The sequence below is a fragment of the Bos grunniens genome, chromosome 2 (assembly GCF_055505025.1).
Source record: "Bos grunniens cultivar Pamir isolate PY7600 chromosome 2, Bosgru_T2T1.0, whole genome shotgun sequence".
In the NCBI taxonomy this organism is placed as follows: Eukaryota; Metazoa; Chordata; class Mammalia; order Artiodactyla; family Bovidae; genus Bos; species Bos grunniens.
Window position 1 is genome coordinate 5,161,240 of NC_141166.1, and position 576,716 is coordinate 5,737,955.

Consider the following 576,716-nt stretch of genomic DNA (forward strand, 5'->3'; position numbering starts at 1 on the left):
GGACTTGAAGTTTTTATTGGACACGTATATTGCTTGAGGCATTTTACCTCTGCTAAATGTAACATCTGGTCGGTTTTGATTTTTATGCTTAGCCGCATCTGAGTTAAGATTCCATGGGGGTATGGTTTTATAGTTTATCTCATTTGGTTTTCTTTAAGCTATACTAGTAAAAACATCATTCATTTTTTTTTGTTGAGAACAGAGTTACATGATGATTTTTGTACCCTTTACTTAAGCTGTTAGGCTGTCTGACATTCTGCACTGGAGGGAACATAAACTTTGGCAAGTTGAAGAGCAGCTCTGTTCTCATGGAGTGAGTGTGTGGAGGTTATGATCAGAGCATCAGTTAGACCCTCTTGCAAGAAGAGACCTCTCACACTGAAATCAAAATCCCTGAAGTTAGCACCATTCATTCCTTTTAAGCTTCACTCTCTTCTAAAATATTTAAAATGTTAATATCAAGGAGAACTAACATATAGGCCTCAAACTGATAATTGAGAATTCATTGTTTTAACCTCTGAACTTGAAATATAAAGCTTTCCATTGCATAGTCAGGGCTCAGAAGTGTAAGAACTCTGCGTAGAAGAGGAGCTCCTAGGAGAAAGAAAAGGAGTAATTGTGCTGTTTTCTGTGATGACTTCACACTTCCCAGGGCCATCAAGGTTAGAGGAATGACTCAGGAGTCCCAGAATCATGAGGAAATGTAGGATTTTGTGAACTAGAAAAGCCCCAAAATGCAATTGCAGCATCTCTGCTGCTGCTAAGTCGCTTCAGTCGTGTCCGACTCTGTGCGACTCCATAGATGGCAGCCAACCAGGCTCCTGCGTCCCTGGGATTCTCCAGGCAAGAACACTGGAGTGGGTTGCCATTTCCTGCTCCAATGCGTGAAAGTGAAAAGTGAAAGTCAAGTTGGTCGTGTCTGACTCTTCGCGACTCCATGGACTGCAGCCCACCAGGCTCCTCCGCCCATGGGATTCTCCAGGCGAGAGTACTGGAGTGGGGTGCCATTGCCTTCTCCGGCAGCATCTCTAGTTTTCGACAAAAACATCCATTTTTTCAGATGCCAAGTCCCTGTTGAAACTTTAGCAAGTTTTGCAGACTTCATGGCCTGTTGTCAACGCAATAGATTTTTTTTTTTTTTTTTGCTATTCTTCACTAAGTGATACTTAAGTCTGTTAGGCTAAAAGGTTGTGTTTTGTATAGAAAAACAAAATAATGTGACTTTGGAGATTTAGGCATAAGGATAGAAGTTGAAGCAATTTCAGGTTCCAGGAATATTCCAGACCAGAGCTATGACACTGCCTCATGAGGTTGAGCATGAAGGATACATCCACCTATTTTACTCACATTCTACTGTGTGTTAAAACAGACGTTTGAAGAATAATTCTTGATTGTCTGGTGGGAAGAGATGTTTCTGTTCCTAGCAAGTCTGTCTTTATTTTCCCCACAAATCAAGGCCAATTCTGTAATTTCACACAGAAGTAACCAAAAGCCTGGCTGGAGATTGGTTCCTTAAGAAGGTACGGTTCTAGTAGGACTTGGGGTCACTAGACTTTTCTGGTTTCCAGCCAGGAAGACTGGAAATGACTCTCAAATTTGGTTGCAGCTTGAAAAGGGATGGAAAAAGAACAATTTATACTATTAGGCCAAAAAAAACACACAAAAAACCATGGAGGCTGATGAAACATTTAATATCACTTCACCACTGCTACGCCTTTAATGGTTTTTCTCTTTTATTATTTATTTCCTGAGGCCAAGTTTAGAGAGTTTAGGCCAAGTTTACTTATCCCTGGTTTAGAGATAAGTAACAACCCTGGATGTGAGTCTGAATGAACTCCAGGAGCTGGTGATGGACAGGGAGGGCTGGTGTGCTGCGATTCATGGGGTCACAAAGAGTTGGACACGACTGAGCGACTGAACTGAACAACCCTGGATCCTCCTCTGCCAGTGCTGCACTTTATTCTACTCACTGGTGACAATAATTTTAACTGTATTCATCCTAGTAGTCATCAAAATGAAACACTTCTTTCTAAACTTTGAAAAATTCTGAGTCTAAAATATGTCTGATCCCAATTGTTTTGGATAAAGGATCATATATCAGAATATACAAACCAAATAAAACTTTACAAAATAACATTTACCCTCATAAGTTCTCCCCCCATATATATGTGTGTGTGTGTATAATATATATATTTACAATGCTGGATGAAATCCATTAATTTTGCCATTCACAGTTTGAGAGCCTCTGTCCCAGATGTCATTAGCCCTCTGGTGTTAAATTGGAGTCAATGTTTCTAGCTCCTTGAAGAGATCTGAAAAGTGTTAATGCCAAGAGTTTACTATCATTTTGAGGAGGGTAAGTTTTAAAAGCTGTCCTTTAAAGTTTGAAGTGGCTGATATATTGGCTAAAGTTACAATTCAGTCTTCAAAGTAACAAAAACTCTTGGGAATGTCATTACAGGTGGCTAATCAAGGTCCTTAAGGCACTTGGTCCTGCATCTCTTAGGGAAAGAAACAGGATTTGCTTTCAAGTCCGGCTCATGTCAGTTTTTGGGAACTGTATGTGTTGAACCATCCTTCCCCCTCTTTTAAACACCAGAAGCAAGAAAACCACATTTTAGACATTATAAGGACAGTCTTGATTTGCCAAACTTAACTAAAAATCAAAATATATCCAGTGTTGACAGTTAATATGAAGCAAATTTGCCAACAGTACTGTTTTCTCCCTCTACAACTACTTTGTGACTCTTAAGGGCAAATCTTACTTGCAGGAAGATGAGGGGAACCAGGCCTGTGATGGTGGCAGGAGATTAAGTGACAGATCAGCGACAACCAGGGTTGTGGACTTTCGTGGTTTACCGGCCGCGAGGAGGTTGAGTTAGTGTGAGGCAGGACCTTCAGTGTTTAAACCAGGCTAGTCCCATCCAGCAAAATGAGTTCGTCACCATAACACATCTTTCCTTCATGGTTATGGGGAAGTTTGAGCGAGTTTCTTTAAAGAGAAAGATTTCCCCTCCAATAAAAACCCAGTAATTTAAAGGAAGACACGAATAAAAATTTGTGATTGGAGACAAAAGATATTTTTAAAAGAATCATTAAATTGGACCTGTTAAAAAACAAAATAAAACTGGAGTCCCAAAAAAATGGTGACAGAAAGGATCTTTCCCTGTTATAAAACAAAGTGAAACTGCCAGTGGTGAGAAAATGAAGTTTTTTCAAAAAGGGAAAATACCGTAAAACACTGGCTTTGAATATTCCAGAAATACTTGCAGCAAGGTTGTCAAAGTTTCAGCCCGAAGTTTGGAAAGAGCAGCATGTCAAGATTGAGACTCAGATTGTTAGTTCAACTTTTAAAATTTAAATTTTGATTTATCAGTGATGTCTTTGTTCTTCCCAACAGAAAAAACATTTTGACCAAAAAGGCATAAATTTCAAATGTTCAAATTTGACATTTTTGTGTCTCTGCTTTACACTCTACTTGAATGAGTCTATGACAATTTTTAAAATCCTGAGATTTAGTCTAACCAGCTAGCATAGCTGTCTCTTTATCCAAAGTAGTTAGCATCTCCAACATTAGGAACAAGGGCAGAGCTGTATATGACATCATACGCATTTTTTCCAGAATGTATTTTTAAGTACTTGGTATTTTTAGTAGTTTGTTATGGTTTTATAGCAAAAACTAGTTATTTTTTCTTCCTGTCATAGGTAGGGCAATGTGTAACTTGCAAAGGATACCATTAATTTATGGCCCCAAAAGATGTTTTACCTTTTTTTCAATGCCTTTCTTATTGAATCCTCAGAAAAGTGGAAAGTAAAAGCTGCTAAATCTCCTATTTGTTATCTGTCAGAAGAGAAGCCTGAGACTTCAGGGCATCCTAGGGAAAACACAACAATTAAAAAAAAAATTTGAACTACACAACAGTAGAGAAACACAGATGGGCAAATCATGATCTACAATTAAGGACTGTAGTGCAATTTTGTATGTGGCTATGACTAGGGTTCGCTTCTGTCGTGTCCGACTCTGTGCGACCCCATGGACTGCAGCCTACCAGGCTCCTCCGTCCATGGGACTTTCCAGGCAAGAGTACTGGAGTGGGTTGCCATTGCCTTCTCCTTATGACTAGGGTTGTAGAATGTGATAGAAAGAGAACTTTGGACACAGGGAGGACAGGCCCCAGATGATCCAGGAAGAATGCTGGGGGCTTTATCTTTCCTTTAATTAATCCTCAAAACAACCTTACTGAGGTGGATGGTGTTTACAGATGAGGAAACAACCCAGGCAGGGTTGCATTAAAGACTATATTTTTCCAATTCCAATACTCCAATGAATATCCACTATACCATTTTCCCAAGTGTAGAATAAAGACTTCTGGTGGTGATAGAGAATATATTTGGGAAATCACTGCCTTCCAAAAAAACCCGGTTTGTGAGTCTCAGCGCTGACGCTTGCTAGGTACAAAACTTCTGTGGCATTTAGATCCCTACTGTTGAAAGCAAGCAGTACCAACTTACATATGTACCAGAGGGCTAGTGCAAAGACTGAATTAGATGACACCAAGTCATGCAGATGTAGAAAGGGCTTAGTATTTTTGTATTACAGACGAGAAAGCAAAGCCTAAATGTTTTCATGACATTGTACAGGAGACAGTGATCAAGACCATCCCCAAGAAAAAGAAATGCAAAAGGGCAAAATGCTTGTCTGAGGAGGTCTTAAAATAGCTGAGAAAAGAAGAGAAGATAAAAGCAAGGGAGAAAAGGAAAGATACACCCATTTGAATGCAGAGTTCCAAATAATAGCAGGGAGAGATAAGAAAGCCTTCCTCAGTGATCAAGGCAAAGAAATAGAGGAGAACAATAGAATGGGAAAGACTAGAGATCTCTTCAAGAAAATTAGAGATACCAAGGGAACATTTCATGCAAAGATGGGCTCTATTTCTAGGACAGAATTGGTATGGACTTAACAGAAGAAAAAGATATTAAGAATAGGTGGCAAGAACACATAGAACTGTACAAAAAAGATCTTCACGACCCAGATAATCACAATGGTGTGATCACTCACCTAGAGCCAGACAGCCTGGAATGGGAAGTCAAGTGGGCCTTAAGAAGCATCATTATCAGTCTTATGGACTCTGTGGGAGAGGGAGAGGGTGGGAAGATTTGGGAGAATAGCAGTGAAACATGTATAATATCATGTATGAAATGAGTCGCCAGTCCAGGTTCGATGCACGGTACTGGATGCTTGGGGCTGGTGCACTGGGACGACCCAGAGAGAGGGTATGGGGAGGGAGGAGGGAGGAGGGTTCAGGATAGGGAACACAGGTATACCTGTGGCAGATTCATTTCGATATTTGGCAAAACTAATACAATATTGTAAAGTTTAAAAATAAAATAAAATTAAAAAAAAATAAATTAAAAAAAAAAAAGCATCACTATGAACAAAGCTAGTGTAGGTGATGGAATTCCAGTTGAACTATTTCAAATCCTGAAAGATAATGCTGTGAAAGTGCTGCACTCGATGCCAGCAAATTTGGAAAACTCAGCAGTGGCCCCAGGACTGGAAAAGGTCAGTTTTCATTCCAATCCCAAAGAATGTTCAAACTACCACACAATTGCACTCATCTCACATGCCAGCAAAGTAATGCTCAAAATTCTCCAAGCCAGGCTTCAACAGTACATGAACCGTGAACTTCCAGATGTTCAAGCTGGATGTATAAAAGGCAGAGGAACCAGAGATCAAATTGCCAACATCCGTTGGATCATCCAAAAAGCTAAAGAGTTCCAGAAAAACATCTGGTTTATTGACTACACCAAAGCCTTTGACTGTGTGGATCACAACTAACTGTGGAAAACTAGACCACCTTATCTACCTCCTGAGAAATCTGAATGCAGGTTAAGAAGCAACAGTTAGAACTGGACATGGAACAACAGACTGGTTCCAAATTGGGAAAGGAGTACGTCAAGGCTGTATATTGTCACCCTGCTTATTTAACTTATATGCAGAGTACATCATGAGAAATGCTGGGCTGGAAGAAGCAGAAGCCGGAATCAAGATTGCTGGGAGAAATATCAATAACCTCAGATATGCAGATGACACCACCCTTATGGCAGAAAGCGAAGAAGAACTAAAGAGCCTCTTGATGAAAGTGAAAGAGGAGAGTGAAAAAGCTCGCTTAAAGCTCAACATTCAGAAAACTTAAGATCATGGCATGTGGTCCCATCACTTCATGGCAAATAGATGGGGAAACAATGGAAACAGTGACAGACTTTATTTCTGAGGGGCTCCAAAATCACTGCAGATGGTGATTTCAGCCATGAAATTAAAAGACGCTTACTCCTTGGAAGGAAAGTTATGATCAACCTAGACACCATATTAAAAAGCAGAGACATTACTTTGCCAACAAAGGTCCGTCTAGTCAAAGGTATGGTTTTTCCAGTAGTCATGTATGGATGTGAGGGTTGGACTGTGAAGAAAGCTGAGTGCCGAAGAATTGACGCTTTTGAACTGTGGTGTTGGAGAAGATTCTTGAGAGTCCCTTGGACTGCAAGGAGATCCAACCAGTCCATCCTAAAGGATTCAGTCCTGAATATTCATTGGAAGGACTGATGCTGAAGTTGAAACGCCAATAATTTGGCCACCTGATGCGAAGAACTGACTCACTGGAAAAGACCCTGATGCTTGGCAATTTGAGGGCAGGAGAAGGGGATGACAGAGGATGAGATGGTTGGATGGTATCACTGACTCGATGGACATGAGTTTGAGCAAGCTCCAGGAGTTGGTGATGGACAGGGAAGCCTGGTGTGCTGCAGTCCCTGGGGTTGCAAAGAGTCAGACACGACTAAGCGAATGAACTGAACTGAAATGTTTTACAAATAGCAGTTATTTTTAATTAGCTTTTGGTGAAGAGCTTTGTAAACTGGCAGGGATACAAAGTGTTCCTTAGGCGGTAGTTCTCAAACTTCAGTGTGCCTGAGAGCTTGTTAAACGTTTCTTGGGCTCCTTCCATTCCTTCAGATTCTGATTTAGTAGGTTAGGGTCTGTGTATGGGCATTTCTGACGTGCTCACAGTTGATACTGATTCTGCCAGTCTAAGGTCCATACTTTCAATGACCTTAATCTTAGATATGGGCTTCCCTGGTGGCTCAGCAGTAAAGAATGTGCCTGCAATGCAGGAGACTTGGGTTTGATCCCTGGGTCAGGAAGATCCTTTGGAGGGGGGCCCAGTCTAAGTACTCCTGCCTGTAAAATCTAATGGACAGAGGAGCCTGGTGGGCTACAGTCCATAGAGTCACACAGAGTCAGACACGACTGAAGTGCCTGAACAATGGCAGCAGCAGCAACCTTAAACTGCTTTCCAAAGAGCCAGAAGCTAGTCCAGTCTGCCGTGTTGCTAAATTTTGGGGCTGTGGATCATTAAATGATGAAAAACTACTGCCATTCTTAAGTGAGAACTTATTTTTAAAAAAAGAAAGCAAGCACACGCACAAACCAGTGATGGTAGGTCTCCAGCAAATGCTACTGAATTGATAGTATAAGGCAATTTTCAAAAAGTACTTTTCATCCTTTAGTCCAGAAAGTGTTTGTCTGGATTAATTTGTCATAGGTCATGTTCAAATTCTACTTTTGCGTGTGAGAATGAACTCTCACCATCCCTGGCACTCTTGCTTCATTTTTCAAATATACCCTGCATCTCCTTTGCACTCATGATTTTGTCTACTTGAACCCATCCCATAACGGTTTAATTCTTTAGACTTCTCAGTTTAAAATTCTCTTCCTAAAGGAAGCATACCCCAAGCCCCTGGTTTATACAGGGCGCCCATTACCTGCTTCCATAGCTCTGTATTTTCAAAACATGTGCCATTTGTGATGCCACACTTGTATGTCCAACCAACACCTTGCAGTTGAAAAATATGTTTTAAAAACTTGAAAATATAAGTTGTTCTCTAAACTATTTGGCAGATCAGGTTATTTTCACTATTCCACAGTGATCTCATATTAGAGTCACCTAGGTAACTTAAAAACAAAACGATGCCAAGGTTTCATCTCCAGAAATTCAGAAACAACTGCCCTGAGGTTGAGTCCCAAGATTTGTACTTTTGAAAACTCCCAGGTGAATCTACCATGCAGCAGTGCTGAGCCACAGCACTCGACATTCTAGGAAGCAGTTAGATAGGAGTGCTGGTGGAGGTTTGCCAAAGATGGTTTCCTAGGACCTGGTCAGAAGACATATTATCAGTAAGAGGTAAATGTAACAGAAGAGTCAGAAAGGAAACCACTGCTAGAACAAGTTCAAGTGTTGGATAGTCATTTGTTTAGAAAATTTCAGAAAATCTTGATAGTCTTATTGTTGTTCAGTCATGTCCAACCCCATGGACCACAGCCCGCTAGGCTTCCCTGTTCTTCACCATCTCCTGGAGCTTGCTCAAACTCATGTCCATTGAGTCGGTGATGCCATCCAACCATCTCGTCTTCTGTCGTTCCCTTCTCCCTTGCCCTCAATCTTTCCCCGCATCAGGGTCTTTTCCAGTGAGCTGGCTCTTCACATCAGGTGGCCAAAGTACTGGAGCTTCAGTGTGAGCATCAGTCCTTGCAGTGAATATTCAGGGTTGATCTCCTGGTTTGATCTTGCAGTCCAAGGGATTCAAGAGTCTTCTCTGGCATCACAGTTTGAAAGCATCAATTCTTTGGTGCTCAGCCTTCTTTATGGTCCAACTCTCACATCCATACATGACTCTTACTTCTTCAAAAAGTTTAGTAATATCGTATTTCACCAAGACTTAATGCATTGTTAAGCTTGGGAAACAGTATTGAAAGTGATTCTGGATGTGCTCAGATGGTTGGCATGAGTAAACACTTTTTTTTTGGTTGTGCTGGGTCTTCGCTGCTGCTCAGAGGCTCTTTGGCGAGAGGGGCTACCCTTCGTCGCAGTGCACGGGCTTCTCACTGCAGTGGCTCCTCTTGTTGCAGAGCACAGGCTCCAGGCAGAGGGCTCCAGTAACCGTGGCGCATGGGCTTTAGTTGCTCCATGGCATACGGAGTCTTCCCAGACCAGGGATCGAACCCATGTCCCCTGCATCAGCAGGCGGGCTCTTATCCTCCGTACCACACCAGGGAAGTCCGAGAGTAAACTCTTTTTAGTGAGGACAGTGGGGGCCCATACAAGTGAGACTGGACAAATTGCCAGTGAACAGCAGTGTTAGCATTAGAACACAAATATCCCAACGCCAGTCAACATCTCTTGTCTACTATGGCTTTCAACTTCTTTCTGTACAACCTCTTGCTACCCACCCAGCTAACATTTCCTTTTTTTTTTTTTTTTCCCAGTTGACTCCTCTGATAGCCTAATTTGTTTAACCCTTTCATGTTTACTGGATAAATCTAAGACTTTACATTTACCTCAAAGTACTGCTTTGGCTGCATCTCATCAAGTTTCAGTATGCAGTACTTTCACTGTCAGTTAACTTCTGGTTACTTAGTTCCCATTATTATTATTTAACTGAGTTAGTCATCTAGGCAACATTTTAACACTGTTCTGTATGGTACACTTCAATAGACTTTCTGAATATTGCTAGCTAAGGGAAAGTTAAATCATCATCACAGGGAGAGAGGGAATATTTTCAGTCCTTTCTTCCTGCTATGTACAATGAGCAAAAACATAATTATAGTATCTATAGGATGGAGTCTTCTGAGTACCAGAAAAAATGAGGCAGTATTTTAAAAAAGCCATAGGGTTCCTGTGAAACTAGAAAGATCTCACCTTCAGTAAAAAGAGTTTAAAGTGCCAGCAAAACAAGAAGCAGAGACACACCAGTAGTAATGAGCTCACCCAACGCCCAGATCTTGGTTTCTAAATACCATTCCCTTAAAAGAAACCAAGGCTCCTAGAAGGAATGGCTGATTCTATAGGTAGCGGTTTCTTGAACTGTCACAAAGTGCTCTAAAATGCACTTACTGCAGATGAAGAAACGTCAAAGAAACATGAATCAACCTAAAAGTGCTCCCAAGGCCAAAGCTGGAACAACCTATGTGACCAAATAATGTGGTTTTGGATTATAACTCAAAATATAAAATAAATATACATGAATCTGAATTGATAGATAGTGACTAGCTTCCAAACAGACCAGAGTAAGAAAAGGGGAAAAGAAACCTAACTTTGGAGTGGAGACCTGGCAAACACCACCATAACCACGTAGTTAGGGTGAAACATCACCAGTGATGTCATGGGAGCATCACATACCCCCTGTTACGATATGAGAAGGGCACTTCACTTACAAAGTCTTTTTATCCCAAACTCATTACCTTAGTCTAATCATGTGGTGCTGGAGAAGACTCTTGAGAGTCCCTTGGACTGCAAGGAGATCCAACCAGACCATCCTAAAGGAAATCAACCCTGAATATTCATTGGAAGGACTGATGCTGAAACTGAAACTCCAATACTTTGGCCACCTGATGAGAAGAGCTGACTCACTGGAAAAGACCCTGATGCTGGGAAAGATTGAGGGCAGGAGGAGAAGGGGGCGACAGAGGATGAGATGGTTGGATGGCATCACCGACTCAACAGACATGAGTGTGAGGAAACTCAGGGAGATAGTGATGGACAGGAAAGCCTGGCGTGCTACAATTCTTGGGGTTGCAAAGAGTTGGATACAACTTATTGACTGAACAACAATCAGGAGAAAAACACCAGACAAACCCAACTGAGGAACATTCTACAAAATACCTGAGCAGTGACGTCAAGGTCATGACATACAAGGAAAGATTAAAAAACTATCAGAGGTCAGAGGACACCAAGAATACGTGATGACTAAACACAATGTGGTATCCTGGATTGCATCCAGGAGAAAAAGGACAAAAAGGGCCATTTCGTTCAGTCGCTCAGTCGTGTCCAACTCTTCCCGACCCCATGAATCGCAGCACGCCAGGCCTCCCTGTCCATCACCAACTCCCGGAGTTCACTCAAACTCACATCTATCAAGTCAGTGATGCCATCCAGCCATCTCATCCTCTGTCGTCCCCTTCTCCTCCTGCCCCCAATCCCTCCCAGCATCAGAGTCTTTTCAATGAGTCAACTCTTCACGAGGTGGCCAAAGTACTCGAGTTTCAGCTTTAGTATCATTCCTTCCAAAGAAATCCCAGGGCTGATCTCCTTCAGAATGGCCTGGTTGGATCTCCTTGCAGTCCAAGGGACTCTCAAGAGTCTTCTCCAACACCACAGTTCAAAAGCATCAGTTCTTCGGTGCTCAGCTTTCTTCACAGTCCAACTCTCACATCCATACATGACCACTGGAAAAACCAGAGCCTTGACTAGATGAACCTTTGTTGGCAAAGTGATGTCTCTGCTTTTGAATATGCTATCTAGGTTGGTCATAACTTTCCTTCCAAGGAGTAAGCGTCTTTTAATTTCACTGCAATCACCATCTGCAGTGATTTTGGCAGTAGTGAAACCCAAGGTCTAGAGTTTAGTTCACAGCAAAGTACCAATGCTGGCTTCTTAGTTCTGATAAAGGTCCACTGGTAATGTAAGTGAAAGTCATTCAGTCGTGTCCAACTCTTTGTGAGCAAGTGGATTGTACAGTTCATGGAATTCTCCAGGCCAGAGAATACTGGAGTGGGTAGCTGTTCCCTTCTCTAGATCTTCCCAAACCAGGGATCGAACCCAGGTCTTAAGCATTGCAGGTGGATTCTTTACCCGCTGAGCCACAAGGGAAGCGCCTGCTAATGGAAGTCATTAATGATAACAGGGAATTAGATGAAAGGTACATGGGAATCTACTAGATTTGAAACTCTTCTATAAGCCTAATTTATTTCAAATAATATATTCATTTTTTAAAAAAAACTTGGCACGTGGTTTCTTTGACATAGGACTTCAGGATTTGGTAACACACAATGATGTCTTTTTGGGCATGGGGTGGGTGGTAATCCTAACACTAACAGGTAATCACTTTCCCTCTGAGGGATACCTGTGGCATCTGCAGCTAGTGAGCACATACTGGATCTCTCCCTAAACTGCTAGAGGATGTTGAGACTTATGGAGCTCAAGTGTATTGAATAGGAAAGGTAATCATCTACAAGACTAATAAATTGGGACTAGTGAGTAGAAAAGTTAAAGTGAAGTCATTCAGTCATGTCCGACTCTTTGCAACCCCATGGACTGTCTCCTACCAGGCTCCTCCATCCACAGGATTTTCCAGGCCAAGAGTACTGGAGTGGGTTGCATTTCCTTCTCCAGGGGATCTTCCCAACCCAGGGATCAAACCCAGGTCTCCCGCATTGCAGACACTTAACCGTCTGAGGCACCAGGCAAGTTCTAGTGAGTAGGAGGGGCTCCATTTCAAGGCGTTTTTTACTCCTTAATGAGTAATTTTACTCTCATGACAAGTAAGTAGCCTCAAGCTGTTCAGGAAATCCATGTCCAAATGTGCCTCATTGGAGAGGACAAATAAAACCTGAAATGTCAGGGTATGCTGTAGTAGCCTCTAATTCATGCGGGAATTCCAACCCTAGGGACAAATGACTCAGGTAGCACTGAATGAGAGATCTAAAGGACCAGAGCCCAGTTGCCCATGCTAGGATGCCTGGTAGGCGCAGTCTATGGGGTCGCTAAGAGTCAGGCACGACTAAGCGACTTCACTTTCACTTTTCACTTTCATGCATTGGAGAAGGAAATGGCAACCCACTCCAGTGTTCTTGTCTGCAGAATCCCAGGGAAAGAGGGGCCTAGAGGGCTGCCGTTTATGGGGTCGCACAGAGTTGGACACGACTGAAGCGACTTAGCAGCACATCAAACTGTCAGGTTCCTGATGTTGCAAACACTTGTGAGGTTTGATCATCTGCTAAAATGCTGGATTGAAGGTCAAAACACACAGCAATACGATGTATGATTTCATCCATGTGAATCCACAGAAAGAGTAAGTGGCTCCCAGGGGCTGAGGAGAGTAGAGAATGAGGAGAGACGACTCAAGGATTACAGGTTCCTTTTTGGCTTGAGGAAAATATTCTGAAATCAGAGTGGTGATGGCTGCACAGTGGTGAACACAGTGAATTTCGGGTGGCTTTAGAAAGTCATTCACTTTCGGCTACACTGGGTCTTTGTCCCCGATTGGGGTTCTAGTTAGGTTGAGCGGTGGCCCTCTTTCACTGTGGGGCACGGGCTTCTCATTGCAGTGGCTTCTCTTGCTGCAGAGCGCGGGCTCTAGGCTGCGCGGGCTTCAGGACTTGTGGCTCCCAAGCCCTAGAGCACAGGTTCAGGGGTTGTGGCCCACCGGCCGAGCTGCCCTGTGGCACGCGGAACCTTCCCGGACCAGGGTCTGAACCCATTTCCCCTGCACTGGCAGGCGGATTCTTTGTCACTGGACCAACAGGGGAGTCCTGGGTGTGTTTTATAGTATGTGAAGTATATCTCAATTAGAAAAAAAAGGAACGCAAAAATGCTCCTCATGAAGGAGTGCATAAAGGCCAATAGCATGGTGAAAATTGAAAAACTGGATCCCTTTTTCTTTTTAAAGAATAAAACTTAGGGAGTTCTCTGGCAGTCTAATGGTTAGGATTCTGCACGCTCACTCTATGCCAGGGTTCAGTCCCTGGTCGGGGGACTGAGCGCTGCAAACTGCATGGCACAGCCAAAAAGAAAATTAAAAAAAAAAAAAGAACAAAACGTAAGTAATGAAACCACAGAATTACATCCACTAACCTAAGACTATTTTTTCTAGCTTAGAATCCTTTTGACTGGAATGGAGCCACTTGAAAGAAAAAATGTCAAAAAACCCATGATGATAATTTGTTTGAAGAGCATTTCTAGAACAGATACAACTATCTTTGGGCTAATAATTGTAAATAACCTACAGTGTATTTTGAAATGTTAAGAAAAGACAAAAACCAAATCAAAGATCTGCCAGCATAACAAAGGCAGACACTTCTTAGTGGGTCAGTATGCTGATGTAACATGTAAAATTCTAGCTTTCATTTTCCATAAAAAATGTGAGTTTCCATGAGAGTAAAGACTGTCTTATTCAGTTATACTTCTTGCACTTAGAACAGAGTAGATGCTCAGTAAATATTTACTGAATGAAACAAGTTCATGATGCAGCTATGAACTGGCTTGTTGGTTTTCGCAAGAACTAAAATGAGTTTATTTTGAAAACTGGCATCATGTTCTTTTGCTAGAAAGGGAAAAAAACTCATTTAAACTTAATGAAACACTGTAAGTTAGCTGGTTTGAATACAGGCATAGCGCACCTTCAGTGAGCTTAATGGACCTCGTCCCAAAGTGAAGGAGCTTTAAAGCGGAAGCTGCAGGCGACTCAGCGCTGCCATGTCATCTATCACGTTAAACCAAACACCGCCAAACCTCCCTTTCAAGTAAGAAAACTGCAGAGAGAGGAAGAGTCATGACGGTGTTTCTGCACTTCAGCTGGTTCAACTGTGGATCAGTTATCCCACTCTGCTCATATTTTGCCATTAGTAACCTTGCTAACCCATCTAACATTCTGTATATAAAGCAACAAGTTACCCAGAAGTTACTTTGGAGTCTTCTCATCACAGTTCATGTTACAGATGAGACTGCAGACACTTATTTCTGTTATTGTACTACAGATGTTTATATAGCTGAAGCTTTTTTCAACCCTTGAATTATTTTCTCCCTGATATTCTTCTCTTTCCTCCAATCCTTACACTTGTCCACATCTGAAGTACTGATGAACAGGTTATCACTGCTACCCGAAGTTCCTTCCTGGCTAGACCCCTGCAAACAACAGCCACTGATTTCCAGAAGGCAGTCCCCACCTTGCTTCCCCAGCCCCACCCCCACGCCCTGTGAGTGCTGCCAACACCTAGAACTACATCACAGTCAGGAGATTTCTGGCTCAGAATCCTCTGCACTTTGGTTCTGGCAGCTGTTAAAACTCAAAATAACATAGAATCGAGTTGCTTCTTCCAATGGAGGGCTCCCAGGCAGAGCCTGCGGTCAGACCCTGAACGAGCTTTTCAGGCTCCGTCTCTTATGACAGCGGCTGTCACCTGCCTGTCACAGGACTTTTCAGGACTTGGTTCTTGGAGAACAGCCTTCGGCCACTTCACAGGGGGCTCTGGGGGCTCACGGAGGGGGATCCTGTGTTGTGTTCAACTACATCCTGAGAGAGAGAGCTTTTTACTGCTATGGAACATGTTGTTCTTGTGCATTACATGTCTCGCCAAGTCTCTTAACGTGAGCATTTCTTCAGAGATGGAAGCCAGAAGAACTCTGGTTATTCAGACACAAAATACAAGGCTGCGTATTTGGGAGCAGCTGGCTTTCTTCATAAATACATTTGTAGGGTGATGGCCTACAAACAATTGAAATGGAAAGCCACTTGTAGAGACAACAACTTCATCAAAGGGGAAAAAAAAACGACACACACACACAAAACAAAGCACAGCACAGCACTCCAATACCTGTCAGAGAAACAAAGGCCCAAACCACAGTCCACTTTATACTCACCAGAATGGCTTGCATGAATCTGAAGTTGGGGTAAATGTGATTTTCACACGTGGTATTGGTTTGGTTTTAAACCACATGCTCACTTATTTTAAGAAGCGTAATGTAACTTTGGTTTCTTTAAAGGACATCTTTGGGTTTCTTAAGCACTGGAGGCAGTGATGATTTTAAAAGTCACTGGTATTGGTGGTTTCAAACGGAAGTGCTGTCCCTAACCCAAATGCATGCAGTGGGACACTCGGGGACTTAAAGTAGTGCTGCTGGGTCTGTTTCTACCAAGGATGTATTTTTGGTTGGTGTTGGAAAGAAGCATCCCTTGGGCTTCAGAGAAGCTCCCCTACCCAAGCATGAGTGCCCCCCTTTGCCCACAAAGTAGCTTGCCTTTTCCAAATGCAGACACATAGACACACACACTCTCCCCCGCCAAGCCCTCAGAAGCGATCCGGATTAGACAACACTTAGCCAGACGGCACCTCCCAGAGATGGGCGCACACGCAGCAGCTGTCAAAAGGAGAAGTCACTTTACTTTCTTTTAAACTTGCAATGTTTGCCTTTATTTTGTTCTTTATATTTTGAAAGTGAAAAGAAATAGTACTGAGTCAATTTCTTTTTGTTGTTTTTTTTTAAATATTTGTTCTATGTATTTACAAGCCTTAAAGTTGCTCTAAAGATTTCAAAAGTATTAAGAGTACTTTTCCCAGGGTAGCACTTTTTTTTTTGAACAATTCTTGGAGTTCTCTGGTCCACAGCATTTCTTTCTGTTCCAAGGTTATGTATGTTTTGATTACTATTGTGATTTTTTTATTTTCTGAAGCAAGCTGAGAGGCAGGCAGAAAGATCTGATGCCAAAAAAAAAAAAATCTTTCTTACCTTGTTCACCCCAAACCTTCTCAAATCTGGACTAAATACTATGCTTTAAAACAAACGTGAGGTGCATCTGAAGGGGAGGGAAATTTATTTCTCTGCTTTTCTATTATACAAGTTGTTTACAGAAACTGCAAATTAAAAAATTACACTGGCATTTGCAGTCCTTAAAATAAATTAAAAGTTCTCAACTTTTTTTTTTGTTTTTTTTTTTTGCTAAACAGATGTGTTTTTTTTTAAAGTATGAGTCCTCATTTAAAAAGAAAAGATTAAAACAGAAAATATTTTCTATAAATAATACATGTATTTTGGTTTTAGTGCTCCCGCCCTCAGGTTTGAAGTTTACTTTTTTTCCAGTACCTTTTTCCTCCATGATCACCTTTTTTTTTCTCTTTCCCCTTTCCCACTCGTGCACACGTGGGGGTTTCTGCGAGAATTGGCCTTGCTGCACTGTGATTGGCGAAGACGTGAAACTTTTTAAAAAAATACTTAAATTGTTTCTTTTCTTTCGTTTTGTGTATTTGAAGTTTTAGTTATCCTCAGACTCCTCTTCTGCTTCCCGCAGCCATGTGAAGAACGCCGTGACAGACTTCAGGGCCACACCCTTCCCATTCTGCTCTGCCGGGTCCTTGCTGCTCTCCCACTTGTAGAAGGCATCCTCAGAGATCACCTCCTCGTCATACAGGCAATCAAAAAACATCCGTAGCAAATCTGCAAGGAGGCGAAAGGAAACCATTGGTTTGGGGGCACTGTGGCTGTGAGGAGGCCACATTCCCATCCAGTGCAGGGAAGGAATTCCTGTGCAGGACGCCCCGTCAGGGCCAGGGCACCCGTGAGACTTCATCACACCCCCTCCTGACAGCCTAAGAGAAAAGCCACTTGTCTAAAGAATGCGAAAGGAGTCAGGCAGTCGGAACTAGTTCTTATTCCTATTATTTTATTCAACTTGAACTGTTTTCTGATATTACTGAGCTGTTTGATGTTACACAGTTTTCAACCTAAACACTTAAAAGTATAAGAATAATTCTTTAAACTTTCCTTTTGATACATTTTCTTTGAGATTTTACAATAAAACCGTCTAATTTTTACAAATTTTGGGAGGAAAAGGCAGAATGGACTTTCTCCCCTCTAATGTCGCTGTCAAAACGAAGAGAGTAATAATTCATATGAAAAACATGAGTAGAAACTATCTTGTCTGGATTTTATCCAGTGAAATGACAGCCGTTATTTTCAGTGCCCAGATGATCTGGGCAATTTTAGTCCTCTGTTTTACAGTCATCATGGAAACTTAGCTTATATTATTGTTTTAAAAAGGACAGATTTATAGACAAAATATCTCTTCAGTTACACTCCAAGGACTGTTCCAATCCCTCCCTTTATATCCCAAAGGGACTTAACAACACTAGCCAAGAAGAAAAACTTTGCAGAAGTCACAACCTAAGGAAATGCCAAAGAATTACTTCAGTGCTATCTTTGAAATAGCCATATACTTACTGTCCACTTTCAGAAGTTTCTACTGAATTTTCAAGATTTAATATGATTCAATTAATTTACCAGATCACTAACACTTGGGTGTTCGGGTTACCTTATTTGTCTGGTTAGCCAGAATTAACTATAACTCTTAACCGAAAATTAGTCTAAAATGCCTTCATGTCTTTGCTGGCTATCTGAGGACTCTGACAAGGATCACCCTCTTTCATTATTAAGGCCTGGGTCCAAGAAGGTGAAAAGCTGTACCACACGGACGCTAAGGCTGCCTGCCCTGGACCCGCACTGCGCAACAGGGCAGCCGCTGACCATAGGGGTTGCTGACACTTAACATTCTAGGCTCAGTTCCTTAGTCACAGTAGCCACACTTAGGTGCTTGACTGACACGAGTGGTTCATGGCTGTCATGCGCTGCCTGACAGATACATTTCCATCCTGGCAGAGATTCTTATAAGACAGACGTGCCGGAGAATGAGGATTCAATCTCCTCAGATAATATGAATAATATAAACTAGTCTTCTTGTCATTTTCTCATCAAAGTCAACCACTTAAAAACATTCATGTTTATCAAAGTTACAGGCTGAGTTTTGTCACTCAGGATGCTGCTATTGCCCACTGTTTAAAGTCCATCAAACCGTCTCTCGAGTGTTGCCCTGGATAAGCCTCACCCTTCAGCTGGGTTAACTGTAGCAAGAGGGAGACTTACTGGCAGGTTGATCAAGTTTTACTATTGATGCTTGTAGTGCATAAAGTGCTTGCAGTTCCTTCTCTGTATCTGAGTCTAGGTACTTGAGTAAGATCGGCACTCTCTGCTTGATAACAGCAGTGTCCACTCGGAAGGTCGAACAGTCGGCTGGAAGAGACAGAAGAACTGAGCATTAACACACACAGCTGTTTTCAGTTTTCTGAATCAGTAAGACATACATGACCCTGCAAGGAATTTTGAAACGCCAAATTTTCTAAAATTTCAATTAAAAACAAAACAGCTCTGCTGGATCTGTTGTAACACTGCTGCTGTTTTATGTTTTGGTTGTCTGGTTGTGAGGCATGTGGGATCCTAGCTCCCCAGTCAGGCGTCGAATCCACACCCCCTGCACTGGAGGGCGAAGTCCCGACCACTGGACCACCAGGAGAATCCATGAAATTCTTCCCGAAACAAACAAACAAACAAAAGTATGGAGGGGGATGGATTTAGAGTGCTGGGCTCCCTCAAGACTAGTGCACTCGGTTCTTTATCTTTAATCATAATTAAACAGGGACAGCAGTCTCATGACATTCCAAACCATAAAAACATTAAAAAGGAAACTGAAGAGAAATTAAACAGAGAGTTCATTTAAATCTCTCAAGAAGGGTAAAAGAAGGGTAAAAGAATTAGAACCGTTGTATCATTACTAGCAGTTGTTGCTACTGTTCAGTCATTCAGTCCTGTCTGACTCCCTTTCGACCCCATGGACTGTAGCCTGCCAGGCTCCTCTGTCCATGGAATCCTCCAGGAAAGAATACTGGAATAGGTTGCTACTCCTTCTCCAGGGGATCTTCCCAACCCAGGGATCGAGCCCACGTCTCCTGCACGGGTAGGCAGGAGGCCTGAGCCACCAGGGAAGCGCCATCATCAGCAGGATGAGGACCAGCTGTGACAGCGGCAACCACCATCGGGTGTTTGATGGAAAATCTTGAATTATGAAGCTATCTCTATAATGATTCTGAACAACTTTTCAGCTGATACATTTTTTTTTTCTATTTCAGTGACAAAAATGTGGACTTTAATCCAAGACCAAGTGGATGATCTCATGAAGTATTAGTAAAAACTACGTGCAGCTTGGACCATTTAGAGTCTCCACTAATCTGACTCCTGTCTATGTAATTCATAAACATTCAATAATATTGTCTTATCGGGTCAACATAAAACAGGAGAAATAATTGGTATTTTCTTTCCCCACACATGAATTTACATAAAGTGGCTTTTCTTTTGAGATTAGTGACACTGGACAAGAATATTCAAATTGTTCATTTTAACTCGTGAATGGAAGGCAGGGGAGCCTTTGAATGTGGGAGGTGAGAAGTAAAGGAAAAGTCCACACAGCAAACAGCCTCAGGAGCAGGCGCCAGCTTCCCGCTGAACTGCGGAACAGAAGGCCCCCAGCAGCTCTCACATCTGGGCTCGCTGCAGGCAGAGCAGCTATCTGCGCCCGAGGCCCAAGAAGCCAGGCCTGGCAGACAGAAATGGCATTCACTTGGCACAGGAACTGAGCCTTACAGTGCAACTGTTAAAGGCAATATAAACTCTGACCCACGTCGTCAGCAGCTGACATACGGGGGATTTTCAGATGTTGCTTCAGGAATACTACTTACCTATAATAGCTGCTTTACAGACGGCTGTCATTAAAGCTCTAAGGAATGCAGGTGCGCTCATCTGGCTTTCATCTAGATTAGCCTGCAATGCAAAGTAAACAGAATAGTTAAAGGCACCCTTGGCACACCAGAGGTGTTATTTTCCCCTAAACCAGGCTTCGTCTTGCACTAAGGGCACATGAGATCCCGTTCAACTTTTTAGTAGAAATTAGTCTTCTGATTCACCAGGAAATACTGGGACCATCGCCAGTTCTCGCTGAAAGTGCGCCATGTAGCAGTGCTCTGCTTCGGGGAGCTGACCACTCCGTATCCTTTATTTATTCAGTTAAACAGTGCTGCGAACGACACACATCCGAAGCGCAACTGTTTAAAAGCATCTTCCCTTTTCAATAAATAAGCCATCTTACGATGGTCTATCCAAATCTACAAAGCTGAAAGAGCAACTACTCCTCAACTACAGAGATTTTCGGGCCGACTTTGCTCAGGAGTATGCAACTACGTTTAGCTGTGCTAACACTGCTTTTTCATCTTAATTTTATTGTGAATTAGAGGCTAATGTCCAGAATTACGTCAAATAAACACCTCAGGTACTGCTGAGATAACTGTTCCTCTTTTCTGAGGATGGCAAAAACACATATTCAGAGGTAAGTTAAATAGAGTAAATGAACCTCCACCTTATTTTTTTAGTTTACTTCTCTTAAGATCTTATCTTTTTGCTATAAAATACTACACTAAACCAGATAAGCAAAAGAAGAAAACACACAAACGCAGCCATTTTCTAGGCATTTCAAATATTTTCCAGAGTTTATGTTCCTTATGCCTGTGAACAGAATTAATGCTTATCTCAGCTTCTTTTAATAGCTTAGAAAACCATAGCACAGCACAGTATTTTCTACTGAGTCATTTTTAAAATAACTGGCTAGGAAAAATTAAAAATGCCATTTAAAAAGGTATGTGTTAGAAAGCTAAGAATTTCAAAGATATTTAGAGATCAGTTTAATGTTTATGAATTTTAGAACTGATGTAGATTAATGAGTATCTCTCTCTTTGCTGAATACCTAACCTCACATATATCACTTGGGAGGAACTGGTGGTTTCTTGAAAGCAGAGTTAAGAGGGGTTAACAAGTCAGATGGCTAGCTCTACAGGATACTGGCAGAGCTGAACACAGAGGGCCAGGCCACCTTTTGCTACTGATCTCGTCCCACAGGACGAGAAACATGTGGTGATATTGCTAATAGCTAAGGCTGAGAATAACGTGGGGTAAGAGCTACGTAGAAAAGATTTCATAATGGTTTATGTTTTATACGGTTTATGCTCGTGTACCTCTTTAAATAACATACAGGCTGAAGCCAAGGCTGGCCTAGCCCTGGAAATTACTTCTGCAAAGTCTGAACAATTATTTTTGAATAAATGAGAGAATAAAAACACACCATTACTCTTTGGCTCAACAATACTTTATAAACAGGTTTTAGAGCTATTTCAGCTGAGTATAAAATCCCCAAAGGATCAGATTTCAAGCAGAGTCGGAGAAAAACAAATTCAGTTCAGTTCAGTTGCTCAGTCATGTTCAACTCCGCGACCCCAGGAATCACAGCCTGCCAGGCCTCCCTGTCCATCACCAACAGCTAGATGTAATTACTGATAGATGATAACACTTCGAAACCATGTGACTGTCTCTTCCATTTCAAAGAAACGAACTGTGTATCTTTTCTACCAAATAAAGCCAGACACTGTAATTCTAGTATTCAAGAACAGAAAAGACATGAAGAAAAGTATCAAGAACACTAAAGATGAAGCAAAGATATTAACAAAAATGTGCAAGAACCGTAAGGAAAATGGGTCTGCTAACTGGAAACGATAAGCCAAGTGAGATTACTGTGTGGTAGGATCAGACCCACAGCAACAAGCACCTTCGATGCACTATGCGCTCGGTGACCACGATGACGTTTTTGTTTCCTTGATCCTTTTTCAAAATTCACCTTTATTAGGTATCATTTACATTCATTAAAATTTACCCTTTGTCTTATTTTTAAGGAGAATAACTGTTGGTCTGGGATAAGCTAAATAAATACTACTATTTAAAAAAGTAGGCCCCAACGTGGATGAAGAGGTGAAATCAGCATCATTTGGCAATATATGAGAAATAAAAGACCAAACTGCTGAAATGAAAGAGAATGATGTTCAGTATGCAAATATTGACCTGACTTCTAAAACATAAAAGAAGGTATCTGAGGTCAATAATATACCAGAAAGCCTGATACTAATTCTATCCTAAAATCTACAACAAACTATCATATGAATGGTTTTAAAGTCTTACAGAGGAAAGAGATGGTTATGCTAAGAATAAATAAGGACAAAGAAAACCAACTCGTGCTAAACTACCCTCCTCTCCTTTTCTGATATGATCACCATATGGCAGGCCCGATGGATAGAGCTTTAACTTTTCCAGAGTTTAGCAAGACATCTGACAAATTATAATAGGTATTCCCTTGTAATAATAAACAAGTTAACAGCTGAAATGTCCACCGGGATGGCAATGAGATCTGGTCCTAAAAAGTATGCTGCTTTGTCCTTGGTCCTACTCTCCTCACACACTTTGCCCATAACTTGAGTGAGTGCAAAGTTGACATAGTAATCAAATGCAAAGTGAAAAAGATACAGAGTGAAAAAGATGGCAAGCAAAATGGATGACCAAATTAGAATCCAAAATGTACTGACAAAACTTCTAAAAAAGTGTCTAATTTAAGAAGGTAAATCTAAATAGAACTAAATGTTTAAAACACTATTTTGGCTCAAAAATCAAATGTATAAGTTTGGCATGGAAGAAATGACTGACCTGTAGAATATAAATGAGTGAACACTACAAGACTGAATGGACTGGTCTGGGTTCACTGTGGTGAGTCTGCCAGAAGCACAGGTTAAAGAAGAAAACAAAGAACGCCGAAGCACCACCGAACTCTGTGCTGCTGCGCCACTGCAGACGAGCATGCTCAGTGCACACGTGCCACTCTGAGAGGCGTGTTCCAAATGCAGGTTATGTTTGTATGAGGATAACCAGACAAGGGCCTGGATACCAAGTTTTTAAGAAGGAATGAAAGAACCTGGAGGAGGAGTCAGGAATATATCCTATTGGCTATTATAAATTACTTAAAAAATATTCCCAATTAGGTGAGGTGATAGACTGTCCCAAAGACAGGAGGGAAAACAGGTTAAAAAAATTATAAGAAGCTTCATTATTTCTCAACGCCTGGAAATGGTTAAAGAAACAACAACCCATTAGAAGAACTACAAAACAAGAGTTATACAAGATGGAGAGAACTAGATTAGCCCCCTATGGCTTTCTTTCAACTGGGATTAGTATATGATTCCATGAAAATGTGCACAAAAAAAACACATCTACATAAACAAAAGTTAATATTTAAAGGAATACAATAACAAGTTAAATACAGACATGATCAATGGACTCTACAACACAAGATTTTAAGGTATGTTATGAAAAGGTAAGCCAGCACATTTCATAATAATTACGTATTGCTTATTAATTTTATCCAAGATAGTATCTAAAATGTGAGAACATGAGAAAGAAATGCATATTTTTGATGGTAAAATGTCGTGTATGGACTAAACTAATGAGAGACCCAGAAAAATGGCTTATGTTGTGAATATTTTTACTTGACTTTATAAAAGACTAAGAATCTTTAGTCTTTATACCTCTACCCAGTCAAAGATCTGTTCATCATTTGCCTTGTCCTCAATAATGAGTTTCTCGAGTCGCTTATACAGCTCTTCGGCAGAGAGTTCTTTCTTCAAAAGTGCTTCGGAGGAACAGGAACTGTCAGACTCTAAAAAGTCCAACTTCTGAAACATACAAAGTTAAACATATGAAAATAATTCAATATTATCACCCTGTGAAGAAAACAAAGTCATGGGCCATCTCTTCTATTTCACGTGGAAGCACAATGATTAGCAGAAGCCGTTCTGTACTTATGGTTCTGGAAGATTCTAAACGCATTATTCTTCTGAATATACCATTTGTTTTATACTGAGTATCTCTGATTCTTCTTAAAAACACGCTTACTTTTCTTCCAAAACATTCTGAGCTTCAGTCTTCATTTTCAATATGTTTGATCCACAATATTAGACTCAAGTGTACAGTACAGTGATCTGACTTCTGTATGTACTGTGAAATGACCACCACGGTAAGCCCAGTCATTCTCTGTCACCTTACAAAGTCAGTACAATGCTACTGACTGTACTCTCCAAGCTGCACATTACACACTCCCATAACCTGCTTATTTTGTAACTGGAAGTTTGCACCTCTTGACCCCCCCTTCACCTATTTCACCTCTGCCAAGCCTCTGCTCTGGCAACCACCTACCCCTTCGCTCTGTCTATGGGTTTTTATTTGTTCTGTGGCTCCCATGTGCAAGTGAAACCAGGCGGTGTTTGTCTTTCTCTTTGCTTATTTCATTTAACCTCATACCTGTGGGTGCTTCGGTCTTGCTCTCACCTGTGACACAGCTCTAAGGCAGGGCAGGTGCACCAGCAAGGCAGCCTATGATTAACATCACTATCGCCACAGAGCAGCTGTCCAAAACTCTGTACCTTTAGTTTTGGCAAGTCCTTCAAACACCTCCTGACCATGCTGAACCCAAGTGTGAAAAATGATGCCATGACTGTTTAACTCTTTGGTGAGTATTAAAAAAAATCAATAATCAAAGTGATATTTCATTTTCTAGGGTATAAGACCATGAGGTATGTAAGTATGCTTTGCTTTATACAGCTTCTCCATGCAAAACCCATAAAGATTAAAATACTAAACATTATTTACAAATTTTTCTCTAATATCATAGAAGACTCATATATATTCCGGTATCCTCCTTGGATCCACAAATCAAAAATTACCTGGAATTCTGTGAAAAAAATTCATTGTTTTAATTATCTTTTGTACCACCTTTAAATAACATATTCCTATAAAGCTTCAGAAACATTATTCAGTATCACAATTTTTCTGATTCAACATTGATAAATGCGTTAACTATCACATTTCAATATACATACAAAATCACAAGATGATGGCCATAAGTTCTTTTAAGAACAGGCAACTGATTTTTCATAACCTGAAACACTCTCCAAATTTGTTTCAACATTACTTTAGATGTTAGGATACCTATACAGAATACCTCTTTAACCTACCCTACACCTACACAGACAATTGGAGGTCTGAGAGCAACTAACATTAATAGCAAACTTAAACATTAATTACACTGCTCCTAAATAAAATGATCTAAAAATGTGAAAGTGAGTCTTTACCATGGCTTAACGAAGTCAGAAATATCAATAACCTCAGATATGCAGATGACACCACCCTTATGGCAGAAAGTGAAGAGGAACTAAAAAGCCTCTTGATGAAAGTGAAAGTGGAGAGTGAAAAAGTTGGCTTTAAGCTCAACATTCAGAAAACAAAGATCATGGCATCTGGTCCCATTACTTCATGGTTAATAGATGGGGAAACGGTGGAAACAGTGTCAGACTTTATTTTTTTGGGCTCCAAAATCACTGCAGATGGTGACTGCAGCCATGAAATTAAAAGACGCTTACTCCTTGGAAGGAAAGTTATGACCAACCTAGATAGCATATTCAAAAGCAGAGACAAAAAGGTTCGTCTAGTCAAGGCTATGGTTTTTCCTGTGGTCATGTATGGATGTGAGAGTTGGACTGTGAAGAAGCCTGAGCGCCGAAGAATTGATGCTTTTGAACTGTGGTACTGGAGAAGACTCTTGAGAGTCCCTTGGACTGCAAGGAGATCCAACCAGTCCATTCTGAAGGAGATCAGCCCTGGGATTTCTTTGGAAGGAATGATGCTAAAGCTGAAACTCCAGTACTTTGGCCACCTCATGCGAAGAGTTGATTCACTGGAAAAGACTCTGATGCTGGGAGGGATTGGGGGCAGGAGGAGAAGGGGACGACAGAGGATGAGATGGCTGGATGGCATCACTGACTCGATGGACGTTAAGTCTCAGTGAACTCCGGGAGTTGGTGATGGACAGGGAGGCCTGGCGTGCTGCAGTTTATGGGGTCACAAAGAGTCGGACACGACTGAGCGACTGAACTGAACTGAACTGAATGAAGTCAGTGGTGAGCTGTGAAGTTTAGCTTGTTCATTGGAGAGAAACATTTATCCCTCAGAATCCCTGTGTTTCTGTGCAAGCCATCTAATCTTCCTAGAACCTAGGAAGGCTGGGCTTCAAATTTATGGATCAGCTCATCACTATCTCTTATAGAATGTACTAGGGTTCCCAGAAAAAGGGCATTACATCAGCCATTTTAGAAGAAAGCTAAAAGTCAAGGTAAGGATGGCCAAGTTTTCTGAGGCCTCATTTTTCTGTTTTCTAAACATTTTTATAAATAACAACATTATGCATAGTTGACTGAGTTCCTCTCTATGCTCAGTGCTTCTTAAACATTCTTTTTTAATCCTCATATAAGTTCTGTAAGACAGATATTATAATAAGCATTTCATAGGTAAGGAATCTGAAGCTTAGAGAAATCAAGTAATTTTAAAGTCTTAAGTGGGAGAAAACTGGAATCTGAACCCAGGTTTATCTGACTTCAAATAAGGGGGCCACACGTTTTCCTTTCTCTTGTACACACTCCTAGAAGCACAAACGCTGGGCCTCACGGGAATTCCATGAGAAATCATCCTTATGCAGCTGCTTTCGTAAGTTATATCTTTATTCAATGTATGCCCATTAACACGTATTTATTATTTTATGGATTTGCCTTTTAAATCATCATCATTCAGTAAACAGAAAGGAGTTATAAATGGAAAACAAAGCACTGCTGATCTGTATTTATCTGTGGGTCCCCTTTGCCAGTTACCTCCATTTCTTCGCATGGCTGCGGGTTATCTCCTAGTGTCCCTTTGCTTCAACCTGAAAGGCTCAGTTTAGGACGGCAGGTCTAACTAACTTAGTCTTTATCTGGGAATGTCTTCATATCTTCCTCACTTTTGTAGGAAACATTGCAGATATATTAACAGTCTTTAAATTCTAGAACTTTAAGTATATCATTCCAATGTCTCCCACTATCATAGTTTCTGATGAGAAACTGGCTGTTAATTTTATTGAGGCTTCTTTGTATGCGATGAGTCACTTTTCTTCTTGATGCTTTTGATATTTCTTCTTTGTTTTTGTCTTTGAAAAGTTTCACTGTATCTTGTGAAACCAAGTTTATCCTGCTTGGAGTTTGCTGAAATTCATTTGGGAAATTTTCAACCATTATTTCTTTAAATATTTTCTTCTGTCCCTTTCTCTCTTCTCTGGGGCTCTGTTATGATATACCGACATGCTTGATGCTGTCCCCTAAGTCCTTAGACTCTTCATTTTTCTTGATTCTTTTTTCTTTCTGCTCCTCAAACTGAGTAATTTCTTCTTTTAAAGCCTTTTATATATTAAATGGATTAATTTTTCAATATGTATTATAATTAAAAGCTTTTTAAAAAATAAACTATAGGGACACTTTTAAAAACTCAATGATATTCAGTTTCATGTAACAATGCCAGAAATTTCATTGGGAAAACAATTAATAAAAGGTGTATCTGCAAATATTAAAGATGGATTTTCATCATAGTAAATCAGTGTTGAATCAGTGATTCCTGACTGAGCAATTTCAACTGTGCTGCTTTATCTAAATCAATCACTGATTGATTCGTCTGTTCAAACCTGCTACTGAAACATTCTAGTTAATTTTTCATTTCGGCTGTTGTCACTTTTCAGTTTCTATTTGGTTCCTTTTTATAATTTCTACCTCTTTACTGGTATTCCCAGCTTGTTCAGTTCATCATTTTGATTTCCTTTATCTCTTCCTCCATGGTTTTCTTTAGTAACTGGAGCACAGGTAAAGCCCTTGTCTAGTAAGCCCAGTGTCTGGGCTTCCCCAGGGATGCTTTCTGCCAGTTTCTTTTTTCCCTTTGAAAGAGCTGTATTTTCCTGTTTCTTTGCATACTTTACAATTTTTTGTTGAAAACCAGACCTTGCAATGTACTAAGTCTTGACATCAGATTCTCTCTTTTACCTAGGAACTGCTGATGTTGTAGTTATGTGTTAATTTAGTGACTTTCTGACCAGGACCATATTCCTTCTTTTGTGTGGTTACTGAAATCTCTGATCCACTATCTCCGCTGTCAGCCAGTGACTTTTCAGAAATCTCAGTGACCATCTGGATCCGAGGAGAAAGAGAGAGGTATGGCGGAGACTCAGATGTGTTCAGTTTAAGCTTCTGTAACAGACCCCGTCTGAGAAGCCGCTTCAGAATGAGGGGTGGAAACAACATCCAGGTCCTGAGATGGGTCCCTGGTGAAGTGGTAGGCAGATTAACAGACACAGCACCAGTCTTTGCAGGACAAGGTCGTTATTGCTCAATCTGGCACCAGAAAGACAGAACGACTGTCCTTTCAGCTATCTACCACAGAGCTGGAGGCTGCTAGGTCTCTAGGCAAAATTCCAAAATCCCTGAAATTTACCACACTCTTTTTCCATCAAGCATTGTCCTGGTTCTGGTAGTGCATTTGTTCCACTCGACTCCATAATTTCAAAATAGCTGTTACTAACTGTCCCAGCTCAACAGCTGTTTCAGCAGAGGGGCTAACTCTGGATCTTCTCATTTCTTCATCTTTTCTACATCCATACATTGGTTTTATAATTTTAAATTAACCTTATATTCCTGTGACAAACCTACCTGGTTATGATGTATCATGTTTTTTGTTGTTGTTAGATGTGACTTGTGCAAATTTTGTTGACAACAAATTTAGTCAACAAAATTTTCTCTATGTTAATTAGGAATTAGTCTATAGTTCTCTTTTCTTGAAATGCCTTTGTTTAGTCTTGTTATCAATGTAATGCTGGCCTCATAGAATGAGTTGGAAAACGGTCTCTCCTGTTCAAGCTTTGGAAGAATTAGTATGAAAGTTTTGCAAAACCGGCATTACTTTTTCCTTTAACGTCTGGTAGAACTCATCAGTGAACTCATCCGAGCCTGGAGTGTTTTTTGTGGGGACATTTTTAACTACTAAAATTTCTTTCATACTCATGTTATCTGTTTTTCTTCTTGCTCTATTAGCTTTTTCTTGCTCAAGAAATTTACTCATTTCAACTAAGTTGATGTGTTTATGTTATTACGTGTAGAATATGTACAATGTCGCCTCTCTCATTCTTTTTATTAGAAATTTGTGCCTTATCTTTTATTTTTCCTGATTAGTGTAGCTAGGGGTTTATCAACTTTATCTTCTCAAAGAACCAGCTTTTGACTTCAGTGACTCTTCTTTATTGTTCTTCTCTTTCACTGATTTCTGCTCTGATTTTTGTTATTTCCTTTTGAGTTTTATTTGCTCTTCCTTTTTCTAATTTTGTAAGGTTAAAGCTGAAGTTAATGATTTGTGACCTTACTTCTTTTCTACATCAGGTGTTCAGTGCTAAAAACTTCACTCTAATACTGCTTCAGTTGTATCCCACAGATTTTTATGGGCTGTGTTTTCACTTTCATCCAGTATAAAATATTTTTAAAATATCTTTTATGATTTATTTGACTCATGGGTTATTTAGAAGTGTATTACTAAGTTTCTAAATATATGTTGCCCTTCTTCTTCTTAAAGGTTAGCTTATTTGGAAGTCAACTCTAGAACAACTCATTTTCTCAGTACTTTAAAATTATTCCACCATCTTTTATTGTCATTTTTGTAACACTTTGATTGACAGTATACAATTGGGTTTTCATTGTTGTTATTACAAAATTTGTTTTTCCTTTGGAGATAATATGCTTCTTCTTTCTAGCTACTTTAAAATCTTTTCTTTTTTTCTTTCTTGATATTATGCAGTTTCACTAAAATGTAACTATTCTATGTGGTATACATATGCTTTCTACAGATTCATGTATTTTTCAGTTCTGGAAAAGTCTTAGCCACAATCTCTTTAAATAATGACTCTTCTCCATTCTATTTTCCCTTTTAGGATTCCAATTAGACACATTACAGACTTTCTCTTTCTAGCCCCTAAATTTTATTAACATCTATCAGAATTCTCCCTAGTTTCTTCTCTTTTTATATCTGCCCAATCATCTTTGCTCCTTTTTGTGACTCTTCTTTATAAAATAGTGTTATTTTATGAGTTGCTGCTAAGTCGCTCAGTCATGTCCAACTCTGTGTGACCCCATAGACGGCAGCCCACCAGGCTCCCCGGTCCCTGGGATTCTCCAGGCAAGAACACTGGAGTGGGTTGCCATTTCCTTCTCCAATGCATGAAAGTGAAGTCACTCTGTCATGTATGACTCTCAGTGACTCCATGGACTACAGCCTACCAGGCTTCTCCATCCATGGGATTTTCCAGGCAAGAGTACTGGAGTGGGGTGCCATTGCCTTCTCCGATATTATGAATTATCATTCTATTATTTCAAGTCTCCACAGTCTAAATCCTGCATTTATGGCCTGTTTACTCTCATTCTTGGTTACTTATTTCATTATATGTTACATGAACTCTAAGTGTTAACTCATACATTTGGATACTGTTAATTTGTAGAAAATAAGAGGTAAGTTGAGTGTGTTTTCTCCAAAGAGCATTTTGGTTCGGTGCTTCGTGGAGCTGGGTTACTACTGAACTAGGGCCATGTCAGCTTCTTCTGGACCTTTGGGAGCACTCCAGGTGGGATTAGGCAACGTGCCCTTCACATGTGCTTGTGAAGAGAAGCCCACCAGGCTTCTCTGTCCATGGGGATTCTCACATGTGCTTACTGCTCAGAATTCAGATTTCATCTTTGGCTTTTCCCCCTGTTATTCTTCTTGTTACTTGGAAGTTTTTTCCATGTTCTATGATCCCAGCAATGAAAGACAAATTATGCCTCATGTAGGCTTTTATTATCATGGCAGGAGTGCTCCTTAGTATATCTAGTTTAAAACCAAAAGAAAGCTAAAATCCACTGTGAATCTAATGTCTTTATCCAACTTAAAATATACATGCTTTAAAATCATTTTCAGATTGCTTTATTATTTTCTTTTAACCTAAGAGTGACTTTTTTCTCCTTATTGCTGAATTTGTAGGCTATCTTAGCAGTTATTTCCCTCAGATGTTTTAGGATTTTGATTTGCAGGATAATTTTGAGAAGAATTTTTTTTTGTTTTAGGACCAGATTGTATCGATTGTGGAGCCTTCTGCCTTATTGTGGATTTCTGGATCCAGTTACTAACTCAGTAGGCAGCTTAGCTAAGGTTCTGTCTATAAGACTGTACCTACCTTCCTAACACTTATTTATCGATTTTCCACTTAGTGACATGCAGTAAGCCTGTCTCCAATCTTGTACCTTGTAAGGGGCTATTACCCTACAGAAATACCTTCTGACTTGTCTCTGCTTTCAGACCCAGAGCTCAGAAGACCTGCAGCTTTAGCCCTATCACTCCTGCTTTATTTATCGATTTCATTCCTGGTTCATGGACACATGTAACTTGTTTTCAAAATGTGTCTAATTTCTTAAATCTTTACTTTTTATCTATCATCTAATGAATGCATAGACAAAAAGCCATGAGGTTGTTAAAAGTTCCCAGATGAGAACTGTGATTGGTTCCGTCCGACAAGAGATCAGAAAATATTTCTCCTTAGGAAACACGAGTCTTTTTGAGGGTAAAGTGGCCTTAAAGTATAGACTTAAAATGACATCTTGACCATGATTCCTATTTTGGTCTAATTTTAAAAACTGGGGGCTTCCCTAGTGACTTAGACAGTAAAGAATCCGCCTGCTATGTAGGAGACCTGGGTTCAATCCCTGGGTTGGGAAGACTCCCTGGAGAAGTGAATGGCTACCCATTCTAGTATTCTTGCCTGGAGAATTCCATGGACAGAGAAGCCTGGCAGATTACAGTCCATGGGGTCACAAAGAGTCGGACACAACTGAGCAATTTTAACTTTCACTTAATAACTGGAATATTGATGTAATTACTTTTATCTCCTCTAAGAAACAGACCAACTACTATCAAACAGGAGGTATAAACCTTGCTCCTACTCACCTGCTCCAAGAGAAAATTATGTACATCTTCCCCTTCTGGTAAAAAGTCCTTCCAGCTGAGGTCAGCCTCCCTCCATAGGGCTCCCACTTTCTTATGGCTCTAAAACAGAGATTAAGTTCAGTTCATTTACTTCTACATTGAAAGGAGGAAAAACAAGTCAAGAGTGCAAAACTGTGAAGGCTAAAAAAACTGAAACTTTTCCTTGTGTTGACATGAAGTTAATTTCTTAGGATTCTCAGCTTTTAAGCTGAGATGTCTAAATGTACATAAATGTAGTGGAAAGTGAAGTACAGTTGATTAAGGTTCGATAATTTCTTTTACCAGATGACTAATCTGGGGATCGGCAAGCTTGGTGTTTGGTGTTTTTTTGAATATAATCATCTAAAAAGAGTTTAATTTATACAACTTATATATTCAAAACTGCCTCTTTTCCTGGACAGTGCTCTATGCATTGGTGATTAAAGCTACTCAATACGCCTTGCTGGAAGTCCTCTTCATAGTAGGTTACCATTATGCTACTTAACATGAGAAGGATTAAGGAAGTCATTGCTCCTGAACAAGGAATGAGAATTATTTCAAGGGCAAGAAGTGCAAGGTTGAGCCCAACAAACAGCAGAGAAGAGCTGCTGTCAGTTGGAAAACTGATGAGGAGGTTAAGTCCACTCCCTGAACCAAGTCACAGTGATAAAGGAAAGCGTCAGGCTTTGAGGCTGCAACTGTCATCTAAGGAACACGTACTAGTTACTTCACAGGCTAATTTGCCCAGGGCATAGCTGATAACCTGGCAGAGCTAGGATTTTAACTCTAGGTTAATTTCAGAGTTTATGTTCTATGAGAATTTTGTTTTAGTTAGGAAAAGTGAGAACCTGCTTTCTGTTTCTACAAATAAATCTTAACAAGAATTTGAATTTTAAGGGATGAAGTCAAATAGGTAGAAGAGGAGGAGAAAATTCTCAATCTAGAAATTAGGGTTCAATAAAAACTTCAGTGCCATCAAGCAAGGGGTATTAATAATATATATAGATAATCAGCTAGAACTAGAGACTCTTCAGTATACCTATCTACGAGTAATTATCACACAAATTAGATACAGGGGAACTTCTGCAGATTTAGACAGAGAAATGATAAGCTGTTTTGTTTTGGTTTTTATCAGTGCCTACAAAACAGTAAATTCTATCATCCTAGTATCTCTTGCTCTGGTATGAATAAGTCAGGAAACACTTTAGAACTTTTCAAGGGAGTTGTTTTGTTTTGATGCTTCTCACCCCAGGAGTTACATCACCTCCCTCTTTGGGAAGCTATACCACTTTTCCAAACCTCTTAACCTCTAATATAGCATGGACACAATGTTTTGGTTAAGATTTGTCTGTCTCCCCTTCCAGTCTATAAATTCTTTGAAGGTTTAGTCATCTTTGTAGACTAAAATCCTGGCAAAGGGCTTTGCAGAGAATTATGCAGTAATTCTAAATAAATTCTAAAATAAATGTAATTTTAAGATAGAAATTCACAATCCTGCGGAATCATTTTCACCGCCTATTTCTTTTTTCCATTAAAAAATCATTTTATTGAAGTACAGTTAATTTACCATGTTGCGTGAATTTCTGCTATACAGCAAAGTGATTCAGTTACATGTATATATACACACGGTCTTCTTCATACTCTTTTCCATTATAGTTTATCACAGGATATTGATACTTCCCTGAGCTATACAGGAGGTCCTCACTGTTTATCCATTATGTGCACAGCAGTTTGCATCTGCCAACCCAGACTCCTGACCCATCTCCCCCTCCCTTTGGCAACCACAAGCCCCTTCTCTATTCTGAAAGTCTGTTTCTATCGCAGAGATAAGTTCATTTGTGTTTTAGATTCCATGTATAAGTGATATCAATGTGAATTTTTACCACCTATTTCTAATCAGTTACTTAGCTTTAATCCAAAAATAATAAAATTAATCATTTCATGAATCTCATCTTTCTCTGAAAGTGGAGGAGTTTTAATCAAAATCTATTATAATAAAGTATAAATAATATAGCCATTTTGCTTCAAGAGAAAATAAATTAAAACACATCTTGAGATTTTTTAAATTTTACCAAATCTAGCTGAGATTAGATAATTTCTTCCCAAATTACTAGAGAACAGAAAGGCAAATATACCTTTGGAAGAAACTAGACTGAACCAGAGACCTCACTTTTTCCCCCTCCCCAAATAATAGAAGTTAACAGAATTACTTACACAGCGATACCCAAGTTATTCACAGATAAACCAAGATCAAAATCATGACACTTCCTAATACACTGCTAAGTCCAACACTAAGTTTAACGCTCACCATTTGTTTGCATAGAAGGTGCAATATTTCAGAAATCAAGATTCCAGCTCTTCCAACAGGAAGTAAAGGTTTGCAAAATTCTCTGTAAAAGATACAAGTAGTGCTTAAGTACCTCTGAACAAATTCTGTTTTAAAAAACAGGCAAACAAAGTGTCCCGAAAGAACAGATACTCTGCAACCTAAACAATACTGGGAAAGTCCAAGCTCCAGAACATGCTCAAAGTAATAATTTTCAGCAGAAGTAGTTCAGAGACCTCGGGTTTTTATGCCTCACTGAGAAGCTGGAAAGAGGCTTTACAATTCCTGGGTTTTGCCTTTTTCTCTGTTTCAGTGATAAAAGCAATGCAGAGATCAGTCTCACTTACTCTGTTTATGTAAGTTCCACTTTAAGCTGAAAGGAGAGAAGCACCTTAGGTAACAGGAAGGTGTGAAGCTTGCTTATGAAATACGTTTAAGAAAGGAAGCTTTTCCTTAGAATATGGATGAAACAGAAAGGAACCAATTTTCCCATAGTCTAAATCAGTATTTCCAAACTATGTTCCACAGTACATTAACAATTATTCCTCAAAAAAAGGATTCAACAGTCAATTAAACGAAGTGATGCTGACTGAAACAAAGCGAAGTTATTTTTATTTGTTGCTTTGTTTACAGGACTGTCATAACCTTTAATGTGCTATAATACACTTTGTGAATCTCACAGGGACACACTAGTATGCAGAGTCTGACGATGTGAACAGTTTTGGGAGAAATACCAGCCCACACAATGTAGCAACAATTGCCCATTCCTGTCCAAATCTAGGAATGCCTAACAGCTCAGTTTCTTTCAAAACAGCCTGAGCAGGTACCATGCAGGTGCCACAATCTGACAGGTTATCACGTGGAACTAGAAATTCTTACAGCACTGGAGCAATGAGAGACACAAAAGCCAGATTAACAGTAAGCTTCCAGGAGCAATCACTTTCCAATCACATGATTCTGAAGCCATGTCTAACATTAATGAACCACAGGGCTGTTATACCCCCATCACTTCTCTAATTTAGAAAAATGTAACATTTTTATACAGAAATTAGAAGCCTTAAAGAGCCACAGGCTGAGTGTGAAAGTCTCCAAAAGCACTGAAGAAATAGCACTAAGCTAAAAGCCAGCTGGTGAGTTCTGCCAGGTTAACTAGAAATACATCCAAAGAAACAAGCACAACTTACGTGATGAGTTCTCTCATGGAGATTCCGCCTTCTTTTAACATGGGAGTCACCAGTTCAGCAAGGTACAACCAAATATGGGGAATATCAATGGCCATGTCATCTGCCAATTCCAATGTTTCTGAAAAACTGGAAAAGAACAAGAAAAAATCCACATGCAAATGTAACTGAAAAGTTAAGATCAAATACATCGATCAAAACCCAGTCAGTCAACAAATATCCACTAGACAACTGCTATGTCTGGTACTGCTCTGGGCGTCAAGTACACAAGCTTTTAATCTCAAAGAGTCTGTATCAGTGTGGGGAGGAGAACAACACAGACAAAAGCGTGTTTGCAGACAGGGTTAATTCTCTGAAGAACAGGACCTCAGGTACCAGGATACGCTAGAGGGTGACCAGAAAACACCCCTGTATGGATGTGCCATCTGAAAGACTTAATGAAAACGAGGCAGTCTCATGATGTTCTAGGGTAACAAGCTATTAATTTAATCCCAACTATAAAGAGTTCCCCATAGCTAAGTATCATATCCTCTGAGTCGGTCAGAAGCACTGACGGAAAACTTCGTGTAATACAGACCAGACACAAAGAGAAGAAAAGACACAAATTCTTCCTCTGAGGAGCTTACAATGGGGAAGAAAGCTGGGTGAATACAAAAGAGCCTGACAACGTTACTACATAACATCATCATTATACACGTTACAAACTGCACAACCTCTAAAGAAAAGCTGGTGGTTTTAGGCTTTCATGCTATGGAATATTTCTCAACGTGAAGTAACATAAATCAAATTTTTAAATATAAAATTTAGAAACATCAAATACAAAACACCAGCACAGTCTTATTTAGGCTGGAAATCATAGCTATTCATTTTAAGTATAAAAACCCAGTTCAAGACTGTGTTAATCATTCCAACATAGAATATATTAAAAGGTACAAAAACAAAAGTGAATTTAACTATAGGAGACATATAAATAATTACAAGGAAATACACATAATCAGAAGGGTGCATGAATCGAGGGGTCAGGGCAGGTGGCACCTTTCAGATCTCCACATACATGAAAAGTGTGTGCTTGCTCACTGCAATTCCAGTTTCTAGCCACCTACCTCAGAGAGCTACACACCACTAAAATTTTTCACTTAAAAAGAGCTACCACTGTAAGGCAGGGTCACTTTTCTGAAGGTGTCATTTCAAAACAGTTGGCCGCTCAGCCACATTCTCTAACTCTGGGCTTCATAAATCCTTAATGGCAATTTTGTGACCTCACAGCTTGCAATTATTTGACACCAATTTGCTATAAACACTCTTGACTGTTCGCTCATTATGAATGCTTCCAGCTTGGTTAATGTGCCAACGATGGGACATAATCTGGCCGGGCTCCAGGATTTCTAGATTAATTACGTGTAATGCCTCTTCATGTTTCATGGTTTAGTGGTATAAACTTTTCTAATGAGCTCATGAGACAATCGCAGCAGTCTTGGTCTTGAAGCAGTGTGTCTAAACTGTTCTTTTCAACTCACATTACAACTAAAGGGTACTCCTTCTTCCCCAGTTTTCTCCTTGTCGATTGGTCAGTTTACCATGGTACCATCTGCAGAACTCCATCATCGACCAAATCCACACTGATGATAAGAAACACAGCTGGCTGAACACACGATATCTGAAGCAAAAGCTGGTAAGCAACTTACTTCTCTTCAAGTTTACTATTCCTAAATTCTTTTGTACGATTTTAGAAGAAAAATCCTACAGCCCCGTGTGCAGAAGCTGCTTGACAATTATCTCTGTGTCTTTGGACTACTACTTAGCCTTTAACAATGCCTTGCCTAACATGTATTTTCTGCTGGCTGAATAAATGAAATAAAGCTATAGCACAGCCTTGCTTCGTGGTATATAGTGACTACCACACCCACTAAATTGCACTTCTGGGAGGTCCACCAATGGGACTTCAAACATCCCTCACCCCATTTCAACTAGAGAAACTCTATTTTTACTTATTTTATATATTGCGATCCTAAAATTTAGTTGAAGAAAGCAATACATTATGAAAAGTTAGAAATATATTTTTTAATTTTAATTTTTTAATGCAGTAAAGTTCTGATTAGACATCTGCTAAAAGGCAAAATAATCTACCATTGCTGGAAATGATCTTGTCAGGCAGCATCTTCCATAATTTTGCATTATGATAACTTTAATAAAAATACAAATCTCGTTGTAAATAACCAAAGAAGAAATAGTGAAGACATCTCAAAATTAAGCTGGCCTGGTATTATTGTGCTGATCATTAGAGAATCTAACTAGATGTAAAACAAAGAAATAAATAAAAAGATAAAGACCCTTCTTATATTCCAGTACCATTTTCAAAGGAATACCACAGAAAAAGACTATTACCTCACCTATGAGAGCGAATGGAGCCTTCACTTGTTAAGAAGCACCTCTACAATTTTGCATATGGAACTTAGTCTGCTTGTCCACTTAAGCTCCAGTGTCTTTTACCAAAGTAGAATTGCCTTAAGTGGCAAGAAAAGTTCCATGAGTAGTCAAGGAGGAGATAAGAATTTCCTTCCCAATAAGTATCTCCGAAAGTAAAATATTAATATATCGAAATTGCTTGAAAGGCAAATATTTTGGGTCTCTAGTCAGCTCCAACTTTTGTCCTGCTTTTCACTTGTTTATTACATTTTCACTTGTTCAAAACACTTTCAAAGAGATTCCAATTCCATGGTGAACAGTGAGCTACATTCAACTACCTTTACCAGACAGTTTTTAGAAGTTTCCTGAGGCCATGATATTAAATGACTATACCACATTATCTGAAATGAATCTACCTACACAATAATGTGCTTACCTACACACGTATCTGATTTGCATCATAGAGTATTTAGATCCAAGTCCTGAAAATTCCAAGGGGATGGTTTGATCTTGTGTAAATGTTTTATATATACCAACTACTATGCTCAGAGTTGATAAAACATCTTTTAAGGAAAACTGCAAAGGATCTAAGCTTTGTTTATAAACCACTTGACACAGAGAGGCTATCTGAAACATCTGTCTAGTCTATCTTACTCTTCAAGTAGCAATGTATGCTTTGGGCAGCCGTAGGAGAAACCACATACAGGGGACTGGAATGCAAAATAGGAAGTCAAAAAAACCTGGGGTAACAGGCAAATTTGGCCTTGGAATACGGAATGAAGCAGGGCAAAGACTAATAGAGTTTTGCCAAGAGAACGCACTGGTCATAGCAAACACCCTTTTCCAACAACACAAGAGAAGACTCTGCACATGGACATCACCAGATGGTCAACACTGAAATCAGACTGATTATATTCTTTGCAGCCAAAGATGGAGAAGTTCTATACAGTCAGCAAAAACAAGACTGGGATCATGAACTCCTTATTGCCAAATTCAGACTTAAATTGAAGAAAGTAGGGAAAACCACTAAACCATTCAGGTATGACCTAAATCAAATCCCTTATGATTATACAGTGGAAGTGAGAAATAGATTTAAGGAATTAGATCTGATAGATAAGAGTGTCTGATGAACTATGGAAGGAGGTTCATGACACTGTACAGGAGACAAGGATCAAGACCATCTCCATGGAAAAGAAATGCAAAAAAAGCAAAACAGCTGCTGAGGAGGCCTTACAAACAGCTGTGAAAAGAAGAGAAGCGAAAAGCAAAGGAGAAAAGGAAAGATATAAGCATCTGAATGCAGAGTTCCAAAGAATAGCAAGGAGAGATAAGAAAGCCTTCCTCAGTGATCAATGCAAAGAAAGAGGGAAACAATAGAATGGGAAAAACTAGGGATCTCTTCAAGAAAATCAGAGATACCAAGGGAACATTTCATGCAAAGATGGGCTCGATAAAGGACAGAAATGGTAGGGACCTAACAGAAGCAGAAGATATCAAGAAGAGGTGGCAAGAATACACAGAAGAACTGTACAAAAAAGATCTTCATGACCCAGATAATCACGATGGTGTGATCACTCACCTAGAGCCAGACATCCTGGAATGTGAAGTCAAGTGGGCCTTAGGAAGCATCACTACGAACAAAGCTAGTGGAGGTGATGGAATTCCAGTGGAGCTATTTCAAATCCTGAAAGATGATGCCGTGAAAGTGCTGCACTCAATATGCCAGCAAATTTGGAAAACTCAGCAGTGGCCACAGGACTGGAAAAGGTCAGTTTTCATTCAAATCCCAAAGAAAGGCAATGCCAAAGAATGCTCAAACTACCACACAATTGCACTCATCTCACACACTAGTAAAGTAATACTCAAAATTCTCCAAGCCAGGCTTCAGCAATACGTGAACCGTGAACTTCCAGATGTTTAAGCTGGTTTTAGAAAAGGCAGAGGAACACGAGATCAAATTGCCACCATCTGCTGGATCATCGAAAAAGCAAGAGAGTTCCAGAAAAACATCTATTTCTGCTTTATTGACTATGCCAAAGCCTTTGACTGTGTGGATCACAATAAACTATGAAAAATTCTTCAAGAGATGGGAATACCAGACCACCTGACCTGCCTCTTGAGAAACCTGTATGCAGGTCAGGAAGCAACAGTTAGAACTGGACATGGAATAACAGACTAGTTCCAAATAGGAAAAGGAGTACGTCAAGGCTGTATATTGTCACCCTGCTTATTTAACTTATATGCAGAGGACATCATGAGAAACGCTGGACTGGAAGAAGCATAAGCTGGAATCAAGATTGCCGGGAGAAATATCAATAACCTTAGATACCCAGATGACACCACCCTTATGGCAGAAAGTGAAGAGGAGCTAAAGAGCCTCTTGATGAAAGTGAAAGAGGAGAGTGAAAAGGTTGGCTTAAAGCTCAACATTCAGAAAACGAAGATCATGGCATCTGGTCCTGTCACTTCATGGGAAGTAGGTGGGGAAACAGTGGAAGCAGTGTCAGACTTTATTTTTCTGGGCTCCAAAATCACTGCAGATGGTGACTGCAGCCATGAAATTAAAAGACGCTTAGTCCTTGGAAGGAAAGTTTTGACCAACCTAGATAGCATATTGAAAAGAAGAGACATTACTTGGCCAACAAAGGTCTGTCTAGTCAAGGCTATGGTTTTTCCAGTGGTCATGTATGGATGTGAGAGTTGGACTGTGAAGAAAGCTGAGTGCTGAAGAATTGATGCTTTTGAACTGTGGTGTTGGAGAAGACTCTTGAGAGTCCCCTGGATTGCAAGGAGATCCAACAAGTCCATTCTAAAGGGGATCAGTCCTGGGTGTTCATTGGAAGGACTGATGCTAAAGCTGAAACTCCAATACTTTGGCCACCTCATGCGAAGAGCTGACTCACTGGAAAAGACTCTGATGCTGGGAGGAATTGGGGGCAGGAGGAGAAGGGGATGGCAGAGGATGAGATGGCTGGATGGCATCATCAACTCGACAGACATCAGTTTGAGTGAACTCTGGGAGTTGGTGATAGACAGGGAGGCCTGGCGTATTGTGATTCATGGGGTCGCAAAGAGTCGGACACGACTGAGCGACTGAATTGAACTGAGGAGAAACCACAGATTAACCATTGGCTGATCAGGGCCCAGTAAACTTGGAGGTCTTCTTTTTTGTTTTCCAGAATCATCACTGGCTTGGGCAACTAGGCAGAAACGGCTTTAATTGTTCAGAAAGCATTGTGCCAGTCACTCAGTTGTGTCCGACTATTTGCAACCTCCATGGACCATCAGGCTCCTCTGTTCAAAGGATTTTACAGGCAAGAATACTGAAGTGGGTTGCCATTTCCTTCTGTAGAGGATCTTCCAAACCCAGGGATCGAACCCAGGGCTCCCGCATTGCAGACAGACGCTCTACTGTCTGAGCCACCAGGGAAGCCACAGTTGCTCAGAAGTTGGCATTTAACAGAATCAGCATCCAGAAAGCTGACACTGACGCTCCCCTCACAGTGCTGAGTAAGGACAGAGATCTTTGGACACTGGGACTAAAAGAGATAGAAGACAGGGCATTTCGGTGGCTCCAATGAAATGGCTTCTCTGGACAATATGATCTATTTATAACTTAAGTTTCAGAAGTAACTGGGAAACTATGGTTCAATGTGCAAGAAGGTTCTTTGTGGATACTAACATGGGGCTATCTCTTAGTTTCCACCTTAGAAAAAATTGCCAGAGCTTTCTATTTAGGAAGGAATAGGGATCTTCCTAGGGGTCTTGTCTAAGGATAATCTGGTTAGGTCTAACTAAGTATCAAAAGCTAGGTCAGAAGCTGCTGTGTTATCACGAGCTGCAGAGGAAGCAGGGACAGGGAAAGCGGAAGCAGCTATTGAGACACAGGTGTGCCCCTTTCGGTCTATGTGAAACGTGGTTGTGGCAGTGTTGCCAACAGCCACAACAGCACCACTCCCAAAGCAAGTGTGGACACCGTGTCTGGATGTGGTAATTTTTCCTCAGGGAAATGAAAATGTTCGAGATAGCCTGGAAACCAAGCTAGCACCTCTCAACTTCAATCAAGGCCAATGAAGCTAGAACACACTCTGTGAGGGCTTTTCAGGGATGAATCAACTTCTGACTATAGTTTGAAGAAAGAGAGAAAATGGTAACTGGTAATGTAGCATTCTCATTTTCAAAATTTTCTGGTGAATGTATCATAATATCTGGGCAAAAAGCAAATATTTATAAATTAACATAATAGTTATTATTAAAACTATAGTTCCAAGTTGGCTAGGGGCAGATCTCAATTTGTGAGGCTATAAATAACCTCATTTGCTCTTATTATTTATACGGGTTGGCTACTGGAGTGAGAGGGCCAAAGTTTCTTACTAAGTTAACTGAGTCAGATAGCCTTAATCTAGTCAAGTCAAGTCACTGAAATCTAACTTATTGATGCAGTATAACTTTTTAATGATTCTAGGAACAAATATACATCTTCTGGGACCCTGAGGACAGTGCCATTATTCCTCAGAAAAATCAAATGAATAGTTATTCCTAGGTATATTCAACCCTGGCATTTAATAATTACACCTTTCTAAGAGGCTGGCCATATCTGAGAGATATATGGTAGTATTTCATCATGTGCATTTAATTTATAAGACCACAAAAAAGATTTTTATTTTAAAACATAAGCCTGGGTAAGATTCTGTGATTGTGCCACAAAGAACCTGATCCATGCATGCATCTGCGGATGATCACAAAGAGAACCAGATTCTGAGCACACAGGATTTAACACAAGTGACAGCCAAACTTCATCAACTCAGCCATCAAGAGAAATTATAATGAAACCAACCTGGAATAAACCTAATCATTAACAACTGTGGAGTTACATATGCTTCTATTGGGGTAGAGTAGACAGACGAGCATTTCTTGGCCAAAATGAACCATGGTTTAAAGGATGAAGCTTTTTTGGTTTAATTTTCCAGAATTTTTATCACAAAGGAAAGCTTTTTTCTCAGGGTTTACATGTAGGCTGATGAGGAGCTCTGAGTTTCTTGGTAGTTAAGAGGGTCTGTTATCTGACTTGCATCATAATATGAGTCTATCTACAATTAGATACAGAAAATCAGAAAATAACCACTAGCACAATCTATCAAAAGCCATCATATGAACCAACATACATACTGTCAATATAATATACACCAACATACTATGGCAGATACAATTTTAACCTATGGAAACTGCTAAATACTTAAAAAGATATGTACTCTTAAAATTAACTACTATGAAAGAGCCTAGTAACTGACTACTACTGTTGAGTAGGATACTGACCCTCTGAAAAAGTCCTGTTTGCTGAGCTTTTCTGACTGCACCAGCTGATACAGTAACTGGCCCATGTGATCCCGGGTGATCTGGCTCCTTTCCAGGGTGGACTCCACTCCCGTCCTCACGAACACATGTTGCAGGCCCTGGGCGTTCAGCTCTTCCACACACTGCATGGCTTCCTGTTCAAACAGCAAATAAAAGCTTACTCCAAAATAAATAAGCTTACTCGAATTGCCAGAGTGTGTTAAAATAAGTTTAAAAACATTTACTTATGACAAAATTGGTAGAAAAGAGCAAGATAGTTTCATATATATAAATAGCTAAAAATTAATATAGCTCAGTAAAATGCAGGATAATATGGGCAATACTATTCGGCATATTTAAAAATAAAAGTGCATCTTTGTAAGGCTAATGTGTTTAGGTTAACATCTTCTTAAAGATCACTCAAAAGACCAGAGCCAAAAATGTCCTTTATTACACAACATGGATCTATATTATGATCACTCAGAAACTTGAAATGGTATATTATCAAATAATATTTAAACAGAAATTCGTGTCATGATTCAAAGGCCTTAATTCTGAGATAACTGAGGTAATTCTGTCTCAGTATGAAAATCTTCAAAGAAAAATGTCTTCCTTTTATAGTAAGGTTGACATGGTTAGCTGAAGTACTAAAAATCTTTTAGGAAGATCTTGGGATATGGGGCTTGTAGACTGGTTCTTACCACGGGATGATCTGGCTAGGTCAGTATCTCTGTTCTGGACAATAAAAGCCTGGCAGCAGGGTCACTCAATCACCAATCACCTCCCTGCCCTCAGCTACCTCAACGTGTGTGAGTTCAAAATCCTGTGATTCAACATCTGATGAGAGCAGTTCTTGTGAGGGGGAAGATGCATGTGAGAAGGGCAGTCTCCTGACAGAAGCCGCGAGTAAGGCAGGTCTAGGCATTTTCACCACTGTTTATCTCCCCTCTGTTAAGTTATTTAATACCTCCTCCCGTGTCAACTTTTTATCTAAAATATTTTCAAAATATAGAGAAATTAAAGAGTAATAAAAGGTACACCGACATACCTTTACTGCAATTTAATCAATTGCTGGTTTTCTTATATATGTATCTAAGAAATTCAACATTCACACAGTAACATCAACTAAGTATCTGATATATAGTACATACTGGAATTTCCACAACTGTCCCCAAATGTCCAATATAGCTTTTTCATTGTTCTAGGATCCAACTGAAAACCCAACGTCACACGTCATGATGTCTCTCTACCTTTGTTTTTGGCCATGTTGCCCATCCTCCAGGATCTTAGTTCTCCAGCTAGGGATCAAACCCAGGGTCCTAGCAGTGAAAGCACCAAGTTCCAAACACTGAACCGTCACAGAATTCTCTCTTTAGATTCTTCTCTCCTTTGTGTTTTCATGACACTGGCACTTTTTTTTTTTATACATATGATTATTGATGGCATTTATTTATTTATTTTTATTATTTTTTTAATTTTATTTTTAAACTGTACATAATTGTATTAGTTTTGCCAACTATCAAAATGAATCCACCACAGGTATACATGTGTTCCCCATCCTGAACCCTCCTCCCTCCCCATACCATCCCTCTGGGTCGTCCCAGTGCACTAGTCCCAAGCATCCAGTATCGTGCATAGAACATGGACTGGCAACTCGTTTCATACATGATATTTTACATGTTTCAATGCCATTCTCCCAAATCTTCCCACCCTCTCCCTTTCCCACAGAGTCCATAAGACTGTTCTATACATCAGTGTCTCTTTTGCTGTCTCGTACACAGGGTTATTGTTACCATCTTTCTAAATTCCATATATATGCGTTAGTATACACTGTATTGGTGTTTTTCTTTCTGGCTTACTTTTAAGACAACTGTCACATAAGACTGTTTCTTACATACACTTTACCCAATCAGTCTGTCTGTTTCCAGCCCCATCTGTATCTCATGCACATTCATCGAATGCTAAGTTACCACCCCTCCTTCTAGCTTCCAGAATGGTGCTGCTTTCTACAGCTTATGTTTTTTATCCTTGTGGGGTTTTACCTCATTTTAAGCCTATCATCATCATTATAAAGCCTTTTCAGGAGAGAGTAAAAATGAAAGCAAATACTCAATGCTCAATATTATACCTGAAGTGATTGTCTCCCAATGAGAATTTAGTCATTGCATCTGCATACTGGGCCAACTAACTATATCATGGAACTACTAATGCGAAGTTTCTAAGTTCACAGCAGTTCATAATCTTACCCTTCTCCCTAGTTTCTAATGTTTTGTTTCTTGTTTTTGACCTCTAACCTGAAATGATACCTCCTAGAATCCCTGTGACTGGTTATCATACCATCTAATCTTACTTCTTTGCACTGAAACACTTTCTTTTTGTAGAAGCTGCTTATTTAGTTATTACCTATTTTTAGGACAGCTTTGTCTGTATCACCCACTAGAACATAAGCTTGGTAAAAGACCCATAAAAACAGATTATGCTATTCAGTACATATACTACAATATTTACAGGAAGTATTCCTTAAAATGGGCTTCCCTGGTAGCTCAGCTGATAAAGAACTCGTCTGCAATGCAGGAAACTCCTGTTTGATCCCTGGTTTGGGAAGATCCCCTGGAGAAGGGATATGCTACCCACTCCAGTATTCTTCGGCTTCCCTGGTGGCTCAGACAGTAAAGAATCTGCCTGCAACGTGGGAGACCTGGGTTCAATCCCTGGGTTGGGAAGATCCTCTGGAGGAGGGCACAGCAACTCACTCCAGTATTCTTGCCTGGAGAATCCCCATGGACAAAGGAGCCTGGTGGGCTAGAGTCCATGGCGCAACAAGTTGGACACAACTGAGCAAATAACACACACGCATGCATTCCTTAATGTGGGTGACACACTTCAGGTGCTCAACATATACATCTCACAGAGGCTAAAAACACAAGGTGTGGAGTCAGACAAATATGTTTGAACCCTGGTTCTGCTACTTACTTGCTATTGTGTGAGTTCAGGAATGTTACTTAATCTCTCAGCTTTGACTTCCTATCACAAGGTTACTGTGAGGACTGCATATAATATATATAAGTACTTGGCATATTGCTAAACACAAAACAAGGGCTCAATAAATACTCATTTGTATTATTGTTAACTATAGCACCTATTAAAATGTTTGGGAAAAATCTTCCTTAGAATGAGCTCTGCAATAAGCCTTTAGCATGACACACCAATACCCAAAAGGTAGGAAGAAAAAGTATAGCTTCTGTTCTGAAGCTGGAAGCTTGGATTTGAATCCTGAGTCTGCCATTTATCTGACAGTGGAAACAGTGTCAGACTTTATTTTTTGGGGCTCCAAAATCACTGCAGATGGTGACTGCAGCCATGAAATTAAAAGACGCTTACTCCTTGGAAGGAAAGTTATGACCAACCTAGATAGCATATTGAAAAGCAGAGACATTACTTTGCCAACAAAGGTCCGTCTAGTCAGGGCTATCGTTTTCCCAGTGGTTATGTATGGATGTGAGAGTTGGATTGTGAAGAAAGCTGAGCGCCGAAGAATTGATGCTTTTGAACTGTGGTGCTGGAGAAGACTCTTGAAAGTCCCTTGGACTGCAAAGAGATCCAACCAGTCCATTCTAAAGGAGATCAGCCCTGGGTGTTCTTTGGAAGGACTGATGCTAAAGCTGAAACTCCAGTACTTTGGCCACTTCATGCGAAGAGTTGACTCACTGGAAAAGACTCTGATTCTGGGAGGGATTGGGGGCAGGAGGAAAAGGGGACGATAGAGGATGAGATGGCTGGATGGCATCACCGACTCGATGCACATGAGTTTGAGTGAACTCTGGGAGTTGGTGATGGATACGGAGGCCTGGCGTGCTGTGATTCATGGGGTCACAAAGAGTCGGACACGACTGAGCGACTGAACTGAACTGAACTGAACTGAGAGCAAGTTACGTTACACCTTTGCACCTCAGCTTTCTTTTCTATTTTTCAATTTTATTTTACTTTTATTTTAATTAGAAGATAATTACTTTACAAAATTGTGATGGCTTCTGCCATACATCAATATGAATCAACAATAGGTATACATATGCCCCCTTCCTCTTGCACCTCTAGCTGTGCTAGGGGCTTCCCTGGTGGCTCAGACAGTTAAAAAAACAAAAAACAAAAAACTGTGCTGCCAATTTATAAGAATACTATTTATTTTCCAGGATTCTAACAAATCACAATATATGAAGTCTGTTCTTTGGATTATTCCAGTTAGTGTTCTTATTTTTGCTGCATTTTCAAGAGTACTTTCTGAAAAGTACTCTAACTTGCTCATGAGTAAAACCTTCCTATTTCTAAATTTTGGACAATTTCGGTAAGCTTTTAGCAAAGCAAAAGTAGTTAATGTATCTGACAAATAATTTTAACAGATAAGCCTTTGATGACCCCAGATCCCTAAACCAGGTCCCATTATATGATCTCTCCTAAGATCCTACAGGTCTCCTAGCATTTATTTTAACCACAATTGAACACTTTGTGGACTTTATCTGTTCATGATCTGTCTCTAACTTAAGACTACAAGGCTCATGAAGTCAGGCAGTGTGTGTATCTTACTCACTGCTACCTTAAAATGAAGATCAGGAGAAGATTAAGGTTAAAGAAGGGCAAACTGAAAGCTACATCTTGAAATGTTTCACTTAGGCTGTCTGACCCCAACACATTACGCTCTTGTGCCTCAGTTTTACTTATGAAGTAAAGAAAAAGTAATGTCAGCTGTACTTTAAAGTTCCTATGAGAATGTTGATGAAAAGACAGGTAATATAAGGAGCCAGGAATTCCTCATGATACTGTGTTGTTTTTGTTCATTAATGTCAAAGTAAATTTGGTTATCCTGCAGTGGGGAGGGACTGATACCGGCTCTCCCTCCCTGCCAGTTGATCCTGTGAACCACAGTATCCATATAAAAGAGCGCACTGGGCAGAAGCGTATCAGTTGTGCAAACTGAACCGAGCAGGGCTGGGATCACTCGCTCGAGGTCTCATCAGTTCACAATAACTGATCTAGACCAAAACCAAGTCACACTGTCTCCAGTGAAGTTCCGCTGTCTCCTATCACAGGCCTTTCTGTGCTGTTGCTTCCTTTTTAAAAATTGTTGTTTACCTTAAAATCATTAATGTGTAGAAACTCATCAATGATAGATTTGGACTTCCTCTCCATCTCTTCCTCTGACAACGCAGGCTTGTCAGAGGCTGATGTTACTGGAATTTCCGGTTTTGTCACTAGTGAGGATAAAATAGTGAGAAAGGAAAAATGACAAAAATTATCATTAAAATGGTAGAATTATGGTTGATAATATACATGTTCTGTTACTTTTTTTTTTAAGTAAAGGCATTAAAACAGATACAAATGTGACAAAGCAAGCCACCTAAAAGTAGAATACAGAAACACGATTTTAGAATACACACATACTAAATAACTTCATAGTCCACAACAGCTACAAGGGATTGAGATGTTGATAAATTTTTATAATTAGCATTTTTTGTTCCTTTTTTAAAAAAATCAAGGTATAGTTGATTTACAGAATTATCTACAGTATTATATCAGCTTCAAGTACACAACACGGTGAAGGAATGTTTCCCTAGAGTATGCTGCATTTCCTTCCTGTATTTTGATTGCTCTCCACTGCTTCGATGACGGAGGGCACGCGAGGCCCGCTAAGTCGCACAGGCATGCACAGAGCTACAGCCACGCTGGCTTCTGCAGTTGCTTGAGTACGCCATGGCTCCACCGACGAATACTCTGTTCACGGTGCTCCTCCTACATGGAATGCTGTCTCTCTCTGCCCCTCGCCTGTCCCTCCCTGCAAACCTGTTTTAACTCCTCTTTCCTTCAGACCCGAGGAAAGCCTTCTCTAACATTCCCCTGTGTCTGGTAAGTAAGTACTCTCTTATAACTAGGTTTCTTTCATAGCGTTTTTCTCATTTTGTACTTCTATACTGTCATGGTCCGTGTGAGGGTTGGAAAAGAATTTCCAGACATGAGGCAGGAGAGGAGCATAAAGTTCATTACAGCGGGAGACGCTCTAGAACAGCAGGCCAGCTCAAGGAAGACCTGACCTTGAACAGTGGTCCTTAGTCCACTTTCATACCCAGGGAACAAGGAGTGGGCTAGGGGTCTTGTGGGTCATTTGCTGATTGGATGCGGCACGTATCCTGGGTGGGGGAAGAGTAAGGCAGGTAACTTCTCCCTACGGGGCAGGAGGGGAGACAGGCGACACTGCTCAGGAGGACCTGAAATCCGTTAGGAGCCACACCACGGGGGAGGGAAGGACACCAGGGTCTGGTTTTGCCGTTCCTGCATTCCGAGACCGTCCTCGGTTTCATCTCTCTTTCAATCCTTGGGTTACCACGTGTATCATCTTTCATGGGGTTATTTGATAAACTTCTCTTTGACCCAGGAGACAGAAGACCAAGAGCAGGGACTGGTGCCCAGGTGCACGTGGCAAATGAACAAATGACCCAGACAGTTAAGCGTGCGGAGGGCAGCTGTGCCACAGCGTCCACTACACACCAGACGCTTCTCATACCCTATCTTGTTAGGCTCCCAAACCACCCAGCATGCAGAAGAAAGCCACACGTCCTTAAAACTGAAAGATCTGAAGTCCTCATCAGTCGGGAAAAGACATTTCAATTTTCCTGTGAAATCCATTTAGAAACTACAGTTAAGAGACATAATTTAAATAGTGAAACAAAATTGAAAGCTAGGAAAATGTTATAAAACAACCATATTACTTCAGGATTAAGATTTAAAAACTTTTTCATCACTGTCATTATCATCATTAAGACATCTAATACCTTTTTGCAAGCTTTGTGTTTACCAGGTAATGTTCAAAGTATTTACATGTATTATCACTTTTAACCTTCACAATAACTACAGAATTAGTACACTTGTTATCCCCATGTAAGAGATGAGGAAACTGAAAATCAGATCGGTTAAACACGAGGCAGTTTTTAGAGCACTACCTGAGTTGGTCGTCTAAGCACATACATGCTCAACATGTACAAAACCCACAGAGGTTCCAAGATGAAGGTAATAAAAGACCATCTGATACTTTCTCTCTGGTTTGCCCTGTGGTGGCCCAACAGTTTCAGGATTTTCATACATGTGAGGGGCTGTACACAGGATACCTTGGAGAAGGGAGGCTACCCACTCCAGTATTCTGGCCTAGAGAATTCCATGGACTGTACACGGGGCTGCAAACGGTCAGACAGGACTGAGTAGCTTTCACTTTTACCATTCACAAAGGACACACACTCTAATGCACACGGGGGTGCAACTGAGGGACGTTGGAGGAAGTTCGTATCGCTCAAGATACAGCAAAAGGCCCTTATCTGCATCGCTTTTAATAGTGAAGGGGAAAATTTACACACTGCTGAACAATGGATACCTGGGGAACGAGAACCGTGAGATTAGGAAGATATCCTCTAACTTTTAGAGCACTGGCTTGTGTGCTGTTAACATGTATTGATTCTGAAAATCTACTCAGGCACAAAGTCTCCTTGTCTTTTTCTCCTCCCAAATTGAAGGCCCCAGTCTTCACCTGTGTCTGTTCATACAGAACCCCTCACCTGGCTCCCTGGTCCTGCTTCGCTCCGCCTCAGCGCTGCTCCTCTCCACGTCCATGCCTCCTGTGAGCTGCTTCACGGTCTCCAGCATCTCCCTCCGCTGCTCCTCCTGAGACTGATTGTCTAACAGGTCTTTACTGCTGCCACCCCTCATGAAAGTGTTTGGCCGAGCTGCTGCAGGCTGGAGGGGCTTGTCATTCTTCTCCCTGCCCGTGCTTCCTCGACTTCAAAGACAAAACAACACTTCTCAAAATAAAGACCACCTCCATTCCCTCTGTATTCAAATTATAAAACAACACCAAGACTTTCTAAGTATGCAGGAGAACTTTTCACAGACAACTTTAGATGTATGAGGCACCAATTACACGCCAAAGTATAATTATTTACATAAACAAGTAAAATCAGTGCTTTAACGAGATTAAGATGTGTTTTAGCTTTTCCTTAAATGTAAAAGGGATACCACTTGAAAATTTTAAATGCCAATGGCAATTCCTTGTCTAAATTTTAAAATATCTTTTAAGAAGAAAGACTGATGAGTGTATGAGCTAAGTGAATGAAAGGGAAACAGAGTACCAAAATAATATGGTTTTACTGTCTTACAAACTTTACAATGATATTTATTCAGAAATTTCAAATACATGGAAAATATCTGAGGACCAAGTCGTGGAAAGTTTTTGAATAGCCCAAATCACACACTACTTTCATTTTAGGAGAGAATCTTCCTGTCTTCCTACTCCTCTCTCAGACAATTCTAACCAGTGCGGCAAACAGGTCCTCAGCCCAAGAGAGATCAGCAACGGTGAATTTAAAATGAGAAAAGGAAGACCTACAGGAAAGACAACGGGTCTAATCACTATGCAGGAACAGGCACAGTCCTCAAAAAGCACAGCCATCAGGGGACATTTATAGCAGGGAAAAGAGAGTACACCATGAGAAATGCTGGGCTGGAAAAAGCACAAGCTGGACTCAAGATTGCCAGGAGAAATATCAATAACTTCAGATATGCAGATGACACCACCCTTATGGCAGAAAGTGAAGAAAAACTAAAGAGCCTCTTGATGAAAGTGAAAGAGGAGAGTGAAAAAGTTGGCTTAAAGCTCAACATTCAGAAAACGAAGATCATGGCATCCTGTCCCATCACTTCATGGGAAATAGATGGGGAAACAGTGGAAACAGTCAGACTTTATTTTTTTGGGCTCCAAAATCACTGCAGATGGTGACTGCAGCCATGAAATTAAAAGACGCTTACTCCTTGGAAGGAAAGTTATGACCAACCTAGATAGCATATTGAAAAGCAGAGACATTACTTTGCCAACAAAGGTCTGTCTAGTCAAGGCTATCATTTTCCCAGTGGTCATGTATGGATGTGAGAGTTGGACTGTGAAGAAGGCTGAGCGCCGAAGAATTGATGCTTTTGAACTGTGGTGTCGGAGAAGACTCTTGAGAGTCCCCTGGACTGCAAGGAGATCCAACCAGTCCATTCTGAAGGAGATCAGCCCTGGGATTTCTTTGGAAGGAATGATGCTAAAGCTGAAACTCCAGTACTTTGGCCACCTGGTACGAAGAGCTGACTCATTGGAAAAGACTCTGATGCTGGGAGGGATTGGGGGCAGGAGGAAAAGGGGACGACAGAGGATGTGATGGCTGGATGGCATCGCTGACTCGATGGACGTGAGTCTGAGTGAACTCTGGGAGCTGGTGATGGACAGGGAGGCCTGGTGTGCTGCGGTTCATGGAGTCGCAGAGTCGGACACGACTGAGCAACTGCACTGAACTGAACTGAAAGAGTCACAAACACCTCAGGAGCACAACTGATGCTCAATGACAATCTAGGTTACTGTTTAAAAGTTCACCTGTGCTATATTTTGTTTCAGAAGCCAAAGGAATAGTAATATAGCTTAGGAAACCCACCTAGTCACATTAATTTATAATAATAAAAAGCAAAAGTTTGCGAGGTTAAAGAAACTCAGTTCCAAAAGCACCTACATCAAAACATTTTATTCTGTCACTATACTACAGGTTCTCACCCACTCTGTGTAAACTAGCCAACGAACACCTGACTGTACGAATCCTACAAAAATCAAAGTAGAAAGATAGCAGAATACAGAGTAGTGAAAAATAAAAGGCAACCTCAAATATAACTGCAAGAACAGTGTGACAGAGGAATCCACAGGTGGGCGGTCAGGCCCTTTCACTCAGCTTGAGGGTTGCAGCCTGAGGGTGCTAGTTTCTCTGGAGCGCCTGCAGCCTCGCCTTGCGGAGCCCTGACACAAGCTCCCGGGGCTCGTTGGCTGGGCCTGGCTTTCTGAGTGGAGCAAGCTATTGGATATCCCTTCCACCTTATCTGAACTCCATAACTTCCTTATCTTGGAGGAAATCAACTTTAGTGATGAAATGAATCTACCCATAGGGATTATCATCACAGAGAGAGCGAGAGAGCGTGTGTTGTGTTGGACAGCCAGCCAGCCTGACAAGCAGGTCAATCTTTATTAATGTGCAGACTGCTTACCTAGTTAAGGTCCGCCGGGAATCAAACTCTAGAGGTGTGGATGACGCAGACCCTGAAGGTGCTGGAGGTTGCAAAGCAGAGAATCTGTTTAAACTGGAAGCACTTGATCTTAAGGCATCTATAGATATTAAGGAGTGAGAAAGAAATATAAATCACATGACTAAAATGCAGCTTCTAACTGATCTGCCTTCGTGGGGAAGGGCCCGTGGCCAGGCATTTCTAACGAGCCTAACCAGCTGACGCCAATCTCCTGGTCCATAGACCATACTCTTAGAAGCACTGTGTTAGAAAGACTTTGTATGTAAAAAAGAATTTATAAATATTTATTCATTACAACTATCTGCTCCTTTAAAAATATAACTAAATTATCCTAAGTAGGGCCTAGGAATGGTAAATAGGGGAAGAAAGAAGGCAAGCGAAACCAAAAGAAAATATTTAACTTAAAAAATGCTGTGATGTCATTTATGTAAAAGTATGGATGTGAGTTTAAGTGAACAATTTAATTTAAAAGAAAAAAGGTCAAAATTATGTAATAGAAGGGAAATATGGGAAGGTTGTTAACAATGAAGTTTAATTGTTATGATCCAAGTATGTGAGTCCTAAAGTCAAGTCTCTCAAAATCTACTTCTGACATAGATTTTGAAAACTATTTTAATCGAATTGTTTTTTCTTTCGCAACACCCTAAAGTTAAATGCTTCTGGGTAATAATATTACTTTACTCAGTAATATGAGTTTCCATTTTAATTTGGAGTCCCAGTAACTTTTCTAATTATATTGAATTTGTAAAAAGCAACAAAACAACAAAGGAATCAAACAGATTAAAGTTTTAAATAGTTTTTGAATTAAAAAAAAAAAAACTTGTTTTAAATATTCAAAATACCTAAGGATCCACACTGAGGAGGAAACCCTCAATTATGTTAAGAGCGGGACACCAATAAATCTGGGCGTGATTAGTTTATAGATCTTGCACTAAAACGTACGCTTGTGAAACGACTGCAGCACGCCAGCTTCCGGAGGAAGGACACTCCTCACTTACCGGCCTCGCTCGCCTTCGCTCCACCACTGCTGCCCTTTCCCCAGCTGCCCAGCTGCGCTTTAGGTACCAGCTGAATTTTCTCATCAATTGTGGGCTGCAACGTAAGGGATCACAAGTCAACAGTAGGAACGATTCTAGAAGAATAGTTTATCTTCTCTTTTTTCTCCCCAGTGCAATAAAATCAATTTCAGCAACAAAATTTTGCTTGGAATGCCCATATACAAAACATAAGTTGGAGCTGTTCCCATTAAACTGGGATTCCTCTGGCCCTGGAAGAACTCTTTGGAATCCAGTGTCCACAAAATACAACTACTGGCCTGGAGAATACATTCAGATCCTTGAAGATGGTATGCTAATCTGCTAAGCAGTTTCTAATGATTTCCCTTTTACAATGCCAAGGGATTTTAAAATGGAAAAAAAAAAGAAAGAGGAATATACAAATATTACAAAATTAACTCATTAATCTTTTCAAGTGACTGTTAGGAAACAGGTCAAAAGACCCAAAGATTTCACATTTTAGCAAAGCCTAAAATAGGTTGGGGCAGGGAAGGAGAGGTGAGACAGGCGCATGGTTCAGTAAAGGGGAACAAGAGAAAAGAAAAGAACATGTTAGACGGGGAGTTAGGGTGCCTGATACCTCTCAGATTTAACTCTCCCAGCACAACTTCAGTACAAATGCATGGAGTACCTCATAGAATGCATACCACAACACAAACACTGTGAGGCAGATCCTAGCAAAGGCACTGCTATGCTCTGACACTGCAGCTTGCTATATGTAGTTAATAGTTAATAGTGAATCTCCTTAATGGTTTTGAGCTTTTAATATTTATATAGAGTACCAACAGTATAACTGTCTGAATACACACATTTCTTTTAATTTATATATTTTTTAAAATATTAAGGAAATAATGTTGTAGAATGTTCCTTTTTACAGTGCCCATGCACAGAAACGATATTTAAAACACAAATGATTTTAGTTAAAACTGTCTCTTGCTGGAAATGGAAGTGGATGGGAATCAAGTTGTATTCAGCGATGGAATTCCTTCTTTGGGACATAAACAACTGAAAGAATGTACCAAGTCTTAGAAAACAGGATCCTGGCTGATACATCAAGAGAAATCCAGAGAGGGAATGCTCCATCCTGAAGCAATGCTTTGACAAAACTGTAAGGATGCAAACGACACAGCTCATCTTCTTCTATTTGATATCTTCATTGTGAGCTTTAGACTGTCTTTAGTATCCTCCTGGCAGGCTGCCAATTTCAGATCTATGGAAAGCGTATTACAAGTAAGGATCAAACCACACTTGCAAGTGGTTTGCAAAACCCAGTGGGCTTGGAAGTTTCCACTTTTACAAAATGTAATTCCACTTTCTCTATGTTCTCCAAGGTTCTCTTCACTCTACATATAGTGATCAACTTCTACTGCTGAAAACATCTGCCAGGAGAAAATTCTTTCCTCTTACCGCCCATAGACTCTCAAGAGAAGGAAGTAGGGTCCAGTAAATCTTTATCACAGAATAATTTCTGGTAGGTCTTCTGTGATTTCTTTTGTGCCTTAGATATAGCAAACCATTCATTCCTTTAATGGTCAAACTTAAAAAGGCACTTTCTCTCCTTCCTTAGAGCTAAGGATCAGAACAGATCAGATTAGTTGCTCAGTCGTGTCTGACTCTTTGCAACCCCATGAATCGCAGCACTCCAGGCCTCCCTGTCCATCACCAACTCCCGGAGTTCACTGACACTCACGTCCATCGAGTCAGTGATGCCATCCAGCCATCTCATCCTCTGTTGTCCCCTTCTCCTCTTGCCCCCAATCCCTCCCAGCATCAGAGTCTTTTCCAATGAGTCAACTCTTCGTACCAGGTGGCCAAAGTACTGGAGTTTCAGCTTCAACATCAGTCCTTCCAAAGAAATCCCAGGGCTGATCTCCTTCAGAATGGACTGGTTGGATCTCCTTGCAGTCCAAGGGACTCTCAAGAGTCTTCTCCAACACCACAGTTCAAAAAGCATCAATTCTTTGGCGCTCAGCCTTCTTCACAGTCCAACTCTCACATCCATACATGACCACAGGAAAAACCATAGCCTTGACTAGACGAACCTTTGTTGGCAAAGTAATGTCTCTGCTTTTCAATATGCTATTTAGGTTGGTCATAACTTTCCTTCCAAGGAGTAAGCGTCTTTTAACTTCATGGCTGCAGTCACCATCTGCAGTGATTTTGGAGCCCAGAAAAATAAAGTCTGACACTGTTTCCACTGGTTCCCCATCTATTTCCCATGAAGTGATGGGACTGGATGCCATGATCTTCGTTTTCTGAATGTTGAGCTTTAAGCCAACTTTTTCACTCTCCACTTTCACTTCATCAAGAGGCTTTTTAGTTCCTCTTCACTTTATGCCATAAGGGTGGTGTCATCTGCATATCTGCGGTGATGGATATTTCTCCCGGCAATCTTGATTCCCGCTTGTGTTTCTTCCAGTCCAGCGTTTCTCATGATGTACTGTGCATAGAAGTTAAATAAACAGGGTGACAATATACAGCCTTGACATACTCCTTTTCCTATTTGGAACCAGTCTGTTGTTCTATGTCCAGTTCTAACTGTTGCTTCTTGACCTGCATACAAATTTCTCAAGAGGCAGATCAGGTGGTCTGGTATTCCCATCTCTTTCAGAATTTTCCACAGTTTATTGTGATCCACACAGTCAAAGGCTTTGGCATAGTCAATAAAGCAGAAACGGATGTTTTTCTGGAACTCTCTTGCTTTTTCCATGATCCAGCGGATGTTGGCAATTTGATCTCTGGTTCCTCTGCCTTTTCTAAAACCAGCTTGAACATCAGGAAGTTCATGATTCACATATTGCTGAAGCCTGGCTTGGAGAATTTTGAGCATTACTTTACTAGGGTGTGAGATGAGTGCAAGAGCTAAGGATACAATGTACAAAAGCTTGCAATTTACTATGGCTTCTCAAGAACTTTTGTTACCATCTCTCCTATACTAAGTATCTCATACCTTTAAGAATTAACCTAGTCAATTTAATAAGCCTTAGTAAACCTAACTAATCTAGTCCTTCTTAGTTAACACTCATACAAATAAAAAGGACTAATTCCAGGACAACTAGGAAAGAATACACTTACTAAGGTTGCCCTGCAGAAATGCATCTGCAATAAAAAACAACTACCCGGTAAAATGTGTAATACGGCTGTTTCATGTAGGAAGTAATTTTGAGAGTCATGTTTTTGAGACTATTTGAAGTTGTTCTTAAATGTCACACTCACCTTAGTGATTTTCAGAAATTTTGAGGGGTCCAATACTCGACTATTCTTGGCCCCTTGAACAGTGTTCCACCCACCTTCATCCACTCTCTGGACACCTGCAGGAAAAACGGAGTGAGCCAGACTCTCCTCTGTCTCAAATCAGTTTGACAATGAAATGGTGAGCAATCTTTTCAACTCAGCAGCTCCAATCAAAACCCAGGAAAAAGACAAAAGAAACTGTGAAAGCACTGCTGACGGTCTCCTTACCACCCACAACATGAAAATTTCAAGTAGAAGCACTCTACTGGTATCCATCTCTCATAAAACATTACTGACCTGGAAGGAACCAACTCATAGAAATGAACAAGTATTTAGTGCTAGACTAATCCTCCCTAAGGGAGGGCCAAATCTAATGTGTATAGAGTTAATGATGAGAATACTTTGGGAGAAATAAGATGGAAATAATTTATTCCAAAGTTTATTTCACTTAATGATGTTATAAGACACTATGGTTTGATCATTCCCTTAAAACCTGCTTCTCTAAACTTTCAGGGACTGAGAGGCAGAAAACCTTGACTCCTCTCTCTCACACATTGCACTTAATTTGTCAGCAAATCTTGTCAGTTCAACCTTTTCAATATATTCAGCATCTAGCCCCCCTTCTAACCACTACTAACACTACAAATTTGGTTAAGCTAGCAATAAGCCTCAACTGGTATAAAAACATCATCACTGGCTTCCTGCTTCATCCTCACCATTCTCATCATGGCAGCCAGTGTGGCCCGAGTAAGTTATGAGTCAGGTCTTGTCACTTCTTTGCTCAAAACACTTCTGTTATCTATTTCATTGTGAGAATAAGACAGACTCCTTATAAATGGTTTATCTCCTCTAAGTAATCTGGCCCCTGCCTCTCAGACCCCATCTCCTACCACTCCCCCCCCATAACCTTTGCTCTAGCCACACTGACCTTTTTGCTGATGCTTGAAAAGGCTGCTTCAGGGCATTTGTACTTACTATCCCCTTTTCCTAACACCCACTTCCCCAGATATCCACATGAATTAACTCCTTCCTTACTTCATTCAGTCTTTGCTCAAACAACACCAACTTAAATAGGCTTCCCAATCTTCCTAATATAAAACTGCAACCTCTCTACTCATCAAACCTTGCATTCCTACTCCTTCTCTGTTTTAGTTTTTCTATAGAACATATCTGACAAACATATATTTAAGTATTTGTTCCCCTCTGTTCCTCCTAAGATGTGAGCTGTAGGAAGCAATGGACTTTGTCTCTCTTGTTAAGTGACAAGCACTCAATAAATATTTACTGAATGAAAGACCACCAAACTGTCTGAAAGCTTTTTCAATCCTCACATGCTTCTTGATTTTCTCTTTGCTAAGTGATACTAATGGTCATGAACACGCTTGATTATTCCTTGCTCCTGTAGAATGGAAAAGCACACTCTCTTCCCTGGTGGAGTCATCTCTCAGAACTTCACTATGAGTATACAGTGTCTCTGATAAATAACAGGTCACAGCTATCGAATATTTAGTAGGTGTCAGTTGCTATGCTAAACACTTTACCCATCTCATTTCAGCCTCACAAATCCTAGGTACTATTATTCGATCAATTTTATAGATTAAGTGACTTGTGCAAGGTCACGCAGTTAGGATGCAGGAGAGCTGAAACTCACACCAAGACGGTTTGGCTCCAGAGTCTATGCCCTCAACCTCTATGCTAATATGACCCGGTCACCATCTGAGCACTTCATAGCACAGTGGATGAGCGTTCCCATTTGGATGTCATCTCAGAAGAAACAAGCTTATAAGAAAAATGATCATTTCCTTTCTGAAAAAAGTTTCTTCTTTCAATGTTCCTAAACTGAGTCTACAGAATTTTCTATTTTCTCAGGTGTAAAATGCTTACTACTTCACCTTATTTTTTTCTGTTTCTTCCTTTTTGTTTTTATCACTACCAAGTTTTAACCTCCTTCCACATAGGAGTTCAGCTGACAACAGCATTTCTGAGCCTGGTACACCCTTCACCACGTGATGAGCAATGCTGTCAGTGCTGTTCAGCTGCTAAGCTGTGTCTGACTCAGTGTGAACCCATGGACTTACACTGCGCTAGGCCTCCCTGTCCTTCACTATCCCCCAGAGCTTGCTCAAACCCATGCCCATTGAGTCCGTGATGCCGTCCGGCCATCCCATCCTCTGTCGCCCCCTTCCCCTCCTGCCCGCAATCTCTCCCAGCATCGGCGTCTTCTCCAGTGAGCAGCAGACCCATTTTATTGAAGTGCACCCAGCCTGTCATCACGCCTTTGCTCAAAAGCAAGCGGCAGCTCCTCAGTGTCAGCTCAAGCCCGAGTTCCTGATTTGGGTCCACTCTTCTCAGCATTTTTTCAATCCTTCTGAACACTGAAATTTTACTCTAATCAGGCTTATTTATTCCTCTTTACAGTATATATTTACTTTAGTTTCATGACTATAATTTTTCCATCCCTTCCAAATATTGGCCATCTACCAACACCCAGTTCAAGTGCCCCTTTCCTCCAAGTTGCTATCCCACCTGTTCTGAGTTTTAACAGCCTGAGTGGAGAGTACATTTCATAATTGATAGTAACTTCTGTTTGCTTGAAAACATTCCCTTTATTAGTTCTGGCTTCCAGAGGGAAGGAGATGTATCTTCTACTTCTTTTTATATCCCTCACCTATACTGAGTATACAGAAGATGCTCAATGAAGTCTTGCTGATTGCTGACTTTGGAGTAGTCAAAGAAATAAAATGTACTTCCCACACTCTCTGTTTTTACACAACAACCAGTCTCCAGGTGATGCCGTTTCTCTTACCAATCACCGTTCTCTTCTTTGGGTCAGTCTTTCTGCTCTCATTTCACATCTAAATATAAAATTCTTAACATATTCATCCCTCAAACTCCCAAGTTCCCTAGCACCCGGTAGACTCCACCCCTCACCTGGTCTTCTCTTCTCTTTGGTCATGAGTTGTTGGACCTTCCTCTGCTCTTCCTGTTCTTCTATTTTAGCTTCTTTGTGAATCTGTTCAATAGTTTTAGGCCCCTGATCTGCTCGTCGTGATACCCAATTACACTATAAAAGGAGAAAATCAGGATGTCAGCCAGATAACTAAAAATAGAAAGGAAACTTTAGAAAAATCTATTTTATACTTTCACTGCTAGAAAAGCATAGCATACACATGAACCTGGCGCTATGGCAGGTTCAACCACCTACAGATGGCTCTACGTGCAGCTCAGATGTTAGCGCTAAATACTGAAACCTGTCTCAATCCACTGAGTTACTCTATACAAAAGCAGTGGGTAGAAACACAGAGTGAAAGAATGGCCCAACTATCTGTCTACCCATCCACCTACCTACCCATCCATCTGTACATTTTATCATATTGTACTTTTGAAAGGAAAAACAAGAGGAATCAAGAAAGGTCAGGACTTTTGGCCTTGACCCAGTCGGATATATTGCTACTCAGTTCACACCACACTCCACTGGGGTTCTACATCGAGGATGACTAGCGTTTTCCTTCCTCACATATCAAGGTTATGGTATCTACACAAAACGCCACAATCACTCTAAGCTCCAGTTATCCTCTCTGCTAAGGGTAAGACAAGCTGTCTCCTTCAAGAGACACTTCTCCCAGTCCTTCCCTTCTGAGCTACAGTCTCAATATCTGATACAAATATGAGTGACTGAAGGAAGAGGCAGAGCAGTTTTTAACATTTACTTATATTAGTTTGAGGCAAGAATGGAAAATAGATTTAAATCAGCATTCAAAATTCTGATCAAGTGGTAGTGGCTTTGTTAACAAGAAGGATCCTGAGGTCACATCTCAGCTGAGTAAGCTACCTGGTCTGGGTGCAGGGCGGGGTAGAGAGGGGGACCTGCGTTCACTTCCTCTATCTTAGGCTCAGTGGCAGTGTGTTTCCTCTAGCAGTTGACAAAGGTGGTAGTGGTGAGAACTATACTTAGTATGACAAAGGAGGGAAAAAAGCAGCAGAACAAGAGAGTATACAGGAAAAACAACAGAGAGGAAAACATCTACATCTCCTGTGAGCTGGCCACACACATAACCACTGAATCTTTATAACACACCTGCAAGGGAGACAACGTCACCACTTCAGAGACTACAATGTAAGGCTCGGGGAAGAGAAATACATTGATTTTGAAGATGAGAATTCTTGATTATTTAGCATGCTAAGATTAAATTTAAATGACCACAGTTTGAAATCAGAATGGCTGATTTCAAAATTGCAAAGTGGTCTGATCACCAGAATAGAGAGAAGAAATAAGCTGCAGACAGGCAGGTGTACATGCTCTTTGTCCTTTCACATAGCTCTCTTGTCACAGTTTGTTGATCCATGTTCTGAGTCATGAGGCAAAAGCATTAAGCCATTATACATATAAATCCTAGGACATCCTCCCCAAGCCAAACCCTGAAGAGACTGGAAAGGTAGGTTGATTTTTCTACTTACCAGCCTTAGATCTATTACATCCTGAAGCATGAATCGAATCCTAGATGAGGTTTTTCTTTCTTTCACAATTTTCTCCATCTGATTAAAATACTGGTCCATACGTGGCTGCAAGATACAAAATCATTAGTATTCCTGGCTGAGGAATTCAAATGTAGTTTTACCACATAGAATTTTAAGACGGCATAGGAATACAACTTTTGGCCAAAAGGCATTGTGGTAGAATTTTTAATTGAACATGACACCCAAAATAAAGGCTACATATTCCAGGAGGCAGGCCATGGTCATATGACTAATTATAGGCCAACAGAATATAAATGGAAACGTCATACTGCATCTCCTTGGAACCTTAAGAGAGAGGTGGCTGTGTCCTTTGCCCTTTGCTAACCTTCTCAGCTATGATGTCAAGAACTACTCCAGGGCTACACCTTAGGGATGACAAAATGTTACACTGGAGGAACTGAAATTTTTTGTCATCTCTTAGCCAGCCACCAGGCCAGCCTTAGAATTTTTACTCCTGAACTTCATTTACATGAGTGAGAAATAAACCTCAGTCTTATATACACACTGATATTCCAGGTTTTCTATCACAGCCAAACATAACCCTACCTGATTCCTATGTTATAAAACATTTCTGACACTATTTCTTTGATGCTTTTCTAATTTCCCTACCCCTTATTTGGACAGTACCATGTTATGTTTGAATTATAATATTTTTAATGGTTTCTTATATTATGGTTAGATAGCCCTGTCATCAACTAGAGCATAAACGAGAAAGCTACTAGGTCTTCATTCTTGTCTTCCGTCAGTCCTGGCTGTTGGTAGCTCCCCCCTCACCCCCAAATTTCTGTCCACAGAAATGTACTGCTATTCATATACACATGAAGGGCCTGTAAAATAAAGGACACGGGAGAAATAATCTCAATTCATGACCTGGCTTTTAAATACTTTTGGATCCTCTTCACTTCTGACTTTAATGAAAACGTGGTAACGAGCACCATGGCCCAACCCTGACAGTGAGAAGGACAAAAGAAAAGCACCCTTGGCTGCTGGGAAAAGATGGAGACCTGTGTTGACGGTCAACTTCCGCAGCTGACAAAGAGTCCCTGCAGGAGGTTTCTGAGATTCGGGGGTCTTACCTTTGCTTTCTCAAAGTCCAGGTCTTTGCCAATTGTGGTGAGCAGGCGACACAGACACTCGAGGGATTCTTCATCGTGGTTCTTCAGCAGCTTCACCACACAGTCATGCATGATGGCTTCAGTCAGCATTTTGAGTTTAAAGAGTTCTCCAATGAACTTGATGTTGCCAATGGATCTCCGCCGGGCTTTATCTTTAGCTTCTTCCAGTTCATCATGAAGCCTTGTCCTCTCCTCTGGCTATTGCATAAGGAAGAATAACAGAATCTTGATGATGAAGATTGTACTACTCAAAAGATGCTAAAAACATACTTGTGGCTGGTGTTGCCGGTATGCTCGTTCAGTGCAGACCTGGCAAGCCTCCTACGAAGCGGCAGCTAGGGAGACTGTGGAGCTCGGCACTGCTGACGAAAAGCTCAAGGAAGGAGTCAAAACTGAGAAAAACGATCATTCTAATTTGAAGGTGGAGGGGCAGGATGGTTCAGAGGTGCCGTTAAACATTAAGAGGCATGTACCACTTAGTACCCTGATAAAAGCCCATTGTGAACGACAGGGTTTGTCAGTAAGGCAGATCAATTCCCATCTGACGGGCAGACAATCAATGTAAAAGACACACCTGAACATTTCGAAGTGGAGGATGAAGATACAACTGTTGTGTTCCAACAGGAGATAGTAGGTGTCTGCTAAATAGGGAATCCCTAGAATTCTGTTCCTCCAGACCAAAAAGACACTCTCCGTTAGAAAATCACAATTTGGTTCCACCACATCCTGACTGCTAGAGTGTAGTTTCTCTACTTTCTCGTTTTCTCCTTTCTCATTCCTTTACTGTACATAAAGTAACTGGTGTATATGCACAAGCATAGTGCACTTTAAAAAAAACTACAGGGGCGATGGTATGTTTCGACTGACATCAAATGAAGATGGGATGGGGAAACATACTGGTCTGGGGAAAACATCCCCTTTATCTCCATTAGGGGCATACTCATCAACTCTTATCTTTATACTCCAGTATATTATTTTGCTTTCATTGTCTAACAAAAGCATAAAAGTTCTTGCACTCCTTGATTGGAGGATTTTAATGTTTTCCATTTACCATTGTAAAACCAGTCACAATTTTATAACTTTTTTGTATGCAGCTGTTACACGTAGGAAAATCTCTATTTAAGTAAGGATAAATTACTCTAAAAGAAGAAATGATCCTATATAATTTTCCCTTCAAGTGTCTTGTTGTTTAAATAAACTTGTTTGAACTACGGGTCAGGGAGAGGCTTTGAGGTTTTGACAGTTAACCACAGACCTATTCAGAAAATAAAACTATCCCCACAAGTTCGCATCCATTTCAGGAGATTTCTGGAATTCAGCAACCTCTCTGAAGTCTAGGTTCTGAATCCCTATCTTAGAAGGTTGAGTTGTTTTAACATGTGGCACTAAAAGGAATAAAGCTCTCCTCTAAACATCAATACGGTATATCTCCACCTGAAGAAAAGGCCGCAGGCACCTACTGAAGTAGCAGGGCGATGAGGCAGCCGGCTTCATGAAAATTCTGATAACACTCAAAGTGCACACGCACGGTTTTTCTGTGAAAATACTTACAGCACTGGCAGCCTCGAGTTCTTTCTGCTTCTTCTCAAAGACATCATCATCGGCTTTATCTTTTTCAAATTCCTTCTGGCAACGGTTCAGTAGTAGCTTCCGGAAGTTCACTGTGTTACCAGGCTTGTCTGCCATGGGTACTTTCAGCTGCATCCAGATGGGAAAATGCAAAAGGGGCAAGATTACTTAAAGAAATCCAGTGATTTTCTCAAAATATCTATTTTCTTTATTGTGCAAAATAATGCTGACCGAACCACAGGTAAGCATTCTACAAAAGATACATGATTTAGCTTTAGGCATTTCATGTTTTCAATGGTTAAGGAGCTTTAAATTTTATATAGAAAAGACACACATTCCTCTCATATAAATGTACCGCATCCTCTATGGCTGGTTGTGCCTCTAGCTGACTTTGAAATCCTTGTAATACTATTACAACTATGACTCTGCACTCCTCTAGACCTTTTTAACTGTCAAAGGTTATTATTTTTGTTTTTCAAACTACTACAGTAGGTACTTTGGTTTCAAGAAACAAATAAAAATGAAACGAAGCAGGGGAGAATTTCATGGCCGTAGGAAAATTGTTGGAGGTGAGATCCTTATTCTAGAAAGATGCAGAAGTGTGTGTGAGTGAGGGCCACGTTTCAGAATACTGGAGACATCTTTTCCTAAGGGGGACGTCACAACACTGTAACGCTAGTATCTGACTTGTCTATCGATACACTATGTTTATTGATTATTTCTTATGTGACAAAAGAACATACTAGTTCTCTACGAGTTGTCTAATAAATGTCCAACGTAGGCACATTCTTTTGATGCACAGACTCAGGGCAGGGAAGGGGCCGGTTAGAGGCAAGACGCTTACAAGATGTCCATACAAACCCATTGTTTTCTAGTAACTGCAACAGCTTCACCTTTAACTAAATGCAGAGACGTTCTTATTCAGAAAATAAAGAAAGTGAACCAGCACAGTGATTGACTAAAAGATTCTGTTTTACAGAGAAAATCACGAGTACCATTTTGAACAGCTATGACAATATGGCAAAATGATTTTCCTAGAATCACAAAGTGGCTCCCAAAGTTCTGAAATACGTGGTCTTTGTCCTAGATTTAGTGGGAGAAGTTAATAAAAAATGGGATACCTTGTATTTATATTCACAGAAGAGTTAGCAACCAGAATGGACTTTGGAGAGCTGCTGATCAAGGCTGAATGGCTAGCAACTTGAGGACTACAATACCACGGCATATTTGTGCTAGAACTGACGGCACATTCTCCAACATATTCCCAGTGAGACACGAAAGACCCTTCAACAAGGCCAGCTCTTACCAACCAGAGCTGAATGTTTCATTTCACTTTTTTTTAACTTAGAGGAGAAGAACATCAAATACGGATTCTTTTCAGACAATCACAGGAAAGCTAACACGTCCTTATGTCCAAATTTAGGCCATACAAATACAAGTGACAACAGGTTATGTCAAAGTCAGGCCTATTCTATGATCACACAAGAGGGTAGGCTTTTAATTTATTTGTACTTATTTGGCTGTGCAGAATCTTAAGTGTGGTATGCAAGACATTTAGTGTGGCATGTGAGATCTAGTTTCCTGAGCCGGGATCAATCCCAGGTTTCCTGCATTGGGAGCACAGCGGACTGGGCCACCAGGGAAGTTCTGAGAGCAGGTACTTAATTAGCCTTAAAGAAATGAAACATGAGAGCAAAGGGTTTTCAAAGCAGAAGCCAAAAGTAGACTCAATCTTTTACTATCTACAACCCAGAATATAAAGAAGCACCATATGTGAGAGGTTCTGTATAATAGAGCATTCAGCATGACGTTAGGTTCCAGAACAAAGCAAAGGTTCTAAAATTCAGCAGTTACATTAAATTTGCTACTGTACAGGAACTCAAATAAACACATCAAGAGGCTTTTGCCAACTTCTTAGCATATTCACCACTGTCTATATTAACACTAAGGACATTATAGACTGATAGGATAAAAATCATCTGGGCACAATTTATCGGCCTTAAAAAGATTTTCCCTGAATTATGGGTTTACTATGTAGAAGATGGGAAAAATGTGGATAATATGAAAATTCAAGCCACTGTCTTAGTGACAGGGACCAGAACTAAAATGAGTCAGGAAGGTCAAATAACTAAAACTCGTGTGTTTTATTTACTGGAAGGAACAAGTAGAAATGATGTAAGGCAAGGAAGAATTTCCCTACACAAAATGTATTAAAGGATTTGCTTTTTATACCTTTTATGTAGAGAAGACTATATTGAAAAGATTCGCTTACATGATTTTCTTTTTTTTGCTTGATTTTAAATGAAGGCAATTCTTTTAACCCAAACTCGTTCATCATCCAAACAAGGGAGGCACAATCCCTGTGTCGAGCCCAAGTGCAGCTTTAAGCACCCAATGCAATAGGTTTGTTGGAAGTGCTTTAAGTCACAGAGAATAACGTGACTTAAACGTGGCTTATTTGGAACACTCAAAGAGAAAGAGCACTGGAATCCTGAGTTATAAAATCAGGGTTTGAATCCCAGCTCTACACCTCATCAGTATGTAAATGTGAGCAAGCTACCTCATTAAGCCTTAATCCCTTCATCAGCAAAAGGATGCATCCTAGTGATTACAGACTAAGGGACACCATGAAGCAGCTGGTGCAACAGGAGCAGTGGAGACAGTCATAATGCCAGCTCTGCCACGTGACCTTGGCCAAATCACTTGGCTTCCCTGAACTTCTCTTTCTTTCTAAAACGGGGATAACATCTATCTCGCAGGACTGTTTGAAGGATTAAATGAGACAGTCTAAGTAAAACAAGTAACAGTGCCCAGACCACAGCTAAGAATTCTATAAACTGATAGACCTATATTTAAGTTTGGAGCTGCACTGACATGTTTATTAGTAAAATTTAAGAGAAACCTATATTGTAATAGCATAAACATCAAAGAAAGTGTTTAAGTTAGTTCACAAAGCAATTAAGGAGAGAGCCACAAAAGGCAAGAGAACTGAATATCTGTTATCCCAAAGTGGTGGTCACCAACAGTTCACATGTACGGGACATAAAGAACCTGTGACTGTTGCATATGCTTGTTAGACACGTTCACGGGAAGCATTAAAACAGAACGCTCAGCAGAACGACCACAGACCTGCAAGCACGGCTGTCTCTAATGAATGAAGGTCTGGCTGCACCACACCCTAAAGGCTTGTTCTGGTGAACAGGGGCTGTGGAAATACGGAAACAGGCCAGGGAGGATATGGCCCGAGAACGGTGATGCACGGTAATCGTCTTCTTCTTAAGAGATGTTCAATTCAACACAATTATGAAACGATGATGGTATTAAGTCAGCTTGTGTTGTCAGGGGACACTTAACTGGTCAGGAGACTCAGTAAAATTGGTTAGTGAGAACATGAAGAGTGAATGTCTTAGTCTGGTAGGGCTGCTATAATGAAATACCACAGACTGGGTGGCATAAACAACGGATGTTTATTTCTCACAGTTCTGGAGGTCGGGAAGTCCAAGATCAAGGTGCAGGCAGATCTGGTCCCTGGTGAAGGAGGACCCTCTTCTTTGGATGTCTGCTGTGTAGACATCTGCCTTCTCCTCTATCCTCATGTGGTGGAAAAGAAATTCTAGTACCTCTTCCTGTTTATTAAAGGCACTAATTTCCATCATGGGAGATCCACCCTTATGACCTCATCTAAAGCTAATCACCTCTCAAAGGCCCCACCTCCTAACACCATCACATGGAGAGTTGGGCTTCAACCTACGAACTGGGGGAGAGATGAATATTCAGTTCCTAACAGTAGAAGAGGTAGATGCTTGAAGATGTTACCATGGATAATACCAAAAATGAAAGGTGACATGCCACAACGAGAAGAAGCTCTCTCTCAGACAACCATAATTCATTAAACAGTAGTCTGGAATTAAAACTAAGATACTAAGTGCTTCAGATGGGTTGCTGGGAGACGATTCCTTAGAAAGTGAGGGAGTCACTGGGGAATATTTTATACCAAGACTGCTTGGTGAGCTAGATTTGCTGGAGGGCACCTACCTTTTAATTTTTACACAACAGTAAACTACCCACGTGCCACTGCGCTACACTGTGAACTGACAGTGTCCGTCTCCTACTGCAGTGAGAGCTGGCCACGTTCCGGGCAGCCAGCAGTCCTGGACGTGAACACTGTCAGCAGCAGGCAGTCATTTTCTTCAAGCAACAGGATTTGTACTGCTAATATATTTGTTAGTATGGATGGTAAATACTTCTTCTCCTTAAAAGGATCAAACTCCCTGAAAATCACCAAGGGCTGTCAGTTGTGTATTAATTAAGTCCAACAGGAGACAAGTCCTGGCCTGGCTTATTAGCACGCTCAGGATTTTCAGGGCTGTCCTAGAAGATAAAGATGCCAGTGGTAATCCATGGCCCAGTAGCTGTTTTGCTTAAAGCATGTTCTGGTCCGCGGTAAAGTGTCTGGAATGACTAGTATAATATAAACAAGTGGTATGCCCAAACTAACTCTAAAATGTGAAGTGAACAGCAATGAATCAGTTGTTCAACAGTAACTCCTGGGTCTACAGTGACATACTATCGTTTATCAGTGGTGATGTCCTGACCTCAGTAAATTCCCAACTAAAAATGAACTTAACATGACCTGTATGTACGATAAACACATCTACCGAAACGTGTTCTATTAGATACATTCGAAGAGGCATACAGCACTGAGGGATGTCCACAAGACTGAAAAGGGAGTGGTCAAGTTATGAAAGGGTAAGTCATTTCTCATCAATCTTTCCTTCAGTGGCACATTAAACCGGCAACATTCAAAGTCTCGGATCTGGTGTAACAGGACACAGAATGCAGAAATTTACCCACAGTGCCATTCTTTACAGCTGAGGTCTGCATGCCTGCCACAGCAGAGATTAAAAGTAACAAAAGCACGGTCTTAAGGTGCAAAATAAACTCAAGTTATACTTTCATTCATGCATTTATCCATTCACTCAAAACATATGTCTGAGGGTCTATTATGCACCAGAAACCATTTCAGGCGCTAGGAATTTAGCAGTGCCCCGCTCTTAGGAACTTAGGCTCAAAAAGAGTTCCAAGGTGGGGATTTTCTTTAAATTTTGATTAAAATGAAACAGTGCAATAAACAGGACTAATAATCCAATTTAAAATTTTATTTAAGCATAGATTTAGATACAGGATAGCAATTTCCAGTGTCTGCCCTTCTTTATTTGCCACTCAACTCAGATGTCCTTGGGGCTTCTCTGGTAGCTGAGGGTAAAACATCTGCCTGCAATGCGGGAGACCGGGGTTCGATCCCTGGGTCAGGAAGATCCCCTGGAATGAAATGGCAACCCACTCCAGCACTCTTGCCTGGAAAATCCCATGGACAGAGATGCCTGGTAGGCTACAGTCTATGGAGTTGCAAAGAGTCAGACACGACTGACCGACTTCACTTTCATTTTCACTTTCAGATGTTCTCCTCTGCCTAAGAGAAGTACTGAGTTCTAGTTAAATGCCCTGCAGTCTGTGAAGGGGGCTTCCCTGGTGGCTAAGATGGTAAAGAACCTGACTGCAGTGCAGGAGACCAGGGTTCCATCCCTGAAATGGAAATATCCCCTGAAGAAGAAATGGCAACTCATACCAGTATTCTTGCCTGGAAAATTCCAAGGACAGAGAAGCCTGGCAGGCTACAGTTTGGGAAGGAGGCCTTGCAGATCTCTGCAGTCGTTTCTACTTGAACCAGAAGCAGCAGCAGCATACTCCAGAGGCCCAGGTTACTACCTCTTATGATGTCTTTAAGTCTTATGTGCCAGAGGTTTCACTTAGCAGAGCTTGGCAAAGGCAGGCAGCTGCACAGAAATCTAAACAAGTGTGTCTGTGCACACAATAAATACGGTGTGAAGTGAAAGTTGCTCGGTGTGTCCGACTCTTTGAGACCCCATGGACTACACAGTCCATGGAATCCTCCAGGCCAGAAAACTGGAGTGGGCAGCCTTTCCCTTCTCCATGGGATCTTCCCAATGCAGGGATTGAACCCAGGTCTCCCACATTGCAGGCGGATTCTTTACCAGCTGATATGCAGAGCCAACTGGTAAAGCCAAAACTACTATATCAATTTCCTCTGTAAATCTAAAGAATTCCTTTTTAGAAAGCCTACCTACCACCCCTTAGAACATCAAGGAAAATTGACACACAACTGTATTCTCAAGCCCTCCCCTAGGTAAGAACTGCAAAGTGACTCATGGAGGTGTGTGATTGAAGTGAATGACAAAGAGGCAGAAAAAAGGTTTAAAAACTGCTCTGGGGGAATTCCCTCCCAGTCCAGTGGTTAGGACTCCACACTTTCACTGCTGAGGGTGGGGTTCAATCCCTAGTCAGGGAACTGAGACCTCAACAAGCTGTGCAGATGGTCAACAAAACAAAAACAAAACAACCCTGTTCTGAACGACAATAAGTATTCTCTTAAATCTTAAAATCTCAACAATCTAGACCAAGTTTCTCATCCTTGACACTAAGGATGTTTTGGGTTGGACAACCCTTTGTTGTAGGTGGCTGTCTTGTGTACTGTAGGATGTTCAGGAGCATTCTGGGCCTTTAGGCACTAACATGCTAGTAGTCATAACCAAAAATGTCTCCATTTATTGCCCGAGGTCAAAAAAACCCAACCGTCAGACTTTAAAATCAGAGATCTAAGTCTCTGTTTGAGCTTGTTGTTCAGTAGCTAAGTTGTGTCTAACTCTTTGTGATCCCATGGACTGCAGCACACCAGGCCTCCCTGTCCTTCACCATCTGCCAGAGTTTGCTCAAACTCATGTCCATTGAGTCATGGATGCCATCCAACCATCTCATCCTCTGTCACTGCCTTCAATCTTTCCCAGCATCAGGGCCTTTTCTAATGATTTGGCTCTTCACATCAGGTGATCAAAATATTGGAGCTTCAGCATCAGTCCTTCCAATATTCAGGCTTGATTTCCTTTAGGATTGACTGGTTTGATCTCCTTGTTCTTCAAGGGACTCTCAAGAGTCTTCTCCAGCACCACACTTCGAAAGCATCAATTCTTTGGCACTCAGTCCAATTCTTCCCTGGTAGCTCAGATGGTAAAGAATCCGCCTGCAATGCAGGCAAGCTGGTTTTGATCCCTGGGTGGGGAAGATTCTCTGGAGGAGGAAATGGCAACCCACTTCAGTATTCCTTCTTGGGAAACTCCATGGACAGAGAAGCGTGGCGGACTACCATCCATGGGGTTTCAAAGAGTCAAGACACGACTGAGTGACTAACACTTTCACCGGCTCTTGTTCGAACTAAGGTTCTATCATTTAACATTGGAAACCTCCATATGTATAAAATCCCTATTTAGGCAATTTTCCAACTTCCACAAAATGTTTTAAAATAGGAATAATAAAATGGTTGTGAGGATTAAATGAGTTAGATGTAACACATCCTCCCAAAATACTGCTATGATTCCCACTACTCTTTATTACTACTATTTAGAAACATGACTGTGTAGACAATTATAACTAGATTCCAATACTTCAAATTCATGATAATCCATGAAAATGGCATGGGTCTATACATCCTTAGGACTATGAACCAGGCCAAAGATCTTACAATTTGACCTGCAGATGTGTCTCAGTAAAACATACAGATACTGAAAGTGAAACTACTGAAATAAATTAATGAATATAATGGATAGAAAAAGAATACCTGCCGTGGGTAATATCTTATTTTTAATTCACTCTTCATTTTCTCTCATTCTAACAATTATGTTAAAAAAAAAAAAAAAACACACAAAACAAGCAGCACTTGTGGTCAAGGACTGGAAAACGCTGCACAGAGCAGATCCTTCTTGTCTGATTTCACAAGAAGCATTAAAATAGGAAACCAAAACTTAGAGCAAAAAAAATCTGCTTAAGCTGGACTTAGTGAAACATATACTGTCATTTCAATTTTGGATAACACTGCTCATGGACATGCCATCTGAAAACAATCAGCTTAACTCCACTTCTTCCTTTATAAAGTATAAAATAAAAGAGCACACATTCAAGTATTCATCACTCAAGTTTGCTAAAACTTAGTATCTTGCCATATGTACCTTCATCTTTCATTTTTAAGAAACTAAATATTCAAGTTAAGGGCCCTGAGCATTTAAAAAATTTTTTCACTCTATTGCTTGTTGTTCTTCTTTTCAAAGTTTAGCTTTAAGAACACTGAATCCTCCCAGAGCTTCACATAAATGCTTTCAAAGCACGACCACTTTCCAGCCTTCACAGTTAATCCCAGTATCCTGTATTTTTATAATAACCACTTTCTTGCTTTTGTTTCACCATCCATATATGCATTCCCACATCCATATTTGTTTTTGAACTTTAAATAAACAGACAATATGGCATATATTCTTTCGGGTCTGGCTTCTTCTCCTAGAGCTTTTTCCTGTTACAGCCACAGGCACTCGGCTATGGTTCAGTTTGACTGTCCTAGTGTGAGCGTGCAACAATTCTTCCATTTTACGGCTTATGGGCAGTTTCAAGTTTTTATTCATTATGAATACTGACAAACATTTTCATACGCTTCCTGGCCCATCAGAAATGTATGTTTATCTGTTGCATATATTCTTAAGAATGGAAATGCTGGTTATAGCGGGAAAAAAAAAAAAAAAAAAACCTCCAAATTTTGTAGATGATGCTAAACTCTTTTCTAAAGTGACTGTTACAATTTATATTCCTACTGGCCCTGTTTGACAGTTCTGGTTGCTTCACCTATTTGCAAACATCTGGTAAATTTAGCAATCTGGTATTATTGCATGGTTTTATCTAATTGAATAATTTTTTTCATATTTATTGGTCATTTGGATAACCTCTTTGGTGAAATATTTAAGTCTGTTGTCTATTTAAAATTTAAGCTATTTTCTTATTAATGTTAGTTTTTTCAATACTTTTTTAATTGGAGGAAAACTGTTGTATGACCTTGAGTTGGTTTCTGCGTAGAACACAAATCAGTCATAATTGTATGTGTATATATACCCTCCTTCATGCGCCTCCCTCTACCCACCCGCCTCCTCACCCCCCGGGTCATCAGGCTGTGCTCCCTGTGTCAGCTGTTTTACACATGGTGTATACGTGTCAGTGCTACTTTCTCAATTGGGATGTCCTTTACTGGATTTTTATGCTGCAATTATCTTCTCCTAACACGTGGCTTGCATTTTTACTTAATGGTGGCTGTCTGGGGAGGCCTTACAAATAGCTGTGAAAAGAAGAGAACCGAAAAGCAAAGGAGAAAAGGAAAGACATAAACATCTGAATGCAGAGTTCCAAAGAATAGCAAGAAGAGATAAGAAAGCCTTCTTCAGCGATCAATGCAAAGAAATAGAGGAAAACAACAGAATGGGAAAGACTAGGGATCTCTTCAAGAAAATCAGATACCAAAGGAACATTTCATGCAAAGATGGGCTCGATAAAGGACAGAAATGGTATGGACCTAACAGAAGCAGAAGATATTAAGAAGACGTGGCAAGAATACACAGAAGAACTGTACAAAAAAGATCTTCACGACCCAGATAATCATGATGGTGTGATCACTGACTTAGAGCCAGACATCCTGGAATGTGAAGCCAAGTGGGCCTTAGAAAGCATCACTACGAACAAAGCTAGTGGAGGTGACAGAATTCCAGTTGAGCTATTTCAAATACTGAAAGACGATGCTATGAAGGTGCTGCACTCAATATGCCAGCAAATTTGGAAAACTCAGCAGTGGCCACAGGACTGGAAAATGTCAGTTTTCATTCCAATCCCAAAGAAAGGCAATGCCAAAGAATGCTCAAACTACCACACAATTGCACTTATCTCACACGCTAGTAAAGTAATGCTCAAAATTCTCCAAGCCAGGCTTCAGCAATATGTGAACCGTGAACTTCCTGAGGTTCAAGCTGGTTTTAGAAAAGGCAGAGGAACCAGAGATCAAATTGCCAACAACCGCTGGATCATGGAAAAAGCAAGAGAGTTCCAGAAAAACATCTATTTCTGCTTTATTGACTATGCCAAAGCCTTTGACTGTGTGGATCACAATCAACTGTGGAAAATTCTGAAAGAGATGGGAATACCAGACCACCTGATCTGCCTCTTGAGAAATTTGTATGCAGGTCAGGAAGCAACAGTTAGAACTGGACATGGAACAACAGACTGGTTCCAAATAGGAAAAGGAGTACGTCAAGGCTGTATATTGTCACCCTGCTTATTTAACTTATATGCAGAGTACATCATGAGAAACGCTGGACTGGAAGAAACACAAGCTGGAATCAAGATTGCTTGGAGAAATATCAATAACCTGAGATATGCAGACACTGGACTGGAAGAAACACAAGCTGGAATCAAGATTGCTTGGAGAAATATCAATAACCTGAGATATGCAGATGACACCACCCTTATGGCAGAAAGTGAAGAGAAACTAAAAAGCCTCTTGAAGAAAGTGAAAGAGGAGAGTGAAAAAGTTGGCTTAAAGCTCAACATTCAGAAAACGAAGATCATGGCATCCGGTCCCATCACTTCATGGAAAATAGATGGGGAAACAGTGGAAACAGTGTCAGACTTTATTTTTCTGGGCTCCAAAATCACTGCAGATGGTGATTGCAGCCATGAAATTAAAAGACGCTTACTCCTTGGAAGGAAAGTTATGACCAACCTAGATAGCATATTCAAAAGCAGAGACATTACTTTGCCAACAAAGGTCCGTCTAGTCAAGGCTATGGTTTTTCCTGTGGTCGTGTATGGATGTGAGAGTTGGACTGTGAAGAAGGCTGAGCGCCGAAGAATTGATGCTTTTGAACTGTGGTGTTGGAGAAGACTCTTGAGAGTCCCTTGGACTGCAAGGAGATCCAACCAGTCCATTCTGAAGGAGATCAGCCCTGGGATTTCTTTGGAAGGAATGATGCTAAAGCTGAAACTCCAGTACTTTGGCCACCTCATGCAAAGAGTTGACTCATTGGAAAAGATGCTGATGCTGGGAGGGATTGGGGGCAGAGGAGAAGGGGATGACAGAGGATGAGATGGCTGGATGGCATCACTGACTCGATGGACGTGAGTCTGAGTGAACTCCGGGAGTTGGTGATGGATAGGGAGGCCTGGCGTGCTGCGATTCATGGGGTCGCAAAGAGTCGGACACGACTGAGCGACTGATCTGATCTGACACCTTTTCATGAAAAATGCTAATTTTAATGTAGTTTGATTTGCCAACATTTTCTTTTGTATATGGTGACTTTTGCTCCTAAGAAACTTGCAGACAAATTATTGTTTCTTTTTAATATCATTTTCTTCCTGTAATTAGCTTTACTAGCTTTCTTTCAGCCTTTTTTAAAAAAATCATGCTTGGGGTTTGTAGGAAATCTTTTGATTTTTATCATCTTTTAACCTCTCGTTAATTTTCTTTTTGGGGGTCTCTGCTTCAATCTGGATTCTATACACTTCTAGTTCATAATTCTTTTCTTCAGCTGTGTCTCATCTGCCCTTAAACCCTTTTATTGTCTTCTTAATTTTAATATTCAGTTTTGGAAATTCTGTTCAGTCCTTTTTATACTTTCTCTACTGAAATTGTCGAATCTATCACCTTGAATGCATGCATGTTCGTTTAGCACCTGTGCCTGATAAACCGGAACCTGGAGCCCAACGCAGGGCGTTTGCTTGCTGTTGGTTCTCATTCGTGCCATCTTGTTTCCTTGTGTGCCTAATTATTTTTCAAAATACATTGTGGTATATTCTTCTGTCTTCTTTAGGCTTATTATGGTTGCTTCCTGTTGTTCACTATTAAAATCAATACATAGATAAACATTCTAATATATGATTCCTTTTGCACAAATGGGAATTTCTCTGGGATATACTCCGAGAAGTGAAATTATTGGGTAATAGCATATGAACATCTTCACCACTGTTGTCTAATTACTCTCCAAAGTGATTATGCTCATCTTTGCTTTTTGCCCTCAATCTCATGGATGTGACTTGCACAGAACTGTGTCTTGTCATTTCTTGTCACTAATAATGAATAACACTGAGTATCTTTTAAGTTTATGAGCCAATGGATTTCATTTCTATGAATTGTCCATTTTTTATATTAGGCTTTTTTTTTTTTCCTTACTGATTTGCTTTTTTCCCCTTCAACTCTGGATTCTAACATTTTGGCAGCTATATGCATTTCAGATATATTCTCCCAGGCTGTGGCTTTACCTTTTTCTTTTATTTATAGCACCATTTGCTGCACCAAGGGTTATACATTTTAACAGTCATACTTGGTATTTTCCTCCTTTATATTTATTTTGCATCTTGCTGAAGAAATTTTCCCCCAAAGTTCATGAAGATAGCCTTATTTTTCTACTAAGAGATTAGGTTTTCATATTTAGGTTTTCATTATTTTTATGGCTGTTTGATTTTTGTATTTGGTTTGTATTAGAAATTTATGAAGTCACACTGCCAACTTTAAGTAAAACAAATCACTGTTAAATAAAACAAACCTCAGAAGTAGGTTAGCTATGATGTCAGAAGTTGGGACAGTGGTCATCTTTAAGGAAGAAAGGTACAATTACATTTATTGACCAGAGAGTTAGGTATGTTCACTTTGCTGATATACAATGAACTATACACTAATGCGGTAGCTTAAAATTAAACATTATGAGAGTATTTAAATCATTAATTTATATTTAACTTATATGCAGAGTACATTATGAGAAATGCTGGGCTGGATGAAGCACAAGCTGGAATCAAGATTTCCAGGAGAAATATCAATAATCTCAGATATGCAGATGACACCACACTTATGGCAGAAAGTGAAGAACTAAAGAGCATCCTGATAAAAGTGAAAGAGGAGAGTGAAAAAGTTGGCTTAAAGCTCAACACTCAGAAAACTAAGATCATGGCATCTGGTCCCATCACTGCATGGCAAAGAGATGGGGAAACAGTGGCTGACTTTATTTTGGGGGGCTCCAAAATCACTGCAGATGGTGACTGAAGCCATGAAATTAAAACACGCTTACTCCTGGGAAGGAAAGTTATGACCAACCTAGACAACATATTAAAAAGCAGAGACATTACTTTGTCAACAAAGGTCCGTCTAGTCAAGGCTATGGTTTTTCCAGTAGTCATGTATGGATGTGAGAGTTGGACTATAAAGAAAGCTGAGCACTGAAGAATTGGTGCTTTTGAACCGTGGTGTTGGAGAAGACTCTTGAAAGTCCCTTGGACTGCAAGGAGATCCAACCAGTCCATCCTAAAGGAGATCAGCTTTAGGATGATGAATATTCAGGACTGAATATTCATTGGAAGGACTGATGTTGAAGCTGAAACTCCAATATTTTGGCCACCTGATGCGAAGAGCTGACTCACTTGAAAAGACCCTAATGCCGGGAAAGATTGAGGGCAGGAGGAGAAGGGGACGAGGGAGGATGAGATGGATGGCATCACCGACTCGATGGACATGGGTTTGGGTAGGCTCCAGGAGTTGGTGATGGACAGGCGTGCTGCAGTCCATGGGGTTGCAAAGAGTCAGACATGCCTGAGTGACTGAACTGAACTGAACTGAATTTAACAAAAACTATAAACGAGCAATTTTCCTTTTCCAAACTATTTGTATTTATGTTATACTTCAATAAAAAAGTTTAAAAATAAATATCCTTTGGTATATAACTTTGGGGGAAACCTATGCTAAAGAAGTAAAAGCTCCAGTGTGTAAGAATAAATGTACTTCGTTGTTTATTGCAGCACTGCTTCTGGTTGCAAAAAACCCTCCAAAACGAAAAACCAGAAACAACATGGGGTGGGGAGGGGCAGAAGAGAATGAAAAAAAGTTGTATGTGTATGTGTAATGGGATATGTGAAGCTATTAAAAGGTGTGAGTAAAATCTATCTGCAATGACCTATGGGGATGCCTAAAACACACTAAGTGGAGATAGAAAGCAAAATGCAAAATGATGACATCATTCAACTGAACAAAAAAATTAAAACATCTTCTTTACACATATGTGTATATTTTGATACGATTTTATAAATATAAAGAAAATTATGGAACAATGCAACCGTATCACTTGCAATTGGAAGTGATTGGCTTGGAAGGAAAGGAAACTTAACTGACTGGGGCTTCAGAGGGAAGAATACTAACCTTTTCTGTGTATTTCCCTATTCTGTTTGAATTATTCCAATAGATTGTTATTTTATAATTTAAAAAAATCCAATAAAGTTTAAAAACTCTTGTTATAAAAGGGTATGTCACACCAAAAGACCCATAAGTAGCTGGCTTATCTGTGAATTCTTCCTATTCCAAGCTAACCTGTGTTATGGCCAGGCCTTTAAGGGTCATTTTCATCTAAAGGATTCTTCTATTAAAATAATTGTGTGGCTGAGTCCCGTCACGGTTCACCTGAAACTATCACAACATTGTTAATCAGCTATACACCAATACAAAATGTTTTTTGGTGTTAAAGACACAAAATAGCAACAACAAAAATTCACAACCCTTCACTGATTCAATAAAAAACTGGTAAAAAGTATAAAGTTATGAGCCAGAAGATTTGGGATCTAGTCCTAGTTCTAATTTCTGACTGCAGGGTTTCATGGATGTCACAATGGAACAGAACACATGAGCTGAGGATCAGTTCACTTTCAGGTGAATATGGCGCGTTAGAAGGCAATATTGCAAGTCACTGAGTTAAGTAATCCTAGATTTGAGTTCCAGCACTGCCACTTACTAGTTATGTGACTATGAGCAAGTTATTAATCCTTTTTTAAGCCTCAACTTCTTATTTAATAAAGTGGGGCTAATAATACTGATCTTTAAGGCTTATAGTAAGTGTTAAAATGACATACGTAAATCATCTACCCATACTACAACCTGTTGTTGTTCAGTCACTAAGTCGCATCCGACTCTTTGTGACCCCATGGACTGCAGACAAGCCAGGCTCCTGTGTCCTCCACTGTCTCCCAGAGTTTGCTCAAATCCACGTCCACCGAGCTGGTGATGCTATCTAACCACCTCAGTCTCGGTCGCCCTCTTATCCTTTTGCCTTCAATCTTTCCCAGCATCACTAGTAGTGCTAAATATTACAATCATCCTCATTCTATACCTAATATTTTAAGATCTCCACAATCTTCACCACCACCAATTTAGTTCTGAATCACTTAGAGCTGTGACAGGCTAAAACTGAGCTAGACTTTACAAACACAATCTCACTCCAATTAACTTTATCAATATAATAACCTTAAATTATATAAACTAATCTGATTTTATGGATTAAAAAAAAAAAGACGCTTAAAGAAGTTATGTACTATTCTGAGGTTACAAAGTCAGCAAATGGCAGAGTTGGAATTTAAAGTTAAAACTGTCATAGTCTCATAGCACTATGAGACTCCAAAGTCAGTGGTTGGAGCCTTTATGCCATGCTTGTTGCCTGAGGCCTGAGCCTGCGGAGTACATTCCTCCTTCCCTGAATTTGTACTCGCCACCCCTCTCCTCAGGCTGAACTAATTCTACCCGCTTCATAAAAGTTTGTCATTTCCCAGGAATATGGTGATTTCCTTTTCTTTCAACTTGAAATTTCAGGCTCCATCAGACACCAAGACACTACAACATCACAAAATACCTTATGAGTGTTTTTTTTTCTTGCTAATGCTATTTTTCTCCAATATGGATTTTTAGTCCCTTGAAGACAGAAGATGAGCTTTTTCCTAAGTCCCAACAGACTTACCTACTTTTAACACAGGTACTCAAAAACACTGGTATAAAATGATAGAATTTTGCATTTTCATAGGCACAATGACAATAAGGTGTGATAATTAAGAAAAGACCCAAATGTTAAAGGACACACATTTCTGATACAGGTACCTTGGTAACAGGCAGAGAAAACACAGATGATACATGGCAGTTTTATGACTGCAGAATAGAGGATAATGAACACTAACCAGAAGCTCTTTGGTCTCCCATTCTTTCTCGCCCTAGATTTGACAGGCTGTGGACAATGTAAAGAGAAAGAAATCTAATAGTATCTAAGAGAGTATCATCAGTTTTGAAACCTTTATGACCACAACTATGCTAGCACTTTTACAAAGGCTAGACTTAGAATCAGCATGCCTTCCAATTCTGAACCTAAATGTAAATGTAAGCATTTGCTTTATTTCTATAAGATGATACACCAGGAAAAACTGGTGGCCCATGACAAAAATTTCACATTACAAATTTTAATCTTCTTTAATCTTCCCCACACTGCATGGGACCACAACATGCCTATTTCAGTCTTACCTCCATATCCCCTTCAGAGGTTAAAATACATTATAAAAAAGCAAGGCTATTTTTATACAATGAGAATATTATATGTACTAAAAATATATTCTCCCCTTTACTCTGCCCCATTAACACTTCTGGGAAGAATATGTAGTGAGGGGAGAATATACCTCTTGGAGATTTCTGGTTTTACTCCTTCCTCTCTTCTTACCGTTACTAGACATCGACACATGTTTGCGTAAGCCACAGAGAAACTGGGTTCGTCAATAGCCTTCTCAAAGACCAGGTCAATGACTCCTTTCAGCCGCTCCTCTGTGTCAACAGTAAGTCCTGACACTTGCTTCATCAGTTGGTTGAACATCTGTGGTGTCAATTTATTTAAGATACTTCGAACTTTTCTAAAAAGTTCCTAGAAGGACCACAAAAAAGAAACCATTATATTATCTGTGACAATATGATGCTTTCTATAAGGACTAATATTTTATTTGTAATTTATAAGTGCAATTTCCTAAATTATTAACAAAGATTGTGAATGAGTCACAGAAATAATTAAATCTATTTTATCATATATTAAAAATTTATACCGCCTATTTTTTTTCCACTACTGATGAGAATTCAAGGAACTAGGTATATTCACACTCCACTGGTGGGACTCTAATTTGGCACATTTCCAAGGGCAATTTGACAATGTGTACTCAAAGTCTTAAACCAGCAATTTTACTTTCATAAATTTATTTATATTTAAGGATAGGTTAAAAGGGATTTTAGCCATCATAACTTCAATCAGTAACCTTTTAGAGCAAATAACTTAAATGTCCTAAAATAGAAGTTCATCTACAAATGGTATAATATAAATTATCAAATAAAACACTAGGCAGAAGTTACTGTAATAATGTTATAGAAAGCTTCATCAAGTTAGAAATAGAAAACTTCCTCAACGAGAAAAAGGCCATTGATAACCCTACTCAGTGGTGAAAGAATAAGTGTTTCCCCCTAACAGTGAGAACAAGACAAGAACATGTGTGCTCACCATTCCTATTCAAAACCTTACTGGAGGTCCTATTCAGTGGAATAATGCAAAGGAAAAGAGCTACAACCCATACAGATCTAAAGGAAGAGATAAAATTCCCTTTTCACAAATGACTGTCTTCGCAGAAAAATCATAAGAAACCTATAAACGTAGACACTAAGTGGGTCTAGCAGGTTTGCAGAACACAAGTCAATATACAAAAATCAATTTTATTTTTATGTATTAGCAATAAACAACTAAAAATTACATTTTTAAAAAGCACAATCTATAACAGTACCAAAACCATGAAGTACTTAGATAAGAATCTATCAAAATGTCCATAGGAGTTGTGTGATGAAATGTTTAAGTGACTGATCAAAGAAATCGAGAAACACCAAAATAGAGATCTATATCACGTTCTTGTATTATAAAACTCATTATTGTTAAGTTGCCAGTTTTACCCAAAGAGATCTACAGATTTAACACAAACAAAATAAAATACCTAATAAGGTGTTTTTTGGAGGGGGAAGAGTAGAAATCAAGAAGCTGATTCTTCAGTTGAAATGGAAAAACAAAAACTAGAACAGCTTAACAATTTCAAAAAATAACAAAAATTGGAAGACATATAACCTAATTTCAACACTTACCATATGAAGCTACTATGCACAGATAGTGGTACTGGCCAGAGAACAGACACATAATTCACGAGAACAGAATGAGAAGTGTAGAAAATATATTCACACATATATGAAGAACTGATTTTCAACAAAGGTGCAACGAAAATTCAGTGGACAAAGGGTAAGTCTTTTCAACAAATGATGCTGGAACAACTGGATATCCATAAGCAAAAAAAAAAAAGAAATCTTGATTCATGCCTTACACATAACACAAAAATTAACTAAAACAGGATCACAAACCAAAATGTAAAATCCAAAATTAGAAACTTCTAGAACAGAGCAGGACAAAAATTTTGTATTCTTATATGTACAGATATTTTAAGTGAGACAGCAAAAGCACAATGTGGGAATGAAAAAAATCAATAAATTGAGCATCATCAAAGTTAAAAACTTATGCTTGGCAAAAGATACTATTAAGAAAATGAAAAAAACCACAGATTGGGGGAAAACCTTTTATAAAAATATACATTTGACAAAGGATTTATATACAGAATAATAATTTAAAAAAAACGCTCTCAAAATTCAGTAAGACAGCATACCAACCAACGAAACAGGCCAAAAGATATAAAGAAAACTGTACTAAAGAAGACACACAAATGGCAAATAAACGCATGAAAAAATGTCCTTATTCAACACACTGGTCTTTTGGGAAATGCAAACTGAAACTGCACTGAGATGTTACCACACATCCATTAGGATGGTTAAAATTTACAGAACAGAAAATTATATGTGCTGGTGAAGACTGAAGTATTGAAACTCTCATGCCTTGCCAGTAACCATCCTGGAAAACAGTTTGGTATACTCTAATAAAGTTAAACCTATGTTGATCCAAAAGCTAGGAATTTACCCCAAAGAAACAAAAACGTATTTGCTCATACAAGTCCTCTATGTGAATGTTCACAGTAATTTTATTCATAATTACTAAAACCTGGAAAGTGTTTATCTTGTGAATGGATCCAGGAATGAAAGTTCAGTTCAGTCGCTCAGTCGTGTCCGACTCTTTGCGACCCCATGAATCGCAGCATGCCAGGCCTCCCTGTCCATCACCAACTCCCGGAGTTCACTCAGACTCATGTCCATCGAGTCAGTGATGCCATCCAGCCATCTCATACATGCAATATGATGGATGAGTATCAAATATATTCACTGAGTAAAAGAAGCTTTACTCAGAATGACTCCATATTTATATGAGACTCTGGAAAAGGCAACACTACAGGGAGTTTCCAGGTGGCACACAGGCGAAGAATCCGCCTGCCAGTGCAGGAGGTGCAAGAGATGCAGGTTTTACCCCTTGGAGTAGGAAAGAGCAACCTACTCCAGTATGGTTGCCTGGAAAATTCCATGGATAAAGGAGCCTGGCGGACTACAGTTCATGGGGTCGCAGAGTCAGATATGCCTGAGTGCACAAACATGTGTGTACACACACAGAGGGACAAACACACGACTGACTGCCACAAGTGAGCATGGGCAGCAGAGGATGACTATAAAGCAGAACAAGAACACTTCAGGGGGCTGATGGCAATGCTCTACATCTTGACTGTGGTGGCAGTAACACAACCATGTGTTTGGCAAGAATTATAGAACTATAAACAAAGAAGGAAACCTAACTAAATGTAAATGATGCCTCAGTAAAAATATGAAGTTGTAAAAATCCATGAAACCATGATATAATAACTGAAAAACCTATAAAATGTTTTGTTTGATCCCTATATAATTTAATCTGAATACAAGGATTTTTAGAAAGTGTACCAGTTTATCAACAGTTTTCTCTAAGACGGTAAATAAATCTATTTAAATTTTTAAAAATCATATTGTCAACTTTTAAAGCAATACGTCAGCTTCACTTTTATAGAGAACAAAAAATTTTAAGTTTATTAGGGATGAGGGAGTCATTGCACTTCTCCAAATTGCCTGTATCAACCGAGACAGTACCATTTAGGTTTAAAACTTTAATTTGTGCTTTCCACAAAAACAAAATAAAAACAAAAATAAAACCCAGCCTTCAGATCTTCAAATAGATCAGAAAATACTAAGCTTAGAAAAACAGGAAAATAAAAAGGTCATTTATTGAAGTAATGCACAGTAAGTAACTATAGTTAATAAGGCTGCAAATATCATATGATATTCCTTATATGTGGAATCCAAAAAAAAAAAAAGGTCCAAATGAACTTATTTAGAAAACAGAAACAAAGTCATAGATGTAGAAAACAAACATATGGTTACCAGAGGGAAAAGGGGGATAGGAATAAATTGAGAGATTGGAATTAACATATACACACTGTCATATATGTTTTTCCAGAGTCTTGTATGCATGTGAGAGTTGGACGATAAAGAAGGCTGAACACCAAATTGATGCTTTTGAACTGTGGTGTTGGAGAAGACTCTTGAGAGTCCCCTGGACAGCAAAGAGATCAAACCAGTCAATCCTAAAGGAAATCAATCCTGAATATTCACCGGAAGAACTGATGCTAAAGCTGAAGCTCTAATACTTTGGCCACCTGATGTGAAGAGCTGACTCACTGGAAAAGACCCTGATGCTGGGAAAGACTGAAGGCAGGAGAAGCAGGGGATGACAGAGGACGAGGTGTCAGCTGGCATCACTGACTCAATGGCTGTGAGTTTGATCAAGCTATGGGAGATGGCGAAGGACAGGGAAGGAAGCCTGGCGTGCTGCAGTCCATGGGGTCACAAAGAGCTGAGTGACTGAACAACGACGACAAACAGGGGCCACTGCACAGCACAGGGAGCTCTACTCACTGCTCTGTAATGACCGATATGGAGAAAGGATCTAAAAAAGGGTGAACGCATGTGGGTGTGGAAACTCATTCACTTCTGCTATACACCTGCAACTAACAGAAAGTAAATCACCAATACGCCAATAAAAATTAAAATACAAGGGAAAGAATGCTGCTTTGCATGTTTGAAAAGCTTTTACCACAAGAATAAAATCCTACATGATGATGGACATTAAGCAGGCTAACTGTGGTGATGATTTTGCAATATACATACAAATACTGAGTGATTATGTTGTATACCTAAAAAGTAATATGTCAATTTATACCTGAATTGAAAAAGGAAATCTCCAGTATCAAAAAACAAAACACTGACCAAAAGGCATTTATTCATTATGACTGAATATCTACTTGATGTTTTGTAATTTCATTTAGGTACAAATAAAGCATAAGGCACAGTCATCAAAACCATCAAATCCAGCTTCAAAGACAGGAAAGTTACAAGAGAAAGGACAGAGCAAAGCACGAGGTTGATTAGAAGCCAGAGAGGTGAGGACTGTAACGGGTTAGTGAGGAAAGACCTTTAGAAGGAAATGAGAGTGGGGCCAGATTATAAAGGGCAAAAAAAAAAAAAAAGCTGGCCACATGAGAAAAGGCTGGCAGGGGGACAGAAAGTATTTTAGGAAGGGAAATATTTTAGAAAGGATTGCTAATGAGGCTCTCCCACTGCAGGACTGGAAAACAGTAAGGAAAGATCAGAGGACTAGTGCACGCTAGTGGGAAAGAAAGTGATGGTAAGTTAGAAGCTAGAGCGAGGAGGTAAAAATCAGCCCATCAGAGAGATGAGCTGGGCAGCAGCAGTGGGATTACTGTATCAAGAGGCGAAGAGAGATGAAATAGCAGCCTGAGCAGCAGAATCGCAACTGTAGTGCATGTATGTGGAAGGAGTCTAGATACGTCACTAATAATGATTTCCTAGAAATGTTTCAAGGAGATTAATTCTTACGGTATCCACTGGTGATCATTCATAATGTTGCTATAAATACAGAGGGTAAGAACAAATGTCAGAGTGAAGGAGTTTTCCGGAAGTGGTGGCAACAATACAACTATTGTGTTGACAAAAGGATAGAAAAAGAGTAACAGGAGGAACAACATGGGATGTGCCTGTGCAGAGAGTGAAAACACAGAACGGAGAGGGAATGAGCAAAGACGCTCTGTATCAAGAGCAAAGCATGTCGAGAAAAGGAGGCTGTGCTGGCCCTGCATAAGAAGTCTATCCATCCCGCACTGGGTTTGCTTTATCTATTCATTAAAGAAAACAACTAATTAATGATACCTCAAAGTCAATATAATTATTGTTTCTGAATAACAATTAATAATGGGGAGAACTTAGCCAGAATAGCCATCATTAAAAAGTCTCCAAAAAACAAGTGCTGGAAAGGGTGTGGAGAAAAGGGAGCCGTCCTATATTTTGGTGGGAATGTAAACCGGTGCAGCTACCATGGAAGACAGTATAGAGGTTCCTTAAAAACTGACAACAGAGTTGGCATATGATACAGCAATTCCTCTCCTGGGCATATATCCAGACAAAACTGTAATCTGAAAAGATACATGCATTCCAATGTTCACAGCAGCATTATTTACAAATGCCAAGACATGAGACAACCTACAAGGTCACAGACAGATGACTGGATAAAGGTGTGATACATACATATATCACATAAATATACATGTGCACACACACACGCAAATAAAATGCAATACTACTCAGTCATAAAAAGGATGAAACAGCGCCATTTGCAGCAGTATAGACGGACCTAGAAATTACTGTACTAAGTAACACAGAAAAACACAAATGCCTACGGTATCACTTACATACGGAACGTAAAACATGATATGAACGGGCTTATTCACAAAACAGAAAACAGACTCACAGATGTAGATACAAAAGGGGAGAGGGGGTGGGGAAGGGATAAATTAGAGTTTTGGAATAGCAAATACACAATACTATATATAAAACAGACAACAAGGTTCTGCTGCATGGCACAGGGAACTACAGTCAATATCCTGTAATAAAACATGATGGAAAACAATATGAAAATAAATATATATATCTATATATACACATATACACACATATATATCTCTGAATCACTTTGCTGTATACTAGAAACCAACTCAACTTTAGTTGATTTAGAACTAGAAATTAGATTTAGTTTCTAAATCAACTATACTTCAATAAAATTTTTTTTAAAAATGGGGAGAACTCTGCTACAGAATAGAGAGGTACAAGTTCACAACAAATGGACTACTCAGTAACCACAACGGCTGTGAGTACCTCTCAAAGCTTCCGTTTCTTCATATGAAAAAAAGAGCAAACATGTATTCCTGCCTTGACAGGTGTTGTAAGAATCTAATGCAATAAGGCACTAATACAACTGCCTTAAACACCAAAAGAAGACATCTTCATAGTCAATGATAAACATCTAGCAGGAAATTTAAAACTTTTAAGTCCCTCTTCATTAAGCACTTCTCAGAGGGAATGGAAGCACGAATGTAGATTTTTTTTTGAAGGTTGAGAAATCTTCAGGGAAGATTAGCTACTTGATTTTAGTGAATCTGGAGCAGGATGTTCTTGGGACAAATGACTGGGGCAAGTGCGAGAAAGATGAACAAAGGCAGGCAGCCGATTTGGGTCTGACAAACAGCTTGTGATGCATCAGTTCGTCTTGGTCCTGACAGCATGAACAGCTTTGCTGCTAAGTTTATTGTTTAACAAGTATTTATTGAGTATCTACTATGTATGAGATTCTGTGCTGGTGCTCAATCAACATCAGGATTTGTAAGGCACATCTCTTTCCCAGGGACATTCTCATACTAAGTACATAACTGGGCTCCTGGAACCACGTCATGAGCAAGTGCTTTATATCGCTTCATTTGAACTTCACAGTGTTCCATAAGGCACATACTATTAGTATCTTAATTAGTGTCAAATGAGTTATCTTAATTAGAATCAAAAACAGCTAAAGGACATAGTAGAGCTAACACAGGGATAGGAACTGGCATTGTGCGTACAGCAAAAGATGAACAGAGGCTTTATATAAATTGGCACACAAAAACAAATTTGGGTGGATTAAAGGAATTCATTCAATTTACCCTAAGGAGTTCTGAGGGAGGATATGCTCAAAAAGATGCAAAGAATTCAATTTTATTACCAAGGACCATAAGTAAGATGTATTTCTAAATTCTAACTTATTAGAAGTGAAACAAAAAGCAAGATACTAACTAGACTACCACAGGACAATGAATAAGAATCTAAAAACACATTTTTAAGAAAAGCAAATATTGATCTAAGCGTGAGTGACAGAATTCTATGACATGTGAACCCTCGAAATATAGTTTGTGTTTTGAAAAGCACACAGAATGCAACTTAAAGAGAAAGTAGATTGTTGGCATTTATGATAGCTTTTAGAATGATGCCTGTAGTAAGGAAAAAATCACAAAAAACCTTATATTACCAGGGCAAAGAGACAGAAGAGTACCCTTACGACTCCAAAGCCACGTGAGCACGCCCCAGCCCCCACCTGGGTCTTGATGTTCTCGGGGTCCTCGGCTGGGCTATCCCGCCTCTGGCTGGGCTTCCAGGCGTTCTCTGCCTTCTTCAGGTGCACGTCTTCTTTCACGGAGACCGTGATGATCTTCCTGGGCTCTCTCCTCTGGCCAGGCTGAGATCTCCGTGCTCCAACATTCAACAGCTAGGACAAGAGCATTCTTTATTACATCCACACAGAGCACTTACAGTCTACCGTCTCTGCTGTGCTGCTCAAGTAAGGATTGCCGCCCACAGGAAACACTTCTAGATGCAAAGATGGGTATCAGGCATCAAGTGAGATGTGATCTTTTTTTTGGTGGGGGTGTGGGTGTGTTAGAATGTCATCACTGTAGCGTATACCACGACTACGATTTTTGACCCTGACGTCCTAAATTAGGTATGTCTGATAAAGCTACTGAACCTAACAAAAAAGACTACCCTAAGTGAAATTACTGCTTCTTTTTTTCTTAACTCGTTATGTGACTTTGGACTAGTCACTTGAACAACTACAGAAATTCAGAGGCAGAGATCACCACAGTTACAAATCTGCTTCAAAAACTGTCTCTACACTTTCGGTGTGCAATGCAAATACACCCTTACCATGAAAATTATTTACAGCATAGACACCCAGACTGACTGCAGACCTTAATGCTGCTAAGTTGCTTCAGTCGTGTCCGACTTTGTGCGACCCCATGGATGGAAGCCCACCAGGCTCCCCCGGCCTTGGGATTCTCCAGGCAAGAACACTGGAGTGGGTTGCCATTTCCTTCTCCAACGCATGAAAGTGAAAAGTGAAAGGGAAGTTGCTCAGTCGTGTCTGACTCTTAGCGACCCCATGGACTGCGGCCTACCAGGCTCCTCCATCCACGGGATTTTCCAGGCAAGAGTACTGGAGTGGGGTGCCATTGCCTTCTCTGAGACCTTAATAGATCCCTCTAAGTTTGCTGTGCCAGAAATACTAAAATAAGTCTTCCTTATGTCATTAATGAAATCCAACTAAATCACTCCCTGAAAAAAGGCCTTTGTCAGCTCTTTGTTCCTCCCAGAGCCCCACTATGCTCATTCTGTTAAAAGCAATGTATGTTAGCATGTCACACTGGTCAGCAAATCAGAAATGTTACTGTAACAGTAATGGGTAACTTAAAAGTTATATTCTATGTATTAAAATGTTCCTAATAAATGCTACTCTAAATGCCTGGAAATACTTTTTCAAGATTAAATAACTGGAGTGATAGAGAGTTCTGCTTATGACCAATCCAAGATCTGGGATACTGACTGCCCTTACTTTTTCTGACAGGTCCTTCTCTGAATGATGAAGAAATATTACAATTAGGTTTCAAGAGGAAAAAAGGAGGAGAAAAAAAAAAAATGCTTCACACAAGACAGACAGACCAGAATCCTATCTCACTTAATGCTCCAATACTTCCCTTTAAGTAGAAACTAAAGCAATTATCCTCCAATAAAGAGAGTAAATAAAAGGTCATACTTCATACAGAAAGACACATTCGAGAGAGACATGGTCTGAGGACTCTGATAAGCTTCAAAGCCTTTACACATCACCCATCTCAGAATTAATTATCCTCTTACCCTTCCTTGACCATGTGCCCTAATTAGAAACAGCACTATTAAGGATGTTTCAGGATCAAAATTTAGAATTTCTGGGCAATACACACTAAATATGTCTAGCTAAGGACTCAGTACTAATGATATAATGTTAGATTATTTTGTAATCTAACAAATGAAAAAAAAAAAACAAAAAACTGAAGTCAAATAAATCCCGAGGTACCACACATGGTATAACTAAGACAGAACTAAAAAAGATCATCAGACTGGGGAAGTATCGACTGGAAAGAGCCGCTAAATCAGACAGCACGACTGTAAGATTTATTTCTCACTGAAACCTTGCTCGTTCAGGCAGAAGAACTGTTAAGAAAAGGCAGCAAACCATGTGTTGTTTGGTTTTTATAATTCAAAATATATTCTACTGTTAATTAATGTCAGTTACTATCTTTTTTAAAGTTTGGATAAAATTCAAATAAACAGATCACAGATATTCAATTTAATCCATGCATCTGCACATAGAAACTTGTTAAAAACAACGATTGGTGGGTATTAGAAAAGGTATTATGCCAAAATCATGTAAGAGCCATAGTATAATTTGTGGATATAATTTTAACTATGTTTGCATTAAGTTAGAAAATGTTCATTTCCAAAAAAGAAATTGCAAATACCAATGAACGTTTGAGATTTCTAAAAAGTAAATATGATTTACGAAACAACTCTATCTGTCCCAAGACAAATATAAGTGAATTTCAGACAAGCAGGAAAGAGATGTGAGAGATATTAAATAAGTAGATAACAAGTGTTTCAAAGTAAAAAAAAACTGTTAAAAAAAACAAACTTTTTAAAGTCCTGGATTAAAAAATTGAAATTGTAACCCATGTGCAACCTCCCAAGACAAATTTAAATATCTCTGGACAAAACTAAGATACTGCTCACAAATATTTACCCAAGTATACTGAGTCCTCAACAGATTATTCTTCTTATAAATGCTTAATATGTTTGATTATAATTTATAGCTAACATTCTTCTGTTTATACTCAGAATGATTCACTGGAATATCAATGCCTGGAATGGCTATGGTAAAGTGGAGAAGAGAGGCAGATTAGAAGACAAAAGAACTGTGGTCTCTTGAATACAATTCTGCCACTTATGAGCAAAGTTACTATGAACAAGTCTGCTGAACTTAAACCATCTCATATATTAAATGCTTATCATACCTACATGAGTTATTAACTAGGATCACGGGATATATAATAGTAAGGCATGCCAAAGGACCTTAACAACTAAGTACAATATCAGGTAGTACAATATTATCATGAATATCAAAGAAAAAAAAGAAATTTTTAAAGAAGTGATATACAGGTTGGTATAAAAACCTTTAAACACCCTGTATCCTTTTTGTGTGTGGAAAAACTTAATATAAATTGTCAGATTTTCAGTATCATTCAAAAGCTGTACCATAGGTAATGAATGACTTTAGTTACTAAATACAGATAAAATTCTAGGATCCTGTGCTAAGAGTTATGGAACATATAAAAAGAAATAAAGCCTGGTTTCTTTGCTTGAAAGACAAACAATTCTGACTGATGGTGAGAAGATGAACTTCAAGGTATAATGTGTGCAGGGTCCACATTTCTTAAACGTGTTACATAAGAAACTACAGATCTCTGTTGTAGAATTGAATATATATTGCTCCTATCTCACTCAGAGACTAAAACCTCAAACTTTTCTGCTTACTTGGATAACCAAAGAAAACAGGACCAATATGCACTGTAGCATTTTTTCTTTCCCTTTAAGAGAAAAGGATGCTACCTGCTCAGGAAACCTCTCTGTATGAAGGATTTTCATCACAGTTCAGTGAATCTCAAATTAGTTACAATGAACACGAATGGCAAGTTACTAGTCTAGGTCTACAGCCCCCTTCTCGATACATTTCTTTTGAGGCACATTCTGCGATATCTGCAAACAGATTACTATTAAAATTAACACCACAATAGCCAAGTAACTTGACTTTTAAAAAACTACAGAGATGATACTGCCTGGGTGCTTTCATCAAAAGATGAACTTTTATGGTTAAAAATTATATATAACTGTGTATGGCACTAGTATAATTGCTACACATTAAAAATATGTTGTAACAAGTCTGTTGCAGCAAAGTTTATATCAGGAGTCACAGCAACTAAAGCTAGACTAAGAAGCATACCCAGTATGTCTTAACTGTTTTCGATGTAATTATTTATAAGCCAATTTGGAAGCTGTATGGAGCCAAAAACTATGAAGAGTAGGGCTGCTTTTTTTTCCCCAAGCAGCATTATTGATTGTTCCTTTATATGTTATGTATATTCTTTAAAATTCCCATCTTTACCTTCACCAATATACCAAGTAAGCTGGACAAATTAAATGGAGAATATGTTAGCTATGGGAACTGTTGGAAGAATAATTACTTATATTAAGACAATGTTATCAATGTTACTCTGATCACAATTCCACTTAAAAAACAGAATGTGGAACATTGACAGAGCTATGAAAAGAAAGTGAGTTAAACAATTAAAGTGAATATTTTTGGAGACTCTACAAGTTATTGATCATGGTTCATCTCCTGTCACATTACTTTGCACTAAATAATCATGTACCTGATATATGTAGGCAAATAAATTACCGGGCAAATATACACTGGGACAGTTACTTTTAAAAACTCATTCTCTAGTTTCAGTATTTTGAGTAAGATATAGCTATGCTTAATTCATAATACCTCCTTTAAGCTATACCTGATTATCAGACAAAAGCAAGCTGATAATGAAAACTGACCGTATACACTGGAAGAGGAGATGCAAAAATTCCTATCTTCTGTGAGTGACATATGAACAAAACCGAGCAACATGATAACTACAGATATTAACCAGAGAATAATAAAGATGGCATCAACATTATTTCAAATGTTTGGCTAAACAAAGATATAAACTGAAACCAAAACAAAAACAAAGATTAACAAACTCACCAACGAAGGGAAATAATACTGAAAAACTGGTATAAAATAGTTTCTAGAAAGCTGCTTTCTAAGACTTTCTGGTGAGGAAATTCCAACTTTAGAAAAAAATTTTAATTTGGTATTTAGAGAAATTAGATAAATTTAAATTTCAAACCCAAGTAAGAATAGAATATTATACACACAGGGGTCTTTAAGAAGGTGATGCTCAATAAAAAGTATGCTTCAAATTAAAATTTTCTCTAGGTTTTATAAAGCCTTTGACATGGTGCAGACATTCCAGTGTTTGCAATCAGTGTTTGGTTAAACAAATAATTCAAGTATCTACAAAGTGTGATTTGTTGTCAGAAGGTGTAGTCTTATTTCAGAGCAAGTTTCAGAAGCTGCCATTCCCGAAATAAAAAGGTGATGGGGAAATAAAAAGTGCCACCTTCTATAAATATATTTTTACAAACATACAGTAGTATAAACAGGGTGATCCACAAATGTACATCAAACCCTGAGCTCCTTTAGAACTTTAAATTAAGTTCTCTCTATATCACTCCAAGTTGGGGAAAAAGAGGTATTCACATCACTGGCAACTTCACCCCAATGCTTTCTACAAGTCTCCAAAGCATGGAGTAGGCAGAGCCTGCCAAATTCTGCCCAGTGCAGTGCCCAGTGTAACTCCATAGGCGATGCCACTCCCACCGCTGAAGAGCCTGCCGCTGGGAGTGTAAAGGCCATCTGCAGCTTACCAACACCGCACTCTTTTGGGTATATCACGTTTTCATATTTTGGCTTCACGACTTACAGTAAGTGAGAAGAGTAAAACAGGAAATGTAACACCAGAAACTACTGTTTTGTTTTGTTTTTTAAAAAAAGGATTCAGCGCACCCCTAGAGGCAGGCTCTTCAGGGGTGGGTGCGACATTGCCAGTGGAGTGGAAGCTGGGGCTTTGCTCTGTTCCAGAATTGGCAATCCATGCCTGCTCTGCACTTTGCAAACCTGTAGAAACAAAGACAAAGAGATGACCATTAGCTGTATGTCATCAGACGTCTCTAGTGTATCGGGACACCTCACGACAAAACAGGGATCCTATATAAGGCTGGTTCTATTTTTAACCCACGTGCAGGTCTTTTCAACTGAAAAAATGTGGGGAAAAAAAAATTCAAGACCAAATTAATGCAGACCAGCTTCTTTCAAGTAAAAACTTGAAACTCAAGTGTAGTCTTTATTTGTTTGAATATTAGTATGGAAAGGATAGTCTTCGCCTCTTCTACTTCCTCTTCTTGGTTAGAAGAATCAAAGAATAAAAAATCGCTCTCCTGCCATTAGACAAGATGTCATGAAGTCTATGACAGTTTCTAACTAATTAGGTTGTAGGGAACTTGCACTTACAGGTACACCTCTTCCACCAGGGGCTTGCCTTCCAAAATCTGCAAAGGCTGGAGTAAAGTCTGGTCCTCGAGGCAAAATCCGAGGATCCAGAGTTCGCATTGGCAATTTTGGTTGATTGATCTGCACAAAGAAGCAAAGAAAAGCTTAATACAAGTTTCAGAGCATTCAGTGCCACAAAGACAAAAACTCAGACTAAAAGTTATGTCAGCTGACAAGATAGAGCTGGCTTTCTGAGCCAGTGGGAGTCCAATCTGAATCATGATAGAGTCTCCTGGGTTAGCCATAGACCCCTTAGGTCAACAGTGGTTTTCTGGTTGCCTTGGAATGATCAGGTCTAAAATTCCCAGCTCACTTGACACTGTAGGGCCAAGAGAATGGCACAAGACAAGCTATTTTGAGAACTTACGAACTACAGCCAAATTCTGGAATCATTTTCCAGGATCATTAAAACACCTGCCTATAATAAATCTGATATAGCTTGTTATGGTTTTGATGCTACTAACTTACGGTTAGTAAAGAATGTATTTTGAATGGACAACAAATCTCAAAAGGAGACAAGTTTCATGTAGGATGACTTTATTTTTCGGTTGTGCCACAGGGCTTGTGGGATCTTAGTTCCCCAACCAGGGATTGAACCTGGATCCCCAAAATTAAAGTGCCAAGTCCTAACCACTGGACTGCCAGTGAATTCTCTATGATGATCCACGTAAAAACCTCATCTTGTCCGCTTTGTTAATCGGAGACATCTGGATTTGTATAAGCATGTAACGTGACTATAGACTCAACAAAGCTAAGTACCTTAGTGAGAAATCAACTTATCATCAGCCAAAGTCAAACTGATAAGCAGGCAGACAGGAAAAAACATTTTCTAAGAGGACAGTCTCATTCAGTGGGCATAACAAAGCTTGTCCTCTGAATACTGAAGTAGTCTTAAATTAGTACCACCAGTCATTCAACTGTCTTCCCATAAGCACCTAAGAAAGAAGACCTAGTAAGAGAAGGAAGAAGATCTGTTGCTCTAAGAGAATAAATGCTACAAATAAGGTCTGGATAAGTAGCTACAGGGATTATCAATAAGAACTGGATCTCACTCTTCAAGAAAGTTACCAACTACACTTTACTTAGGGATTAACAGTTCCTCTATAAAACGAGAGCTTAGTCACCAGAACTGGTTCATCATTGATGTATGTAAAATTATTCTGGCAAATATACACCTGACTTTACATCTTTAAATTGATGAACAGATGAAATAAACACTGATTGTACTAATTTTCTGTATGTAGTTAAGATCAGATGTAAAGAAAAAGGGTACCTATCTATTTGCAAAGGATTAAAGACTGATCCTCCTATAAGTATCTACTGGAGAAATTCTGAGTTATACACTATTTGAATTACGTTTCCTCTCACTTAAGTTTGATCTGCCAAATACTTGCCTAGGTTTCTGACCTATCCTCAATGCTACTCTAATTCCCTATTGAGATTTTAGCACAGTGCATAAACAGGTCTACATCTCCTTAAGCTTATTAGCCCAAAAGACACACAATTTCTACCTTATCACTAGGAAACAGCTGTAATAAGCCAACAATAAATTTTAAAACTTTACCACTCAAATATGAGCCAAACTCCATAATTACTATGAGCTACAGTAAACCTAAGACCCAATAATGCTTAATGAAACATTTAATTCAAATGTTACTTTAACAATTTCTAAAAAGTGCTCATACTTCATATATTATGGGGGCTTCCCCGGAAGCTCAGCTGGTAAAGAATCCACCTGCAATGCAGGAGATCCCTGTTCGATTGCTGGGTTGGGAAGATCTGCTGGAGAAGGGACAGGCTACCCACTACAGTATTCTGGCCTGGAGAATTCCATGGATAGAGGAGTCTGACACGCTACAGTCCATGGGGTCACAAAGAGTTGGACACGACTGAGCGACTTTCACCTTCTTTTCACATATTTGCCCTGAGAGTTAAAAACCAGTTCCCACCAAAAAGACATAGCTTTCACTGAGTGCTCAGCTTACCTTGTCAAGAACCACATCACTGATGGGAGGCAGGCCCTCTGGTTTCTGAATACACGCTGGCATGAATTGGAAATCCAGCAAAAACTCCCTGTCATACTGCTTCTTGCCTTCCGAATCAGGAGGCTTCCAGGATTCTAAAAAGAGGAGAGCAGGCAGACCACAGTCTATAAGGTCACTCTATGTATATCTAGCAAGAACATAAGCTGACTCCAATATCTCATCTCATCGTATGCAAACAAAACCACAAAGAAAACAATGAGCTACAGTCAGAAAACGTCATGGGAAGATTTAAACTGTTATTTGTTCTTTATCCCTTCTGGATACCTCTGGAGAGTAATCTGAAGTAAGATGCTACAGGAACCATTTCATTTACACATAAGCAGACTTTGGTAAGGGTCACGAATAATCTTCATTAAATAAATCACCAAGTCTTTTTTAAAAATAGTTTTTAAAAGTTGTACTCCATTTACAGCTATTACAAAATACTGGCTGTATTTACCATGTTGTACAATACATCCTTGCAGACTATCTTATGCTCCATAGTTTATATATAATACTTTTGGTTTCCTGCAAAAGGAGGATACTTTGGAATGTTACTATGGAGAGGGAAAAAAGGTAAAAGGACATAAATAAAACTAAATAACTTATTAAAGATTCTGAAAAGTCTAAGCAGACTATAGATTCCCCCCTCCCCTAATTACAGTTTAATCTGAAGAAAATAAAATAATGGATCTGCTTGCTGAGCCAACTAAACTGGGAAAGGACATATACCTTTGTCCAAGAATCCTGTCACTAAACATATTCTTAGCTGATATTTTTCATATGAATATTAACAACAGTTTTTACCACAGTACTTTTTTGCTACTATCACTATTATTTCAGCTATCATTAACAATCCTATCGTAATATAAAGCTGGAAAATTTCTTGAAATTTTTACTGTTACTAAAATCAAGTCACAGTTTTTTCTTTTAATTAACAACACACTCATCAAAACCAGGCCCCAGATCACTTCCTGACAGCACACTCTGTCCTGCTTTATTGTAGTGGTTCTTAATACACAAGCCATAGACTGGCGCTATGTGAGAATTCTGCAGATATTTTACTACATTATATTTATTAAAATATACACAGTTTATTAGGATCTGAATTTTGAACTGCCTTTACCCCCAATGACTGATGGTGCATATTACAGAGGCAAAAAGCTGTCAGTCAGTCAGTACAGTCAGGGCCGCTGGTTGTGCACTGTATCCTTGCCAAACTGAAGGCTAAAAATATAATTTACACAGTCCTAAAAATGACAACAGCGATTCAATCCCTGAAGAAGGATTGATGGTAGTCCAAGTGATTGGTGATACAAGCCTAAATCTTTAGGAGAAATTTCAGTATTTTGAGCCCTAAGGTTAAAAACAAAATTTACAATGGAATCTTACAATTTCACAAGGCCCATTCCAAGTATTTCACTGCTAGTGTTTTCATTAAGTATTAATGATCAGTATATGAAGATGGGATCAATCAAAGGCTTTCAAAAATTTCTGACTACAACTCACAGTAAGAAATATAGTGATTTCATGACCCTGAACACACACACACATATATAAAGTTAAAAAAAAACCTACATTCCTTACTGCATGTAATGCACTGACAATTTTGATTCTATTCTTTAACAATGTTGGTTATAACTCACTAAAATAGTTTCACAACCTATAAATGGGTTAAAATCGAAAGTTTGAAGAATACTGGTCAAAATTATTTTTGAGGCCCGGTATTTTACATTCAAACCCTACCTCACGCAGAAGTCTCTTTAGATTTGGCGGACTAAGAAAACCATTTCGCCTAACCCCACCTTTCTCCACATGTCCACGGAAAAACTATCCATAAATCTGAAAGTCAACCATGGTTTACACAGCATAGGGACAGAGGTTTAGTGCGTTTGATGGTTTCTAAAGGTGAAAGATCCTCTAGAGGTTACCATATATCTTATAGGGCACTTCCACATTGCTGGTGCTTAATAACTTAGTATACTGATTCTGACTTCCTACTGGAGTTCAGCTCTACAGAGTGATTTCCATCAACAAAGTTAGTTCCAGCTTCCTGAAACAAGAAGTAATACTATCTCAAGAAACATGGTCACCATATCTGAAACATCTCTTTCAATTAAAATGAATAAATTAAATTCCTCTTGTTCAATTTTACCAGCCTAGCACCGACTGATTTCCTCTGCCAGCAGCTCTTCCAATGCCAGTGAAACCAGAGTACCAGCCAGCATCAGGTATCACTTCCGCCAACAAAGGACTCTCTGGATTTGCCAGTCAGTCAAGTATGCCTGCTGATTTATTCTGTAAATATTACACTGTGATGAGCCTCTTCCTTCCATCCAATATTTTTTTAGAAGGAGGCAACATTTCTCTAAGTTGCAGTAGAGTGAAGAGGAGAACAAAAAACAGACACAGGAAGACAGGGATAAACTTACCTGACTTAAATGGGAATGTGACCCCTTCACCAGAACTATCAGTGGAGCCTGAATTAGCATCTATTCCTTCACCCTCAGAAATACTCTCAGCACCATTACGTACAGGCTCAGCTTCTTCTCCATTTTCTTCCACAGTTTTCACGTTTTTTAGGTCAGAGGGGTCTCTTTCAGGATGAAACCCTTGGCTCATTTTATCCTGTTCAGATTCAAGTATTTTGTCACCTGAAAGCTCCTCTTCAGCTTTAGGCTAAAGCATAAGTGAACACAGAGGTTATATTCTTTTCACTGAGTGTAAATACACATGAAGACCCATACTTATCCCCTCAAAAAAGCATAAGAAAACATATCACTCAAGATAAGGATGTCTGTGTTCAGCTTATGGTACTAGAATGGTAAGTTTATTTAAAACACTCTTCTCATTTCATCTCCTGGGATAAATCAGACAATACCAACGGTGATTGAAATGCTTTAACATGACTAATGAAATCTAAATATACTAAAGTTTAAAAAGGAAAGAACTGTTAATCCCTGGAACTTGACGGACATGAAACAGTCAGAATCTAAATCAAGCACTCCTACCCTCGCCACTAACGCTCAGCAAATATAAAAAGAAACACTAGAGGGTATGTTTTGCGTTGTCCTCTGGCTGTGGAAAAAGGGTTCAATGAACAGTTTAAAGGGTCTAACTCCAACAAAGCTGACCATCGCTCCTTTAACAAGGAGATCACTTGTTGGTTAAAATCTATTTTGTGTATTGGTTCTTAGAATTCTCTGAGATTGTGACCTTATTCAAATCATACTGGCACATATTCTCCCAGGGAGAAATCTGGGTTCCAGTGCATCCTATTTTTAAAAGGAAAAATAGAATTAAACTTATTCACCAGATTATTTCTGACCATCTCAGTTTCAGATACAGCAACAACAAAGTATTTCTTGAGGGCACTGCTGCTGCTAAGTCACTTCAGTCGTGTCTGACTGTGTGTGACCCCAGAGACGGCAGCCCACCAGGCTCCCCTGTCCCTGGGATTCTCCGGGCAAGAACACAGGAGTGGGTTCCCATTTCCTTCTCCAATGCATGAAAGTGAAAAGTGAAAAGGAACTCACTCAGTCGTGTCTGACTCTTGGTGAACCCATGGACTGCAGCCTACCAGGCTCCTCCATCCATGGGATTTTCCAGGCAAGAGTACTGGAGTGGGGTGCCATTGCCTGCTCTGGCACATCAACCATCAAAACTCGTGGAGGAAAAGTTCGCAATGAACTTTAAAGTCTTTCTTTTTCATTAAAAGAAACACTCTGGAAACAATCTTTTGAAAGAAGCACTCAGAGGAAATAGGAACTTACCACAAATTCCAGTTGATAAATTCGCATTAGGAGAGCCAAATTAGAGGCTCTATTGAATTGGCTGAACAGAGGATGGTATTAAAAAATGTCATATACACCAGGAAGTAGTTACCCCAACTGATTTATGAAAAAATTTTTTAAATAGTTGCAAACCCTACGTTGTTATTAAGTGAAATAGTATAAAAGATGTAATACTAATAAATTTTCTTCTACTAACATCAGATTGAGGACAAGAGGAGAAGGGAGTGACAGAGAATGAGATGGTGGGATGGCATCACTGACTCAACGGACATGAGTTTGAGCAAACTCCTGGGAGATAGTGAAGGACAGGGAAGCCGGGAGTGCTGCAGTCCATGGGGTTGCAAAGAGTTGGACACCACCCAGTAACTGAACAACAAAACAATCAGATCATGAGGAAAAGACGCTAGATTTTAAAATGTTATCAACAGAAACAGATGGTTTTAAGGCCGTGTTTTCTAAAACGGAAATAAAACGTTCATGCAAACACACCCACACATACTTCCTCGTTCCTCCAACAAGACGAGCATGGAAATCATCAGAAGACAAACAAAAAATCCAACAAAAATAATTGTTGAAAATGATTTTTCAATATTTTTATAAAACATGGCAGAAATTGAGGCGTCTTTTATGGTTTAAGAAAAAACTGATCTACCAAGTTTGAATCATACATTAGCCGCCTCATTTTTTCTTATTCTATATTCAACTATAATCTAAATTCAAAACTTCCCTGTAATACCACTGTATGATTAAGTATAGGTCATCAAGATCTTGGGCTTCCCTGATAGCTCAGTTGGTAAAGAATCTGCCTGCAATGCAGGAGACCCTGGCTCGATTCCTGGAGAAGGGACAGGCTACCCACTACAGTATTCTTGGGATACCCTTGTGGCTCAGCTGGTAAATAATCTACCTGCAATGCAGGAGACCTGGGTTCGATCCCTGGGTTGGGAAGAGCCCCTGAAGAAGGGAAAGGCTACCCACTCCAGTATTCTGGCCTGGAGAATTCCATGGACTGTATAGTCTATGGGTTTGCAAAGAGTCGGACATGACTGAGCAACTTGCACTTTCACTTTCTTTCATCAAGATCTTTAATAAATTGGCATGTGAGCCTGCAAATAGTTCTTAAACTTATTACAGAGTAGTATAACCACGTTATACATCATACAGAAATCTTATTTCAGGTCGTGGAAAGGTGAAACAATGCTATTTTAGAGAGCAAAGTTTATTGAGTCATCTTCTCTGTATCTAAAATCAACAACAGATAATCTGTTGGATACAAACAAAGGATGTACTATTGAGAAAGTCCATTTCTAACTGGAAAAAAAAAGTATAAAGAAACTTGGCCCATGAATGACAAACCGTATTTTAGAACACAAAGAATCAGTGAGGTGTCTGAGGCACACTGTTAGATGGGATATTTCTCAAGGGAATCCATAAAAAAAATAGGTCCATTAAATATTTGATGATTACTTTTCTTTAGCAGGATGGACTTCTATTCAACTAGTTTGTAATTATCTAACCATTCTTGAATTGTTTATCCTGAAAACCAGATTGAAAAAAGAAAGCACTTTATTGGCTAGACTGTCAAAGCAAACATTTTTACAGGAACTTACTAAATAAGAATTTAGTTAACAAAACTGTCTGCTTACTGCAAGAGTTTTTTTATGTGCCAGAAAATCAGACTGACAATTACATATGTAATGATGGATGAAATATCCAAAAAGTTTTAAATATATTTTTAGTTGCCTTGAATAACAATTTTATGATGAATCATCCTTCATGCTATCTCTTTAGGTTGTAATTTAAAGACTTTGGTTAAATACTTGCAATGATGTAACAACTCAATATACAACCTAAAATATACTGATCCCTGAAAAACATTCTTTTAAAGGCTGAGAAAAACCTGAGAAAAAGATAGCATGATGATCAATGAAAAATGAAGACAATGACAACCAATATTTATTAAACTACTCTAGTAAATACTTAATTTTAGAAAGATAAGGGACTAGGATTTCTGGAAAAATTATGTGTGCAAATGACCAAATATCTTAGGTTAAGAAAACAGTGACTGGTTCAAAATGAGCCTCAACAATTCTCGTGCATGAAGAGTAATAATCTAAAGCAGGTTCAGCAAATTATGGACCGCGTGCCAGTAGCGGGCCCTCACCCACTTTTGTACTGTGCCAAGGGAAGGATGTGTTTGTGTACACTTGTAATGTTGGAAAAATATTTCAAAGAAGAATATTTTATGAAATGTGAGTATTACATAAAATTCAAATTTCAATGTTCACCAACAAACTTTCACTGAAATATCGCCACTCATTCATTTACACCCTGTCCATGGTTGCCCTGGGGCTACAGCGGTAGAGCTGAGAAACTGCCATAGGGACCCTAGGTCTGCAAAGCCTGAACTAGTTACTATCTGGACTGTTACACAGGAAAAGTTTGTCAACCCCTGACCTAAAGACGAGGATGAAAATCTGGAAGCAGAGGAATGGTGACTTACCCATTTAATATTCAATAATGCTTTTAAAAATGCCACAGGGCAAAGGAACATAAAGTATAATAAAAGAAAGTGAATAAATTACAGCTGACTCTAAAGATAAACCCATTTGTGAGCTCTTACAGCCGTACCAGGAATGTATGCGATCCCCCTGCCTCTGGAAGGTATTTTATTCTTTGTAGGAGCAACATTTTCTTGTTCAGCTGCAAAAGGAGTGTAGTAACTATTTGCACCTCTATAACTTATTGCCAAATCTTACCCCCTGATAACCACAATGAAATCACACCCGTGAGACATTTTAGAGGTTGCTAGGGGACAACTGTGACATCAACTCAGCATCAGTAAGAGCAGTGACCGGACGGGGAGAAGCAACAAAGGGGCGCTGTGAGCAGCCTCAAGAGGGTAAGAATTACAACCAGAAGACAAGTTTATAAAACAAACGCATTTAAAGTTATTTAAAAATGATTTCTACATTTTAATGTTATCATCTTAAACATTCAGTGAAAATTGTTTTAATAAAGTAGACATAAGAACTCAAAAAGAAACAAAAAAAGAAATGTGGAAATTGTTTATATTACTCCTCTTTAAAAGCTCCAGTAGATAACAATAGGCATACTGAGATCAGAGACTATGAAACTGGGAGAGCATGGCTTGGGACAGAACCTGCCCTTGACTCTTCCTCACAGCTTGTCCGGGACCTGGTGTGCAGTATCCTAAAGCAAAATCCATGCCTTAGTTCAAGCCATATGTGAAAAGTCATGTTACTGGGATGCAGGTAAAGGACAACAGATTCAAACTCTGTTTCCTTAAAATACACTTGATGATTTCCACCAGGACAGCTAATAGGCATTTGAAAAAACAAAACAAAACCACTTTAAAAAAAAAAAAACGAGATTAGTCTTTACATGTGGAAATATAAGGGAAAAATTAACAATACTTATTTTTGCTATTTGAGAAGAGGTATTTTAAAAAAGAAACAAGAATTCAGTGAAATTGAATAAGCTACCTATAAAAAATTCAACATCAACCTATAAAAAACAATCTATAAAAAATTCTTTAAATGGATTAAAAAAAAAATCAGACTCTGAGCTTGATATATTTGCTTGGAAAACAGTATCTCAAGAAAAAGTTATAAACACACAGTGTTCTGAGAAAACAGCACCACTGTTCCGGAGATGAGCTGGAGATATTTACAGCTGTCCCTTACCTCTGATTCTGCCTCTAATGACTCTTCAGTGGCTCGGGTCCGGTCTTTTGGTTTCTTCCACATCTTTGGTGCAGGTATAGCTGTCTGAGCTGAAATAGAAGAGCAGGCTGCCATTACTTCCCACTGCAAAAATTGAAAATATTAGGTCTAAATGATACCTCTATTCAAATTCAGCAAAAAGAGAGCTTCCTGCACAGTCAGGAGACAGATGGATAAGTGAAGAACGGTGTAATTGAGGCCCAAAGACTGCAATGGCAAATGTCTTAGGCACAAAGTGTTCACATCAGCTCATATAGCCTTCAAACAGTGGCCTAAGTTCCTCCTGTTTCATGGTTAGGACATACCAAGCCACATAATTCAGTATGAGGTGAGTATCTATATAACAAACTGGGCTACCAGCCAATTCTAGACTTGGGCCTGTTTCTACCGTTAATCGACTATGTGATCTTAAGCAAGTAACACTTTTCAGGTACTAGCATATTCAACTATAAAGTGTAAGACCAAGATAGATGATATCTAAGGTGCCTTTAAGCCATAAAAAATACTAAATTCCAGATTTTGCTTTAAAAAAGACAGCAAAAGTATACTTTGATAAAGATTTAATTAGCTAGACAGCACTTGCACAGCACCGAGTTCTCACTTCACATCAATACTGTGGGCCTATCCTTTCATATGGCTGGGGTGAAAATTAAGGAAGAAATAGGTAATGTGTTTTTTCTGGCTGTGCTGCACGCCTTACAGGATCTTAGTTCCCTGACCAGGGATCGAACCAAAGCATGAGTCCTAACCATTGAACCACCAGGAATTCCCAGGAACATAATTTTTATTGAATTATTCTACCGTATCAGAAGTTCCACATGGAAACCTAAGCTTACGAAGAATTTTTAAAACTTTACTTGGCTTACAAAGTCCACAAAATCAACATTTGGACATACAATTTAAAGATACCGGAACATCAGAAAGCAAATAAAACATATTTTATAGGATCCCACAGAAGGCAGTCAGTGGTGCAGAATGGTAAAGAATCTGCCTGCAATGCAAGAGACCTGGGTTTGATCCCTGAGTTGGGAAGATCCCCTGGAGAAGGGAATGGCATCCATTCCAGTATTCTTGCCTGGAGAATCCCATGGACAGAGGAGCCTACAGTCCACGGGGTCACAGAATTGGATGTGACTGACTTCAGACGAGACCAGAAGGCGGCAGGAGTCAAAAGCAAGCAGTGAGGTTCTAAGGCAGATGGGAAGGGAGGGGAGAGTCAAAGAAAGGCCACTTTATAAATACACAGACTTGACTGAAAGTGAGTGAACACAAAGCCAAAGGAACTATCTAATCTAATTCCTGACAGAAATAAAAGGTCTTACTGAGACGAAACCAACCAATCTCTCTGGGTGATTCAAATCTTTTTTGGAAGAATGGTACAATATAAACACTCACACTGGTCTTGGGAACAAGGAAAAAGAGACATTTAATAATGTTCTCAAAACTATTGCACCATCATAAAAATACTCTGTAAATCTCTTTTATTACCCACTCCTCAAACCAACTTGTCTTTATCCTTCCCTTTACAGACCATATGAATGAGAAAACATTATTAGACCAACGGCTACTCTTCCTTCGCAGCCTACCAAAGGTAAACCATTTTCTCAAAGTATGGAACTCAGATTATGGTAACTACAGGTGGATTTAAATTCGCTTTTGCCTCAGCCTTATCATGAATATGTACGTTCAAGTATTAATATCTGTACGTGTGATATGTGGTGGTCTCTCTTCATTTTTATGGATCTTCTGATTTTACATAACCAGTCTGTTTTACGTGCATCCCTCCAAAATGTCTGTGATTAATTCTGCTTTCATAGAATTCCTTTTAAGAATTACAGAGTTTGAGGAACCTGTACATTAAAATTAAAATTTTATTTCATACATACATGAATTCAGCTTTAATTTTCATTCATGGAAAAGGGAAGATCACTTTCTGAAGGATTTGTTAGGATTAAATATAAACTTGGGTATCATTTCCTCTAAACCAAAAAAACCAAAGATGTAGACAAACTTTTCCTTCTAAACTATATCAAACGAACCCAAAACGTTAAAACATTTCTTCCATGGGTAACATTAACACATTTAATATGCTTTCTTAAAAAATCAGCTACTTGCACAGCAGGAATTGTTACTCTGTTCAAGCGGCTGAAGTTTTGATTTAAAGTAATAATTCACAAAAAGAGGTGAGAGAAAGCACACACCTCCTTAGGAGATACTCAGTCCTTTAAAAAAGTGGACACAGACACACACCGTGTGTCTAATGACTGTGATATACACCTCTTCTTCCTACCTTTATTGTTGGAGGGGTGCAGTAACCTTTGGGTGTGCTAGAGTGGGGAGAAGTAGGGGACCAGGGAGGAAGTAAGGGAGGGAGAGAGACAGACAGAAACATCAGCTGCCAGATTTAAAGGACAATTAATACCAAATTAGAAGAAGGGAAGTAAATTTAGGATACTGTCTCAGATTTGTTCTTTCTAGTCCATTTCTGCAAAGGCAGCAATGGCACCCCACTCCAGTACTCTTGCCTGGAAAATCCCATGGGCGGAGAAGCCTGGTAGGCTGCAGTCCATGGGGTCGCTACGAGTCGGACACAACTGAGTGACTTCACTTTCACTTTTCACTTTCATGCATTGGAGAAGGAAATGGCAACCCACTCCAGTGTTCTTGCCTGGAGAATCCCAGGGACGCAGGAGCCTGGTGGGCTGCCGTCTACGGGGTTGCACAGAGTTGGACACGACTGAAGCGACTTAGCAGCAGCAGCAGCAGTCCATTTCTGATGCCTATGTCTTAATTAGGCCCTTACTGCTGCACTGATTTAACTATGACAGAGGCTCAACTCATTGCCTCCAATTCGTATTAAATACAATGATGCCTGAATGATGGCCTCTCTAAATAATTGATTTGATTGGTTGTTCTTTTACTTAAAATATTCCTTAAGGCATCTTCTATAGTGCCAAGCAAAGTTCCTTACACAAGGCGGTGGTTGTTCAGTCACCAAGTCGTGTCCAACTCTCTGTAACCCCATGAACTGCAGCACGCCAGGCTTCCATGTCCTTCACTACCTCCGGGAGTTTGCTCAAATTTATGTCCATTGAGTCAGTGATGCCACCCAATCATCTTATCCTCTGTCACTCCCATCTCCTCTTGCCCTCAATCTTTCCCAGCATCAGGGTCTTTTCGAATGAATTGGCTCTTTGCATCAGGTGGCCAAAGTATTTACAATTCAGCTTCAACATCAGCCCTTCTAATGAACACCCAGGACTGATCTCCTTCAGGATGGACTGGTTGGATCTCCTTGCAGTCCAAGGGACTCTCAAGAGTCTTCTCCAACACCACAGCTCAAAAGCATCAATTCTTTGGCACTGGGTTTTCTTTATAGTCCAACTCTCACATCCACATATGACCAGTGGAAAAACCATAGCTTTGACTAGATGGACCTTTGTTGGTAAAGTGATGCCTCTGCTTTTTAATACGCTGTCTAGGTTTGTCGTAGCTTTTCTTGCAAGGAGCAAGCCTCTTTTAATTTCATGGATGCAGGCACCATCTGCAGTGATTTGGAGCCCAAGAAAATAAAGTCTCTTGCTGTGTCCACTTTTCCCTCATCTATTTGTCATGAAGTGATGGGACCAGATGCCATGACCTTAGTTTTTTGAATGCTGAGTTTTGAGCCAACTTTTTAACTCTCCTCTTTCACCTTTATCAAGAGGCTCTTTAGTTCTTCGCTTTCTGCTGTTAAAGTGGTACCATCTGCATATCTGAGGTTGTTGATATTTCTCCCACAATTCTGATTCCACCTTATGATTCATCCAGTCCGGCATTTCACATGATGTACACTGAACAGAAGTTAACTTTCTCATTGCTTCTTGTCCTGCATACAGGTTTCCCAGGAGGCAGGTAAGGTGGTCAGGTAGGAATTCAAATTTGTCGACTGAATAAATAATAGCTCTCTGTTAAGGAGGTATTATTGACATTCCCAAGACATATTCTTTTCCCCTGCCTTGCATTAAAGCACCACAGGGCAAGAGACAATCTTGCATGAGATTCATAATTACCTGAATTTAGAGATGTCTAATAGAGCCTCCCCAACTTTCCATAAGAATTCAACTCTCAGAGGAACACTGATTTTCTACTTCTTTAAAACAGAGAATGTTGTTGCTGTTTACTATCTTAATTCTTTCATGACCCCATGGACTGTAGCCTGCTAGACTTCTCTGTCCATGGGATTTTCCAGGCAAGAATACTGCAGTGGGTCACTCTTTCCTTTTCCAGGGGATCTTCCCAACCCAGGGAATCAAACTTGTGTTTCCTGCATTGGCAGGCAGATTCTTTACCACTGAGCCAGCCAGGAAGCCCCCAAAACAGAGAATAAGAAAATTCAAAGAAAGAAAAGCTATGATTTCAAGATTTTTGCTAATTTTGATATTATTGGATGGAAAATGTTTTCCTTCAGAGCTCTTTTTATGAAATGACTAATATAAAGTCTGAAAAATATTGGGGATATAGACAAGTTTAATCACTAGGTTTTAATAAATAAATGGAACTACATCAACTAAAAAGTTTCTGCACAGCAAAGGAAACCATCATCAAAGTGAAAAGGCAACTGATTAAACCGGAGAAGATATCTGCAAATCATGTATCTAATAAGGGGCTAATACTCAAAATATATAAAGAACTCATACACATCAACAACAAAATGCCAACCAAATTGATTTTAAAAAATGGGCAGAGGATCTGAACACGCATTTTCCCAAAGACAATATACGGATGGCCCACAGGCACATGAAATATGTTCTGTATCACTTATTATCAGGAAAAGGCAAATCCAAATCACAAGGAGCTAGCAACCGTAGCTGTCAGAATGGCTACTATTGAAAAGATGAGAAATAACAAACTTTGGGAGAGGATGTGGAGAAAAGGGAACCTTTGTACATTGTTGTTGGGAGTGTAAATTCTTGCAGCCACTACAGGAAATAGAACAGAGATGCCCCCCAAATTTAAAAACTGAACTACCACACAGCCAAGGTATTCCATTTCTGGGTATTTATCTGAAGAATATGGAAACACTAATTAAAAAAAATATATGCACCCCTGTATTTAATGCACCATATGCAACAGCTTAGATATGGGAACGACCTAAGTGCCCACTGATGGCTAAATGCAGAAAGAAGACTCAGGGTGTGCACGCACGCACACACCCACACAGACACACACACACACACACAAATGGAGCACTACACAGCCATAGAAACAATGGAGGCCCCGGTGTCAGTGATACAGAACCCGCCTGACCATGCAGAAGACACGGGGGTCAATGCCTGGGTTGGGAAGAGCCCCTGGAGGAGAAGATGGCAGTCCACCCTACTATTCTTGCTTGGGAAGTTTTATGGACAGGGGAACACTGTGGGCGGTAGTCCACGGGGTCGCAGAAGAGTTGGTCACGACTCAGCAACTAAAGAACATCCATTCGTGACAACAGGGATGGACCCTGCAGGTACTGTGCTAAGTGAAGTAGGTCAGATGCAAAAGACAGATACTGTATGATTTCACTCACGCGGAACACAGAACAAACGAAACAAAAACAAACTCACAGACACAGAGCACAGGTCAGTTGTTACCAAAGCGGAGAGGAGGAGGGAAAATGGGTGAAGGGAGTCAACCCTATTGTGGTGGAGCGTTACACAGACTTGGGTGCTGACTACTCGGTAGTGGATGCAGATGCAGAACTATAAATTTGTATGCCCAAAACTTCTACAAGTAAAAAGAAAAAAAAGGGGGGACACTTTACTACTGGTAAGGGAAGGTCCCAAGTACATTGTCACAGGGCTGTATGTACACAGTAGAATGTCACAATAATGGAATTTGCAGTGAGAGGCCCCACTCTACATACCCACTTCTTTTTTTTTTTAATATTTTTAATTACTTGGCCGCACCAGGTGTTAGCTGCAGCACACAGGATCTTTAGTTGTGGCATGCAGTTTCTTAGCTGTCACATGTGAGATCCAGGTCCCTGACCAGGAATTGAACCAGGGTCCCCTGCACTGGGGGAGCAGAGTCTTAGCCACTGGACCACCAAGGAAATCCCCAACACCCACTTCTAATCCCTTCTCATTACTGTCTCCATCCCCTTCCAATATTTTTCCTTTTTCCCCCCACAACAGCTTTGAAATGCTAAAAGTCACAATAAATTATTCTGATTATATCATATTCAAGAATTCTGTTTAGAGTTGTTGAGGATGGGGATCTTACCCTCTCCTTTTTTTCTGCCATTGATCCTTGTGAGAACCAAAGTAATTTTGATGATTTATTTAAGGAACAGGGGCAGAACACAGAAAAAAAAACCCAAGTGAGAGAAAGATTAGGTTTTTACAAAGGAGACATAAATAACTGGAAAAGAATTAAAGTGATAAATATGCAAGAATGATAGGCTCACTGAGAGATGTCTGTCAAACAAAAGAAACACTAGAATGTAAGTCAGTCAGGGTTTCTTCAGTCTTCTGAGGTGCTGCTATTTGATACGGATAGATGGATTGATATTTATTCTCCCCAGCATCTGTTAATTCATGGGGTCACAAAGAGTCAGACATGACTGAGTGACTGAACTGAACTGAGCATCTGTTAAAATAAGGCTCTCTGCTCTAGGACTGCTTCACAGAAGCTGAAATAGTATAAGCAAGACTCCACAGGACCTAGCACTGAAACCAAGAAGTAAGTATAATAAAAAGATGAGTCTAGACTTAAATTCCACCAAAATATACATCTACAATACAATTAAAAAATTTTTACTTCCAGTTTTAACATTAAATACCATCACAGTAAGAATCAAATCATAGGTGTATTGATTTTATTGATGTTAATCAATAACTACTTTTCGGTTTTATGATTCTTTTTTTCCCTGTTATTCCCTGTTTTCTATTTTTTATTCTCCCTATTATCTTTATTATTTCCTTTGGGTTTACTTTTGCTTTCCTTATTTTTTTAATGTAAAATTTCAGCTTTACTGATGTATAAATGACATATAAAATTGTAAGATATTTAAAGTGTGCACTGTGGTGATTTAATATATGCACACACATACACTGGAAAGGATTCCTCCATCTAGTTAACACATCCATCATCTTATATATTTATCTTTTTTTTCTTGGTAAGAACACTGAAGTTCTATTCTCTTGGCAAAGTTCAGGTATACAATAGTTATTAACTACAATCACCAAGTTTTACATTAGATCTCACACATTATTCATCTTATAAAATTTACTCATTTAATAGTTTCGTCAGATGGAGATTGACTCAATAATTTGAGACCATTTTCACTTTTAAAATGGTCATTTAGTGGTGTCAACTGCAGCCTGAGTACTATCCTGGTAGTGTGGTAGGGAGAATAACACACTGCCGCAGATATCCACATCCCAGTCCCTGCCTTGTGAGTATGTTACCTGACGTGACCAAAGTACTTTTGCAGATGTGAATAAGTTTAAGGGATCTTGATAGTTCAGTTCAGTTCAGTTGCTCAGTTGTGTCCGACTCTTTGGGACCTCAGGGACTGCAGCATGCCAGGCCTCCCTGTCCATCACCAACTCCTGGAGTTTACTCAAACTCACGTCCATTGAGTCGGTGATGCCATCCAACCATCTCATTCTCTTTTGCCCCTTCTCCTCTTGCCCTCAATCTTTCCCAACATCAGGGTCTTTTCAAATGAGTCAGTTCTTCGCATCAGGTGGACAAAGTATTGGAGTTTCACCCTCAACATCAGTCCTTCCAATGAACACCCAGGACTGGTCTCCTTTAGGATGGACTGGTTGGATCTTCTTGCAGTCCAAGGGACTCTCAAGAGTCTTCTCCAATACCATAGTTCAAAAGCATCAATTCTTTAGCACTCAGCTTTCTTCATAGTCCAATGCTCACATCCACACATGACTAATGGAAAAACCATAGCCCCGACTAGATGGATCTTTGATGGCAAAGTAATGTCTCTGCTTTAATATGCTGTCTAGGTTGGTCATAAGTTTTCTTCCAAGGAGCAAGCGTCTTTTTATTTCATGGCGGCAGTCCCCATCTGCAGTGATTTTGGAGCCCTCCAAAATAAAGTCTGCTGCTGTTTCCACTGTTTCCCCATCTATTTGCCATGAAGTGATGGGACTGGATGCCATGATCTTAGTTTTCTAAATGTTAAGCTTTAAGCTTTTAACGTTTTCACTCTCCTCTTTCACCAAGAGGCTCTTTAGTTCTTCTCCAAGGAATCTTGACAGGGAGATTATTATCCTGGAGTAACCCAATGGATCCAATGTAATCAAAAGGATTCTTTCACGGGGCGAGGGGAAGGAGGGGAGGCAGGAGAACTGAACAGGTAAGAATATGCTATGTTGCTGGCTTTCAAGATAGAGGAAGGGGCCCCAACGCAAGGAATATATGTATGTCTGAAAGATGGAAAAAGCAAGAGAACAGATTCTCTCACAGAGCTTCCAGAAGAAACACAGACCTGCTGATATCTTGACTTTCAGTGCAACCAAGTTTGGACTCCTGATCTCTCAAATTGTGGCGGTATGTCATAGCATCAACAGGAAAAGGATACAACCATGAATTCTGACTTGCATTGTGGTTAGGTCAGATAATATACCTGCTTTGACTTGAATCCTTTTAAATTTATTAAGTCTTGTTTTATGAGCCACAATATGGTCTGTCTGGGCAAATGGGACATTGGCACTTCTGCATCTGCTGGTCAAGCTGGTTGCATTGTTCAGGCCTTCTCCAGCCTCACTAGATTTCTGTCTACTGGTTCCATCAATTATGTTTTCTAATTAAGTCAATTCAATGTCACTACTTTTTAATTATGTGAAATGCAGTTAAATATATTAAATAATTAATGGTTTTGTATGCTAATTTTAAGTCAGTCATAAATCAGTTTTGATTATTTTTCTCCTCAGTACAGTCATATATATTCTCATGGTTTCAGTGGTTAATTCTTACAAACATGTGAGGAAGAAACAATATCAATTCCATGAAACTTTCACAATAGTGAAGAAGAGGGACTACTTATTCATTCATTCTCTGATGTCAGCACCACCATTTACCCAAATATAAAAATACCAGAAAACGATATGCCAGTACCATTTAAGAACTTGATGCAAAAATACTACATAAGTTTTTAGTAAGTCAAATTCAACAATACATGAAAAGAGAAACACCTCAAGACCAAGTTTTACGTTAGGAAAGCAAAGTTGGTTTAACATTCAAATGGAAAGTAATTAATAAAGAAAAAAGAAGACTATAACTGTCTCAAGAAATGGAGGAAAAGAACTGACAAAGTCCACCATGTATTTCTGATAGAAATAACAAATTTCTCAGCTAATCAGCAAGAACTTCTTTCATCAGACAATTCAAAACCCTACAGCTAACATCATAATGGTGAAAGACTTCTAGAAAGCTTCCTGAGATGAAGAAAAGGCAAACACATCCACTCTCACCACTCAACACTGTGCTGCAGGCACTAGCTAGTGTAAGTCGAGAAAAAGAAATAAATCGTGTATGCAGTTAGACATGGAGTAAAACTGTCTTTCTTCACACGTGACATATTTATGTAGAAAATCCAAAGACGCTAATAATTTGTGAATTTTAGCAAGCCTGCAGAATATGAGTAAAAAAGTCTCCTGTATTCTCATATTTAGTTGTGAAAAATAAAACCTGAAATAAAAATACCATTTACAGTAGCTATCAAAAGACATGAATCTGACAAAATTATAAAACCTCCGTATATTAAAAATTTCAAAACATTCCTGACTGAATTAAAGAAGACAGACTTAAATGTCAAAACATATCATGTTACTGTGTCAGAAGACTCAATATTGTAAGATATCAATTTTATCTATAGATTCAACACAAACCAAATCAAATACCAATAGGTTTTACAGAGAAAAAATTGTAGGAAAAATCTGACTCTAAAATTAACACAGAAAAGCAAAGGACCTAGAATGGCCAAAAAAAAATTGAAAATAAAGACTAAAGTTGAAGGACTTAATGCTAACTGATTTCAAGAGTTATTACAAGCCTCAGTAATGATGAAAATTTGGTACTGGTTATCAACAAAGCCAACTAGATCAACAGAAAAAAAAAAGGGGGGGGAATTCAGAAACAGACCCATACATAACATGTACAACATATTTTTGTAAGTTGTAAAGGAAATAAACCAGAAAAAGAATAGCCTGAAAGTCTTTTACATTACTGGTGGGGATATAAAATGGCATAAATACTTGGAAAGTATTTTGCAATTTCTTAAAAAAAAAAAAAACTAACTCCAGGAGTTGGTGAAGGACAGGGAAGCCTGGCATGCTGCAGTCCACAGGGCTGCAAAGAGTCAGATACAACTGTGCAACCGAACAACAACAAAAATCAAACATACGCTACATACGATTCAGTCATTCCAGTCTAGTTATTTACTCAAGAGAAATGACAGCATATGTCCATGCAAAGTTTTAAACATGATGCTCACAGCAATTTTATTTGTAATAGCCCCAAACTGGAAACCACCCAAATGTCCACTAATAGGTGAACAAATTGTGGTACATCCATAATGTGTCAACAGGTTTTAAAAAATGAGTTGCTATCATGTGCTACAATATGGACATACTTGATGTGAACAGTTTATGAGTTCTGATTTCATTTACGTAAAATTCTAAAAAATGCAAACTGATTTATAGTGATAGAAAGCAGATCAGTGCTTGCCTGGGGACTGAGGTGAGGGTAGTGCAACACAGAAGGATTTACAAATAGGAGGAAACTTTCTGAAGCAATAAATATGTTCATTATCTTGATGGTTATAATGGCTTCATGAGTATATACAAATGTCAAAAGTAATCAAATATACTTTAAATATGTATACATTAATTTTATATCAAATATCTTTCAATAAAGGTGTTAGAGTAGTCTTGGTTTCTAAAGTAAATAAAACAAAGCATATCTATGAATGTTACAAATCTAAAAAATGACAGTGTTTTTAAAGACTTAAAAAACAGCATAGATAGTATTCTTCCATTTACGGAAAGAAACAGAAATCTATAGACCCAAGTAATTGGATTTCAAGGGTCTTTTTTCTTCATCCTAACTTTTGCTGCTTTCTACATTTTAATTTTCTTCTTTTCAAAAATGCCAAAAATACCTTTTGAAATAAATATAAAGTAATATCCCTTTCTAGCAACTAGTGAGTTCCAGTTGCCTCAGCTGAACAGAGTGAACAAACTCTGGTATACGGTCTGCCATATGTTGTGGCTCACACAAATAATCATGATAAAATACATAGGGTTATTTCAAATTTTTTAAAATGGGGTCAAACTATACAAGTTACTTTGAAAAATGCTTTTTCTCTTAACTTATTACGAAAACCTCTCCAGGTTATGACACAGCCCTGTCTCATTCATTTATCAGTGACATGATACCCCACAGCATATATATACCATTGCTCTTGAGAAGACTCACATTTTTTGCTCTTTTTCTTGCTACAAAACCCACTTCTAAACTTCTAAAAGTACCTATTGGTACTTTTACTTCCTCCTTGCTCACCTCCCCAAAGCACAAACACATAAGCATGTATTTTAATAGATACTGCCACATTTCATTTCAAAGGTAAAAGTAATTCACATTCCTACCACACATACATGAGTGCTAGATTTCTTCCATTCTCATAGGTATTGATATTATATCTGCCAAACTAACAGCTAAAAATGGTATCTCAACAATCACTAGTAAGGGTGAGCATTTCTCCTATTTTAATTGACTATTTCATCCTTTACTCAAAATATTCCATTAGATTGTTGGTTTGTTTTAACCTGCATATACTCCGTAAACAGATTAACCTTTAACACACTGTTGCCTTGTAATTTTATTTTGCCCCAAAATTCAAAATGTTATTGCAATTTTATAATGAATTTTACGTAATGAATATGTATTATGTTTATAAACAATATCAACAAAAATGCCATGAAAAAAACACATCTATTTTAATAAATTCAAAACAAAGGACAGAAAAAGTCTTCTTTTTTGATAATGTCTCAAATATTTATCAATGGGCCACTTTATAACCCAAAGGCTTTGAAATGGATTCATTTGACTTTTAAATAGCCTCATAATCTTTATGACCATATCCTTTTCTAGTTGAATACGTTTCTGAGAATATTAAAGCTAGAAATTTAGCTTTTACCTTATAGTCAAAAGCAATCTCACCAGTGGTAAGAATTTTACTAGTAACCCACTTAACACACCTTTGCTATTCTATACAATCAAAGACTTGGAACAAATTGAGAATGCATTATTCAGGATCTGAGCTCTTTAAAGATAAGAACTGCATGTTACTGGTCTCCTTTATACATCCAGCATCTAATACAGTACGGTGGTGGTGGTTTAGTCACTAAGTTGTGTCTGACTCTTACGACTCCATGGACTGTAACCTGCCAGGCTCCCCTGTCCATGAGAATTCTCCAGGCAAAAATACTGGAGTGGGTTGCTATTTCTTTCTCCAGGGCTAATACAGTATATGCCCACCTAAAATCTATTAATCAACAAATCCCCTGCAATCAAAATTGAATTGAAAGTTAATGACTCTCTACAACAATAAACACTGTTTCGGTCTTTTTGTATGTTCAAGCTGGTTTTAGAAAAGGCAGAGGAACCAGAGATCAAATTGCCAACATCCACTGGATCATGGAAAAAGCAAAGAGAGTTCCAGAAAAACATCTATGTCGGCTTTACTGACTATGCCAAAGCCTTTGACTGTGTGGATCACAATAAACTGTGGAAAATTCTGAAAGAGATGGGAATACCAGACCACATGACGTGCCTCATGAGAAACCTATATGCAGGTCAGGAAGCAACAGTTAGAACTGGACATGGAACAACAGACTGGTTCCAAATAGGAAAAGGAGTATGTCAAGGCTGTATATTGTCACCTTGCTTATTTATGTGCAGAGTACATCATGAGAAACGCTGGGCTGAAGAAGCACAAGCTGGAATCAAGATTGCTGGGAGAAATATCAATAACCTAAGATATGCAGATGATACCACCCTTACGGCAGAAAGTGAAGAGAAACTCAAAAGCCTCTTGATGAAAGTGAAAGAGGAGAGTGAAAAAGTTGGCTTAAAGCTCAACATTCAGAAAACGAAGATCATGGCATCTGGTCCCATCACTTGATGGGAAATAGATGGGGAAACAGTGGAAACAGTGTCAGACTTTATTCTTTTGGGCTCCAAAATCACTGCAGATGGTGATTGCAGCCATGAAATTAAATGATGCTTACTCCTTGGAAGGAAAGTTATGACGAACCTAGACAGCATATTAAAAAGCAGAGACATTACTTTGCCAACAAAGGTCCGTCTAGTCAGATCAGATCAGATCAGTCGCTCAGTCGTGTCCGACTCTTTGCGACCCCATGAATCGCAGCAACACCAGGCCTCCCTGTCCATCACCAACTCCCGGAGTTCACTCAGACTCATGTCCATGGAGTCAGTGATGCCATCCAGCCATCTCATCCTCTGTTGTTCCCTTCTCCTCTTGCCCCCAATCCCTCCCAGCATCAGTCTTTTCCAATGAGTCAACTCTTCGCATGAGGTGGCCAAAGTCTAATCAAGGCTATGATTTTTCCAGTGGTCATGTATAGATGTGAGAGTTGGACTGTGAAGAAAGCTGAGCGCCAAAGAATTGATGCTTTTCAACTGCGGTGCTGGAGAAGACTCTGCAAGTCCCTTGCATTGCAAGGAGATCCAACCAGTCCATCCTAAAGGAGACCAGTCTTGGGTGTTCATTGGAAGGACTGATGCTGAGGCTGAAACTCCAACACTTTGGCCACCTCATGCGAAGAGTTGACTCATTACAAAAGACTCTGATGCTGGAAGGTATTGGGGGCAGGAGGAGAAGGGGACGACAGAGGATGAGATGGCTGGATGGCATCACCGACTTGATGCACATGAGTTTGGGTGAACTCTAGGAGTTGGTGATGGACAGGGAGGCCTGACATGCTGCAATTCATGGGGTTGCAAAGAGTTGGACATGACTGAGCGACTGAACTGAACTGTAATACTTCCATTTCAGAGATCAGGCAACTGAAATAGGAGAAAGTTAACTAAATGGACCCATCCTGGAGAGAATAAAGGCTGGAGCTACAATTTATTTTCTTGGGCTCCAAACTCACTGCAGATGGTGCCTTGCAACCATGAAATTAAAAGATGCTTCCTTCTTGGAAGAAAAGCTATGACAAACCTAGATAGGATATTAAAAAGCAGAGATATCACTTTGCCTACAAAGGTTTGTATAGTCAAGAAAATGGTTTTTCCAGTAGTCATGTACAGATGTGAGAGCTGGACAATAACAAAGGCTAAGCACTGAAGAACTGATGCTTTCGAACTGTGCTGGAGAAGACTCTTTTGAGTGCCTTGGACAGAAAGGATATCATCAAGCCAGTCAATCCTAAAGGAAGTCAATCCTGAATATTCACTGGAAGGACTGATGCTAAAGCTTGAAGCTTCAACACTTTGACCACCTGATGCAATGAACTGACTCACCGGCTGGGAAAGACTGAAGGCAGGAGGAGAAGGGGACGACAGAGCACGAGATGGTTGGACGGTATCACCAACTCGACAGGCGTGAGTTTGAGCAAGCTCCAGGAGTTGGTGATGGACAGGGAAGCCTGGCGTGCTGCAGTCCATGGGGTCGCAGAGTCGGACACGACTGAGCAACTGAACAGCAGCAGCAACTAAGACATAGATACAACTTCAAAGCCTTTGTCCTCCCAATACAATACTCTGCCTCTCAACTCTACTTTGTTCCTATATTTTCTCATAAATTCAACTTCATTTTCGTTTTGGCTGTCTTTTGTTTTTGCAACAGGAGGGGATATGGAGATAAACAAGGGAGGGTATACTGAAGAATGCTGTTTGCCTGTTAGCCCTAAGCGTCGTATGTCATCAGGAAAATAAAATAATAAAGTGTCTCGAAGATTTGTCCCTTGGACTGCAAGGAGATCCAACCAGTCCATTCTAAAGATCAGTCCTGGGTGTTCTTTGGAAGGAATGATGCTGAAGCTGAAACTCCAGTACTTTGGCGACCTCATGCGAAGGGCTGACTCATTGGAAAAGACTCTGATGCTGGGAGGATTGGGGGCAAGAGGAGAAGGGGGCGACAGAGGATGAGATGGCTGGATGGCATCACTGACTTGATGGATGTGAGTTTGCGTGAACTCCGGGAGTTGGTGATGGACAGGGAGGCCTGACGTGCTGGGATTCATGGGGTCGAAAAGAGTTGGACATGACTGAGTGACTGAACTGAACCGAAATGAACTGAAGGTTTGTCCTGAGCTCAGCACAGGACAGGACATTACACAGTTCTGCTAGCAATGAGAAAAAAAGATGATTCGAATGAGACCATTACTCCATTTTCTAGGTCTCCGAATTCCATTGTAATGCGCATCCTACAATGTCTTGGGCATTTTTTTTTACACTTTAAAAAATGCATCTGTGCCACTTCTACCATGATCAAAACAGACTGCAATTAAATTTGAGGCAAATCTAGTGATGATAAAAAAGTGTCAGTCACTACAACATAGATACATAATTTGAAAATAGACTATAAAATAAGTAGTAATCTTTCCATCTACTAAATACTTTTCAATTCTAAATACCTTGAATACATAAACCCAGATTTAAAAAGCCTTCCATCAGTGAGTCCACATGGCCAGTGCTCTGTTAAGTGCAGAGAAGCCTACTGAAACCTTATTCTGGGAGAAAAGCAAGAAAGTGAAGTCACTCAGTCGTGTACAATTCTTTGCGACCCCATGGACTGTAGCCTACCAGGCTCCTCCATACATGGGATTTTCCAGGCAAGAGTTCTGAGTGGGTTGCCATTTCCTCCTCCAATGAATGAAAGTGAAAAGTGAAGTCGCTCAGTCGCTCAGTCGTGTCCGACTCTAGGCGACCCCACAGACAGCAGCCCACCAGGCTTCCCCATCCCTGGGATTGTCCAGGCAAGAACACTGGAGTGGGTTGCCATTGCCTTCTCTGAATTCCGGGAGAGGCCACTACAAAAAATAAAACACACCTTCACAGATGTGATCACTTATCCCTCATCGTCACCTTACCCAACCCTGTATTAACACATCTGTCTCTCTTTAAGATCATCACGTTCCCAGGAGAAAGTCGTCTCTGAGCCCCAGAGGTCGGCAGAGGGCCTGTCAGATAGTAAGCACAAACTGACACTGCCTGAACAAATGGAATGAAGCTGTTAGCCAATCCAATCCTGCGCTTCCACCACACACACTCAGGTATGAGTATATCAGAGTCTCTTGACACATTATCTTTATGTCACACGTCTGTTATTTCTTGCCTTTCTATGACAGTTCTTTCCTGTGTTCCAAAATATGGATCAGGATACACTGTCAGAAAGTATTTTAAGTTACAACGCATCTAAATATAAATTCAAACTTTAGAGACACTCTAGAGTCTATTACGGGAATTTATTATTTTTTTTTTCTATTACGGGAATTTAAAATGTCAGCATCAATTTCTTCAAAGTAGGTTGCTCAAAATTTGTTGAGTTGAATCATGTGTGTGTGTGCTCAGTCGCTCAGTCACTGTCTGATTCTTTGTGACCCCATGGACCACAGCCTGCCAGGTTCCTACGTCCATGGAATTTTCCAGGCAAGAATACTGGAGTGGGTTGCCACTTCCTTCTCCAGGGAATCTTTCTGAGCCAGGGATTGAACCCATGTCCCCTGTATTGACAGGCGGTTTCTTTATCACTGCGCCACCTAGGAAATCCCTGAGTTGAATAATTGCTACTGCTAAGTCATTTCAGCCGTGTCCGACTCTGTGTGACCCCATAGACAGCAGCCCACCAGGCTCCCCCGTCCCTGGGATTCTCCAGGCAAGAACACTGGAGTGGGTTGCCATTTCCTTCTCCAATGCATGAAAGTGAAAAGTGAAAGTGAAGTCGCTCAGTCGTGTCCGACTCTTAGCGACCCCATGGACTGCAGCCTTCCAGGCTCCTCCATCCATGGGATTTTCCAGGCAAGAGTACTGGAGTGGGGTGCCAAGTCTTAAATGTAAATAAGTGGAATTTTTAAATACTCTCCCTTCTGAAAAACTGACCTGATACAAATGGTATAAGGAACATATACAAAAAAATAAATTCTTGAGGGTTATTTCCATTCTTCTGATACAATTATTATTTCGATTACTGTAGACTTCATTTATAACATGTGTAAGAAAGCTATGCATTTAGAGGGTCATACCATGATTTAGTAATGCGATTGTACAACTTATGAAATATCCTTGTAAAGTGCAGTATCACATTTCAAAGGAAACATCTCCCTAAATGATCAAAATATAGAATTAAGTGTTTCAAATATCACTCAATTCTTGTTTGGATTCTGTGTTTAAAAATAGTAACTAGCAGTAGCTAATGTGTGACAGCTCTGGGGCTCCTAGGTAATTGGTGAATGAAAACTACTAATGGGGTGCTAGGTTCTAAAAATTGTAACAGTTTTTGATGGTATCAAGTATTTCATTGACTACTGAAAGCTGCCATGTAAATAATGACCTATTTTTCATCTTTTAAATGCTGTTCTTGGTACTAAGTTACAGCCTAGCATGGATTTTGGAATCAGTAGAGACTTGCAGAAAGAGTTATTAACTACCGGGCGGGGGTGACATCTTCTATGCTTTTGTGGTCCCTCACTAGCTATTTAAGGTGAGTGCATTTAACTCTAACCCCTGCCATCATTTGCCTCTTTTGTCGACTGTTCATTTATATGAGTATTATATTCATGCCCAATATAAACTGAGTATCCACATTACTAGAATTTACACGACTTTAAATTATGAGAGGAAACACAGCACGGAGAATGCACTGGTGGCCACCTGTGCGGAGCAGGAAGGCAGCAGGGCAGATAGTGGCCAAGAGCTTAAGAAGCACAAACCACTATGTACAGAATAAATAAGCTACAAGGATATATTACAAAGCACAACCCTAACCCTAATGAGGTGGATGAAACTGGAGCCTATTATACAGAGTGAAGTAAGCCAGAAGGAAAAACACCAATACAGTATACTAACGCATATATATGGAATTTAGAAAGATGATAACAATAACCCTGTGTATGAGACAGCAAAAGAGACACCGATGTATAGAACAGTCTTATGGACTCTGTGGGAGAGGGAGAGGGTGGGAAGATTTGGGAGAATGGCATTGAAACATGTAAAATATCATGTATGAAACGAGATGCCAGTCCAGGTTCAATGCACGATACTGGATGCTTGGGGCTAGTGCACTGGGACGACCCAGAGGGATGGTATGCGGAGGGAGGAGGGTTCAGGATGGGGGACACATGTATACCTGTGATGGATTCATTTTGATATTTGGCAAAACTAATACAATTATATAAAGTTTAAAAATAAAGTAAAATTAAAAAAAACAAAACAAAACAAAACAAAAAAACAAAGCACAGAAAATATAGCCAACAATTTATAATAACTTTAAATGGAGTATATTCTGTAAAAACTCTGGTTTACTATGTTGCACACCTGAAACTAATACTGTAAATCAACTCTACTTCAATGAAAAGTAAAAAGAAGTAAATTTTTAAAATGAGAGACAATATAGGTAAGTGGTTATGAGCTCTAGAAATCGAGCTACGGCTGAATGTTGGCTCTACCATTTGTTTACTAACTATATAACCGTGAGCAATATTATTTCATCTGTGTCTTGGTCTCCTCTTCCATAAAACAAGATACTACGTCAGTGTCTCTTTTGCTGTCTCGTATACAGGGTTATTGTTACCATCTTTCTAAATTCCATATATATGCATTAGTATATTATATTGGTGTTTTTCTTTCTGGCTTACTTCACTCTGTATAGAACAGTCTTTTGGACTCTGTGGGAGAGGGAGAGGGTGGGATGATTTGGGAGAATGGCATTGAAACATGTATAATATCGTATATGAAATGAGTCGCCAGTCCAGGTTCGATGCACGATACTGGATGCTTGGGGCTGGTGCACTGCGACAACCCAGAGGGATGGTACAGGGAGGGAGGAGGGAGGAGGGTTCAGGATGGGGAACACGTGTATACCTGTGGCGGATTCATGTTGATATATGGCAAACCAATACAATACTGTAAAGTTAAAAAAAAAAAAAAAACAAGATACTACAGTTGCGAGCATTAAAGAAGTGAAGTAAAACAGTGACTGGCATATAGTAAGCAATTAACCAATGATAGCTATTATTAAAAACAACAAATTTTTCCAACTAGGACAGTATGGCTTACATGTTGTTGATATGTCTTTTATAAATTGAAGTATAACTGATTTATAATGTGTTAATGTCTCCTATATAGCACAGTGATTCACTTATATATATATTCTATTTCTGTATTCTTTGCCTTTATGGTTTGTCATAGGATACTGAATACAGTTCTCTGTGCCAGACAGTAGGACCTGTTGCTTATATATTCACATGGAATAATCTACATCTGCTAACCCCAAACTCCAGTGAAAAAGTTGGCTTAAAGCTTAACATTCAGAAAACTAAGATCATGGCATCCAGTTCCATCACTTCATAGCAAATAGACGGGGAAACAATGGTGGACTTTATTTTTCTGGGCTCCAGAATCACCGAAGATGGTGACTGTAGCCATGAAATTAAAAGATACTTACTTGGAAGGAAAGTTATGACCAACCTAGACAGCATATTGAAAAGCAGAGACATCACTTTGCCAACAAAGGTCCGTCTAGTCAAGGCTATAGTTTTTCCAGTGGTCATGTATGGATGTGAGAGTTGGACTGTGAAGAAGGCTGAGCGCCGAAGAATTAATGCTTTTGAACTGTGGTGCTGGAAAAGACTCTGCAAGTCCCTTGGACTGCAAGGAGATCCAACCAGTCCGTCCTAAAGGAGACCAGTCCTGAGTGTTCATTGGAAGGACTGATGCTGAAGCTGAAACTCCAATACTTTGGCCACCTCATGTGAAGAGCTGACTCAATGGAAAAGACCCTGCTGCTGGGGAAGATTGAGGGCAGGAGGAGAAGGAGACGACAGAGGATAATATTGTTGGATGGCATCACCAACTCAACGGACATGGGTTTGGGTGCACTCCGGGAGTTGGTGATGGACAGGGAGGCCTGGTGTGCTGTGGTTCATGGGGTTGCAAAGTCAGACACGACTGAGCGCCTGAACTGAGCCCCCAACCTCCACTCCCCACTTAACCTCTCCCCCCGGCAGCCACCAGTCTATGCTCTACGCCCACCCAGCCTGCTTCTGTTTCACAGACAGGTTCATTTGTGTCGTACTTTAGAATCCACACATAAGTGATATCATGCGACGTTCGTCTTTCTCCTCTGACTCAGTTAGTATGATAATCTCAAGTTGCATCCGTGCTCCTGCAAATGGCATTATTTCATTCTTTTCTGTGTGGCTGAGTAGGATTCCATTGCATACATTTATATAACACATCTTCTTTATCCATTCATCTGTTGACAGACATTTGCTTTGTTACCATGTCTTGGTTACTGTCAATATGCTGCTATGAACACAGGGGCGCATGCATCTTTTTAGAGTTCTGTCTGGATGTATGTCTGGGAGAGGGATTGCTGGATCATATGGTTCTATTTTTAGCTTTCTGAGGAACCTCCATACTGTTTTCCACAGTGGCTGTATTTACTTTAAATACACTTGATTTGTTAGTCAGATACTGTGAAACACACACACACACAAACCAAGAATAAACTAACACCAACAAAAACATTCATTTGCTTAGATGAGTTAATAAAACATTTAATAGAAGTTCTGTGAGGGTAATAAATTAGAGCTCTACTACTCTAGAAGAATGTGTAAGACAGCTAGAGAGATAAAATGCATACGTATTAATATTCATAAAGTCCTACAACTATTCCAAACTGATATAAATATACCTGTGTCTTAAGAGTTAAGAAATAATCAGAATTTAAAATTTTGTGGAGAGTCATATTGAAACAAATTTTGAGCAGGTTTTTTACTATGGTCTAGGTTGAGAAGACAGCATCAAGGCAACAATGTGGAGATTAGCACCTAGCAAATAGGTGTGGAGGACTGGTGACAAAAATAAAGTACAGCTAAGAAGAGATAATGACCAACAGAGGGCCCTAATGGCTAACCCCTGAAACAACTACTAAGTCTCTGTAGCTGTACAGATATCTCCAGAAACAATACTTTCCCTGGAAGACTTTTCTGGGGAATGTCTGCTGAATGTACTTTTACAGAGAAGTCTCAAAGTAGAGAGAATGACAGAAGCTGAAGTACTAATAAAAGAGTCTATGAAATGGACCAGAAAGGGAAGGGGGTTGAAGACATGGATGGATATTAATAAATGGATGGAAAGCTTGAAGGATAAGAAAGGCCTGGAAGCGTGCAGGGTAGCAGTTGTAGGAGGCCTTGGAGAGCCCTCACAACTGAGGCGAAAACATTCAGAATTTCTGCCAAACATCAAATTCTGTAAATTAAAAAGATGCATTAAAGAATATATATACAGGAACTAAGTTACATACAAAGGAAATTCAGAATCATTAATTTACAAAACACAGATCCCTTAGGTTTCAAGCACAAACAATGATCCTGCGCTCCCAGCCCAGTTGGGTGTTCGTATCTATGCCATCAAACAATGCACCTAGAGTGGTTACTACAGCGGTACATTCACTACCTAGCTGAGAACACCCTCTCAAACTCAGGTAAGATGTAACTCAAGTAAGTTATAAGGCTGATGCCTCTGACAGATCCTTACACAGATGTGGAAGCACAACCATTTACAGTCCTATTCATTTTAAAAAAGCTTTACTGAGATATAATTCACATACTATAAACTTCCCTCTTTTAAAAGCACACAACACAGTGCTCATGGCTGTGAAGGGAGAAAGCCCATTCTTCCTACCATGGACTTCCTTCTCCACTCATCCAAAACACTTCGCTTCTGATGTTTCTGGTCACCAAGTATGCGGGGATTTTCCCCCACAGCAAGCAATTCTCCATGACACCAGCTGTGTTTCCAGAGTTTAACTCAATCTCAAACTATCTACCTAGAGATAAGTGTCAGATATTACAAGTGAGGGCTGAGACTCAAGACTGTCCTCCACTTCAAATCCAACTATAAATTGGAAATTCCAACAATTCCCTCCCCCTCAGGTTTGCAAGAACAGCTCACAGAACTCAGGGAAATGTTTAATTATGTTTATCTGTTTATTAAAGGGTATGATAAAGAACACAGATGAACTGCAGGTTAAGAGACACACAGCGGGGAGGGGTGTGGAAGAGCCCCACGTACAGAAGCTCCTTGCTGTCGAGGAGCTGGGTGCACCACCCTCCTGGTGCAGACTGTCACCAGTCTAGTGGCTCTCTGAACGCCCTCCTATGGAGGCTTCATCGAGCAGACATGATCCACGGTAATCATATTTGCAGCCTCTCTTCTCCCTCTGGAAGACTGAAGAAGGGGCTGAAAATTCCAAGATTCTAATCATGACTGATTAGTCCTGGTTACCAGCCCCACCCAGGAGTCAACCAAGAAGCCACCTAGAGTCACGTCAATAGACCAAAAGATGCCTGTAGTGTTTACATCACTTAGAAGTTTACGAGGCTTTTAAGAGCCCAATGCCAGGGACAGAAGTCAAAAACCAGTATGAGAACCAGAGATGCTTTTAATGTTATCATAAATTACAAGGATGTTAGGAACTATGTGCCAGCAATCAGAGGCAGAGACAAACATATATTTTATACCACAGACATACCTCAGAGATATTGCAGGTCCAGTTCTAGACCTCTGCAATAAAGTGAATGCAGCAATGAAGAAAGTCACACACATTTTCTGGTTTCCCGGTACATGTAAAAGTTATGTACATACTGTACTGTAGTTGTACAGGTGTGCAACAGCATTATGTCTAAAAAAATTATATACTTTTAATATAAAAATATTTCATTGCTAAAAAATGCAAACCATCATCTGAGCCTTCAGCAAATCATAATCCTTTTGCTGATGGAGGATCGTCCCTCGATGTTGATGGCTGCTGACTGATCAAGGTGGTGGTTGGTGAAGGTCGACTGCTGCAGCAATTTCTTAAAACGAGACAACAATGAAGTTTGCAGCATCAACTGACTCTTCTTCACGAACAGCTTCTCTGTAGCATGCCAGGCTTTTTGACAGCATTTTACCCACAGTAGAATACCGTTCAAAATCGGATGCAATCCTCTCAAAACCTACTGCTGCTTTATGTGCTAAAATTAAGTAATAATTTAAATCATTTGATGTCATTCCAACAATCTTCCCAGATTTTCACCGGGGCTAGAATCCATCTCAAGAAACCTTTCTGTGCTCATCCGTAAGAAGCAACTCCTCATCTGTGAGAGTTTTATCATGAGATTGTAGCAACTGAGTCACATCTTCAGGCTTCACTTCTAGTTCTCTTACAGCTTCTACCACACCTGTAGTGACTCCTTTACTGAAGTCTTGAACACCGCGAAGTTATCCATGAGGGTTGAAATCAATTTCTTCCAAACTCTTGTTTGGAAGGAACTCTTCTGGAAAGGATTCACCATTCTGGGTACCCCAAGGAACATTTGTGGTTCACTGATATTTTGACCTTTCCCCACAATCCACAAATGTCCTTTGGGGCACCCAGAGTGGAGAATCCTTTCAAGAAGGTTTTCAATTTACTTTGTCCAGATCCAGCAGAGGAATCACCATGTATGGCAGCAAGTATATTTATTAAATAATAAGACTTAAAAGTCAAAATTACTCCTTTTTCACGGGCTACAGAATGGATGTTATGTTCAGTTTAGTTAAGTGGCTCAGTCGTGTCCGACTCCTTGCAACCCTGTAAATCGCAGCACGCCAGGCCTCCCTGTCCATCACCAACTCCCAGAGTCCATCCAGACTCACGTCCATCGAGTCAGTGATGCCATCCAGCCATCTCATCCTCTGTCATCCCCTTCTCCTCCTGCCCTCAATCCCTCCCAGCATCAGAGTCTTTTCCAATGAGTCAACTCTTCGCATGAGGTGGCCAAAGGACTGGAGTTTCAGCTTTAGCATCATTCCTTCCAAAGAAATCCCAGGGCTGATCTCCTTCAGAATGGACTGGTTGGATCTCCTTGCAGTCCAAGGGACTCTCAAGAGTCTTCTCCAACACCACAGTTCAAAAGCATCAATTCTTCGGCACTCAGCCTTCTTCACAGTCCAACACTCACATCCATACATGATCACAGGAAAAACCATAGCCTTGACTAGATGAACCTTTGTTGGCAAAGTAATGTCTCTGCTTTTGAATATGCTATCTAGGTTGGTCATAACTTTCCTTCCAAGGACTAAGCGTCTTTTAATTTCATGGCTGCAGTCACCATCTGCAGTGATTTTGGAGCCCAGAAAAATAAAGTCTGACACTGTTTCCACTGGTTCCCCATCTATTTCCCATGAAGTGATGGGACCGGATGCCATGATCTTCGTTTTCTGAATGTTGAGCTTTAAGTCAACTTTTTCACTCTCCACTTTCACCTTCATCGAGAGGCTTTTGAGTTCCTCTTCACTTTCTGCCATAAGGGTGGTATCATCTGCATATCTGAGGTTATGGATATTTCTCCCAGCAATCTTCATTCCAGCTTGTGTTTCTTCCAGTCCAGCATTTCTCATGATGTACTCTGCATATAAGTTAAATAAACAGGGTGACAATATACAGCCTTGATGTACTCCTTTTCCTATTTGGAACCAGTCTGTTGTTCCATGTCCAGTTCTAACTGTTGCTTCCTGACCTGCATACAAATTTCTCAAGAGGCAGATTAGGTGGTCTGGTATTCCCATCTCTTTCAGAATTTTCCATAGTTTATTGTGATCCACACAGTCAAAGGCTTTGGCATATTCAATAAAGCAGAAATAGATGTTCTTCTGGAACTCTTTTGCTTTTTCCATGATCCAGCAGATCATGGAAATTTGATGTTGGCAATTTGATGTTTGCAATTTGATCTCTGGTTCCTCTGCCTTTTCTAAAACCAGCTTGAACATCAGCAAGTTCATGGTTCACATATTGCTAAAGCCTGGCTTGGAGAATTTTGAGCATTACTTTACTAGCATGTGAGATGAGTGCAATTGTGCAGTAGTTTGAACATTCTTTGGCACTGCCTTTTTTGGGATTGGAATGAAAACTGACCTTTTCCAGTGCCAGCAAATTTGGATGTTATGTTAGTAAGCATGAAAACATCACGAATCTTGTATATCTCCAACAGAGCTCTTGGGTAACCAGGTGCATTGTCAATAAGCAGTCATATTTTGAAAGGCATCTTTTTTTCTGAGTAGTATGTCTCAAGAGTGGGATCAGAATATTCAGTAAACCATGTTGTCAACAGACGTGTTGTCATCCAGGCTTTGTTGTTCCATGTAGAGAGCACAGGCAGAGTAGATTTAGCAGAATTCTTTAGGACCCTAGGATTTCCAGAATGGCAAACAAGCAGGGACTGCAACTCAGAGGCATCAGATGCCATCAGCTCCTGACAAGAGAGTCTGTTCTTTGGAACCAGGCATTCACTTCTCCTCTCTAGCTATGAACATCTTAGATGGCATCTTCTTCCAACGGAAGGCTGTTTCATCTACATTGAAAATCTGTAGCTTAGTGTAGCCACCTTCATTTCTTACACTGCTGCAGCTTCCCACATCAGCACATGCGGCTTCACCTTGTATGATATGGAGACAGTTTCTTTTCTAAAACTTCATAAACCAACCACCTCTGCTAGCTTCAAACTTTTCTCCTGCACAGTCTTCACCTCTCTCAGTCTTCACAGATCTGTAAAGAGTTAGGACCTTGCTCTGGGTTAGGACAGAAAGATCTCTGTTCGTTACCAGGGCAAACCATTCAATATCACAGTAATCCAAGTCTATGCCCCAACCAGTAATGCTGAAGAAGCTGAAGTTGAATGGTTCTATGAAGACCTACAAGACCTTTTAGAACTAACACCCAAAAGAGATGTCCTTTTCATTATAGGGGACTGGAATGCAAAAGTAGGAAGTCAAGGAACACCTGAAGTAACAAGAAAATTTGGCCTTGGAATACAGAATGAAGCAGGGCAAAGACTAATAGGAGTTTTGCCAAGAAAATGCACTGGTCATAACAAACACCTCTTCCAACAACACAAGAGAAGACTCTATACATGGACATCACCAGATGGTCAACACCAAAATCAGATTGATTATATTCTTTGCAGCCAAAGATGGAGAAGCTCTATACAGTCAGCAAAAACAAGACCAGGAGCTGACTGTGGCTCAGATCATGAACCCCTTATTGCCAAATTCAGACTTAAATTGAAGAAAGTAGGGAAAACCACTAGACCATTCAGGTATGACCTAAATCAAATCCCTTATGATTATACAGTAGAAGTGAGAAATAGATTTAAGGGCCTAGATCTGATAGATAGAGTGCCTGATGAGCTACAGAATAAGGTTCATGACATTGTACAGGAGACAGGGATCAATACCATCCCCATGGAAAAGAAATGCAAAAAAGCAAAATGGCTGTCTGGGGAGGGCTTACAAATAGCTGTGAAAAGAAGAGAAGAGAAAAGCAAAGGAAAAAAGGAAAGATATAAACATCTGAATGCAGAGTTCCAAAGAATAGCAAGAAGAGATAAGAAAGCCTTCTTCAGCGATCAATGCAAAGAAATAGAGGAAAACAACAGAATGGGAAAGACTAGAGATCTCTTAAAGAAAATCAGAGATAGCAAAGGAACATTTCATGCAAAGATGGGCTCGATAAAGGACAGAAATGGTATGGACCTAACAGAAGCAGAAGATATCAAGAAGAGATGGCAGGAATACACAGAAGAACAGTACAAAAAAGATATTCACGAGCCAGATAATCACGATGGTGTGATCACTGACCTAGAGCCAGACATCCTGGAATGTGAAGTCAAGCGGGCCTTAGAAAGCATCACTATGAACAAAGCTAGTGGAGGTGATAGAATTCCAGTGGAGCTATTCCAAATCCTGAAAGATGATGCTGGGAAAGTGCCGCACTCAATATGCCAGCAAATTTGGAAAACTCAGCAGTGGCCACAGGACTAGAAAAGGTCAGTTTTCACTTCAATCCCAAAGAAAGGTAATGCCAAAGAATGCTCAAACTACCGCACAATTGCACTCATCTCACATGCTAGTAAAGTAATGCTTAGAATTCTCCAAGCCAGGCTTCAGCAATATGTGAACTGTGAACTTCCTGAGGTTCAAGCTGGTTTTAGAAAAGGCAGAGGAACCAGAGATCAAATTGCCAACATCCGCTGGATCATGGAAAAAGCAAGAGAGTTCCAGAAAAACATCTATTTCTGCTTTATTGACTATGCCAAAGCCTTTGACTGTGTGGATCACAATAAACTGTGGGAAATTCTGAAAGAGATGGGAATACCAGACCACCTAATCTGCCTCTTGAGAAATTTGTATGCAGGTCAGGAAGCAACAGTTAGAACTGGACATGGAACAACAGACTGGTTCCAAATAGGAAAAGGAGTACATCAAGGCTGTATATTGTCACCCTGTTTATTTAACTTATATGCAGAGTACATCATGAGAAATGCTGGACTGGAAGAAACACAAGCTGGAATGAAGATTGCTGGGAGAAATATCCATAACCTCAGATATGCAGATGACACCACCCTTATGGCAGAAAGTGAAGAGGAACTCAAAAGCCTCTCGATGAAGGTGAAAGTGGAGAGTGAAAAAGTTGACTTAAAGCTCAACATTCAGAAAATGAAGATCATGGCATCTGGTCCCATCACTTCATGGGAAATAGATGGGGAACCAGTGGAAACAGTGTCAGACTTTATTTTTCTGGGCTCCAAAATCACTGCAGATGGTGATTGCAGCCATGAAATTAAAAGACGCTTAGTCCTTGGAAGGAAAGTTATGACCAACCTAGATAGCATATTCAAAAGCAGAGACATTACTTTGCCAACAAAGGTTCGTCTAGTCAAGGCTATGGTTTTTCCAGTGGTCATGTATGGATGTGAGAGTTGGACTGTGAAGAAGGCTGAGTGCCGAAGAATTGATGCTTTTGAACTGTGGTGTTGGAGAAGACTCTTGAGAGTCCCTTGGACTGCAAAGACATCCAACCAGTCCATTCTAAAGGAGATCAGCCCTGGGATTTCTTTGGAAGGAATGATGCTAAAGCTGAAACTCCAGTCCTTTGGCCACCTCATGCGAAGAGTTGACTCATTGGAAAAGACTCTAATGCTGGGAGGGATTGGGGGCAGGAGGAGAAGGGGACGACAGAGGATGAGATGGCTGGATGGCATCCCTGACTCGATGGACGTGAGTCTGAGTGAACTCCGCGAGTTGGTGATGGACAGGGAGGCCTGGAGTGCTGGGATTCATGGGGTCACAAAGAGTCGGACACGACTGAGCAACTGAACTGAACTGAATAGTACAAATCCTTTAATCAAAGTTATATGTGTGCATACAGGAACTATTCTAAGGATTTTCTACCATCTCAAGCCCAGAATTTAATTAAGAACTTTTCAGATGCCATCCTATTCAAGAGCTTCTCTCCTCTGGAACATAAATTCCTAAGGGAATCATGACACTCATTTGCTGAAAGAGAACCTTTGGGCCTGTCATGCTAGTTGAAAATACTAATATTAATAATATTTAACATTATTATAGAATCCTTAATATGTGCTAGACACTATGCTAAGTGCTTTATATATATAGCATATTTCACTGTCACTACACATTTATGAAGTAAATACTATTATTATCTTCATTTTCCAGAGAAAATCAATTCAGAGTTAAGAAACTCAAGGTCACAGAGATAGACAAGGGAAAAGGACAAGATTCAGGAGATCTGACTCTGTTGCTTTGATCTTCACCACTACACTTTACAGCTGGTGTCTGGACTAATCAAATACATGAAAAGTCACTTTCAGATCTTATGGATATATACTGAGAGAACTGGTGCTACAACAAAATATAACAAGAAGACATTACAGTCAAAAGTGAGCAGCTTAGTGTTTATCGTGAGGGTGAACATTCCCCAGGGCCTCTGAAGGGTTTAAGCAGAAATGCAAGACCACATCTCTACTTTAAAGACAGAACTACTTGGTGGAGAATGAACTTGAAGGGGCCAAAGCTGGAGCCACAGAAATGAGAGGTATTCATGCAGAAGTGCAGGTCTAAGGCAGGAGAAAATGGAGTGGAGGGGACAAATTCAACACCCATATCAGGTAAAATGAGAGACTCTTGTTAAATGACCATACATGATAAAAGAATGACTCAAGGAGGAAATCTGTCAAAAGGGAATTTACATTAAGGATTTTAGCTTAATTAAAGCCAGTGCCACTGACATAAAATAAAGAGACTGGGTGTGATTAACTGATGATTACTTTGGTACTGAATATGACGACTATGGGATTTCCAAGTGGAGATATTTGGCAGGCAATTGGAATGTAAGACGGAAACTAAGAAGAGAGGTTGGAATGGAGATAAAAAAAATTCAATAACACATACCACTGGAGCCATCTACCATTAGATGAAATTACCCATGAAGAATGTGTTGAATCATATCGGCAGAATATAACTGAAATATGAGGGAACTTTTGGGGGTGGTGAAACTTGTGTATTTTAACTGGTGGTGATTACATGACTTTACATGTCTGTCTAAATTTACAGAAATTAATGTTAAAAAGTGAATTTTATTGCATATAAATTACAATAAATAAATTAAAAAAGAAGAGAATGCAATAGTATTAAAAGTGGTAAAAAGACCAATATTATAGCATATTGGGAGCATAAATCAGACTACATTAGTAATAGTGAACAGAGTAAAATCAGAAATGGTAGACTATTCTTGAGAAGACTGGGTAAGATGAAACATGATTTTAAGTCATAACGAAATGGACGTGTCAGAGAAGGCGATGGCACCCCACTCCAGTACTCTTGCCTGGAAGATCCCACGGACAGAGGAGCCTGGTAGGCTGCAGTCCATGGGGTCGCTAAGAGTTGGACATGACTGCGCGACTTCACTTTCACTTTTCACTTTCATGCATTGGAGAAGGAAATGGCAACCCACTCCAGTGTTCTTGCCTGGAAAATCCCTGGGATGGGGAGAGCCTGGTGGGTTGCCGTCTATGGGGTCGCACAGAATCGGACACGACTGAAGTGACTTAGCAGCAGCAAATGGATGTATAGGAGTGAGGGTGTGTTTATGGTCTGAGAGAGAATTCAGCATATTTACAATAAGAAAGAAATCTGGAGACTGAAAAGGGAAGGTAGTAAATTTGTATGAAAGTGTGGATAGAGACAGGTTGCAGCTCCAACAGAAGGCACAAAAAGGTATACACCGGGCACTCAGTTTTCTAAACAGAAGACAGAAACAAAGTCATCTGCTGAGTGTGCGGAAGGCTGGGTTGATTACAGGGTTTACAACAGGGGGATTGTAAGAGGAGTGGCTGGTGGTGGGCAGCATGTGCTTCCACAGGCGCTTACATTCACAGCAGGTAATCCTGCCCACAGTGCTCTGCCTACCGAAATTTAAGAAAGAAGACAAAGTAAAATACTGTTCTCTAAAGGAAAAGTGGACACGAAAAATCACAGAATTTGGTTAAGAGTATAGATTATTCTTCCTCTTCCATCTTTGCTCAAATTCCATTTTCTATAGAGGAATGAAACTTTAATCATATTAGTTAAATGTTATCATTATTAGGGCTTCCCTGATGGCTCAGACAGTAAAGAAACTGCCTGCAGTGCAGGAGACCCGGGTTCAATCCCTGGGTTGGGGAGATCCCCTGGAGAAGGCAATGGCTACCTACTCCAGCATTCCTGCCTGGAGAATTCCATGGACAGAGGAGCCCGGTGGGCTATAGTCCACGGGATCACTAAGAGTCAGACACGACTGAGTGACTAACACTTTCACTTTAACTGTTATTACCTGATGGCCTTCCAGCATTTCTTTTTCCAGCAGGGAAAAGAATTCATATTCACATAGCATATGAATATAGACAGAATACAGACTACTTAAAACTTTCTAATATATTACAAGTAGGGCAGGGATCACTGAATTCTTCAGTGATGAATCTCAAGCGCCCAGAACAATGTATAAATTAGTAGACTCTCATTAACTATTTGTGGCTGACACAAGTGGGCTTTCGCAACTCCTTTTAAACATGCATAAATGTAACTCCCTAAATCCTGAAAAGGTTAAAAAAACCTTATAACAACGCAAACAGCATGTTAGAAAAACAAGAGACATGTGACATGAAAGAAGGCTTGGGTTGTAACTCTTCTTGTGACCCTGCAAAACCCAATTTACTTCCATGGCTTATTTTTGTTAATAACCAAGTGAGAATAATTATATCTCATAAAGAACTTTAAATCATAAGATTAATGTTTGCGATACCTAAGAAAAGGTCTTATAAACATGAAAAGATGACTTCATTATGACTGCAACAAAATTACCAAGTACTAATAATACAGCAATAGAAAAGTGGAGAAAAAACACGTATTTAAGGAAATGCATTTTGCACATTTTTTCTGTTAGTAGTGAAAATTTCCTTGTCAAGACTACTATGTGCAAGGTGAAGATGCATACTGCAGAAAGAGAAAGCTTTCAGCACAACCAGGCTTGCTGAAAGAGAACAACAGTCCTCTAAACTGTCTGGACTACCCTGTCTAAAAGCCAGTTGAGAACAATGGTTTCTTTTCGAAGTAGATTAATTTCTAAGTCTGGGGGAAAGTGGGCTGAATTTAGAACAAAGAATCTATGTCTATTCACGGAGATACATATGAGAAGTTAATTAATAACCAAAGAATGAAACTTCAAGGCTCATGTTGCAAAGAAATAAACTTTTGTAAATAGTGGGGAATGGTATACCATTTGAAGAGGCAAAGAGGACCTGTGCACAACGCTTGCCAGAAAGACTTGGCACATGAGTCTGTGGATAAGCTCTACCATCAGGTAGGTGTCTGGGCTCATTCCATAGCATATGAATATAGACAGAATTTAACCCAGTGCCAGCGGTCTCCAGAGAGTGCTTAAATTTCACTGTGGAAGGCAACAGGAACACAGGAACGACAGGAGAAATGTACTTTTCAGGCAGCTTTGTTGAAAATATTTTGATGAACAACGTGGCGAAATCCAGTCATTTCCATTTACTTAAGCCTAAGGATCACTCAGACTCAAGCCTCTAGAAAAGGGAGCAAACAGTCCTTACTTTCACAATTGCTCTACTGGAGTTGATAAACGACAATGAAGTAGGGAACGTGTGTAAGAAGGTCTGTTCACAAGGTTCAGAAGGTATTTCTCTAGAGGAGAGTGAGAAGTTAGGTTAGATGGGTACACATTATACGAAGGACTGCGCTTGTGGGACTCTCAAACCACTGGGGATCTATTTTCAGCCCCAGTAACTAAATATTCCAGGAATAATTTCAAATACTTCTTAGAAAGTTTAAGTCAAACAAAGGCAAGAATAAATTTCAAATTTCTTATTACTGATGCAGACCTTCAGGCTATGGTTTTTAAAATAAGTCTTTTTCAGATTAGTTTACACAAACTGAAAGACTTTCTTTTATTATCTGCTTACTAAAGTGAGAAGAGCAAAGTGATTGGCTCTGTGAATCAGAATTTTATTAACATCTCTTAAAACATACAATCATATTTCCATTTGAGAAATAAATCTCTCATCTTCAACCTACAGAAACTGGAAACCATCGTTCAACCTTAGCTGAGCCTAAATGAATGTAAGGCCAACTCTTGGAAGCCACATAAACAAGGTCAGTTGCTGCTACCTCTGCAACTGCTACAATACTGGGTATATGGGATGCTGTGTTGTTGTTCAGTCACTAAATCATGTCCAACTCTTTGCGACCCCATGGACTGTAGCACGCTAGGCTTCCATGTCCATCCCCAACTCCCAGAGTTTGCTCAAACTCATGTCTATCGAGTCAATGATATCATCCAACCACCTTATCTTCTGTCGCCCCCTTCTCCTCCTGTCCTCAATCTTTCCCAGCATCAGGGTCTTTTCCAATGAGTCAGCTCTTCTCATCAGGTGGCCAAAGTACTGGAACTTCAGCTTCAGCATCAGTCCTTCCAATGAATATTCAGGAATGATTTCGTTTAGGATTGACTGATTTGATCAATCAATCAACCAACCAGATCTCCTTGCTGTCCAAGGAACTCCTGAGAGTCTTCTCCAGCACCACAGTGCAGCCTTCTTCACGGTTCAGCTCTTACATGCATACACGACTACTGGAAAAACCACAGCTTTGACTATACAGACCTTTGTCAGCAAGGTAATGTGTCTGCTTTTCAACATGATGTCTAGGTTAGCCATAACTTTTCTTCCAAGGAGCAAGCGTCTGCAGTCATCATCTGCAGTGATTTTGGAGCCCAAGAAAATAAAGTCTGTCACTGTTTCCATTGTTAACCCATCTATTTGCCAGGAAGTGATGGGACCGGATGCCATGATCTTCATTTTTTGAACGTTGAGTTTTAAGCCAGCCTTTTCACTCTTCTCTTTCACTTTCATAAAGAGGCTCTTTAGTTCCTCTTTGCTTTCTGACATAAGTGTGGTGTCATCTGCGTATCTGAGGTTATTGGTATCTCTCCTGGCAATGTTGATTCCAGCTTGTGCTTCATCCAGCCCAGCATTTCACATGATATACTCATCATATAAGTTAAATAAGGAGGGTGACAATATACAGCCGTGATGTACTCAATTCTAACATAGAACCGGTCCTTTGTTTTATGTCCGGCTCTAACTGTTGCTTCTTGACCTGCTAACAGGTTTCTTAGGAGGCAGGTGAGATGATTTGATATTCCTATCTCTTTAAATTTTTTCTACAGTTTGTTGTGATCCACAGAGTCAAAGGCTTCAGTGCATTCAATGAAGCAGAAGTAGATGTTTTTCTGGAACTCTCTTGCTTTTTCTATGATCCAACAGATGTTGGCAATCTGACCTCTGGTTCCTCTGCCTTTTCTAAATCCATCTTGAATATCTGCAAGTTCTTGGTTCACATACTGTTGGGAGTTTAGCTTGGAGAATTTTGAGCATTGCTTTGCTAGCATGTGAGATGAGTGCAACTGTGCAGTAGTTTGCACATTCTTTGGCACTTTCTTTCTTTGGGGCTGGAATGAAAACTGACCTTTTCCAGTTCTGTGGCCACTGCTGAGTTTTCCACGTTTGCTGGCATACTGAGTGCAGCACTTTCACAGCATCAACTTTGAAGGTCTGATATGGCTCAGCTGTAATTCCATCAAATTCTCTAGCTTTGTTCGCAGTGATAAGGCCCACTTGACTTCGCACTCCAGGATGTCTGGCTCTAGGTGAGTATTCACACCATCATGGTTATCTGGGTCATTAAGATCTTTTTTGTATAGTTCTTCTGTGTATTCTTGCCACCTCTTCTTAATATCTTCTGCTTCTGTTGGGTCCATACCGTTTTTGTCCTTTATTGTGCCCATTTTTGCAAGAAATGCTCCCTTGGTATTTCTCATTTTCTTGAAGAGATCTCTAGTCTTTCCCATTCTATTGTTTTCCTCTATTTCTTTGCACTGATCACTTAGGAAGGCTGTCATCTCTCCTTGATATTCTTTGGAACTCTGCATTCAATTGGGTATATCTTTCCTTTTCTCCTTTGCCTTTTGCTTCTCTTCTTTTCTCACCTATTTGTAAGGCTTCCTTAGACAACCATTTTGCCTTTTTGCATTTCTTTTCTTGGGGGTAATTTTCATCACTGCCTCCTGTACAATGTTAGAAACCTCTGTCCATAGTTCTTCAGGCACTGTCTATCAGATCTAACCCCTTGAATCTGTTTGTCACTTCCACTGTATAATCATAAGGGATTTGATTTACGTCATACCTGAATGGTCTAGTGTGGTTTTCCCTACTTTCGTCAATTTAAGTCAGAATTTTGCAATAAGCAGTTCATGATATAAGCCACAGTCAGCTCCGGGTCTTATTCTTGCTGACTGTATAGAGCTTCTCCACCTCTGGCTGCAAATAATATAATCAATCTCTTTTGGTGTTGACCATCTGGTGATGTCCATGTATAGAGTTGTTGGAAGATGGTGTTTTCTATGACCAGTGTGTTCTCTTGGCAAGTTCTGTTATCCTTCGTCCTGCTTCATTTTGTACTTGAAGGGCAAACATGCCTGTTACTCCAGGTATCTCTTGACTTCCTATTTTGCCATGTATGTGTCTATAAAAAAGTTTATATCTAAACACCCACATGAGAGAAACAAGAGCTTGGATCTCTACAAAGCAGGGACTTGGAACTGGAATTCTCATAAAAAGCCCTGATACTTCTCTAACAGAGTGAAAAGAATGCTAGAACAGAGACCAAAATAAACCAGTGAACCAACCCAGAGTGATGACAAAGAAAGAAGTTTTGTTTCAACTAGGTGGCAGAGATTCCATTATCCTAAACATTAGTATACACAGGGAATGCATTTACATTGTGGTATGAAGGTTGTTTTAGGACAAAACTCAGATTACATACCAGTTAATGCTCTCCCCAAGACATGCAGTAATAAACAAACAAAAATCTGCTTTGGGAGGACCTGCCTTCAATATACACAAACCAGCAAAGTTTAGCTGAAGATAAATTCATAAAACAAATTTATAAAATATGCCAAGAAGTAACACAGCATGAACAAAGCCAGAAGACAGATCAGACACCACCTTCTGCCAAAAGAATTTCAAATAATAGTTTTATATCAAGTAGAAACAAGAAAAGTAGAAGAAAAAAATCACTATTGTTTTTAAGAGTGAAAAAACTCATGTTATACAGCATGCATGTTGTACAGTACAACACTCCTGAAACTGCACAAAATGAATTCCTGAATGGGTAAGTGGGGAACGTTTTTGCACAAATTCTGAAATTCTCTCTTCTTCTCTCACCAAGTATAATAAAACCCATAATAAAAATTCCTAAGACTTAAATCAGTTAAATACGTATTTTTTTCACGTTTAACTGTTGAAGTGATAGTACAGATCAGGTAATCAAATGTCTCCCCCATCTCTGAGGCTTCTCAGCATACCCTGAAGGTACAAACAACTCTCATTTTATAGGGCTTTCTCTGCAACCCCAAGTATCCAGAATTGCTGCAATTTGTGCCAGTCAACCTAAATAGTTGCAAAAAATGCTTCCCTTCAGAAGTAATGGGCCACACCCCTTATGTCTGACTTTACTGCTTTAAAACAAGTACCTCTATACCAACTACTATATACTTTGATGCATCACACCTGTCAAAAGCAACTGGTTTCTGAATCTGCTTTAAAGTGCTCATCCTCAGGCAGAGATAAGAGCTATTTTCAAAAGTCAACAACAAAAGGCTGATACTGAGCCAAAGTATTATGGTTTTAATAACCTCTCAAAATAAATGAAGTAAACTAAATGAATAAGTGCAAAAAAGACTGTAGTCATTAAGCATATGACAATTTGAGGTGGATAAAAAGAATGATGAGTTAATTTTCACTGTTAACTTTCGTAGCAATAACATTAACAAATATTAATACTGAAATGAGAGACTCAGGAATGTTTTTGGTAAGCACTACAATTTAAAAAAAATGCTAGAGGTACATGGTTTCTTAAGGTTCATTTACTTTGGATTTTGAAGAGTATAAGATATAAAATGGAAACTTTGAACTTCTAGTTCCTCCAAAATACATTTATAGGTTAAGAAATATCATGAAACTAGAAAAATGCCAAGACACTTTACTTCCTGACATCACCAACATCTACCTTGTCCCTAATCATACAAAAGATGGTTTTTCTCTTTTTGTTATCTTCTGCTTTACAGCTGAGCAAAGGTGCTCGTGACTAATATTACTAATTCCAAAAGCAATCTGCATTTTGGAAAAAAATTATACCATGGTATAAAGATTACTTAGCCCTAAATTCTGTTTGTCCATTTATCCAGGGGAGCTGTCTTGTAATACCAGGCCACTTAAGTGACGAATTGCTTAAAAGAATGAATGATTATCAGGGATGAGTGTTAAGTAGGACATCAATGTAGAATTCTGCTTTACACTTAATTTCAGTTCTGAGATATAGTTTGTATCTTTGACTTGCATTCTCTATGCCCGCTTTTCCTTTCTATTGTTTGTTTGGATGTTTTAAAGCATTTGTCTTCAATAGCCTCTCCTATTTTTGGAACTACCATATCACTAGTTGTTGAAAAACAACTCACAGGTTGGTAAACGAAGGGGAAAAAAATCAAGGGTCAAACAAATTACTATTCTCGAACAAACAAATGTTCTTTGGAGGGGCACTCACCTGCAGCCACACCAAAAATAAGACTGTTTTTTTCAAAGAGTAATGAAAAAGCCCTGCCTACATCATTGCCCTACCAAGGAAGAAGGTTCCTACAACAGTGACGGCACTCTGAGTACTGATGGTTACAGAGGCCAGTCTACTGAGGAAACAGGTGATTTATAAACATTTATGATAAATTTCTCCCAGTCCCAGCTGCCTGGCACTGTTTGTTTTCGTGTTCCGGTTCACCGTGGAACTAGATGTTCTGCAATTTCAAGGAACCAGACCCCTCTCACAGACTTTCATGAGGGAATCACCTTGAGAACTGAGTTGGGTGGGAGAGCCACATCTTAAACTTGACTTGCCAAATTTCCTACTAGACAGGTCAGAATAGGTAATAAACAACAGGGATGTAGGTGACTAAAACATCCCCAGTACATATCTAGATCGCAGGCAGAGCACTCATTTGTCAAACTGAGCAACTTGACAGGTACACAAAGAGCAAATTATACAACACAGAGGAATGTCTAGAAGACAGGCTATGCTGACTCGTTAAAAGCCATGTTCTTATCGGCTACTGAATCAAGAATAGTTGATAAACCTCAGATAACTTTTGATCAATATTATAAAAACCTAATGGTTAGATCCACAATTCTAGGTGATGCTACATTAAAAAGAAATAATTCTGAATTCAGAAGTATGTAATACTTTGGTCATACTAATGATATTAAGTAATAATAAATCAATATTACAGGAAATGAAACTTTAAAAAGAGAAAATGGAAGAGCATTATACTTATCTGTGAGACAGAAAGGGTACACTTACGTTCCAGAACTAGTAATAAACCTTTGACATTCTGATTGCTCTTTTCCTTAAGCAAGATTAAAGAAGAGATATTGTACAGAGAACTTCTTTTAAGTTAAGGATTGACTAGGTTTTCAAATTCTGAGAAGACAAGATTTGGGACTACAGACCACGCTGGGTTTGACTGGTTTCCATCCCCAAAGCAACAAAATTAACCCCAGAGGAAATGATTGTTATGAACGAGGCAAAAACAAAAAACACATGTACAGTGACATATACCTTGGAGGCATTTTGTATATTTGATATTTCATTTGCATTTTTAGACAATGGAGTAACTCTTTGCTGGATGCACTAAAACATAAACACACCACGGAAGAAATCAGACTAGGAATTTCAGCATTCATTTGGTGTTTCTGGAAGTCAAGGAAAGTAGCCAATTAAAAAATAACTCAAATACTGCTGCGTTTTCATGTTCACCAAGCATAATACAATTAATAACAGAATGACTTACCTGGGACTGGGCTCTTTCTTAAACTTAAGTTCTGAGAATCCACAATCTCTTCTGTTTGCCCATCTGCTTCTACCTCTACTTTGTTCTGAATCTCTTTTGCATCTTCACTAAGGCAAGTTCTTATGTTCTCGCCCTCTTCGAAGGCTCTCTGGACTCCGGTGGAACCACGACCAGTATTAATACTGGTGGCAGCAGCAGGAACGATAACTGGTGTGGGAGGAGGAGAAGCTGGAGGAGCTGGAGGAGACGGAGAAGAGGAGGGAACTATCGAAGGGGTGATGGGAGTTGGGACACACTCCACTTTGATTTCTTCAGGGGGATTTTCCAAAATCTCCAATTCAAGAGTCAGCGGTAACACCTCCTGTTTTACTATTTCCACAATGCTTTCCGTGGCTGGTAATTTTTCATTAACTCCATTCATTTCATTAATTAGGTTAGTACTAGAAATCAGTGGAATATCATTTGGTGCTACACTACAAGATTTCTTGCATATATCATCATCAATTTCATCTGTTGGTAAAGGATCTGATGCTTCTGTGCAAGATGTGGGGCTGGGAATAGGAATTGTGTCTTCTTTTGAGGAAGAGAGTTCACATCTGTCATCAATTGCAGTGGTGAATATTGGTTGGCTACTAAGAGCAACAGAGGTGGGAGAAGTAATTGTACTTCGAGCAAGTGGAGAAATAGCAGTAGGGGATGGAGGCAGAGGAAGCTCTGGTATGGACTCTACTGCAGTAATCTCAGACGTCGGGCCTGCTTGTTCTTTCTTCTCTCCACTGAGGGCTAGCCTAAGGACTGGGGAAGGAGTCTTTAACACTGGATCTGGTTTTGGCTTCTCTTCTGGGGAGCAAAAAAAGAAAGAGATTTAAGAATAATTTTTGGATCAAAGATTATATTGTATTATTTGGGGATAATTCTTTTAATCTCTTATTCTAAAACATGAGCAACAGAAGACAGATCAAAATATTATTTTGCCACTCCAAAAACACTGCATATTTCTATTCTATTTTCTGTTACTACTTAACCTCCAACACATATAAAGTTTATTTCAAAGTAAGAGGAGTTAATTCACCAAATGATTATGTCAAGAATACAATGGAAAAATCTCATCAAAACTAAAAGGAAACAATTCTTGGGATGAGAATAGGGCTTTTCTTTAAGGTGGAGAGATGTTCTGTGTAAAATTTTTCTACCAAGGATACACTATAGTGGTGTTACAGGACAGTTTAAGGGTAAATAATTGGAGATTTAATTAGACACAGATATTATTTTTTATTCTACATATTTCTGCATGTGGTGAGATTTTTATAACTTGTATTGCTTGCATAAAAAATCATTTCAAGAAAAATTATCATGGTGTCATTTATTATCAATGAAATCAATTATCAGGGAAATCAAGTTCCTGAACATAAAAATTCACTGAGATGTTAATTTCACTTATATTTCTGAAAAGAAGCATATAACTAGAAATAGTGTTAAGGAATAAAACCAGAGATTTATCTTATATCTTCAATAGTAAAAAAATATATATATATTCTTTAAAGAGAAACCAAAATTAACATTCAGACTATTAAGTCCAATTTAAAACAACACTTTATATGAGAATAATATATAAAACGTGCGTCTACACACAGAGAAACAATGAGAATAAGAGTGACAAATCGATAATCATAATAAAGGTACCAGAAAAATGAAAGAAATGCTAACTCATGACAATTTCCATATTTTAAAATTCCAGGTAAACAAACATGTGATTCATGCCTAGGAAGATAAAGTCAGAGGAGACTTAGATGGTTCTGTTTAGGAAGTACGAGACTGGAAACCAAACAGGCTCCAGTGATAAAAACAGATACTCATGAGTATGCTCGGCAAATGCAAACAAAAATTTTAAGCGCTGCTAAAAGACAAACTAAACTGAAAGGGACTTAACTTTCTCTGCCAAAAATCTTTATGCATCAGTGAAACTGAGTGTTTACAATAAATTTCAAGTAAGCCTGTCAAAGAAAATATGCTCATTAATCAGATAAACAGATGGCAAAATTAAACTGTTAAAGGCTAATTCATTCACTGCAACTACTTTTATTGGCTTTAAAATTCACTTTAATTGATGGGCTTAGCGTCCAGTGTTTCTAAAACTCTGCCTATTTACTATAATGGAGAAATAAGGTCCATCGGTTCTCAAAGCCAAATACCTCAGACTAAGTTGCCTGGGCAAGAGACAAAAACATTTCAAAGAAATACATCTATTATATTTCATGAGAAACGCTGGGCTGGAAGAAGCACAAGCTGGAATCAAGATTGCCGGGAGAAATATCCATAACCTCAGATATGCAGATGACACCACCCTTATGGCAGAAAGTGAAGAGGAACTAAAAACCCTCTCGATGAAGGTGAAAGTGGAGAGTGAAAAAGTTGGCTTAAAGCTCAACATTCAGAAAACGAAGATCATGGCATCCGGTCTCATCACTTCATGGGAAATAGATGGGGAACCAGTGGAAACAGTGTCAGACTTTATTTTTCTGGGCTCCAAAATCACTGCAGATGGTGACTGCAGCCATGAAATTAAAAGACGCTTAGTCCTTGGAAGGAAAGTTATGACCAACCTAGATAGCATATTCAAAAGCAGAGACATTACTTTGCCAACAAAGGTTCGTCTAGTCAAGGCTATGGTTTTTCCTCTGGTCATGTATGGATGTGAGAGTTGGACTGTGAAGAAGGCTGAGCGCCGAAGAATTGATGCTTTTGAACTGTGGTGTTGGAGAAGACTCTTGAGAGTCCCTTGGACTGCAAAGAGATCCAACCAGTCCATTCTGAAGGAGATCAGTCCTGGGATTTCTTTGGAAGGAATGATGCTAAAGCTGAAACTCCAGTCCTTTGGCCACCTCATGCAGAGTTGACTCATTGGAAAAGACTCTGATGCTGCGAAGGATTGGGGGCAGGAGGAAAAGGGGTCGACAGAGGATGAGATGGCTGGATGGCAACTTGATGGACGTGGGTTTGAGTGAACTGCAGGAGTTGGTGATGGACAGGGAGGCCTGGTGTGCTGCAATTCATAGGGTCGCAAAGAGTCAGACGCGACTGAGCGACTGAATTGAACTGAATATGTATTTATTAAAATATCCCAAATGAATTTCCAATTCACTGGAATAACTGCTACAAGGGTCACTCACATTAGAAGATACCACTTTTAAAGCATATCAGAATATTAACCACCCTTTATGACCACCGAATGAAACCTAGATGAATCAAACATTAGAAAACAGCAAATCTCACATTAACAAGAGTATATCAATTCAATTATTAATTTGGGTAAAAAAATCAAACAAAAGCAGATTTGTGAAACTTCCATATACTCTTTCGCAATATCTAACATTAATAAAGAAAACAAGAAACAAAATTTAAAATTGTTTTTGTGAGCTCCTTATTCTGAAATAAGTCCTTTAATGAATTCATTAAGGTTTTAATACAGAAAGCTGAAAGAAATAATAGGTCACAAAGAACACGAATTTTATTTCTCTAAGAACTTTTAGTATTAAGAGTATGCTTTGCAAAGCCATGATAGTTTGAAATCTAATATACTGCATTCAAAATGTTTATACTAATTGGCCATTTTTAGGGATCTGTGGGAATTTCATCTTGAAGAACTTTTTAAAGAAAATAATCATTGAAGAGTGAGCAAAGACAGAGGTGTGTAATATTTAAAGCAACAATATTTATAAGAGCAAAAATAGGAAAATAAATTAAATGTCTATCAATAAGGGATTTGTTAAAGAAATAATGGCGTGGGAATATAATGGCATAGTATTGCAATCATTTAAAATAAGCTTTTAAAAGAGCATTTAATGATACAGAAAGGTGTTTATAATAAAAGACACTTTTTTAAAAGACAGGGCACAACTGCATGTAGAGAATAAACTACTGGTAAAAACAGCAACAAAAAATATAATATTAACATATATCCATATGAGAAAGCCTAGAATTACATACACGTTATAATATAGATAATGAGACAGATAATTTTTCTTTCTGCTTAACCAGTTTCTATAATGAATGTCAAATTTATAAAAAGGAAAAACTGCTCCTTTTATTCTCACAGGGTAGTACAACCAGCGTCCTAGACGGGCACCCTTTGGTTGTCAGGAGCTACAAATGACAGTGTTACTATCACTTAGTCGGGGAGAGACCAGGAATGCTAAGTATTCTGCTATTTGAGGGACAGTCTCATTTGACAGAGAACAGTCTCATCCTAAATTTCCAAAGTGCTCTTATTGAGCTACACTGGTATAACAACTGGTTGAATTTACAACAGAATACCATTCACTGCATACCTACTCTGTATCAAGTGCTTCTAAAACATACTAAGGCAGGGTAATTTTTATTTGTATTTAATTATACATACCATATCCTCAATACACTGGACTGAATGCACTTTTCCAAACATTGTTCAATCATTTAAGCTGTGTGTCTACACTATCAACACGGACTCAAAGTTTTAATTCACTCAACAGTCTTTCTATTGATACAAATCGAGATCTTCCCTGTCTTTTTTATCAAGTACCAAAACAAATGGGAAATGACATATTTGTCTGAAAACCTGGTCTGCATGTAACTAGTCCAGCTGTGAACATTAGAAACAGAAAGCCAGACCATTATGGCAGCTAGTATTTATTAAGCACTTAACATGAGCCAGGAAACAGGTAAAACACCATATATACTTAATGTCCACTAAGTCTTATAATCACCAGTGGGATAAAAACTATTATGTTCCTAATTTACAGATAGGATTTTAAAAATTAAAGGTGTAAGAAAATGAAAATGATTTCAAATTCTAAATTCTTTCAATTAAGAGGGGGAAAGGCAAGTTTATGGAAAAACAAGTATTAAAGTGAATCAAACTAGTGGGGGACTTTGGGGATAAAATGGGATCCCAGTACAAAACATCAGTAATATTTCCATCAAGAGAGAAAAATCAATCTGAATGTAGAATACAGAATCTATTGTTTCTGAGGATAATGTAACAACTTTTGAAACAGTGCAGTTTTGTATCGTACTTTAATTTCAAAATGAATCTACAGTTAAGAAACTTTTTTAAAAACTTTAACTGTAAAAAAATTATTTGAAAAATGATGAACCCTTTCTAATATTATTTGAATTATATATATTTAGTTTAAAAAAGAAAACTATTCTGAAAACTATTATATATATTGACAAGTTATGGACAGAATTAAAAACAGAAAGTCAGTATTACTGAGTTTTCTGGAGAATAGTTAGTACTAGAGGAAGACAGCAGTAGTCCCAAAAAGTTACTGTAAACACTATGAAATATATTTAAAATGGAAGTTACTCTTTCATCAAGGTGAAGTGAAGTGAAGTCGCTAGGTCACGTCCAACTCTTTGCAACCCCATGGACTGTAGCCTACTAGGCTCCTCTGTCCATGCGATTTTCCAGGCAAGAGTACTGGAGTGGGTTGCCATTTCCTTCTCCAGAGGATCTTCCTCACCCTAGGATTGAACCCAGGTCTCCCGCACTGTAGGCAGACGCTTTACCGTCTGAGCCACCAGGGAAGTCCAAGGTAATGTCAAACATTTTTTAATTCATCCAAGTCCACATCAAATATCAATTTGAAATGCTGATTTTATTATTCAAATTTCCACTAGGCATCAAAGAAAAAAATGAGAGGAAACAAAGAATTTTGCATTTCTCCTCCCATAAATCAATGCCTAAATGTGACAAGATACACAGGTATCTCCTAATCCAAAAATCTTAGGTCAGAGCTACCACCATCAAAATATTATGAATTCTTAGTACCATACATCAATCTACAGAGAAAGCCAGCATAAAGAAAGTATTTTAAGGCCTCTCTGCTTGGTAATTCTTAAGTATGCTTAGCATAATTATAACTAGCAAAAAAGATTCAGTTCAGTTCAGTTCAGTTGCTCAGTCATGTCCGACTCTTTGCGACCCCATGAATCACAGCATGCCAGGCCTCCCTGTCCATCACCAATTCCCGGAGTCTACCCAAACACATGTCCATGGAGTCGCTGATGCCATCCAGCCATCTCATCCTCTGTCATCCCCTTCTCCTCCTGCCCCCAATCCCTCCCAGCATCAGAGTCTTTTCCAATGAGACAACTCTTCGCATGAGGTGGCCAAAGGACTGGAGTTTCAGCTTTAGCACCAGTCCTTACAAAGAACACCCAGGACTGATCTCCTTCAGAATGGACTGGTTGGATCTCCTTGCAGTCCAAGGGACTCTCAAGAGTCTTCTCCAACACCACAGTTCAAAAGCATCAATTCTTTGGCACTCAGCTTTCTTCACAGTCCAACTCTCACATGCATACATGACCATTGGAAAAACCATAGCCTTGACTAGACGGACCTTTGTTGGCAAAGTAATGTCTCTGCTTCTGAATATGCTATCTAGGTTGGTCATAACTTTCCTTCCAAGGACTAAGCGTCTTTTAATTTCATGGCTGCAGTCACCATCTGCAGTGATTTTTGGAGCCCAGAAAAATAAAGTCTGACACTGTTTCCACTGGTTCCCCATTTATTTCTCAAGAAGTGATGGGACCAGGTGCCATGATCTTCATTTTCTGAATGTTGAGCTTTAAGCCAACCTTTTCACTCTCCACTTTCACCTTCATCAAGAGGCTTTTGAGTTCCTCTTCACTTTCTGCCATAAGGGTGGTGTCATCTGCGTATCTGAGGTTATTGATATTTCTCCCGGCAATCTTGATTCCAGCTTGTGCTTCTTCCAGCCCAGAGTTTCTCATGGTGTACTCTGCATATAAGTTAAATAAGCAGGGTGACAATATACAGCCTTGACGTACTCCTTTTCCTATTTGGAACCAGTCTGTTGTTCCATGTCCAGTTCTAACTGTTGCTTCCTGACCTGCATATAGGTTTCTTAAAGAGGCAGGTCAGGTGGTCTGGTATTCCCATCTCTTTCAGAATTTTCCACGGTTTATTGTGATCCACACAGTCAAAGGCTTTGGCATAGTCAATAAAGCAGAAATAGATGTTTTTCTGGAACTCTCTTGCTTTTTCGATGACCACGCAAAAGAAATGACATCTTGAACCCTGGAAATTCTTAACTCAGACTGAAAGCAATCTGAATGCTGACTCAAGACTGCTTGATCAATAGGAAGTAGCCTTCCAGAATACCTACGAACTGCCCTCCTGCAAGGTGAATGGTTTTAATGCAAAAAAATTTAACTTTAAACATGTTATGAGTCTCCAACTCTGAACACTGCTGAAAGGAGTATTTGACAGTGCAACTTGTAGAATTATTCCAAACGTTTAGGATACGTTACTTATGTTGTGGCTTAGAACTATTTCATAAAACAAAATTTAGGCTTGTCTCTGTTCAAGAATACTAGGCTACTGAATACTAAAGGGAAAAAACACCACACTACTTTTGCATACTGTGAAATAACATCAAAACCGTGCACTACAAGTGTGTGAGCGTGATTAACTTGTAGTCCAGTGAAAAAACAATAATACTAAATACCTCCATTTTCATTATTTGCCAAACCCAAGGCTTTTTAAAGAATAAAAGTACAGAAACTACACATCAGCTACAGAATAATAAGGTGTTTGGAAGAATAAATCATTCAAGAAAATAGAAAACACATATGATTTTAATCATTCTTAGAATAAAGTCAGAAACATTATAAAAGCATGAACATAGTAACCTGCTTCCCCTTGTACCTAATGAATTCTCCCAATTTTAGCTGAAAGGTCAACCTAAATCCAACTAGGCAGGAAAGAAGGGGAGGCTATGATATCGCACTTCTGGCATGAGATTTTCCTTCAAGTTTCCTATTTTTAATCCAAGAGGTAATATGTGTACTTATTTCACCAAACATTTGATCCCTTATGTCCAAGGTTAAGAGGGGAGACTAGTGTGATTCTGGATAATAATAACAGCTGTAATTTTGTTGTTGTTGTTCAGTCACTCAGTCATGTCCAACTCTTTGCGACCCCATGGACTGCAGCACAGCAGGCTTCTCTGTCCTTTACCATCTCCCAGAGTTTGCTCAAACTCATCCATTGAGTCAGTGATGTCATCCAACCATCTCATCCTCTGTTGTTCTCTTTTCTTCCTGCCTTCAATCCTTCCCAGAATCAGGGTCTTTTCCAACGAGTCAGCTCTTCACATCAGGTGGCCAAAGTATTGCAGCTTTACCTTCAGCATCAGTCCCTCCAATGAATATTCAGAGTTGATTTCCTTGAGAACTGACTAGTTTGATCTCCATGCAGTCCAAGGGATTCTCAAGAGTCTTCTCCAATACCACAGTTTGAAAATTTACTAGGTTGTAATTTACTAAATGTTTTTCCAATGCTTGGCATGTCCCCATAACAACTCTATAAGGAAGCTATTCCTCATTCCATTTAGTAAATGAAGAAATTAAGATATTCAGCATAATAACTCACCAAGACCAAATACTGCCGGATACAGTCAGGATCTGAACTCAGTACTATCTTCAACTGAGGCTACAGAAGCTAAGCTTGTAAGAAGGAACATTTTATGTTTTTGAAAATAGTAAGAAACGCATGAACATGCTAAACTTACGAACAGAAACTGCTGTTCTGATAAAGCAATATACACATCAATTTATCTTCCTCAACCTTGTTCCAAAAGAAACCATTTAAGGCAGCTAAGCTTATACCTATAAATACACATTTGACAATGAGGCTTTACCAAAATGTAGGAAAAACTTTTACTCATCGTACCATACCTACTTTAATTTCTTAGAGGTAGAACACTTTGATTTTCTATCTCAAAACTTCGTTATAAAAGTGGGGATTCTAGATAATCCTCACATGTTTTATTCTTACTCTTAAATGATCAGGCAACATAATTAAGTTTTTTAGAAAAAGAGACTAAAGGTAAGAAGGAGGAAAAGAGTCATGCACAAACCTTGCTTCTGGTCGCTCGTTGCAGTGACAGGGGTGCTGACAGCAAGATGAGCGCTCTCCACAGTCCCATAGACCACAGGGCTGTGCTCGGGGACCTGGCTGGGCAGCTGCTGGGATTTGAAGTACAAAAAAGGGTGATAATGAGCGTGCGAACATAAAAACTAGCAACATGGAACCCAAGCAAGTGGGGAAGACAAAGTAAGGCAGGAGGTCACAAAATTAAACAAACAAACAAACAAACAAAGCAAGGAAAAAATATATAGGCCAGTTTAATAAATTCAAAAAGTATATGGGAAGACAAGGAAGAAAAGGAAAAGAGGCAGCAAGAAAGGGGGGGGAAAGAGATGATTAATATTAACCACAGCAAGAGAAGACCGCGCAACAATTATTAGTACAATGCACTCTCCAGTGTTCCTTCTAAGGACAGACTTTCAACCTAACAACAGATGTCACTTCTGAGAAGGAATTCAGCATCTTCTCAGTCAAGACCAATGGGACTTGGCCAACTTCATTTATAAATTACCTAGCAAAGTATGATAGTTCACCAGTCAAAACCAGGACAAACAAGACATGATGGGTTTTAAAATCAGTTACTGATTCAAGAAAACAATACAGAATGGTGATTCTGATCATTTGTCCATATAATCACAGAGGAGAAATGCAACTTGGAAAGCCTTTAAAGGAACTTTCACCTTAAAATGTCTTTAGATTCTGGGTCAAGGATGATATATTCTCAGAGGCAGAAAGCTGAGTAAAATATCTGGCTTTTCACAGGTAAGAGAAAACTCTTCTTTGCACTCAGCCAGTATATGGAATATAAATGTCCATCAAAATCCTAGCAGAGTAGGTTGAAAAACACTGCAGCCATTTTTCAACTTAGAGGGAACAAGAATTACACAAGAAAGAACAAGAACATTCAATCTACATCACATTCTAGTTAGGTATTTGTTCTGGACTTGAGGGTTACACAACAGCCACGCAAGAAAACAGTGTCTCTCCTAGGAGATCTAAGGTCAATTTTTCATAGCTATAATCGTCTACATCAAATTCTACCAGTGCTATAGAGCAGAGCTCCCTGCACAATCTGACTTTTATTTTTTTGGAAGGTAGGGGGAAATTCAGGGTAGATAGGGCCACTTAAAAGTAGGAGTTTATGAAAAATATATTTGAATCAGTATGTCTCACAGAGAGTAGGAACATAAAATGAAATATGAGTTCAAACATCTATTATTTATAATGTCATTTAACTAACTGCTTTTCATGATGTACAACGTGCATAATTTATGTAAGACTATATATGATGTAAAAAATAACATATAAAAACACAGACAATAGTATTATTTCACCTATGCATTATAAACCATGAAACTACTCACATTCCACAATTTCTTCTAAATGAAGACCACTAAAATTATATTTCCATATGTAAAAAATGAAGAGAGTTTCTATTTTCAACTTTGAATCACTGACAAATGGATAGTAATACTGTGATTACTGTACTCGGAATTCTTAGTTCCAGTGGGAAAAATTTTTTATTATTAAAAGTTAGGAAGGAATCACAGCTGTAAGGGAAAATAAGGTCACTCTTCCGTACCCACAGAGTGTGGCCCACATATATGCAGGCTTGACTGTACTGCTCATTTTACTTTCTAGACTTTTAGAGACTTAAACATTTGCAGATTTTGCTATCTGCGGGGGTTCTGGAGTCAATCCCCTGTGGATACCGAGGGACGACTGCAAGGACTCAGTTGGATTCTATGGCTGAAAACAGCTCTAGAACAACGGAAAGAGTCTATGTTATTTAACATTTATTAAATAGTCATCTACATAACTCGGGAAAGAAAGATCTGTATACTGTGTCACATTTACCAGAAAGAAATAAAATATTAACTATTTCAATAGTCTGGGAAATGAATAACCGATTGAAAACAGGGTATCTGCTGAAAGAAGGTCACCAAAATCAATAATACACATGGTGAAGGTGAGATTCTTAAGACAGTAAAAGACTGATGGTATCTGTAAGTATCTATAAATCTGTATAGATCAGAGAGTTTTTTCATCTAAGATTAAAATATCTTCAATCATATTAAATAGACAACTGCACAGACATTTTTCCATCAACTAAGCGCTAGGAAGACTTTATGTATAAAGATTTCTAAGAAAGGAGTGACTCATAGTTGGCTGGTTAACTCATAGTTCCAAATCCAGGTATCTAATACATAGACTCAGAATGCTAGGAAAGTACTCAGTTTTCATAGCTACGAACTTCCCTGGTAAAAACTTCAAGCTTTCAGTGCAGGGGCACAGGTTAGATTCCTGGTCAAGGAACTAAGATCTCACCTGCTGCTCACTGCAGCCAAAAAAAAAAAAAAAAAAAAGCAATGCTCAGTTGTAAAATGAAAAGGAATCAAAGATCTTACAGTGTCAATCCAACTTCAGCATTCTCTAAAGCCTCTGACAGGACCAAGAAAATAACAAGGTAATATACATCAATACTTTAATCTGGAAGATCAATTGGTGTCAAAATGTAAAATAACTCAATAAAGATGATCAGAGCTAAAAGATTAGGGTTTATTGGCAACATCACATTGCTGCAATAGTTCATGATTTATTTCATAGCTGAATTCCCTCCCCACACCAAATTTTTCAAAATCAAAGTTCAAGCAGAAGAAAAAAAAAATCTCATTTTTCAAACAGAGTGGTAAGGAAGCTTATTTAAAGTAAGTATGGCAAGATATCACATACTTGATAGTATCCAAAAAGTGAATTCCCTTTATAAAGATTACTTGAGAATCTATTTTGTTAAAAATATATACATTAAAGTTGAAGTACTAGCCTGAAGGGAGAATAGTAGATGCGGGCTCACTGGAAGAACTCATTTAAAAAAAAACAAAAAATAGAGTACAACACATAAAAGAGGTAACAGTATCTGGGACTGTCTTAATACTTCTTTGTACAGTTTAAAATTCATTTCTTAAGAGCAGATAAGATGGTAGGGCAAAAAAGAGTGAGCTTATCTCCTCTTACAAGCACATCAAAATCTCAACTGTCTATAAAAAAACCACTGATGAAAAAGACTGGAACCAGAAAAGATCTTCTACAATTAAAGACGTAAAGAAGGAACTACAAGATGGGTAGTGGGGCAGACTCATGATATAACCAAATCCCATACCCTTGGGTGGGCAACGCACAAATGAGAGTGTTATATTGCAGAGGATTTCCAACAGGAGTACGAGTGAGACTCCCCAGTCCAGGGGTCCTGCACCAAGGTGAGACCCCAGAGCATGCAGCTTTGAAGGCCATTCTGGCTTAATTTTGGAAGTCCCATAGGACTGGGGGGCAATAGAAACGCCACTCTTAAAGGGTGTACACAAAATCTTATATGCACTGGGACTCAAGTCAAAAGCAGTACTATGGCAGGAGCCTGGGCCTACTTGCTGGTCTTGGGCAGTCTTCTGGAGAGGTGGGGAGGATGGGTGGTGACTGTGGCTCACCCTGAGGACACAGATAATAACAGTAGCAGCCATAACTGGGGACATTCTACTGCGTCAACACTGCTCTTGGCTCACTAGCTCCAAGTTCTAATCCTAATCCCACACAACAGCTTTAGGCATGAGCGCAGGGATGCCTCAGGTCAACCAACTGGGGAGGAACAGAGCCCTACCCATAAACAAATTGCCAAAAGACTTCCTGAGCCCACAGTCATCTCCAGACATGCCTGAAGACATGTCCCTTCCCACTTGAGGGCCACGAGCTCCCTTCCGACCATCAACAGACAACCACTGTCCCTTCCCTCAAGGAAGCCTGCTTGAGACACTAGACCAGCCTCATGCAACATGGGGCAGGCATCAGATGCAAGAAAACCACGATCCTTCAGCCTGCAGACCCAGCCCACTCACACCAGTCCAGACCTTACCCTGGGATCAGCTGGGCCGAGGTTCAGTTCACTAGCCGGCCGACATAAGTTTCAGGATGCCCTGGATGTGACACCGAACTGTGTTAAGGACCTGGCTCCCCCACCAACAATCTGAAACAAGTTCTACGATCCCTGAGGCCTGCAGCCAGACTTCAGGAACTAGTTCTGCATGACATTACTAACCCCAGGACCTGGTGTAACCTGCCACTGGGCAGCAAAACAGCCTCAGAGTCTTTGGGACTGTGACTCCACCCACCAATGAGTCAGCACTAGGCCAAAGGCCCCCGAGGAATCTACCACAAGCTATCTCCTGATCAGGCCCACTAAAGAGCACCGAGCAGCATCCACACAAGGCAGGGCCTGGCAGTCAGATACACTAAGGGCCAGAAGAGCCTACCAGATGAGCCACGCAGTCAGCCTGTTACACAAGAAGGACCAGCTTAGCCCTCTGAGCAGGAACCCCTAATGGCATGCAGCTTGAGTGACAAGAGGGAACTGCACCTCTGGGGTAAACAGGGGGTCTCCTACAGAAGAACACGTTCCCAAGGCTGAGAAATGTGACCGACCTACCTCATATATAAAAACAGAAAAAAGCAACTCAGTCAAAATGAGGGGGCAGAGGAACATATTCCAGGTGAAGGAACAAGACAAAAGGGCAGGGAAAAACTAAGTGAAGTGGAGACAGGCAATCTACCAAAAAAAGACTTCAGAGTCATGATCACAAAAATGATAAAGAAGTCAGGAGAAAAATGGATACAGAATGAGAACTTAGAAGCTTTTAACAAAGAGTTAGACAAATATGAAGAACCAACCAACCAGAGATGAAGAATACAACACGTGAAATGAAAAATACACTAGAGGGAATCAGTAGTAGACAGACACAGAGGCATGGATCAGTAAGCTGGAAGACAGAATCATGGGATTCACTGCCACTGAACAGAAAAAAGAAAATAGGGCTGTTTAAGAGACCTCTGGGACAACATCAAGCACACTAAATATTCACATTATAGGGGTCCAAGAAGGAGAAGAGAGAGAGAAAGGTCCGGAGAAAATGAAAGACTCTATCCAGCAAAGTCCTTGATTAGATTTGATGGATAAATCAAAAGCTTTAGAGACAACTGAAAGCTACAAGAGTTCAGCACCACCAAACAAGCTTTACAACAAATATTACAGGAACTTCTCTACACAAAAAACTAGAAACAATAAAAATGTAAAATGAAAAAACACACCGGTAAAGGCAACATGCCAAAGCCTTTGACTACGTGGATCACCACAAACTGGAAAATGCTGAAAGAGATGGAATACCAGACCACCTGACCTGCCTCTTGAGAAACCTGTATGCCGGTCAGGAAGCAACAGTTAGACAACGAACTGTTTTTCAAATAGAGAAAGAAGTACGTCAAGGCTGTATATTGTCACCCTGCTTATTTAACTTATATGCAGAGTACATCATGAGAAACGCTGGGCTGGAAGAAGCACAAGCTGGAATCAAGACTCCTGGGAGAAATATCAATAACCTCAGATATGCAGATGACACCACCCTTATCACAGAAAGCAAAGAAGAACTAAAGAGCCTCTTGATGAAAGTCAAACAGGAGAATGAAACAGTTGGCCTAAAGCCCAACATTCAGAAAACTAAGATCATGGTATCCGGTCCCATCACTTCATAGCAAATAGATGGGGAAACAGTGGAAACAGTGGCTGACTATTTTTGGGGGCTCCAAAATCATTGCAGATGGTGACTGCAGCCGTGAAATTAAAAGACTCTTGCTCCTTGGAAGAAAAGTTATGACCAACCTAGACAGTATACTAAAAATCAGAGAGATTACTTTGCCAACAAGAGTCCATCTAATCAAGGTTATGGTTTTTCCAGTAGTCATGTATGGATGTGAGAGTTGGACTATAAAGAAAGCTGAGCACCGAAGAAGTGATGCTTTTGAACTGTGGTGTTGGGAAAACTCTTGAGAGTCCCTTGAACTGCAAGGAGATCCAACCAGTCCATCCTAAAGGAGATCAGTCCTGAATATTCATTGGAAGGTCTGATGTTGAAGCTGAAAGTCCAATACTTTGGCCACCTGATGCGAAGAGCTGACTCATTAGAAACGACGCTGATGCTGGGAAAGACTGATGGCAGGAGAAGGGGATAAGAGAGGATGAGATGGTTGGATGGCATCACCAACTCAATGGACATGAGTTTGAGTAAACTCCGGGAGTTGGTGACCGACAGGGAGGCCTGGTGTGCTGCAGTCCATGGGCTGCAAAGAGTCAGACACAGCTGAGCGACTGAACTGAACTGAACATACACTGTTAGTGGGAATGTAAACTGGTGCAGCTCTTGTGGAAAACAGGATGGCGGTTTCTCAAAGACTAAAAATAGAACTACTATAAGACCTAGTAATTCCATTTCTGGGTATATGTTTAAAAAAAAAAAAAAAAAAGACCCAAAACATTAATTTGAGAAGCTACATGGGTCCCTGATGTTCACAGCAGCATTATTTATAATTGCCAATATATGGAAGCAACCTAAGTGTCCATCAACAGACCAGTGAATAAAAATAAGAGGTGGAATACATACACAATGGTATATTACTGAGTCATTAAAAAAAAAAAAATCTGCCATCTGCAGCAACACGGATGGACGTGGAGAGCCTTTTGCTAAGGGAGAGAAGTCAGACACCGAAAGACAAATACTGTGTGATACCACTTACTGGTGGGATCTGAAAACCACAACAAACTAGTGAGTATAACAAAAAAGAAGCAGACTCACAGATATAAAGAGCAAACTAATGGTTATCAGTTGTGGGGGGGGCAATATAGGGGTGGAGAAGTGGGAGGCACAGATTACTGGGCCTCAAGGGTGCGTTGTACAACACAGGAAAGCAGTGAAGGTTTTATAATAACTGTAAATGGAAAAGTAGCCTTTATGAGTTTCATAGAAATTTTAAGATCAGATTTGACAGATTTAAAAAATAAATTAAATTCCTTTGTCTTAACATAACCTACATGGTTTCTACCACAAAAGATGTCACCTTTATTTGCTATCTATTTTAAACTTATATATGACAAGATGCTTAAGTACAGAAGGAATTGGAGACAGGAGACCAGCAGCTATGGCCCAGGGTTCACATGCTTATTTTCATATTTCTGATGAGATAAGAACTTTTTACATTTTAAACAGGGAAATTTTAAAAGAACAATATTTCATAACACATGAAAATTATAGGAAACTTACAAAATTTTATTGGAACAGCCATTCATTTACATATTCTCTACGGTTGCTTTCATGCTACAACGGCTCAAAATTCTCCAAGCCAGGCTTCAGCAATATGTGAACCATGAACTTCCTGATGTTCAAGCTGGTTTTAGAAAAGGCAGAGGAACCAGAGATCAAATTGCCAACATCCGCTGGATCATGGAAAAAACAAGAGAGTTCCAGAAAAACATCTATTTTTGCTTTATTGACTATGCCAAAGCCTTTGACTGTGTGGATCACAATAAACTGTGGAAAATTCTGAAAGAGATGGGAATATCAGACCATCTGACCTGCCTCTTGAGAAATCTGTATGCAGGTCAGGAAGCAACAGTTAGAACTGGACATGGAACAACAGACTGGTTCCAAATAGGAAAAGGAGTATGTCAAGGCTGTATATTGTCACCCTGTTTATTTACTTATATGCAGAGTACATCATGAGAAACTCTGGACTGGAAGAAACACAAGCTGGAATCAAGATTGCCGGGAGAAATATCAATAACCTCAGATATGCAGATGACACCACCCTTATGGCAGAAAGTGAAGAGGAACTAAAAAGCCTCTTGATGAAAGTGAAAGTGGAGAGTGAAAAAGTTGGCTTAAAGCTCAACATTCAGAAAACGAAGATCATGGCATCCAGTCCCATCACTTCATGGGAAATAGATGGGGAACCAGTGGAAACAGTGTCAGACTTTATTTTTCTGGGCTCCAAAATCACTGCAGATGGTGACTGTAGCCATGAAATTAAAAGATGCTTAGTCCTTGGAAGGAAAGTTATGACCAACCTAGATAGCATATTCAAAAGCAGAGACATTACTTTGCCAACAAAGGTTCGTCTAGTCAAGGCTATGGTTTTTCCAGTGGTCATGTATGGATGTGAGAGTTGGACTGTGAAGAAGGCTGAGTGCCGAAGAATTGATGCTTTTGAACTGTGGTGTTGGAGAAGACTCTTGAGAGTCCCTTGGACTGCAAGGAGACCCAACCAGTCCATTCTGAAGGAGATCAGTCCTGGATGTTCATTGGAAGGACTGGTGCTAAAGCTGAAACTCCAGTCCTTTGGCCACCTCATGCGAAGAGTTGACTCATTGGAAAAGACTCTGATGCTGGGAGGGATTGGGGGCAAGAGGAGAAGGGGACGACAGAGGATGAGATGGCTGGATGGCATCACTGACTTGATGGACGTGAGTCTGGGTGAACTCCAGGAGTTGGTGATGGACAGGGGGGCCTGGCGTGCTGTGATTCATGGGGTCGCAAAGAGTCAGACACGACTGAGCGACTGAACTGAACTGAATTGAAAGACAGTCGGCTGCAAAACCAAAAAATATGTACTAACTGGCCCTTAACAGAAAAAGGTTGCTGACTCCTATTGTAATTCAGAGAGAAAGAGACTCCAAATAGTTATAGAAATATAACCAAGATGCTGATGTAATTTATTATCATAAGAGGTTATTTGAATGCTTCACATTTCATCATTTATGTGTAACTGATTCTTCAAAGTCCCATTCAATGACTTTAAAGTTAGCATTGTAATAAATATCTAATGTGTTAAACATATACAAAGGCTTCCCTGGTGGCTCAGATGGTAAAATATCTGCCTCCAATGTGGGAGACCAGGTTCCATCCCTGGGTTGGGAAGATTCCCCTGGAGACGGGAATGGCTACCCACTCCAGTAATCTTGCCTGGAGAATTCCATGAACAGAGGAGCCTGGTGGGCTATGGGGTCGAAAAGTGTCGGACACGACTGAGCTACTAACACTTTCTCTTTAGAACAGCTAATAAAAAGGTATTAAGGAGTTACAGACATATACAAATCCTGGGGATAAACAACTATTGCCCATAACTGAGAAACATTATGAAGATTAGAATGGAAAAAAATAAATGGCACCGGAAAAAAGCACCAAAACACGCTTCTTTTCTAAGTGAGAGAGAGAATTCTCTAACAAAGAATTCCCTTCCTAAGAATTCACTCTTAGAAAGCTGTGTGTATCTGTGTGTGGGAACTCAACATGTTGTTTGAGTTTTTCCCCTGGCATCTATCACATACAAAACATTGAGAACTCATGGAGAATAAAACGGAAAAATCCTTAGCTTCTACAGCTTATGATTCTTTCAAGGGAAGTACATTAAAGAATAAAACCTGTACACACACACACATACACACACACACAGACAAATAATATTCAACCATAAAAAAGAAATCTGCCCTTTGCAATAGCATGAATGGACCTTAAGGTCCATACTAAGTGAAATAAGTAAGACAGCGAAAAAAACACAGTACGATCTACCTTGAATGCAAAATTAAATAATAAAACAAAAGTCACAGAAAAAGAATAGATTGGTGGGGGATAGGGTGGGGAAATGTACAAACTCCCAGTCGTGTTTTATAATTCATGGAATGTAATGAACAGCGTGGCAACTACACGTAATGGTACCGTATTACATATCTGAAAGTTGCAAAGTGAGTAGACCTTACAAGGTCTCAGGGATAAAACCTGTTCTGTTACCTATGTGTGGTGGTGACAGGTGTTAAGTAGACTTATAGTGATCATTTTACAATACATACAAATATCATCACACTGTATATCTAAAACTAATGTAATGTGATGTGCCAATTATACCTCAATTAAAAAGTAAAATGAACAAGTAGACAAGATGAGGCAAGGAAATGAGTAAAAAAGTTACTGTTCTTTATAGAAATTGAAGTGGTTTAGAGAATAACAGTAGCAGTGGAGATGGTGAAAATGAGCCAGATAGGGCTTGCTGATAAAATGGTTGTGGAATATGAAACCAAAATTGAAAGATGACTCCTAGGCTCACTGTCTGAGCAACTGGCACAGACTCTAGTATAATTTATATACAAAAAAATCCAAGGGAGCACACCAAACACCTCAGGAAAGAGTAACACAGGACTCACAAACTCAAATGCTTTTGTAAACAAATAGGTGACCTAAATATGTGACTCAAGAGTATAAAATAAAACAGAACAATGAAACAAACTAAAGAATGTATGTCTAGATTAAAGGCATTCAGACTGATGAAAACCTTTTTTAAACACTAACCTGAAAAACACCACACATCTGCAATACAGAGAATCGCTTCCTTAAAGGTGTCAGGAATGCTGAAGGAAACTCAGACACTCAACGTAAAAGCTGTCAGGCTTAACAAGAGGGCATGCATGCTAAGTCACTTCAGTCGTGTCCTACTCTTTGCGACCCTATAGACTGTGGCCCACCAGGCTCCTCTGTTCATGAGACTCTCCAGGTAGGAATACTACAGTGGTTTGCCATGCCCCGCCCCCCGCACCCAGGGGATGTTCCCAACCTAGGGACCGAACCTGCATGCCTTATGTCTCCTGCATTGGCAGGCGGGTTCTTTACCATTAGCCCACCTAGGAAGCCCTAACAAGAGAGTTAAGGGGGCTAAATGACAACAACAAAAACTTTAAAAACCAAGAATAATGTGGATAAAATTCACTGTAAAATAGTAAAATATATTAACAGCTACAGTATGTAAGATAGTACAGTAATTGTATTAAGCAGCTCAATGGAAGGAATTCTTCTGGCAGTCCAGAGGAGGATGCAACAGCAGCAACGCCCAGGGCAGGTTCAGTCCTTCCATTGGAGAACTATGATCCCCCAAGTCAAGGTCACAGCCAAAAACAAGAACAGATCAGAGGAACAGAAAGGGCTGAAGAAGACCCAGGAATATTTGATAATTCAGTAAACAATTAAAACATCTAAAAACAAAGGGTCAGTGAAGACCTATTCAATAAATAAAGAAACAAAGAGACAAACTGCTTGATTAAAAAAAGGAGAATGAGAAAAAAAAAAAAGGAGAATGAGGAGAAGAAGAAAAAAGTAGGCCCCAAATCTCATTGTATGCATCAAAATAAATTCCACGTCAATCAAAGATAAAGGTCAAATAACCAAACTTAAATACTGCTCATTTTATTATCTTTGATGGCAAAATCTTTCAAAGTTTGGGCCTCAAATCATCAGTTACTTAATAAAAATCAGAAACCTGTGAACAGATGGGGGAGGGAAGGAAGGCTCAAGAGGGAGGAGATACATTTGTGATTATGGCTGATTTGCACTGTTGTTCAGAAAAAAGCAACAGAACACTGTAAAGCAACTTTCCTCCAATTAAAAAACAAATTAAAAACTTACGAAGAGAGGAAAAAAGATTTTTAACTTCTATATAACAGAAGGCATCATTAAAGTTAAAATACAATCATCAAACTAGAAAAAAAATTACATATGGCAAAGGGATTTCTTTAACATTTAAAGAATGCTTATATATGAGAAAATCATCACTCCAAAAGAAATGTGTACAAAAGACATGAACATAAAATTCATACACACACAAATAACCAATGAACATCAAAAATTTTAACTCCACAAATCAATCAATAAAAATTAAATGAGGTATTATTTTGAAATCTATCAATAAGGCAACAATGTAAGGAAATGGGTATTCTCTTACATTGCTATTAGGAGATTACCTGGTACATTTCTGGAGGCTATAATCCCAATGTAAAGTTGTTCATCATAGCATAATTATTATTAGTCATAAACAAGGAAAGAATAAGAATACATATCAATTAAATAAACTAGGGCACATCCCAACAAGGAAATACCACGTAGCCATTAAGAATTACAGTACCTATAATCAAACAAGAATATTCTGCATGATCGCTGAAAACACAGTACTTATACAATGTCACAGGGACCTCCCTGGCAGCCAGTGTTTAAGATGGGACACTTTCACTGCCATGAGCTTGGGTCTGACCCCTGGCCAGGTAACTAATATCCCACAAGCCAAGTATCTGACCAGTCAGAAAAAAAAAGTCATGAATAAACCCAAATATATTCAACTATACGTGGGAAGGTAGAGATACACACACACACACACACACACTCTCTCACACTGAAAGATGTCTGAAAGGATATTCAACAAAAGTTAACAGTTAACTCTCTGGTAATAAAATTAATGGTCACAATGTCTTCCTTTACTACTCCTTTCCAAAGAAGATTTTTAATTTTTATACATACAAAACGAGATCACTGTAATTTTGAAAATACATTATTAGTAGTAGACAAAAGATTAAACTTGATCGTTTTTTGAGATCTCTTACAATACTTCTTGTGATCCCCTACTAAACATCATGGTTACTGCATGACTATGAGATGCAATGCAACTGTTCAATATCTGGTAATAAGTGGAAAACACAGGAATTTTCCTATACATATAAAAATTCAAGGTACACTTTCTTTATAACCAAGATTCAGATTTAGTATATCTGGTGTAAAGTCATACCACTCTTAATAACAAAGGCTTTCACAAAATTTGGTGAAGCCCTATGAAGAAACACAGTTCATGAAAAACTAAAGAATCATGTAAAATAAAATTTGGGCCTCACTGGTGGCTCAGATAATAAAGAATCTGCCTGCAAGGCAGTAGGCTGGGGTTTGGTCTCTCAGTTGCTAAGATTCCCTGGAAAGCAAATGGCAACCCACTACAGTATACTTGTCAGGAGGATTTCATGGACAGAGGAGCCTGGTGGGCTGCAGTCCATGGAGTCGCAAAGAGGTGTACATGACTGAGGAACTAAGCACACAGTTTTCATATAATTGAAAAATACTATTTTTAAGCCAAAGGAGGGTACTAATGAGAAATTATTAAAGATGAAGAAGGATGTGATTTAATTCAATAACCAGGATCTTTACTGCACTCATCAGTAAAGTATTCTTGCCTGAAAAATCCTATGGACAGAGGAGTTTGGCGGGCTCAAGTCCAAATGGGCTGCAGAGAGTCAGACACAACTGAGCACCTTTACCGCACTGCACCATACCACACCATACCATACCATACCATACCATACCATACCATACCTGAGATGACAAAACGACATTTTAAAACTTAAGAGTGGATCTGTTTACATTATATAGGTATTTTCAAATTCTTTATGCAAGAACTTAACTAATTAGTGTACTTACAAAATGAATATTATCTAAACATTAGAAACTAACTTTGGTTAACTGTTATTGCTAAGACTATAAAAATGAACTAATTAACAAATGGCCAGATGATTTCCAGGTATCAAATTTATAAGAAGCTCTTCAAAAGACTGAATAACCTGCTGACTTTGGTAATTTTCCCAAAAGACAGGAGAGGCTAATATGTGCCAGCAATAAATAATCTTTCATCAACCCCTACACTCTATGACACAGGACTCTCCCCCAAGTAATATCTGTGCTTCATTTTAAGAGTACTTCTTATTAATAAAACAACAAAAAAAGAAAAGAACAAAAGGGAGTAGGGAGAGGAAACAAAGTATATAGTTCATTTTAAAATTTTAAGAGATTTTAATCCACCACCCCTTTGGAAGGAGACAATTCTGGAACACTTGCCTATTCAATCAGCCCTCAGTATCCATGGGAGACTGGTTCTCGGACAGCCTGTGATAACAAAATCCTCAGACGCCCAAGTCCCTTACATCAAAGTGTGTAGTATTTGCATTTAACCTCCCATATATTGGGTTGGCCAAAAAGTTTGTTTGGATTTTTCTGCTTGGAAAAACTCAAAACAATTTTTTTGGCCAACTCAATACTTTAAATCATCTCTGTATTACTTATAACACCTAATACAATGTAAATACTATGTAAATACTTAACAGTGCATGCCAATTTCACCTTCTGCTTTTTGGAACTTTCTGCAATTTTTTTCTGAATATTTTTGATCCCTGGTTATTTGAATCTGCAGGTGAAGAACCTGTGGATAGGGAGGGCTGACTGTGCAACACTATGAATTTATTTCTACCCTCCAGGGTCCAAAGCAACTTTCAGGAAGCAGCACATTGCTTAATGCGAAAATGTTCCTTGTGCCTCACTGCTACCAACAAGGGATACAGCTGGGAGGCTCTGAATGACTGATTACTCAGTACACTCCCCTCATCTTACAGATAAAAAAAGAGGCGGTTAAAGGACTTAATATTCTGACCCAAGGTCATAAATCTCGATGACAGAGTGGAGACCAGCATCAGGTACTCTATTACTCTGTGACGTCCATCTAGGTACCTGTCTGTGCACTACGATCGTCTGAATGGGCACATGGATACAAACCTGTACACACTTTTAATACATCTGAGACATCAAATCTGAAGGAGTTATTCCACAGATCATTTTAAAATTTAGGAAGCAGGAATATTTAAATTCAATCTACTCTTCAAGACAAAAACAGAAGCAACTAAAACCTGTTTCTCCTTTCCACTCTCCTTCTCCAACACAGTTTCTCTCAATTAACTCCTCTTAGCTTGCCTGTTTGCCAAAATCAAACTCATTATCCCCCTATTCAAAACCCATGTCTATTTCATGTCATATTTTACTATAAATCCCAGAATCTAAGCTTCAAGAATCACCCCTGATTCTTCCCTCTTTCTAACGCCCAGGGGAACCATGCAATGTGTTTACCTGGACCGTACTGGTTTCTGCCTGGTGTCCCAGCAAAATGATTCACAGCATCCCCATTCATTTCTAAAAAACTGCCCAAATTTAGATGATAATTTATACAGTCACCATTTTTATAATCCTTACTTTCTTAGTAACCAGTTGCAGAATATTTCTCTGACTTTCTAATTTATTAACGGAAGTGTTAATAGTCTCCCTTCACTCAATTTCCCATCATCATGTGCCTTTTTGTATATAGAGCCACTCTGCTAATATACCCTTCTCTCTCTTTCCATTTGTGAATACCAATCTGGGAACTCAGACCAAGTGGCATTTCTGCTGTGAAGCCTTCAAGACACCTCCAGTCATCCTCTGTGCCTCCTGAAATAACAGTAATTGCAATGCTAGTAACGCAGACAGACAGAACAGACTTGTGGACACATGGGGCAAAGGGGAGGGCAGGATGGATGGAGAGAGTAGCGTGGAAACACACACCACCATATGTGGAAGAGAAAGCCAGGGGGAATTAGCTGTATGAACCAGGGGACTCACACCGGGACTCTGTGACAGCCTAGAGGGGTGGGATGGGGTGGGAGGTAGATTCAAGAGGGAAGGGACATATGCGTACCTATCATTGATTCATGTTGACGTGCATTTAAATGCACACTAATAAAGTAATGCTTCATGATGATATTACACCTCAGAAAGAACTACGAACATTAGAATAACTGACTGATGATCTTTATCAACTAAAAGTGTACATTCAGTGGGCTCTATGATTATCCACACACATACATTTATATTCAGGCCTGGGATCCCTGGAGAACGATGACGAGCAAAAGGATGCCCGTGACTAAGGTCAGAGAGAGAACCAGCAGAGGGCAGGATCAAGCTCCACAAGACTAAAGAAAAACCAACCAACCTCACAGGGAATTAAAATGTAGAAATACATGCTCTAGTTGAGAATTTACACTAAATAGTTTGACAACAACAACATTTTAATTAAGGTTGGAAAATACAGACCAAAACTGAATTGCCCCTAGAATGAATCCTAAATTTTTTCGATACGATGCTCCTAACAGAACACATAAAGCAGATCAATTTAAATGTGCAAATGTTGCTTGCTCCACATTCATATCCAGGGACAAGACTGAGTATAAAGCCCTATTCAGTCACTCCAGATTTGGAATATCCCTGGGGAAGTAACAGAGCATGGTAAAAGGTTCCATTAGCAATCATCAATATAATCTCACAATTCCTATACCTAGGTGGTTACACATTTTACTTTGCTAGATGATGGAAGATAAAAGTCAGCCAGACAGTATCATCATGTCCAAGTAAAACACATCATCACACAAAGTCTCAGGTTTGAGGCTTATTCAAAGTTCACGTATTTTCAAGGGGCTCTAAGTTTAAACATGTATTTGTGGGCTCAATTTTAAAGAACTTTTTTTTAACCTGTACAGTACTACTAAAATCAAGTCAACAGTCTGTCATTGTGAAGTGCCTTCTATTTGATCATCCCTATCACTTGTTTGTAAACTGGGCTCTCAGGAGTCCCTCACCATTCAGCCATAAGAGGGAGAAGCAAGCAGATCCCTAGACCTTAAGACCATTGGTTAGGTCTGTTCTCTATGCTGAGTATTCACATTTTAGATATTGTGAAAATTTGAAATCACTCTTCTCCTCGGAATGGTTTAGCCTAGTTTAAAATAACCTAATGATGAAATCAAAATTCTGTCAAACTTGGGGGAGGGGGGATCCATTCTCTATTATAGTCTACTAAACCCCAGCTCCTCCTGGAATGCCTTGATGTCTAAAAGCAGGGAAGTGAGCTCTTAGAAGATCACTGATAACCACATTCTGCAACAGGAACAAACAAGTGTTTGACAGAACTTACTAAAAACCTTTGTAAATAATTAAAGAAGACACCCTCCACTCAAGCTCATTTATGCAGGACTTAAAAGAGGTAAACCTGTAAGACATTTAAATATGCTCTGAAAAAACACAGGCAATCATCTCAAACAAAACTGTTTGGTGAAGAAGTTTAAATTCTCTAATTTAATGTTTGTATTATCATAGTGTGTAGCATTTAATTCCTAGGACTCCATATTGAAAATATAAATGCTCATTTAGCGATGAGGTTTCCATGGGAACACAGCTCCTTTTGGTGCCCAGCAATACTTAGGAAGAGGGGCCACAGCTATGCTCTGAGTGTGAAGACAATACAAAGAAACGTTACCAATAAAAATTTGGAAGTAATAACAGTTTACAAAGAGAAACAAACATGTCTGTTTAAAAATCATTTAGATATTCAAGGCTATGAGACAACTGATGGAAAGCAAAAAAGTACAGTCAAGTGGCTACAGAAGAAAAGAGTTCAGTAGAGGTTAGTGACAGATATACACCACCATCCATCACGGCATGCTCTGCCTTACCTGAGGAGGAGTAGGTGTGGAAGTGGGTCTCCCTATGGGTGGAGTAGGATTTCGGCTGCCACCTCCAGACATAATCTCCTCTGTTATGTCTTTACCTCCCTGGTTTGGATCCCGAATTCTTATCTATAAGGTTATAAATTAAGACAGCATATTTACAGATGGGTGTCTACATAGTAGATTTATAGGAATATGATGTATAAAGGTGCAAACTGGGAAACCTGTCAAACATCAAAGCTGATAATCACCACATCTGACTTGATTTCAATCAGAGAACCACAGGGTGTCATTCAAAGGAATTTAGGCCGTTTGTGGTGGTTGAACTAAAGTAGCACAACACGCTAGCATGAAACCTAGCTGGACGAATTTCCAGGTCAAAAAGGCAAACTATTAACATTTATCTTTTAAGCAATGCCAAACTGATTTTATTTGTAATGCTTACATAAGACAAAGTTCATAAAATAGTTGTAAAATATGGAAGTTACTCTCTAAAGTTTTAAAGGCCGAAATGGTTCTCTAGCGAAGTGAAAAATATTCATATCCTAAGGCAAAGAAATCGAGGTTTATGTTGCAGATAACCTTATATACGTATGTAAAGATGCTCAATGCAATGCTTTTTTCAGCAAAGACACAAAAAGATCTTAAAGGCTGATCAAAAACATAGTAGTTAAAACTTTATATTACATCCTTACACTTAAACAACAAACCGCAGTAGAAAGAATGAGACTGCTCTACACATACTAATATACAGTGACTGTCAAGATGTATTGGTAAATGAAAAGATACAAGATACGGAACAATGTGGATGGTATTCCTGTCATCTGGTTAGGGCCTGTGTTTACAGACAACAGTGGAGAAGTACTGCATGAAGATGGAACGCCTGGGTCTAGGCCTTTCGTCCTGGGACAATGCTGAGACATAGAACCCGCCTTGCTCATCATTAAACCCAGAGCTTACCAAGCCATCTGTGGCTTCTTCAAAATTTCAAAGCACTCACTAATAAAACCGCCTGAACCTGGAAGTGTTCTAGGGAAGAGGCTTAAGATTTCTACTATCAGTTATAGAATCTTGTTTCTACTATAGTTTTACGTATTATTTTTCAATCTATTTGTTCTCCCTTCTTCTTCAGTCACATATATTAATACTGTCTTCTGTTTTTACTGCTTTTTTTTAAAATTAACTTTTCTGCATTCTAAGAATGTTCAAGTCCTACATCTACCATGCTGTTTCAACATTTCCAAAGCACAGGTTTTCACCTGTAGTGTCAAGACACACGAGCATGTCTTGTTTATTATGACATGTGCACAAACAATTTACGTCTGATTAGAAAAACAAAACTAATTCTGAACCTAATTAATTTTTATTAAATGAGAGTAATTTTAAGATGTCACTCACATCTATTTCGGAGAAGGCAATGGCAACCCACTGGAGTACTCTTGCCTGGAAAATCCCATGGACGGAGGAGCCTGGTAGGCTGCAGACCATGGGGTCGCGAAGAGTCGGGGATGACTGAGCGACTTCACTTTCACTTTTCACTTTCATGCATTGGAGAAGGAACTGGCAACCCACTCCAGTGTTCTTGCCGGGAGAATCCCGGGGACAGAGGAGCCTAATGGGCTGCCGTCTATGGGGTTGCACAGAGTCGGACACGACTGAAGTGACTTAGCAGCAGCAATCTATTTTATCTGTGTGAATCTGAGACACTCTTATAAGTACCACTCATTTGTGTTCTGATGTTTTAAAAGACTGCAAGCCACTCTTCTATAAAATATTCTACAGTGCATAGTTCATACTACTTTGCCCTAATTCCCTTAGGCCTGACTGAATGGACAGCGGCAAAGCTTCTGTTAAATTTATTAAAAACAATTACAACACATTTTCTAAATTCTGCTTTCTGTTTCTTAAATCTGCTCCATCAGAAAGATTTTCCTCGTTGTGCTCAGTACTCTATTTTTTCTTGTGCTACTTTCCCCGTCAATTCATATTTGAATATATAGCTGATTACGTCTAAGGTTAAAAGACAACATGGATGTGAAAACTCAGCTCAAATTCCTCTCACTTAGTAAGACCTCAGAAGACTAAACCTTCCCAGTTCTAGAGCTGCATGGCAGTTAGCATAGCTAGCTTAGCGCATGTTGAAAACTGACATTAAGCAAAGGGTACTTGCACCATCTCATTACAGGCTCAAACAAATCCTCCAGGTGTAGTGGACAGGATATAAGGGAGGAACAAAAATTAGCCCTCATTTGTGAACTGAGGTGAGTAATTAGTACAGGTGTAGGTAAACTTACTTGATAGAAAATGGACATTCAATTTTAAAATGAGAAAAACTAATAAACATCTCTTACTGTTTTTTTCTCTCTCTTGGCTGGAGGGGGCTGCTGCTGCGTAGGCACTATGATAGGTGCTGACTGGTACACTGGCTGACTTGGGTAAAAAGGCGTTCCTAAGGAATTAGAAAACAGTGAAAAAAAGCATTCAGTTACTTTGTCAACAACTATAAGACTGGTAATGACACTGTGAATCTAGACAATTAGTTTTAAAAATGTAAAAAAACAAGCATCCTTCTCACTTATCTCTTTCCACTAGCTCACCCCTTTCAGCTACTAAGTGGTTAAAGAATGATTCCCAGTCATATTTTCTTTTTCAGCATCCACTAGAAAAAAGCAGTTAAATAACCAACTCCTACAAACTGACACCAGAGTTATTGCTTTAAAAAAAAAATCTACTCTGGGTGCTCACTGCCTCCAAACGTGATTTTCAAACTAAGGTTTGTGTGAATATGTTCTGCATGTGGGTTTGGTCAGGGGCTGGATAATACAGCTCATCATCTTGTGGGCTGCTGCTCCTAAGTCGCTTCAGTTGTGTCCAACTCTGTGCGACCCCATAGACGGCAGCCCGCTAGGCTCCCCCATCCCTGGGATTCTCCAGGCAAGAACACTGGAGTGGGTGACCATTTCCTTCTCCAATATCATGTGGGCTGGGGTGGTCTAATTCTTCTCTCTACTTGCAGAGAACCACTGCCACAGGGAGCCATCATAAAGGCTTGAATAATGCTATTGTTGGGACTGTAAAAAGGCTGGTAAAAAGCAGCCTAAAGATAAAGTCCAAATACTTAAGGATCCAGGGCTTCCCTTATAGCTCAGCTGGTAAAGAATCTACCCACAATGTGGGAGACCTGGGTTTAATCCCTGGGTTGGGAAGATCCCTGGAGAAGGGAAAGGCTACCCACTCCAGTATTGTGACCTGGAGAATTCCATGGACTCTACAGTCTATGGGGTCACAAACAGTCGGACACAACTGAGCAACTTTCACTTTCACTAAGTATCCAGGTTCCACCTTTCTAACTACATTTTCTACCATTCTCAAACTCCACACCTTTGCTCCAGGGACAACCTATTCCTATCCCTTGTGTACATCAATCTCAACATTGTTCATGCCTTTGACTACACTGGCCTTCTGCCTGAATGAATCCTTTTTAGCTTTCAAAACTTTGACTATTATTACAATTAGTATTAAACCAGAGTACTTATAGTAGAGGTGGTAAGAAGGGGTCAGATACTGGATATTTTTGAAGACAGAGCCTACAGACTTGCTAATGGATGGGATGTGAGTATGAGAGAAAGAACTGTCAAGGAAAATTCTTAAGGTCTTTTGTTTGAGCAAATGGAAGAATGAGGTTCTATTTATTGTGTTATTTATTTATTTATTTATTTACTGGGATGAGGAAAAGTAAGACATTAGGGCAGAAAAATCAAGAGTTCAATTTTGGACATGAAAAGTTTTGAGCTTCTTATCAGACTTTCAAACCAAGATATCAAATATACAAAAAGAGGCTCAAGTCTGGAGCCAGAGAATAGGTATTCGTTTTGGAATTAGACTATACGGACAATATTTAAACCATGACACTGGGTAACCCAGGAAATGAGTACAAACAGAAAAGAAGCCCAAGGACTAATCTTTGAAGCACTCTATATTATTTATTTTTTAAAGTAGTACCTTTTTTTTCTTTTGGCTGTGTTACATGCCTTGTGGGATCTTAGCTCCCTGATCAGGGATTGAATCTGGGCCCAGAGCAGTCAAAGTACAGAGTCCTCACCACTGGACCACCACAGAATTACCAAGGCACTTTATGTTGATTAGAGGCCACAGATATGAAGAAAACGCAGCAAAGGAAATGAAGCAGAAAACCAAGGCAGCGGCTGAAGTGAAGAAAACGGTCTAAGAATGGGCAGAGCGCTGAACTATGTCAGATGGTACTGGGACGTCAGGTAAGGTTTAGCATAATGAAATTCACTGGTGACCTTGACAAAAGTTGCTTAGACTGGGGTGGAGTGTGCACCCTCATTAGGGCGGGTTCAGTAATGAATGAGATGAAAGAAAATGAAGACACTATAGATAGCTCTTTTTCTTAAAAGCTTTAAAAGGAAGTAGAAAAATGGGCTATGGGTGGACAAAAATATGAAGTAAAACAAACCTTTTTTAAGAAAAGATGGGAATGAAATAGTATACCTGTATGCTGATGGAACTAATCCAGCAGAGGGAGAAGAAAATGATATTAACAGGAAAGACAGATGAGAACTGCAGAGTAAACAGCCTTAAATGGGTATATACATACATGACGGGTACATAAGGCATGGCTGGCCTTTAGCAGCCAAAGTAACAAGAAGGACAAATGTGTACTAAGGTAGTTAATACTGGTAAAAATCCTTGGTACTTTAGTAAAAAGTCAAATAATGTAGCTCTATTATCACTGTCATTATCGACATCAACATCCCACCATTATCATAATAATCTTCAAGTGGAAAATTCTTAGAAGCACTATGATTTTCAGTATCAGAACTCTGCAGGTATCAATCCGGTTTTGAGAATCAGATTTGGAAAATAACTAAACAGGGCTGATCTAACAGCACGACTAGGACTTGAGTAGGTTGTGTGTATGTGTGTGTTAGTGGTTCAGTCGTGCCCAACTCTTTGCGACCCCGTGGGTTGCAACCCATCAGGCTCCTCTGTCCATGGAATTCTCAAGGCAAGAAGACTGGAGTGGCTTGCCATTCCCTTCTCCAGGAGATCTTCCCAACCCAGGGACTGAACCTGGGTCTCCTGTATTGTGGGCAGATTCTTGACAGTCTTGAGCTACCAGGGAAGCCCTCTGAATAGGTTAAAAGACAAAAAACACTTTAGCCATCCTCTAGTACTGAGCAAAGAACTAACAAAGTAGAACTCAAATAAACAATTCTATGCTACCACATTACGTCAGTAGCTCCCAAACTCAGAAAACAACACCCTAAAATTGGTGTCAAATGCTGCTACCCAAGCAATACAATTTGCTCACCCTGCCATATTTTTTAAGCTAAGTGAAATAAGATTCAAAAGGTAAAAGGTGAAACATCCCTTAAAAAAATCAGATTCTTCTAATGAAATATTTTCGAGTCACCATGACTGGGGCAGAAGCTGATGTACAATATATGCACAATAAATACCAGCTGAATAAACCTGAGAGAATAGGAATAGTCTTAGTATGCTGCTGCTGCTGCTAAGTCACTTCAGTTGTGTCCGACTGTGTGTGACCCCATAGACGGCAGCCCACCAGGCTCTCCGGTCCCTGGGATTCTCCAGGCAAGAACACTGGAGTGGGTTGCCAGTTCCTTCTCCAATGCATGAAAGTGAAACGTGAAAGTGAAGTCGCTCAGTCATGCCTGACTCTTAGCGACCCCATGGACTGCAGCCTACCAGGCTCCTCCGTCCACGGGATTTTCCAGGCAAGAGTACTGGAGTGGGGTGCCATTGCCTTCTCCAAGTCTCAATATGGTGGTGATTAAACACTGAATTAGTAAAACAGTTAATCAACTGTAGATCCCAGCAGAGCAGGCCTTCTGCCCTACCAGACAATAGTTTTACTTTATAACCTAATCCAACCTCTTACATACGCAAAGACATTTAAAAAACATTTATCTATTCTATTAAAAATGTAAATCACCTCATTTGCATATACATATGCATGCACATATTAGGCAAATTACTTATGTTTCTGGACCTCCTATTCATGGAAGGAGGTAGATCTGTGTACATCAGCAGGTCCAAATTCAGCTTAATACCATTTGTTTTGTAAATAAAGTATTATGGGAAGATATCTACAGACAACACTACTCTCTCTGACTGGTTTCCCACTACTATGGAAGAGTTGAACAGCTGCAGCAGATCTGCAAAGCGTAACCTATTTACTATACACAGCCCATCAGAGAAAACGCTTGCTGACTCTTATTCTATCAGTGGTTCTCCGAACCCGGGTCTATACAAAAGTTGTCAATAATACATGGCAATATTTATAAAATAATAGCCACAAAATATACACACATATAATTATAAGCTTGCCAACCTGGACACTATTGGAAAGGACTGTTCCTGCCTTAAAATTATTTCAGTCCTATTCCTTTGTTATTAAAGTGGGCTTCCTATATGAAACAATACAATAAATAGCAGTTTTATTTAAAAGCCTTATTGGCAAAATTTTAAATGTAACAGTTACGTATGTTTCCTCCTTTATTTTACTTTCTATTTATTTTACTTGCCCAGGATATTGAAAGGGCTGGGGGAAAAAATCAGACTACTTCTCATTGGCAAAACCCCAAGCATAAACACCACACAAATTAATTCTGAAAGGCAGGGCGAATAATACCTCAACATCTACATTCCAGAAAATACCTAGCCCAAATGTCTTATATATTGCAGGTCTTCCAAAACCTTTCAAAAATCTTCAATTTTCCATAGAAACAAAGAAAATATAGTGGTTAAGTATGAAGGTTGGCACATAAAATCAATGTATCCTGTATTATACCCATCATAATAATAATGTGGTACATAACCTCATCACTGAACACAGTATTGCTGCTTTGCAAAAACACAATCAAACTAAATTTGATGCCAAAAGTTACCCACCTACACAAACCATGCGGGACGATGACTCCCTCAGCTCTTAAGAACTCAACCAGGTGCCCAAGCCCCCACAGAGACTCAGGAAAAGAGTAGAAAGAAGATGACAGAAGGAAAAGGAAATGACATGACAGAGTGAGAAAGAAGGAGAGTACACCAGTTTGAAGAGAAAATGGGGCCATCTACCACTGCAAATTCTCAACCCTTTTTTTCTTTCCCAACATCACTCCCACCATTAACCACATCGTTTTGCTCCCCAAAAGTGTATTTTTCACTTTGGGCAATCACCAACTAGGGTTGGCCTGGAAATAATTTATCTCCATGAGGTATTTTTCTGACATAACACATATCAGAGTATTTAGAAAACACTGACGAGAAAAATTGAAAAGTGACACTGAGCAAATACTACTCATTAGTTATTTTTCCCTCAACACTGTAGAAACACTGCAAATATTATACAAAACTCTATGATCTTAGTTACTGAAATTCAATGTAGCTAATATTTTTGAGAATCACTATTCAAGGTTTAAACCAAGCAGGGGGTAAACTGTTAGTATGATGGAGTGAACTCCAACGTTACAGATGAAGAACTAAGAACTCTGGGGTGCGGGGAGAGGGCACAGTCCACTCAACTCACAAACTCCAGCAGAAGGGCAAGAGTGAACAAGTCTTGGATTCATTCCTAGCCAGTTCAGAGAAAAGAAGGTCCTCTGCACTAGAAGAGAGGACTCTTGGCTTTGGAACACAGAACTAGGATCCTGTCCCTACACCCACATTTACCCAATGAAAAAGGGAGGCACCAGAATCAGAGAAGAATTAAGAAACAGGAGTGGAAAGGTAAGAGAAAGGGAGTTTCTAAAAAGAGGAGATAGAAGGGAATGTTTATGGCTTCAAGACCATAAGACCATGCCAGCTGACATAAAGCAGTACAGCAGAAGGACCAATAATTGATGGGAACCATTAGATTACAACTTTTGATTCTGATAAAAGCATATTAACTAGTGACATGTTTTAAAATGAAAACGTCTGCCCAAAGGACAAAAGAAGAACCTAAAGTTCTATCAGAGAAAAGATTAATTATGATTTATTCTTAGAATAAATGTAGCTTGAAATTCTAAATGTGATGAAATGAAGAGATGTCCATGAATACACTGTGAGATGGTGGGAAAAATTGGAAAGTTTCAGAACATTAAAAACAGTCTAAGTTCATTTGCTCTAAAATTATTTAAAACAAATGAAAAATATATATCAATCTGTTAAATCATTATTTCTTTAGGGAGTAAGGAAGAAGAGAAACTGACTACTTCAACCTTTTATGTCCTATCTATATTATTTGTACTTTCCATCATTGGTTACTTTCAAAATGGAAAACTTTTAAATTGTCTTTCTAATCTTAAGGAAACTAGGGAAATAGTGTTTTAATCTAGGTGATAAACTACCTACTCAGTGTCTTATTAGATCTAAGTAAGAATTTCCTGGGGAAAAAGATTATCTATCAAAAAGAACAGACATTAACAATATCTGAGATATAATTACACCTCAATAAATAAAACCAAAATGTTGTAATACTGTATATACACATCATCAAAATATTTCCCTATTGTTAAACTCATCTATATTGTTTCCATATATACTACAGCAGTAGTACTAAGAGCAAGAAAGAGGCCTGGCACAGACTTATAATAATGATGATATTTTGTGAGTCAGAAAGTCATTTATGTGATCTGTAAATAAATAGTAGACTCCGCCCGTGGCAAAGGTCATGAGGAAGGAGGCTCAGCATACACAAAGGCGGGATGGAGCCTCAGGAGTCCTCTTGGAAATTCTCGAGCATCTACCCCCAAAACCAGAGTCTGCCTACTTTCTGCTTTGTGCTCTCACCTACACCTCTGACTTTACGGGGGGCTGTCCACCACCACCTCTCTCTGAAAAAGAGTTAACTTACAGCTCCAGTTAATAAAGTTCCTGGGCGTGACAAGAGTGTTTAAACTGTCTAAATACAGATTCCTTTGAGCAATTAAAAGATTGATTAGAAATTGTACTGATGAAGGGTTTTTCACTTGTTGGGCCAATGTTTGCTGCTAAGTTTCCTTATCCTTTACCTACTGTGTCCCTGGCAGTGTATTGATTAATATAATTGGTGTATAGGAATGTAAGTAGTACCTTTAATGTTTGTAACATTGGACCCTTGAGTTAATTCTTTTCTTGTTATAGCCCATCACACCTTTGCCCTATAGGAATGCAACTTTATCTAATGCTTTTGGAGGGTGGCGCCTGACTTTAGAATAATCACCTTTAGAGAAAAATAAGTTTTCTAAAGAAAGGATCTTAAAATGTTAACAGGCTTCTTGGCCAGAAGATGATGTAATTCACCTAAACTTTTGCATATGATAAGTTAGCAGGAAGAAAGCCTGGCTTATTGCTGACTCTACCCCTTCCCCCATTATACTCTATGCACAACTTAAGGTATAAAAACTACTTTGGAAAATAAAGTGCGGGCCTTATTCACCGAAACTTGGTCTCCCTATGTTGTTCTTTCTCTCACCTTCTGGCTGAATTTCCATCTGGGGTGTGGAGGCTCGTCAAGCCTACTAATTTTGCCTGGGCTTCTAAGATCTGACCGTGGAGGCCTTAGTATCTCCTCTCCTTCGGGAGAACGGGAGGACGCCTGCGGCCTACGTAGGTGACGCAAATTCCTTATTTTGGAATTTTATTAGCTTTCCACGTAAACCAAGTTATTCAGCCTCTTTTCTCCACTGAATTTTCTCACTGAGCTATCCTTATTTAACCACTCTTGATATCTTTAATTCTATCGTATCCTGATCGCCGAAGCTGTCTCCCCTTCGAAACCCAACTCCACCAGGGCTGGACCCCGGTAGGTGAGATACTTTTCAAAATGATTCTATAAATTCAAAGATATACCTGCATTCCTTTTGCAACATGAGGTTAAAGAAGAAATACTATTAATTTTAGCATGTTTACTGTGAGAGATAATCTCATCTTGAAGTTTTTCTCTTCAATTAATTCAAGATAACAACAGCCAAATTTACACTTCAAAATAATTTTCAGAGCAAGTACAAAGTGTACAAGTATAAAGACACTAGACTTGTGTGAAACTGTGTCTTAAAAGTTAAGTTCAAGGTGTACAAGTACCTCAACAGTGCTAGCAATATTCTATGTCAAAGCTGAGTAATGTGCACATACAACTTTCCTTTAAAATATATGTGTGAGTATGTTCATTATCCCGAAAATATCAAGTATTTCTTAGTGAAAATATCACTTAATAAAGCCATGTTAAATAAACATATATATATCTGAGACATATAATGAAGTTATAAAGAATACCATTTTGAAACAGCAGTTTCAAAGTAATAGGAAGGTTTTCCTTTTCTAAAAGAAGTAAAGCTAGGCAAACACTTGGCTGCTTTGCCTATTTCACCTGAAAACCTAAGGGAAATCTCCTTGGCGTATTCTAATACCCATAGATTATTCTAAAAGGTTTTTAACTGAGGAACTAATCCCAGTGTTAGGAAAATAGTTAGTGGATACATGTTTTTCTATGGCAGATAACCATCTTAAAAGAACAAGTTAAAATTTTAATATTTCCTTGCTGTAACAGAGAAGATTGATGTTTACTGATTCTTAAAGTTTAATTTTTCTAGTATTCACTGATTTTATAACTTAAAATTGGCTTTCTATGGAATAAAACAAGTGTGGGATGTCACAGATGCTTACTGAATAAGATAAGTAATTTTTATTACTCCTGGTTTAGCACTGGTTCACACACCAAGTATAAACATGGTGCTTGCTTTTGTACACTCAAAGCACTTGTAGTTTCTCAAGGCATTTTCACTTAACTAATTCTCAAAACCTCCCCATGACACAGATATCACCACAATTCTGCAGAAAAGGAATCACAGGTACTCTGAGTTAAATCCAGGCATCCCATGTATATTCTCTAAGTGCCTGCCAGTCACTGTCCTCGAGGTACTAGGGATAGAGCGGTAAACAAAACAAACAAAATTCCCTGCCTTCATGAATATCACATTCCAGTGGGAAAACATCAGCTAATGTTTTGGTAAATGCTTAGGAAAAAAGAAATCATGAAAGGGAGATAAGGTGTATTTATGCCATTAGCAAAAATCCAGTAAAAATCTAGGTAATGATGAGCTGGTAGGAGACATCAGACTGAGACATGGGCTCTTTCAGGACAGAATTACTAGCTCCTTCAGAAGGTGTCATTAACTAAATACATTTCTATAATACTCTTTCCTTATATGCCACTCTCTTAAAACAAAGCTTTCAGGTCAGAACTGTTTGCAACATTTTGTTTAAAAATCCTTCCCTGTGGTACAGATGGTAAAGAATCTGTCTGCAATGCAGGAGACCTGGGTTTGATCCCTGGGTTGGGAAGATCCCCTGGAGAAGGGAATGGCAACCCACTCCAGTGTTCTGGCCTTGAGAATGCCGTGGGCAGGGAGTCTGGCGGGCTGCAGTCCATGGGGTCGCAGAGAGCTGGACACGACTGTGCGCTAACACTTTTCACGTTCACACCACCAAATCTCACTATCTAAACCGCCCTGCTACACAACAAAATGGAATGAGCACAACACACTAGCAGAAATTGCTCAAATTTTCACACTTACCGTAAGCACTGGGAAAGTCCCCAGGTCCTGGCCCAGGATAAAAAGGACCTGGTCCTGGTGGTTGAACCGGGTACTGTTGTGGTGGCCCAACATACGGAGGGCCACTGTGACGGTACTAGAAGAGAGGAGTTACAGACACTGATAAATACCATGAAAGCAGCTTACTATGGAAAAACAAAGGGGTGGGTATGTGTGTGTGAGAGAGAGAGAATCATTTAAAGGAGGTGAAGTCACTTTGTTAAACACATTCAAAATGCTTGCTGTCCATTAAGATGCAATGAGTAGACAAAAACAAGGATTTACTGTATAGTACAGGGAACTAAATTTGGTATCTTGTAATAACCTATAATGGAAAGGAACTAAAAAACTGAATATACATAGGTATAACTGAACCACTTGCCATACATCTGAAACTAACACAGTACTGTAAATCAACTATACTTCAATTTTAAAAAAGATGCAATGAGGATGAAGAAAAAGGTGTGCCTTACGAACGGTCATATAGCAAATGAGAGCACAGGCAGATGTCAGCTCACTGAAAAATTATTTCAGGCTGACAGCTTTCAATGACATTGAACAACATCCCTGGAACAGCTAGTTACTGAGTCTACTTTAGAGCAACTGACTGTGGGTAAGGGACTGGGGGAAAGATAGGATATAAAAACAATTTCTCTATCATCTTAGAAAATTTCAAGAGATGAAAAAAAAACCTCCTTAACAATATTATGAAAAACGACAAAATGGCTTAGATTTACATCCAACAAAAAAGTTCACACATCACTAAAAATCGATGCCATAAGCCATCCTCCCTGCTCCCCCTGGTGAGAATCTGAGTTAATCCCCACACTGCTACTGACAGACCACGTGGATCTGAGAGATACTTTACCTGTGGTATACAGTACTGAGGACCCTGGGGCACTGGGTACGGCATGGGCAGATGGTTAACCATCATGATGTGCTGATTGGCCTGATACACTGCAGTGGGTGTCTGTGCACCGGGTCGAATGGAAGGGCTGCTGTTCGGGATGGTGGCTCTGGGAGGCTGTATTTGAGGCCTCTGGAAAAACTGAGGAGGGGAGAAAAAAAGATTTATTTATTTATTTTTACAAAAGGCAGTATATAGATTTTACTATCATGAGCTTTCTCCTTTTTTTCCACTAACAAAAATCTTAATAACTTGAATTAGAAATACAATATAACATTTCACACACAAAAAAATTCTACATGAGGCCCAGCCACACTAATTCAAGTTTTGATCAACATTGTCACTCATTTGAAAACAGTAGGGCAGTTTCACTTTTAAAATGAAGTCTCAACTAATTGAAACTAAAAGTTCTATACCACAAACGATTAATGTTAAAACGTGTGGTAAAATATAACAAAAGGGGCAGTTGGTATCTCTCTAAAAGTTGTTCTGCTGTATTATATAAAAGCATTCCTGCTTTCATGAAGAGTTGATGGCTCATTATCAACTTATTAAAAGCTAAAGTAGTCCCCTAAAAAAATACCAGTCAAGTCATTTATAAAACATTTACAATAACAACAACAACAAAAATCTGTCTGGACATTAAAACTTTCAACTCAGTTTATCGAGGTCAAATTAAATTAAACTTAACTGTGAGGGTGTCACATGCTAATTGACATATAATGGGAAAAGCCTTCATTTTGAAAACAGTGGCAATCTCATACGGAACTGAACCCAGTTTTGCTTTCTCAAACAGTTTGCGATAAAAGTAGAAAATCTACACAGGCCTTTGAATGGTCTGGAAGGAACTTTCAAATGGCAACCAGTACTTGTGGTTGTTTATGGTTCTCACTTCGGGCTTAAAAGCCTTGAAACAATATACCAATAGGAAATTCCCACTGTGAGCGCACGTATGCGTCAGCACACAGTCACTCTCGCTCTTAGGACAATAATAAGGGAATGGAGAAATAAGGACGCCATGCAGAACCGGTAGTTTGTTACCTGGATGGGTCTGAATCCTCCCTTCAATTATGAAGCAAGAAAGCAGCAGGAAACAGAAAGAAAGCCAATGGAAAAGCTTACAGATCAGTAGGAAGGGGCAGGACATAGCATGCAGCTCAGCAAAAACATCTTTCTATTCAGTAATAATAGGAGAAGAAGAAAGATCAGAAAGTCAGAATGACAGTTCTCCACTTGAGAATTCAAGGGCACGTGGAACTCAAGAATCGAACGACATTTAATCAAAGTAAATAAATCCAGAGGCAAAAATATTCTAATAGTACAGCCACAAGTCTTAACAGCTTGGAAGGAAATGTCTGCTTACTGGACAAGCACAGCTGGAGCTACAGAGGCCTATTCCTGGCTCTCATGGACCCCCATGATATGATTCAGCATTAGTTATTCAGCTAAGACCTACTTTTCATCTTGAGTGGAGACGAGCATTAACAGGAGTGCCATTTGGTTACTTTCAAGTTTGTGAAAGTGCTAAGAAACACCTAAACTTGTCAACTTTTACCAGACTCCTTATGACAGAAACTTGCTCTTTTCAACTAACTAGGTATGTAAGAGGCCACCTACAGGTTTAAAATGGGAAATACAGTAGTAGTCTAAAAATGTTCAGCTCCAAAACCTCCCGAGTTGTCTTATGATTCCAGATGTGAGTGTTGCTATTGGTCCTAATAAAGGCAAGTCTGACCTTTGGGCCTGCTCAGGTTTTATCATGTCCTACTCTTGAGTATCAAGCTACCCACAGGTGGTAGGAAGTAACTTTTCATCTTGTGTTGAATTGGAAGACCTGGAATCCAGTGCCCAAGGCTCATCCCCATTCAGCCCTCATACCCCAGGGCAAAGAAAACCCTAAAGAGAATAAGGGACAGAGAAGGAACAGACAGGAAGGTATAGCAGGAGAATGAAGTGAATGGGGAAAACCAGAGAGTAGTTGGTGAAGATGAAAAGAAAATTCGAGAGGCAGGAGGAGCCTGGGCTGGATTACAGAGACAATAGTCTTCAAATTATCTCTAATGACACAGTTTTGGTGACAGACACAAGAATTTCTGTCAGTTAAAACCAAGAACATTGGACTAGTAAACTTCCCATGCTAGACTTCACTTCTCTTAAGTACACAGTAGACAGAATCTATTTTTCATCAACATATGTGAGCTGTAACCACACTTCAGGAATGAACCGAGGCGTTTTTTTGTAACGCAGTATATGTATCAGGAGCCACAAAGCTGTTACAAGACTCAAGGAGAGCAGGGTCATTCATCTGGCTCAATATATGGAGCACTCCTAGATGTCAGGCACAATGGATACGATTAATTCTGTAAGATTCCCTTCCATGAACTCTAGAGGGCAGCCAAGGAGAGGATCAAACGCACACACGTGATGATCCACTGTGGTTATTATCAACTACTTTTGTCAAAGTACTTATTGCCTTTGAAGACACATGGTGTTACAGGGACGTGATGGGGCTAGAGGGAGAAAGGAAACTATTCCATTAACTTATTCCATTCACAAGAAAAATAGGGGTTCAGTTTTCCCATAACCACTTTTCTTACCACTGTCTTCTAACTGTTCTGCTCTAATTTTTAACCAGCTTGTCTAGAATAACTGAGATTACATTTTACTCAAGGAGATTTCTGAACAGGATAAGACTGTTTGCTTTAGCTGTTTTGAAAGAGAAACAAACAAATATTTCTAATGATACTCATAACAACATATACCTGAGCCAGTAAAACACTAAACTTGTGTTTATGTGGACATACAATATATTTTTTTTTAAATAAACTAAGACTTCAGCTTTGAAACTAAAAAATGTATTAAACATGCACACTAAATAACATCAATAAAGATTCATATAGCACTTTCAGTTACCAGGTACCACTCTCAGCACTTTACATATACATATTAAGTTAATCCTCATTACAAATCTCTAAGGCAGATACTATTATTAACACCACTATTAGATAGATATATGAGGAAATTGAGAGGGATGGCGAGATTAGTAACATCCTAAAGGTCTCCCATGTATAATTTAAACATATTCAGGTTCTGAGCCTGTACTTGTAACTGTGACACACTCTACCTCTCATGAAACAGAATACCCTTTGTAATTTCAAACATGTGATATGTCAGTCAGAAGAATTCTTTTCAAAAGCTGAAGGCATGTGCCAGGACATTTATCAAACTACGCTAACGGGTAGCACATCAATCATAATTGATTATTGGTAACAAAAACACCCCATCAATCACCTCATGAAAACTCATGTATTATCAGTTAGGAAAACAAATTTCTTCTTCCTACAAGACTCTTAATTCTCTGTTTCCTTCAGAGTTACTGAAACTTGTTCATACATTTTTTTTATCCCTGGTACATTTAACAGGCTTACATTTACTCAGCTTTACTGCACTAAGATTTTTACAGTGACAGGCTATTTGGAACTTGTTTCTTCTTTTTAAAAAAACCACATCTCTCTGTCTGTCTGTCTGTCTCTCTCTCTCTCACACACACACACACACAGAGGAAAAGGTATAATGGCTGGACATGCAAAGGAATAAAAAGATATGGATTCTCTTCCCTCTTAACCATTCAACTGTAAATACAGCATTAGATTTAACAGTGGGCAGGCATGGCAGCAAACCACAGGTTAGTGAAAAGTGTGGATATGAACAGGCTTTCCCAAACTGCTTCCAGTGCTTCTGAATACTTTTTCCTCTCCACTGAGTGCTGAAGAATCATTAAAAGAAGCAACACGTCCTGCTTCTGGAAGCACAGTACAGGCCATTTAGTCTAACCATATACCTAAAGTTTGAATCTCTTAAATAACATGCCTTTGGTGTTATCAGACTTTAGCAACTCAACACAGTTCTACTGTGTTGTTAAATGGGAGTTCTGACACCACAAAAGTTCTTCCTTCTACTGGCTCCAACGTTTCTGAACCACCAATCCTCTGGTCTGACATCTACCCTCCCAAAACTCACATCGAAGTCAAATCCTTCCTCTCTGTAAGTGACAACCTGCCATTGCTGGCAACTTATCACTGTTTTTTGTTCCAGGTCAATCACCACTCTAAACCCCTTGTCATTCCAACTAAGATTTTTAAATTCCCTAAACAGCTTACTCTTTTCTCCTCAATTTTCTCCCACTGCTCAAAGTTCTCAAAGTAGAGAGCCGAATATAAATTTCCAGGTCTGCCCAGAATGTGCCAGGCCCTCACTCAATAAATATCTGCTGCAGAATAAAGGAACAATATCTCTCTTTTATTCTGGCCAATTATGCTTCCATTAATGAACAAGGATCACAGGAGCTCCTTTGTCAAAACATTTTACTACCAATTAGTACTGAGTTACAATCATCTTAAACTCTTTAATCTTCTTTATACATAACCTGGCAATAAGTCATGCTCTTTACTTTTCTGTGTACTCTTACAGTTGTGATTTGAATCTCATATAGGAATCAAGTGTTTTATTCCTTTGAAAATTTATCTGGCTAATTTCAACCCATCATTTCAGATTGTATAGAATCTTCTGTATTCAAAATATGTCATGCAATGTCAAAACTACATCACCATCAGCCAATTTGCCAGGCAAGGCATTAATCCAAGTCACTGATAAAAACGCTGAAATGAGACAGGCAAGGAGAGAAGAACCTTGTACAACATAAGTATCATCTCCAAGCTTGATTTCAATCTGTTCAGTCTTCTGTCTTTCACTAGTATGGCCCATTAGTATGCCAGGAAAATGGCAGAGGAAGAGGACAGCCCCATTTGAGGGGGTACTTTGGGTAGCTCCAAAGGGCTAGGATACATTTAAAACAGAGGCTGAATTTATAGGGGACTCAAGATTGCTGACCTTCACAGAAACACTACAGAAGCAAAAAGGAAAATGTTACCTCTTGGAAAATCCTTCTAAAGACACAGTATTTATACCTTTACCATACTTTCCTGGCCAACAACATCTGTCATATCGCTTTTTGAAGATGATGTCCATTTCTCTTTTTTTGGTGGGGGGGGTTGGTGGGGGGGGTGTGGTGTGTGTGCTGTGCAACTTGCAGGAGTTCAGTTCCTTGACCAAGGACTGAATCCGGGCCCCTGCAATGAAGCCAACCACTGGACCTCCAGGGAATTCCCAAGATGCTGTCAATTAGAATATAACATTTCTTATGAATTTGTTCTCTTAACATCATCAAAAGACAAAGACATCTCTAAAAAAAAAATCTATATAATAATCAGAAATTCTTTGAAAAACACCTATTCATTTTCAGCAACTATAAAAAACTTATTCAGTCACATTAGTTCTTCCTACGTCTAAAACCACTGAGTACTTATTAATTTGCAAAGCAATAAAAACATATCAAAACTATGCTTCTGAAATCCCTAGTTTTTTGCATATGTATTGATAAATTCAACCTACTGGAGGGATAAACAGATTCTCAATTAAGAATTTTTAGGTTAATGCTGCTGCTGCTGCTAGGTCACTTCAGTCGTGTCTGACTCTGTGCGACCCCATGGACTGCAGCCTACCAGGCTTCTCCGTCCCTGGGATTCTCCAGGCAAGAACACTGGAGTGGGCTGCCATTTTCTTCTCCAATGCATGAAAGTGGAAAGTGAAAGTGAAGTCGCTCAGTCGTGTCCGACTCTTAGCGACCCCACAGACTGCAGCCTACCAGGCTCCTCCATCCATGGGATTTTCCAGGCAACAGTACTGGAGTGGGGTGCCATCGCCTCCTCCGATATCTTTTTTAAAAAAAAATAAGCGTGCAAGGAAAAATAATAATGTTATGATTTTCTGATGAGCTAGAAAAAGACAAGTGGTAAAGAGTCCACATAATGGCATATCACTCAAATACGAATCAGATGTTCTGCTGACTTACAACAATTTATAATGAAGGTTATTCATTTAAAATTCTTTGTGTTTTCCTGCACATAGCCTATATTATCAGATAATTTAGATTTCACTAAGAATTAGGAGATTAGACCTAAGGAATTAAGCCCTATAGCTGAGCTGTTCAATAGGCAGCCACTAATCATATGTGGTTACTTAAATTAAAATTTAATTAAAAATTCAGTTCTTGGGTCACAACGCATAATTCAAGCACTCAACAGCTACACGTGACTACTGGCTTCCGTAGTGAACAGCACAGATACAGAAGATGTGCTTCTATTAGACAGTGCTCCCTCAGAGGATTGTGTCAGATGGAGGAAAGAAGTCCCTAAGGATTCTGTCAGGAACAAGCTAGTGTTCTGTCAGATCACAGCGCAGAGTCTAGGAAACAGAAGCATCCTTGTAGAACACTTCATTCACAGGTAAAAATAGCTCGGTGAAAGGGAAAGGCATCTCAGTGCTAAAGGAAACTGACGCTTATCAGGGGCCTAGGATGTGTCAGGCACTGTGACAGGCAGGTACTTTTAATTATCACAATGCCCTCAGGAAATACATGCTCTTATTATAATACTTCAGTATTACTTCACGTGTGAGCATATTTTACCCATTTCACAGATCAAGCTGAGGTCAAAGGTCAGTTTACAGTAAAGGTTAGATTGAATTCCAGTTATGACAACTCCCAACCTATATTTTCGTCGCTGTCTCTGCTGCCACCCTGTAACTCCTTGTGAGTTAGGTACCAGATAAAACTGCCCATCACTGGCCTACATTAAGCTCTGAAAAATACAAGAGTTCTGGTAATAAGACTGCACAGATGCTTAATCAGATTTCCTATCCATTAAACTCTGATATGCCAGGTCTGGCCCTAGAGGCAAATTCAAAACCTTCATTTATTTTATTTTCCAAATCTAAGAAACTGCCTAGAGCAATACAAATATTTCTCTACCAGGGACCAGGACATCAATTTTAACAGCACAACTTTGAGTACAGAAACCTTTAGAGGTCATAATGGAGAGGATGGAATGCAAGGCAACTGTTTCTTCCTTTTTAAAAAATCTTTTTGCAAAAAGAACCAAATTGCAGTAGGAAAACTTGCATAGTTTCAACGCCTGCCACCAGGTAACAATTCTTTGATGCCAAACACTGTTAAGTTTTGTGAAGCTTATCATTTATTAATGCTAAATCCAATTCCTTTGAACACTGTGTGAACTAAAATCATATATCAACATACTACAAAATGTTTTTGTTCCATGAACAATTTAAATTACCTCAAAATGCAAAGACTATTCAGCCATGGTATAAAACCAACACTTGATATTTCTTGTGAAATTCAAAAGTAAAATAAGGACAGGAACATCAGTAACTTTAAACCACAGCTACACAGTCTTCAAAGACCAGATCTACATAATACCAAGCCACTTGTTTCACTTCTGGGTGTACGTTCTGTTCTTTCAGTTTCTAGGTACCTCGGGATTTTCAAACATTGCAAGAAAAATAGTTGACATATTTCTAAAGCCAAGATTGTTCTGCATATAAAATAAGTTAGGACTACTTCTTTTACTGTTATTTTAAGCTAAAGCTCTCTTCAGGTTATAAAGTGCAAAAAGAGTAAGAACATCATTACTAAACCAAAGACTCCCTGCAAAAGCCAAAAATTAACTGTACCAGGAAGATGATGTGGCTGGCACAACCTTACTCAGAACACGGGATCCCTCTGACTTGAGGGACTCAAACAGAGCCCTAGCTGGGCTCTTAAGAAGATTATGGAAAGATCTGTTCAATGAAAGCAGTTCCAAGAAACACTTCCTGTACCAGTATACCAGTTTCTTGGTTCTCTTAAACTAAAAATGTTAACTACCCAAAATCCTGTTGTTCCACTTCAATTCTGATAACTTCATCTCACAAAGAAGAAAGAAAATACATAAGTTCCAGATTACTAAACTGGATGACGGTGTTTTCATAAGGAATCAAATAGCTTATCTAAATAACTATTCTTTTTTTCTTTGCAACGTTTTGCCAACTAAAAATTGGCACTTGCCATCTACCTCCATAAGGATTAAATCACAGACTGCTGCAGCCACTGACCTTCAACACACCCTGAAAGGAGTTCAGGGTGGAGATCAAGAATGAGGCCCTCTGTGCTCTGGGAAAAACTGGCAGAACAGGCCTTAGGAAGATAGTTTCAGAAGAAGCAACTCTTACATCTCCTCACAACCAGAAAAGCACTAAAATTACTTGTGGTGACGTCTGCTCCTCGTGACCAGCAGTAACCTTCATGAGACTAGTGACAGAGATTAGCAACAACCTTCTCCAAAAATCTGTGTGCTTGATTGAATGTACTTCCCTTTCACCAAAAATCACTATACACTGATCCTCCCCGCTGCCTCTCTGCAGCAGTTTCTCAGAGCTATCTAAGATGCTGTCTCCAGGGCTGTCATCCTCATTTGGCCACAAGTAAAACTTAACCCACAACTCTCACCTTGTGCATCTTTCTTAGTCAACAGTTTATGGAAACAATTGTTACTAAACATCTATAAAAAGTTATATATGTACTACAGGACTTTAGAAACATCAAAACATCATCCAGCACCAAATTATTTCATAAAAAGAAAAAAAAAATGAGATCAAAGCACTGAAAGGATATATGATTGGAAAGGTAGCCGCTGATGAATAATGCAATAAAGGAGAACTGAGAAATCCATTCACTAATTCTAACTAGTCAAAACTGACTCTAACCCTTGATTTGACTCTTTCTGGCCAAAGCAAACAGCCATAGATGGGGGAAAAAAAAAATGGGGGGCCTTCATTCAACTTTGAGTCCTAATCACAAGAAACCAAAAATATCCCAGGACATAAATATTTTCCCTAAAGAAGTGTCTTTTCTCTATGCCTTCAACACTTGTTTTCAACAGTACTGGCATTTTGGATAGAATAACCAGTTACGAAAAACTGCTCTCTATATTGCAGTTCCTTTAGCAACCTTTGGGCTAATACATGCCAGTGGAGTTCCTACAGTGACAGTTTAAGAAACAAAATGAAAAAAAAACACCTCCGTACATTTCCAGATACCCTGTATGGAAGTGGTACTGTTTCTCATTTAAGAATGACTGGCTGAAGGCTGTAATTAAGACATCTCCTCAGACCTAAACCCTGAGAGTTTCATGGAGAAGGAGATGCTCATGATATGAAACAAGACATAGAGAAGCTTGCATAATGAAAGCAGTACTGTTGAAAACAAGTGTTGAAGGCATAGAGAAAAGACACTTTGTTAAAATTTTTTAAAAAGATAAAATGTATCACAAGCCTTTAGACTCAGAAGAAAGTTTTTAAAAACTAGATTTTCCAAAAGCTGACAATATATAAAGGCTTAAACATCCCAATTTGAGGACCACTGCAACTGAACTCAAGTAATAGAAACACTTAGCCTTGTACCAAGGAGCACAGAAACTTTTTTGCTGAGGCCGTAGTTTTTTTACTCTGCGTCTTCAACAGAGATCTTTTAGCTTTCTCTCTTGTCAGGAATTTCTGGCTTTATCCCTGATTAAAATGTAAACCTTGACTCTATGGCTCTTGAGTAGATTTGCTGTTTTTTAAAAAATGTATAATCAATCTTTTTTAACCTAAGAGGTTATCTTTTCTCATAATTAGTAATCTTATCCACCAGATTCATACTATATGCCAAACACTCCACTAATCGTATTATTTGTATTATTTCACATATCTTCACATTAGTCCAAAGAGAGTACTGATACTATTCCTTATTTTGCAGATGAGAAAACCGAGCCTGAGAGCAGTAAGCAGTTTACCCAAGACCACCAAGCTATAAACCAAGGTCCAGCTGACATCAAATTCCAAGCTCTTAAAGCACTTCAACAACGCTATCTCTATCAAGTAAAAACTACCCTAAGTTTTATTTCTCTATCAAATCCAAAGAACTGCCATCCATTTCATACAACCACCTCTGAGTTCTCCTGCAAAATATCTTTTTTAACACCTCAGAATTTATCTGGTTTTTACATCATCTAGATTGGAAAATCGTATTTTGAGAAGCAGAGCCTTTTATTAAATCACTGCTAGACAATTAAAGGTTTCAATTAAGTAACATCCAATATGATACCATAGGTAAACACTGCTAATATTTCTTTCATTTTATCAAACCATACTAAGTTGCATGACAATATTAAAAATAGCTAACACTTACTGGCTGCTTATTTTATGTCAGATGACTTACATATATTATCTCTAATGTAAAGGGTATTTATCACCACTTTACATACAGGGAAACCGAGGCTAAGAAAAAAAAACTGCTTAACTCAGCTGGTTACACAGCAGATCTATCAGATTTAGAATTTAGATTAGCCTAGGCTCTTTCTACCACAGAATGAGAAAATGTTTCAGAATACTTGGGAGAAAAACCCTGCAACTCTTTTTTTTTCTTTCTCTCAAACCATTTCCCTCTAGTATATTCCTGCTAAATAAACTAGTGTCTGCATACACATTTTTGAAATTTTAATTTACATAATAACTTCATTTAAAAAGAATAGGCTAAAAATATTAAAGTTAAATAAGGTATCAATTTTCTATATATGCTAAAAATAAAGATAACTATGCAGCAAATGAATGTATATTATTGTTAATCAATTTATTAGGTCTACGTTAGTAACTGAGATTAAGTGGTTTTAGAAATACTAGTACTATTATATACACATCAATACAAGTTACATCAGAAAGTTAGTTAACAGAAAACTCTTAGAATGTTGCCTATTCCATTCAGTTAAATTTAAACTTACTGCAGATATCCACAAAATCCGTAAGGGCTTAATATATCTAAATACTTTCAAAGTTGGCTATCAATTCAGGGCAATTTTTTTTGCAAAGTAAAGAAACTCTTTATTTTTAAACTGTGTTGTAAAAAGAAGAAAACTGGTTTGCTAATAACAAAATGCTATGAAATCAGTGAAGAATAAAGAGAACTGTATTAAATCACAGCAAACCTACTCTTTTTTTGGGGTTGGGGCCAAGCCACAAGGTATGTAGGATCTTAGTCCTCCAATCAGGGATGGAACCTGCACCCTCTGCACGGCAAGTGCAGAGTCGTAACCACTGGACAGCCAGGGAAGTCCTGAAGCTACTCCTGAAGAGCAGCTTGAGTGGGTCCATGGAATGGCAGCATTCTAAGAGTCAGAAACTACTAAAGCCCCCACCTATTAGTTCAGGGTAATAGTGAAGGGGCAAGGGTACAGTACCTGATGATGGGCAGGTCGAGGCCCCGCTGCAAACTGAGAAAAGGAGGGAAAACAAACACAAAAGGAAAGGCACAAAGAGTCAGAAACACCACAACAAAAACCGAAACTTCACACAATATGCTGAAAGAAATAAAACCCACAGGAAGAAAAAAAACACAAACAGTCAAAGCTTTGCTGCAGGACAGTGACAGACAGGTACTGAGAAGATTCAACAGGCTGACACCTCTATCAGAAACAGTTTGCCATTTATCAGCTGGGAGAGAAACAGCTAAGCTGCTATGCACATAAGAGTGCCTCTCTGATAGGAATTTTTTTTAAACCCTAAAATAAAACAAAAGAAAGTTTGAAACACTAAGTGGTTATATTAAGACAAACATATGAAAAGTCAACTATGCTTATGCAACTGATAAAACTGCAGGGAATGAGAAATGCTTTCCCATTACAAGAAACAGCCAGGAGGTAATTATAATGTCCAGCAGAAAATAAAGAATGTAATAGTACAGATTTCAAATTTTCTTAAATTAAACAGGGTATCTCACATATGAAATGGAAATTTCACTATCTTCATTTCTTGGAGTTAAAGATTAAAATTTATCATATATATTATAAATATATAAACATATAAATAAATATATTTATAATATATAAGTGTAAATATATAAATAATTATATATATTTAAATTTGATGAACTAGTAAAGTTTAATACCAGGCATATCAAAGCAGAGGTAAAGAACACCATCCTTTAACATGATTAGTCAAAGTGGTACTCTTATAAGCTCAAGAAGAAAAAAAAAGAGTCAAAGAAGTCAAATATCTCAATTACTATGTAGACACAACAGCACAAGACTGCATACTTGTACCTGCTGCTATCTGATATTGAGAACAAAAACAAAAGAAAACGTCACTTTTTAGGTAAACCACAGAGCATTTGAAAGAGGATAATACATATTCCAACTCTTACTTTCCCTAACTTAGAATGGAAGAAAAAGCTTTTTCACCCATAAAATTTTAAATACAAAATCTCTAGGATCAAATAACTCATCAGAGCAAAATCAGACTTTCAATGGGATTTTACTAAAAAGAAAGAGAAATTATTCAGGCACGTAGAGTCACCTACTGGCCACCTACACGTTAACTACTGAGATGTTAACCACTCTCTTTAACAGTTAAAATATTTAGTAAGCCATTTTGAATGCAAACCACACAGGGTCTTATTTAAAATATTTAAGGAGCTAAAATATGTATCTTCTTTGAATTGTTTAATTTCCTATGGAGCCTTCCTTCTGTTACTTTGGGTGAACAAGACTGAAGATGAACTAAGAAACAATTCTCTGTACTCAGAATTTAAGTTACCAGAATTATTTCCTCAACTGTCACTACTGAATATAAAAATTTTTCAAGAAATTGCAGTAGGTCACATGCCACAATGTAGGAGATGACTGAAGACAGCTCTAATCAAGAATTTACCTTAGAAGCTAAATGCTACCTACTGCTCAGGTAATGAACACTGTTCTAACACATTTTGAAATTATTCCGTATAACTTAACGAGCTCTCCATGACTTATAGGATCAGGGCATGTTAGCCAGCCATTATACTTGCTAAAAACCAATGTAAAGTAGTTTTTCAGAATGATGATAATGGCAGCTAGCTTTCTTGCAAAACATTTTCTCTTCAAAGAAACTGAAGTTTTATATTTTCAGTTTTCCAACTATGAAAAGAAAACAGATCATACCTCTAACTATGGCCATCAAGTTTCAAGAATAGGTAATATTACCCATGTGGTATTCACATAGAGGGTGGGAGTGTGATGTTTCTTCATGACACTTTTGAAGGAAATGGGAGAGAAGGGCCATGTTAAAAAAATTAACCTTAGTACAGTAGTACCTGTCTTATCACTGTTCCACAGAAAGGCCCCATTTTTAAGGCTCTACAATAAAATTGAAACTTTATATATTTGGAATATTCCGGTCAAAAAGGAACTTCCTATGAGCAAGAGGAGTACCTTATAAAATTACACGAATATTAAAAAAATAAAAGTTAGTGGGAAAGTACCCTAGTCTATTTTGCACTAGTCACCATTGGCTATTGAGTTTTTCATTTGTAATGACAAGTCTTAATCCTACAGGTAACTGTAAGCAACAGAACAAACTGTAATTGCTGCTGGCTTATATTAAAAATAAAAACTTTTCTTTTTTCTAGGAAGGATTTTTAAGATGGTAAGGACTGAAGATACTAAGGAAAGCAGCCTTCTGTGAACTCAGAGCCAGTGTTTACGCCACCCACGCTCCCTCACACCCACTCACCCTTCTGTGCACAGCTGGTAACTGGGCATGACCAATAGTTATTCATGTACCTTTGGCACTTAGCACCACAGAATATAAAAATAACCAATGGTTACAGGTTATTGCAAAAGCCAAACTGTCCCCCACCCCCATTAAGCATTTGATGATTTCACTATTTTGGAGGCTATTAAGCAATAAATTATAGTTTACATAGTTCCAATACAACCAGAAAATGGAACAGGTAGGTAGTTCTTCAATTTTTTTTCTTTTTTTTTACTTTTAAACAAAACTGTCAACAATATACAAGTATCAAGCAGAAATACAGGCACAAAGATCTTCTCAAGGAGGGAGGGGGGCCACTTGAAGCCAGTTGGATTGCAAAGGCAGCTGTCCAGGGAAGAACAGAAAAGCCTAAACTGTGCAATTGCCAATGGCCCATTAATGCAGAAATAGAATGGAGTAAGCTTTAGCTGCTCTACAAAGCCATGGGAAGAGGCCCTTCCTGAGTGCAATAGCTTACCTCTCCTCACCAGTTGGGGTAGCTGTGGGATGGATGAGACTGGACTATGGCAACTTGGGATGTGAGAAGAAAATGCAATCCTGCCAAATTCCAAACCCAACTTCACCCTCCCAGCACCAACACAAACGAAATAAAGAAAACTGGACCCAAAACAACAAGCAAGAGTAGTGCAGGGTCTGCTAGTCTTGCACGTGTTTTGGGGTATGTAATGGAATGTTATGTGTGTGGCTTTTAGTAATGGGGGTGGTAATGGTCACTAGCAGAGCAGATGGCAAAAATTGCATAGAGGATAGTATCTGAAGATAGTTTATGACCACAGAAAAATGGCTGACAACTATAGACAGTTTTCCCTTTGATAACCAATTATAAAATGAAAGAGGGAAAAAGAAGCCTTTTAAAAAGAAATTTATCTCTTAAAATCAAATTCATCTCAAAGGGATATCCCTCTAAACCCCAAATTACTCCTGTCTAATTCCCAATAGAGAAGACCCACCCAATTTGTTATTCTTTTCCCCATAATGCCCGGCAAAAACTGCCATGCCAGGTTAGACTTTCAGAGAGGATGCAATCAATGCATTTGTGTTCATCAGCCAATAAACGGATGTGGTCAAAAATAATGCGTGCCGGGGGCACCACTGCCTGCAAGAAGTACAGCTTGTTACATTGCTTACAATGCAGTATTTTATCCAGCCTCTTCCAGCCAAGGACCTGTAAACGGGAGTCTGTTCCAAAACCTTCCTCCTCTTCCAGTTGTCTGTGCAATGTATTGGCACTGTTCTGCTGGGCTGTCAAAAAAACTGGTTTAGAGATGCAGCTCTTCAGTCAGGTTTTGCGCCAGTTCTAACCATGTAAATTCTTTTCTTTCCCAATAATTATACAAGGCGTAGAGGGGTTAAAAGGGCCATAGAATTCTTTGCAATAACAGCTTACCATAATGTTCCATGTTTAGTGATTAGAACTGGGGCCTATCTAAAGTAATCTGGCGAGATCTCAAGGCCCACTCTAAGTGGTCAAGTGTCCACATTCCCAAACCACTCTCAGAACAAAACTTGCATCAGACATCTTGTTGACCATTGCAGCAAAAAAGTAAACAAACAAAAAAAAACCAGACAAGCAAACGAGCAACTAGGACCACAGTCCCACCTCTTTAGAAGGGCTCCTCCACCCCCGGGGAACCAGGGCCTAAGAAAAGGGCCTGAAGAAGAGGGCCACAGGGAAAGGAAGGCAGGAAGAGGACCAGAGAGAGAGCACATCTGAGAGAAGTCTGCGACCTTACAGCTCTTTGAGGAATTCTGTCATTTACCTCAAAATTCCTAAATTCATGCATAAAATCAAATGAACAGAAGCTAATGCAATGAAATATTCCTGTACTACAGGCAAAAAAGCAGAGGTGGAGAACCAAAAGAAGATCCCTGTACTCTGAGAAAAACACAGAGCGGAGATCCAAGTAGGGGCGTGAGAGACAATGAGATGTGACAGAAGCACCTGCTAGCAAACACTAATCATGCAGGGCAGGCAACACCATCCTAAGGAAAGGACTGCTGAAGCCACTGCACACTTGTGTGAAACAGAAGGATGAACCTTGAGTAAATTCTCTGTCTTTGCCATACTTATTGCAATCCATGTAAAAGATGAGCAAAGAGGATGACAGCATTTATACTTCTATGACAATTTATTTACCATCTGAAGAAATAAATACACCATTGGTGTAAGTCATGCATATGTCCACACAGTCAAATAGTTAGAACTGATCTAATAATACTGATTCAAAAGTTGTACTTCCCTAGGCACTAGAATGTCAGAGTCCAATTAATGAAATGTAATTTATTTTCAAAATCATGCTTTACACGTCTCCTGAATTTTGAACAGTACAAACAAAAACTTAAGAGCTGAAATGAAGTGAACTTGAATGTAACTAGAACTTGAATGACACAGAAAAGTAAAGGAAAAAAAAAGAAAAAGGGAAAAGGCTCCACTTGTTCTTTTCTTAATAAATTTAAATAATTCCCATAGAAAAGGTCTGAAAATGCAATGCTATCCAATAGTAACAGTAATAATAATTTTAACAATTGTCTTTGTAATACATTTCTAAAATCAAATAAAAATATGAACCAAAAGAACCTAAGCTACAACAAACACAAACTTAGGTGGAGAACATTTTCTAGAACAACCTTCTGCTTACTTACCGGAGAACGGGTTTGAGGTTGTGAATTCATTGTCTGAGGAGCTTGAGGATAGACCAACGTGGTTGGACCTGCATTCTGTCCAGAGGGATAAGGGGTCTGTCAAAGAATGACAAGAACAGTATCACCCTGTGAGTAAATATGGCACGGGTAACTCAATTCCAAAGAGTTTAAGAGTTTAGAAAAGTGTTCATTAATGTGGTTTACAGCTCTGTTTGAAAAGACCTAATTTTATCACAATATCCAGCAATTCAGAATCAGTGCAATCTTTTTAGAATTTATCTTAAATCTCTGATGAGAAGCAACTTCATCACACAACTCAGAATGGTGAGCAATTTAAAACTGATGAATAATTTATTTCAGACTGGTTGACTACAGTTAACTGATGCCTCAGAAAGTGAACTGCAGATAAGGTGGGGAACACTACTTTAATTTCAATATACAGTTAGTGGTATATTGCACCCATGAAATTAAAAGACGCTTACTCCTTGGAAGGAAGGTTATGACCAACCTAGACAGCATATTCAAAAGCAGAGACAATACTTTGCCAACAAAGGTCTGTCTAGTCAAGGCTATGGTTTTTCCTGTGGTCATGTATGGATGTGAGAGTTGGACTGTGAAGAAGGCTGAGCGCCGAAGAATTGATGCTTTTGAACTGTAGTGTTAGAGAAGACTCTTGAGAGTCCCTTGGACTGCAAGGAGATCCAACCAGTCCATCCTAAAGGAGATCAGTCCTGGGATTTCTTTGGAAGGAATGATGCTAAAGCTGAAACTCCAGTACTTTAGCCACCTGATGCGAAGAGCTGACTCACTGGAAAAGATCCTGATGCTGGGAGGGATTGGGGGCAGAAGGAGAAGGGGACAACAGAGGATGAGATGGCTGGATGGCATCACCGACTAGATGGATGTGAGTTTGGGTGAACTTCGGCAGTAGGTGATGGACAGGGAGGCCTGGCATGCTGCAGTTCATGGGGTCACAAGGAGTCAGACATGACTGAGCGACTGAACTGAACTGAACTGAACAGTGGTATACTGAAGTGTAAACTTCTGGCTGTTGAGGTAATAAATACAGTTGTTGAGATGTACCACTTATGAAAACACGAGAAATGTTATCTCCTTCTACTCAAAAAGTTAGGTGAGGACTCTCCCCTCTCATAGCTAGTATGCTGCTAAGTCACTTCAGTCGTGTCCGACTCAGTGTGACCCCACAGACGAAAGCCCACCAGGCTCTGCCATCCCCGGGATTCTCCAGGCAAGAACACTGGAGTGGGTTGCCATTTCCTTCTCCAATGCATGAAAGGGAAAAGTGAAAGTGAAGTTGCTCAGTCGTGTCCGACTCTTCGCGACCCCACGGACCGCAGCCTTCCAGGCTCCTCCATCCATGGGATTTTCCAGGCAAGAGTACTGGAGTGGGGTGCCATTGCCCTCTCCGAAACACAGTATACTACAGGAAAAAAAGAACAACCAAGATTTTTTCACTGAAGATGCTGAAAATGTGCATGCTGGACATATTTCATCTTATTCAAACTTCTGACTAATATTTTCCACACTAGAGCCAGTTGTCAACACTGCAAAACAAGTACGTGAATTAACATTCAGGCTCGAGTTCTTTCATTCTGTAATACTCCCTTACTGTCCACACAAAGCTGGTGTTCTATACATACTGAGACTCTACCATTCCTCTCAAAATGGGTATTAATAAAACAAAGAATTTATTTTCCTTTACCTTGGAATTACTCTTTGAAACAGACAAAAAATAATCAAGTACTTCCCATATCTAAATAATATGTATGCCAAGAGCTGATGCATACTCTGTACACAAGCAGCTCTACCTGAATGCAAAGCAGAACACGGGACGACTGCCACACATGGATATATGCTGCTGTGCCATTCAGTTCAGTTCAGTCGCTCAGTCGTGTCCGACTCTGCGACCCCATGAATCGCAGCACGCCAGGCCTCCCTGTCCATCACCAACTCCCAGAGTTCACTCAGACTCACGTCCATTGTGTCAGTGATACCATCCGGCCATCTCATCCTCTGTCGTCCCCTTCTCCTCCTGCCCCCAATCCCTCCCAGCATCAGAGTCTTTTCAATGAGTCAACTCTTCACATGAGGTGGCCAAAGGACTGGAGTTTCAGCTTTAGCATCATTCCTTCCAAAGAAATCCCAGGGCTGATCTCCTTCAGAATGGACTGGTTGGATCTCCTTGCAGTCCAAGGGACTCTCAAGAGTCTTCTCCAACACCACAGTTCAAAAGCATCAACTCTTCGGCGCTCAGCCTTCTTCACAGTCCAACTCTCACATCCATACATGACCACTGGAAAAACCACAGCCTTGACTAGACGGACATTTGTTGGCAAAGTGATGTCTCTGCTTTTGAATATGCTATCTAGGTTGGTCATAACCTTCCTTCCAAGGAGTAAGCGTCTTTTAATTTCATGGCTGCAGTCATCATCTGCAGTGACTTTGGAGCCCAGAAAAATAAAGCCTGACACTGTTTCTACTGTTTCCCCATCTATTTCCCATGAAATGATGGGACCGGATGCCATGATCTTCATTTTCTGAATGTTGAGCTTTAAGCCAACTTTTTCACTCTCCACTTTCACTTTCATCAAGAGGCTTTTTAGTTCCTCTTCACTTTCTGCCATAAGGGTGGTGTCTTCTGCATATCTGAGGTTATTGATATTTCTCCCGGCAATCTTGATTCCAGCTTGTGTTTCTTCCAGTCCAGCGTTTCTCATAATGTACTCTGCATATACGTTAAATAAGCACGGTGACAATATACAGCCTTGACGTACTCCTTTTCCTATTTGGAACCAGTCTGTTGTTACATGTCCAGTTCTAACTGTTGCTTCCTGACCTGCATACAGATTTCTCAAGAGGCAGGTCAGGTGGTCTGGTATTCCCATCTCTTTCAGAATTTCCCACAGTTTATTGTGATCCACACAGTCAAAGGCTTTGGCACAGTCAATAAAGCAGAAACGGATGTTTTTCTGGAACTCTCTTTCTTTTTCCATGATCCAGCGGATGTTGGCAATTTGATCTCTGGTTCCTCTGCCTTTTCTAAAACCAGCTTGAACATCTGGAACTTCACGGTTCACGTACTGCTGAAGCCTGGCTTGGAGAATTTTGAGCATTACTTTACTAGCAAGTGAGATGAGTGCAATTGTGCGGTAGTTTGAGCATTCTTTGGCATTGCCTTCCTTTGGGATTGGAATGAAAACTGAGCTTTTCCAGTCCTGTGGCCACTGCTGAGTTTTCCAAATTTGCTGGCATATTGAGTGCAGCACTTTCACAGCATCATCTTTCAGGATTTGAAACAGCTCCACTGGAGTTCCATCACCTCCACTAGCTTTGTTCGTAGTGATGCTTTCTAAGGCCCACTTGACTTCACATTCCAGGATGTCTGGCTCTAGGTCAGTGATCACACCATCGTGATTATCTGGGTCGTGAAGATCTTTTTTGTACACGTCTTCTGTGTATTCTTGCCACCTCTTCTTGATATCTTCTGCTTCTGTTAGTCCCTACCATTTCTGTCCTTTATCGAGCCCATCTTTGCATGAAATGTTCCCTTGGTATCTCTAATTTTCTTGAAGAGATCTCTAGTCTTTCCCATTCTGTTGTTTTCCTCTATTTCTTTGCACTGATCGCTGAAGAAGGCTTTCTTATCTCTTCTTGCTATTCTTTGGAACTCTGCATTCAGATGTTTATATCTTTCCTTTTCTCCTTTGTTTTTCCGCTTCTCTTCTTTTCACAGCCATTTGTAAGGCCTCCCCAGACAGCTGTTTTGCTTTTACTTTAATAGGTGCATTGATGAAGAAATTCTGCCAACAGATTACTCAGCTTTCTCACAGAAAATCTTTCCATTCTTTGTGACTGATTTTAGAAATTTCATAGGAATGATGTGACTTGTACCTGTTGCTGAGGCAGGGGGGATAACTATGAGAGATGCCTCTATGCTTTTCTTCTGCATTTCATGACATAACTAACCAAGTTCACTGATTAAATTATTCTGGAGGAACTTGTTTAACATACTATTAACATACTATTTAACATACTATTTCATACTTTGTTGAAAAATATTGCTAAAGCTTGAATGGGAACAGTCTTTGCCCATGATTTATAGCATCAAATGCATAGGAGACAAGGGACAGTCACCACAGATTTTACTTACACTTTTCCGTTTCAAATAGCTTCAAAGTTATTACAAAGATTTACTTCTCCAAGGATGCGTACATGAACACTTTATATTTAAACGGCAATCCAGTTCATTGTAGTTTACAAGAGGTACAGACATAGTCTCATTTTCATTACTCTTTTCAAGTTTCAATGAAAGCTCCTAAGTTAATCATTTTTATTAACTGGACGTACTAACAAAAAACAGGAAAAAGTGGTAACTGACAATCTGTTAAGGAAATGCCAGTGAAGGAAGATAAGCCAATCAAAACACACTTTGTACTGCACATATAACCTTTAAGAATAATAACTATTTAAAAAACAGTGACTGGGACAATTAAAGATAGAGATTTGAGAATGAATTCCATGTAACACAGAACACACTAACAGCATCTTAGGTCCAGATGCTGGCAGTTTTCAAAATAAGGGTATGTGAAAAAAATTCGGAAGAAGTTTCAATTTTCAAAATATGAAAGAAGGAAATTAAGCAAACAATTACAGAATTTAGAGAGCTGTTAATATGCTTCACACACAATTCGAAGCACTTCGCATACTACATGGAGACGAAAGGTTAGCATTCCTGCTTTAAAACGCTCACTTCCCCTTACATAAATAATAACATAAACACGAAATTCACACTGCATGTGTGCAGACGCACACAAATCTAGTTTAAGAATTAAGCAGCCGTAGCCTTTCAAACGTCTATCAGATGATACTCACCCCATTTAAAATAAGCTTGCACATTTATTCCACAATTCCATCTCAAAAAATTTACCCTAAGGATAAATTCATGATGGGAAAGAATAAAGAAGAACTGCATATTCCATTTACAAAAGAGAGGTTAAAGTACACTATATTCAATCAAAGAGAGAATGTAGTGTAATTTTTGAGGTAAGAAAAAAATGAGGAAAATCTATATAAACTATCATGGAAAGACATCTATAATATTAGTGACATAAGCAAATCACAGAATTAGTCAGAATAAAAACCCTATCTGTATAGTATTTTTTGATATATACAAACAGGATACTTAAAAAGATGTCTTGGGAAGATATATAGCACACTTAAAATTGCAATTTCACAGAAATGTAACTGAAAGGGGGATACAGGATACAAATTGTAGGTTTTATTTTATATACTATGTATTAAAAGCACAGCTGATTTTATTGTGCTTCACATTATTTCACTTCACAGATATTGTGATTTTTACAAATTAAAGGTTTGCAGGAACCCAACATTAAGCTTGTCAATCTTTTTTTTTATTTCAAGCTGACTTACAACGTTGTATTAGTTTTCAGGTGATTCAGTTATATATATCTACACGTAATTATTTTTCTGATTTCGTTTTATTACAGGTTATTACAAGATACTGAATATGGCTCCCTGCACCACACACACATGATTATCAACTCTATTTTCCCAGTATCACTTGCTCATTTCATGAGTGTGTGTCACATTTCGGTAATTAGTTCTCAGGGTATTTTAAACTTTTTCATTACTATTATTGTGTTTGCTACGGTGCCTTGTGATCAGTGATCTTTGATGTCGCTACTGCAACTGTTGTGGGGCAGCATGGACTGTGCCCACGTAAGTCACCAAACTTAATCCCCATGTGCTGAGTGTATTCCGACAGCTCCACCGACAAGCTGCTCCCCTTTTCTCTTCCTCTCCTTGGGCCTCCCTATCGAGACACAACAGTACTGAAATCAGGCTAATGAGTAACCCTGCAATGGCCTCCAAGTAAGTCAATTGAAAGGAAGAGTCCCATTTTCTCATTTTAAGTCAAAAACTAGAAATGATGAAGCTTAATGAGGAAAGCATGTCAAAAGCCAAGATTAAGATGAAAGCCTGGACTCTTGCACCAGTCAGGCTGTAAATGCAAAAGAAAAGTTGGTTCTTGAATGAAATTAAATCTACTATTTCATTAGATACACGAATGTAATCTAATACACGAATGTAAGAAAACAAAACAGCGTTCTTGCTGATGTCGAGAAAATTTTAGTGGTCTGGAAATAAGACTGGTCACAACATTCCTTTAAGCCAAAACCTAACCCAGAGCAAGGTCCAAAGTTTCTTAGGTTCTGTGAAGACTGAGAGAGGTGAAGAATTTGGAGGAGGAAGGTATGAAGCTAGCAGAGGGGGCTGGTTCATGAGGTTTTAGAAAAGAAGCTGTCTCCATAACATACAAATACAAGGGGAAGCCACACGTGCTGAAGAGGAAGCTATAGCAACTTACCTATAATATCTAGCTAAGGTCAGGAATGAAGGTGGATACAATAAATGTAGATTTTCAGTGTCGATGAAAATAGTCTCCAGTGGAAGAAGGTGCCATCTAGGAGGTACACAACTAGAGAGGAGGACATTCAATACCTGGCTCCAAAGGACGGCCTGACTCTCTTGTCAGGGGTTAGTGTGTCTGAAGTCCCTGCTTGTTTCACCACTCCGAAAATTCCAGGGCCTTAAGAATTCTGCTACATATACTCCACTTGTGCTCCATACATGCAACAACAAAGCCTGGATAGCACATCTCTGTACAATATCGTTTACTGAATATTCTAAGCCACTCTTGAGATCTAATGCTCAGAAAAAAGATGCCTTTCAAAATATTATGGCATGTTGACAATGCACCTGGTTATCCAAGAGCTCTGATGGAGATAAACAAGATTTATGATGTTTTCATGCTTACTAACGTAACATCCATTCTGCAGCCCATGACTCACAGGGTAATTTTGACTTTCAAGTCTTATTACTTAACAAATACATTTCTTAAGAATCTTTAGCTGCCACAGACAGTGATTCCTCTGCTGGATCTGGGCAAAGTAAACTGAAAACCTTCTGGAAAGGACTCTTTATCCTGGGTGCCATGAAGAATCTTCATGAATGATGGGAAGAGGTCAACATATTAACAACAGTAACAATAACAGGAGTTTGGAAGAAGTTGATTCCAACCTTCATGGATGATCTTGAGGGGTTCTAGAGTTCAACAGAGGAGTCACTGCCGATGTGAAAGAAAACTGTAAGAGAATTGGAATTAAAGTGGAGCCTGGAGATCTGATGGAATTGCTGTAATCTTGTGATGAAACTCTGACAGATGAGGAACTGCTTCCTATGGCTGAGCAAAGAAAGGGTTTCTTGAGATAGACTCTAGTCCTGGTAAAGATCAGGGAAGATTGCTGAAATGACAATTAAAGGATTTAGAATACTGCAAAAAGTTAGATGATGAATTGGGAGCACAGTTTGAAAGGAAAATGCTCTACTGTGGGTAAAATGCTATCCAACAGCATGGCATGCTACAGAGAAGCTCTTCATGAAAAGGAGTTGACTGAGCGGCAAACATCAATGTTGTCTTATTTTGAAAAACTGCCATAGCCACCTCTACTTTCAGCAACCACCACTGTGATCAGTCAGCAGCCATCACCCTTGAGGCAAGATCCTCCATCAACAAACAGATTATGACTTTGTGATGGCTCAGATAAAGCTTTCAATAAAGTACAGCTGACTGTTGAAAAAACGGTCTGTGTGGGTCCAATTACACGTGTGTATTTTTCATTAAATACTACAGTGCCTCACGTATAGTCAAATCATTATGCTGTACACAGTAGTGATACAATGCTGTCTGTCAATCTTAATAAAACTGGGGCAAGTAAGTAAATACCACAGGACTACACAATCGGGTTGGCTGAATCCGAAGAGGCCGAACAAAGGATACAAGTGCCCGTTATGGGACTTGAGCATCTGTGGATTTCAGAATCTGCAGTGGGTCCTGATCTCCAAAGCTGTTTTGGGGTCAACTATATTTTTAAATTAAAGTATGTACATTGATTTTTTTTTTTTTAGACATAATGTTATTATTACACACTATGGACTAGTCATGTATGGATGTAAGAGCTGGACTATGAAGAAAGCTGAGCACTGAAGAATTGATGCTTTTGAACTGTGGTGTTGGAGGAGACTCTTTGAGAGTCCCTTGGACTGTAGGGAGATCCAACCAGTCAATCCTAAAGGAGATCAGTCCTGAATATTCATTGGAAGGACTGATGCTGAAGCTGAAACTCCAATACTTTGGCCACCCGATGCAAAGAACTGACTCATTTGAAAAGACCCCGATGCTGGGAAAGACTGAAGGCAGGAGGCATCACCGACTCAATGGACAAGGGTTTGGGTAAACTCCAGGAGTTGGTGATGGACAGGCCGCTGGCGTGCTGTGGTCCATGGGGTCACAAAGAGTTGGACATGACTGAGTGACTGAACTGAACGGAATGGACTACAATACAGAGTTAGCATACCTTTTATATGGACTGGGAAGCCAAAAAATGTGTGTGGCCTGCATCACTGCAATATTTGCTTTATTGTAGCATTCTGGAATCAAATTCACAAAATTTCTATGGCATGCCTGTATGTACTTTTCTTTTTCATGAATCAAAAGAATTGGCTACTTTTATAATAAAATCCCACTGAAGGTAACCTCTGTTTTTCAGTTTCCCTTTGTGTGATGGGAACAGTATAAGCCAACTTGAAAATTCAATACAATGTCTATATTTTGTGCACTTCTTCAAATATTTTTGGAAAACAACTGAAATATCTTCTCAGAAATCATAAGGAAAACTAAATCAAAAAGATTTATGGAAATTTAATACAAAGAAAAGACTATGCTATGCCTAAATGTGGCCAATAATATGGCTTCTAGTTTTATAAGCTTCAAGAAATCCACATTTAATCGACAGAGAGATATGCTCTACAAAGTATTTTATTTACTCAGTCATAGAGTATATTCCTTTGTAGTCATTAAAAATGATACAGAGGGGCATTTGATGATATGGAAAGAATGATATTTACAGAGAATGTTCAAATATGCACACACATAGACAGAATGTCCTGGTGGTATTTCAATGCACTAGAAAAATATCAAAATTACTTTATACATTGTGTTGGGATAACTGGATAATCATCTGAGGGAAAGGTAGATATATACCCTCAACTCATGATACTAAAAAAATTTCAGACTGATTAAAAATGTTAGAATGTATACTACGACACTCTAATGGTACTAGAGGCAAATCTGTTTCCATCATCTTAGGGATACTACTCTTAAAGTCTGAAAAAAAGACTACCTGCTGCTGCTGCTGCTAAGTCACTTCAGTCATTGTTATAAAAAGTTCTCAATTTTGTTTTAACAAATTGATTTAACTATGTGTACACATATATACACATACATACATTAATTGGCTTTCCTGGTGGCTCAGACAGTCAAGAATATGCCAGCAATGCAAGAGACCTGGTTTAGATCCCTGGGTGAGGAAGTTCCCCTGGAGAAGGGGATGGCTACCCACTCCACTATTCTTGCCTAGAGAATTCCATGGACAGAGGAACCTGGCAGTTTATAGACCACTGGGTCGCAAAGAGTTAGACATGGCTGAGTGAATAAAACTATATGCATAAATATATGCAATAGATGTGTTTCTTCATTTTTATTAATTTGCTTTTATAGGATATAAATAGTGAGAAACTCTTCTATCAAATAAACGTGACATCTAAATCTGGCCAGAGAAGTAAAGATAATACCTTAAGGACTAGACCAGCACTTTGACCATGTTGGTACCCACAATGCTTCCAAGCACCTTCAACATCCAATGAATTGTCTTCCTGAGAGCTACACAACCAGTGCAAACAGAAATTTCTGTGATGAACTGAAACTCTATAACCACTGGTTTACTTAAATTTTATTTATACACATTTTAATCACTTAGAATTTCACCAGTTTTACATGCACCCAGTTTTTGTGTATATTTAGTTCTCAGCAATTTTATCACATTTATAGTTTCTGTAATCCCTGCTATAGTTACCATACAGAAAAGATTCTTCACAAAGATCCTCTGCATTACCCTATAGTAGCCACAGGAACCTTCTTTCTTTCCCTCCTTCAACTCTCATGCACATAACCCTTAGCAACCACTAACCTATTCTCTATGTCTATAACTTGGTCATATGGAGATGTCATAAAAATGTAAGGAATTTTAGAACATGTCTTTTTAATATACTGTGTGACCAATGAGAGAAAACAAAACACTTTCACAGTATATTGGGGTTAGATGGTTGTATCAAGAAAAAGCATTTATAAGACTGTTTAAGTTACAAGTTGAATTAGGTGCTTTTTCAAAGTAGTGCCATTTTTCACTTGAAAGAATAAATAACAGACGAACTACGCTTGCCTAGACTTTGATACATGACAGACATTTTATTGAAAAAGAACAAAGTGAGCTTGTCACAAAGAAAATTCAAAGTACTTGTTACCAATGATAAAATTCAACCTTTCAAATGAAAATTCAAATTTTAGAAAATGTGTAATTGTCAGCACATTCCCAACATGTAGGCTTTCCAGATGAGAATGTGTTTTTTTTTTTAATACTGTATAATAAACAGTATGTGAAATATCTACATAACTCAGTCAAGCAATATTTTTCAAATGACCCATACACGATCATATACAAAACACACAAACTAATCAATTCAAGTGCAAGATGGACTAACAGATTTTAACGTAACAGAGCACTAGAAGCTCACTAATATAATTCAGATTCCGTACCGCAACTGACATTCAGGAAACTGCCACTTCCAGTTTCTGAGAAAGCTGTATAACGTGCGCCTGCCTCCCTTTCCCAATCACAAGTCCATGAAGACCCTTTTCCTCACAGACTCAACTGCAATAACACGGTGGGTAACGGACTGAGGGCAGACGCAGACACGATTCCAGTAACTTCTACTAAGCCAGACACTTAAAAATCTGCAAAGCTTTGAATAACACAATTCTGCTCAGCAAGTCTTTTGTTTTGGAAAACGTTTTTTCATAAAAATACAGTATTCATGTTCACAAACTAGGTTTGTTTATTTGAAAATTCCTCACTTTCAATTTTTAATATAATATTAACAACTATAAGCCAAAAATACTGAGAAACCCCAAACTTTTATGTAAGCGTATACAGAAGTCTCGCACCAGCAAGTCTGAGAACACTGACTCAGACAAATGCTAGAACAGAAAGGGGTCTTCCTTTACTTCTTGCAAATAAAATGTTAAACATGCACACCGCTTGCCTATCCTGAAGTTTCTTCCTCAGAGCTAAACTTTTCCACATTAATGTGGTTTACTGTGAACCTAAAATAATTTCCATCCATACTGCTTCCAGGAACGTTCAAAAACTGTCTTCCTGAGCTCCACATAACCACATTCAAAAGAACATGAAATATAGTGGTGTTTTTCTCTGTTTCTCCCTGCCTCAACCCTTACCTGGTCTGGTACAATCTGGAGGAAGACATCCAATTCCCAGCCCTTCCTTTAAGACAGAAAGAAAAGGGCTTAACTGGCTTGCACCATTCTGGCTTGCCTGGAGTCGGCCTGAGTGGGCTGGCTTCTGTCTCCTGACTCAGAGCCCTGACAGGGACAGTGGCATAGCATGGGTCTAAGTCTGGGCTGCTGAAAGGATTGGCACCTGCTGACATGCATGACGGGTGAAGGACACTCAGACCTGCAGGCACCTGGGCAAGAGGTGATAGGCAGAAGGACACAACAGAAACGGAACACGTACGGCCCTCAGAAGAAGGCAGGGTCAGACTGGCCAACCACAACATCAGAAGGAGCTATGTATCCTGTAGGACTGGGGGGAGCCAAACACACAAGCCCAGGGAAGACGTGTGCACAGAAAATGCTGAGGAGACCTTAAGCCTTTACCGGGCTGACAGCTGATGGTCTTCCCCCGCAAGAAGCCAGTTTTCAAATTTACTGGAAGCTATGGCTGTTTTTTCAAATGCTCAGTTATCAACAGAAGATTACAAGGCATATAAATAAATAGGGAAACATGGCACATTCAAAGGAACACAAGAAATCTCTAGAAACTGACCTTAAAGAGAGACAGACTTTGGAATTACTTGACAAAGACGTTAAAACAACTGTCTTGAATATGCTCAGTTAACTACACGAAAACACAGAAACCTAAAGGAAATTAGGAAAACAATATACAAACAGAATGAGAATATTAACAAAGAAATAAAAACTGTAAAAATAAGTTTACAATCTCTGGAATAGAAAAATACAACTGGCTTTTTAAAATTCACTTGAAAAGTTCAATAGCAGATTTAAAGAGGCAGAAGAAAGAATTGGTGACCTTGAAGAGAAAAGCTTTGAAATTATATCAAGACTGAGAAGAAAAATTTTAAATATAATGAAAAAAAGTAAATAGACTCTAAGGAACTTATAATAAGAGACCCAATCAAAAAACTAATAAATGCATTACAGGAGAAGGCAGTAGGGGTAGAGGGTTTACCTGAAAAACTCACGGCTGAAAATGTCCCAAATCTGAGGAAAGACAAGGACATACAAATAAAAGAGACTCAATGAACTCTAAGTGAAATATATTATAATCAAACTCTTAGGGGGAAAGAATGAGAATTCTATATTGCACAAAACTGTCCTCCAAACATGAGGGAGAAATTTCGAGATAAAACCTGAGGGCGTTCGCTCTCACAAGACTTGCCCTACAAGAAATGTTAAAGAGAGTCTTTATACTGGAAACAAAGGTACACAAAAAAATAATCAGAAGCCATATAAAACTAAGAAATTCTCCAGTAAAGGGAAATACATGGGCATATTAAAAAAACCCTTTATTATTTTCATTTTGACTCATAACTCCACTTATTATTACTTTATAGGACTTAAAAACATAAAAGCAATTATAAAGATATGCTAATGGATACATAACATATAATGATGCAATCTGTGACACCAATATTATAAAGTGGGAGGAGGCATAGGTGTATAGAACTATTTGCAAGTAATTGAAGTTAAGTTGTTACTAGCTTAAAATAGAATGTTACAACTGTAGGATGATACACGTACTCCCCATGGTAGCCAAAAAGAAAATATTTGTAGAATACATACGAAAGGAAATGAGAAGGGAATTAAAACATATCACTACATAAATGCAACTAAATGAAAAGCAAGGTAATAAAGGAATAAATTACTTACCACCACCACCAACAAAAAAGAGCTCTAAGTCATGTGGGAAAAAAACAAAATGGCACCGTGAGTCCTTCTCCATCAGTAATTAAACACAAGTAGATTAAACGCCTGGGTTTGATCCCTGGGTTGGGAAGATCCCCTGGAGGAGGGCATGGCAACCGACTCCAGTACTCTCACCTCAAGAATCCCCATGGACAGAGGGCTACACTCCACGGGGTCACAAAGAGTAGGACATGACTGAGCGACTAAGCACAGCACAGATTAAATTCATGTAACTGAAAGAAAGGTTGGCAGAATGGATTTCTAAAAAACAAGATTCAATGACATACTGTCTACAAAAGATTCACTTTAGACCTTAAAACCCACAGATTGAAAATGAAAGAAGGAAAAAGATATTCCATGCAGTAACCAAAAGGGGGCAGGGATAGCCATACTAATATCAGCCAAAACACACATTAAGTAAAACACTGTCACAAGAGACAAAGGCCATTATATAAAGAGAAAATGTCAATTAACCAAGATATAACACCTATAAACATATACTCATCAAGTATCAGAAATTCTAAATTTACGAAGCACCTCCTGACAGAATTAAAGGGAAAAAATAGTTCTACAATAAAAATAGAAGACTTCAAAGCCTCCTTTTCAATAATGGATAAAAGAACCGGGGCGGGGGGGGGGGGATCAATAAATAGAACCAACCTGGGACTTGCTTGGTGGTCCAATGGTTCCAAGTCTACCTGCAATTGCAGGGACCTGGGTTCGACCCCTAGTCCAAGAATATCCCGGACGTCACGAAGCACCCGAGCCCGCGTGCGGCAACTACTGAAGCCGGTGAGCCGAAGCCAGGCTCCTCAACGAGAGAAGCCACTGCAGTGAGGAAGCTTTACGCCAGGACGAAGAACAGCCGCCACTCACCGCGGCGGGAGAAGACCTGGCACACAACAGCAAAGACCAAGCACACACAAACACACCTAAATTAACTAAGAAAAACAGAGGACTTAACAATAAAATAGACCAACTGAATCCAAAAGACATGAAAACACTGCTGTGATACAACACAGCAGAAGACAGATTTTTCGTAAGTGCACATGGAATATTCTCCATAACACAACGTACATTTGATCACAAGATAATTTTCAATGGATGTTTTAATCTACATTTTCTCACCACAATGTAATGAAAGTAGAAATCAACAGCAGATAGAAAATAACAAAGATATGAAAATTAAACAGTGCAATCTTCAATAACCAGTGAGTCAAAGAAGAACTCACAAAGGAAATTAGAAAATATCTTGAGACAAAAGAAAATGAAAAGACAACAAACCTAAATTTATGGGGTGCACCAAAACTGGACTAAAAGGGAAATTTAATGGCTTCTGGTTCAAGATGGTGGAATAGAAGAAAACATGCTCTTCTCCTCCTGCGAGAACACCAAAATTGCAACGAGCTGTTGAATAACCATCAATAAGAAGGTGCTGGAACCTAACAAAAAGGATACCCCACGTCCAAGACAAGAAGCTGCAGTGAGATGGCCAGGAAGGGTGTAATCACAATAAAACCAAATTCCATACCACTTGGGGAGCGACCCACAAACTGGAGAACAACAATACCAAAGAAGTTCTCCACTGTTATGAAGGTTCTGAGCCCCATGTGAGGCTTCCTAGCCTGGGGATCTGACAAAGGGTCTGGGAATTCCCAGGGAATCTGACCTTGAAGACCAGTGGGATTTGATTACAGGACTTCCAGAGGACTGGGGAAAACAGAGACTCCAGTCTTGGAGGGCACAAACGCAAGATTCTAGGCACCAAGACCAGGAGAAGGGAACAGTAACACCACTGAGACTGAACCACATCTACCTGCTAGTCCTTGAGGGTCTCCTGTGGAGCCACGGGTCAGCAGGGCTCACCACAGGGATGGGGGCGCTGGCAGCAGCAGTCCTGAAGATGGCCCTTGGCATGAGTCCTCTTGGAGATCACCATTATCTCTACCGTGGAGCCCACAGACCCAAGGGCTGGTTTCCACAGGCCAAAAAAATACCAGGGAGGGAGCACAACTCCACCCATCAGAAGATAACTGGGTTAAAGCTCTACCCAGCAAGGACCTGCCGGCCAGAGCAAGACCCAGTTTTTCCCACTGCCAGTCCCTCCCATCAGGAAGCTTACACAAGCCTCTCAGCCTCCTTCATCAGAAGGCAGAAAGAAGAATCACAATCCCAAAGTGACTGAAACAAAACCATATTACAGAAAGTTAACCTGAATGAAAAAGCAGAAAGTTATGTCCCAGATGAAGGGACAAGATAAAACCCGAGGAGCTGACTGTGGCTCAGATCATGAACTCCTTATTAGCAATTCAGACTTAAATTGAAGAAAGTGGGGAAAACCACTAGACCATTCAGGTATGACCTAAATAAAATCGCTTATGATTATACTGTGGAAGTGAGAAATAGATTTAAGGGACTAGATGTGATAGATAGAGTGCCTGATTAACTATGGACGGAGGTTAGTGACAATGTACAGGAGACAGGGATCAGGACCATCCCCATGGAAAAGAAATGCAAAAAACCAAAATGGCTGTCTGGTGAGGCCTTACAAATAGCTGTGAAAAGAAGAGAAGCGGAAAAACAAAGGAGAAAAGGAAAGATATAAGCATCTGAATGCAGACTTCCAAAGAATAGCAAGAAGAGATAAGAAAGCCTTCCTAGGTGATCAATGCAAAGAAACAGAGGAAAACAACAGAATGGGAAAGACTAGAGATCTCTTCAAGAAAATTAGAGATACCAAGGGAACATTTCATGCAAAGATGGGCTCGATAAAGGACAGAAATGGTAGGGACCTAACAGAAGCAGAAGATATTAAGAAGAGGTGGCAAGAATACACAGAAGAACTATACAAAAAAGATCTTCACGAGCCAGATAATCACGATGGTGTGATCACTGACCTAGAGCCAGACATCCTGGAATGTGAAGTCCAGTGGGCCTTAGAAAGTATCACTAGAAACAAAGCTAGTGGAGGTGATGGAATATCAGCTGAGCTATTTCAAACCCTGAAAGATGATGCTGTGAAAGTGTTGCACTCAATATGCCAGCAAATTTGGAAAACTCAGCAGTGGCCATAGGACTGGAAAAGGTCAGTTTTCATTCCAATCCCAAAGAATGCTCAAACTACCGCACAACTGCACTCATCTCACATGCTAGTAAAGTAATGCTCAAAATTCTCCAAGCCAGGCTTCAGCAATACATGAACCGTGAAGTTCCAGATGTTCAAGCTGGTTTTAGAAAAGGCAGAGGAACCAGACATCAAATTGCCAACATCCAATGGATCATCAAAAAAGCAAGAGAGTTCCAGAAAAACATCTATTTCTGCTTTACTGACGATGCCAAAACCTTTGACTGTGTGGATCATAATAAACTGGAAAATTCTGAAAGAGATGGGAATACCAGACCACTTGACATGCCTCTTGAGAAACCTGTATGCAGGTCAGGAAGCATCAGTTAGAACTGGACATGAAACAACAGACTGATTCCAAACAGGAAAAGGAGTACGTCAAGGCTGTACACTGTCACCCTGCTTATTTAACTTATATGCAGGGTGAAAGTGAAATCGCTCAGTCGAGTCCGACTCTGCCACCCTGTGGACTGTAGCCTACCAAGTTCCTCCGTCCATGGGATTCTCCAGGCAAGAATACTGGAGTGGGTTGCCATTTCCTTCTCCAAGGGAATCTTCCGAACCCAGGGACAGAACCCAGGTCTCCTGCAATAGCAGGCGGATGCTTTAACCTCTGAGCCACCAGGGAAGCATACAGGGTACATCATGAGAAACGCTGGGCTGGAAGAAGCACAAGCTGGAATCAAGATTGCCAGGAGAAATATCAATAACTTCAGATATGCAGATGACACCACTCTTATGGCAGAAATGTGAAGAACTAAAAAGCCTCTTGATGAAAGTGAAAGTGGAGAGTGAAAAAGTTGGCTTAAAGCTCAACATTCAGAAAACGAAGATCATGGCACTGGTCCCATCACTTCATGGGAAATAGATGGGGAAACCGTGGAAACTGTCAGACTTTATTTTTCTGGGCTCCAAAATCACTGCAGATGGTGACTGCAGCCATGAAATTAAAAGACGCTTACTCCTTGGAAGGAAAGTTATGACCAACCTAGATAGTATACTGAAAAGCAGAGACATTACTTTGCAAACAAAGGTCCATCTAGTCAAGGCTATGGTTTTTCCAGTGGTCATGTATGTATGTGAGAGTTGGACTGTGAAGAAAGCTGAGCACCGAAGAACTGATGCTTTTGAACTGTGGTGCTGGAGACTCTTGAGAGTCCCTTGGACTGCAAAGAGATCCAACCAGTCCATCCTAAAGGAGACCAGTTCTGGGTGTTCATTGGAAGGACTGATGCTGAGGCCAAAACTCCTATACTTTGGCCACCTCATGCGAAGGGTTAACTCTTTGGAAAAGACCCTGATGCTGGGAGGGATTGGGGGCAGGAGGAGAAGGGGATGACAGAGGATGAGATGGCTGGATGGCATCACTGACTTGATGGACTTGAGTCTGAGTGAACTCCGGGAGTTGGTGATGGACAGGGAGGCCTGGCGTGCTGCGATTCATGGGGTTGCAAAGAGTCGGACACAACTGAGTCACTGAACTGAACTGAACTGAGAGATAGGCAATCTTCCAGAAAAAGGATTCAGAATAGTGATAGTGAAGATGATTCAGGATCTCAGAAAAAGAATGGAGACAAAGATGGAGAAGATGCAAGAAATGTTTACCAAAGACCTAGAAGAAGTAAAGAACAAACAGAGATGAACAATATACCAGAAGGAAGCCATAGCAGAATAACTGAGGCAGAAGAACAGATAAATGACCTGGAAGACAGAATGGTGGAAATCACTGCCATAGAACAGAATATAGAAAAAACAATGAAAAGAAACAAAGACAGTCTAAGAGATCTCTGGGACAACATTAAACACACCAACAATTACATTATAGGGGTTCCAGAAGGAGAAGAGAGAGAAAGGACCTGAGGAAATATTTGAAGAGATAATAGCTGAGAACTTCCCTGACATGGGAAAGGAAACAATCAACCAAGTCCAGAAGCACAAACAGTTCCAAGCAGTATAAACCCAAAGAGAAACACACTGAGACACACAGTAATCAAAATGACAAAAACTAAAGAAAGATAAAATACTAAAAGCAACAAGGGAAAAATGACATGTAACATACAAGGGAACTTGCATCAGGCTATCAGCTGATTTCTCAACAGAAACTCTACAAGCCAGGAGGGAATGTCATGATGTATTTGAAGTGATGAACGGGAAGAATCTACAACCAAGAATACTCTACCTGGCAAGACTCTCCCTCAGATATGGTGAAGCAATCAAAAACTTTTCAGACAAGCAAAAGAATTCAGCACCATCAAACCAGCATTCGGAGAAGGCAATGGCACCCCACTCCAGTACTCTTGCCTGGAAAATCCCGTGGATGGAGGAGCCTGGTGGGCTGAAGTCCATGGGGTCCCTAAGAGTCGGACACGACTAAGCGACTTCCCTTTCACTTTTCACTTTCATGCATTGGAGAAGGAAATGGCAACCCACTCCAGTACTCTTGCCTGGAAAATCCCGTGGATGGAGGAGCCTGGTGGGCTGAAGTCCATGGGGTCGCTAAGAGTCGGACACGACTAAGCGACTTCCCTTTCACTTTTCACTTTCATGCATTGGAGAAGGAAATGGCAACCCACTCCAGTGTTCTTGCCTGGAGAGTCCCAGGGACGGGGGAGCCTGGTGGGCTGCCGTCTATAGGGTCGCACAGGGTCAGACACAACTGAAGTGACGTAGGAGCAGCAGCAGCAAACCAGCATTACAAAACATGTTAAACCAACATGGCAGGAAACACAGGGGAAGGAAAGGACCTACCTACAGAAAATAAACCCAAGACAATTAAGAAAATGGTAATAGGACCATACATATAAATAATTACCTTAAATGAAAATGGATTAAATGCATGAAGTAAAAGACAGAGACTGGCCAAGCAGATGAAAACGTGCACACTGTACTTCCACTTTACCAGATGACTCAGCTTGACCCACGCCCAAATTGTATGTAATTATTTTATACTGTTAGGTAAATCATGTTCCCATTATGCTTGCAATTGTAATCATCTCTTTTTTGGGGGGGTCTGGTTATTGATTTTGAAAACTGATAAACATCTTTTACTATTATGATTGCAATTATATAACTATTACTTACTTAATACCACTGTTTCATGATTTTGGGTAACAGAAACCTAATAGAATTCTCTATCATCAAGTCTAGCATTTAATAGAAAAACCCGTACTCACTTTTCAAAATCCAGATGTGTATCAGAATTATCTAGGAAGTTTTTGAAAAATACAAATGTCCAAGTATTTTCTTTTTTTTTTTTTGCCAGAGCTCCAGATATGTTTCTAATGAGCAGCCCTGTTTAAAAACAACTGGACTATATGAGGATCTCTGTCACGTTTTCCATTTCATACCCAGTGCTCCCATTTCATCTAGTCTATGTTTTCCCATTTCTCCATCTGTCCTTTTTCCTTTTTGATGTTCTTTCTCAAGCTTCTATCAAGCACACTAGAAAAGCTTTTGCATACATATATATAAGTAAAATGTATAATATATGTATTTTAGAAAACTAAAATGAATTTTTGCCTAACAAAAAACATATGACATTTTAATTCCAATTGACTTAGTATGAATAGAATGCTAGATTTCTAATAAAAAAAAAAAGATATTCAACAAGCAACAAAGGTTTCCTGTATACGACAGAAAACTGTACTCAATGTTTTATATTAACTTATAATGGAAAATAATTTCAAAAATAATGTATGTATAACTGAATCACACACACACAAAAGAATGCTATTTTTCTAAATTCAGTAATGTTTATCTATTTGCCAGCTTTTCTAAATGTCCTATGGACATCTAATAACAACATATGAGATACAATTTGTAAATATATTTGTGTACATATGAGATTAATAAATTAAATATAAGCAAAGGGGAAAAAGAAAGATACAAACATCTGAATGCAGAGTTCCAAAGAATAGCAAGAAGAGATTCGAAAACCTTCTTCAGCGATCAATGCAAAGAAATAGAGGAAAACAACAGAATGGCAAAGACTAGAAATCTCTTCAAGAAAATCAGATACCAAAGGAACATTTCATGCAAAGATGGGCTCGATGAAGGACAGAAATGGTATGGACGTAACAGAAGCAGAAGATATTAAGAAGAGATGGCAAGAATACACAGAAGAACTGTACAAAAAAAATCTTCATGACCCAGATTATCATGATGGTGTGGTCACTGATCTAGAACCAGACATGCTGGAATGTGAAGTCAAGTGGGCCTTAGAAAGCATCACTATGAACCAAGCTAGTGGAGATGACAGAATTCCAGTTGAGCTATTCCAAATCCTGAAAGATGATGCTGTGAAAGTGCTGCACTCAATATACCAGCAAATTTGGAAAACTCAGCAGTGGCCACAGGACTGGAAAAGGTCAGTTTTCATTTCGATCCCAAAGAAAGGCAATGCCAAAGAATGCTCAAACTATCGCACAATTGCACTCATCTCACACGCTAGTAAAGTAATGCTCAAAATTCTCCAAGGTAGGCTTCAGCAATATGTGAACCGTGAACTTCCTGATGTTCAAGCTGGTTTTAGAAAAGGCAAAGGAACCAGAGATCAAATTGCCAACATCCGCTGGATCATGGAAAAAGCAAGAGAGTTCCAGAAAAACATCTATTTCTGCTTTACTGACTATGCCAAAGCCTTTGACTGTGTGGATCACAATAAACTGTGGAAAATTCTTCAAGAGATGGGAATACCAGACCACCTGATCTGCCTCTTGAGAAATTTGTATGCAGGTCAGGAAGCAACAGTTAGAACTGGACATGGAACAACAGACTGGTTCCAAATAGGAAAAGGAGTACGTCAAGGCTGTATACTATTACCCTGTTTATTTAACTTTATGTAGAGTACATCATAAGAAACGCTGGACTGGAAAAAACACAAGCTGGAATCAAGATTGCCGGGAGAAATATCAATAACCTCAGATATGCAGATGACACCACCCTTATGGCAGAAAGTGAAGAGGAACTAAAAAGCCTCTTGATGAAAGTGAAAGAGGAGAGTGAAAAAGTTGGCTTAAAGCTCAACATTCAGAAAACGAAGATCATGGCATCCGGTCCCATCACTTCATGGGAAATAGATGGGGAAACAGTGGAAACATTGTCAGACTTTATTTTTCTGGGCTCCAAAATCACTGCAAATGGTGATTTCAGCCATGAAATTAAAAGATGCTTACTCCTTGGAAGGAAAGTTATGACCAACCTAGATAGCATATTCAAAAGCAGACACATCACTTTGCCAACAAAGGTTCATCTAGTCAAGGCTATGGTTTTTCCTGTGGTCATGTATGGATGTGAGAGTTGGACTGTGAAGAAGCCTGAGCACCAAAGAATTGATGCTTTTGAACTGTGGTGTTGGAGAAGGCTCTTGACAGTCCCTTGGACTGCAAGGAGATCCAACCAGTCCATTCTAAAGGAGATCAGCCCTGGGATTTCTTTGGAAGGAATGATGCTAAAGCTGAAACTCCAGTACTTTGGCCACCTCATGAGAAGAGTTGACTCACTGGAAAAGACTCTGATGCTGGGAGGGATTGGGGGCAGGAGGAGAAGGGGACGACAGAGGATGAGATGGCTGGATGGTATCACTGACTCGATGGACGTGAGTCTGGGTGAACTCCGGGAGTTGGTGATGGACAGGGAGGCCTGGCGTTCTGCGATTCACAGGGTCGCAAACAGTTGGACACGACTGAGCGAATGATCTGATCTGATCTGATTATATTTAAATTACTAATGACATCATTCAAGATGCTCCTATTCTTATTTTTCTGTTCTTGATAAAATATTCTCAGAGAAATGTTAGTATGTCTCACTATGATTACATATTTTTTCTTTTCCCTCATATTTCTTCTGGGTTTAGCTTTATGTTTCTTTGTTATTAGGTATCTAATGGTTTATGATGTCTATCTTATGAATAGTAACTTTTATCATAAAATATTCATCTTTGTTCCAGTTAAAATAAAGAAATTAATTTTTAAAAAGCAGAAATCTCGTATCAACAACCTAACTTTACACCTTGTGCGTGCTAAGCCACTTCAGTCATGTCCGACTCTTTGTGACCCTATGGACTATAGCCCACCAGGCTACTTTATCCTTGGGATTTCCCAGGCAAGAACGCTGGATTGGGTTGCCATTCCCTTCTCCAAGAACTTTATGCTTTAAGGAACTAGAAACAGAAGAACAAACCAAACCAAAAGCTATTAGAAAAATGTAAATAAAGACTAAAGCAGATTTTTTAAAAATATGGTATATTAAGAAAAATATGGTATATGTATAACTGAATTACCCTCTTGTACACCTGAAACTAACACAACACTGTTAATCAGCTATATAGCAATGGAAAATAAAAATTAAGTAAATAAAAATAAAAAAATACAGTGTAGAACAATACAAAAAATAGTAATAAAACCAAGATTAACAAAACTGAAAAAACTATCTAGACTGAGGAAGAAAAATAAGGGAGATAAATAAATCAACAAGGAGACATTTTAACTGATTACACAGAAATATAAGGGCTTCCTGGATACCTCAGGTGATAAGAATCCCCTGCCTGCAATGCAGGAGACACAGGAGACTCGGGTTCGATCCCCAGATGGGGAAGATCCCCTGGAGGAGGAAATGGTAACCCACTCCAGGTATTCTTGCCTGGAAAATCCCAAGGACAGAGGAGCCTGGCAGGCTACAGCCCACGGGGTTGCAAAGAGTTGGACATGATTAAGCATGTATGTTCATAAAGAGAATGCCATAACAATTATACACCAAAATCTAGTTAATCTATATGAAACACACAAACTCGTAGAAGCATATAACCTACAATGACTGAATACTGAAAAATAGAAAAACTGAAGAGACCTATAACTGGAAAGGAGATTGAACTAGCCATCAAAAACCTTGCAACAAAGACCAGCCCAGGAACACACGGTTTCACTGGTGACTTTTAGCAAACATTTAAAGACTTCCAGACTCATACTATGAAGCTAACATTAACCAGATACTAAGTCCAGACAAAAATAATACAAGAAAGGTACAGACTAATATTCCTGATTCAAAAATCCTCAACAAAATACTAGAAAACAGAATTCAATAACACAGTAAACAGATTATATATCATGACCAAGTAAGATTTATTCCTGAAATACAAGGTTGCTTCAACCAACAAAAATCATTCAATACCCCAACACTAACAAAATAGAAAAAACACAAGATCATTTGAACTGATACAGAAAAAACATGTGATAAACTTCAATACTCTTTCAGGATAAAAACACTCAATAAACTAGGAACAAAAAGAAACTACTGGGATTTCCCTGGTGGTCCAATGGCTAAGAATCCACCTTCCAATGCAGGGGACGCAGGCTCAGTCTCTGGTGGGAAAAGATCAAGATCCCATATGCCCACTACTGAGCCCACGCACCACAACTAAGACTCAAGGAAGCCACAAATAAATGAATTGGAAAAAAAAAAAAAAGGAAACTACTTCAATACAAAAAAGGCCGCATGTGAGAAATTCACATCTAACGTCATCAGTTCAGTTCAGTCGCTCAGTCGTGTCCGACTCTTTGCGACCCCATGAATGGCAGCACGCCAGGCCTCCCTGCCCATCTCTAACATCACTTGTTGGTAAAAAACGGAAAGTTTTTACTTTAAGATCAAGGATAAGACAAAGATGCCTGCTTACACGACAAGTACTCAACCTAGTACTGGAAATTCTATCCAGAGCAATAAAAGGAGAAAAAGAATAAAAGCAATCCAAACTAGGGGGAAAAAAAAGGAAAATTATCTGTTTACGGGCAGCATAATCTATGCAAACAGCCCTAAAGATTTTATAAAAGTCGGTTAGAAGTCACAAATGAATTCTCCAAAGTTACAAGATAAATAATACAGACATAAAAACTAGTTGTTTCTATACACTAAACCTGAAAAGGAAATTAAGAAAATGATTCTATTTGCACTGAGCATTTGGAATCAGCAGATGCCAACTATTATACACAGACTGAATAAACACCAAGGCCCTACTGTATAACATAGGGATCTACAGTCAGTGTCCTGTGATAAACCATCACAGAACATATGTGTGTGCGCACGCAAAGAATCACTTTGCTGTACAGCAGAAACACAATATTGTAAATCAACTATATTTCAATGATTTTTTAAAAATTCAATTTATAAGGGCATTAAAAAGAATAAAATACTTAGAAATAAAATTAACCAAAGAAGTGACAGACTCATCACTAAAAACTACAAAATGCTGCTGAATGAAATTAAAGAAGACACAAATAAATGGAAAGAGATTCCATGTTTATGAACTGGAAGATCTAATACTGTTAAGATGTCAACAGTTCCCAAAGTAATTTATAGATTTAATGAAATCCCTATGGAAAGTCTAATGACACATTTTGCACCTACAGAAAAATCCACTCTAAAGCTCACATAGAATCTCCAGGGACTGTGAAAAGCAAAAATAATTTTGGAGAAGAAGAACAAAGTTGGAGATCTCACACATTCTGATTTCAAATTACAAGTCCTCAGAAATCACAACCAAGTGATGCTGGCACAAAGACACACACAGACAAATGGAAGAGAAAGAAAGGCTTCAGAAGTAGCCTTCGTATGTGCTGTTTACAAGGGTTTTTGACAAAAATTCCAAAACTACTCAGTGGGCAAAGGACTGTTTGTCTTTAAAACAAATGGTGCTGGAAAAACTTGATATCCACATGAAAAAGAAGGAAGCTGGGTCCTAATCTTACACCACATACAAAAATTAACTCAAAATGTATAAAATACCAATCCTAAGAGTACAAAAATCTTAGGAGAACATATTGGGAGAAAGTTTTATGATACTGGATTTAGCAATATTTTGGGGTATGACATCAAGAACACAAGAAACAAAAGAACACATAACCTGGACTGTATCAAAGCTAGCGACAACTACGCGTCAAAGGACATAATCAACAGTGAAAAAGAAACTCACAAAAAATGGAGAAAATATCTATAAATCATGGATCTGAAAAGAAGTTAATACACAGAAATTCAACAATTCAACAACAATGAAAACCCTAATTTAAGAAGGGGTAACTTTGTTCTTGTTCTCCAAAATTTGAAGTTCCAGAAAAACATCTATTTCTGCTTTATTGACTATGCCAAAGCCATTGACTGTGTGGCTCACAATAAACTATGGAAAATTCTGAAAGAGATGGGAATACCAGACCACCTGATCTGCCTCTTGAGAGACCTATATGCAGGTCAGGAAGCAACCGTTAGAACTGGACATGGGACAATAGACTGGTTCCAAATAGGAAAAGGAGTACGTCAAGGCTGTATACCATCACCCCGCTTATTTAACTTACATGCAGAGTACATCATGAGAAACTCTGGGCTGGAAGAAGCACAAGCTGGAATCAAGACTGCCGGGAGAAATATAAATAACCTCAGATATGCAGATGACACCACCCTTATGGCAGAAAGTAAAGAGGAAAGTGAAAGAGGAGAGTGAAAAAGTTGGCTTAAAGCTCAACATTCAGAAAATGAAGATCATGGCATCTGGTCCCATCACTTCATAGGAAATAGATGGGGAACCAGTGGAAACAGTGTCAGACTTTATTTTTGGGGGCTCCAAAATCACTGCAGATGGTGACTGCAGCCATGAAATTAAAAGACGCTTACTCCTTGGAAGGAAAGTTATGACCAACCTAGATAGCATATTCAAAAGCAGAGACATTACTTTGCCAACAAAGGTCTGTCTAGTCAAAGCTATGGTTTTTCCAGTGGTCATGTATGGATGTGAGAGTTGGACTGTGAAGAAGGCTGAGCGCCGAAGAATTGATGCTTTTGAACTGTGGTGTTGGAGAAGACTCTTGAGAGTCCCTTGGACTGCAAGGAGATCCAACCAGTCCATTCTAAAGGAGATCGGTCTTGGGTGTTCTTTGGAAGGACTGATGTTGAAGCTGAAACTCCAGTCCTTTGGCCACCTCATGTGAAGAGTTGACTCACTGGAAAAGACTCTGATGCTGGGAGGGACTAGGGACAGGAGGAGAAGGGGACGACAGAGGATGAGATGGCTGGATGGCATCACTGACCCAATGGACGTGAGTTTGAGGGAACTCCGGGAGTTGGTGATGGACAGGGAGGCCTGGCGTGCTGGGATTCATGGGGTCGCAAAGAGTCAGACACGACTGAGCGACTGAACTGAACTGAACTGAAAAAAATTTGAATAACCATTTCTCCAAAGAAGGTACAGAAATAGCCAATAACCACATGAAAAGATATTCCCCAATCCCTGGAGAGAAATTCAAATCAAAACCACAATGACATACTAACTCACGCCCAGTAGGATGGCTACTAAAGAAAATAACAACTGTTTGGTAAAGATATGGAGAAACTGAAATATTTGCACATTGCTGGTAAGCATGTTAAACAGTGCAGCTACTACGGAAAAAAGAATGACAGCTCTCAAAAAAAAGGAAAATACAATAGTCATGCAAGCATGAATGTTAAGTCGCTTCAGTTGTGTCTGAGTCTTTGCAACCCTATGGACCATAGCCTGCCAGGCTCCTCTATCTATGGGATTCTCCAGGCAAGAATACTGGAGTGGGTTGCCATTTTCTCCTCCAGGGGATCTTCCCGACCCAGGAATCGAATGCGGGTCTCCTGCATCGCAGGCAGATGATTTACTGACTGAGCTATGAGGGAACTGTCATATACTTGAGAAATTCTATTTCTGGGTATATACACAAAAGATTGAAAAGTGCAGCTGTGAAGAGATGATTATACATCTATGTTCACATAAGTATTCACAATATCCAAAAGCTGGAAGCAACGCAAGTGTCCACTGATAAGTGAATGGATAAATAAAATGTATACACATATAATAGAGTATTCTTCACTCATTAAAAGAAAGGAAATTCTGACATACGTGACAGTATGAATGGACCTTGAAGACATGATGCTAAGAGAAGTAACCCAGTCACAAAATGACAGTGCATGATTTCATTCTGAGGTACTTAAACTAGTCAGATTTAAAGACAGAAAATGGAATGGCTGCTGCCCAGTGGTAGGCGAAGGAGGGGTTGGTGGCTATAATTTAATCGGTACAGAGTTCCAGCTGTACGAGATAAAAGCGTTCTAGAGATAGATATTGCACAAATATGTGGATGTAATTAATACCTTGAACTGTACACTTTTAAATAGTTGAGATAGCAAATGTTCTATGTATTTAACATTAACACAATTTTTTTTAAAATATAAGTATCAAAAAACATCACGAAGTCTAATCACAAACAACTTTGTTTCAACAGCATATATTCAACGTCATCAATTAGTTGTCTAATACGTATCTCTCCACATATACTTAAATACAATTGCTTATTTGTATCTTGTTGAATTCTAAGCAATACTTGATCAAGGAGACCCCTCTGAACATTGATAACTTGATATGGCACTGTTATCCAGCCACAACTCATAAACGGTAGCTAGTTATAAAAAAAAATCACCTTATTCAGATTTAAAATCATCATTCAACAGTCTGCACAACACACAATGACTTTTATATATTTCAGTGATGGGAAAGCCCGAGGTCTTATCATTTATTTCCAAGAAAGGAGAGTAACACAGAGACTGAGACCCAGGCAGAGTATATATGTAACCATGTCATAGAGAGGTATTAACTGAAAATAAAACAAAATTCCCCCTACTCCACTGGACATCATCAAAAAACACTACAAACAGTACTACAGGAAACAGAAATGATTCCTCAATTACAAAACAGAAAACACTGTTTATCCATGTCATTTAGGGTTCAGTAAGGGTTCACTGGCCTGTTACCACCGCCAATCTTACAAGGACTGGAGAACCACTTTCCCTTTTCCCAAATCTCAATTGATTTCCTGTGGAATAATATGTGAGTTGACTTGAAATCATTTTTTATTTGTTCTTCGGAACATGCATAAACACCATGGCTGAACCTTAGGTTTTCAGGCCCAGATAACATTAATACTGAGAAACAAGGAATTTTTCACTTATATGGAATAAAAAATAGCCAATGCAATTGCTGGAATTATTTTGAAATGGTGTTCAAGTCAGGCTCCATTCATACGGACTTAATTAGAAGGTATGTATATTAATATACCATTTTAGGTATATTACATTCCTAACAACTACACCAACTAAAAGGACGCTAAAAAAGAAATCCCAGTAAATATTCAAAATAAAAGCAAATCCTCTCATGCTTGTTTAATATCTTCTGAAACACAGAATTAAATATTAAAACACTGCAATAATTGTTTAATTCACAATTTACTTTATTCATCCACCATAAAAGCTATGTATTTCCCAGTTCATATGTAGTATGAAGCACTGTGTAAGCAGTATAATCCTATGGATTACGAGATCTAATCAAATATTCGTACACAGGTAAACATTATTGTAAACAGAATGCTGGCACTTATTTCTTCTTAATGAATCCATTTTCCATTTTCCTTTTGAAATAATCTGACTCAAGTTCACATGCTGCACTTCGAAGACAAACACTCCAAATGTCAAAAAGGATAAATCACAGTGACTCACGCTTCCCAGACAAAGGAGCAGATCATGATTACTAGACATGTTCAGGCTTCCAAGGGCTTTCTCTTTCAGAGCCATGCATATAAATAGGTACACAGGGTAATAATAATCACATTTCACACACCGCAAGACTCAATTACAGTAACCGGTGGTGTAAATCCTGAGTACAAGGTAAGCAACTCCAGAAAATCAGAGTAAAACTACTAATATCATAATTTAATATTAAAGAAATCCAGCAAATACACATCATTACTGTTCCTATGTCAGAAAGGCATTTGCTCTTTAACTTCAGAAAAAGGAACAGTTCCTATATAAGAAATTAGAACACGAACACCTCAATGATGGCCCTGAAGCGCCCAAAATGAGTATATACCCAGACATCAAGCTAAAATGTAATTGTGCAGAATCATTTTGTGGACAATTAGAAGTTTACTTCTTTCCCTAACCTTTTATTTAAATATCAAACTTTTCATCTTTAGAATTAAAGAAGTGAAATAGTACTGACCAACGATGATATTCAAAGTTATCTATAATGGAAAACACTCATCGGTGTGACTCCATTATGATTTTTCTAAGGATACTACATGAAAATCCCTACAAGTTATTTTTAGACCATCACTGGGCTGGTTAAATAAACACTGCCCCTGCCATGTAATGTGACTTCCCTGGCACTGATTCTGCTGATAATAAACAGATATCACGCACACACTCACATGAGACAGGTTCAGGAAAGAGCTGAGTCACCTACCGACGGGCTTCCTGCTGCCAGGGCCTCAGGGGGAATTTCTGTCTCACCACAACACTGGCTGCTTCCCCCACCTGCACTAGTAAATACCAATCCCCTTATACTTCAGTAATATTAAGCAGTTAATGTCAAAACTCATTTTAGGAATCACATAGCTCTAGCCCCACCCCAATGAACACACCAAGCACTTCTGACAACAGTGACAGAAAAACAAAGAAAAGCAAAAATAGGAAGCTAATTAGGTTGGCAAACTTCATCTCAATTAGGCCAGTTTACTCTGGAGAAAAACATAGCCCTCCAGTTAACAGGGAGAACCTAACCACTGCACTACTCACAGGGCTGCTTTTCTGTGACACTATCAACACAATCAAAAGAAGAGAGGCCACAGGCAAAGGAGAAAAGGAAAGACGCACCATGTGAACGCTGAGCTCCAAAGTACCCAGGAGAGGGAAAAAGGCCTTTCTCCGTGACCAGGGCAAAGAGAGAGAGGAAAACAGTCGAATGAGAAACACTAGAGACGTCTTCAAGAAAATCAGAGACACCAAGGGAACACTTCATGCAAAGATGGGCACAATAAAGGACAGAAACAGTACGGACCTAACATAAGCAGAAGATACTAAGAAGAGGTGGCAAGAATACACAGAAGAACTATACAAAAAAGATCTTTATGACCCAGATAACCACGATGGCTGTGATCATTCACCTAGAGCCAGACATCCTAGAATGCAAAGTCAAGAGGGCCTTAGGAACCATCACTACAAACAAAGCTAGTGGAGGTGATGGAATTCCAGTTGAGCTATTTCAAATCCTGAAAGATGATGCTGTGAAAGTGCTGCACTCAGTATGCCAGCAAATTTGGAAAACTCAGCAATGGCCACAGGACTGGGAAAGGTCAGTTTTCATTCCAATCCCAAATAAACGCAATGCCAAAAAATGCTCAAACTACCGCACAATTGCACTCATCTCACACACTAGCAAAATAATGCTGAAAATTCTCCAAGCCAGGCTTCAACAGTACATGAATCCTGAACTTGCAGATGTTCAAGCTGGATTGAGAAAAGGCAGAGGAACCAGAGATCAAATTGCCAACATCCGCTGGATCATGGAAAAAGCAAGAGAGTTCCAGAAAAACATCTGTTTCTGCTCTACTGATTATGCCAAAGCCTTTGACTATGTGGATCACAACAAACTGGAAAATTCTGAAAGAGATGGGAATACCAGACCACCTGGCCTGCCTCTTGAGAAACCTGTATGCAGGTGAAGAAGCAACAGTTAGAACTGGACATGGAACAACAGACTGGTTCCAAATTGGGAAAGGAGTACATCAAGGCTGTATACTGTCACCCTGCTTATTTAACTTGTATGCAGTGTACATCATGAGAAACGCTGGGCTGGAAGAAGCACAAGCTGGAATCAAGATTGCCGGCAGAAATTTCAATAACCTCAGATATATAGGTGACACCACCCTTATGGCAGAAAGTGAAGAGGAACTAAAAAGCCTCTTGATGAAAGTGAAAGAGAGTGAAAAAGTTGGCTTAAAGCTCCACGTTCAGAAAACGAAGATCATGGTGTTTGGTCCCATAACTTCATGGCAAATAAATGGGGAAACAGTGGAAACATTGTCAGACTTTATTTTGGGGGGCTCCAAAATCACTGCAGATGGTGACTGCAGCCATGAAATTAAAAGACGCTTACTCCTTGGAAGAAAAGTTATGACCAACCTAGACAGCATATTAAAAAGCCGAGATATTACTTTGCCAACAAAGATCTGTCTAGCCAAAGCTATGGTTTTTCCAGTAGTCATGTATGGATGTGAGAGTTGGACTGTGAAGAAAGCTGAGCACTGAAGAATTAATGCTTTTGAACTGTGGTGCCGGAGAAGACTCTTAAGAGTCCCTTGGGCTGCAAGGAGATCCAACCAGTCCATCCTAAAGGAAATTAGTCCTGAATATTCATTGGAAGGACTGGTGCTGAAGATGAAACTCCAATCCTTTGGTCACCTGATGCGAAGAACCGACTCAATGGAAAAGACCCCAATGCTGGGAAAGATTGAAGGCAGGAGGAGAAGGGGACGACACAGGATGAGATGGTTGGATGGCATCACTGATGCGATGGACATGAGACTCCGGGAATTGGTGATGGACAAGGAAGACTGGCGTGCTGCAGTCCATGAGGTACCAAAGAGTCAGACATGATGACTGAGGGACTGAATTGAACTTGATCAATACAATCCCCCTGGGTTTTCTTCCAAAAGTGAAAATGAAAGTTGCTTAGTCGTGTCTGACTCCTTGAGACCCCCCGGACTATACAGTCCATGGAATTCTCCAGGCCAGAATACTGCAGTGGCTAGCCTTTCCCTTCTCCAGGGGAATCTTTCAACCCAGAGACCCAACCCAGGTCTCCCGCATTGCGGGTGCATTCTTTACCAGATGAGCCACAAGGGAAGCCCAAGAAAACCTGAGTGGGTAGCCTATCCCTGCTCCAGCAGATCTTCCCATCCCAGGAATTGGACCAGGGTCTCATGCACTGCAGGTGGATTCTCTACCAACTGAGCTATCAGGGAAGCCCCAAGGGAAGCCCTTTCTTCCCAAAATATCCCTGAATGACACAGTCTATGTTCTTGACTTCAAACAACAAGGCCTCCAATCAAAACTGCTTTAGATTTTCTTTTTTTGATGATGTTAGTTAACTAGCAGTATCATCAATGAAAGACATTAATCAGCTTAAAAACTTTTTTTAGAATGAAAAAACCTCTCACACCATATATTTTAAAATGCAGCAGCTCAACAATGTTTTTCCCCCAGCATCGACAGACGTCCTAATGACAAAGCTCAAAAAGACATGGTTCCTGTGTTTAAGGAACTGATAACTTACCTAACAGCTGTAACAGAATACAGCAAGTGCTTTAAAGAGTATGAACAACATGGCAAGAAGCAAAGCAAAAACTGATTAAGTCTTCCTGGGAGAAGATTTCTAGAGAACCTCCACAGGTCAGAGTTCAACCAGGGATGGGGAAGCAGGAAGGGAAGTTGGCCACATGAGGAGAGAAGCACCACGTGCGAGCAAAACAAAGAACACAACAGAAGCACGGAAACCTGGAAAATGGAAAAGCCGGAAAAAGTCTGCTGAAGCCTGAAAAGGTCAGTGATGCCAACACCTAGGAGTGGGTGAGCCAGTGGGGCCACAGAATTAGATTAGGGCTGAACCGCTGAGCTAAAAGGGTATGTCAGGATAAGAAAGGACTTTAATTTAAAAGGAATCCAGGATACGCTGAACATGGAAGCAGTATCATTAGATTTGTTTAGTGAAAATAACTGCCATGATAATAGGGAGTACTAGAGAAAAGGACCTGTGTCAGGGTTACTAGTCAGGGAACACTCTAATAGTCCAGGTACACGCTGATAAGGAACTAGTCTACCACGATGAATCTAGACAAAGGAGGCCTATTTTAAAATAACTGGTATACTGATGGTCTTCCCTGGTGGCAAGACTTTCTAATTAACTAGACATAAGTGGTAAGGAAGCACCAAAGAGCCAAAAATGAGGTGGCCCAGGCCACCTCTCAGACCTCAACTCATCTCCCACTGCTCTCTTGCCACGTTAGCCTTACTTATTTCACTCAAACGTATCAAGTTTTTTCTTTTAATGTCTTTGCATTAGCTGTTTTCTCTGCTTTGGATGAAAATATGATCGATTCAATTATATCATACTGAGTTTTAATTATCAAAGAAAACCCCAAGTATAAAAGCATACAGAGTAATCAGACATGTATTGAACATACTTGTGATTAGCAACATAAAACTCCTTGCAATGGGAATAGATGAGGTCACCAAGGGTACAGGACTAAATAACAAAAAATCATTTGAAACAAATATGTTTGAGACAGGCAAAACGAAAATAAATCTTCAAAGCAGGAAGATAAGTTTCCAAAGAATGAAACGCAAACTCTCTTTATTTGGAGTCTGTTTACTAAAAAGCACAGATTTACTTGAATTACACAAAACCTCTATGAAGTAAATCATTTTAAAAATGGGAAAACATGCTCTGAGGAAATAAAGTAACTTGCCATGAGTCACATACAGAAGGGCTAATGCAGAATATGAACCTAAATCTCAATGAAATAGAAGGAAACCAATACAAGAGGTAAAACAAAATATCATTTAATGTAATAATCAGGATAAAGACCAAAGTTGCTGTTGTTCAGTTGCTCAGTAGTGTCCGACTCTGCGATCCCACGGACTGCAACATGCCAGGCTTCCCTATCCTTCACTACCTCCCAAAGTTTGCACAAACTGATGTCCGTTGATTTGGTGATGCTACCCAACCATCTCATCCTCAACTAAAAACAGAGTTGCCATATCATCCAGTAGGGTTGCCTTCGACCTGAATGAGAGCCCAGAACTTTTATAAAGTGGAAAAGAGGGGAAGAGATGGCAGGCCTGGAACACAGTCCCAGAAAGGCGTCCACCACGCTTGCAAACAAAGATGTGAATTTCCAGACAAGAAACTACGGTAAATTCTTAAAGAGATGGGAATACCAGAGTACTTTACCTGCCTCCTGAGAAACCTATATGCAGGTCAAGAAGCAACATTTAGAAACAGACATGGAACAATGGACTCGTTCAAAATTGTGAAAGGAGTACGTCAAGCCTGTGTATCATAACCCTGCTTATTTAACTTTTATGCAGAGTACATCATTCAAAATGCCGGACTGGATGAAGCACAAGCTGGAATCAAAATTGCCGGAAGAAATATCAGTAACCTCAAATATGCAGATGACACCATCCTTATGGCTGAAAGTGAAGAGAAATTAAAGAGCCTCTTGATGAAAGTGAAAAAGGAGAGTGAAAAAGTTGGCTTAAAACTCAACATTCAAAAAGTGAAGATCATGGCATCTAGTCCCATCACTTCACTTCAGGGCAAATAGAAGGGGCAACAATGGAAACAGTGACAGACTTTATTTTCTCGCACTCCAAAAATCACTGTGGATGGTGACTGCAGCCATGAAATTAAGATGCATACTCCCTGCAAAAAAAGTTATGACAAACCTAGACAGCACATTAAAAAGCAGAGACATTACTTTGCCTACAAAGGTCCAAACAGTCAAAGCTATGGTTTTTCAAATAACCATGTACACATATGAGAGTTGGATCATAAAGAAGGCTGAGCACCGAAGAACTGATGCTTTGAACTATGGAGTTGGGGAAGACTCTTGAGAGTCTCTTGGACTGCAAGGAAATCCAACCAGTTCATCCTAAAGGAGATCAGTCCTGAGTGTTCACTGGAAGGACTGATGTTGAAGCTGAAACTCCAATACGTTGGCCACCTGATGTGAAGAACTGACTCATTGGAAAAGACCCTGATGCTGGGAAAGACTGAAGGCAGGAGGAGAAGGGGACAACAGAGGATGAGATGGATGGATGGCATCACCGACTCAATGGACATTTGAGCAAGTTCCAGGAGATGGTGATGGACAGGAAGGCCTGGTAGGCTGCAGTTCACATGGTTAAAAAGGGTTGGACATGACAGAGCAACTGAACTGAACTGATGATCTAGTAATCCCCTTCCTGGGTACATATCTGGAGAAAATTTTAATTTGAAAAGATACATGGCACCTCAATATTCACTCACTGCAGCACTATTGAAAATAGCCAAGACATGAAAGCAACTCTAGGGCCTATCAACAGATGACTGATTAAGAGGCTGTGAGATACATATAGATATAGATATCTCACTCAGACATAAGAGAAATAAAATCATGCCATTTGCAGCAATATGGATGGACCTATAGATTACAATACTAAGTGAGCTAAGTCAGAAAGAGAAAGACAAGTGTCATGATACCACTCACGTGTGGAATCTAAAATACTACACAAATGGACTTAAGTACAACACAGAAACACTCACAGACACAGAAAACAAATTCATGCTTATCAAAGGGGAAAGGGAGTGGACGATGGCTAAATTAACAGTTTGGGATTAGCAGATACAGACTACTGTATATAAAGCAGATAGACAACAAGGATCTACTATATAGTTCAGGGAACTATATTCAGTATCCTAGAATAAAACCATAATAGAAAAGAATATACATACATATATATATATATATATATTATATATATATACACACACACACACACACATACATACATACATACTGGCTTCCGTGGTGGCTCAGCAGTAAAGAATCTGCCTGCCAATCCAAGAGCCACAGGAGACACAGGTTTGATTCCTGGGTCGGGAAGATCCCCTGGAGAAGGGCATGGCAACCCACTCCAGTATTCTTGCCTGGAAAATCCCAGGGACAGAGGAGTCTGGCGGGCTACTGTCCATGGGCTCACAGTGAGACACGACTGAGCAACAGCATGCAGCACACACACATACATACATAATTATATATACACACACAGATATAGATAACTGAATCATTTTGATGCACAGCAGGAACTAATAAAATAAACTATAAATCAACTATACTTCCATAAAAATTTTAAAAATTTAAAAAGATATTTGGGTCTATTGTTAAACATGCCACACTGGAAAATTAACTATGAGGAACATATGTCTTTAGGAATTATGGAATGTATTCATAAATTTTCCAGTAACAGACGATTGATACTTATTTAATGCTACAAGAAATAAGGGAATACAACTCTAAATGCATGGCAAGATGGATGTGTATTTTTGGTTTAAAAAGTTATGAGGAATACATTTTGCTGAGAAAAAGAAAGCAATTTTGTTGTAAAGAGGGGCTGATTGTTTCAGAATTGGAAAGAGTAAATATAGGACAAGAATACAGGACAAAAGAATTCTTTGAAAAAAAAGGAGCTTTATGTGTGGTCAAGCTGGCTGAATATTACAAGGCCTTTAAGAATAAGCTTTAAAATCAGTGGTATACTTTTATAAAACTAAAACCTAATTTACTTTCATTTTCATTTCCTAAAAGATCAGTCTTTTTGGAATTATTGGTTTGCTCCTGAAAAAAAGATTGTGAAAGTCTTTTAACTTATCTTTAACTTCCTTAGAAACAAAAATTTGTAGTTTACGAAAATTATTTTGTTTTATGCTCACCAAGTCTTTGCTTATTCAAGAAAATCAAATCTTCTCAATATTAAAAGAGCTAAGTTTCCTTTACAACTATGCAACCTTTTGTATTTGCCTTTGAAATCTTTTATTATTAGTCAAATAGATAATTAAGTATCATTTCATCGTGATCTGTGGTCCTGCTTGATCTAATGTCTAAAATCTTCGGCATGCCACAGCTAAGACCTGGCACAGTCAAGTGAATTAACAAATAAAAATGTTTTTTAAACCTATCGATATTTTTAAAGCACTTCTCAAAAATCAGAAAGGTCTTCATTTAGAAATGAAGTCTTTCATTGTGTATCTGTTTACTTGAACCAACTTTAGGTTCTCCCAGAGGACACTGGAGAATCTAAAAGCATTTGTCTCTCAGCTGGTATTCTGTTGAATGAATCGGTCTTATCTGATATGTTAAGTAAGCTGATCATATAAACTGAATTGACAAATTATATAGGAGGCTTGTCATATAAGAAGGACTACTGAATCTTTTTACCTTATTTGTAAAGGTGTATATTAATTTAAGTATTCAAAACTGGATCAAATTCCTGAATTCTACGATGAACTGATACAATGTTATCAATTTTTAAATGTACATCACAGAAATAAGCAATTTCATTCTTAATCTCATTATAATGAACTCTCATCAGACCTTTAATATGGTTTTTTCAAGTCTTTGCAATTTCTAGGCAGTTACTGGTTTATTCTAATACTTTTGGAAACGTTTCATCTTTAAAGAGGGAAAGGACTCTGACAGGTACTCAGGAATACAGTTTTTTGGTAACTCTATCGTAAGGTTGAGCAAGGTAAGGATTTCTAAAACTCTAATTTAAAGCTGACCGCTTTCATGTTTTGTTTTCCCCATGTAAAGGGTCTTTATTTTCACTCTTCTCCTTTAAGCGATCTATAATTTATTTACAGCAATTTGATCAAGTGTATCCTCACAACAAAGGTTGAAGAATTTATTTTTTTCTCCCTATTTGGTTTCCCGCTAAAGTCTGAAACTCTTATTAAATATTCCTGTTTTTCATTACAACATATATATTTTCAGAGATTTTAAGGGAGTCTATTCGCCTTGTAACAGGATGCCTGAAGCACCTAAGTCCTGTTTCTTTTGATCCACAACGGATAAAGGGAGACACAGTTCCAGGTTGTAAAGGTCTAATTACTTTCATTAAAAATAACTATTCTGTGGTAGAGAACTCATTTCACAGTGCAATTACGGGAGGAAAAAAATGTATCACATTTTACAAGCTGGAGATCATGATAATGGAAAAGACACCTCCAAAAGGACTCTCCAGCCTCACAAGAAGGACTGCTATCAGATACTGTGGCCTAATCTTCATGCTGCCACACTGCAGGGAACAGAATCCATGTATAGCACCAGAGGAAGGCACCAAACCCCAAATGGACCTGCACACCGTCTGACAACTTGATCATAAAGCTCACTAGGGCTTCAAGCAGACGACATCTGAAGGCGACAGCTTTCCCAAGAAGGCCAAACTAGGCCTATATACCTTTCTTTCCATGCTACCTCTTAACCTGTTTTTCTCCCCCCGCCTCTGCTATTTCATGGAATGACAATGCCCAATCCCCTGCAAATGGCAGAACCTCTTTGATTGCTGGATTTGCCACCAGAAACCTGAGTCCCTCCAAGACAGCAATGGCTCTTTGGTTTACCCTCTAAGTGATTTCACTGGGGTTCCCAAATTATTCCACAGTACCATTTCATACAGTCTTGGTGCTAAACTCTCCTAAACTTATTCGCTGCTTCAATTTGATCCAGTCCTGGGATAAGGGGAAAGAAAACTCTTTTCACTATGTATGTGAGAAGTTGTATGGAGGTAACCTGTCAGGGCATAACAACGTAATAGTTAACTGAGCCTTGGTAAGCAATGCTAGGCCTCTATACCAATGAATGAATCCACAGATTCTATCGCTTACGTGGGCGGCTTGTGTACTCCCTCTGGTTACACGTTCATATTTGGAAGTTTTGGGAATGGCTTTTATGCTTGGGCAACTCATTGCCGTGATAGCTGGAGAATACAAGGACAGCGTGCCCATGCTGTATTCACTGTCCCATTCTTCCTACGTACTGAAGAAGCCTCTCAATGGTCCATCCAATTAATTGTCTATGACTGCCCACTTGTTTAGACGTAACGCTTTGCACATTTAATAAGACTACTGTATAGTGTACACGTAACTTTTATGTGCACTGAGAAATCAAAAATGTGTACAATTCACTTTACTGTGATATTCATCTATTGTGGTGATCTGGAGCTGAACCTGCAGTATCTCCAAAGCATGCCTGTACACGTGAAGATGTGCATAGAGTACATGCAAATACTACACCATTTTATATAAGAGAATCAAGCAGCAGAGATTTTGGTTTCTGAAGAGAGTGGACCAGTGAACAAATCCCTGCAGATACCAGAAGACCACTGTGTTTTACTTTTTATAACACATCTCAATCTGTACTAGCTGATTCAAGCGCTCAAAAGCCACAGGTGACTCTAGTGGCTATTATACTGAAGAGTGCAGTCTAGACTGGGTCCATATGGGTTGCGGAGTATGTATATGGCTGTTCTGGGAGAGTGAAAAGGGGGAGAAACAGTGAATCCAAGAGCCCACAGCAACAGTTTAATGACACAACCAATGAATGCTAGATATCCTCATGGTAAATGGCAGAAAATAAAACGGAAATGGAAACTGTGTGTCAAATGCTAAAATCCTTAAACAATGTGGAAATCTGCTCTGGAAAATTGCCAATGATAGCAATGAGGAAACCAGTATACTCGTAGGGTACATATGGGTCAAAGGCCAAGGACCTAGCCAGAGTAATGAAGGGCCAGAGCAATGCTGAGCCTGCTTCCCAAGATAAAAAGAAAACTGAAAAACTAGTAACATCTACTTGAAAGGATTTCTCAGGAAGTAATCTTACTTACTTTTTCAGAGAGTAAGGAGACAGAGGGAGGGTGGGCAAGCTCACAGATAGGGTGCTCAGGAAGAGACCTGATAACTAGAATGTTCCAGAAGGTCCAGTAATAGGACAGCAGCAGAGATTCTACAAGCACTTTAACTACTATGGAATAGAAACATATGCAGATAAGCAAATAAATAGCAGGAGGCAAGTTTCCTGAGTCTAGGACTAATTAGCTTCTTCTGGAGCTTGGTATGTGCTGTGCTGTGCTGTGCTTAGTCGCTCAGTCGTGATCGGCTCTTTGCGACCCCATGGACTGTAACCTACCAGGCTCCTCTGTCCATGAAATTCTCCAGACAAGAACACTGGAGTGGGTAGAGCTTAGCGAACTTAGTCACATAAACTGTGGAATATTTAAGCTTCTCAGAGAAATAAATGGCTTAAATACAGAGCTGGGATTTTATAAAGAAACAACCTTGCTTAAACTCTGTGAAATGGCCCTTACCAAATAAACCCATTTGTGCCTGGCACACAAAGATTTAAGAATGCTCTTTCTAAGAAAACCAAGTTATTAATTCAAACACATCACATCGTAACAGTAAAGCTGATAATCTGGGGAAAGGATATTCAGTAAAACTGCTTTAAAAACAGGTCTGAGCAGGGGACTTCCCTGGCGGCCCAGTGGTTAAGATTTCCCCTTCCAAAGCAGGGGAGTGAGTTCAGTTCCTGGTTGGGGAGCTAAGATCCCAGGTGTCTCACAGTCAAAAAACGAGAACATAAAATATAAGCAATATTGCAGCAAATTCAATGAAGACATTTTTAAAAATGGTCCAATCTAATTTTTTTTAAGTTATCAAAAAAATACGTTTGAAAAGAAATCAAACGACATAAAATAAATCCTATTTACCACAACCAATCTATATGGACTCTGAGATCTTAATTACAATATTAGTTCTAAATTTTTCTGTCAGCCATAACACTAGGAATATAGCACAGGCATTTTTCTACAGATCATTCAATTCCCTATAATTTTTCATTTTCATAAAATTCTAGCAAGATGATACATATGAAAGATGAAAAACAGTAATGCCTCCGCAGACAGATTCTCATTAGGTTTATCTTCTTACTAATCTTCTGCAAAACTGTTCATTCCTAACATCATGGCTCATTTGATAAATGTCAAAAATGTACATTATAAGTCTAATCCAAAGCATAGCTCTAATACATGACTTGGGAGAAATGTGAATCAAGCTTTGGCTGAAACAACACACAATCCATGCACTAAAATGCACCTTCCACCTCCTTCTCCCATTCCTGTCTTGAAGCACAACAATTTTTGTTTTTATTCAATTTAGTTACAAAGTATTTCAGCTGTTGAAATAAATCTTTTATGATACTACAGTAAGACAGGACAAAAATAATAACATCTGAAGAAATCCCAAGTCATCATTTTAAGGTATGATTTTCAAACATTCTCATCTTGAATTCTATTAAAAGACTTACCAACAAAAAGTAACAACCATGGATCAGGTGTCACATTTATTTTCTTTTGCCGAATATTCTAAAAAGCAGTGAATAAGTGATCAAAAGAAGAGTTAGAAGGTGGGAGAGAAGATGTAGTAAGAGGCAAAATAAAAGGTGGTATATATAAACCAAAAAGTAATCATCTGTTCTAGCACTTGGACTTCTTCCCAAATACATTATAACACAACGAGGACTGCTTCTCTAAGAAGCAAATAACAGATGGGCTTACTAGATACAATTTTTCCTTTCTGTGTAATGTTTGCTTGACAGTTGACACTGCTGAATGATTTTGGGAAAATTCAGATGAACCTCAGTTTCTAGACAGCATCGAGGTCATACCACAGCTTTCTGAGTGACTACGCTGGGATTTCTAAACAACTCTACCTACCAGCTTGCTCAGATATGCAGATGACATCACCCTTATGGCAGAAAGTGAGGAAGAACTAAAGAGCCTCTTGATGAAAGTGAAAGAGGAGAGTGAAAAAGTTGGCTTAAAGCTCAACATTCAGAAAACGAAGACCATGGCATCTGGTCCCATCACTTCATGGGAAATAGATGGGGAAACCGTGGCTGACTTTATTTTTTTGGGCTCCAAAATCACTGCAGGTGGTGACTGTAGCAATGAAATTAAAAGACGCTTACTTCTTGGAAGGAAAGTTATGACCAACTTAGCATATTAAAAAGCAGAGACATTACTTTGCCAATAAAGGTCTGTCTAGTCAAGGCTATGGTTTTTCCAGTGGTCATGTATGGATGTGAGAGTTGGACAGCTGAGTGCCGAAGAATTGATACTTTTGAACTGTGGTGTTGGAGAAGACTCTTCAGAGTCCCTTGAACTGCAAGGAGATCTAACCAGTCCATCCTAAAGGAGATCAATCCTGGGTGTTCACTGGAGGGACTGATGTTGAAGCTGAAACTCCAATACTTTGGCCATCTGATGCAAAGAGCTGACTCATTTGAAAAGATCCTGATGCTGGGAAAGACTGAGGGCAGGAGGAGAAGGGGACGATAGAGGATGAGATGGTTGGATGGTATCATCGACTTGATGGACATGGGTTTGGGTGGACTCTGGGAGTTGGTGATGGACAGGGAGGCCTGGCATGCTGTGGTTCATGGAGTTGCAGAGAGTCGGATACAACTGAGCAACTGGACTGAACTGAACTGAGGTGTGAGGTGTTTTTGTTTTCTGTTTGAACAATTTTCCTGAGGGTAATAAATACAGTGAAAGTCAAACTAATCAAAATTTAACAATATTAAGCAATAATATTAAAATACCTATGTAACAAGGCCTGGTTTTCAGTAATGATGACAGTTATAAATTGGTATTAAAGATTTTAGGGACGTCCCTGGTGGCGCAGCAGGTAAGACTCTGCCTGCCAATGCAGGAGACACAGGTTCGAAACCTGTCGTGTGATGGCAGGTTTCACACGCTGTGGAGCCACTAAGCCCGTGTACCACGACTACTGCGTGCACGGTCTCGAGGCCCAGCACAGCCAGACGCAAAAGCAAATCAATGCCACCAGGACTAGAAGGCGTTCTCTAAAATTAATTCCCAACTTTTTTCTTTATATTTATTTGACTAGGCTGGATCTTGGTTGTGGTATGTGCGATCTAGTTCCCTGACCAGGGATTGAACCCAGGCCCCCTGCATTGGGAGCATGGAGTCTTAGCCGCTGGACCACCAGGGAAGGCCCTAATTCCCAGCTTTCAAAAAATGTTAAATATTCCAAAGCTATTATAATACAGAAAACGGACATGTATTAAGCATCCAGCATTTATTTGCCAGGGCCTTTGAATCTGTTATTTGACTTAATCCTCACACCATTCTGTGAGATAGGTATTGTTATATATCCACACAACAGATGCCAAAATCCCACTTGGAGGGAGCTTTAACATATCCAAGATCACATGATTAATATCTGGTAGAACTGGGATTCACAGTCAGGTCTCAGTCAGGTCTCTCTTTAAAAAAAAAAAAAAAAAAAACTTCACTCTCTAAAAGGCAATCTTTACACTGAGGCAAAACCCACTTCAGTGTTCTTGCCTGGGGGACAGAGGAGCCTGACGGGCTACAGTCCATGGGGTCACAAATAGTCAGACACGACTGAAGAGACTTAGCATGCCTATGTAGCAAACTAATAATTCTTTTTCAAAGTTTATATTTTCGATGTGGGAGAGAAATTCTTTACCTCAAAAAAAAAAAAAAAAAAAGGGAACACTATGTGATCAATCTCTGTTTTAAGTCAGATCCCTAGGAAATCTTTTCGGTGCTTTATCACAGTTCAATTGTTGGGCTGTGCTCAAGGCCTCTTCAACACATACTCCAAGAGATAGATTATTCATTTCTGAATGGAAGCTCTTTTCAGCAACAGAAATGTGGCTGCTAGAAAATTAAAAAGCCTGTATTTTAAATGTTATCTAACAAAAATACTGCTTTTACTTAATTGTGGCTTTTGGACTTTTTTAAATGAATGTTTTAGGCAACTCAACCATTCATTAAGTCATAATATGTGTTTTATTCTGCATTAGGACCATCCAATTACTCTTATTCTTTGTTACCTCAAAAATAGATATTTAATGAGTGTTACGCCACACACTCTGGGGTGCACTTTAATGTCACTCATCACCCATTTCAATGCAGCTGTATTTGTCAGGCCACTCTTTCTTCAGTCCAACTCTAGAAATATTTACAATAAACATAATTTTAAAATGAAACAATTTTGACAAGTAAACTGATTTAAAATACTGTAAAATGAAACATTTAATACAAAAATGAACCTTAACATCTCATATTACATTACTTTAAATACCAGAGATACAGTATTTCTTTGTACCTAACCACCACGACTCTATATAAAAGCTTATTTGTGGATTATATTCTAATAATATACAGACCAGAAAATGAGATTGCCTGCTCAGAAAAGGTAATAAATCCTGTATCAATATGGTACTGAACTGGTTTTTTAAAAATCTAAATCCCTGCCACAATATCTATAAAAGACTTTCTGGCTTCAGAATTCAATCTTAACTCATGGTAACAGTACTACTGAGAAAAGACTCACAGACCCTTCCTCAATATAAGCCTTCCTCAGAACAAGCTCTCAAAGCATGTTACTTGGTTCTTTTATAGTTAAGCTTGTACCTGTAAAATAAACCTCTACTGAATTACACGAAACAGTCAACAGTACTAGTGAGAAAAAGGCTCCTCTGTTTATCCAAATAAAGCACCGCAAACAGCCACTAAGTTACACTTTTAGAAAATTTCGTTTAGAGCCATTTCCATCCCCAAAGAGGCATTCCATTCCTTACATTCAGCCATTGTATATGGGGAAATAAAAGTCTTACTGTTTTAAAAAATTTGAAAAACACTGTACTGCAGCTTTAAATCCACAAATATTTGATATGTTGAAGCCAAAACAACCTGCTCTTCCTCTGCTTGTATCAGAAGGGTCAATTATTCCAGGGGCCCCCAACCTCCAAGATCTATAATGTCAGATAATCTGAGCTGCAGCTGATGTAATATTAATAGAAACACAGGGTGCAATATGCACGGTAAGTGTGACTTGCTTGAAGCACTGAGAAGACTTCCCCCACCCCAACACTAGTTCGTGAAAACACTGTCTTCCATGAGACTGGTCCATGGTACCAAAAAGGTCGGGGACTACTGAATTATACCTCTCAGACAGAATTTGATTTTATCATCAAAATTAAATGGTATATATTATCAATGTGGTAAAAACTATTTCAGTACAGACTGTAATGCAGAATATACTATCTATAAAAAGTTAACAGTCCCCTGTAGATACTAGATAGAAATAACTTCTCCATCACCAAAGCCACTGTCCTTAAGTTGAGAAATTCATTATGTTTGTATGTCGTCTAAAATATGAGGATGCTTTCTGCTACTTTCACTGAAAAGCACTTCCAGCAAAGAAGACCTACAAGTCTCATTTAGGCTCCGGGTAGTCCCTGTTCCACAACTCTGTTCTCAACATTAGAATCACTTGGGCCTCATCCCAAGCAATTAAGAGAATCTCTGGGGAATGGGTCCCAGGAATGAGAAGATTCTAGAGGCAGCAAGGATTGAGAACCACTATCTCTTTTTTATTTCTAAGCAGTGACATATGCAGCAGAAAAGTACTAAGTTCACCACCACTTCTATATTCTTTACACTTACTTCAACATTTAAATTCTATGATTTTTTGCATCTCATAAAACAATGACGGACTCATATAACAGGATGGCTTTCACAATACACCTTGATCTCACACACTGTGTTCCCACAACAACAGCTATACTATTCAAACCTTAGCTCTTCCCTACATGGCATAATAAAAACCAGTTCTCTGCCCAATCCCAGTCCCAGTTTCCCCAAGGCTATTGGGTTAATGTACTGATCTGCCTATGGAGAATTCAACACCTGGTTCACTGAATTCCTAGATACTAAAAGTACTTCATAACTTGTGCACTGATGGTTCTCTGCTTCCAAAGTTAACAACAACAACAAAAGTTGTTTCATGTTGATTTTTTAAAATCATATCATACTGTATCATAAAAACAATGTTATAAGTGGTGGTTGTAGTCTCAAAATTATTCATGAAAGCCTCAGTTCAGATCAGTTCAGTCGCTCAGTCATGTCCAACTCTTTGCGACCAAAGCCTAGTACGCATAAAACGAACCTGAATACTATGATGAATTATGAGAAAGTTAGGAATAATGGATGTGAGAGTTGGACTATAAGCAAAGCTGAGCACCAAAGAATTGATGCTTTTGAACTGTGGAGCTGGAGAAGAGTCTTGAGAGTCCCTTGGACTGCAAAGAGATCCAACCAGTCCAGCCTAAAGGAAATCAGCCCTGAATATTCATTGGAAGGACTGATGCTGAAGCTCAAACTCCAACTTTGGCCACCTGATGCGAAGAGCTGACTCATTTGAAAAGACCCTGATGCCGGGGAAGATTGAAGGCAGGAGGAGAAGGGGACGACAGAGGATGAGATGGTTGGATGGCATCACCAACTCAATGGACATGAGTTTGAGTAAACTCCAGGAGTTGGTGATGGCAGGGAGGCCTGGCGAGCTGCAGTCCATGGGGTCACAGAATCGGACACAACTGAGCGAATGAACTGAACTAGGAATAATGTCAAGAGATGTGGGCTCAATTCTTTACAAACAGAGCTGTTAGGGAACTGTTGCACAGAAACCACCCCTTGGCCAGGCCCACTTGCCTGAGCTGTCTTACAACAGGCGGTCCTGACAAGGAATATGGTGCTGCCTCTGAAAATTCACTGGGAGAATTCACAAAAGGTTTAAAAGAGGGAGGAGATGGCCAACTTTCCAGAGTCCTTCTCACTGTAATCCATCTTGGGTGGGAGATACACACATCACCAGGAAGGACCCTAATTCAGACTATGGGCCAATCAAGATGATTGGCCAGAGACAACCCAGAAACTAACCCCATTACCATAAATGGGGTGAGCCACATGGCAGAGCAGCTCTCCAGGGCTCCCTTACCCTGCTGCTTTCTGCGCTGGTGCCCTTTTCCAATAAAGCCTTTTGCTTTCGGCACGTGTGTCTCCTCAGACAATTCGTTTCCGAGCGCTAAACAAGAGCCCACTTTTGGACCCTGGAAGAGGTCCCTCTTCCTGCACAATGCTAGGAGGCAAATCATTTCACTTTTCACAGTCAACATCCCCAATCTACAAAATGGAGATAATCGTATCTAACCATAGGCTTACTGAAATGGTAAAATAAACATAGTGGAGTAACTGAGAAATGCTCTAACCTGTAAGGTAATCTATCATTAAGACATTAATGACATTAAGACAATCTATCATTAATCTATCCTTAAATACATAATCTGATAAGAGGAATACACAACAAATACTAGTTTACACAGTTATAATTCAAGTTACATGAGGAAGGAACAGCTTTTAGTTAAAATTATTTCTAAATCTTTCCAGCAGTCAAGGTCCTCCTACACTCACTGTCCCTTATCTACAAGAGTTGCTATTTTTTAGGAGAATCTGTCCATCTGATTCCCACCGCATTACATCTACTTTTAGAATGTGTTACAGGAATAGCTTCTAGTACGAGATTGTCTCTTTTCAAAGACCCTCTCAGGATGGCCATTTTTCAAGAAACCTATATTCTTTAAGGTCTTTTGGAGCAATTCAAACTAAGCCAAACACAAAGGTTTGACGAAGGATGCCTTTTGTATGCATCCAGCTTTTTGATAACTTTCATCTTTATAAGCTGTACAAAGTTTTGTAATACCCTTTTCTAATATACACTTGAACAGTGTTTTTCCTCCTTTGGTTTCATACTTTTTAATTTCATTGCTGCTGAATTGAAGAAGCAATCGCTCAAAATCAAAGAGGAGATGGTAGAATAATGTCTTCTAGGTCCTTGATACTTATTTTCTTTGCCTGTTGGCCAGCCTCCAGTCCCTTTGCTACTTCCCTCCCTTCTTAAATGTTGCCAAATGGTTATGTAAATAAGCCAGCTGGCTTCTGAGTCATCACTTCTGTATTCAACTTCTCTAACTCCTAAAGTGAACCCTGATACACTCTTTGAACCCTTAACAGTCCTTGGAATTTTTCAGCGTCTTTTTTAACAGGGCAGCTGGACTTTCAGTGATTTTTCTCACTCCTACAGGGTTTTTATTGGCAGCTGTTGGTCACATACTAATAACCATTTCCATCGTTCTTTCCAATATGCCTGTCCTTGTGATAACTCAATACATTTTTCTCTAGACTTGCTACTGTTTTCTAAAAGGAGAAAACCTCCATATGTGTAAAATTTTTAAAGTTAAAAAGAAAAGCAATAGTTAGCCTACACTGCATTTAGTGTAAAGAAGTAACTGCTGACTTGGTGATGGTTTTTTGGATACGTCATCAAAGACACAGACAACAAGAGAAATAAACAAGTAAATCAGATTTCCTCAAATTTAGAAACTTTTGTGCAAAGGACACTAACAACAGAGTGAAAAGGCAACTGATGAGAGAAAATAGTGCAAATCACATATCTGATAAGGAACTGAGATCCAGCGTGACTTCCCTACACAAAAATCCAACTAAAAAATGGGCAAAGGATTCGGACGTTTTCTCCAGAGAATATAAACCAATGGTAAGTAAATGAAAAGGTGCTCAGCATCACTAATCACTAACAGCATGTAAATGTTTTACACACACATACTCATGAATTTTCTTTCTGACACAATAATCAAGTTTGCTATCATCAAAAAGAGCGTATTCTGAATGACAGCAGACATGAGTTGGCCATTTAAAGGACAGTCAACTACTACATACAAAACTCTTGACTCCTGGTATGAAGACAAAGCAGTGTGGCAATGTATAGCTACTGCTCACAATCAACAATAGAAGACGTAAGCTACGTATGAAAATAGAACCTACAATCCTTAAATTACAGCATAACAGCTGTGAAATAAACTCATTTTTTTTAATGGCAAGATAGGAGAAACTTAAACAAAAATATCTTCTCTGCCCTATGGCCTCCTCTCCCCCTCTCTGTGCATTGTATACCTGCATTATACATCACCAAACCTCCCCCATCAGCAGGAATACCAGCTCAGCCATAAACAGCAACATTCTCTTAACATCAACAAGACAACTCCTTAAGAGACAGCGTTCCCTGATGATTTTGTAAGGGGTCAATGATGATATGAATTATTTAAACTGTCAGTGAAAGGTCATTTGATGTACAGCCCTGTCTCAGAAAACATATATAACTGTGCCTTGACTTCCTGGTGGCCTGGTGGTTCAGTTGGTAAAGAGTCTGCCTGCAATGTGGGAGACCCAGGTTCGCTCCCTGGGTGGGGAAGATCCCCTGGAGAAGGAAATGGCAACCTACTCCAGTATTCTTCCATGGACAGAGGAACCTGGTAGGCTATAGTCCACGGGGTCACAAAGAGTCGGACACGATTGAGTGACTAACACTTCCACTTTCAATTTGACTTTCACTTGACTCCATGGGTGGAACCATTCTCAGAGCCTTCTCGGATGCTATTCCTGGGTTATAGTCCTGAAATTTAGCGCAAATAAATTTTTTTATATCTTTCTTAGACTGACTAATTTTTCATCAATATACTTTTCCATTCAAATCACTGAACTTATCAACTTTTCTTATCTTCTAATATATGCCCTTAAGGCTACACGTTTAAGTAACACTTTACGTACATCACACAAATTCTAACACAAAGTGCTATTTTTCATTCATTTCTAAAGATAATGTTTATATTTTGATTTTATCAAGTCAAAAGTTTTTTAAATTTCCAAATAACTAAATTTTATTTTTTTCTCCTACATTATGCTTAAGATTATGAAAGATACAAAATTGTTTTAAATAAATAATTCTAGCCAACCCCTCGTCTAATTGAATTATATTCTAACTAAAATAAGTTATAATTCTGATAAGGTTTTTTAAAAACAGCAATTATGCTCTGTAAAGTTTCAAATTAAACATAATTTACATTTTGTTTTTCTTTTGTTATTAAGCTCTAAATTCTACAGAAGTATATTTAGAAAATAATATAAATATGATTGGAATTTAACATTTCTCTCTGTAACCTAGCATATCATTAGATTTTATAAATTCTCCTTAAGATGCAGAAAAATGGCAGTCTTAATAGAATGAGAAAAAATGTAAATTAAATATTTATAAATTTATTACTTCAATCAAATTATCCATAGCCTTTTTAATAGTTTAGCTAACTTGAATCGGTAAAACATCCTCTCTATATTTTTAAGGCTTGATAATTATGATACTGAAACCACTGATATCCTCAATTATTTTTACCCTGGTTTTTTGTATACAAAATTTATTTTTCACACATATAATCAAAATATATATTTATATACACACACATTCTTGAGCTAATAGACATTTATATAAAAACAAGTTTACTATCTGTGTCATATATCTGTATCAGGGATTGGCAAAAAATGACCCTTAGCATTTGTTTTTGTAGGGCCACCTATGAAAAGGTTTTTTCACCTATTTAAAGGACCGAAAAAGAAGAAAAACCAGCAGCAGCAGCAAAACATAATCTGACTCCAAAATATTTATTATCTGGTCTTTCCAGTTCGCTAATCTATCATGGGCTGGCAAATTTATCCCTGTTGAGGTCCGGATAGAAAAGGCATACAATCTCTGGCAACTATTCAACTCTGCAACTGCAGCACAAAAGCAGAATTCACAAATAAAATTAGTATGGATGTATTTTTGTAAAACTTTACTTACCAAAACCATGACAGATTTGGCCCTTGGGTCATAGTCTGCCAACCCTTAACCTATACGATTACTAACTAACCTGTCCATTTCTCTGAGATTTCAATCTCCCACACTGCCGAATTTGACCACTTCCATTTTTTAAAATTTGTTTTATATATATTCTAAACCAATTAATTATCTAAGAGTTTATAATATTACATCCTCTAGAAACTACTTATTGTTGGAATTATTTCTCACCCATACAGCTTTTCGCTTTAAACTGTATGTTGATTTCTAAAGGTTGCTTATACCTACCAGCATTTTCCTTTAAATGCTTTCCTGCTTTTGTTTTTAATCTTTTTGTGTCATGTTCAAATGCATATTCCTAGATTCCAGTTTTTGACAAATTGAGTGAATATTTAATAAAGGAATTTAATGTCATTATTATTAGTCAAAGATGATATTTTATAACATTTACTTTGTTTCTTTTTATTCTTTTATTTATTTTTTGGCTGGACTGGATTTTGGGGGCTGCACAGGCTTCTCTCCAGCTATGGTGAATGGGGGCTACTCCAGTTGTATGTAGTCAGCGGGCTTCTCACTGCAGTGGCTTCTCTCGTTGCAAACACAGGCTCTAGGGCGCCCAGGTTTCAGCAGTTGTGGCTCCTGGGCTCTAGAGCACAGGCTAAGGAATTGTGGTGTAAGGGCTTAGCTGCTCCGCAGCATGTGGGATCTTCCCAGATCAGGGATCGAACCCATGTTTCTTGCATCAGCAGGCGGATTCTTTACAACCGAGTGACCAGGGAAGCCCCGTACTTCCTTTGTAATATCTCCTTTCCTCCTTTTTGTTAAATTTGTGGATTTACGGCCCCATGTTATTCGTTATTACTAAGGTAACTAGACGTCCTTTTGGGCTCTCCAGGTGGCACAGTGGTGAAGAATCCACCTGCCAATTGAGACACAGGAGATGAGAGTTCAATCCCTGGGTTGGGAAGACTTTCCCCGCAGGAGGAAATGGCAAACCACTCCAGTATTCTTGCCTAGGAAATCCCATGGGCAGGGGAGGCCCAGTGGACTGTAGCCCATCGGGTAACAAAGAGTCAGATACAACTGAGCACACACACATATATCCTTTTACCATTTATTTGTAAATACCTTTACTTACCTGCTGTCTTTCAGCTCTAATCTAGGCTGTAAGTAGGAGGGTGCTTTGACCTCCTGTCAGGACGGCTCCAGACAGCAGCTCCATTCAGATCTCGAGTCTCTGAAAGCCACTTAGAGATCCAGCAGCAACCATGCACGCATACCTCACCATCACAGCACTGGCCTCACCTCTCACCAATCGAACTGCTACTGACCAACGTGCAGTGAAACGTCCTTCTCACAAGTCTGAGCAACAGTTTCCTAAAGAACTTCTCCTCTAAGCTCCTAGGTTCTCACACCACCACTATCTCTCCTCTTTCATTCCCTCGGCTCTTAAGAATGTTAGGTGCTTCTTACAGTTACTAATCTCTGGACTACTTCAGTGTCCCTCTGAGAATCAATCAGCTAGTTTAACAAATTCATGTATTAAGTCCCCCTGTATTTGAACTGGATAGAATGATTTCTTTTTTTCTGACAATACTTTAACTGCTGCTAACTGCTTTAACTGCTAAGCTAACTAGACAATCGTGTTCTCAACCATACTAAATAGGCAGGTCAAAATTCTGGAACTGAACTGTGAAAGATGAGCAATTTTAATGGTGATGAAGACTAACAAAATCTAAAGTAGTAAACAGAGGCTTGAATAATACAATGCAGTACCTGAAAATGAAGTTATCACTGACAGGGAACTGAAAAACAGATTTATTTTGCAATGAAATACAACAAAATACTGGCAACATAACTTTTTCTACATATCACCTACTTAAGTATCTATGGAACGAAGTATTTGGCAGACAGTAAAAAGACCATACAAGAGCAGAAGAATGCAGATGGCTTGAGAGTTTATCATTCCTTAGAGAGGAAAAAAATGAGAATTCATTAACCAATGAAAAATGTAAAATCAGATCTAGCTCTTCCTGTTAATTATAAGCATCACTGGAAATTTGGGGGAAAACAGAACAGTAAATAAATATATGCATTAAGGAAAAAAGGTTGCTGGTTTGGTATTATAAATTACAACATTTTATCCTAGTAACAATTAATGTATAATCTGCATTGTTTATAGTTAACTGACACTACTTGTTTTAAATATACCTTAAACTCTCCTTAACTCTTCTTTGAAAAATTGATAATTACCATGAAGTCACATGATATGTGTGCTGCTTGCTTTTCACTGAGTCACTGATATCCAGTGACTGATATCCAGTGACTCACTGATTGAGTCACTGATATCCAAGATTCTCAGTTCTATAAAGATTCTAGCTTTTTTCTTTTGGTCATGCTGTGAGGTTTGCTGGACTCTCAGGTCCCTGACCGGAGAAGGCAATGGCACCCCACTCCAGTACTCTTGCCTGGAAAATCCCATGGATGGGGGAGCCTGGTGGGCTGCAGTCCATGGGGTCGCTAGGAGTCAGACATGACTTCACTTTCACTTTTCACTTTCATGGTTTGGAGAAGGAAATGGCAACCCACTCCAGCGTTCTTGCCTGGAGAATCCCAGGGACGGGGGAGCCTGGCGGGCTGCCGTCTATGGGGTTGCACAGAGTTGGACACGACTGAAGCGACTTAGCAGCAGCAGCAGCAGGTCCCTGACCGGGGACTGAACCTGAGCCCTACGCAGTGAAAGTGAAACTGCTGGACCAGCAGGGGACTGCCAAGAGCCTACCTTTCTTATATTTCAAGTAAACGTTCTCATCTGATTGCAGAGTAATCATGAGAAACACTGCGCTGGAGGAAGCACAACCTGGAATCAAGATTGCTGGGAGAAATATCAATAACCTCAGATATGCAGATGACCCCACCCTTACGGCAGAAAGCGAAGAGGAAATAAAAAGCCTCTTGATGAAAGTGAAAGAGGAGAGTGAAAAAGTTGGCTTAAAGCTCAACATTCAGAAAACTAAGATCATGGTATCCAGTCCCATCACTTCATGGCAAATAGATGGGGAAACAGTGGAAACATTGTCAGACTTTATTTTTCTGGGCTCCAAAATCACTGCAGGTGGTGATTACAGCCATGAAATTAAAAGACACTTACTCCTTGGAAGGAAAGTTATGACCAACCTAGATAGCATATTAAAAAGCGGAGACATTACTTTGCCAACAAACGTCCATCTAGAAAAGGCTATAGTTTCTCCAGTGGTCATGTATGGATGTGAAAGTTGGACTATAAAGAAAGCTGAGCGCCAAAGAATTGATGCTTTTGAACTGTGGTGTTGGACAAGACTCTTGAGAGTCCCTTGGACTGCAAGGAGATCCAACCAGTCTATTCTAAAGCAGACCAGTCGTGGGTGTTCACTGGAAGGACTGATGTTGAAGCTGAAACTCCAATACTTTCCGCCACCTGATGCAAATAGCTGACTCACTGGAAAAGACCCTGATGCTGGGAAAGATTGAGGGCAGGAGGAGAAGGGGACCACAGAGGATGAGATGGTTGGATGGCATCACCGACTCGACGGACGTGGGTTTGGGTGGACTCCAGGAGTTAGTGATGGACAGGGAGGCCTAGCGTGCTGCGGTTCATGGGGTCGCAAAGAGTTGGACACAACTGAGCAACTGAACTGAACTGAACTGAAAAATAAATAAAGTCTGTTATAGTTGTTCAGGCACGTCTGACTCTCTGCGATCACATGGACTGTACCCTGTCAAGCTCCTCTGGCCACTGGATTTTCCAGGCAAGAATACTGACGTGGGTTGCCATTCCTTATTCCAGGGGATCTTCCCAACCTAGGGATCAAACCTGTATCTCCTGCTTGGCAGGCGGATTCTTTACCTGAGAAATCTTCTCCCACTTTCATGCAAATTAACCCTCCCCAATTAATCTGGTTAAGAACATATGCTTACGTGACAGATTAAACTTGGAACAATATTCTACATGTCTATGGTAACTACCCCTCTGCTGACCTTTCTCCCAATAGTCCTATCAGCCTGCTTCTCCCACAGCTCTCTCAATTACATAAATGGTGCTATGAGTGAAGGTGCCTCCCTCCCTTACCTGCAAAAAAATTCATACACTGAAGCCCTAATCCCCTAGGAGTGTGATGGTATTTGGAGAAGTGGCCTGCAGGAGACAATCAGATTTAGATGAAGTCATGGGGCCCCTCATGATGGGAGCAGTGTCTTTGTAAGAGATACCAGAGAGCTTGCTCTTCTCCTCTCGCCGCCATGTGAGGAGGCAAGGTGGCCTTCTGCAATCCAAGTAGGAGGTTCCCATCAGGACCCAAAAGTCAGCCAGTACCTTGACCTTGGACTTCCTAGCATCCAAAAACGTGAGAAATGTCTGTTGTTCAAGCCACCAAGTCGATGGTATTTTGTTTCAAGAGCATGAGCTAATTAACCAAGACAAATGGAAAATAAATTTTTGCAGGAAAAATCACAAGCACTCTGAACTGAATAGTCAGAATACTCCATTTCCTGATTCTCTTTAAAACTATTCTATTTGCTATCCCCCGATTTACTGGCACATGCTAATTTCTATAGGTGAACTGAAGTTGCAATTTTCAAAACCATAAAAAACTTTAAAATGTCACAGCTATGTAAAAAATCAGATCGGTGGCACACAAGTGAGTTTCTCTTCTTAAACTAAGGGAAGTAAGTGAAGTAACAAGGTAAATCTACAAAGAAAACTCCTGAATTAGTTTAGTGGCAGCGAGAGAAATCAAGAAGTGCCTCCCAGAATGTGTCCAGAGAAAGTGACTCCTTAAACGTGAAAGAGATAAAATCCTAAACCTTTTTCCCTTCACAAAATTGAGATGAAAATAAACATCATCAACAAAAAACTGAGCCTACAACAAAGACGATGAAAGGAATGCTTGTAAAATCACTCAGTTCATCCTCATTGGTTCTTACAAAATTCATCAATTTTCTAAAGCAGTGCTGAATTAATGTAGAACTCACTTTTAAAACTTTTACTCTTTATACTTAGATATTTCAAAATACAGATTTTAGTCTTTTCTCTAGTTACATGGAACATAAAGAAAAGCATAATCAAACAAACCCATAGGCATGGGAAGCTATTAAGATTGCATAAAGGATGAAATTTAGAAAACAGCTGGTAAAGTCCTACTTTATAAATATGGTTCCAACTGCTTTTATTAATGAAGAAAAAAGACAAAAGAGTTAAAATTTTTTATCAAATATGACCACATTAAGATAAATCTCAACAATTAGAGGAAAGAGCTTACCACAATTATGTAGCGTATTTGAGATGAAACCACATGTATAAATGATTAGATATTTTATAAGACTTTATAACTTACTTTTATACTAATGACACTTATATAGGCATATTAATTTTAAACTATTTAATGACAGTATGTGCTGGTGAATTTTCAGTAAAGTATAAATTTTTAAGTAAGTACATACATTATCAACTAAAAAACAAACAAAAGAAACAGAGGATTTTGGCAACAGAGTCAACTAAATGCAGTCTACACTGCAGTTTCTAGAGCCTGTGCCACAAATGCAGCTTCCAAACGCCACTGATGTCAAAGGCTGCTTTAGATAGCTGTAGTATGCTCCATGGGGGAGAAGGCAAGTATAAAAAACAAGAAATTTTGTTTCACTTTTTTTTTTTTTTTAAAGAAAGTCAACATTCATCTATTTCAACAATGAAATGTGAAAAAGATTTTCAAGGCTTCCTCTACTTATCCTTACTTTAAGCAAGGCTGATTGTCAGAGTCATCAAACTCAGAATTTGTCATATTCATGAAAGACATTTTTTTAAAAAATCCGAAAAAACATAAAAACTTGTTTGCAGTAAATAAAATTACTGTTTAGCTTAAAAAGAAAGAAAAAGCAATTTGCCAAGTCTGATACAACTCGTCAGTAAACAACTATGAGGTAATGCTGAGTATTTTTCCTTAGATTCCTGAAAGAAAAAGGAAGTCTAGAAGTTGGATAAAGGAAAATGATTATAGTAACCATAAGTCATTTAATTACATTGTTCTGTTACAATAAAAATAGTATGAATAAAAATAGTAAAGTTAAATTAAGTATCATGATCAATCACTACTCCTCAGTGAAGAAGTCCTTTCTTTGCTCAGTATTTCCAGAGACAATAAAGAATCTAATCAGTGGATCACATACCATCACCATCTCAGTCCACCATATAGCATGATCAAGTTGGTCTCTCAAAAAAGAGAGGAACCAAATGAAATTTCTAGGAACAAGAGGTGGGAAACATGTACCACTCCACTTCTCTTCATTATTCTGAGCATGTCTTCTCAGTGATTACTGTGAGCATAGCTTAAGAACTTAGTGACACCAAGAAAAGGACTATTCATTGAACCTGATAATCAGTGCCAGTTTGGGCTCCTGACTTTGTAATTTAGCTCCATTATGTGAAAATTAACCAAGTCAAAACAAATGTATACCAACAATCAATCAACAAGTATGAAACATTTTTGTTTTGCTGAACTAATTTTAAGATATTCAACTATCAAACTTCTGATCTTTTTTAAAAGACACAAAGTGAAACAGAACGCAAATCTGCCTAATTTTAATTCTAAAATATAGAACTCAAATTTTTTCACATTAACAACTGGGTACTCTGAAGCAGTTTCCCGAAAGCATGGAGACTGTAAAGGGAATTCAGATCTCATTTAATATAAGCCTCCTATTTACAAAGAGGAAAACTAAGCATTAACAGGAACTTCCAATAGTTGAACTCTGAAATAGTACTGTCAAGGCTGGGACAACCGTCTAACACAGGGCTCCTGACTCCCAGGAGAATGCATTTCTTTACTAACTCTGAAATCTGCCTCAGAAGATACTGTTAAATCCCAACATTATTCCCACAGTAAGGACATTCTCAGTTTAGAGACTGTTCAAGTACTGCAATTTCAAGGTGACGGAAAAGAATCCACACCTAAAAAGACTGTGTCTGATAATTTTCCACAGTTGGACAATTTCTTTTGAACTATAATAGTTCTCTAATAGTCAATAATTATATATATAATAATTATATAATAATCTCTAATATATTATTATAGATATATTAGATAGAATATCTAATCAGATATATATTACAGTCCCTATAGATATCTATCTATATATGGATATATCGATAGATACATAGATATCTCTATATATCTATGTATCTATATATGTATCTAATTAGATATATTATCTAATATATATTCTATATTATTACATAATAATCTCTAATAGTCAAAAGTTTCTGATTTTCATTAAACGAAATCTGAGGGAACAGGACGAGAAAGATTTAGAAGTCACATAACAAAGGAAAGTGCACATAAAGTTTTAAAACTAGGTAAATGCACAAGTGTATGTACTTGCACACACACATATACAATGCTATCCTGAAAAAAAGAAGCAGGTTAAATATGCCGTCACTAACAATGGAAGGAAGAGACTGGGAGCAATTTTCTACCATGTCCCTCCTTTTATGTTTCAAAGGTATGAAATTCCCTTTTCTTCAGCTTAGCTGCTTTCACTCAAAGCATGATCAACTGATTCAGACCAAACATTGAGTCACAGACAGAGGCTGCTACTTGGGACAAAAAGACCCGACTCACAGAAGAACAGGAGACTGTCACTTCTGACAGGGCATGTGGTTAAAGAAGCTTCTTTAATCTTTTCTGCAGTTGATTTGAGATCGAACATTAATAGTTTTGTGTATAAGAATAAACCACACTATTTCCAACAGAAAATGACCAAGCCTGGCCTGTACTCTTACCCTGGAAGGGATAAGCAAAGACCTAGAAAGACATCTCAAACTCCTAGAGAGAGCTTCTAAATTTCACACTAATACCAGAAGGGTAGCCAAATTAGGTGAGTTAAGACACACGTGCATGCACACATGCACGCGCGCGCGCACACACACACACACACATCCTTTAAAGAATCAAGTTGGAAATGCACAAAAATACCAAGTGTCACTTATTGAAAGCAGACATGTGTACTCTTCTGACGCAAGATTTTATATAATCTTGGTAAAAACCCTCTTGAAGAGCAGCAGAATTCTAATTCTCCCCTATATAGCAATGAAGAAACCAAGTTCTAGAGATACTGAACAATTTACCCAACATCATATAACCAGAAACTGACAGATCAACTCCCAGAACCTAGAGTCTATTTGACTCTAAGCCTGTAAAAATTTTCCCACTATTTTGAAGGTTTTACTTTCCATCATGATCCACAAACATGTTAACTATTAAAACCTAAGGAGACTGAGTTTCCCACAAAACACCCCAATTTTCCAGGTATGTCAATTTAGAAAGATTTCCTCAACTCTATAAGCAGACATTAAGACATTGTTAGGAGACAAATAAATCCATTATAAGGCTGCCTGCCCTGTCTGAAAGGTGCGTATAAAAGCGGGTAGTGAATGAGATGCGATGTACTGGGTTCATCCATCAAATCAGGAAGAATGATGATAACAAAACAGACCACAAAGGAAAAGCAAGGTAACATCTGGTGACCCTTCTTCTTGGGATTTACGAACTCTGACTTCTAAAAGCAACTAATAAAATGGCATATAGAAACGCACTGGTAGGCTCGACAACTGAGACCACTGCTAGATCATCCTTCCTTAAATGCAAACTATGCATCTGCAAGCCACCCTCTTTCAGAACACTTAAGCACTTTGGGCAAACTGCTGAGGTCAAGTCACAACTGGGAACAGTAAGAATTTGAAATGGAAAACTAAGCTATTCTGCTTACATGCCAGTTACTGACTGCTTGCCTTTCAGCTCAAAATTCAACTTGTTTGCCAGGACAGTGAAAATGGATCTGGCACAATATAAACGTTTCTCAGTAAAGGACACGGTAAAGACACTGCAAGAGGGAAGGGTTTTGCTTCCCACTCCTCCCAGGATGCAGCAGCCAGCAGTGCCCAGTGGCTGACAGCTACCCTGGGTACCCGCTCAGGCTGCTTTGCAGCAGAGTGCCTCCACTAAGAAACTGCCCTGTGCAGAGTTTCCCCTCAGTGCCTTAGAAGGCAGAATTCTGGCACATTCCAGAGAGCAGATTTCTAGTAAGTTCCACTGATGCAGTACCACAACTTCTCTACCATTCAGAGAACCACATCATGTGGATCTCAGTCCAAGGTGGGGGGGAGGGGAGGTGGAGAGCAGTCTCCTACCTAGCACTAGCATGAAAAAAGAGAGGCGCATGGTTACAAAGGCCTTTTTTTTCAGATTTTGGAGAGAACATAAATTACATTTGAGTGTGAGACACCTCAACGGACCTTCAAAGTGATCTGGGAGGTTTCCAACTTTGATTGAGGAAAAGAAACAAAGGAGCCTCTGCAGTAAGTTCAGGCTGCAACGTAAACTCCTCTACCACATCTGAAGTGTCTGTGGCAAGCAGAGTTTCTTACGGAGCCTCGATTCATCGAGCTCCACAGCAGCTCTTGGCTAAAGGAACTGGTGCTAGAGACGTAGGCTTTCCTCAACATTCCGTAGACAGCTTTCCAGCACGTTCCACTTGTATGACATTACTGACACCATGTATTCTCTACTATTAGGTATACCATAGCCATGCACTCTCTGGCAACAGGGTGAAGAAGAATTTTCAAGGGAACTCTAACCTAGCCCCAGGAAAAGCAGCTACTCTATACACTTGTTATTTTTGCATCCTTTAAGGTTCTCTCTCATTACTCCAATCCCCTATTACACTTAATCATCCTTTATATGAAACTTTCCCTACTCAAACTACTACACAGTGTTTCTTTCCTCCTGAGACACATACCAACACACGTATTAATAGCTTGGGTGGCTCTCTTCCATACCATGAAAGCCAACATTGGAAACATCTTGAACGATTTAGAATTCACTTTGACATGCTTTACTTTTAAAGCTCAAAATTAAACAGGAATGATTTAGACTGAGTTTAAGTATAGCAGTAGTGGTAGCAGTTGTGTTAGTCGCTCTGTCATGCCTCTCTGGGACCCCATGGACTACGGCCCACCAGGTTCCTCTCTCCATGGAATTCTTCAGGCAAGAATACTGGAGGAGACAGCCATTGCCTTTCTCCAAGGGATCCTCCCAACCCAGGGATTGAACCCAGGTCTCCTGCATTGCAGGCAGATTCTTTACCATCTGAGCATGAATGGTGCTATTTCAATTATGGTTTGGCATGCTGTACATTCTTTCTCCAAACATTCTATAGTTTAAACTATCGTTCATCAACCCTTAGCTTATAATTGCCAGCCTTTAGCACTATTATTAGTAATTCTCCCTCTTATTATTCAAGCTCTTCAAAGGCATAAAAGATAAAGGCCCAAATTGAAACAAGTTACAAAATTAATTTTCATTATTAAAAGGAATGGTTATAAGCTATAAATATTAATAATCTCAAATAGCATGATTCAAAGTTACTGGCTTGACTATGTCTAAATTCCAATAAGAGATATCTTAATTCTATACCACTGTTAACCACAAGGAAGATCAAATAAACATGTAATGCTGAGTGGATACAAGCTGAAAGAACTCTTGGGAAAGGGCTTAATATGCAGGGAATCCACAGGGACACATTAAAACAGTGTATCAGTGTCTCCTGTGCCTGGTAACTGGAAATAAACTAAGGAGTTCACTACTCTTTAACAGTTCAACAAAATTTTAAGCCTAGCAATTTTAATAATCTATTTACAAAATCACACCAACAAAAATTACTAAGAGGAAAAGGCATCATATCTTTTACAAAAGTAGAAAATAACCACCAACAATCCACCAAAAAGTGAGAAGAAGCAAGACGATCAGATTACACACTGAAATGCAAACAAATGCTTTATGGGATTTTTAAAGAACTTTAGAATTATATTCTAATTTCCAAAACAAACAAACAAACAAAAAAAACCTAATTATCACTGACAGTTTATTCTGAATGACTCCAGAAATGAAATGTGTAAAACCTACTAGCCACCATTATGGGAGGTGTGTCTAAAAAATGTAGTAAGACAACACAGAAATAAGATAAAACTGAAATTTCTCTTCAACTAATGCTGTATGTTTGTTTAAAAGTTTGCTTGAGAAAAATTCGGCTTTTACATGGAAATTTTTTTTAGGAAATTTAGATTTCTCTTACTTGAGAGAGTCCAGGGGACGAGGCATGTCCCGGGGGCGTTGCCGCAAGATTTGGATGCCCCTTGTTTATCTCATGTGCTGAGTAAGGGGAAGGGGTCGGGGGTCCCGGCTGTCTTGCTACTTGTGTTACCTGTGAAGAAATCAGTATTTAGTGAGAGTATTAGTAACTCAGTATTAATAAATATTGCAAAAGTAGCTATTTTTTAAAAATGAAATTCTCTCACAAATTATATTAAAATAAAAATAAGACTAAAGGCTTAAAATTTCAATATTGAAAAAATGAAATTAATATAAAAAAGAGAAATTAATATTTTTATCCACTTGATAAAAGATTCTCAAAGCATACTTAAAACTGAAAATTTTAAAGGAAAAAAATAAACCAAAAAAGCCAGACTAGAAACAACATCCTATAGGATGCCACTTGATATTTTGTAAAAGGAACAAAAAGGAAATATCAATAAATGACTACAAGAGCAAATAATAACTACAAAAAGGGCACAAGGAGATTCTAGGGAGTGACATAACTTGTTTCAGATCATGACTGTATGCAGATTACATATCTCTTCGTACCTGTCAAAACCAATGGAAGTATACATAGAACTGAAATAAGGTGAATTTTACCTTAAATAAATGATACCTCAATAAATCTGACCAAAAAAAGTTACTTATACAGCATAATCGCATTTTTGTTTCTAAAAAAGCACATCTAAATATACATACACATATTTCTATACGTGTATTTATGTGTAAATACATGTGCATATATATATATATATATATATATATCAGTTCAGTTCAGTCGCTCAGTCATGTCCGACTCAGCTTTCTGAGTGACTACTCTGGGATTTCTAAACAACTCTACCTACCAGCTTGCTCAGATATGCAGATGACACCACCCTTATGGCAGAAAGTGAAGAAAAACTAAAGAGCCTCTTGATGAAAGTGAAAGAGGAGAGTGAAAAAGTTGGCTTAAAGCTCAACATTCAGAAAACGAAGATTATGGCATCTGGTCCCATCACTTCATGGGAAATAGATGGGGAAACAGTGGAAACAGTGTCAGACTTTATTTTTCTGGGCTCCAAAATCACTGCAGATGGTGACTGCAGCCATGAAATTAAAAAACGCTTACTCCTTGGAAGGAAAGTTATGACCAACCTAGACAGTATATTGAAAAGCAGAGATATTACTTTGCCAACAAAGGTCAGTCTAGTCCAGGCTATGGTTTTTCCAGTGGTCATGCATGGATGTGAGAGTTGGACTGTGAAGAAAGCTGAGCACCGAAGAATTGATGCTTTTGAACTGTGGTGTTGGAGAAGACTCTTGAGAGTCCCTTGGACTGCAAGGAGATTCAACCAGTCCATTCTGAAGGAGATCAGTCCTGGGTGTTCTTTGGAAGGAATGATGTTGAAGCTGAAACTCCAATACTTTGGCCACCTCATGTGAAGAGTTGACTCACTGGAAAAGACCCTGATGTTGGGAGGGATTGGGGGCAGGAGGAGAAGGGGACAACAGAGGATGAGACGGCTGGATGGCATCACTGACTTGACGGACGTGAGTTTGTGTGAACTCCGGGAGCTGGTGATGGACAGGGAGGCCTGGCATGCTGCAATTCATGGGGTCGCAAAGAGTCGGACACAACTGAGCGACTGAACTGAAATGAATCAACCATTTCTTGGTATGCAGAGAGGAACAGTGTGTTTGTGTGCGCATGCACACTGTATTTAAAAGATTATATGCCGAGAAACATTCATTTTTTATGGATATTATAGTTTTGCATTGGCAATAATATGGAAGATCCAGAATTCTCATTCATATGCTCGTGGAAATATAGATTGGTAGAAGTTCTCTGGGAAAGAACTTGGCACTAGCTAATACCTTTGAGAATAGGTATACCCTATAGGTTACGTCTTATTTTGCTTTTTTCTTGGAGGATAATGGCTTTATAGCACTGTTTGTACAGCACCTCTGCCACATAGCCTAGCTCTTTGTAGGTATACATTTGTGAGAAAACAGGAAAACGTGCACCAAGATACATGTAAAAAATATTCATAGTTGCACTGTTCTTATTACCCAAAACTGGATAACACGAACATTCATTAGCAGGAGAATGAATCAGTAATGAAATATTTTCTCGTATGGAAATCAAACTAAAAACTAGAGCAACATTTCACAATTTGAATGACTCTTATAAATGTTAATGAGTGAAAAAGAACACAGAATACAGAGTATTATTCCAAAAACGTTCCAAAATAAACAAAATTTGACTATATTAATTTAGAAATACATTAATGAATGGCAACACCATAAACAAAAGCAGGAAATTTCTTTTAAGGCATCTATATCAGGAAGAGAAGGAGTAGAGATCAGAAAAGGCCATATCATGTTTTGCTCTTTTAAACCTGGGAGGTGAGACAGTTTTTGCTTTAAAATTATTTGTTAAACTCTACGTTTATGTTTTATGCACTTTCATGCATGCATCATTCTCTTCAATTCCCTAAAAAAGATTAGAAACAAAAACAAGCAAATTACTTAGGACCTAGGTTAAAGTATTAGTTACAGTGGTATTAATTATATTGCTGTTCTACAAGAGTAGAAAGAATATAAAAAGAAAACACAGTAAAACAATATCTCAGGACTTCCCTGGCAGTCCAGTGGTTAAGATCCCTGGAGGGGGAACAGGATCCCACATGCTGCAGGGTGTGGTCTAAACAAAAAATAAATGAAGGGAAAAAAGAAAGAAAACCTCTAAAATTTTGACTGAGTAAAAATTTCAACTAGCTAGTCAATTTCATTCAAAAGTTTTACCTAAAACCATTTCCTATAAAATCAATGATATTTGTTGTTTACCGAGCAATGTAACTTGAAGAATCTTTTGAAAATGTAAAGCTAAACCATAAAGACCATGGAAACTAAGATTGGTCAGTAAGTATAAAGTTGATAAAATAGAAAGTTGATTTGTTCGGCACTGAATTACCTGATTGGATAAAATATTCCAGCCAATTAAAAGATGTAACACATAAACTACAATTTCAAATCATAGCTATTTAAAAAGTGAAGTTTCCTGAATATAATCATTCTCTGGACCCAAGAGGAATGGAAATACTGTGCAGGAAACGTATGTGGGGAAAAAACCAGCCAGGTGTAGACAACAGGGAATGAGGTCTACAGAGAGCCGGAGTGAACGCCCGTCCCCCACACGGAAGGACACATTCAGCAGGAGCCAAGCGACACCATTCAGAATTTCCAACAAGTCATGCAGTGTCTTCCAAGTTTTCAAGAAAAACTAAAATTAAATATTTTTAATAAAATGTTCCTGACTTCCAAAACACTGTACTAGTCACATAAAGCACATCGATACATGAGGAGGACAGGCAGCCAGAGCGTGAGCCTGGCCCCAGGCGTCCCTCATGATCATCACTGAAACATAAACTTTGTAGGCCTTTCTTTTTTTTCCTTTGGACAAAACGAGGAACTATTTATTACTTTCAACAACAGCAGTAGAGTATCTGTGTACCACACTTTGAACCTAAGGTTCAGGATAACACAAACAAGGCCACATACTATGTGGTGACTTGCATTACCTGAGAGGAACCCTGAACTCAGAGAACTTGAATCTTTTATAATGGACAGTAAGCATGCTGCCTTTTGCTCCAGAAAGAGAAATTATCTCTTTTATACAGTAAGCATGTGTGCCCATTTGCTCTGAATGTCTTATACACAGCTATGGTATTCTTCCATCTCTGTCACTTTATGTACTAACACAAAGAACAAGGTAATAAAAGAAAAATGAAAATAGTAACGCTGTGATGAGTTTATTCAGAATTTTCTAATAAGCAAAACTACAAAGAATAAACTTTCTATTTTAAGGAAGTACTCACATATAGACTTATGACTGAATTCTAGACAGGTATGAATGAATATAGATATATTGTTAAACATTATATACACACATATAAAACATATTTTTACTCACTGCATCTACATATGCATATGTTGCCCAATATATGCAATAAAAATACAGCACTTAAAAACATAATTGAATCTTTATCAAAAGAATTGCAAAAAATTCCTATCAAGAAATAATGTTTTCAGCAAAAAAAAAAAAAAAAAAAATCATTCCTATAAAGGTAAACATGATACATAGTTTGTCTGAGAAGTCATCCCTTAATTTTTTTATCCCAAGATGAAGTTTACTTAGTGAAATCATCTAAAAGCATTTCAACAGCTGCAACTCCCACATGGAAATGACCAAGTTCAATTTGGGGTAGACTGGAAGGATTCCAAAGCTTTTCTTCAGCTCAGTTCAGTCGCTCAGTAGTGTCCGACTCTTTGCGACCCCATGGACTGCAGCACGCCAGGCCTCCCTGTCCATCACCAACTCCAGGAGTTTACTCAAACTCACATCCATCGAGTCCGTGATGCCATCCAGCCATCTCATCCTCTGTTGTCCCCTTCTCCTCCCGCCTTCAATCTTTCCCAGCATCAGGGTCTTTTCCAATGAGTCAGTTCTTTGCATCAGGTGGCCAAACTAGTGGAGCTTCAGCTTCAACATCAGTCCTTCCAATGAATATTCAAGACTGATTTCCTTTAGGATGGACTGGTTGGACTGCCTTCTTACTTGGCTAATTTCAATACTCTATGAGAATCTCAAGCAGCTTCTCCACCCCTCCTGGTGAGTTTTTCATATTATCCTACTTCTTCCTTCAGATTATTTATTTCCCAATATTTAGAGATATTTTTAATTACAAATATTGGGAAATAAAAGCTGATTTAGTCAATTAAAAAGGAACACTACAGTGAATACTAGAAAAATTTACTAAGTATCATGACATTTTTTCAAAGCCAGACATTATTACTGCCAAACTCCTCCCAAAAACCAAGAAAAAGATAAAGAAAGTACATTACTTTCCTCTTTGCTCTACTCTTAGCTACACTTAATAGGTTGAACCATGTGGAATTTCTAAAATTCAAGGTTTTTATCACATGTTTTAAAAAGGCAATTTCATATAATTCAAGTAATACTTAAATACTCAAGCAAATAGATGCTACCATGGACACTTCTATCATGGACTCTAAGTACTGGGTTCAATTCTGAGGATTGTTTCTTTTCATATTTATTAATAACTGGCAATGGAAACAAGTGAAAAGAAAAACAGATCAGCTACTTTCTCAGTGTTGACTACCTACCACAAATCAGTAACAATGAAATAAAAATAAGAAAAAAACACCTGACCTCAGAAACATGTCTAGGAATCAAAGGTAACAAAGAGAGGATACCATGGGCGAATCCTTCCCAGCCAGAGGGCAAAGGGTGGTAGGCAGAATTCTAAAACGGCTCTCAATATTCCTGTCTCTGGTGCACATACCCTGTATAAGTCTTTCCCCTTAATATACCAGAGAACATGATGGAGTATCACTCCTGTGATAGGTAACTAAAGAGTTGACTTCAAGTTAATCAACAGAGATTCCGCTGGCTGGGTCTGAACTTTTTAGCTGAGCTCGTTAAAACACAGTGAATCAGAGAGATATTCTCTTGCTGTTCTTAAAGACTAAGCCTTCCAGATAATGACAGGACCATACAGCAAGGACCTGAAGGTAACCTGAGAGGACCTGAGAGCAATTCCTAGCCAGCAGCCAGTAAGAAAACAAGGACCCAAGTCAACAACCACAAGGAAATAAAGTCTTCCAATAATCCAAATGAGTATGGAAGTGAATCCCAAGCCTTACATGAGATGATGCCCTGGTAGATGAAATGAAAAAATGAAGGAGAGAAGGAAAGGGAGAGAGAGAGGGGAAAAGAGAAAGAAAGAGACGGGAGGAAGAGACAAAGAGAAATCCAAGAAAGAGAGTGTGTGTGTGTGTCTTTGTGTGTGTGGGTGTGTGTGGGTGTGTGGGGGAATGGTGAGACAAAGAGACAGAGAGAGAGAAAGAGAGGAGGACGGAATGAGGAGGGAAGGAAGGTGCAGCTTGGGTGGAAAGAACCCGCCTGCAAGGCAGCAGACTCCGGTTCAATTCCTGGATGGGGAAGATCCCCTGGAGAAGGGAAAGGCCACCCACTCCAGTATTCTGGCCTGGAGAATTTCATGGACTGTGTAGTCCATGGGGTAGCAAAGAGTCGGACACGACTGAGCGACTTTCACTTTCACTTTTCACATGAGATTCCAGTCTGTGTTTACACTTTAATTTCAGCATGGTCCTAAGCAGAGCACCCTAACAGCCCAGACCCACCTAATCTGTGAGATAATGAATGGGTGCTATTTTAAGCTGTTAATTCTGGGGTGACTTGTTACATAGTAATAACAAAAACTAGGGAAAGAACTCACATGGCAGAAAAATGACAGGTATAAGACCCTGAAAGTTTGACAAGGTCATACAATGGGAATGACTCAACTGTTCCAAGTGGGGTTGGGAGTAATCCCCCCATCCCGAAGCTAAAAAGATATGGCAGCAGAGGCAATATTGCTTAAGGGCTTACTAAGCATGGTAAGGACTTTGATAAGTGGAATAACCTATAGGAAATTTTAATCAGGACCATGAGCAGATCTAATGTTTTCAAAGATCATTTTGGCTGCTTTGTGAAAAGAACAGAAGAACGTAAGAATGGAAACAATTAGTTTAAAAGCTATCACAATAAACTAGGCCAAAAGTGATGGTAGCTTAAAACATCTTTAAAAATAAAGATGAAAAGAAGTTGGAATAATTTGGGTTGTATATCAAAGGCAGAGCAAACAAAATTCCTGTTGATTTGACTGAAAAGAATGGACAGAAAGGAATGAAGATTGACTGATTCACTTATTTAATATGTATTTACTGAGAACAAATTTTATGTCACACACTGGTGCATGGGATACAAAATTAGGTGAATAAGATTCTAAAATTTCTGTCTTCATGGCTGAAGAAAACAAAATAATAATAAAAGATATAATAATTTTTAAAATATATATTTAAAAGGGATAACTACACGAAAACAGATGATGGCTTTTAAGTTTATGGCTTGAAATATTAAGTGGGTGCAGTCCTATGAGATAGGGAGAACAGACTTAGGGGAAACAGCAATCAAAGGCAACATATGCCTAACAGACATCCAAATGGCTAAGTAGCCATTTCAGTATTTGAATCCAAGCTGAGAAGAGGAGTCAGGGCTGGGGAGGATAAATTTAGAAGTAGGTTCATAGTGAACTTTCAGGTGGTCTCTAAGCTAACTATGAAAACTAGCAAATAAAAACTATGAAAAACCTTGTAATTTATAAACCAAAGGGATCTATTTAGTCAGTGTTAATTGTTGCATACTCTAGTATTCTTGCCTCGAGAATTCCATGGACAGAGGAGCCTGGCAAGGGTGTCACAAGAGTCAGACTTAGCGACTAAACCAGCAGCACCACCACCAAGACAGTGCTCACCCTCTCAATGGAATCAATGTGGCTTATTTCTCTACTCAGAATCCCTGAAGAATAAACAAAGTTATCACAGGACAAATCAGTAATGTCTCAGACTAAAACTAAACCAAAGTCAGAATCTCAGAATTTTAAAGACAAAAGGTAATTGAAAGATAATCTAATTTCAGCAGTCCTAGGATCAATATAGACTTAGTACCACAGAGAATGAGGCACACAACAAGTATTTTTTTCTAGATTGGTTAATTTTTTTTAATTGACATGTAACAGAAGTTCCTTTGTCTTTTTTTAATGGGTGCGCTGATGTCAGAACAGAATATAAAGGACAGGGCAGATAGCCATAATACAAACCAATTTAATATGACTGCTAATTTTAACTCCTCTGACACATACTCAACACTGATTGAGTATCAAGGCTCTGTCAGGCACTGTATTAAGCTATAAAAATGAAACAGCCCTTGTCCTTAAGGAGTTCCAATAAAAAGGATATCACAGTAAATAAAGAAACAAGACGTGATAAATCCTGTTTTTTAACGTATTTTCAATTTACTGTATTTAAAACTGATTAACCACCAGACATAACTGGGTCTGAAACTGTGGTCGGGTCTAGTGAAATCAGAGTTGCACACAGAGAAGTAAAACACTTTGGTTCAGACGAAGAATTAGAGATATTATTTTGAAAAGAAATTTTCAAAGTACAGAGGTAAGAAAGTAAAGTATGTTCCACATAGGTAAGGGGTTCTCTTTAGAAAGGGTTGGGAGAAAGAGAGTTTAGTGGACTGATGCTGGTGCAACTGCAGTCTAATTATAGCCAGACTGTAGGAAAACTGCATATTCTTTGCTAAGATATGTTAATCTTCTGTTCTCAGCAAAAAGGAGCCACTGATTTTTAAAATGATGATGTAATAATCTTATTTATATTGTAAGGGTAAGAGAGAGGGTAGAATGTCCACCAAAAAAATTTACACACTCACGTTCCTTATTCATAATAGCCAATAAATCAAGTATCTACAACCAATATCCATTGGATCATAGAAAAAGCAAGAGAATTCCAGAAAAACACCTACTTCTGCTGCACTGAATATGTTAAAGCCTTTGACTGTGTGGCTCACAACAAACTGGAAAATTCTCAAAGAGACAGGAATATCAGACCACCTTACCTGCCTCCTGAGAAACCTGTTAAGAGGTCAAGAAGCAACAGTTAGAATTAGACATGGAACAGCAGACCGATTCAAAACTGGGAAAGGAGCGTACGTCAAGGCTGTGCTTATTTAACTTATATACAAAGAATATCATGTGAAGTGCCAGGATTAGATGAAGCACAAGCTGGAGTCACGATTGCAGGGACAAATATCAACAACCCCACATATGCAGATGATACCACTCAAACGGCAGAAAGTAAAGAGGAAGTAAAGAGCTTCTTGATGAAGGTGAAAAAGGAGAGTGAAAAAGCTGGCTTAAAACTCAAAATTCAAAAAACTAAGATCATGATATTCAGTCCCATGATTTCATGACAAACAGAAGGGCAGAAGGTGGAAGCAGTGACAGATTTCCTCTTCCTGGGCTCTAAAATCACTGTGGACGGTGACTGCAGTCATGAAGTCAGAAGATGACTGCTTACTGGCAGCAAAGCCATGACAGACCTAGACAGCGTGTTAAAAAAGCAAAGACATCACTTTGCTGACAGAGGTCTGTATAGTCAAAGATAAGGTATTTCCAGTAGTCATGTATGGATGTGAGAGTTGGACCATAAAGAAGGCTGAGCACCAAAGAACTGATGCTTTCAAATCGTGGTGCTGGAGAAGACTCTTCAGAGTCACTTGGACCTCAAGGAGATCCAACCAGCCAATCCTAAAGGAAATCAAACCTCAATATTCATTGGAAGGACTGATACTGAAGTTGAAACTCCAATTCTCTGGCCACCTGACGCAAAAAGAGAACTCACTGGAAGGGACCCTGATGCAGGGAAAGATTGATGGCAGGAAAAGAAGGGGGCAACATGAGATGGTTGGATGGCATCACCGACTAAATGGATATGAGTCTGAGCAAATTCAGGGAGACAGTAAAGGACAGGGAAGCCTGGTGTGCTGCAGTCCATGGGGTCGCAAAGAGTCAGACATAACTGAGCGACTGAACTGATGAACTGATGAAAAGATAATTATACGTATATCCATACAATAGATACTATTAAGCAACAAAAACATTATGCTAAGAGAAGTAAGTCTTATATGAAATCCTCAGAATGGGCAAATCTATCAGAGACAGAAAGTAGATCAGTAGTTGTCGAGGCCTGGGATGGGGCTTCCCAGGTGGCTCAGACAATAAAGAATCTGCCTGCAATGCAGGAGAAGTAAGAGACAGGGGTTTGAGCCCTGGATCAGGAAGAACCCCTAGAGAAAGGAATGGCAACCAACACCAGTATTCTTGCCTGGAGAATCCCATGGACAGAGGAGCCTGGCGGGCTACAGTCCACAGGGTTGCCAAGAGTCGGACACAACTGAGGCAACTGAGCACACACACGCACACAAGAGCTGGGGTGCTGGGGAGTAATAGGCGAATACAGGACACAGGGTTTCTTGTGGGGGGTGATGAAAACGTCCCCAAATTGCTTTTGGAGAAGACTGTACAACTCTGAATATGCCAAGATCCAACAACTGTACATTTTAAATGGGTGAATTACACGGTATTCAAATGTCTCAACAAAAATGAGAGACAGACACAGAATCTAGAGCTGAGGAGGCAAACTGGGCAGTAATGGGAAAGATGATTTTCACATGGGAACCAATGTAAAAGGACCAATTTGAGAAGTAACAACTTTAATCAAGAGCTGCAGAGATAAGTTATGGTTTCTCCATGCAATACATCACAGTATCCAAAGGAATCAACAGGAAACTTAAAAAGATTCAGGTCTAAGTGCAGGAAAAGACAAGGCAGATCTAGACACACTTTATCCTATTCACCTAATACAAACTTCAGATCACTGGCCTTGGTGACACCAATAACAAACTCTTTGTTCAAAATTTCTATCTTAGTTACTATTCATTTTGTTTTTATCTATTCTTCTTCCATTGACTTCCCTGGTGGCTCAGTGGTGAAGAATCCACCTGCCAAGCAGGAGACGCAGGTTTTATCCCTGGGTTGGGAAAATTCCCTGGAGAAGGAAATGACAATCCACTCCAGTATTCTTGCCTGGAGAATCCCATGGTCAGAGGAGCATGGCGGGCTACAGTCCATGGGGTCACAAGTGACTCAGACATTATTTAGTGACTGAGCATCCTTCTTCCATGTTAGAAACTGAGGTACTGAAAATAAAATGGGAGAACACATGACCATACCTAGCTTCAGCTCTATCATTTAATAGATGTGTTACTATGGGCAAATAACTCAAGAGTCCCACTTTCTTACCTTGTAAAATAGAAATCGTAAGAGGGATGAATGCAACTTTATAGACACATTTTGGAGAGTACCTAACAGAGTGCTTGATACACAAAACCTGGAAGCTACTTATATTTATACCCACAAATTAAACATGAGGTTTATGAAGACCTTTATAGAAACAAACAAATTATTTTCAAAATATACAGTTTAACTCAGTATCTGCTGCTGCTGCTGGGTTATCTTAATGATGGGTATCATGAGTTTGCATTGATACATATGAATAAGATCAATAACTATTCTTGGAATACAAAAGCATTAAATTAAGATGAAATAAACGAGTTTTAGGTCATTTTAGTTATAACATTGGCAATTTTATCAGTTGAGGCATATTCATGAGGTAACAAAGCTCTTAATTCACTTAAATCTGACTTTGTTGATACCGCCCACAAAAACAAATTAGCAAAAAGTACAGAAGAACAAACAACAGATCATGAAACCTCCATCAAAAACAAAACAAAATTAAAATGCAATACTGAATCACTGACTAAAAGAATGACTAATACATTGACTGCCTAATAAAGTAAATTCCTATATCTTGTGATATATTCCTTAAGGAAAGATTACTGGCTCTAAAAGGGATTCCCATCCTCCTTATAATCAAATTTTTATTATTCTTAATATAATTCAGGTTTGGACAATGCAATGAATAAAATCTTGAGACAAGACTTGACAACATACCTAAAACTCTATATGTGGATTCAATACAGAAAGAGTTTCCCTAAGGTTTCATCTGTTTTATTTACAGGCCACATGGGAACTCCTGAGAATCTCACAAGAAAAATTCATGGGGATTATCATTCTCCTTTAAAACAAAAACTGCTCTTCCTGATCTTTAGAGTACGACTTGTTCATCAAGTACCCAAACCACATGTTCTAAAAATGTGTTTAGTTGTAACAGGACCAAGGACCTAACTATACAGAGAGGCAATGGAAAAAGAAAGACTGTAAAAGAAACTGAAACACCACTTACTGAAGCAGAGTCAATGGATAATGATAAATCAAACACGGTAAAAAAACTGTATTATAGATAACAGAGGTAAGGCCAGAGGAATTAAAAGCAGCTGCCTCTGACGGATAAGAACAGAGGTGAAGAATAGGTTCTTTCTTTTCATAAACCCTTCTATATTATTAGCTTTGTAAAAATCATATGTACTCCACTGCTCTGTTTTCATTAAACAGATGGATAAATGTTAATCAGCTATTTTACACTCATGAAGAAATTAGCAAGATAAAGATCAAAAGGGCAAGGGTGCTAATCACAGTATTATTTATATTATTCATGAAAGCAAGAATACAGAAATAACACAAATGTCCATGAACAAATGACTAGTTATATAAATCATAGTACAAAAGTAATATTCTTATTTTAAACATCTCCATTCCTAAAAGTGCCTTCTTCCCAACACAGCCAAAAGATTAGTTCTGGTATTTAAACACAAATCACAGCCCAATAAATGATGTGTAATTCCATCTTGACATGAAATGATATACATGGTATGCTAGGATAAAAATTTAACTTACAAGCAAGCATGAACAAAAATCTTTAAGTTACATATGTACAACTTAGTTTATTTGTGTATATTTTATATGTGTCTATAAAGGTAAAAAGCATATGAAGAATTCTCTCCGCATGTAAAGGTTTCTCTGGGAAATAATGGCTGATTTTCATTCTCTTTATTTTATTTTCTGACTTTTTTCTTAATTGGTATTATTTAGCCAGCAAAAAAGTAAAGCAATGAGTCACTTGTTTAAACATATTTATAACAGTAAAAAAAAAAAAAATACATAATTCCTTGGGGAATGGGTATCTGCATCCCTAAAATACATATTTAGAAAGACTTTTTAATGAGAAGTTGCCAATAATTTTAAGAGGGATATTAAATTGTGGTACACTGATTTCAGAAGTATTTTTTTCTTAAGTATGCAGGAAAACAACTGGAAGAAAATATTAAAGTGAGTGGAATGGCCCTTTAGGTAGCCAGATACGGGTCTTCTTTTCCTGTTATACTTCTGAGTTTCTTTTTGTTTTCTAGCAGGCACACATAAATTTTATAGTGAGCAAATCTGCTTTTGGAACTCAGCAGATAGGTTTCCAGATTGGCCTATAAAATCCTACTTAAGCCAGTGATGTAGCAGAGGAAGCTTCATGCGGTCCTCTCTCGCCCTGCAGCCACCAAGACTAACCACCACAGTGACTCTCATTACCTCATTATTTGGACAGGGACAGGACTTACGGAGTACTTATGAGAGAACTTGCACATAAGTGGCCATTTACACATTTACGTATAAATATTACACCATATTATTAATTCTACCAAATCTCATTATTTGCAATATGGCTATTTAGCAGTGAAACTGATTTAGAATATGACTCAGGTGGCCAGTGCTGCCTTACAGTAGTATAAAGGGAGCAGGCCAAGATAGTAAGTAGATTTTTATTTCGTTCATTGCTAATAGTAGCCCAGAGAATGGTCTTAAGCTTCCAAGGTCCTTTCCTGACTTAATATTAAAATGCTAGGCAGTTAGGGATGATCGCCTTGGGGAAAGGAACAGAGTGATGGGAAGTTCTCTGTGAGTCCAATCATTTATTAAACTACCTTTCCTATAATAAATAACACTCTACATAAGCGTGAAATTAACTCCTTAATTTTCCAAGAAATACATACTTTGTAGGCCATTTGCTATCCTTTTTCTCAGAAGAGGAACCACTGAAAACTGACATGAGAAGTGACGGCTTTTATTTGTTCAAGAGTCCCACTATTATCAAAGCCCTTAACTTCCTACCACAGCCATGGCTGTGTGAGTTGGGAGATGACCAGTACAGATTTAACAACTGTAATGAGCAGTCATTTCCCACTGTACTACTTATGGGCTGTCTGTCTTTCTCCTGATCTTCATTTACTGATAATGAACCATTCGTCTAACTGAACAAGGTAACTGAATTCTGCTTTTAAATCCAAGATGAGAACTAGGAACAAACATAAATACAATCTCATTATCAAAGTCACAATATTAAGCTGCTCTGTACACCAAGTAACATGAAACACGTGCTTACGCTTCTATTCTGAGGATGCACCAAAGACCATCACTTTCTAGACAAAAAGTCTGAAACAAGTAACATAAGCAGAGGTAAACTGATTAAAGTTATCTTACAAGTAGGCCTGACAGCATTACTAAAATATCACGGGTTGCAAGGACCAACTGTATAGCCTAGGGAACCCTGCTCAGTGGCAGCGATGGAGGGGAATTTGAGGAAGAATGGATATATGTATATTTATGGTTGAGTCCCTTTGCTGCTCACCGGAAACTATCACAAAATTGTTAGTTGGCTATACCCCAATGCAAAAATAAAAAGTTTTGAAAAAAAAAACATGGGTTTTTCAGACTGAGATCTGGGTTTAAATTCTGGCTCCACCACACAGAAATTATACAATCAAATCACCTAAATTCAGTTTTTTTCTCTGTAAAAGGAAAAATAAGGAATATCTTGAAGATTCAGTGAAAATTCTCTGAACACACTAAATGAGATAAAATGCATCACAATGCCTGTTATATAAAAAGTATTCCCAAAATGGCAGCTACTGTAATATTTCACTGTTTAAAAATATTTAAACTGTTATTTAAAATCCTAGTATCAGGCATGTAAGTGTAAATCAAACAGTTTTGGGTTCAAAGGATTCCTATTTTGATTTCCATCCTACAAACAGGAAAGGGGAACACTCGGGACTTGCACTGACCCTAATGCAGTGGTTCTCACAGTGCTGTCCCTGCGCCAGTGGCATCAGCGTGTGGCCATCTGTTGAAAATTCATATTTTAAGCAAACAAAAAAAAAAGAAAAGAAAATTCATATTTGTAGGCCTCACCCATATTTACTGATTTGGAAACTCCAGGCTGGGCCCCACCAGGTGATGCTGATTCAACTGAGGTTTTAAGAAGCAGTGACCTAAATACAACACTGACAAGTTTTCACCAATATTCACAGCACCTGGCATGTTACACCTGCTTAGTGTGTTTAGTCCACCAAGTTACAAGATAAATTAGAAGGCAGACTATATATATAGGAGATATATATACATCTATGCTACATTATTGCTGAGTATGATAGTACAAAGAAAACACTATTATTTATAAACATCATTAACCCTAAAATGTGCTTTTTTCTCCAATACAAGTAAAAAATTCACATTCTTGACTTAACCAACTCAGTCTCTTCTTTCCTTTATCCTGCATTCCCATCACATTTAAGGAACAGTTTATATTAGATTATGATATAACCTCACTTTCTTGGAATCCCTGGAAAAGTCAGTCATTCCTTCTACTGTACAATTTCAGATTTTGCAGATAGCTAGGAATGAATCTCTTTAAATAAGCAAAATTTATTTTTCTCTTATTCTGGATGGAAATCTTCAGCACATTAAATACAATCTGAATTTTTTCCTTGATCATACAAATTCATCATTATGAACATCAAGTTTTATGCAAAAACATACTTTAAAATAATGGAATGTCACTAAGCCCAAAGTGCAGACCTCTCTGCATCTACAATTGCTGCCATGTAGTTAGTTGGCTATGACTCTTAACTAGCCTTCCTTCCTATCTTGTAATTGAGCGAGTGAAGTCGCTCAGTCATGTCTGACTCTTTGCGACCCCATGGGATTCCTACCAGGTTCCTCCCTCCATGGGATTCTCCAGGCAAGAGTAGGAGAATCCAGTTAAGTACTTGTAATTAACGCTGTCTAATAATCTTAGATGGGCTCCAAAGCTCAAGAGCCAACATTCTGATGCTTTTTTTCTTTGTAGTTTTCCAAATACACAAACATACCTTTTTTCACTTGTATACCTTCTCCTTATCTTTAAAAACTCAATCCAAATCTCACCTCTCCTGAGATAAACTTCTCATTGCCCTGTGTCCCTGGCTGAGTTTCAAGCTGCAGCTCCATGCTTGCAAGAATAGCAAGACATTCTCTGCCTACCTCTAATTCAGCATTAATCATACTTGCACTTAAACGATCGATCAGTTCAACTTTCCCACTAGGCTGCAGGCATCTTCAAAGCAGAGAGCACTGTATCCCTTGTGCTCTGCACAATGCCACACAAGCAGATGCTCAAAAACAAAAACAAAGTCTGATGAATGAACAGGTTAGGGTTTGAAAGAAATCCCTTAAGAGAAAAGCACAAAGACCTTGGTGCACAGTCAAAGAATGAGGAGTTTGCTCTTGTTTAGTGTTGTTTTTTGGTTTTGGCTTTCTTCTCTTCCACTGAAACGGTAAACAATTCCTTTCTTATAGTTCTTTTAACGGTTCAACTCCTGTGAGCACATTCTGTCTTTCCAGCCACAGTGTAAGTGAACGCTCTCTACTACATTTTCTCCCACAGAACTTAGCCCAACACATAAAATACATGAAGAAAGAAATCCACCCCAAACTTGGTTTCTGGGTCAAACTTTTTTGTGTTATATAATTTATCAGCTTCCTCTGAAAAACAATTAGCACTCACCAATGCCTGACCAATATTTGGAAAGATTTTAATGAGATGAAGACCTTCCAGAAAGCTGAAATATTCTCACCCAGCCCAGCTCACTATCTGAGTCTAATGATCTTTAATCATACACTTCAGTATTACACCTCTTTCCTTTTCTATGCATGTTTTCACTAATACCAAACTCTCTTAATTGATCTATAGAACTTTTTAAATAAATATTTGAAACATGCTCCTAATTAATTTTTCTGATTTTTTTTTTTAAGACAGGTTAAGTAGGTACTTCCCCTGACAATCCAGTGGTTAAGACACCACACTTCCAATGCAGGGAACACAGGTTCGATCCCTGGTAGAGGAATCACGATCCCTCATGCTGCACTGTGTGACCAAAGGAAGGACAGAAAGGTCACTGAACAGATGCTCACTAGGGGACCACTAAGCAAAGCTGCCTGCTCCAACCAGACCCCACGGTGACGATCTGCATGAGTTCTCTTACAACAGGAGGTCCTAGTAAAGAAGGTGAAACTAACAAGCTACCACCAACTGGAAGAATTCAGGAAAGGTCAGAAGGAGAAAGGAGATGGCAGTCCATATGTCCTACCAACCTCCCAGAATCCTTCTTGCTGAAATCTATCTTGGCTGAGTGATACGTGGATCACCAGGAAGGACTCTGAGTCAGAATGACTGGCCAGATCTCCTGGGTTCCGTCACCCTGATGGTCTCCACCCAGGTGCCCATTCACAATCAAGTGTGTATCTCCTCACCCAATTCATTTCCAAGTGTTAGACAACAGCCCACCCTTTGGCCAGGGAAGGGGTCCCCTCTTCCTGCAACATACTGAACAAAGAAAGAAAAAAAAGCCACTTTTGGCTGATTTAACAATGCTAAGAATGAACAATGTATCCAAGGGTTCCTTGGGACTTGTAAGAGCTAAAGAAACTAAACATCCTTCTCTTGAACATTCTGTACTCTATACGGCAATTAAGGAAGCAAAGAATGACACAACAGACAAAGACGCTAATCCTTCACAATCTCTTGCCTGTAAGATTACCCTAACAGCAGAGTGCTTTTAAAAGATTGAAAAAGGAATGATGTAAGTTAAATGTTTCTACGTCTATCAAAACATATGGTAAAAAATGACCTCTCTATTCATGCCACCAACTTCACAGCAATAATAATTGCGTATCTTGAAATAATAATGTTCCTTCTTTCTTTTTCCTTAAAATAATTACAACTTTATTTACTACACAATTACTTAAAAACAGTCCAATTTCCTATGACTCATTTTATTTTAAATTGGCCCCATCAGTTGTTTTTTTTTAAGTAATAGGGCATAAAATACTTTATCAAATGGCCCTACAGAGACTATCTCAGAGTTCAAAGAAACACATTTTCAAAATTCTCTAACATTAAAGAACTTGATTACTATATCCACAATTTTCTTATTTTAGAAATTCAAAAGCCATTTCTAGCTGACATTTAACAACAGAACATGCTTTGTATTTTTAAAGTTAATCCTTCTGAAGGAGAAAAATCAGTGAATATATATTAAATATTATTTTAATTAGGTATGTGGTTTAACATTTAATGAGTAAATCCACATTAAATATTAATGACAAGGAATCTTAACTTTCATAAATGTCATTACTCAGCAGATACCAAGATAGGCAGCAAAATGGATCCAGAATTTTTAACAACAAGGATATAAATGAGCTAAACATATACCAATGCTTTAAAAAAAGGTTACCTCAAGATGGAAAAGTGGGTAAAATCTTAATAAAGTCTCTGTCAGTTTAACACACAATGTACAAAGTAATAAATGAGCTATTTCCCTATATTGAGAATCATGAAAAGAGTACAACATGGCACCCTTGCAAGGGGAAAGTTGGTCTAGACGAGAGCAAGGAATCTTATAAAAGTAAAGGCTCTTTAGCCAGGGTCAAAGGATACTTGAACTCTCCTAAAACTGCAGTAAAAACTATTTTCGTATGCTCACTGTTCTGCAAAGTAGATCCATAGCTTTCATAGATGACCAAGAGTCCTGACTCCCCCAAAATTGAGTATTGCTATTTATACCTCATGTGAGAGTTCAACAAGAAGCAGCTTCCCACCCAGTGAAACACAGTCCTTCACGTGAGCTAGAGAGTCAGACAGATGTGTACTCAGATTACGCAACTTCAGAGAGTTCCATTTCCTTATTTGTAAATGAAGGTTGCCATAATGATTAAGCAATCCACTGTATGTACAGCACTTTGCACACTGCCAGGGGCACAGTAACTACTAATAAATGCCCAACTACAACAGGAGATATACTTACCTCATACCTCTGTAATGTGGATTAAATGAATTAATACAAGCGAAGTGCTAGAAGAGAGCCTGGTCCACAGTTAGTACTGACCAAGTGTTAGTGATGATAATGAAGAAAATGTTCTATATTCTGTCAGTTTCCTCAGGAAGAACTGCTCTGACCAGATTTGCTCAATTTTTATATACCCAGGTATATATACACCTGTGCATTTTCAACTGCGTGGAGAGTGGGTGCCCCTAAACCCCATTTGTTAATGAGTTAACTGTACATTTCACGACTCATTGCACTACAGAGTAGAATTCTCATCCATCTCAAAAGATTTAACTGGAATATGTTCACCTTTCTTCACCTTCTCCTAGTAGACAGTCCAAACTTTCTCCCCATCTGCACTTCGTAACTTCTAGAGCTTCAAATAATGTATTACCCATCTCATGTGATAAAATGAAAACTCTTATTAAAGATAAGGATCATATTATCTACCACTGTTAACCTAGATTATCTGACACAAAAACTTGCACACAATTATTATTCAATAAATATTTACTGAACTGTCTCAATATCCTTAATAACTCTACCACATCTATGTGTTTATGCCCAGAAAGCAAGCTCCAAGAAGTCAGAGCCTTTTCAGCTGTATTTTTAATGCTGCAGAAAAGTAACTTCAAAAATGTCTTAAATTATTACAATAGTTAACAATTCTACATTTAGAAAGAAAGGCGATACAGCAAATAGACTGGGTCTAATTAACATACCTATTTTTAACAAAGACAAAAAATACAGATTTAGTGGCATCTAGATTTCATAAATATTTAATGATGCTGATTCTGAGATTTATCTAAAGAAAGGAGGCTAATACTAGTGATGGGTAAGAAACAGTTTTTTATGAAAGTAAAACTTGAAGGTATTAGTAAAATATGAGTCCAGGAAGAGCAAGGAAATGATGAAACATACTCAATCTAGACTATCTTAAAATTTTTTGTAAAATTGAAGATGATCTTTCAAAGTAATACAAGCCTTAGAATGTGCTAATCATATGATCTAGCAATCCTACTTCTGGGTATATATCCAAAGGAAATAAACAAGATATCAAAAAGATATCTGCATTCCTGTATTAACTGCAGCATTATTCACAATGGCAAAGATATGGAAACAACCTAAAAGCCTATCACAAGCTGTGCAGAGAAAGAAGATACTGTTCATATATGTATACACACACACAGCTCAGTGCAGTTCAGGCGCTCAGTCATGGCCGACTCTTTGCGACCCCATGAACTGCAGCACGCCAGGCCTCCCTGTCCATCACCAACTCCCGGAGTTTACTCAAACTCATGTTCATTAAGTCGGTGATGCAATCCAACTATCTTATCTTCTGTCATCCCTTTCTCCTCCCACCTTCAATCTTTCCCAACATCAGGGTCTTTTCAAATGAGTCAGTTCTTCCATCAGGTAGTGAAAGTACTGGAGTTTCAGCTTCAGTCCCTCCAGTGAACACTCAGGACTGATCTCCTTTAGGATGGACTGGTTGGATCTCCTTGCAGTCCCAGGGACTCTCAAGAGTCTTCTCCAACACCACAATTCAAAAGCATCAATTCTTCATGGGGTCGCAAAGAGTCAGGCACGACTGAGCGACTGTAACTGAACTGAATTGAATTGAACTAGGTATCATAGAGAGATTGGTTCCTTGACCACCCTTCCACAGGTAGTGAAATTCGGGAAGCTCAAGTTTCTTACATCAAATGGCTTCGTATTTGCATACACATCCTCTCCTATCCTTTAAATCATCTCTAGATTACACTAATACCTAAAACAATGCAAATGCTATGTAGATAAGCTGCCAGCAAATGGATATTCAAGATTTGCCTTTTGGAACTTTCTGAAATCTTTTTTTTTCCCCCCAAATATTTTTGATCCATGGTTGGCTGAATCCAAGTATGATGAACCCTTGGATATGCTGGTCTGACTATATAAGCCGAAAATATACAATATGCTAAAACTTCACAATTTGTTCTTAAGAAGCATGCCAATAAGACAGTTATTAATGAATATATTTCAAACTAGCTCATGCCTCTTTAGTTTTATCATTTCCTCTCCACCATAGTACATACTGTTCTTACTAGCATTTAAAAATACTGGCTTTTTTGTTCTTTTGTTCATATGATCAATCACCCTAATGTAATTTTGGCTAATGAGGAATAATGACATAAGCATCCCTCTCATCCCTGATAAATGTTCCAAGGAGAAACTCAGAAAAACCAGATGATAATAAAATAGTACACAGGCCAAAATGTAAAACTGAAGGCATTATAGGAGTCTTACTTTTGATACCCCTCTGAATATCAGCAGAAAACTTAACCTAAAATGGCTGACATAATGCCATACAGCCTCCCCATCAGACATAAAAGAGTGAAATCTTTGACTGTATCATTTTTAAAGGCTGTCAAGGTATCTTTTACCTTTCAAGGAATTTAACCAACTCAATTAAAGTGACATACGGGCACCATATGCTGAGCCAGGAGGAGGTGAATTGAAGGTTAGCTTTATTTTATGACACAGAAATGATCCTAATGGACCAAGACAATAGAGGACTAAAGACCAATACATAATCTTGGGGTGGAGAAAAGCGGAGACTACGCAGCTGGTCAACTACCCGCCCACTCACTGTTAATGTGCACAGCACTGTAAGAGTGAGGAAGCGATCTGAATTACTAAAAATGGAAAAACTGATCAAAAAGCAGACATCATATTTCAAGGTAGCTTTGTACTCCCTAAAACCCTTTGTCCTTTGAGAATATGCATTTCATATAACTGACATACCAACTTTTTTAATTAACTGAAGGACCACATATATGACAGTAGCTTTTAATACCAGATGTCAAATCTGATCTAACTCAAAAATAAATTCAAAAACTTTAATGCAAAGCAATTCATGTCAACTGTGTAACAGTGTGACTGTGTCACAGGATTTTGATTATCTCCTCTCTAAAGGCTAAGTTTACAAAGTCACGTGTCCTCATTTACGTACCATGTCTACACTTTAACGCAGTAACTGCATTTCTAGAAAGTTATTCTGTAACAGTAATCCCAAATCCAGAAAAGGGTTAAAATTCAATAAATTACTCACGATAGGAAAAAATGGAAACAACCTAGTGCTTATTAACTCCTCACATAAATAATGTTCACACGTATTCATTTTCTCAACAAAGACCCTATTTCTCACCCAACGTTCATTTCTGTAACTAGTATCATGCTCATCTACTCAGCTGCTCAAGTGCTGATTTCTGACATCCTCCTTTACTCTTCTTTCTCTCACGTCCCACATCCAAGCTCTCATCACATCCTGACTCTACTTTCAAAATATATAGCCAGCTCCACTACTCATCTCTTTCACTGCCACTGACTTACAGCAAGCCACCATTATTTGCCTGTATTACAATTAACCTCTTAAGTGATCTTCATGCTTCCCCCTCACAGCCACAGCCACCTAGCCTCATCAGTCTACGCTCTATATAGAAGCCAAAGTGACCTTTAAAAATAAAAAGTCAGCTCCTCTGCTCTTAAAGTTCCAATGGCTTTCTATCGTATCTACATTAAAATCCAAAGTCTCTGCCCTGGTCTGTACCCTAAAATAGTCTGATGCCCCAGAGGCCATCTCTGGACCTTTGCACTGCTGTTTCTTCTACCAGAAATGCACTTTTCCTAAAATCTGCAATTGCACACCTTCATTTCTTAAGCTTCTACTTAAATGCCATGGTTTTCAGATAAAAGTTCCCTGGGAGGCCTAACTAAAGTAGGATGTCCAGCTATTCCCTATCCCTTTAGCTTGCCTCGTTTGCCTCAAGGCATTTATAACCACCCAATAGGATATCTCACACACATACACAGATGCATACACTTAACTATTTTTCTATCTCACAAAAAAACAGGCTCCATAAGAACTGCAGGTTTAGTTTGCTCACTATATAGTCCCAATACCTACAACAGTGTCTGACACACATTAAAAGCTTAAAAATTAATCTGTCAAACCTTGATTGAATGTTAAATTCTTAAAACAAAACAACATACAACCATTTATTATTTAAGACATGTTTCAAACAGCATAGGAAAAGCTAACCTTACAACATAAAGTGACAAATGAGAATAAAATACCTTATATAAAGCCTAAGACAGAGAAAAAGAAAAAATATACCAAAAATTGGTTAGAGTAGATGCCTCTAGAAAGTCAGTCAAGATCACTAGAAATTTTCGTTTTCTTATTTTTCCTAAATAAGTTAACGTTGAAGGTATCCTTTCAAAATTAGAAAAAACTATATGTTAAAGAGTTATGCCTGATAAAATTCTACAGCCTTTAACCTCAGAACTTTTTTTTTGGCCACACTGTGGAGCACCTGGGATTTTAGCTCCCCAGCCAGGGGCAGAGCTCATGCTCCCTATGATGGAAGCATGTGGTCTCAACCATGGATCGCCAGGGAGACTCCCTAAGCTCAGGACTACAAACAAACAAACTCTGGCCTGCAGGAAGCTGTGTCAGAAAAAAAATTAAAGATTATTTTTTAATGTAAGTTGAAGGTTCCCAATTAGTAGAGTGAGCAGACAGTTCATCATCCAAACTGAGTCCATTTTAGGAGTTGTAGAGGATTCAAAAAATAATTAACAGGTGGTTCAGCTGATTCATACAAGTGTAAACTGAGACTCGTTTTGAGCAAACCAAAAAAATAGTTACCTTACTCATTACCCACATAACAAAGGTCTATCTCTTTAGAATGACCTTAAAACCTTCAAAACCCACTTTCTTCATCTCTACTTCTGCTACAAAACCTAACACACATCCCACACATGACTGACTCCTTAGCATTCCACTAACCATGCCTCTAATTCCTAACTTCCTAGAAGGCCTTTTCTTCCCTTTTCTGTCTAGAAAAGTCCTGTATCTTCCACCTTACTGCCTCTTCCTCAACGAAGCATATAATAGCATGTTCATATCTCTAACTTTGGCCACCTGATGTGAAGAACTGACTCACTGGAAAAGACTCTGATGCTGGGAAGGATTGAAGGCAGGAGGAGAAGGGGAAGACACAGGATGAGATGGTTAGACGGCATCACCAACTTGATGGACATGAGTTTGAGCAAGCTCCAGGAGTTGGTGATGGACAGGGAAGCCTGGTGTGCTACATGGGGTTGTAAACAGTAGGACACAACTGAGCGACTGAAGTGAACTGATATCTCTAACTAAGGTTCTTAACCACAGTCTTATGAATGGTCTGACGAACATCCGTAAAGTTCTGAAATTAATTCCAAACATTGGGTATATGCTCTTTTCTTAGGAGAATGCACTGCGACCATTTTCAGATTCTAAAAGTAGTTTATAACCAAACAGGTTAAGAATTATTGCTTTATTGTATCAGTTGGATTACAATTCTTTATTCTCTCACTACATTATGAGTTTCTTTAAAGCACCCTATCCTAGAAATAAATGGTTTGATGAAATAAAACATTAAAAAGATATGTCTGGGAATTCCCTGGCTGTCCAGTGGTTCAGACTCCACATATTCACTGCTGAGGGCTTGGGTTCAATCCCTGGTCAGGAAACTAAAACCCACAAGCAGTGCAGCACAGACAAAAAATAAAAAAACTCCACAATTCTCCCCTAAATTCCCTAGACTTACTGTAAGATTCCTGAAATCCACTTCTAATTTTACTATATTCATTCTCTTTCAAATTTCCAGTCATGTATGAATTTAAATCATTTAACATAAATATTTAAATTCCTTCCCATTAAAACCACTCTTTTCTAAACTTTCTGCATTTTTACATGCAAAGATTGAAAAAAAGTAAGATTAAAAATTTAAAGCAAAAAAGTAAAATTTATTAAAATTGAAAGGAAAATAGTAAAAAAAAAAAAAATTAAAACTCAGTATCTTAGAAGAACCACAATATTTATGGAAGGCAGAAAAGGGAGGAGATCAAACACAGATGCATGAGTCAATCTACCTTAACAGAATGTTTCTTTCAATACCGACTTCTCACAGTAAGATAACAGGGGGAAAGATCTATTCACATCACATTATATACATCTAATTCTATTTGAGATTTTATTGAACGTTTTAGTCAAATGCATATCATGTACCAATCTAACACTGTTTATCAGAGCAAAGGTTCATGTGCAAAGCACACAGCATCTGACAAACAACCCTGAGGTAGGTACTCACCGTGCTGTACACTGCCGAGACAGCAGGAGTAAAGATTCGGTCCTCGAGTGGCTGCTGCACAGGTCCTCTAGGAATTCTAGGAGAGCGAGTTAAGGATCAGAGAACTCAAAAACGAACTGAGCAGTTAGAGCAAATTACGATCATAAAATCCTGTCACCGACCCAAGCTTTGTCATCCAATTAGTGGGGGTATCCACTTACTTACTTCTCCAGAGAAACTGGAAAACAAAGTATTTCAAATTTCCTAATGTGATTAGATCAATCTCTCCAAAAGGGATTCCCATGATAACCATTCCATGGAAACTCAAAACAAATAAAAATCATACAAGCCTCCTAACTTTAGGCCCACGATGAGACTGTACCACCTTTACTTCTTAGAGAAAAAGACTAAGGAAGTATAAGCAGGATATTCAGGAAGATAAGACTAATTCATCAACGTGGAAATTACTGACAAAGACCAAGTCTGTTCCAACTACACAGGAATGGCATATACAACTGTTTCCTTATGTTTCTATTTTAGCTACTACTTTTCCCATCTCTACCCATCAACTCTTCATTTTTTAAAAAAGAGGCTCTCCACCACAATTTAGTTTAAAATATTTCAACATGTTGTCAGGATATTCTTCAAAAGAGTGTCATTTTATTCAGCTTCAAAACCGAAAGATTTAAGTTCTATCTGGTAAGGTGATATTTCACCTCTTTAAGAATGACAACCAAAAGAGTGGCACCAAAAGATTAACAGCAATTATCTCTGGATGACAGGATTACAAAACTGTATTATGTGCCTTTTCTACAATAAAAATAAGTTATTTTTATAATTTAAATGTATTTTAAAAGACTACAAATGTAATAAACTCAAAATGAGACAGTATCCTTTCTTCAACAAATTAATTCTCACATCATGTTCCTTTTTAATTCAGTGAAACAGGAAGACAAAGTGACAGCTGCAAATATAACTGTGTAAGAATGACTACAAGTTGCCAAGGCCTAAAAGAATCATTAGAAATAAAATTCTTTATATCTAAGTTGCAACAGTTTACTGAGGTGAGAGAGGGAAAACCAAACAAAAAACCCCAATGCTTTAGTCATTCAATATTAATAACATTGTTACCAGTTTTTAGATAGTTCTTTAAATTTAGCAACCTCAGACAACAGCTGGATACCATGCCAAGGGCCCTCCCCTACACACAAAGAACTGATTTAAAAGGCTGCACTGAGAAATAACAAAGGTAAACCATTCATAAAGGAACTGCTTCATCCAAAGAAACTATATACATATTTACGATGTAGAAAACATAAGCGTAACAAGTTTCAGAGCATAAGTCCTTACTATTAGCTTGTCAATTCTTTCAGAATGAAGACTATTCCTAGCTGAAATAAAACTTACTTTGAATTATGGTTCTGCATTGTGGTCACATGAATGGTAGAAAACATAAAACCTTTCTTTCTTCTGCAAAGCCAACTACTGTTTTTCAAGCTAGGGCCAACTGCCACCATGCGGGATAAGTCCCAGGTGAGCTATCAGTAGTAGGCCCCAAGGGCTGAACCATCCTTCTCATCTTACAAGGAAAGGTTAAGGCTCAGGATTTCTACTAGTCACTTCATTGGCTAACAATATGACTGTGATTACCAGACTTCTAAAGAGACAATCATATATTTGGTCAACGTTCCAGTAACAAACATTCTTTTCCCTTGGTCACAAAGAGTACTCACTTCATTTATTTCCCTCTGAAAACTACCAACAGAATAAACTTAATATTAAAGTTTACTACCAGTTCCCATCAAGCTCCATATCTCCAGCATAAATCATTGAATGCTTACCTGCCTTTCAGCTCAATATAACAAGCAAACAGCTCCTCACAGTCCTATTTAAATTCTAATTCAAACAACGAGCAGTGTGTAATACGCATGAGCAATGCTCCAGAACACACTGTTTTCATTTTTCAAATCTCGTGGTTGAAATAATAGTACAACCACTTGACATTTCTGTGATTCAAACTGCTACGATTTATATTATGTCATTAGGAAATAAAAGCATAATCATTAGCAAGATTGGACAGCTGATATGCAATAGCTGAATTAATAAGACTTAAGCAGAAATACAAATGCAAAAAAAGTTCTAATTCCCCATTTTCTTTCTAATAAAAAATTAACAAGATCAATTTCAGAAACAAAACTTGAAGCTTAAAGAGCATTAAAACACGATAGAATTTAAACTGATTATTATAGTACTCACTACATAACTCTCCACACTAAATGTCAATAAGGTAGATAAAAAATTCTCAGAGACCAAATTTCATCAGGGAAATCCAAGGATCTATGAGATTACATAATGATCTGAACATTTCCTACTGTACCATGAAGGAAGGAGGGGGAACTATAATTATTTTTAACACAAATGTTTACTAACATTTCAAGAATGATGAACTCCACCAGGATGAGCTTCTAAATCTACGGCAATCATACCTGAAACCGGGTTTGACTCAAAAGTCAGAACCTCCTCAAAAGGCAGATTTTGACAAATCAGAAAACAAGTGGCTGAAACAAGCAGTGAAAGTCAATAGAAATACTCCTGCAGTTTGCTGAAATACGAACAGTCCATTTACAATTCCCAGGTGAATGTTCCTAAACTCTGCCCCACAACACTATAAGAAAAGCTGCTATCCTGATGCGCAGCATAAGCAATATTCTTAAAGTAACAGCCTCAAGTTAACACTGTCTCATTGCAAAAGAAAGCAAGGGTACAAATTCCTTTGCACAAACACTGCTTTAGAGAAGACACAGGCAACTAATTTCAACAGATACAAATAAACGAAAAGATCTTTTCTGCATTCTTATTTAACCTTTAAGGCAAAATAGTTACGTTAGTTGATCTATGCTTTCTTTACTTTCTCATTTCTACCTACTTTTGATAATGAAAAGGATAACTTCTATAACATACAAGAATAAGGGCAAAATTTCTGAACTATACTGTATTTCACAAGATACCACACACGATTTCTCAAAACAAACATTGTTTCAAATACAGATGGCTTTGGAAATTTCCCTTTAATATTAGTTCTGACCCATCAGGTATATGTCTTTCAAAAATTAAAGAAATACAATTTAAACAAACCAGCATATTTTGAAAACAACCCTAACAAAAGAAAACTAAACCTAGCTTTAAAAAGTAAATGCACTAAAGTGAATAAACACAGTCTACATAATTTTTAATTCTAAAAAAAAATCCTGTGTCACTGTTTATGATACAGAAAATGATCCAGATTCGTTCAGAATGTTTTAAAAAATAATTCAAGAATGTACAAAATTCTTTTTGAGTTTTTCAGATCTGTCACATATAGAAACTGATTAACCATCACCTCCTGGGACAACTAGATAGACAAAGGCAAAAAATAAACAAATAAATAACTGGATGCTCACCTCACAACATACACAAAACTTAACTCCAGTGTGGATTAAAAACCTAAATGTAGAACTAGGAAGTATAAACCTTTTAAAGGTAAATAAGGGAATAAATCTACATGACCACATATGTGGCAATGAATTGCATAGGTATGACAGACACCAAAAGAACAGCAACCAAAAAAAAAAGACAAAAAAAAAACAGATAAATTGTACTTCAACAGAAATAAAACTTTCATACTTCAAAAGATACCATCAAGAAAGTGAAATGACAACCCACAGAATCGGAAAAACATTTGCAAGCAAGAATATGTGTGATGAGAGACTTTTATCCAGAAAGTATAAAGAATTCTTACAACTCAACAACTAAAACACAACCCAACTTTTTAAATGGGCAAAAGATCTGAACAGACATTTCTTCAAAGAAAATATACAAATAGCTAAAAACTACATGAACAGATGCTCAGTGTCACCAGGGAAATGCAAATCAAAACCATGATGAAACACCACTTCATACCCACTGGGAAGGCTACAGTGAAAAGTGTGGCCAGTGTGGGCCAGAGTACGCAGAAACCCGAGCCCTTATATACTGCTGGTGATAATAGGAAATAATACAGCCACCGTGAAAAACCACCTGACATTTCCTCAGAAGTGTAAACATTAAGTTGCACTATGACCCACCAACTTCACTCAAGTGAGTAGAATATACACAGTATAGTATGTCCTGGAAAAACTTGTGCATAAATAATTATATACATATATGCAGTATTATTTATAATAGCCAAAGGTGGAAACAAATCAGCTGATGAATAGAGTCTACACAAAATGCAGTATATAGTGGAATTCAATTTAGCAATAAAAAGAAATGGAATACGACTGACTCCTGAACAATGTGAGGGTCACAGACGTCGACCTAGCAGCACAGGCAAGGCCCACTTATAACCTCCCAGCTGGCCCCCACGTCCCCAGGCCCACATTCTCTGATCCAGTCAGCCAAGGACTGGGTAGTAGTCTGCTCTTTATTGGAAAAAGTTCACAAACAACAGACCCAGGGACTTCAAATCCATGTTATTCCAGGGGCAACTGTACTAACTGTACGTGTTACAACACGGATGAACCTTGCAAACAGCTAAGTGAAGGAAGTCAATCACAACATACTACCTCTTATGTAATTTTTATGAAATGTTCAGAATAAGCTATAAAGACAGAAAGACTAGCGATTGCTTGGGACTAGGAGGAATGGAGAGATATGAATTGACATATGAACTGAGGTAGTCAAGAGGTATAAGTTTCTTTCCAAGGTGATTAAATGTTCTAAAATTGACTATGGTAATGGTTGCATGGAGAAGGCAATGGCACCCCACTCCAGTGTTCTTGCCTGGAGAATCCCAGGGACCGGGGAGCCTGGTGGGCTGCCGTCTATGGGGTCGCTAAGAGTCGGACACGACTGAAGTGACTTAGCAGCAGTAGCAACATGCTGGGAAAATCGTCATAAAAGATAAGGGTGAGAGCTGTACTACTACAGACAGTAGGAAAGTAAGAGAAGCAAATTCCAGAATGAAGCCTTCAGCTGACAGCAGTAAAGCATCCTCAGATGATTTCTATTTACCTAAACAGCATCAAAGACAGAGCATCTCAAACCCAAGCATGAAACTATGCCATGCTGCTGCTACTGCTGCCAAGTCACTTCAGTCATGGCCGACTCTGTGCGACCCCAGAGATGGCAGCCCACCAGGCTCCCTCGTCGGTGGGATTCTCCAGGCAAGAACACTGGAGTGGGTAAACTATGCTATAAGAAAAGATAAAAATAGATAAAAATGAATTAGAATTTGACATTCTCAAGTACAGGCACCAAACATGCAAAATATCCCAAAAAGAACACCTTGAATGATCCAAACTGGCAACTACAGAAATCTAAGGCCACAACTTTAGTAATTGTGGTATGGACAAAAGCAAAACAGAAACTGTATTCTCAAACCTAAACAATATGGACATATCTACTCCTACTTTAACTGAGGAATCTATGACAGAATATGATTAAAAAAAAAAAAGATACCAAGGCTGAGTGCTGAAGAATTGATGCTTTTGAACTGTGGTGTTGGAGAATATTCTTGAGAGTCTCTTGGACTGCAAGGAGATCAAACCAGTCCATCCTAAAGGAAATCAGTCCTGAATATTCATTGGAAGGACTGATGCTGAAGCTGAAACTCCAATACTTTGGCCACCTGATGTGAAGAGCTGACTCATTAGAAAAGACCCTGATGCTGGCAAAGATAAGGCAGGGGGAGAAGGGGACGACAGAGGATGAGATGGTTGGATGGCATCACCGACTCAATGGACAAGAGCTTGAGCAAGCTCTGGGAGATGGAGAAAGACAGGGAGGCCTGGCATGCTTCAGTCCATGGGATGGCAAAGAGTTGGACACAACTGAGCGACTGAACAACCAATGTTTTAATACAAATTTTGCTTCAAAGCTGTTTCTATTTTGCCAATAAAAGTGCATTGAAATAAAACTAGCAATTTCAATATTTTTTTCAATTCAGTTTACTGTTAAGCTATTATTAATAATTCAGGTTCAAAATCCCTTATTGTAACTCAGAATTTTTCCATTGTTAGAGAGTCAATGCAGTGGCAAGCTATTCCTTATAGTATATAACATCTTCAGCAAGGTCTTAGGCAGCACTTTTTAATCAAATACATTAATACCTCTACTACAAAATATATGAATATTCAATTTCCTGTTTTTCTATCCAGAGTTTTTGCCAATTTCAGAAAAAAATTAGTTTCCCTAAGCTGTTTTGATTTTAGATTGCAAGCCTATATATCTTCTTTCCCATTGTGTTTTAGATTTAAACATTGATGGAAATCATCATTTTAATATTAACAACCGGAACCATTACATTGCGTTTTTTTAAAAAACAAATACAGAAACGTTAGTCTCCAAGTGCTTAGCCAGAAATAACCTTGTTCTGACTCTGGTTTTCTACCTCAGAACACAACTCACCACATATGACAAATTGATTTCCTGACAGTCACATTTAAATTTACCCAGAAACATACTCTACTTAGGGTTTTTGTTCATTTTTTATATATACAAAAAAAGACCAATACTGCCCCCCAAAAATGGCTGTTAATATTTGGTAATTCTGTTTTTAGTTTTTTGAAGAACCTCCATAAAATCCCATGGACAGAGGAGCCTGGTGGGCTGCAGTCCATGAGGTCGCTAAGAGTCGGACACGACTGAGCGACTTCACTTTCACTTTTCACTTTCATGCATTGGAGAAGGAAATGGCAACCAGCTCCAATGTTCTTGCCTGGAGGATCCCAGGGATGGGGGAGCCTGGTGGGCTGCCATCTATGGGGTCACACAGAGTCGGACACGACTGAAGTGACTTAGCAGCAGCAGCAGCAGACCAACTTACATTCCCACCTGTTGAAAGTGAAAGTCACTCAGTCGTGTCCAACTCTTGGAGACCCCATGGACATCCATGGCATTCTCTAGGCCATGGATAGCAATACTGGAGTGCTAGCCTGGAGTGGATAGCCTTTCCCTTCTCCAGGGGATCTTCTAACCCAGGGATCGAACCCAGGTCTCCCACATTGCCGGCGGATTCTTTACCAGATGAGCCCCAAGAATACTGGAGTGGGTAGCCTATCCCTTCTCCAGCTGATCTTCCCAACCCATGAATCAAACTGGGGTCTCCTGCACTACAAGTGGATTCTTTACCAACTGAGCTCTCAGGGAAGCCCTTCCCACCTGTTGAAGGGTTCCAAAAAGGAAACAATTACTGATGTAACAACAGGAATGAATCTCAAATGCTAATTAAGTGAAAGAAGCTAGACTCAAAATGGCTATGCATCCATTTACAAACACTCTGGCAAAAGCAAATCTATAGGGGCTACTAGGGTCTAGGGAAGAGTTTATCTTAAAAGAGATAACACTATATGATCCAGCAATTGCACGTTTGGGCATGCATTCAGACAAAAAAATATGCAAACCTATGTTCACAGCAGCACTATTTACAATAGCCAAGACACATAAGTAAACTAAATGTCCATTTACGGATGAACTGGATAAACATATGGTATGTGTATACACACACACACACACAACACACAGGAAAACTATTCAGTCATAAAAAAAGAAAAACCAAAATAATGCCACTGCAGCAACATGGATGCAACTAGAGATTATTATATCAAGTGAAGTAAGTCAGAAAGAGAAATACATACATTGTATTACTTTATGTGGAATCCAAAATACTACATAAATGAACTTACCTACAAAACAGAAATAGATTCACAGAGAGAGAGGAGAGACATGGTTGCCAGGGGCAGAGGTAAGGCATGGACTGGGAATCTGAGACTAGCAGATGCAAACTATAATATATAGAATGGACAAAAAGGTCCTACTGCATAGCACAGGGAACCAGAGTCAATATCTACAATAAACGAAAATGGAAAGAATATCTATGACTGAATCACTTTGCTGTATAGCAGAAACTAATACAACACTGTAAATCAACTATTCTTTAACAAAATTAAAAAAAAAAAGAAGGCACTGAAGGAATGTCACTGGGTGATGAATGTTTTCATTTTCAGTATGGCGGGGCTGCAGAACTCTGCATTTGTCAGAATTCATAAAACTATATGAGTTTCTCCAGAGGTTAAGCAATAGAGTCACTAAATGACTCAGCAATTTTGCTCCTAGATATATATGTAAGAGAAATAAAAATGTGTGCACACAAAACTAATACATGAACGTTCCTATCAGCATAGGAACTGATAGGATAGCATAGGAAATCAGCAGTATTTACAACAGCCTATTTACAATTTTCCTATGATAGCATAGGAAAATCAGCAGTATTTACAATAGCCAGAAAGTAGAAACAATGTTTCCATCAATTGATGGATGGACAAAACTGAGGTGTATTCATACAATGAATTTTATTTGGCAATTAAAAGAAAGGAAAATCCTGATATATACTACAACATGGATGAACCCCGAGTGAAAAAAAGTATACAAAACGCTAAGTAGTCAAAAAGTATAAAAGAAAGCGACTAGTGGATGCTTAGGCTGGAGAGGGCTGATGGAATGGGGAAGGAGGGACGCCTGCTGAAGTACCTAAGTTTCTTTTGGAAGTAATCTAAAATTAGGTTATAAGGCCATGGTGATAGTGAAACTAGTCTGTAAATATACCAAAAGTCAAGAAACTGTACATTTTAAATGGGTGAATTTTATTGTACGTGAGTATCTCAATAAAGTTGTTATTTAATTCTTGAACAAGTATTTAAAATATTAAAACTCCATGATGGGGCAAGCACTTTGTTTTGTCTACCATTCTATTCACAGACACTAGAATACTGCAGTAGAGTCATGAACTCAAAATGCTTCATCATCATCATCTAGTCCATTAGACATTTTTTTTTTAACATAGTGATTTATTTATTTATTTTTTTTTTGGCCATGCAACACAGCTTATGGGATCTTAGTTCCAACCAGGGATTGAACTCTGCCCCAGTAGTGAAAACTCCAAGTCCTAACCACTGGACCGCCAGGGAATTCCTTAGTCCACTAGACTTAAAAGAAGTATGGCCCATCCTAAAAATCTACATAGCAAAGAGAAACTTAATGCAACAGTAATAATAATAAACAGACTTCCCTGGTGCTCAGCTGGTCAACAATCCACCTGCAATGCGGGAGACCTGAATTGGGATCCCTGGGTTGGGAAGATCCACTGGAGAAGGGAAAGGCTACCCACTCCAGTATTCTGGCCTGGAGAATTCCATGGACTCTATAGTCCATGGGGTCACAAAGAGTCGGACACAACTGAGCGACTTTCACTTTCACTTTTTGGGCTTCCCTGGTGGCTCAGATGGTTAAGAATCCACCTGCAGTGCGGAAGACCTGGGGGTTCAATCCCTGGGTTGGGAAGATCCCCTGGATAAAAGAACTGGCTACCTACGTGAGTATTCTGGCCTGGAGAATTCCATGGACAGAGGAGCCTGGTAGGCTACAGTCCATGGGGTCGCAAAGAGTCAGACACGACTGAGTGACTTAAAAAAATAAATAAATAAAGCAGGTACCCCCACAGAAAAATGGGTAGCTGATTTTGTGCAATGAACTGAATTTCTTTCAATGGCAGGATCTTATACTATTCTGAACCCTGCCAAATAACCATGCAATATGGAAATCTGCTCAGCCAGCTTCTTGACACAACTCCTGACAAACTTTTCTCTTCAGTAACAGCTGGGAAAGATCCTTCTCTATCCACACTGAACAAACCCAAGCCACAGCACACTTACTTAAACCAGTGGACCAATACTGCTTGTCAATACACCAAAGGGGAGATTAGAGTACCTTGGAATGAGTCAAAGTATGTGTGTACACTAGAAAAACAATAACAAAGAAATCCACATTTAACAGAAGAAATGACTTCACAAAATAAAGAATCATCAACAATGAGAAACACATCAAATTATCCTTGGCAGGTCCTTAGTGCTCTGAGGACCTAACATCAAATGCAGAGATTTAATAACTGAGTACTCTCTACTCCACAGGAAAACTCTGTTAATAGAGCACCGCTGATATTAATAAATCTTTTTGTCTATTCCAGGAAAAACACTCAACTTTTAACCACTTGTGGAGAGGCAGATGTGGTATAATCCTGTCAGAGTAAAGTGGAAAGGCGACAATTTTTTATTACCAATGCAACCATGGCTTGTATAAGCTTTCTTTCTTTACTTCAAAACTAAGCTTATTAATACATTCACCCTGTCTGTAATAAATATTCTCCACCTGTGTTTTCTTTCCATCTGAAATTGTCACAAAGTCATGTCTGATTCATTCTGCACATAACTATAAGTAATCAATCATTTGAATATAAACACAATACATCTGTACCTATTTAATTTCATCATACAGATTCCGATTTAATTTCATTTCGAAATCTAATCTGACACTCAATTTTTTCATCTAAATTCCGTAGTAGTCTTTACAAGGATAAGAATTTCATCTTAATTTAAATCACTGGTGGAAAATTATTAAGCAAGTCAGAATTAAAGGAAGAGCACTATGATACTCCAGAAGCCCCTTCTTGGCCAGAGGCAATGGAGAAAGACCCCTTGTTGGTCAGAGAGTATTAGCGGAATTCCAAAGAAGCAAACTGGAGGGGGAGATCTCTAATTTTCTGTATAAACTTATAGAAGTCCCAGGCTCACCCTCAGAGATGTACATAAATGGAACAGATACAAAGCAGCATTTTAAAAGCTCTGAAAACAAATCAAGATTAAAACCACCCCCCAAAGAGACACAAAACAAACTTGAGCCCTGAGCCTAACCAAGTTAACTGTCTATTAAAAAAAAAAAAACTTTTAATCTCAATTCTCCATGGATTGTAAAGGACCCAGAATCTACAAAACACAAATTTTTAAACATTCAGGATACAATCTGAAATTATTTAAAATATAAATACAGTAAAATATAACCAATTATCAAGAACATGAAATCAAATCTAACAGGGTTGACTGCCTAGAAAAATACTCCACAAATGATTCAGAATTTATACAACTTAACATTTAGTGTCTAGGACACAATCCAAAATTATCTGACATACAAAGAACCAAGCAAATCTAACCAATTCTTAGAAGACAATTAATACACGCCGATCTTGAAAAGACTCCGATGTTACTTGCTAGAATTACCAAGCACAGAACATAAAAGCAATTATTTTAACTATGCTCCAAGAGGTAAAGGTAGACCCATCTGAAGTGAAGGGAGAGACAGAAATCAGCAGCAGGTTGATACAAACTATAAAAAAGAACCAAGTGGAAATTTTGGACCTGAATGATACAATATCTTTTAAAAAAATCATCGGGTGGTATCAGTAACAGAATAGAGACGACAGAAGAGTCAGTTAATCAGAAAATAGATGAACAAAAGAAATAAAGAAGAAAAGTGATTAATAAAAATAACAAGGAGATAAGGAGGCAAAGGTGAAAAACTACATACGGAAGTTTACAATGGGAAATTAGAAGTTGTTAATGTAACCCATGGGCCAGCAAACTTTTTCCTAAGAGCCAAATAGTAAATATTTGTGCATACATGGTATCTGTACGAGCCTGCTCACCTACACTGCTGCAATGCAAAAGCAGCTACAGGTAACACGGAAAATGAATGGCTCTGGTGTGTTCCCATAAAGCTCATTTACAAAAATAGGCAGCTGGGTAGTGGATCATAGGTTGCCTACCCTTAATTTAATCTAATAAAAGAGCTTTCCCCAATACTTTGTACAAGACTACCCATTTAAGATAATAAATGCTCAGTTATCTAATATCTGATAATACACACCTTAATCTTCCAAACATTAATTAAATTCATCCATGATGAAGATGGAAGAAGAGTTATAGCACTATGTTAACAGACTGATGCTAGTGAGATTCTTGAAATTATCATTAGCAAAACAATGGTATTATCTGAAAAACTTAAGAGTGTATATGGTTTAAACTCAGATTGCTGCTAAGTCACTTCAGTTGTGTCCAACTCTGTGCAACCCCATGGACTGCAGCCCACCAGGCTCCTCCATCCATGGGATTTTCCAGGCAAGAGTACTGGAGTGGGCTGCCATTGCCTTCTCCAAAACTCAGATTAGTTTTTAACTAAAACAAATTCTGATATGTCAATAGTCACCTATAATTGCTATTTCTGTAACAATTACAGTGAATCCTTAACTACTTTTATTCCATAATCTCAATTTGTAGTAGCAGTAATAATAATAAAAACAAAAGGGAAGACAAATGAAATGTCAGAAGAAAAAATAATTTTAACATATTCACCCATATTAAAAGAAAAAGGAAGACATACTTCCTTTCGATTCTCTTTCCTATCTAAACCACCTTCAACAGTAACAAAAATTAATATTAAAGTCAACTATCTCATACTGTGCTGTTCATTCTGAACTTACTGTTCTAAAGAAAAAATATTTGCATGTATTTCTTAAAAATCTGTATTTATAAAAATACACTCCCTATAGTACACTACCTCACTAATGCTCTTTTCAACGCTACTTTTTTTTTTTTCCTGTTTTAAGAGGGCTGTAGAAAATTATAAAGAATTCTCAAGGATACAGTGAAGGTCACTCACTTCACCTGGAGCAGGAGGAGTGAACAGTGACTGTAAGGACTAGCTAATAGTAGTGAAAAGGTGAAAGAGAAGAGGAAAGAAGAATGAACAAGTAAGATCCATTTCCCATTTTTTCAGTGACCAAAATCCTACTTTCCTGCCTAAGAGCAAACTCACCACAGAATTTCCTAATGCGCTGTGCTTTAGAGACCCTGCAGTCAGACAACCTTGGGTCCCATTCCTAGCTTCAGCCCTTAGTACACTGTGTAGTCATAGTTAATATCTGAACAGCAGCACCCTCAATTATAAAATGTAACAGTAAAACATTCATAAATTGCTCTGAGGATTAACTGAATCAGTACAGGATACACTCCCTGCACAATGCCTGCCTGGCATTTTACATTCAATCCCTGTTAATTCCCTATTCTAGCTCCCAAATCATAAGCAATATGATACAAATGGTCTGAAAAGTGGCATTAGAAGGACAAATGCAAGAAGCTAGTTTTTAAGCAGCTAGTCACCGCAATCATTCGTTTTCAACAAGTATTTTCTGAGTAGCTACAAAGTAGTAAATAAAATAGGTACTGGGGGTAAATAGACAGAAAGTCAGTGAACAAACCAGATAATTTAAATGGTGAAACTGGTACAACAATAAAAAGAATATGACAAGTGAGTAACAGTATTCTGGATAAGTTAGAAGAGATAACATCTAAATTGGGATCTGAAAGATCCAAATTATACATTCTACAAAAAGCAAGGGAAAGAGCATTGCAGGAAGAGGGCATCATATGCAAAGGCCAGCAGAGGAAAAGGGCTGTGCTCCAAGATCATGAAACTAGATGGAGCTGGGGAAGAGACTAAAAGTTTGGGATTAGCAAATGCAAACTATCACAGACTCAGAATGGATAAACAACAAGATCCTACTACACAGCACAGGATATACTCAACATCCTGCACTAAACCATAATGGAAAAGAGTGAAAAAGAGCACACAAACACATGTATAACTGAATCCCCGATGTACAACAGAAATTAACACTACACTGTCAATCAACTATACTTCAATAAATTTTTTCAAAAATGATATTGAGACTAGAGTGAAGGGAGTGTGCAGGGAACGGTAATCACAGTTGGGAAACTCAAGCAGGAGCTACATCATTTCAACTTGAGTAGGGCCTATTAAGGGCTTCCCTGGTGTTTCTGCTGATAAAGAACCTGCCTGCCAATGCAGGAGACGCAAGAGAGGTAGGTTTGATCCCTGGGTCAGGAAGATGCCCTGGAGGAAGAAATGGCAACCCGCTCCCGTATTCTTGCCTTAAAAGTCCCCTGGACAAAGGAGCCTGGCAGGCTGCAGTCCATGGGGTTGCAGAGAGTCAGACATAACTGAGGGACCGTATGCACGCACACGCACACGGCTTGTTAAACAATATGAACTCTAAGATCAACAGGCGACACTGGCAGAGCTTAAACAGAGGAAGGGCAAACCTGAACAGTATTTTTTGAAGACCATTCTACTGATGAAAAAATGAAATAAGAAGACAGTTAGGAGACTGTAGCAGTTGTCTAGGTAAGAGATGACTGTGGCCTAGAAGAGAGTAGGATAGTAGACATAAATGGAGAGAAGGCCAAGTTTAAATAGTAAAAGCAACAGGGTTTGCTACTGCGTAAGAGTGGAGAGACAAAGGAAAATAATAATCCAAGAACGGTTTACAGATGTTCTACCTTGAGCAGTTAGGAAGAGAGCAGTACTATTTAGCAAGGAGAGAAGGATCCTTCTCAAGCAACCTGAGAAGGATCAGGTTGAAGTGGAGGTGAAAAGGAAATCAAGAGGTCTGAAATGCCAATTGAAAATCCAAGAGATGTAAATATACCAATCGAACACATGCATTCTTAAGTCAGGCTAAAAATCTGATCCAAAGATACAGAAATTTAAAAGTCATCAACATGAAAATAGTAGTTAGACCCGAGAGAAAGACACAAAGGACCACAGCCATGAGGGTGAGACAATGGAAGAATCAACAAAGGACCCTGCCAAGGTAGGAGGAAAGCCACCAGATTCAGTGCCCCAGGAGTACCCCAGGACCACCTCATTATTCATGGAAGTGCAATGAACACTGCATCCATAACACTCTTAACTGTTGACACGCCAGGACCAACTTGCCAGCCCTCCAGGAAGTCTTGAGAATCAAGTTTTAGACCACATGGGATGCTCGCTCTAGCCAACACACTGCTCAAGTCGCCTCAGCATTCAAAAAATAAAGTATGAATAAATGGAAACTATCTCCCCTAGAACTTAAATAAAACATTTAAGGCATTTAATGGTATCTGGCCAACAATGAACCTCAACAAACATCAGCTATCATGGCAGGTATTTTAAAAACTCTCTTATTTTGAAAATGTCTTAGTGTTTGCAGTCACAAGTCTCATTGACTAATGGGGGAAATTAATACGCTTTTTACTAGCAAAACTTGTATCTAAAGTCTACCATCCACTTGAAATTTTTTGAGTAAATCCTATTTTCCCCTAAAAAAAAAGATTTGATAAACAATGGCAATATAAAATACCAACCACCACCACTTAGAAAATAAATAATTCTCCTTTCCCTGTAGTCATCATTCTTAATAATATCAGTATACTGGAAACATCTGTAATCAATTCACCGACTTGCAAATACACAGCCAACAAGAACTGCAAAGCATTCTGCAACTCTGTCACCTGACTCAGAGTCACCCAGGAGGGCCGGTCCCCAGGTGATACATAATGAACAAATAAAAACTACACACCAACTTTCAATCTCAAAGCCCCAAAATGGATTATCTTTAGATTTTGGCTAAAATAATACCAACAAGAAGAATACAAACTTTAACATCATTATAATTTACTTTCCATACTCAACAAAAATGTCCTAACAAAGGAACTTCTCTGGCCATCCAGTGGTTAAAACACCCATCGCTTCCACTGTAGGGGACACAGGCTCCATTCTGACTGGGGAACTGAGATCCCAGCAGGCCCTGCAGTGTTGGGGGGCAGCGGGGAATGTCTTGGCAGACAAAAAAATACTACAAACTTTCACAACTCTAAACATAATTTCTTAGGATATTAGACCCATAAGAAGTCACCATTATTTTATTTGGTGATTCTAAGGTATGGCGTTAACTAGAGGTAATATTTTTCCTGTCTCATGCTGCTGCTGCTGCTAAGTCGCTTCTGCTGTGTCCGACTCTGTGCGACCCCATAAACGGCAGCCCACCAGGCTCCCCCGTTCCTGGGATTCTCCAGGCAAGAACACTGGAGTGGGTTGCCATTTCCTTCTCCAATGCATGAAAGTGAAAAGTGAAACGGAAGTCATTCAGTCATGTCCGACTCTCAGCGACCCCATGGACTGCAGCCTACCAGGCTCCTCCGTCCATGGGATTTGCCAGGCAAGAGTACTGGAGTGGGGTACTCATGCTAGACCCATCCAATTCCCAGAAAGTTTCCTTTCTTTCTTAAAACAGTCAGGGGCATTTCAACATAAAATTCTTGAAAGATTTTATGTTATATAGAATGCACATAGCCAAGATGACTGCCTTTCATAAATTCCAGGCCTAAGTAATTACTATACATTCAGTATCACATGTTTAAATTTACTAGTCTTTAAAAAAATTTTTCTTTAAACCAATCATGTTCTTCAAAGATGACCTATTTTTCAAAAGTGATTTTGAGTATGTAGCCACCACCACCCCTCCACCACCAGTATACTACTGTATACAAACATCCCAATTCTCTCTCCTGTTACTCCATTTCCAATGGTTACAGCCCCACACCAATTCTATTCCTATGAGTAACATCTGCAAAGATGCATATAATTATTCTATCAAAAGTCAATATGTTACATATTAATAAATTCTACTGTATTAAACATTTTTTTAATTCAAGAAAAAAAATTACACTGGTTAAAATGGGTCAGGGAATTCTCTGGTGGTACAGTGGTCAGGACTTGACACTTTCACTGCCTTGGCCTTGGGGTTCAATTCTCAGTTGGGGAACTAAGATCCTGCTAACCGTGCAGCACAACCAAAAAAATAAATACATAAAACAGTAAAATGGGAAGATCTATTCTGCCTCTACTGTGACGCAGCAGCAGTCTAATTATTAACTAATGTGCAGTCTGATTGCTGCCGCTCAGTTTCAGCCTATACATACTTCAATTTCCTCTACACGGCCCCAGTAATTTTCCTAGAAGCCATCCGTAGTCTCCCCTTCCCACAAGCCATGGCCACCACTTCAGTTCAGATCTTCACTTCCTAGCTGCAGGAGCTGCCTAGGCTTCCTGAGGAGAGGCCTCCTCTTCAGTTTATACAGAATGGTATCAGATCAACGATCGTGGACCATACTGTGGTTCATCAATGGACAGTCAAGGGCTCCCCAATTGTTTTTTTTTTTTTAAACTCCAAATCCTGTAATTTGATTACCACCACAATTTGGGTGCTGTCCTATATAATTTTTATTTCCCATGCCCTAAAATAAAACCTCTCCTAAGGAACAAATGCTAGGCTCTTTCCTGTTTGATCCTGCAACTGCCAAAACCTGGAATGTCTTCCCTTCTTTCCTCCACTAATCTAAATCCATTCAACTCCAAACTATCATCCATTCAACTCCAAACTATTACCTGGATTAAATTCCATGCTTCCTGGCTTTGTATAGTAAGAGATCCTACATTGCTTCCTTTCACTTAGCTTCAGTTATCCTTATTATAGTAGGTATTTCATAAATGGTACCTTCTGTGAGAGACTACTTTTCTTTCTTATTATATCTTATGCTAACATCCTTTCTCCACCTAGACAAAAGACTTTATAAGACTTCCTCATTGAATAATTCACACAAGCAAATTAGTCCCAAAGCTAATTAGAATCCAACGCTGTTTGCGTCTCTTTTTCTCTTGATAAAGGCTTTTAGGGTAGGGATTACCCTGCCAAAATACGTCTCGGTCCAAATAACCGAAACGATCACTTTCTCATATGAAGACTGGATAAAAGGATATGGCACTTAAGTCAGTCCAAGCAGATCCCAAAAGAACACAGTATTACTTCAATCATCAAACCAATGTATCTAAATATTAATACTAAATCAAAGCACCTAAATCCTAAATACCTTGCCTCTCTTCCAGCCAGCCCAGACGCAGGCACCACAGATCACACTCAGGAGAGGCACCAACAATGCAGAGGATCCAAGTTAAAGAAAGATTCTAAGTATGCAGAGAGAAGGAAATAGGAGAAGGAAGGAAGAAAACAAACGAAAGAACTGGACAAAGAAATAAGTGCAGATTCCCCCACTTTTCCTTACCCACTCACGTTCCCTGGGAGGAAGCACATTAAGAATGGAAACTGAACCACTTTTAGGAAAACTAATATCTGACTGTGAATCTTGATTTCAATACCTCTCAACTCAGCAAAGTCACTTCACCTCTTCAAACCTCACTTTCCTCATAAATGGTAACAGCTGTCACACAGAACCATTATGAAGATGAAGTAGGATGACCCTAAAATATGGCAGACGCTCAACTGTTTCTGAACCCTATGTCTTTGATTTTCACACTATACTTTAAAAAGAAAAAGTAAATAAGGAAAAAAGTCTTCCTAAAAGAGGAAAGAAATGAAAGAGTATTTACGAGGCTATGCTACAAGTAAATATCATCTATGATACAACGGTCAGAAGTATTAATACACATTAAATCTAGCAGAAAAGCAGACCATTCTGACAAACATTCTATGTCATAAGAACGAACTCTGAGGACTTTGTTGGTGGTCCAGTGGTTAAGAGTACAAGCTTCCAATGCAGGGCGTATAGGTTCCTGGTTGGGGAATTAAGATCCCACATTCCCCAAGGCACAGACAAAGAGAAAAACAATGTGTGCTCTGATGTCAAGATGTTAAATTCAAATCCTGGCTACACTACTTGTGAAACTTAAATAACGCACAGGTGATTGATATAACTGCTAACAAAGTAATTATAGAAACTAAATAATTAATGTTGTTGCTCAGTCGCGTCTGACTCCTTGCGACCCCATAGACTGCAGCATGCCAGGCTTCCCTGTCCTTCACCATCTCCCAGAGCTTACTCAAACTCATCTCCATTAAGTTAAAGATGCCATCCAACCACCTCATCCTCTGTCGCCTCCTTCTCCACCTGCCTTCAATCTTTCCCAGCATCAGGGTCTTTTCCAATGAGTCAGCTCTTCATATCAGGTGGCCAAAGTATTGCAGTTTCAGCTTCAGCATCTGTCCTTCCAATGAATATTCAGGGTTGATTACCTTTAGGATTGACTGATTTGATGTCACTGCAGTCTAAGGGGGTCTCTCAAGAGTCTTCTCCAACACCACAGTTCGAAAGCCAATTCTTTAGCTCTCAGAGTTCTTTATGGTCCAACTCTCACATCCATATATGACTACTGGAAAAAACATAGCTTTGACTAGACAGACTTTTGTTGGCATAGTAATGTCTCTGCTTTTTGATATGCTGTCTAGGTTGATCATAGCTTTCCTTCCAAGGAGCAAGTGGCTGCAGTCACCATCTGCAGTGAGTTTGGAGCCCAAGAAAATAAAATCAGTCCCTGTTTCCATTGTTTCCCCATCTATTTGCCATGAAGTGATGGGACCAGATGCCATGATCTTCGCTTTTTGAATGTTGAATTTTAAGCCAGCTTTTTCACTCTCCTCTTACACCTTCATCAAGAGGCTCTCTATTCTTCTACGATTTCTGCCATAAGGGTGGTGTCATCTGCATATCCGAGGTTATTGATATTTCTCCCGGCAATCTTGATTCCAGCTTGTGTTTCATCCAGTCCAGTATTTCGCATGATGTACTCTGCACATAAGTTAAATAAGCAGGGTGACACCACGCAGCCTTGACATACTCCTTTCTGGATCTGAAACCAGTTCGTTGTTCCATGTCCAGTTCTAACTGCTGCTTCTTGACCTGCATACAAGTTTCACAGGAGGCAAGTAAGGTGGTCTGATATTCCCATGTCTTTAAGAATTTCCCACAGGTTGCTGTGATTCACACAAAGGCTTTAGTGTAGTCAATGAAGCAGAAATAGAAATTATTAATAAGCTCTAACAAAAAGTTTATTTCCCCTTTAAAACAATTATCTCATTAAAATAACAAGAGCAAAGAAATGACAGCTTTAGTTGCTGATATGGTACAATTTGTGTTTCTAAACTTCATGACCTCAGAATTCTTTTACATTTAAAAGTTAGTGAGGAATCTTAAGAGCTTTTGCTTAAACGGATTATATAAGTACATTTATCATATCAGAAAATAAAACTGAGAAAATTTTGAATATCTACTATTTTAAGGTAATAAACTAACTGTATGTAAACACAATCAAAAATTTTCACTTTAAAATAGCCATATAATTTTTTCTTGGAGAAGAGTGACACTGTTTCCCGTTTTTGGAAATCACTTTAATGTCTAGTTTAACAGAAGATCAGCTAATATTTTAATATGTGATTCTGCATCAGTCTGTTGCAACATGTTATTTTGAAGTCTGTGAAGAAAAGATGGTCTCACATACACAGCAGATGTATGGCTGGAAAAGGGAAGGAGTATGTTAATAGTCTTTCTTGATAATTGTGCTTTTTCTTTTTTATTATTATACCAAAACTTGATTAGTGGTAGTTTTTACAGGTTATATGCAATTTGAAATCTAAAAACCATACTTTTCATACACAAATGCAGTAAAATTAATTCAGATTACTTTTCAAGATTTTTTAAAATATTTATTTATTTGGTGGGCTTAGTTGCCCCCCGGCATTGTGAGATCTTAGTCCCCCAACCAGAAATCGAATCTGCATGCCCTGCACTGCAAGGCAGATTTTTAACCACTGAACCAGCAAGGCAAGTCCCCCTTGCTTTTTAAGTGGATCTTTCACCTATCAGGCATTTGTAACATCATGCATCGATCATCTGGAAATACTGGCATGTTAAGTTGTGCAGATTTTCCAGATACTGACACATTTCGTTGTACAACATTAAAAGTCCAATCTGTTCAAAAAATAAATAAAAATCAAATCTGTTAATATCATCATTGATCTCATCAGAAAAGTCTATTAAACACTGGGAAGCTGTCAAAACTCATGGTGACAGCTATAAGTCCAATATTTTTTCACCAAAAACCTCTAATTTTATCACTGGTAACAGTTTTCCTCAAAGAGGAAGGCACAATGGTTTATTTTTGAAACTATATCTCCTAAATATCCAAATTTGAATAACCAGAGTTTATCATTCTTTCAAGTAGAAATGGTTACAAGAAAAAAAGTGGTTAGCTTTGCCTGCAACTCACTCACTTAAGTGGTTTTCACTAGAACCATTACTGAACAACTATGCAACAAAAACTACCAGACAACTGCACTCATTTCATAGGCTAGCAAAGCAATGCTCAAAACTCTCCAAGCCAGGCTTCAACAGTACATGAACCAAGAGCTTCCAGATGTTCAAGCTGGGATTTAGAAAAGGCAGAGGAACCAGAGATCAAATTGCCAACATTTGTTGGATCACAGAGAAAGTAAGGGAATTCCAAGAAAACTACTTCTGCTTCATTGACTACACTAAAGCCTTTGACTGTGGATAACAAAAAACTGTGGAAAATTCTTAAAGAGATGGGAATACCAGACCACCTGACCTGCCTTCTGCGAAACCTCTATGTAGGTCAAGAAGTAACAGTTAGAACCAAACATGGAACAATGGACTGGTTCCAAATTGGGAAAGGAGAACATCAAGGCTGTGTATTGTCACCCTGCTTATTTAACTTATACGTAGAGTACATCATTCAAAATGCTGGGCTTAGATGAACCACAAGCTGGAATCAAGAGAAATATCAATAACCTTAGATATGCAGGTGGCACCAAGAGCCTCTTGTTGAAAGTGAAGAGGAGAGTGAAAAGGCTGACTTAAAACTCAACATTCAAAAAACGAAGGTCATGGCATCTGGTCCCATTACTTCATGGCAAATAGATGGGGAAACGATGGAAAACAATGACAGACTTTATTTTTGGGGGCTCCAAAATCAGTGCAGATGGTGACTGCAGCCATGAAATTAAAAGACACTTGCTCCTTGGAAGGAAATCTATGACAAACCTAGACAGCATATTAGAAAGCAGAGACGTTATTTTGATATTAGAAAGCAGAGACATTATTTTGCCAACAAAGGTCCATCTAGTCAAAGCTATGTTTTTTCCAGTCATCATGTATAGATGTGAGAGCCGAACCATAAAGAAGTCTGAGTACCAAAGAATTCATGCTTTTGAACTGTGGTGTTGGAGAAGACTCTTGAGAGTCCCTTAGACTGCAAGGAGATCAAACCAGTCCATCCTAAAGGAACTCAATCCTGAATATTCATTGGAAAGACTGATGCTGAAGCTCCAATACCTTGGCCACCTGATGCAAAGAGCTGACTCACTGGAAAAGACCATGATGCTGGGAAAGATTGAAGGCAGGAGGAGAAGGGGATGACAGAGGACGAGATGGTTGGATGGCATCACTGACTCAACAGACATGAGTTTGAGCAAGCTTTGGGAGATGGTAAAGGACAGGGAACCCTGGTGTGCGACAGTCCATGGGTTCGCAAAGAGTTGGACGTGACTCAGCTAGTGAACAGCAAATACAACAAAAGTATTCTACGCACACCTGCATTCTATTGCACAGAGTATTTAAAAATGTACACGATAGTAAAGATCTAATTAATCATTTTTTAAATTTTTTTTACTGCTTCATCAAAGATATTAAATGAAAATCAAAGTTTTGTTTTTGTTTTCTGAGCATCTGTGTTGGTGGAAAAACAACAATCATCACTAGTTAATTTGGTACCACCATGTTGATTCATGCTAAAGCACGAGCAGTTTGACATACACCACTGATTTGGCACCACCAGTGAATATGTCAATAAAACTAAAGTAAAAAAATACCTTAGAACAATTATTAAAAGAGGTCTGACTTCTGCCTCTAAATAGTACTGCCTCTAAATCATACTCTCTCACAGTGCCTGCTGAAGGCAAGAACAGAATTTCAACACTGCTGACATCCAGAATATTTCCTAGAGCAGAGTAAATCTAGGTAAGCAAGCCAGAAGCACAGAGATCCAAGTATATAAGGACACCCAACATATGTAGTTATGCTAAATTAATGCAACAATGGTCATCAAAAGACGTCAAGAAAAAACTCCAAAGGGCTTTTCACTCACAATGACAGAGAACTCATTGACATTCTTTTGGAAAAAGAACAAACTGATATGTATGCTGGAGTATATACCCTGTTAGCCCATATTCAGCAAAATCCTAAAGTAAATGTAGCAGTGGCAGCTTTGTCTACCACGTCCCCACTGCCTCAACCCGCTGTCAAGTCGTTCTCCTTCTCAACCTCATCCTTAGCATCTTACACTCTAGGCTCTTCCAGAACAACCTTCTCTCATCAGTGTTGTTCAACCACTAGGAAAGCAAAGACTCTGTGTTCCTCCTTTCTCCCAATCCTCTTTTCCTTTTCTCTAGTTTCAGGTTTAGGTAGCAAAGCATCCAGCTTATGAGATATCTAACTGAAATGGATACAGCAACAAAGTCACTGGCAATAAGTCAGTCCAGGAGCTCTGGACTGAATAAAATGCATTGCACATAAGCCCTTTAAAAGATAAACTAGAACCAGTAATTCCAGCCAACACCTAGGTTTTGAAGAACATGAACATACCTCGACCCAAAGCTCAGAATTTTAACCAACAGACCAAATTCAGATTGTCAAAGAGGTTTAGTACACAACTCTAGAAACACTGATCTCAGGAGGCAATTTATTCACACCAGTGATCTCAAATATAAATCTGATTTTAGTATTCCAGTTCTTCCACTTACTACCTGTATGATTTCTGGGGGGGTTACATTTAATATCTCTAAGCACAGGATTTCCATCTGGAAAATGAGGGCAATAATAGCACTTACTTCACAGAGCTGATACACAGTTTGTTTAGGGTATTTAACCCAGTGCTTAATATACAGTAGGCACACACTAAATCACTGCTAACATCAAGACCTCTAAGAGCAATTATTCTTTCTAGTGTGAAGATCAAAATAAAATATACCAATATAGCAGCTGAACCAATGACAAACTAGCAGAAATTTTCCTAAGATTTCAAGCACATATTTATATACCAGTTTGTATATCATAATTATGACTATATTTTCACCATGTTTACTATAATATCCCCTTCTTGGAATGCGACAATCTAGCTCTGGCATCTAAAAATTTAGTGTATCTACTTGTTTAATACTGAGCTTATTACACAGAATTTAAATTGGTCACAAACACTTTCCAGCAGTTACTGCGTTGTGTCAAGGCTAACACGTTAACAAACAACCTACCTAGGGGAGAAAGTTGTGACATAAGGAAATGAAAAACTATAAACTTTCATAAGGCACAGATTAAGACTTCTAGGGTTCAAGAAAATCCTCTAAAATCTCTCAAGAATAGAAATACAACAAAGCTATTGTGTTCTACTGTATGTTATTCTCTATAATTTTCTATATGCATAAAATATTTCATTAAAAGATGAATCATGTGTAGAAAGAGAACAGTCTTCAGTAAATTAAAAATAAAACAGAATTAAAAATAAAACTGCAAAATACAGTCCAGGTCTATCTGACAAAGTTTACACATCCAAATGTGACACATTTTAAAAAATAACTTTTGCTTTTCATTTCGACAGTTTACTTGCATTTAAGCAAAATGTAGGACAAAAGCAACACTATTAACTTTTGCCTATTGACTGAGGCAAAAGGCATTCTTTAAATAATCCACATAACTGTCCAAATTCTCCACTTCGTATCATCCAATAAACCACAAAAACACTGAATAATTTAAAAACCATCTGACTCAGGAGAAAAAGATTCTTATCTGTATTTCATGAATGAATATTAAGCACCAACAGTAAGTTAGATGGAATAAAACCATACAAAAAGGAAATAAAGTCCATTTTTACTTCACTTTTTAAATGACAGAGAATAATTTCAATGAGATCAAGTCTCACACTACAGCACGTAAGCTATTACAGGGCACTCTATCAAAAACTACAAGCGGAAATTAAGCTCTGCTTTTCTTTGCATTTTTCATTAAAAGAAATTGGACTTTTCTCTTGCAACTATTTATTTGTAAGTAAGGAGGTAAAATTCTAAAAATGACACAGTTGCTGCTGCAAAGTATGAACAATGAGACTGGGGGTGGTGACAGAGAAAGGGCTACTGCAAGTCCTAACAAAGGCCCGGCACACCGGCCACGGCTAAACCCGGAGTATGAAAGCACTCTTTGTCCTTCCGGTCAATGCAAGGCCATTGAATGGCCCAGTATATAGTAAAGGGGAAAAAAAAAGGCAGGAGAAGAGGGAGGATGGGGAGTTCTGCCACTTCAGGGGATATCTCCTCAGCTGCCTGGCTGCAGGGAGGATCAATTGTGAAGGACACAGAAAAGCTTTCCAAGCATGCACCCAGCCTCTAGTCTGTTAACACAACCCAGAGACGAGGACGTGTGTGCCCCGCCCCCATTACAAATCATCTCATCATCAAGCAGAATTTCTAATACACACTGACCCTTTCAATTTAGTTCATTCAGAAAACTGTAAGGGAGATAAAGTCATTTGGCTTCCAATTTAGATTCCAGTCATGATAACCATCGGAGAAGGCAATGGCACCCCACTCCAGTACTCTTGCCTGGAAAATCCCATGGGTGGAGGAGCCTGGTGGGCTGAGGTCCATGGGGTCGCTAAGAGTCAGACAACACTGAGCAACTTCACTTTCACTTTTCACTTTCATGCATTGGAGAAGGAAATGGCAACCCACTCCAGTGTTCTTGCCTGGAGAGTCCCAGGAACGGGGGAGCCTGGTGGGCTGCCGTCTATGGGGTCGCACAGAGTCGGACACAACTGAAGTGGCTTACCAGTAGCAGTAGCAGCATGATAACCGTCTTGCTTCAAGAGACATCAGAAAAGCTTAAATTAAGAAAGACATTTCATTTTTTTGTTGTTCAGATGTTTTTCAAAGGCCAAGTAACCAAAAGAGGTTCCCTAATGAAGACAGCAGTTCGGTGTTTTACTACAAGTTCACAATAGAGATGTCATATTTCAGTACACTATACCTCCTTTGAAAACAGCAAGTCCTCAGGGTGTGGATCAGAACTATTTTCCTCAGTGCCATAATTTAATCAATTGAAGGAAAGTTGGTGAAAGAAGCTGTCGAAGCTTAATTAAATTTGATTGCTAACCCACTGTATAACTATCCATGAACCTAAACTTGGCCCAAGACACCATTTCCTTTAAGGTTCTAAATAAAGAAAAGGCTCATTCTCTAGAATTAAGTATAATGATTAAAAACAAATGTTAATTTGCTTAAAAAACACACACACACACATATATAAGCCCCACATACATACACAAAAGGTTAGTATGTCTTCATTACTGGAAATTTTCATTCAAAACCCCAGTCTATGACTAAGATTTTATATATGCATAAAGCAACACTACATTAGAATTCATTCATGAGGCAAATCAGACTACAAATGCACTTTATTCTGAGGTTATGCAGATTTTGCTTAACTAGAAATTTTGATTGTAATATACTTTAAGAATTATTCAATTCTATCTTTTGAGTTGAAAAAGATATGAAATTACAAAATCATATCTCATCCAAACGAGTCCTGGGAGGTAATCTTATAAAAATGAATATCTAACTAAACAAAGAGAAAAACACTCAAAAATTAAGCAATGTGCTGAAGGTTACACAACTAAATTTCCTTATAATGAAAGGAGAAAATAAAAAGCCAAATTTGTGTACAGTTTACAACTTCATGTTTTACTGAGTTATGATCTGCAAATGAAAAAATCTTCTACTGTTCCAAAGGACCTCTAAACAGTTTTCTGGAAATCACACTGACTTTTGAAATAAAACAATATTTCAGTGAAAATAAAGGGACATTATAAAAACAGAAAACATCAGATAAATTTATTTGACATGTAAAGGAAGAAATTTGTCAGAACGTTTTACCATCTTAACTGTCTCCTGAGAAACCTGTGCGCAGGTCAAGAAGCAACAGTTAGAACCGAACAACTGACTGAATGGAACAACTGACTGACTGAAAATTGGGAAAGCAGTATGGCAAGGCTGTATATTGTTACCCTGATTGTTTAATTAATATGCAGAGTACATCACGTGAAATGCCAGGCTGGATAAATCACAAGATGGAATCAAGACTGCCAACAGAAATATCAACAACCTCAGCAATGCAAATGATATCATTCTAATGGCAGAAAGTGAGGAGGAACTAGAGAGCCTCTTGAGGAAGGTAAAAGGGGAGAGGGAAAAAGCTGGCTTAAAACTCAATATTCAAAAGACTAAGATCATGGCAACTGGTCCCATCATTTCACAGGAAAAAGTGGAAAAGGTGACAGATTTTCTTTTCTTGAGCTCTAAAATCACTGCAGATGGTTGACTGCAGCCATGAAATTAAATGATGCTTGCTCCTTGGAAGGAAAGCTATGACAAACCTAGAGAGCACATTAAAAAGCAGAGACATTACTTTGCCAACAAAGGTCCAGATAGTCAAAAACTACTGGTTTTTCCAGTGGTCGTGTATGGATGTGAGAGCTGGACCATAAAGCAGGCTGAGTGCCAAAGAATTGATGCTTTTGAACTGTGGTGCTAGAGAAGACTCTTCAGAGTCCCTTGGACTGCAAGATCAAACCAATCAATTCTAAAAGAAATCAACCCGGACTAGTCACTGGAAGGGCTAATGCTGAAGCTCCAATACTTTGACCACCTGATGTGAAAAGCCAAGTCATTGGAAAAGACCTGATGCTGGGAAAGATGGAAGGCAAAAGGAGAAAGTGGCACAAACGATGAAACGGTCAGATACCATCACCGACTCAACGGATACGAATTTGAACAAACTCCGGAAGACAGTGAAGGACAGGGGAACCTGGCATGCTGCATGCAGTCCACGGAGTCACAAAGAGTTGAACACAACTTAGCAACTGAACAACGACAACGAAGGAGAAATAAATATCGTGTACTTTGAAAACAGGACGAAAAACTTTTTAAAACAGTGACCGTGTAATCTTAAAACTAGTCATAGTTAAGAGCACAGGGAGTTACATTCATACATAGAGCTGTAGTTCCCTGGGCTACTGACTTGTTTTAAGACCATGTGATCTTTAGTTTTAAAATGTTAGATGGTAAAAAGGACACAAAGCAGGGAGTACTAGCACAGAAGGATGTAAGGTGGCAAAGTACCTTCCATCATCTTACCTTTTTCTCCTAAAGGTAACCACTGTCAAGTTTCTTATACATCTTTCCAGAAATTTTCTAAACAAATACATAATCCTTTTTAACTCCTAAAAATTGCTTCTAAAATTAATCACTGGGATTGTGCTAAAATTACCTAAAATGTCAGGGAATTCCCTGGCAGTCCAGTGGTTAGGACTCCATGCTTTCATTGGACCTGGGCTGGATCCTGATCAGGAAATTAAGATCCTGCACACCACAAGACCAGCCAAAGAAGTTTTCTTTTTTTTTTTTTTTTTAACTTATCTGAAATATCAGATTGCTACAGGCTTAAGAAAGAACAAAATTTCTAAATATTGGTCATTTACATTATGAAAACATAATGATGAAGATGGTTAGAGAAAGTTATAAAATAGACAAAACAAATGTATGACGTGTTAACAGAACGATTAGATCTAATATTCTGTTAAAGACCATTTTTAACGTTTAATTTCACACAATGGAGCCAATGAAAGTATAAATGATCAAATATATGACCTGAATATTCAATTTTCCACTTGGCCTTATGAAACAACTTTTACTTCAACCCAGTTAGGAGGGGGAACTTCGAGCTTCTTTTACAGTGGGTCCCAACTATAATAAACATGTACACGTTAGGCATTTGCTGCTTTCCAAACTTTGCGCTATCACTAGGAAGCGCAATCATGAGACACAAAGGTTTTGATGAAAACAGTTTGTGAGCTACAGGTTCCTTTCCTCACTGCTCACATATCAAAATTATCTGATACTGCAGTTACACTGACCATGCTTGAAGTTGCCCTCTTTACAGTTCTGACCCACAAGTATGTAACTTAAACCCGGACTGTTCCAAGTGACAAAACGTCACACTGCCTGCAAATCGTGTCCTCCCGAGAGGCCCCGCGCAAACACGGCCACTTCCCATCGCAGCCCTACCATCTACCCTGACAGCAGGTCACTCCCGCTGCTCAGTGACGAAGGCACTGACATCTGCGCAGAAGCCCCATGAAGCGGCAGCAAGCAATTCTAACTTCTCCTCCCTCAGCCTACACGTCACTTATGTTTCACAACCAGACAGAAAACGAGAAAGGCCCACTATGCCTAAAATATGACATTCAACTACGATTCTTGAATTGTCAATTTTTTTCAACAAAACCACTACTTCAAAATACGCTATGAAAGCTAAGTGGCCACTGATTCTTTTATGCATGTCATATTACAAACGTATTACCAAAACTTTGTAAGACAAAATCTTTACCCAGAATTCTATCTCCCCACATCACTCCAACACTCCTATTTTCTTCCAGACCTGTCTCCTACCTATGCATTTTCTTAAAAAGCTAATACAGTGTACATACAATGCCTACCTTTTACTCATTAAATCACGTATTTTACTAGTACAACCGTCCCTAAGTACCTGTGAGGAATTGGTTCCAGGACCCCCTACAGACACCATAATCCATACATGCTCAAGTCTTTTATATAAAATAGTGCAGTATCTGCATCCTCCAATATACTCTAAATCATCCACAGGCCGTTTATAATATCAATACAATGAAAGTGCTAGTAAAGAGCAGTAAATGCTATGTATACAGCTGCCAGAGTGGGGCAAATTCAAGTATTGCTTTTGGAACTTCTTGGAATTTTTTTCCTGAATATTTTCCATCTGTGGTTGGTTCAATCAGTAGACACGGAAGCCACAGAATCAGAGCATCAACTGTATCCATCACCACATTTCAAAAATAACTGCATTATAAAATACATGTTTTGTTGACATTTCTTAAATTTAAGACTATAAAATAGAAATTAAAAATCACTCAATAACAAGCCAATGACAATCACCATTAACAATTCAGTACACTTCCTTCCAGTTCTAAAAATTAACTGATTTCAATTCTGTATTGCTGATGAAACTGACAGAATATGGAATTTCCCTGTAATGACCTGAACTAACTTTGGCCCTAGTCAGGGTATTAGTCCAAAGTATCATGCCGATTTTGAAGTCTGTGCTCGTCATTTGTACATCTTCAAGACTGCAATCCCTAGCATATAGCAGTCCAGGAATAACTTCCCAAAGGCAAAGAACACCACTTTTCAAGCCTATTGAATTGAAAGAAAATTAGTTTCTACCAAACCAGAAGAATAACTCTATTCATCCTTTCATACAAATGATATACAAGTCTTGGCAAAGACTGAAACTCCTTCTTAGAAAAAAAAGTCACAAAAATCATACCAAGTTATTTTGTTTCTCAAGGGACTAAGCGTAGGTAGAAGACAAAATTGAAACTTGGAAAAACTGATGAGATTTTAAAACACAATTCTAAGACTAGAGTCAAAATATCAAGAGATATATTCCTCTTTATCATTGCTTCCTTGTTGGTGTGTACTCTACTTGTGACTCTAATGTAAAACAAAAATGTTACCCCTTTCACAGATCTTGACCTGATCATTTAAGTCTGCTATGGAGCCCAGAACTCCTTAACAGATTTAAATACTAAGGACTCTTGAGAGTCCCTTGGACAACAAGGAAATGAAACCAGTCAATCCTAAAGGAAATCAACCCTGAATATTCACTGGAAGGATTGCTGCTGAAGCGCCAATACTTTGGTTACCTGATATGAAGAGCTGACTCATAGGAAAAGACCCTGATGCTGGGAAAGATCGAAGGCAGGAGAAGGGGACGACAGAGGATGAGTTGGTTGGATGGCATCACAGACTAAATGGACATGAGTTTGAGCAAGCTCCAGGAGATGGTGAAGGTCAGGGAAGCCTGGCTTGCTGCAGTCCATGGGGTCACGAAGAGTCGGACATGAATGAGCAACTCAACAACAATGGAGTCCAGGAAAAAGTCACCACGGGCTACCCACAACTCACCTCAAAGTGCCTCCAGGCCAGCTGTGAGCTGCCCACTCCACCATATGCTCTCAACTTTCCCTGCTCTATGACCTAGGACACTACCTCCTCCCACCTCCATTTTGGCCCGACTCCTTAGATCCTCTTTGCTACTCCCCTCTTACTGACAACAGGCTTTCTCAGTAGCTCAGATGGTAAAGAATCTGCCTGCAACGAGGGAGACCCAGGTTCAATCCCTGGGTCAGGAAGATCCCCTGGAGAAGGGAATGGCTACCCACTCGTACAGTCCATGGGACCGCAAAGAATCAGACGCAGTTGAGTGACCAACACTAACTGACAACACCCTACTTGAACTTCAGTCTCATCTACCACACCATCAGAAAAGAACACGTAAGACAAATTTGGGGTTCTGTGGGTCAAAATCCACTACTCATCTGGTTTTCCCCAACCAAGGGATGAAAAGCAGATATAGTAAGACACTCTTTAGTGTACAGAAAGCTCAAGTGCAATGCGGAGATACAGAGAAGGGAATAAATACTCCCAGTTCTGTAAGACTTATTATTCATTCATCCAACAAATATTAATTAAGAACCTACTTCTGTCTAGACATCAATTTTAGGAACAGGAGATCAAGTGATTAACAACACAAAGTTCACACATTCTTGGAGCTTATATATAACCAGTTAACAGGATGTCAACATCTCAATAACTCACACCTTCAATCCGTGGCTTTAATTTTCATATATCCAAATACTAAACAAAAGTCACAAAATAGTCTACCAGCAAAATATTCACAGTATTTAAATTCTGGGAAAAAAATAAATAGATTTTTCCATTTAGAGGCTATCAAATCACCATCTCAGTTGAAACGTGATACTCATCTATCCTAAGTTAGCAAAGGAGATCACAAAGTAGTCTGCAAGGAATTAACCAAAAATGCAGAAAGTAATCACTAAATGCTCATCTGTGCAAGGCATTATGCTACAGAACACAGACTTATCCTCAAACAGCTTACCGTGTGGCTAAGTAATACGTGTAAATAACAAATAACTACTCAAGAGGTTTTTTGAGGAATGCCAATCAGTGATGTCACTGACTGTAGAAATTCAGAAAACAAGTATTTGTGGACTGGAATGATCAGGAACCATTCTACAAGAAACAAAAGGACTGATATGGATTGTAGAGGAAGATTAAGACTGAGAAGTGAAAGACCAAGAGGCATTCTAGTTAAGGGAAACAAGAACGTACCTGGAATAGTCTATGGCTACACAGAGTGACCAGCATGGGCAGTGCAAGTACAGAGGAGGTCCACACAAGATTAGAAAGTCATGTGACGTCAGAGCTAGAAAGGACTCCAATCCTACCATGTCTTTCCACAGATGAGAAGAGTAAATCTCAGGAAAAACACCAAATAAGGTCGCAAAGGCGATGGCAAAGCCAAGATGATAGTCCAGGTTCTGCTGATGCTTAGGACTGAAAGCTATCATCTCCTTACTGAGTCTGAGTCAACTGCAAAATGTTCCAAGAGAAATATGCAGCAGGCAACCAGGCAAAGGTCCAAGAGAAGAAATAGTATGGATCTGTCATCTAAGGGTAAGGCTTCAAGTTACAGAAGCAGATGCTATCCCAAAGAAGTGTAGCGAAGATAATGGGACCCAAAGACCAAATCTGAGAAACCATATGGTGGTTGAAGCACTATCCCCACCGTACGCCTCAGCCTGCAGAAGGGACAGTGCTGCCATTTTCACATTACTGGACCTAAAACAGTGTCACTGTGACAAGCAGGCTACAATGCTTCCTCTCCTCCAAGCAGTAAGTCCATAAGACAACCTCTGTCCTAGACAGACAGTGTCCCAGGTTCTGCCGGTGACTTAATCTGTTCAACACAAAGAAAGTACAAAGGACAAAAAGCAGCCTGTGTTGCAATGTGAGGGAATTCACGTAATCATACTCATTTCCCTTCAAAATTCTAAGCAAGAGAGAATGAAGGAGATGACAGGGGGGGAAAAATGTCAGCTTTACTACTGATAAAAGCTAGACTAGAAAATTCAGCTTGTGCCCAAGAACAAAATGGACTTCCTACTGCATCTGACAGAAGACCTTGGTCTGAGGACCCTTGGGTCAGAAGAACAGACATTTATCTAGTCAACTATCCAGCAGAATAAAGAGTATGCAAGAGAAGAAAATACTGGGGTCAAGACCGTCAAATCATTAACCCTTTTCTCACCTGAGCCTAAAGAGAAGGTTTCTGACCAACAGAACCCAAAATACACTCCTTCAGGTTCTAAGAATTGACTTGATAAGGGAATCAGTTTAATGGCTACTGATTTCTATCAAGGTACTGGTTCTCAACCACAGGCACACATTAGAAACATCTGTAGAGCTTTCAAAACCCCTCAATGCTCAGGTTCCACTCTAGAACTAAATCAGAACTAAATCTAAAAGTGATATTCAGAGTTTTAACTGTTTCAAAGTAATTCCAACGTGCAGCCAAGGCTAAGAACAACTAAAGCAAAACAACAGCAGAAAACCGAATGGTACAGAGTCAAGTTTCTGAATCGATGATGAGGAACTTGGAAACATCAAGTAGAAACCAACCTTTCAACACTTTGCAGTTAAAAAAGCAAAGCAAAACAAAAACGCTGAAATGCTCAAATATACTTGAGCAAAATGCCACTCAAGTAGCAGCAACCTGAGAAAGGTACTTTTCATGCAGAGAAGTTCTGAACAGGTTATGGGCACAAGAGAAGGATTCAGCAGCAGAGTCAAGAACATGCATGTGAAAGAGAGGAAGGCCGAGGCAAGCAACCAGTGGTAGCTCAGCAAAGCTCAAGCAGGAACCCTGACAGAGAAAGGGAATGGAAACAGGGCCAAAAGATGATGATGGGGGAGCTCTGTAAAAGAAAGGGTAACTACCGAAGGAATCTTAGCATGATAGAAACAGAGGAGTATTTTCATGAAAAACTAGGAAGTAAAATGAGAACACATTTCCTTATCTGACATTCCCACTGCTTTACTCTCCTCAGCTAAGTCAAGGAAATTATCTGTATAAGCAAGAAATAGAGGAAGAACTATGGAGAAGAAGCTAAAAACCATGGCATGTAAAATGTCAATGTACAAAACAAGAGGGGGAGGAAGAGATGTTGCAAAGTCGCCTTCCTTTGCTGAGCTCTCTACCACTGACTGCCCAGGCACATCTATTTTTTTTCTTGTTTTAAATAATTAGGTATGGGCACCCTTCCATCTATGGTTATTCTCATTTCTCATTTTGTAGCAAAAATAATCAAAGATATCAACTCCACTACTCTAAACTTTGGCACCACCCACAAACGTCTGTGGTAGAAATGAAAAAACAGGCTGTGGATCCTAGACCAAACTAGTTGAGAAGCATGCACTCAGAGCATACATAAAATGAGCGTTTTAGCAGTCACTGTCAGAGTTAGGATGAAGTTAATATCCCTTAGCATCCATAAATTATTTTTAATAATTTTAATTATTTTTAATTATATAAAGCTTAGAACCTTACACACACTTTCAATGCCTCTTATGCTAAAAAAAACTTTCACTTTTTTAAAACTTTAAATCAATTTTTAAGATATTACAGCAATGAAAATGAAATACAGCTATATACAACTGCTATGAACCTCAGTGTTGACTAAAAGAAACCAGACACAGACATTGTGTTTACACTCATAAAAACTTCAAAACCTGATGAAAATAATCTATGCTGTTGGAAGTAGGTAAGTGGGAGCAGAGTAGAAGGGAAGCTGGGGTTGGAGGGTAGTCTTCATGATTCTTGTAATATTCTATTGCTTGATATTCTATACTGGTGCTTGCAAAGTATGAGAAAATTTACTGTGATATTGACTTACAACTGGTTTATCTGTTTGCAACAGATAAACTTCACCTATGCACAAATACAATTCTGCCACTATAACAAAATTAAAAGTGAAAGTCACTCAGGTGTGTCTGACTCTGCGACCCCATGGACTGGGGGCAGCCTTACAGTCAAGTATGGCCAAGTTTCTAAACCTCATGTGTAAAGTGGAGTTGCTGTGAAGAGTAAACATATTAAACCCTTACACTATAGCTGGCATAGAGTTTCAGGGCTCAATAAATGTTACCTTCTGTGGAGGAAGTCCTTTAGTAACTACTTTCTAAATATACCACATTCATTTTTTCTTGTACACCTTAGTCTCAGCTCCATCATCTAGCCCCTCCATACTCCCCTAAGTTCTAACCATTCTCAGACCAAGTAAATCCTTCCTCTTGACAAACTATTTTATGACTACTCTCACCTTCAAGTTTCCCTTTCCTCAGATCAACTGTATTTATTGACTACATACACAAAAAACAGCAATGTATTTTATTGTTACAAATGTATATACTTAAGTTTTATTTATACCTTAGAAGAATAGTATTTAATTTCCCCCATGTGTTCCACAGTGCCTGAGAGAGAAGCTGAAATAACCTAACTACAGTTCACAACTTTTAGTCTGTCACACAGATGACTAACAACAGAAGTACTGTAGTCGGATACCCCTACAATCTTCTAAATAGTCCAAATACTTGAGTGATCAATGAAACTAATCCATCACTTCAAACACCTACTCCAATGCTCCACCCAAAAGTCAGGTGAGAAGCATGAAAAAAGGAGGTAAAGTTTCACATTTTAAAGCTGAAGCTCAATAGTAACATGCGCCTATGCTATAAAAACCAAGGCTAGGACTTTTCTGACGGTTCAGTGATTAAGACTGTGTAATTCCACTACAAGGGGCTCAGGTTCAATCCCTAGTCGGGGAACTAAGATCCCACATGCCACACAGTGCAGCCAAAAAATAAATTTTTAAAAAACAAACCCACAAAAGTTAATTGTTCCACCTTAGTCTGCTCCTTGGATGAAGAAGAATGCTGAAAGTAAGACAGAGAGGGGTGGCTGGCACTTTAGAAAAAAGAGCCCCTCAGCACTGGCAGGGTACTGGTGAAAGAATTACATAATCAAACACTCAAGAGTTAACAACAGACATTACTGAGCGCTTCCTGCAGGGCTCCATACTGAGCATGCAAATACACTTGCCATTTAAGACTCAAAACAATTTGTGAAGTAAGTGCTATTATTAAACCAATTTTACAAATTAGGAAGGTGGGGAACAGAGAAGTTAAGGGACTTTCCCAAGATCACACAGCTAGAGCAGAGACTCCACCCAGGTCACCTGAGCTCCAGTGAAACCTAATGGTCACCATCCTCTATTTCCCCTCCAGCATGAATTCATGTATGTATAAACAATGAACTTAACAAGTAGACAGAACTTTAAAGCCATATATATCTAAACTTGAAAGAATAAAGGAAATTAGGTGAGCTCAATAGAGTATTTCCTGCAAAACATTATAGGAAAATTCCTTTACGCCAAAGAATAAATTGTAATTACTAATTAAAAACAAAATCATGTAAATATTTTAAGGGACCAAATAATTTCTATTTTCCCATACAATGGAAACCAAAAATCTAAATGACTAATTCAAGCCATGTAACTTATTTTCCTGTTGATCTTTGATCTGTTCATCTTTTCCTGTTGATCTGTTTCAGTTATGAACTAAAAGGTAAAAGAGAATCACATTTTTTGGAATGTCATAAATTAAGTTGAAAATTAGTTACAAGTTTAAACTTGCTGCTTTTTAAATAATCATCTCATTACTTAATAAGCTTTCACATACCTAATGTTTCGATTGTTTCTACAGTTAGCACACAGATACAGAACAAATTCCTGCCAGGTCAAACAACAGACTTTTTTCAGTTTGGGCTAATTCAAGTTCAACTGTGATTCAATTACTACAGTCCAGGCCAATAATACTGAGCATTTTCATGGAAGAAAATAACACAATTCAAACGTGCGAAAAACTTCTTTACACTGCATTTAACACATCAGCTGGGGGCTTAGTCTGCCAGTTTGCATTACACATGTGAATAATGTGTAATTGCATTTACACTAGTAGCAATGCTGAGTTTAAAGTAACTACAGATTCAGACTCAGGCAAGATATAAAACATGATGATTTTGGGGACTGGGTATTTTATTTACAAGCCAGGACCATGTATGCAGGCAAAACTGCTGCTGCTGCTGCTAAGTCGCTTCAGTCGTGTCCGACTCTGTGCGACCCCATAGATGGCAGGCCACCAGGCTCCCCCGTTCCTGGGATTCTCCAGGCAAGAACACTGGAGTGGGTTGCCATTTCCTTCTCTAATGCATGAAAGTGAAAAGTGAAAGTGAAGTCGCTCAGTCGTGTCTGACTCTTCGCGACCCCATGGACTGCAGCCCACCAGGCTCCTCCTTCCATGGGATTTTCCAGGCAAGAGTGCTGGAGTGGGGTGCCATTGCCTTCTCCGCAAGCAAAACTACACAGCTGGAAATATGAATTAAATAAAAGGGTAATGTAACCCAATCCCAATTAAAAATAAAATCCTCTAGAAACTGCTGTTTTTAATGCCAGGCTTTTTCTCTTATAGCTTCATGATCCTCCTCATTCTCCCTTAATGGTGTATTATCAAAATATCTGAAGACTGGAAAACATCTAGTCTCAAAAGATCTGTACTTCTTTTTAGTCCCTAGTTCACAATGAGGTATCAGTGAACTTGGATAATACAATCAATCAAAAAAGGAAATGATGCTTTCAGTACCTAAACTGAAGTGGTTTAGAGGATTGGGGTCAAAAAACTGGCTTCAAAATTTAACGGCTCTGTTCAATTAAAACTATCACAACATCCATCATCAGCTATACCCCAATACAAAATAAGAAGTTCTTTTTAAAAAATGACACTAAAGTTTACAAAAGGGAGCTGGAGACAAACTGCACTGGACAATGTTTTCAACAGCAGAAAACTGACTGCAAAAGCAAAGAAAGAAAACCCTCTTTCCCAGATTATAATCAAATAAAACGCTGCCACACAAAGGTCCCATGAAAAACACAGAAAACACTACCTACGGTAAAATTACGGCGATGACAAAAAGCATGCATTAAAGGACAATGTAGTGAAGGCGTTTCTATGACACAGAAATGCTATGGCATAAATGCATGGTAGCTTTTTAACAGCCAAGGGATCAACTCGGGGATTAAAACACATATTCTCGTCCTTAAATATTTCAAATATTATATATCTCTTCCAAGTATGCAAGGTGTATGACACAGCTTTAAACAAATGTATTTCATCTGGCAAACATTCAAACTGCCATCCAATGATCTATAGTAAGTAAAGGTGTGCTTTCACTTATTACATGGGCAATATAGGCTTCGAACACCAGAAAGTCAGCAAATCTGATGCAAGCATGCCTAGGAGACACTGGGTTTGGTTCCAGACCACCACAATAAAGTTAATATCACAAATAAAGCAGGTCATACAAATGTTTTTAGTCTCCCAAGGCACATAGTTATTTTCATACTATACTGTGGTCTATTAAGTGTGCAATAGCATTGTCTTAAAAAAAACTGTACATGTTTTAGTTAAAAAACACTTTTTATTGTTAAAAAAAAAAAAAACCTAACTGTTATCTGACAAATCAGTCTGTGAAACACAGCACAGAGAAGTGCCAATAAAACACGGTATGCCTGTACTGTGAAATTTAAAGGCTGGGTTTCACCTCGCTTCTTTAGAAGGCATGTACCGAGAGGAAGGCTTGACTGCCTGGAGTAGAAACAAATCCTTCAGCATTCTGACATCTTCTCAAACTGTCATACCCAAAATTTGTTGAAATCTCAGTATGTTGGTGTTCTTGTGCTTCTGTTAAGTCCTTTTTTTTTTTGACAGTATATTTCTATTTAGCTTTCTACTGAGGTAGAACTGATTATAATTATTCAGTATTAAATAAATTTCAGTGATTAATAATTCCTAAATGTTATATACCCCATTGTTATTATAAAATGTTGGCTATCTTCCCTGTGCTATACACTATATCCTTGTAGCTTATTCATTTCACACACAGTAGTCTGTTCCTCTTAATCCCTTATCCCTATCTGGTCCCTCTCCTCCTCCCTGTCCTCCACTGACAACTGTCCTCTCTATTTGAGTCTGTCTGTTATATTCACTCATCTGTTTCACGTTTTAGATTACACATGTGATATCACACTGTTTCTCTTTCTCTGATTTATCTCACTTAGCATAATGCCCCCAAGTCCTTCCACGTTGCTGTAAATGGCAAAATTCCATCCCTTTTAATGTCTGAGTAGTAGTCCACTGTGTGCACAAACACACGCGCGCGCGCACTACATCTTCTTTATCCATTCATCTATTTCCAAGTCTGGGCTATTGTGAATGGTGCTGCTATGAAGACTGGGATGCACGTACCTTTCGGAGGCAGTGTTTATATTTTCTTCAAATATATACTCAGGAGTGGGATTTCTGGGATCATATGGCAGAAGAATTTTTAGTTTTTTCAGCAAACTCCATTCTGTATAGTCTTTTTTCAAGTAAGCATAAAATGGCACTCATTTTGGTCTGACAACAAGGCATAGTTATAAAAAGTTCAATAGTTTAACTCTTTGGTTTAGAGTAATACTAACCCATTTTAAACGAGTCACACTAAAGACATTCCTGAAAACATATGCTGAGGCACTCCTTTTATCAACTCCTAACCGGAAAACGGGGAAAAGAAACACACATCCCTTGTGAATTTGTTACTATGGTGTTTTCTGGTTCTGTCCTTCCTGGACACCAAGCAGATCTAAAATTACCTCATCAGTTAATTGTTTCAATTTATTCAGGTTAAGAAACAAGTTCTTCAAGACCACATTTAAAGCAACACACATTACCAAAAAACATACCAAGGCAATATGTACTACTACACACACAAGCAAGAGGCAGGACATTTAATTCTTTATCCACGTAGAGCCACTTATTTCTCAGTAACTGTGTACCCATTACAATGATATTATGTGAAAGCTCAAATCTGGCTTATGTATATGGAACTTATGACCTGGGAAAAACAGCCTTCTAAAAAAGGAAACACAATTGGAGAGTATAATAATATGATCACTTCAGTATAAAACTAGAAAACATGAAACTTCCCTGATGGCTCAGTGGTTAAGAGCCCACCTGCCAATGCAGGGAACACAGGCTCAATCCCTCATCTGGGGGGATTCACACGCTGTGAAGCAGCTAAGCCTGTGAGCCACAATTCCTGCAGCCCATGCACTCTGCAGCCCGAGCTCCACAAGAGAACCCACTGCAATGCGGAGCCCAGTCACCACAATTAAGAGAGCTGCCCCCACTCACCACAAGCAGAGAAAACTTGTGCAAAGCAACCAAGACCCAGCGCAGCCATAAATGATTTAATACATCATTTTCAACATCAAAAACAAATTAGAAAATATGACATTCTTCATGCCTAGAGAACTGAGCCTGGGAAGCAAAATACTTTTGATAATTACAGAAATAAAAAGTTTTTTTTTTTAAACTGGTATTAAAGCTCTAATATTAATATATAATAGTATATCACATGTTAACATACATGAGCAATTCTCGAAAGTCAGATTAAGATGATACAACAAGAGCAAGAATTGTAATTAAGATGTCCATTAGCCTATAAGTACAACTGAATTAGTTACTCAAGCATGAATTATCTCTATACACCCAATATCAGATCAATCTCAGGGAGACAATAACACTTAAGATTTTAATAGCCACCAGTTTATTTCAAAAGAGAAAAATCAATCAGGCACATCTGGATGATGACCTTCTCGGAGTTAGCATATCCCATAAAGATCATCCAACTGTTGACAAAGTTGTGTGTGCTGTGCTGAGTGGCTCAGTTGTGTCCAACTCTGCGACCCCATGGACTGTAGCCCACAAGGCTCCTCTGTCCATGGGAATTCCCGAGGTGAGAATACTGGAGTGGGTTGCCATGCCCTCCCCCAGGGGATATTCCCAACCCAGGGACTGAACCCAGGTCAAGTGCACTGCAGGCTTTCTCTACCATCTGAGCCACCAGACAAAACTACTGTGAAACAAAAACAAATAGGGAAGGTCTAAAAAGAGTTACTGTTGAAACAGTGACCTCACTTTGTCAGTGACAAATGGCCCTTATAAAGAAAGTCTTATGGTTACATATTCCGTATAATAAGAATAGCTAACTTTATGAGGCACCTACTAAGCCTGGCCCTGTTGTATGCACATTAATTCACTCACAACAAATCTAAGAGAAAAGTTCTATTAATTTGCTCTATTCAGGATGAGACAACTGAAGAATAGAAAAGGAAAAAAAAAAAAAAACTTTTTCAAGCTTGTAAGTATTCTGACTTCAGAGTTCACACTCTTAACCATAATACTACACTGTATTTATGTATTAAGTCTTAAGCTGAAGAGATTTAAACAAACACTTGTCAAGATAAGGGAAACAAAAGCATCAGATACCATTAAGAGTTGGCTCTATCTTAACTGATGAAGCAGTCGTTAAGTTTGCCCTTGGAACTCTCACCTCTGTATTCTAATCTACTTTGTCCCACTTAGTGGCACTCCCCATCCTTGACAGGCATCAAGTATCTTTAGCATCACTTAAAATAGCAAGACTGGATCTCACTCACAAATAAGGCACCTGAATAGACAAATGATCAAATACAGTTTAGAGACTTCTGGAACTATGCTTATTTTATCACAAGAATAGGTTCCTTAAGCTCGAAGAAAAATGTTCCAGGAAATAGAACAAATGTTATGGAAGAAAACAAGAGTCTTCCTGATCTGTATAGACTGATGGGATATGGTAATGCACCATAGTACAACATTACAGATTTTAGGTGGATATCTAAAACCAGATATAATTAGAAAAGTCATACAAATACCATGTCTCAGCTCTAAACCCTCCAAAGGCTTCCCATATCAAAATAAAATTCTTACCATTTCCTACAAGGATATACACAAACTTCCCCCCCACTTCATCTCCAAATACACTGGCCTCCTTTACTTACTTCAAATATGTTCATGGACAACCTCAGAGTTTCCTCTGCAAAACATTCTATTGGAAAATAGGCAGATATTCCCACAACCAAAAGCTCAACTTCTTTTCGTCTCTCTGTTCAAATTTCCCCTTAAAAAAGACTTTCTCAGCCAACCCTATGTAAAGTAACAACTCTCTCCAACTTCATGTTTTTCACACAGCACTTACTACCATATGACTTCACTTATTTTGTACTGTCTTTCTATTCCTACTACAATATAGGTTTTATGAGAAAGGGGCTTGTTTTTATTCACTGTTCTTAAAACAGTTCTTAAAACACTGTTCCTCAGTTCTTAAAACAATGCATGCATAGCTGGTATGCCATAAATGTATGTTCACTAAACAAATGAATTAATTCCTTAACTCCATCTAGGCATAAGGACACCTGGGATTCCTAGGAACAATATGTTAACAGCATCTTCTGGGGACTCAGATTCAAACAGTAACTATCTCATAAACCACTTGCCATAGGCTAAGCAGATTACACTCAACTATCAAGCACTAATATTCATAAAATTACCCAACTCCTTCAGGAGAGAGTGTGAGAAAAGTACAAACAACAAACTAAACAAAGAAACAGTACAGGTTAAAAGAAAAAAAATCAAGTGTCTGTATTAAAAATACAACATCTTCAATCAAAAACAAAGGCAGAAGATCTAAACAAACATTTCTCCAAAGAAGACACACAGACAGCCAATAAGCACAAGATGCTCAGTATCACTAATTATGAGGGAAATGCAAATCAAAATTACAATGAGGTATCACCTTATACCAGTGAGAATGGAGATCAAAGAGTCGACAAATAATAAATGCCGGAGAGGGTGTTGGTGGGAATGTAAACTGGTACAGTCACTATAGAGAACAGTATGAAGGTTCCTTAAAAGATTAAAAATGGAGTTACCATATGATCCTGTAACTGCACTCCTGGGCATACAGCCAAAGAAAACTATAATTTGAAAAGATAACATGCACCCGGATGTTTACTGCAGCACTATTTACAAAAGCCAAGACACAGAAGCAACCTAGATGTCCAATGACAGATGAATGGATAGAGAAGATTGATACACATAAATATACACACACACAATGGAATATTATTTAGAATCAAAAAAAGAATGAAATAATGCCATCTGTAGCAACATGGATGGGCCAAGAGATTATCATACTAACTGAAGTAAGTCAGGGAGAGAGAAATATCATATGATATCCTTTAAATGTGGAATCTCAAAAAAAGATACAAATGAAATTATCTGTAAAACAGAAGAGAGACTCACAGACATAGAAAACAAACTTACAGCTGCCAATGGGGAAAGGGAGGGGAATAATCAGGAGACTGGGCTTAACAGATACATGGAAGTGTTACTGGCTCCGTCAAGTTAGACTCTCTGCGATCCCATGGACGTACATCTGCCACGCGGCTCTGTCCATGGAACTCTCCAGGCAAGAACGCTGGGCTGGGGAGCCACTTCCCACTCCAGGGGAAGCCTTTGACTGTATGGATCAAAACAAACTGTGGAAAATTCTTAGAGAGATAGGAATACCAGAGCACTTTACCTTCCTCCTGAGAAACCTGTATGCAGGTCAAGAAGCAACAGTTAGAACCAGACATGGAGCAATGGACTGGTTCAAAATTGGGAAAGGAGTCATGTCAAGGCTGCATGTTATCACCCTGCTTATTTAACTTATATGCAGAGTACATCACGTGAAATTCTCAGCTGGATGAAGCTCAGCTGGAATCAAGATTGCCAGGAGAAATATCAATAACCTCAGATATGCAGATGACACCACCCTTATGGCAGAAAGCGAAGAGGAACTAAAAAGCCTCTTGATAAAGGTGAAAAAGGAGAGTGAAAAAGCTGGCTTAAAACTCAACATTCAAAAAACAAATGGCATCTGGTCCCACCACTTCATGGCAAATAGATGGGGAAACACTGGAAACAGTGAGAGACTTTATTTTCTTGGGCTCCAAACTTACTGCAGATAGTTACTGCAGCCATGAAATTAAAAGATGCTTCCTCCTTGGAAGAAAAGCTATGACCAACGTAGACAGCATACTAAAAAGTAGAGCCATTACTTTGCCAACAAAGGTCCGTCTCGTCAAGGGTATGGTTTTTCCAGTAGTCATGTATGGATGTGAGAGTTGGACCATAAAGAAGGCTGACTGCCAAAGAACTGATGCTCCTGAACTGTGTGGTGTTGGAGAAGACTCTTGAGAGTCCCTTGGACTGCAAGCAGATCAAACCAGTCAATCCTAAAGAAAATCAATCCTGAATATTCATCGCAGGGACTTATGCTGAAGCTGAAGCTCCAACACTCTAGCCACCTGATGCAAAGAGCCGACGCACTGGAAAAGACCCTGATGCTGGGAAAGACTGAGGGCAGGAGGAGAAGGGGAAGACAGAAGACGAGATGGTTGGATGGCATCAGCGACTCAATGGACATGAGTTTGAGCAAGCTCCAGGAGATGGTGAAGGACAAGGAAGCCTGGTGTGCTGCAATCCATGGGGTTGCAAAGAGTCGGACACGACTCAAAAACTGAACAACTCCAAGGGATCTTTCCGACACAGGGATTGAACCCAGGTCTCCTGCACTGTAGGCAGTTTCTTTACCATCTGAGCCACCAGGGAAGCCGTAAAATAGTTCCTTGTTCTATACAGTGTATACACACAGTACTATATATATATATAATAGAGAGCCAATAAGGACCTACTATATAGCACAAGGAATTATGATATTTTGTAATAATCTACATGGGAAAAGAATCTGAAAACATATACATGTATATATATATAATTGTGCTGAAACTAACACATATATAAACTAATATACCTGAAACTAACAGGATATTGTAAATCAAACTATACTCAATACATACATATAATGTTTACACATTACATAATTTACTTCACCAGCTCTGCCAGTAAAGGTTAAAAAAAAAAGTCTTCCCATATTTAAAAGGCATCAATGAAAAGAATTTAAATTTGAACACTGTCAATCATGTAACTTAGCTTTGCTCACGATGAAGCTCAGATTCAAATCTGTAACTCACAACCAACAACGATGGCATCATTTGTATACAAAACCCATGCTCTACCTGTCTGTTGGTACTCTTCTAATCCCTATCCGTACTTCCCGTTTTGGTTTCTTTACCTGGTTTTATTTTTTAAATCCCTATCAGTATTTCCCCTCCGTTTTGGTTTCTTTACCTGGTTTTATTTTTTAGTGAAGTGACACTGCTTTACAACATCACATACGTTTCATCTGCACTATACTGTACTTCCTCTCCTGTATGCTCTATAGCAGGCTCACCACCACACGTAGTTCCCACCTATCACCACCACACAGCTGATCCCCTTGGCCCATTCTGCCCTTACCCTCTGGTAGCCACTACTGTGCTCTCTGTACCCATATTTGGGTTTGTTTGGTTGTTCTTTTTTAATTCATTTTCATATTCCACTAATGAATGAAATCACGCAGCATTCATCTTTTCTGACTTACTTCACATAGCATAATGCCCTCAAGGGTCATCAATGTTGTCACAAATGTTAAGGTCTCATCTTTTGTGGCTGAGTGGTATTACGAGGTGTGTGTGTGTGGACACTGCGTGTGTGCATGTGTGGATAAGTCTATATGTCACGCCCTCCGTCTGTTCATCCATCCATTGGTGGCACGCGGGTTGCCCCCGTACTTCCACCATTGTAAACAAGTGTTGCAGTGAACACAGGGGTGCGTGTCATCTTTTCAAATGGTTTTTGGATTCTTTGGATAAATACCCAGAAGCGGAACAGCTGGGTCATATGGTATTTCTATGCGTAACCTTTTTGAGCAATCTCCATTCTCTCTTCCATAGTGGCGGCACCAATTCACAGTTCCACCAACAGTATATGAGAGTTTCCTTTTCTCTACATCCTCACCAACACTTACCATTGCTTTTTTTTTTTCTTATAATAACCATTATGGCAGGGGTGGTTCTGATTTGCAGTTCCCTAATAATTAGCAACATTGAACATCTTTTCCTGTGCCTTTTGGCCATTTATATGTCTTCTTTGGAAAAATATTTATTCAGCTCCTCCACTCATTTTTTAATTGTGTTTTGTTGTTATTGAGTTGGATGAGTTCTTCACATACTTTAGATATTAACCTCTTATCAGATATAACATTTGCAAATACCTTCTTCCATTTGGTAGGCTGTCTTTTTATTGATAACTTCCTTTGCTGTGCAGAATTTTAGTCTGATGTAATGCCATTTGTTCATTTTTGCTTGTTTCCCTTGCTTGAGGAGACATATCTAACAAGCTATTGCTTAGAGGCCATCCTTACCTAATTTTACCATCTATTATTATTTCAAGTATTTTTGTCAACCACTGTGAATCCTTTGAATAAAGTTTAGTACAGATCAGAAAACTTTTGAGAGTCCCCTTGGACTGCAAGGAGATCCAACCAGTCCATTCTAAAGGAGATTGGTCCTGGGTGTTCTTTGGAAGGAATGATGCTAAAGCTGAAACTCCACTACTTTGACCACCTCACACAAAAATCTGACTCATTGGAAAAGACTCTGATGCTGGGAGGGATTGGGGGCAGGAGGAGAAGGGGACGACAGAGGATGAGATAGCTGGATGGCATCACTGACTCGATGGACGTGAGTCTGAGTGAACTCCAGGAATTGGTGATGGACAGGGAGGCCTGGTGTGCTGCAATTCATGGGGTCACAGAGTCGGACACGACTGAGCGACTGAACTAAACTGAACTGAACACTAACAATTACTTTTAAATTTCTGTTTCAGCTTAAGATACAGAAAACTAAAAAAAAAAAAAAAACATGGCACTGACTCTAAAAGAAGAAAAGGCCACATAACCTGAAACACCCCAGGTTTCTTGAGCCCATCAGAGGTTGTGAAAGTTGCAAGGCAATCAAACAAGAAACTTCAGTAAAGAACATACATGGCTGATGAGGAGAGAAAAGGGTAACCATAACACAATGAATAAAAAGAAAAGATGCTAAATGTATGATAAATTCCCGAAAGGTTATAGGCTAGCACGCCAGCTTCCCAGCTGGGTGCCCTATCCATAACAGGAACCTGAGCTCACTTGCCAGCTCCTCTCCACTGGCCTCCACAGGGTGCTCATGAGAAAGAGTGCTCTCATGGCAAAAGACCAGAGAGTCCCGCTCAATGGCACAGGAATTTAGAAGGTGAGGCCAGTCACTGCTGGGAACAGACACAAAGTCACACCTGATTCCCAATATCCTTTCCTCCTGTGAAGCAAAGGTGTCAGGCCACTGGAGTAGGGCAACAGGCCCTCTGTCATAGGACAAGGCAAACACCTGTTGCTGCTGAGATGAAGTAACAGGTGTGTAACCATCTTGTGCCTAGGATTCCACATTAATATACCACACAGGAATTTGTTAATGCTGGGTGAGGAGCAGGAAACCCCACTCAAGAACAGTACAAATACAAGGCAAACGATGGCTGCCACAAGGAGGAGAGGGAACAATGACAAGAATCTGCCTTCCAGTACAGGAGACACAGTTTCAATCTCTGGTCAAGGATCTAAGATTCCACATGCTGTGAATCAACTAAGCCAAGTAAATAAAGCAAAATAAATTGAAAAAAAAAAAAAAGCTCAACTCATGACTAGTTGAGTTACCCCCACACACTGACAGCCCAACAGAGGTGGGGTGTGCTCACTTCCAAGCAGTACTATTTACCTGAGTGTCTAATGTTGTTCTACATACACCATGCCCAACACCTAGACAAAACTTATGAGACACACAAAAAAAGAAAACAGCCTATGGTCAAGAGAAAAAGCAACTGATAGAAGTAGACTCGAGGATAATTCAGATGTTATAACTATCAGAGAGGGAATTTTTTTCTTTATTATGAATAATATGTTCAAGGCCTCAGTGAAAAAAGTGGACAACGTACACAAACAGATAATTTCAGCAGATACCCTACCACAGACCTACCGTTCAGAGTAATAAAAATCAAAAAGGAACAACTTAAAGGTTACACAGTCCACTCATCAGCACCTTCTCCAACAACCAAAAAAGAGGCTAATAACAGACTAGGCTTCCAAGCAGCTATTTAAACCCAAGGGCTACAGACACTAAGGTTTGAAAACCATCTGATACACTGACAATAGAGCAGCCAGGATGGTTTAAGGCACTTTATATACTCTAGTCCTCCCCATTAACCAAAAACGTTAAGTACGGCTTGCTACTGCCAATTGTCATTATGGATAAGCAAATATAGATACCAGAATTTAGATCCTTAAACATCACTGTCATTACACGCATTATCTCTAGTCCTTACACTGTAGCCCTAGATTTCCACTGTATATTTTAATGTCACTTGCTTCTTTGATGTTTATGGCCTATTAACAGTGAATAGACCATATTTAATAATAACCCAATAGCTCAGTTGGTAAAGAATCCACCTGCAATGAAAGAGACCCCAGTTCGATTCCTGGGTCAGGAAGATCCCCTGGAGAAGAGAAAGGCTACCCACTCCAGTATTCTGGCTGGAGAATTCCACGGACTGTACAGTCAATGGGGTTGCAAAGAAGTGGACATGACTGAGCAACTTTAACTTTCTCATATTATTACTTCACTGTGCAGAATAATTTGAAATGGTCATGTCCCTTCCCTTAGGAGACAAAAACCTGTTAGTTTTCTTGTTGTTGGCTTTTTGACCATGCCCCGTGGCACACAAGATCTTAGTTCTTCAACCAGAGATGGAACCCGCGCCCCCTGCAGTGGGCGCACAGACTCCTAACCACTGGACTGCCAAAGAGGTCACCGAAAATCTTAAGAGTCAGAATATTGGCTAGTAATAATTAGATTAGCTTGTTCAAACAAAACCTTGCAACTTTTCAGTCAAAATGACTCAATAACTCTATTCAGAAATACAAAGTTGGAAACAAGTTCAGAAATTCCTCACAGGCTGAAAAAATACACACAAATGAATTTAGATTTAATAATTCTGATTTCTTCCACAACTGAATTACAACTGAAAAGGTTTAGAAAACTCAACGTAAGTATGTAGTAAAAATATAAAGAAATACACTGCACTAACAAACCTCAAATTCAGGATGTGCTAAGTCACTTCAGTCGTGTCTAACTCTTTGCAACCCTATGGACTGTAGCCCGCCAGGCTCCTCTGTCCATGGGATTCTCCAGGTAAGGATACCAGAGTGGGTTTCCATTCCCTCCTCCAGGGAAATTCAGGATAAGTCACCCATAATGAAAGAATCAAGTGGTCAAGGAGGTACATGCCGAAGTCTTCAATTACTGTGACAATGTTTTGATTGTGATACTGGTTGATGGATGCATGGGTTTGCTATACTACAACATATTTCCGTATAGTAGCTGTAGCATTTCAAAATGCATCTTCTCAGTTTTCAACCTGGATACCTCACTCTGCATCTCACTGATCACACAAACGTAAATAATCATTATCATACTGTTACTATAGTTTCTAGAGAACTGCTGCTGCTGCTAAGTCGCTTCAGCCGTGTCGGACTCTGTGCAACCCCATAGACGGCAGGCCATCAGGCTCCCCCATCCCTAGGATTCTCCAGGCAAGAACACTGGAGTGGGTTGCCATTTCCCTCTCCAATGCATCCAAACACACACACAAACATACACACTAACTCCAACCATGACAAGTAAATGCCTTTTGTGACCCTCAAAAAAAAACCATTTTCATCATTTATACAGTGAAGTCAATCCCACCGACTTATCCACAACAGTATTATGAAAAAGAAGTAGAACCAAAAATGAACAGTCTACATGTTAATCAAATGTTACTATTACTGGGCAACTGCTAAAGGACCAAAATGCAAAAAAATATAACACTGTATGTCAGTATTTACAAGCTGTAGGTCTTCACATGTGTACTTATTCCTGACAGTGTATGTATTTTTTCCACTCCTAATCTGTGGAATAACTTTGAGAATGGATACATGTATAACTAACATGAGAAACAAAACAAATCTAACTCCCAGAAATGCAATAAATAATGCCAAAAATCTTCACAGGCAGGGTTTAAAACTCCCTATTCTGAGTACAGACTTCTAGTGAATATTATTTATTAGTATCTACTTAGTGCCTGGACTTCCCAGGTGGCTCAGTGGCAAAGAATCTACCTGCCAATACAGGAGATGTGGGTTTGATCCCTGGGTCAAAGATTTCCTGGAGAAGGGAATGGCATCCCACTCTAGTATTCTTGCCTGGAAAAATCCCACGGACAGAAGAGCCTGGAGGGCTAGAGTCCAGGGGGTCATAAAGAGTCAGAAAGACTGAGGGACTGAGTATGCACTTTGCTATGCTTAGCATAGGGAGACCCCAGAAAAATAGAAAGGGAAAACCTAACTCCTGCATAAAGCAGCTAGTTTAGCAAAGAAAGTAAATAGTAAATTTATCTATAGCTGTTGTAAAGCAACTGACCCAGCTGGAAAAAGGTGTAACATATTAACCCTATTGACATGTACTTCCTGCCACATAGCTCCTCCTTTTTATCCTTTCCTTTGCCTCCAGCTCTGCTAGTCCAGGTCTCCTCTGAAAGCTCACACGAAAGCAGTTTACTCTTTCTATATATAATAGAAATCCATTTTTCACTAGGTAACTTCAAAGCCACACGAGGCTACCCCAAGGTGAGATGTGCTGTAAGAGTAAAACATACACTGGAGTTTTAGCACAAAGACTTAGTACAAAGAAAGAACGTAAAATGCAGTATCTCACTAAAAATTTTATAATGATCACACCTTGAAATGATAGAATTTGGGATATAATGAATTAAGTATATTACTAAAATTAATTTTACCTATTTTTCACTTTTGAACATGTCTACTAGAAAACCTAAAATTGCATACCTGGTTTATGTATTTCCACCGAACAAATAACCCACAGAAAAAGTAAAACATGAATGTATTTTAAAACTATCAATAACTAACTATTACCTGAGTCTGAATCTTAGATTGAAATTCCAAAATACTAGCTAAAATAACCTATGCTGCTGCTGCTAAGTCACTTCAGTCATGTCCAACTCTGTGCGACCCCATGGACTGCAGCCCACCAGGCTCCCCCGTCCCTGGGATTCTCCAGGCAAGAACACTGGTGTGGGTTGCCATTTCCTTCTCCAATGCATCAAAGTGAAAAGTGAAAGTGACGTCGCTCTGTCGTGTCCGACTCTGTGCGACCCCATGGACTGCATCCTACCAGGCTCTTCCGTCCATGGGATTTTCCAGGCAAGAGTACTGGAGTGGGGTGCCATTGCCTTCTCCGAAATCATTCCTAAATTCAATCTTTTAAAAAATCAACATGAAGAAACAAAGGATCTATGTTGTCAGAATTCTTAAGTACTTAGGTCATGTGTTTATGGTCTGACAATGACACTCATTAACCCAACAAATTGAAACCACAAACTCTATTTTTCTAGATTAATAAGCAATAAAAATGTTCCTCCTCCTCAAACTGAGTTACACGAGAAATCAAAACCAAACCCAAGTTCTTTTTACAAGAATTACAGAGAAACAAACTTCAAAACGTCCTAAAAACAAGGCATTTACTGATGAGTACAATTCATTTAAATTACCTGAAAGTGCATTCTTTATAGAATCTGTCCCCTGGGGCTAAAAGTCAAAGCTCTTGCTCTTCAGTATCTAGAGGGGCCGTGAAAATTCATTCTTTAGGCACATGTCTCACACTTTTCTGAGTTCCTCCAGAGTCACCCGAAGGACTAGAGTAAGAGCAAAGAGAATTCTAAAGGCCCTCCTCCCCCAAGTCATGGCAGAGAAGGTTCTAAATAAATCAAACCAGAGAGACTGTAAGTGGACCCAGAGATTATAACGACATCCTGGGGCCCAAGGACTTGACAGGCATTCCTTTATCTCTAGAACTCAGATAAAGATCACTCCTAAAGAAGATAAAGAACTATTACTCTTCCACTGAATATTCATATGTAGAAGTCCCAAAGCCCAGGAAATTTGACCCAAAGATCTCCATAATATGTATATCCAGGAATTATAGAACCAAGACAGCCGACTTGCCAGCAATATTACAACAACAAACAAAACGTTATTTGAGAGCAAGACTTGGCCTTAGAAAAACTACATAAACCGCACCCACTTAAAAGTAACCACTTTAGGCAAACAGCCTTAAAGATTTACAGTTCTGTTTACAGATTTTCACAACAGGAACAGTTCATCTCATCATAAACAATGAAGACCTATCAATTCTATACAGGTTCCAGAGTTAAAGCACAAAAATACTAGAGCTGACCCTGTACACTCAAAAATAATAATAACCAAGTGGTTCCACATCCCTTGATGATCTTGAAACACAAGGACTGACTTGAGCTCAACACAAGGGGATAACTGATACAATTTCTGGGGGGAGAGGGTGCTGTGCTGGGCTTTTCTCCGGTTGCAGTGAGCAGGGGCTCCTCTACTCCTGGTGCACAGCCTTCTCACTGCAGGGGCGTCCCTTGCTGTGAAGCATGAGCTCTAGGGCGTGCGGGCTGCAGGAGTTGCAGCTCCCAGGCTCTAGAGTACAGGCTCAACAGTTGTGGCGCACAGGCTCAGTTGTTCTGCAGCATGTGGGATCTTTCCAGATCAGGGATCGAATCCATGTCCCATGCACTGGCAAGTGGATGCTTTACCACTGAGCCGCCAGGGAAGACCCAATACAACTTTTGACATAAGAGTGTCACCCTCAGCCTGTACTAGCTAAGAACCACTATCTACACTCCCTGTGCTGTTTTTCCTTTTTTTATAAATGTAGCAACTATGAGACGTATTATACTTATGTCTTTAATCATCTCTCTCTCACCATATTGCAGGACCCTCATACCTCTGGCACCTAACACAATGCTAGGCATATCTTCTGAGTACTCAAAAAAATCTGCTGGTTGAATGGACAATATGGTGCTGCTGCTGCTGCTAAGTCGCTTCAGTTGTGTCCGACTCTATGTGACCCCACAGACGACAGCCCACCAGGCTCCCCCGTCCCTGGGATTCTCCAGGCAAGAACACAGGAGTGGGTTGCCATTTCCTTCTCCAATGCATGAAAGTGAAAGGTGAAAGTGAAGTCGCTCAGTCATGTCCGACTCTTAGCGACCCCGTGGACTGCAGCCTACCAGGCTCCTCCACCCATGGGATTTTCCAGGCAAGAGTACTGGAGTGGGGTGCCACTGCCTTCTCTGCAATATGGTGCTACGCTGACCAATCTGGCAGCCACTCGCCACATGTAGCTATTCGGTTAGTGGCTGCCATACCTGACAATGTGGGCTTCCCAGGTGGAGCAGTGGTAAAGAATCCAGCTGCCGATGCAGAAGATGCAAGAGATGCAAGTTCGATCCCTGGGTTGAGAAGAGCCCCTAGGGGAGGAAATGGCAATGCACTCCAGTACTCTTCCGTGGAAAATTCCATGGACAGAGGAGCACACACGCATACTGGACAGTGTAGACGCAGAATGTTTTCAACATTACAGAAAGTTCTATTAGACATTGCCTGGAATGTCTCTTGATTCTGGAAGCACGTGAATAATCTACTAATTCATACTTTTTCCTAACAGGATTATTCTGAAAGAGAAAAGGTATAAAGAAAAAAGTTTAAAATGTGCATCAAATTCCAATAATAAGCAATACAATCAAAGGAAAGGAGGTCTTCTGCAAGGCTGTCTCTAGTATCAAGTATATTTCAGACTTCTCTGGTAACACTTTATTGCTAAAGTTTGATTTTCAACTAATCCTCTCCCCCCACATATCTCCCTATTTTGCCTAAAAGAAAGCCCTTAGTAACAAAAAAGGGCTGCTGCCCATGCTCGAGGAAGGTGGGGGGAAAAAAAAGGATACATGTGACTATCTCTACCCTAATCGGGTTAATAAAATAAAAAGGCCAAAAAGGATTCTGGAACTAATTTAGTCTAGTTAGTTAGTTTTACAGAGGAAAAGACTGAGTGCAGAAAATTAAACTAGACCACAGAGCAGAACAGATGCAAGAAGAAAACCAAGCAGGCGAGGGCAAAGAAAAAGCAGAGTGCACACAAGGCCAGAACACTTTCATTTTCTTCACAGAATTATGGCATATTATCTAAAAGGTCAAAATAGTCTACACCTAAAAGGGAATCATAAGTATTATACTAGTAAAAAGGTCAAGAAAATCTAAGTTAAACATCAAAGCTGTCTTGTGTACGAGACCCTAGGTTTCTCCTTACAAACCCTAATATATTATTTAAGTGATTTCATTGGCAGCTGCTTACTTCTTTCCATAAGATAATCACATGTATTATTCTCATAGTCAGAATATTTATTCCTACTAGTCAGAATAGACTTCAATTAAGTCACAAATAAAGGCAGCTAAAATTGAAAGCAGAATATTTACCAGTTATCTTCAATGGACACGTAATTCCAATGACAAGTTTAGAACATAAACACTGAAAGTGAAACTAAGGGGAGAGAAGTAATTTACTTCTCAAAAATGAAGTCACTTCTGTCACTCCGAAAATGCTACCTGAAAGAAAACTGAAGCAACAGTGTTTCCATGAAGTGATTTCCATTTTCATAAACTATAAATACTATAGATACAGAAGGAAGAAAGGCATTTTAAGTTCTTACTACTTTATTATCAGTCAGTTCAGTTGCTCACTAGTATCCGATTCTTTGTGACCCCATGAATCGCAGCACGCCAGGCCTCCCTGTCCATCACCAACTCCCGGAGTTTACCCAAACTCATGTCCATTGAGTCGGTGATGCCATCCAGCCATCTCATCCTCTGTCGTCCCCTTCTCCTCCTGCCCCCAATCCCTCCCAGCATCAGAGTCTTTTCCAATGAGTCGACTCTTCCCATGAGGTGGCCAAAGGACTGGAGTTTCAGCTTTAGCATCAGTCCTTCCAGTGAACACCCAGGATTGGTCTCCTTTAGAATGGACTGGTTGGATCTCCTTGCAGTCCAAGGGACTCTCAAGAGTCTTCTCCAACACTACAGTTCAAAAGCATCAATTCTTCGGCCAAATTTGCCTGTTACCCAAGGTGTTTCTTGACTTTCTACTTTTGCATTCCAGTCCCCTATAATGAAAAGGACATCTAATACATCTAATTTCTTATACCTAAAGTTACAAGAAAGCTTTGATTATGCTCCATTATGAAAACAGAAAATACCAAATTACAGCTGAATATTCTTTCAATGAAATATGACAGATGATATGAGATCTCTTAGGTTAACACAAAAAGGAAAAGGAAATTTACAGTCACCATCATAAAAATTTTTTTCGTATATATATATATATTCTGTTCTGTTTACTTCTATAATTCATTTCAATATTCATATCTACTCAGACATGATAGAAAATTATACTTCAAAAATATTAACTTTATAAAAACTGAAAAATACCAGAGTAAAAGAGCAATTTTATAATAATGAACTTGGGGGTGGAGGGAAAAAAATAGCTGAAAATTTCCAATGAAGATTCATCCTACATCCATTTCCAATGTTCTTCTAGTTCATTACTGAGGATTTCAACATTCTTTGACATACATAACAAAGATTTTACTGGAGAATTACTGAGTACCTTAAAGTTGAATATAATACACTATTAAAATATAATTGTGTTATTTGGGTTATGACTCAATTACATTCTTTAAAATTCTTTTATATGTGGGTGTGTGGCACTTGCATAAGAAGCATTCAGACCAAACTGCACCTTAAGAAACCTACTTTTTACTATCTTCCTTTTCAACCGCTAGCTAATATCTAACAGATTCCTTTTGCGTTTTAATGAACTCCTGTTTAACTGTCTCATGTGAGTAACTGTGTGCTCAAAAAAATTAGAGCTAATTTAGAAAGAGGCTGTTTTGTCTTAACAAGTATAGCTGTTACCCCCTCCTCCTAAAATCTCCATGGTGTATATATAATGGAGTAATAAGCTTCCCTGGTAGCTCAGACGGTAAAGCTTCTGCCTTGCAATGTGGGAGACAGGGTTTGATCCCTGGGTTGAGAACATTGCCTGCAGAAGGAAATGGCAACCCACTCTAGTATGCTTCCCTGGAAAATCCCATGGATGGAGGAGCCTGGTAAACTACAGTCCATGGGGTCTCAAAGAGTCTGAGACAAGTGAGCGACTTCACTTTCACTTTTCTTTAATAACTCGGCAGATAGAAAGTACTGAAAGAACTGAATTATAAAACATAAATGGTCATTGACTGGACCCTCCACTATGAGCCCATCACTCTGCTGCACAGAGCTTCATAAAAACCCCCTTTGCCAGAGGCCCCTACAATGCCCCCCAATTTTTTTTCCTCCTCTCTTTCCTCAGTAAAAGCAAAAGTGGTAAATGAGTCTTCTGGCAAGTGCCCTTTAAGAGAAGAAGGATCTCTTTGTTCTCTCCTCCCTGCTAACTGGGATGCAAGCTTACAGGCCGGAGCTGGAGCAGCCTTCTTGGACCACAGGAGTCACCTGACCAACAAAGGGCATGCTTTGATGGAAGTCTGGACTCCTGACACCTCGGAGTGCCACAACAGCTCAGGGTCAGGTACCATGCTATCAGTGGAACAACGCAGGTTAAAATCAAGGGTTCTCTTCATTGTACACTAAAGAGTATGTCAACACATTCACTTCTGAGCCTACATGGCTGTTTAAAAATCTTAGGCAGGTTTACGGTAATCCTAATAATCCTCAATAACAGAGGCAGGACTATGCCTTGCACACAATAAACTTTGCTGGATTAACAAAAGTTCACTTCTGGGAGCTCCCTGGTGGCCGAGTGGTTAGGATTTTGGGCTTTCACTGCCATGGCCCAGGTTCACTCCCTGGTTGGGGAACTGAGATCCTGGCAAGCCACGTGGGGCTTCATAACAGAAAGAAAACAGATAAAGACTGTCAGTGCCCATTAATTTTTCAATGTGATTAACTGCAGATACCGGTAATAAAATATTTTAAGTTCTTCATGTTGCTGTATGGCAAAAACCATCACAATATTGAAAAGTAATTATCCTCCAATTAATTAACTTAAAAAGGGGTGAAGCAGGATTTTTTAGCAGAGATATGTGAGAACTTTTGGGGTGATATAAAAATTTTATCTTTATTGACTATACTGTTGTGTGTAATTTTCAAAACATCCAATTATGCCCTCAAAATCAATGTATTTTATTGTATGAAAACAATAGTAACTTAATAAAGTTTATTTACTAAAGGCACCTGTAAAAAAAAAAAAAAACATGCCTGGTTTGCCCATGCCTCGTTTGCCCTTTAACATTTTACCAGGTCCCAGAATCAACCTATTTTAAAAGGTAAGAATATCTTCCTCTAGTTATCGGCCAAATCCTATTTCACTATGAATCTAGATATGAAACTTAAAGGACATGTCTATGGAGAAGTAAAGGAATCATTCATTTCTTGATCATTAAAAATCAACAATCTTAACAAAGAATAGATTTCAAATCCAACAAGTATCATGCTAGTATTTAAAGCTCTCAGAAAAAGGTACAATCCAAATAATTAAACTAATTTATTTTCATTTACATAATATGTAAGACCTGATTAACAGGTCTAAATAAATAAAAGAGGTCTAAATCCCTGTTTTATGTATTTAACATAAACAGATAACAGGAAATTCCTTTTCTCTTTAAGAATAAAACTCCTTTCTGTATATACAGACCTAAGCTTATTTTTTTTACCAAAAGAAAAAAAATAAAGATTATGTTTACTTAAGGTGCCACAGAACATATTTCCTATTTTATATACACATTCCTGTCTAAACATCTTACAATAAGTGTGAGGTTTCAAGAAAATACTTGTTTTTAAAAGCTATGATTTAATGACAAACCTTAAAGACAATGAAATATGCAGACTTACAGATTAATTTCCTAAAAATATTTTCAAGATTACCAGAAAGCCCACAACAATAAATGTCAGGAATAAAGACGACACATTTTCAAGAAAATTACCATTTTTTAAAAATCCACCAGTGATTTGCTAACTATCATCTCAGATAAAGAAGACTGTTTTCGCCTTCAAGGAGCTCACAGTCATTCACAGATGTGAGAAATGTATGACTCATGTTCTGCGGACTGCCCTAGTACTTCCAAGATCCTTCATTCTCCCTATTAATATATCTATCAGACATCTGCTAGGAGCTAACATAATCAGTACAGATGAGACACAGAAGAAGTCACACTTCATCAATAATCTCACACTTCAACAAGTAAGAATTTGACTTATCTAAACTTGCATTCTCTATTTCAACAGACCAAATTCTATTCAATTCAGGAGTGAATTCAGGTATTCACTTGGTACCACTTAAAATATACTCAAGCTTTTTTTTTTTAAAAACAATAGCTGCTTCTACATGTGTTTTTTTATAAACTACCTTCTTTTGGAATAAAATTTAAACTGTTAAGTTTGCTAAAAACGAAAACACGAACAAATTATTTGGCAAACAAGGAAGGGAAGAAGAATGCTAAATGAGCTATATAATTCAGTATTTTAAATGTATTATTTCCTTGGCCAAACAGAAAATTATGGTTTTAACAAAAAAGTCCTGGTTCCCTTTTATAATTGCCATTCTATTTATTTTCCCCACTTTGTTAAAAAAAAAAAAAAGAAAAAACAATTTAAAGTGGCCAATTAGAACACATTTAATAAAGCAAAATAATACAAAGTAAAACATAAAAAAGAAAACAGAAAAACAATAAAGATCTAAATGGAATGAGGAACCCAACTATTTAAAACTCACAATAGCTAATATTTAATGTTCATAATTTGTGGTCTACTTCATACTTTGACATACTTCTCTTTTCATACCTTTTGGTCTATACTTTTTAATTTATCCTCAAAATACCAATTCAAGTACAAAAAGTATTTGTATAAGAACATTTAGCGAAGCTTCATAATAGAAGAAAATGAAAATAACTCAAATGGATTATAGGGAATTAAATAAAAATAAGTTAAGGAACACCCACACGAAGGAATTCCAATCATTTCCAAAAAATGAGATATTATTATTAACACAAAAATTTGTCCAGATTATTACAGAATAAAGGACTGCAAAACAATAAATACGTGATTCATTTTTAGTTTTTAAAATAAAAAATGTTAAAATAGGCTAGATTAATACTAGCATTACTTCTTGAGTACCAACTACACGCCAATCAGTATACTTGGTATTCTGAAGAGATCTCATTTAAGTCACAAACAGCTCGTGAGGTATCATCAGTCCCTATTACTCAAGGCAAGTGACACTCAAAACACATCAGATGTTTTGATGTGTCAAAGATCTGCCAAACAGAACTGCCAAAGATCACATGATTGTAAATCACAGAACCATAACCTACCTAGGTCTGTTCAACTCCAAAGTTTTGCTTTTTCTTTTAAGTGTTCCTCACCAATATCTCTTAAAGTATCCAGTATTCTATACCCCATATTTTATCAAATTTAATTCGTTTGAAACAAAATTATAAATATACACAGTGATGTCACTTGAGGAAAACAAATATTCAAGTCTGAATGGTACGGTCTTACTGAAACCATTCAGTTATCTGGTACTCATACTAATTTTGTTTACATACAGGCACACATAAAAACCTAGCCAATTGCACGAAATTCTGAAAAGCTAGAAACTGCAGTAAATGAAAGATAATTATAAAGTTTAAACAGTTATACAAATCATTAAAGTGATTTTATCGTTAAATGTTAAAATGGTTTATTAGATGAGGACTTCACTATGAGAAAAATAAAGTCACAGGAGTTTTTCATTTCAGCAAGAAAGTCTAGAAAGTACCACTACAAATGCAATAATGAAAATGTAAAAATACACCTGAATTCTCCAAAAAACTAGCAAATTCCCTATAGAGATGGATATTTTTAGAAATTTTAGGATCTCCACTTCCACAGTATCTATTATATGAGTCCAAAATCATAACTACAATATATCTGAAAAATACTGTGCATAAGGAACTTCCCAAAACACAGTGTGCAAATATATAAAATGCTGACTCACTGCAAATCTGTCAGCATGGATTAACAGGTTTATTCTGCCAATTCCACTTTTATTAGTGGAATTTTTATTAGTAATATGCTTCTATTAATTAGCAATTTTTAAAAGCAATATTAGTCCACTTTTATTAGTAATATGTTTCTTTAAAAATATTATTCCAAGAGAAAACAAATGCACAAATACAGGAAAATGTCCTTGGCATCAGATCCCACTCATAATACTTAAAGACAACATTTGAGGACTATTACTCAACTGCAGTGAATCCATCTGCCAACTATAAAATTCTACTTCATCTTTCATTTATAAATATGAATGGAAACTAACAATCACCAGACATTAAGAAAGTAAAGAACCAAGAGGAATAAACAGAACCAATCTTGAAGGGAGAGAGATGGTGCAGGCAACAGAAAACAAGTAACCATAAAAGGATTCAAGATAACATTCCAATAATAAAATAAGACACAACTGCCACACACCAAAAAAGGAGCAAAACCAAAAAAAGTTCTCAGATATTACAAAAGTAATTGCCAAATGTTTATTATTTACATACTCGCCAGTTAAGCAATTCTATTTATAGGATTCAATCTAAGTTAAATGCTCACACATATGTACAAGGATATCCACTACAGATTCTGACACACACACATACCTAAAAACCTTGGGCTTCTCAGGTGGCACCAGTGGTAAAGCATCAGCCTGCCGATGCAGGAGACGCAAGAGATACAGGTTCAATCCCTGTGTCAGGAAGATAACCTGGAGTAGGAAATCGCAATTCATTCCAGTATTCTTGCCAGGATAATCTCACGGGGTCGCAGAGTCAAACATGACTAAGCGACTGAGCAGGCACAGAACAATCTGTAAGTATCAACATGGGAAAGATTTATATGAAACATAAAAAAGCAATTACGAAGCATGTGAAGTATAATCACACTTATAATCTTGTTTAACAATATATGCTCAGTCACTCAGTCATGTCAGACTTTTTGTTACCTGACGGAGTGTAGCCCGCCAGGCTCCTAGGTCCATGGAATTTTCCAGGTAAGAATACTGGAGTAGGTTGCCATTTCCTACTCCAAGGGAATCTTCCCAACCCAGGGATCGAACCCGCATCTCTTGCATTGGTAGGCAAATTCTTACCACTGTGCCACCTGAGAAATCCTATTAAACATACAACTACCAATAATATAAAAATAATAATAGCTATTTGTGACTAGGTGCTAGGTACCATGTTAAGCACTTTATATGCACAACTATTTAATCCTCACAACAATCTTAGGCACTAGAGTCTATAATTAGCATTTACACATGAGGATGTGCGTGCTGTGTCGCTCTAGCTGTGTCCAACTCTACAACCTCATGAACTGTAGCCCACCAAGTTCCTCTATCCATGGGATTCTCCAGGCAAGAACAGTGGAGTGGGCTGCCATTTCCTTCTCCATACATGAGGACACTGGGGCACAAAAAGGTTAAACTGCTTTCCCAAGGTACACAGACATTAAATCATAGGAGCTGGGACTATTGTCTACAGGACTCCAGGTCTCACTTCACATTTCCAGCAGTTAGGATGCAAACCACAGAGTCCAGCTCCAGAGTCCATCCTCTAAAAACTTCCACCTCTCTCCCTCTCCCTGACTCTCCTCCCTTTTCCACTTCCTCTTTCAATTTGTAAATGCATACAAAAAGATCAGTAAGGAGAGACAGGGCTGAATCCTCAACTGTGATAGCCTCTAACAATGGAAATAAGGTTTTTCACATTTTTAAATTTATAATACAGATGTTTAAGTCAATATAATTTGTATTCTTTATACAACAGACATGTATTATCTAAGTTTTGAAACTAAGATCTCAATCAAGACATGAAACTAGGCCATAAACAGGTAATTTTCAAAGCAATAAATAAAAGTTAATAAGCATGGGAGAAAACTAAATCTTAAAAAAAATAGTCTAGAATGCAAATTAAAACTATATAATTTTTACCTATCAAATTTACAAAAATTAAAAGATTAGAATATTTAATACTGGTAAAAATACAGCAATGTTCACACCTGCTGATCCAGTGTTTTATTTTATCAAAAAAATATCTAAAATATTGAAAAACATTACACACAGAGATATTTGTCTCAGCATTTCTTTTAATGACAAAATTGTTAACCGAATAATCCAGTGATAAGGAATGTGTTTTAAGTATATGTGGTACAGCCATATACAGAAATTTTATAAAACCATTAAGGAAGTTCTTTCAAAATCTTTATTGAGACAGGAATATATCAATATATTAAAATAGTGTACTATTTCATACTGTGAAATAAATGTTCACAGTATGATTTGAAGCTATGCAAACATGAATATATGCACGTAAATATATATATGCCAACACATGTATAAATATATACGTACATTTAAAAAATTCCTCCAAGGAAATATATGTAAAAATGCTAACAATTTTTATCCATGGGTGGTAATGTTGCAAGCAATTTTTCTTTTTTTTCCTGTGAATTTTAGTGATCATAAATGGCTTTTCTGCAAGAGTTTTCTGGGTTTTTTTAAAGCCTTTTCTCTTCATCATATTAAAAGAAAAATGAATGAAGTTTTGTGTTACTCATCCAGACATACGGGATACAGCGTATCTTCCTGGTTGCTAAGCAGCCTATTCTAGAGTTCCTACACCTTGTCCGCCTCCAGCCACAGGCAGAAAGGACAGGACCTCAGGCACAAACAGGCCCCATCCCAAGGGCAGTGCAAATTCCCTCTAGGAAGCAGCCTGAGCAGCACACACAGCAACTTCACTTCTTCAAACCACTGCACATCTTTCACCCAACATTTGAGATTTACTTCTGACGTGATACAATGCTCCTCACACAAGCTGCACGTCACATGTGGACAGACCATTTTAATCCCCTACTCTATGCCACCCCACTATGTCTCTGAGGGAAAAGCTACTCGTTTAGTAAATTTATCCACCGAGCCAGAAATCACCATCATTCTGGACACTTCTCAGTCATCAACTGAAACCAACAGGTAAGCCTTGTTGCTTTTTAAAAATGGCCAGTCCTGCTCAGCAAAACGACAGCATATGCTGATTTCTCACCCCTGCAGAGAATGGGTGGTTCCCCTGCTAAGGCGACAAATCCCAATGCACAGTGGCATTCCCTCTCCACAGCAGCATCTGCAATGTGCTATCTCCTCCATGAGAAAAGTCCAATTCTCTTGGCGACAAGCTTTAAGAGAATCCCGACCTCGAGCAGGCTTCTCCTGCTCCATCACAGGAGCCACCGCAGCCCAGTCCTATGCCCTGCCTGGCCATGCTGCAGCAGCAGCCATTTTTGGCTCAGCCCTGCTGCAGCCCCAGATGAAAGCCAGGACAGTGAGGACAAGATGGCTAAGGACTCTAAAAAGGAAACTCCATAATAAATAAGAGGTATCATTAAAAAACGTTGCCCTAATCTGCCACATGGTTAAAAATAAGGCTTTTTTCCCCCCAATGATGTCTCTTTTAAAACACTTTAAATCGCTTCTCTTGGTGTCATGAAGACAAATTTAGGAAGATCAGCACAAGTATTGCTATTATGGCAAAGATCAATTTAAATCAGAAGGCTTAAAGAACATAATTCACAAGTTTTTACTTAATAATTTAAAAAAGCTCCGTCTCTCCCTTGATTGCCTCTTGAAAATTTACAAATGTATTTTAAATCCTCTTCATGCTCTTAATATGATGTCTTTGCTGAACTGAGGAACTTGCAAGGAGTCACATTTTAGCTAAGTTTCATTTTTCAAAACAGAAACTGCTTTACTTTTCTGATTATAAAAGTGATACATGGTTAATGTAAACAAAAATGACTTAGCAGAGAAAATAAAATGAAAGTCACCCAATTTCAACAGCAACCAGAAATAGCCCTATGAATACCACTATATAAGCAAGAACCTTTTCAATATATTTTTTAAGATAAAATTAGATCACACATGCTATTTTTAACTGGCTTCCATAGAATAAATGTGGATGCTGTTATCTCAGTAAGTGTTCCGCAAGATTTTTAAGGGTTACATGGAATTTCAATGCATACTGAGCCCAGAATTTGCCCAGAACGCTATTACTAGGCCTTTAGAATGTTTCAAAAGGTTTGCTATTATACATGATGACATGACAACAATCAGAATTTTATTTGAACACTGGATTTCAAAGAACAATACTGTAAAAGCCAGATGATATTAAAACAAAAAAACCTAGGCTGATTTTATCCTATCCAATCCTTTATATCCAATCCATTATATCCAATCCTTGGATATAATGTTGAAGCAATTCCTTAGAACCTTAACAAAGTTTAATACAACAGCAGCCCAATTTCTGTTTATCACCAAGGGGCACAAGAAGCAAAATCCTAGGTCAAGCTGTCTCACCCACCCACTTGGAAAATAGATTCACTCTAGTCTCTGTCTCATCCTAGATACCTATTTAGTGAAAGAGAATAAATTTAAAGGAAGACAGTGGCAGAGCCTGGGAAGAAATAAAAGCAATTCTGTGAGGTAAAACTGATCCAGGGGCTTCCCTGGTGGCTCAGCGGTAAAACATCCACTTGTCAATGTGAAGACACGGGTTCGATCCCTGATCTGGGAAGATCCCACATGCCAAGGAGCAACAAAGCCCGTGTGCTGCAACTCCTGTGCTCTAGAGCCCGGGAGCCACAACTACGGAAGCCCACACGCCCTAGAGCCTGTGCTCCGCAACGAGAGAAGCCACTGCAATGACAAGCCCGCGCACCGCAACCAGGGTAGGCCCCACTCACCGCAATCAGAGAAAGCCCACGCAGCAACAAGGACCCAGCAACAGCTAAAAATAAATAAAATAAATGAAGGTTTCAAAGAAATTCTAGTTGTGGCATTAGACAAAACTTTAAAAAAAAAAGATCCAGGACCCAGGACTCTAAATGGACACTGTTTGAGGAGGGGAAATAAAAAGGCTTAGAAGAGATCCTAAAGACTCCCAGATCTTTAACTGACAGGAAACTAAACACCTAGAGCAGCAACACTCAGAAGTACACCTGCACATTCCATCACAGAAACTCCTCCAGGTTAACAAATCTATTTGAAAAGGGCAACTATTTCCAGTTCTGTATTCCTTAAATGAATGAGTCAAACCTGCTAACACCAGGAAAAGGAACAAGGATAATAAAATGCCTCATTTTCAGGGCCATCAACACGAATCTTCTTCATGAAAATGAAATCCATTTACCTACAACCCAAAGACTGGTTTCTAATGCAATTTCAATAACCCTTCCACACTTCACAAGTCACAGCTGAGTCGGTATCTACCACCGTAAGCTCAAAAGCTTCCCAAATACTGTATAATGAAATACATCAACATTTGAAAAATCTGCATAACTTACTGAACTGAACTGTCTTCCAGACAACCAATGCATGATGTTACAAAATCATGCTTGGGTAGAAGATCCATTCAAAGTACAATACAAACCAATGGATTTAAGTGCATCAAAAGTTCATGGACATGGTTTCAGGTTCCAAACTGAAATTAACCTTTAAGAAACTACCACTGTCAAGTTTCCTTATAATAATAAAGAATATCCACAATTATCTGAGAAAGACATTAAAATACTCCTTTCCAAGCTCCTTCAAACAAAACGCTGTATAGCAGAATGAATGCAGAAGCAGATAATAGTTATGTTTTATTCCACTATAAAGAGATTTGCAAAAATATAAAATGCTACTCTTTTGATTTTTCTTTTGAAAAATGGTTATTTTTCATTTTTCAAACTAAGTTAACCCATAATGGATTTGTCTTTTTTTTTAAGTGGTTATTTTTAATTTTTCTTTATTGTCTAATATTACAAATATCACATAAGAAAAGCTCTCTGAGGTCCTCAAAAATATTTAAAAATGTCCTCAATAATATTTAACAATGTACAGGGGAGAAAAAAAATCTGAGAACCACCATTTTAAGTCATTGGATTTCACTGTTTTCTGGGGAAATTTTGAGTCAGCTTCTTGGAACATAGTTTCCAATCTTTAAAATTAAAATATATGGGGAGTTTTCACTTCCGCAACAGATTTTTTTGCATCCACCGCTCTAAGAGCTCACATAAATTTATAAAAGCTTCTTTCACACAGTCAGTATTCACTCATTAGTAAGTTGACTCCTAAATATTCCCCACTCCTTTCTCATGTCTATTTTCTAATTCGATTGGAAGATTTTCACAATGTCCATCTTTCATTTTACTTCTCCCCGCAGTCCTCCTACTGTATACAGCAGGAACTAAACATGTGCGGCCCCTGTACCAGTGACTTACAGCCACTTTCAGAATAAAGTGTTATTTTTTTTTAAAAAGCTAAAAAACATCTCAGGGATTTCTATACAGAAAAGAGTCCTCAATCATTCAAGAAGATCCTAATGGCACTCTGAATAGCAGTATTACTAATTCTTATAACTACTAAATATGGCATCCGCCATCATGACCGCTCTTTCTAATAGTTGAGGCCATCTGAGAAGGGGCTGAGTTAAAAGATTTCCATGATCCATTCCTACCCTCACATTCTAAGACTTGGATTCTTTTTATTCTCAATCCCAGCATTAAATAATGCTGGACCCTATGGTTGTTTAGGGGTTGGAAGATGAGTCAGCAGGTGAAGCCATTTGTGAGAAGCAGTTTCATTGCACTTCGAACAACAGACAAGCCAGCAAAAGACAGCTGCCATTGTTTACACTGCTGAACATGCTGTTGGGTCTCACAGGCCTATAAAACCACCTATTGTCCAAGCTCCATTTTTCTTAGTTAAGGGCTAAGAAGCATCAGACTTAGCTACCAGCTCCTAAAGCACAGTGAACAATCTCTTTTCTCAAAGCAAAAATAATGTGTCTAAAAGAGCATTCCAAAACCATTCTTGCACCTAGGAGTGTGTCTCTGATTGCAATAACCCATTAGACTACTACTGTGATACATGTTCAAACATAAGAAAATGTGCTTCCAATAAGAAAAATAAGAGGATTTTTTTAAACCACATAATATAGTTAACTAGAGCATTGTTCAGTGCTTATTCAAAGGAACTGAAAACAAGTGGATAAAATATGAATTACTAATCTTTTTTGACAGTCAGAGAAGCCAAATAACCTGAAACTCAACGGAATTACCTTCTCCAGTTCTGGTTCAACTCAGTTTCACTTCTCAGAATCAAAGGTGTTTCATCTTTAAGAATCTTTCTGTCGTAAGAAAGATCCCTTCCAAGTATATTTTTCAAAGTTGTGATTTCCAATAAAGTACTGGACTGAAACAACTCCTAACTGCTTTCTGGTTTCACATCCAATGGCTTATCCAGGCATTGTGTGCATACATGCGTGTGTGTGCACACACTCAGTCGCTCAGCCATGTCCAACTGCTTGTGACCAAAATACTGGAGTGGGTTGCCATTTCTTCCTTCAGCGGATCTTCCTGACGCAGGAATCAAACCCACGTGTCCCGTTTCTCCTGCACTGGCAGGTGGATTCTTTACCACTGAGCCACCTGGGAAGTCCCATCTAGGCGTTACACCATAATAATTTCCTTTTCATTTCTAAGGCAGTCAAATTAACCTAATATTTCAAATTCCGAGCTGAACTAACAAGGAAATATAGATATATGCAGTACATATGTATCTATGACAAAAGATGCCCTGTTAGCTAGCCAGCAGGTACTTTCACTATTAAGTAAAGAAAAGCCTTTACTTAAGTACCAAGACAATATGGCTTTTAAACTATAAACTGACAAGCTATCTGCTATGAACCTGTTACTAACCATGCACTAACTGTAAACAAAGCGTGAAACTTAAATTAGAACTATAACTATACGTGTTTTTTAAAATGAAGTACAAGTGATCTTTATGTGCAGGTTGGGGAACAACCCTGGAAATTTGCCTAGCTCCAAGCCTCTTGAACAAACCTATCTATATATAGTTCATAAATCTGAAAAACTGCAGACAAAAAAAGTAAACAAACTGAAAATCATCCTTAGGAAAAGCATATACAATCTACCTTTAAAGTCCCAAGTAAAAATTGTAACTCACATTATCAACCTTGGATTTTAACTGTTTACTAAACTTAGATAATCAGGTCCTCCCTCCTAACAACCTTCCAGAATGACCCTTCTAAAACACAATCTGGCCACATCATTCCCCAGCTTACAGCTCTGATGGCGCCTCGCGGTCACCTGGATGAAATTCAGACAGAGAAGCCTAACGTGCTACAGTCCACGGGGCTGCAAAGAGTTGGACACCACTTAGCAACTAGAGCACCACCACCACTAGTATGGCATATATGGCCTTTTCTGCAGCCTCTGATTATCCACTTCTCCCCTCCCAACTGTTGTCTCAGCAATGATAAACAAGCCATTTATCACTGTCCTGAGTCTCTCCACGTGCTGATTCCTGGCTGAAATACTCCTTGTCCTACCATTATCCTTCATATGGCTCATTCATCCTTCCAGCTTAAGTTTAGAAATATCCCTTTCTCCAGTAAGCCTCTTCCCTCATTCCTCCCAAGCTCTCTCCCACCCTACCCTCTTAAGTCAAGGGATCCCCTCCCTCAGTGCTTGCAAAAAACTGCAGACAAAAAACAGGATGAGGAGAAGGAAAGGGCAACCCACTCCAGTATTCATGCCTGGAAAATCCCATGGACCGAGGAGCCTGGTGGGCTACAACCCATGGGGTCGCAGAGAGTCGGACACGACTGAGCGACTTCTGTGTTTTTGAAGCTCAAAGGGATATGGTCCACTGAAAAGGATATAAACCAGGGCAGAATTTCTTAAAGAAGTAACACATTAGTTAGTTACACCACCAAGATAAATGGAATTGAAAGAGAGATGCTACTGAGAGCTGGGCAGTACTGCTTAAATACTGCTCAAGAGTTTCTGTTCTTAAACTGTTTCCTCCTGAGAGAAGAGGAGCAGCGCTGGGCCCACTCCCCTCCACCTTTTCTGTTCCCCACTGTGGTTGTGTTGTCACTTTCGGAATTGCACTTTTTTCACCTTGTCATAGTAGCTGCCAAAGTGTGTTTTTATAAACATGGGGCTCTAGAGCGCTGGCTTCCTGGGGCAGAGGAAAGAAAGAAACGCGTGTTGTACAAAATAAGTACGTTCATATGTTTAATAAAATAGTTCTATTATTGGAAAAAAAAAAAGAATGATATGATCATCCTTTCCTTTTCAGTTCCCTCTAGACTGGATGTACAGCAGAAAAACCCTGGAAAAATCTTTAATGGACCCAGCATACAATCTCCATGGCTCTTGATCATCTCAACCCATTCAGCACGATCTTCACCTTGTAACAGACCACCTGACCTGCCTCTTGAGAAACCTATATGCAGGTCAGGAAGCAACAGTTAGAATTGGACATGGAACAACAGACTGGTTCTAAATAGGAAAAGGAGTACGTCAAGGCTGTATACTGTCACCCTGCTTGTTGAATTTCTATGCAGAGTACATCATGAGAAACGCTGGGCTGGAGGAAGCACAAGCTGGAATCAAGATTGCCGGGAGAAATATCAATAACCTCAGATATGCAGATGACACCACCCTTATGGCAGAAAGTGAAGAGGAACTAAAAAGCCTCTTGATGAAAGTGAAAGAGGAGAGTGAAAAAGTTGCCTTAAAGCTCAGCATTCAGAAAACTAAGATCACGGCATCTGGTGCCATCACTTCATGGGAAACAATGGAAAGAGTGTCAGACTTTATTTTTGGGGGCTCCAAAATCACTGCAGATGGTGATTGCAGCCATGAAATTAAAAGATGCTTACTCCTTGGAAGGAAAGTTATGACCAACCTAGATAGCATATTCAAAAGCAGAGACATTACCTTGCCAACAAAGGTCTGTCTAGTCCAGGCTATGGTTTTTCCAATAGTCATGTATGGATGTGAGAGTTGGACTATAAAGAAGGCTGAGTGCTGAAGAATTGATGCTTTTGAACTGTGGTGTTGGAGAAGACTCTTGAGAGTCCCTTGGACTGCAAGATCCAACCAGTCCATTCTAAAGGAGATCAGTCCTGGGTGTTCATTGGAAGGATTGATGCTAAAGCTGAAACTCCAATATTTTGGCCACCTCATGTGAAGAGTTGACTCATTGGAAAAGACTCTGATGCTGGGAGGGATTGGGGGCAGGAGGAGAAAGAGACGAGAGAGGATGAGATGGCTGGATGGCATCACCGATTCGATGGACATGAGTTTGGGTAAACTCCGGGAGTTGGTGATGGACAGGGAGGCGTGGTGTGCTGTGATTCATGGGGTAGCAGAGTCGGACACGACTGAGCAACTGAATTGAACTAAACTGAATGACCAAACATGTTAATGGTCTTCCAAAAACCTCCACCTGCTACAAGATAAAAGTACAGATTGTTTGTTACACTGCACATTCACTGTCTTCCATTTCAATCAACCAGCTCTCTGACTACCCCAAACACAACATGCACCATTTCCTATCTGCTATAAATGCATCCTCCAACTGTCTTCTGCCATTCCTCCCAAAATGTCCTTCCCCTTCTGCCTACCCAAGTCCTGCTTCCTATTCCTCTAGTCCTCAGCCATCTTCAGGCCTCTCATCTCCTTACCTCCATTCAGAAAGCAGCTTAAATTTTTAACTGACTAGAGTATGTAAGAGGCAGAGAGCACAAACCTCGGGTTTGTTTTATATCTCCTTCACCAGCTAGCACATACTATTATTTAATAAAACTTGCTCCTTGTTCACTTAATAATAATTGTTGTGCCTACTAAGCTTCAGGGACTGTTAGCTTAATTTATGGTATCAAAACAGTGACCAATACTTCCCTTCTCCATTCTACGTCTCGGGCTCTTCTCCAGATCCCGTTGGCTCTTTCCTTCTCCCCTGAGCACCCTAACCTTGCCATGACCAGGTGCCCTCTTCCACTGAGTGGAGCCTTCTGCTGAACAGCAACTAAGCTACTTTCACAAACATGTTTCTGGAATACAAAAGAAAAATGACTTGCCTCTCCAAATACTCTGAGAAAAACTAGGAAGAGTGACCAGCAGGACGTTTGTGAAGGCTATTCTGCCACCTGCCAGTTGGCAGCTTCTCACAACTGTCCTTATCACTGACAGGCATTTTCATACACAGCACTATTATGAATAGACCAAAGCCTTAATTTCACTAAAAGCATGTGCAGACTTACTTTTTGTACCTAGACTCTGTGATGAATATATGGTTACGTGAAGAAAGGGGATTGTTATTTTAAAAGTGCATATAAACTGAAACATTCAATGACTAAATTTCTATTTCAGTTAAGCTCCTTCAAGTAAAACAATTCACCAGACCTAGCATTCAAAATTTAACAATAAAAAACAAGGCAGGTGGTTTGTCCATGAGTTCTACAGGGGTAACTAGAGTACATCTCTGACTTCAAATCTCATCAAAAGAATTTACTCTTAGGCAAACTCAAAGAATGTGAAATACATACATCTTCTGACTAAATCAAATTGTCAGATGTGAAGTAAAGACACTGGACCTGCAGTTCCCAATAGGACGTAAACATAAAAAGCCCTTCAAATTCAAATTCACATCTCTGGGAGTGAAACAAGACAGGAACAATAACAAAAAGCTGTACACATTTCCTTCTTTTAACTACTCTGCTAATAGAAGGAATACTTTTAAAATCTGACCAAGTTTTAATATAAATTAAAAACGTGACTGCTGGGGAATTCAGATGCTCGTCAAGCTCAAATATAAAACTAGATAATTACACAGGATACACTGTGATGACCTAAAGCCATACTGAAAATTGGTAAAAAAATAATGAATACTGAAACACTAGAATAACAAAAACTTTGTTTTAATTCCCAAACTGTTTCACAGTAACAAAGCTTCTGATACTGTGTTACAAGGTCAAATAAGTCAAGTCCTTTCCCTGAACAGAAACCACTAACACTGCTTGTTGCCTTATAAAGGCCATCATAAAGTTTAGAAAGCATTTTATCGTTCATTATCTCAATCAGTATCAAAACCCTTTGAAAAGGAGAGAGGTAAGATTTTCCTCATTTTACAGATGGGAAAACTGGAACTCAAGGAGATTATGGGATTTACCATGACAACATGGCTATCTTCATGTAAGAAAAGAGATAAAAGAAAATACACAGGTATCTACTCATTTGTGTAAAAGAAATACAGCAAAGATAAACCAGAAATTAAGAAATAGGTTACCTCCAAGTATAGGTGGAAAAGAAGGGGGAAACAGGACTTCCTTGGTGGTCCAGTGGTTAACATACCTCCTGCCAAGGCAGGGGACACAGGTTTGACCCCTAGTCCAGGAAGATTCCACATGCCGTGGAGCAACTAAGCCCATGTGCCACAGCCACTCATGCGCTGGAGCCCCTAAGACACAACCGCTGAAAGCCTTCGAGCCCTAGAGCCTGTGCTCTGCAGCAAGAGAAGCCACTGCGATGAGAAGCCCTCCCACCACAACTGGAGGGCAGCCCTCAACCACCGCAACCAGAGAGCCCGACGAGGCCACGAAGACCCCATACAGTCAAAAATAAATGAAAAAGAGAGACAGAAGATTAGTTTAAAAAAAAAGAAGAAGGGGAAACCAGACACTGGGCAGCATAAATAGGAGGAGTAATACTTCTCTGTATTTTTCATCTCTCTTTTTTAATATAATTCTGACTCTTGGAACCAGAGTAATGTTTCACATACTCAAAACAAACAATCAAAACCAAAAGTAGAAGAAAAGCGTTAGGAATTCCCAAACTCTTTTATGTGTACAATGAAGTGAGAAGATTATAGATATGGAGAGCCAGGTTTCTCTAGAGATATTTAATAAACAAGGGAAAGGGGAATGTTAAAACAAACCACGTGGCACTAAGGTGGACTCGAATGTACATATAAACACAGAAATACAGATAACATGTACGTGAGGGGGTCAGTGTACATATGTTCCCTAATGTTGTCTGCTGAAAGGGCCTAGAAGCAAAGACATGCTGCTGCTGCTGCTGCTGCTAAGTCGCTTCAGTCATGACCGATTCTATGTGACCCCTTGACGGCAGCCCACCAGGCTCCCCCGTCCCCGGGATTCTCCAGGCAAGAATACTGGAGTGGGTTAAAGACATGCTACTAACACTGAACACAACTAGGCCTAGAGCTTGGTCACCAACAACATTCTCCAGGAAGAAGACTCAGGATTTCCTGGAGAAGCGGCTGACTGCAGCACTGAGGCAGGGAAAATACAATATGAACCTGAAACATCTTGTGCTGCCAGAAAGTAAAGAAATGCTTTTAAAAGGGGGCGGGGGAAGGGTGAATTCCCTGGCAGTCCAGTGGGCAGGACTCTGTACTTTCGCTGGCAGGGGCCTGGGATCAATTTCCTGGTGGAGAACTAAGATACCACAAGATGCACAGCACAGCCAAAAAAAAGGTTGCTAGCTGGGTGGAAAAACACAGGCGCCAATCTGAATGAACTCCTTATGGCCAAAGTTGGAATAATCTGAGCAATAAAACATATAATGATGATACATATCCATGACTCAGTGATCATATAAACATATAATAGAATATATAATAATACATGGAGGAGAGCTCCTCCTCACAGCAGAATTACAATTAATACATGTAGAAGGGAAGAGAGAATTAGAAAGTCGCAATTAAGCATCCACAAACTTAATAAATGTTGCATGTAATATCCACCAGTTACTAAGATTAGTGGGCCAAAATCTGAAGAGAACCAGCATTTGCTAAGTCTTCCACAAGATACTTATTATAAAGGTGAGACTGTACCTCCACAGCAGAAAGATCAATCTAACCAAGTAACCATTTCATATTGACCATTCCATATTGACAAGGTGAACTTCTTGATATACTAGGAAAGGGTGCATTGTGGTATCCTTATCAAAATTATAACCTCATTCTGATCAGGAGAAGACATCAAATAAATCCAAACTGAGAGACATTCTACAAAATATCTGATTGGTAACCTTCAAAGGCATCAGTCATGAAAGATAAGAAAAACAGAGAAACAATTACAGACTAGAGGAAACTAAGCAAAAATAGTAACTAAATGCAGTGTGCGATCCTGGAACAGAAAAAGGATAGTGGAAAAATTGGTAAAAATTCTATTAAGGTCTGTAGCTTAGCTGAAAACACTTTATCAATGCTAACTTCCTATTCTTGACCACTTTACCTGGTTAGGGAGGACGGTAACTATAGGGGAAGGAGGTGAGAGACAGAAGGGGACACACCCTACTATTTTGGCAGGTTTTCTCCAAGTCTAAATTTAGTCAAGTCAAGTCGATCTTTTTATTTAGCGAGCTGACGATACTCTGTTCCTACTTAGTTCACATGCTGGTGCCAATGACCTCTACAATAACTGTAACATCAAATACAAACTACTGCACCAATCGATATAAAAGGTTTTGCTGCCTCACAAAGCATTTTAGCAACATACTTAGAAATAACATAAACACTTAATTTTCTAAGCCACATAATCGTTACTGGGTAAGTGAGTGAGTGCAAGTCGCTTAGTCGTGTCCAACTCTTTGTGACCCCATGCACTCTTACAGTCCATGGAATTCTCCAGGCCAGAATACTGGAGTGGGTAGCCTTTCCCTTCTCCAGGGGATCTTCCCGACTCAGGGATCAAACCCAGGTCTCCTGCATTGCAGGCAGATTCTTTAACAGCTGAGCCACAAGGGAAGCCCGTTACTGGGTAGGATGACCATATAATTTACCATGCAAACCAGAACCATGACAGGAGGAAAAGGACCTTTGGTTACCCCACTAGTAGGTCAAGTGTGCATGTTATTAAAGCTATCAGGTCAGTTTGAGCTGGCATAAACCAGATGCTTAGGTAAGTCACCCTCATCTCCCTTAGCCCCTGAACAAATGCCCCTGAGGGAGGGGCCAGAAAATTAGGTCAGGAGACCCCCAAAGGAGATTTATGTAATGTGAAAATAAGCTACTGCATATTTACATGCTTAGATTTTTTAATTATGATTTTTTAAAGAAGGTCAAGAATGAAATCACTGACTTTCCAGAACAGCGTTCAGCTCTCACTGCCTTGCCTAAAATGTACCACATTCAAGTACACTGACCCAGGCATAGCATATAGGGTAATAAGCTAAGGTCAAGTACTCTGCTGTCTGTTTGTCGAACAGCAGTTACCTCAGAAAGTTGGACTGGTTCCAAATTCTATTAGTTCCGCAAAAGATCAACAACATAATATTAGAAGTTATCAGCTGAATATGACATATTAGCCTATCGATGTCCTCAAAATTCGACATAGGGTAATTAAGACCTACTTCCTTTGCATATTTAGTAAGAGCTAAGCTAAGTGAAAGTGAAAGTTGCTCAGTTGTGTCCAGCTCTTTGAGACCCCATGGACTGTATAGTCCATGGAATTCTCCAGGCCAGAATACTGGAGTGGGTAGCCTCTCCCTTCTCCAGGGGATCTTCCCAACCCAGGGACTGAACCCAGGTCTCCTGCATTGCAGGCAGATTCTTTACCAGCTGAGTCACAAGGGAAATAAATACAATCTTTAAAAATCAACAACCCCATTCCCACACCGTAATATTTCAAGTCACTAAAGAAACTGTGTGAAAAATCTTCATCCAAAGCAAATAAACCCTGTTTTCATCAGACCTGAAAGGTTATAGAGTTTCTTCTTTAATGTGGTCTTTTCCTAAACAGTTAAAAAAAACAAAATCCTACTAGACAGAGGATAGCTGTTATTTCTCTATTTTGTTTCCTTATAATAATATATACATTAGGATAGCCTGAGGATATAAATAAATCATCAAATTTAACCTGAAAATTACATAAACACATTAGGTAGAACATTCTATGTGAAATACAATAACCCAAGAATTTTTAACTAATAATTTCAATTCTTGACAAGACAGCAAAGTAGTCAAATGCCCATACTTTCTTACAAACTTATCACTGCCTAATACGAATTTACCTTAATAACAGAAGGAGGCAAAATCTCCTTTTGAATAGTTTCAGGCATTATACAAAAGGTAGAAATGGTCAAAGTCTGTTTACTCAATAAGCCATAAAAAATGAGCACATCTCACTAAATCTCAAACATTTAATGGATTACGAAAGCTTTTCAAGTAGTTCTGTGATGCCATTCCTTCTCTCCTAATCTTTCCTGTTCCTTCTTATTTCAACTTGCACACCTCAACCAAATAAATCTTCAAAACTACTGTTTTCATCATCAGTTTTCCAATAAATAAAAAAGAATTGCAGCTGGTTTTTGACAGGGTGCCAAGACAATTCAATGAGGACAAAATAGTCTTTTAAACAAATAGTACTGAAACAACTGGATATACAAATGCAGAATAAACTTAGACCCTTACTTAACATCATACATACGAATTCAGAATGGATCAGAGACCTAAGTACAGAAACTAAAATTATAAACTTAGAAGGAAACAAAGATGTAAATCTTCATGACCCTGAATTGGGCAAAGCCTCCTCAGACACAACACAAAAGCACAGGTGACAAGAGAGAAACAGGTAAATTGGGCTTCACCAAAATTAAGAGCTTTGGGGCTTCAAAGGATACGATCAAGAAAGTAAAAGTGAAACAAGGTGACCGACCCACTGAAGGGGGAAAAAAATCATTGTAAATGTTGTATCTGAAAAGGGACTTGTATCCAGACTATATAAAGAACTCTTACAACTCAATCATAAAAAGACAACTAAGTTAAAAAGTGGGCACAGGATTTGAACAGACATTTCTCCAAAGACAAATGTGCAATAAGTCCACAAAAAATATGCACAATATCATTAGTCATCAAGGAAAAGCAAATCAAAACCACAATGAAATACTACTTTATACCCACTAGAACCTATAATCAAAAAGACATAACAAGTACTGGAATCTTCATATTTTGCTGGTAGGAATATAAAATGCTAGTCACTCTAGAAAAGTTTGGCAGTTCCTCAAGATGTTAAACATGGAGCTACCTCATAAAACCCAACAACTGTAGTCTTAGGTATCTACTCAAGAAAAATCAAAACATGCATCCACACAAAAACACTCATAATTATATACAACAGTAAATGCTTCAACCACCCAAATGTCCATCAACAGAGGGAGAAAACATGATGGCGGGAATATTCTCCAACAATTTTAAAAAAGGTTCTAAAACATGCTTGAACATAGTCGAACCATGAAAAAATTACGCAGAGAGAAATCACTCACAAAAGACCACTTATTATATTGTTCCATTATACAAATTTCTGTAGGCTAATAGTACTTGCCTATGGTTGGCAGGGGGGCGGGGCGGGGTACTGGAAATTCTAATGAATTCTTTGGAGAGTAATGAAAAGATTCTAAAATTTATTGCAGTGATGGTTGTAGAATGATGTGAATAAATTAAAAACCACTGAACTGTCCGCTCTAAATGGGTGGCTTGTATGGTATAGGCAAATTATATCTCAACAACACTGTGCCCCTCCACCACCAAAAAAAGCAATGCTTTATACAAACGAAGTCTAACCTTTTCTTTTATTCATGCAAAGTCCTCTAGAATCTGGACCCATCCACAAGAATCCTCCACTCCAAGCATACTGATCAAGACGCTAACAATACAGCATGTTATTGCTATGTCTGACTCTTTTGTGACCCCACAGATTGTGGCCCACCAGGCTCCTCTATCCATGTGATTTCCCATGGAAGAACATGGGAGTGGGTTGCCATTTCCTTCTCCAGGGGATATTCCTGACTCAGGAATCAAACCCACATCTCCTGCATTGGCAGGCAGATTCTTTACCACTCGAACCACCAGGGAAGCAATAATCCAGCATACACCATGCGTATTCCAAGCCAAAATCTTTGTTCATGCAGATGACCCACTCACCACAATCCTTTCCTCTCTGCCCAACCAAACCCTGACTGTAATCTTAAACTTTTTAATTTTTTAAAAATTCACCTTACAGTTCAAATTCTATGTCTTATATGCTATTTTCTAGGGCCAAGAAAGAGTTGGGAGTCATCTCACTCACCCTTTCTTTCTTAACATTCCTCCATCCTATCTACAAGTTTCAGTCTTTTCCATTCTCAATGTAAAAAATACTGTACTGGCTCAAAACTGGCTGTACTTATTTCTACTGTGATGGAGTGTTGTTCCCACCTTGTCATTCCAAAATTCTCGTTGTTCCGATGCTTCGATCTTATTTTCTGAGCCCTCCGTGAGAGCTCACATGGTCTTACCCTCCCTCCAATCACTCCATATAAATATCAACATTTTCTGAAAATCAGGTATACATATACACATGTATACAATTCCTAACTAGAAAATAACACCTGTTCACAACTTTTTAAAGAATGTTTAAATATATGGATGAAGATGGATTCAAAGGAATAACTTTTTAAATGCAAATAACTGTAGGCGGGGAAATCTGTGAAGTTATGTTGTTTAGTCACTAAGTCGTGTCAGAATCTTTTGTGACCCCATGGACTATACCCATCAGGCTCCTCTGTCTATGGGATTTCCCAGACAAGAATACTGGAGTGGGCTGCTATTTCCTACTCCAGGGGATCTTCTCAACCCAGGGATCAAACCCATGTCTTCTGCATTGGCAGGCATATTCTTTACCTCTGAGCCACCAGAGAAGCCCGTATGAAGTTATATCAATATATTTAATGTTATAAATAATGCAAAATATTATACGCACAATAACTCAAAAATGTCTGACTTATTGATAAAGGTTTCAGCCCTCCTCTAATGGGCAGTCATAACTTCTGAGCTACAAGCCAAAGGTGAAACAATATTCTCAAGAAAACCTTTCCAAACCAACGAAAATGGTTCATTTCAAATTGATGAAGAATAAAACTATTCAAAAAGTAGTTTCTGTTGACAGATAGTTAAGCAACAAAATAAGCAAGATACAAAACTATGTAATTTGACCCTAAGTTATGTTACAAAAAAGGGCACATTTTAAGTCCATTAAAGTCCATAGAAAAAAGGACAAAAAATATACCAAAATGTTAAACAGTGGGCATCTTTATACACTAAGATTATGGTTGACTTTTACTTTTCTATATTTTTTAACCTTTCTGAATTGATGTATTATTATTAAAAGTATAAAACAAAAAATGTAACAGTAACGTTTGACTATGTTTTTTTCTCCTTGGCCTTTATATAAACTCTAATTCTCAGTATCTATACTTCAAATGCAATCCAGCCACTTTAGACGGCTTTGCAAACTGGGTCAATGCTTATGCCATCTCAAAGGAAATTATGAACTATTTTCAATTCCATTACACATCAGTGCAAACAATTTCAGGGTAGCTTTGAGTACCAGAATTGTTGTGATGTCATCTATATTATCTCAAAACTTACCTTAAACTGATTCCTAGACTCTAACTTAACATTTCATTCAACAAACATTTACAGACTTCCGACTACCTGCCAAGCACTGTTATAGGTGCTGGCAACTCAACAGAGTGAACAAAAACAACAAAAATCTCTGCCTTTAAGGAGTTTAAATTCTCTGTAGATAAAACTTAATGTCTCAGAAGAGTCAGGGAACACCCACACAGGGCTCAAAAAAGTACAGAACTACTAGTTAATAAAGATTATAAAAACTGACAAATTTCTGTACATAGCTCAAACCATCTCAAATTTCAGCTAAGGGTATAGGAAAGTGAAAAACTCCTTCTGACTGGCAGCAAGCCGAAGAACTAGGAACCAACTGAGAATTCAGAAGTATCTCAGGATCCTGCAATATTTCATCCATGTAAATTCCAGCTGCAGTTTATTCACTGCCTGAAGTCAGGCGCCTGCCTAATAATCAGGAAATACTTCATTTCCTATTATATTAACTCAAAGCATCATTCCTAAAGTAAAAATAGAGATTGTTCCTCACCACAGGCGTTTATTTCAGTACTTACTTTCTCCCTCATACCTCATAATGAACTAGCTGGGTCATCCCCCAGAGCAAGCCAGCATCCGACATGAAAACCTTATTTATAGCCTCAAGTCATCCCACCACAGACAATAAAGTCTTCACTACTAAAGTCACAGAAGTATTTCAATCTGTTTGGCTAAATCTAACATTAACAAGACAAAAACCAGAGGCTTCTTCTATGAGCAAGCTGCCTTCCCTGTGGTCCATGTTAGAATGCCTCTAGTATCAGTTAAGTCTCCACAGAAACGTGTCACTGACCATCAAACAGACTAAGAAACCATTAATAGGTCCCTATAAATCCTTCCCATCTACTTGCAAGAACAAAACAGATCCTCAAACCGTAATCTTCAGAATTAAAAGCCACCACAATTCAAGAGGATCACTTAGTAAACTCATCTAACCTCTTCATTTTAGAGAAAGGGAAACTGATGCCCAAAGCAGTTACACGACCAGTCCAAGATAACACATTAAAATGGAAAAGCCAAACTCAAATCCTGATTTTTTTTTTTAAACTCCCTAACAGCTGACCATCTCAATACACCAAGTGAAATCTACTTATATTTTGAGACCAGCAGGTACGGCTTCCAAGCCAGTCTAGTATCAGAAGGGCAGGGGATATTATTATAGGATGACTGGGAAGGAGACTAGGAAAGAACCAACCACAGAAATCAGGATCCGATATATGTAACATGAATGTATCTTCTCATATTCTCATATTATGACGCAGAAGATATTTTCAATCTATAGCAACTGTGTTTTGACTGCCATGTTCTCTGGTATGTCTTTCTAGCTTTTCTGCCACTGCTAAAAACCTGAAACATGCCTGAAATCCATTTAGTACTAACATTCTATGCAGCAGCAACAGCAAAGGAATTGGGAAAAGTTAGCTGGCAGAGGAGAAAGCTCTCTAAACCTTGGGTAATTCTTACTCAGCCTTCTAATTTAGCTCAGGATTTCTTGTATGAAGCCCTAATTCCTCCTTCCCCCCAGGCTAGGCTCCTACAGCAGAGTAATTGTACTTGCCTCATGGTATTCTGCTGGTTTACCTGTCTGGACCAAGTTCTTTGAGGCCAAAGACTTCAACTCGAGACCTAGCACTAAGTGGGCACACAGTAGGTGCTGGATGAACAATTTTTAAACTTGCCACTTAAAGCACCAATATAAACAGCTTAAAAGGTGGCAACCCTATTCTGATTTAAAACATGGTTTTCAAAAACATTTTTTAGCAGATCTTTCTGTAAAAATCTTATCAGAAACCCCAATGTGAAAAAGCAACTTATTGGTCCTTAGGTAATTTAAGTTCTCCTAGTTTGACGGAAAATACCAATGAGCCCAGTACGGGCGTAGCAGCAGCAGAGGCAAGAGCTGATGCGAATCAGCCATCTAACTTTGTTTCTTCTTTATCTCTGTCTTTATCTCCCTCCCGAGAAGAGGACGGAGATCTGTGTCTCAAAGCACATATCCATCTTTGTTGATGGTGGGGCTTAAGAGTAAATAGACTACTGGCCATTGCATAAGCTACACAGTTCTAGTTGCTAGTTATACAGGTATTTTGAGAGATCCCTTGGTAACATGTGAACAAGCAGAAACACGCACTGAATCAAATGCAGCAGGCCTATTCCTCTGCTTTAAGGCTCAATGAGGTAAAGATAACCTACCTGTCTAGCAGTATGTAGCTATGAGCTAATTAAAACATGGTACAGCATCACCGCACTTTAGATTACTCCAGAGATCCTTTACTTTACACAGACTTCCTCTGGCTATAAAATATGGGAGGGCATCCTCACTTCCATTACCCCACACGCACACTTGATAAGAAGTAGCCCAGCAGACAGAAAGGACATCCGTAAGCCTTAGGACAACAGTCTGAACCACAGTTCACTACCTACTAGACAGATGACCTTGAGAACGTTACTTAAATTCTCTGAACTTCGGTTTCCTCATCAGTAAAACAGAGACTATTAGAGTTCTTGTGCAAATTAAATAAAATCATATATGTGCAGCTCCTAGAACAGTAAGCACTCAATAAATAAACATCATTGTATCACTCAGATTTAGCTTTGACAGAGGCAAAAAAGAAAGCAGATGTTACTGGTTTCAGCCTATAAAACTGAAAATCAACACAGAATGCAAAAAAGGGAAAACTACAGTACCGAAAATAAAGAGAATATTTGCTTTTAATGTATGTCATATCTAAGACAAAAGAGCTGAGGACACAAGTCATTTGGGGGTCACAGGCCTTTACCAAATTAAGTTTCTTTAAAGAACCTACTGCTCTAAAAAAAAAAAAAAAAAAAGAACCTACTGCTCTTATTTTCTTAACCAAACCAACTCCCCCTAAACAGTAACTAGACTCCCCAGAAGTGTCAGCAGCCCTGAGAGAAATTACATCCTGAAGCCTTTCCATATAAATAGAACACTGAGTATTCACAACAGACTGCAAAATTGTTCTGTTTAAGTCAGAACTACTTGAGCACCTGAATTCAAACTCATTTATCTTCAATTATCTCAAGGGTGAGCAATTTCCATCTGAAGAACTAGGCTTTTAATGGAGACCCAAGAACTCCCTGAAAAATGTTAGCAAGATTTTCTATGCATGTACAATTTTCTCTGGAGAAGGTCTACAAGGTTTTATCAAAATGTTAAAGTTGTTTGTTACCCAGAAAAGGTTAAGAATCAGCATGGAGATTCTCAGTACAGCCTTCTGGAACCTCCCACTGGGAAGGTGAGGTGAGCAAATCTCAAGGCAAGGATCCCCAAGTGCCAATTTCATAAACTATTCACACTGGATTACGTTACAGAAACTCTTAAGCATATTTCTCCCTTGCCATTAGCACTTTCTATATCAGGGTTTATCTTCTTTCATCCTCATCGTCCCCACCCACCCTCCACCATGGCCCATCCATCCTGGGACAGCTCCTATCCCGTGCCTCTTGGCAGTCAAGGGCCTCTATCTGACAGGGCCTTAGGAGCCTGCTGTGCCTTACCGATGACTACTTAAGCAGGTAAAACTCCAATTAGCATTTCTGATTTGCCACTTGAACACTACGTACAAATGAAGGACAGACATCTTGTTACATGAGTCTCCTCATATTTTTACAGATTTAAAATGCTAACTAAACTCATTAATTCAATTCAAACACAACTGCACCCGTACATTCTGAGGAACTGGAGAGTTAATCAAGCCATAGAAAGGGCACCTCCAACTTCGCACTCCAGTCTCAATGTTTCTATGTGTATCAATTTATATGATAATCACTTTTATCAAACAGATACAAATCCCCACACTCCCTCAGTGTAGAAAAGCAAAATTAACTATATTTCAATCCATTTTTAACCAATTCCCCATTACCACAGATAATGTTTCACCACTGGCACATTCTAATGAAATCTGTAATCTATACTCCATTTACTTACAAGCTTTCAGATTTAGCAATTGTAACCTTTCAACGTGTAAGGCAAATAAAAGATAACAGAACTGTGAAATACATTAAGAAGAAAACTTATTCTTCCTTCACTGATATGAGGCAAAGTAAAAAAAAAAAAAGCCACATAAAACCAAGTAATCTATATTACTACATTTAAGTATAAAAATGATTTCCATTGGAAATTACATCTTGGATCTATCCCCTTTAACAACTATTGCAGTATTACTAGCTGCTCTTACATTGCAACCAACTCACAGCTTTTACAGGTCCTTCCTTTGTGAAATGCAATTGAAAAAGCACACTCAAAACGCTTAGTGTCCAAATAATACCACTAAACTCACCGAGCACTGTCATATTCAGCACCTTGGTCCTCATCACTTTGTAGTCAAGAACATACAACTACAGACCTCCTTTCATGTGTTTAATTTCCAAAACAGCTCCAAGATGGAGGTAAAGAATAATTTACTTGGTGGCACAGTACAGAAACTTTAAAAGCGCTAACCAAGTATGGGCAATCAAGACCAAAAAACCCTGAAATTAAAAAGGAATTTAAACTCACAAAGCATTAAGTGAAGATACCTTTAAGAGATCCAATACTGAATTCTACCTTGAAGTAGGAGTATCAGCCAGTCTTCCACCCCAAAGTAAAGCAACTAGGGACACTGATCAAAACTAACCAGGTTTTTCATGGGCAACAAACAGTAAGGCATCACTAACCAGTCTCTTCAGTGAGCAATTCTTAATTGAACAGAATCATGCAGTTAAACATTATGAAATCAGTACACACATCACACTGGAATGGAATTTATCTTACCCTGCGCCACACTGCTTGGATTGAAAAAATGTAGACTAACAATATTCAAAGCACAGAGAAAATGGCACTTGACAGAAACCAAAACTATGGCCTGAGATGACTCCACAAGGGGAGATAACTTTCCCTTCTCAAAGTAATGGATACAGACAAGAATCAAACTACAGACTGTGAAATAACCTGTGGACCTCACAGCAGTTAGTTTCACTTGCTCCAACACCCTACTCTCTCTAAAAGTCAAATGCACGATGACACAAATACAAAAACACAACACATCTAAACATCCAATAATTATTTATTGATTTACATAAATACAACGGATTGGGGGGAGGGGTGTATGATGAAATGTTACTCTCAGGTAGGTAATAATGCCTTTCTAATTCTCCGTGGAATTCATGAATTCAACGTTTTACCTTCACCCGCTGGTTTTTAACTAAAATACCTCGTCACCAAGTCTTTTCAATCAAAGCTGTCCAAAAACTCTACAGTCGAGCAAATAACATGAAATTAGACACATTCAACACTAGACTTTCCAGCCAGGAGCCACGGTACCCTCCAGATATCAGGCCTAAGAAGAGTAAATTCAAGCCCTTTAAAAATACTCAGCATTTAACACCAGTCTTCCAAGAAGTGAGACTTTTGGGGGTGATGGGTAATGTCAGTTAACTTCCTCTTCCTTTAAAAAGGTCAAAGACAGGGAAGCGTCCGGCGTTACATTTCCTCCTTAGATCGCGTTCCACCACAAACCACATCACAACTCTCCCAATCGCTAAAAAAAAAAAAAACACTAGCCAGAGGGAGTGCTTTCTGCAAAATTTCACCGTAGACTGAAAATCCAACTTACCTTTGGAACGAGCTAAGTTTAGTTTCACACGGGAAATTTACCAATAAAGTTTATTATGTATTAACCACGACAATCAAGGAAGCCCACCATGCCCCGCTGCAGGGGGAGCTGAAGGGAGATAAGAAGGAGGGTGTCGTCCTTACAACAATCAGAGAAAAAGCCTTCCCTGCGGGGCTGGTCACAGGCACCAGCAAATTCGGCCTAATAAAAAGGGGGGCGGGGGGCGGGGGTCGGGTTGGGCGGGGAGAAGAAGCGAGAGGGGGGAAACGGTGTCTCCCACCCCGCCCCGGCTCCAAAAGGGAAGGGCTGCAGAAGCAAGGCCGATGGAGCTAGTCTGCACAGTAGTGCCAAGGGTCGGAGAGGGGGGGGGAGGGGGGTTCCCCACCCCCAGCAGTGCTGCTGCCAAGGCACCCCCAAAAGCTCCGGCGCCAGGCCGGGTGCGTGGGCTGGAGGAGAAGCGTCCCTGCCCGCGGCTGGGCAGCAGCTGCTGCGGGCAGGAGAGTCCCCGGAGGGGCCACAGTCCCCGACACCCCCAACCCTGGTCCACGGCGAAGCGAGCCGAAGGGCTGGCAGGAAGGTGAAAAGGATACTGTTGGGGCGCCTGGGTCTGGAGGGCCCTGATGTTCGGGTGAGGAGGGGCCGCCGCTGCTGCTGCCGCCGCCGCCGCCGCTGCCGCCGCCGCCGCCGCCGCCGGGTGAGGAGGCGGTACCGCTGCCGCTGCCGCCGCCGCCGCCGCCGCCGCCGCCGCTGCTCCGGTGCCGGGTCCGGTTCCTGCTGCAGCCGCTGAGCCTGATTTCAGAGCCGGTTTCTGCGGTAAACTCATGGCAAAGCGAAGCCACCAACCCCCCCAGAGCGGGACCGGGCGCGCCGGGGTGCAGGGGCCGGGGGCAGCGGGGGGGCGGGATGGGGGCAGACCCGGGGAGGCGGCGGGAGCAGGGGGCCGGGGGGAGGCTGGGAGGAGGAGGAGGAGGGGGCCCGGGCCGGTCACACACGCCCGCCGCCGCCGCCGCCGCCGCCGCCGCCGCCGCCGCCGCCGGCAGCAGCAGCCGCCCCGCGGGCCAGCACCACCGGCTGCCGGTCTCCGTGACAACGCGACCCCAGGGGGGGGGCCGGACCCGGCGGGGGCAGGAGGCGGAGAGACCGGACCTTTCACGGCAATATCCTCATGGGCCGGCGGCGGGGGGTCTTTATCCCCCTCCCCGGGGGAAGCGGCGCCCTTCTCGGTAGCGGGGCTCAGGCGATGCCGGCGGATTTTCCTCCCTCAACGAGCAGAGCATCCAACATGGCGCTGCGGCCGCCTCCAGCAGTCCGGCAGGACGGCCGCTCGGAAAACTTCGGGCCTTTTCGGAGTGGCTCGGGAGGCCGAGGGTGGGAAGCCCCTTCGGCTCTTTCCGGAGACTGGGAGCGATCGGGATTCTTCGGAAACGCTCGGGGGCGTCTTCGGCTGCCGTTCGGGAGCTCTCTGGGGCTGACTCGCTTCCTCGGGAAAGATCGGCGAGGAGTCGGGGGAGGGGCACGGGGGGCGGCTTCCCTGGCGCGCTGCGGCCGGGGGGTACCGGGCGGAGGGAGAGACCAAAGGCGAGGTCTGGTCTGTGAGAGCCCTATCCTGTCGCCCAGCCGCGAAGAACAATGGTAACGGCCGTGGAGCCCTGCGGTTCGCAGAGCCCTGTCCGCGGGGGCTGGGAGACACTAAGGAGAGAAACCCAGGTCACGGAGGTAGGAAGCGCTTCACCAGAGAGAAATCGCTCGAGAGGAACGCGCCGCGTGCCCCTATCTACATTACACAGAGCTCTCGCCGGCCTGTAACGCATCACCGTCCATTGTGTCGACATTTCGCCCTCGCTCAGAGAAGCGAGTGGGATGAGGAGCCCCGGTCTCCAGAGCGCGCTGAGGCGAGGAGAGGGAAAGGGACCGGCCCAAGGTCACCCAGCCGAGAAAGGACAGAGCCAAACCAGTATCTGAAATCCACCTTCGTCTGAAGGAACCTGGCCGCCTCCCAAGTGGCCCGGGGACCTCACCCGACCGCCTTATCTAATCGGCAGCCCTAACTTAGGGATCTGTGCACGGATTCTTCTCAGGCCTGCCTCAGGACCCGAGCGCCCTTTAACCGTCAGCCGGAGGTCGGCTCCCCAGTGCCCTGTGACACTTGATAAACTCCTTTTCTCCTCAGCATGACTCACGAACACACCCCCACACCCACCCCCTGCCCACAAACCACCACCACCCCGCATTGGGGGTCTTGTCTAAGCACGGGAACATTAAGGGGAAAGGAACTGCAGAGATCAGGGAGCAAGCCAGGTAATGGTTCCCAGGCGCTGAGCATTTACTGTCTCACACCGTCCAGTGAAATAGGGATAATCATTTCACAAAGGAAGAGACTGAGGCTCAGGGAGGCTCAATACCACCGCCCAAAAGCAGGAGCTGAGAAAAGCCAGGCTCAAAACCCACAAGAGACTGCCCTGGTGGCTCAGAGGGAAAGAATCCTCCTGCCAATACAGGAGACACCGGTTTAATCCCTGGTGCAGGAAGATCCCAGAGATGGTGGAGCAACTAAGCCCATGTGCCACAACTTATTGAGCCTGTGGTCTAGAGCCCAGGAGCTGCAACTCCCAAGCCCGTGTGCCAGAATGCCCTAAAGCCGGTTCTCCACAAGAGAAGCCACTGCAATGAAAAGCCCCTGCACATGAACTAGAGAGTAGCCCAGCTCACCACGACTGGAGAAAAGCCTGCACAACAACAAAGACCCAGCACAACCAAAAATAAATAAATGAAGATAAAATCATTTTTTTAAAAAATGGACAAGATACTTTCCCAAGGTCACATGGAGAGTGTAATTGGCAGACACAAAATTGGAATCAGAGGTGGGTTCTAACTCCTGCTATACTGTTCCATACTGCCTTTTTTTTTCTTCTTCTTCTTCTTCTTTTTCAATTCACATGAAGCTCTACACACAGTGGGTGCTTAATTCTTGGCAGTCCCTGGGAACCCTAAAACTCCCTCTGAATAAAAAGCATCTGGAAGAAGGGTATACCTCCACGGCATCTTTCTGGAAAGAGTTTCACAGCTCCTAGTGTAGTGAAGAAGGAATATCATCCATCCATCATCTCCAGACTGAAAGTCAGGAGCTACTTCACATTCTGGAATCATTTGGATTTGTAACACCTGTTTACCTGGGATTGGATTTTCTGGTCTTCTTCAGGCACAATCAGCTCCAGGAAAAATTCCTAACTGGTCCTGCCCTTCCCCAGGTTCTCCTTCTGTGTTCTAGATCTCAGACTTCCTTCTCCCAATGAAAACCTGTTCCCAGGAAAGAATTTGGTTTCCTATTTACAGGGTGAATCTACCTCTGCTTTATTGACTATGCCAAAACCTTTGTGTGAATCACAACAAACTGTGGAAAACTCTTGAGTTGGGAATACCAGACCACCTGACCTGCCTCCCGAGAAATCTGTATGCAGGTCAAGAAGTTAGAACTGGACATAGAAAAACAGACTTGGTTCCAAATCAGGAAAGGAGTATGTCAAGGCTATGTATTGTCACCCTCCTTATTTAACTTATATGCACAATACATCATGTGAAATGCCCAGCTGGATGAAGCACAAGCTAGAATCAAGATTGCTGGGAGAAATATCAATATCCTGAGATATGCAGATGACATAACCCTTATGGCAGAAAGTGAAGAAGACCTAAAGAGCCTCTTGATGAAAGTGAAAGGAGTGAAAAAGTTGCCTTAAAGCTCAACATTCAGAAAACGAAGATCATGGCATCTGGTCCCATCACTTCATGGCAAACACATGAGGAAATAATGGAAACAGTAAGAGACTTTATTTTGGGGGGCTCCAAAATCACTGAAGATGGTGACTGCAACCGTGAAATTAAAAGACGCTTGCTCCTTGGAAGAAAAGCTATGACCAATCTAGACAGCATATTAAAAAGCAGAGACATTACTTTGCCAACAAAGGTCCATCTAGTCAAAGCTATGGTTTTTCCAGTAGTCATGTATGGATGTGAGAGTTGGACTATAAAGAAAGCTGAGCACAGAAGAATTGATGCTTTTGAACTGTGGCATTGGAGAAGACTCTTGAGAGTCCCTTGGACTGCAAGGAGATCCAACCAGTCAATCTTAAAGGAAATCAGTCCTGAATATTCATTGGAAGGACTGATGGTGAAGCTGAAAGTCCAATACTTTGGCTACCTGATGAGAAGAACTGACTCATTGGAAAAGACCCTGATGTTGGGAAAGATTGAAGCCAGGAGAAGGGGACAACAGAGGATGAGACGGTTGGATGGCATCACCAACTCAATGGACATGAGTTTAAGCAAGCTCCGAGAGTTGGTGATGGACAGAGAAGCCTGGCGTGCTACAGTCCATGGGGTCACAAAGAGTCAGGACAGGAATGAGCAACTGAACAGAAGGGAACTTACTGAGTGATAACAGACTGATAATTGCTTAATTGTTCTTTTCTGAGTTTGTTTCCTTTTCCAACTTAATAGCTACACTTGTCAGGCGATTACTGTGTGTCTGGTCTTCAAGCACTTTATGAGCGTTATCTCTCTTAAAACAGATAGACCTTGAGCAAAATAATGTAACAGTCCCTGATAAGATTCTAGCCCTGGGCAGTCAATGCAAAAGGCTTATGGGGAGCAAAGTCAGAAAGGTAGAGTGCTCTCCTTTCATCCAAAGCATAACCCTGCTCAACACCTCCCATTTGACACAGAGCAGCTAAAATTTGTTGAACACCTACTGTGTGCCAGGACACAACTCTGCTAAGCATTCTACTTAGGGTCAATCCTATTCACCTCCACAACTGTGCAAGGTAATATGTCCTATTTACAAAGAAACTGAGGTTCAAAGATGTGAAGAAACAATTGTATAACTTTCAAGTGGAAATGCTGGCATTTAAACCCAGGCATCTGGGACTTCCCTGGTGGTCCAGTGGCTAGGACTCCAAGCTCACAGTGCAGGGGGCCCAGGTTTGAACCCTGATCAGGGAACTGGATCCTACATGCTGCAACTAAGAGTTCTGATGCCACAGCTAAAGATCTGTGCTGCAACTAAGACCTGGTGCAGTCAAATAAATATTTTAAAAAATTAACCCAGGCATCTGACTCCAGTTCTGATTTGCCACCATTGCCTTCCCCAGAGCAACCTCCCCACGCTGGCCAGGGGCACTGTCCACAAGCAAAGCTGATCTTGTGAATTTGCCTGCTGAGAACTGTTCATGTCTCCCACATTGCCTTCAGGATCCAGTTTAAATTCAGGACCCTTCAGAAGACTTCCCTTGTGGTCCAGTGGTTGAGAGTCTGCCTATCAACTCAGGGGACATGTGTTCGATCCCTGATCCAGGAAGATTCCACATACTGCAGGGCAGCTGAGCCCATGCACCACAACAGTGCAGCTATAAACAAGTAAAGAAATAAAACAGCCTCAGGATCTGGACTCTACTTCAGTCCTGCCATTCTCCACCTCACATCCAAAGCTGCAGCCACCTTGCTCCACTGCAAACAAGGCCATCTTCCTCCTCGCCCTGGGATCCATATGTGGGCTACAACCCCAAACCATCCTCTCTTTTCTCAGCCCATTGGCTAATTCCCCTCCCACTTCAAGGTTGGCTTAGGCCCCACTTCCTCTAGACAGCCTCACTCCCCAGGCTGAGCTATGCTCACCGTTTCTAGGTTCCCAAGTGGATGCTTAAAGCTTGTGTTGAGCAATTAAGGGTACAGCCTTTGGAATCAAATTGCCCGACTTTGATTCTCAGCCCTGCCATTGATTAGTTGTATGACCTTAGAGAAAATCACTTAACCTCTTATGCCTCAGTTTTCTCTGTAAAATGGAGATTACCTCCTATCATGAGAAATAAGATAATACACAGGAAGTCCAGTCCCTGACTCATAATAATAGTTGGCTGTTGGTGGTTTAGTTACTCAGTCGTGTCCAACTCTTGATGAGACACCATTGACTGTAGCCTGCCAGGCTCCTCTGTCTATGGGATTTCCCAGGCAAGAATAACTGGAATGGATTGTTGTTTCCTTCAGGGGATCTTCCCAACAGGGATCAAATGCACGTCTCCTGTGTCTCCTGCATTGCAGGCAGAATCTTTACCAGTGTACCACCTGGGAAGCCCGCAACAGTTGGATAAAGGAACATTACCTGGTCCTTTAAAATATCCCTGATATCTAGCACCCAGTTAATAGGATGTGAAGCTCACTGAAGGAAAGAATAATTGTGAATTGCCAGAGGATTTCAGGAGAGGCCCTGGATACTGCAGAGCCAAGGCCGGGCCTCACTGCACAGGGAGCAAGAAAGTTGAGAGGATCCTGCTGGCCCACCAGAGGAGTTTTGCATTTTTAACCAGCCAGCCACCATTCCCAGAGCCCACCACACTACCCCCAGCAGAGGCCTGCATTCCCTCCCAGAATCAGTATACGTCTCCATCCTCACTCAAAGAGCCAGCAGGCAGGTGAAGATCTAGTTTATACATCTTCTCAAGGCTGAGTGATGATCCTTTGCTTACTTGTTATCATGTGGGGTCACCATGCTGTTTCTCTAAATGAATGGAAGACTGGACTCAGGGGGACCCTTTAATTTCTGAATTGAAAACTTGTGAAAATATTGTTGCAAGCTGGAATTCTCTGGCCCTTTCACTTGTTTTTCCTCCTGGAGGGGACTAGCCTTTTAGCATAATAGAAGCCATCTTTAGTAGCCACAGAAGGTTTGCATCAGGTGTTCCACTCTGAGACATGCAAACCTCCACCAAGGCCTGGGCGTGGAACTTAGTGACGTAAGATCTAGACCCTAGGAAGTTAAGACATAGCGATGAGAGACCAAGAACATTAAAAAGAAGAACGCAAAGGAAGATTGAAGAAGTAGCAACTATAGGGCACTCATCTGAAATGAACATGTATAGGAGAAAAGCCCCTGTGGGGAAAAAAGTAAATATTTTGCCCCATTGCTTATACTGAAGCTGGTTCATAATTAGCTATAAATGTTCTTCAGTAAAGAGCTATGCCAGCAGGCCCTGCCCAGCATCACAGGGCCTGGTGGTAGGCTGCCCTGTAAAGGTAGTAAGCAGTTCCTTTCAAAGGTTGTAAACTTTCAGAGAGATCTGGATTCTAACCTTGCAGACTAGCTGATCAACCTTAATCAAGTTTCCTAATTTCTCTGGGCCATTTACAAAAGGAAGACAGGAGGTCTGCCTTCCAAGGATTAAAGTAGGACTTGGAGGAGCTGGTCCACAGAGAGCATCACCAGGGCCCCAGGGCATGGTCAGAACCTCAACAAAGCTACATCCTGTAGCTCTTCCCTCCAAGGCAAAGCTTGCTGCCACAGCCACCCCCACTTCCCAGGCCAAGTCATCCTACCCCTTTGCCTTTGCCTGTATGTGTGCGCAGTAGTCTTCATTTCTCAGCTATTTCTGCAGCTGACCATAGCCCCCAACAGTTCTGCAACAGCAGATACTGCAGCTTCACCAGGATGGAACAGGGAACAAAAAATATTATCATAAGATGGTTAAGACTAAATTTTATGTTACTTTTATTTACCATAATTGTTTAAAGTATTATAATGAGTCTAGTCAGGACTGAAGGTGCCTTAGGGATTGCCTTAGGGTCCTGGTTTTAAGATTAGAGCCCAGATATGATTTTTCTCACCCTGCAAGTGAGCAACACAGCCTGGACTGAAACTCACAAGCTCTTCTCACTGCTGGACCAAGGTGCTTCTCATGACCTGATACCATATTCTCATTAAGAAGTTGGATATCCCTACACGCACCCATGCCCCTCTTTTCCCACTTCGAGGATGGGCCATTCGTCCCCTGTGTGCCTCTGGAATCACAGCCAATCTTCAGAACTTATTTAACAGGCATTTACTGAGTGACACCTACATACTAGGCTCTATGCTGGGACCCTAGCAAGACCACATCTAATAGGGAAGAGAGAGAGGTAATTGGACCTACAAGTTAAATAATCCCCAAAGAATTCCCTGGTAGTGCACCAGTTAGGGCTCCGTGCTTTCCTTGCATGAGGGAGGCTAGGATCCCACAAGCTGCCATGGCCAAATAATAATAATAATCCCCATAATGATCTACATTGAAAAATTAAGATCCTGCCACTTTTGTGCCCAGAGCCCTCCACTTCCCTCACTTCTGAGGTAGAGTAAAAACCTAAGTCTCTTCAGTGACCCATGAGGCGCTCGGGGAGCTCTGTCTCCCCCCCTACCACCTTTACCTCCCTGAGCCCCGCCTCTAGTCTTCTTTAGTGCACTGCCTTTTGGATGTTCCTTTTTTTTTTTTTCTTAATAACTTAACATTTTATTTATTTATTTGGCCACATTGCAAGACATGCAGGATCTTCCCTGACCAGGAATAGAACCCATGCCCCCTACAGTGGAAGTGAAATCTTAACCGCTGGACCAGCAGGGAAGTTCCTGGATGTTCCTTTTATACACTTCAGGCCTCAGGGCCTTTGCACTTTCTGTTTCCTGTCCTTAGGATATAGTACTGCTCACCCCCTCACTTCCTTCTTGTCCCTACTCAACTGCCACCTTATATCAGAGGCCTTCCCTGATCATCTCTTATAAGTTAACAACCCACTCCCAGCCTCAGCCCACCCTATCCTACTGTAATTTCCTTCATTATACTTATCACCATCTAACCAGTGACATATTTACGGTCTATCTTTCCCCATTAGAATGTTAACCCTACAAGAGTAGAGATTCTGTTTTGTTTGTTGCTGTATCTCCAGGCCCTAGAATAGTGCCTGACATATACTGTGTGCTTGTGATATTGTGATTTATAATAAGAAATATATATTTGGTCTTCATTCCATCCCTGGAGTAGAGCTCCTAGAACCCTTAGAATAGAAAAGGTCAGTTTTCATTCCAATCCCAAAGAAAGTGAAAGAAAGAAAGTGAAGTTGCTCAGTTGTGTCCGACTCTTTGCGACCCCGTGGACTGTAGCCCACCAGGCTCCACCGCCCATGGGATTCTCCAGGCAAGAATACTGGAGTGGGTTGCCATTTCCTTCTCCAGGGGATCTTCCCTTTAGAACTCGGGATCTTCCTTTTGGAACCCAGGTCTCCAAAGGCAATGCCAAAGAATGTTCAAACTACTCCACAATTGCACTTATCTCACACTGTAGCAAAATAATGCTCAAAATTCTCCAAGCCAGGCTTCAACAGTATGTGAACTGTGAACTTCCAGATGTTCAAGCTGGATTTAGAAAAGGCAGAGGAACCAGAGATCAAATTTTGAACATCTCTTGGTTCATCGAGAAAGCAAGAGAGTTCCAGAAAAACATCTACTTCTGCTTTATTGACAATGCCAAAGCCTTTGACTGTGTGGATCACAATAAACTGTGGAAAATTCTTAAAGAGATGGGAATACCAGACCACCTTACCTGCCTCCTGAGAAATCTGTATGCGGGTCAAGAAGCAACAGGTAGAACTGGACGTGGAACAACAGACTGGTTCCAAATAGGGAAAGGAGTACTTCAAGGCTGTATATTGTCACCCTGCTTATTGAACTTATATGCAGAGTACATCATGTAAAATGCCAGACTGGATGAAGCACAAGCTGGAATCAAGATTGCTGAGAGAAATATCAATAACCTCAGATACACAGATGACACAACCCTTACGGCAGAAAGCAAAGAAGAACTAAAGAGCCTCTTGATGAAAGTAAAAGAGGAGAGTGAAAAAGCTGCTTAAAACTCAATATTCAGGAAACAGATCATAGCATCTCGTCCATCACTTCATGGCAAATAGGTGGGGAAACAATGGAAACAGTAAGAGACTTTATTTTGGGGGGCTCCAAAATCACTGAAGATGGTGACTGCAGCCATGAAATTAAAAGACACTTGCTCCTTGGAAGAAAAGCTATGACCAACCTAGACAGCATATTAAAAAGCAGAGACATTACTTTGCCAGTAAAGGTCCATCTAATGAAAGCTATGGTTTTTCCAATAGTTAGTAAGGATGTGAGAGTTGGACTATAAAGAAAGCTCAGCGCAGAAGAATTGATGCTTTTGAACTGTAGCATTGGAGAAGACACTTGAGAGTCCTTTGAACTGCAAGGAGGTCCAACCAGTCAATCCTAAAGGAAATCAGTCCTGCATATTCATTGGAAGGACTGATGCTGAAGCTCACCTGATACGAAAAACGGACTCATCGGAAAAGACCCTGATGCTGGGAAAGATTGAAGGCAGGAAGGAGAAGGGAACAATAGGGAATGAGATGGTCGGTTGGCATCACCGAATTGATGGACGTGAGTTTGAGTAAGCTCCGGGAGTTGGTGATGGAGGCCTGGCGTGCTGCAGTCTGTGGGGCGGCAGAGTCAGATAGTACTGAGAGACTGAACTGAACAGAACTGAAGCTAGGAAAGTGATAAGGTTTCATTTGTTATGTAAATGAAGTGATGTTTGGGAAGCCCCTGGGTCACCTAAGGAGTAGGGGCTGGGCTGCCAGGGGAATATACCTTATGATTAGAGAGCTGAACTTTCAGTCCCTCTGCTGGAGGTTGAGTTCCACCACCAGTGGCCCAAGATTTAATCAATCAGTCGTATGTTACGCGTGTGTGCATGTGTGTGTGTGTGTGTGTGTGTGTGTGTATGCTCAGTCATGTCCAACTCTTTGTGACCCTATGAACTGTAGCCCTCTGTGATGAGGCTTCCGTAAAAACCCACAAGTACAAGATTGTGAGTGCCTCCAGGTCGGTGTAGAGAGAGGGCATGGAAGCTTCTGCACCCCTTTCCCTGTCCTTTGCCCTGTGCTGTTCTTGAGTCACATCCTTTCATAATAAACTGGTATCTACTAAGGAAAATGTTTCTCTGAGTTCTGTAAGCTGCTCTAGTAACTAACTCCAACCCAAGGAGATATCATGGGAACCTCCGTCTCTAGCCAGTGGATCAGAAGCACAGATAACAGCCTGAGCTTGTGGCCGGCATATCTGAAGCAGAGGGGTGGGTGTGGGGGAACCTTGTAGGACTGAGCCCTTCACCTCATCTTATCAGGGAGGCCTTCCCAGACCATCCTTTATAAACTGACTGGGATTTGAAGCTGTCTTCAGGTCGATGGTGTCAGGGTTGAGTTAAGTTGTAAGGTACCCGGCTGGTATCTGAGAGCTAGCTTGTGATATCCCAGAGGGCTCAGTGAAATATTCATTGACTGACACAAAATGATACCTGCTGGAGGCACAGGAAGTGGGAGCGGGAGGGGTCAGAGGGAAGGAGCACAGTTACCACCTTCTGACTCTTCGACATATTAATTCAGAACCTGCCTGTCCATTGAGTTGAACCTCCCTTGCCTACGCCTTGTTTGGATAAGAGAACTAATTCCGACTGGGTGTGTCCATCAGCATCAAGACACAGCTTTTCTCTCTACTGCTCAGTAATTTTTTTGTTTAACTTTTTGGCCACGCTGCATGAATGTGGGATCTTAGTTCTGCAACCAGGGATAGAACCCACACCCCCTGCATCGGAAGTGCAGATCCTTAACCACTGGTTCTCTAGGGAAGTCTGTCTGCTGGTCAGTTTTGAACAAAAATGGAGTGCATTTTCTGGAAAGGAGAAAGTGGGCCCAGGGAGCCATCCCAGGGGATCCTGGGGACAAAGAGACCTGGGTCCTGATCCAACTCTGACATTTATTTTTCTTTCATTTTTTTAGTTGTAAGATACAACATAAAAAATACAAAAAATAAAAAACAAAAATATAAGATACAACATAAAATTCACCATTGTAACCATTTCTAAGTGTACAATTCAGGGGCATTAAGTGGCATTCACATTGTTGTGCAGTCATTACCTTGTGTATTACCAGAACTTTTCAACATCCCAAACTGAACCTGTGTACCCAATAAACAATAACTCCCCATTCTGTCCTCCCTCCAGCCTCTGGCAACCACAATTCTACTTTCTGTCTCTTTGAATTTGACTGCTCTTGGTACCTCGTGTAAATGGACTCATACAATACTTTTGTGTCTGGTCCAACCAGTCCATTCTGAAGGAGATCAGTCCCAGTGTTCTTTGGAAGGAATGATGCTAAAGCTGAAACTCCAGTACTTTGGCCACCTCATGCTAAGTGTTGACTCATTGGAAAAGACTCTGATGCTGGGAGGGATTGGGGGCAGGAGGAGAAGGGGACGACAGAGGATGAGATGGCTGGATGGCATCACTGACTCGATGGACGTGAGTCTGAGTGAACTCCGGGAGTTGGTGATGGACAGAGAGGCCTGGCGTGCTGCGATTCATGGGGTCGGACACGACTGAGCGACTGAACTGAACTGACTGAACGTCACTTAATATTTTTAAGGTTCATCCATCTTGTAGCATGTGTCAGAATGTAATTCCTTTTTGGGGCTGAATACTCACCCACTGAATGGATACACCACATTTTGTCTATCCATTCATGTATCAGTGGAGATTTGCAATGTTTCCACTTTTTGGCTATTGTGACCAACGCTGCTGTGAACTTATGGGTGTACAAGTGTCTGTTCACAAGTATCAGCTTTGAATTATTTGGGGTATATACTTAGAAGTGGAATTGCTGAATCATGTGGTAGCTGTATGTTCAATTTTTTGCAGAGCTGCCATATTCATACAGTTTTTCTACAATGGCTGCTCCATTGTGTATCCCACCAGCAATGCACAAGGGTTCCAGTTTCTCCACATTCTCACCAACACTTGTTTTCTTCTTTCTTCCTTTCTTTTTTTATAATAACGCTCCTACTAGGTGTGAAGTGGCATTGCATTGTAGTGTTGGTTTGTATTTTCCTGACGATTACTGACGTCAAGCATCTTTTCGTGTGCTTGCTGACCATTTGATGCTTTCTTCAGAGAAATGTGCATGTGTGCCCGTCCTTTGCCCAGTTTTGACTCGGGTTGCTTTTCTTTTCCAGTTGTTGCGTTGCAGAAGTTCCTTTCAGCTCTGTCACTTTCTTAACCGTGTGCCCTGGAGCAAGTCATGTTACCCCACTGTCCCTCGGTTTTCTCACCTGTAAACAGTACACTGTTTTTAACCTCTTAATTCCTACTTCCCAGAGCTGATGTGAGGATTAAATAAGCTAGCAAATGGAAGACAACAATTAGTGTGTCTAGCAGATAAAAACAACAACTCAGGACTTCCCTGGCAGTCCGGTGCTTAAGACTCCACACTCCCATTACAAAGGGCGTGGGCTGGATCCCTGGTCCAGTAACTAAGATCCCGAATGCTTCAGGGTTTGGTCAGAGAAAGAAAACAACCCAACAATAACAAAACTAACATTTACTGAACACTCACTATGTGTTATTCACTGGGAAGAGCTCTTTACATATATTAACTCATTGAGATATATTAACTCATTACCCTCCAGTGTGGCTATCAATACTGCCTGCCTGAATCCAAACAGGGCCTTCCTTCCTCTCTTGTCTGGCTGTTACCCAGCATGTTCAGGACATGTCCACTAGGCCCAGGGCAAAGCAGCAGGTGACCTCACTGCTCCAGACCTTATTAACAGAACCCCCTTCACACCCAGGGCTTCCCTGGTGGCTCACTGGTAAAGAATCTACCTGCCAATGCAGGAGACACGGGTTCGATCCCTGGGTGGGGAAGATCCTCTGGAGGAGGAAACGGCAACCCACTCCAGTATTCTTGCCTGTAGAATCCCATGGACAGAGGGGCCTGGTGGGCTACAGTCCGTGGGGGTCACAAAAGAGTCAGATACGACTCAGCAACTAAACAACAGCAACCCACACACCAAATCTTCCAAGCTGTCCTGTTACTGAGACCAACCTGATGGCTACTGGGCCTGGCCTAGCGAAAGGTCTCTAGAACCCACCCAGCAGGCCACCAGCATGCTCTAAACCAAATGCCTTCACAGAGTCACCCACATACCCCATCCTGGATCTGGAAACCACATCTTTCTATCCTGGGTGGTCCGGATATCCTTCCCCCTGGCCCTTGTCAAGCCTGATGCCATTTTATCATCCTGCCAAGCTTACTGCCTTGGGAAAATCCTGGATTCTGATCTTCCCCCCTATCTAATGACAAGAAGAGGAAGCTGGATTTCCAGATGCCCACAGCTGGCGCCAAGCAGCAGGCTGGCCCCAGTGATCTCCGTGGGAGCCGGCCTGCCAGTGCTCCAGACACCTGGAAAAAGGCTGAGGCGCGTTGCTATGCTCTGCCTTTCCCACCAGCACGAGAATGAAAATAGCAGCGATGTAGAATTAATTCTGCAGATGAACGTTTTCAGCTCCCCGATTTGGCGATCACGCTCTCCCCCCGCCCCCCGTGTGCCTTTGCTTCCACTTGGATAGAGAAGCGGAAGAAGATGCTTGGCCCCCACCCTTCTGCAGGGAGCGTGGAGATCAGACAGAGGCCCCCCACCCTTCTGCAGGGAGCGTGGAGATCAGACAGAGGCCCCCCACCCTTCTGCAGGGAGCGTGGAGATCAGACAGAGGCCCCCCACCCTTCTGCAGGGAGCGTGGAGATCAGACAGAGGCCCCCCACCCTTCTGCAGGGAGCGTGGAGATCAGACAGAGGCCCCCCACCCTTCTGCAGGGAGCGTGGAGATCAGACAGAGGCCCCCCACCCTTCTGCAGGGAGCGTGGAGATCAGACAGAGGCCCCCCACCCTTCTGCAGGGAGCGTGGAGATCAGACAGAGGCCCCCCACCCTTCTGCAGGGAGCGTGGAGATCAGACAGAGGCCCCCCACCCTTCTGCAGGGAGCGTGGAGATCAGACAGAGGCCAGGCTCCTCAGCCAGGTGCCTAAGGGCCTGCGGCCTCTGACTCAGCAATCTCTGCACCCTCAGTTCCTCCCACTTCCTTACTGACTTGAACAGCCAAACACTGTCACGTCTCCAAATCTTTCCAGATGCTGTTTCCTCCGCCTGAAGTGTCTCCTGCTCCTGGACTGCCTAGTGAGCTCCTACGTACCCTTCAAAACCCAGCACAAGAATCATCTTACAGGAGAAACTTTCCTGGACTTGCCTCCTTCCCAGACAAACTTAATTCATCCCCACCTTCGGCTACTTTTGTGGTGGGACGATGTGTGTGTGTGCGTGATTCTATCGTGCTGCGTGTGTAAGGGACTGATGTAGCCTGGTACCTGGCACATAATAAGTATTCAACAGACGTTAGCTTATTTACCTTTTCTATGAAGCTGGAAATGGCTTGGGGAGAGGAGGTGAATCCCAGCGGTACCACGGCCTGCTTTCTGAACATGAAGAAAATAGAAACCTCTTTCATTTCATTCTGTAGAATGGCCAGCTTTCAGCTTTGGCCAAAAGCTCTAAGTGATATCCTTGACCTTCTCAAGTCCTTGAATAAATGTAAAACACGCACATCAGTTATCAACCCAGGCTCAGAGGTCTCTTATCCACACCCACAGCTCCCTGGATATCTCACATAGGTACTTACTTGGATCATGGATATTGGCGGCTAGAAGGTAAGCTCCCCACGGCAGGGTCAATGACTGGCTTTCACTGCTGCACGCCCTGGAGCCTGGCAGTAGGTGGCGCTCTGGAAATAGCTGAGGGATGGATGCTGGTTGAGTTACTGAGTGTAATCCAACCCTGGCAGATTTGAGAGAGCACCTCGATCTGGGCAGGTCTGAGTCCTCTGCCTTACAGGGGTTTCCTAGAACAGCTCTCCCTGTTCTCAGCAAAACACCTGAACACTTCTTTGGCACTATAAACTGAGAAATGTAGGAGACGCGCCCAGGGCAGTGCTATCTTACTCCTGGAGCATAGGGCTTGGACTTTGGAAAATGTAGGTCTTGGCTCAAATCCCAGTTCTGAGACCTTAGCCAATCACTTCACCCGGCCGGACCTTGACTCCTGTCATCTGGATAAAGGGGATCCTAGTAGTTCCAGTGGACTGGCAAAGTTCTGAGGTAGAAAGACGTAGCTCAGGGCTGAACACATCAATAAAAGAGGACCCTCAGGATTTCCCTGGTGGTCCAGTGGTTATGACACCAAGCTTCCACTGCAGGGGGCACGGGTTTGATCCCTGGTTGGGGAAGTTCCACGTGCCTCAAGGTGCAGCCATGAAAAATAAAGGAAGATCCTATTTCCTGTTCCTTTAACCCTTCTTACCTCTCAGCTGGAGCTGTTTGGGGAGGGGAGAGTTCCACATGACTCTGTGCAGAATCCTAGCTCACAGACCAGAAGGGCTCAGGTGCCAAAACCAATTTGCTTGGGTTCAAATCTCAGCTCACTAGCTGTGTGATCTTGGGCAAGACATCTAACCTCTCTGTACCTCACGCTCTTTATCTGTAGTGGAATAATTTTATGATAACATTGGTCTCATGGACTTTATAATATAAAGAAGCGAAGCAATGCCTGGTGAGCTCTCATGACACCAAAACGCAAGCCAGCTCCTGTATTTAGAGTGAAGGTAATGTCTGTATCCCATGGACAGAGGAGCCTGGAGGGCTACGGTCCAAAGGATCGCAAAGAGTTGGAGATGACTTAGTGACTAAACATACAATGTCTGCAGAGATTTGATTTGTTCATCTCATGGCCCCCCTAGGAAGGGGGTCTGCCCCTGTGACTTGGGGTTTGCACGAGGACTTGCATCTCTGGGCTGCCATTCCTGGTGGCCTCTCCCCTCAAATCCTGGCCTGGATTGAGGGGAACCTCTGGCTGCAGAGAGGGCTCCAGTGGCTGGAGCAGTGGGTAGAACCCTGACCCTGGAGTCAGCCTTCAGCCTGGGTTTGACTCTCACAGCTTTGCCACTTCCTGGCTCGGCCCTTTTTTCTCTCCATCCCAGTTTCCTGCTAAGAACCACAGTGTCTTTCTTATAGGCTGGATGGGAGGATTACAGGAGATAAGTATGCAAATCACCGAGGACCAGGCCAGGCCCCCCGAGGAGCTGCGTGATGAAGAGCGCGTCCCTTCTCTCCCCCTGGCCGGCACTCCGCCCCTCCCAGCTCTGGCACTGCCTACCAAGTTCAAAAGTGGCTGCTGCAGCTGTCGTTTCTGAAAATACATTCCCTGGCTGCTTTTGTCTTTTCATCCAAGTCTTCCCCAAAGCCTCAAACATTCCCAAATCAAGGGTTTAAAAAGACAAAAAGCCCAAGCTGACCTATCCACGCCGCTCGCTGGCAGATGTCCAGGGGGATCTGGCTCTGCCAGTCGCTGAGCTTGACATTCAGCCCCCCACCCCCTACCCCAGTCATTTTCACTCACATCCGACAAGATCAATGAGAAAAACAGGCAGCAATGATCAAAAAGGCCGACAAAGGCTCTTGGGGGAACTATCCCAGCAGGATGGTGCGCCGCACAAAAGTACATGCAGGGGGTGTTCCATAAAAGCTCCTCCACTCACAGGCAGCCCTCATGCCCAGAGACACCAAAAAATGGTTCCCATGACAACGCTGCTGCAAATGTTAAATATAAATGTGTGTGTGTATACAGCCACACAGAGATGCACGGAAATAAACTCTTGGCACATTTTTTTCTTTTTTTTTCCTGTTCCAAACACAAAATAACCTGCAGGATTGATTGGTGAAAGAGAGGACAAAGAAGGGTTTGAACAAACACGCTTCCAGCAGACTGGCTGTCAGTGCTGGACACCTGTTTGGATGTCAGTCTGTTGTGTTTCCTGCACCTGCAATATAGTAGATACTCAATAAATAATTGTCGACTGAATGAATAAATGATGGGTAGATGGAAGAAAGGAAGGGAGCAGGGGGAGGTTGGAGGGAGGGAGACAGAGACAGCCCGGTGGGTCAGGACTGGAATGGCTCCTACTGAAGAGCCACTCAGCCTCTTGTTTTTCTGTTGGAGAAACTGAGGCTCAGAAAAGGCAAAAAAAAAAAAAAAAGGAAGGAATCTTGCCAAAAGGCGCAAAAAGAATTACTCTTAAAGCTCTAATCCTGGAGATTCATTAAGTAAGCACTTAATGAATGTGAGTCAAATTTCTGTCTGCATAATAACCATATATCGAGCAATTAATATGTTCTAAGCACTAGAGACCTTATCTCATAATTTGCAACCCTGCAAGGGATGTATCAGGATTTCCAGGTAACTGGGGCTTTGACAGGTGAAGTCACCTGTGGTTGGAATGGAGATTAAACCCAGGTGACTCAAACACTAGGCTCTGAACCCCCTTACATTTCTCTCTGAAATGAGGGCTGAGGGAGCAAATGGTCCCTGGTCCAAATGAGGGAGCAAAGGGGAAACAGTAGCGAGGATTCTTGCAGATGTTGCGGAGGGGGAGTCAGAGACAGGAAGTACCTTGCCCAAGTCCGGGAGCAGTGGGGAAATGGATCAGAGCTCAGGTTTTCAGGCTCCCCGTCCTTGATTCCTTCAGTTTATTCACTGTTTTCTATCAGAGGAACTGGAGGCTGGCTCCTGTGGGCCCTGGAGTCAACCCTTTAATTGGGAGAGGGGAGGGGACGCCTGGAGCTGTCTTTGAGTCCTAGGACAGTCTAGCAGGGTGGTGGATCTGGGCTGATCCTGAGACTCTTTAGGGTGTTTTGCGCCCTCTGGTGGCCATATCTTAGAACTGGCAAGAAACTTGGACTTTCTAGCAAATTCCCTCTCTCGAAGCAGATTTTTGTCTTGGGGCTCAGGAGGGAAAAGGAATCGGCTTACAAGGTCCAGATGCATACTCCCTGCTGCCTTGGGTGTTCCGTGCTCCACTTTTTTTCTCTGCTTTCTAAGGCTCCCTGTTTCCACTCCAGCTCGCCTCAGATCTATTCTTTGCACAGCTGGCAGAACTGCTTTTAAAAACCCGAAGATGATCATATCATTCTCCGGCTTGTCTATCTGTTGCTAAGTCATGTCTGACTCTTGCAGTCCCATGGACAGTAGCCCGCCAGGCTTCTCTGTCCATGGGATTCTCTAGGCAAGAATACTGGAGTGGGTTGCCATTTCCTTCTCCAGGGGATCTTCCCAAACCAAGAACTGAACCCAGACCTCCTGCATTGCACGCAGATTCTTTACCAACTGAGCTAGGAGGGAAGCCCTTCCTTAGGAGGGAAGGTCCGGCTTATACTCTCCAATAACTTCTCATTGATCTTTTTCCTTAAAAATTCGTTATTTATTTTGGCTGCAACGGGTCTTCATTGCAGCCTGCTGAGCTTCTGTAGTTGTGGTGCCCGCGCTTACTTTCGATATGTGGGATCTTAGTTTCCCAGCCAGGGATCGAACCCAGGTACCCTGCATTGGGAGCTTGGGGGTCTTAGCCACTGGTCTTCCCTTGTGGCTCAGCTGGTAAAGAATCCGCCTGCAATGCGGGAGACCTGAGTTCGATCCCTGGGTTGGGAAGATCCCCTGGAGAAGGGAAAGGCTATCCACACAAGTATTCTGGCCTGGAGGATTCCATGGACTGTATAGTCCATGGGGTCGCAGAGTCAGACATGACTGAGCGACAAGCCTATAGCCATTCCCTCCCAGCTCCCTCTCTCTCTGGCCCCCTCCGCCCTCCTTCTCACCTTGATCTGTAGCCTCCCTGGCCTTCTTCCAGGTGCTTGCATCTTCCTAATTCAGCCTTTACACCTGCTGTTCCCTTTGCCTGACACACTCTTCCCTACACTGCCCCCGCCCCCCATTAAAAAAATTGTTTTGGCCTCACCACGTGGCTTGCAGGATTTTAGTTCCCTGACCAGGGATCAAACTGGAGCTCAAAGCACCGAATCCTAACCATTGGACCAGCAGGGAATTCCCACTCTTGCCTGCCCTTTATCTACAAATTCCTGCTTGTTCTTCACATCTCAGCTCTTCAGACATGCACTTTTACATTCCGTAGCACTTTCAAGTTTAGAGTGCTCTTTACAATGGCAATTTCTTGTCCAGTGACTCCTTTTCTTGATCACTAACAACAAGAACCCTATCGCATTCCATGGCCTATTTCCAGCACCGTGTCCAATGCCTGGTGCATCCTAGGTTCTCGGTATTTGTTGAATAGACGAATGAAGGGATTAGTAAAACCAAACAAAATCCTTGAAATCTGTTAAGTACTTTATGCCAAGTACTATTCTAAACTCTTGATAAGCTTTAATTGAATTATCACAAATCTCAAAACCCATATTACAGATGAGGAAACGGAGTGGTTATTTACCTTACCCCAGGTCAAATAGGGGTTCACTGTGGGAGCTGGAATTTAAACCCAGACTGCCTGAACTAGAGCTCCCCGTTGGTTTGCAGCCTCCCTTGCCACCACTGTCTCCACCACACGTGCCACCCACACCCCTCTCACCCTCGGTCCTGGTCTCACGCACTCCTTAGCTTTCCCACAGGTGAGGAAGCAGAGATTCCGGGATTTACCATCTCGTGTGTGTATTTGCTGCTCTCCGCTTCTTCTGGGCTTCCCTCGTAGCTCAATCGGTTAAAAAAAAAAATCTGCCTGCAATGTAGGAGCCCCAGGTTCAATTCCTGGATCAGGGAGATCTCCTGGAGAAAGAAATGGCAACCCCCTCCAGTATTCTTGCCTGGGAAATCCCAGGGACCAGAGGAGCCTGGCGGGCTACAGTCCAGGGGGTCACAAAGAGTTGGACACGACTTAGTGATCAAACCACCACCACTTAGCACAAACCCTCCCGTAGCCATTGCCCCGCGTGAGCTCTCGGTGAGTTGGGCCTCATCACCCCCATTTAACAGGTGCAGAAACAGACTTAGAAAAGTCCGTCATTTCCTCCCAATATGCAATAAGTATGTATTGTGCATCCGCCAAGTGCCAAGCTCTAAGGGACTCAGGCTGAATCTGTAACTCATTGCTACAGGCCTTCCGTGGACCCTAGGAGTAGCAGACGCACGTACCCTCTTGCAGGTCTCTCTCCTCAGGCCTCCATCAAGCCTGGAGGAGAGGACTGCTTGCAGCTGCAGGGGCGGGAAGTCTTGCCCTCCCCAGGACCCGTCTCCTCTATAGAATGGAAATCTGGAGTTGCTGGGGACCGGCGGCAAGCCCTTCCCCCACAGGGCACATGTGACGACTTGTCAGGGCTGGGGGACATGGGAGGGGCAGAAACCCTCGTGGACCAAGAGCCTATGCTGATACCATTACAAGGCTCCTATCACTGGGGGGCAGGCAGGAAACTGCCAAAATACAAAGCAGGATTTTGCTGCCACGGGGAGGAGGAGAGGGTCACTAAGGAAGCGCGTGATCTTTGAGAGTGAGGCTTTTCAAACTCAGGGGTACAGTCACCAAAGACTGAGGCTGGATCAGAAGAAGAGCCACCTGCCCCCCACCCCCACCCAGGCTATTGAGCACCAAGTAACAAGCAACCCAGCTGAGGGATGGAAAGTTAAGGGGGTGAAGCAGGACCATTGTTAAAAACCTTCCAGCAACCCAGTCCTCATCCGAAGTTTGAGATGATGCTAGAGGAGCTGGAAATCAGTAGTGCAAGGAAGGTAACCATAGCAACAACAAAGTCCAAACCAGCTCAGCCCCTAAGTGCACTGACTTCAGCTCTTACACTGATTGTCTAGCGAAAGATGCATGCTCATTTCCAGAACTCGTGCTACTTAATTTAGTCTCTACTGCTCTGTGCACAGTGTCTGGGTGTTTGGTCAAAAATTATAAGACACTAAAAAGCAAGAAAAAAACCCCCTCTCAAGAGACAAAGAGTCAACCAAGCCAGACTTGGAAATGATGCTGTTGTTGAAACTACTAGAGAAGGATTTTTAAACAATCACGATTTGTGCATTTAAAATGCTAGTAGAGGAGATGGACCACATGCACAAACAGATGGGGAATTTCAGCAGAATGGAAATTATGAGTCAAACAGAAATTTTAGAAGAAAAACAAAACAGCGTGGTAGCAGAGATGAACGCCTTCTATGGACTGATCTCCAGACCCAACAAAACTGAGCAAAGAGTTGGTAAACTTGAAGATAGTTCAATAGAAATTATCTAAACTGAAACAAGGAGAGAGAAATAAGTGAAAAAACAAATAAAAGCAAAACAGAGCATCCAAGAGCTGTGGGACTAAATCAGATTATCTAATATGTGTATAACTGGAATCCCAGAAAGACAGAGAACAGGCAGATGAACACTCGAAGAGACAGTGGATGAAACTCTTCCAAAAATTATGAAAGACATCAAATATAGATGTAAGAATCAGAGAGAACACCAAGTGGGGTAAATAACGCCCCCCATAAAAAAGGGCTTCCCGGGTGGCACGAGTGGTACAAGAACCCACCTACCAATGCAGGAGACATAAGAGATGCGGGTTTGATCCCCGGGTCGGGAAGATTCCCTGGAGGAGGACATGGCAACCCACTCCTGTATTCTCACCTGGAGAATCCCATGGACTGAGGAGAGTCTGGCAGGCTACCATCTGCAGAGTTGCAAAGAGTCATGAACAGAAACAACTTAGCATGCGTGCATCCCATAAGAAAACAAAAGCAAAAACACCGAGACACATCGTAGTCAAGCCGCTGAAAACCAAAGATAAAGAGAAAATCCTGAAGGCAGACAGAGGGGCCAAAGATACTTTAATGCATACAAAGGAGCAAAGATAAGAATTACAGCAGACTTCTGCTCAGAAACTAAGTGGGAGGACAGAGGGAGCAAAACGTGTCCACTGAGCTGAAAAGCAAGGGAGGCAGCTCCATGTGATCAATGGATCAGTTTATTAAAGGATAACTTGCAGGATGGAATCCGCAGACTGTGATCCAGAGGCATCCTCAGCTGCACTGTGCAACAGTGAGAGGCCCCAGGACAATCTTAGTTAACCTCGGGTGTGGAGGTGCGTGCTTGGAGACACAAAGTGCATCCCTAAGTCAAGATATATAAATGGGTAACTAGTCTTGTGGGTGCTGGGAATGTCAGTTAAGTCTTCACCATCGTGGAGCATGGAGGCCACCCAGACCTAAACCACCATTAAACAGTGTCTGTTAAATACAGAACCTTTGACCACAGAGAAGAGATTTACTTACCACCCAGTCCAGGCACAGGTAGGCTCAGTGGGAGGCCAAGAGGAACTGAACGATCCCAAGATGGCGTCAGTTATGCTAATACATAGCCATACAAACTATACAAGCAGGAGACGACGAGCTGACGTCTTTGGGTTTTTTTTTTTATCATTTTATTTATTTTATTTTTAGCTGTGTTGGGTCTTCATTGCCGCGTGGGCTTTTCTCTAGTTGTGGAGAGTCAGGGCTATTCTCTCGTTGCAGAACTCGGGCTCCTCTTGCTGCAGAGAAGTAGCAGGCTTCTCTGAGCAGGGGCTCAGTGCTCTCGGCCCCTGGGGTCTAGAGCGCAGGCTCAACAGTTGCAGTGCATGGGCTTAGCTGCCCTGAGGCATGTGGGATCTTCCCGGATCAGGGCTCAACCTCACTCCTGCACTGGCAGCCAGATTTTCTACCACTGAGGACCAGGGAAGCCCTGACCTCTTTAAAGTGCTGAAGAAACATCCACCCAGAATGCTACTTGCATCAAGAATATCTTTCAGGGAACTTCCCTGGTGGTCCAGTGGTTAAGGTTCCACAATTCCACTGCAGGGAGTGTCAGTTTGACCCCTAGTGGGGGAACGAAGATCCTGCATGCCACATGGCACGGCTGAGAAGTAAAAAAAAAATCTTTCAAAAATGAAGGTGCTGGTAACATGAATCCATAAATGGCATAAATCTGCACACAACCATACACTCACACAGAGACACACATAGAGAGAGATGAATGTGCATAAAAATTGGTGAAATGTAAATAAGGTCTTAATAAGTTTGATTAATAGTATCTCATACTAATGTAAGTTTCTTGAATTGGCAGTGTTAGGTTTTGATGTTGTACAATAGTTTTGTAAGAGGTTACCACAGAGGAAGTCTAGGTGAAGGGTACACAGGACTTTCAATGCTATTTTTTGCAACTTCCTATGAGTCAATAATTATTTCAAAATAAAACCCTTTTTTTGTTTTCTTTTTTAATGAAAGCACAACTATTCTGTATCCTGATTCTAGTGGTTAGAGGATGTTAGGCATACCTGTTCAGTTGCTCGGTTGGGTCTGACTTCTTGAGACCCCAAGGACTGTAGCCTGCCAGGCTTCTCTGTCCATGTTATTTTCCAGGAAAGAATACTGGAGTGAGTTGCCATTCCCTTCTCCAGGAGATCTTCCAGACCCTAGGATCAAACTCACATCCCTTGTGTCTCCTGCATTGGCAGATTCTTTACCACAGCGTCACCTGGAAAGTCTCAGAGGAGCCTATGCAAAACTCAAAACTCATTGAACTGTATGCAAAAAAGTCAATTATCCTTTATATAATTTTTTCAGAATGAGGTGAGCTGAAGACTTCTTCAGATACACAAAAGCTGAGAGGTGTCATCACCGGCAGCCCTGGTGATGACGTTTCTTGTAGATTACTACAAGAAATCTTAAAGGACTTCTTCATGTGGAAGACTATGATAGAATAAGCACTGGGATGCGTTTCATTTCTTACACAAAGAAATGAAGATCTCCAGAAATGGTTAAAATAAAAGTAAACATAAAAGGCATGTTTAGACTGAGAGACTAACATACACAGCACAGCATTCTCAACCCCCAAGGCAAGGATTGGCAAACCATGCTTTTGGATCAAATCCATCCCTCTGCGCTTTTTGTACAACTTGCAAGCTAAGAATGGTTTCTTGGTGCTTTGTTTTTGTTTTGGCCACACCGCTAGCTTGTGGGATCTTAGTCTGCCAACGAGGGGTGGACACTGTCTGGACCCTGGCAGTGAGAGCAGCGAGCCCTCCCCACGGGGCCACCAGGAAGCCCCAGTGCGGCTCCTCTAGTGCCTCACTTTGTCCATGATGTTGGTGCAACTACGTGTACATCCACACACATATAATACTGATCACTTTAACCATTCATGAGTGTACGAGTTAATGTCATTAAATGCATTTAAAATGTTGTGTAATCGCCACTATCTATACCTAAAACTTTTCATCATCTCCAACAAAATCTCTGTACTCATTGAACTATAACTTCCTCTTCTCTCGCCAGCCTCTGGTAATCTCTATTCTATTTTCTGTCTCCGTGAATTTGTCTATTCTAGGTACCTCATATAATATATATTAATTTTTTCAAAGTCTGCCTTTCTAAATTAGTTCATATTTTTGTCTGGAGGCCCTGAGTGTTTTCTGTCTTTAAAATCCCACAACTTTGTAAGGCTCTATCTTAGAGTTGGTGATTTAGCATCGATATACATGGGCCCAGTGAGCCCTTTTGATGTGTAGAAGCAGCTCTTTCATTTCTGGAAAGTCTTCTGGATTACTGTTTTAAATTTTAGCTCACAGGACATATGTGGCAATCCAGTGGTTAAGCACCCACCAGTGCAGGGGACGTGGGTTCCATGCCTGGTCAGGGAACTCAGATCCCATATGGCTCAGGGGAACTAAGCCCGTGAACCGCAGCTACTGAGTCCACGTGCTGCAACGAGAGAGAAGCCCGGCACCACAAGGAGAGACCCCACCAGCTGCAGGTAAGACCCGGCACGGCCAAAAATAATTATGGTTCCAGACCCTGAGTTTTAAATTATTGTAACTAGGCTCAAACATGTCTTTATTAATCAAAATAGGAACCATTACAATCAACACATTTCTGCCAATGAGAAATACTTTCGTTTATTCCCGTAGCATAAAAATCCGTGCTTTGGGATCCGACGAATGCTCAGACAGCATTTTCTGCATCGTGCTGGTTGTGGAAGTGTTTTCCCCTCAAAAAGTTGTCAAGCTGCTTCAAGAAATGGTAGTCGACGGGCGAGAGGTCAGGTGAATACAAAACTTAGTAACCCACTTTTGAAGCTTCGGTTGTGCGCCATGCGATCGGGCATTGCCATGGATAAGAACTGGGCCCTCTCTGTTGACCAGTGCTGGCCGTAGGCGCTGCAGTTTTCTGTGCATCTCATCAATTTGCTGAGTGTACTTCTCTGATGTAATGATTCTGCTAGGATTCAGAAAGCTTTGGTGGATCAGACCGTCAACAGACCACCAAACAGAGCCCATGACCCTTTTCTTGATGCAAGTTTGGCTTTGGGAAATGCTCTGGAGTCCCTTCTTAGTCCATCTGCTGAGCTGGCTGTTGCTGGTTGTCATATATAAATCCACTTTTCGTTGCATGTCACAATCCAGTCGAGAAATTGTCGTGGTTGCATAGAACAAGAGAAGATGATGCTTCAAAATGGTGAGTTTTTGATTTGCAATCAGCTCACGAGGCACCCACTTAACGAGATTTTTCACCTTTCCAGTTTGCTTCAAACGCCAAATGACCATGGAATGGTCGCTGCTGAGTTCTTGGGCAAGTTCTCTTGTACTTGCAAGAGGATCAGCCTTGATGCCCCTCTCAGTTGTTCATTGTCAACTTTGTATGGCCAACCACTGCACTCCTCGTCTTCAAGGCGAGTTTCCTTTGCAAAACTCGTTGAACCACCACTGAGCTGAACATTCATTAGCAGTTCCCAGACCAAATGCATTGTTGATGTTGCAAATGATCTCTGCTGCTTTATGATCCATTTTGAACTCGAATAAGAAAATCACTCAAATTTTCTTTTTGTCTAAAATCACTTCATAGTCTAAAATACATATAAAATAAATAGCAAGCAATAATTCTTTAGCAAAGAACTTATAAAGCAAGAAATGTGCTTGAAAATGATGTTTAATGTATCTACACTTATTTAAGAAAGTATTTCAATATCAAATGGCAAATTTCAACAATCAGTTCAGTTCATTTGCTCTGTTCAGTCTGACTCTTTGTGACCCCATGGACTGCAGCATGCCAGGCCTCCCTGTCCATCACCAACTCCCAGAGCTTGCTCAAACTCATGTCCATTGAGTCTGTGATGCCATCCAACCATCTCATCCTTTGCCATCCCCTTCTCCTCCCACCTTCAATCTTTCCCTGCATCAGGGTCATTTCAAATGAATCAGTTCTTCGCATCAGGTGGCCAAAGTACTGGAGTTTCAGCTTCAACATTAGTCCTACCAATGAACACCCATTGTGATCTCCTTTAGGATGGACTGGTTTGATCTCCTTGCAGTCCAAGGGGCTCTCAAGAGTTCTCCAACACCACAGTTCAAAAGCATCAATTATTCTGTGCTCAGCTTTCTTTATGGTCCAACTCTCACATCCATACATGACTACTGGAAAAAACCATAGCTTTGACTAGATCTTTGTTGGCAAAGTAATGTCTCTTCTTTTTATTTTATTTTTTAATTGTATTTTATTTTTTTTAATTTATTTTTGTCTTCACTGGGTCTTCAATGTCATGCACGAGCTCTCTGGTTTCAGCATGGAGGATCTTATTTCCCTGACCAGGGATCGAACCTGCATCCTCTGCATTGGAAGGCGAATTCTTAACCACTGGACCACCAGGGAAGTCCTTCTCTGCTTTTTAATATGCTGTCTAGGTTGGTCATAGCTTTTCTTCTAAGGAGCAAGTGTCTTTTAATTTCATGGCTGCAGTCACCATCTGCAATGAGTTTGGAGCCCAAGAAAATAGACTGTCACTGTTTCAATTGTTCCTCCATCTATTGGCCATGAAGTGATGGGACCCAATGCCTTACTCTTCATTTTTTAAATGTTGAGTTTTAAGCCAGCTTTTTCACTCTCCTGTTTCACTTTCATCAAGAAGCTCTTTATTTCCTCTTCGCTTTCTGCCATAAGGACTATGTCATCTGCATATCTGAGGTTATTGATATTTCTCCCGGCAATCTTGATTCCAGCTTGTGCTTCCTCCAGCCCAGCGTTTCTCATGATGTACTCTGTATATAAGTTAAATAAGCAGGGTGACAGTATACAGCCTTGACATACTCCTTTCCCAATTTGGAACCAGTCTGTTGTTCCATGTCCAGTTCTGACTGTTGTTTCTTGATCTGCATACAGATTTCTCAGGATGTCTGGTATTTCTAAGGTGGTCTGGTATTCCCATCTCTTTACGAATTTTCCACAGTTTGTTGTGATCTACACTGTCAAAGGCTTTGGCATAGTCAATAAAGCAGAAGAAGATGTTTTTCTGGAATTATCTTGTTTTTCTGATGATCCAATGGATGTTGACAATTTGATCTCTGGTTCCTCTGCCTTTTCTAAATCCAGCTTGACCATCTGGAAGTTCTCAGTTCATGCACTGTTGAAGCTTCACTTGGAGAATTTTGAGCACTATTTTGCTAGTATGTGAGATGATCGTAATTGTATGGCAGTTTGAACATTCTTTGGCATTGCCTTTCTTATGGATTGGAATGAAAACTGACCTTTTCCAGTCCTGTGACCACTGCTGAGTTTTCTAAATTTGTTGGCATATTGAGTGCAGCACTTTCACAGCATCATCTTTCAGGATTTGAAATAGCTCAACTGGAATTCCATCACCTCCACTAGCTTTGTTCATAGTGATGCTTTCTAAGGCCCACTTGACTTCACATTCCAGGATGTCTGGCTCTAGGTCAGTGATCACACCATTGTGATTATCTGGGTCATGAAGATATTTTTTGTACAGTTCTGCTGTGTATTCTTGCCACCTCTTCTTAATATCTTCTGCTTCTGTTAGGTCCATACCATTTCCGTTCTTTATAGAGCCCACCTTTGCATAAAATGTTCCCTTGGTATCTCTAATTTTCTTGAAGAGATCTCTAGTCTTTCCCATTCTGTTGTTTCCCTCTATTTCTTTGCACTGATCACTTAAAAAGGCTTTTTTTTACTCTCCTTGCTATTCTCTGGAATTCTGCATTCAAATGGGCATATCTTCCCTTTTCTCCCTTGCTTTTCATTTCTCTTCTTTTCACAATTATTTGTAAGGCCTCCTCAGACAGCCATTTTGCTTTTTTGCATTTCTGTTTCTTGGTGATGGTCTGATCCCTGCCTCCTATACAATGTCATGAACCTCCATCCATAGTTCTTCAGGCACTTTGTCTATCAGATCTAATCCCTTGAATCTATTTGTCACTTCCACTGTATAATTGTAAGAGATTTGATTTAGGTCATACCTGAATGGTCTAGTGGTTTTCCCTACTGTCTTCAATTTAAGTCTGAATTTGGCAATAAGGAGTTCATGATCTGAGCCACAGTCAGCTCCTGGTCTTGTTTTTGCTGACTGTATAGGGCTTTTCCATCTTTGGCTGCAAAGAATATAATCAGTCTGAATTCGGTATTGACCATCTGGTGATGTCCATGTGTAGAGTCGTCAACAATGCAAAGTTCAACAATGCAAAACTGAAGTTGCTTTTGCACCAACTTAATAAATATTTTTTAAAATGTTAACCCTTTGCCTGTCTTTTAGTGCCACCATGTTCTCTCTGACCAGTTTTACTTCTCATTCTCATGGTTGCTTTCTGGCTTTTCTTCAATGTCCTTTATTAAGTTTACATTTGGATGTATTCTCCCTTGAACATCTTTTTAATCTTCATTTATGATATGATTTTGGTCTTTTATTCTCCATCACTCTCTGTACCCACAGGCTTGCAGCGGTATCTGATGTGACTTCTCTTGGAATTTGGATTATTTCTCTGCTTTGGTTAATTGAAAGATTCTTGTGTGGTTTTATTTGCTTTCTTTGTTGATTTACTTTCTTTTGGGAGGAGGGAGAGTGGGTCGATTTGAAATTAGGGAGCCACCATTGCCTGCCAAGCCTGGAAGTCTTGGTAAGTGCACTGGATATTGAATAAGCGCTGTCCAACTGGCCTCTGCAGTGGGCGGCACTGCCCAGCTTCCTTTATTCTCACCAACTTCATGTCAAATAGCATCACTTTTGTTAAACCGATGGGTGAAAAGTGTTACCTGATTGCAATTTTAAATGCATTTCCCATATTATTAGCAGGATTCTCTTTTCAAATTTTTTTTTTTAATTTTTTCTTCTCTGAATGAACGCTTTAAATCCTTTTTCGCCTAGTTGGCTGTTTTGTGAGTTGTTTATATATGTTCTGGATTAGCTGCACATGTTGCAAATTTTTTTTCCAATTTGTTGCTTATCTTTTAATTAATTTTTTTTTAATTGAAGCAGAGTTGATTTACAATGTTGTGTTAGTTTCAGGTGTACAGCTGAGTGATTCAGATGTGTGTGTGTGTGTGTGTGTGAGCCGAGTGATTCAGATGTGTGTGTGTGTGTGTCAGCCGAGTGATTCAGGTGTGTGTGTGTGTGTGTGTGTGAGCCAAGTGATTCAGATATGTGTGTGTGTGTGTGTGTGAGCCGAGTGATTCAGATATGTGTGTGTGTGTCAGCCAAGTGATTCAGATGTGTGTGTGTGTGTCAGCCAAGTGATTCAGATGTGTGTGTGTGTGTCAGCCAAGTGATTCAGATGTGTGTGTGTGTGTCAGCCAAGTGATTCAGATGTGTATGTGTGTGTGTCAGCCGAGTGATTCAGGTGTGTGTGTGTGTGTGTGAGCCAAGTGATTCAGATATGTGTGTGTGTGTGTGTGTGAGCCGAGTGATTCAGATATGTGTGTGTGTGTCAGCCAAGTGATTCAGATGTGTGTGTGTGTGTCAGCCAAGTGATTCAGATGTGTGTGTGTGTGTGTGTGTGAGCTGAGTGATTCAGATGTGTGTGTGTGTGTCAGCCAAGTGATTCAGATGTGTGTGTGTGTGTCAGCCAAGTGATTCAGATATGTGTGTGTGTGTGTCAGCCGAGTGATTCAGATGTGTGTGTGTGTGTCAGCCGAGTGATTCAGATGTGTGTGTGTGTGTGTCAGCCGAGTGATTCAGATGTGTGTGTGTGTGTCAGCCGAGTGATTCAGACATGTGTGTGTGTGTCAGCCAAGTGATTCAGATGTGTGTGTGTGTGTGTGTGTCAGCCGAGTGATTCAGATGTGTGTGTGTGTGTGTCAGCCGAGTGATTCAGATGTGTGTGTCTGTCAGCCAAGTGATTCAGACATGTGTGTGTGTGTCAGCCAAGTGATTCAGATGTGTGTGTGTGTGTGTGTGTCAGCCGAGTGATTCAGATGTGTGTGTGTGTGTGTCAGCCGAGTGATTCAGATATGTGTGTGTGTGTGTGTGTGTCAGCCGAGTGATTCAGATATGTGTGTGTGTGTGTGTGTGTCAGCCGAGTGATTCAGATGTGTGTGTGTGTGTGTGTGTCAGCCGAGTGATTCAGATATGTGTGTGTGTGTGTGTACTTTTTTAGATTCTTTCCCATTATAGGTTATAACAAGATACTGAATATAATTCCTGGTGCTATATAGTTGGTCCTTGTTGTCTAATCTTTTAATTTTATTTGTTGTATCTGGTTTATAAATGAATTACATTTTGATGTTGCCAAATGTATTAATTGTTTCCTTTATTTATTTATTTTTTTTGTCTTCATTTGTGTGTCTGAGTGTGTGTCTGTGACTTTTTGGTTGATAGGATTAAGGTAGGTTTTCATTTCTTTAGAGGTTTTTATATTTTTAGAAATTCTACAATTACGTTCCTATTTATGAATTGTGTCTTTTCAAAGATTGCTTTGCCTACCCAAACTCATAAACATCTTCTATTTCATCTGGTACTTTTACAGTTACTGCATGTTTAGGTTTCTAGTATATGTGAAATTTATTGCTGTGATCACTACGTGTGAGAACTGTGTGAGAAAGGCAAGATCTCATTTTTTTCCCAGGTGGATAGCCTATCATGGTTTATTAAATGGTTCACCATTTCCCGACTGATTCAATGGGCATTTTTAATTGTTTTTCCGTTGTTAAGTTGTGTCTTATTCATTTGCCACTTCATGGACTGTAGCCTGCCAGGTTCCTCTGTCTATGAGACTTCCCAGGCAAGAATACTGGAGTGAGTTGCTATTTCCCTCTCCAGGGGAATCTTCCTGACCCATGCATTGAACCCTCGTCTCTTGCCTTCGCAGGCGAATTCTTTCTTTCGAGAAGGGCTTCCCAGGTGGTGCTAATGGTAAAGAACCTGCTTGCCAGTGCAGGAAGCATAAAACACGCGGGTTCAATCCCTGGGTGGGGAAGATCCCCTGGAGAAGGAATGGCAACCCACCCGGTATTCTTGCCTGGAGAATCCCATGGACAGAGGAGCCTGGCGGGCTACAGTCCAAGGGATCACAAGGGTCGGACGCGGCTGAGTGACTGAGCATGAGCCACTCGGGAAGCCCCCCTCTTTTTCTCCTATACTAATTCCCACAAACACATGGAATTGTTTCTGGTTCTCTAATCTATTCAAGCTGTTTTCGTTTCTTTACTCCTATGCCAGCATCACGTTATACAACTTACTAAAGCTTTACAACACATTGTGAGAGGTCCAGCGCCCTCATCATTCTTCTTCAAAATTGTCTTGGCCCTGGTACATTTTCCATTCCGTGTGAATCAGCTTATCAAATTCCATGGAAATTATCTTGGAAGTTTGGTTGAAAGTACATGGAAGTTAGAGATTTATGTGGGGGAGAACTGACATCTTTTATTGTGTTCAACTTTTCCATCCATGATAAGGATATTCATCTGCATTTATTCACGTCTTCTTTTACGTTCCTCAGGAAAGTTTTACAGGTTTTTGTGTTTTTTTTTTGTAAGGGTTTCGCCCATTTTTCATTGTTTTATTACTGTACTAGATCCTTAAAAGTTTAGAATATTGTCTTCTCCCTCTGCAGTTCCTCAGCCCTCATGGAGAGTCTCTGCTGAATCCTTTGGCTTTCACAGTTGATTCTTATCATAGGCTGCATGTGCATGCGTGCTCAGTCACTTCAGTCGTGTCCGACTCTTTGTGACCCTATGGACTGTAACCCACCAGGCTGTCCATGGGATTCTCCAGGCAAGAATACTGGAGTGGGTCGCCATACCCTCCTGCAGGGACCTTCCCAACCCATGGACTGAACCCACATCTCGTACATCTCCTGCACTGGCAGGCAGGTTCTTTACCACTAGCGCCACCTGGGAAGCTGTAGGTTGCATACATTTTCTGGTTAGTCACATCTTGCATGTGTTTCTATCTCTTTGACTGTAGGGTAAACTCCTAGAGGATCCAGCTGGGGTTTTAATATTCCTGCTTGGGGAGGGGGGCATGCTTTCAGAGGGGAGGATCTGTCACTTACAAAAATGGGAGGAGTTTCAGGAAGGGAGGGGCAGGAACTCCAGGAAGACAAAGGGACCTGTTCACTTGGTCCTGGGGAAAGGGAGAGGAAGAGGGGCTCTGCAGGAAAAAATGTCTCCCTTCTGCACCTTCAGCCTGTGTGTGCGTGCATGTGATTCTCAAAGTAGCCCTTTCTTGGCAGCCTCTCACATGGCTTCAGGATCCACCTCTGCCGCTGCTCCCTGGTGATCTGGGTGATAAAGAACCTCTCTCAGAACACTGCTGTGAGCATTCCAGGAGAGGGTGTGTGTACAGCACACAGCACACAGCCTGACTCGCGGCAGGCATGCAGTATGGGGAAGCTTTTTTTAAAAAATTCTGTATTCATTCATTCATTGGCAAGGGTGAGTGTGTGTGTTGTAGGGGACATTCTACTCTGAAGGACAGGCAGGAGAGGGCTGGACTGTGTAAGGTGCAGAAAGGAGACTCAGGCAGCAGGGGGAGCTGGTGATGGGGAGCGATAATAAGATCTTTACAATTTATTTATTTATTTTAAATATTTATTTTTATTTATTTGGCTGCATAGAGTCTTAGTTGTGGCACATGGGATCTAGTTCCCTGACCAGGGATTGAACCCAGCCCCCCTGTATTGGGAGCACAGAGTCTTAGCCACTGGACCACCAGGGAATTCCCGATAATAAGATCTTTAAACAGCTTACTCTTTTTTTTTTTTTCAATCTTCAGGTGATGAGACTATGAGTGACTTTTTTTTTTTACTTTTTTTCTTTGTGGTGGGAGGGTATAGTTCTAAGCAGCTTACTCCTCTGAGGACAGAAGAGTAGTGGGAGGGCAGGAGGCCAAGCTGGCCCGCTGAGAGACACTGGCGGCTCGGGGCTCAGGCACACCTGTCAGAAGGTTCACACCGTGTGAGCCTTCTGACGAGCTTCCAAGTGCATCACCGTCTCAAGGATCTTCACATCTCCCCAGTGCTTGTGGCTCACAACAAAGAGAAAGCTAACTGGCACCCCACACCAGTACTCTTGCCTGGAAAATCCCTTGGATGGAGCCTGGTGGGCTGCAGTCCATGGGGTCACGAAGAGTCGGACACGACTGAGCGACTTCACTTTCACTTTTCACTTTCATGCATTGGAGAAAGAAATGGCAACCCACACCAGTGGTCTTGCCTGGAGAATCTCAGGGATGGGGGAGCCTGGTGGTCTGCCATCTATGGGGTCTCACAGAGTCGGACACGACTGAAGCGACTTAGCAGCAGCAGCAGCAGCAACTGTCTGTTTTAGAGCTGGAATAATGGAATCTCAGAGAAGAGATGACTCACTTCCTTTAAAGCAAGGCAGGGGGAGGAGTCTTGCTTCTCAGGTGCTTGGCTTGGGCCATCAGCCCATCCACTTTGGGGTGCAGATCTCAATCCTCCCCCTTCGGCCAAGGCTCAGATGAACTCTCTCCCCTTTAGGAAGTGTTCTCTGGCCACCTCAGCCCACGGGACTTGGCCTCTTCGGTGCTGGGGTGCTGTGGGGTGGCCGTCTCAATCGCGGTATCATTTACAGCTATTGTGTGTTCCCTCATCCACCCACCCAACCCACTCGCCCGTTTGTCCAATAGTCCCTGGCTGGCCCAGGCGCCGGGCTGCTGGGGGTGGGGCAGGCAGCTCCGAAGCCTGAAGAATTAGGGCCTGTGTTAGGAGTTGAATTTGCCCCCGCCCCTCCATTCATGTTGAGGCTGAAATCCCCAGTACTTCAGAATATGACCTTAGAGGTTATATTACATGCAGTTAAGATGCATGTAATATATGTAATATATGACACATGTATAATATGTAATATATATAATGCATGTAATATATGACACATGTATAATATGTAATATATATAATGCATGTAATATATGTAATATATGACACATGTATAATATGTAATATATATAATGCATGTAATATATGTAATGACACATGTATAATATGTAATATATATAATGCATGTAATATATGACACATGTATAATATGTAATATATATAATGCATGTAATATATGTAATATACGACACATGTATAATATGTAATATATATATATAATGCATGTAACATAAGTTCATTACATGAACTTACAAGCAGTTAAGATGAGGTCAGGGGAGTTCCTTAGTGGTTAAGACTCTGTGTTCCCAATGCTGGGGGCCCAGATTCAATCCCTGGTCAGGGAGCCAGCTCCCTCACACCACAGCTAAGAGTTTGCATGACACAAATAATAGATCCAGCATGCTACAGCAAAGACCCAGAGCGGCCAAATACATACATGAACACAAGTGAGGTCACTACAGTAGGCTCTGGGCTTCCCAGTGACTCAGACCATAAAGAGTCCGCCTGCAATGCAGGAGACACAGATTCCATCCCTGGGTTGGGAAGATCCCCTGGAGAAGGAAATGGCAACCCACTCCAGTATTCTTGCCTAGGAAATCCTGTGGACAGAGAAGCCTGGCAGGCTACAGTCTATGGGGTCACAAAGAGTTGGACAGGACTGAGCGGTTAACACTTTCACTTTCAGAGAAGGCCCTAATTCAATATGACTGATGTCCTTATAAAAACAGAGAAGAACACAACATTGTTAATCGACTATACCCCAATATAAAATAAAAATTAAATTAGAAAGGAATTTGGATACAGAGGCAGACACATGCAGAGAGAACATCATGTGAGATGAAGGCAGAGACTGGAGGGATGTTTCCAGAATCACCTAAGGGAGAACTTTTGGGAGCACCAAAGACCACCAGCAAACCCCCGGGAGGGGGGCTGGAGGCCTAGATCCTCCTTCACATTCCTCAGCACGCATCAGCTCAATCTCAGACTTACAGCCTCCAGAACCGTAAGAGAATACATTTCTGTTGTGTAAGGTACCACGCTGTGACACTTTGTTATGGCAGCCCCAGCATTAAGACAGTCTGGTAGGAGAGGGAAGCCTGTATGAGCCACCTGATCTGGACTGCAGGTCAGGAATGGCTTCCTAGAGGTGATGCTGACCTGGGCATTGCAGAATGAGTAGGAGTTCATCAGCCAAAAGAAGTCAGGGTAGGGTATCCAGGCAGAGGGAAGAAAATATGTAAAACCCAGGCGAGGCATGAGGGTATGTCAGAGACTCTTCCTTGAACTGCCTGCTGTGTCCACGCACCTGAGGCCTGGAAACAGTGATGACATCCTTCATTCCAAGATAATGGAAGTATTTTTACCAGGAGGTCCCTTGAGCCCATGTGGCGACATGCATCATTCTCACCAGCAGGGGGCCCTCACATGCTCTTAGTGACGGCGGAAGAGGGGCCAGGTGGGCACAGGTGGCTCAGCTGGTAAATCGCCTGCAATGCAGGAGACCTGGGTTCGATCCCTGGGTTGGGAAGATCCCCTGGAGAAGGGCAAGGCTACCCACTCCAGTATCCTGGCCTGGAGAATTCCATGGACTGTATAGTCCACGGGGTCGTAGAGTTGGCCACGACAGTGACGTTCACTGACTCACTCACTCACTCAAGGCCTCTGCTCTGGGGAGGAGGTGCAGCCAGCCCCGGGGACACTGGCGGCGCCACAGGACACAGCTTGCCTGGGGGAAGCCACACTCGGTCACACGGCCTTCGGTATAAGTACTTTATTTCAGTTACAATGGTGCCACACAGAACTACAGTAGCACGGAACGTGATAATACAAAAAAGCAGATTCCCAGCTCCAAACCCCACTCCCCTGTCCCCGCAGAGACGCCGGCCCGTGGGGCTCCCTTGAGGGAGGGCGGCTGCCCAAAGCTCCAGGGCAGGGGGCGGGCACCAGGCGGGTGGGGGCTTCGCTTGCTTCCACGCCTGCGCTGCCCTCTGCCCCCCGGAAGCGGTGAGGGCAGCAGACGCCCCGTCTGGCTGGACCCTTGGCCCTGGACGGCTGCCGTTCACCGGGGGCTCCCAGTCCCCAGACCAGGGGGCTGGGACCCTGCTCTGGGGAGGCTGGAGGGCGGGAGAGAGCCCGGCCCTCCGTGGCGGCGTGAGCGGCAGTCTGTGAACTCCGCTCCTTCTCCGCCCCGTGCTCCCTTCCTCTGACAAGCCCCCCGACGACTCCCCGCCCCAGCTCACGGGCACGTCTGACAGGGCGCCTGGCGGTGGCCGAGCTGCCGTCTGCTCCTCCGGGGGACTCTGGCTCCTCTGGGGGGCGGCGGGCCTCGGCCACGCGGAGGAGACGGCATTGCCCGTGCCCTACCACCTCAGGCCAGACCCACCGTGCCTGCCCCCTGAACCGCCCCCCCAGCCAGGAGCACCCCCCAAGAAGAGGAGGGTCCCCAGCAAGTACTGTCTCCACTCAGCCAGGCCTGAGGGTGGGCTGGAGCCCGGGGCACGTTCAGGGGGTCCTCAGAGTCCTGACCGCGGTGCCGCTGACGGGCAGGCCCAGGCCTCTGGGCAGCCATGAGGAGGCAACTGTGTGGGCCCTGGTGCGGAGGGTGGTCTCCTTGGCGGGGGCCTGGGCGCAGCCCCAGATAAGGCACTCAGCGGGAAGCCAGGGCCGCCTGTGGTCCTGGGAGCCAGGAAGGGAGGTGGCAGAGGTCGGAGCCCAAGCGAGGACCCGGTCCCCGGGCGATGAGCGCTGCTTTCTCTCTTCTTCCCCTGGGAGAAGAGGCGTGCAAGGCAGACTCCGAAACGGCTGGGATGGGGCGCTGCAGAGCGGCTGCGGGTCCCGGGCTGGTGGAGGTGCCCAAAAGCAAGGGGACGGAGAGAGGACCCCGTGGCATGGCAGAGAGCTCTGACGGGGGGTCTCAGCCTCGCAAGGCTCGTGACCCAGGTCCGGGGTGCTCGGGCACATCCAGACTGGGTTGGAGGGCACAGACCTGGCCTCACGCAGCCATCAGTCTCCTAGTGTGACTCAGGGGACCAGAGTTTCCTTGCTGGGGGGTCCCCACTGATGGACTCTAGGTTCAGAGGCAGGTATCCCCAGGGGGTGGTGCCAACTAGCTGCCCCTCCCTCTGCTGGGAGTAAGAACCAGGGGAGGGGGCTGGAACCACACACCCCAAGGGCAGAAGCACCTCTCCACGTGGGGACCTGCTCAGTGGCCCGGAATCCTGCTTCAGCCCAACCTTGTAGCAAGGAAGGAAGAGAGGGAGCTAGTCAGGGGCTTTCCCTTGTCCACAGGTTATTTAGAAAAACAGAACATAATAAATATACCGATCCTTTCCATAAAAAAAAAAGTGTTTTAAATGCATCATTTCCCTGAAGGTTTCCAGTGTATTCCACAATGTTTAAAAAATAGTTTCCCCAAAAATATATCTTTAAAGCATTTGACACAGTGGTATTTGTGGTATATCTGGTGCTGCATGTGGGCGGAGGGGGCTGGGCCCCCCTGCCCTTGTCGGTGAGGGTCCAGGCCCGGTGGGCAACCCGGCTAACGCCCCAACACCCATCAGAGTTGACACACGTGTGCCTGGGATGAGCGGGTCTTCACAGGGGGTCAAATCTCAGCTTACGGTGAGAGCTCATGTCACAGGCTTGGTTCCGGCTGACCACCCTGCAGTGTCGGGGGAGGGGGCTGGCCGCCGGATGGAGGGGGCAGTCTTGTGGGCCCAGGGGGGTGTTCTCGGGCCCCCCCCCGCCTTGCCCTCCATCTCGGCTCTGGGTGCCTGGCCCTTCACCAGACTTCACACTTGTGATGCGGGTTCATGGGTGAGCCGGGCGGGCAGTGGAAGTGTTCCGAGAACTCCTTGGAGTTGGAGATGGAGCCGATGACCCGGAAGCGGGAGGGGCTGTGGGGATCGGTGATGAGACCTTCGTGCGAACTCTCGGGGGTGCGGACGGAGCACCAGACCTTTGAGGGGGTGATAAAGGAGAGGGCAGAGTCACTGCGGTCCCTGAGGCCGCCAGACTGGCCCCATCACTGTAACAGGGAAATAAGCGCCCCTCTGGTTCTGAGACCCCCATGACAGGCCTGCCACCTGGGTTAGGAGGAAGCAGAGGGCTGGGGGCCTTCATCCAGCTTCCTCTCCTGCAGCCAGACCAGCTGAATGTCTGTCCTGGGCATGTGAGATACGCTTCACCTGCACAAAAGATTCTGCCCCTAAACCAGTTTGAACACTTTGCACTGAGTCCAGATCACTCCTTTCCTGGGCAGAACCAACTGACTCGTGACCTTGTGGCTCTGGGCACCAACAGAAATCTACACGCTGATTGCCAACTCTAGGGACGACCTGGGACGCCTTGAGTTTAAGACATTTCTAGAACCGCAGAACTGGGAGGGCCCTTAGCCATCCAAGCAAACCTGTCCTCTCCTCTACTTGATGCAGGAATTCCTCTAACAGGGTTCTCGACCCTTCCTTGAATTTCTCCAAAGATGAAGCTCGCCCTCTTAAAGGGTAAATGCCCTGTGGACGGACCCACGAGCTAGGGCTTCTCTATTTGAGGAAATTTGCCTTTTGGTTTTCAGCGCTCCTAGAACTCAAGATGGCAGACTGTGCCTGGGTATTAGTTTTTCTCTAAAGAACTCACCTGTGCAAAACTCAGGAAGAAGAGCTGGTTGTTGGTGAGACCCAGGGTGGGCAGTGTCTGCTCAGCCCCATTCTTCTTGACCCAGTTCTGGTAGGCCTGTGGGGAGAACAGAGCTCAGGGTCCCCGTGACACAGGAACAATCGGGGTGGCAGTGAGGGGCTAGTGGGGGCGACCTTCGAAGATACATCCTGCTGGGACAGGGCCTGGCTTCTGGGGGTCTTGGGCCTCAGCTCTGAGCCTAACTCAGCCTAGAGGAGCCGCCCTCTACCTGCACTCATCCCAAAGGGAGCTCATTCAACCCCACGGCTTTAAATACCACCTCCATCTAAATACAGATGCACCCTGCCAGCTCCAGCCTTTCCTGGGAACATTCAACTGCTCCAGCTGGACATCCAAGATGCATTTTACACACACACACACACACACACACACACACACTGCTTTCCCATCACAGTAAATGATGCCAACCACAAAAGCTGAGCACCAAAGAACTGATGCTTTTGAAGTGTGATGTTGGAGAAGACTCTTGAGAGTCCCTTGGACTGCAAGGAGATCCAACTAGTCCATCCTAAAGGAAATCAGTCCTGAATATTCATTGGAAGGACTGATGCTGAAGCTGAAACTCCAATACTTTGGCCACCTGATATGAAGAACTGACTCACTGGAAAAGACCCTGAAGCTGGGAAAGACTGAAGGCGGGAGGAGAAAGGGATGACAGAGGATGAGATGGTTGGATGGCATCACCGACCTGATGGACATGAGTTTGAGTAAACTCCAGGAGTTGGTGATGGACAGGGAGGCCTGGCACGCTGCAATGCCATGGGGTCGCAAAGAGTCAGACACGACTGAGCAACTGAACTGAACTGAACCACCTAGTTACTCAGGCCCAAACCCCAGGACCCTCCTTTGATTCATCTTTCAATCAACCAAACAGCCCTACTCTAACCACATCTCACCCTTCACGTTGCTCTAGCCCATCTCTTGCCTGGACAACCTCACAGCAGCTTTCTAACTAGTCTCCTTGACCTCAAACTGGTCCAATTCCAACCCCATCCCAACAGAGCAACTCAGGTCATCCTCATAAAGCAGGGGCTGGCGACATTTTCTGTAAAGGGTCAGAGAGTAAGTCTTTTCAGCTTTGGAAGCCAAACAGTTTCTCTGCTGCAACGGCTCAAGGAACACCCTGATAGATGAAAGCAATCACAGGCACCATGGAGATGAGTGGGTGTAGCTGTCCCCTCTCTTCCACAACTTTGATTTATTTTTATTGATTTAGCCAGCTAAGGGCTGGATGTGGTCCCCAGGCTGTAGGTCTGCTGACCTGGTTGTAGAGGGTGACGCAGATCCTTCCCCTGTGCAAACCCCCGCAGTGGCTCCCACTGCAGCCAGAATAAACCCCAAGGTCCTTGCTCAGTCAACAGAGGCCGTAGCCGGGACAGCCACTCCTCCGGCCGCCCCTCCTGAACCGGGCCATACCCTCCATCCCTGCCACGTCCTTCTTCCTGTCCTGGGCTGCGCGAGGCTTGGGTCCACCTCGCGGCCTCGGCATTTACTCTTCTTTCCCTGCCTCTTTCTCACCCTACTAGACTCCGTTCAAAGGTCATCCCCTCTAGAAGGCCTCCCCTGACCACCCTCTCCCCTATTTCTCTTTATTCCTTTGGCCTGTCTTGTCTTCTTCATCTTATCAGCACCTGACATCATCACATTTATCCATGGAGGTGTGAACTGCCTTCCTCCCCATCCCTGACCCGCTACAGTTGGGGGCTTCATGAGAGCAGGACCCGTCGCTGTTTCGTCCCAGAACCACCAGCACCAAAACAGCGGGTCAAAAGTTTGCAACACACTTTCCCCGACTAACAGACGTCGGGCAAGTCACCGGATGTTTCTGGGTTGTTTCTGGTTGGTTCTGTCTCCTGCACTGCTGCTGCTGCTGCTGCTAAGTCGCTTCAGTCGTGTCCGACTCTTTGCGACCCCACAGACGGCAGCCCACTAGGCTCCCCTGTCCCTGGGGTTCTCCAGGCAAGAACACTGGAGTGGGTTGCCATTTCCTTCTCCAATGCATGAAAGTGAAAAGTGAAAGTGAAGTCGCTCAGTCATGTCCAACTCTTCGTGACCCCATGGACTGCAGCCTACCAGGCTCCTCCGTCCATGGGATTTTCCAGGCAAGAGTACTGGAGTGGGGTGCCATCGCCTTCTCCATCTCCTGCACAGTTGGCATGAAATACCTAATCGTAGAGTTCCCAGTGGCCCCGGCCCACAGGCCTCAGCACACAGCATCTCTCGGGCTTCCTGCTCTCGCTGCCACGGGGAGGAGGAGGAGGCTCTGCCTTAGCCTCTGGCATCTCTCTCTTCCAACTCAGCCAACATCGCCGAGGGCCACCCCCGGACTAGACCCGGCGCCCAAGCCGTCACGTGCCATCTCTCTCACACCCAGCAATGCAGGGACGAACACAGCCACATGCACAGAGGCTCAGGGAGGCTGAGTGACTCACTCCAGAACCAGGACTGGAGCCAGAACTGGCTCCGTGAGCAGTGTCCCCCTCCCTCCCCGCCCTGGCCCACCGCTGCCTGGGTCAGGGGCGGCTTCCCCTGCAAAGGGAGGGACAGGCAGGTCTTCAGGTGGGTCCAGCCCAAGCCCATTCTGATGACCCTCAGTGGGGGGTGGACTTGGGGTACACAGCCTGTGTGTGCCAGGTCCGAGCCGGGCGCTTCACAGACACCCTTTCACTCGGTCCGCACTGCCACCCATTCCACAGATGCGGCCACTGAGGCCCAAAGATGCCGTTGTGCATGCCCACCACTCTTAACCGAGAAGCATCTGGACAGACCCAGAGCTGGGTCTGGGGTGTGCAGGGAGGGGCCTCCTACCCGATAGGCCGCCTTGAGGCCCCCGTTGTCGGCGATGTTTTCGCCGAGGGTGTGCCGGCCGTTCACCGGCTCCCCGTTCACGCTATAGTTGCCGTACTGCCCCACCATGCACTCGGTCTGCTGCTTGAACGCCTCCACGGACGAGTTCTTCCACCAGGGCCGGAGGTTCCCATCCTTGTCGTACTCTCGGCCTGCGGGGTCAGAGGGCAGCGTCAGGCTGGGCGGGGGAGAGACACAGCTGGGCACTGAAGGGCCCGGATGCATCAGCCATCTGGGGTGGGTGGGGGAGGGAGGAACGTGACCCGCCTAAGGACCCGCACGTTCAAAGTTCCGGTGCAGCTGTATTCACGGTCGAGGCTGGTGAAGGGCCTCTGACCCTGCGCCCAGCGGTTGGGGGAAGGCAGCGGGCAGCGCAAAGGTCACAGGAAGGTCCTGCCTCCTCATTTTGTGTCTCAGGGTCCCCAAGGCAGGAGGCAATGAGGGGGATTCTGGACGTTAGCTGGTGAGGCACTAACTCTTCTACTTGTCGTTGGACCAGAGAAGTCTCTGGGGTAGTGGAGGAATGTTCGCTCCCCACTGACTACAGGGGGAGCACTGTACTACCCCCCAGCACCTCACACCTTCGGGGAGCGGGGTGTCCCACTGTGAGCCTGCCCAGTCCTCATAATCACCACATGATCAGCACACCCATTTTATAGATAAGAAAATAGAGGCCTGAGGAAATGATGGGGCTTGTGAGAGGGCACACAAATTGGCAGGTGTCTGGGCCAGGATTTTAACTTTCCATCTCCTCCTGTCTCCAAGGCTAAGATGCATAGGAGCAAAAGCAGGAGCAGCGGTGCCAGGAAGGTGGGGATTCATCTGAAGAGGACCCCGAGGAACCCGTACCTTGATCATCAAAAGCATGAGTCAGCTCGTGGCCCACGACGACGCCGATGCCGCCGAAGTTTAAGGCACTGGAAGGGGAGACACGGGGGTGAGAGTGATGCCGTGCGGGACGGGCCCACCACTTCCTCAGTCTGGAGACACAGCAGAGTCCTGCAGGGCTCCAGCCGGGCCCAGAGCCAGTCACAACCTGGAGAGCCAGCTGCACTCCAAGCACCGTGCCAGGCACTGCCCTCTTGGGTCAGTGCGAAGAGCTAGGCCTCAGTAACTGACTGTAAGGGAGCAAATGGAGGTGTGGGATGGTTCAGCTACTTTGCCCAAGGGCCACTCAGCCAGCAGAGAGCAAGCCTGTTCAGATCCAGGCCTGTGGGGAATTCACTTCTGAGACTTCTCACCCTTCCCAACTTCCCAGCTGAGACTGTTCTAGAATATCACTAGAGGGGCACTCCCCTGTTTGGGGCTCCTGCCTCCATGATGGTATCACTGACTTGATGGACATGAGTTTGAACAGGCTTCCGGAATTGGTGATGGACAGGGGAGGCCTGGCATGCTGCCAAGAGTCGGACACTACTGAGCCACTGAACTGAACTGCCTCCATGATGAGCCCTGAGTTCTCACTGTGTAGGGACTCTGAGGTCTAGGAGACCCCGGAGGGAAGCACAGGGAGTGAGAGTGTTGTTTCCATGGTAACGTCTCCTGGCCAGTGGAACAAGGAGCCCTCGGTGAGACAGGTTTGGAGGGGGCTGACCCAGCTGTCAGGCTGGCCTGGGGGGGTCTGCTGAGGGGTTGCGGGGGGGGGGGGGGCAGGGAGGAGATGGGATGGAGCCTCAGGAGCGTCCTACTTGGGTGAAGAGCGGGTGTAGAATGGCGCCTGCAGGATTCCGGCCGGAAACACGATCTCGTTCTTGGTGGGCGAGTAGTAGGCATTCACCATGGGCGGGGTCATGCTCCACCTGCAAGCGAGACTCACGTGGAAGATCCGACCTCACGGAGGGCGGTAGGCGGGGACAGCCCATCCGGGGCGTGTCGGGAGCCCTCAAAGTGTGGATTCCGCTGGACCCCGGCCCAAGGCATGCAAGCATGAGGTAGCACTGCTTTTGAGAGAGGAAACTAGAAACACCCAAATGTCTGTTAGGAAGGAATTGGTTGAATTCGATGTCACATCGCACAGTGGAACAGTGAGACCCCGGCAAAGAGCGAAATGCGTTAACTAGTAAGGACCTACTGTACAGCACGGGGGGTGAGACTTCTCAAGGCTCTGTAAGGCCTATACGGGGAAAGAATCTAAAAAGAGTGGATTATGTACGTGGAGAACTAACTGGTTCATCTCGTTGTACCCCTGAAACTAATGCAACCTTGTAAATCAGCTGCACTGCAATAAAAATTAAAAACCAAAAACGAGAAAAAAGCTCCCCGTTCTCCACCATGGTTGTACCATTTTACACCTCCACCTGCCAGGCTGGATATTTCCAGGTGCCCAGCATCTTCTTCCGCACTAGAAACTATCAACTTTAGCCGTGTTAGCAAGTGTACAATGAAATCTCATTTTATATTTCATTTCATTTCACTATTAAAAATGTTGAACATCTCAAAAAAAAAAACACAAGGAACAAAATGGACCATTCTACACTAAAAAGTCATGACTCTCTAGGCTCAAAAATGAGCGTGTCAGCAGTTTTCAAAGTGTGCTGCACGGATACCTGGTGAGATGCTGCTGCTGCTGCTGCTGAGATGGGAAGCCCCCAACTCCCTTTCAGGGGCTCTGTGAGGCCGAAACTATTTTCATTAAAATAGTAAGATGCTATTTACCTTTCCCACCGTGTTGACATTATACGGATGGGGGAAAGGCAACGCTGGGTAAAACTGCCGGAGCCTCCGCTGAGTCAAGGCAGTGGTACCAGTTCAGTGGGTCACCATGTTCTTCACCAATAAAAAAAAAATAAAATCTGTTCACTTAAGAACATCCTTGATGATGCAGCATAATAATTACCTTCATTAAATCTAGACCCTTGAGTGCAAGTCTCTTAACAGTCTGTGACCAGATGGGAAGCACTTGTAAGCATTTCTGTTTTTATTTCTTTTTTTAAACTTTTGGCCACACTGTGGCGTGTGGAACCTTAGTTCCCTGACCAGGGATTGAACCCACGTCCCTGCATTGGAAACATGGAGTCTTAACCAGTGGACCACCAAGAAGTCCCAGCATTTCTGTTTTTTTCACGGAATGCCATTTGTACTTGAGAGGATGATGGGTGTTTGACAGGCGTTTTCTTGAAAAACAGTGAGCGCATCACCTCAAGCAAAACAACTGACGCGGTTTGTTGCCAATGAGAAAAACTCAAGGTTTCAAAACAACTGAAATTTCAAGCAAAAACTTGAAAAACTGGTGTCGGCCACGGCAAACTTGATAGCTGTCCAATACTTAAAGACTTTTTTCTCTTGAGGTCAACAGCAACATTACCCGATGTAGACTTTTTTCAGACATATAATGTATAATGAAGATGGCACTGTTAGGAAGATACGTGAGACTCAGTGAAGCACTGTTTTCCAAATGGCCACTGCATGGTGTTGCAAAGTCACCCGTGGGCAAAGGAAGGATCCATTCAAAGCGCAAGGCACACTGATGGAACAGTAGTGCAACAAAGTGAAAAGTTTACGAACTGGTTTCAGACTCTGCGGTGCAATTAACCAGACAACCTTATTTTCAAAATAGAAACAGAGACACAGAGTAAAAAACAACGTATGGACACCAAGGGGGGAAAGGAGGGTGGGGGGATTGAGAGGGAAATTAACATATATACACTACTGATACCACGCTGCTGCTGCTGCTGCTAAGTCGCTTCAGTCGTGTCCGACTCTGTGCGACCCCACAGACGGCAGCCCACCAGGCTCCCCCGTCCCTGGGATCCTCCAGGCAAGAACACTGGAGTGGGTTGCCATTTCCTTCTCCAGTGAATGAAAGTGAAAAGTCAAAGTGAAGTCGCTCAGTCATGTCTGACTCTTTGAGACCACATGGACTGCAGCCTACCAGGCTCCTCCATCTATGGGATTTTCCAGGCAAGAGAACTGGAGTGGGGTGCCATTGCCTTCTCCAATGCATGAAAGTGAAAAGTCAAAGTGAAGTCGCTCAGTCGTGTCTGACTGTTCACGACCCTGTGGACTGCAGCCCACCAGGCTCCTCTGTCCCTGGGATTCTCCAGGCAAGAGTACTGGAGTGGGCTGCCATCGCCTTACTGATACTATGAATCAGATAGATAACTAATAAGAACCTACTGTATAGCTCAGGGAATTCTGCTCAGTGCTCTGTGGCAACCTCAATGGGAAATCTGAAAAAGCAGGGACATACGTATGCGTGTGGCTGATTCATTTTCCTTACGGTAGAAACTAGCACAATATTGTAAAGCAACTATACCCCAATAAAAATTAATTTAAAAAAATTACTGCCTGCCACGTTTTGGAGTAGTATCAACGAGGCATGTACACATGTATCAAAAGGACTGCTAAAATATTCTTTCCTTTTCTAACTACATGTCTGTGTAGGGCCAGAGTATCTTTACATATTTCAAAACGATACATTGCAACAGACTGAAGGCAGGAGCAGATGTGAGAACCCTGCTGTCTTCCATTAAGCCAGACATTAAAGAAACTTGTAAAAAGTAAAACTATACCTCTCTTTTTAGTAAACTTTAGAAGAACAGTTCTTTTTCACAAAATTTTCAGAAAAGTCAGTACAATCCCCGTAAACAAGTTTTTGGGGGTTCAATGATTTTTTTTTTGAGCATAGAAGAGGCTCAGATGGTAGATATTAATGAAAAATTTGGCCTCCCAATGATCATTCTGATATGAAGGACCAGTGGGGAGTGGAGTGAGACAGAAAGGGTATTTTCTCCGAGAGCCTAGCTAGTCACTATGTCTCCTCCAGATGAGTCCCACAGATATGCATTAAGTGTGGATACATTAATGAGTAGGAGACTTAATTTAAATGGAAAAGTTTAAGCTAAAAGACTTCTAGTAAATTCACAACACTGGGGTAGTGCTTGCACCGTATTCTGGAGATAAAAGACCACTTTCTTGTATGTTTAGGGTGTACCGTGGTTGAAGACAGAAAAAAAGAGGAAACAGAGCTGTTCAAACCCCTGTTGTCCACAAGGGGGAGCCAGCGGCAAAGAGAAAGAAGTGGCTTTCGCCCTTTGGCTTCCCTGATGGCTCAACAAGTGAAGAATCAGCCTGCAACGCAGGAGACGCAGGAGAAGTGGGGTTGATTCCAGGGTCCAGAAGATCCCCTGGAGTAGCAACTGACAACCCACCCCAGTCTTCCTGCCTGGGAAATCCCATGGGCAGAGAAGCCGGGTGGGCTACAGTCCATGGGGTTGCAGAGTCAGACAACTGAATACACGTGCGCGCGCGCACACACACACGCACACACACATCTTATCTGCAGACAATGAAGCAAAGCCTTGAAGGCTGCAGCGGCAGAGCTGGGCAGTGATGTCAGGTGGACCCCCTCTGCCAACAGGCTGGACACTGAGGACACTCGGGCTCAGGCTGATCCCGGCTCCCGGCATCTGAGTGGGATAACACCAGTCCCCGCGGCTCAGAGGGCCGTCAGGACAGTTACATCCCCGCACACGATTCAGGCTGAAGGAGCGCTGGGCCCCCACACCCGCCTGCGGGAGCCAGCGTCCTCCCAGTGAGGCCCAGGGACTTACTGATCTCTGTTGGGCGCTTTCCGGAGCTGGTCGGCAGTGACCCTCCAGGAGAAATTGAAAAACCGCATGGCGTTCTCGAAGTAGAGGTCTGGCACAGCGGTGTACTGGGCAGGAGGGAACAAGTCACAGGGTCAGAGCACGCTCAGGTCCTTGAATGCAAACCCTGTCTTCTAAAACTGAGGAAGCTGAAACCCCGCGTGGCCTGGGCACTGGTCCGCAGGGCAGACAAAAGCGAGGGGCGAGGGGCTGCAGGCTGGGGCACTTTTCTTGGCCCGCATTCTGGCCGGGGCTGGCGCCCTCTCCCTTCAGGGGCACACTAAGAGCTTCACCTAGGGCGGCCCAGCAGGGTCTCAGGGCAACAGGAAGCCCGTGCCATCGTGCCAGGGCCTTGGGTGGGCAATACGTCCAGCGGGGTCCAGAACTTTCTGCAATGATGGCCAGGTTCTATGCACACGTTGTCAGGTACTGTCGACATCAGCCACATGTGGCTCTAGGTCATTTGAAATGTGGCGAGTGCAACCTTTTAATTTAATGAACTAATTGATTTTAATTCTCTAAAGTAGGGACCTGTGGCCAGTAGCTGCCACACTGGCCAGCACAGATCTCATAAATGCAGCTGGGATCTGTGAACTACCAGGGCGCAGGTATGACTGCACACCTTCCTCCCCACTCAGCCTGGCCTTTTGGCTCTTGCCACAGGTGTGAGGTTCTCTCTCAGACCTGCTCTTTACATCAGGGCTCCAGTGAAAGGCCAGGCCCTTGGGGTCCGGACTCTAATCCAGATGGGGTCTGCCTGGGCTGTCTCCAGGAGCCCCTCATCTTGTATCATGATACCCTGGAGCATCTAAAATTATTCTCAAGGAAAAAGGCTGCGGATGAGTCCCATATTCTCAGCTGTAATTTTCATATTCTTAGGTTTTAAATATAACCACAACGAGAGGTTATTATAATTTCACAAATGCCTGAATTCACAAATTTCAATTACAAGGTATAAAGCATTCGGGGCAGAAGCACAATCCATTTAATGGAGTGATTTGCCCAAAGCTCTAACCACCAGGGACGCATCAACCACCCCGCTGCCTAAATTCAGCTTAAACGTGCACCTGGGGTTTAGGCTTCCTCCTTCCCGTTAGCATTTCAAGGTCTGAACAAGAGGCCCAGGTTTCTCCGGGGAGGTGGGGAGAAGCCGGGGGACAGGAGGCAGGTCCAGGTTTCTCTGGGGGCTGGGAGCTATAGGGGGCTCCACTCTGATGCTTTTAGGGATGCAGTTATGCCTTCTAGGTTCTGGTCGCCCCCCTCCCCCATTATCTCCCACTCATTGAATGGAGCGGACTATGCTGTGCTGGCCAAGGACTGCTGGTAGGTCCTGGGAGGCAGGGGCCACTGGCTGGCCCCAGGGGAGGAAGGAGGAGAGATTGGCCCCCTGGTGCCCAGTCCATCCCCAGACCCCACACCACTTCATCTCAAGACGTCTTGACAGTCATGGTGCCTCCAGCAGCCCACCCAGAGCAGCCTCTGCCCTTTCCCAAGTGGAGGCCCCCCAGGGGCATTTCAGGAATGCAAGGGGGCAGAATGCAAGGGAGCCACTCACGTCATTGAACACTTTGTCCAGCTCCTTGGGGTCCATGATAAAGTTGGGGTAGCCTATCATGTTGTAGATCGCGTCCGCCTGGGCAGGAGAGACACGGAGGACAGTGAGCGCTCAGCAGGGCTCTGTGGGTGCCGGGCTCAAGGTCGGGGCCCAGGGAAAGCAGCCAGGCCCCTCCCGCTCAGGGCCTTCCTGTTCCTTTCTCTTGTCTAACTCTCCCTATCCTTGGGATCCTTTCTCTTGTCTAACTCTCCCTATCCTTGCGATCTCTGCCTCAATGTCACCTCTCCAGGGAAGCTTTCCGTGGCCTCCCTGCCTCCACTGGACCGTATCCAATCCTTCGTCACATCACTCTGTACCTCTCCCTTGCACATATGTTTTTTTAAATTATATTTATCTGGCTGTGCTGGGTCTCAGTTGCAGCACGTGGCATCCAGTTTCCCAACCAGGGGTCGAACCCGGGCCTCCAGCGTTGGGATCGCAGAGTCTTAGCCGCTGGGCCACCAGGGAAGTCCCTCCCTTGCACACTTAGCATTCTGTTTTCACCCGGTCATTAATCCGAGCTACGTGTTCACGGCTCTCCCGCCATCGTGCTGGACTACCCACAGCATCCGTGTTGGGCTCACTGGCTAGAGCCAGTCCCTCCTTCGCCCACCTCCTCCTCGGAGGTCGTGGCCCTCTGTGCAGGGCCCCTCCCAGCTCCTGGCCAGCCTCACCTTTTCCTTGGCCGATTTCCGAGTATCTTCATCCATCCACTTCAGAGTGCTCAGGCTCTCTTCAAATGCCTTCTTGATCTCCAGGATGATCTCGCTGGCCTGAGGAGACAGTCACGTGTGGGCACTGAACTTGTCCATGGGCAGCGGGCATCCCATGGAGAAGGATGCTGTGGGGCCAGAGACTAAACTCAGATCCTGGCTCCAGGCCTTGTGCTCCGAGGTGCTGGGCTGAGGAAGGGGGTCCACAGCCATGGTTCCCCAACCTCCTTCCTCTAAACGCTAGCATCCCGTGAGAAGAGACAGATTTCTATAAACAGGGCTCCCTGGTCAAATACACTCAGGGCAAGCTCTGGGAACACTGGAAAAGACTCTTACGGTGGGACTTAGGGGTGCCTGTGCCGTGCGCTGTGATTCTTTTCAGAAATCCTAGGATGTGTATCTGTTCTCAGAGGTAGTGGCTCACGGAATTCCTTCTGGATGGACTGGGCTTTAACATCTAGAGAAGCCGAGTTCTGAGGGGTGGTTCCAGAAAGACTGTTCAGGCTGGAGATGAATGTCAAAAGCAGATCCAGAGGCTGAAAAAGACTCCGGAGCAGGGGAAGGGGGAGTCGGGCAGCAGGAGGAGCAGACAGACTGAAGACGGACAGAACGTGACTCAGAATCTGCATCAGCCACTAACAGGCAGGTCACGTACGAGGTTTGAGTCAGTTTGCTAACCTCTGACTGCAAATAAAAAATCTGTGCAGTTAAAGTTAGTAATAAAAATGGTACTAAAGGAAATCAAGCCTGAATATTTATTGGAAGGACAGATGCTGAAGCTGAGGCTCCAATACTTTGGCCACCTCATGCAAAGAGCCAACTCGTTGGAAAAGACCCTGATGCTGGGAAAGACTGAGGGCAGGAGGAGAAGGGGGTGACAGAGGATGAGATGGCTGGATGGCATCACTGACGCGATGGACACGAGTTTGAGTAAACTCTGGGAGGTGGTGAAGGACAGGGAGGCCTGGGGTGCTGCAGTCCGTGGGGTCTCAAAGAGTTGGACACAAGTCAGCGACTGAACCCCAACAGTAATGCCACAGCGGCTACCCCTCCCTGAGCCCGCATTCCGCTCCGGTTGCTGTCGTGTGCACAATGCCGTTCAGTCTCCACCTGAGGGATGGACGCGCCCACCTCCATGTCCTTGGGCTCAGAGTATTGTCCCAAGACCCCCCACCAGGAAGAGACAAAGCCGGCATCCAGGCTGGGGCCCAGCTGTCTCCAGGCGCTCAGCCACAGGCGTCCTGTGGCCACCACCACTTCATGTCAAGCTGTTCTGTCAACATGACCTCTCTGGGCCCTGCCTACCCTTGGAGGCGGAGACGGCCAGACTAACCTCCCTGGGAAGCGGGGAGGGCTACGTGAAATCCTACAGACAAAGTGCCTGCCACTATGATCATATTCTCTGTGGTAGGTAACTCAGATTACGCAAGGCTTTAGAAAATGGAACCTTGGAGTTAGGGCCGGAGCCCTGGCCCGGGGTAGAGCCAGTCCAGAGCGGATGAGAGCGCGGCCTGGCAGGCTCACGGGGGAGGCGGGTGTGATGTCACGGCCTCCGTGTGTGGGGGGGCACTTACTATGTTCTTGCTGTCCTCAGCGAAGGTCGCTTTGACGAACATGGGGCCCAGGGCGAAGCCCAAGGTGTTCTCTGTATCACTCACACAAAACTTCCAGCGGGGAAGACACGTCTGGAAAACACAAGTCAGAGGGGTTAGTTGACACTGTCTGTCCAGGAGGTGGCAGAGCGGGGTCTGTGCTTCTGTCCAGAACTTGAGGGAGACCTTTCCTGACCCAGCGGAAGTTATTTTAGGCACTGGACCAAAAGGCCCGGGGATCACCCTAATCTCTGCCATCAATCGCTTCCTGCAGAGCACTCCACAGATGCTAAGGTATCCTGCAGAGCCACCAAAACAGACCTGGGAGGCAGATGAGGACACAGTCCACAAGGGGAAGCCGCTGCTCCAGTCGCCCTGCCGCCGGAACCATGACGTGCCGGACTGCACACCCCACACCCCTCCTCTCTCCTGGAGGACGCTAAGGATCCTGGTCGCAAAGAACCTTGGGAAGTTCCCTTTCTACCCCCAAGTAACAGAAAACCCCAGAAGGGCTGCAGCCCCATTTAAAGCCTCTTGGAGAAACAGCCACCACCGGGACCCTGTGGGATGACCGAAGTTCATCCGACCACGGTCTCACTCACAAGCCCACCAGCCCACAAGATGTGCTGGAGGCTGGGCTGCAGCCTTCTGGAGCTGGGCCTGGGGCCAGGCACCTGGGCTGGGCTCAGCCTGCCTGCTCCTCTGCCCAGACCGCCTTTGTGGACAGTCCACATGACCACAAGCGGTGGCCCTGATCACACAAACCCCCACGCTGCAGGGAAGCTGGTCCTCTTAACTCTGAAGCACAGGTGGTGAAAATCACCCAGGCTCAGGGCAGCCTGCTTCACAATAGCCATCAACTGAAAACAACCCAGATGCCCGTCGACAGGCAGATGGATGAACAAAATGTGGTATTTTCATACAACAGCACGCGACTCGGCAACAAAAGGGGAAGGAGCGACGGACGCACACGACATGGGTGAATTTCACTGCCGTTAGGCCGAGCAAAAGAAGCCCACATGGCGTGTGGTTCCATCTACACCCACCTCTGGGGGGACAGGGCTGATGGGGGCACCGATGGGGGCGCAAGGGAGCCTCCTACACAGAGCACTCTGGACAAATGGGTGATGGACACGCTCGCCACCCTGATTGGGCTGGTGGTAACGGAGCGATTTCATTTGTCAACACTCACTGAACTGCATACTTAATGTACACATTTTTAGTCCATTCAGTTCAGTTCAGTCGCTCAGTCATGTCCAGCTCTTTGCAACCCCATGGACCATAGCACGCCAGGCCTCCCTGTCCATCACCAACTCCTAGAGTTTACTCAGACTCATGCCCATTGAGTCGGTGATGCCATCCAACCATCTCATCCTCTGTCATCCCCTTCTCCTCCTTCCTTCAATCTTTCCCAGCATCAGGGTCTTTTCCAATGAGTCAGCTCTTCCCATCAGGTGGCCACAGTTTGGAGTTTCAGCTTCAGCATCAGTCCTTCCAATGAATATTCAGGACTGATTTCCTTTAGGATGGACTGGTTGGGTCTCCTTGCTGCCCAAGGGACTCTCAAGAGTCTTCTCCAACATCACAGTTCAAAAGCATCAATTCTTAGGCATTCAGCTTTCTTTATGGTCCAACTCTCACATCCACACATGACTACTGGAAAAACCATAGCCTTGACTAGATAGACTTTTGTTGGCAAAGTCATGTCTCTACTTTTGAATATGCTATCTAGGTTGGTCATAACTTTCTTCCAAGCAGCAAGTGTCTTTAATTTCACGGTTGCAGTCACCATTTGCAGTGATTTTGGAGCCCCCCAAAAATAAAGTCTCTCCCTGTTTCCACTGTTTCCCCATCTACTGGTATGTAGTTGGGCTTCCCACGTGGCTCAGCAGTAAAAAATCCACCTGCTCAGCAGGAGACTCGGGTTGCATCCCTGGGTTGGGAAGGTCCCCTGGAGAAGGAAATGGCAACCCACTCTAGTATTCCTGCCTGGGAAATCCCATGGACAGAGGGGCCTAGTGGGCTACAGTCCATGGGGTCGCAGAAGAGTCAGACATGGCTCAGCCACTAGACAAAAACAATAACAAATTATACATTAGTTTAAAAGATCCTTAAATACCAGAGGGAAGAAAGAAAAAGGCCCTCCAGCCTTTTCTAAGTTCTTTTACTTCCTGGTTGTTAAATCCATTTAAACTCTCCCCCCACCCTGCCCTGGGTACAGAGGCCGACCACGCAGGAGGTCAGGACCAGAGGACTGTAGCTCCTGGGTTCCGTGAAGGCTCCAGGCTGGGGTGGCTGAATCATGGACCGATTCTTATTCATTGTCTTCTCAAGAGATTCTCTGCATAAACCCATCCATTCACGTGTGTGTTCATTAATTCACATAGCCAGTGTGCTCTGAGCAGTTCAGCTGTACCCTGACAGCTAGGGCTAGGTCCTGCCCTCAAGCGTCTCAGTCGAAGCACCCAGAACATCCGGGGGGAGAAGCAGATGCACAACAAGCCTAACAGCATCAGCACCAGTAGTTAATGCTTATTAAACATCTACTGGGTGCATTACTTTACTGACAAAGGTCCGTCCAGTCAAAGCTATACAGACCTTTTCCAGTGGTCATGTATGGATGTGAGAGTTGGACCATAAAGAAAGCTGAGTGCCAAAGAATTGATGCTTCTGAACTGTGCTGTTGGAGAAGACTCTTGAGAGTCCCTTGGACTGTAAGCAGATCCAACCAGTCCATCCTAAAGGAAATCAGTCCTGAATGTTCATTGGAAGGACTGATGCTGAAGCTGAAACTCCAATACTTTGACCACCTGATGCAAAGAGCTGACTCATTGGAAAAGACCCTGATGCTGGGAAAGACTGAAGGCAGGAGGAGAAGGGGATGACAGGATGAGATGGTTGGATGGCATCACTGACTCGATAGACATGAGTTTGAGCAAGCTCTAGGCGTTGGTGATGGACAGGGAGGCCTGGCTTGCTGCAGTCCATGGGGTCACAAAGAGTCCGACACGACTGAGCGACTGAATTGAACTGGTTCTGGGCCCTATTCCCTAGAACCCTCCTACAACCTTACGAAGCAGGTTCTCTCTGTGCTCCTTTGTGGAGTGTGGTACCCTTTAGAGCAGACTTTGTGGGGATCCCCCTGTGTAATCCCAGTCAGCCCTCTGGTAAACAGGGCAGTGATGAGTTATTTCATTTTGCAGATAGAAAGACTAAGCTCCCTGATCTAATGAAGTGATTTGCCCAAGGCTGTGTGGTTAGGAGACTCTTGAGAGTCCCTTGGACCCTGATGCTGGGAAAGATTGAGGGCAGGAGGAGAAGGGGACAACAGAGGATGAGATGGTTGGATGGCATCACCGACTCAATGGACATGAGTTTGAGTAAACTCCGGGAGTTGGTGATGGACAGGGAGGCCTGGTGTGCTGCAGTCCCTGGGGTCGCAAAGAGTTGGACACGACTGGGCAACTGAACTGAACTGAACTATGTTAGGAATTTATTCCTAACCTAACTATGTTAGGTTAGGAACTTCCCTGCTGGTCCAGCGGTAAAGAATCTGCCTGCCAATGCAGGGGGTGCGGGTTGAATCCCTGGTCCGGGAAGGTCCCACATGCCACAGGGCAACTACGCCCGTGTGCCACCACCACTGAAACCCGTGCACCTGGAGTCCGTGCTCCACTCTAAGAGAAGTCACCACAGCCAGAAATCAGAGCACTGCAACTAGAGAAAGCCCCTGCGCACAGCAGCGGGAGACCCGGAGCAGCCAAAAATATATCAATAACTAAATAAAATTATATTAAAAAAAGGTTGTCTGGTCAGAGGAGGCAGTGGAAATTCAGATCTTCTGACGCAAAGGTCTGCGTTATTATCTCCCTATATCAGTGGACAACTGGACACTCCATAAAGCTTTAGGAAATTAAAAGTGTTTTCCCACATGGAAGCCATTCCCCAGGGTCCTGTGAGATGAGATCAGGAATGACCCCAAACAAAAGATGGGAAAACGGAGGCTGAGAGAGGCGCCAGGACTACCCAAGGTCACACAGGGCTGTCCTGTGAGTTGTGCTGGATACAAGCTGGGTGGACCCGGCCAGGACCCAGGAGCAGTCATGACAGGGGGTGAGGAGGGTTGGAGAAGGAGAAATAGATAGGCAGTATCCCTCCATCCGGGGGCATCCAGCGACCCCCGGCCCAGAGCCTCGTACCTGCAGGGTCTCCCAGCTACCCCTGCTTCTGCCCAGGCCTCCATGTGTCCCAGCAGCTCTCAGCATCTCACTAGTCAGAGCGGCAGCTGCACTATGAGCCTGGCCCAGGGAACTCTAAGTATAAAGTCCAGTAGTTCTATATCTACCAACCAATCTCCAGAACTTTTCACCTTGCAGATCTGAAACTCTGTACCTATTTGACAACTCCTCACTCTGCCCTCCCCTCTGCTGCCTCTGGCAACTATTAGGACGCTCAGTTGTAACTTTTGGTTCCTGCAGAGCTGAAGCTGAGTGGTGCAGAGCTTAGAAGGACAGGCTGTGGAATCGGACATGCTGGGTTTGAAAGCCACTTTCCACTTATGGAACTCCAAGGCGGCTCAGACAATAAAGAATCTGCTTGCGATGCAGGAGAGCTGGGTTCGATCCAGCTCTCCAGGGGTTGGGAAGAACCCCTGGAGAAGGGAATGACAGCCCAGTCCAGTATTCTTGCCTAGAGAATCCCTTGGACAGAGGAGCCTGGAGGACTATAGACCATGGGGTCGCAAAGAGTTGACACAACTGAGCGAGTAACACTTTCACTTTCTCCACTTAGGAGCTGTGTGACTCTGAGTAAGTCCCTTTGCTCACTGAACCTCAGTCTCCTCATTTGTAAAATGGGATGATGGTAATAGTTTCCAACACTGAGCACTATTGTAGGAACTTGGGGGAGATAATGTCTATAAAGGTAAACATCCAGCAGGGATATTTTTTATATATTTTATTTATTATTACCAATAGTGGGTAGCCAAAAGTACTAAAAGTTCTAGTTATCCAGATCTGGGTTTGAATTTGAGCTTGACCCTCTCCTTGCGGGGTGACTAGGGAAAGCCCTTTCCTCCCTGAGCCTCAGTTTTCCCATCTGTAACCCGCGGGGTCGGGGGAAAGCAATGATGGAGGTGTGTGCTCCACACACAGGGCCGTCTCAGTAACTGCCTTGCCGGGTCCTGGTCAGGCCCCTCCTGTATAAAGGCCCCGGGAGGCCCAGGGCTCCAGGGCAGAGTCCCTGCCTGCTCAGGTCTGCACCTAGGCACTCCTCCAGGGCTGGACCAGGGTAGGAGCAGCTGGAGCAGGGAGGCGGGCAGGGCAGCCAGCTCTTCCCCTCCTTCCCTGCAGGGCCAGGGAGGCCACTGGGCTGAGGAAGCCCCTCTGCTTCGGTTCAGGGCTTGTTCCTCAGCCCCCTTCCCGCCAGAGAGAGGGACACGGAGAACCCTGCCCCAGGATGAACTGTGAGACCCACATCCTGCCATCCCCTGAGTCCTTATCTGGCCCCGCCCACTCCCCCTGGACTCTGGGAGGGGTGGCGGGGCAGAGTCCAGGGAGCCAGCTGTGCCCACCCTCTAGGGTCTTGCAAGCAGTGGTCCTGGTGGGGACAGGGCGCTGGCCAAAGGCTTGGCTCTCCAGCTTCTGCTCTGCGGCTGGGGGACCTCTCGGCTTCTCACCAGGGCCCTAGGTTGGGGGTCCCCTCAGCACCCGCGAGGACTGGTAGTTTCTACCAGCTCCCTCGGCAGGCACGGGGGCCTAGGGCACAGATCCCACCTCAGTGTCTGGACACTGTGCTCAGAGCCTGGCACACGGTGCCCACGACAGAGATGACCTCTGCTTCCTTGAGGAGAAGGTGGAAGTAGCCAGTGGGCAGGGGTCACAGTGGGGCATTTAAAGTAGCAGAGACCCCCTTGGACCAGGGCCTGGGAGGCTAACAACATCGGCGGACACTGGCGTACTTTCTGGGAGTCAGGGGGCTGTTCCAAGGCTTTTATATTTATGGGGAAGAAGTAGGATTACTGGAGGGCCCCTGTGTAAAAGGGAGCTGAGGGTGGTGGCACCCACTCTGCAGGGATGTGACGGTCACGTGAGTTCTGTTACACAAGGAAGCCTCAGAACCATCGCACCTGAGAAGTCAGAGGGAGAGAACAGAAGCCACCTTTTGCAGTAAATTAGCCAAATCTCTGGGTCTATTTTATACTCGTAGTTCAGTCATGTCTGACCCTTTGCGACCCCATGGACTGTACCCCGCCAGGCTCCTCTGCCCATGGGATTTCCCAGGCCAGAATACTGGAATAGGTTGTCATTTTCTCCTGCTGGGGATCTTCCCGGCCCAGGGACCGAACTCAAGTCTCCTCCTTGGCAGGCGGATTCTTTGCCTCTGAGCCACCTGGGAAGGAAGCCCGTATACTTGAAGACTCGGTGTAACTGCCCCTCCCTGGAGGCCCCTGTCCACCCCACTGTCTTAGGTCCCCTCCTGCGCACTGATGCACACTAGGGCGGGTCCCTTGGGCGGCCCTCTTCCTCCTCTGCCTGGCACCTACCTCCCTGTGAGTTGCAGGGCCTGGTGCCCAGGAGGCGCTCAGCGTGTGTGGGGGAAAACGCACGCCGACAGGCTCACCTTCTTGGTCCCATACATGACTTCCATGAACTTCTCGTCGGCGTCCTGGAAGCGCTGATCGAGGAAGGAGCTCGTCTTCCGTACCAGGTTCCAGATCATGTAGTTGTTCAGTAGGCTGCAGCAGCAGCACAGACAGGCTCAGAAGGGCCCGGGGCCAGATGCAGCAAGCCCCCCCGCTGACCTCGAGGGGTCACAGACATGCATGCTGGATGGTGGGTGCCGCTCGGCCAAAGCAGGGAAGGGGTGGCCACTTCCAAAGCTTGAGGGTGTCCCGGCCAGAAGGCCAGAAATGGGAAAAGGGGCCTAAGAATCGGACGGGCAGGAAAGGCCGCTCTGACCAGCCGCGCCCAAGTCTCCATGAATGGGAGCTCTCACTGCCCCCGCCACCAGAGCACAGAGGGTCTTCAGGGGCGGATATCACCTTTGTAGGTAAGGCACCTCCACACACACGGGGTGTTCACTATAATGAACATCTGGCCTCAAACCGGAACCGATCTAAATGTCCGACAGCAGGGAATGGTGAATAAAGAAATCATATTTATACTCGATGGACTATCATGGAGTTATGAAAAATGAGACGTGCAGAGGCCTGGGATGACATGGGGAAATTTTATGATAAATGTTAAGGAAAGGCAAACTATCCATGTGGTCACAATGATGGGGAAAAAGAGGAACGATGTATCAGAACATCCATCTCTCTCTTTCTCTCACTTACATATCCATGCTTCTCTCTATAAATGCGCGCACACACACACACATCCCATAAGATCAACATGAGCGCTCTAGGTAATTTTAATTTTTGTTGCTTTTTTCTGTAGTTTAAAAAATTTTCTACAACACATCCTTTTTATTTTTCCATACCACAAGGATTGTGGGATCTTCGCTCCCTGACCAGGGATTGAACCTGGGACCCTGCCGTGGAAGCCCAGAGTCTTAACCCTTGGATCATCAGGGAATTCCCTATAACAAATCTTTAAAATTAAAAACAATCCTAAGTATTAACTACAAGTGTCAGCGAACACTTCCTGAGTCCCATTCGGGGCCAGCACTGTGCTAACTTACTTCACACCAACTGCTTCACTCAGTTCTCACAACAACCCTGTGCGGTAAGTGCTGTTTGTATCTTCATTTCATGGATGAGGAAGATGAACCCGATAAAGGGAAAGAAACGTGCCCCAGGCTACCAAGGGGGCCGGTGGAGGAGTCAGGGTGCCCTGCAGCCTCTCAGAAAAGCCAGCCCAGGGGACTTCCCAGTGGTCCAGTGGCTAAGACTCTGTACTCCCAAAGCAGGGGCCCCGGTTCGAACCCTGGTTGGGGAACTCGATGCCACATATTGCAACTAAAAGCTCCCGAGTGCTGCAACTAAGACCCAGCACAGCCAAATAAAGATTTTTAAAAAGCCAGCCCGTGGGCCGGTTTCCCGGGTCAGCGTGTCCCCATCCTGGCTGAGCAGAGGGGCCGTGTGCGACCTCAAGGCTGCCTTCGCGGGGCCTGGACCCGGCCGCTGGGTGCCCTTACCATTTGTCTGTGCTGTTGATGAGGGTGGAGACCTTGCTCAGGTATTCTTTGTCGTAGATGACAATAGGCTCTGATTCATTGATCTCCACGGGGTAGAAGATGGTGTTGAGGAAGGGCAGCCAGTTGATGGCGGGCGCCAAGGTCTGGAAGGGAAGCAGACAGGGTGACTCTGGCTGGGCTGCCTCTCTTCAGAGCCCAGGTCTCCAGGTCGCTCTTCTGAAGAAGTCAGGCTGGCTGACTGCTGTCAGAGTCCCTGTACACAGAAGGACGCATACGAGGTGCCAAACACCAAACTGTAACTTGAAATGGAAGAAGAACAGACACGGGGACAGAAGCAGCAGCTGTCGGTCAGGCCCCTCTAACGCCAGGAGCCACCGCAGGTGGCACGCGTCTTCTCTCAGCCAGACTGCCCGACAAGCCTAGGTGGTAGGTACCTTTATCCCCACTTTATTGATGAAGAAACTGAGCCTCAGAGGGGTGTGTCATGGGGGTGTGCAGAATCTGGAGCCAAACTGCCTGGGTTCACACTCTTACTAGCTGTGTGATCTCAAGTAAGCTGATGAAGCCCTCGGTGCCTCAAGGGCTTCCTTGGTGGCTTAGACGGTAAAGAATCCGCCCGCAAAGCGGAAGACCCAGGATTGATCCCGGGGTTGGGAAGATCTCCTGGAGAAGTGCATGGCAACCTACTCCAGTATTCTTGGGCTTCCCTGGTGGCTCAGATGGTAAAGAATCCGCCTGCAAAGCAGAAGACCCAGGTTTGATCCTGGAGTCGGGAAGATCCCCTGGAGGAGAGCGTGGCAACTCCAGTATTCTTGCCTGGAGAATCCCATGGACAGAGGAGCCTGTGGTGGCCTATAGTCTATGGGGTTGCAGAGTCAGACACGACTGAGCAACTAATACCTCACTTTCTGTGCCTCAGGATCTCTGAAAAGTGAGGCTTATCTTCACAGAAACCATCCCATAGGGTTACTATGGGGATTAAACAACTTAAACTCATCTGTTTTACTCAACAAATGCTTCTGTAACATTCATCAGCTTCTATATGATCGGTCCTCTACATGATTGGCATTACAAGAATGATGGCTGTAGAGCGTGTAGAGTGCTTTGGTCCACAGGGCAGTTTTTCTCAGGCATGGAAGCTGGAAAAGCAAGTGCAGGATGCTAACCTCAGCAAGAAAGGGAGAGCCCTCAGCTCAGCTGCGGCACACATGGGAAGCCGGTCAGCTCTAATTTAAGAAAATTTAAAAGCAGCACCCGGAGGGCTCTGTCCCCACAGAGGCACACGCCTGCTTTGCATGACTCAGATCCCAGAGGGCTGCACTCGCCCTGGGCCCGCGGAACGGCAGCCCACTTGCACACAGCTCCCGTCTGTCTGTCTGCAGGGTCTCAGTGTCCACAGCCGGGAGCGCCATTCCACCCCCTAGGCAGCCTCCGGCCATGCCGAGCTCTCTCTCGAAGTTCCAATTACCCTCTTGGGAGTGTTTTGATTACAAAGTCATGCTACATTTTAAATAATTATGGTAAAACGCACATAACGTGAAATTTACCATCTTATCTATGGCATTAAGTACATTCGCCAGCCATCCTCAGATTCCATCTTGCAAAACTGAAACGGACTCTATTAAACAATGCCTCCCCCACCCTCAGCCCTAGACAACCACAGTCTACCTTCTGTCTGTGAATCTGACTACTCTGTAGCTCATATGTGGAACCATGCAGCATTTGTCCTGGTGTGACTGGCTTATTTCACTTGGCATAATGTCCTCTAGTTACACAACTTTCGAATGGTCTGCTCTGGTCCTATTTTCCCCATATGTTCTGCTATTTTTAGTCCTGTAATTTTACAGAAAGGTTTTTCAGGACTACATATCCTGTGTCACAGTACAAATGCCTCTAATATCAATGGTATCTGGCACTGAGCAAGCACTCAATCAATGTTAGTTATTATAATCATTGATTAGCTATTGCACTCATTGCTCAAAGTCTCCCAGGAGTGGTCCTGGGACTGATTCCAAATTCTGTTCTTTGTTGCCTTGAAAATGGGCAAAGTGCAAAGACAAATTAAGGAAGTGAAAGTTGCGTTGTAAATGGCCTTCATACGGGAAGATCAATTAAGAAAGTGAACTCAACCTGTTACACTGATGAACCCATAACCAGCTGGTAAACACTTATAATGCCTCCAGGGACACAGGCAGCCATGGAAACCTCCCACTTGACAGTCTCTCTGGTTTTAAAGGGCAGCTCAGCTGCTGGGGAGCAAGGACCTCAAAGGACAGAAGGGGGCCAGTCCTGTGGGCGGTGGTAAGCTGGGAAATATTTAACAAATGGCTCTCGGGGATTCTTTTCTGGTGGGCTAGTGGCAAAGACTCCATGCTCCCAAGGCAGGGGGCCTGGGTTCAATCCCTGGTCAGGGAAGTAGGTCCCACATGCCACAACTAAGACCCAGCATAGCCAAATAAATAAATAAATATTAAAATATATATATAACAACTGGCTCTCAGTGATGGGGGGTGATCTGTATTCCCACATAACCTATCGCAAACCGCCCACGGAGCTGGGGAGAGCTGTGTGTACCCAGCACATCCCTGCCGGCCTGGGAGCAAGATGAGCTGGGCACAGCTGTGTCCTGAGCGAGACCTGGATTGCAGTCTCCACCATGAACCAGCTCTGGGACCTCAAGTCACTCTGCAGCCTTTCTTTCAATGAAGACAACAATCCCTGCCAAGTGCCTCATGGGATGGCTTATTCAATAAACCAAGCTTCTTTTCCTCCCAGCTTGTCCATTCCACCCTCTTTCCCTGGCAGGAGCCCCTTAAACAAGTAACTTCTGGGCTTCCCCATCAAATTTCTGTGGCTGCAAAACGTGATGGTGTCCAGGTGAGCTGGTCAAACAGAGCTCAACAGTGCCAGGAGACTGCGTGACTTGCTGGCAAAGACCCCTGGGAGAATAGCCAAGTTGACAAAACGTTGCTGTTTATACAATTAACGAGAGCTTCATACAACTGCTGGTGACTGGGACTCCGATCAGGGTAGAGATACAGGTGATGATAAATCCCTATGTGCTTAACACAAGCCTGTTCCTTTAGGGACAGCAGGTGTTCTGTGCAGGTAAATTCCCACAACTCTGAAATCAGGTGTGTGCTGTTTACCAAAATTTTCACTCTTTATTGCTTTAGTGAACACCTAACTTAAAACTCGTGTGCCTGGGTCCGTGTCCATGGACCAGCTGTTTTAACCAATCAGGACCTTCTACTTGTGACTCTAAGCCTTTGAGGTACACAGATGAGCTCTATTTTCCACACTTGCTGCTGAAGAAAAGTCCTGCTCGTCACCAAGCCCCCAGCTCAAGGAGGCTTGCAAAGGGAGAGAATGTATGCTCCCAGATTCCACCTCAGCTAGAGAATTTAGAGCAGAGGATGGGGCTCATTCCCAGTCATTGATGTGGAAGGTCCTAGGAAGGAATAGGAAGGTCTTCAGGCCCCTTAGAGAAGCAGCGGAAGGAGGTTTGATTCATGGTCCTCAATTCAGACTGCTGCTGGGCATGGACATGTCTTCTTAGAACCACACTGTGAAAGGCTGGGGTACCTCTTCCTGAGTCACCTGAAGTGTAGGAAGAAGACTACATTTCCAGATACCAAGGAACAAAAAGACATTCTCTCCTGTCCAAGGGTGAAATGAGCCAAATTGGTTTAGGGCTGGAGACATGGCTATCATCACTGATGACACAGGAACAGTACTAAGAACGATGGCTGTCGCATGTTCAAATTGCAGGCCAGTTTGCAAAGTTTGAGATCTCAGCCTTTGCCTCATCTCATCATCATGCAACCCCATGGGCAGGGCAGGCGGATTCTCAGCCAGGATACCAGGCTTCAGGCGTCCAGCACTTCTTTAAACACTAGACGTCATTTTGTGATATGCACCCATCCCCTTGGAGACACTCCATACCTTTCAACCTGGCCTCAAAAAATTTTGTGACTTAAAGGTAAGAACCGGGCTTTCCTGGTGGTCAAGCAGTTGAGAATCTGCCTGCCAGTGCAGGGGACACGGGTTCCCTGCCTGATCTGGGAAGATCTCACATGCCACGGGGCAGCTAAGCCCGTGTGCCACAACCATTAAGCCTGTGCTCTAGAGCCTGCGAGCTGTAACAAGAGAAGCACCACAGTGAGAAGCCCATGCACCACAGCAGAGCAGTCCCGCGAGCTGCAGCTAGGAAAGGGCTCCACGACGGAGATCCAGTGCGGTCAAAAATATAAATAGTGAATCTTAAAAAATAGGGTGAGTAAGAACCACTGCCACTTATGAGGGTAGCATCTGCCCCTCATCTGTCTCTGAGTTCTGGAACACAGCAGGTGTGAATGAGCGAGCAAAGCCCACTTTATGAGAAGGAAACCAAGGCTCAAGGAGGAGGGGGTTATGTGACTTGCCCAAGGCTGCTGGTGGGGCTGGGCTCGAGCAGTCTTCTGCTCACACCACTCCAGGCTGCTGCCTCTGCTAAAATCCTCCCCATCAGGGAGTTCTGCAGCTGGGAGGGAGGAAAAGCTTTTCCTTCAAAAGCGTGTTAAAATGGTGAAAGGGCATCTGGGGGTGGAGACTGCAAGCCACTCTGGGGCACATGCACCCAGGGCGACTGCTTTCTCAGCCACTCTTGGGCTTCGTGGCCACTGTAGGGGGGACAGGGACCACCGGAGCCCCTCTGGGCTGAGAACCGGGCAGCTGGAGCAAACCAAATCAAATTGTATCAGCAAACAGCATCTCCCTTGACTTCCTGGCCCCGGAGAAGAAAACACAGTGCCAGATGGTGCCCAGCACAGGCCTCTGATCTCCATAACAACCCACTCAGCGCCACTCCCCACAATGCCAGCTTCTCTGGGGACCTAAAGGGCAGCTGGCACCCAGAAGGAGGCTGGGCTCTCTGGCCCTCATCGCCAGGCTTGTGTGGGCTGTGTCCCCACCTGGGACACCCCGTCAGCCTGGCTCCCGCTCAGCCCCCACCCAGTGTCAGACTCACCCTCCCTGACTCTGCCCTGCCCTGGCTCCAGGGCTCTGCCTCTTCTGCACAAAGCTCGGGGCAATGAGATTGAGCTTGTTTCCTCGCTGGTGTCCCCAGCTCACCCAGAAGCATGGCCCCAGCATCGGCCTATGGACACTTGTTGGAGGCAGAGATGGAGACAGAAAATGGGGCAGGGGTCCAGGTGTTCTTCTGAAAAGGAGAGAAAATGAGCTGAACTTGAATGGATGGGCAGGACTTGGTGGGCAGAGGTGGCCTGGACACCCTTCCCAGGGGGGGAGCTAAGTGATGGCAGGAAACAGGAAGATTGATCGAGGCCTTTCCGCTGACTCCTCTGTGAGCCCGGCGCCTGGGGGAAGGCCTACACGCTACGAGCCAGAAAGAAGGAACTGGGGACTTCCCCGGTGGTCCAGTGGTGAAGACTCCATGTTCTCAAGGCAGGAGGCCTAGGTTCCATCCCTGGTCAGGAAACTAGATCCCATTTGCTGCCACGAAGAGTTTGCAAGCCACAACCAAAGTGACCACATGCCGCAACTAAGACTCCTTGCAGCCAAATAAGTAAATGAAAACAAATAAATATAAAAAGAAAAGAGAAGGAACCGAGGCCAGTTCATCACCTGCAAGTCCCAAGCAGCCACCAGGGGGGCAGACTTTGGTAGAGGCTGATCTACAGAGGAATCAAGATTGCCAGGAGAAGTATCAATAACCTCAGATATGCAGATGACACCACCCTTATGGCAGAAAGCGAAGAACTAAAGAGCCTCTTGATGAAAGTGAAAGAGGACAGTGAAAAAGTTGGCTTAAAGCTCAACATTCAGAAAACTAAGATCATGGCATCTGGTCCCATCACTTCATGGCAAATAGATTAGGAAACAGTGGAAACAGTGACAGACTTTACTTTTTTGGGCTCCAAAATCACTGCAGATGGTGACTACAGTCATGAAATTAAAAGACGCTTGCTCCTTGGAAGAAAAGTTATAACCAACCTAGACGGCATATTCAAAAGCAGAGACATTACTTTGCCAACAAAGGTCCGTCTAGTCAAGGCTATGGTTTTTCCAGTAGTCATGTATGGATGTGAGAGTTGGACTAAAAAGAAAGCTGAGTGCCAAAGAATTGATGTTTTTGAACTGTGGTATTGGAGAAGACTCTTGAGAGTCCCTTGGACTGCAAGGAGATCCAACTAGTCCTTCCTAAAGGAAATCAGTCCTGAATATTCATTGGAAGGACTGATGCTGAAGCTGAAACTCCAATACTTTGGCCACCTGATGCAAAAAACTGACTCATTGGAAAAGACCCTGATGCTGGGAAAGATTGAAGGCAGGAGGAGAAGGGGATGACAGAGGATTAGATGGTTGGATGGCATCACCGACTCAATAGACATGAGTCTGAGTAAACTCTAGGAGTTGGTGATGGACAGGGAGGCCTGGCGTGCTGCAGTGCATGGCGTCGCAAAGAGTCGGACACGACTGAGCGACTGAACTGAACTGAACTGATCTACAGAGGAGACAGTGGCTTCTCAGATGGGTTACACCCAGTAGAGAGCCGTACAGTGCTGACCTCAACCCTGCTACAGCTCCAGGAGGCCGCAGCGGTCATGCTCAAGAGCAGAGGTCCAGTGAGCCAAGCCTGAGTCCAGGTCCCAGCTCCCCTGCCACTTAGAAGCCTGGAGGCCTTGAGCACATCACCTAACCTCCCAGCTTGGTAACAGGGAGGTGACATCAGATTTATTTGCTGTGTTTATCTGCTACGCGCCAGGCTCGAGTAGCTTGAGAGAACGGACACGCCCAATCAGTACGATTCGATGTTGTCATAAGCATAGAGTCTCCCCAGCTAACTACAGCTTCAGAGAAGCAGCCTGGTGTACAGCAAGAGACCGGCTTTGGCGTCACCAGCTATGTGACCTGCCGCTGGCAACTCGACCTGTCTGAGCCTCAGTGCCATCTGTGAATTGGTGATAACAACCACCCCTGTGCTTCGTGGGGCTGTTCTGGTGAAGGAGGTTCCACGCCCCCAGCCCAGCGCCCTGCATCCTGAATTCTGTGGCCGCCCCAGCCTCCACGTCAGCCAGCTCGGCTACCTGCAACTCAGCCGCCGTCACTTTGTGGTAGATGAGTTCCTCGTCCCGGCGCTTCTCCTGGGGGATGGTGATGTTGGCCAGCGCCGTCTCAAAGTCCAGGATCTGCTGCATCTGGGGCCGGATGGTGTCCTCGGCCCCTCCTCCCAGCAGCTTCCCCAGCTGGACCATGTAGTTCAGGTATCCCGTCAGCACCTGCGGGACCCAGCCCCCCACTTCCATCAGCAGCTGCTACCCGCTGCCCACGGGACAAACCGGGCCAGGGGTGGGCAGTCAGGGCAGCCCTGGGCAGGCAGCCAGGGAGCTGGGGGTTCTACCCAGGAAACCAGCTTCATGAATGGTTTTGGCAGCATACCCCATCACTGGCTCCCCATGGCCCCCAGGATAAGGCCCACCCAGGGCCCCACGTGGGTTGGTCTCTGCTGTCCCGGCCCACACTCCCTCTGGGACGCCTGTCACACGAAAGCCACCAGAGGGGCCACCGCTCAGTTCTCATCTTGGAACACACTACTTCCGAACACCCCGTTCAGCCAGGTCCCCAGATTTGAATTAGAGCCTCAGGTTACCTTCTCAGCTTGCCCTTCCCTTAGCACAGTTGCTCACTATGCCTGGAATCTGGTGGCGAGTTATTTAACATCTGCCTCCTCTCCTAGACTCGAAGCCCCACGAGGCGAGAAGCAGGCAGGCCTCGTGGGCCACTGTCTCCCCAGCATTGGGCACTTAGTAAGCACTCGCTCAACACAAGTGGGTGGGCTCGTGAATGGACAGACGACGAACCTCAGGCCACGTCTCCCTGGGACATCACGGGAGGCAGCTGGGGGGAGGGAGGGTAAAGTAGGCGGTTTGGAGTCAGCGGATCTAGATGAGAATCTCAGCCTCACCACTGACGGCCAGCTGTGTGACCTTGAGCAGGTCACTCAGCATCTCTAAGCCTTATTTCCTCCTCCAAAACAGGCCAGGGAAAAATAATACGCATATGACAGCTGAGAGGAATGATGTTTAGAGACGTTCAGGACCTGCAGGGTTACCAGGAAGGCCAGAGGCAGTGGCCGTTAGATCTGCCTCTCTCTGCAACGGGGACAGATGACCCCTGTCCCCGTCCACTGTGCCCACAGGGTGATACGTGGAAGAGCTTCACTCTAAGATGGGGACAAATGATGCCCCTCCCCCTGCCAGGGACTGCTAGGTAAGGGACCCCTGTATGCTTCTCTAGCTTCAAAGACCTGCAGAGGTGTGGATACTGAGGGGTCACCGAGGGGGATGAACCACAGAGAGAGGTGGGAAGGGTAGGAGCCACTCTCTTGGAAGAGGCACACTCACCTTCTCATTCTCGGTTTTGTTCAGGTAATAATCTCTTGAGGGTAAGCCCAGGCCAGACTGGTCCACCTGGAGAGAAAAGTAGGGGTGAGAAGGAAGTCTGCTATCATGCACGCACACCCATGCACACACACCTGCACACGCACACCCATGCACACACAGCTGCACACACACACCTGTGCACACATACCCATGCACGCACACCTTCACACACACACCTGTGCACACATACCCATGCACACACACCTGTACATGCACACCAGTGCACACACACCTGCGCACACACATGTGTGCACACATACCCATGCACGCACACCTGCACACGCATACCCGTGCACGCATACCCACGTGCACACATCTACACATGTACACCTGTGCACGCATACCCATGCACACACACCTGCACACACACACCTGTGCACACATACCCATGCACACACACCTGTGCACGCACACCAGTGCACGCACACCTGTGCACACACATGTGCACATACCCATGCACGCACACCTGCACATGCACACCAGTGCACACATACCCATGCACGCACACCTGCACACGCACACCTGTGCACACATACCCATGCATGCACACCTGTACACGCACACCCGTGCACGCATACCCATGCAGCCTCCATCAGCCCCAGGGACAGCAGGCACATAGCAACAACGGGACGGGAGCACACAGAAGCACAAGCTGGGAGCGAGGGCCACCCCTGGGATGGGCCCTCCAGCGAGGGGACAGATGCATGTGGTCAGCTGCAGGGGTTCAGGGTCCTTCTCATGGGCCAGACGAAGCCATCCTCCTCTTTAAACTCCAAGAATCTGCAGACTCTCTCTGTTTAATTAACCATTTCCCAAGACAGTGAGCGGTCCAGAATCACTCAGAGCTATGTCACCTTAGACAAGCTATCCAACCTTTCTGATCCTCAGCTTCTCCAGCTGGAAGATGGGGAACCATCGAGTCCTCAGAGCTGGGATGAGAATACCAGGAGACAGTACCCGTGAAGGGCTTGCTGGGTGCTGGGCAGGGAGGCAGGGTCAATCCCTGATGGCTCCTAACAAAGCCTTTGGCCACGCTCTGACATCCCTGGAGTAGGTGTTATTATAGTTCATTTGACTGATAAGGAAACTGCAGCTCAGACAGGCTGAGGCACTCCCCCATGGTCACACAGTGAGTGAGTGGTAGGGGTGGGGAGAAACCCAGGAGAACCTTGGGTTTCTCACTTTTGCATCTGAGAGTGGGCAGACCAGGGCTGCTGCTCCCCTGGGTGTGCTGACGGTCTGGGGCAGGCTCTGGTGGGAACAGGTGGACTCAAAGCTATTCTAAGCAGAGCCACGAAGGCTGGAGATAGAGGTGGGGTGACCAGGAGGTGGCTCCAGCTGTGTCCAAGACTTGACATCACCCCTGGGGCTCACAGGGACCAATCAGAAACCCCCAAATTCACCTGCACTGCAGGTACCCCACCTACCTAAGGAGGGCAAGCCTGCCCTTTAACAACTTTCCTGCCCTAAATCTCACAGTAGGGAGCCTCCAGAGACACCAAGCTCAGAAACCAGAAGCCTGTGCCCCGGGCAGGTCTGCATCCCACCTCACCCAGCCGCTTGCTAAATGCAAAACAGGCCTGGAGGTCATGCCCGTCCTTGCCCTAGACCTCCAGGCCACTCACTTGGATCACGTTGCTGTTGGAATTCTTGGAGTCGGCACTGACGTAGACGGAGAAGAAGGGGGAGGTGTGGTAGTGGGATGTGACCACCTGCAGGGTGTCCTGGAAGTTGTCCTTGTCCCAGGGCCCCGTGATGTTCCAGCCGCCGAGCTGTGGGGAGGGAGAGGGGACAGGGAGGGGATGAGCTGGGTGAAGGCCAGACGCGGGTTCTGCTTCCGCGGTGGACATGCTGCATGACCCTCTGCCGTCCTCTGACCTCTCTGGGCCTCAGGAGCAAATGAGAGGTCTGGTCTGTCTTTACTGGGGGTTTCTGATCAGTGAGCCATGAGAATATGGCTCCTGCTTCCGAGGTGGCTGACTTTTCCTGAATCTGTTCATTTTTTGAATAATCAATCGTGTGAATGTAATTCCTATTAATGCAGAAATTCAATTGCACCCATAAAAAAATGGGTCCATATTCTTTACCAGGTTGATGAGCTAAGGTCTAACAGAGTCTCTCTCCGAGTTGGGACTTTCTAATGCTCTCCGCCTGTGCCATAGGGGAGGACGGTCCAGTCCGTGGTGCCCACGGTGCCCCACCCTGCCTCAGGGCCCCCCAGCAGCCCACCTGGGAGCAGGGCCTCAGGGGAACAGCAGGCCCCCGGGAACACCCATGCCCACCCTTCTGTGTGCTCTGGGCAGCATGGCCAGGCTTGGGTGGCTCCCTTCAGGGTCCCTCAAGGCTGACTGGACGGTGCCCGGGAGGGCATTCAGCTCAGGGGGACGGGGGGCCCGGGTCAGTGTGGCCCTCCTCACCGGGAGGGCTCTGCTTCTGACCCCAGAGTTTCTGCTGGTCCTTGCGGGACACACCCCTCCACACACACAAACATCCCCTCTGAGGGAATGGAAGCAGCCAGAAAGAGAAACATTTTCCCTGTAAACGCAGCCCTTGTCCCACTCGCAGATGCCCAGACACACACACACACACACACACACACACACACACACGACAGACATCCCCACTGATGTACAGATGCACGCACACACGTGCACACACACTCAGGCAGCCTGACACACGTCAGCAGACTCCACGATCCAGCTGGGTGAGGTATAAGGTGGCTGGACCCTGGCGGTGGAAGCCAGCGGTTCGGGCAGGGGGCATGGCAGGGGGAGACGGGGGCAGGGGTCCACCTTCTCGATGAGCTCCATCAGGGGTTTGGCCTTGAGCTCCTCAATTCTGGTTTCGTTCATGCAGGCTCGGTAGTACACCTGGGCCTTCCTCTCTGCCTCGCTCACGCTGGCCGTGGAGTTTTCTGGAATGACAAAGGACAGCGGTTGACGGCACACGCCCGTCCCCACGCTGGGTGGCCCCGGGGAGGTCGGGCGGCCTCAGTTGTGCAAAGGGCTGGCGCAGGGCCCGTCAGTGCAGGCGAGGAGCTGGGCCAGATCAGAGACGCGACCTCCACGCGGGCACGCTGGAGGGTTGCTCAGTTCCGCAAGCCGCACGCAGAGAGGAGCCCGTGCTTCTCCATCTCCGCTAGACACCTTCTCAGAGCTGTCCCAGGACGTCAGATGACAGTCGGCTTCCCTGCCGGCCAGCAAGCGGCCCGCACACCCCCGCCTGATGTGTGAGACAGATGCCTGTCTTGGGGTTTTCTTCCCAGATTCCTGAGAACCTCTCTTGTGATCAAGACTGGACTTGGCAGAGCTTGAAAGGCCTCGCTCATTACAGATTGGCTTTCGGCGCCCTTCCTCAGAGGGGCCGGGCAGCTTCGTCTGACCTTGAGTTGACACAGAGGCCCTTTGCCATGCCCCTTCCCTCCCCCACGAGCAGCACCTCAGTGCCTCACCTGGGGACCCCTGGGAGCCCCTGGTCCCTCTCCTTGCCCCTGGGGCCCTGGTCCCGATGCCACCTGCTGAGGACCAAGCTCCTGCATGTGCCCAAGCCTGTCCGCACCCACTGGAGGTGACGGGGCGGTCTGTGTCTGTTCATCCGGCTCCCCCAGAGCACTCCTCCTCACTGCTCCTCCTGGATCCTGAAACCCCTCCCTCTGCTTCCTGGAGAGACTCCCTACACCCCACTTCCTCCATGAAGACTCTTCTGGCAGAACTTTATCCATTCGTTCACAAAGCAGGTACTAGTTGCTAACTCTATGCCAGGCTCTGTGCCAGCTTTGGGGACACAAAAGACAATGTCCTCGTCCCCATGGAGCTTCCTTTTGAAGGAATGAATACAAATACAAATAAACACAAATACTAAACAAGGAAACGCATAAAGAAAAAGCTCCCTCTAGCCTTCTGCATCAGACACTCTCACACCGCACTCAGCTTCCAAGGCCTCTCAGAGGCCACCTTGACTATAAGGCTTCTCCTCAGAGACTCGTTCACGAAGGGCCTCAACGCTGAGCACCTACAGGCACCAGATCGGGCATAAGGTTTTACGGACATGAGTGAGACCCGCTCTTGCCTCTGGGGAGCTCACGGTCTAATGGTGACTCAGGCATGCAAAGATGCGACCTCAAGACGGGGTGTGCGTTCACTAACGCAAATGGTTCTGCCACCTACAGAAAGGTCACACCCTTTGGTGGAGTGGGGAGGGTCTACAGGGGAGGGTCTCCAGAGGATGTTCTACTATTTGAGCCAGTTCTGAAAGACAAAAAGTTACTCACCAGGCAGAAATAAAGGGAAAGGGTATTGGGTCTGGTTGGGTGGGGGGGAGTTGGACAGGATGAGGCAAAGCAAGGAAGCGTAAAAGGGCCTGGGAGAAAAGAAATGTTTGGCGGAGCCTGTTTCACAAGGGCGGGAGTCATTTCCTGACCAGTCTAATCAGCTTTCCCAGCCCTTCTCCCGAGCACGCCCCTGCCCTCCAATTCTTACCATAAACAGCGTCACGGGGACCACTGGCAGAGAACGTCAGCCCCGTCTGGCTGCAGTCAAGGAGACGGCCCTGAACGGGACGGGAGTTTCAAGGGTGGTATGGAGACGGAGGTCCTGGGGTGTGCTGTGGGGCTGCGGAGGGTACACACAGCCCCGGAGCTCACAGGGGACACTGCTGAGCCCTGGAGACACCTGAGCGCCCCCGGGCCCTCCTGGAGCGTGAGAAGAGCCTTCTGGGGGCGGGGAGGGGGGGCCAAATAGGGCGAGAGCTGCCCAGCTCCCCAGACTCTCCAAGCAAAACATCGGGGAATGCAAAGTGGGGGCTCCCACTGCCTCCCAGGGGCCTCATTTCTGTGGCAACATCCCCTAGCAGCTAGGCTGTTGAAGAACCATCGCTGCTCACCAGACCCCAGAAGCAGCCAGCATCCCACTGTGCTCAGCTGGCTCTGGCCGTGACCTTGAAATGCCAGACCAGTGTCAGGGGAGGCATGTTCTGCGTGCTCTGGCCCACGGAAGGGCCGAGTATCTCTCTCCTTCACGGCCTCAAGGCCACCGAGATAAGAGGCCCAAATAAAGAGTCCCAAGGAACAGCCTGGCTGTGCTCGTTACAGCGAGTTCCAGGCAGACCTGTCAGATACAACCCCGAATGATGGCTGGGAGGAGGTGGAATGCCTCGACTTCCCTCTCAGCTTCAAACTTCCTTCCTCCTGGCTCCACACCCCGCTGGTCAACCTCGGCTCAAGTCCCCGCAAACGTTTACTAAGTTCTAATGGTTTGGGGGCTGCGGGCTGGGTGAGGAGGAGGCACTGGGCAACTCGGGACACACACGTCTGCTGGCGTGAGGCCCGCAGCTTGACAGGCCAGATGGACAACAGCGTGGTCCACACAAGACCTCTGATTATGCGTGGAGTGACGCTACAAGGAGCAAGTCCAGGGGCTTTACACAGGATGGCGGGGGAGGCCCGGGAACGCCGCGCTGGAGCTCTGGGAAGGAAGCATGAAGATGTGGAGTGACTTTGGACGTGGTGCTTGGCGGCCTTGCCCACCAGTCCACGGCCGAGTTCCCCCTGCTCCCCCAGCACTGGGCGGGCACACAGCAGCCTGCAGCAATGGGCACAGAAAGAACGGAGCCCAGAGTCTATGTCTGATGAGGAAGATGCTGTATCTGGGGGCCAAGAGGGTGCTGAGGCCTGGGCCCAGGGGAGACTGGCAAGGGGAGGAAAGGAGGCGGGGGGAGGGCAGGGAGGGACAGAGGATGAGGCCCCCGGGGACTGAGCACGCTCCGTCCCCAGCACCTGCCCACGCGGGCTGGGGCCGGAGCCCGGGGAGCAGGCCAAGCTCCTCCACCGCCCCCCACCCCACCCCGCCTGGCTCCTGTGTCCCTTGGGACCATTCACCTCCTCTCCTTCCTCCTCACTCAAGGGTACCTGCGACCCCGCAGACTCCTTGCGGGACAGGAGCCAGGGTGAGACGGCCAGCTGGGAGCTCGCTGCAACAGACCAGCAGAGCGATGGAGCGATGTGGGGGGTCAGGGTGGCAGAGAGAAGGACCGAGAAGCCCGTGGCGGAAGCACGGGAGGAAGCAGGAGTCGAGATGCTGCCAGGTCCCCCTGGCGGAGCCGGGGGCGCTGAGCTACAGAAGTGGGCGGTGGAAGGCAGGTTCGGGGAATGGAACAAGCACTTCGGATTTCAGATATTTTACATTTGAGATCTATCAGACATCCATGTGGAACCTTGGGGGCAGTTGACAGAGCTGCTGTCTTGAATACTTTTAGCGCAAAGAGGCATAGAAGTATACACATTCCTTAACATTGCCTAGAGGGTTCTACAGCATGCATTCTCCGTGGGGGTAATACTGCTCCTAAACGGGGGAGAACATTAATTCTTGAATAGCAGAAACACCTTATTTTTTTTTTTTTCCCTTTGCTGTGCCAAGCAGCATGCGGAATCTTCGTTCCCTGACCAGGGATCAAACCTGTGCCCTCTGCAGTGGAAGCACAGCCTTTTTTTTTAAAGTTTTTAAAAAACGTGGACTATTTTTTTTTCCCTTGGTTGAATTTTTACAATATTCCTTCTGTTTTATGTCTGTGATTTTTCTGGCCGTGAGGCATGTGGGATCTTCGCTCCCCAACCAGGGATTGAAGCCACACACCACCTCCCGCCCCCCACCCCACCGGCACTAGAAGGCAAAGTCTTAACCACTGGACCACCAGTAAAGTCCCTAGAAACAGCTTATTTTACGAATACACACAGGGCTTCCCTGGTGGCTCAGTGGTAAAGAATCCACTTGCCAGTGCAGGAGATGCGGGTTCGATCCCTGGGCTGGGAAGATCTCCAGGAGAAGGAAATGGCAATCCTCTCCAGTACTCTTGCCTGGAAATTCCATGGACAGAGAAGCCTGGCAGGTTATAGACCACGGGGTCACAAAAGAGTCAGACACAACTTAGTGAGTGAGTAAACCACAGTAACAGTACAGAAACAAGCACACAGCATATCTGTGGGGTTAAAATTTTCAGGAGGGGGCGGTCATTAAAAAAGGTTGGGAAACACTGCCCTGAATGACCTGGGCCTCGCTGCCTCGCCGCCTCCAGCTCAAGCCTGTCTTCTGTCCCCTCCCTCTGGATCCCACACCCCTACCCCAGGGCCACCGTGCTCACTGTGCCTCCTGCCGGCTGCGCTCTTCCCCTCACATCCTTGTGGGCTGTTCTCTCTCTTAATTCAAGCTTCTGCTCAAGGGGCCCCTCCTCCACAGGCCCATCCTTCCTGATCACCATGGCTACAGTGACCTCTCCCTTCCCTGGTCTTGCCTCCTACTTGATTCTTTTTCAAGGCCAAATCGGAAAGGAGTACGTACGTCAAGGCTGTATTTTGTCACCCTGCTTATTTAACTTATATGCAGAGTACATTGTGAGAAACGCTAGGCTGGATGAAGTACAAGCTGGAGTCAAGATTGCCAGGAGAAATATCAATAATCTCAGATATGCAAATGATACAACACTTATGGCAGAAAGTGAAGAACTAAAGACCCTCTTGATGAAAGTGAAAGGGGAGAGTGAAAAAGTTGGCTTGAAACTCAACATTCAGAAAACTAAGATCATGGCATCTGGTCTCATCACTTCATAGCGAATAGATGGGGAAACAATGGAAACAGTGAGAGACTTTATTTTGGGGGGCTCCAAAATCACTGCAGATGGTGATTGCAGCCATGAAATTAAAAGACGCTTGCTCCTTGGAAGGAAAGTTATGACCAACCTAGATAACATATTCAAAAGCAGAGACATTACTTTGCCAACAAAGGTCCGTCTAGTCAAGGCTATGGTTTTTCCAGTGGTCACATATGGATGTGAGAGTTGGACTGTTAAGAAAGCTGAGCACCAAAGAATTGATGCTTTTGAACTGTGTTGTTGGAGAAGACTCTTGAGAGTCCCTTGGACTGCAAGGAGATCCAACCAGTCCATCCTAAAGGAGATCAGTCCTGAATATTCATTGGAAGGAATGATGCTGAAGCTGAAACTCCAATACTTTGGCCACCTGATGGGAAGATCTGACTCATTGGAAAAGTCCCTGATGCTGGGAAAGATTGAAGGTGGGAGGAAAAGGGGACGACGGAGGATGAGACAGTTGGATGGCATCACCTACCCGATGGACATGAGTTTAAGTAAACTCCAGGAGCTGGTGATAGACAGGGAGGCCTGGCGTGCTGCAGTCCATGAGGTCGCAAAGAGTCAGACACGACTGAGCGAGCGACTGAACTGAACTGAGCTGAAGTCTTTACAACCACGTCATTTATTAATGCATTAATTTGCTGACTGTCTCCCCTGAGGGAATGTAAGTTCCACAAAGAAAGACTGCTAAATTCCCTCCACGACCCCGGGCACCTAGAGAAGCTGCTGTGGACAGCACGGAACTGCTGAGAGAGCGAGGGAAGGTGTGTCTGGGGCTGCACAGACAAAGGTGTCCATCACTCAGGCCCGAGGGAGCAGTCTCGGTTTCCGAGTGAAATCAGGCACAGTTGATTTTCTCCTGAGGAAAAGCTTGGTTTCCTGTAAGACACCCCAGACCATGTTTACATCCCAGAAGTGGAGAGCGGCCTAGGAAGAAGGGGCTGGGCAGTGTCTAGGACCCAGTGTGCGTGCGCGCTCAGTCACTGAGTCATATCCGACTCTTGCCACCCCATAGACTGTAGCCCGCCAGGCTCTTCTGTCCCTGGGATTTCCCAAGCAAGAACACTGGAGTGGGTTGCCATCTCCTCCTTCAGGGATCTTCCCAACCCAGGGATTGAACTCACGTCTCTTGAGTCTCCTGCACTGGCAGGCGGATTTTTTTTTTTTTTTTTAAAACCACTGAGCCACCAGGGAAGGCCCCAGGACCCAGAAGGGGGCCATATTTTGAAAACGGTGGCACTTCCAGGACCCTAGTGGTCTGGAGACAATTTGGCAGCCCAGGGCCAGACAACAGGACTCCCAACTGCCTGGGTACTTCCTTCCAGGGACCCCGAATTCCAGAAACTTCCTCCGTCACTTCCCCAAAGTCCGGGAGAGGAAAGAGAGCAGCCCATTTAATCGGCCTACTTCTTCCCCTGGAAGTTTTTATTGGAACACCCTTTCCCACAGCTCCGGGGGAGGAAACAGACACTGGGCGGCCGCAGACATGGGTGCCAACTTATAGGCAACAGGTTGGGTCACCGGTCCAAGCTCACACCAGCAAGTGGCTGAGGCCAGAGCAGAGGCCTATGCTCTCTCACCATCTCTTTCCCCTCCTACAGGTTGGCCTGGAACACCAGAGGGAGATCTGAAGCAATCCAGCTGCCCCTAAGAAGCCCTGGACACCCACGTCCATCCTTGGATCAACTCATCACTCAATCCATCTAGGGACTTCACCGGTGATCCAGCGGTGAAGAATCTGCCTGCCAACGCAGGGGACACAGGGTCAGCCTTGGGTGGGAAGATCACACATGCCACAGAGCAAATAGGGCTTCCCTGGTGTCGCTACTGGTAAAGAACCTGTCTGCCAATGTGGGAGACATAAGAGACTGGGTTCGATCCCTGGGTCAGGAAGATCCCCTGGAGGAGGGTATGGCCACCCATTCCAGTATTCTTGCCTGGAGAAACCCCACGGACAGAGGAGCCTGGCGGGCTACAGTCTACAGGGTTGCAATGAGTCAGATACAACGGAAGTGACTTAGCACGCATGCACGCACAGAGCAACTAAGCCCACACACCACAACTACTGAGTTTGAGCGGATAGAGCCCAAGCTCTGCAACAAGAGAAGCCGCCGCAAGGAGAAGCCCACACACGGCAGGGAGCGGAGCCCCTGCTCAGCACAACCAGAGACAGCGCAGCACGGCAACCAGACCCAACGCCGCCAAAAAGAAAGAAATGATTGACGAAAAAAGCAAATCCATCTAACCACCCCGCCCCGCACCAAGCATGAAAGAAAAAGAAGGGCCCGCTGCTGCGGGAATGACACTGGATAGAAGGCATTCCACATGCAGATCTTGTCCACAGAGTTTTCAGCGTGCACAGAAGATGAAGCTACGCTCGACAGTAAATACTGGAAAGATAAAACAAAATGACAACAGAAGAGACGTCACAGGGTAACACGATTAACCGCCAAGTCCCTGACAGACAGATCTGATGCCATTGGGATGATTCCATCTGTATCTGGTCAGGAGTAGAAGAAAGATAAACCATTAACTTGGGCTTTAGGGAATCTGCGTTACTTGAATTGTTACAGTTCAGTTCAGTTCAGTCGCTCAGTCGTGTCCGACTCTTTGCGACCCCATGAATTGCAGCACACCAGGCCTCCCTGTCCATCACCAACTCCCGGAGTTCACTCAGACTCACGTCCATCGAGTCAGTGATGCCATCCAGCCATCTCATCCTCTGTCGTCCCCTTCTCCTCCTGCCCCCAATCCCTCCCAGCATCAGAGTCTTTTCCAATGAGTCAACTATTCGCATGAGGTGGCCAAAGTATTGGAGTTTCAGCTTCAGCATCAGTCCTTCCAACGATCACCCAGGGCTGATCTCCTTCAGAATGGACTGGTTGGATCTCCTTGCAGTCCAAGGGACTCTCAAGAGTCTTCTCCAACACCACAGTTCAAAAGCATTAATTCTTCAGCACTCAGAATTCTTCACAGTCCAACTCTCACATCCATACATGACCACTGGAAAAACCATACCCTTGACTAGACAGACCTTTGTTGGCAAACTAATGTCTCTGCTTTTGAATACGCTATCTAGATTGGTCATAACTTTCCTTCTAAGGAGTAAGTGTCTTTTAATTTCATGGCTGCAATCACCATCTGCAGGGATTTTGGAGCCCAAAAAAATAAAGTCTGACACTGTTTCCATTGTTTCCCCATCTATTTCCCATGAAGTGATGGGACCAGATGCCATGATCTTCATTTTCTGAATGTTGAGCTTTAAGCCAACTTTTTCACTCTCCTCTTTCACTTTCTTCAAGAGGCTTTTTAGTTCCTCTTCACTTTCTGCCATAAGGGTGGTGTCATCTGGATATCTGAGGTTATTGATATTTCTCCCGGCAATCTTGATTCCAGCTTGTGCTTCTTCCAGCCCAGCGTTTCTCATGATGTACTCTGCATAGAAGTTAAATAAGCAGGGTGACAATATACAGCCTTGACGTACTCCTTTTCCTATTTAGAACCAGTCTGTTGTTCCATGTCCAGTTCTAACTGTTACTTCCTGACCTGCATATAGGTTTCTCAAGAGGCAGGTCAGGTGGTCTGGTATTCCCATCTATTTCAGAATTTTCCACAGTTTATTGTTACAAGTAGGCATCAATTATTTTTTTTGCATGACTCATCTTAGAATATAAAATACAGTAAACTTGACAAGTACATAAAATTTAATTGTAGCTCAAGCCTGGAGAGGCCCTTCGGTAACCACAGAAGGCATAATGGGAGAAGCAGGGTTGACAGAGTCTTGCGGGACTGGGAGGGGGTGGGGAAGGTATCCAGATGGCAGAATAGCCTGTGCTAAAAGCACAAGGTAGAATGCCTAAGGCGAGGGCCCGGCCTCAGGGGTGACGCGTCCAAACGTATCTTTCCCCTGATGAAGTGAGGACACCCTCCGGTCTCCCCAAAGCCTACGAGGGCAGCCTCCTCCGGCAGCGTGTATGGATGGCAGAGGGTCTTCCAGCTGAGGCACCTGGGTCTCATGCGGCTGAGGTCGCCCCCCTCTAGCCAGCAGGCTGCCAAGATATGCCACGTGGCACTTGGTCCAGCTCAACCCACCTGCTAAAGATGTCCTTGGATTTCCTCAGAGGGGGCCAGAGCAAACCCACTGTTCACAGAAAGAAGTGGCTAGCCCAAGGTCACGGGGCAAGCTGATGGTAATGGCTGTCCTGCCCGACCAGCTGATAACAATCCTCACTGGCCTCTGAATTCTCTCCCAGAGAAGCCGCCCCGACCCAGGCCAACCTGCCCAGCCAGGCCCCCTGTGTATCCAACCCCTCCCGAGACCTGCTGGCTGACCCCATTGTCTTGGGGGAGCTGAAACCAGCCTGACCTGGAGCCCAAGAATGCACTGGACCACGCGCCTGCATATTTCGCTCACCTGCTCACCTGCTTCCTGCCCCTTCGGGAATTTCCCGGTATCAAGAGTCCCAGGTATCAAGGTCCACAGGGGAGGGGCCGTTTCTAGACTGATTTTCAACAGTGAGCCTAGGGGGAGGGGATGCCAGGATATACCTCGTGGGGAAGGTCTCGGTCATAATGACGTGAGGGGATCCCGGCTACTTGTTCATTGGGCCCCAGCCAGGTCTCCCCTGGCCCGGAGAACAAAATCAAGCAGCTGTCAGGGAAAAGAGATGGCAGGGCAGACCATACTTCTGGGCTGCTCCATGACCTCTGTGCACAGCAGAATCAGTAGAGAAAGATGGGTCTGAGGCCCCAGCTCCACCGTTTCCTAGGAGACCTGTTTCCTTTGTATTTGTGAATCACATCTGTGACATGGGCATATACGCCATAGCTTAAAGAAAATAATACAAGAACCCAGCATAGTCATGGACACACCCACACCTCCTTGGGGCTTCCCTGGCAGCTCAGATGATGAAGAATCTGCCTGCAATGCAGGAGGCCCGGGTTCGATCCCTGAGTCGGGAAGATCCCCTGGAGAAGGGAATGGTTACCCACTCCAGTATTCTTGCCTGGAGAATTCCACGGACAGAGGAGTCTGGCTATGGGATTGCAAAGAGTCGGACAAGCCTAAATGACTAACACTTTCAGACCTCCTTCTGATAAGAGGCTCTATCAGGGCTTCTATAAGAGAAAAACAAACACCGTGTATTAATCTGAAAAACCGTGTAGAATCTGAAAAAGCTGGTATAAACAATCTCATTTACAAAGTAGATAGAGAGTCACAGATGTAGAGAACAAACTGACGGGTGCCAGTGGGGAAAGCGGAGGCATGGGATGAACTGGGAGATTGGAACTGACACAGAGACATTACTGATACTACATATAAAGTAGGTAACTAAGGAGAGCCTACCGTATTGCACAGGCAACGCTGCCATAGCGCTCGGTGGTGACCTGAGTGGGAGGGGGATACATGAGCATGTGTAGTGACTCACCTCACTGTGCAGCAGAAACTACCACAACACTGTAAAGCAACTGTACTCCGATTACTTTTTTTTTCTTAAGAAATAAGTGAAAAGTGAAGTCACTCAGTCGTGTCTGACTCTTTGCGACCCCATGGACTGTAGCCCGCCAGGCTCCTCTGTCCACAGGATTTTCCAGGCAAGAGTACTGGAGTGGGTTGCCATTTCCTTCTCCAGGGGATCTTCCTGACCCAGGGATTGAACCCAGGTCTCCCGCATTGTAGGCAGATGCTTCACCGTCTGAGCCACCAGGCAAGTCCAAGAAATAAAAGAAATAAAACAAGCAATAATTACTCTCTCTGTGACCAGCCCATGAATCCTTAGGACACCCCGGCCAGTACTCTGAGTTGGTTCCCACTTCATAGGTGAAGGGCTGGAGCAGGCGGGGCAGCCCTCTGTAGTCACACAGCCTGTAGGGAGGGGCTGACCTGGAACTCACCCATCCCCACCAGGAGGAGGGCAGTTCTGCTGAGCGCCTACTGGGTGCCAGGCTCTGGGCCAAGCATGCTAACCCATCACATTCGAGATGATATCCACAGTAACCTTGAGTGTCAGGCAACATCATCATCCACCCTTTACAGATAGTGAAACGATCTATAGAAGAGAGGAGAGAAGGCGGGTAGAAAAGGCGGGTCACTCGTCCAAGGCCACACGTGATTGGCTAGCCTGTTGGGGCTCCCGATCCCACCGGGCCCTGACCTGGGGTCAGGGGCTTGTACACAAGGTCCTGGCTGTTGCACGCCAGCTCAGTGCAGCTCCCCGCTCTCAGGGACAGCAGGGATGGAAGGCCAGAGTCAAGACTGGAGGCCACCGCTGTGGGGGCGGGACAGGGTGTGGGGATGGGCTGAGTCTCGGCCGAGACCCAAGGTCTTCCCGATAAGACCCACGATCCTCCCAGAAGCAGCAGATCAGGATCCAGGGGTGCCCTCCCCAAAAGCCAGCCCCGGGCCCGCCTGGGGAGGCAGAGGGCCCGTCTGCCTTTCTCCACAGTCCCTTCTCGGTGTGAACTGGTCCCCTTGGCTGAAGCCCCTGGACTGGCAGGGTGTCCCTGGCAAGCTTAGCTTCCCTCAGTTTCGTCGTCCAGGAAACGGGACCGCAGTTTCTAGGTCCCAGGGTAACCGTGAGGATTAAGAAGGCAGTGGATATAAAGAGCCTGGTTCACAGCCCGGCACGGAGCAGACACTCAGCAAGCGCCGGTCCGTGTCCTCCTCTCCTTCAGACTCTCAACACTTTGTGCTTCCTGCAAGTTCTCCCCAGAAAGACGCACAGGGAGCTGTACCATCGCTGGTGCCCAGAGCGGGCAGCGTGGGACAGGAAAGGGACATGTGGCCAGGATTCAGGCAGTGGCACTTCTGCCACCTACTAGCCCATTTTGGGGAGCTCTCTGGACTTCCGGTTCCTCATCTATCAAGTGGGGTGAGCAACAGCTCCCTAGCTCCTACGGGAGCAGGCTCACAAGGAATGGTTATCTACAAAAGAGCTCTGTGAACTGGCAAGTGTTGGGCAAAGGCGAAGTGTGAATAACAAGAGTACCACCAGCACAGCCAGGGGCCACCACAATACGCCTGGCTCCAGGAAAGTGCTTATAGATGTTTTTCCATTTAATTTTCACAACCTGGAGGAGGTGTGGTTCCCACTGTACTGATGACAAGAAGCCCAGAGAGGTTACATCACTGACCCAAGATCACACAGTAAGTGGCAGAACCAGGACTCGAATCCAGGTCCTGGTGAAGGACGCAGAGGCACTAGCCCATGTCGTTATCCCACCGAGACTATTCTCCTGCCGTGTTTTTCATTTTTTTGACCACACTATACAGCATTGTGGGATCTTAGTCTAGTCCCCAGACCAGGGATCAAACCTGTGCCCCTTGCATTGGAAGCACATACTCTTAACCACTGAACTGCCCTGGAAGTCCCCAAATACAACTTATTTATTTTGGGGCTGCACCGTGCAGCATATGGGATCTTCATTTTCCAACCTGGGAACCTGTGACTCCTGCAGTGGAAGTGTGGGATCTAAACCACTGGACCATCAGGGAAGTCCTCTGTTCTCCTGCTTTGGTTGGTGATCCCTGCCCAGTCTCCAGCTGTCTTTAGATGCTGGGGAAAGGATGTCCCTGAGTTCCAGTCTGGCCACCACAAACATATTTGCCTTCAGTTCTGAAATAAAAGGCTGGGTCCCCTTGCAAAGGCAATTGGGTGGCATAAAGCATGCAGGGGGCTGTGTTATTCCTGACATGGGGTTCCCTCAGCCCCACCTCCACCCACCACCTTTTCTGATCCTCAGGGAGACAAGGAGGTCTCCTTGTGCCCAGGAGCTTCTGGGTACCAAGGAGAAGTGGTGGGTGAGTTTCACCCTGTAGTAGCCACGCCCCCTGGGGCTGAGGTGAGAAAGAAAGGAAAGGTGTCCTTAATCTGGTTTGCTAATTTCCACTTTCATCTTAAAGACACAGTCTCCTGAAATTCATAATCATCAAGTTACAATCTTTTCCTGTCTCATAGGAAGGTTTCTGTCCTGCTGAGAAGATCTACCCCTTTTTAGAGGCTTCCCAGGTGTCACCAGTGGTAAAGAATCTGCCTGCCAATGCAGGAGATGAGGGTTCAATCCCTGGGTCAGGAAGATCCCCTTGGTGGAGGCAATGGTAGCCCACTCCAGTATTCTTGCCGGGAGAATCCCATGGGCAGAAGAGCCTGGCGGGCTATAGTTCATTGGGTCACAAAGAATCAGACATGACTGAGCCCTCTTTTAGATGTCTTCTTCAGTTTACCTACTTTTGAGTATTAAGAAGGTTTTATTTTTTAAGAAAGTATTTTTTTTAATTTAATAAGTATTTCTTGAATCTAAGTTCTATCATTGATGAATTAATGGACTGACTTTTCACGATCTAGCTCCTATCAGCATCGAGGGTCCCAGGATGGGGCAGGGGTCAGCAGGAGACAGTCATGGTGAAGGTCTTGGTCCCAAAGGGCTTCAAGTTGGGACCTTTATAGGTTACAGCACGGCGTGTTTTGGTTCCACATATAGAGGAGCACCCTCAGGGGCAGATGCTAATTCAACAGACGCTGACCAAGGACACAGCCTCAAACCAGACAGACGTGGGATCCTAACCTGAGGATAAAACCACCAACACCAAGGTCAACTGGAAGTGCTAACGGCCCAACAAGGTATAACGCGAGGAACTTTGGTGAGACGGCTTAACACGCAAGCCGGACTACCATGAGGCCAAGGAAGACTCCGGCCTTTGGACGACTCTCAGATAAACCGTTGTCAGAACCTGGATCGGCTCACAACCTTAAAATCTGGACCCAGCATGCTCAGCCTTCATTCCTTCTGCTCACAACTTGCAAATCTCCCAGTCAAAACCAGTCCAAAACTAAGCCACAGCTTGAAGCCATAAACTACGACCACAGCTACAGTTCTTACGCACCTATGACGTGCCGTACATGCCACGCTAATGCTTCACACAGCTGCTCTCTAGTTCTTGAAACTCTGCAGTTTGGGCCTTACTAGTCCCATCTTTACAGATGGAGAAGCTGAGGCTCACTGATAAGCAACTCAGGATCACACACCCAGAGATGGGGCAGACATTCTAACCCAGCCTCATCTGCTCCCAACCGTTTCGCCTCCCCATCCCGCCAACCTCGCCCTTCAGCTGACCCTGGCGGGTGCAGAGGGCAGCCCCCCTCTGCAGCCCATTCCCCAGTGCCCCCAGCGGGTGCCTACCGAGGAGGTGCTTGATGATGGCTTGGTTGTGTTCCCAGAGGTTGCTGAAGGTCCCCCAGCGTGAGTGGCCATCCGGCACGGGGTTGGCTTTGATCCAGCCGCCACAGGCATAGGTGAAGAAGTCCTGGCAGGGGTCCACCGTGGGGTCCATGGAACTCAAGATGGAGCTGGTCACCGAGATGCAGGCCTCACTTAGGCACACCGAGGGCGCTCCTGGCAGGGGTCAAGGGTAAGAGGTCAATGAAGGGCAGGCAGAGAGGAGGCTATGGAAATACAGTGCAGGTGGTCTAGGGCCCTGGGGTGCCAGGCCCCACCCCAGCCCTGACCAAACAGAGACAATCACTAGAACACGACAGAGACAAAGATTTCAGGGGATTTATGATCTCCTGGCTTGTAAAATAAGACTTCCGTTGAGTTGCCTAAAATCCTTCCTGTGACTTTAAAACCAGAACCAAGGTGCTCCTTTTAATCAGTCCTTCCATAAATATTCATTGATTTTAAAAAATTATTTCCTGATGCTCAACAAATTCATTTACTCATTCATGCATTCATTTATTCAACAAAATAATTACTGAGCATCGTTCAGGTTCTTTGCTGAGGGCAGGTAGGTGTGTATGTGTGTGGTGTGTGTGTGTGGTGTGTGTGTGTGTGTATGTGTGTGGGGTGTGTGTGTGTGTGTGTGTGTGTGTGTGGTGGGAGATTTAAAAGCATAGTCTTTTTAAATAATTTCATGGGGGATGCAAATTTATCTAAGAAAAGTCAAGACTACAGAAGGAGAAATGTCCGTTATTTATTATCCACGCGCTCACTGAGGATACGTAGAAATGTCTGTTATTTATTGTCCACGCGCTTACTGAGGATACGTAGTCCACACCAAACGCATGACCCGGACAGCATGGTGCCAGGACTCAGCGAGAAGGAAAGACTGAGGAGTAGAAGACACCATGAAAAATCACTCCCACTGGGTATAAGGCAGGAGAATCATCTCACTGAATTTTCAAAAAAGCAAAAAGGAAACAACCCTAAGAGATCACTTTGCTTAAAGCCACTTTTATATATTGGGAAACAGAGCCACAGGGAGACTAAGCACCCTGCTCAGTGGCCCGTGGGGTTTGAGTCCCACCCTCTCTCTGCTTTGGGCCTGGAAGGGAGCTCTTTCCGTGATGACTGGCCCCCCGGCGGAGGGCTGCCAAATCCTGCAAGTGCCCACAAAGCACAGCGAACAAAGAAATCCGCTTCCTCTGAGCTGATTCTATGGGCTTCCCTGACACGGGTTCAATCCCTGGGTCGGGAAGATCCCCTGGAGAAGGGAATGGCAACCCACTCTAGTACTCTTGTCTGGGAAAATCCCATGGACGGAGGAGCCCGGTGGGCTACAGTCCACGGGGTCGCAGAGTCGGACATGACTGAGCGACTTTGCTTTTCACTTTGAGCTGATTCTGTAGGGCCTGGGGCAGAGGCCGGCAGACAGGGCCCGACTCCGGCCCTGAGGTCGGTCAGCGGGCTCAAGCGGAGGAAGCAAGCCGGGAGCCGCCTGAGCAGGGTCCGGCCCCAGGTGGTGAGACCAACCTGACCGCAGGAGACGGGGGATCTGCACCGCCTGTTGACCCGAGCACACAGGCAACCAGAGGGGACGGTCTCCCGATAACGGGGGCGAGACCCCCATGGGCAGATGAGGACAGCGAGGCTCTGAGTGTCCCCTGGCGGCGTGGGAGCGCCCGGACTGAACCCGCTCTGTGCTGCTTCCGCAACACGGAAGCTGGGTTCTTCCTACATCCCCGCACCGTCGCTCGGCCAGCCCCAGCCGGGGCTGCTGCGGCCCTTCTGTTCCCACTGCACAGGGAGGAGGCTGGCAGGGCAGGTGCCAGGGGCTCCTTCCTAGACCTGGGTGCAAAGCCCAGCTCTCTGCCTCTGGCCTCGTGCTGGCAACCTCATCCCTCTGAAGCTGGGTTTCTCCATCTGGAGATGAGGACGAGGAGGACCAGCTGCCTGATGATGAGGAAATAACCTTATGGCTGGGCAGTGGGGGCAGGGGACTCAGCTCCCTGGAGTCCTAGGGTCTGAGGTTCCCAGATCAACCCTCAGAGAGCAGAAGAGAGTGCATGGGCTGGCAGGGCTGCTCATCATCTCACCTGGACACACAAAACTGGCCGGGGCTGGGCTAGCAACCTGTGTGCTAATTAACATCTGATGACAAACGCAAGGTCTGAGAGTGGACGAAGGGCTCAGAAGGGTCGCACAACAGAACAAAAATCAGGGCGATTCTACTTCCAGGTATTGGGCTGGTCAAAAAGGTTGCTCAGGTTTTTCTGGAGGACGTTACAGAAAACTGGAATGATCTTTTTGGCCAACCAATAATTTCCTATTTTGAGATGACTGTACAACAATTAAAGATTATTGAACCGTTAGGCATGAAAATGGGCTTCCCTTGTGGCTCAGCTGGTAAAGAATCCGCCTGCGATGCGGGAGACCTGGGTTTGATCCCTGGGTTGGGAAGATCCCCTGGAGAAGGGAAAGGCTACCCACTCCAGTATTCTAGCCTGGAGAATTCCACGGGATAGTGTAGTCCACGGGGTCGCAAAGAGTCGGACACGACTGAGTGAAAAGAGATAGGAACTGGTAGGGGACATGGCACAATTTTAAATACCTCTAGACGAGAGCTTTTGGTTGCATGCCTTGCTTTTCAATCAAGGAAATTTACCAGAATCTTTATGAGGGGGTGGGGGAAAAGAATTTCTGTGTCATCTGAAAAAGCCTATTCACTATTATGATATAACTTCATATTTGGAAAAGGAAAAGAATACCTATTGTTTTTATACAACTAACTGCAGGAAGTCAAGCTTGACAAATACTTGGCTGGTGGGAAAACCCAGAGGCCAGCTGTAAAGAGATCAATTCTGAGGGAGCAAGACGCAGAATCTGTGCGTGTGTGTGTGCATGAGAGAGACAGAGAGCTATCTGTAGTTATTACATGGGGCCTTGGTTTTAAATAAGAAACCCGTCGCCAGGAATCAGTCAGACCTGACAGTTCTTCACTGAAGCACCTACTCTGCTATGCACACAGCAATACTTAAGCGCCCAGGTGATACTTGGGCAATAATTGCTTGGCTATTTAACTATTATTGGCTTGTAGATCCCTTAGCAACAATCCTTGGCCTAGCAGGTGCTTCATGTACATTTGACTAATTAATTCATAATTTCTAGTTCCTCTCATCCCACGTCAACACCTTCAAAACTCAGCCCAGGCTCTCTCTCCTTGGGGAGACCTCATCCTTCCCTGGTCGCCTTGGCTGTCTGGAGGCCTGCTGCCTGAGCACACTCTATTTTGTGTCATGGCCGTCTCCCTGTCTACCTTCCCCACTAGGCAGTGAGCCTGAGGGTAGGGCCAGTATCTTGCATGCGTGTGTGCATGCTAAGTCACTTCAGCTGTGTCCACTCTTTCCGACCCTATGGACCGAAGCCTGCCAGGCTCCTCTGTCCATGGGATGCTCCAGGCAAGAACACTGGGGTGGGTTGCCATGCCCTCCTCCAGGGGATCTTCCTGACCCAGGGATCAAACCCTAGTCTCGTATCTCCGGCATGGGCAGGTGGGTTCTCGACCAATAGTGCCACCTGCAAAGCCCAGGGCCAGCATCTTACTTGCATTTATACTTCCTTTGCTCAGCAAACTCGGCACCTGGCACCTATCCATTGAGTGTTTGTTGAATTAATGAATAGCTGAATGAATAAGAGAGCTTTGTCCAGCTTTTGGTCACCACCTGTAGATGCAGAAATATTTCTTCCCTTTAGGTCGTGCATGATCCATCGAGAAGGCGGGAGCAGGTCCCAGATCTAGCTAAAGGTTAGCGGCTCTGGATGGTGCCTGGCCTCAACACTAAGGGAGACACTTCAGAATATTTTCTGGAAAATGTATTGTTTGTTTTGCTGCCATTGTTTGCAAAACAACTGTAAGTTTCTGGAAAGCAGGGTGCAACAGGAAGGTGGATAAATATGTATTTAAGTGCTCAGACATAACTTACAGGTGCGTCTTTACAGAATCACCAAAATTGGCGTTGACCTGCCCAATGTCTGCCCAGATGTGGATGATGCCAATCACCAGCATCTGGGGCAGCCACTGCTTTCCCAGGCTCAGGCAGCTGATAAAGACACATGAATGGGCTCAAGGGTCACCGTATCCCCAGCCCAGCTCCACCCTAGGGGGAAGAGTTCCCCTTACCCAGAACTAGGCTGGGGAAAACCCGTCTGGAGCCCTGAGACAGACGGGATAGACTGAAGCAGGATTCCTCCCTGTGGGCCCCACCTAGCAACTACAGACGTGTGTGTGTAGAAGCCAGGCCTTGGGAGCTCCCTTCTGGTTTCTGATGGAGAAACGTCCTGGGGACTTCTAGGGGCAACCCCAGGGCAACAGTGTATGTTGGAATCTCATCGGCTCCATGCACAGGGCCAAGAGCTGGGCAGACAAGGCTGGAGAGGGCCTGCACTGCCCGGAGCTAAACCTGCTTCAGGATGAAGCAAGATGGCAGCCGCAGGACAAGGGTGATCAGCAGAGAAAGGCTCTTCCCACTTTGTCTTCCTTCTTGCTCTTTGTTCCTTCAATCATTTATTTATTCACTTTGCAAAGTATCCTACGGCATGGAAGCATTATGCTGAGCATGCATGGTAAAGAAATCACTAATTAATCAATCAGATATGCAATAATCACCTGTTGGGCTAGGCACATTTGGTAAAACGTCTACAAACCATTAAAAAGTCAGTTAAATAACTAAGCAATTATTTCTTAGGTACCACCTAGGCGCCTGACATAGAGTAAGCACTTGTTCCATGTTTGTGGAATGAATAATGAGGGAATGAATGAATGAATAAGTGAATGAATGAGTGAGTGAATGAATGAGTGAGTTAATGAATGAGTGCTTGATCCAGGAGGGATGGGAGGATGACTCAGATGAAGCCCTGCACTCTTTTCAGGCCCTCAAACCCCTTCCCCACCCCAATGCAGTGTAGCCAGTCATGCAGGCCAGCAAGTTCACAGCGGAGAAAGCTGGAGTTGATGTTCCCAGGTCCTATGGAGGTTCACAATCTCTCTGATGGTTTGAGCACCAGGTGACCAAGTCAACGGGGTTAAACTCCTGGCGAAGCCCCAGAGACTGCTCATCCAGGTGCTTCTTGCCATCAGAGAACTGGATACAAGGGCACAGAGCAGAGAGAGATCCCAGAATTAACTGGACTCTCATCCCTATTAGCTTGGATCTGCCCTTTTCAGGTCCGTAAGAGCTTACGGAGCATTGATTCTTTGAGAGGCAGTTGCTACATACACTCAACCAGACACAGAGAACCAGCCTCAGACCCCTAACAGCGGGATCCAACTGGGGTCTGATCATATTACTATACAAGGTAGGACAGAGAAATGAGATGACAGAGGTACGCAAAGGTCCCCTGGCTCAGAGAAGAACAGCTTTCCTGGGGGTGGTAACACACACTGGGGTGTACCATCAATTACACAGAAGACAGGGCCTGAGCTCAGGCGCCCGCCAGCCCATGGCTGAATCCTTCCCGTACCAGACACGGGCAAGCCGGTAAGTCTCACTGCCTCAGTTTCCTTTGCAGAAAACGGGGCCAGAAGCAACCACACCTCACAGAGTGGCAGCGAGGAGGAAAGGAGATTGCATCTGCAAAGGAGAGGCAAGGTATTCGGTACATGGAAAGTATTCAGCAAACGGAAGCCATTACTGCCGTTCTGTTGGAACTGTCGATGGGCGACAGGGCCAGCCCGTGTGTCTAACCAGCCTGCATCCTAACAGTAAGAGAACCCGGAACAGAGGCCAGAGACGTTCTACCAGGCACCAGGTATGTGACAGATGTTATCTCGAATCCTCAGAGATCGAAGTGGGGTCTGATCATATTGCTACACAAGTTTGGACAGAGAAACGTGGGCTAGTTGTGGGAGAGATTCAAACTGACTACCGGTCTCTCCATGTAAAGCAGAAAACACACAAGCTCTGAGAGATTGAATGACTTGTCCAAAGTCACACGGATAACAAGTTGCCAGGCCAGGATTCAAACTCACCTCCTCCTGACCCCCAAACTTTATCATCACCCATCCCCCCACCTCCCAGGCCTCAGTCTGGGGCAGCCACCCCAGCTCCCCCAGACCCAGCTCCCTCCTGAGCCTCGGAGGCCAGTCGCTGACAAGCAGACAAAAGCCCGGGGCAGCAGTGAGTGGAGCCCATGACCCATCACAGACAGAGGCACCTACTTGTCCGGTACTGGATGCCCAGTACTGCCAAACAGGCCACCACTGCCGCTGCCAGGAGCGCCACCAGCACCACCAGCCGCTTCTCCACCGGGGTCCTGGCGGCCCAGCATCTCTGGCCGTTCCGGGGGCCTCGGAAGTTCACCTGCAGGGAAGGAGGCAGGCGGAACGGGGAGGACGTGAGCCCAGGGGCCTCGCTGCCCAGGAGGAGGGGGCTCCGCAGCAGGTCCTGGCCCCGGGGAGACATCAGGGCCGCCCTCCCGTCTCAGGGGTGGTCTGGTTCCCACGGAACCGTTCTAATCCAGGAGAGGAACGGCCACTCTGCTCAGCAGCTCGGAGTCAAGCAGCCCAGCCCAGCCGCGCTCGTGTTTTCTGTGTCACCCGATCCGGGTAGAAGGGGAAAAAAGAGAGATCGGATTTTCCCCTGTTCCTCCAGTAAGGAGTTCAAAAAAGAACAGGATGTTTGCACTCGCAGGCATCCAAGGAGCATCCGGCTGGGCTCTGAGGCTGACACAACCACCAGCCTGCACTGCAGCACGCCGACAGGGGCGCAGGCAGCCGGGGCCACCGGGGCCGCCACGGCCCCACGAGGACTCTGCTCTCAGCTTCTTTTTACAAATGAGGAACCCGCAACCCGGAGGGGTGAGCCCCTTGCCTCTGCTCACACGGCTAGATGGGTCGAGCTTGGATCTGGGTCCAAAGGTATGGACCCCAGAGCCCACCCACGGGTCAGAGCATTGAGTCCTGGGAGATGTCAGTGGGGAATGCAAAGGGGAAACAGCTCCATCCGAGCAGGTCCTCAAAGGGAGGAGAAAACGTTCTCGGCCTAACTCACAGTCAGCTAAACAGGAAAAGAGGTACAATGAGAGGAAGTGGAGGGTGTGACAGGGCCTTCCAAGCTGAGGAGGGGCCCACCAGCCTGCAGCGCTCAGAGCCCAGGGCCCAGCCTTCACACCCGAAGCCCGCTGGGGGCTCCCCTCTGTTCCACGAGGTACTTCCTGCCGAGGCCAGGGCCGCGGGACAGGAAGGGAACCCTGCCGGTGGGGTTCAGTTCAGTGACATTGTGGCCACGTGTTAACAGTCGAGCACCCGCTCAGGGCCACATTGGAAGTACAGAGAGGACCAAACCTCACTTTCAGCTCTCACTGCCCAGCAGACAGAGAGATGCAGAAACAGACTGGGATAGGCAGGGGTCCAGTCAGGGAAGGCTTCCTGGAGGTGGGGGCCCCTGGGCTGGGTCTTAAAAGAATAAGTAGCAGCTGGTCAGGTGAAAGGGGAAGGAAAGGGAGAAGGAGGGGGGCAAGGCCTGGATGCTAAGGGGTGCTATAAGCCGGGTTACGGGTGGGGGACTTCTTCCCAGGGCTGGAGCGATGGGATTAGATTCACCCTTTGGAAAAGCCAAGGTGGAAGGAGAAGCAGGCTGGAGGGGAATGAGCATGGAGGCAGGGAGGCCCACAGCCTGCCAGGGACGATGGGGAGACCCAGCCTCCGACCTGAGAGTGGCCCCAACTGCTGAGAGGACGGCTGCCCCTGGGGGCCACGGCACAGTCTTCAGGGAGCCTGACACCGACGCCTGGGACCCCGAGGCCAGTCACCTTAGCGAAGGGCATCGAGCGGCCTCATGGTCATCACTGGCTATTTTCTAAACAGGAAATGACTGGGGATTGCTAAACTAGTGAAAGAGGAAGACAAAACTTTTGTGGGGGAAAAAAAAAGATGATGGATTCTAAAACCGAGAAAGGGAACTTGAGGCTTGGTGAGAATTCTGTGGAGGTCCAGGAGGCTGGGACACGAAAGCAGGTACAGGGAGGGGCGCGGTCTCCTGAAAGCCCTGAAGTGTGAGTCACTCAGTCGTGTCCGACTCTTTACGACCCCATGGACTATAGGCCGCTAGGCTCCTCTGTCCATGGGATTCTCCAGGCAAGAAACTGGAGTGGGTTACCATTTCCTTCTCCAGGGGATCTTCCTGACCCAGGGATCGAACCCGGGTCTCTTGAACTTCAGGAAGATTCTTTACCACCTGAGCCACCAGGGAGCTCCCCTGAAAAACCTTTTTAAAACGGTGAGACATGAAGATTCTGACCACCCTCCTGGTGCAGACATAGCCTGGGACAATGCTGACGCGCTCACAGCCTCAATGTCTATGAAGCGCTTTCTCAGAGGTAGCAATTCCCTCGCCCAGTTCATCAGGGGCACTGAGATCCAGAGGGGTCCCCAGGGGTTTGAAGCAGGCGCTGCCTTGTCTGGGGACGCTGACATTTGTTCTCACTCTTTCTGTGCCATGGAACTGATATCCCCTTCTGTCTCCCCCGCTGGGCCTCTCAGTGACCCCAAAGCTCAGCTCAGGGGGAGACGGGCGGAAAGCTAAGCCATGGCTAACCTTGGTTGAAGAGGCACCAGACCCCTGGGAAGCCAGGGAGCACAGCTGTTGGGGCTGGAAACCCTGTCTTTTTTTTTCGGCTGCACAGCAAGCACAGTATGTGGAATAGCTCCCTGACCAGAGATTGGTCCTGCGCCCCCGGTTTGGGGAAGGTGGAGTCTTAATCACTGGGCCACCAGAGGAGTCCAGGAAACTCTTTTTTAAAAAACTATTTTTTTAATTGAAGGATAACTGCTTTATAGAATGTTGTATATGTATACCTATGGCTGATTCATGTTGATATTTGGCAGGAAACTCGCTCTTATGTGGACAGAGCAAGGTGCGATCCGAGGAAGTGAAAGAGAAGAGAATGAAGAGACAGACAGAAGGAAGAGGACAAAGGGAAGGAGGGCAAAAGCAGCGATCACGGCAGCTAATGTTTGAGGGCTTTCTGGTTACCCGTGTTAACTCTATTCTGTTGCCGGATGATGCTATTCCATCTTACCAGCACCCCCAAGAGTAGGCGTGGGTATTAGCTCCAGAAGGAACACAGGAAGCGGGGGCCAGAGAGGGTGATAAGAAAACTCACATCTCCCCCGAGCCCACAGCATCAGCCCTGTGGCTGCGCTGCCCACCAGGAGCAGCGAGTCGAGCCGAGACTCACTATTTAATATCAAACAGACAGATGGTGTTCACTGTAAAACGCAAACAGAATTAAGTCAAAATTAAATTAAACATTCATAATTCCAGGGAGAAAGGGCAAGTGAAATTTGAAGACAGGGTTTTTTAGCCTTTGTATGGTTCTTTGCTTGATTTGAATGACCAGGCAGAAAGGCCTCTTGGTTTCTGGACAAGACTTGCCTCTGAGGGCCGAAGTCCAGATGCAGTCTCCCACGGCAGGAGAAGTCACCAGGAGACTGTAACGGGGTCAAGAGGCCACTCCAGGAGAGGCTGTCCAGTTCCCGGGTGCCGTGGCCGGGGCTGGGCCTCCAAGCTGCTCTTTGGCTCAGTGAGTCCCTTCCCCGCCCTGCCCGCCTTTGGGAAATGGGGGCATGTGGATCATGAGAGAGGGGTCTCCAGCAATGTGGAGGGTCAGAGGGTGAGTGACAGGCAGCTCACTTGGTCTCGGGAGAGGTAACTGGGCACAGCATCAGCCAAGGAGCAGAGCTTATCCTGGAAGATGGGGTGATAATCACCAAGAATGCTCCACTCGCTGGCCGGCTTAGCATCCTAGCGACTGGTCCTGGGAGGCAGAGAGAGCATGAGACAGAAAGATGCCTGGAAAGAAAGGTAGAGAGGAAGACCAACAGGAAACAGAGGTGGAGAGAGAGAGGAACGGTTGAGCCATCCAGCCCAGGAGTTCCCAGGGTTGCCACAACCAAGGGAACAAAGCCCTGCTGAGGGATAAATATTTGGTTACAGAAGTGAGCACCTGGCTCCGCAAGGCTCCCAGCAAGAACGGGTTCCACGGGCGAGGACAGGACACCACGCCTGGGGCCCAGGAGGCAAGCCAGCAGCAGAAGGGGTGGGGAGCCTGGCTTTTGGAGGAAGCAGGGGGTCCACACGGAAGGCAGTTGTTTCCTGAGACACTGCCTGGTCCGCCAGTGACCTGAGCTGAGCGGAGCGGCCAACAGGAGTCAGTCTGGCCAAAGGGTTGGCAGGGAGCCCACCCCCTGCAGCCCAGAGGCCAGACCACCCCGGGGAGGGCTGGCAGGGAGACGGGGCCGCCTGCCTCCGAGTCAGCCCCTCGGAACAGACAGACCGTGACAGCCTGGCCCTGCATGATATCCTGTGTTAGGCTGGGGAAGTTTCTTCCAGGACAGTTTCTACATGGCGGGCTTCTGGCTAAGGTCACTGGGACCAGGCCAGAGTGAAACTATGAAGCCCTGCCGGCCTCTCCGTTTCCTCCGGGAGCCCTACCAGCCCCTCAGCCCCACTGCCTGACTCTTCCAATGGCTGAAAGCAGCTTGAATCAGTACCTGATGGGGGGCAGGGGACTCCTTGCATCTCAACAGGAATCCAAGTCTAGTATTTAGAAGATGCACCTTCCAGCTGTCAATGACACAGGAGAAAGGGCATGACTGCGAGAAGTCAAAGGTCAACCCTGGCTTTATCAAGATCGCAAGTGTGTCCCTGGGCAGCCTCTGGACCTCAGTCACCTATTTTTACATTTTTTTATTTTATGCAGACTAGGGGATCTTAGTTCCCCATGCAGGGGTCGAACCTGTGCCCCCTGCATCCCTGCATTGGAACTGTGGAGTCTTAACTGCTGGGCCGCCAGTGAAGTCCCAGTCACCTATTTTTAAAATGAGGAAGCAAATGAGGTGCCAGGTCTGACCAGTTCAGATCCTAGAACAACTCTAAGGTCAAGAGTAAAAAGATCGAACAGGCAGATGGAGTTGAAAGAGTGTGCTGGAAAGCAGAGAGATCTTTTTAAAGTACTTAATGGGACTGTCTCTGCAATTGCCGACAAAAGACAGCTCTGTGCATGAAGGGAAGCGGTGTGGGGGAGGGATTAGAGAAAACCACCACTAAGAATTAAATATCTTGGCTTTCCTTTTTCTTGAAAAAAAAAAATTTTGGTTTTTTAGGGGTAACTGGATGAGCTTCAAAGGTTTTGGTAAATAGTTGTGGCCTTCTGTGGGAAGCTTCCCTGGTGGCTCAGTGGTAAAGAATCTGCCTGCAGGGTAGCAGACCTGGGTTCGAGGGTTGAGAAGATCCCCTGGAGGAGGGCACGGCAACCCACTCAGTACTCCTGCCTTGAGGATTCCCTGCAGAGGAGCCTGGTGAGCCACAGTCCATGGGGTTGCACAGAGCTGGACACGACCAGCGTGACTAAGCAGCAGCAGCAGCGGCCTCTGCTCCCCAGTTTAGGCTGCAGGGGCGTGTGCATGCTCAGCTGTGTCTGACTCTGCGACCCCGTGGACTGTAGCCCTCCAGACTCCTCTGTCCATGGAATTTTCCGGGCAAGAATACTGGAGTGGGTAGCCATTTCCTACTCCAGGGGATCTTCCCCACCCAGGGACTGAACCTGTTTCCTCTGTTTCCTTACTGGAAGGAGGATTCTTTACCACCTGGGAAGCCCCAGCTGCAGGTATAACTTTAGTTATTTCCCTTTGAGCCACTGAAATGGTATGGTATATACCGGGAGGTACAGAGACAAGGCGGCCAGTCTGAGCGAAGAGACAAAGCTCTTGCGTTTAGGGCATCACTGAGATATCACGCCCGGTGAGCTTTTATCATGATCCCAACCAAATACATTTTCTGTGCATTACACTAGGTGCTTCCACGTGTATTGTCTCATTTCAATCTCTGCAACAGCTCTGACAAGTGGATTATTATCAACCCCATCTTGTAAAAAAAAAAAAAAAAAGCTGGTTAACTGAGTAGCTTCCAGGTCTCAGAGTCTGCGAGAGGCAAAGCTGGGGCTCCGTGTCAGAGCTGGGGCTTTAAACTCTGCACTCAGTCCACCCTGACGAATTTTAGTTGATTGCAATGAAGTTGTACCTCACATATGAGATCAAGGAAAAGAAAAATCCTTTCAGGTGAGGTACAGGTAGAAATTTGCTCCAGCTAAATACAACACTTTGTCAGCATGTTCAGGCAAAAGGTGGCAAGTTTGGCTGAAAGATGCAAATTGTCATTTACTAGTGTTGGTATTGGCAACTCTGGAGTTCCAGGAACAACAGGCTTCAAAATCTTGAAAAATCAAGTAGCTGATTTTTATAGCTGCCCGTCAAGAGATGGAGATTTGGTGTGCGGGGAAGAGGACTAGATCCATTTTAAAAAGCCTAAAATTGAGGGAACAGTTGTGTTTCTAACAATTGCTCACAGGAAATTATTCGAAAGGCTGGAAGCTGGTCACCCACAGTGTTATGGATACTGGGCCTATTGTCCAATGGTAGCAGATTGAGTAAATGTACTTTTATATATTGGTACCATAAAGTATTATGATATTTAATGGCAGTATGTTTTGGAAGCGTTGTTTCGTTTTTTTGGCTGTACTACAAGGCTTGCAGGACGTTAGTTCCGGGGCCAGGGATCGAACCCCAGCCCTCAGCAGTGAAGGTATCAAGTCCTAACCACTAAGCCATCAAGGAACTCCTTGGAAGTATTTTTAAAACTGAGGTACAGCTGATGTTTCAGAAGTTTCTAACAACACAAAAAAATACTTATGAATTGGCATTAAATGGAAAAAGTAGGACAAAATGTTATGGATGTGGAGTGAGCTCAATTATAATAAAAAATATATATAAGCAAATGTGAAAAACTAGAAGTAGTTATTTCTGAGTGGTGGGGTTACTGTCTCTTTGTAAATATTTTTTATACTTGACTCTTTTTTTCACAAATTAGTATGCAAAATTGTTATACTGGAAAAAATTCCCTGTGATTAAAGACATAAAATTCATAGAAAACTCTGTAAGATGAGACGAAAAGGTTCTCGACTCTTACAAGAACAATCATTAGCTAGTCTGCTTTGGGGAAGTCGTGGAGGTTCAAGGAAAGCCGGGCTGGGTACCTACAGAAATGCCTCCAAATCCTTGGGGCAAGCATTTGGGCTTATCCTGTAGTAAAAGTGGACGATATACCCAGCTGGGTGGTTTGGTGTCGGGGCACCAACACTACATTCCAACCGCATGACAGCTCTGTGACCACAGGAATGTCCCTAACCTCTCTGAGACTCAGCTTGTCATGTGTAACACAGCCGCTAGAGCCCTTACCTCACGATCACAAACATAACAATCCTGGCCGGCCCCGAAACATGCACCACCGTCATGTTCTCTTAACTCCCATTGTGCAGATGCAGGAAGAGAAGCTTAGATCGCCCAGGATCACAGGTGGTGTCAGATTCACACCTGGCCGCCCCGCCCCCAGAGCCCCGGGCGCCTCCCCTCTGCCAGGCAGCCTCAGGCTGACGAACGTACTTTGTGGCCTGAGAAAGTCTATACCCACGCGGGCTGCGGCATGGTGATAACAGCTCAGCACAGTACTTTGTTGTGAATTCCGAAATGCTTTTGTGCTGATATATTTAGAACCCTCTGTGAAAGATGAGACTGAAAAAGACGGCTGATTAGATTCTGTTTTGATTCGGGAAGGCAAAAGCGCCTGCCACGGGAATCTAATTTCCTGCTGGATTTAGCTGCTTCAGAAGAGTCCACGGGGAAGCGGCTCTACATAGACCAGGTTTGGTTTCTTACTCCTAGATTTCTAGCTCCAGGGCACCTAAGGCAAGTTGTCTCCCCTTTCAGAGCCTCAGTTTCCTCATCTGTAAGAGGGAGCAGTGGGGACAATAACTCACGGGGCTGCTCCTGAAGGCTCAGTGGGATGGTGTAGGTAAGAGAGTCCCGCTCCAGTGTGTGCAGACCACTCAGGGTCAGGTTTGGACCTCCCCGGGGCCTGCTGAACGAGTGTCAATCAATGCTGTTTCCCTTTACCAGTATCACGATCCCAGCTTCTGAGAGGTGTGTCCGAGCAGGACTGGGGCTGGCAGCCTAGGTTTCCACACAACCTACGCTTCCCCTCTGGGGGCGGCTTGTGAACTGATAGCAGTCCCTGCAGCCGGCCTCCCTGGGTCGGCCTGGCAGAAGCCTCCTCGACTGAGCTGCTCGCCGGGCCTCTGCGAGCCGGTTTTCCAGGTGTCAGGTCACAGGGCCCCCCTGGGCATCCTTTGGAATTCCCAAATTCCTCAGGTCCACCTGTTTCAGTTCACACCCATCCAGGGTTGAGGTCCTGGTCTGGACTGCCCCAGCTCAGTCCCTCTGGGAGGCAGAGGTGGTGGGCACATTTGAGCCCCAGGGGGCAGAGCCTGGTGGGGGAGGAACTGGGCTTCCCAAGTAGAGGCTGGAAGGGGCAGGGAGAGACGAGCAGAGGCTGGGCTCTAGCCCCCAGGACACACGGAGTTTGAGGGAAGAAGAGGAGGAATGTGGGGTAACGTCCAACAGACAGGGTGACCAAGCACCCTCTGTCTGCCCAGGACTGACAGGGTTCTGGGACTTTCCATGCTACAACTCGGAGGATTTTAGGCTCTGCCTAAAACTCTGGGCAGGTCTCAGCACTCAGGGACTGGCCCCCTCCCTGTGAAAAGAGAACTGGACCAGCTCACCCCTCCAGGATGCTTCTTCCACTTGCCCACCTGGGTTGTAACCCAGTAGCAGGTGGTCCAGAGGGTTTGGGGACGCGTGGAAGTGGAGCGGGGAGGCCCTTTGGGGAGCCCAGCGCCTCAGGGGTACTGCTAACCCAGAACAGGCTTTTCTTAACCCACGGAGCCCAAGGGCTGGCAGGCTGGCACGGGCCCCCTCACCCCCCGGTGTTGGGCAGGATGGCCGGGTCGGCCAGGGCTGGGGGGGGGGGGGGCGCGCAGAGCGCCGGGGCGCCTACCTGCAGGTGGTTGGGGTACACGTCGCTCTCGGACAGCGAGTCCACCAGGTCCTCCTCGTCCAGCGTGGCCCGCTTGTAGGTAGACATCTGCAAAGTCAAGTGCAGCACGGACTCTCTTAGCGCCTCCATGGCTCCCACGCCCGAATGGGGAGAACGGGGAAGCGGGCACCCGCCGCCTGCGCCGCCGCCGCCGCGCCCCGCCCCGGCCGGGACACCGGGACCGGCCCACGGCCAGGCCCGCGCCGGGGGAGGCGAGGGGGGTCCCGCCTCCCTCCGCCACCCCCGCCCCTTCCCCGCTTATGCAACCCCGAGCCTCACCCCCAGCGCCGACAGCGCCGCGGCCACCGGACGCGGCGGCCACAGGCTCCGCATGGTGCGCCCGCGACGTCCGCTCCCCGCCGGGTCCCCGCCGCCGCGCGCCCGCGGCTCTGGCCGGGGAGGGCCGGCCGTGGGGCTGGGCCCAGCCTCGCACCACCTTCGAGGGCGGAGCCCGGCCCGCGCGGCTCCGGCTCCCTCCCCCGCCGCGCCGGGAGACCGCCCCCCAGAGTCCCCGGGGACACGGAGCCTTCTCCCCCTTCCCAGAGGCCGGGGGGTGGGGTGGGGGTCGGGGAGAGGCGCCTCCCGCTTGCAGGCAGGAAGGGGCTCGCGGCCACCCTTCCTTCTAAGAAACATGAAGTCCTCCTATAAACCGTGATGGCAGATGCCAAAAGGCAGGTACTAGGAAAGGGCCCCTAGTTTGGCCGCAAAGGTCAAGAGAGAAGTTTCTCTCGCCATTGACCCTTAGCTGCGCCAAGAGCGGCCTCCCCCATGGGAGCTAGAAAGATTGGGGGGGAAAACACAGACACACACACACACACACACACACACACGGGGAATAAAAAAGGCATGTGCCTCCCCTCTCATTTCCCCCTTCCTCTAGTTCAGGGGTCTTTAAGCCAGAGTTCAGGATGATCTCAGAAAATTCCAGAGCACTCTCCTGACTTAGAATGAAAAATGTTCTGTGCGCGCTGGAGGGAAGCCCATGCTTGGCTCCAGGCTCCAAGGTGTGATCTTACCCTCAAAACAGGAACGGCTTTGGGGCGAGCTGACAGCCAGGAACAGGACTGTTCCCTCCACCTTCCCTCAGAGGTGGGGCGCTCTGGACACCCGGCCCTCTCCCTGTCCCTCAAGGTCCCAGAAAAGCCTACCCAACAGTTGCCCAAAGGACCCTCCATGTCTGGTAAGACCTGGAACCCTCGCATTTATACACTTTTCCTCAGCTTTCCAGAGCACTCCTGTTCCCTCTCATAGTTGACTTCACAGATGCGTGAAGGAACAGGCACAGAAGGCTGAGGGACACCTGGAGTGACAGTCTCGGTGAGCTCCCCAGGTCTCCTAGCTTCACCTCCCGCCTTCTCACAGCCTGCTCTGCAGCCAGAGCCAGGCTTCAGCAGGAAACTCTGATCCTGTCACCCTTGCTCCCAATTCTGTGGGGACAGTCCCATTACCGGTCCCCCGTGGCCCCTGCCCACCCTGCCCCTTTTCCCACCTCGCTGCCGCAGGCCCCAGCTTCTCCCGCCCTCCCTCTGTTCCCCAGATTCTCCGAGTGTCTCCTGCCCTCGAGACCTTTATAGCACTGTTCCTTCTGTCTGGACATGTCTCTGCTCCTCCCGTGCAGGCTCCTGTTGCAGATAGAGGTCAGCGTAAACGTCACACCCTCAAATGTCCCAGCCACCCCAAGCAGAACCCAAATTATCGATCATGGCAACCTGTTTTACTGCAGTTTGTTACTTATTTATGCTGGTTTTTAACATCTGTCTCCTTCCCCCTCCCCCAAATTGTGAGTTTTATCAGGGCTGGGACCTTGTCTGACACAGAGAATCCCCATCGGCTGCCATAGCACAGGCACTCCAAACACTGTTAAAATGAATGCGAGAACAAGTAAAGGAGAAGTGAAAATTACTCTGGGGAAGGGCCTTGAAAGTGCATCTAATTTTGCAATACCCAAGGACAAGGAGAACATGTCTGAGGACCTTCGGGGAGGCAGGGTCCGTGGGAAGAATTTTAATTCTGGGTTCTTCTGCTCCACTCCCCCTGGGTGCAGGACTTCCCATTACCCACTGGAGAAAGAGAAAGGGCCATCGGGCTGTTTTAATTTCACCCTGGGTTGTTTTTTTTTTTCGGAAACCAGTTACACTAAGTAACAGGTGTTAACTGCCCCAGGAAAAAGACCCTTGAAAAAGAAATTCAAGTCACCAAACACCTTCCATGCCTGGCACGGCAGGCAGCTACTGTTTCCTGGGCGCTTAGAGGGACGAGGTATTTGTCAGTTCTTCTACACTCATGTCTCATTGAAGCCTCTCGCTGTTCGCTCTGAAGCAAGTATCATCGGTCTCTTTTACAGAATCTGAAACCGAGGCTTGGGGAAGTAACTGGCCCAGGTGTAGAGAAGCAATGGCTTCTCCTTCCGTCTCAACTCAGAGATCAGCCCTTCTGGAAAGCTCTCCAGACCAGTCTTGTCTGACCCCAGGCAGCCTCAGGCCTCCTGTGCTGTGTCCTCTGCCTTCCCTGACCCCTCCCCACATCCCACGTTTCCTTCTCCTGATGCACACAGCACCTTAATTAGGAGAACCTAGAAGGGAGGGCTGGGTCCTGTGAGGCCCTACGTCCCCAAAGGCCTAGAGTGGGACTGGAGCTTCCATGGGCATCTGCACGAAGGTGAGAGGTGAGGGAGGAGACTGGCAGCCCATCCCAGGGGCCAAGGCCAGCCTGTCCATGCAGGGATGACCAGGGAAGCTCACCTACCTCTGGAGTAGAAATCCAAGGAGACCAAGAGCTGTTTATTTTTCAGCACACAAAAGATGAGGGGCCCTTCTTGAGATGCCTCCTGCCCCGGGGCCGGGGAGTGAAACTGAACCCACCTCGTAAGTGGGAATGGCTTAGGCGTCTCTGCTCCTTGGGGAGCACCATGGGCCCCAGTCAGCAGGTAGCATTCCAAAGACTGGGCGGGAGAGGCGCTGGGTAGGGGGAGCCCTGTCTCTTACCCGCCCAGTTCTGGGTGGGGCCTTCCAATCACTGTCTTGTTGGGTCCCCACACCCACCAAAGCCGCAGCCTTGGCAGGTATCACTTCTCTTTCATGGGAGATGTGGGAGGGGGCCAGGCACGGAGAGGGGCTGGGCAGAACAAAAGTCTATGCTGAGCCACTGGGCCCCAGCGATCCGTATCCCTCCTGACCCCGGGAAGCCTGGTGCGGTGGGATCTCTACCTCCCACTTCCACTTGGCAGAGGAGACTGAGGATGGGGGAGGCGGCACCCCCCTCCCAGTCCCCCTCAGCCCTCCTGCAGGTCCCCTCCCTGGCTAGAGAGTCAGAGAGCCAGGATGGGAGTCCTGGCTGCCCCAGCCCACCGCACCGCCTCCAGAGAACCTCGGGCGCTCAGCTCGTGGGCAGCAGAGCAGGGCCTGGATTGTGGGGCCTCCTGCTCTTTGTAGAAGGGGAGCTGCTGCTCCAGGTGGGGATGGCATGGACTTCAGGGGTGCTGAGTGGCAGGCCAGCCAGGGCTGTTCTCCCTAACGGCCTTGTTTGTAGTCGTGGGGACACCCACAGCCAGGGAGCTTTAGGGAAAGGGACAAACAACTGCGGCTTTGTGGGGAGATGCTGCCCCAAACTGCACGCTCCTCTCCCGGCCCCGCTGAGTGGTGGATGAGAAGTGAGGGCCTGGAGTTCGTGAGAAGGGCTAGGCGGAGACCAGGAGCGGAGCAGTGGGAACCACGGTCCCCAGATGCATCACAGAGACGGTGATGAAAGACAGACAGATGGAGGGTGTGATGGTGCCCGGCTCTGGAAACCCCACCCTGTGGAAATCAAAGGCCTGGGCTGAAACAGAAACGAGAAGTGTTATAAACGCTCATGTGTTTCTGATGACAAAGGCCTCCGGGCTCAGTGGCACCGGGTGTGACCCCACCAGGTCATCTTTCCTAACCACGTCAGTCACTCCGATGGCTTTTGTGTCGGTATGCCCAAAGGAGGGGGATCTTCCAAGAAACTGAGAGCTCATCAGAGGCAAAAAAAAAGAGCAACTGTGGGTGAAATTCAGTGAAATTCAGAGGCTTGGGACTCCCTGACCACAGCCCACAAGTCGTTTTCACATTCTAAGTCTCAGCTTCTTAGAGATGCTGCCCTATGGCCAGAGCCCCATCAGTTCTTGCCTTGTGAGCCAGTAATTAGTTGAGAGCTGTTAAATCCTTATATGTACGTGCGCTCAGTCCTGTCTGACTCTATGCAAGCCCATGGACTGTAGCCCTCCAGGTTCCTCTGCCCGTGGAATTTTCCAGGCAAGAATGCTGGAGTGGGTAGCCATTCCCTTCTCCAGGGGATCTTCCTGACCCAGGGATTGAACCCGTGTTTCCTGTGTCCCCTGCAATTGGCTTCCCTGGTGGCTCAGAGGGTAAAGAATCTGCCTGCAATGCAGGAGACCTGGGCTTGATCCCTGGGTTGGGAAGATCCTCTGAAGAAGGGAAAGGCTACCCACTCCAGTATTCTGGCCTGGAGAATTCCACGGACAGAGGAGCCTGGCAGGCTATACTGTCCGTGGGGTCACAAAGAGTTGGACATGACTGAGCGACTCTCACTTCTCTTCCTGCATTGGTAGGTGGATTCTTTACCACTAGCACCAGCTGGGAAGCCCACCTAATACATGCTCATGTTTTATGCTGCTGCTGCTGCTGCTGCTAAGTCACCTCAGTCGTGTCTGACTCTGTGAGACCCCATGGACAGCAGCGCACCAGGCTCCTCTGTCCACAGGATTCTCCAGGCAAGAACACTGGAGCGGGCTGCCATTTCCTTCTCCGTGTTTTATGTTAGTTAAAAACTTATGTTTAACAAGGACAATAATAGAGTGAGGAAAAGCTCTAGTTCCCAGCTTCAGTTCAGATCCTCACTAATGCCATGTCCCAGCTGTGTGAGCCTGGACATGTGACTCAGCCTCTCTGCCTCGGCAGTCTCATCTGTAAAATGGGGATGATAATAATAGCACGTCCCTCATAGGACTGTTGCGACACTTAGTTAATATGAAGTGCTTAGGGACTTCTCTGGCTGTCCAATGGTTAAGAATTCGCCTGCCAACGCAGGGGACACGGGTCCGATCCCTGGTCTGGGAAGATTCCACATGCTGCGGAGCAACTAAGTCTGTGCACTACAGCTACTGAAGCCTGCACTCCCCAGAGCCCACCCGCCCCAGGGAGAGACGCCGCTGCAGTAAGGCCCGCGTACCGCAAAGAAGAGTATAGTCCCTGCTCGCTGCAGCTTAGCAACGAAGACCCAGTGCAGTCAGAAATAAAAGTTTTAAAAATCTAAAACTTAAAAATAAATAAAGTGCTCACAGCAGTGCTGGGCACACAGCATATCCCCACCAAGTGTTCCCTGTTACTATTTGTACCATCACTACTTACAAGACACAGGGCTCAGAAGCCTCCAATTGATCCCCACCGCCTAAAAGACAAAATCCAAACTCCTTAGCTTGACATGCAAGGGCTCCCCTGAACTGGCCCAAACCTGACTCCCCAGACTCACCCTCCACACACCTCTTGGGTATATGGCCGTCACCCTGACCCCTGAGCTATCCCTGTGGGTGCTGACCTCCCAAAAGGAGTCTGCTGAGTCCATGACATCTGTCAGGCCCCAGGCTGTAAGCTGAGGGAGTAGCACTTGCTCCCCACCCTCAAGGGATCTATGACTGATACCCTCTTTCCCAAGTCCCCCTTTTGGGACTTGCCTGGTGGTCCAGTGGCTAAGAGTCTGCATTCCCAATGCAGGGGGCCTGGGTTTGATCCTTGGTCAGGGAACTAGATCCCACGTGCCACAACTAAGGCTCGATGCTGCCAAAAAAATACAAAAGACTATGCTGTCTCCACCACAGCTACTGGTCTCCACCTCTAGCCTACCTCTTCCTCCAGGAAGTCCCCCCTTCTCCCGACTCAGAGGGAATCATGCCCATCCCTCTGGTGTACCCCAAGCATAGCATCTGCATTTCATTCAGGCCTTTGTCCAGGTGTCTTCAGCGCAGGGATGGACCTGGGGGATGGGCGACAATTACGTTATTTCCCTCCATCCCCCGTATCCAGCACAGAACCTGGTATATAGATAACTGGTTAATTTGTATCCAAGATTTTCACTCGGGCAAAGGCATCTGTGACTTCAGTGAAGAAGAAACAGGGTAGAGTTGCTTGATGACAAGTAAAATTCAAATAGGACAAATTTGGGCAAGGAGCATATAGTAAATATATACTATAAAGCATATAGTAAAAACACATAGCCATCGCTCTGGAAGATGACACCAGGTAACACCTACTGCTACTGTTACATGATCTATAACATTGCTCAGTGTCTTTTACATGAGAAATTTCCATGTGATTAATCTCTTTCTTGTTTTAAATATTTATTCATTTGGCTGTGCCGGGCCTTCATTGCCACACTTGAGATCTTGTCTTAACGGCAGCTTGCAGGATCTTTAGTGGCAGCAAATGAGAAATGTTAGTTGCGGCACGTGGGATCTAGTTCCTTGACCAGGGATCAAACCCAGGCTCCCCTCACTGGGAGTGCAGAGTCTTAGGCACTGGACCCGTTGGGAAGTCCCTCCATGTGATTAAGTCCTTTTTACATTTACCACTAAGTTCCTGGAGGAGTGAACTGCTTCTTAGTTCTTTGATAAGAAGAATCACAGGAATTAGCTGAGGAAGCTCACAGCCAAATCAAGCACTTTTCTGGCCTTTATGTTCAGCTTTGTCCTTGTCCACGTTTTCTGCTCTATTTTCTCTGCTCCTGATTTTTCATTTCTACTGTGTATCATTTGATTGATGTGTTTCAGTTGCAACCCATCATGAATCCTTTTTGGAATAAAGTGAATTTGAAACAACCTGCATCACGAAACATCCCTGCCCTAACTCGATTCTCCTGGGACTGCAGCTTCGATGTATTTATTCAACGGCAGGAATGAAGCAGGAAAGACAGACCTGGGCCCCTGGATCATGTGACCATGTCATTTCCCTCCTAAGGCCTCGGCTTCCTCATCTATAAAATGGTTCAGTATAAAGATTTTTTTTTAATCTATTTATTTGGCTGAGCTGGTCTTAGGTGCAGCATATGAACTCTTAGGTGTGGCATGTGGGATCTAGTTCTCTGACCAGGGATTGAACCCAGGCTCCCTGCATTGGGAGTGTGGAGTCTTAGCCACTGGACCACCAGGGGAGTCCCTGAAAAGCTTTAATGAGCTGAAACGAACTGCCTGGCACCAAGCATCCCATCCCCAAGTGACCTGGCACTTGGGGGGAAACACGGCAGCCTAATAAGCTGCTTCTGTTTATTCTCCTTCCTCAGCTTTCCCATTTGCTTCTGTACCCATCCAGATTTCCTGATCTTGGCCTTAGCTCAGTTAACACTGGTGTGAATCTCGCTCTGCTGCCGTACTCAAGGCAAAAGCAGCCGTCTTCCTGGGTGATCGAGGCTAATGTCCACAATGATAAGTCCAATTATGGAAGGATAGGATGTACTCCTGACACGATGGGATGCAGATGGTACTTCACCTCTATGCTTTCCTCCCCAGAGCAATGGCCACGGTCAAGACGAACTTAAGGAGACACAGCAAGTAAACGTGATGGGGTGTACGTGGTGCAGGGGGGGCTACCCCGGTAGCTAAGCTGGTAAAGAATCTGCCTGCGATGCAGAAGACCCCGGCTTGACTCCTGGCTTGGGAAGATCCCCTGGAGAAGGGATAGGCTACCCATTCCAGTATTCTTGCCTGGAGAATCCCCATGGACAGAGGTGCCTGGTGGGCTACAGTCCCAAATAGTTGGACACAACTGAGCAACTAAGCACAGTACACGCTCGGTGGGATCCTAGAACAGAAAAAGGACCTTAGGCAGAAACTTCAAGAAAACTGAGGGAATTCCCCGGCAGTCAGGTGGTTAAGACTCGGTGCTTCCAATGCTGTGACTCAGGGTTCAATCCCTAGTTGGGGCACTAAGAGCCCACAAGCCATGTGACATGGCCAAAAAAATTGAAATTAAAAAAAAAAAAAAAGGCAAATTAAGGGGCTTCCTTGGTGGGCCAGCAGTTGGGACTGCATGTACCCAGTGCAGGGGGCTTGGGTTCATTCCGTCTCTGGTCCAGAAACTAGGGTCCCGCAAAGCAAGGCCAAAAAAAAAAAGGCATAAAGACTTTAGTTAGTAACAATGTATCAGTGTTAGTTCATTAATTGTGACAAATGTTCCATGTCATATGTTAAATAATAGGGGAACCAGGTATGGGGTATAAAGGAACTCTTTTCAATCTTCCCAATGATGCTATACATCTAAAACAGTTCTAAAATAAAATGTTTATTAAAAAAAAAATAATTAGCTGCCTCTTGAGAAATCTGTATGCAGGTCAGGAAGCAACAGTTAGAACTGGACATAGAACAACAGACTGGTTCCAAATAGGAAAAGGAGTACGTCAAGGCTGTATATTGTCACCCTGCTTATTTAACTTATATGCAGAGTACATCATGAGAAACGCTGGACTGGAAGAAACACAAGCTGGAATCAAGATTGCCGGGAGAAATATCAATAACCTCAGATATGCAGATGACACCACCCTTATGGCAGAAAGTGAAGAGGAACTAAAAAGCCTCTTGATGAAAGTGAAAGAGGAGAGTGAAAAAGTTGGCTTAAAGCTCAGCATTCAGAAAACGAAGATCATGGCATACGGTCCCATCACTTCATGGGAAATACATGGGGAAACAGTGGAAACAGTGTCAGACTTTATTTTTGGGGGCTCCAAAATCACTGCAGATGGTGACTGCAGCCATGAAATTAAAAGATACTTACTCCTTAGAAGGAAAGTTATGACCAACCTAGATAGCATATTCAAAAGCAGAGACATTACTTTTCCAACAAAGGTCCGTCTAGTCAAGGCTATGGTTTTCCCAGTGGTCATGTATGGATGTGAGAGTTGGACTGTGAAGAAGGCTGAGCGCCGAAGAATTGATGCTTTTGAAGTGTGGTGTTGGAGAAGACTCTTGAGAGTCCCTTGGACTGCAAGGAGATCCAACCAGTCCGTTCTGAAGGAGATCAGTCCTGGGATTTCTTTGGAAGGAATGATGTTAAAGCTGAAACTCCAGTACTTTGGCCACCTCATGCGAAGAGTTGACTCATTGGAAAAGACTCTGATGCTGGGAGGGATTGAAGGCAGGAGGAGAAGGGGATGACAGAGGATGAGATGGCTGGATGGCATCACGGACTCGATGGACGTGAGTCTGAGTGAACTCCAGGAGTTGGTGATGGACAGGGAGGCCTGGCGTACTGCAATTCATGGGGTCGCAAAGAGTCGGACACAACTGAGTGACTGAACTGAAAACAGAATAAAAAGTTGTTGACACCACCAGAAGCCCAGCAACTCCCAATTCTCAAGGCTCTTTTATACCTTGGTCTCATTTGTGTCTCACGCTGCATCACCCTGTGGAACAAACGCAGGGACCCGTTTCACAGATGGAGACTGAGGACAGAGGAAGGAAGCAGCTTGCCCTTCGGGCAGAGCTGGGACTCCAACCCGGATCCTCCTGACCCTCTGAGATCCTCTTCCTCTTTCCTCATGCTACCATGGGGCCTGGCTCTCTAGGTCGACTTCTATTGGAGACAACAGGCTGCCTGTCTGAGACGTGGGAAATAGAGGAATACAACTGGGGGTGGGGGTGGGGAGAAAGATTGCACTTTAGGCTGGGCGGGCCTGGAGGCCTGAGCATGGAGGGGGAAGGTGAGCGGGAACAAGGGGACAGTTAGGAGTTAAGGGAGGCCTAAAGGTGAGTTAGACCGGAAGGTCAAGGGCACAGAGCTTACACGGCTGCTCACCACCTCCAGGGAGAAGGCTACAGCTCTGCCAGTCAATGAGTCAGTCACGCTAGTCTGGGACCAGAGTCCCAGGCTGGGCTCCCCCTAACATGCTGGCAGCCGGAGACCAGCCCACACATGCAGGGAGCTGGAAAACACTCACCCACTTGGCCTGGTGTTGACTCACCTGCCCGGGGGCCCCGGGAGGCATTGAGAGCCTTCACGGGTTGCCAGTGGACTGCGCTCCAGCGCCTGCCGAGGTGGCCAGCCCACACCCAAGTCCAGCTTGGCCGGCAGCCTCTTTACTCCTCAACACAGGCCGCTACCATCCTGCTGACTGTCCAGCCCCCCTGCAAGGCTCCTTCCTCACCTCTCTCCACCATGCCTGCCTGCCTTCATCTCTGCCCCTCTGTCCAGGCCCACTTGGTTCTGCTCTTCCTCTGCCTGGAAGCCATCCCTGATTTAGAACCCCTCACTCCCCCGAGTCCGCCACCCCCACAGCTGGCTCCAGCAGAACTGTTTAAACTAACTGATATGATCCAGTCACTCTCCTCCTCACGAAGGTTCCCTGGAACTGGCAGGTGAAAGCGTGAGTCCTGGTGGGGTTCCCAACCTCCGCCCACCTCTCAGGCTGCTCCTGGATCCTCTCCAGCCTCCCACCGACGCCTGAACCTCAGTAAAATAGGAATAGTCAGGCCCTTAAACACACTCTACTTTCTCTTCCAGGCTTTGCCTTATCCATTGTCTCCTGTCTGGGAGGTTTTTCCTCTCCTCCTTCCCCTGTCTAACCCCTCAGCTCAGATGCATCTTCCTACAGGCAGCCTTCTCGGACTTTACTGTGATCCCTGAAGGCAGCTACACAGGCTTCTAGCATCTCAACCCAATAGAGTGACCAGCAGCCAACTGCAGCTGTGTGACCTTGACAGAGCTTTCTATACTTTCGTTTTCTCTTGAAAATGAATGATTTTGATATCTGCTTTCAAATGATTGTGATATCTGCTTCATAGGGTCTTTATGTGTGCCTGCTAAGTCACTTCAGTCGTGTCCAACCCTTCGCGACCCTTTGGACTGTAGCCCACCAGGCCTCTCTGTCCATGGGATTTCTCAAAAAAGAATACCAGAGTGGGTAGCTATTCCCTTCTCCAGGGGATCTTCCAGAACTAGGGATCAAACCCAGGTCTCCAGCACTGCAGATTCTTTACATCTGAGCTACCAGGGAAGCCCAAGGTCTTTGTGTGCTATCTGTGTCCTAAGTCACTCAGTTGTGACCAGCTCTTTGCGGACTGTAGCCCGCCAGGCTCCTCTGTCCATGTGATTCTCCAGGAAAGAAGACTGGAGTGGGTTGCCATTTCCTCCTCCAAGGGATCTTCCTGGCCCAGGGATCAAACCCGTGTCTCTTTCAGCTCCTGCATTGGCAGGCAGGTTCTTTACCACTAGCGCCTCCTGGGAAGCCCCAGGGTCTTTATATGCCTTAAATAAGATGCCTAAAGTCTTCAGTCCAGTGCCTCGCAGAGAAGTAGAGTTCAGGAGATGTTACTGTGTGGGCGGGGTTCAGAAAGGGCTGGCTCTTCACACTGAAGATGATGGAAGATGGGAAGGGGAGGAACTACGAGGACCCATGACATGCCAGGCACCGTGCTTTAACTTGACATTACACAGTGTAATTTAACTTCAACTCCCAATTACACAGTGTAAGACAACTGTAGTACAAGAAGGGTCAGTAACTTGCCCCAGAGTCACACAGCTGGTAACTAACAAAGCCTGGGCTGCAGCCCAGATGTATCTATTTGCAAAGCCCATATGACAAATATGACGGCAGCACCAACCTGCTCCATCCTTACCGCTTCAGGCACCACCTCTAGGTCAGGTCAAAGGGGCTGAGTTGTCCACTTCTTTTTTTTTTGGCTGTACAGTGTGGCATGTGGGATCTTAGTTCCCTGATGAGGGATCAAACCCGCATGCCCTGCATCTGAAGCACGGAGTCTTAACCACAGGACCACCAGGGAAGTTGCAGGGGCCGAGTTGCCCGCTGTTATCACCAAGCCGTCAGGTATTGAGGCTGACCAGAAACCAGGAGCAGGCCCTAAGCTGTGCAGGATGACCAGGCTGGGTAAGTCTCAGGCTGGGAAGACCAAACGCGCCTGAGCAATTGCTGATCTAATCACATAAAACCTAGGACAAAGTTAATCCGCCTCACTTGGTGACATTTATAATGGTGATGATTGAGCCGCCTAGTCATTAGGCTCAAGCAGGAAGCGGTTCATGGAAATAGCTGTAATTACTATCTGTGTTACACAGGTGGGCGGGAGAGGGGTGGGGAGAGGAGGAGGAGGAGGAGGATGCGGGTGGGGCAGGAAGCTTTGGGGATCCCTCGGATCCCTGAACTGAGGGTGGCCAGGGCTCTCGGTTTGCGCCAGGCCCTGGGCAGACTTACTCATGTGGATGATCCTGTTTAGATTTCACGATAAACTCCATGATGTGGCCCTATCACTGCTTTTCAAGGGAGAGGGAACAGGCTCAGAGAGGTCCGTTCACGTGGGCAAAGTCACACAGCCAGTGAAGAACAGAGCCAGGCTCCATACAGGCCTGGCTCGTCTCCATCTGCAGTCCAGAGATGTCCTGGACCATGGGAGGTAACCAGGGCTTGCCGCCAGGAGTCAGAAGATCTATATTCTGGACCCATTTCTGCCACTGCCTCACCCTGGGCCTCGGCAAGTGATTTTCCTTCTCCAAGACAAAAAGAGCTACGCCTGTCAGGCTGGGAGTGGCTGGAAGTGTGACCTTGGGAGGCAGGGCCCTTGACCACCTGAGCCTCACTGTTCCCATCAGTAAGATGGAGACAGCTATTGCCCTCAGGGTTGAGAGCATTAAGTAAGTTAGGAAACTTGGAACATGCCTGAACATTATCATCATTTATGGGAAAAGCACATGCTTTGGAGTCAGTTTTTCTGTAAAATGGGGAAGTAGTTGCTGATTTAAACAGCGGTTTGAGAGCATATGTATTTTTAGCCCTGTAGAGTCCTTTATTTACTACTGGTATTTTCAGTTAACACATCCAATTTTATTTTAATATTTTCAAAGTACAATTGACCTAAACACTGTTATTACTAGTTCCTACAATATAATGATTTGATATTTCGATACGCTGCAAAATGATCACCATAATAAGCCTAGGTAACATCAGTCACCATGCAAAATTATCACAGTGTTACTGACTCTTCCTCACCTTACACACTTCATCCCCCAGACTCATCCGTCACTGCAAGTTTGTACTATTAATCGCCCTCTCCTCTTTCACTCATTTCCCCCTATTGCCTCCCCTCTGTATGAGCAAACCACCTGTTTGCTCTCTGTATCTATGACTCAGTCTCTTTTGGATACATTTATTCATTTTTTAAAAGATCCTGTATGTAAATAAAATCACACTGTGTTTGTCTTTCTCTATCTGACTCATTTTACTGAGCATAATACCCTCTTGATCCATCCATGTTGTCACAAATGGCAAGATTTCATTTTTAAGGTATGAGTAATAGCCCATTATATATATATACATAAATATATATACACATATGCATATATATGTGCCACATCTTCTTTATCCATCCAACTATCAATGGCTACTTAGGTTGCTTCCATACCTTATTTTAAATAATGCTGCAATGAACACTGAAGTGCATATATCTTTTCCAAATTAGTGTTTTTGTTTTCTTCAGAAAACTATCCAGGAATGGATAACATGGTAGGTCTATTTTTAATTTTTTGAGGAAGCTTCGTGCTATTTTTCATAGAGGCTACACCAAATTATATTGCCACTAACCGCGCACAAAGGTTCCCTTTTCTCCACATCCTTGCCAACGTTTATTTGTTCCCTTTTCTATAAAAGTCATTCTGACAAGTATGAAGTGATATCTCACTGTGGTTTTGATTTGCGTCTCTTTGATGATTAGTGCTGTTGGGTGTTCTTTTCGTAAGTCAGTTGACCAGCTGTATGTCTTTGGAAAAATGACCATTCAGGTCCTCTGCCCGTTTTTTAAGCCAGTTGTTTGCTTTTTTAATGTTGAGTTGTATGAGTTCTTTATATATTTTGGTATTATCAGATACATCACATGCAAATATTTTCTCCCATTCAGTCTGCTGCCTTTTCATTTTACTGGTGGTTTCACTGACTGTGCAAAAGCTTTTCACTTGATGTGTTCCCAACTGTTTATTGACTTTTGTTTCCCATGCCTGAGGAGACAGATCTAAAGATTACTCCTAAAAAAATGTCAAAGGGCATACTGCCTATGTTTTCTTCTAGGAGTTCTATAGTTTCAGGTCTTACATTTAAATCTTTAATACATTTTGAGTTTATTTTTTGTACACAGTGTGTGAGAAAGTAGTCCAGTTTGATTCTTTTGCATGTCCAGTTTTCCAACACTGTTTATTGAAGAGCTTGTCTTCTCCCCCATTGTATATTCTTGCCTCCTTTGTCATAGATTAATCGACCATTAAGTGTGGGCTTCTTTCTGGACTCTCAACTCTGTTCCATTGATCAGTGTGTCTCTATTTGTGTCAGTATCACATTGTTCTGATTATTATAGCTTTGTTACAGCTTGAAGTCAGAGAGGATGACATCTTTAGTTTTGTGCTTTTTTTCCCCAAGATTATTTTGACTATTTGGGGGGGTCTTTTGTATTTCAAGACAAATTTCAGAATTATCTGTCCTAGTTCTGTGAAAATGCCACTGGTATTTGGACAGGCATTTCACTGAACCCGTATATTGCTTTGAGTGGTATGATCATTTTACCAAGAGTAATTCTTCCAGTGCATACGCATAGTGTATCTTTCCATTTTTGATGTCTTCTTCAGTTTATTTCTTCAGTGTCTCACAGCGTTTAGTGAACAGGTCTTTCACTACCTTGGTTAAATTTATTCCTAGGTGTTTCACTTTGGGATGCAATTGTAAACAGGATTGTTGTCTTAATTTCTTTTTCTGATAATTCATTGTTACTGCACAGAAACACAATAGATTACTTAATATTAATTTTGTATCATGCAGCTTTACTAAATTCATTTATTGGTTTTAATAGCTTTTTTTAAATGAGATCTTCTATATATGGTGTTATGTCATCTGCAAACAGTGATAGCCTTATTTCTTTGGATTTCCAGTTTGGATTCCTTTTCTTTTTCTTGTCTGACTGCTGTGGCTAGGACTCCCAATACTATGTTGAATAAAAGTGGTGAGAGTGGGTATTCGGTATTGTTTCTGATCTTAGAGGAAATGCTTTCAGATTTTTACCATTGAGTATGCTGTTAGCAGTGGGCTTGTCATATGTGTCTTTTTTTATACTGAGATATGGTCTCTCTATACTCACTTTGTTGAGATTTTTTTTTTTTAATCAAAAATGGATGTTGAATTCTGTCAAAAGTTTTTGGGGAAAAGGGGACGACAGAGGATGAGATGGCTGGATGGCATCACGGACTTGATGGACGTGAGTTTGAGTGAACTCCGGGAGTTGGTGATGGACAGGGAGGCCTGTCGTGCTGCAGTTCATGGGGTTGCAGAGTCGGACACGACTGAGCGACTGAACTGACTGACTGACTGATTGAGATTATCATGTGGTTTTTATTCTTCAGTTGGTTAATTTGATGTATAACATTGAATGATTTGAAAATATTGAACCATCCTTGTATTCCTGGGATAAATCCCACTCAATCATGGTGTATGATCCTTCTAATGTATTGTTGGATTCAATTTGCTAATATTTTGCTCAGGATTTCCTGGGGAAGGGAGCTGTTCTGGGTCTTTCTTGCTGTGTGGGCTCTTGTCTAGTGATGGTGAGCAGGAGCCACTCTCTAGTTGCATCTAATCTACTGTTGATTCCTTCTACCTCATTTTTAATTCTGGTTATTGTATTGTTCCACTTTAAAAGCAAAGGAGAAAGGGAAATATATACCTGACTGAATGCAGAGTTCCAGAGAATAGCAAGAAGAGATAAGAAGGACTTATTAAATGAACAGTGCAAAGAAATAGAGGAAAACAATAGAATGGAAAATACTAGAGCTCTCTTCAAGAAAATTGGAGATATCAAGGGAATATTTAATGAAAGGATGGGCATGATAAAAGACAGAAATGGCAAGGACCTAAAAGTAGCAGAAGAGATTAAGAAGAGGTGACATAAATATACAGATGAACTACACAAAAAAAGTCTTAATGTCCCAGATAACCACAATGGTGTGGTCGCTCGCCTAGAGCCAGACATCCAGAGTATGAAGTCAAATGGGCCTTAGAAAGCATCACTACAACTAATGGAGGTGATGAAATTCCAGCTGAGCTACTTAAAATCCTAAAAGATGCTGCTGGTTTTGTGCTGCACTCAATATGTCAGCAAATCTGCAAAACTGCAGTGGCCAGAGGACCGGAAAAAGTCAGTTTTCATTCCAATCCCAAAGAAGGGTAATGCCAAAGAATGCTCAAACTACCATACAACTACACTCATTTCACATACTAGTAAGATTATGCTCAAAATCCTCCAAGGTGAAGACAGCAGTACGTGAACTGAAAACTTCCAGATGTACAAGCTAGGTTTAGAAAAGGCAGACAAACCAGAGATCAAATTGCCAACATTCACTGGATCATAGAGAAAGCAAGGGAATTACGGAAAAACACCTACTTCTGCTTCATTGACTACACTAAAGCCTTTGATTGTTTGGGTCACAACAAACTGGAAAATTCTTAAAGAGATGGGAATACCAGGCCACCTTACCTGTCTCTGAGAAATCTGTAAGCAGGTTATGAAGTAACAGTTAGAACCTTACATGGAACAGTTGACTAGTTCAAAACTGGGAAAGGAGTACATCAAGGCTGTATACCGTCACCCTGTCACTTATATGCAGAGTACATCATGTGAAATGCCGGACGGGATGAGGCACAAGCTGGAGTCAAGGTTGCTGGCAGAAATATCAATAACCTCAGATATGCAGATATCAGTCTAATGGCGGAAAGTAAAGAGGAACTAAAGAGTCTCTTGATGAGGTTTCATGAGAGTGAAAAGCTGGCTTAAAACTCAACATTCAAAAAACTAAGACCATGGCATCCAGTCCCATCATTTCATAGCAAATAGAGGAGAAGAAGTGGAAGCAGTGACAAATTTTCTTGGGCTCCAAAATCACTGTGGACAGTGACTGCAGCCATGAAGTTAAAAGACGCTTGGTCCTTGGAAGGAAAGCTATGACAAACCTAGACAGCATATTAAAAAGCAAAGATACCATTTTGCCAACAAAAGTCCATATAGTCAAAGTTATGGGTTTTCCAGTGGTCAGGTATGGATGTGAGAGTTGGACCATAAAGAAGGCTGAGTGCCAAAGAATTAATGCTTTTGAAATGTGGTGCTGGAGGACTCTCGAGAGTCCCTTGGGCTGCAAGGAGATCAAACCAGTCAATCCTAAAGGAAATCAACCCTGAATATTAATTGGAAGGACTGATGCTGGAGCTGAAGCTCCACTACTTTGGCCACCTGATGCAAAGAGCTGACTCATTGGAAAAAACCCTGATGCTGGAAAAGATGGAAGGCAAAAAAAAGAATAGATAGGGTGGCAGATGATGAGATGGTTAGGTACACCACCGACTTAATGGACATGAATCTGAGCAATCTCCAAGAGACAGTGAAGGAGAGGGGAGCATGGTGTGCTGCCATCCACGGGGTCACAGAGTCGGACACAACTTAGTGACTAAACAGCAATCGTATTGTTCAGTTGGTTTCTCTTTCTATTTTCTAATTCTTTCTTAAACTTCTGTGTTCATCCATTCTTCTCCCATATTTATTGAACATCTTTATGACCATTTCCTTAAATTTTTTATTGGATAGATTGTCTATCTCCGTTTCATTTAGGTCTTCCTCCGAGGTTTGTCGGTAAAGCATCTGCTTGCAATGAGGGAGACCTGGGTTCAATTCTTGGGTCAAGAAGATCCCCTGGAGAAGGGAATGGCAAACCACTCCAGTAATATTGCCTGGAGAATCCCATGGACAGAGGAGCCCGGTGGGCTGCAGTTTGTGGGATCGCAAGAGTAGGACACGCCTGAGCGCTCCCTTTCTTTCTTTCTCTTTCTGGGGTTTTACCTTGGAACATATTCCTCTGTTGCCTTGTTTTGCCTAATTTCTGTTTTTATTTCCATGTATTAGGTAGGTTGATTACATTTCCCAGTCTTTGAAAAGGTGGCCTGTTACGGGAGACGTCCTATACGTCAACAGAACACTCCCCACTAGCCCCCAGAGCCATATGGTGACCCCCTGCATGGGCTGTGTGAGCCCTTTGGTGTGGTAGAGCCAGTTACTATGGGCACACTGGTAGGTGAGGGCCCATTTGGCTGCCAGGCCTCGCCTTGTGCAAGGGCTCCTGGCCTGCTGGTGCGTGGGCCTGGGTCCTGTCGAGCCGTTTGTTTTTGAAAACTTAACACTGCAACCCAAAATACAAAACAGAGAAGTGGAGCTGCCACTCACGCACTCAGTAACCCTGCCTCCTGACCCCGGGTCTGCTTTCCTCACAGGTTCTGAGGAATGGAATTTGAAAATCCCTCATCTCTGTTTCGGAGAAGGCAGTGGCACCCCACTCCAGTACTCTTGCCTGTAAAATCCCATGGACGGAGGAGCCTGGTAGGCTGCAGTCCATGGGTTCGCTAAAAGTCAAACACTACTGAGCGACTTCACTTTCACTTTTCACTTTCATGCATTGGAGAAGGAAATGGCAACCCACTCCAGTGTTCTTGCCTGGAGAATCCCAGGGACGGGGGAGCCTGGTGAGCTGCCATCTATGGGGTCGCACAGAGTCGGACACGACTGAAGTGACTTAGCAGCAGCAGCAGCATCTCTGTTTCTCTCTGAGAGCTAGTGGCTCTAAAGCTCTGATATCAAAGTGATACGGATGCAGGAAACGGGGTCTGGGGCTGGAACGGTGCTTGCCCAGTGAGGTTGGGTCCATGGTGGCAGTGGGACAGGCTGGGCCACGGTGATGGCAGAGTTCACTGGGACCTGCTGGCTGTCACCACTCAGGTTAGATAACTCTTTCCCCAAGAGGTGACTGAGAAGCAGGAGAAAGAGCACGGGTCTTGGAATCAGGTGGATGGACCCACATTCCAGCCTCGGTCAACCCGCACCACCTCTCTGGGCCTCAGCATCCTCAAGTGTAAGATGGGCATAAGCACACCATCCTCCTCTAGTGACGCCAGGAGCAAACGGAGTCACGTGCACGCAAAGGCTTTGGAAATGTGAAAGACTGCCCCCACTTAATATTTGCACATATTTCTGGCAGATTATTTTCCATTCCTAAGAACGGAGTCTGGAGTCAGATTACGTCGGTTCAGATCTCAGTGCCACCACACGCTGGTGGAGGGTCCAGGGTCCGGCTGCCAAGCCCACTGCCTCCTGTATAAAGTGATGGCACGAAGGAAGGGCTTAGCACGCGTCTGGCACACTGTAAGCGCTCAGTGTTTGCTGCTCTTGGCAGAGGGTGGGAACTAATGACAAACTTGCCCCCTAGTGCCTTCTTCCAGTGTAGACATAGCTGAAGAGGGCCGAGCGGCTCCTCTTAACCCTCTAAAACATGACCCTCACAAGCTGGAGTTGAGATTTTTTTGGTTCTGCAGTAAAGTGTGGATCAAGCTTTCCTGGGCTACACTTGGAACATGTCTGTCCTCTGTCCTTAAAAGTTCAATTCAATTCAATAGGTGTTTCCTAGAGATTCTGTGACGCCTGTTTACTGAGCACCTATCATATGCCCTCATCACAACCCTGCATGGTAGGTAGCACGGTACCCATTTGACAGATGAGGAAACTGAGGCTCAGAGAGGTGACGAGAGGACCTCAAGGTCAGGCTGCTCCTTCAAAATGCACAAGACCTGGAGCCAGACCCGGAGGGCTCCCCTGTGTGTGTGGGGGGGTGGGCTGCTGGAAGGTTTGTGAGGGCTCTGGGGTACCACCCACGTTACGTGGTGTTTTGGTCTTACTCAGGAAACATCCTTGACCTTAGGGGACCCAGCTGCTTGAGAAGCTGAGCTCCCCAAAGCCCAGTCCGTGTTACCTTATGCAGGATGTCCTCCTTCCCCAATCCTGCCCCCTCACCTCACCCCTGTTCCGGCCCACAAGCCCATGGCCCTTTGCTATGTACCAGAACGGGGGTGAGCACTCGACATACATCACTCGTTCAACCCACCAACTTTCTGGCAGGGGTGTCTACCTCTCCGAGCACTGGCTTTCTCACTGGTAATACCGGGGATAATAAGAGTACATCTTCCAAAAGCAGGTGTGATGATCAAACTGGAGAAAAAAGAAATGATGGCAAAAGCTTCTTTCAAACAGGGCCGGCCCTGGCTCAGTGACATAGACAGGGGCCAGAGGGGAGGGTCTGGCCTCCCTCTGGCACGTGCCTCAGGCTTCTGGAACGCTTGCCTGCTAGCGACCACAGACCCCCTTGTCCCACAGCTCTGGGTCCTGAGGAATGTGGACCCAAATGGAGCAGAGAGAGGGCAGGATGGGGAGCCGGAAGTCCAGGTCTGGGTCCTGGCGGCGCCCTCTCTGGGCCTCAGTGTCCCCACCTGCAGAAGCACTAGGGGAGAATGGAAAGGCAGCATTGTCTGTCCTTGTGATCCCTACCTTTCCCTTCCTGACCTTCCCCAGGAGACAGGCCTGTGTGAGCGCAGCATCAGCAGGTGGGGATACCGCAGCCATCAGCTCCCCGCAGCGGCGGCCTGGCCTCACCCCGGGCTGGCGGGCTCACTCTGCGGCTGGCACCTCCTCCAAGGCCCTGTCACCCTCTGGGCCTGGGCCCTCCCCCTGCCAGCTTACTGCAGCTTCTGTCCCCACTTGCCCAGCGCTCCCAGATACCCTCAGCCAGGCTTCCAGCCTGCCAGCCCCACCCCTGGCTGCTTTCCCAGCAGTTTTAAAAACTAGGGCTCCACCAGCTGACAGCCAAGGTGCCCGGACATGAAAACGGACTGTGCCAGGGCAGGTGGGCCCAGCAGGTGGGGCCCCAGCCTCTGGCTCCCTCATTCAGGGCGGGAGTGCTCTTGGCTGGCCAAGCTGCACCCCAAATGGCATAACCATCCCTGGGGAGGCTTTGCCTTCCGCCCCCCGCTCCTCAAGGGGCAGGGCGTGTAGTGCTTAAGAGGTGGGACTCAGAAAGCAGACAGTCAGGGTTTGAGTGCCAGCCAAGTACCCTGTAACCTTGGGCGAGCCCCGTAATCCCTCTCGTGGCTCAGTTTACTCATCTGTGAAATGGATGTATTAATAGATTATTAAGAGGATTAGCGGACTTAATAACATTGAGTACTTAGAACAGGACCTGGAGCCAAGGGCCCACTCCACAAGTATCAGACAGAATGGTAACTTAACATCCTGATGAGCCCAAGGCAGAACTCACATCCCGGCAGTCCACACGGCAGGTCTGACACAGATGTGAATTACCTGGCCCACAGTGTTGTAACACGTTTTGAAATGCCAACATTAAGGAGATTTTACATGAAAACCAGTATTTTCAGCTTTCCTTTAAAAAAGACTTGGCAGAAGGGGAAAAAAAAAAAAAAGGATTAAAAAAAAAAGACTTGGAAGTGCTGGGCCCACATTCTCAAGTAGCCACAGCCAGCTCGAGCTGAAGAGCGGCTGCCCCCTCTGGGCCGGCCACAAAGCCCCAGGCCCCTGTGGACCCCATCCCTCCCCGCTTTCTGGTCTCCTCCTCACTGCAATCCAGGCTCAACTGCCTCTTTTCATCATCCTGGAGTTCTGTGTCTCCAACAAAGGGAACTATTTCTTAAAACCTTGTCTCAGTCAAAAGTGCAAAAATGATTGCTGTCAGGCTTAAAAACAGGTAAAACTAATCTATGGTGACAGACGTCAGCACAGCAGTTGCTCTGAGGACAGGACTTACTGGAAAGGAGCATGAGGGGGCCGTCTGGGAAAGCGGAAATATTCTGGAAGTGTCCTCTATCTTGATGCCACCGGGGTTACACGGGTGTCGACAGTTGTCAAAACTCGTCAAACCGTTTGCTTCTGGACTGTGCAATTTTACTCTATATACGTTACGCCTCAACAAGGCAAAAAAAACGGGAAGACTGCACGATGGGTTAGGAAGGTCTTGCATTTCAGAGAAAAGAGTGACTGACTCCTTTGTGGGTGTGAAGCAAACACCTGTGAGTTTAATATACTGACAACTGGGAAAGGAGACAGACCCTAAGCTGCCCCCTGGGAAATCAACACGGTCCTCATGCTCACGTTTGAGTCTGAGACCTACCATCCGATGCCATGAATGACTGCTCCTCAGAGGACTGTCACACCCATAATGTCCAACCCAGTAGCCATGAGCCGCATGTGGCCACTGAAGTTAAAATTAAGAATTCAATTCCATTTAGAAAGATGGTAACGATGACCCTATGTGTGAGACAGCAAAAGGGACACAGATGTAAAGAACAGACTTTTGGACTCTGTGGGAGAAGGCGAGGGTGGGATGATCTGACAGAACAGCACTGAAACATGTATGTTACCATATGTGAACTAGATCGCCAGTCCAGGTTCGATACATGAGACAGGGCGCTCAGGGCTGGTGCACTGGGGTGACCCTGAGGGATGGGATGGGGAGGGAGGTGGGAGGAGTGTTCAGGATGGGGGACACACGTACACCCATGGCTGATTCATGTCAACGTATGGCAAAAACCACTACAATATTGTAAAGTAATTAGCCTCCAATTAAAATAAATTAATTTTTTAAAAAAAGAATTCAGTTCCACATTTGCACTAGTCACATTTCAAGTGCCCAGTAGTCAGACATGGTTAGCAGCCACAGATGTAGCACAATTCCATGTCACAGAGCTCCAGGGGACAGCGTGGGGTAGCTGGCTATGTCGCTGGGCTAAGCTCTGGTCCCCCGGCCAGGGCAGGCACTGTGATCACCGGGCAGTGTCTGACACAGAGTAGCTGTTCAGTAACTGAGCCGAGTGAATGAATGAATGAAACAGAAGCAGCAAATGGCAAGACCTGGGTTTGAACTCTGCCTCTGGCCACTGCCAGCGCAGGGCCTCCAGCAAACCTCCCCTCGGAGCCTCGGTGTTATCTGTGCAGATGGCGACGTACCGATCTCTCCCTCCCTCCTGGGACTGGGCGCCGCTTGGGGTGCTCAGAGGCCCGGGAGCCAAGAAGAGACCTGCAGGAGGACGGATCAGTCAGCAATCCCACCCTGAATTCTAGAACAAGAGGGAGGCATGGGCGTGGTGGGAGGCGCGGGTGAGGACATTTCTGCCTGTTAGACTCGTTTATGGGGGCCTTCTCTGGCGGTCCAGCGGTTAAGACTCTGAGCTTCCAGTGCAGGGGGCACAACTTCAATCCCTGGGTGGGAATCTAAGATTCTACATGGCATGGCCAAAAGAAAGAAAAAAGATGCTCTGGGCTGGGGGAAGGGTGATGGGCACTGGTAAAGATAAGTGCGTGTGTGCTTCGTCACTACAGTCGTGTCCGACTCTCTGCGACTCCATGGACCATGGCCTGCCAGGCTCCTGTGTCCATGGGATTCTCCAGGCAAGAATACTGGAGTGGGTTGCCATTTCCTTCTCCAGTGATAAAGCATGAAGTGACTGAAGTGAAGTCACTCAGTCGTGTCCGACTCTGAGACCCCATGGACTGTAGCCTACCAGGCTCGTCCGTCCATGGGATTTTCCAGGCAAGAACACCGGAGTGGGTTGCCATCTCCTTCTCCAGGTAAAGATAAGTAGGCTGGGCCCAACTATGCAGGTCTGAGAGGGAAGGCTGCTGAGCACAGGGGAAAATCTACGTTAGTCTCCATGCTCGATTGCAAAAATCCAAAACTCCGAGCTGGAAAACAGCATCAAACACCCACAGACACCATCAGGGCAGGCTGGGGTGTGCCCGCCGTAGCGGCTGCTGTGCACTGAGCTGGGGCTGGCCCAGGGTCGTCTTCTGTAAATCCATCCTCCCCCATATCCAGCCATACGGAGCGCTGAGAAGCTGGGAATGTCAGCATTCACCCATCCACCCATTCATTCACTCAACAACTATTTATCAGGCACTTATTGTGTGCCAGGAAATGGCTCCATGTTTGATATACGTCAGTGAACAAGACAAAGTCCTGGCTTTGAGGAGCTGGAGGTTTAACGCTGGGTCACGGGGGGCGGCGTGTGGGGAGTCGGACACTAAACAACATTGCTAAAAGTTACTCTCTATCCTAACAGCTCCTAACATGTTTTTAGCGCTTACTGTGTGCTAACAACTGTGTTTTGTAATGCATTACTTAATCCTTACAAAAATGACAGTATGCTTTATTATTGACCCCATTTAACAGGTGAGGAAATTGAGGCACAGAGAGATTACAGCCAAGATCATCAGTTCTAAGGCGTGGACTTTGGGACTTGAACCCAGGCACCAGTTCATCCTAAAGGAGATCAGTCGTTCGTGTTCATTGGAAGGACTGATGCTGAAGCTGAAACTCCCAATACTTTCGCCACCTGATGCAAAGAACTAACTCATTGGAAAAGACCCTGATGCTGGGAAAGATTGAAGGTGAGAGAAGAAGGGGATGACAGAGAATGACATGGTTGGATGGCATCACCGACTCAATGGACATGAGTTTGGGTGAACTCCGGGAGTTGGTGATGGACAGGGAGGTCTGGTGTGCTGCAGTCCATGTGCCAAGAGTCAGACACGACTGAGGGACTGAACTGAACTGAACTGAGTTTGACTCTGTCGTCCCTAAACCCTAATCCGTACCCTGACTGTCTCAGTGCCAAGAGTGACTCATGTTACGGAGAAAGGATGGCAGGGCGGCGGGGCAGGGGATACCGGAGAAGACTGGAGGGGCCGTCTGCGAGCAGGTGTCACGCCAAGTGAAACCAGAACGCCGGGGGGTCGGCCGTGAGGGGGGCGCTTCAGGCAGAGGGAACAGCCAGAGCAGAGGCAGGACCAAGCAGAGCTCAAGGGGCAGGAAGGGACTTCCCCGGTGTTTCAGTGGTTGAGAATCCGGCTGCCAGTGCACGGGACTCGGATTCAGTCCCAGGCTGGGAAGATCCCACTTGCCTCTGAGCAACTAAGCCTGCACGCTGCAACCACAGAGCCCACGTACCCGGAGCCTGCAGGGAGAGAGGCCACCACCACGAGAAGTGCAGATCGCAACTAGAGAGCAGCCCCACCTGGTGCAGCTAAAGAAAGCCTGCGAGCAGCAACGAAGACTCACAACCAGAAACAAAATAAATACGTAACATTTTAAAAATGTGTACACCGTATTAAACGAAAAAGGAGCAGGAAGAAGGGCAGTGTGGCTGGAGTTGTGGGTGCGGGGAAGCTTGTCTGATCCCACACGTTTGCCCCAGCCCGTTCTACAGATGAACTAGCTGAGGCCCACAGGGAGGAAGTCCCCTGAGCAAGCAGGCACGGCCAGGACCAGAAGCCAGGTCTCTGGACCCTCCTCTCAAAGCCCCACGTGCCTGAGCTGTGGCTGCTAAGGACTTGGTGCTGGTGAAGGAGTCGACATGGGCTTGGGATGGCTGAGGGCCATGGTGGGGGGCCCTCGTCTCCCTGCACCCAGACCCCCGCCTCCCTCCTGGGTCCAGGGTGCCAGCTCCTGGACTCGCTGCTCTGGTGCCCTGTCCAAATCTGTCCGGCCCAGGCTGCGTAGCCCTGGATGCCCTGCTTTATCGCTCCTCTGAATCTGCTTTCACGCCTCACAGCAGCCCCGAGGGCTGAGTGTGCATCACCACTCGTGGCTGGGGACACGGGCTCTGACGTCAGACAGGCTCAGCTCAGCTGTTGAGTGACGGTGATGTTCAGCGAGTCCTGCCACCTCTGGAGCCGCAGCTCCCCTGCTAGAAGAACAGCAGTGGCCTCCCCGCAAGGTGGTCCCGAGTGTCAAATGGGAGCCCGGGTGGAAAGTGCGAAACACAGGGCAGGCACAGGGCGGGCGCTTCACAAAGGGCAGGTCTCAATGTCAACATCACAGTCACGGATGGGAGGATGTCGGGGCCACAGGGCACCTGGAGGGCGTTTCCTGCACACCCGGGGCCGTCCTGGTCCCCTGTCCCTGCCAGACTGGGGCTCTGGGTCTAGACCAAAGAGTTTGGGGTTCTTTGCACTGCTGAGGCAAACAAGGGAGGGCTGGAGGTGGATGCTCTGCCTCGCTGGCCGAGATGAGACCTGCGGCGACGGCCAGGCAGTGCCCTGGAGCGTGCCCACTGCTCCACCTCTGCACCTTCACTTTCGCTGTTTCTCCACCTGGAGAGCCTTGCTCCCTGCCCTATTCTGGCAGGGCTAATCTTCTGAGGCTCAGCCTACCCAGCCTTTCCTTTGCCCCCAACTAAAGTCACGCTAAAGGAGATCAGTCCTGGGTGTTCATTGGAAGGACTGATGTTGAAGCTGAAACTCCAATACTTTGGCCACCTCATGCGAAGAGTTGACTCACTGGAAAAGACCCTGATGCTGTGAAAGACTGAAGGCAGGAGGAAAAGGGGATGACAGAAGATGAGATGGTTGGATGGCATCACCGACTCAATGGACATGAGTTTGGGTAAACTCCAGGAGTTGGTGATGGACAGGGAGGCCTGGCATGGTGTGGTTCATGGGGTTGCAAAGTCAGACACGACTGAGCGACTAAACTGAAAGTCTTCCTCCCGTGGAGCTTGAGCCTAACAAGCAAGACTGGCTCCCCTGGGCCTGCCAGGGCCCAGACACAGGGGCACAGGTGGAAGCCTTAGTCCCCAGCCCTGGCCCAGAACCACCTGTGCAGGACCCCCAGGGGCTGCGGGCTCCTCTGGTGGAGCAATGGAAAAGTGCTCTCCCACGGGGGAGGATCCTTTCTCTGGAATCGGAGGGAAGAAGTGTTTTGGGGAAAAGACCAGCAGAACTGAGGGGGCTCTGGCATGTGTTCCAGACATCCTTCCGATCAGGGATGAGGCCGAAGAAGCAGAAGTGAGGCTGTTCAGAGCCCTGGACACAGACCTGGGAGATCTGGCTGTGTGTCCCTGGGCAGGTTACTAAGCCTCACTGAGCCTCAACCTCTTCGCTTATAATATGGGGCTGATGCTCCCTAACTCTGTAAGTATACGGTAAAAAGCTGTTGACACAGGGAGGTGCCTGAGCCCGGGGCAGGCTGGAGCTGTGGCCTGAGGCTGACCATCCCTGGGGGTCCGTCGTCAGTGCAGCCCGGAGTCCTTCCCCGCTTCCTGCCTGCCCAGGGCCTCCCGGGCTGGAAGTGGTTTTATAACTCTCCAGCACCTCGGCTGGAAGCCAGAGCTTCTTAAAGTCGCTGACCTCCTGCCAAGGGCTTAGCCAGACACAGCCAGAGCCCATCATTCACCGTGTCTGGAGATTATCACAGCTTACAGAAACGGCAGGGCACCTGGCAGGAAACCTGCCTACAGCTCCCTGCTAGCCTGGGGTGGCAGTTGGCCAGGAGAGCACCTTACTTCCTCTGGAAGGTTCCACAGGGGCCTCCCTCCCTCTCCTCTCCGCTGCCCAGCCCGCACTGGGACTCCGGAGTCCCGGGGCCACATCCCAGTTGCAGAAGCTGCAGCTGCGTCCCCGCCGGGCCACGAGGCGTGGCGTTCCACAGAAAGAACTCTAGGCTGCAGTCAGAGGGTGGTCACTTCTACTCTGTGGTTAAGAGCACAAACTCTGGAGCCAGACGGCTGAGGTTCAAACCCCCAGCTCTGGCGTTTGCCGGCGATGTGATCGTAAGCAAGCTGCTGAACCGCTCTGTGCCTTTGTCTCCCCATCTGTAAAGTGAGAATCACAGTGTCGCCCAGGCAGGTCACGAGCGGGCTCTTCTCACCAGCTTCTCCTGCCTGGCGCCACCTCACATCGCTGATGATCCAAAAACTCCTCTAACACGCGGCTCAGACGCCACCTCCTCTGCAAAGCCCCCTCAGTCAGGACCCTCAAGGCTGTGTGTGTGTTAGTCACTCAGTTGTGTCCGCCTCTTTATGACCCCGTGCACTATAGTCCATCAGGCGTCTCTATCCATGGGATTTCCCAGGCAAGGATACTGGAAGTGGGTAACCGTCCCCTTCTCCAGGGGATCTTCCTGACCCAGGGATGGAACTCGAGCCTTCCGCGTGAGGAGGCAGATTCTTTACTGTCTGAGCCACCAGGGAAGCCCCCCGGATTGTAAGTGACAGAAACGCAGCTCGTACAGAGTTTTGGAACAAAGCAAACGCCCGGGCTTGCAACTGCCTGGAAGGGAGGGAGGATCTGACTTCGGACAGTTCTGGCGCTGGCCTGCCGGAGCGCCGCTCCCTGCGTCTGCTCCCATCCCTCAGCTTCCCTCTGTGTGTGCCCTTGTCCTTATCTCCTGACGTCCTTGGAACCCACAGAAGAGGGCCAGGCTTGCGTCCGGGCAGCTGAGAGCCCTAGAGAAAAGCACCCTTCTCTTTCTCTGGGTTGAATTATAGAGTCTCAGGGAAGGACTCTGGCCAGGCCTGGGGCATGTGTCCTCCCTGGGAAGGAGCGGGGCAGGATCCTGTGACTGGCACCCAGCGGACAGCTTGAGGAGCAGGGGAGGGGCAGTTTCCAAAGGAAGGGGCTGCTGTCAGCAGGCGGAGGGCGAGGGCAGCTGACAGATACAGCCCGGACACCTGGCCACCAGACCCCACCAAGCTACTGGGGAGATGCCTGCCGTGGGGACTGGGTATGCGGCTGTCCCACTCACCGAGCCATGAAATCTTAAAGGGCCCCTGGAAGCCCGGGTTCAGGTCCCAGCTCTGCCTCCTATGACCTGTCTGACTTTTGCAAGTGCCATGACCCCTGAGCCTCAGTTTACCCGTGAAACAGGCCATCACAGAGCCAGAGACTAGTCTCATGGGAGGCTATGAGCATGAGAGGAATTAAAACACAGAAAGCATCCTGGCCCTGGCACTGCTCTGCATTTGATTCGCTCATGCACCCGTGGGGTAAGTACTATCATCGTTTCCCTACGATGCAGGCGATGAAACTGCAGCCCGGGGAAGTGCAAAGACTTGCTGGGGTGACAGTGACCGAAAGTGACAGAGCCAGGACCGGGCGCCAGGTCTGGCTCTGAACGCCCTGCTGTTTTCCCTCTGCCCCTCCGGCCCCTGTTATTGCCTCCTGGGCTCTGAAATGCTGTCTCAGCAGGAACTGCTCGTCGCCACCTGCCGCCACACCAGGGCCTCCGGGGGGGCGGCAACTCCCCAAGTCTAGCCCCAGCCAATCAGGCTGGACCCTTGGCCAAACCAGATGCTACTGGGCTGGCGTTGCCTCAGTGACCAGGAATGTCTGCCTAACAGAGCCCACCCTGGGCTCAGCCTCCCATCTGGTCCCCATTACTCCCCTCATCACACATGTGTCAGGCTGCCTGGGGAGCTCAGGAGGAAATGCCTGCTGGGCGAGCAGGCCCGGCTTCTGCTGACTGTGGGGGAATGACACAGGCCGCCCCGTCTGCAGTCTTGGCCCAGAGTGGTCCCCAGGTGCGGAGCAGAGTCGAGGGGGCTGGAGAGCAAGGGGCCGGGGGACACGGCCAAAGCGGGCAGAGGGTGGCTGCAGGGAGAGACGGTGCCAGGCTCATGGCCATGGGAACAAGCCACCGCCCCACCCTGGAGTGGGAAGTGCGATGGTTTGGGATCAGAGAGACCTGGGCTTGCATCCCTGTAATTTACTGCTATGCGACCCTGGGCAAGTCACCTTACCTCTCCGAGCACGTTTTCTCACCTATAAAGTGGAGACACCAGAACCTACTTCACAGGGTGAGAATTAAGAAAATAATCCACGAAAGGGCGCATCAGAGCTCAAATTCCACCCCCTCCTAAGAGGGGCCCCTGCCAGGGGGACAGGCTGTGATGCTGGACGCTAATACCATGGCACAGGAACATCCTGGCTCATGGAGAGATAGCGAGGCAGCTGGGATGACCCTGGGGTTCACCCCGGAGCAAGACCGTGGCCTGGGGTCATGGGGGCAGTGACGGCAGATAGCGGCCGCGATGGTGTAGCTGTTGCCGCTGCGAAATCACAAGAGCAGCAACGACAAAACCTATTCCCTGAGCAGCGACGTCATCAGGCCCTGTGCACTTTACATGTGTTTTCTGGTTTAACCACCGCAGCGATCCCATGTGAAAGATTTGAAATGAGAGGCCCAGAGAGGTTAGGTAACTGGTTCAAGGTCACACAGCCGGGGAGAGGCTACAATCCAGACCCAGTCAGCCCACCTCTTGGGCACCACAGGATCCTGCGGAATGGAGGGGGAATTCTGGGCAGGGAGGTCTGCCGAGGCCGGGCAGGCGTCCCTGCCTGGGAAACTCACTCAGCGGCATTCCCGAACCCCCTCCTGGGCCCCCAAACTCCTGGCTGCGTAGCCATCCAGCTCGGGCTCTTCCTCCCTCCCTCTGGGGCTTGGCTTCTCCTCAGGCCGGCTCAGGAGCCAATTTGCAATTGCACAATTAGAAACAACTTCTCTTCACAAGGAAAAAACAGCACAAGGCTTGGTGGACACGGACGCATTTGTCCCTAGTCGCCTGCCAGGCTGGGGAGGCCCCTTCCCTGACCCAGCCCAGCCAGGAAACCAAGAATCACCCAGTCTCTCTCCCTCTCATCTTCCTTTCTCATTCAAGCCCCACCACTCACCCCCAGAACTTCCTGACTGCCCTAGCCCACAGTTTTCACATGCTCCTCGGATCCCAGTACCATTAACTCCTGATCCTTTATCTATGCAGTCAGCATCATCGTCAGAGGTCACGCACCTCTCCCAGTACCATTAACTCCTGATCCTTTATCTATGCAGTCAGCGTCATCGTCAGAGGTCACGCACCTCTCCCAGTACCATTAACTCCTGATCCTTTATCTACGCAGTCAGCATCATCGTCAGAGGTCACGCACCTCTATCAGATTGTAAGCAACTCACATTTCCTTCTGCTTTTTCAAAGCAACACTATGATGTTTCTCTTGATACCAAGTCCAGTTGGGACACGCAGAAGTCGCTGGACCCACAGGCGACTCTTCGGCTTGAAGAACTTCTATTCACCCTTCAGAACCCAAATCAAATGTCCTCCGCTAAGCGTCCTAAGCTGCCCCATCTGGGAGCACCTGTAGTGATCTGTATGTATCCCTAACGGAATATCCTTCCCCCCAGCACCGTAGTTACTACGCAGGCGCTGTGCCAAGACTGTTACGCTCAATTCTAAACACATCAGTAACTCTGCAAGAGAAAGTCCATATCCCCACTGAACAGATGGAAAGGACAAGGCTCAGAGAGGCTGAGTGACTTCACCTAAAGTCACACGTTCACTAAGTGGCCAGTCTGGGATTTGAACCTGGGTTTGCTCACACCCCACCCAAATGATTCTTTTGAGGGGTCAGGCTGCCTGCAGTATGACAGGTCTTTCCCACCGACTGCATCAGGATCCAGAGCCTGGCATGGCCCCAGCCTTTGTAGGTCTCCCATGGATCAGCCTCAGAAGTGAGATGTCACTCACCCCCGGACCCCATGGTGGCATTTGAAGCTACAACCAGTGGGCCCCACCACACCCTACCACCTTAAAAGCCCTAAGCACCTTTATCTAGCCAACGAGACTTTATTTTTCAAAAACGCCTATTTATTTTTATTTGGCTGCACCATGTCTCAGTTGAGGCATGTGGGGTCTAGTTCCCAGACCGGGGATCGAACCCAGGCCCCTTCATTGGGAGCATGGAGTTTAGCCACTGGACCAGCAGGAAGTCCCCAGGTAACTAGGCTTTAGAAGCAGCTCCTGGCCTCTGAAGCCTCCGCTGACTACACAGACAATTTCGGAGGAGGCTCTGGAATTAGGAAAGAGAGTAGGCTCTGGAGCTGACTGACTGGGCTGCTGGCTCTGGGATGCTGGGGCCGTGACTTAACCGCTCTGAGGCCTTAGCCCATCTGTGAAGTGGGAAGAACCCATCTGCACAGCAGATTGGTTAAGGTTGTGAATGTCAAGTCTTCACACAGAGCTTGGAACATGCATACCTAGTCAACAGGTATCTACTGTATACCTACTAACTGCCGGACACTGTTCTGGGTGCAGTTCCTAGCAGCAGACTCTTGTCATTAGGGGTTTTTAACTCTTCGAGCAGGAACCTCCCCCCAAATTATTGATCAGTTCTCTCGGCAAAGAGTCCTGTGACACAGTGGGCTTACTGAATCCCCCTCCTTAACACCGTTGCTGTTCAGTCGCTCAGTCGTGTCCGACCTTTTGCGACCCCATGCGCTGCAGCACACCAGGCCTCCCTGTCCTTCACTGTCTTCCAGAGTTTGCTCAAACTCATGTCCATCGAGTCAACGATGCCATCCAACCATCTCATCCTCTGTCGCCCTCTTCTCCTCTTGCCCTCCATCTTCCCCAGCATCAGGGTCTTTTCCAGTGAGTCGGCTCTTTGCCTCAGGTGGCCAAATATATACACCACTTGGACACTCTCCCGTGTCCGCTGGGAGACGTGGGCAAGGAAGCGCCATGGCATCATCTGAACAGTGAACGAGGGGGCTACACTGGTGGCTCCGTGGTAAAGAATTCACCTGCCAACGCAGGAGACATGGGTTCCATCCCCCGTCTGGGAAGATCCCATTTGCCGTGGGACCATTATGCCCGAGCGCCACAATAAGACAAGACCACAATGAGATACCTGCACACCGCAATGTGAGAGTAGCCCCCAAGCACTGCCAAAAAGAGAGAAAGCCCATGCAGCCACGAAGACCCAGCACAGCCAAACATAAATAAAGTAAAATAAAGACTGACTAAAAAAAAAAATAGTGAATGAGAAGCAACTTAAATGGCTGCCTCTCCCAGCCAGCATAACCATGTTGATGCATGAGACACAGGACACGCTACCACTGCAGTGACCTGGACCCACCCCAAGCACAACACGCAGAGAGAAAAGCTGCAGCGGGCAATACACAACCCTGCACCAATTACTAGCATTCAAGTTTTCGAACACAGGAGCAGTGCTATGTATCATCTGGGCTTCCCTGGTGGTTCATATGGTAAAGAATTTGCCTGCAATGCAGGAGACCCAGGTTTGATCCCTGGGTCAGGGAAAATCCCCTGGAGAAGGGTATGGCAACCCGCTCCACTATTCTTGCCTGGAAAATCCCACGGACAGAGAAGCCTGATGGGCTACAGGCCGTGGGGTTGCACAGCGTCGAACACGACTGAGTGACTAACACTAACACACAATGTATCATTTGGGGAGGCAGAAAGACCTAGTAAAAGAACTGAGGAGGTCCTTTAAGAAAGCCAGTTCTTCTGGAAGAGCGGGGGCAGTAGGCAATGGGATCAGGGAGGGACCCGTGTGGAGCCTTCCGCTGCATTTGGAATGTTCTATTCTTAAGCTGGATGGTAGGTTCACCAGTGTTTCTTTTTTGCTGAACTCTATGCCTTTTATTTGTCTGAACTATTCTGTCCCATATCAAAAAAGGCATGGGCTTTGGAAGCAGACACACTTGAATGGAGAGCCAGAATCGGGCTTTGCGGCTGCGTGATCTCAGTCTTCTCCAATGTGAAGTGGGATCATAAGACCCTCTGTTAGTTCCCATGACTCGTCTGGGAACCAAACAAGGCTGGGTTTGTAAAGAGCCTGGTGCAGAGTTGCGGGGGGAGTGGCTGACTCTGTAGGGTGCGGGGTGCTGTTGCGGGGCCAGGTGCCCGGCAGCTGCTCTTGTCCTTACAGCTGTCGGGAGAGTCTCCCAAAACAAATGGATGGAGGTGCAGGGCCAGTCCACAGGCCTCAGATCAAGGGGAGAAAAGGGTTTACTTGTCCCGAGGCCCGGCCAGCCTTCAGTGATTCCTAACTGGTGACTCATGTGGGGATTGGGCAATCGTGGTCCCTTGGCCAGGACACAAAAGGAGAGTCATGGGCCTGGCTGGCCGGACTCCCGCCACGGCCCCAGCCCTTTTCAGACTCTCCGGCTCTGGGTTTCTCGGCGCCCCTTCTGGCTGCAAGGTGGGCAGCAAAGTTGGGCTCCCTCGCCACCCAACTCTCCTTGGACTCACCTGAGACTGCACGCCTCACGCTCCAGGTGGAGTCTGAACCTCCTTGTACCCAAACAAACCCTCTGGAGCGGCTGTCACAGGTCCCAGGCTCTAAGAGGTGTGGCCGAGGGTGTGGACCCTTGCGTGTGTGCCTCCTGCTTCAAATCCAGGCATGAGGTGTGACCTCAACCTCCAACTGGGGCCACTGCCAGCCCCCTCTCTGAGTGGAGACGGGAACACCTCTGGTTAGGCCTGAGCCCCTCAGGCATCCAGTGCCCAGGCGCTGGACGCTGTTATGTTCGGTTGGCCAAACGGGTCGTTCAGGATTTTCTGTAAGATTTACAGAAAGATCTAAACGATCCGTTTGGCCAAGTCAATATTTAAATGATTCCTCCCAGCTTTGGCACAACCCAAGTGGCCGTTCTGTTGGACTCCAAGGTGAAGCTGGGGCGGGGTGTAGGGTGGTGTTGAGGGGGGTGGGAGTGTGTGGGGATGGAGCAGGAGAAGACCTGGGGCAGAAAGGGGCAGCAGGTGGGGGCACAGGGGCCCCTGCACGGGCTTTCAGCCACTGGAACCAAGTGAAACCACCCTGCTGGCACAAACACAGGAATTTATCCGTGTTTCCCAGAGCCCAAGGGCATCTCTGGGGCACAGCTTGGAGAGGGCAGAAGGCAGTGGGGGTGGCTGTGAAATCAGATTTCAGATCATGACGCATCTGGGGAACATACTTACCCCATCCCTGTCCTTTCCTAACCTTGTCCCACCCCCACCCCCAGTAACAAAGGACTAGGGGCATCCTCCCTGGAGACCTGAACACCGGTTCTGTCTTGGCCATTCACGGCAAGTCTTTGGGACAAACATTTCTCCTCTCTGGGCTTCTGTTTCTCCATCTGTTAAATGGGTGGGATGATCCCTAAGGTCTTATCGATCTATCAGACTCATTCCACAAGGCTGCAAAACCAGCGCCAGCAAAATTCCCTTCCCTGGTTAAGAAAGGGGCAGAAACCCTGAGCTGGCCTTACTCAGCCTGGCCAGTCTCACACACAGTGATGGGCTAAGAAGCACTAAACCAGGGGAGGCAATTTATAGCAAGGACTACAGCTCCCAGATGGCACACCCCAGCAGGAGAGAAAGGGAATTAGGGTCCCAGCAGAGTTCACCCAGGAAGGGTGGCATCAGCAGAAGTGGATGCAAAGGAATATTGTGCAAGCTACACTTTGACAAACTCACCCTCTCAGCAAACCAAATTCTGTGGGCTTTTGACAGCTGGGGGTTATACCATTCCCAGGGCTCTGTTTCCTCATCAGCAAGGTAAAAATAATAAAAGAGACCAAAAAGGGCTACTGTAAAAGATGTGATAAGATGCTGTAAGTGACGTGACATGTACTAGGCACTCAACACCTTCGTGCCGTCCCGTCGTCCACAAGGAGCCGCAGCACCGAGCTGCCACCAGGAGGCCCTGGTTGCTGGTTCCCTGGCTGCCTCAGCCTCCCCCCCCCCCCCACCACCACCACCCCCAGCAGGCCGACAAGCAGGCCGGATGTTTACACTGGCCAGCCGGGGCCCCCTGCCTGCCTGGAACAGGCTGAATAAACACACGCGGTCACAGGCTCCTGCCTCCAGCTCCCTTCCCGCCTGACTTTCACTCTCCCAGGCGCCTCCACCCAACTCCAGATCCTCTGTTTACAGATCCTCCTCACAGATTGTGTTTGGGGTTTGCTGCATCCAGCTGATACCTGGCAAGACATTCCCAAGCCAGTCGGTAAGATCCCCAGAACAGGGGCAAAGTGAGAGAGGGCTGGGCTCTGGGGAGTTAAGGACCACGTGGGCCAGGACAGGTGGCCCAGTTTCTCAGAGGCTCAGTTTCCTCATCTACAAAATGGGGACAAGAGATGACGATGAAGATTACACGGGGCAGAGACTTCCCTGGTGGTCCAGTGGCTAAGGCTTTGCCTTCCAATGCGGGAGGTGTGGGTTAGATCCCTGGTGGGGGAGCTAAGATCCTACAGGCCTTGAGGCCAAAAAATCAAAACATAAAACAGAAGCAATATGGTAACAAATTCAATAAAAACTTTAAAAATAGTCCACATCACACACACACACACACAAAACTTAAAAAAAAAAAAAGGATTACGTGAGTTAAAATGATGAAGGCATGAAGCCCAGTGCCTAGGTCCTGGAAGGTACTGGAAAAATAAGCTCTTAAGATTAAAAACGACAACAACAAAACTTCACAAGTAATTGTTTTAGAGGTAATTGAGGAGTTTGGTGAAGCACTTGGTGGGCCCTAGAGAGCACTTTTTAAAAATAAATAACAGGAAATCTTGACCAGACGGTGCCAAGCACTTTCCAGGCTTCATCTCATCACCTTCGCACAGCAAGCCCAGGAGATGGGGTGCATCGTTGTACCGTTTCCCAGGCGGGGCACTGAGGCCCAGAGAGGTCAGTTCACTTATCTGGGGTCACACAGCCCTCATTAAGTGGAAGAAGTGAGTGCTTGATCCAGAGTCTGTGCTCTTAACCTCCATGCTTGCCTACATCCCTGCGGGGCTCTCATCTGTATCTTCCCTCCCACTCTTCCTTCCTGGGAGGCTTCCTGAGGTCCCAGCTTCCTCTCGGCCATGAGGTCCTGGGAACTTCCAGCAGACGGAGGCTCAGCTGTGCAGCCGCCTCTGCCCATTGCCTGGGTGGTGGGTGACTTGCTTATCTGTATGGTTCTTCCCTGGCCCTGGGTCAGAGCGTGTAGAATCCCGCTGCTGCTGGTTTGGAAAACGGGGTCGGGACAGGCTATCTCTGACTCCTCTTCTGCCCCACGCCAGGCACCATGCAGCCTTTTCTCATGTAATCTTCACGACCGCTCTGTGCCAGGGGTTTTATCATCCCCATTTGTATGGAAGAGAAAACCAAAGTTCCAAGAAATGAAGGTGCTTGTCCAGCGCCCCACAGCCGATTGGTGGCAGAGCCGGGGACTCAGACGCAGGTCCCCGTGACTCAGCTGGCTGCCCCCGTCTCCTGGGGAAGATAAGACGGGGCACAGACAACCTAACATAAACCAGAAATTGACAAAGGCCTTCAGGGAAAGCCAGATAACGGGGCGGCCGGTACGTTTACAGAGAGGGGCTCGGCCTTCCTGGGGAAGTCTGTGTGAATAACACAGGAGGAATTCCCCATGGTGGGGCACGTCCTGGGGGCACCCAGCAGCCCTGCCCAGGAATGGGGTCTGTGGAGGACCTAGGTCTGTGCAGGCAGGGCTGACCACAGGAAACACCCTTCCTTGGGGCTGCGACCGGCCAGTGCCCTTAAACGTAATTGACGCCTAATGAGTACCTCTTGTATTCTGGGTCAGGCGCCACATTTGGCATGCCACATATATCTTATTCCATGCTCCCAGCAATCCTGTCATACAGGAAGAACTATCTTCACTTTAGAGAAGGATAAACGGAGGCTTGGAGAAGGCACAGACCACTCTGCTTGGACGGCCGATCTGTCTGACTCCCAAGTCCTAATGAAACAGAGCTATGTCCTGTTGGTCTGGTCCTGCCTCCCTTCAGCTCTGTTCCAGGACAGCTCCTTCAGGCTCGTTGACCAAGGTGTCCCCCCCCCCCACCCCCAGGCTCATGCAGGCAGCTGGGACGACTTTTGTGATCAGCATTATATCCCCATTTTATAGATGAGGAAACCAAAGCTCAGAGAGAAGTCATGGGCAGCTTCCCAGTCAGATGGACTGGGGACAGGGGTATGCTGGATGAAACCAAAAGACCCCACACCCCACCTGAGCCACGGGCTGCTCCCCTCTCTAAGAATTCGGGGTAGATGAGTGTTGCCCACCTCTGGCCTCCCAACAGAGGCTTCCCTTCCAGGAGCTGTGGGCACCTGGGGGGCACCTGGTGACCCTCTGCCCAGCAGGGGCCAAGGGCTCCTGGCTGTACGGCTGCCATGGAAATGCCAGCGGTACACTGGGGGCAGGAGACCAGTCAGCCCTTCTCACCTGGTCGGTGCAAAGGGCAGGCCGAGGGCACAAGCTGGGACTATGCCAGGGACCCTCCTCCCATGCACTCCAGCCCAAGGCCCCCGGCCCTGTGGCAGAGAAGACAGTGCCAACCACTGGCATAGGAGACAGGGAGGTGGGGCCGGTTTGGCACTGAGATTCAGAAGCTGGCCTAAATACCTAGCCAGGTGAGGACCGAAAAAGTCAGAGATGAAGAGGAGAGGAAGAGGGAGCGACAGAGGGACAGAGGATGGAGGCGGGCAGGACAATGGAGGTCAGAGTTAGCAAACACTTCCTGAACCCGCAGGACCCGCCTGGCACCAAACCAGCACGCTCTTCATACGAGTTTTGGCACCTGATCTCTAAAATGTCCCACTCCGTGAGAGACAAGGATAATTCCAAGGGTAAGGAGAAAGACTGAGGCTAGAGGAGGGGCTTGATGGGCCCGGTCCAAGGGCACAAGGTTCGGGGTGATGGAGAGAGAGAAACGGGATGCGGATAAACACAGCAAAGGTGCCTGGGTGAAGACAACGGCAGTGGGCCCCAGGCATCAGGCTGCTGCTGCTGCTGCCGCTAAGTCACATCAGTCGTGTCCGACTCTGTGCAACCCCATGGACGGCAGCCCACCAGGCTCCCCCGTCCCTGGGATTCTCCAGGCAAGAACACTGGAGTGGGCTGCCATTGCCTTCTCCAATGCATGAAAGTGAAAAGTGAAAGTGAAGTCGCTCAGTCGTGTCCGACTCTCAGCGACCCCATGGACTGCAGCCCACCAGGCTCCTCCATCCACGGGATTCTCCAGGCAAGAGTACTGGAGTGGGCGCCACTGTCTTCTCTGAGGCATCAGGCTACAGAGGTGGAGGTCCTCCTCTGCCCATGGGCCAGTGGGTTCTCGGGCTAGCTGCAGTAAGTGGGGCTCCTCTTGTCCTTCTAAGCATCAGATGCAGTGAAAAGAGCGCTGCTCTGCCAGTCCTGAGTTCAAACTCACCCCAGTGCTCACCTACTGTGTGGCACTGGCAGGCTACAGTCCACAGGGTCACACAGAGTCAGACACAACTGAAGCGACCACACAACGGCAGCAGCGGGCCCTTGATAACGTCAGTATTTCTGTCCTTTTTACTCAGTTATCAGCAGGTCTCAATTTGGGGGCAGTTCTACCCCTCTGAGGAGTTTTTGGATATATGTGGGAGCATTTTTGGTTGTCAAATGACTGGGGAGGACTCACATTTAAGCCTGGGGGCCAGAGTTGTTAACGTTCTGCTATATGTGGGACAATCCTGCAAAATAATAAAAACTGCCTCTCTCTCCATATGCCAAGATTGCCTGCATTCAGAGGCACTGGCTGTAACCTCAAAGGCTCTTCCCAGGGTTCTTAGCCTCCAAGTCCAACAGGAGGCAAAGCAGGATGCTGGGTCTCCAGGTCAGGTGAACCTGCCACCAAGCAGCGACGAGTGCCTGGGAATATCACGTCACCTCCCTGGGCCTCAGTCTCCTCATCTGTGAAAAGGGGACACTGATTCATGTCCTGCACGAATGTGGCTTAAACAGAGTAATGACTCCAAAGCGTGAACAGAGGGAGCTTGAGAAACAGTGGCCCCAAAGCAGGGCAGCTGGTGCTCTGCGAGCAAGTGGGAGGGGCTGGGTGGCTTCCTGGGGTATCAGAACAGGCACAGCCCTTCTACACTCAAACTCATGAGCCCCAGAGCGAGCTGAACAGATCAGCTGGTTTTCCTGTACCTCGCTGGTCCCTGCAGAGCTCAGGGAGAGGCAGGCGATGGGGATCCTAGCACCTAGCTGGTCAGAGCAGGAGGTGGGCCTGGGCTGAGAGGGGCAGATGGGCATTGCCTTCCTCCCTGCAGGGCAGAGGCTGAGATGGGAGGGAAAGGAGAAGGGACCATGAGCAGAGAGCTCGGCTGAGCAGTGAACAGGGCTTGTTAATGTCTCTCTCACAGTCTGGAGCTGCTGCTGGTGGGGTGACAAAGGGAGGGAAGAAATGGGACATCTACCAGCCCCACAACCACGCACCAAAATGGGACAAAGTGCTTTACGCTTATTTCATTTGATGCCCCCAGTGACCCTGTAAAGTAGGTGCTTCTGTCCCCAGTGTTATAGACAAGGAGACTGACACTCAGGCAGACTAAACGACTTGTCCAAAGTCACAGAGCCTAGACGCGATCATGGTTCCTTCTCCCTGTCTTCTCCCCCTACTTCTCTCTCTTTTATACCCCCATTCAGTGGCCTCATAGGGCTCTGAGGATGAAGATAAAATGACATGCACCCCAGCTCTGGCCCTGCCACCCTGTTTGGCCTCACTTCACAATGTGTCCTCGCCCTCCCTACCCTGGCTGGGCCCCAGTAACTCTGCTTTCCTTTTCAGTCCTTCAGATTCCCTTCAACCACCGGGCCTTTGCACACGCCCTGCACCTAGAACGCTCTTCCCTTCCCCCCTAGTTACAGCACCTCTCCTTCAGATTGCACTGAGAACGTCATGATCTGCAGAGAAGCCCTCTCTGACCTCCACTAGTCCAGTCCCCCAATACAGGCGCATGCAGCACCATGAACCCTGCTTCACAGCACTTGTCACTGCTGCCCTTTCATGCTTATCTGAGGTTATTTGATAAAGAACTTTCTGACCCCATGCTCTTCTCACATTCATTAATAAGTATTTATCAAGCACCTGGGCTTCCCTGGCGGCTCAGTGGTAAATAATCTGCCTACAATGCAGGAGATGTAAGAGACACAGGTTCGATCCCTGGGTTGGGAAGTTCTCCTGGAGAAAGAAATGGCAACCCACCCCAGTACTCTTGCCACCACCATCAAGCACCTACTATGTGCCAGGCACTGTCCAAGGTACTGCAGGGAAGTGGAGAACAAGCCCAATCTCTAACCTCATGAAATTCACATTCTAATGGCAGGAAACAGACAAGGACAGCACAGTCTATGCAAATTGATGGAGGTCGAAGGGCAGAGTAAGCTGCCCTGGGGGCGGCGGGGGTGCTGTATCTCTATTTGGCTGAAGCAGGGACGACAGGGTGGAGAAAGGCCAGAGATGATGCTGGAGAAAGGGGCAAAGACTAGGTCACGAGAACCTGAGAATTCCTATGGAGGAGTCTGACTTCTCCCAGGACAATGCAGTGCATTTAGGCAGAATGGCCAGACATGTTTCAGAAAGTTGGCCAAAGCTGCAGTGAGGAGGCAAGTTGGAGGGGTAAGGCCGGAGGCAGGTGGGTCAGGAGACTTTGCATTAATCCAGGGACAAGGGTGGCCGACAGAGGGTGTGGGTGGAAAGCAGCAGGGAGGCAGGATACTGATAGAACTCGAGCAAGGAAGCACCTGGGTGGCACTTTGAACTCCAAGCAGGCAACTGAACGGATAAGCCACTGGCTAAGGGCAGGAAAAGCCGGGTTTGGGACATAGGAGAGCAGAGGTGGTCTTTACCGCAGCATCAGCGGAAGAGAGGCGGGTAGAGTCCAGGGCCGAGGAAAAGGCCGTGGCCTGGGGGACCACTCTGTGCAGCAGACAGAGAGGAAGGCATCACAAAGAAGCCCCAGACAAATCCAAACAGAAGGACATTCCACAAGCACCTGCCCTGTACCCTCAACATCACCGAGGTCATAAAAAACACGGCAAGTCTGAGACAGGGTCACAAGCCAGAGGAGGCTAAGGAGACAGGACAATTAGCTGTCATGCGTGTCTCAGATGGGATTCTGGAACAGAAAAGCACACGCGAGGAAACACCAGTGAAATCCAGAGTGTGGATTTAATGAGCCGCAATGAACCACCGATGGTGTCTCGGTTTTGACAAACGTCCTGTGGTCATGAGAGATGTTATTAACACCACGATGGGGAGCTGGGTGAGGAGGATACCGAAATGCCTTATCATCTTTGCAACCTGTTAACCTAAAATTATTCCAAAGTGAAAGTCACTCAGTCATGTCCAACGCTTTGCGACCCCATGGACTGTAGCCCACCAGGCTCCTCTGACCATGGAATTCTCCATGCAGGAATACTGGAGTGGGTAGCCGTTCCCTTCTCTGAGGGATCTTCCCAATCCCAGGATCGAAGCCGAGTCTTCTATGTGGCAGGTGGATTCTTTACCGTCTAAGCCACCAGGGAAGCCCCAAATTATTTCAAAACAAAATGCTTATTTAAAGAAAGGGAGTTTCAGGGCTCCAGGTCCCAGGGACTGACTCTCCTGAGAAAAAGAAACAGCTTAAGAAGGGGATCAGCCAAGGCCTTGGAGGAGACACGCTGGGGTGTGTGCCCTGTAGCAACTGTGCACGTTTGCTGGAATCCCGGGCAGGGGCTCAGGAGGGAGGGCAGGCCGTGGGGCTTCCAGACTGGGGTCACTTCCCAAACCAAGCCTCCTCACACCTTCCCGAAGGTGCCCAGAGAGTGAGCCTGGAGCCAGGGAGGTCTGAGGACACAGAGGAGTCTTCGCTGAAGCTTCTTTAAAAAAAAAAAAATCCTAAAAATTCATGTACCTTCTGCATCTGACTCCAAAACAGTGCCTTTTATTCATTTATTATTTTTAACTGGAGGACAACTGCTTTACAATGTTGTGTTGGTTTCTGCTATACAAAGTGAATCAGCCGTAAGTATACATATATATACCCTTCCCTCCTGAACCTCCTTCCCACCTCCCCCAGTAACTTTTAATTTTATTATAACTGCCCCCCACTATATTCCCCAGGGCAATCTCCTGCACTAGTATGAAATGCTCACATATAAAGCAGGAACCCTCAAAAGTGGATGAGCAGGCGACTTCCCCGGCGGTCCAGTGGCTAAGACTCCAATCTCCCCACGCAGGGGGCCCAGGTTCCGTCCCTGGTCAGGGAACCGGATCCCACATGCCTCAACTAAGGGTTTGCATGTGGCAACGAAAGATTCTGCATGCTGCAACTAAGACCCGGAGAAGCCAAACAAACAATTTTTTTTAAAGTGCGTGAGCTGACCTGGAGAGAGGGGTCCATCCAGAATAACATAGCTGGAGATGGATGAGGAACCCAGGCCTTACGAACGGCTATGCACTGTGCCTGGGGTCATGTGACTTTGTTCATTTTTTCACTTGCTTTTCCACTTACTCGTTCTTTTACAAATATTTATGCGCCTGCCATGTGGCAGCACCATTGTAAGTGGCTAAACTAGGGAACAAGACCCCCAGAAATCCTTATGGGTTAGTGAGAGGATGAGAGAAGATGAGTAAGTAAAACAGCAGTGTGTCGGATGGTAGTGAGAGCTAATGCGAAAAATCAAGCAAGGAAAGGGCCAGAAAGGGAAGGGAGGGGCAATTTTCAGGAGCGTGGCCAGGAAGGGGTCTCTGAGAAAGTGACATCTGAGTTAGGATGCAAAGGAAATGAGGCTGCTTTGCAGATGCTTCCTCATTTACCTTTCAACACCTGTGGGCGGTAATTGTTTGCCCTGTGTTACAGATGAGAAAAGTGTCTCAAAGAAGGAAAAGGATTTTTGTAAGGTCACCTAGCAAATTACAGGGAAACTGGGCATGAGGGGAAGGGCGAACCCAGGCCCCCCAGTTCCTCTCCAGCGAAGCTGCATGCCTGTCCCCAAGCCCTGGCAGCCATCACTAATGGATGGATCCATCCACGTCTCGCCCTTGCTGAAGTCAGGTTTTCAAATCCGCAGAACAGTCACTCCTAATCAACATCTCCCATCCCCAGATACCTTCTTAACCTGGTCAGGTTAAAGAGCGGTTAAGACCTGAGTTCCATCCCTGGGTTGGGAAGATCTCCTGGAGAAGGGAAAGGCTACCCACTCTAGTATTCTGGCCTGGAGAATTCCACGGGCTGTATAGTTCACGGGGTCGCAAAGAGTCGGACACGACTGAGCAACTTTCACTTCACTCACTTCACAAGGGATAGAAAGGATTAGCATGTCCCAAAGGAAATCAGTCCTGAATATTTATTGGAAGGACTGATGCTGAAGCTGAAACTCCAATACTTTGGCCACCTGATGCAAAGAACTGACTCAGTGGAAAAGACCCTGATGCTGGGAAAGACTGAAGGCGGGAGGAGAAGGGGATGACAGAGGATGAGATGGCTGGATGGCATCACCGACTCGATGGACATGAGTTTGAGTAAACTCCGGGAGTTGGTGATGGACAGGGAGGCCTGGCGGGCTACAGTCCATGGGGTCACAAAGAGTCGGACAAGACTGAGCAACTGAACTGAACTGAGGGTGCTGGGATGGGGGCGCAGAGGAAAGGGGAGGGACCTTCTACTTGCTCAGCTCAGCACAGTTTACTGACTTAACTGGGTCGGATTGCCTCCTCCAACAGTCGCCTGGAACCCCTCCCACCGGGGCCTGAGAAAGGAGCCCCAAGTGGGGCTATCCCCACCCCCTTCCTTTCCCCTTCTTTCCACACAAAGAGAAACATTCCAGGGTTGAAGAAGTGACTCACGTTCCCCCAGAGAGGGCCAGGGCTGCACTGAGTCACGCTGGAAGAGCCCTGGGGTCACAGATCTGCCTGCCGGTGCGGGCTGATCCGGCTCTGTGCCCTGGAAACGGGTGACAAACGCAGGCGGGGGTGGCAGGGCCAAGCGGCTGGTGGAGTGTGCCTGGTTTTCCTCACCCAACCTCGAGTGTGTCACCGGGTGTCACTTGGCCCTGCCCAGATGGAACCTGACGGAGGAGAAAGATTCCTCTGGACTTTCCTGAATGAGCGTAATGGCTGACTCACTGGCACTTGGGGACACTAAGAAAACTCTCAGATCACCAAAGAAGGAAAAAAAAAAATCCCTCTTCAGTCTGGAGGGATCCTAGATCACTGGCAGAGATGCTCCCTGACATTTTGTTCCAGGTTCTGTTCTTGAAACACATGACGCAACAGATGGGGCTCGCAATCGCCCGCAAAGTGCAGTTTCTATGTATCGGACTCTATGTGGCCATCAGCTGGCGTTAACACTCATAGACCTGTCCCTAGTGACCCTGTGAGCCACGCACTGGCTCCAGGACTGTCCCTCTGGCCCAGGAGGGCTGTTCCCCATCCTAATTGCTCCCCTCTTCCAGCACTGGGGGGTTGCACCCCACCCCCCAACTCATCTTTCGTCTGCCCAGAGCAGGTGCGCTGAGAGGCAGGGTCTCTGCCCTCCAGGGCTTCCACTCCAGGGCAGAGGAGCCACAAGCATAACTAAAGTGCGTTAAGTGCCCAGAGGACAGAACAGTGCCAGCTCCTCATCCAGCTCGAAACTTGCTTCCAGCTGCCTGGTCCCTCCCTGAGGGGACCACCCGCTTCCCTCCAGAGATCCCGGGTCAGGGTTCCAGAGCCGTCTTCCTCTCATGCTCCTTGGCTCTCTCTCCACCATTTGATGGCTTTTCTGAGCCACAAGCCCACCCCGTCCCAGCCCAGAAGTTAAGGTGCTCCAGAGGAGCCTGCAAACACTCCTGGCTCTGGAGTCACGGCTCTAAGCTGCGTGGCTTTGGCCGAGTCACCTTGCCTCACCAAGCCTCAGTTTCCTCATCTGTTAAATGGGGACACCCTAGGACCTCTCTCTCTCTTTTTTATGGCGGGGAGGGAGGGTGGCGGTGCAACATGTGGGATTTTAGTTCCCCAACCAGGGATGGAACCCATGTCCCCTGCAGCGGAAGTGCAGAATCTTGACCGCTGGACCACGAGGCAGGTCTCAGGACTCATCTCTTTAGACTGACTCTGATGACATGCAACCGCCGTTTGCCACAGGACCTGGTTCAGAGTTAGCGTTCACTCAGTGGTGGCTCCTGCCTCCTGCTCTGCGGAGCAGACAGGTGCGGGGATGGGGAGATCAGGCGGCCCCAAGCGTGGCACCCGCACCGAGCGTCCAGACCCTGTCCTCCAGACCCAGGGAGATCTTGGCTTCTTTCCCCAAGAAGCCACCAGTGGCTCTTACGCCACCTCCCCAGCTCGCTTCCAAAGCTGCTGCCTGTGTCCTGTCCATGCAACGATGTTCACAGCTGAGCTCCCGGTGGTGGGAAGGGGACTTCCTCTGTCCTGTCCCAAACTTGCCTCATGCCAACTCAACAGGACATCAGGACAGGGGGCTGAGCTGGTAGCACTGAGCCTTCTCCCTGTCCCAATGTCCTGAGTTAATAATAGCTGCTTTCCAGGCCCGGATGTCACACAGCATGTGGTCCCCTAAGTAAAAATACCCATGTTGGGGAGGGGGACTCTGAAGGGATCACAAGGTTTGGGGGGGGTGGGAGAGGGGATGGCAGGAGAAAGAGAATACATTTCTTGAGTACCTACTATGTGTCAGTACCTACTTGTGTCCCTACTGTGGCTCAGCAGTAAGGAATCTGCCTGCAATGCAGGAGACGCACGAGATGTGGGTTTGATCCCTGGGTCAGGAATATACCCTGGAAGAGGGTATAGCAACCCACATCAGTACTCTTGCCTGGAGAATCTTGTGGACAGAGGAGCCTGGCGGGCTATAGTCTGTGGGGCCACAAAGAGTTGGAGACGATGGAGGCAACTAAGCACGCACAGACTGTGTCAGGGTGAGAAGGACCCAGTCCTTACGTGCACGCGCGTGTGTGCGTATGCGCGTGTGCGTGCGTGTGTACCATCCGGGAGAGCAGGGGACCCGGGCCCCAGACAGAGATCACGCCCAGAACCAAGCTCCAGGGCGATTCCTCTCACCGAGAGGAGAGTGGGCTCTGGAACCTGGAGAGAAGAGAGGGGAGCCTGAGCCGCAGAGAGGAAAATGGGGGCTCCCACACAAAGGGGATGTGGTTCATGCAGGAGCGCCATGGCTCTTAGACCCGCAGAGGGGATGGTTTAGAGCTGGAGGGGTGGAGGCCTGCAGGGCGAGAAATTCATTTCGTTGAACATCTCAGAGGTGGCATGTGCCAGGGAGTTAATGCGGGGCTGGGAGGGGGAGGAGAAAAACCCTAAATGGCAGCCAGCTGTTTCCAGCTCAAGAGGTGTGGGTGCGGGGCATCTCCTACATCTCGGGGGGCCCACTTGCAGAGGCCCAGGCTCTGTCCTTTCTTTCTTTCCACAGCAGGGCGTCTCCTCAGATCCTTGCAAGGGCCCCCACTCCTGCCCAAGCAGGGGCCATGTAAGCACGACAGCTCCAATCCCCATCCCAGCCCCACTTCCGCAGACTCCTTCAAAGCTGGGGGATGGCCGGGCAGAGGGCAGAGGGCAGAGGTCAGAGGGAAAGAATCTGGGGGTCAGCACCACCCTCCCCCGGTAGATGCTTCAAAGACAGATATGTGCCATGAAGCCCCCCCCTCCCCTGAAGTCAGCAGGCCCCACCCTTGGGGAGTTGGGAGCGGGCACAGGCATGAGAAGGCCTGAAAGGAGGACTCTGGAAAAGAGCTGCCCAGAAGCTCGGCCCTGAGTCAGAGCTCTGCGGGAAGGCCCACCAACAAGCTGTGTGACCCTGACCCAGAGCAGCTCACACACCTCCTGGGCTCCATTTGCTCATCAAAGTGATCGGCTCTACCCCCCAGCGCCTCTGTCTGCCTCTCCCTTCCACTCCCTCGGGCAGGGCCACCATCTCCCACCTCCACTCCTGCCCCCTCCCCCCAGCCTATCTCCACTCAGCAGCCAGAGTGAGTCTAATAAAAGGCGATTCGGGTCCAGCCATCTCCCTGCTGGCGTCCCATCCAGGGCCAGGTGGACCCTCCACCCTGCGAGTTAGAGACATTTGTCTTTTCTTCCTTCACAGGCTTAAGTGGGATCTTTCATTGTAGAAGAAAATAAAGCCTATAAAGTTTATTGATTTGAAAACACACACACTCTCGTGGCTTACCATGTTCCACTGCTGTTGGGATGAAGTCCAAGTTGCTCACCTGGTCCACACAGCCCCATGGGGCCAAGGCCCTGGCAAACCCCTCTGCCTCACCTTGGGTCACTTTCACTTTCTACTCCAGCTACGCTGAACATGCTGTATAGGCCACCCACCTCAGGACCTTTGCACATGCCATTCTCTTAGCCTAGAGTACTTTTCTATCTTTTCACCTGGTTAATACGTAACTCACCTTTCAGATTTCTCCTCAATTGTTTTTTCCTGAGAGATGTCTTCCCCGCCACTGCTGTCCCCCCAACCCCTGCCTGGGATGAGCTCTTCAGACATAAGATCACATAGTATTCTGCTCAAAATCAGAAATCTGTGCAATTACCCAAGACCATTTCTGTGTGCTTACCATTCTATAGTCTGCCTGGCACACAGGAGTTGCTCAAAAAATGGTAGTTACCACCACCACCAATCTTCCCATATTTCCTTAGATCCCAGGCCTCTAAGAGCCTGTGTTTGGGAACGTGCAAAAGAGGCCGCATGCAGGGCTGAGAACACAGGCATCAGGAGCTGAGGGATGTGTGTTCTAAGTCCCTGAACCTTTCTGAGCCTCAGTTTCCTCAGCCAATTAATCTGAAGATGAAATACGTCTGACACGTTGGTTACAAATGTTCTCATTATGACTGGTCGAAGTCTCAAGACTCCTCACTTTCTTTTGTACCAACTTCCCCCACCGAGCAACGTTCTGATGGCTGAAATGACAAAACAAAAAGCCGACAACAGTGCTGCCTCCAGAGCGGACGTGCAGTAAGTCAGGGTTGCCCAAGTGTGATCAATCACCCACCAGCATCAGAATAGGAAGCTGGAAGCTCACTGGAAACGTAACTTCCTGTCTGTACCCTACTCCATACAGACGGAGTCAGAGTGCGTGTGACAACGGCGATGAAACACGCCATTTGTCGCCAGAGCCCCTGAGGACTCTCACGCACACTTGGGCTTGAGAAGGGCTGCCACTAATACAATGGAGTCTACTGTTACCACCCACCTGCAGAAGTCCTGGGGCCCTGATGAGAAGCCCAGAGGCTGCGTGGATGGGGGTCGGAGCACCAGTCACCAGAAAGGCCCAGCCTATCATGACTGGTCTGCTTCCTCACGGCTTAGAAACGTGAGCACAGGCCTTGGAGTTAGACCAGCTGAGGAGCAAATTCTAGAGTATGTGCTTAGCTGTGTGCCCGTGGACGTGCAGCTCAAACTCTCTTTGTTGCCTTCTGCAGGCTTAAAATGGTGACAGTTCAGTCAGTTCAGTTCAGTCGCTCAGTCGTGTCCGACCCTATGGACCCCATGCAGCAAGCCAGGCCTCCCTGTCCATCACCAAGTCCCGGAGGTTACTCAAACTCATGTCCACTAAGTCCGTGATGCCTTCCAACCATCTCATCCTCTGTCATCTCCTTCTCCTCCCACCTTTAATCTTTCCCAGCATCAGAATCTTTTTCAATGTGTCAGCTTTTCGCAACAGGTGGCCAAAGGATTGGAGTTTCAGCTTCAATATCAGGATTGACTGGTTCGATCTCCTTTCAGTCCAAGGGACTCCCAAGAGTCTTCTCCAACACCATAGTTCAAAAGCATCAATTCTTCGGTGCTCAGCTTTCTTCACAGTCCAACTCTCACATCCATACATGACCACAGGAAAAACCAGAGCCTGGACTAGACGGACCTTTGTTGGCAAAGTAACATCTCTGCTTTTTAATATGCTGTCTAGGTTGGTCATAGCTTTCCTTCCAAAGAGTAAGCGTCTTTTAATTTCATGGCTGCAGTCACCATCTCCAGTGATTTTTGGAGCCCAACAAAATAAAGTCTGCCACTGTTGCCACTGTTTTCCCATCTATTTGCCATGAAGTGATGGGACCGGATGCCATGATCTTTGTTTTCTGAATGTTGAACTTTAAGCCAACTTTTTTACTCTCCTCTTTCACTTTCATGAAGAGGCTCTTTAGTTCTTCTTTGCTTTCTGCCATAAGTGTGGTGTCTTCTGCATATCTGAGGTTATTGATATTTCTCCTGGCAATCTTGATTCCAGCTTGTGCTTCATCCAGCCCAGAGTTTTTCATGATGTACTCTGCATATAAATTAAATAAGGAGGGTGACAATATACAGCCTTGACATATTCCTTTCCTATTTGGAACCAGTCTATTGTTCCATGTTGAGTTCTAACTGTTGCTTCCTGACCTGCATACAGATTTCTCAAGAGGCAGGTCAGGCGTTTTGCAGGCTTAAAATGGTGACAAGTGAAAGTGAAGTCGCTCAGTCATGTCCGACTGTTCGGGACCCCGTGGACCGTAGCCCACCAGGCTCCTCTGTCCATGGGATTCTCCAGGCAAGACTACTGGAGTGGGTTGCCATTTCCTTCTCCAGGGGATCTTCCCAACCCAGGGATTGAACCCAGGTCTCCTGTGTTGTAGGCAGATGCTTTAACCTCTGAGCCACCAGGGAAGCCCATCTAATTGCCGGGATTGTTGGAAAGATCTGAGAAGTGCGTTATGCAAAGTACATCTCAGGTTGCTGGGGGTGGGGGTTGGTGCAGGGAAGTGAGAAGAGCTGCAAAATGAAAGAGGAAATCCTTCACCGTCTCTTCGTGCCTGCTCTGCAGCCACAGGTGCACTGGCGGTGGAATCTGTGCGTCCTTCTCAGGACTGAAGTCCTGGCCATCAAGAGAGGACAGAGACTCTCCACGCAAGGCTGGTCAACCACCCACCACCCTGGTGGAAGCGGGAGGCAACAGGGTTTGAGAGGACAGGATCAGGGGTTGGATGAGAAATGGCTGGACAGTTGCCCAGGGTTCACACTCAGTGGCCCAGGACCAGAGGATTCACATCTCCTAAGGCTCACAGGGTAGTGAGGCCAAGCCAAGACAGACTCTTTAGATTTAAATTCTGGCTCTGCCTGGCTGGCGAACTCCTACTCATCCTTCAAGACCCAGCTCAAAATAATCACCACCCTGGGCCAAATCAGTCATCCAGCCTTTAAAGGCTGTGGCTTCTCACTTGTTGCCAGTTGACTTGTCTGTCTCTCCCACAGGCCTGGGAGTTCCTTGTTGGGGGGTGGGCAGAGATACCCCCATACCTGGCACAGAAGATGCATTCAGCAAATGCTGATTCAGCTTGAATTCCAACTTTTTTCAGCCTTCCGAATTCCCTTCCTCTCCCTGCTAAATGGCTCTATTCTAATCCTGTTTCTCTCCCAGATACAGGCCCTTTGTTTTCCAGGGTTTCAACTTCCAGATCCCTTTTTCCTCAAAGACACCAGCTCAAGCCAGAGCTGATGCTTAAGGGAGGATATACAGAAAGACCTCGTATTAACTTCTTAACTTTTGCTGGCTGCAGAGGACTTGCACGGAAGGGGAAGCAGTCAGGTCCACAAGACTGTTCTTTCCCTTCCTGAATCTTTGTCTCCCCATGAAGAGACCGCTCTAGATGACATCTAAGTCCCCATTTGCATGTGGCTCTCAAGAGACTGTGAATTCCCAGGCCCTGCCCTCCCTGTGGCTTCCCTCCCCACCCACCGGGGAAGCCCAGCAGGATACCCAGTAACCACCCATTCAGGGGCAGAGGAAGGTGAAGGACCGCTTTCTCGCGGCCACCTCCTGCCTCAGACCAGGCCGGAACACCCGGGAACCACAAAGCCCCAGGATGGCCTGGAGCCGGGCCATGGGAGCTGCAGCCTGTGGAGGAGGGGTGGGGGGAGGACTGGGAGCCCTGGAGGCTATCACTTCCTCCGCCTCACTTCTCGGCAGAGGGTGCGGAGGGGCCCTTCTTGCTCCATGTCCCTGGGTCCCCAGGGCCTGGGGTGCTGGGAAAGGGGTCCCTCTGGGAGGACCCGAAATTCACTCTGGAAGGCTGAGTTCAAAAGCAGGTCTTAAGACCGGTCTCTCTGACTCCAAGCGTCAGTTCTCTGCCCACCAGGCTCAGCTTCCAGGAACATCTTTAGCACCTGGGATGGCCCTGTCACCTCTCTCTCCTCCTCTGAAGCAGTTGCTCAAAGCCCCGGTCCTGGCCTAACAGAAGCCTCCTTTGCCCACAGGACAGGGGAAGGTGGCTCCCACTGGGCGCTGCCTCCCTGCCTCACTCCTGCCCCCTACAGGCCATCTCCCCACACAGCAGCCGGAGCCTTCCTAAAGCCAAATGCGTCCCCTCCCCGTCTGGAGCCCTGCAGCGGTTTCCCATCACTCTGAAAAATGAAATGCCAGACTTCCCTGGTGGCACACTGGACGGGAGTCCGCCTGCTGACGCAGGGGACACACGTTTGATCCCTGGTCCAGGAAGATGCCATATGCCGTGGCAACTAAACCCTGTGTGCCGTAACTACTGAGCCCGCAGGCCGCAACTACGGAAGCCCAAATGCTCTGGAGACTGTGCTCGGCGACAGAAGAAGCCACGGCAATGAGAAGCCCGTGGACCACACAGAAGAGCAGCTAGGCCCCGCCGGCCACAGCTAGAGAAAGCCCACGCACAGCAAGGAAGACCCAGTGCAACCAAAAATAAATTAATTAAAAGAGGAAATGCCAACTCCCCATGAACCAAGCCTGACAAGGCCCTGTAGGACCTGGCCTCTCCACACCCACCTCTTCCTACCCACTTCCCCCTTGCTCCCTCCATCCATCAGCCAGTCCCATCAGCCTTCCAGCCACTCATAATGTGCCTGATCCCTCATCTCTGTCTCAGGCCCTTTGCACTGGCTATCCTGTTTGGAATTCTCTCCTCTCCCCGCATCTCTGCCTGGCCGCCCCGTCCTCATCCTTCCCCAGCCATCTAGAGTTTCCCGTTCCCACAGCCTCATCCCCATGTTCCTTTTCTCTCCTCTCTCTGATGGGCTCTTTCTGGCTGACTGGTTTGCCTGTTTAAAATCTGTGGCTCCTTCTCCTAGAAGGCAGCTCCTTACAGGCAGGGGTTCTGCGGCCCCCACCATGAGGCAGGACCTCACTTCAGCCTTATCACCCTGCAGAAGAGGATGCAGTCACTTGCCCAAGGTCACAGAACCAGCAGCGGCAGGATTCAGACCCAGGGTGGCCCTGTTACCTTTGCAGAGCCTCCATGGGTGGGGCTCCCACCACCAGGGGCCCCCTCTGGCCAGGGGGAAATCTCATCCAGAGAGGACTGAGTCACGAGGAGGTATTTATCGAGGGTGCCAAGAATGAAGAGACGACCCACTTTCCTAAAGGGTCCTTCTTTGGAGATTCGGGACACAGGGGCACCGGAGCAAGCCCTGAGGTGGAGAAGCATAGAGCAATTGGGAGCAGATGCTCCCAGATGAGGGGAGCCCACCAAACCAGGGAGCCGCAGAAACCTTCAATCCACACCATGTTTGGGAGAAGCAGAAACTGAGGACCAGGGAGGGAAGGGACTTCCTAAGGTCCCACAGCCAATCAGTGGTAGAGCCTCACGGCCTGGGGTCCCCCGGGCCAGACTCCCGCCCTGCCCCGAGGACTGAGGGGCTTCTAGACAAAGCTCAGGATCTGGGCAGAGCCCCTGCCCAGAGGAGTCAGGTCCTGAGGCCATCGGCATAGGTCTGAAGCCTTAAGACAAAGCAAGGACTCAAATTCCATCTTTCTTTAGAAGGACATTCATCAGGCAGGTAGTCTAGGTTAGGCTGTGGGTCCAGGGCAAAGCGGTGAACAGAGCCCTCCTTGGGGAATGTGTGGCAGTTTCTAGGAAACACACACCGACCCTCCGACCCGCCCAGGAGACAGGCACGGGAATGTCACTGCCGCCCCTACCTGGAATCCACTCAAACACCATCCATGGACGTGCACGTGTACATCCAACCAGCTGCATGTAACAGAGCCCACAAAGGCATGAGTCCTGGCAACAGCTTGGAGGAGCTACACTCAGTGCTGACGGAAGCTGAAGGAAACCAGACCCAGGCATACATACATGTGAATTCACGCAGACAGAGTTCAGAATCAGGCCAAACAGAGGAACAGAAGATAGGTCAGCGGCCCCCTGAAGCAGGGGGATTGACATGGGAACTTCCCACGGGAAGTGGGGGCGGGGGGGCACGTGGGAACTCTCTGGCGGCGGCAGAAGGTTCTATATTTTGCTCTAGGTGGTGGTTATGTAAGTGTGTACATCTGTGAAAACTGAGCTGTACAAGATATGTGCATCTTGTGTAAATTATGCCGCAACTTTTTAATTTTACATTCATGGCTGTACTGGGTCTTCGGTGCGGTGCGTGGGCTTTCTCTAGCTGCGGTGGGCAGGGGCTTCTCTTGTTGCGACTCAGGGGCTCCAGAGCACGGACTCAGTGGTTGTGGCCCACGGGCTTAGCTGCTCTGTGGCCAGGTGGGATCTCAGCTCCCCAACCGGGGATCGAGTCCATGGCCCCTGCACCGGCAGGCGGATTCTTAACCACAGGACCGCCAGGAAAGTCCCTCTGCCACAATTTTTAAAAATTCACACTCATGCCCTCAAGAAGCACGCTGATAAGCAGGACCAGCGAGTGGTTCTCGTGACCATAAAAGAGGCTGATAAAACAGGCTGAGCCCCCTGGATATGCCAGGAGGGAACTGGGTTCTTCCGAAACAGCATCTGATACAAGTGTTTCAACTGGAATACAAAACAGGCGCCACCATCTCCATACTAGAGACGGGGAAAACGAAGCTCAGAGAGGTGGCATGCTGTCCCAGGTGACAGCGCAAAAAGCGAGGGAGCCAGGCTGGACCCTGGCCCACACCTGCCGGCCGGCAGCTGCCCCCTCCCTGTCTGCCCTGCCCCACGCCCCCTCCTCTCCAGGGCTGGAGGCAACGGCCCCTCTCTGTACTGGACGCGAAGCTCCTGTGAACTAACTGCTTCGGAAATGCATCCGTCCTCCCCTCTGCCTCCTCCCTCACCCCTCTCACGCCACAGATCGCTGAGGTCAGTCCTGGACCTGGGTGTGTGCGTGTGTGTGTGTGGTGTTAACCCAGGGGCTTTTTCAACTCGTGTGTGTGTGTGTGTGTGTGTGTGTGTTTGTGGTGTTAATCCAAGGGCTTTTTCAACTCCTGGGTTCCCCTAGCCCAAGTACTAGGAGGGTTTGAGGTTACAGTTCCCACCCTTGGTTCTTGTTCCCAAGTGATGCAACCCAGTGCCTGGATCCAGAGGATTATCAAATGTTTATCTGGAATAACAGCCACCACCACCACTTACTCACTTCTTGTGTTTATGTGTGTTAGTTGCTCAGGCGTGTACGACTCTTTGCAACCCCATGGACTGTGGCTTGCCAGGCTCCTCTGTCCACAGGGATTCTCCAGGCAAGAATACTGTAGTGGGTTGCCATGCCCTCCTCCAGGGGATCTTCCTGTCCCAGGGATTGAACCCGGGTCTCCAGCACAGCAGGCAGATTCTTTACTGTCTGAGCCACCAAGGACGCCCCACTCACTTCTTATCTTGTGCCCCAAACTCTGCGCATCAGTGTGTCATCTTGTTAATCCTCACCAGTGATCCTCCAAGACAGGTCCGTTAGCAGCTGATTTTACAGACTGGGGAAACTGAAGCTCGAAGGGGCTGACCTCCCACAGCCTCGCAGGGAGGAAATGCAGAGCTGAGATGGAAACCCCAGACTGGCCAACTCCACACCCGTGCTCTGAACCAGAGCATCATGCTTGGAATCCTGCATATCACAGCTGAAAAGGACCCCTTGAATCGGTCTGTTCTAGCCACGCCATTTTACAGATGGTAAAACTAAGTGCGTCTTGCGGAGGGCCGTAGGCTGAAGCTACATCTCTGCCCTTGGCCTTGCCTTTGGTGACCAGCTCCGGGAAGGCCCGCACACTGGGGGCGGCGCGTGGGAGGCAGGCTCGGTTCCAGGAGAGCTAAATATTGACTCTGCGGTGTTTACCCTGTAACCTGACTCCTGCCTGCTGCCCACAGCCCTCTCCGGCCTTCCAGCCGAGGAGGGGAGGAGCTGGTGGGGAGGAGCCTGGGGAAGAGGAGGGTTTGTCTTCTGGGTCAGGGGCCGCTCCTCACAATCGGGGAGCATGAGGTCAGGAGGCTGGGGATGTCTCCAGCCAGGGGCCACTGGGGACCTGGTCTGGGGCCCCCGGGGCAATGCCAGGAGCTGGGAGACAGGGGTCTGGGCTGGGGGACAAGGGCCTGGGTTTCAGCCCTGGCTTGGCCACCTGTTGGCCGTGGGATCACGGACAGGTGGAGAAGGGGGTGGGCGGAAGGACCTCACCAACTGTCAAGTGCCGGGCAAAGGTGAAATGAATACGTCGGCCTGGCCAGCGTCCAGCCCCAACCAGCTCCCAGGGTCTCTGGCCATAGCCCAACAGTCCCATCCCCGTCCCCAGGGGGTTTCCCAGGAAGGCTGTTTCCGCCAAACCGAGTGGCAGTGTGGGATTGAGGCCAGGATCCTGAGTGATCGGGAGGCTGCTGCCCGCTTACAGGTCCTAACTCCCCGCTGGTCACTGAGCCTCAGCCTTCCCAGGTCCGTAATGGGGATGAAGCTGCTCCCTGCAGTTGGTGTGACGGTCACAAGGGTGACACGTAAGTGCCAGGCACATGGTGGACGCTCACCTTACCCCTCAGTCTTTCCTCCTGTAAGATAGCGCTGTTGAATTAGGCGGTTACAAATCCCCCTTTAACACAAGCACTCCAAGATTTTAAGGAGATCGAGCAGCCAGGCCCACCTCCCTGAAGTTGGATCCTCCTTCAGCTTATTTCCTGAATGTTTTCCAGAAACTTGTTCCTCTGTTTACATCTGCCCCTCACTAACTCCCCCACCAGGAGGCCTGTGGGGAGAGGGAGCCTTTCTGAGGCTTGTCAGTGAGCCGAGACAGGCCTGGGCACCCCATCCTCAGGACCACTGGGGAAAGGGCAGGACCCCCGGGTCCTAGACTCCCAGCGCCCTCCTCTGGCAGTGGGGTTCAGTCAGCACTGGTTACTCATTAAATTTTGCCCCCTGCCAGACTATACCTCTTTCAGTTCAGTTCAGTCCCTCAGTCGTGTCCGACTCTTTGCAACCCCATGGATTGCAGCACGCCAGGCTCCCCTGTCCATCACCAACTCCCGGAGTTCACCCAGACTCATGTCCATCGAGTCTGTGATGCCGTCCAGCCATCTCATCCTCTGTCACCCCTTCTCCTCCCGCCCTCAATCTTTCCAGCATCAGGGTCCTTCCCAGTGAGTCAGTATCTCCTTACTGTCCTCTCTCCAAAGCTTAGCTCCTTGGAAGCCTTCCATTCCATTCACTGTGGCCCAAGGAAGTAGTTCAAATGCCGCCTCCTCTGGAAAGCCTTCCCTGATACACCCCCATGGCCAGGGGGACCCTGAAGCTGCATCCCCATTTTCTACCTTGTTTCAGAACTTTTTGGAAACTTCACCTTTCTCGTTTGTTAGATCAAAGTTCCCAGAGACTCGCTAGTTATTTGCATGAAATCAGGAGAAGAGGAAGGTCCACGCCAACAGGGCAGGGGGCTCTGGGAGACCTCTAGGGCCAGACCCCCTCCTCGCCGCACCGCCCACCCTGGGCAGCATGATGGGAGTGTGAGGTAGGGTTGGGGGGCAGCAGTGGGTATTCAGACCACTGTGGTCTCTCCTGGGGCCGCTCTAGCGGTCTCCTAATGGGTTTCCCGGCCTCCAGCCTTGCCCTTTCCCTCCATTCTCCGCAAAGCAGCCTCTGCGATGATCTCAAAAATGCAGACCTGACCACGTCACTCCCCTCACTGCCCTTAGGATCCAGCCCCAAATCTTGAACCGGGCCCTCCCTGTACCCGCCCACCCCGGCCACCTACCAAGCGTCATCTTCTGAGCCTGCAGGCAAATTAACTCCCGAGAGCATCAAGTTTTGTCCCATCTCCCACTTACCGCTTCCCCCGCCTGGAATGCTCTTCCCGGTCTCGCCCATTCTTTAAGGCCACAACCTTCATGGCATGTCCTCTAGGGCAGCCTTTCTCCAGCCCCAGGTTGCCCTATCTGTGCCACAGCACCCTGTGTGTCTCCTTGGTAACAGAAATCACACTTGTAATTTCCTACTCCATATCTCCTGATTGCCGGCCTGAAAAACAGACCTCCCAGTCTCATCCACACTGATGCCCACAGCCCCAGCTCCTGGCATTATGCCAGGCATACTTTTTTGGTGGATGAATGAATGGGTGGATGAATGAATGGATGCAGCACTTTGACCAGGGCGAGGCGCTTACCTAGTTAACTGAAAAGAAAAAATTGAGGGGAACAAAAAGTCGTAAACATTTGCTGATGGCTCCTCCCTTGTTGCTGTCACCGCAGACATCAAAGCGTGGACTTTGGCCAAGCTGTTTGTGTCTAGGCCAACACCTGAAATTTTCTGCTGAACCCACCCCGTAGCCCGCCTACTACTTAAATCCTACTTCTCCCCCAGGATAGGGCTTGGTCTCTCCAACTCCATCTGGGAAACAATGTATCTATTCTTTAACAAAAGTTAATAAGGTGCCTATAAGCAATGACCCAATAGCACAGTGGCCTGGCCACACTGGGGAAAGATACTTTGTACTCTGGGAACTCCCTGCAGACTGGTTCGGGGGCATGTAGCTGGCCTCCCATCTTCAATCAGTCATTTTGTTGTTGTTGTTCAGTCGCTCAGTTGCATCCGACTTTCTGTGACCCCATGGACTGCAGCACGCCAGGCTTCCCTGTCCTTCACCATCTCCCAGAGCTTGCTCAAACTCATTGAGTCGGTGATGCCATCCAACCATCTCATCCTCTGTCGTCCCCTTCTCCTCCTGCAAGTTCTCAACAGTTTGTGAAGCATTTCTGTGTCGCGTACCAGGTGGTACTGGCCTGTGATCCTGACAAGGAGCAAATCTGCCACACTTGGCAGGAAAGGGGGCACAGAGAGAAGGAACAGGTGATCCAAAGTCACGCAGCAAGTGGGTGGTACATCCAGTCTTGACCCTTGGAAGCTGGACCCGGTTCTCAGCTCAGCCACCTACAGTAAAGATGACTGCCAACCCTCCAGCTCAACCCCTAGTTGGGAAGGTAAAGAAACATTCTCAGGGCTCCACAAGAGCAGGCTGGGCCTCCTTCCCCCACACTGTCTGTCTGGGAACCCCCCAGACATCCAGGAGGTTTGTGCCTGCTCTGGTCCCATCTTGCTGTGTGACCCTGGACAATGTCCTTTGCCTCTCTGTGCCTGCTGCTGGGCAGTATAAGGACAACCAGAGACAGAGGCACAAAAAGCCTCCTGAGAACCCTCATCTCCCAAGCCTGCGGGGCAGGGGTGGGGCGGGGGGGGGCGGCAGGGCGTCTACTTGAAACCTCTGAGAGCAGCGCTGACTCCCTGTCAAGGCGTTAGAGACCAAGGTGGGAAGCTGGGGACCATCAAGGAGATGGAGACAGGACACAGGAAACAGCCCACGCGCTCTCTGAGCAGAGCCCCGTTAGGAACCCAGGGGCCAGGGGAAACTTGGCAATGCTGGCAAGAACGCTGAATTGTTTAAAACCCGTGGAGCAGGAGAGCCAAGGAATAAACACTCTAGCAGCCCTGAATCACCCCCACCTCAGGAATGAGCGCAGGGCCTGGTGTTTAGGAGAAACCAAAATGACAGGGGCCGAGGAGCCTGACGTCTGCTTCTTCCCACCCGCTTGCAGTGGACCAGCTACCCACCGTGGAGCTCCGGCCCCTCGGCCTGCCCCAGCCTCCCACCATCCAGCCCCAGCAGCGTCCCCTGCCACCTTCTCCTCTCTCCTGCCGCTCCGGTGCCCACATGCCGACCAAGCCCCATTGGGCCCTTTCCAAGAATACTTCCCACACTCCCACACCTGTGCTCGCACAGGTGCCCTGACCTGGGATGTTCTCTCCAATTCAGATGCCACCTGCTTGGTGAAGCTTTCTCCCACCTCTCCATCCAGAAGGGAGCCCTCCCCTGGCAGCATTGCGCCACCTCTCTTAAAGACATGCCACCTGGCCTGAGGATGGTGTGGACATTTATGGACTAATGAAAGCCCTCTTTTTTTTTTTTGTTTGGCCATGCTATGTGCCATGTGGGATCTTAATTCCCTGACCAGGGATTGAACCCGGGCGCCCTGCAGTGGAAGCGCAGCCCCTAACCCCCGGGTGGCCAGGGGAAGTCCCACAGAAGTGCTCTTACCATGGTGTTTATGACCATATTTTTCCTCCCTAGATAGGACTTGGCATATAGAAGAGTTCAATAAATCTTTGTTGAATGATGAGCTAATGCCCGATTTTCTAAGTATCACCTTCCCCTTTTTCTCCCCACATGATAAACTTTAATCATTCTTCTGTACTCAGCAAATAGGTTAGATGTCAGGTAGAACTTCCTACCTGGAGCTTAAGGTTGTATCAGAAAGGAAACTAAGCTGTATTCAAGTAAAGCCCTCTTGCTGGGTTAGCTCAGCAAATCTGTACCCCATCCGTGGGAGATAAGACATATTGTCTCATTTCACAGGTGAAGAGGAAACGGAAACTCAGAGGTGATGATGTCACGTGTCCCTCTGGGGAAGTAGAGGAGCCAGAATTCAAACCCAAGTCTGTTTAAGGACAAAACCAGGGGTCTTTCTGACAGGCTGGAAGGTTGTAAGGCTCTGAAAAGTATCACCAAGGCACAGTGACCTCGCCTTCTTTAACTGATTTTTGAGAAGGATAAATTTCTCTTTCTGAGTAACTAAGGTCAGGGTGGGCTTGGAGGCAGAGTGGATGATATGACCTCAAAGTCACCCTTTTTTTATTTCCCATATACTGAGACCTTAAATCAAGTGCCGATCCACTTGGGAGTGAGCACCCTGCCACTGCAACTGTTCACGAGGAGCGATCCAGGGGGGAGGCTCCTGATCAAAGAGGTAGGTTGGATCCAAGATGGTCTCTAAGCGCCTCTAGGTGCGGAGTCAAGCCATAACTTCATTATTACTGACTCTGGAGTGGCTCGTGGTGGTGCAGGGGAGGCAGACACTCGTGGGTGAGAAAAGAGGGGACTGGCTTGAAGGGAAGAAGAACGGGATATTCCGTGGGACTGGCAGCCACCATCACTGACTCATGCCCTCCTCAGGCCCTACATGGTGCCTTGTATCCACTCCACAGGGCACAGAGCAGGACTAGAGAGAGAATCGGAGGGGCCTGCCCTTGGAGAAAACAAGCCACAGAGAAGTAGGTGGCCTTGGCCTCCATAATGGCAAGGTGGTCACCAGGCCCCAGAGAGGTACTGAAAGATCTTGGCTTTCCTTCCAGAACAACCCTCCTCTCTAAAACAGCCTCAACGAATTCAGCCTGATCAAACGGATTTCTCTCCGGGGACTTCAGAAACACCACCCCCCCTCCCCCGCCCCGCCGAAGTCCCCATGTCCCTTCTCCCGGGTGCCACTGCCCATCCGAGTCAGTGGCCTCAGCAACCCCCTCCGATAAAGACCCATTACTGGGACATGCTGGGGAGACCAGATCGCTGGGCTTAGGGTCCCCCCAGAGGCCCCTGGTCTCTGACAGCATCCACTCTCAACCCTCAGGGCATAGTGGATCCGTAGTCCCGGGGCGCCCGAACTACGCCTCCGAAGCTCTCGGCGCAACCATCCACGACGCTCCAAGCCGAGCCTCAGTCCTAGACTCGCCTCAGAGTCCCGGGACACTCAGGTCCTACCGAATCCAGCGCTTCGGATGGTCCCCGACCCCCTTACGGAACCCGCCGAGGGTCTCCAAGCCCAGCCACGTTCAGGGACTTCCGGACACCCTAGCGCAAAACCACACCAAGGGAGCAAGAACCGAAGCGGCCACCCCGACCCCCTCCAGCCGCCCCCGACGGAACAGAGCGCGGCGCCGCCAGGCGAGCAGAGCGCGGCGCCGCCAGGCGAGCAGAGCGCGGCCCGCGCGCCCTCCGACTTGCACACCTCCCCACAGCCGCAGCCGGCTCCCAGGCCCCCCGCGCACCGGGCCGGCCCCGAGTCCCACGGTCGAGGCGGGCCGGGCGCGGCACTCACCATCGCTCGCGCGCTCCGCTCCGGCCCCGCGCCGCGCTCCCGGCCCCACTCCCGGGTCTTGGCCGCGCTGCCCGGACGGCGAGATTCGGACCCCGCGAGTGAGCGCGGCTCGCGCTACTGAGCCCCGGGAGGCGGGCCCGCCGACGGACCAATGGCGAGGCGCGGGGGCGCGGGGCCCGGGCGGCGCGGCCAATCACGCCCGGGGCCGCCTTCCCCGCCCGCGCCCGCGCCTTAACTCTCGGTGCGCCGGGGCCGGGGCCGGGGGGCCGCGTGCGCACCCCCGAGGGCCGACTCGGGCTGGGGCTCCGGCGCCGGGCGCGGGCTCCAGACCTCGCCGAGACCCGGCTCGGGACCGGCCAAGGCCAGGGAGCCGCTCAGCTGCGTTCGGTGCGCGGCGCCGGGAGCCTCGGCGACCTTTGTCTTCCTGCTTGGTGCCTGCACGGAGTGTGAGCCAGGGCATTGCAGCTGCGCGCGCGCGCGCGTGTGTGTGTGTGTGTGTGTGTGTGTGTGTGCGCGCTACACCGGTCTGTATGTCAGGGAAGGACTGTCTCTACATGTGGTTGTGTGATTGCCTGAGTGAAGGAAGTGTGTGTCTGTGTGTTTGTATGGTGTGTGATCTGTACTCTTGGGCCTGTTGTGCACACACGCTGGTATGGTAGAAAGATATTCTGTGCCTCAGCTGTAAACAAGTAGAAACCAAATCCTGTGGTTTTGTGGTGTAGCCTGTGTTTGTTCGCATGTGCAGACCTGCGAGGGCCGTGGCTATTATTTGGAACAACTGTATATGCAGCCCAGTTTGTGAAAAAGAGAGAGAGAGAAAGATACAGCCAGAGTGTGTTTTGTCCGTGTGACTTTGTGATTGTGTTGTGTTGAGAAAGAGAAATTAATGCGGGTTAATTTCTGGGATAAGTGGATGGTTAGGAGAAACAGACATTCCAGAGAACATGGGAGTTGGGACACTGAAGGATGTGTAAGAGTTCATCCTGGGCACAGTGTGCCAGGAGCCAAATGAGACCATGGAACCTGGGCAGTGTATGTGGCCACCTGGTGGGCAGGGAGGGGGCTGGGGAAATAACTCTCCCTGTTTCCGTTCAACAGCCTTCTGAATTCTCCAGCTTGGAGGGAAGCAGACAGGGAGGGGGGCCACTTGCCAGAATTCACAAAGTTTGTTGAGTGCCACGGATTGAAAGAAGGGAGAGGTGGGCCCTGCCCTGAAGGTGCCCAGATCTTCTCTGGACTGAAGGTCTGTGCCTTCTCTCCATCCTGGAGGACTGATAACTTATACTATCAGCTGCCCAGACCATTCCTGGGAACTGCATCCTAATGCCTGGAGGGACATTCTGAGATCCAGGGAGACCGGAAAATGGAACCAGTTATCCTGGCAGTCCACTTACCAGTGATGTAATTCAGGGGATTCCCTTCTCTCTGAGCCTTGGTTTTCTCCTCTGTAAAGTAGAATTTGTAATTCCTGCCTACCCCTCAGTACTGATGTGAAGATTTAATGAGTTTGTGTACACATGGGCTCTTTGTAAGCTATGAATCACTGGAAAATGTTGAGCGTTACTCCATTTCTATAAAGTCCAAAGCACTTTGATGCTGTCAGAAGCCAGCCTTGCCTTTGTGGAAGGAATGACTGGAATGGGGGCACCAGGGGACTTCCAGGTGCTGGTAGAGGGTGGCTTGCGGGTGGGAGGGCTGGGTACAGGGATGTGCTGTCTGTGAAGCCTCCTTAGGATCTGTGCCTTTTTTCTGTATGTGTCATACTCCAACAGCATGTTCCGAAAAGAAGAGAAGAAAGGTCAGGTATCCTGACCGCAGTTCTTTCGCTCGCATGATGGGCATCCTGGATTGCTGGATCAGTGAGGCAGGAGCTGGGCTGAGTACTGGAGATGTACAACAGTGAACACGACAGGATCCTGACCCTTCCAGAAAACCGAGGAGAAAGGGCGTGGCTTTTCCACTTCTGAAGGGGACACACCGGCAGGGGAGGCGCATACCCAGAGGCAGACCCTGCTCTGGCGGCAGAACCAGGACTAGAACTGAGGACTTCCAGCACTCGAGCTGTCTTCTGTGTTCCATCCCACAGGCTGCCTGGGAAAGACAGGCCCTGGTCTTCATGCTGCTCGGGGCACAGCAGGGAGAAGATGTGCTGCCCATTCTGACCCTCACCCCCAGCTCCTCGGGGGTCCCCAGTATTCCCCTCCCCAAACAGCCTCATGGGAACAAACCTGTTCTACAGATACCATGATTCCCACCCCGGCCCCATGTTACAGGTGAGGAAAGTGAACGTTCAGAGAGGGAAAGTGACTCCCCCAAGGTGACACAGCGAGCCTAGGAGGACTTGCTCCTTCGTTCTGGCGCCATACTGCTTCTGTTGGCCTTTGTGGGCTCGCTGTGCTGACAGAAACATGGGCAGTTGTGTGGCAGGAGAACCCGATTCCCTTGTCAGGCTCCTATAGACTGGATGTTGAGGATGCTTCTGCCAAACACTCAGGTTTCTGGGTACAGTAGTCAGAGCATCAGGGCTCGAACTGGCAGAAAACCTACCTTAAAATGGTAAGGACAGGGTCGAGCAAGCTCTAGGCATGGCTGCACTGAGGAGCTCAGATGATGTCGTCAGGATTCAGGGTCAGTCTCTTGGTCCCTCAAGATTCTTTCCCTCCCTACTGATCTCATTCTCTGGCAGGCTCTCCTCCTAATCACAAAGTGGCTGCCAGCAGCTCTAGCCATGCGTCCTAATCTCCCACAGCTCCAGCAGAAACAGAGACTCTTTTCCCAACTGTTCTAACAGCATTCGCCAAACCAAGTCTCATTGGCTGTTACTGAAATATGTATCCATTCCTTGGCCAGTCAGTGTGACCAAGGGTTCTGATTGGCCAGGCCACCGAGCCTGAGGGTCTCAGAGGTACCTGGTGTTTGAAGTCCATGTGGGTCTAGCTATCCCAGCCTCAGGACTCAGCAAGATCCAAGTGTGAAAAGTGAAAGTGAAAGTTGATCAGTCGTGTCCGACTCTTTACAACCCCATGGACTATGCATGGAATTCTCCAGGCCAGAATACTGGAGTGGATAGCCATTTCCTTCACCAGGGGATCTTCCCAATGCAGGTCCAAGAAGAATCCTCCAGAATTTGTAGAGAGGCTTATATTTCATAGGCCTTCAATAAATGGCAACAGTTTTTATTGGTATTCTTCCTCCACTTTTCCTCTGTTATCGTCTTGATGGTAATGTCTAGCATACAGTGGGTACCCAAGGAATCCTTAGTGGTTAACTGATTTGGATAGGGGGTTGCTGATACCACGTACCAAGTCAGAGTCTGGATAGATTGGACAGCTATAGGTCTGCAGACAAAATGAGACTCATTAAAAGAGCTATTCGATTTTTTATTTTGTCTTGTCTTCCATAACAGAACTGAAGCTATAGTCTAGAGCTCCTGGAGAGTATCACCAGACTCTCTAGGAACAGACTCCCCTATCACACACACCCACCCACCAGCCTGTCTAAGAGGATGTAGTAAGGAGGAGCCCGTTAGGAGGTTGGTCCAGGAGGGCAGGCAGAGCTTGTCAGATCCAATTAGACTATTTCTTGACTCACCCAATGCTGTAGAGAGGTTGCCTGGGATGGGGCTGGGGACCAGGATGTTCCAGCCTGATCCTTTTCTCCTTGGGCCACTAGCTACTCTGATTCAGTTGGGCAGTTTGAGTTTCTGTGAGGGATTGGAGGTCCATTAAGTCCTGACCAACAGTAGATGCTGTTTATCAAATGTGCCCTGGGCCCCATACTTGGCACTTTACATGATTTAAATACAGGACCATTGGAACATATTTTGGATGCTCACATTATACCTGCTTTTCCTTTACTAAAAAAAATTATTTATTTATGGCTGCACTGGGTCTTCCTTGCTGTATGCGGGCTTTCTCTAGCTGTGGCAAGCAGGGGTTTTCTCACTGCAGTGGCTTCTCCCCTTGCAGAGCGCAGGACCTAGATGTGCGGGCTTCAGTAGTTACCCCTCAGAGGAGGCTTAGTTACCCCTTGGCATGTGGAATCTTCCTGGACCAGGGATAGAACCTGTGTCCCCTGCATTGGCAGGCAGATTTCTTAACCACTGGACCACCAGGGAAGTCCCCCTCCTACCTTTCAGGAAGAAAACTGTAGTTCAGGTATCTTCAGCCTGGCTTTGTCCTGTGGATCTGAGTAACAGGGTGAGGGAGGAGAAAAACAGAAGCCAGGAGAGACAGGGCAGAGGATGCTGGAAGGGAGGAGACGGGAGAGGCTGGAGCAGGAGCCAGGGAGCCAGAGCCATGAAGCCTGAGCTTTGAGAAAATATTTGAGGGACTCGGAAGACAGATGTGTGTGCTGTGTGCAGAGGGTGGGAGGGAAGAAGAGAAGAAGGAACAAAGAGAGGAAAAGGAATGTTAAGAAGTTATGTTGAAATTATGCATGAAATCTTTAAATGAATGAAATCTTTAACATTTTTGGAAGTACTGAATAAACATTTGAATTGCTTTTTTTTTTTTTTGTGGTGGGGAAAGGAAATGATATTTCTAATTCAATAAGGATTTGAGACTGGCCTCAAAGTGGCTCAGCTTTTATCCAGGTTACTCTTCTTATAAACAAAAAATGAGATTACACAATAATAAGATTGCTAAAATGCATTGCCTGCTTACTATATGCCAGACAGTGTGCTAATCACACTGTTTAAGTCTGTAATACCCACGGGGGAGGATACTGCTATCTCACTTTACAAATGAGGAAACCGAGGCTCAGAGAAGCAAAGCAACTGGCCCAAGGTCACATAGCCAGAAAGTAGGGAGCAGGGATGATACAGCTTCTCTTTTTCTTTTCTTTGGGGGAGGGGCGGGGGAGGGGAAAGCACAGAGTCTTAACCACTAGACCACCAGGGAAGTCCCTGAAATAACTTCTCTGATTTTAATCTTCTGGTTAATGTAGCTTTCTTAGTTCTATTTGTTGTTGTTGATTTTTTAAGGAGCTTCAAAACCCTTTCTGCTTCTGATCATGTAGGAAAATACATAAATAAAAGTTAGACATGCACTGTCGTTGACTCCACGATTCCTTGTGATCAGTATCGTCCCTGTTTTCTACATGAAGAGCCTGAAGCTGCGTGGAACATGGTCAGTAACCCAGAGTAAGGCAGCTTTCAAGTTGTGATGTGTGAATTTGTTTTCTCTGAAGGAGCATACAGGAACCGGAGCTGGCTGGGAATCTGGGCTGCACTTCGGTTACCCAGGCATAAACTCACAGACTCTGAGGGCTGGACCTGAATCGGTCATCTATTCTAGTCCCTGTTTCAGTTTTTAAGTCTTTGCTGCTTCCCCCACAGTGGTCACCTGGCCCAAGTTTGACGTTTCTCAGATGGGAGACCCACTACTTTTGCGGAGCCCAGAGCTGGGGAAAGTAGGCCAGGTTGGAGCAGTGAAGCAGAAGAAATTCCTGAGCATTAGCTGGGATGAGCACAGAGACTGCCAGGAGGGACAGGCATGCGGAGCCTGGAAACCCACTTCCTCAAAGGTCTTCCCTGCCGGTAGTTTTTTTATCTACAGCCCTTATCAGTTGAGGGGGTAAGGGTGTGGTTTTTCAAGGAACCAAGTCACCCCAGAACCACACTGCCATTTCCCCTTTTGCTTTGGCTGCTAGAACACTCTTGGGTAAGTTATATATTCCACTTCAGTTACTAATTCAGTCCAGAAGCCCAAAAAGATCTCTCCCTATCTCCTTCTAATGGCTTTCAACCTCTCTTTTAAATTCATGTTTTATTTATTTATTTATTTTTTGGTAGGTAAACTTGAATTTATTAAATGTCAAAAACATTTGATTTGTTCAACCATTTAAAAATGCATAACTTTAGTTCACAGACCATACAAAAACAGGCAGATCAGTTTGCCAAACCCTGGTCCACATCATAGAATAGCATATAAACATGCTTTTTATGGGACTTTCCTGGCAGCCAAGTGGGTTCAATCCCTGGTTGGGGAACTAAGATCCTGCATGTCTTGTGGCAAGCACCCCTCCCCCCACGGTTTATTTTAAAAAGGTGCTGCCTTCAGGTTCAAGGATGACACATACGTGTACTTCCTATAACAGTAGGTGTAAGAGCTGCTAGTTATAGGGAACAATAAGACAACAACATTTTTAAAAGCCAGTTCCTATTTTACAAGCTGTACTTCTAAGTACTTGGTAGCTAGAGAACATTTCTATCATTGGACAGGCCCATGTCCTAACTGACAGTATTTATTCAGTACGTCATCACAAACCATATAATACAAGAACAATTCCAACGTTTTACATTTATTACTGGGTCTCAGACTGATAGTGAGGAAATAACATCATGGGCCAAGCATTACAGTAGTGATGTTTTCATTGTGATTTGGCTGCTTAAAAAAGTGGTCTTAACATGTGTGCCACACATGTTAAGACCACTTCTTATAGACCCAGCTTGCTTCTTATAATAAGACCCAGCTTGGTTCTTCTCCAATGTCTTCTCTTGGAGTTGTACCTGATTTTATTGCCAGTTTTCATTCAAATCCATTGAGGAATGGGACGATTCTGCTTTTGTTTCTTGGCCAGGAATCGCTTGATCCTGAAAGTCTTGTGAGAAGACATGGTGAGGAGAGAACTCAACCGCACATAGGATGGCGGAGAAGAGAAAAGAGCTCTTTTAAATTCATGTTTTATAATGTTTGCTTTAACACCGAGCAGCCACTTCACTGCATTTTGGTAAATGGAGAAGATGTTGATCATAAACAAAAACATTTGGTCACATGAATGTGTTGGTTGACAGCCAAAGAGAGTCAAGTCATAGAGAAATGGGAAAGGGCACAGAAATAGAGTGGGCCAAGGTGGGCAAGCTAGATCAGGCAGGAGGGAGAGGATGTCAAGACCAACTCAGCAAATGTAACTGATCACACAGGGAAGAGGTGCTGGGTTCTGGAGATGCTGCACATGGCAGGGAGGGCAGGGGCACTGGAGAGGGAGGAGCTGAGTGTGACGGATGGAGTCACACACCCAGAGGAAGGCAGAGGGCTCAGGCAGTGGGAGCCACCTGTGCACAGACCCGGATGTGGTCAGGACACAGGAGGACAGGAAGAAGGCTCCAGTGTCTGGTGTATTTAGAGCAGTGAGGACCGTGGGTGAGCTGGGGCTAGGAGTGTGTCTTGCCACTCAGGAAGGTATCTTTTATCCTGAAACCTGAAGGCTTACGTTCTCAGGAGCAATCCCAGGCCAGGCACTATTTCCCACTCCTGGGTGTCCTTGGCTTTCGGCTGGGGGAGCAGGTGGGGACAGGAGAAAGGCATCGAGCCAGGTGCCCTCAAAGCAGACCAGCTGCCCAGCCCCACTGAGTCAAGGGGAGAGCTCCCTAGAGACTGCCCAGCCAGTCAGAGCAAGGATGGTGGGCTGGGAGCCCCCAAAGACCCCATCTGATTAGGGCTGGGGACCGTGGGATGAGATCCCACTCTGGAGTCAGACTCTAAGTGGATTCTGTCCTTAGCTGAGAGCCTAGCCAAGGTTCCACACCTCTCTGAACCTCATCTCTAAAACACCAGAATTGATGCTTTTGAACTGTGGTGTTGGAGAAGACTCTTGAGAGTCCCTTGGACTGCAAGGAGATCCAACCAATCCATCCTAAAGGAGATCAGTTCTGAATATTCATTGGAAGGACTGATGCTGAAGCTGAAACTCAATACTTTGGCCACCTGATGCAAAGAACTGACTCATTGGAAAAGCCCCTGATGCTGGAAAAGATTGAAGGCAGGAGGAGAAGGGGACGACAGAGGATGAGATGGTTGGATGTCATCCCTGACTCGATGGACATGAGTTTGAGTTAGTTCCGGGAGTTGGTCATGGACAGGGAGGCCTGGCGTGCTGCAGTTCATGGGGTCACAGAGTCAGACACGACTGAGCGACCGAACTGAACTGAAAACACCAGAGATGTTGCCTGTCCTGAAGGGCTGTTTTGAAGCTCAGGTGAGCCAACAAAAGCAAAAGACTTAATGTAAAGTAGTTGTTTGATCAATGTTCACTTCCCCAAACCCAGGGTCCTAGGAAAAAGGCCTTTGATGAAGTCAGCCTGTACCCTACACACCGTGCCCCATCTCAGGTCTGACTGGGGCTCCCACAGCCTGTGTTAAATGGCTAACGGAGCCCCTCCACTTTGTCCAGCCCAGCCTGTTTCCTGTGTTTCCTGTCTCCTCTGTCTGCTCCCAGCGCTGTAGCCCCAGAAACAGGGGCCAACCTGTAGCTGGTGCTCAATAAACGTCCATCAAGCTGTACGGAAGGCCTCTTCTGGAGGATGCAGTCCGATCAACAAGCATCTCCTCTCCGCACACGCATATCTGGTTTAGCCTTCCCATAACCCCTATTTTCACAGATGAAGATCTTGAGGGTCAGAGAGATGAAGTGACTTTCCCCAGGCCAAAGTGACAACCTGGGATTGAATCCACCTCCATCAACCCTGAATATTCATTGGAAGGACTGATGCTGAAGCTGAAGCTCCAGTACTTTGGCCATCTGATGTGAAGAACTGACTCATCAGATTCCTGATGCTGGGAAAGATTGAAGGCGGGAGGAGAAGGGAACGACAGAGGATGAGATGGTTGGATGGCATCACCGATTCAATGGACATGAGTTTGAGCAAACTCCAGGAGATAGTGATAGACAGGGAAGGCTGGTGTGCTGCAGTCCATGGAGTTGCAGAGAGACTGGCATGACTGAGCAACTAAACAACAGCTATCTGATTACAAAGCTCTGGTTCTTCACTGGGGCTTTATATAACTGCACTATAGCTTTTTCATGCAGAGGGCAGAATTCAAAAGTTTCAGCTTAGCTGAAAATGGCTGGGGGATCTCTGGGGATGGGGACAGTCATTCAGAGTCTCTGTGCTTCCGTCTCCTTGTCTCTAAAATGAAAGGATTTTTAAAAAAGTAAAACAAAGAACATGAAGGGGTTGGATCTGTGATTCTCAACCCTGGCAACCTGTTTGAATTGTCTGGGGAGCTTTTAAAATATACTGGTCCCTGGGCCCCACCTGAGGGCAATTAAACCAATCTCTAAGGGTGGATCCCAAAGTTCACCAAACTCCCAGGTTTGATCTGATTGCATAGTCAGGGCTGAGAACACTGAACTAGACCCTCAGTGAGGGCCATCGCAAGAAGCCAGCCCATATGGTGTGGTGGAGAAACCAGGGCTTCATAGCTGAGTGGATGTGGGTTCTAATCCCAGATCTACACTTTCCCATACCCCAACATCCTCATTCAGCAAAGGAGGAGAGCAAGGCTCAGTGAAGTCCAAGGTCACATAGCTCAGCAGTGCCATTGTGGAGATCTGAATCCAGGTCTGCCCTCAAGAGCATTATATCCTGGGGAACTTCCTGGTGGCTCAGTGGCTAAGACTCTGCGTTCCCAATGTAGGGGACCTGGGTTCGATCCCTGAACAATACCACATGCGGCAGCTGAAAATCTTGCACATGGCAACTAAAGATTCCTCATGCCCCAATTAAGATGGAAGATCCTGCCTGCCGCAGATAAGACTGGGTGCAGCCAAATAAACCAATTAAATAAAAAAAATTTTTAAGTATGACTGAAGTACCAAGAAAGAGAAAATGCAATTATATAAAATGTTCAATTAAAAAAAAAGACAGGAAAAGGGTGGAAGGTAAAAATTAGAATTAAAAGAAAAAGAGCGTTATGTCCTACAGGTGAGAGGAGGTGTGGGCAGGTGGGTCTTCTTGTAGCCTGCAGCCCACCTGGGCGCTGGACCGCCTGAGCCTGGCTGAGTCTGTGAGGCGGGATCCCGCAGTCATCCCCGCCCATGACTCACAGTATGGGCAGCAGGTGTCGGGGCAGCGTGAGCTCACACACACCTCAGCCGTCTCCTCACCTAGCACATGCTCAGGCACCTCCATGCCCCACCATGCTCCAAGCCCTGGGCAGCAGTGGACCAGTGTGGACAGGCTGGGCAGCTGGTGTATGACTGGGGCAATCGCATCAGCTGCAAGAACAGACTGGCAGGAAGATTGATGCCAACCGAAGGCACAAGAAGTTGTTTTAAACCCCTGCCCCACCGCTCATGGGCCATGTGGTTAGCAGGTCGAGGCAACTCTTTTAAACTCTACCACGAGTGTGCAACAGTAAGGCTCCTAGACTTCCCACCCCGACTCTAACCGTGCCATCCCCTCACCTGGAGTGCCCTTCCCAGTCTCTGTCCAAAGGACACCTCTTGAGATAGGCCTTCCCTGGCCACCCTCTCCAAGGAAGTTTCTCTTTCTATTTTCTGTTACTGCACCCTCGGTCTTTCTTTCCTTCTCTTTAGCAGATTTTATAATTCTATACTTAGGGGTTTAATGACTGATCCACTGACTCTCTGCCTAATTAAATGATAAAACCCACAAATGCAAGGCCTGTGTCTTTCGTGTTTTGTCATAGCTCTTTACAAGGTGTAACTAACATGCCACAAAACTCACCATTTTAAGTGTATAATTCAGTGAATTTTAGTAAATTCATAGAGTTGCACAACCATCACCACAGTCCAGATGTAGAACTTTAATCATTTTCAAAAGATCCCTCAGACCTCTTTGCAAGTTCAGTCACTTTTTGCTGTTCAGTCACTTTGTCGTGTCTGACTCTTTGCAACCCTGTGGACTGCAACACACCAGGCTTCCTTCACTACCTCCTGAAGTCTGCTCAAACTCAAATCCATTGAGTCAGGGATGCCATCCAACCATCTCATCCTCTGTCGTCCCCTTCTCCTCCTGCCCTCAATCTTCCCCAGCATCGGGGTCTTTTCCAATGAGTTGGCTCTTCACATCAGGTGGCCAAAGTGTTGGAGCTTCAGCTTCAGCACCAGACCTTCCAATGAATATTCAGGGCTGATCTCCTTTAGGATTGACTGGTTGGATCTCCTTGCAGTCCAAGGGACTCCCAAGAGTCTTCTCCAACACCACAGTTCAAAAGCATCAGTTCTTCAGTGCTCAGCCTTCTTGATGGTTCAGTTCTCACACCTGTACATGATTACTGGAAAAACCATAGCTTTGACTGTAAGGGCTCCTGCTTTTACCCTCATCCCAGGCAGTCACCAATCTGCTTTGTGTCCCCCCAGTTTTGCCTCTTCTGGGAAAGTTGCGTACATGGAACCATGTAATGTGAAGCCTTCTTGCACTGAGCATGAAGTCTGAGCCTCTTCTGTGCTGCAAGTCTTGGTCATTTGTTTCTTTTTATTGCTAAACAGTAACCCCTAACACGGCTGTGCTACATTTTCTTTATCCATTCACCTTGTCAATTTTGGATTGCCTCCAGGTTTTTTTCTGTAGAATAACACTGCTATGGACATTTGCCTAAAAGACTTTGTGTGGACACACATTTTCGTTTCCCTGGAGTGAATACCTGGGTGTCTATGAGCGGAATTCCTGGGTTGTGTGGTCAGCAGTATATATTCAGCTTTTTCAGAGACTGTCAAGCTCATTTCCAAAGTGGCCGTACCATCTCACATCCCCACCAGCAGTGTATGAGGCGGCGCCATGTCTACCATCTACCAAATGACCCTTATGAATGATTTTTTTTTTGAATTATTGACCATGCTGTGTGGCATGGTCAGATCTTAGTTCCCTGGCCAGGGATGTAACCACACCCCTCTGCAGGGGAAGCATGGAGTCTTCACCACTGGGGCCATCAGCTGCTGCTAAGTCACTTCAGTTGTGTCCGACTCTGTGTGACCCCATAGATGGCAGCCCACCAGGCTCCCCTGTCCCTGGGATTCTCCAGGCAAGAAGACTGGAGCGGGTTGCCATTTCCTTCTCCAATGCATGAAAGTGAAAAGTGAAAGTGAAGTCACTCAGTCGTATCCGACTCTTAGCGACCCCATGGACTGCAGCCCACCAGGCTCCCCCATCCATGGGATTTTCCAGGCGAGAGTACTGGAGTGGGGTGCCATCGCCATCAGGGAAGTCCCTAAAAGATGTATGTCCTTACCTCTCTGAAATATGATGGAGGAATTGAATCCACATGGAAAAGAGCATCTCTGCATTGTCTTTAAGAGGCTGCTAAACAGATTGTCCAAAACATAGGTCCACATGTGACGAACCCTTCTTGTACTTTAGCGCCAGGGTAGAGGGTCTTTCCCAGCTGAAATAGCCTTTGTTCTTTAATTTGGGGTTGGAGATAATACATCGTGTTTCCCTTTTTGCCCTGCATGAGAGGATGCTTAGGGCAACATTGAGTTGACTGGGAATGCCTGGTAGGCAGGGGCCAGGGCCTCTTTGCCTCTGGTTCCACAGGACCAAGCACAGCTCCTGTCCCAGAGAGATTTATCAACAAATGTCAGTTTGGTGGAATGGAATGGAAATGCAGTGACTTCATTGAATTAGAACATCTTAATCAAGTATTTTCTAGCCTTCCAGGTATTTTTTTTAACAGTCTGTATGTGGAGTTTATTGTAGATGTTGTGTATGTTCCTTGGAGGTGTATAAATTATGAAAGAATAACACTGAAGAAAATTGAGTTCCTGACATTAAAATATTTACATCTGGATGGGAAGATAAATCACACACCAAAATAGCTGCGGAGGAAATGAGAAAGTGATGAATGTTGTACAAGAGTGATTAAGGGCTATGAAAGTCCACAGGCCAGAGTTTGGCTGAAGGGGAGAAGGAATGGGTGAGGTGAAAGTAAAGGACAAGATTTCCAGAGGCAAATGCTTTACCTAAAGGGGTCAGTGGGTCAGACTTGGGGAAACAGGCTCTCCTCCCCTTGAAGGAGGTGGGAGCTGGTGGAAGGAGCAGCTGGTCCAAGAATTCTCAGTGAAGCTGGTCTTGAAAATGCATATGCTGGGGACTCCCCTGGTGGTCCAGTGGCTAAGAGTCCATGCTCCCAGGGCAGGAGGCCTGGGTTCAATCCCTGGTCAGGGAACCAGATGCCGCATCCTCTAACTAAAGATCCCGCATGACCCAGTGCAGCCAAATAAACATTTAAAAAAAGAAAGAAAGTTCATATCCCTTTGGACCCAGAAGTTCTACTTTCACACATTTCTCCTGCAGAAATAATTAAAGATATGCACAGCTATATTGCTGCAAAGATACTCCCTCACCAAGTAGACTTTAATAGAAACTAATAGCACCCATTGTAATTATGCTGAGGAATTTGTGGCAGAATTTCTGTAGCCATGGAAAACTACTGATGTGGGATAAGTATTGAAATGGAAAAATGTTCATGACTTGTGATTGAATGAAACAAATGGAAGGTTATAATACTGTGAGTGTCCTACAACTCAGCAATTCTGTCCTTGGTATTGATCCCAAAGAAGTTCATGTTCCCAACACAAGAGTGGTGGCATGTAGCATGGTTTGCACAACCAATCATCAGGGGAACTGGTAAAGAAACTGTAGTTCATTCAGTCCACAGAATCATGATTGGCAGTGTAAACGGAATGAACTGGGTGATGCGGGATCCACGTGAACACATCTGTGAGACATTATGACAGACCAAAGGCATGTGTGCATGACTCGATTCATCTGAAGTTTAACAATATCCAGAGCATTGATTTGGAAGATAAACCCCAGATTTGTGAGAGAGTTTGACTCTGGTAGGGGAGCACTGTGGAGGGACTTCCAAGGAGTTACCGGGTGTGTGTATGTAGGTGGCGAGTGCTTCAGCTATGTCTGCTAAGTTTTATTTATTTATTTATTTTTTTAAACCTCAACAGACTTCCCTGGTGGCCCAGTGGCTCAGACTCCTGCTCAAAATGCAGGGGGCCCAGGTTCGATCCCACGTGGCACAGCTAAAATCTCCTGCATGCTGCAACGAGGATTCATGATCCCATGTGCTGCAGCTAAGACCCAGTGCAGCCAAATAAGTAAATTAAAACAAACCCTAATCAGTTAGGATTTTTATTTCAATAAATAAATAAAAGAGCTGAAGCAAACATACTAAAAGTGTTGTTTTGTCAAACCTTGATTATTACAAGTGTATGTTACAGTATTCCCTAGTTTTTTTACTTATATTACTTCATTTGAAAAATTGCACTCATTGCATTTTGTTAATATGTGGAAAACTGAAATTTAAAGAGTATATGTAGCAATAGCAGAGGAACCAGAGACCAAATTGCCAACATCTGTTGGATCACCAAAAAAGCAAGAGAGTTCCAAAAAAACATCTACTTCTGCTTTATTGATTATACCAAAGCCTTTGACTGTGGAGATCACAACAAACTGTGGAAAATTCTTAAAGAGATGGGGATGGGAATACCAGACCACCTTACCTGCCTCCTGAGAAATCTGTACACAAGTCAAGAAGCGATAGTTAGAACCAGACATGGAACAACAGACTGGTTCCAAGTAGGGAAAGGAGTACATCAAGGTTGTATATTGTCACCCTGCTTATCTAACTTATATGCAGAGTACATCATGAAAAACACTGGGCTGGATGAAGCACAAGCTGGAATCAAGATTGCCAGGAGAAGTATCAATAACCTCAGATATGCAGATAACACCACCCTTATGGCAGAAAGTGAAGAACTAAAGAGCCTCTTGATGAAAGTGAAAGAACAGATCAGATCAGTCGCTCAGTCGTGTCCGACTCTTTGCAACCCCATGAATCGCAGCACGCCAGGCCTCCCTGTCCATCACCAACTCCCGGAGTTCACTCAGACTCACGTCCATCGAGTCAGTGATGCCATCCAGCCATCTCATCCTCTGTCGTCCCTTTCTCCTCCTGCCCCCAATCCCTCCCAGCATCAGAGTCTTTTCCAATGAGTCAACTCTTCGCATGAGGTGGCCAAAGTACTGGGGTTTCAGCTTTAGCATCATTCCTTCCAAAGAAATCCCAGGGCTGAAAAGTTGGCTTAAGGCTCAACATCATGGCATCTGGTCCCATCACTTCATGGCAAATAGATGGGGAAACAGTGGAAACAGTGTCAGACTTTATTTTTCTGGGCTCCAAAATCACAGCAGATGGTGACTGCAGCCATGAAATTAAAAGATGCTTACTCCTTGGAAGGAAAGTTATGACCAACCTAGATAGCATATTAAAAAGCAGAGACATTACTTTGCCAACAAAGGTCCGTCTAGTCAAAGACCACTGGTTTTTCCAGTGGTCATGCATGGATATGAGAGTTGGACTGTAAAGAAAACTGAGCACTGAAGAATTGATGCTTTTGAACTGTGGTGTTGGAAAAGACTCTTGAGAGTCCCTTGGACTGCAAGGAGATCCAACCAGTCCATCCTAAAGGAGATCAGTCCTGAATAGTCATTGGAAGGACTGACACTGAAGCTGAAACTGCAATTCTTTGGCCACCTGATTCGAAGAACTGACTCATTTGAAAAGACTGGGAAATGCTGGGAAAGATTGAAGTCGGGAGGAGAATGGGATGACAGAGGAGGAGATGGTTGGATGGCATAACCAACAAGATGGACATGAGTTTGAGCAAGCCTCGGGAGTTGGTGATGGACAGGGAGGCCTGGCATGCTGCAGTCCATGGGATCGCAGAGTCAGACATGACTGAACAACTGAACTGAAATGATGGAGCAATAATCAGTCTCGTGTATGTGCGTGCTAAGTCACTTTAGCCATGTCTACTCTTTGTGACCCCGTGGACTGTAGCCCGCCAGGCTCCTCTGTCCATGGGATTCTCCAGGCAAGTATATTGGAGTGTGTTGCCATGCCCTCCTCCAGGGACTCTTCCCACCCCAGGAATCAAACCACTCATGCCACCTGGGAAACTCAGTAATCAGTTAATCATGACTATTTCTCTATGATGAGATCACTGATTTTTTTTTTTACATTCCTATTTTTATTTTGATATACCTATATTTTCTGATTTTCCTATAGTTAGCATGTATAACCTGCACAGTGTTTTAAAACTTAAAAAAATAAAAGAGTCTAGGGGTGGTTCAGTGATTAAAAGCCTGCCATGGATTTGATCCCTGGTGGGGAAGCTAAGATCCCACGTGTTGTGGAGCAACTAGGCCTGCGCGCCACAGCTAGAGAGTCCATGCACCACAGGGAGATCCTCCAGGACCCCGTGAAGACCCCACGTGCTGCAACTGAGACCTAATGCAGCCAAGTGAGTAAATAATTATTTTAGGAATAAACACATAAAAGAGTCTAAAAACTGTGAGGAGGCCGTTCTGAGCAGAGACAGCAGTAGGATCACAGGCTGGCTGAGGGATGGGGAGAAAAACCTCTGGAAAGGAGAGCTAGTTGCACATCGCGGAGGACTTGGTCCCAGGTCAAGGTGCTGTGACCTGACCCTGAAGCCCAGGGGGCCTCAAACTGGGGTCTCTGACCTCTGAGAAGCCTCAGGCATGTTCCCAGTAATCTGGCTTCACCAGAGTTTTCATAATGTGGGGCTTTCATTTCAGTGATAATCTAAAAACAGTGAGTATAAGCGTATTCTGACTCCGCTGAGTGACCCAGGCGTCAAAACCCAGAGCAGCCAACCCTAATTTTGAGCCCACGTGGGTCTGTGCTTGGGGTCAGCTTGGCGCCAACTGGCCCCCTTTAATTGTCTTGGGCTGATGAGGAAAGAAAGAAGCAGGTCTCAGCTTGGCTGGTTTATTTTCCAGGACCATGAACTCAGCCCTTGGGCCTGGGAGATTTCCAAGGGCCCAGACAACATTCCAGATCTAAAAAAGAATGTTAACAGCTCTGAAGGGACAAACAAAACAACTAAAATAACAGGCACACCCACAAACACTGTTCATGGAAATACTTTCAACTGCAGAATTATATCCCCTCTTACAGCAAGAAGCAAAGATGTAACTGATGTGCAGTGTGGGTATGTTTTTAATGTGTCTAACAAGAGCTAAGTGGAGCCTCCACAGTTAAGAATTCTGGAGGCCTGTTTGTTGTTCAGTCACTCAGTCCTGTCTGACTCTTTGCAACCCCGTGGACTGTAGCACGCCAGGCTTCTCTATCCTTCACTATCTCCTGGAATTTGCTCAAACTCATGTCCATTGAATTAGTGATGCCATCCTACCATCTCATCCTCTGTCGCCCCCTTCTCCTTCTGCCCTCAATCTTTCCCAGCATCAGAGTCCTTTCCAATGAGTCAGCTCTTCGCATCAGGTGGCCAAAGTATTGGAGCTTCAGCTTCAGCATCAGTCTTTCCAATGAATACTCAGGGTTGATTTCCTTTAGGATTGACTGGTTTGATCTCTTTGATGTACAAGTGACTTTTGAGAGTCTTCTCCAGCACCACAATTTGAAAGACTCATTTCTTTGGTGCTCAGCCTTCTTTATGGTCCAATTCTCACATCTGTACATGACTACTGGAAAACCATAGCTTTGACTAAATGGATCTTAATTGGCAAAATGATATCTCTGCTTTTTAATATGCTGTCTAGGTTTGTCATAGCTTTTCTTCCAAGGAGCAAGTATCTTTTAATTTTGTGGCTGCAGTCAACATCCGCAGTGATTTTGGAACCCAAGAAAATAAAATCTGTCACTGTTTTCACGTTTTCCTCTTCTATTTGCCATGAAGTAATGGGACCAGACGCCATGATCTTCGTTTTTTTTCATGTTGAGTTTTAAACCAGCTTTTTCACTCTCCTCTTTCACTCTCATCAAGAGGCTCTTTAGTTCCTCTTAGCTTTCTGCCATTAGAGTGGTATCATATGCATATCTGAAGTTGTTGATATTTCTCCCAGCAATCTTGATTCCAGCTTGTGATTCATCCAGCCCCGCGTTTCTCATGATGTACTCTGCATATAAGTTAAATAAGCAGGGTGACAATATATAGCCTTGACATACTCCTTTCCCAGTTTTGAACCAGTTCATTGTTCCATGTCTGGTTCTAACTGTTGCTTCTTGACCTGCATACAGATTTCTCAGGAGGCAGGTAAGGTGGTCTGGTATTCCCATCTCTAAGAATTTTCCACAGGTTGTTGTGATCCACACAGTCAAAGGCTTTAGTGTAGTCAACGAAGCAGAAGTAGATGTTTTTCTGGAATTCCCTTGCTTTCTCTATGATCCAACAAATGTTGAGAATTTGATCTCTAGTTCCTCTGCCTTTTCTAAATCTAGCTTTTACATCTGGAAGTTCTCAGTTCACATACTGCTGAAGCCTAGCTTGGAGGATTTTGAGCATTATCTTGCTAGCTTGTGAAATGAGCGCAATTGTACAGTAGTATGAACATTCTTTGGCATTGCCCTTCTCCGGGATTGGAATGAAAACTGAGCTTTTCCAGTCCTGGGGCCATTGCTGAGTGGAGTTTTTACCTAGCTTTATGTCTTAAGGAGCAATATAATAAAAACATTTCAAATCAACAATGTCTGACTGGGACGGTCTTCTTCTGGATTGACATCACACTCCAAGATGTCTGGCTCTTGGTAAGTGACCACATCATCATGGTTATCTGAGTCATTAAGACATTTTCTTATCTGAGGGCCTATGACGGTTCTTATAACAGTCCTGGGCTTAAAACACAGAGGAATTGCCATGCCCACAGCCAGGGGCCCAAATGATGATTCCATGCACTCACCTGTGAGAGGGTTCCTGTCACCCACATGGAAAAGAGAAGTGAGTGAATCTATTCAGCCCGCACAACCCCGGTGGGAGCTTCAAACTAGAAACAAAAGGAAACATGCAAACAAGCAAGATGAACACACTGGCACAGCCCGCAGAGTGCTCAGTATTGCAAGGGCTGATCTTGATCCTGCAAAACAACATCCGGCACGTTAAATGACTACTGTTCATCGGAATGAGATCAGATTTGTAGCTGTGATTGTGTTTAATTTGTAACTTGGTTTTATGAGAGCCCATGGAGTTTGTACCTAGTTTTATGTCTTATAAAACAGTATGATAAAAACATTTCAAATCGATAATGTCTGGCTGGGAGGATCTTCTTCCTTTCAGTGAGCGTGTCTATATATTATTCAAGCTGGGAAACATGGGGAGGGGCACAGCAACCTACGGAAGGGCTCCAGGTCGGGGGTGAGCTTGTGGGAGCCCCATGCCAGGGAGATGAATTGGGCAGCGTGTTCCCGATGACCAGAAGCCATTAGACAAGGGCTGGCATGAGACTTGAACTCCTAAGGGCAAGAATGAAGGTCTTCCTTTGAGCCCCCATAGTGCCAAGGGTCGGACTCAGAATGCCACAGGAGCCTCGTGAAGACTCCCCACCACCCTGCGATCTCCTGGTGGGAGAGTCCTGGGTCTCCAGGCTGAAGGCAGAAGATGTACCCCCCTGGTCCCAGGGGGTCCACTGGGTCAGACTGGCCCACCAAAGCCTCACGGCATGTTGGCTGAACTCAAGGGGCCAGGAAGACTATGCCTCTCCTTTCTTCATTCCTCACGTGCAGTCCTCCAGTAAATCACTTAGTTCTACCTCCAAAGCACATCCAGACCCAGCCCCTCCAGTTGGGCTTCCCCGACAACTCAACAGGTAAAGAATCTGCCTGCAACGCAGGAGACACCGGAGACACCAGTTCAAGCCCTGGGTTAGGAAGATTCTCTGAAAAAGGAAATGGCAACCCACTCCAGTCTTCTTACCTGGAGAATCCCATGGACAGAGGAGCCTGGCAGGCTACAGTCCATGGAGTCGCAGAGTCGGATGCGGACTCAGCACACATACACCTCCAAAGCATATCCAGCCCCAGCCCCTCCACATCCAGCCTCTGCCATCCCTCCCCTGGACGGTGTGAACGGTGCCCTTCCCAGGCTCCCTGCTCAGCTCCTGTCTCCTGAGAGACCCTTTTTTTCACACACGGAAAGAAGGAGACTCTTGGGACTTCCCTGATGGTTCCGTGGTTAAGACTCTGAGCTCCCAGTACAGGGGGCCCAGGTTCAATCCCTGGTCAGGGAACTAGATCCCACATGCCACAACAGGGCATTCACGTAGTGCAATTCAAGGTCCCGGGCGCCGCAGCGAAGACCCGGAGCTGTCAGATAAATAAAATATATGTATTTTTTATTTTTTAGTTGAAAGGTAATTGCTTTACAGAATTTTGTTGTTTTCTGTCAAACCTCAACAGGAATCAGCCATAGGTATACATATATCCCCTCCCTTTTGAACCTCCCTCCCATCTCCTGCCCCATCTTTTTTTAATTTAAAAAAGATGGGGATTCTCAGAATGTAAAAACGCTCCTCTCCCCAAGCTCAGAGTTAAATTCAGACTCTCCACGTGGACCTTCCTCTGCCCACCTGGCCACCCCCTTCCCTCCCGTCGGCCCACTCAGTGCCCACCACACCGTGCTTCTTGCTGTCACACCCCCTTCCCTCCCCTCGGCCCACTCAGTGCCCACCACACGTGCTCCTTGCTGTCATACCCCCTTCCCTGCCCTCGGCCCACTCAGTGCCCACCACAGCGTGCTCCTTGCTGTCACACCCCCTTCCCTGCCCTCGGCCCACTCAGTGCCCACCACACGTGCTCCTTGCTGTCACCAGGAGATACCACGGTCACCAGGGGTCCGGGGCTTGGGCCCTGCTGTTCCCTGGACTTGGGATGGTGTCCTTCAGGGCTGAGCGGGGTGGCTCCCTCCTACCTGTTAAGTCTCAACACAAGCCTCACTTTCCCAGAGGGGACCTTACACCTGATCCTCCAGGTGAAGCAGCTCAGGCACCATCACCCCTGCCCGGGCGCTCAGACCCTGTTTCAAGCCATCACAGCACTCCCTGTACTTGTCCGGTCCGTGGGTTCGTTACTCCCCGAATGCCTGGATCTATAGTCGCTGCTGATCCCCCATGAGGGCAGCGCCATCTGTGTCCTGTTCACTGTTCATCTCCAGCACCTTGAATGGCCTTGGCACATCGTAAGTTGCTCAGTAAAAGCAGATTGAGTAAACATTTCACACCCGAGAGAACGGCTAGAATCAAAAGGGTGAGGATGAGGAGAAATGAGAATGTTTATACAGTTGCTAGTGGGAACGGAACATGGTGCAGCCCGTTTTGAGTCAGTCAGTTCTCAAAAACATTACAGACAAAGTTGCCACATGATCCTGCAATTTCACTCCTAGGTATGTACACAAGAGAATGAAAACACATGTCTATACAAAAACTTGTTTGTGAGTGTTCACAGCAGCACCATTCATAACTGCCCCAAACTGGAAACAACCCAAATGTCTACCAGCAAGAAATATACAAATAAAATGTGCTATATCATTACAATGCAGTATTATTTAGCAACAGAAAGAATGAAGTAATGATACATGTTGCAACATGGAAAAACCTCAAACACATACACCAAGTAAAACAGCCAGGCACAAAAAGCCACATATTATATGATTTCATTTACATTAAACGTCCAGAGCAGACAAATATATAGAGACAGAAAGTAGATTTCTGGTTTCCAGGGGCTAGAGGGAGGGGGAAATAGGGAGTGACTGCTCATAAGCATGGGGTCTTTACAGGATGATGAAATACTCTGGAATTAGATAGTGGTAACGGTTGCACAACTTTGTGAATATATTAAGAACTGTTGAATTCTATTCTTTAAAAGGATGAAGTCTATGGTATATGACTTATATCTCTGTTTAAAACAGTGGAATGCTAATGTTCATAACAATGTTATTCATGATAGCCAAAAAGTAGAAAAAAATCCGAAAGTCCATTAACTGATTAGTGGATAGACAAAGTGTGGTCTATCCATATGACAGAATATTATTCAACAATGAAAAGGAAGTAAGTAATGATACAGGTTACAACGTGGTTGAACCTCGATGACATTACGAGCGAAAGAAGCCAGTCAGAAAAGACTGGCTATGCTATCATATGATTCTATTCATAGGAGATGTCCAGAAGAGAGAAATCCTAGGGCTTCCCTGGTGGCTCAGATGGTAAAGAATCCGCCTGCCAGGCAGGAGACCCAGGATTGATCCCTGGGTCGAGAAGATCCCCTGGAGAAGGGAATGCTTCCCCACTCCAGTATTTTTGTCTGGAGAATCTCATGGACAGAGAAGCCTGGCGGGCCACAGTCCATGCGGCCACAAAGAGTTGGGCAAGACTGAGTAACTAACTTACAGAGACAGAAAATAGATTAGTGGTTTGCCTAGGGCAGGGTGGGGAGAGGAAAACGCAGTGAAGGGCTGAGAAGTGATTGCTGATGAGTACAAGGCTTCTTGGGGGATTGAAATGTTCTGAAATTGGATTATATGAACAGTTGAATGACTCTGAATATACTAGAAAGCATTGTCTTGTCCACATTAAGTGGGTGCACTTTTATGGGATAGAAATTATAGCTCAATAAAGCTATTTTAAAAGTTTATTTAATGAGTGAATGGGGAGACATTAAAGCAGGAGGGAGACAAGGGAGGAGCAACAACTGAGAAACTTTTCTCCAGGTCTGACGTAGCTGATTCCCCAAGACACCCGAGCTGGTGAGTCTGAGAGCTTTTTTTTGTCCCCCTTAGTCTTTTGTTCCCATCTGCGTCTCTCCCCTTCTCTCCGGATCCAAGCTGGGCCCTCGGAGGACCCATCTGAGACAGGGCACGACTGCCCCCTGGTGGTGGTCAGAAGTGACCACTTGGGAATATGGTCAGCAGGACAGACAGGGTAAGTGCCCAGCTTCTTCTTTTTTTTTTAACGTAAGAGTCGGCTATATAATATTATAATTCAGCGTTGTGTACACTACAAAGTGCTCACCAGCACAAGGCTAGTCACCATCTATCACCAGACAGCTGACACCCTTCACTCTATTTCATCCTCCCTCCAACCTCCTTCTCCTCTGCCAACCACTGACTGGATCTCTGCATCTATGAGTTTTTGTTTATTTGTTTGTTCGTTGGGGTTGTTTGGATTCCATACATGAGTGAGATCATACTGCATTTGTCCTTCCCCATCTGACATTTCATTTAGCCTAATAACTTCAGGTTCCATTCATGTCACTGCGGACGGCAGGATTTCACTGCTTTTTATGGCCTCGTGCGAAGAGTTGACTCATTGGAAAAGACTGATGCTGGGAGGGATTGGGGGCAGGAGGAGAAGGGGATGACAGAGGATTAGATGGCTGGATGGCATCACCGACTCGATGGACGTGAGTCTGAGTGAACTCCGGGAGTTGGTGATGGACAGGGAGGCCTGGCATGCTGCGATTCATGGGGTTGCAAAGAGTCGGACACGACTGAGCAACTGAACTGAACTGAGTATCTCATTTTATATATACCACATCTCTTTTAGCCATTCATCCATCCATCCAACTTAAGTTGCTTCCTATCTCGGCTACTGTAAATAATGTTGCAATGAGCATACGGGTGCATGTGTGTTTTGAATTCGTGTTCTCCTGTTCTTTGGATGAACACCTGGAAGTGGAAACGCTGGGCTGTGCCCTTGGTCTAGTCTTTCTTTGAGGAATCTCCATGCCCTTTCCCAGAGTGGCTACATCATTTTACAGTCCTGCCAACCGTGTGCGAGGATGTCTAGCCTCTCCAACATTTGTGATTTCTTGTCATTTCGATCATAGCTATTCTGTGAGGTTTGAGGTGATATCTCACTGTGGTTTTACTTTGCTTTTCCCTACTTGTTAGTGGTTCTGAACAACTTTCCACGTGCCTATTGGTCATCTCTATATCTTTTTTGGAAAAAAAAATCTGTTTCAGTCCTCATTTCTCTTGGGCTGTTTCTTCTTCTATTGTTGAGTTGTATGACTTCTTTATGTATTTTGGATGCCACTCCCTTACTGGATACACAACTGGCAGGTATCTTCTCCCATGCAATAGGTCACCTTTTTGATTTGATGGTCTTTTCCTTTGTTGTGCAGAAGTTTTTAGTTTGATGTAGCCCCATTTTTTCTCCATTGTTTCCCTTGTCCACAGAGTCAGAGCCACAAAAACATCAAGATAAGACCAAGGTCAGTGAGGTTACTGCCTATGTTTTTTTCTAGGAACTTTATGCTCTCAGGTCCTACATTCAAGTCTTTAATCCATTTTGATCTAATTCTCATGTATGGTATAAAATAATGGTCCCATTTCATCCTTTCGCATGTGGCTGTCCAGTTTTCCCAATAGCATTTATTGAAGAGACTATCCTTTATTGTATATTCTTTGCTCTTTTGTTGTCAATTAGTCGTCCATATATGTGTGAGTTTATTTCTGGGCTCTCATTTCAGTTCCCTTCATCTGTGTGTCTATGTCTGTGCTAGTACCATACTGTTTTGATGATTGCAGCTTTGTAGTATAGTTTGAAAACAGGGATTATGATACTTTCAGCTTTGCTCATATTTCCCAAGATTGTTTTGGCTATTCAGGGTCCTCACAACTTTTAAAATTATTAGTTCTAGTTCAGTGAACTGTGCCATTGGAATTTTGATATGGATTACATTGTATCTGTACATTGCTTTGGGTTGTTGTTGTTCAGTCACTCGGTAAAGTTCAACTCTTTGTGACCCATGGACTGCAGCATGGCAGGCTTCCTTATTCTTCACTGCCGGGAGCCAGTGAGGCATTCCACTCGTGACAAAGGTCATGAGGAAGGAGGCTTGGCATACGCAAAGGTGGGATCGAGCCTCAGGAGTCCCCCCAGATATTCTCGAGCATCTACCCCCCAAAAAACCAGAGTCTGCCTACTTTATTGCTTTGTGCTCTCACCTCTGACTTTACTGGGGGCTGTCCCCCGCCACCATCTCGCTCTCTCTGTCAAAGAGTTAACTTACAGCTCCAATTAATAAAGTTCCTGGGCAATTAGGAGTGTTTAAATCCAAACCCCTCAGATGGCTCTCTAACTCGCCTGACAAGTTTACCCAGACTCCTACAGCTATGCACACGATTGTTTACAGTCTCCCAGCCTTAAGAGGCACGGGAAGCTTAAGATATTCAAATAGCTTAGAGCCTCTCAGAGAGTTAGAAACTGTCAGAATAAACTAGTAAAAGATTTCATTGATGAGCCAATGCTTGCTGCCAAGTTTTCACATCCCCTGAATTGTATCCTTGAATATGTATTAATTAATAGTTGGTATGTAGAAAAAATAAGTAGTGGCCTTGGTGTTAGTAACTTTAGACCCTTAAGGTAATAAATTCTTTCCTTTTTTGTAAACCCATTACACATCCACCCTATAGGAATGCAATTTTATCTTTGGAATATGGCACCAAACCTTAAAATAATTACTCTTAGAGAAAATAAGTCTTTGTTGATAAGTCCTTGTCAAGAGTCATAAAATGTTATTAGGCCTTCTGGCCAGAAGATGAGGTAAATCACCTAAACCATTTGTATACAATAAATTTGCAGGAAAGAAACTCTTGTTTTTGATAAGGATCAAAAACTGCTGACTTTGCATCCCCTATTATCCTCTATGTGTAACTTAGGGTATAAAAGCCCCTGTTGAAAATAAAGCTATGGGCCTTGCTCACCAACGCTTGGTCTCCCCATGTCATTCTTCCCTTTAACTTCTGGCTGAAGTCTCCATCTGGAGCGCGGAGGTCCTCTGCGACCATTTATTTGCCTGGGCTTCTAAGACCCACTCGAGAAGGTGTCTAAGGTGGGGTACCTTCCGCTGTTCGAGAGGGCGCCTGCGGCCTCCGTGGTCAGAGCTAACCTGGTGTCATGGGTTATATTGATTTTCCGTGTAAACCAAGCTACTCAGCCTCTTTTCTCCACTGAATTTTCCTACTGAGCTATCCTCATTCTATTACTCTTTATATCTCTAATTAGCATATAAATAGTCACCTAGGCCGTCTCTCCTTCGAATACCCTGGATCAGCCGGGACTGGACCACGGCACTTCACCATCTCCTGGAGCCTGCTCAAACTCATGTCCATTGAGTCGGTGATGCCATACAACCATCTCATCCTCTGTCGTCCCCTTTTCCTCCTGCCTTCAATCTTTCCCAGCATCAGGGTCTTTTCAAATGAGTCAGCTCTTCACATCAGGTGGTCAAAGTATTGGAGCTTCAGCTTCAGCATCAGTCCTTCCAATGAATGTTCAGGACTGATTTCCTTTAGGATGGACTGGTTTGCTCTCTTTGCAGTCCAAGAAACTCTCAGGAGTCTTCTCCAACACCACAGTTCAAAAGCATCAATTCTTTGGTGCCCAGCCTTCTTTATGGTCCAACTCTCACATCCATACATGACCACTGGAAAAACCATAGCCTGGACTAGATGGACCTTTGTTGGCAAAATAATGTCTCTGCTTTTTAATTCGTTGTCTAGGTTTGTTGTAGTTTTTCTTCCAAGAAGCAAGCGTCTTTTAATTTCATGGCTGTAGTCACCATCTGCAGTGATTTTGGAGCCCAAGAAAATAAAGTCTGTCATTGTTTTCATTGTTTCCCCATCTATTTGTCATGAAGTGATGGGACCAGATGCCATGATCTTAGCTTTTTGAATATTGACTTTTAAGCCAGCTTTTTCACTCTCCTCTTTCACCTTCATCCAGAGGCTCTTTGGTTCCTCTTTGCTTTCTGCCATGAGAGCGATGTCATCTGAATATCTGAGGTTATTGATACTTCTCCTGGCAATCTTGATTCCAGCTTGTGCTTCATCCAGTCCAAAATTTCACATGAGGTACTCTGCATATAAGTTAAATAAGCAAGGTGACAATATACAGCCTTGACCTATTCCTTTCCCAATTTGGAACCAGTTCATTGTTTCATGTCTGGTTCTAACTGTTACTTCTTAACCTGCATACAGATTTCTCAGGAAGCAGTTAAGGTGGTCTGGTATTCCCATCTCTTGAAGAATTTGCTTTGGGTAGGGTGGACATTTTTAACATTAATTTGTATCTTCTTTGATTTATTTCACCATCATCATGCAGTTTTCAGTGTATAGGTCTTTCATCTTCTCAGTTAAATTTATTCCAAGGTATTTTATTCTTTCTGATGAAACTGTAAATGAGATTGTTTTCTTAATTTTTCTTTCTTATATTTAGTTATTAGTACATAGAAATGTCACAGACAATTATATATTGATTTTGTATTCTTCAACTTTAGTTAATTCATTTATTAGTTCTAATCATTCTCAACGGTCATTAGGGTTTTCCACACACAGAATCCTGTCATCTGCAAATCATGACAATTTTACTTCTTTCTTTCCTAATTGGGTGCATTTCATTTCTTTTTATTGCTTAACTGTTGTGGTTAGGACTTCTAGTACTATGTTGTATACAAGTGGCGAGTGTGGATATCCTTGTCTTATTTTTGATTTAAGAGGAAAATTCTCAGCTTTTCACCACTGAGTGTGATGTTAATCATTGGTTTGTTGTATGTGCCTTTTATTATATTTCTCTATTCTCACTTTGTTGAGAATTTTATCATAAATGGATGTTGAATTTTGTCAAATGCTTCTTCTGCATCTAGATGATCATATGATGTTTATCCTTAATTTTGTGAATATTTTGTGAATAATTTAATCACTTTGTGACTATGATGTATCAGATTGATTAATTTGTGGATGTCAAACCATCTTTTCATCCCTGGAAAAAAAATCCCACTTGATCATGGTGTGTGAGCCTTTTAATGGATTGTTGAATTAAGTTTGCTAATATTTTGTTGGGGATTTCTGCATGTATGTTCAACAAGGATATTGGCTTGTAATTTCCTTTTTTTGTAGTATCTTTGTTTGGTTTGAGTATCAGGATAATGTTGACCTCATAAAATGTGTTTGGAAGAGGTCCTCTCTTTTATTTTTTGGGAGGAGTTTGCAAAGGACTGGTGTTAATTTTTCACTGAATGTTTGGTAGAAATCACCAGTAAAGCCATATGGTCCTTGGCTTTTGTTTGTTGGGGGATTTTTGATTACTGTTTCAATCTCCTTACTAGTAATCGGTCTATTCAGATTTTTCTATTTCTTCATGATTCAGTCTTGAAAGATTTTATGTTTCTAGGAAAATACCCATTTCTTCTATTTGTCCAACTTGTGTATAATTGTCCATAGGAGTCTCTTATGAGTCTTTGTATGTATTTCCAAGTTATCAGTTGTAACTTTTCTTCTTTCATTTCTTATTTGAGTCCTCTCTTCTTTTGGTAAATCTAGCTAAAGGTTTGTTGACTTTGTTTATCTTTTCAAAGAACCAGCTCGGTTCATTGAACTTTTCTGATTTCTTGTAGTTGCTACTCATTTGTCTCCACTCTGGTTTTTATTGTTTCTGGTAAAGCACCAGCTTTAGCAAGCAAGGGAGGCCCTGGGGAAGGGGTGGGACGGCAGAACTTCCAGATGCCTAGAGATGGCAGGGAAGCCTAAAACACGTTGCTAGGTTTCTAAACCTGATATCACAACGGATAATTATTGCTGGACTTTTCTCTGCCTTGGTTTCCTGTCTCCTCCCACAGTGATGTGAACACCAGGAGAACAGGGACGGGTCTTCTGGTTCACTCCACTTCTCCAGCTCCCAGCACTGTCCCTGGCACCTAGTAGGCACCCAGCAAAAATGTGTGGGCTGCAGTTTGTTGTGACAGAAAGAGGAGAGAGAGAGAAGCCTCTTTGGGTGAGCCACAGGCTCTCAGTGGGCCGGAATCCACACGCCTGCCTGTGACAGGAGGAGAATACCGCTTTCCTCTCAGGCTCTGATGAGTTTAAAGGACGGGCTGCCCAGGATGCTGGGGGAGCACTCCATCTGGGATTTGTAGGGTGAGGTCCCTGAGCGCCGCTGACTTGCTGGGTGACATCAGGTAGGTCGTTTTATGTTTCAGGGCTTTGTTGTCTCCTCTTTAAAACAGGAAGACTAAGACCTTTGCCCTTTCTCCTTCAAACACTTTGATGAATATGTACCGAGAACCTCACACGTTTCAGGCTCTGGGCTAGTGCTGAGTTCACAGTGAACAAACAGCTACATCTCCCCTCTCCAGGAGCTTCCATTCAGTGAGTGAAGCCAACAACAGCCGATTATATTGGTGTAACACCTGAACTGGACCATACAGAAAACTGAGCTCCGAAGAATTGATGCTTTTGAACTGTGGTGTTGGAAAAGACTCTTGAGAGTCCCTTGGACTGCAAGGAGATCCAACCAGTCCATCCTAAAGGAGATCAGTCCTGGGTGTTCATTGGAAGGACTGATTCTGAGGCTGAAGCTCCAATACTTTGGCCACCTGATGCAAAGAACTGACTCATTGGAAAAGACCCTGATGCTGGAAAAGATTGAAGGCAGGAGGAGAAGGGGATGACAGAGGATGAGATGGTTGGATGGCATCACCAACTGAATGGACATGAGTTTGAACAAACTCCAGAAGGTAGTGAAGGACAGGGAAGCCTGGTGTGCTGCAGGCCATGAGGTCACAAAGAGTTGGACACAACTTAGCGGCTGAATAACAACAACACTTAAACATATTCTTGTAACCAAGACTGAGGGTTATGAAGAAGCATAGGCAGCCAGAGAGAGAGAGTTGAGGGGAACCTACCCTAGATGAGGTAGAGAAACCCCTGCAGAAGCATTCAAGTTAAGAGCTGAGGGAAGGTGAGGCTTGATGAGAACATTCCAGAGATGAGTGAAGGCATTCAAGTAAGGAGCTCCACGTGTTGTCATGAGGAGTCACCTGAAGGCCAGAGCTGTCACAGCCCAAAAAGAGGTTAGACAAGTGGTGGGCAGGGGCCAGACCCCATGGGGCTGGAGGGCCACCTTAAAGATGCGATTGCATCCTAAGTAAAACAGGAAATTATCAGAGAATCTCCAGTAGGATTGTCTTGGTGTCATTTAGGTTTTGAAAGACCACTCTGATTGCTGCAGGTAAAGTGGCTTGTCTGGATGGGAGATGCAGAAGTCCAGTGAGTGATGGAGACAGCTTAGACCAGGAAGATGGCGATGGGGATGGAGAGAACTGGACCAGTGCGAGATGGGATCTGTAGGCAGGATCCACAGGACTTGAAAGGATGGATATGGGGCTGAGCGAGAGGGTGCTGAGGGTTCCCCGTTTCTGTCTGAAGCAGCTGGGTGAGCGGAAGTGCTATTTACTCTGGCAAAGCAGGTTTGAGAGGGGAAAATGAGTTTGCTTCTGTTAATTTTCACATATGTGTCAACTCTAAGATGTCTGTTCAACAGCTGAGGGTCAATATCAAGGAAGTAGCTGGAGATCAGGATCCGAGCTCAGCAGAAGAGATCCATCTGGGCTAGAAGCTCATTTGACATTTCAGAATATCCTATTAGCTTCTCTTTTAATTGGGAAAAAGAATATGTGCCAGTCATCATAAAATCAAACTATTCAGAGGGGTATAAAGTAAAAGAGTGAAAATCATGCTCTTCCTAGCCCTGGTTCACCCTTCCCAGACCAAGTCCGTCTTGTCTTAACTTGGGAGAAGAGGCAGAGGGGTTTGAAAACTCAAAGCAGTTTGGCAGCATGGCCCTACCACTGCGCAAGGCCACCCTGGGAATCAACCTTCTGAAAGGACTGAGGTTATTTGCCAGTGGGAGCGTAAGGATCATCACTGGTGGCACACAACGAAGAATTACAACTTGCTGGGCCCTCCCTTTGTGGCCAAAACAGAGCATTCATTCCCTCAGCAGTTCCCAAACTTGCCTGGCCCATTAGAGTCTCCAGGGTAAAATTTTAAAGTAGCAATACCTGGGAACCACCCAAGTCTTCCCAATCTGGGCATGGAACTTGAAATTTGTATGTTGAAAAGCTTCCTGGTAAAAAAAAAAAAAGAAAAGAAAAGCTTCCTGGTATTCTCATGCAGCAGGTCCCTTGAGAAAGAATCTATACTCTGTACATACAATGGGATATTATGCAGAAAAAACAATAATAAAAAAATGTGACCCCTGACAAGCATCTAAGCCTATTGTCAGGTTTTATTTTTTGCCCAGCTTAAAAAGCAGTTTGCGAAACACCGTGTACAGTAGGGTTATATTTTCTTCGTCCTATTTATTTGTGTTTCTGATTTTATGACGACAAGCCCGGACTGCTTTTGTGATAAGGAAAAGAATGAATGCAATGCCTTTCAGGGGGAAAGAAAAGGTGATGACTCAGAAGCTTTTTCTTGGTGTGATTCACAATGTGACCTGGAGGAAAGGTCAGATTTCACTCCCTCTGTTCTTCAGAGGTTGTGTTGATCCCCTCCCTCTATGTGCCCGGCCTGTGCTCGCAGCTGGTGAGCAAGCGGAGATGTGGTCCCGCCTGGTGGGCACAGAGTCAAGCCAGGGAGAAAGACACTAATCAAGTCATTGCAAGGATAAATAGGGGAATTGCATGGTGAACTAAGCTTCCCGAGGAAAGAAACATGGCCTCTGAGAGAGTCTATCATAAAACTTAACCCAGACCTTGAGGTCATGTGTGGTTGCCCTGAAGTGGTGACCTCTGAAGTTACTTACAGTGGATGAGCAGGAGTCAACTAGGTTGACCAGTCCAGGCAGGGGCACAGCACCTGTAAAGGCCCTGGGGCGGAAGGGAGCTTGGTGGATTTGGGGAACTGAAAATCTGGGCAGGGGTGGCTACAGTGCAGAGAGAGGGGTGAGCAGGGGCTCTAAGAGAGGCTGGGGAATTGCCAAGAGCTAGAACGTATGGGCCTCGCAAGCTGTGTTAAGGCTTTAGGTCTTGATCCAAAGAGCAGTGGGAAGCCATTCGTGTTTCAAACAAGACGTCATAATCAGATCTGCATTTTGATGTGGACCACTCTGACTGCTGTGTGGTGAAAACACTGGAGGCGGCCCCTGAGACAGTACCAGGAGGCCAGACAGGATGCTCTTATAAAAGCCTAGGCAGGAGACGCAGGTGCTGGAGTGGGGTGTTGAGAGATGCTCAGGAGATAACACAGGCAGTGCCTGGTGACAGGCCAGATACTCAGGTGAGGGAGGGGACATCTCCAAGATGACTCCCAGCTTTGTAGCTGACGCAACAGGGGCACAGGTGAGGTGGGGAAGAGCGTGGGAGAATCTGGGGTAGATCTTGAGTTCAAAGTGGGCAGGTTGAGTCTGAGGTGTATTTGAGACCAGGTGGAGCTGTGGTGTGAGTGGTTGGGTGTACCAGCCTGGGGCTCCAAAGAAGAGCTAGGCTAGAATGGGGTCCTCAGCCTGGGCATGGCTGACCTTGCAGGCTGGGTACTTCTCTCTCCTGGGCATTGTAGGCTTTTCAGCAGCTCCCAGAGCCTCTGCCCACTAAATGTCAGGAGCATCCTTCCCTAGATCTGACAACCACAAATGTCTCCAGACGATGCCGAATGTCCCTTGGAGGGCCAAGCTGCCCCCTTGTTGGGACCCTGGGCTAGAGATATACTCTTGGGAGCCATCAGCTTCTGCATGTGTGGATGAGATGACCCGAGCCAAGAGGATGGGATGAAGGGAAGAGAGGGTACAGGATGGAGTGGTGATCAGTGCCAGCGTCCAACAGCCAGCTAAATGACAACAGGCCGTCAAAGCAGGCTGGGGAGGAGACACTTGAGAGGTTGGAGGGGAACCAGAAGCCAGAAGGTAGGAGAGTCTTGCCAGAAGGAGGGTGTGGCCGACCGCGTCAGTGCAGCTGAGAGAGAGACCAAGAACCTGAGCCTGAACTGCGTCCCCTGAGCTGCCGGGGTCCAGCGCCAGGGATCCAGGGAATTCGAAGAAGGGACAGCATCCTCGAGGATCAGGAAACAATTGCTTAATTAAACGTTAATTAAGGATATCAAGAGTGGTTAAATAAGGATAGCTCAGTGAGAAAATTCAGTGGAGAAAAGAGGCTGAATAACTTGGTTTACGTGGAAAGCTAATAAAATTCCAGAATAAGGAATTTGCGTCACCTACGTAGGCCGCAGGCGTCCTCCCGTTCTCCCAAAGGAGAGGAGACACTAAGGCCTCCCCGGTCAGATCTTAGAAGCCCAGGCAAAATTAGTAGGCTTGACGAGCCTCCCCGCCCCAGATGGGAATTCAGCCAGAAGGTGAGAGAAAGAACGACATGGGGAGACCAAGTTTCGGTGAACAAGGCCCGCACTTTATTTTCCTACTTTGGAAAATAAAACTACTTTGTTTTTATACCTTAAGTTGTGCATAGAGGATAATGGGGGAAGGGGTAGAGTCATGCAGCAAGCCAGGCTTTCTTCCTGCAAACTTATCATATGCAAAAGTTTAGGTGATTTACATCATCTTCTGGCCCGGAGGCTTGTTAACATTTTAAGACCCTTTCTTCAGAAAACTTATTTTTCTCTAAAGGTGATTAGTCAGGCGCCACCCTCCAAAAGCATTAGATAAAGTTTCATTCCTATAGGGCAAAGGTGTGGTGGGCTATAACAAGAAAAAGAATTAACTCAAGGGTCCAAGGTTACAAACATTAAAGCTACTACTTACACCAATTATATTAATAAATACACTGCCAGGGACACAGCAGGTAAGGGATATGGAAACTTAGCAGCAAACATTGGCCCAACAAGTGAAAAACCCTTCACCAATACAATTTCTAATCAATCTTCTAACTGCTCAAAGGAATCTGTATTTAGACAGTTTAGAACATCTCATGCCTCTCACAGTTGGGAGGCTCTGAACAATCACATGTGGCCAGAAGAACCTATTCAGGAAAGAGAGGTGGTGGGGGACAGCCCCCCATAAAGTCAGAGATGTAGGTGAGAGCACAAAGCAGTAAAGGAGGCAGACTCTGGTTTTGGGGGTAGATGCTCAAGAATTTCCAGGGGGACTCCTGAGGCTCGATCCGCCTTTGCATATGCCGAGCCTCCTTCCTCGTGACCTTTGCCACGGGCGGAGTTCCTCACGCTGGCTCCCGGCACTGAGTGGTGACCTTAGAAGGCTTGGCTGGAGCCCTCAGGGCCAAGAGCCACAATGGCCTGGGCTGAAGAATGAGGAGGAGGTGGGTAAATGAGGGCCGTGAGTGTGGACAGCCAGCCCTTCCAGAAGTTTCTCTGAGAGGAGAAACAGGATGGTAGCTAGAATTGAAGGGCAGGAACGGAGGGGTTGTTTGGTTATGTTTTTGAGATGAGAGAGGCTTTAGCATTTTGTGTCTCTGGAAACCTTCTGGTTGAGACGGTGGGGTGGTGGAAGGTGCTGGAGAAAGAGAGAGAATTAGTTGGCGACGAGAAGGAAGAGGACCCAGAGGACTGGGCAGACTGGCCTGGGAGTTGGGGTTGGGGGACGCTGAGGAGGAGGGTGTGGGAGTTGGGCACATGTCGTGGGCAGTTTGAGGGTCCCCAGTTGAGAGTTGAAGTCAATGGCACCCCCACTCCAGTACTCTTGCCTGGAAAATCCCGTGGACGGAGGAGCCTGGTGGGCTGCAGTCCGTGGGGTCGCTAAGAGTCGGACACAACTGAGCGACTTCACTTTCACTTTTCACTTCCATGCACTGGAAAAGGAAATGGCAACCCACTCCAGTGTTCTTGCCTGGAGAATCCCAGGGACAGCGGAGCCTGTGGGCTGCCATCTATGGGGTCGCACAGAGTCGGACACAACTGAAGCAACTTAGCAGCAGTTGAGAGTTGGGGAGGCTGGGCAGGCTGTGTGTGGACAGGGTGTTGGAGGCATGGGGCCCGCAGAGCACCTTTGATACCAGGCTGTGGAAAGTGGGAGAGAAGGCTTAAGGAGACTAGGCTTTTGAAAGGCCTGAAGTTCTGAAGGGCTACCTAGGTGGCTCGGTGATAAAGAATCCGCCTGCCAAGCTGGAGACACAGATTCGACCCTCGGGCTGGAAAGATCCCCTGTGGGGGGAAATGGTGACCCACTCCAGTATCCTTGCCTGGAGAAATCCCATGGACAGAGGAGCCTGGCGGGCTACAGTCAATGGGATCACAAAAGAGATGGGCGTGACTTTGTGACTAAACCGCAATGCAGTTCTGAGGGCCTTCCCTGGTGGCCCAGTGGTTAAGACTCTGCCTTGCAATGCAAAGGATACGGATTCGATCCCTGGTCAGGGAAGATCCCACATGCCTCGGAGTAACTAAGCCCTGGGCACCAAAACTAGTGAACCCATGCTCTGGAGCCCTTGAGCTGCAACTCCTGAGCCCATGCGCCACAGCAACCAAAGCCCACATGCCCTAGAGCCTACGCTCGGCAACGAGAGAAGCTGTGGCAATGAGAAGCCCGCACACCACAGCTAGAGAAAGCCCAAGTGCAGCAATGAAGACCCTGCACAGCCAATAAATACATAAATTAAAAAAAAAAAAAAAAACACACACGAAGTTCTGGATCCCAAGGAAGAGCTGGGTTGATGAGCTGCTCTCATCCTTATTCTTAATTTACTGGATTCAGAACTGGCTCCATTCATCCCCACCTGTAAAATAAGAGTAGCAATAGAACCTTCTTCATGAAGCTGTTGTGAAGAGTCAATTAGATAAAGTGTGTTAATTGCTTACAAATTGTGGTTTAAGAGCACAACAGGGCAGCTCGGTAAGCATCCAGGTCAGTTCAGTTCAGTTGCTCAGTCGTGTCTGACTCTTTGCGACCCCACGGACTGCAGCATGCCAGGCCTCCCAGTCCATCACCAACTCCCAGAGTTTACTCAAACTCATGCCCATTGTGTCAATGATGCCAACCAACCATCTCATCCTCTGTCGTCCCCTTCTCCTCCTGCCTTCAATCTTTCCTAGCATCGGGGTCTTTTCAAATGAGTCAGCTCCTCGAATCAGGTGGCCAAAGTATTGGAGTTTCAGCTTCAGCATCAGTTCTTCCAATGAATAGTCAGGCCTGATCTCCTTTAGGATGGACTGGTTGGATCTCCTTGCAGTCCAAGGGACTTTCAAGAGTCTTCTCCAACACTGCAGTTCAAAAGTATTAATTCTTCAGTGCTCAGCCTTCTTTATGGTCCAACTCTCACATCCATACATGACTACTGGAAAAACCATAGCTTTAACTAGACGGACCTTTGTTGGCAAAGTAATGTCTGCTTTTTAGTATATTCTCTAGGTTGGTCACAGCTTTTAACATGTAACAGTAAGCATCCAAGGGCCAGGAAAACGTTCATGCTTTATAACCAATCGACCAGCAGGGGGCAGCATGGCTATGCAGGGAAGGACTTGGTGCAAACCTTCACGTGGTGGTAACCAAGGGACCAATGATGCAGGCTGGGGGTGCCCCAGGACACAGTGGAGCCCCGGTTGGCAGGGAATAAGGTTGGGAGTGGGGCTGGGGAGCGGTTCCAGCTTAGCTAGGGTGTGAGAAAGCTGGGAAAGGCTCCTGGAGTGTCCCTGGGAATAGCCAGGACAGCTTCACAGGCAGAGGGGAGCAGAAGCCTGGGTGAGTCAGAAGGGAAATAGATCAATACTAGCTGTTTCCCTGGGCCTGAAGTAGAACTGTGTGGGTGATCAGCGACCTGCTGGGGAGGACGAGATGTCAAATTCGGTCCAGGATAAGAATGAGCCTTGCTTAGGTAAGTCTGGGGAGGGAGGGCAAATTTAGGCAGAGCTGGCAGCCAGGATCTGGGACAAAGATTCAGGTGGCGGGGTGCATTGCCTTTCACCTAATGAACGTGAAGATGGAAATCCTAAATAAAATATTGGCTAACTGAATCCTATGTTGCTGTTGTTTTAAAGTCACAGTCAGATGGGCTTTATCATATAGAAGAAAGGAGAATTAGCCATCAGGAAATTAATCTTCAAAAATTTTCCATGTTAATTAATAGACTGAAGGAGAAAAATCACACAATTATTTCATTAGAGGCACGTACACACAGAAAAGGCTTTTGATAAATTCAGCGATGATTTATGATTAAAAAATTCTTTATGTACTAGAAATAGAAAAAAAAAACTTGCAAATTTTGATAAAAATTATATGTAAAAAAATTAGAACTGGGATGTCCCTGGGGATTCGGTGATAAACTTCTACACTCCCAGTGCAGGGGGCTGGGGTTCAATCCCTGATCAGAGAACTAGATCCCACAGCTGCGACCAAATGCTCACACGCCACAGCTGAAGATCCTGCGCACTGCGGTGAGGGTCACAGATCTCACGTGCCGCAGCTGAGACCTGGGGCAGACAAAGTCTTGGAACAAATATATTATTTTTTTAAATAACGTTTTATTTTGTATTGAGATATAGTTGATTAACAAACAATAATGTGGTAGCTTCAGGTGGACAGTGAAGGGACTCGGCCATACATACACATGTATCCTTTCTCCCCCAAACTCCCCTCCCATCCAGGCTGCCAGGTAACATGAAGTAGAGTTCCCTGTGCCATTGTCCATTTTAAATATAGCAGTGTGAACATGTCCACCCCAAACCTCCTAACCATCCCTTGCCCCCATCCTTCCCCCCAGAAACCTTAGTTTGTTCTCTAACTCTGTGAGTCTCTTTCTGTTTTGTAAGTCAATTCATTTGTATCATTTCTTTTTCGATTCCGCGTATAAGGGATGTCATACAATACTGTCCTCTTCGGTCTGACTCACTTCACTCAGTATGACTACCTCCAGGTCCATCTGTGTCGCTGCAAACGGCATCATTTCGTTCTTTCTTATGGCTGAGTAACATTCCGTTGTATATATGCACCACATCGCTATGCATCCCTCTGTCAGCGGACACTTAGGTCGATTCCATGGCATGGCTATTGTAAACAGTGCTGCAATGGACACTGTGATGCATGTCTCCTTTCAGATCATGTTTTTCTCTGGATGCATGCCCAAGCGTGGGATTGCAGGGTCATGTGGTAGCTCTATTTTCAGTTTCTTAAAGAACCTCCATATTTAGAACAAATATTTTCTTAATGGATAAACATTAGATGCCTCTAAGATCAGGAACAACTCAGAGATGCCTGATATCACAGATACTATACAATTAGCCTCAAGGTTCTAGCCCACATTATAAACAAAACAAAAGAAATGTAAGGATTAGAAGCTAACAAAGTAAATCTGTCATTACTTGCAGACCCTACACTAGTCACCTACACAGAAAAAACAATGCAATAATAACCAGATAAAAGATCTATTTATAAAAATTTAGAGCATTTTTTGGATATCAGCCATAGGCAACTGAAAAATATAAAGGAAAATAAAATACTAAAATAACAAGTAGATTAGCTTCCTCTTCCTTTTTATTCTTTCTCCTGCCCATCCCCCCAAATTCAGTCCCAGGTAGGGCCCAACAAGGTGCCATCTGTGCAGAGGGGCAGCCTGTGTGGGGTGTTGGGGCCCCCGTGCGGTGAGGAAGGTACTCAGCATGGAGGAAGCCTGGCATGAGATGCTGGGTCCCCAGACTGGTGGACAGCATTCTCTAGCTTTGAGAATGGGGCCAGTGACATTCCAACAGCAATAAGCGCTCTTATATTCAGCTCTTGGCTTCTAAATACTCCAGGGGATCTTCCTCACCCAGGGATTGAACCCGGGTCTCCTGCATTGCAGGCAGATTCTTTACCATCTGAGCCACCTGGGAAGCCCTCCTAAATACTCTTCGCCACTAAAAGGAACCAGCTCTTGGGACTTCCTTGGTGGCCCAGTGGCTAAAACGCCATGCTCCCAAAGGAAGGGGCCTGGGTTCGATCCTGGGTCAGGGAACTAGATCCCACATTCCACAAGTCAGAGTTAGCGTGCCACAACTCAAATGCCACATGCCGCAGTGAAGATCAGAGATCCCGTGTGCTGCACCAAGACCCAGAGCAGCCACATACGTACATAAATAATTTTTTTTTTAAAAAGGAACCAGGTCTCGTTGAATGAATGGTTGATTCCAGGGCAGAGAAAGTAGAAAATGAGCTGAGGTCAAGAAGCAAGGAAGTTCTCAAAGAATGAAGAGGACATACCAAAAGGACGTGTCCAATTTGGAAGGGCTTCCACTGGACCAAAACAGGACAATTTGAAAGCAAAATAAATAACAATAGTAATGAATGAAAGAGAAAACCATGAGTTTGTGTTGCTATAAATAAACGGGTGAATAAATTGAAAGCTCCATGAAAATAGATGACTTATATAATGTAAAAGAACCACTCCACAAAATATTTTTAATTACAAACAGAGAAAGGATGGCTTTACAATGGCAAACCTGTCATCCAGCGATCAAAGTCACCAGTACGAGCAAGGGGACAGACTGAAACTGCGCACCAGCAAGGGAGGAGCACAGCACCACTTGTTTGGCGTTCCTCCCAAAGACGCAGAACCTGGATCTAATTGTGAGGAAATACCAGACAAATCTAAACTGAGGGACGTTCTGTAAAATAACTTGCCTTGATCTTCCAACGTATTAAGGTCATGTGAGTCAAAGAAAGACGGAGGAACTATTCCAAATCAAAGGAGATTAAAGAGACACAAAAAAACAAATAAATGCAAGGTGTGGTCGGAATGTGTGATTCCTTTTGCCATTAAGAACGTTGCTGAGAATGTTCCTGGTGGTCCAGCAGTTAAGAATCCACCGCCAATGCAGGGGACACGGGTTCCATCCCTGGTCAGGGGACATGCCTTGGAGGAACTAAGCCCATGTGCCAAAACAACTGAGCCCACGAGCCCTAGGGCCAGGAGTCTACACAAGAGAAACCCCCGAGACAAGAAGCCTGCACGCTGCAACTCAAGAGTAGCCACTGCTCACCTTCAGAGAAAGCCTGGGCACAGCAAACAAAACCCAGCATAGCAAAAAATAAAAATACATAGATATTTATTTAAAAACCACGTTATTGGCACAATTGTTGAAACTTGAATGAGGTTTGGGGATGAGATGATAGTAATGTATCAGGGTTAATTTCCCAACTCTTATGGTTACTTTGTGGCTATGGATGAGAATGTCCTTATTTGTATGGAAAACCCAAAGGAGTATGTGAGGGTGGTGGGGCTTCATGTTGGCAGCAAAAACTCCAATGGTTCAGGAAAAAAAAATCTCTGTATTATTCTTGCAACTCCCTGGTATGTTTAAGATTGTTTCAAATTTAAAAAGAAACCTTTAAATTTACATTAAAATCTCTAAAAATTAGCTTAAGGAATGCAAAAGATGCCTAAGGTGAACTTTTAAAAATTCTGTTGAGGAATACAAAAGAAGACATAAATGAGTACCTACTCAACCCTCATGGTTAGGGTAACTTTACACCACAAAACTGCGGCTCAAATTGGATCTACAAAGTCACTACAGTCCCAAACTTCTGGAGATGGATTTCATTTTGGAGAAATTCAACAAGCTTGTTCTAAATTACATACTGAAGAATAAGGTCCGCAAAGAGCTAAGGAAACTTTATGAAAGAAAAACCAAATGGGAAACGTTATCCTATCACATATACAGATAGATAGCCATAGATACAGATATAGATACAGATGATGACGATGATGGGATGATAGATAAAAACAAATGATAAATCTGATATATAACAAACATGGCACCATAAATCAAAGACTTTTTAATATCGGACACGACCGAGCGACTTCACTTTCATTTTTCACTTTCACGCATTGGAGAAGGAAATGGCAACCCACTCCAGTATTCTTGCCTGGAGAATCCCAGGGACGGCGGGGCCTGGTGGGCTGCCGTCTATGGGGTCGCACAGAGTCGGACACGACTGAAGCGCATTAGCAGCAGCAGCAGCAGCAGGAAAGATGGCACACAGAGCCACTCGGACAGCAACGTGTAAACACCTACAGCCAACTGTGCATAAAGCCAGAAATCCGCCTGCACTTCTCAATTATGCATACAAATAGTCTCTCATTTGCTTAAGTCAGTTGACTTGGGCTTCTGTCACCTGCATTTCTGGCTGTTGTTTAGATGCCAGGTTGTGTTCGACTCTGCGACCCCATGGACTGCAGCACGCCAGACTCCTGTGTCCTCCAGTATCTCCTGGAGTTTGCTCAAATTCATGTCCACTGAGTCAGTGGTGCTATCTAACCACCTTATCTTCTGCCACCCTGCTGTCCTTTTGCATCCTGTCTTTCCCAGCATCAGGATCTTTTCCGGATGAGTTGGTTTTTGCACCAGGTGGCCGAAGTATGAGAGCTGCAGCTTCAGCATCAGCGCTTCCAATGAATCTTCAGAACTGGTCTCCTTTAGGATGGACTGGTTGGATCTCCTAGCTGTCCAAGGGACTCTCAAGAGTCTTCTCCAGCATCACAGTTCAAAAGCATCAGTTCTTCATTGCTCAATCTTCTTTACGGTCCCACTCTCACATTCACACATGACTACTGGAAAGCCCACAGCTCTGACATATGGACCTTCGTCGGCAAAGTGATGTCTCTGCTTTTTAATATACTGTCTAGATTTGTCATAACTTTCCTTCCAAAGAGCAAGCATCTTTTAATTTCATGGCTGCAGTCCATGTAATTAGACCCCACGTACTACGGAGTCCAGTCTAAATCATCTCCTTCATAGTATTTTAACTCCAGACCACTTGACCTGCCTCTTGAGAAATTTGTATGCAGGTCAGGAAGCAACAGTTAGAACTGGACATGGAACAACAGAAAATAGGAAAAGGAGTACGTCAAGGCTGTGTATTGTCACCCTGCTTATTTAACCTCTATGCAGAGTACATCATGAGAAACGCTGGGCAGGAGGAAGCACAAGCTGGAATCAAGATTGCCTGGAGAAATATCAATAACCTCAGATATGCAGATGACACCACCCTCATGGCAGAAAGTGAACAACTCAAAAGCCTCTTGATGAAAGTGAAAGAGGAGAGTGAAAAAGTTGGCTTAAAACTCAACATTCAGAAAGCTAAAATCATGGCATCTGGTCCCATCACTTCATGGCAAATAGATGGGGAAACAGTGGAAAGAGTGGCTGACATTAATTTTGGGGGCTCCAAAATCACTGCAGATGATGACTGCAGTCATGAAATTAAAAGATGCTTACCTCTTGGAAGGAAAGTTATGACCAACCTAGATAGCATATTAAAAAGCAGAGACATTACTTGCCAACAAAGATCCATCTAGTCAAGGCTATGGTTTTTCTAGTAGTCGTGTATGGATGCGAGAGTTGGACTATAAAGAAAGCTGAGCGCTAAAGAATTGATGGTTTTGAACTGTGGTGTTGGAGAAGACTCTTGAGAGTCCCTTGGACTGTAAGGAGATCCAACCAGTCCATCCTAAAGGAAATCAGGCCTCAATAATCATTGGAAGGACTGATGCTGAAGCTGAAACTCCAATACTTCGGCCACCTGATGCAAAGAACTGACTCATTTGAAAAGACCCTGATGCTGGCAAAGATTGAAGGCAGGAGGAGAAGGGGACGACAGAGGATGAGATGGTTGGATGGCATCACCATCTCCGTGGACGTAAGTTTGAGTAAACTCTAGGAGTTGGTGATGGACAGTGAGGCCTGGCGTGCTGCGGTCCATGGGGTCGAAAAGAGTCGGATACGACTGAGCGACTGAAGTGAACTGAATTTACTCATCATCCCTTAAGCATCGTGCCCTTGCTCCAATTCAATTGAACTAATATCTTGATGAAATATACCTTATAGAAGGTGGAGGGTTCCAAGAATAGGCACTTTCCGGCACATATTCCGTCATTACCTCAATGCTTACCTGGGTCACATATGATTTACTTAATTTTGTTAATCCTTTCAAAGGACCAGCTTTTAGGATTGTTCATTTATGCTCTTATCTTTGTTGTTTTCCTCTTTCTTTTCCCCTTTGCTATTCTTTTTCAACTTCTTGAGATGGACACTCGAATCATTAATTTCCAAATCTTTCTCCTTTCCTAACATACCCATTTTGAGGCTGCAGATTTTCTCTAAGAACTGCATTAGCTGCGTCCTACAAGCTTTAATATGAGATACCTTTATTATCATTCAATTCAGAAAGTTTTCTGATTTCCATTTTGATTTCTTCTTTGACCAGTTTAATATCCAGGCAGTTGGGTATTTTATATTTTTATTTTTTTTGTTATGGATTTATAGCTCCTTGTGGTTAGAAGATATAGTCTGAATAATCTCAATCTTTTGAAATGTGTTGAGTCTTTTTTTATGGGCCAGTATATGGTTTATTTTGATAATATTGCATGTTCACTTGAAAACATGTAAATTTTGAGTTCTCAAGTCAAATTTGTTAAAAAAAAATATATCACTGACTGATCACAGCTCTTCTTATATTGGGTTTCCCAGGGGGCACTAGTAGTAAAGGATCCGCCTGCCAATGCAGGAGATGTAAGAGACATGAGTTTGATCCCTGGGTCGGGAAGATCCCCTGGAGGAGAGCATGGCAACCTACTCCAGTATTCTTGTCTGGAGAATCCCATAGACAGGGGAACCTGGCAGGCTACAGTCCACAGGGTCGCAAAGAGTCAGCCACTACTGAAGTGACTTAGCTCGTAAGCTCAGGGTCCTCTATCCAAACTCTAGGGGCCAGAGGTGATTCAGAATTCAGAAGTTTTTCAGATTTTAGAAAGATGATTTTGTGCGTATTCTGGAACCACACCTGTTAATCAACTACATTAACATATGATCAATGGGTTATTTCATTAAGACTATGAATAGCTTGGTCAGATCAGACTCTGCGGTCAAATGAGCTTTGGTGGCAAAGTTGCAAAAACACTTGAGAGGGATTACAGATCGTAGTGAACGCTAATGGCCCATATAGGCCAGCATTTCCTGAGCGCTTACTAGGTGCCAGGAACTGTGCTGAGTGTTACCCTCACCTCCATGCGATGTGGCGGGTATGATTTTTATGCACATTTTACAACTGAAGAAACTGAGCCTTAAAATTGAGCATAAAAGCAGGAAGTATCCGACGCTGGGAAGAGACATTTAATGGGTGAGAGAACGGAGGCTCAGAGAGGTGAAGTGACTTCCCTGGATCACAGAGCGCGAGACTGGCAGGATTTGGCTCTGACCCGAAGGGTCCAGCTCAGCCCACTCGGGCGGACTCGCCCTGCAGAGCCTCACCTTACCCTTGCCCTTCTCTGTCCCAAATCTGGGTCACAGGGAGCAGGCAGCCTCAGGAAGGAAATGCCAGCCTCACAGAAGCAATTGCTTAAGCAAAAGAGAATGCAAAATGCCTTCCTAGGAACTTGTTCCCACAGGCCAACGTCTACTACCTCGATGACTGGTAATAAACATGCAGATACCTGGGTGAATCTGAAGGTTGGCTCTGTTTACTGTGTCCTCTTCAAGTGTCCTTTGACTTAGTGGTTCCTAGACTTGCGGTTTCACAAAACTTGTCGTTGCTGTTCAGTTGCTAAGTCATGTCCGACTCTTTGCGACCCCATGGACTGCAGCCCACCAGGCTTCCCTGTCCTTAACTATCTCCCAGAACTTGCTCAAACTCATGTCCACTGAGTCGGAGATGCCATCCAACCATCTCATCCTCTATCATCCCCTTCTCCTCCTGCCCTCAATTTTTCCCATATACAGGCTGCTGCTGCTAAGTCGCTTCAGTCGTGTCCAACTCTGTGCGACCCCATAGATGGCAGCCCACCAGGCTCCACCGTCCCTGGGATTCTCAAGGCAAGAACACTGGAGTGGGTTGCCATTTCCTTCTCCAATGCATGAAAGTGAAAAGTGAAAGTGAAGTCTCTCAGTCGCGTCCAACTCTTAGCGACCCCATGGACTGTAGCCCACCAGGCTCCTCCATCAATGGGATTTTCCAGGCAAGAGTACTGGAGCAGGGTGCCATTGCCTTCTCTGATATACAGGCTGCTGCTGCTGCTGCTAAGTTGCTTCAGTTGTGTCCGACTCTGTGTGACCCCCATAGACGGAAGCCCACTAGGTTCCCCCGTCCCTGGGATTCTCCAGGCAAGAACACTGGAGTGGGGTGCCATTTCCTTCTCCAATGCATGAAAGTGAAAAGTGAAAGGGAAGTCGCTCAGTCGCGTCCGACTCTTAGCAACCCCATGGACTACAGCCTACCAGGCTCCTCCATCCATGGGATTTTCCAGGCAAGAGTACTGGAGTGGGGTGCCATTGCCTTCTCTGTTATCAGATCAGATCAGATCAGATCAGTCACTCAGTCATGTCCGACTCTTTGCGACCCCATGAATCCCAGCACGCCAGGCCTCCCTGTCCATCACCAACTCCCAACACCAGTTCACTCAGACTCACGTCCATCGAGTCAGTGATGCCATCCAGCCATCTCATCCTCTGTCGTCCCCTTCTCCTCCTGCCCCCAATCCCTCCCAGCATCAGAGTCTTTTCCAATGAGTCAACTCTTCGCATGAGGTGGCCAAAGTACTGGAGTTTCAGCTTTAGCATCAGTCCTTCCAAAGAAATCCCAGGGCTGATCTCCTTCAGAATGGACTGGTTGGATCTCCTTGCAGTCCAAGGGACTCTCAAGAGTCTTCTCCAACACCACAGTTCAAAAGCATCAATTCTTCGGCACTCAGCCTTCTTCACAGTCCAACTCTCGCATCCATACATGACCACAGGAAAAACCATAGCCTTGACTAGACGGACCTTTGTTGGCAAAGTAATGTCTCTGCTTTTGAATATGCTATCTAGGTTGGTCATAACCTTCCTTCCAAGGAGTAAGCGTCTTTTAATTTCATGGCTGCAATCACCATCTGTAGTGATTTTGGAGCCCAGAAAAATAAAGTCTGACAGTGTTTCCACTGGTTCCCCATCTATTTCCCATGAAGTGGTGGGACCGGATGCCATGATCTTCGTTTTCTGAATGTTGAGCTTTAAGCCAACTTTTTCACTCTCCACTTTCACTTTCATCAAGAGGCTTTTGAGTTCCTCTTCACTTTCTGCCATAAGGGTGGTGTCATCTGCATATCTGAGGTTATTGATATTTCTCCCGGCAATCTTGATTCCAGGTTGTGTTTCTTCCAGCCCAGCGTTTCTCATGATGTACTCTGCATATAAGTTAAATAAACAGGGTGAACTGTTGCTTAATTTCTATTAATAATGTTGTGTAGCTTTTAGTATACATATATTATTCCTCTCTTGTTAAATTTATTCCTAAATATTTTATTTTTTGATGATAATATAAATGAAAGATTTTATTCATTTTTGTATTTTTTATTGCTTAAGACATAGAAATACAATTTAGTTTCACGTCTTGATTTTGTATCCTGCAACCGTGCTGAACTTGTTTATTGGTTCTAGACAAGTTTTTTTTAGTGGATTCCTTAAGCTTTTCTCTATATATGATCATGTCATTTGAGAACAGAGATAATTTTACTTCTTTCTTTCCAGTCTGTATGCTCTTTTCCTTTTTCTTGCCTAATTGCCTTGGCTAGAACCCCCAGCACCATGTTGAGAAGTGGTGAGAGCTGACATCTTTGATTTTTTTCTTGATCTTACAGGGAAAGTATCACCAGTATGATGTTGGGTGTGGGCTTTTCACAGATGCCCTTGATTAGG

General features: G+C 43.2%; 2 protein-coding genes, 3 long non-coding RNA genes and 1 pseudogene across 57 annotated transcripts; 2 read left to right on the forward strand and 4 right to left on the reverse strand.

Annotated features, from left to right (window-relative positions):
* Positions 1-15,996: 15,996 nt before the first annotated feature.
* EIF4G3 (eukaryotic translation initiation factor 4 gamma 3) lies at positions 15,997-370,132 on the reverse strand. 50 transcript variants are annotated; one of them, XM_086326815.1, is made up of 37 exons: positions 369,744-369,878; positions 284,528-284,603; positions 259,704-259,832; positions 198,114-198,209; positions 196,599-196,712; positions 193,124-193,156; positions 182,997-183,017; positions 181,917-182,096; positions 181,031-181,145; positions 171,800-171,897; positions 169,455-169,577; positions 152,406-152,514; positions 143,482-144,321; positions 104,862-104,950; positions 99,793-100,039; positions 97,322-97,455; positions 95,298-95,417; positions 94,794-94,904; positions 89,361-89,531; positions 81,570-81,767; positions 65,104-65,250; positions 63,514-63,750; positions 62,378-62,482; positions 60,851-60,983; positions 57,902-57,996; positions 54,629-54,722; positions 53,592-53,709; positions 51,086-51,306; positions 48,618-48,736; positions 43,473-43,645; positions 35,754-35,879; positions 34,552-34,633; positions 32,226-32,324; positions 23,888-24,034; positions 20,174-20,255; positions 18,528-18,674; positions 15,997-17,045 (listed from the first exon to the last, which is right to left on the reverse strand). In XM_086326815.1, the coding sequence occupies exons 4-37, from the start codon at positions 198,141-198,143 to the stop codon at positions 16,864-16,866; spliced, it is 5,040 nt and encodes a 1,679-aa protein (XP_086182941.1). In that variant the 5' UTR covers positions 198,144-198,209; positions 259,704-259,832; positions 284,528-284,603; positions 369,744-369,878; the 3' UTR covers positions 15,997-16,863. The 50 variants fall into 50 exon arrangements, with proteins under 50 accessions (XP_086182941.1, XP_086182826.1, XP_086183081.1 ...); XM_086326700.1 differs by lacking the exon at positions 182,997-183,017 and having other exon boundaries at positions 369,744-370,132; XM_086326955.1 differs by lacking the exon at positions 259,704-259,832 and having other exon boundaries at positions 369,744-369,937.
* An 11,120-nt stretch (positions 370,133-381,252) lies between these two features.
* Positions 381,253-387,488, reverse strand: LOC147377321 (uncharacterized). The gene is made up of 4 exons (XR_015136991.1): positions 387,364-387,488; positions 384,542-384,653; positions 384,272-384,442; positions 381,253-382,138 (listed from the first exon to the last, which is right to left on the reverse strand). It is a non-coding gene; the product is annotated as an uncharacterized LOC147377321 (long non-coding RNA).
* Positions 387,489-405,650: 18,162 nt separating this feature from the next.
* ECE1 (endothelin converting enzyme 1) lies at positions 405,651-530,885 on the reverse strand. Of its 3 annotated transcripts, none has more exons than XM_086327084.1 (19): positions 530,760-530,885; positions 469,315-469,401; positions 460,581-460,722; positions 454,328-454,540; positions 440,299-440,420; positions 439,132-439,278; positions 437,468-437,533; positions 436,151-436,342; positions 429,063-429,205; positions 427,545-427,659; positions 420,906-421,016; positions 419,293-419,391; positions 418,580-418,657; positions 416,989-417,092; positions 413,125-413,235; positions 412,286-412,353; positions 411,398-411,588; positions 408,530-408,625; positions 405,651-407,852 (listed from the first exon to the last, which is right to left on the reverse strand). In XM_086327084.1, the coding sequence occupies exons 1-19, from the start codon at positions 530,760-530,762 to the stop codon at positions 407,676-407,678; spliced, it is 2,265 nt and encodes a 754-aa protein (XP_086183210.1). In that variant the 5' UTR covers positions 530,763-530,885; the 3' UTR covers positions 405,651-407,675. The 3 variants fall into 3 exon arrangements, with proteins under 3 accessions (XP_086183210.1, XP_086183202.1, XP_086183215.1); XM_086327076.1 differs by lacking the exon at positions 530,760-530,885 and adding an exon at positions 469,633-469,744; XM_086327089.1 differs by lacking the exons at positions 469,315-469,401; positions 530,760-530,885 and adding an exon at positions 461,233-461,392.
* LOC147377323 (uncharacterized) lies at positions 467,872-476,385 on the forward strand. The gene is made up of 2 exons (XR_015137019.1): positions 467,872-468,120; positions 476,159-476,385. It is a non-coding gene; the product is annotated as an uncharacterized LOC147377323 (long non-coding RNA).
* A 69-nt stretch (positions 530,886-530,954) lies between the features above and the next one.
* Positions 530,955-533,944, forward strand: LOC147377324 (uncharacterized). 2 transcript variants are annotated; one of them, XR_015137012.1, is made up of 3 exons: positions 530,955-531,205; positions 531,858-532,002; positions 532,532-533,944. It is a non-coding gene; the product is annotated as an uncharacterized LOC147377324 (long non-coding RNA). The 2 variants fall into 2 exon arrangements; XR_015137013.1 differs by having other exon boundaries at positions 530,980-531,146.
* Positions 533,945-536,141: 2,197 nt separating this feature from the next.
* On the reverse strand, positions 536,142-537,423 carry LOC147377325 (large ribosomal subunit protein eL39-like; annotated as a pseudogene).
* Positions 537,424-576,716: the final 39,293 nt, after the last annotated feature.

Coding starts and splice junctions, on each gene's coding strand:
- EIF4G3 (XM_086326700.1), bottom strand. CDS start 369,976: ATGAGTTTACCGCAGAAACCGGCTCTGAAATCAGGCTCAGCGGCTGCA. Junction 81,768..89,360: donor CCGAGAACATCAAGACCCAG/GTGGGGGCTGGG, acceptor TGGTCCTTCTAG/GAACTTTTTAGAAAAGTTCG. Junction 65,251..81,569: donor TGTGTCGATGTCTAGTAACG/GTAAGAAGAGAG, acceptor ATCTGGATGCAG/CTGAAAGTACCCATGGCAGA.
- ECE1 (XM_086327076.1), bottom strand. CDS start 469,686: ATGCGGAGCCTGTGGCCGCCGCGTCCGGTGGCCGCGGCGCTGTCGGCG. Junction 454,541..460,580: donor GGGCATCCAGTACCGGACAA/GTAGGTGCCTCT, acceptor GACCCCTGCCAG/GAGCGCCCTCGGTGTGCCTA. Junction 421,017..427,544: donor TCATGTATGGGACCAAGAAG/GTGAGCCTGTCG, acceptor TGTGTTTTCCAG/ACGTGTCTTCCCCGCTGGAA.